The sequence below is a fragment of the Homo sapiens genome, chromosome 6 (assembly GCF_000001405.40).
Source record: "Homo sapiens chromosome 6, GRCh38.p14 Primary Assembly".
NCBI classification, from domain to species: Eukaryota; Metazoa; Chordata; class Mammalia; order Primates; family Hominidae; genus Homo; species Homo sapiens.
Window position 1 is genome coordinate 75,062,583 of NC_000006.12, and position 506,329 is coordinate 75,568,911.

The 506,329-nt window shown below is 37.9% G+C and overlaps 4 protein-coding genes, 4 long non-coding RNA genes, 3 other non-coding genes and 4 pseudogenes across 37 annotated transcripts, besides 14 other annotated features; 6 read left to right on the top strand and 9 right to left on the bottom strand.

The window, feature by feature from the left end:
- COL12A1 (collagen type XII alpha 1 chain) lies at positions 21,744-143,471 on the bottom strand. 10 transcript variants are annotated; one of them, NM_001424113.1, is made up of 66 exons: positions 143,195-143,471; positions 140,138-140,245; positions 132,249-132,365; positions 129,630-129,773; positions 129,119-129,178; positions 126,970-127,233; positions 126,635-126,799; positions 125,780-125,953; positions 121,272-121,562; positions 120,468-121,070; positions 118,357-118,629; positions 115,081-115,353; positions 112,456-112,728; positions 102,925-103,197; positions 93,675-93,941; positions 93,080-93,272; positions 91,834-91,955; positions 89,751-89,900; positions 89,549-89,668; positions 89,285-89,449; positions 88,559-88,705; positions 85,776-85,915; positions 85,093-85,222; positions 83,520-83,662; positions 82,744-82,873; positions 80,670-80,806; positions 79,450-79,579; positions 76,240-76,379; positions 75,866-75,998; positions 75,738-75,758; positions 74,855-74,997; positions 72,144-72,273; positions 71,276-71,415; positions 70,711-70,840; positions 69,358-69,500; positions 68,270-68,399; positions 67,509-67,651; positions 65,714-65,843; positions 63,769-63,888; positions 62,545-62,691; positions 61,673-61,789; positions 61,366-61,512; positions 60,748-60,822; positions 58,720-58,859; positions 56,768-56,891; positions 56,461-56,604; positions 54,800-54,964; positions 53,437-53,475; positions 53,202-53,340; positions 51,020-51,162; positions 50,622-50,731; positions 46,436-46,585; positions 43,837-43,914; positions 42,624-42,710; positions 41,175-41,228; positions 40,015-40,110; positions 39,417-39,470; positions 39,018-39,071; positions 34,671-34,724; positions 32,526-32,597; positions 28,908-28,943; positions 28,741-28,807; positions 27,528-27,716; positions 26,524-26,592; positions 24,995-25,165; positions 21,744-22,783 (listed from the first exon to the last, which is right to left on the bottom strand). In NM_001424113.1, the coding sequence occupies exons 2-66, from the start codon at positions 140,208-140,210 to the stop codon at positions 22,608-22,610; spliced, it is 9,357 nt and encodes a 3,118-aa protein (NP_001411042.1). In that variant the 5' UTR covers positions 140,211-140,245; positions 143,195-143,471; the 3' UTR covers positions 21,744-22,607. The 10 variants fall into 10 exon arrangements, with proteins under 10 accessions (NP_001411042.1, NP_004361.3, XP_047274140.1 ...); NM_004370.6 differs by having other exon boundaries at positions 21,744-23,975; XM_047418184.1 differs by lacking the exon at positions 143,195-143,471 and adding an exon at positions 142,431-142,757.
- Positions 22,119-22,641: an enhancer, noted in NCBI's record as "NANOG-H3K27ac-H3K4me1 hESC enhancer chr6:75794417-75794939 (GRCh37/hg19 assembly coordinates)". NCBI's record gives its function as "activates a minimal SCP1, AML or CMV promoter by ChIP-STARR-seq in primed H9 embryonic stem cells {active_cell/tissue: H9 hESC(primed)}" and the evidence as "EXISTENCE:reporter gene assay evidence [ECO:0000049][PMID:30033119]".
- Positions 56,345-57,544: an enhancer, noted in NCBI's record as "MED14-independent group 3 enhancer chr6:75828643-75829842 (GRCh37/hg19 assembly coordinates)". NCBI's record gives its function as "activates an origin of replication core promoter dependent on BRD2, BRD4, P300/CBP and CDK7 cofactors, and independent of MED14, by STARR-seq in HCT116 cells {active_cell/tissue: HCT116}" and the evidence as "EXISTENCE:reporter gene assay evidence [ECO:0000049][PMID:35650434]".
- SNORD156 (small nucleolar RNA, C/D box 156) lies at positions 66,127-66,200 on the bottom strand. The gene has a single exon (NR_145788.1). It is a non-coding gene; the product is annotated as a small nucleolar RNA, C/D box 156 (small nucleolar RNA).
- Positions 85,054-85,103: an enhancer, noted in NCBI's record as "active region_24756". NCBI's record gives its function as "activates an Ori minimal core promoter by ATAC-STARR-seq in GM12878 lymphoblastoid cells {active_cell/tissue: GM12878}" and the evidence as "EXISTENCE:reporter gene assay evidence [ECO:0000049][PMID:35858748]".
- Positions 146,440-146,645: a silencer, noted in NCBI's record as "fragment chr6:75918738-75918943 (GRCh37/hg19 assembly coordinates)". NCBI's record gives its function as "represses an EF-1alpha promoter that drives an FKBP-Casp9 reporter gene in an ReSE screen in K562 erythroleukemia cells {active_cell/tissue: K562}" and the evidence as "EXISTENCE:reporter gene assay evidence [ECO:0000049][PMID:32094911]".
- COX7A2 (cytochrome c oxidase subunit 7A2) lies at positions 175,093-187,716 on the bottom strand. 9 transcript variants are annotated; one of them, NR_029466.2, is made up of 5 exons: positions 187,474-187,716; positions 181,135-181,424; positions 178,541-178,683; positions 177,719-177,803; positions 175,093-175,406 (listed from the first exon to the last, which is right to left on the bottom strand). NR_029466.2 is itself a non-coding variant. In NM_001366292.3 (5 exons), exons 2-5 carry the CDS (start codon positions 181,150-181,152, stop codon positions 175,348-175,350), a joined length of 252 nt encoding a protein of 83 aa, NP_001353221.2. In that variant the 5' UTR covers positions 181,153-181,291; positions 187,474-187,716; the 3' UTR covers positions 175,093-175,347. The 9 variants fall into 9 exon arrangements, 6 of the variants coding, with proteins under 6 accessions (NP_001353221.2, XP_047274146.1, XP_024302098.1 ...); NM_001366292.3 differs by having other exon boundaries at positions 178,594-178,683; positions 181,135-181,291; XM_047418190.1 differs by lacking the exon at positions 187,474-187,716 and adding an exon at positions 181,752-185,487 and having other exon boundaries at positions 178,594-178,683.
- Positions 181,004-181,333: an enhancer, noted in NCBI's record as "active region_24757". NCBI's record gives its function as "activates an Ori minimal core promoter by ATAC-STARR-seq in GM12878 lymphoblastoid cells {active_cell/tissue: GM12878}" and the evidence as "EXISTENCE:reporter gene assay evidence [ECO:0000049][PMID:35858748]".
- Positions 181,554-181,653: an enhancer, noted in NCBI's record as "active region_24758". NCBI's record gives its function as "activates an Ori minimal core promoter by ATAC-STARR-seq in GM12878 lymphoblastoid cells {active_cell/tissue: GM12878}" and the evidence as "EXISTENCE:reporter gene assay evidence [ECO:0000049][PMID:35858748]".
- Positions 187,717-190,341: 2,625 nt separating the features above from the next.
- On the bottom strand, positions 190,342-222,210 carry TMEM30A (transmembrane protein 30A). 2 transcript variants are annotated; one of them, NM_018247.4, is made up of 7 exons: positions 221,820-222,210; positions 205,059-205,166; positions 202,649-202,756; positions 198,242-198,329; positions 196,765-196,908; positions 196,198-196,404; positions 190,342-193,713 (listed from the first exon to the last, which is right to left on the bottom strand). In NM_018247.4, the coding sequence occupies exons 1-7, from the start codon at positions 222,054-222,056 to the stop codon at positions 193,520-193,522; spliced, it is 1,086 nt and encodes a 361-aa protein (NP_060717.1). In that variant the 5' UTR covers positions 222,057-222,210; the 3' UTR covers positions 190,342-193,519. The 2 variants fall into 2 exon arrangements, with proteins under 2 accessions (NP_060717.1, NP_001137430.1); NM_001143958.2 differs by lacking the exon at positions 205,059-205,166.
- LOC124901344 (uncharacterized) lies at positions 208,731-221,729 on the bottom strand. Its single transcript, XR_007059649.1, has 2 exons — positions 210,177-221,729; positions 208,731-210,066 (listed from the first exon to the last, which is right to left on the bottom strand). It is a non-coding gene; the product is annotated as an uncharacterized LOC124901344 (long non-coding RNA).
- Positions 208,786-209,746: an enhancer, noted in NCBI's record as "H3K27ac hESC enhancer chr6:75981084-75982044 (GRCh37/hg19 assembly coordinates)". NCBI's record gives its function as "activates a minimal SCP1, AML or CMV promoter by ChIP-STARR-seq in naive and primed H9 embryonic stem cells {active_cell/tissue: H9 hESC(naive and primed)}" and the evidence as "EXISTENCE:reporter gene assay evidence [ECO:0000049][PMID:30033119]".
- Positions 208,786-210,706: a biological region, named in NCBI's record as "MED14-independent group 3 enhancer GRCh37_chr6:75981645-75982844".
- Positions 209,347-210,546: an enhancer, noted in NCBI's record as "MED14-independent group 3 enhancer chr6:75981645-75982844 (GRCh37/hg19 assembly coordinates)". NCBI's record gives its function as "activates an origin of replication core promoter dependent on BRD2, BRD4, P300/CBP and CDK7 cofactors, and independent of MED14, by STARR-seq in HCT116 cells {active_cell/tissue: HCT116}" and the evidence as "EXISTENCE:reporter gene assay evidence [ECO:0000049][PMID:35650434]".
- Positions 209,747-210,706: an enhancer, noted in NCBI's record as "H3K27ac hESC enhancer chr6:75982045-75983004 (GRCh37/hg19 assembly coordinates)". NCBI's record gives its function as "activates a minimal SCP1, AML or CMV promoter by ChIP-STARR-seq in naive and primed H9 embryonic stem cells {active_cell/tissue: H9 hESC(naive and primed)}" and the evidence as "EXISTENCE:reporter gene assay evidence [ECO:0000049][PMID:30033119]".
- Positions 221,874-222,446: an enhancer, noted in NCBI's record as "H3K27ac hESC enhancer chr6:75994172-75994744 (GRCh37/hg19 assembly coordinates)". NCBI's record gives its function as "activates a minimal SCP1, AML or CMV promoter by ChIP-STARR-seq in primed H9 embryonic stem cells {active_cell/tissue: H9 hESC(primed)}" and the evidence as "EXISTENCE:reporter gene assay evidence [ECO:0000049][PMID:30033119]".
- On the top strand, positions 222,432-229,282 carry TMEM30A-DT (TMEM30A divergent transcript). Its single transcript, NR_040081.1, has 3 exons — positions 222,432-222,727; positions 227,672-227,756; positions 228,367-229,282. It is a non-coding gene; the product is annotated as a TMEM30A divergent transcript (long non-coding RNA).
- On the bottom strand, positions 229,277-431,218 carry FILIP1 (filamin A interacting protein 1). 9 transcript variants are annotated; one of them, NM_001300866.3, is made up of 7 exons: positions 430,832-431,218; positions 352,115-352,396; positions 300,162-300,335; positions 290,957-291,135; positions 249,815-252,620; positions 246,258-246,315; positions 229,277-233,368 (listed from the first exon to the last, which is right to left on the bottom strand). In NM_001300866.3, the coding sequence occupies exons 2-7, from the start codon at positions 352,388-352,390 to the stop codon at positions 233,328-233,330; spliced, it is 3,534 nt and encodes a 1,177-aa protein (NP_001287795.1). In that variant the 5' UTR covers positions 352,391-352,396; positions 430,832-431,218; the 3' UTR covers positions 229,277-233,327. The 9 variants fall into 9 exon arrangements, 8 of the variants coding, with proteins under 8 accessions (NP_001287795.1, XP_005248770.1, XP_005248772.1 ...); XM_005248713.5 differs by having other exon boundaries at positions 246,092-246,315; XM_047418647.1 differs by lacking the exon at positions 229,277-233,368 and adding an exon at positions 391,443-391,565 and having other exon boundaries at positions 245,508-246,315.
- Positions 256,450-257,398, bottom strand: HMGB1P39 (high mobility group box 1 pseudogene 39; annotated as a pseudogene).
- Positions 271,473-272,127: an enhancer, noted in NCBI's record as "OCT4-NANOG-H3K27ac hESC enhancer chr6:76043771-76044425 (GRCh37/hg19 assembly coordinates)". NCBI's record gives its function as "activates a minimal SCP1, AML or CMV promoter by ChIP-STARR-seq in naive H9 embryonic stem cells {active_cell/tissue: H9 hESC(naive)}" and the evidence as "EXISTENCE:reporter gene assay evidence [ECO:0000049][PMID:30033119]".
- Positions 272,128-272,782: an enhancer, noted in NCBI's record as "OCT4-NANOG-H3K27ac hESC enhancer chr6:76044426-76045080 (GRCh37/hg19 assembly coordinates)". NCBI's record gives its function as "activates a minimal SCP1, AML or CMV promoter by ChIP-STARR-seq in naive H9 embryonic stem cells {active_cell/tissue: H9 hESC(naive)}" and the evidence as "EXISTENCE:reporter gene assay evidence [ECO:0000049][PMID:30033119]".
- Positions 299,637-300,836: an enhancer, noted in NCBI's record as "CDK7 strongly-dependent group 2 enhancer chr6:76071935-76073134 (GRCh37/hg19 assembly coordinates)". NCBI's record gives its function as "activates an origin of replication core promoter dependent on BRD2, BRD4, P300/CBP, MED14 and CDK7 cofactors, with strong dependence on CDK7, by STARR-seq in HCT116 cells {active_cell/tissue: HCT116}" and the evidence as "EXISTENCE:reporter gene assay evidence [ECO:0000049][PMID:35650434]".
- On the top strand, positions 320,604-396,318 carry LOC101928540 (uncharacterized). Its single transcript, NR_125859.1, has 9 exons — positions 320,604-320,639; positions 323,076-323,102; positions 340,407-340,474; positions 352,538-352,614; positions 390,414-390,504; positions 392,275-392,419; positions 392,595-392,726; positions 395,580-395,654; positions 396,123-396,318. It is a non-coding gene; the product is annotated as an uncharacterized LOC101928540 (long non-coding RNA).
- LOC124901509 (small nucleolar RNA U3) lies at positions 336,278-336,485 on the bottom strand. Its single transcript, XR_007059940.1, has one exon. It is a non-coding gene; the product is annotated as a small nucleolar RNA U3 (small nucleolar RNA).
- Positions 365,825-365,891, top strand: MIR4463 (microRNA 4463). The gene has a single exon (NR_039670.1). It is a non-coding gene; the product is annotated as a microRNA 4463 (primary transcript).
- On the top strand, positions 402,530-403,188 carry UBE2V1P15 (UBE2V1 pseudogene 15; annotated as a pseudogene).
- Positions 411,156-411,312, bottom strand: RNU1-34P (RNA, U1 small nuclear 34, pseudogene; annotated as a pseudogene).
- LOC124901343 (uncharacterized) lies at positions 431,317-447,452 on the top strand. The gene is made up of 2 exons (XR_007059648.1): positions 431,317-431,415; positions 446,817-447,452. It is a non-coding gene; the product is annotated as an uncharacterized LOC124901343 (long non-coding RNA).
- On the top strand, positions 437,123-437,560 carry RPL26P20 (ribosomal protein L26 pseudogene 20; annotated as a pseudogene).
- Positions 447,453-506,329: the final 58,877 nt, after the last annotated feature.

Below are 506,329 nucleotides of genomic sequence, written 5' to 3' on the forward strand. Positions count from 1 at the left end.
TCTCTCCCCTCTGGTTCATTGCTGCTTCTCTGTTACCAAGTCTGTGGCTGGAGGGGAAAATTCCAGAGCAGCTATGAGACCCAGGTGTGCCAGGGGAAAGCCTAAATTAAATAAATGGACATATCTGGCCTGATCACACTTGGGGCAAATTTATCTCCCATCTTGTCCCCATCACCTCCACTCAAGACCCTTTCTCTGCCATCTGGTTTCTGTTTTCCTCTCCCAACTCTCCCTATGCCTGTCCAGTCTCCCCTTCCCCCACTCTATGTTCCTTCAAACCTTTTACAAATAGTTCCTTCTGCCAGCCATACCTTTCCTCTAGGAAACTAAAGTCTCCTAGTTATGATGCAATGTGCTTACCTGAGAATATAGTAAAATCCCAAACGTATTGCCTCACTGGTATGTTTTGCAAACTGCAAAATGAGCCTAAGTTTCAGTCTAAAATTTTTTATCTTTTTTTACAGAAACCTAATCTTTATCTTTGGTAATCTACCTAATTTCTACCTTTGGTGGAACCTGATAAATTCTTAGAATCCTAATGGAAACAACACCAATGAAACATCAAGAGAAATACCCAACATCGTATGTATGATGGGCACACTTTGACTTTCAATTTAACTATATGTTGGATTATATTATGTATTATTTTGAAGCCACTATTGCCAACTTACTTTGCTTACTTACAGTTGAAATATTGAAGAGCTTATCAGTACCTATGGGTATCATCACACTTTTTAAGTAAAAAGCCACTCAAAAATTATAATTTAAGCCAATCATTTAAAAGGCCTTTAGAAACTATCACTAAAGCTTCTGAGGCACTTGGGGACTCAAGAAATTCATTTCAGATCAACTCTCATGTCTGTCACATATTACTTCTATAAAGACAACTAAAGCACCAGAATAATCAGATGATATTTATATTCTATAATTTCAGAGCTAATTATTCTGGTTTTAGAGAAATAGAGGTTCCTTATAATCTATGATAACTATCAGGAAATAATAATATCTTAGTTATATTCATCAGAAGTTAGAGAATTGGTCCACCAATCCCTCTTTTGTGTTTCTCCGACATAATTTTCTTCCCTACATCTCCAGGTTTTGCTGGCTTCTATACCAAAAGTCAGGCCTTCTATTGATTTTCCTAAGATAATTTCTTGGTGGTCTTGCAGGGGGAAAACATGAGCTATGGATAAGGCAACAAGGAAAATGAATATGACAACAAAACAAAGTGCTGTGAATAACAACAGCATGCATACCAAAAGATAGCATACTAATAAGATGAGACATTTGGGTCTTGTTCTGATATGCCAAAGCTTATCAGAATTGAATTGATTCACAGCTAAATTGACTCAAGCTGCCCTTGAAACAAGAATCTCTTAGAACCCTAATGTGCGGATGATGCTAGTTGGGAAAAAAAAAATACCCTGAATGAAACCAAACATAATTGATAAAAGCTGGAAGAGCTTCAAAACTCAAGCTGAATAACACTGGTGTTACAGAGTTCCTTAGCTTTGGAAGCTGAAGGATTCTTACACCTGGAGAAGCTATTCCAAGCACAGATGTCAATTAAATGATTGTTCTCACTTTTAGTGAGAATGCCTATGCTGATCTCAGTTAACCTTCTTTTCTTTCTCATGATGAATGAGAAATAATGAAGAAAATCAAATGGTGGGTATTAATTCAATTGTTCATATTTTGAAAAATTATTAAATTGTGTTAGATAACTATCCTTGAATCTTCTCGTGTTTTCATCCAATATTTATTAAAGTATCATATTTTGGTGAATCAACATCTACAGCATTTCTTTAGGAACTTTTACTTCCAAATTAAATACTCAATGAAAAGTTCTCAAAATATCACTGAGACAGTTTTTCTTTCTTCCAGATTTAGTCAACAAACTAACATATTGTGGCCATCATTCCTTTTCCCATTTTTGAGCAGAATGAATCTCTCTCACTCTTGCTCTCTCTCTCTCATTTCTTCTCTCCACCAATTTCAGCATTGGTTTTTCTCTGCTTACTTTCCCTCCACACTCTCTCATTCATCCCCACAGTTGACATTTTAGTAGCTAGCCTTTTCAGAAACTTTTAATAGCAAATTAGAGCCCTCCATAATGAATAAATCTGGTTGAATTGAAAATTTATCTGGTTTTTAAAATAAAACACAAAGTATTGGTAGTTTTTAAACAATCCATTTTTGTGCTTTCTGAAAACTGAGGTCAAAAACATAAGATTTTAAAAAGTTCATTAGGAGTGGAAGCTGTCAGAGTCTCAGGACTAAATGAACCAAGACACTGGGGCTGGAAGTAGACTTAGAACTCTAAGGTGAGAGTCCACAAACACTCTAGATCTTCAAGGCTACAAGTCTCAGCACATGCAGTTTAGCAATGAAGGCAACCCACTATCTAGTCAGTGACTTACTTATCTTTGATTATAGCATTTGAGAATCAAGGAAAAGGCTGCCTTCTCCCACATAAACACCTTACAATTCCAGTTCTCCCCAACCTCCCTAGGCCATTGTATCAGTTTTCCTTATCAAGAGGAAATCCAGCCTTAGGTTATATCTGGCTTGAAATAAAGTTGTCTCTTGGTTCTTCTCTTGCAACGATAAAATTGCCCTACAGCACCTGAGATGGTTTCCAATATGGCCTGCTTGTATCTGTCTCCACTATCTAAAAATGGCAAGGCTTGTCATCCAGCCCAACCTGCCACTTTCTCTTTCAGTCATTTATGCCATATTTGATTTCAGGTCAGAAGATAATTTCCTGCCCTTTTTACATGAGGTGTGAAATAAAGCCTCAGAAAAGCTGAAGCATTTTCACAAAGATCACTGAACTAGTTTGTAGGCAATCCACTTCTAATTCTAATCCTGTGTAGTTTTCTTAAATCGTGGCTCCTTGTGTATTATTCAGAGTCCCAGAAGAAATTTCTCCCACAGACTGTAAATGTTAACACTTTAATAGATGATTTACAGCTGTGTGAGCAAGTTAAGGCAATCTTATCAAACAATAGTGAAGCATCCAGAAACTAGAAACAGGAACTTGCTAGTGGGAAGGCACTACCACCCCCAGCGCTGAAGAGACGCAATGAGAAAACATCCTTGTGGGAGCCCAGTGAGAGCTGGAGCTGAGGAGAGGAAGACGCCCAGCAGGAGGTGCAGTGCGGTAGGACACAGCTAGCCAGAGAGGGGACATCAAAGAATAGCTGTCTCCTCCTCCCTCTGATCTCCTGCTGGTGCTTCCCACTGCCTGAACCCAACTCAAAGCCAACGAGTGAAAGATCCCAAGTGATTTATTCCTAGGAAGTCAGCTTTCAGAGTCCAAGAATGGATAACAGATCTGAAGGGAGTAGGGCTGAAAGGTAGGGAAAAAGAGAATAACCAACACACTTTGTTTAGGTTTGTGAATTAATGGTTATAATTGTGAATTAATGGTTATAATTTTTGGAGGTATACTTCATGACAATAAAGGTCTGAATCATTCCAATTTAAAAGAGTCAGCTTAATACTTTACTTGAAATTCTATCCTTGTGTAATCTTACTTATAAAAAAAGCACATGACCTCCAATATTCCTAAAACTATATGACATTTTTATCTGGCCAACCAATCATCTAGCATCAGGAAATGCATGTTACTAAGCCAGGTACTTTCTGACATGTAGTATGAGTTTCCCAAAGAGACTACATAGACCAAGTGAGAATTTTCGATGTCCTTCTCTTGAGAAGCTCCATGGGAAAAGCTGGAAAGAGGCCTGAACATGGAATCAACATAAGGCATTTCAATTGCCAAACTCACACTTTTCCTCTGCACTCACAGTCACTGAGTCCTATGGTGTCTCAGCTCCACTACTCCACAGACTCAAAGGACACTTATGACTCACAAAAGAGGAGCCTCCTTTGTTCCCAGATCTCTTTGTATATACTATTGATCTACAGCACTATTTATCAACACTTTCTATCCTATGTCTCTAACAGTGCTTTCTCATTCTATCTCCTGCATATTTCCACTAACCGCTCATTGTTTGTAATTTGTGTTACTAATGGAATAAGTATATTGAACTTGCATCATCAAATATCCACTCACTGCCATCCCTCAAATTCTAATATGATCTTCACCCCTTTCCTGGGAAAAATGCTCCAATAATTGAGAATCACTCACCTAGAGTCTTTGAACCATATAAGTGGAAACCATTGAAACCGAAAATATCTAGGATACATTTTGATAGCCCCATATTCTCCAGTAAGTATTGCCAACATCCCAGACAAAGGACTTTGTCCTGGCTTTTCATGATTTGATCTAGACTGGGCCTGTCACACATGTACAATTGATACAGCTGTTGGCCCCAAGAGTCCCCATTAAAAGTAGAAACAAGACTTTCTTGACCAGCCTGCCCATATGATGTGAAACCTTTGTCTATAGAATTCATGTCTACAAAAATGTGGCAACTCAAGGAGCACGCTAGGCTGAGTCACGATCTTAGCTGGGAAGGCTCCTGCTTCCTCTAACTCTTTTTCTTAGCCCTTTGCAATCTCATTCATCTTCTACTTTCTACAATATCTGATGTCTTATAGATTCTTCCCCACTTTTTTAATCAAACTGTTTTTCAAAATTCATTTGCCCTGGAGTATAGATCAGTAATAACAACTTAACATGTAATCCAGCCCACCCCACCTAAAATAGGATTTGAATGTAAGCATTAATAAGGTCGGATAGGCAAGGAGCAAGCTAAGTACCTGTAGAGGCTGAGATTGATCTTCAAAAGCAAAAGTCTTTGACACCAATTTTCCTGAGTTTCTGGCCTCTGCTCAGCCCTGGTTGTATTTTGCTTTTCTATTCTAGACTGGTTTCTACTATAGTTAGTATATTTGGTAATAATTACTATATTCACACATTGTGTGTTATATTACTGACATGGCTTGGCTGTGTCCCCATCCAAATCTCACCTTGAATTGTAGTGAGTTCCATGTGTCAAGGGTGGGGCCAAGTGGAGATAATTGAATCATGGGGTCAGTTTTCCCCGTACTGTTCTGGTGTGGTAAATAAGTCTCACCAGATCTGACAGTTTTATAAATTGGAGTTCTGCTGCACAAGCTCTCTTGCCTGCCACCATGTAAGATGTGGCTTTGCTCCTCCTTCACCTTCCACCATGATTGTGGGGCTTCCCCAGCCATGTGGAACTCTGAGTCCATTAAACCTCCTTCCCTGTATTAATTACCCAGTCTCAGGTATGTCTTTATTAGCAGCATAAGAACAGACTAATACAGTTACTCAGTATATTTCCAAAGCAATTGCACCATTTTACATTCTCATCATCATTGTATGATGGTTCTAATTTCTCCAGATCCCTGCCAACAACTTATTCTCTTTGATTATAGGTATCTACTGGGTGTGAAATGGTATTTCATTGTGGTTTTGACTTGCATATCCCCAATGGGTAATCATTACATGTGGTTATTGGTCATTTTTATATCTTTTTTGAAAAATGTTTATTGAGATGTGATGTTCATTCTAAATGGGTTATGTCTTTTTATTATTGAATTGTACATCTTTACATATTTTAGATATAAGTATCTTAGATATATGATTTGCAAATATTTTCTCTAATATTGTGGTTCATCTTTTCACCTTGGTAGTATCCTTTGAAGCACAAACATTTTTAATTTTGATAAATTTCAAGTTGTCTAATTTTTATTTTGCTGCTTGTGCTCAAATCTAAGAATACTTTACCTAAAGCAAAGTCAGAAAGATCCATACCTATATTTACTTCGAAGAGGTTTATAAACTTACCTGTTACGTTTAGCTATAGGATTAATTTGAGTTACTTTTTGTGTATAGTATAAGCAAGGAATCCAATATCATTCTTTTGCATGTAGATGTCCAGGAATCTCAGCATCATTCACTGAAGGCTATTTCTTTCCTCATTGAATTGTCTGGGCACTCTTGTTCCAAATTAATTCAACATAAATGTACAGGTTTACCTATGGACTCTCAACTCTATTTCATTGTTCTATATGGCTACCCTTTGTCAACACCACACTTTTTTGATTATTGTAGCTCTGTAGTAAGTTTTGAAATCGGAACATGTGGGTCCTTCAGCTTTGTTATTTTTCAGGGTTGTTTTGACTATTCTAGGCTCCTTGAATTTCCATATAAATTTTAGGAGAAACTTGCCAGTATTTGTAAAGAAACCACCTGGGATTTTAATAAATCTTGTGTTTAATTTGTAGATCAGTCTGAAGAGTACTGCTACCTTAACAATGTTAAGTCTTGAGATCCATGAATATGGGATGTCTTTCTATTTAATTAGAACATCTTTAAATTCTCTCAACTTTCAGGATATAAGTCTTATACTTCTTTTGTTAAATTTTGTTCATGTATTTTATTCTTTTTGATGCTGTTGCAAATGGAATCGCTTTCTCAATTTAACTTTGATTGCTAATTGCTAGTGTAAAGAAACTCAATTGATTTTTGTATATTAACCCCAAATCTTGCAACTTTGTTCAAGTCATTTATTAATTCTCATGGTCTTTTTAGTGGATTCTTTAGGATTTTTCTATATACAACATTATGTCATCTGCAAATAGATATAGTTTTGTTTCTTTTTTCCCAATCTGGAAGCCTTCTATTTTTTTCCTTACCTAATTGCCCTGCCTAGAACCTTCAGTATAATGTTAAATAAAAGTGACAGGAACAAACATCTTTATACCTGATCTTATGAAGAAAGCATTGGCTTTTTCACCATTAAATTTGATTTTAACTATGGGATTTTTATAGATTCCTTTGACAAGGTTGAGGAAGTTTCTTTCTATTCCAAGTTTGTTGTGTGTTTTTATCCTGAAGTGAGGTTACATTTTGTTAAATGCTTTTTCTGAGTATGTGGAGATGATTGTGTGTTTTTTGTCCTTTATTCTGTTGATATGGTGCATTTCATTAGTTTTCAAATGTTAGACATTTCTTGAATTTCTGGGTTAAATCTCACTTGGTTAGTATATAAATTATTTTATATGCTACTTTATTTTGTTTGCTAGTATTTTGTGAGGATATTCGCATCTACATTCATATAAGATATTGGTCTTTGGTTTTGTTTGTGCTACGATTTAAATGTATCCCCTCCAAAATTCACATTGAAACCCAATTCTCATTGTAGTGGTATTAAGAGGCAAGGCCTTTGGGGAAGTAATTAAGTCATGAGGGCTTCACTCTTATAAATTGATTAGTGCCTTATAAAAGGACTAGCGGCAACTAGCTTAGGCCCCTTTTGTACTTCCGCCTTCCACCATGTGAGGACACAGCATCTGTTCCTTTTAAAGGGTGCAGCAACAAGGCATCATCTTGGAAGCAGGGAACAGGGCCCTCACTAGACACGAAATCTGCCAATTCCTTGATCTTGGACTTCCCACCTCTAGAATTGTGAGAAGTTTCTGTTGTTTATAGATTATTCGTGGCAGATATTTTCTTAAAGCAGATCAAATGAACAAAGATAGTTTATTTGGTTTTTTCTTATGATATCGTTGTCTGGTTTTGGTATTGGAGTAATACTAGATTCATAGAATAAATTGAGAATGTTCTTTCCTGTTATTTGAAGAATTTCTAAATAATGATTATGCTTCTTTAAATGTTTGGTAGACATCACCCGTGAAGTCATCTGTGCCTAGGACTTTCTTTTTAGATAGTTTTTGATTATTCTTTCAATATCTTCACTTGATATAGGTCTATTCAGAATGCCTATTCCTTCTTGAGTTAGTTTTGATAGCTTGTGTCCTTGTAGAAATTATTTTGTTTAAATCACGTAATTTGTGGGCATGTAGTGGGTATAATCTCTATCAATCTTTTTTCAAGTTCATTAACTCTTTCTTCTCTTAGTTCAGATCTAATGTTGAGTCCCTCTAGTGGATGTTTGACTTCAGCTATTGCACTTTTCAACTCCAGGATTTCCATTGGATTCTTTCTTATAATTTTTATTTTCTTATTGATAACCTCCATTTAAAGGGGCATTGTCATCACATCTCCCTTTATTTCTTCATTCATGTTTCCACCTAGTTTTTAAAATATATTTATAATAGCCGTTTTGAAATCTTTGTTATATCTGACCCTCATAGGTATCTGAGCCCTCTCACAGTTTCTCTTGCCTGGTTTTTCTTACATATGGGTCACACTTTCCTATTTCTTTGCATGTCTTATAATTTTTTGTTGAAAACAGTACATTTTAAGTAATATATTGTGGTAACTCTAAATACTGATTTCTACTTCTCCCCAGAACTTCTTGTTATGGGTTTAGTGACTTAGCTAGAATATTCTAGTGAAATCTATTTCCCTTGCAGGGTGAAGCCTCTGATGTTTCTCCTCAAGAGGTGTACATAGTGACCCTAAAATAACAGTTTTTTAACAGAGCTCTCTTTGACTTTCTTTAATTTAAGTCTTAAATTAAGGAGTCTTAAATTAAGACTCCTGAAGTCTTAATTAACCTGTCTGCCTCTGTTGGTATTACACCCAGCCATTAAGCTCCACTAATTGCCAGCTGATTTTTCTTTTGTGTTCCACAATGTCTTGGGGGCATCATTTGCTCCACAGTCTAATTCAATTCATTTCTGGCCCCATTGTAGAGAGAGTTTTTGAGCAGTCTTTGAGGTTTATTCTGACTCCAGGCAGGCTTTTCTCAGCTGTTCTCTCTGGTAATCTATCTGACCTAGGGTTTATCTTGTTGCTCTAATAGAGCTAGTTGTCTCTCATAAATTGCATATCACCAAAATTTCCATTGTTTTCAAGAGCATCCTTAGGCTCGAACATCTCTACACTTTGTTCTAAATAAAGTCAATTACTTTAGGGATAACTTGGGAGCTCTATCTCCCAGTGGACCATCTCTACCCCCTACCTACACCCCAGGCAAAACTTCTGAGACCACTTCTCAGGGCCTGGGGAAAGACAGCCCACTTCTCTTAGATTAAAACCTCTGCTTTAGGGCCTGGTTGAGGTGATAGCCTCTGGTCTTCTCAGCTTTCCTCTCCTAGAATGCAACCTCAACCTTGCAGCAGAGCTTGGGTGAGAGTATTCAGGGCCCTGGTCTTGACAGCTTGCTGTATCAGGAGTATGGTCTCCATCTGGTGAGTGGATCCTTAATAGAGAAAGAGATTCTCTTACCTCATAGCTTTATTTGCCTAGAATTTAGCCTCTGCAACATGAGGCTAGAGAATATGAGAGATTTTGGCTTCCTAATCCTCTTAGGGAAATACCTTAGTCCTTGACTGGGAGCTGGGGAGGAAAGAACTTAGTTGGTCATACCCATCTGAAATGCCATCAAACTGAGCTGAGTCCAGGTAGCAAGGAGGAGAGGAAGTGAAGGAGCAACTCTTGGCTCAACAACAGACTCTTGCTATTCTTACCATAATAAAGTAAATTCTCTTGAATAAATGTTGCTTCATTTGCTATATGCCCTTAGGACAATTTTCAAAGACTTACAAATTAAATAATTTTCACTACTTATGATTATTTCACTGGGAACAATATCCAAGGAATTCCTCATATAACCACTAAAGAAGTGGACTTTTTTTTTTTCTCTGCTTCATTTTAACTATGCTGGAAGACCCTCTCCCTCTGTGCTACAGAGGCTATGAAAGAAGCACCTAATGCTGGAATTTCAGTCTGATAGGAGCAGATTCGGTGGTAGATCTCAGAAGTAATTTCTTAGAGCCCCAGAAATTAGCCAACATCAGCCTAGAAGAAGAGAGATCTTCCACCTTTTCAAAATATAGATCTGGCCCATGGTTCCATCTCAGAGCACCTTTAATTGCCAGGAAAGTAAAGGCTGTGGTTTTCAAGAAAAGATTTTATGATGTTTTTTTACTTTCAAATTGAGTTGCTTTTCTGAGATTTCATTAATGCATCAAAGGGAAAGAAATAAAGGGGAGAAAAGCAATTGAAAGAAAGTAGGGAGCGGAGCGTAAATAATAAACAAACAAAACCCAGGACACCTATTTGGCTGGAGTTTGATAAATGTGGCTGATTAGTGAATTGCTTCAAGGTTTTGCAGATCTATGGTAGGAGTCAAAAATGATATAAATCCCCCATATAACCTAGGGAGCATCAGATTTGCTTCTTGGCTCTCTCAGGGACTGCCCCTGCTGTTACTGACTCCTATGTTGGCCTACCTGCTCCCCACTATGTGATTTCTTATACCAACACAATTTCATTTATCACACTGAGACTTTTTTTCAACAAGTAGTATCAGGCTCCTGGTACATCTTTAGTCCCTGTATATGCCCATCTGCTTCATCTTGAGGTTTTAAATTTCACTGATAAATAAATGTTTGTTCTTTACAACATACACATTATCAAAGCTTAAAACAAACTGCCTGACAATAGTCTAGCTTGAAGTGATGTGCTCATGTTTTTCTATTACTTAATCTGAATTTAGCTTCCATGTTCTTGAGAATAATTTTAATAAACTGGGGAGTGCATCATAATGATTCAAAGTTTGGGTTCTGAGTTAGAGATATTTGAATTCTAATCCCGAATTTGTGATTTATTAGCTCTGTGACCTTGAGCACATAAATCTCTCTAAACTTCTGTCCCTTCATCCATTATATGATTATATAAGACAAATTTATAATAATTGCTAAAAATGTTTTTGAGCATTTATTATGTGCCAGTAAGTAATCTAAGGGCTTTCCATATATTAAGTCATTTAACATCTATTATGTGTTTTGCACCATAATGGCACATAATAAAGCACTTAATAAATGTTTGCTATTATTAATTAATCAAATTAAATATAAGCCACCCATTAACAATCAGAAATAAGTATCATCACTTTCTATCACAACAAAGACTAGCTTGGCCTTTATAGAATATAATCTTTCTATGTATTTGTTTTCAGTATGTTGTAAGAATAATGAGACCATATTTTACAAAACAGATTCAAATTAGTACCATCTTTAACAGTGATAAAATGAAAGTCTTTTTCCTCTTTTTGTCTTAGCTCAGATATAATCTTCTCCAAGAAGATTCTCTTCTACCCAATGTCCCACTGTCCTTCACCCACCCTGCCAACTTGGTTCAGTTACTCTCATATCATCTATAATGGTTCTTTTCATATTGTTACACTCGATTTTAACAATCTCTTTAGTAAGATTTCACTGCAGAATTCACATATGAATTGCCAGTCATTTTCAGTGCACTGGTGACAAAAAATGTAATGAGAAATTGGACCAGATTTTTAAGGAAGTTCCTCTCTACTCACAAGTTCCAGGAAGAGACTCTGGATTTCACATGGAAAGTACTCAGTGGGCTGCCTGCCCACAAGAATTAAAACCCCAAACAAGGTCCACTTGAAGTTCATGTGTCCCAGGATGGCTAAGGAGAGTGTTTTCAGTGACTAGAAACTTAGCCAAGAGGCATTCACTTTGTTTATAAGTAGGTTATTAAGCTCTAAATTTGTTAAAGTGACTTTCTAGATATATATTTTATTGATCTGTAGAATAAAATACTTGCACATGGAAATCTAAGGAATAATACAGTCAATAACCACTTAATAGCCAGCCCAATTTGAGACAGCATTCAAAATACCCAAGATAAAGCTATGGTAAACAACCGAATTGCATCCAGCTTGGATAGTAAATAATACCTTGGTGCCATTATCTGAATTGATAGTCTTATAAGACATTTCCTCTAGTAACAATACTAACCATTTATTGAACACTTGCCTTTACTAACATGATGGCACCTAATTCTTACCTGAGTTCTGCAGATCAGCTTCACTAGAAGTCCTCCAGACTTGAGATATATCTCTACTAAGAAATATGTCATGACAAAGATAATTCTGCTAAATAGCTGAATAACTTGAGGACTGAGAAGCAATTTCTAATGAGCCATAATTTAGACATAGTAAATAGAATGTTTCTGAGAAAAGAAACATTTCTCAGAAACATTTGAGATGTACATTTGTTTCTGGAACATTCTCTGTAACAGTTTGCTGATATCCTACTCATTGTAATCAATAACAAAACATCCACATGAAAATAGTTCCTGTGCCAAATATAGGAAAAAAAACAATTCTACTTATTTAGGAATTTCTATTAAAAATTACATCAGTTACTATATATGATTATATATGTATACATGTTTATAAATGTATTATCTCAAATACAATATTGCAAGGGAGTGATTTCTTACACCAACACAATTTTATTTTCCGTTAGTGGGTATAATAAATGGGTATTATACCCATCTGATGGATTAGGAAAGTAAAGAGAAGTTGAGTTACTCTCCCAAAGCAGCTAAAAAGTGGCAGAGTCCAGACTCATATCCAGGTCTTCCTGGCTCCAGAGCCTTGCTATTGCACTGTCAATCCTCAGGTGGACTGCGCTCTTAGTATTTTATTCTTAAAATATAACCCTTGGCCTTACAACCTAAGAACACAATGTTATTTAAGAAATACCTAATTTCAATTGATTTAAAATTTGTGAAACTATCCTTATTAACAACTTCTGACAGAGGTCAAGAAAATAAAACTATTCCCGGAGTTTTCCTATTTCTATATCCCTTCATTTTCCTCCTCCACATTCTTCCATCTGGCTAAATCAAGACAAACAATATTAGATGCCTCTGGTGTCAGATCCTATACAAAGGTCTTCACCATGATCCCCAAGAAGCATTGAGAAACCCAATTGCTATATTGAGACCAATTTATGGAACTATTGGATAGCAACGGTGGGGAGAGAAGACAGCATTTATTTAGTGACCAGTATGCTAGACATGTTCAAATATTATCTTCTCTAACTCTGTTGATAAGAGTGAAAAAGACTATAATCTACTGTTAAAGGAGAAACAGGTGCTAACATTTAAAATAATGGAATGAAAACTGAAGAGAAAGTAAGAAAACTTCCCCTCAACAAGTGAACTAGAACAACCCTTATGAACTAGAATAACCACTACAGGAGAGTCTCTAATGCCTTTTCACAAGATTTGTATCTACATTAATTTTCTAATATGGTAAAAAAAAAAAAATATTGCTAATATTGGCATTAATCTCTCCATAACTCTAGAAACAAGCATGAGGCCCAAGTTTTCAGGACTTGGGAACTGACATGTTAAGAAACTTCTTAAGATCACAGTTAGAAAGCATCTGCACCAAGGTTCCAATCCAGGTGTGAGAGCAAAGTTTGCACTCCTAACTACGTTGTTATTTGTATTAGTAACAGGATTATGCCTACATCACCACAGATAAACAGTGAGGACAGTGCAGTATAGTAAGAAAGTACAGGTTGGAAACCTCCTCCCTTTTCTAACTGCATGACCTTGGGTAACAGTTTAATTTTCTTTATGTGTTTTTTTCTCTCATCTGTACAACGAGGACAATAATACTTACAAGAATGTCTACGTGAAGGTGTTGCAGGACTCTCTCCGTAGCTCAGCTAAAGACAGGGTCCTCGTCACATGATCATGAAAAAAGGCTCACATATAATTTAAAAGGGGAGAAAAAAGGAATTTATTGGGTGAAAAGGGAAAAGAAAAGGAAACAGGGACTCTCCACAAAGGAAGACTGAGAGTCTCGTTAGTACATGCTTCCCACCTGGCAGATTGAATTCCAGGTAACACCCAGGAAGAGGAAGGGCCAGGCTCCTCCCCACTGCAAAAGGCACGAACTTCTGTGGCTCCACCCCAGTGCGCACTCCTCCCAGTGCGCAGGCCGGCTGGAGTTTCTCTGAGAACCCCTTCCCACCTGGCTGTCTTAAAGGCACTTAGTACCATGCCAGGCACAAAATAGGTTAGAAGTCTATTTTATTTCCTGTCTTGAAAATATAAATGGAAAATATTTTATAATTCCATTAGAAGTTCTCTTAATATTTATATGTTTTTGCAACAATTACAATTTGCATTCTGTTCCAAATACAATAATCAAGAAACTAAGAAGGTTGAAAACAAAATACATTTTATTTTATTAGAAAAATCCAAAGCTAGAAGGTATATGTAGAAGAAAAAATGTGTAAATTACGTTTGTTAGTTGGGGTCCACTTTAATAAATTGACCTTAATCAGCATGTTCCAGTGGCATTTGCTTTGAGTAATCTAAACACCAGAAATTTAAACTGATAAATATCTCACATCCGCTTTAATTTGGCAACCCTAGAAAATGTTCTGGGTAAAGGTACTTTCCATTTGGCATGCTTGTTTTATGCTATGTTTAAGCTAAAGTTATGGAGTAACTTTAACTACAATCAGAAGCTTCAATGAGTGACAGCAGTTCCCAACAGTACCTCTCTCAACAAAACATCAATTTTATAACAATTATATTGTCTAACCATCCTGCCAGGTGTTGACTCTTTGAAGAGTGGCTTGGGGGTAAAAAAAAAAAAAACAACTTTTTTATAAAAGAAGATAAAACATCCATTCTTCTTTGTGGCATTTCCTGAACACCTGAGGCTTTTTTTTATTAATAGCTCAATGAGGCTTTGGAGCAATCTTTATACTTTATTTTCCAGTTATGTACCTAAAAGAACAGCAGGTAAAATTTTTCCTATAGTCTATCCAATTACCCCCACTCAGGTTACCTTGAATTTACAAATATAGAATAACATCATTAAAATAAGCCCAATTATATAATAGCCCAAAGTAAGAGATAATTAGGGCTTCTGTCATTAATGGCTCCCATACAGGGTAAAACATTCCCAGAGGCATCTTCCTCTGCACTGCAACAAAGCAGACATAAAGTCCAACGACACTTGAATTATCCAACTTTCATACAACATTCTGGTGAGTTTTAAATAGAGCCTTGTATATCAGGAGAAAAGAGTTTGTTTCACCTGAAATCATTCTACGAATATTTATTGCACACTACCTACATAACAGCATTGTGGGGGCTTCTGGACACACAAAAGCCTGCCCTCATCAAAACTTGCCATCCAACAGGAAAAGGCAAACACTGAATAAAGAAGTACTAGTATGATAAAAGGTATCAAAGGGAAAGAACATGGTAATATACATTGCAGGAACCTTGAACTTCGGAAGCAATAGAAAAGATGTCCCAAAGAAAGTAGCATTACAGGAGCGATGTAAAGAATGAAATAGTAGGGCTTGACCAAATGAAAATAGAGAATGTTCCAGGTAAAGAAAATAGTGAAGGCTCAAGGTTAAGGAAGGATCAGGCAGGAAGTTCAATATTGTTGAAGAAAATCAACTGAAGAGATAAGTGGGGTATGATAATGTCAAAAAATAGGAAGAGCCCAAATCCCCGCTGGTATTTGAGTCTTGATAAAGTTTCTGGACTAGATACCACTAGACAAGTTTAAGGAATGCAATGACGTGACCAGAACTGCATTCTTAATAATCATTTTGGCTGCTATGCTGTGAGAAAAATGGATTGGCAGGAGGTAAAAGTGGATGGAAGAGATCAAATACAGACTCCTCCATAATCCAGACAAGACAATGGAGCCAAGGGAAAGAATGGCAGCAGGGAGGATACAGGGAGGTAAACTGTATAGAAAGGAGATAGGATTAAAAGGAGTTAGTGACTGGAGGATGGGGGAGGTGAGGGATAGAGAGAAGTCATATTAATTCTTAAGTCTCTGGGTTAAACAATTGAGAGAATAGATATACCACTCACAAAGACAAAAAAAAAAAAAAACTTGCAGAAAGGCTAGTGTGGGGAGAGTGCAGGATTTTCCCTTGTTCAGATCAAATTTGAAATACCTGTAAAGCATCCACCTGGAGATGTACCAAGGTAGTTGGATATACATGCCTCAAAAGAGATGACTGAACTAAAGATACAGTAGTCAGCTTAAAGGTGATACCCGAAGCTACAGAGAGAAGTAGAAAGTTTCCCGTCCTGGCTGGAAGCAAGGTTGAGAACTATCACTCTAAGGATATGGTTGGTAATCTATCTATATAATTGTGAAAGCATCCAATTTACATGATAATCAGACAGAACTGAGCCTCATGCTTTCAGCCACTCCTCAGGTCACTGCTCAAAGAAGCATTTCCTGATCAGTCTACCTGAACTAGCACACATACCATGTACACCCATCATTCTCCATCTTCCCGCCTATTTTAATTTCCTTCATAGCACTTATTACCCTCTGACTATATGCTTTGCCTATTTATTTATTGTCTTTTTCTGACTATAAAAATGAGATCCCCATAAGAAAAGAGACTTTGTCTTGGTTTTTCTATGTTCACTATAGAACCCCAGCACCATTTGAAATGCATCTATCACTTAACAAATGCTTAATTCAGTATTTGTGGAAGGAAGAATAAAAAGGGATCCAGAGTTCAAACAATAGGGATGCTGTTTTGATGAAGCAGAAGGAAAGGATATGTGCAGATGCAGGTGTTTTTGTAGCCTGCCATAGAAAGGTAATGTTCCAGTTTAGCTTCATATTCCTATATGAAATAACCACTTCTATGAGAAGTAGCATGAACTTTCCTGATCAGAATGGGGTACAGAGTTCAAGTTTAAAATTTTTTGGAAATAGTTGAGAACAAGGCTGGTCAAATTACTAAGCAGTGTTGACAGGCAAGCTGAGGTTGGTCATCATGGATTTTTTTGTAGACATAACAATCTGACCCAACAGGTGATTTTCTTCAACTGTGCTCAGTATCTGGGTACACTCATGGAGACTACAACCAGCTGGGATCATCTACAGTTAGGGTTTTAATACACACCTTTGACAGAATAAAATAGTAAGGGAATTTGGCTTATTTGGGTACCAAAATGCTAAACAGTATTTTTCCTTTTGACTCAGAATTGGCCAAATAGCTATAAAGATTCTAGCTATTCTAAAGAAAATTCTTTAGAATTTTTCCACCCACATTCTAAAGAAAACCATAAAGCATATTCCCACAGGATTTCTAAGAATTAGCAGAACTGGCTCTTCCATCTAAACTTTCACTCCACCACACCCAAGCAGTCTATATTTGCAAAAGATTGAGAGTCAAGAAGAATCCACTGAAGCAGGTTATCATTGTTATATGACAGAGTTGTGGCTTTTACCCTCCATTGTAAAAAGAGTGCTTCGAACCCTCACCCAAGTGAACCATGTGAAGGAGGTTCTAAGGGAATCAGTCACAGAGATCGAGCAGTGCCTATAAGGGCATGCTATTCTGTAAGTGGGTATCTATTACACAGCAGACTTGATTACCTAGCCTACCGGCTTATGTTCTTGAAGGGAGAAACATGAATGGCACTTGGCAAGCAAACAGAAGCAGCATTTGTGGTGGAAGACTCCTTTTATTTGGCCTAACAAGGATGCTTTAGTCTGCTGTGGTCAAATGGACATTTGGAAGGTAGTCAGATATGAGCCATCCTGCTGGAATACTTCTTAAGAGAACTTTAGGCAAGGGGAATGGACCTTAGCAGTAAGTAGCTGTGAGGCATTTCATGGAAGCAAAAGTTGAGTGTACATTAGGAGAGGTCATTTTGAAAATAAATGGGCAGTAGGTGGGCCCACTGCAGGCCGCCTGAGAAGCCCCATGATAGTGGCAGCGTTTGGGCACCTGCCACATCCAAAAGAGGATTCTACTGGCACAGGTTACATGGAAGAAATCTTAACTCCTTTTCGTTCAGTATGCTTCCCCTACCTAAACCTGGAGAAGCTGCAGTGGACGAGCTGACATATCCAACTCTGCAGTCCCAGTCCTAAGTCTAAGATCTGGCTTTAAGGTAGAAAGGAAAATAAATACTAAGCCAGGTTTGAGATTAAAAGTTTCAATTGGATTAAGTTGGAATAGACTGAATTGCAGTACTCATGCTTAAAATTATCCAAAAGAAATGGATCTGTCTGAGGTATGATAAAAGATAGAAAAATAGTATTCATAGAACCTAACTGAAAGCAGTGGCTAAAGACAAACAAAGCTGGTTTTGTACCCCCTTAGAGTAAAGGCTGTTTGATAAACAGTGTTTTAGGAAGACATGGATTCCAAGCTGGATAAGAAAGGAAGTGAAGACAAGGAGGGACTGATGGATGGAAGAACATAGAAGATTCACTGCATTGGGTGTCATGATGAAGCTGAGGAACAGCTGCAGTAGGGTACTTGAGCAGATGAGCTGGAAGCCCCAGAAGAGCTCAGCGTCTAAATTAGTGATTTCAAAGTTGTGGCAGTTTGTAATGAATTCAAGTTCAAGTTAAGATCCTGGAGATACTGAGTAGCTGAGGCTGAGTTATAAAAAAACAGTAAGTTCTTGAAAATAAGAAGGTCAAATAATTGAGGACGTTGAATTTGTCATCCAATATGGATGCTGAAGTGTCCCCAGAAGATGGCAGATATGAGGATGGAGAAAAGCACTGAAAGCCACATACTAAAGTTGCTACTGGAGGCTTTACTCCGGATGGCCATGTACCCCATGAAAATCAGCTACTACGTTGCAAAGTAAATAGGTTATAATGATGTGAAGTTAGCTGTGAGCCTCCAATGATAAAGGCTTTTTGTAGGAGGAGGAAGACTTATTGGTCTGGAAACAGCACTGAGAAGTGAGGAGGACATGTCCCCACCTACCAACTTTGGGAGGCATAAAAAGTCTCTGCGGTATTTTCAGAATCAATCCAGGAGGTGCTGGGATTGTTCACTATAGAGGCTGAGGATTTGGAGATGTTTGTTAATAACGGAATAGGAATTCTAGGTGGTCCAGTGTAAAAGTTGGTGAGACAGGAGGAATAGGAAATTGGCAGAGTCAAGATTTGCAGGGAAATCTGTATGCCACCTGAAGAATGTTGAGCAGGAGATATTGTTGAGTCAGGCTTGCATTTTAGATAAATCACCCTGACAGTTGTGTAGAAGACATTTTTTTAAGGGAATTCAAGGCTATGGGAAGGGAGACCATTCAAGAAACTATGAATTATAGTCATGACAATAAATCTCAAGGGTCTAAAATTGAGTAGTAATGAGATGATTAAGATATGTAGGAGTTCAATCAGCTAGACTTAATCAGATGTGAGAAGTGAAAGAAGGAAGTTTCCAAGGTCTCTCAAATTTCTAGCCTGAGTAACTTGGTGGCTGGTGGGGACAATGGAGGAAAATTATATTTATGGACAGAAATGTTCAGATCTGGACATTGCATGAAAAACTAAAGCCTTGAGTTTACCTCCACTTGACATTTCTCCTCTTACATAGTAACAGAGTAGCTGATTTTCATGGAGCACATGGCCATCCAGAATAAAGATAACATTTCCCATTTCCCTTACAGCTAAATGTAGCCAAATGATTAAGTTATGGTGAATGGTATGTGATACAAATTGTGTTTGCAACTTCCAGGAGGTGTCTTTAAAAGATGAAGCATATTCTTCACCTCCTTCTCCTTCCTGCTGGGGAATATGGACATAACAGCTATGTCTCTATTAACCACCTTGGACCATAAGCCTAACTTGGCCATGGAAATCACAAAAAGCAGAGCAGCAAGATAGAAAGAGCCTGGTTCCTTGACTTCTCAAACATGAGAAATAAAGAAATTTCTACTTCTTTAAGCCACTATAATTTTGTAGCTTTCTGTTACTCACAGCTGAACTTAATCCTAATAAATACCAGATGTGTTAAGTTTGAGGTGTCTGTGGAACTGAAGGAGGGGTATGCAGTACAGCTGCATATACTGACATAGAACTAGGCAAGAGATCAGGGTTAGGGACAGGAAACACAGGTCATTCTCTAAAAGCTAGTCCATGTGATTTTTTTTTCCAATAGCCTTCTGCAGCCTGATCTAAGAGTGGAAAAGCTAATAAATGTTTACATAAATAGATATTCAGATCTAAATCAATTTTCTGACCACAGGTATAAGATAAAGATCGATATTACTTTGTATTTAAAATATTGCCTTGGAAAATAAAAGTCACTGCAGCAATTTTGTATATAACTAGCTGGTGTTTATGAGGCAGGCCCCATGAGGACAGTATAATCACAAACCCCTTTTTATTAGGGAGAAATGATGATTAAAACCAAATGAGGAAGAATTGTATGTGCCAAATGCAATGTAAAAGATATAATGAATAACAAATATTTAGGAACGATTATACTGACCTTTTTTGCACAAAAAATAAAATGTAAGCTTGGGCAACTGCCCAGGTAGCAAAATTCTGAATAAAGTCAAAAATGGATGCTCATGTATTTAAGAAAATATACGTGCAAACTTCTGTTAAACTTGCTAAATCATTGCACAAATAGTCTATAAAAATACTCAGAAATTAGGACCCATATAAATGCTATTTGTAAATTTTGAAATCTTTCCCACTGTAGACTTCATGAGAAGCTATAACTTCTCCCCATGTTTATTTCAGGCTACTTTCTAAAAAATGAGAGCCCTAGTTCCAAATATACATTGCACATAAGGAATTTCTTATAATGCTTCCAAATGGAAAAGGCTAGAAAAAGTGTTTCAAGTTGTTCTGTATTCTCCTCAAAAAAAAGTTTGGATAAATAAACCAGCACCTACATGTTAGATTTCTTGTAGTTTTTCCGTGAGTTTTTAAAGACAGACTATCTGTCCTCTTCTCCCCATTGTTTAGTCCGTATGTGCTCAATCAAGGATTATAAAAGTAATTTTAACACAGAATCCAGCAAACACAATTAAGTAAATATACTATGAAAAAAAAATCACAACAAGCATCTCAGCTAGTTATTAATTTTGTGCTTAGCCCCTGGTTTGGATTGCCTCGGCCCCAAGTTCCCAGAACAGAATAGAAAGTGGTTAATCAGCGCATTGCCAACATCAAGAATCAAACCCACATCTAGCCAGTGATAGAAGGTTCAATTTCTTTATGCCTTGAATCCACGTGGCCCTGGGACTCCACCAGATCAGTGGCTGAGGACCCACCCATCTTCAGGGTCTTGATACACATGTTCTTCATCAAGAAGCATCAGAAACCCCAATGAATCAGAAACTAATCAAAATAAACTGATGGAACTTGGAGGTTTGAAAGCTTCTGCCCAGAGAGTAAGAAGATGGGAGTGGGGGAGGCCATCTAGTGATAAACTAGGTTAAGAATCACAAGGCCCAGAGTCTTAGTCTTGTTCTAATATTAATTAGCAGTCTGTTTCTTCCCAGCAAAGCAAAATAATTGGGTTGGTCTGGGATAGTCTCAGCAGTATCTTCTAGCTTCAAAAGTGCACGTGTTGGGAATTACAAGTGAATGCTATGAGTTTAGCAACCTGCTTGACGCCTCCTAAATGTAATGCATTTATGTGTCATCTGTTCGTTTTGATCCTCATCTCCAGGAGGTACTTAATTCAGATGTTTTGGTCTATGGAAAACTTTCTATCACTACTCCTCTCTCTTTAATTGATATTGGTTCTTTCATACCAACATTTACATTGTTTTCCTTGATATTTAGAATGGTTTTATTGCATTTGTAAGTGGAAAAGCAAGGCATCGCTAAATGTAAAATTTTCCATTATGGAATTTTCCTTCTAGCAATTAAACATGTTTTTGGGTTAAGTATGGTATAGAAAAGTGATTAAATGCATACGAAATCGTGTGGGTTATTAGAGATTATTTGGTTGTTTGGGGTATCCTAGGATACATAGTTGTTTTTCCACCAACCCACACATCCTCTATATTCCTAATAAAGCCTTTGGAATCTGCTGGGCTTTTTAAGGCTCTCACCACTCTCTTTCTATGACTTCACCGTATCATTAAAAATCTAAAGTTATTTAGCATAATTTAATAGTATTAGCAAGATTTGTAACCGTATCCAAGGATATGAACTTGTTTGTTGTAACAACCACTTGAGGCAGTCCAAAAGGCCCTTCAAAGAAAGAAACATGCCATGTCAAATTTTCAGTAGTTTTATTGAAAAATGCCTCTTTTGTTTCAGAAATAAATAATATAAGGCAGTGAAATTCACAATCTGCAGTTAAAATATAAAAGCAGCAATTCTATGTTCATAGTCTTGCAAATGTTTTCCAACTACTTTTGATAACTAAGAAATATTATATTCTGAAAAAAGTTCATACTAAATATACAACACAAACATGCAATTCCCTCTCTGCAGAATAATCTGCAATTTGGTATAAATGTTAGTGTGTCTAAAACAAGGAGGTTTAAGGCAATATGGAACTGTATCCCGTTGATGCACTAACTTCATCTACATGGCTTAAGGTTTGTGGTTGTTAAAGAGATGTATACGAGCATTCTATGCCCCGGCGTATAACAGAGATAGAAGAGGAAGATAAGTAATTGCAATGGAGTTGACGTTTCCCTCCTTTTTGGTTTTAGGAGGGGAATTATTTGAATCGTGGTGTAATTGAATTGAAAATAAGTATAGCAAAAGATAAACTGCCCGCTCGAAATACACAGCAGCTCTGGGTTCCAGGACTTAACTGCTTAACCTAAGAGTTTCACTGAGGCTGCCCGCTGTGCTAACTAAAGGCACACGGCATGTTCTCTCTTTGCAGCTTTTGTTAACAAAGTATTTTGCAAGCATTTCAAGGGCAAAGGCAAAAATGTCTACAGACTGCGTGCTTGGAGCTAGGCTTCCTGCAGAAACAAGGTTCTCTACAATCAGAAAGGGTACTCCTGGATGAGCAACGCTGGAAGAAACACCTCAGAAAAGACGTACACTGCTCTATCTGACCTGTAAATGAGAATTTCAACACCTCCCCCAAGCCTCGCGGCGCGGCGCGTGATCTCTGGTTCACTGCCCGGGTCCGTGGGGCAGGGCGCGCCGCCAGCGCCGGTGGGGCTCAGGAGGCTCCTCTGCAGGCTCGTCTGCGCCGTAGTCCTCGTATTCCGCTGTCCGCTCGGGCTCCACCGGCACGATGAAGGGCTCGCGCTCAGGCAGGTAGGCCCCGCCCTCGGGCACGTAAGGCTCTGTCCGATTCAACATTACAATTATGGCATGATTTGGAAGGCACACACACACACACACAGCAAAAGCTAAATCATCACCCGCGGTGATGGCACTCCAGTCTTAATCTCATAACTATAAATAGATAAGTTACAATGTCCCAATTATTTCCAGATAATTTGGTGATAATCAAATAATGAAATGGCACTTTCTTAAAAAAAAAAACCTTCAAAAATCCAGCAGTAAACACAATCATTGCACAAATACTTGGGAAGGGTCAGAGACTGGGCCAAAGAACTGTAAACGCAGTAACTAAGTAGGATTTTCGCAAATCCCCAAGTAACTGTTTATGCCTTCAAACTCCTCAATTCAAAGAACAACTTGGAAAGATGAGGAGGTGAGGGGAAGTTTCATTGGCTCCTAGAAACTGAACTCGGGGGGTGAAAAGCAACTATCACCAGGTAATATACAGTACATGACATCTTCTGTGGCTGTACCTCACACAAACTGAGTTACAGCTGGTGGGTGAGGAACACCAGTGACTACAGCAAAACAGGAAGAAAAGGTGATTTTAAACTTTGGTTTGAAAATTGCAGTTACAAAACCCAAATGAGAGGACACGGACAAAAAAGTAACAAAAAGACAGATGCCCTGAATCAGACACATCGCTAACAAGCAAGAGATGAGGAGATTCCATTTGGTGTTATTCCGGCATAGAGCAAGCGGCAGGCTTTGATGCAGAAGCTTATTGTAGAATTGTTAAGTGATTTTAGTCGACAGGATCACATACAAATCATTTACAAGCCACAATTAGTTTATTATTTACATAAGACATTTCTCTTTAACCAGGTTAATTGTTTTTCTTAAAATGGCATAGACTCCTCTGGTTAGTAGTTTTATTATGCACCTCTTTCAAAACTGAGGCTCCTCATGGCTGTGTGTTGGAACTTTTTTAAAATAATGTTTTTCTACATTATTACTGAAATGCATCAGGATTATAAACTGACACCACTGCTTTTGTCTCATTCAAGTTAGTAAAAAGAGTCTCCACCCTCCTTTGTGATGTCGACCCGGTTCGTTAACCATTATCTGTGGTGAGATTTCCATACAGACTCATTTCCTAATAAGCACGTGCGCAAACATCTCAGAAACAGGATTTTCATGTATTCAAACTGTAAGCAGCACTGGCGACTTAGAAAATGTGTTAGCCGGAACCTGAAACAGGTCAAAGATGATAGTTTTTAAAAGTTGAATGACTAAGTAAAAAATATAAATACACATCCATCTACGTATGTAATGGTTAAAGTATATATATATATATATATATATATCCATATATTTTTAGTTATTCTCACATCCCATAAGGAGGTGGTAATTTAAATTTATAAAGAATTAAATTGCAATTTTTTGAATGGGTTGCATGGAAATATACATTAAGATTTGTTATTACTTTTGGTCATATGTAATTATGCATATAAATATATAGATATATAGATATTTAGATATTCAACTACTCATGCACTATTTGAAAGTAGCAAATCATATCAAACAGCAGTATAATTTTTTAAATTTGCAAGATGCTTGAGGGTGCAGTAATGAAATGGTCGCCATTGACCACAGCATGACTATCTTATTTCCAGATTGGCATATCTACCCAGTCCTCACATCCCACAAAATCAAGTATAGGAGACTTCTGCCCTCTACAATTGTCAAACACTAGAATTTCATTAAAAATCCTTTAAAAACAATTATTAAGTCCCAGATTTTATAAATATTAATTCCATGGCTAGTATGGGACAGTTAACTATGTTCAGTTGTCTACACCATATTATTACATAGTTTACCCATAAATTAGATTCCCAAAACAATTTTTAAATACATATTCTTGGCATTTTACAGTTGTATTTAACAAATCCCTGTTCCCAATCTTGGGGAAAAGAAAAAAAAAAAGTCAATTACTAGCATGCTTTGAAGTCCCAAGAGAAGTAAGGGGAGGTTTATGATGTGATTTGGTAAATGCAGAAACATGGGGAAAAAAGAAAATAATTCAATCCTAACAGTGAAATAATGTTGTGTGCTATGATAGCAAACACTATTATTATATAATCAGAACTGAAAGAGTTGTTATCTTCAAGACATCTTCAAATCAGCCTTCCTTCAATCCTAAGGAACTTCATTTCCGTAAAGTTCTTTACTTCAGGTGAGTTGGGGTTCCTACAATGGCAACAACGTACCTGGATAGCCTTGCCCGTTGTATGGGATGCTGGCACACTGAGAAGAATCACAGTATCCAGGAGGACCTGGGGGTCCTCGGATACCTGAGTTTCCAGGACGGCCAGGGGGGCCAGGGGGACCTCTTGAACCTGTGGACCCTGGTGGACCTGTTCTGGATTCTCCTTGTGGACCTAGTGTGGAGTTAAAACAAATATATTTCCCCTCTTGTCAAATACAACTCCTGAGGTAGCCACCAATACTTTAAGTGGCACCTCCACTGTCTCAAAATTAGACAATTTACTATTGTATGGTAAGAAAATGTTTCCTTAAGAAATACCCAATATGAACCAAGGTGTGATGGAACTTTCTTACCAGTGACTCATCAGAGTTAATGCCAGAAGTATTTTATTCCAGAAAACCTGATTTAGCAAAAATTCAGCCAAACCAGAGATATCAGTGAGTTCTTTGGTTTGCTCCCACTCTCACAGAGAAAAGAGCACCTGAAGGAAACAGCTCTGTTAAGCAGCTACATTGAGCTGCCATCAAAAGAAGGCAGCGTCTGCTCCACACCTCCAGCCTATGCAAAGCAATATTGTTTCTGGATCAATAGTTATAGTTAACATAAATGGAAAGATTTAGCCATAGGGCTGTCCTTGGTTGCAAGGGTATCATGTGCCTTATAATGAAAAAAGAAATCATTTACAACCTAGTAAACAAAATGCATCAGACAGACATGTAGTAGTCCTATCCAAAATATAAAAATGCTTTGGGAGAGCAGTGAATGAAATTTACCAATATCTCAGGCCCTTTTAGTGAGGCTATGTTTTCTCAGTCTAATAGCCCCATATTGAAGACTACTGGAAAAAACAGGAAATATAACCATCTTTAAAGTCTATGAGGCCAAAAAAAAAACAAATAGGAAGGGAGGAAGGAAGGAAGGAAGGAAAAGGGAAGGAAGGAAGGAGACAGAAAGGGGAAATAGTAACCCTTTGTGTCACTAAAATTCATTTCATCATATATTAATGTTATAGTTAATGCCTAATAGAAACTTTTCATTTTTTTAACAAAGGGAACATGAAAATGAAGTTATGGAGGTTGAACTTCTTGCTAAAACATATGCCATGGTAATAAGAATGCTTTATGCTATAATAACAGGATGAAGTTGGCTGGGAGCGGTGGCTCACTTCTGTAATCCCAGCACTTTGGGGCCAAAGTGGGAAGATCATGAGGTCAGGAGATCGAGACCATCCTGGCTAACACGGCAAAACCCCGTCTCTACTAAAAATTAAAAAAAATTAGCCAGGCGTGGTGGCGGGCGCCTGTAGTCCCAGCTACTCGGGAGGCTGAGGCAGAAGAATGGCGTGAACCCAGGAGGTGGAGCTTGCAGTGAGCCAAGATCGCGCCACTGCACTCCAGCCTGGGTGACAGAGCAAGACTCCGTCTCAAAAACAAAAAAAAGAATAACAGGATGAAGTTGTGAATCTCTTCGGGATGGTGTGCCCTCTCGGTATTTATAGTCTTTGCCTGTTTAAAATACTAGCAAACCTACCTGGGGGGCCAGGCAGCCCCCGAGGTCCTGAAGATCCAGTACCCCTTTCACCTTTCTCTCCTGGCAAACCTAAGGAGGGAGAAAAAGAGAAAGCACAGGGGAAAAATTATCTGGAAGCATGTAATTTTCATCTTAACTGATAATATTTGATTCAAGTAATTCATTTCCTTAGTGAAAGCAGAACCTAATTTTTCACAGAAGTTCACTCTTTAAGCCAAGTTCTTTCTAGACATTTGTGTAATTCTAGATTTATGGCCAAGAAAAAATTTGGCTACAAGGCAGGGGAAAAATTATTTGAAGCAAACAAACATGTCTAATATATTTTTAAATAGTAATTAGGAACAGTAATCCTGAAGAAATTGTTATAATATCTCATTGAAAAACATATTAAAGGTATTTTATCTTTAGTAGCCCTATTAGTACAGCAGCCAAACCAGTAGAATTATAGAAATATGTAGGTTTTCTCTAGAGTATTAAGTACTCCTTTGACAAAAGTGGATACCCAGAATCCTGAAATATCTGGAATCAAATAGTCCTGTTTTTCTCCTTTTCCTTCAACTGCAGTTATCTATACCATGAAATTAGAGCCAAACAAACATACAAGACCAGTGCCAGACCCTGAATAAAGGAACCAAAATAAGTTGGATCTAAAACTCTAGGGCTGCCTAAGAACATTCAGTTGCTGCTCGACTCTTGCCGCAGTCACAGAGAGTAATAAGATTTGGGTAGCTGATTTAGTTTGCCAAGATAGAGTTTTTCCCATTAAAAACAACAAAAGTCAGAAAATAGCATTATCTTTACTGAGATCTGATAAAAACATACCATTTTTCTAAGACATGGATCTCTATGGCCTATGAGTTGCCTAACAGCTCTTCTGAGGCTGTCCAAACAAGACCAGGGAAAGCAGTTTGCCTAGGTCACCTTTCAGATGCCTTCAACCTGTCCCAACTCCTACATTTGCAAATTCCTTCCTTTATCCCAATACAGAAGCCAGAAATGCCTACCTCGTTCCCCAGGGGGTCCCTGCATCCCTGGTGTGCCCGGGAAGCCTGGCCGCCCCCCAGGCCCAGGTTCTCCTCTGGCTCCTGCGCTACCAGGAGGTCCCGGTGGACCCGGCGGGCCTGGCTGGTTGCGACTGGACTGGTAATCATTTGGAATCTGATTCAGCATCTGATTGAATCTGTTCATCTGACCTACAAGCAGAAATAAGGCTTGTTAGTAAGAAACCCAATAAAGGACGGATGAGAGAGTGAAACTGTTTTCTCTTAGTGTCTAGTGAAATCCATCTCCATTCTGCAACCCCTCTAAGGAAACAATCTAATTAGAATCCTAAAAATAAAATTAAGACAGTCTAATCATCGAGGACAAAATGGTCCCTGATAAATAACTGTTTCCACAAAATGCTGACCTACAAGCCACAAACATTACTACAAATATAAAAGAGTTGTTAAAGTTTAATATGGCTCTGAAATAAAGTCTTGAGATTTACCAGGTGACATCACTCAAAAGAAAACCTTTTTTATAATTAGATAATTCTACAATTTTTTGTATATCTAAGGCAATGATAATCAGGTTTCAGTGCAAACTGGAATTGCCTGTGGGGCACCTTGAAAAATCTGTATTTCTGGGCCTTATCTCCAAAGTCAATGATTCACTAAGCTTAGGGCATGGTGCAGGAACTCACTTCTAACAAGCAACATAAGTGATTCTAAGGCAGGTGTTCCTCAGTACCGCACTTTGGAAAACATTGATTAAGACTTCTCTAAGAGTGAGTTATGGGTTTAAGGCCCACACCAGTCTGCAGGTACTGAGCTTCATTACTTAACAGGCCTTATGGAATAAGAAGAGCCTGTGAAAAACAGGCAAGAGAGAGTTTCCTACCAAAATCAACTTTCACTGATCAAATTCATCTTGGTGGGCCCCCTTCCTTAAGGTCATAAAATGACTTAAAGATCTTAACTTAAAATATCTGATGTCTTAGTACTTAAGTTTACTGCTATTATTTTACCTTGGGTTATTATTTTATCTTAGTGACAATCTTTAAAATATCATTAACTTCATCTAATCAGATACAAAACTGACAATGTATAAGAACAAAAGCTTATCAAATGAAATGAAAGAGAAATCTATCTCTTAGAAACTTCATGACTCAAACTCTGCATTTTCCTGCAATTAATTTTAAAACAATTCATACAGTAAAAAGAAAAGAAATTTTACCACTTATCAATTGTTCACAGACTTGTCTTGCAACTGCTCGCATCATGTTCTGGGAAGCAATGTCTCCCTTGTTGAATTAATGAGAATGATTAGCATATTAGTTCTATAGTTTTAGGCTTCAATGTTTAACACACAAAATAAACGTAAGATTTTTTAAAAATACATACCCTATCACCTTTTTCTCCTTTCAACCCAGATGGACCCTGAAAAATATGAATTACATACATTAGAAACTGACAAACATACTCTAAAATGATGCATGAATAGACATAATGATGAACGAGAACAAGTTCTGTTTTCTAAAGCATTAGCAAAATGACACATCACATTTATATCCATGTTACTCACATTCTGCTTTTCTATAAAAAGGAATCTAATCTCTCTCTCTCTCTCTCTTTCTCTCTCTCTCTCTGAAGCACATGTCCTCCAAAATAGTGCACAGATGTGAATTTTGTGGTCACAATTGTAAAAGTTATGGACCATGCACACTTTTTACAATGCAATTCATGATACATATGGAACTAAAATACATATGAAGATTGCCCTTGTACCGCCATACTTTGCTTTATATCATCATAGTTGGTTATCTGAGCTGCTTATTGTGGAACGTCCATGAGATTAGTCTCCATTCAGTCTCACTAAGAACCAGCAGGCTGTTGTCAGCAGCTTAGCTCAATATATATCCCTTAACTTCATCCAGTGATTCTTTGTACATTTGAGATAAAAGAAACTGGGTTGAAGCTGGAAACCATCATTCTCGGCAAACTATCACAAGAACAGAAAACCTAACACTGCATGTTCTCACTCATAATTGGGAGTTGAACAATGAGAACACATGGACACAGGGAGGGAAACATCACACAGGCCTGTTGGGGGGTCAGGGGCTAGGGGAGGGATAACATTAGGAAATATACCTAATGTAGGTGATGGGTTGATGGGTGCAGCAAACCACCATAGCACGTGTATACCTATGTAACAAACCTGCATATTCTGCACATGTACCCCAGAACTTAAAGTATAATAATAAAAATATTCTACAATTAAAAAAAAGAAACTGGGTTTTTCTCTTATTAAATAACTCAATCTGATCCTACATCTAAATACAAGCATAGAATATTTGTCCCTACACTGTCATAAGCCTCTCACCATAAGAGATATTGGAAAAGTTTTCCTTAGAGTGCAACAAGTTTTTGTCTTTCAGTTATATATTTCCAGGCTGCCAACTGCTATCACCGAAGGAACATCTAAATCATTGACAAATCACTTCTCACCATCCCCATGGAAACCACTGCAGTCCAAACCAAGACTCTTGCCTGAAACTACTCCAATACCCTCCTAACTGCTCTCCCTTCTCCCCATTTTGCTACATTATAGTCTATTCTCCACACAAAAACCAGAATGATATTTTTTAAAGAAAAATTAGATCATGTAACTCCTTTGGCTCTAAGAGCCACCCATCCCATTCCCATCAGATTTAGAGGAAAATAATAATTCCTTATCATGGGCTACATGGTCCATATGATCATCTATGCCTAGCTATCTGACCTCATATTTTATCCCTCTCCATTTAACTCCCTTCACTTTGGTACCCAGACCTGTTGGATGTTCCTTTCACATGTCAGTCTCGTTCCTCAGCCAAGGCTTTCATTCATGCTGTTTCCTCTGCCTGGAACCCTCTTTCCATAGATCAAATAGCTTTCTCCCTCATTTCATCCCAATGTCACCTTGTCAGAGAGGTTCCTAGATGACTGTATCCAAAATAGCTGCCTTCCCACCAGCACAATCATTCTCTAACCCCTTACTCTGTTTCTTCTTCATAACACTCATTATCACGGGAACCTATATTTACATGGTTTTGTCTATATACCCCCCAGAATGTCTATGAAGGCAAGAATTTTGTCTTGTTTGCTGTTATATCACCTGACCCTAGAACACTGGCTAGCATATTGTAGGCACTAAACAAATATGTGTTTACTAATGAAGTATTCTATGAACATCTCATGGAAACATCTCCTATAGAATATCAGGTACTATAAGTTAGCAAGAAGATATCAACTGATTATAATAGCTAATGACATAAGCTAACAATGATTAAGCCAAGCTCTCTGCTAAGACCTATATATACCTATATGCTATGTTTGGTTTCATTAATTAGAGGAAGGTAAGATAAAATAGGGAAGAAAAAAAGAGGAAATTTGCTACTTTTGAAGGACGAGGAAAATGAAGGAGAAAAGGGGAAGTGCTGGGGTCTAAATAAATGTATACCAAATTATAATTATCGTAAGAAAAACTAGAGTTATCTATTTCTTTGCCAAAAGTATTGGATTTTTGTGGAAACACATATTGTATTTGGAGCATTTTACAAATGCAGGATTTTTTACATTTACTGCTATTTTGAGATTGTTCTGATTTTTTTTAATTTATTGGCACTCTGAGATTGTCCTATTGTTCATGATTTGTAGAAATCATCTTTATTGCCGATATTTAGAGATCATATTTCAAGTAATAGCTGTAGACATTTCTTTTAGGCTTCTAGCTACAGCCATCAATTATATGAGTAATATTCTTATATAAGACACTACTGAGGTCATAGTAAAACAAAATGAAATGCTGAATGGGTAGAAAAGTTTCATATACTTATAATTGCACTTGCAAAGTTTCTACCATGATCCATTGAGGAAAAGAGAGTACTAAAGTCACATGCTAGGGTACACGCAGTTTTTAAAGTATTTAGGTTGGTGCAAACGTAATTATGGTTTTTGTCATTCTTTTTAACCTAATATATCAGGAGTCCTTCTATCTTTATGTTGCCTGCTTAATTTTATGAATCATACAAGGCAAGCCATATCACATAAATGTCCAATTCTAAGTCTCTCTGAAATTACTTTTTTTTTAACTCGGGTTTGTAAAATTTGAACAATGCTTTAAAAAGGAGAAATTCTGTCCAGAGAAGAGCCCTGACAAATTTTTGTCACTGCTAATAGTTGGACTTAATTGTCTTTAAGATAAATTTTTATATTTCAGGATGCTATTTGGACAAAAAAAATTGCTTAAATAAATTCACACTTCATAAATACAAAAAAAGGAAAAGCTTGTAAAAAATATGAAGCCCAACACTCATTACAAATATTTGTGTATATTTTAGAAACTTCAAATTCAGTTTTGGAGATACTAATTTGGAAATACTAAATATGTGTACTACTATCTCAACTATTATTTTAACCAAAATATCTGCATAAGAGAAAGTTAAATGGGGTATAAATTGGGGCAGGACAGTATTAAAAAAGTAAAATGATAAAGTTAATAAATAATTTTAATTCTGGTTCTGATGTTCTAGCCTCCTCAACTAGATACAAAAGAACAAATGGAAAGCTGGATAATGCCACAAAAGGGTTAACATTAGCAAGCTAGGGATGGAGGCGCTGTGCACCATCGTCATGTATTTTTCCATCTTAAGCAGCATACCACTCCTAAGTAAAAAGAATCATTTTGCTGACCCAGCTCTGAGTGTTTATACAGCGCAGAAATATGTGTCTTGGCTCATAATCCCATTCTCCTTTTAAAGAAACCCAGTAACCACAATTTTCATCCCAGAATATTATAACAACCCAGAGAGAAAAATTTTGAACTAGTACCAAGTCAAATCCATGAGTTTAGCATGGTTTCAACAAATGCTTCAAACACATTACAGCAGAGATAACCTAAATATAACAAAGCTTTGCAGTTCTCATTATTTATTTCCACGGTGAAACCACTGTCAGTAGACATGCAAGCTGTCCGCTTACTGGTCTGCCATGATCTCCAGGTTTTCCTGGCTTCCCACTTGGTCCTGTGACTCCTGGGGAGCCTGGGCTTCCCTACAACACATGGAAAGGGAAGGGGACTGTTATGACAAAGGGAAAATCCCATCTAAAGTAAATGAATACAGCCTGTTTTAAACGCGTTTAAATGAAACAACTCATAATTACACATTCAGGAAAAATAAAACCAAATTTTAAGATAACATGAAATAGGGCCGGGCGCGGTGGCTCACGCCTGTAATCCCAGCACTTTGGGAGGCCGAGGCGGGTGGATCATGAGGTCAGGAGATCGAGACCATCCTGGCTAACAAGGTGAAACCCCGTCTCTACTAAAAATACAAAAAATTAGCCAGGCGCGGTGGCGGGCGCCTGTAGTCCCAGCTACTCGGGAGGCTGAGGCAGGAGAATGGCGTGAACCCAGGAAGCGGAGCTTGCAGTGAGCCGAGATTGCGCCACTGCAGTCCGCAGTCCGGCCTGGGCGACAGAGCGAGACTCCGTCTCAAAAAAAAAAAAAAAAAAAAAAAAAAAAGATAACATGAAATAAAAAACTCTTGACAACTACAGTGCAATCCTTATGGACTATATAGTTTTAAAATATATTTTGAGACCAGTTGAAAAATACACGCATATGTATATAATCAGTTTCACAATTTAAGACTATGATCCTAGTAAATTGGTTACAAAGTGGATGTGCAGAAAGCAATTCCCTTTTTTTTTAAGTTTCCTACTACAAGACCAGACAATCTTTCAAAACACAGAGGTTGAAAATTTAGGCTGGAGAAGAATTAAGAAGGTGGCCAGTTTTGTGCTAAGTTGGGCACCATGGTGGCAGAGTCTTCCCTTGTCTGCTGGGAATTGCACTCTCAGCTTAGAAATTCATTTTTCCCTTTGGAGCATTTTCCACACTTTCATTCCCTTCCATCATGTCAGCACCCTTAACCCCACCAAAATCATAAGATTTTCTCCCTGTTGCTTTTACCACAGCTTCCAGACATTTTGGCCCTATATTTAATAGAATGTTTATAATATGTACTGGCCAATATGTCATGTTCTAAAGCCTAAAATTTTCTTAAAATGGAATGTTCAGATTTTGTCAAGCAATCCTTTACTCCATTAATTATGCAAATGTTAATCTCTATAGTAAATACTTAACATGAAAGTTTGCTGTGCATTTAAATCCCCCATTACCTAAAGATCTATATTTTAAACATAAATAATAAAATTATTTTAACATATGCTCTTGAGTATCCTGCCACACAGACATGGAGGCTATCCATCACCTCAAACAATTTTACTGCGATCTCACCTGGATGCAAGTATACAGATGCCAGTTTCAAAATCATTAGTTTCAGTATTTTCCCAATATCTTACGTTGAAGACCCTTTTAGTTGTAGATAAAACTGACTTCCTCAGAACAACTGATGGCTGTTCAATAATAAAGTTCTTGAAATTTAAATGTTATAGGCACAGATTCTTAAAATTCTGTAACAGGGGCCGGGCGCGGTGGCTCACGCCTGTAATCCCAGCACTTTGGGAGGCCGAGGCCGGCAGATCACGAGGTCAGGAGATCGAGACCATCCCGGCTAAAAGGGTGAAACCCCGTCTCTACTAAAAATACAAAAAATTAGCCGGGCGTAGTGGCGGGCGCCTGTAGTCCCAGCTACTCGGGAGGCTGAGGCAGGAGAATGGCGTGAACCCGGGAGGCGGAGCTTGCAGTGAGCCGAGATCCCGCCACTGCACTCCAGCCTGGGCGACAGAGCGAGACTCCGTCTCAAAAAAAAAAAAAAAAAAAAAAAAATTCTGTAACAGGAAATAACCGAACCACCGAGGTTATAAAACCCAACCACTTAATGTAGGGATGAAGAAACTGAGGCACCAACCAGCTGGTAGCCAGTTAGTTAGGGATTTCTTTTTCTTTTTCTCAAGTGTAACTTGATTAAACTGAAAGATTCTGTATTTTAACACGTCTGTTTTCTCTAGCACATTTTGATGTAGGTAAATAAAAACACAGTTCCCTCAATGATATACTCCACAGCACAGATGGAATGTGCTTCAAAGGCAGGTTACTAGCAAAATGAGGTGAGAGGGTGGGAGTGAAGGGCACAAAAATGAGACACATTTAGTTCTTACCGGCGGCCCTGGTGGGCCCCTGGGTCCCATTGCACCGTCTTTTCCAGTGAAGCCCTATTGTAAAAATGAAAGTAATTACAGTTAGGGAGGTCATAAGCAAGTGAAAAGAAAAGATGCTAAACAGGTTGCTAAAGCTGAAGGCTGAAGAGAAGGATTTAGCCCAACATGCTGTTTGGGAGGTAAGCTTTCAATAAAAAGACAAACAGCAAAAAAAATAAAATTAAAAAATTAAAAAATCTTTTCAGTTTAACTTATGCCTTTTACTGAATAATTAATTTCTATGCTCATTCACTTGTATAGTTATAAATAAAACAATTTTAAGAGCCAAACTAATCTTCTCCCAGGAAGGCAGATTCCCTTCATGAAGATATTATTTTTTGTTTTTGTAATAGCATAAAGAAGTCTAAAGGAAGATTTACCCATTCTATGGAAAAGTCAATGTCCACAGGCTGGCCCAGGAAGGATGCAGGTGAGAGGAAAGGAAAGTTACTGAGAAAAGCAAGCGGTATCATAAAAGATGATACTATGGTGGCAGAGTCTTCCTTTGTCTGCTGGGAATTGGACTCTCAGCTTAGAAATTCATTTTTCCCTTTGGTGCGTTCTCTGCACCTTCATTCTCTTCCATCATATCAGCACCCTTTAGCCCCAAAAAAACAATAAGAATTTCTCCCTATTGCTTTTACCACAGCTTCCAGATATTTTAACCATATATTTAATAGAATATTTATAATATGTACTGGTCAATACATCATGTTCTAAAGCCTAAAATTTCCTTAAGATGGAATCATCAAATTTTATAAAACATTCCTTTACCAAATATGCAAATATTAAGCTCTGTAGTAAATACTTAACATGAAAGTTTACTACACATTTAAATTCGCCCTTATCTAAGAATATACATTAAACATAAATAATAAAATTATTTTAACACATGCTCTCAAGTCTTCATACCCTGCCATACATACAGACATAGAGAAGTCTATATGGAAAATCCTGACCACCTAATTAGAAAACTCCCTTCCTCATTTCCTGAGCAACTGTCAGACAGTTAGAGCAGGACTATTTATGTCTCCACTCCTGGTGAATTTCTTTCTTCCTCTCCCAAAAGAGGCAAAGCTGGGCTGGATGCAATGGCTCATGCCTGCAATCCCAGCACTTTGGGAGGCCAAGGCAGGAGGATTGCTTAAGCCCAGGAGTTCAAGACCAGCCTGGGCAACATAAGAAGACCCTGTCACTAAAAAAAGTGAAAGAAAAAAAGTAGCCAAGCATGGTGGCACACACCTGTGGTCCCAGCTACTTGGGAGGCTAAGGTGGAAGGATCACTTGAGCCCGAGAGGTCAGGGCTGCAGTGAGCTGTGATCGCACCACTGCACTCCAGCCTGGGTGACACAGTGGGACCCTATTTCAAAAAAAAACAGAGGTAAAGCTGTCTTAACTGCCCTCCACTCAAAAGAGAGGAAATCCTCAATCCTGATAATAAGCAGTTAATTTTTGTAGTGCTCTGTCTCTCTTCAATACACACAAAGGCCAGAACTGCCTAAGCATCAGTTCACCAGGCAGGAACAGAGCACATCTCCCCACAGGCTTGATCTCTGGCTCGTGCGCCCACATTTATATGTTATTTTTTCTCTCTCTCTGTACAGTGCCAAATGACCTCTGCCTGGAATGAGTCATCCTGCTACCCAGTTAGCATTCACTCGCAACAGCAGATCTCTGAAATCCAGCCGAGGATTTCTGAGTCAGGTCATTTTTTAGAGTTGTTGCATTCCTCTGTCAGAGATTTTTGTCTCATTTTCCGCAGAGAATGAAAGTAATCATTTCATCCATATTCTTGGATTTTCACAAAAGTTGACCATTTGGAGCTCTTCCTGAATTAACTATCCACACTTTTTATTAGTACATTGACTTTACCATAGAAGTTTAAATTATTCTTTTTACATTTGTTGGAAATATTCCACTTCCCCAAAAAAAAACTTTTTCCAGAAACTTTTAGGGATAAGATTTCAGATTGTTTTCCGGAAGATCTAGGCCTGATTAACAAAAAACAGATCCTAAGCCTATCTGATGTAACACCAATATCACTTCTAAGGGCCACTTAAGAAAAAAATTCCCTATAATATTGCTTGGACAATTTGAATAAAATTTCTTCCACCCAAGTTTCTCCAACTACTATATAGGATGTTCTTTTTCATTTTTTATCGTAAATATTGTATTTCTAAATAATTAATCCTCCTTTAGTCAGTCTAAGAACTTTCTGATCAACCATTTCCTTTTAGAGGAAATATATTCGTAAATTGGAGTGAAGAAGATTTATTATGAAGTACTCAAAAAGGCTACCCACTATGCCATCTGCAGAACTTTGTGCCACAATTTTATTTTATTCTTCATTTTTTGCTGCAAGCCACAGCAGTTATTTCCACTTCTAACCAAGTGAGGGGGCTGAGAAGACTGATGGCCATTTTCATAGATACACATGTACAGATACCTGTATATGTGGTTCTTTTTTTACTTTCTAATAGCCACCAGCACTGTGCCTCATTTCAAAAATCGTCTCTGCTGAAGACAATCTCTGTATCTTGTTTCTCCCTACTTGATCCTGCTAACAAGTCTTCATTCCTCACCACAACCCTTGGCCTTGATCTCTTGTGCTTCCTTCTCTTCACTTCCACCACTGAGTTCACGTTTTGTTTTGTTTTGTTTCAGCTGAGATTCCCATACTCAAAGTCTCTCTAATGTTCTAAAATTGTTGATACCCCACCAGCTATGCACCCTCCTTTTTGCATTAGTGGTAGTTTACTAAGCAGTAGGTAGGTACACAGGCTGTGAAGGAAAAGGGAGAACAGTTTCCTGAAAAGTTCTCTTGCCCTCATCCCAGGGTGGCCTCACCACAAAGCTGGACACAGATTAGAATTTGAGAATGGAAGAGCACAGTCCCTTCCAGTCCCTTACTTTTCAGGGATGCAATTATGCTGCCTGATGGTGATGGCTGTCTGAGCACCAGTCCAGAAAGATAGTCCTGCTGGGAAGTGTGCTAGGGAACCCGCTGTGTGTCTGCATGAAGCCCACATTGGGGTGGATGTGATGGAAACAAGGCTTCGGTCGTAGCAGCAGCAAGCAAGTCAGCCCATTGCCACTTCTCAGCTGCAATATTCTGGGGTTTATTTTCTAATAAAGAAGACTGACTTGTCACCCATGTACTCTCACTGTTGTCCTTTACTGTAAAATAAGAATTCAAAAAAAAACCTAAAGTGCCAGTCTCAAAAGAGTCAGAAGATGTGTATGTCAGAACTACCTCCACATCCCATATCCCAGAAAATACAGTTTTCTCTTTGACCTCTCTCTTTTCTCTCCCCGAAACTCAAAAGGAGGCATGGGAACAAATAAAGTTCACTGGCATATCATCTACCATTTTGTATTATCTTAGGGCAAATCTTTGCTCCCTCTGAATGGCCTACCTCTCTGCCCAATGGTGTCTTGGAGGTGTTAAGGTTGATAGATTTATGTTTAGTGACAGCTGTTATAGTACTGGCTTCCTCAGATCCTGCTGCTAGTCATATATTTTAACTTGATTGATTAATCAAAATACAAACTACTCTCAGACTATTATTGGAACCATAAGATGCTGGAAAGTCATTAGTTCCTTTGTTCTGAGAAACTCTTAAAATTTCTGGGTTCTTTTTATTAAAGCATTTGTGGTCTCCTATGGAACCAAATATTTCACATTATTGATGAACAGAACATAGAGGTCATGTTCACCATGCTTCTTATTAACTTATCCTAGAGAAGACTGGGTTTCCTGTACTGCTTTCATGCTAAGTCAAGACCAAACCTGAAAGCTGCTACCAACAGGCAAATTCCCTACTAAATACCAGCTGTCTACCCCACCATCAAGGCCTAGAAGTGGTATTTGAGTTCTAAAGGTGTAGACAGGATGTCTTGAGTTTGTAGAAAGTGCTATGGGAGTCAAGGCTACCCTCATGGTTACAGAAAAGCTGCCTCACAACTAAGATTTTAATTTTAAGATTTAAAACAATTTGCTGAGATTCTTGAATCTCTTTTTAATCAGCTAAAATTCCTTTTCTGGACTTCTTTTTATGAATATGATATGGTAAGAAATTTTCTGAAAATTAAAATTTCAAAGACTCCCCTGGAGTCCCACCACTTTATTTCAAAGACCTTGAGATTGATCTGATGTTGGATGGTCCACTGACATTAGCTTTGCAGCTTTGCAGCTTTCCACAAGATATATTACCAGCCTTGCAAACTGGATTTTGAAGGGTTCTTAATTAATAGGCAACCATATGACATCATTTCCAACATCATTGTAGCCTGCTCAAGAAAACTTACTCTGTCTCCTGGAGGTCCCATTGGTCCTGGTGGGCCAGGTAATCCTGGGGTTCCCTGCACAGAAGGAAACAAACAAGTGAAACATTATAATATACTTCCTGTGTGGGAGAGAATCTTTGTTATTTTCCAAATTTTTTTTTTAATTCCAGAGACTCTGAATAGAAACAGGAGAACAGAGCCAAGCACATTGCCAAGCATACAGTAGATGCTCAGTCAACAAGCAGATACCTGAATTGAATAGCACCAACTTGAAGGTTAAGACCAGGGTATGAAATGGAAATGAGGTGAAACACATATCCAGGCTTCTGCTTTGCTACTTAATCTGGGTTCACCTTTTGAGGCACTAGAAAAGGAAATTTTCAAATAGCACATGACAGGGCAACTTAGAGACCAACTCACTGTTCGGCCTGGAAGTCCTGGCTCTCCAGCATCACCTTTCATCCCTTGGCGACCCTAGAGTGAGCAATGGGAAAACAGTTCTCAGGCGTTTCACAGAGATTAAGCAAAAAAGGAAGACATGAGTCACTTATGAAATCTTCATCACTTCATAAATCCAGTGTAAGCGTTCAGAATGAGCACAGAAGGGTATTTTTGAAAGGAGATGAATAAACCTTTTTTGAATTAATGCTCACTCTTTAAACTACAAATGCTGTGTTATAATTTCTACTTACAATGTTATGGGGTAATTTTATATAATTATGGGATATTATACCTACCTTAAAAGAATATAGTTTAACATAGGGGATATCTACTTTACTTATAAGAAAATGTTTAATAAAGTCAAATAAGTAGCAGTAATTTTTTCTACACAGTTTTATATTATTACATAGTCTATTTACGTATCTAAAATAACAGTCATCATAGAGGCTGCTATCTCGGTGACTAACCTCGTTGAATTATCTGAGAAAACATTTGATTTGGCAAAATGTAGAAAAGATTCATTTAACTAAATGTTTATCCACCACTCTCATTTAATACAGAAAGGCTTTGTGCTTACTTGCTCTCCCGGAATAGAGAGTCCATTGGGTCCCTGAGGGCCTGGAGGACCCTGGGGGCCTGGAGGACCTATGTCTCCACGAGGACCAGGGGGCCCCTAAAATACACAAGAGAGAGACAACCACAAAGTAATGTAATACCTTTTCAGTGCTGACATTTAGTCAGACACTTGTCATCATAACTCTAAGACATCAATCATATAATCTTTGTAAACTTTTAAGAATCTACATCTATGAATATATTCATTAATGTAATTTCTTCCCTTTACTATTGAAAAGTACGATAAATTTACAAGAACACTTACATTTCCATAAAAGTCCTATTAGAAATAGATTTTTTAAATAAAATACATTGCATATAATATATTCATATATTAATTTTCATAGATTTATATGAGATTAAATGCTTAAGTTTCACTGGATTTGATTTATTTTAAGCTAGTCCTCATTTCTCTTAGACTTCAGCTTATTTCTGGGACTAAAGGATATATAAATCAAGCAAGGAAAGAAAAGATGCCCATGGATGAGGTGCCCTGTGCTGGAGCTCTTTTACAATCTGTCTAGATGGAAAAGGCACAACCTTGGCATCAGGCCTGGGTTAGCATCCTAATCTTGCCCTTTCCTAATGGGGTTATTTTATCATTAATTATATTATGACCAAAAACTACACATTATCTTCATAAAATATTCCCCTGAGAAGCTTGAGTTGTCTTACAGAAAACCAGTGTGGAGCTGGCAGAAGGGGCAGGTGACCCCTTGTGAGCACATACGCAGCCACTCAGCATTTTTTTTCTGAGACTGGTGAAAAAAGCAGCAGCAGTAGTGCTCCCAACAGGCTCCAGCTCTCTAGCGGGTCTCTGCTCCCTGTGGGGTGTGGGTACCCCCTCTGCTTCCCCATGTTCTGGCCAAGGCCTTAAAGATCTTCTGCAGCTTCCCCATGTGTAATTGTTACAGCTATGACATGCATCCTATGCATTTCTTTCTCTGGCTAGTCTAATCCATCATTATGACATCCAGAGATAAGACAGAGGTAATTATATTACCTGAGGCACACTGAACCTGAGCTGACTTGCTCAAGATCACATACCCCCTTTGTGAAAATTTGAACAACCAGATTTCAACATATAGATAAGAATTTAAATGCACTCTAAAATATACTTACAATTGCCCCACTGATACCTCTTTCACCTCTGGGACCTTTAGCACCAGGTCCTCCCTAAAATACATAGAGCACATAGTAGTGTGAACATAGGAAAATAGGAGGAAGTTGATATACAAAAAGTCCTTCAAGAAAAAGTGCAATTTCCAGACAATTATTATTCTACAGCTGCTTGCAAAATACTGAAGCAAATATTTCATGTCATACAAATATGCGAGGCAAGAGAATTTCAAAACTTTGTACATTCTGAGTGTCTTTAATTATATTTCAAATTTCAAATTTTCATTTGAAAATTTGAGGTTTATTGGGAAAAGCAAACATTATACTACTTGTGTACAATAAAGAGAAAAATGAGCTTTGGATTTATGTGAATTACATTCCTTGGGGAAAATGATGGGCAAAAAGAAGAGTATCTTAAATCGCTCAGAGTATTAGAACATGTACTTAACAGGAATTCAGAAACAACTGAACAAAGAGGAAATAAATATCACAGTGACATTCAAGCATGTTACCTCACTACTACAGGGGAAAAAATCCCAACATCTCAAAAACATCTAAGTCACATCCAGGACATAATTTCATGATTATAAATATAAATCACTGTTACTAGAAAAAAAGAATGGTAACCCCAGTGACATTTTGATTCTATATATGAGGAGCTGGCTTGTAATTAACCTAAAATCGGTCTACATTATTTGCTATGACCCAAGAATAGTAAATTTTCATGTTCTGTGAATCCCTGAGCTCCTCCTGTGTTAATTACATATTTTCTTAAAAGAAGCCAAGGGAGATTAGAGCTATCCTCAAAACTGGCCCAGATCAGATACTGGATCGACTAACTCAAGGGGTTTCACATTGATCAATGAACTCTATCACTGCAATCTTCAATGTTTTGCCTTGCACTTTCTTGGTTTTCCCTCCCAACCAATGCATAAATCTGGTCATAGTCTTCTCACTCAAGTTATTCCAAACCCAGAGTTTATGATATCACATGTGTAAATTACCCTCTCTATATGTTATTCTCATGATATGTCTGCTACATAAGATGCACATGTTCTAGGTTCTCAACAAGTTGTTCTTGGGTCAGCCTCTCAGCTGTGGCTTTATACCAAACATATAAGAAGCTTTCAGGAGACGTAAGGAATTTTCAGTCATGTAATTACAGATGGAAATCCAGGTTCATATCTTTAAGAAAAAATCTCCTAAAGACTAGCCAATATTATCATTCTTGCACGGCTGAAGAAATATGTCAAATGCCACAATCAAATATTCTTCCCGATTTACTCCATTTCAGATGTCCAAATATACTAAAAAGATGGTCTGCAATTTAGCTTGCTCTATCCTAGAAAACCTGGATGAATTGAAGTATTTTACTGACTCCATATTGGCAAATAGATAATCACTCTAAAGATTTCAAAGGAAAAACCAGAGGATCTATTTCAATTTCCTTACTGCAGGGCCTGGAGGTCCTGGAGGTCCAACGCTGTCCTGTGTACATGTGCAAGAATTTGGAAAAGCAGGGCATTTTCCCTCATCTCTCTGAAATTTTGAAAAGAATATTTACCTTTAAATTTAGAGGAAAAAAATGACTTCCCATCCCCACCCCCACTTACATGCACAAGGAAGTCTGTTTCCCAACTTAAAGAAATAATTTTAATTATCATTATGAATAGTCTTATGTTGAAACTTGCTGTGCTCCTTTATGTCTTTATTTTATGCATTACGTTAGGAAACCTCACTGACAAAGAAATGTTTACAAGACCACTGAGATCTCTGGTAATTTAATCCAATTTCCTCTAATCCAGTGTTAGAGACTTGTTGTGTACCTCAAATATCAATTCCCATCTGGAAAAAAATCCAAAATTCTTTCCTCTTTCTCCATTATCCACATTGTTTTGTCCTTCACTTCATTCAGGTCTCTGCTTAAATCTCCCCTTATCACTGAGGGCTGCTACTACCTACCATCACTGTCTGTCCCTTTGCCCTGATTTGTTATGCATCCTAGGACTTTCACTCAATAATATAGTATATATGTCCTTATTAATTCTTTCTCTCCCAGTGCCTTTCACTGGAATACTCACTTTTTACTGGCTTAACACAAGCACACAGATTGGTGCCTAGCGTATAATAGGTGCTCAATAAATATTTGCTGAATAAATAATGCACACTCTTCCTGTGGATGTATGTGGGTCTTTGCTGGCCAAAAGCTTCAAATCCATCACCAACGTTCAACTTTGTAACTATTACCACCTACATAGATACTATTAAAGAAAAGTCATCATCTCAAAAAGAAATAATATGGTTATTTCTACCATCTAAAAAACCTTAGTCATCCAGAAAGGTGCTGGCTTGTTTTGTAAAATGCTGATACTTTACAAGCAATAAGAGGGCTTTACAGTAAGTGGTCTTATCAAACACATTAACTCAGCAGGACTTTTCTCTTAGGGAGAAGTCCCAGAAACAGTCTGTGTATTACCAGCTTGTGAGGGAGGGATCACACAGGCACTGGCTTTTCTGTAGTAGCTGGTGAGCACCCACACATTGCGTGTCTTTTAGCTCCATCCTGAATATACAACTGTGCAGTGCTACTTCCTCTCCCAGGCACAAGGGTTTATTACTGGGGGACTGTTAAAGCCATGGCAGAATTCAATTCTGTTTTACTTACCCTAGAGGGAATATCACAGCATCTGTCTCTACTGGTCCACACTGGACTGCAGACAATGTCAAAACTCTGGATTTGGAACTGCAAACAACCAACAGCAACATCAGCTAAAGATGCATGAAAAACATTTTATATTGGCACTTCCACATTTTAACATTGCCAACTTCTCACACATACTCTCTCAAGGGTGTGAGCCATTGAGAGCAATGTGATCCTTACTTCATGAGGAAAGACCATGAAAACATATGCCTACGAGAAAGAGATAGAAAAGTGAAACATGTATGTGAGATTCCCACTCCTGATTCACTTCTTTGGCCAAAATGCATGTTTGAACATATGTCTACGAGAAAGAGATAGAAAAGTGAAAGGTGTATGTGAGATTCCCACTCTTGATTCACCTCTTTGGCTGAAATGCAATGTTTGAGTGAGTTTTGTTCCACTTGTTTGTTAGGTATTTTCTTTTTTTTTTTCTTTTTTCTTTTTCTTTTTTTTTTTTTTTTTTTTGAGACAGAGTCCCACTCTGTTGCCCAGGTAGGAGTACAGTGGTGGGATCTTGGCTCACTGCAACATCTGCCTCCCAGGTTCAAATGCTTTTCGTGCCTCAGTCTCCCGAGTAGCTGGGATTATAGGCGTGCACCACCATGCCCAGCTAATTTTTTTGTATTTTGTAATAGAGGCGGGGTTTTACCCTGTTGGCCAGGCTGGTCTTGAACTCCTGGACTCAAGTGATCCACCCAAAGTGCTAGGACTACAGGCGTGAGCCATGGTGCCCAGCCTTGTGTTATTTTTTAAGAGAATATTAATTTCTATAATTAAATGAATTTGAAGCCCACACACATTTCAATCAAATTTGTTTTTTGTTTTTGTTTTATTTTGAGATGGAGTCTCACTGTTGCCCAGGCTGGAGTATAGTGGTGTGATCTTGGCTCACTGCAACCTCTGCCTCCTGAGTTCAAGAGATTCTCCTGCCTCAGCCTCCCAATTAGCTGGCATTACAGGCGCCCACTACCACGCCCAGCTAATTTTTGTTTTTTTAGTAGAGACGGGGTCTTACCATGCTGGCCAAGCTGGTCTCAAACTCCTGACCTCAAATGATCCACCCGCCTCGGCCTCCCAAAGTGCTGGGATTACAGGCATGAGCCACCACACTCAGCCTACATCAAGCTTTAAGAGCCCACCCTTATAGAAAAGTAACATTAAAGTAAATTAAAGAAACAAGTCTTCACTTATTCTACAATTGATGCTCTTCTTTTTAGAAATTATTACCAAGTGCTTGACCAATAACTTTTCTGATATCCTCAACTATTTCAAGATAGCATATATTTTATATCTTTCTATAGTTTAAAAATAAACCACTTTTGATAAAAAGTAAAAAGTTGTTTAGACAATGTTATTATTTTAAAAACCTGATGTAATTGTTATACTTAAATATCAGATTCAATATTCAACAGAAGGTTTGGATTTTAATCAAAATTCTATTACATTTGAACTAATTGTTTCTATATTGTGGAATAAAAATTTTCCTTTTGAATCTAGAAGAAAATCCTGTCCATGGAAGAAAGCTAAATTAAATAAATAAAGCCATTTTTAAAATAATAACTATAGAAGCCAAACAGGCTAGCTTTGCTTTTAGGACAATAGGTCTATTGATTGACATTGATTGATTGATTGATTGATTGATTGAGACAGGGTCTCAGTCTGTCACCCAGGCTGGAGTGCAGTGATGCCATCATAGCTCTCTGCAGCTGCAAATTCCTAGGCTCTAGCAGTCTTCCCACCTCAGCCTCCCAAGTTGCTAGGAATACAGGCACATGCCACCACACTCAGCTGATTGGTTTTTTTTTTTCTTTTTTATAGAGACAGGGTCTCACTATGTTGCCTAGGCTAATCTTGAACTCCTGGCCTTAAGTAATTCTCCTTCCTTGGCCTCTGAAAATGCTGGGATTATAGGCATGAGCAATGGTGCCTGGCTTTGATTGACATTTAATATGAATTTAATTAACTTGGTATGATGACAACTTTAGATTTAAATTTTCCCTATTAGATAGCATTGTAAATGGGGTTGGCACGCTCCTGCCTCAAACCTGAGATAGTGAAAGTTGTGAGTAATGGGGTCAGCTGGCTGCCCTACTCCACTGATCCTTTTGATACAGGCAGCCGAATGGCTCCTCTGTGAGCAAATGTGGGCTCTGGTGAAAGTTGCAACTAGTGTCCCCAAATGCTTAATATCCTGATTGTACAAATCTGTATTAACAATTATTGCTGAAGAACAAAATAGGAACTATTTTCTATTTCACTGGGTATGTTGGCAACTCTTTGTGTGGTGTTCTCCAATTTGATCCTGTTTCAAAATGACTACATGGTGTTCCCTGGTGCCTTGACATCTTATTTTGTTTCTAGCAAGTAGTTAAAGCACATTATTATGTTCTGTGGACATATTTTCTCAATGTACTTCTTCCAATGTTTTGATCTGACCAAGAAATTTGACAACTTAAAACTCACTGAGAAAAATAGAATAAAATAAAACTCAAGGAGTTGTTTAGAAAAATGCCATTTCAATCTTAACACAAGGTACCAAGAGAAATAAAAATGTGTTACTCACTGCGGCTGATTTCCTTTCCCCTTTAAGGAGTTTTCCAAGAATTTCATAACCATCAGTTGTTATATTTCCAGCTTCCTTGATGTCTTTTTCTATAATTTCATAGCAGTCAATGTAAATCTTAACACTTTTTGAGGTCACTACAATATGAACCTAAAAAGATAATTTGTTTCCATTATAAAATTTCTACACTAAAAAAATTAGCTGACTCTGCATAGTTTAGATCAGATTTTTTTGAAGTTTTTTAAGCTATTCTCATCCTAAATCAAAAGTCTTACTCTGAAAATCCAAGAGCAGTTGGCAATGTTGATGAAATCATTTGCTAATAATATGAAATTAGACAAGCCACTTAACCTCTGGTCTCAGTTTCCTACAAACACATACACTTGCATAATTTCTTATTTTCCCACTATCTACTCTTACTGAGATGACCAGAGAGGATATAGTAGATGAAATGACTTTGTAAGCTATAAAGAGCTACCCAAGTAGAGGTTAATAAATCATGTATATACTATTATATTCACTACAAAGAAATTTCAGATGTCTTCCACTAATTTTACTAAATTCAACTTTCAGTTTGTTGTTCCCCAATCTCAGGCAGAAATAATCTGCATACCATATAGATACCTCATACAGTAAAGAACTAGCACATGTCTTCTATAGGGATTCAACTCTGGAAATCGATAGAATTCAGGATTCAATTTTCTTTTAAGGAAAGAAGTTTATATTGATTTATTTTTCGTTTGCTACTGAAGACACACAGAATGTTAACAACTCTATTAGTATAGATAATTAATAAAATGTTTGTATTTCAACAATGTAAAGAATGGTCCTGGGTAATCCTTGTCTTTATAGTTATGCTCAGAGTTTCTACTTATCACAGCACAAATACTCAAGTAAGCCCTTGATGATGACTTTGAAAAGTTTGGCAGCAAATTAAAAGGAACAGAAATTCCCTTAAATGCTCTCAGTCAGTAAGCATAAGAATAATTTCTAAAGTATTTTTAAACTAAATATTTTTCCCACATGGAATCACCGCCAAACCATAAGTTTACTGCATCTGTGATAAATATAAATTCCATATTTCTTTTATATAAAAGTAATACATAACTTACCAAAAATAAAGTTTAAATGCCCCCAGGACAATCAACTAATACTGAACTCAAGAAGAACACCATGCTAGGATATTTTTTATCTAATAAGAACCAAAACTTTTTGGCTCATATATGAACAACCACAGATGCAAACATTGACAAGGCATGTGAAAAACCACAGTATCCAGAAAAATTATTTCAAAATTTTTAATTTGTGACAAAATTATTCCAGGAACACTTGTCATTGAATGCTAACCATAGAGAAACACATTCTAAAAGCACATTTTGCTATAAGGTATTCAGTGTGTTTTACTGCAGTTTAAACAAATGCATAGTTACATTTCAGATTGGGCCCTTCATCTGTAGATCATTGTGCCAAGTGTGTAGAGTAACCAATCTATTTCCTAAATGATGTGTTGTTGGTCCCAGACCAGTAGAAAAAAATAGGGACCCTCTTGTCACTCATCTCCCTTCCCAGACTCTGCCATTCTAGTTCTCTTTCTTATTATAAATGTCTCACATGAATCCATGTCATCTTTCAACAATAGAAGGGAGACACAAAAAAAGCTTTTCAAGAGAATCCCCAGGAATGGATAACTGTCTGTCATTCCTTAATTAAACTATTTTAGTTAATCCCTCTCCCCAAAGTTCCCTCTCCCTGTCACTAATTTCCTGCTCTTGAAATATTGCTCATTCTCATCCCAAGTTTGAAAAACTTCAATTCAGGAATTAGACGGAAAGTGAAGAAAGAGTGCTTGAATCCTTGGCTCAGTAAAAAAATGTGAACAGCTGAGAGTGATTGAAGGTGGTACTTGAATTGATGAGATGAGAGTGGGTCAATGGGATGGGGGTATTTTATACTTGCAATTTGCAAGATGCTAGATCTTAGATTAAACTGATTCAACACATACACATACACACAATGGTAACTGTAGAGGTAATAGATATGTTAATTAGCTTGATTGTGGAGATCATTTCACAATGTATGTGTATATCGGAACATCTCATTATACAGCTGAAGTATATACAATTTTTCTATATGACATCTCAATAAAGCTGTTTAAAAAGAAAGAACGGGTTTAAGGAATGGAGGAGAAAAAAGAGCACAGTGGGAAAAAAGGAGAAACTAAAAGAAAGATTATTAAAATAAAAAACAAAGAAGAAGGTAGAGAATTTGGAAAGAAAAGACAGAGCTTGTGAGGAGAAAAAATAGGCATTATATAAAACCCAAGAATGCAAATGCCTTTCTGGGGAGGCAAATGGTATAAAGAAGAGAATGTCAAAAAAAATTGTCTGATTTGCAATCATTAATATCACTACAGACCTCTAAAAAATACTGCCTTTTAAAATTTTTAGATAAAATGAAGCATTCCATGACAGTTGGAAATTTTAAAATAACAGTTACCAAATGGTTATCAGTGGTTTAGTGGATGATCAGATTCTCAATATCTTCAGTGGTTATGAAAGGAAAAATAAAAATAGTCCTTTTTAGCAAGTTACTCAAATGTAAGTTTCACTGAGCCACAAAAGTTCATCAGACCTTTGCCAGATTCAACATCTAAGAACAGATAAAGATCAGTTGAAGCCAATAACACTTGCTAAAGTAGAACTTGCTTTTCTGATGAGGCATTTATTTTACTGCACTTCACTATGGAGGTCTGTAAACCTTTAAGTAGATATACGATTGTACTCAGGGATTTTTGTTTTTCCTTTTTTTTTTGTTATCACTAATATGTACATTGAAGCTTCCTTAAGCTTGATGAGGAGAGTCCTTTACCATCCTTATCAAAAATCTGATTAATGAATAAGAACAACACTCTGGAAAGAAAGCAAGATTCCTCAGGAGTAGAAACAGTAAGAAATACTGCTAAATCTACTCAGGTAGAAGAAATTTCTTCAATTTTCACTTGAGAATCAGCTTGAACTGGAAACATCTGTCTTTTATGTATAAGGGCTAATCTTTCTACATGCCACACTGGAGAAATTTTAAAGCATCTGTGCAACAACTGGTATTCCTGTTAACATAATCCAATGGATGAAGAAATACTATTAAAAAGTCAATTCCTACACATAAAGGGGAACAACACACACTGCGGCCTATCAGAGGGTGTCAGGTGAAAGGAAGGAGAGGATCAGAAAAAATAACTAATGGATACTAGGCTTAATACCTGGGTGACAAAATAATCTGTATGATAAACCCCCATTACACGTTTACCCATGTAACAAACCTGCACATCTTGCACACATACCCCTGAACTTAAAATAGAAGTTTTTTTAAAAAGTCTATTCCTAACTTCCATTCCTAACCTAGATCGTTCTTTTTATTTCTAATGCTTCTAACTTCAGTATTTTCTAAGTAAGAAGTGCTTCTTATTTGTCAACGAATTGTCCTTTAGAAACCTGAAAAAAAAAGTTTCTACTATCTGCTGGATGTTGACATACAGAAAATTGATTAAGATGATCAAGAATAGACAATCCCTAGAATGCATCTTAGAACTTTTAATAAGATTTTCTAGAGAATTGTGTTTTTAAAGAATAAGTGTGTTCACATAAAAATTAATCTCATAAACATTTATCTTAATTATTTTGGTAGATATTGATAACTTTTGGATTGATAAAAATAATTATTCTGCATTTCACTGGCATGTTTGTACTTTTCAATAAAATACAAGCAGAAGAAATATCAATTTCTGCATTTCACTGGCATGTTTGTACTTTTCAATAAAAAGCAAGCAGAAGAAATATTATCAATTAAAACATAATCCACTAAAATTAAGCTTTTCAAACTAAATAACATAAAGATTCATAACCAAATGGTAAGCAGAAAAGTAGGTGGATAATGTTATATATAGTATGATTCAAATTTTAAAAAGAAATAAGCATTAAAAATAAATCAAAATATTACTCGTTATCTCTTGATTAGTATATTGTTTTATTTTAAATATTATTTGAATTAACCAAATTCTCTAAAACAAGATTTTATTTTTAAAAGACATAGTTATAATTCTGCCAATTTAACATGACATTTTAATAAATAATAAATTTGTTTTATATTTTTTTCTAGAAATAAGACTCAAATAATCTTATGTTTTTACCTTGTGAAAACTTCCATAAAATAATGTCTTTACTTCTTCTGTGTCAAATGTAACAGTTTGCACCTCGCCTCTTGTATCCTTGTTAAAGAATGATAACGTCTTGCTAGAAGCTGTAATCAACATAAAAGTGTTATTAAATCATATGCATTGTATAATTTTTATTTAAAGTATTAGCAAATAATTCTTGTTGGAGAGATTTCTTTAAAAATATAATAATTTCAGTTATGATAAAATGCAATTAGGATATTTACTGATGTGTTATACTTGGAAAAGTTCAAACATAAAAGTATATATCAAATAAATATATATATAGTCTATATTCAGAAAGTTTTTTAAAAGAGAAAAGAAAAACATAATCAAAACTAAGTATGCATGTGCCTTAAGATAAAAATTCTTACGATCTGCAATCACTCCAACTTGTGGTTTGTAGTCTCTGTCTGTGATTTGCCAAATTGCAAAAGGGTCACTGGGAGTTTCTGGGAGAAGTCTGAATAATAATATAATCGTGTATGAAGGAGGGAGTCCATTTGGGTGTAGGTCTCTGTTGGATAAAACAAAAGAAAGAAAAAGGAGAGGAAAGAAAAAAAGAAAGGAAGAAAGAAAGATTGATTGCTTTAACATCAAGAACAGATACTCTTTTAAATCTTTGCACCAGAATCTCATATGGGTAGTATTAGAGGCTATTTATACTAATCTGGCTCCTTCTGACTTCTCCTTAGAAGGAGAAAAATTTAGGAAGCACATCAAAAGAACAAGCACTAAAGACCAGTTATGTAAATTATAATCGATTACTTCTAATTTGATAAAGTCACAAAAGTCTGGGAAATTACAAAATAGTCTTTTATCCTACTATTAATAACTAATTTTTCTAGACACAGAGTATTATAAAATTATATGATAATTTTAGAATGATAAACATTATGACTATGGGTATCATTTAAAGAGAATGAATCTTACTAAATATACTTAATTTCCAATGTCAGCTGTATGAGATCATAAAATGGCTTAAGGTTTTAATTTCTCTCTCCCTCCCTATCAGTAATACTTTTTACACTTCCAAATTTCTCCCCTGAAATCAAATAAATCACCCCCAGAGCTCATATATTCCCAAAAACAAAATCCATTTTAAATATGAAGGCCATATACATGTGCAAACATTTAGTGATGATAAAAGGATGGGAATTGATTGAAAGGAAATGTTTATTGGCCCTCAGCTGTAAGACAGAACAAAAAACAAAAAATTGGTCCCATGTGTCCCTCCAGAGTTTAGTCAATCATTGTTCTGGGGGAATCTTTGAAGTGGAATTGATGGTTTTCTATCTGAGAACATTTAATAACACTTTCTCCCTGAAGGTAAGAAAAAGAACCAGATAATAAGCTCATAGAAAAGAAGCTATTCCTCCATGAATTTTGATAGAGGACACAAAGCTTTCATGTCCTAATACCACACCACTAATGCCATCTTGCTTTTAAAACATATGCTCTGGGTAAGCTGACATGATGTCTTTTATACGTTCAAGAACTATCTTTATAATATTCTATGTTAAAAATATTTTCTTCACATCAACTCATCTCTCACCTAGCCCATTTTTCTCCTTCCTTAATTAGTGCTTGTGAAAAAATTATGTAATTGTATTTATGTTTCTTTCCTTTCAGCCAAAAGTTCTGATGCTTGAGAAAACAATAGGCTGTCATAAGTTAAAATGTAGAAATCATACGCTGAGCTGACTGGAAGAGTTAAACACTGGGTATTACAGTTCACTGAAAAACCTAGAACTCCGAGCCAACATGGTTAACCATTAAAGGAGTTAGAGACTTACAATGTGGTCAAACTACAACAATACAATCTCTGCCTCTTAAAATAAATTAGCTTTGGTTTTAGTCTGAATTTTCCATCAGCTTTCTCAGAGCATTTCATATTTCAGACATCATTCCTGACCCTGTCCTGAGCTTACAATACCTTAATTTCTCATTGTTCTTTTCTTTCCATAAATTGGCAAACATATTTTTCAGCATAAAAAGTTTTCATTTTAATGAATAAGAAATACAGAGTTCAGTTATCATACTCAGGTGCAAACATTCATGAAGTAAAATAACATCTACAGCTACACAACAGATTGCTAGAGCATCAGCCAATAAAAACTACATGCCAACTGTCTGATCATGGACAAGAAACACTACCTTTCATTTTCTAGAGGTCGGAAACACTAAAAAGAATGCTCTCGGTCTGCACTTATTCCATCCAGTATTCTGCACCACAGAGAGAGATGTTCAAAATATTAAGTTGCCTTCCTGTTTTAACAGCTTTTCTAGCCTTAAATTCAAAAGGGTCAGTAATCTGTTACCAGCATGAGCTTCTTGGATCTGGCAATAACGAGGCCTGAGTCTTAGTCTCCTGTGTGCAAACAACTATGTAACCTGGAAACAATTAGCCTAACTGTATTTAAGAAAACCAATCAGGGTCATCCATAAGCAGTCTTCTGACAATTCTAAAGTCCCAGGATTCTGGGAAGTCAGCAAATATTCCAAGAACTTTTTGCAGGTCTTAAGAAAAGGAAAACCTCCTGTTGTCACACTTACGCTGTAGGCTGATTCACAAACGCATTCTTCTGAATCCTGTATGCTGAGTAGCTGGGGAAAGACCCTGACTCCAAAGATACTCCTTGTACAGAAGCAAAATTCTTTTCTGTCAGGTTGTATGCTTCAAGCATTTTAAAACCTTTACATCAGAAAAGAAAATATTAAACGGAGTACATTTTAATTATTTTATTGCTTAAATCTGGAAATTAATTTGCCCCAAAGTATAAATGCTTACCTGGTGAGGTGTAGCCATCCAAATAAATGAGAGGACAACCTGCAATGTACAGTGTTCTTTAAGTATGATTCACCAACACGATGTACAAATTATATATGCACAGAAAGTAGCAATGAACGTATTTCAAGTAATAAATGACATTGTTCATTTATTAAAATAACTTCTCAATTTAATATTTTATACATTATTTCTTGTACATTTCCTACGTGTAGGAGAAATACTATTAACCAGTGTAACAAATATTTCCCTAACATTCTCTAATCCAATTGGACTTTTACAGTACTCTTAAAAATAATAAAAAAGAATTACAGGAGGAATTTTTCACATTTTTCAATAGATTTAAAGAACTTCCCTCCCAGGGAATTTTAGATTTCTGCAAAGGTAGGAGGAGCTTGTCCATCCCCAACCCTCTTCTCTGCCAAGTCTCCAAGCCTCACACTGGCTACCAAACACCATGTAACAGTAACAAGTGTGCAGTAGTTTTTGCTCTGGACCCCTCAGAGCTGAGGGTACCAGATGGCTGCATCCAGGACTACTTGGGACAGAAGAGAAACCACTCCAGCCCCCTACTCACTTTCATCAGTGCAGCTCCACTCCGAACTTCAGCATAAATTTTCATAGTAAACCAACAAAGTCTGTTTACTCTAACCAGAGTTCTTGTTTTTAAAATAATGTTTAATGGAGGGGAATATTATATTTGTAAAGCATAGCCCTGTCTAGGATCAGGGGTCTGGACTAGCCACAGACCCCTGATCAATTATGTAGGATAAATTGCCTCCTGGTAATTATGGAGGATTAATTGCCTCCATAACCTATACCCCAAGAATTGGTGTTAATGGATGGTGATAAGAATAAATCGACTTAAATAATCAATTTTTGGTTCTTCACTGTAGTTAAAAAGCTGAACTTGAAAATCTAAACCCAAACAAACAAATGGGAACCAAATGAATTTCTGAGGAACCATTTTTCTTCATTGCTCTCTTGAAGCACGGATGTTGACAGAACAAATACCAATTGATTACTAATGGGGAAAACCTTCATCTCACAGAAACGCCTTCTATATGCAATTTGAGGCTGAGATTAATTTAACCAAATGTCATAGGCATTGGGGTGGTGGGAAAAGGATATATTGAAACACTTTATTTCCACACAAGGAAATTACATATTCAAGGCTAAAAATGGATTTCTGACAAGCACACATTTAGCATGATCGCAATAGGAACAGTGATTCATCAGGTTCTCAAGTGATTTCCCAGGATCTATTTATGCACAGACTTGATCCCACAAAGGATATAGAATTGTCTACTAAGTAATTGTTTTTCAGAATAAGTGAGGTTATAGATCCATGTTGACTGTGACTTACTTGAAGTGGCAGTTTCACAAACAAATGTAATAAGATTGTCTTCGATCTTCTCAAAAGATTCAAAGTCGTCCACAATGAACACGTGCCGTTCACTTGGTTTGCTGGCAATGTTGGCAAGCTCATTGTAGTCGACATCAGCCACACCAACTACAAAGACACTGAACCCTGCAAAGTAGCATTTATAGAATGAATCACGTATCTCTTTTTCTGTCCTTGTTGTTAGAACAATGCAAAAAAATTCTTATCAGAAATGATGCTGTATTTTCTTAATGTATGCAGCAAGTCCTTTTACTTGACGTGAACTCTCTTTAATAAATACATACTTTTTCCAGGTCTTTCTATTTTCTGGTCTAAAGAATTCATTTAATTTGATTTCCTAAGATAAAATCCCAACAATTCAAATAGGAAGATTTTAATAGCAGAAAGACTTCATGTGGTGCACACTGCCTTCCACAGATCCACAGTCCTGATACACACATGAGTTCTGCAGCCATTAATATTTTAAGCTTATGTGACTCAGAAGTCAAGAATGGGCTTATTTTAAAATCTGGGTTCTTGAAACTGATTTTCTCAGGAAACTCAGGCTCAAAGGCAGAACTCTGGCCATCTTGAAAATGGAATCTACAACTCTCACTGGCAACAGACGGGCTATGACAAATAAGCAAATTTAGGCTATGACAAATAAGCACATTTTTCACTCCGAAAGCTAAATTTGACATCAGGGGAAAAAAAGCTATATAAGGAATTAGAAATATATTTAGATATAAATAAGGTAACGTGAGAAGCAAATATTTATAAGCCCAAACTTAAATCTACCAGGAGTCACAAACATGCAGAAATCTGTGTAAGGTGTATAACATAATGGCAATACATTTTATAAAAGATCAGCAAGAACAACCTCTATTGAAAAAAAGACAGTATGACTTAGCACTAATCATAACTCATAAATTTAGCCAAAGAATCATGCATGTACAGATGACAAGTTCCATGTAATTACTTTATAATTTACTACAACAAATTATGCATAAGATTCTCTCTAAAAATATATCCACCTTAGACCTTGCTTGGGACAGCAGGGGGTAGGGGGGCTGTTAATGCAAGTACTGGAAAGATCTACTTTCACCTCTAATGATCTTAAATAACTAATCCAAAGAACAGTGTTACCAGGAGGCTCTCAGTATATTTGATTGGCAAGATCTATCCCACAGATGACTCCCTAAGACCTCAATACTCCTTATTTGCAACATATCTTTTAGCACTCATTAAGTCTGCATCTGCAAAGATGTGCTAAAGCTAAAGGCTTCCTTTTTTCTCTCCTTGCACAGGAAGCAGTATCAAGATTCATTTCTGCTATGGCAGGAAGCCTGCTCTAGCATCATCTCATTATCATTGCTTTCTGTAGCCTTCCAGCCAGTATGGGAAAATGTGGTTTGCCCCTTGTCAATCCTGAACCACATCTTATACAAAGAATACCCCATGTCATTTTTGAGCAGTTGCAAACCATTCCATAATTAAATATAAACTAGCATTACGAAGGTATACCGTGCAGAGTGAAACAGAAACAATAAAGTAACATCAGCAAATTTAGTCTTTTGCAATCATTTGTGAACATTTAAAAATGTTAAAATTTCAAGTGCAATCAAATTCATGTATGTGCTTGCCTGACTGCTGGATGACCAAAGCCGCCTTCTTGACCTCATCCTGGGACCGACCGTCCGTGACCACAACCAACACCTTAGGGACATTCTTCCTCATGCCGCTCTCCCAAGTCAAGACTTTCTCCTTGATAAACGTGAGGGCCTTGCCTACAGAATGTGGCATGGAAAATTTTAGTGTCACTTCAGTGAAAACTACCCAAATGCCATTAGTCACACCCAACTGATAAGAATCTGGATATCAGCATGAGATAATACACTCAGTTCTGCCACTACAAATGCTTGAAGAGTAAAGGTCTACATATACACATACCTGTTCTTGTGTTTCCTCCTCTGTACCTAATATTCTGGAGGGCCCCAAGGGCTAGGGCCTTGTCATTGTACGTGTTCAGCTTGAACTCAGACTTGACCTCATCGCTGTATTGCACAAATGAAACCTGAAGGAAAATGTGATTTGGCAGTGAGCATAAGTCATCTCATTTTATGTTTCAATCTTCAAATGATTCTCTAGCTGCGGAATAAAGCGGTGGGGGTGTAAAAAGTATCTCAGACCTGATAGAATATTGTAAGCTCTTTATAGCTAATATTACAACATCTACTGCACTTGTCTCATTAAATTCGTTAATTTTCAATCTTCAATGAAATTGTCATAATTGGCATTAATAATGAAAATATACTATATTCACGTTGTGCCTTTCTCTAGGACATAGAAAGGGATGAATAAAGGTGGGGAGTGGTGAGATCCCAGGATTAGACATGAGAACATACCATCTCGAATCCAAATGTTGGTTAAACAGTTGACTCAGCCAACTGCTACTTCCCACTGACTATATCCGTTCTTTATGGCAATACAGAAATGTCACATGTGTGATTATAATCATCCCTCATCACAACCTCATTGAAAATGGGATTTAGTGGAAAAAGTACAGACTTTGTACTCAGGAATCGCTGGGTTCAAATCCTAGCTCTGGCATTTAATAGCTATGTGACAATGGATTTTTTTTATCAGTAAAATGAGGATAACTATACTTACCTTCTAGGATTGTTTTAAAGACTAATAATCCTGTATACAAAGTAACTGGTACATAGATGTTAATAAAATATGATCAGTATTTTTTTTAGAAATACAAATTCCTAAAAGGATGAAAAAAGCTTGCTAGTTGAATTAATGTGGTTAAATTAAGAATATAACCACATTAAATTAAGAATATAACTAGGGTGAATTTTTACTCTTCTTGGGTTGGATCAATGTCCAGAGGATTATTTGAGGATTTGAAATTTAGTATACTACTATTCCATAAAAGAGGACAAGTTTTGTTGATGAAATTGTTTGTGGTTTATTTCAAAATAGCTTATTTTCATAATGCCACAATGATGATCAAACTGCCAAAATAAAGAAGAAAATTCACCAAAGAAATGGGAAAGAAAAGGAGAGAATTGTTTTTTAAAAAGATAGTCTTCTGCTTTAAGGAGTCAATGATTTAGATAGAAGATTAGACAGAACAGAGTCACACAATTAATGACAATATGAAGTGATATTTGTTGTAATGCAGCAATATAGACAAAATAATTCAAAAGCATGGAATGGGTAAAGCCATCATGGAACCTCACCAGAGGGGGTGAAATTTTAATTGGGTCTTTTAACTGTGTTAGGGTTACATGATGATTTATTCTTTGAGGCCCCTCCCTCATGGAAATATAAACTTCTCTAAGTACTTCAGTATAACAAATATATTTGGAGTGATTTCAGAGCAAGATAATTGGTAGTTATCCTTTTAAAAAAACAAATGAAATACGCTTTAGCTCAACAATGGACCTTCTTCTGGTCAAGGTAATTATCTGCAAAGTAATGATAGAGGCAGCAAGTTCCACACACCCACTCCAGTCACTGTTTATCACTGATTCTTCTAACTTCACAGGGGATGACAATCACAAAGAATTTAATATCCAGAACTTTGGATGAACTTCTATAGAAATGTGTCATGATTGGAAGTTTTAAGCAGGAAGTTAGAGTCCCTTAGAATCCCCTAAGTTCTCCAACAGGAATATTATCTAGCCAAAGATAAAAACTAAGGGAACATTTATTTTTCTATTGATTTATCATTTATACCCAATTCCCTCCCAAAAATACATGAATAAAAGAAATAGCAAATAGGAGAAGGTCAAAACAGAGTTTATATTGAAAAGACTTTTTACTTAAAAAGAGAAGTTCAAAGGAAAGGCAAGACATCACAAATGAGTAGCCACTGGCGGAATGACACTAACCTGAATCCCAGCAGGACTGATTTCATCAAAGCCTCCCACAGTATTGAAGATGAATTTTACAACTTTGTTAAAATTATCGTCCCCAATGCTCCAGGAGGCATCAGTCAAGAACACAATATCTGCCTTGGCCCCTTTGCATACTGCAAAAAAAGAAAGCAGAGGAAGCCCCAAATCTCATGAATTCTTTCATTTAAATGAAATCACATAATTGAAAATGCAATATAACACCTTGCTACGCAAAGTGTGGTTCTGCAGCAACAGCACTGCCTGGGAGCTTGTTAGAAATGCAGAATCTTGGGTCCTACCCCAGACTTCCTGAATCAGTACCAGCAGTAATAAGATGACTCACATGCACAATAAATTTAAGAAGCATTGCGGGGACCCTCAATACCTGCTCTGGAATTACTCCATTTGTTTAGATCCATTATGCAAAGATACAATCTTACTTAATGGAACTCTTCAAGTAGTTTTGAACAATAAATGAGAGGAGAAATCAAATAAAAAGTTTGGAGATTTGAAATGTAATTATTAAAGATTGACTTTATGCAAATAAGTCCTTTTTTTTTTTTTTTTTTAGACAGGGTCTTGCTCTGTCTTCAGGCTGGAGTGCAGTGGTGTGATGATCTTGGCTCACTGCAAACTCCACCTCCCAGGTTCAAGTGATTCTCCTGCCTCAGCCTCCTGAGTAGCTGGGACTACAGGCATGTGCCACCACGCCCAGCTAATTTCTCTATTTTTAGCAGAGACGGGTTTAACCATGTTGGCCATGATGGTCTCGATCCACCTGTCCCGGCCTCCCAAAGTGCTGGGATTACAGGCGTGAGCCACCGCACCTGGCCAAGTCCTTTGTAAAATTTAAATTAAGCCACTAGAATCATATGCAGGAAAGGAGAAGATTTTTATTGGAATATCTAGACTTAGAGGCTAAGAAAAAATTCCAAAAACAATTAACAAAATTTTAGTTTATAAAAACTTAGCATATAGAAGTATAACACCAAGAGTGAACCCTAACGCAAACTGTGGACTTTGGGTGGTGATGATGTGTCAATGTAGGTTCATCGGTTGTAACAAACGTACCACTCAGATGTGGGATGTTAATAGTGGAGGAGGCTGGGCATGTGTGGGGAAGGGCAGTCTGTCTGGGAGATGAAAAATCTCTGCATCATCCCTGCAATGTTGCTATGAACCTAAAACTACTCTAGAAAATAAAGCCTATTTAAAAAGAAAAAACTTGTTTTTAAACCAAGATTATTTACTGAATTTCTTTCTGTATCTAATTTAAAGGAATCCATTATTATTTTACCCCACAATAATACACTTTTAATTTTTAATTTTACTTATATAATAGGTTTAACGAAGTTGTAACGTTCGACATCCTTCTAAGATAAAATAAAAATATCTGAAATGCTTTCTATTAAATGCTGGAAACAGCATATGAGAAAAGAATAATACAGTAGTTATTTAACTAAATTTAATTTGACAAAGTGCTAGAGAATTGCCCTCAAATGCTGAGAGATCAACCTTAATAAATCAGTATGTCGTTTCACCAGTTCACTGCAAGTTACAATTATCTTTCAAATTTTGGTGAATGGAAAATTTTTTAGCATTGTATAATCCAGGGAACTTCTCAGGTTGGACACCAGGAATTTTAAAGCCAACAGCCTCAGGGCTTCGGTCGCAAATATAGCCAAAAGGGTTCACAGCGCTTACTGATGCCAGCAGCTAGCAGAAAGAAATGTCCACCATGTAACTATGGACCATGGAAGACCTAAATCTGTAAAACTGAGGAAACAGACTTCCAGCTGAAGATCTGGAATAATTTATGACTGATTTTATTCACACCAAAATGTGCCCAGAGATGGAGAGAAACAAATTACTGGTTATCTTTTCTTTCAATCTAAAAACTCTTCAGCAGCAATAATAGATCAGAAATGTTCTATATTAATTGTAAATGATGCACATGCAGCGTAAATAAGAAGTCTGTAACTCCCTATCAGCTGAACGTATTGCCTATTTAGCTGTACTTACCATCCCGGGCTGGTGGAATGGTGGGAGGGGGAGGAGGTGTGGGTGGCTCTGTAGGGGCTTCTGTTGGTTTCACAGCTAAAATTTAAAAATAATAATTATAAAAACACACCATGTGCACATTTGATATCCCAGAAAGTAAATTTTAAGAGCAATTTAAATCCTGGATACCAAATCAAGTCGTACAAAATGAGACACCATTGTCATCGGTACTGACATGCTGGGGATTTTATTCCATCCAAATTGATGTCACTGGTAGTCATTCAACATCCACTACAGCTACAGAAAATAAAGATCTAAAGGGAAAATGTAAGGCCTTCAGATAGGGTCAAATGAGTAAAAGTCACTAATATGAATTCACCTTCTCAGCGAGAGCCATCTCTCCCTCCTTTAGCCCTTCCTCAAAGTAGCACCAACTCAATAACAGGGACAACTTGCAAATTGCTACAGAAAAAGGTCCTGAACCAGCTTTAGACTCCACATTCAGGAATCTGCCATCATCCCATCATTATTGCTACCCCTACGGAGAGGTACCTGCACAGGATTCACTTAAGTCTTCCTTACCTAGAGCATTCTATTCTAAAGCCTTATGAAAGCTTTCCAGATTCCTCAAAAACTTACTGGTATGTTCTTTAACAGAGACTCCTGGTCCCTCGAGATTTGGTGTCTGCACAAAAACAGTGACACCATAATCAGTGTCTGGTGAAAGGCCAGTGAAGCAGTGACTGGTTTCTGATCCACGCACTGTAATTTCTTGTCCCCTTGTTCCTGATTATGACAACAAAGGAAAATGCCAGTGTCATCACCAATTATATTTCAAGAAAATTTTATATCGCATTGTTATAAACAAAATGGCATCTTCTTTACTGAAATTTAAAATGTTTCCACTACATGCTCCAGATCATTTTTTTCTTTTTTACACACATACCATCTGCAGGGCTTAGTTTTAGCCTGTAGGAGGTGGCTGCCCGGTGAGGTGACCATTTGACACAGAATGTATCCCACCCAATCTGGTAAGTTTTCAGATCTGTTACATTTAAATATACTACAAAATAAAGAAAGAAAGAGATTTACTTTGTAAATTGAGGCAAAAAGTGTACTTTTAATCATAACACAATTTTCAAACTTTCACTGTGGCTAAAAAAAAGTTCAAAATTGTATTATGTTTCCTTATAAGAAACATACATGAATCATATTTAAAAATGTGGTACTGCCAAAATAGACCCCCCTTTCTTTCGCTGATTTTCAAGGAAAGGAAATTCCATATAGTCCCTCTCAAAACTAAGAATTTCAAAAACATCTCATGGAAAATAATGAAAACAATTTCTAAAAGGCTATCTGCTAAGTCGTTAAATAGTTATCAAAGCAATGGTGACCTTAAAATATATCTGTGGACTGAATCACACTAATCATGATTCAATAATTAAGTCAAATTAAATCAATGAATTTAGGTAATATATATCTTGGTATCAAATGTCAAGAAGAACTAAGTAGCATCACAGATCTAATTTTACAGGTCATTCATGGATAAAATGACAATTTCTATAATTTTTATCTTTTAAAATTCAAAGTATAATATTTTATGTGAAATACACAAATTTCTCACCATATATATTTTTATATACTCAATTATAATATTTATGTATTTGAATAGGTATTTTGTCTAACCAGACACAAAATAGCCTGCCTACATAATGCTGAGGAAACATGTATATGTTCAGAAACAGGAAATTAAAACAGGCTGACCTGGTAATTTCTACTACAGTTTTTCTCACAACCATGAAAATATCCATGACTCACATGTAGTGCCTTGATCTGTCAAGGGGACACTGAGTCCAGAATCATATTGAGCATAAACATTCACATCGTAGGTGGTGCTGGGATTGAGATTGTGTAAGGTATATGATGTCATTTCTCCAACAAAGGCTTCCATGGGCTCATTGGAACCTTTATTAACAACCACAAAAATACACAGAAACATGCCATCAATAGCATGAAATTTTGCTTAAAATTAAAGATCTTATAGTCAAAGGGTATTATGAACACGATTAATTCCATAGTCCTCATACACTTACTCACTGGGGCACATGCTATGTTATATGACAAATATGAAACTGTAAGCAGACACTGAATCCTTCACCCTCCTATTCTCAAAGCATAGCACAGTATTTGGAATATAGTAGGTATATAATCAATGTTTCTTTAGTGAATGAATTCTCAAGCTTCTTTCTCAAGCCCTATTTTGCCAACATAGTGTTTTGCATATAGTAGGTGTCCAACTGACACTTTTTCATTTATTGTAGAGATAATTTAAGAATTTCTATCTTGGACCTCATTCCACATACTTTGGCTGCTAAACTCCTTAGTTACCAACCCCACTTTCTTTTTTAAGTTCTCTTTCTATTTCTTACATAGGTTCAAATTTTACTTCCTTTATCTTGCCATCTCTCTTTCATGTTTTTTCTAGTTCATACTCTTACTGGATATATGGAAGATGCCCTAAGAAATCTGCATTTTTCTTCCAGTTTCTCTAAGAATACAGACAAAATATTAAAACAAAAATAACAAATAATTTAATCAAGGTGATACTAATTTAGGTGAAATTTTCAGAGGGGATTTGAAAGCAAGGCTGTCATGAATAAGCTGCATGGAATCTATGCCCAAAATAAAATAATACCTGGGCATAGTGGGAAAAATACATAGGTATATTGATGTAATATGCATTATTTCATGATCATATAGGATGTCTGAAGACAGGCATCTTTGATTTGTGCAACTTTATGAACCAAGTCAAACTTTTTAATCATGACATTTAATAAGAATCTCATCTACACCTATAATAACAATGGTACTTTAGATGACTGGCTTAAAATGTTATTGCCAAAAACATTGCCTTTGGTTACAGGAAACTTGGTGTGATCTGAACTCTCAGGAGAACCCAACAGTGGGGGATGAAAGAGAAAATACCCTCATATGCAAATAACCCTCCAAAGCATTTCTATGATGACAAAGGCACTTCCTTACCCACTGGCTTATATACTATTTTATATCCAAGAACTGGAGAAGGTGAAGGATCCCAGGACACCCTGAATCTTGTATACCATTCGTCAGAGATGTGTATGTTCTGAGGAGGAAGGAGTCCCACTGAAAACAAACATTGACACACATTACTGACCTTTTATTGGCACACAGGGAGAGCACAAAACTTTAAAAGTATCGGTAGGAAAGCCCAATGGGAGCAATTTCATAATATCCCATAATGTCTTTATCCAGAAAACAATTAAAAGGCATTGAAGTATTCAAAAAATGCTTAATAGTTTTCCAAATTTAAACAGCAACTCAAATAGACTCAAGAACTAGTGATTTCCAGAGCAGCCTTCTCAGCAGGAAGCAGTATCCAGAGCGGAAGTGTTCTATGACTCAGGATTATAGAAAATAAAAGAGATCTCAAATCATTTTTAGAATGTCATACATTACAGATTGTTGGAAACAGAAAGCAATTTAGAAACTATCTAGTCCAACCACTTCATCAAATACATAAGATATTATTTGCCCAAAACCACCCCAGCTACCTAATAATGTTTTTTCCCTGTACCTCTCTATCCTCCACCACCATTACCTAGAATAAATCCTTAAGCTTCCAGAGATACTGCCCCCAAGCCCACAACTTATAAAATCAATGCTGTTCAGGTAGTATGTTAAGTAGTTGCTGAGTTTACTATTCACAGCATTGCGCAAATAACGAATCCAACTTGAAAAACTTCTTTTTCATAAGAAAAACAAAACATGACTTTGGCCCTTCCTGGAAAATCCAAGATCTAGTTAAAAAAAATCCACTTTGATAGCATGAAATTCTGAAATATGCCATTTTCCCCAGGAAAGTCCCAAAATATAGTCTAAAATCTGAGAAAATTTAAAAAGTGAGGTTGTTAAAATCATCTTGAGTCATGTGAGTCTCCATTGACTCAGTCTGTAGACAACAATATCAATAAATACAGATTCTTGACCTTGAGAGACTGAGCTGAGTCAACTCTAGTCCTGCTTTTCCCTTAGGAGCTTTCAAATGTCACCTCTTCAAATTCTGTAATGTTGTCAAGATCATTTAAGCACAAAAAGACTTTTGGCAAGTGACTGCAGAAAGACACCTGAAGTCATGTTACTTAAGTAGATTTTTGGTGAATGAAGTGTAAAACAGCAATGCAAATATCTACCAGTAACAAAACTCAGATCTAGAGTTCATCCTACCTTTATGCTAAACTAGTGGCTCTCAGCCATTGCTGCACATTAATTAGAACATCAGCAGGTCCAGCCCACACCTCACATAGTTACATCAGTATCTCTGGGAGTGGAACCCAGGCGTAAGTATTTTTAAAGCTCCTCAGGTGACTGTAGCAAGCAACCACATTAGAGAATTTTTAAACCCTAAGAAATTACCACCAGTATAGTGTAAAAATGGGTCTGAACATTGATAATTCTATGCAAATTGCTTAGTACAATAAAAAATACATTTTTCTTTTTTAGAAAAAGCTAAATTTGTAGACAGAAAATGATTGCTCATCATCTCATTTCTGTATTTATGGCTTAAGATTCAATCGCAATGGAATATTTCTTACTGATACTATATTGACTTAACAATTTAGTCTTAACTGACACCATACCAGTTGAAACATTATTCAGAGAATATGCAATAGTTTTCCAAAGAAGAAATAAAACTATCTTAAGCGAATAAAAATATGTACATGGTCTTCTTTTTCTTCTCTTAGTGGACCTTTAAAAAGTTAAAAACAAATTCCTTTCACATGTCATCATTTTGACAAAATTTAATGTCTAATAAAAATAATACAATATTAGTGTGGTATTTGAGATGTATTGGTAAAGATAAAATTTTAGGTTTTAAAAGGTATAAAAGCAACATTAACATATTGACAATTTCAAAGCAAAAATAAAAGGGGGAGTACAAAACACTTACCAGTTCTTCCATTTCCTGTTAGATGGCCACCATCTCCATCTTCATAAACAGCAATAACAGTAATTTTATATGGAGTGTCAGGTTGCAGGGGCTGCAGTATTACATTGTTTCTTCTGCCTGGGACTGTGGTCTATAGAGGAAGTTAAATTATAAATATATTACCATCTAGAAGACTTCCAGATCAAAAGACAGTATTGTTTTATGTATTCCCATAAACAGTAATAGTAGTTTTTTTCACATTTTATTTTTGTTACACAATGCTCGTGACAAGACAAACTATCTTCACTTCTTCTCTGCAGCATAGGAGAGTGGTTTTAGAATCAGACAGCTCTGGGTTCAAATCCCAGATCAGCCACTTAACAGCCACGTGACTTAACATCTTTGAAGAAAACTGTATTAAAAGCAATGCCATGTGTGCTTCAGAACACCTTACTGAGTATTCCAGCACTCAGTAGTAAGTTTGTTTCCTTCAGATCTCATCATCACATGTTCCATTTTCATGTACAAATATGTACCCAGTACCCGCTGTGGACCAGGCACAGTGGGACAGGTATTAGCTACTGGGAATCCACTGGTGAGCAAAAATTGACTAACTTTCTGGCCTCAAAAATATCAGTTTGGCTGACACTAGTTAGCTGAAACAGATGGGAATACATTCAACTACCTCTTCGAAGAGGAAATGAACCAGACATCTCAATCTCTCTTCTAAACCTATGCTTTGCTTCTACAAACAACATGGATAAGGTATGCCAGTGAATCCTGGCCTGGAGTCCTATAACTACAAATGATAAATTGTATTTTTAATGTTTTCGGAAAGTAAAGGGAAATTGCATATTTGTCCATGGCAAGGCTGAACAAACACTAACCATGAGTTTCTCTGCTTTGGCAAACTAACTGTAGTAGTACTGTTTATCTCATTTTGATCAGAAACTATAAATGGTAGTTACATGTGTTTCTTATTAATAAAAATAGGGACTTGAATTAAAGGTTACTATATCAAGTTCCAGTAGATGAAATATTTCATCACATGGGGCTCAGGGAGGGAAAATTATCTAAGACGATCTATGTGGTAAAAAGATGGCAAACCACAGACCTAATTTACCATCAACATCTTGTGCAATATTCTGCAAATGTATCACAGCAATTAATCACTAAATTTCAAATAAAGCAGTTAGTTTTTCCATTTTTCCACTCATAACAAATGGATGTGCATAGTGAGGGCTATGAGGAAGCTACCAGAAACTTGAATCTGGTTCTGGAAAGACAAACTATGACACTCAAAAAGTTTGAAGCTAATAGGAGAGTATTTATATTCCAAAACTAAAGTGTACCGCAAAATGTTAAGTTTAAAGAAAAGAGAGATCAATTAACACTGGAATATTTAAGGGAGACCTTGTAGAGGAATTAGATTTGAGGAAAGGGTAAGATTTGGATAAATACATTATTTGAATATTAACTTAGACATTCCAGAATGATAGGTATCACATTTCACTAAACTTGGTTCCTGTGGTGTCATTAGGTGGTTAGAAATGCTCAGTTAATCATGTGATAAGATAGTTTTTCTATCTGTCTTTAGAATAAAAATGAGCCCAAAGACATTGCTTCTCTGTGGTATGGGAGGCCAGAAAGACTAAGTAAGCACATTTGGGTGGTCCCAACGTCATGTCAGAGAAAATCCTAAAGTGTGACTATCAAGGACTCAACCGTACTCACAGCATACCTCTAAAGAAGTTTAACTTCACTGTCCATTCAGCTAAGATGATAAAATGTGCCAATAAATGAGTATCAGACTTACATATTCATCAATTGGATCACCAACAGTGGGAGAATAGATGATCCTGTACTGCTGAACTGGCCCATCAGCATGATCCCAGGCTACCGAGAGGCTATTGGTTGTTTCACCAAAGACTCTCAGGTTCCTTGGTCCACTGCGTGGTACTAAATAAATAAAATACAATAGAGTTTGTTGCCTGCCTGTGAGCATTACCTAAGTCAGATTAAGGAGGTTGCTTGCATGTGTTTCATTCACCATTCACTCAGATGTTTCCTCCCATATAATAAAATATACATTTATGGTTTTAATGTGAAATCATAAACAGTGTATTTCAGAGCTATGGTTACATGCTGAACTTTCAGTGACCTAGAGCTAGCTTTGAAAGGTAGACTAGGAAAAAGGGGGATTATTTTAACCACTATAACTATATCTATTCAATAAAACATAAAGACTAAACCCTCACATTTCCAAAGTCCCCATTTGGTAAGATGATTCACTGCAGAGTAGAAAGAGGGAAAAAAAGAAGATACAGAGCAGAAGAGGGGAAAAAGGGGAGAAACCCCTCCTTAACTCATGTCCCAAATGAGAACACGAACAGAAGAAGTTCACGTCACACAAACAACAGTCACAGACCCAATGTTTTCGCCTGGAATGTAAATGTAGGGGATCCCAGGCAGAAAGCACCCATCTCTCACCACCCCCCTCCCACCACTCATTCAATCAGAGAAGCCCTGCCAATCTAGCTACAAGGGAATGGAATGGAGAAAGGATTTCTGCCTCACGCGTTCGGCCCTGGGCAGGGCTGGGATTTCCCTCTCCATCCGAGTACAGAGCCACAAGGTTCACGGAATAGAGTGTGTCCGGAATCAGCCGCTCCAGATGCACCATGCGCGTGTTTCCTGGCACTACTATCTGCAGGAGAGGAAATGCCAAATTCTGCCTGACAACAACTCAAATGCTTACCAAGTCTTCAGTTAGTCATCACAATAGTATTTATAATAAAATGTTGAGCCCAGACACATCAGAAGCCAACTGTGCTTCTCCATAAGATCCACCCAGACCATATCATTAAACAAAATTTGTCCTCAGAAATTCCCTTTCCAAAAAAGTGACCTCATCCTTGACCCTTAGTAGCTTCAGTTATCTCCGTTTATGTTTGTTATAAAGATTCTCAAATATAACATGCAAAGCTCATGATATTTCCCCAAAAAACATCCTGCATGTTAAATACACAAGAATAGGAACTCTTATTGTGGTGGGGGAGATTTTGTGTTGAAATAGAGACTCCATACAATACATACAGGTAAAGTTGTCTTAATATGTCCTACCATACATGGGCATGAAAATCAGTGTTCTTGCCAAATGCATATATTGTTAATCATTTGTTTATCTTTGTCAACACTGTTTATTTTTGCAAAGACTATAAGTCAAATTAGTTCATAGGTTTATTTTCCTTTAGGTATTCTGATACTATGCTTATTGAAATTAGCAATTTCTGATTTCTAAATTGTTAGTCTACTTACAAAACTGAATAATGTTATGAATGAAAGATAGATTGGGCAATTTGTAAGAACCAGTGAAGGTAAACTTTAAACTATTTTCATAACAAAGACATATTGACAAGGTCTAGCAATGATTTACATTTATTACTGGGGTTTTTAACTCATCCAGCTAATTCACATTTTCCCAAAATTCTTTTTATTCTTACTAACCCTATAATTAATACACCTACCTCAAGTCATCAAAAACAATAATTTAAGTATTATACACTGGCATGTTTGTGGTTTGTGTTCTCCCAGGCTATCAAACGTGACACAAACATGTGACTACATTCACCAGGAAATGCAGTTTCCATGACAAAATTACTTACAGATTCTGAGGGTCTTGTGCCATCCACAGGAGAATACACAACGCGATATTGCAGCACAGGTCCTGGAGCAGGGTCCCAGCGAACATCGAGGCTGTTAGGTGTAGGATTGTATACTTGGACATTTCTTGCCAGTCCTCTCATCACTGAGGAAATGAAGGCCAACATCTATTTTTTAAGTCTGTTTATATATCTCAAGCTTTTGTATCACTTTTCCAGAACCTACATTCTGTAACAGGATAAAATGCTATCTTCTTTATACTTCTAATTACCTACACACAAAGGCAGATTAAAACTCTCCAAACCCAAATTTAGTTAAAGTTAGCAAGTATGGCCTTTGTCTATAAGGAAGCAACATTGTATTCAATTAAAAACAAGCTAATAAACGTGGTGGAACTGGATTGGCCATAAAGGGTCATGGGATAGAGAAAAGAAATAGGAAAAGTAGTTTCAGTTTTCTAACATAAGTAATGGAGAGAGGAAGAAGAGACATTTTTTAAGAGTCTGCCTTCTAAGTAAAATCTGACAACAGCTATTGAGCTCATCTGATTCAGTCAGCTAGTTTCAACCATTCATTACTTCTTCATTTAACAAATTGCTACTCAATAACTTTGTGATTAATAGAAAAGGTAAAAGGAGAGAAAAATAAGATATACCCAGTTCTTAATTAACTGCCCCAATAGGAACTTAGAAAAACCTACCAATTAAATTGATGTACTAATTCCAAACTCTAATTTAACCAATAACATCATCTTCCTAGACCACTAATCCCTAACCAAAAGAAGACATTCATGCTTGGTTCCTTTTAACTATCAGCAAGTATATTTTTAAAGCCAAAGAAATATTTCTAAATCTGCACAAAAGCCTTTAAGCAATACTACAAAAAACAGTAAAACCACATAAACTGCTTCCTAAATGAAAGCATACAGATTTTAAGATCAAAAAAGCACTTCAACAAACAAACCAAAGACATATGAAATTAAGTAATGTGCCGAACAGATTTCAACAATTCGCACTATGAAAGCCAATTGTAAAGTCCTTCACAACAATTTATAAAGCAGAAAGCAAAGCTCAATGAATTTTTGTCAGTGAAAGAGATTAAGCAAAGTAGTATACTGATGATTATATGTACCTTTACAAATCTTGAAATTATTTCAAAAGAAGATGCCATTATAAATTTGTTATTTCACACAAAATGTTAACATTTGGTGTTAGGAAGGTAAACTATGGCTAATTTTTATGTTTTTAATTCTATCACACCAAACTTTCCTAATTCTCTTTAATGGGCCTTTATGGTCTTTATAATGAAAAGCAACACTTATGATGAAAAATTAATTTTTTGGCTTTATTACTTACATGTCCTTCCAGTATCTGATGTGCGTCCCCCATCACCTTCAGTATAAACGGGAACTACAGTCACAGTGTATGAGGTATCTGGCTGCAGATTCCTAAGAATGGCATAATTGGTATTCCCGGGGATTGGTACCTAAAGATTTTAATAAAACAAAAAGCATTGACTTGAAAAATTTGTGAAAGAAATAATAATTCAAATAACACAATACCAACTCAAGACCAAGTCAAGAAGTAGGTTCTGTAATATTAGGATGTCATAATAAGCCCCCACATGACCTGTTACAAGAGGTTACATATTTCCCTATACCCCTCCAGCCATCCAATACTCCCCACTTAGAACTTCCCAGAACGGCCGCTTCTTCCCCTGGCCAGGGGGAAGAATCCTGGCCACAATCCCTCTGTTACCCAGGCTCTAAGGCATCAACTATTTACCCTCTATAAAGTCTTATTAAATGAATATGAAATTCTTCAGCTCTAAAGCAAACTGGTTAACTCCTTCAGTTCCACTTTTAAATCACTCAGCTACCATTTAAACAAACTAGCATTTTTTACTACAAGAAATAATTACCAGTTCCTCTGGACCACCTGCTGCTGGTGCATAGAAGAGCTTGTACTGACGAGGATTTCCCTCTGCATGGTCCCAGCGGACATTCAAGGTGCTGGTAGAAGGGTCATACACTCTCAGGTTCCTTACAGTGTTTAGAGGTTCTGAAATGCACAGAAATCCCATCACAGTATAATGCTAACAATCAAGCACACATGAAACACAGATTCACTGATATCTCCCAGGCACCCTAGAACATAGCAGGCACCGCACAAACATTTGTTGAAGTAGTGAATAAACGACACACACTGTGTCCGCGTCAGCCTGATGCATATGTCTCATCTATCCACAAGACATTTTGGTCTTAGAGCACCTTTCTATCCTAGAAAGTAACATCTTTCTCCACAAACAGAGACAAGTAATTCCAAGCAAGGATGTTAAAAACGATCAATATGGCCAGGCACGGTGGATCATGCCTGTAATCTCAGCATTTTGGGAGCCCAAGGCAGGTGGATCACTTGAGGTCAGGAGTTCAAGACCAGCCTGGCCAACATGGTGAAACCCCATCTGTACCAAAAATATAAAAAATTAGCCGGGTGTGGTGGTGTGCACCTGTAATCCCAGCTATTCGGGAGCCTGAGACAGGAGAATCGCTTGAACCCGGGAGGCAGAGGATGCAGTGAGCCAAGATCGTGCCACTGCACTCCAGCCTGGGCAATAGAGCAAGACTCCATCTCAAAAAAAAAGAAAAGAAAAAACTATTAATATTATTTCTAAATGAATTTTTAAATATTAGTAAAACTTTGTGTCACCCCAGTGTTTCCAGATAAAGAGATGATTCCATTCTAATAGTAGCTATTAAAGAAGCTATAGGAACTCAGGTTTCACTTACTGGTCTTGCCTCTTCCCGTCATCCGACCTCCTTCACCATCAGGATACAGAGAGGATACGGTGATAGTGTAAGGAGTGTCTGGCTTCAGTTTCTGCAGGACCACACTGTTCTGCCGTCCTCCTATTGTGGTCTTGAGTAAAAAGGGTCTTGGTAAGTGTCAGCCTTGCTCTCTCCATCTCACTAATCTGTTAGAAAAAGCTCTTTCTACAGGGAAGCTGTTTGAGACCCTTGTCAAGTTCCAGAATTACATACCACAGTCAAGGTTTAACATACACCTTGTGGTATAACTTCAAATGTAAAATATGCACCTCAAATCATAAAAAGGATTCCAAGCTTTAAACTGGTGACCCCAAAAAGATATTTCAACTTGCTAGCCGCCAGCACTGCAAAATTTCATCCAAAACACATTTCACAGAACTCTTCAAAAAAAAAGGGGGCGGGGGGGACTAATCATAAGTGAGCTACAAAGGGACTTTAAGATATGAAACAATTGCATAATTTTAGAGGCTCCACACCACTTAATATTATTCTTACCTTTTTAACAGATGTTTTTATTTGCTTTAGAAACACATTAAAATGATTCAGCATACAGTATAAAGCTCTTGGTGTTTCCCCCAAGAACACTGTCACTCTAACAGCCTTAGCTGTGTTAACGACATGACCAGACCTTTTGCCAGGCCACACTCAATCAGGGGTTTCCAGTTGTCTCCATGATACCAGCCCCGTGGTATGAAGCTTTTCAATTTACTCTAATTATGGAGCTTAAAGTTTTTATTCGTTACTTAAGGCCATCTAGCTATCTTGTTGAAAGAAAATTTGTACAATTTATTAACAGTCTACCGAATTCAGATGTTTATGTCATACTAATTAAAATCGCATGAAAATGGCACACTGCCCAAAATGAGTGCACATGTAGATGGCTGGATGTGCTAGAACAAACCAGATGTTTCCAACTTAGCACTCATCCACTCAAGTAGTCTGAATTCCAGAGAAAAACCCAGTGAATCACGGTCATCATCCTCAATACGGACAAACTGAACTACCGTGGCTAATTTTAATAAATTTCATATTTGAGGTTATGAGAGAAAAGTATCAATACCAGTATAAGCCATTTTGATAAAAACTTAATACATAACAAATCTGAAAGCCTATTTAGGAGAACTGCTTTTATGAGTAAGCAGAGGGGCATCTACCTACCTCTCCCATCCAGCTCCCCAAAATAATTCTAGCATCAGTTATTCATCATTTTCATGATTTCACGGACTAGTGTTAAAATCCAAGTACCCCAAAGACTAACAAAGCTTAAGGGCTTCATACTTTCCAGAAGATAAGTTTACGAGACTCTTTATGATAGCAAACAGCTGAAAGACAGTAAAAGAGACTTAGGAGAAGCAGCTGGAACATCAATGCCCCCAAGATGGGAAATGCTAAGAACAAGCTTCTCCTGATTTGTAGTTTTACCGAAATCTGGCATGCCACAGAAAAAAAAGAAGTTCTGTTTCTGAAGTTAATATATCAGTCCATCTAATTTGTCTTATTTTCATATAAATGTCTATTGATTACAGTTGATATTAAGTTTATTAATTATAATCTATTTACCTAAAACAGACAAATTCTCAGTCCAAATGCATCACACTACCTAAGACTGGAGCTATAAAAGCCTCAAAAGACCAACTCAAAGTCACACTAGAGATGGGAAGGTTTCTGATTCAGCTAAGCTTACTTACTGGGTAGTATCAGAGATCTTTAACCACACACCTTAGATTAATGCCAACCCCTACCTTGGCTAATACCTCTAAACTGATAAGAGAAATGACCCATTTGCTTGAGCTCGGCAAGTCAGATGATTAAAGGTTAATAACACATGTGTCTCTAAGGCTATATAAGAAAATATTCTAGCCAAAAAAGTCAATAAAACTCTGTACCTCACCAAAACTGGAGATTTATTTTGAAATGAATCAGAAAACATAATCATACCTATGTAAAAATCATGAGGCTTCCTGACCTAGGATAATACATGCAGTTCTAATTACATAGTTCACAAAAGGCAAAGTTGTAGAAAGCCCAAAACCAGACAACTAAAGTAAGGGAGGTAAAATGGACAAAGGTTCTATTAAATAGGGAAAGACTAGGAAGAGAAAGAGGATGAAGACTGAGTTTCGAGTCCTACCATCTTTCTTGGGGACCTCCATTTGGATAATAGAAAAATGAAAAACAGTGTAAATTAGGTTAACAGGCTCCCACATCTAGAAACACCAGATCTAGAAGACACCCTATGACATGCAAAAAACAGGGGGAAATGAGATAAATAGAAAATAAACATTATAGGTAAGTTTAGCAAACTTTCAGCAGTTGATTAAGTTAGAGAGAGGAATGGAAGGTCAACATAGACTCAAAAACTATCTGGATATCGTCATGGATAATCCAGCACTAATAGTTTTTAAAGGAACTATGGATGCATTGAAGCACATGCCTCATGCTTTGGGGCTGTAATGAAGAACAACTATCATCTCTCATGAGAACATCCATTGAGTCTCCATGATGGCAATCCACGTGGAGTGCCAGCTAAAGAGTCAGATTATTCCATCCAATGCGATAAATCTTAATATCCCTTAAAAAGTAAGTATGACTAACTAAGCACTGAGGGGGAAAAAGAGTTTGAAGAGAAATGGTAGAATTAATCCAAGTTATAATTTTTATTAAAAAATTACCGTTTGCTCATTGCCTTCCCCTGTGGAAGGCTGATAAGTGATCCTATATTTCTGCACACGACCACTAGCAGGATCCCACTTAACAGTCAGGCTGTTAGATGTTGCATTGTACACTTGAAGGTTTCGTGGGCCACTTTTGGGAGCTGAAAGAAGATTGTTGAAAAACTGAGTAAGCAGACAGAACAATGCCTCCCCCTAAAATATATACAGCTCCCAAGGCAATCAGAGAATTCTATGCCTCTGGGTTTATAATTAAATTCGTTCCCTTAATAAAAATGGTTATTGATTCTTAAATGACTCCTTAGTATGGACTTTCATTTTGCTTCTGTCCCTGCAAACGTGACATGTTGAAGTTCCAACTTCCAATATGATGGTATTGAGAGATGGGGCCTTTGGGTGGTAATTAGGGTTAGATTAGGTCATGAGGGTGGGGCTGCCATAATGGGATTAGTCTTTGTAAGAAGAGACATGAGAGAGTTTATTCTCTCTCTCTCTCCTCCACGTGAGAGAGTGAGAAAATGAGAGAGACCGAGAAAGGGGCTGGCTAGCTATAAGCTGGGAGGAAAGCCACCACCCAGAAACGAATTGAATAGCACCTTGGTCTTGGACTTCTCAGCCTCCAGAATTGTGAGAATATAAATTTCTGTTATTTATGCCATCCAGTCTAATCTTTTGTTATGGCACCCCAAGCTGATCAATACACTCCAAAACAAGTAGTAGCAAAGCAAAGTTTTTCAAGAAAAGCCTATGTAAAAGAGTTCTCAATGAACATCTTAGGATTTAAAAGCAGATGACCTATTTATTATGTATCTTATGGTACTTTTCATTTATACATTCATTCATTATTTGTTCATTCAAACAATTCATCAAATTAAATTCTTACCTTGTGTTGTTAAGATAGGCACTAAAAGAAAACAGAATTTGGGAACACATTACTAATATAGCTGTAGCCCTATTTTTTAAAAATTAACTTTAAAATATCAATGTCCTATTTGAAAGCTAAACACCTACGTGTGCGCTCACTGCCAATCAGGTCATCACTTTCTGACTCATCAGGATAGATGGCAGTAATGGAAACTTCATAGATGGTGTTGGGGTTCAGGTTTTCGAACACCAAAGTGTTTTCATCTCCATTTAAGATGGTCTTGGAGAAAGAGGACAAAAACATACCCACGCAAAAGTAAGTCTCCACTTACATCATACACACTCAATGGCAGTTTATTCACATTATTTAGCCAGATGTTCCTCCTGCTCTGATGCATGTCATGAGCTCAAATGTCAATAAATGCTTATTGACAACAAGAGTAATACTTCTTTGAACTAAGCTTCCCTACAAATTAAATGGGACATGAAAGACAGAGAGAAAGATAAAGAGAGTTAACTACCTCCATCTTATCTGAGCTTCCAAAAGGTGCCCAAGTTATTCTGTAGAGAGACACATCTGAAGCTCCATGATCCCAAGTCCCTCTGAAACCCTCTGATGTTACTTCAGTAATCTTTAAGTTTGTTGGGGCTGGCACGGGTCCTATCATGAGAAAAGGCAAGCAGACTAAGTTTTTGAATGTGAGCTGCAAATGCAATTTAATATAATAAAAACTGCCTTGTTTTATATTAATGGACATCTGAAAACTGATTGAATACATTGCTTAGAACCAAATATTTCACCAATTCCTAGAGCTCTGGAAACTGCAAGCATTCTGTGGATATAATAGGTTATTAAGGATATTCTATTTAAATGATTATTTTTTTAAGATACCATTTAGTACCTTTCTCCAACTTTTTAAGAATCAAATCAACACTATGGACTCTTTCACACAGCAATACACAATACACAAAGCACAAACTTGGCCACATATCAGAGAGTTAATGGACCTTCTCCAGTCTATCAATAACCCCAAAGACACACATAGACTCTGGGTTAAGAAGTCCTTATTAACCGAGAATGTCATAAACTAGGTATGCTAATATATTATACATTAAAGATGATGCTCAAGGAAATAGTTATTCATTTATTGTTCATAATTTGTTGTTCTGATACCCAAAGGAAACAGTTTCATTTTTATTTTTTAAAAACACACATACCACTGCAGTTTAAAAATGAGAATGTCTGCCTAGCTGTAAACAACACTAAAAGTATTGCACTCTGACAATTGATTAGAACATACATACATACTGCTACACATACAGTGAATTCCAATCTAGGAATATTGCCACAGGAAAGGAACTCTGAGCATGTTACGATCCAGGTAACCCACACATAGCTTCTTCCTATAGATCACTAACCTTAAACATGATATGAAGCAGAACATGCTGACCCTGTTCAGAGAACTGAACACCTGGAGACCCAAATGACTGCTGAAATCCCCTTTCACAACCCCTCCATTGACCAGGTCCTCTGGCTGTTTTGCAGCACAAGCATTTTTTTATGTCTGCCACCATTCCTGAGCTTTCATTGTCACTTATTTCTCTATTTTCTGGTAACCAAAGCTAATTACACAAACCCCAGAGCCATTAAAAATTTGTTCTAATAATTACAATGAAAAGGCCCATTGAGATAAAGAGAGTGGTACTATTTCCACCAGCAAAACTGCAAAACAAAGCAGCATTAAGAATGTACTTTAAATGTATCTGAAAATTATTTGGAAATCTTAAGGGAAAATATATATTAAAAATATTAATCTACTATACTGAATTACCTGTCTCACTAGCCTTTCTTCCTGACTTCCTTTTCTGTTCACTACACCTGTTACGTTATTTTTATGCAAAGCTGTCGTCTACTGATGCATATGCATCAATTCTCAGCTCCAGCCATGACCCTTACAAGGTAAGAACTTAAGCCAGGAAAATAAATGAAATTGCTAAGAGATCTCACATGGTAAGAAAATAGCAGAGTCAAAAAGGGAGAAGTGGTTATGTCTGAAGTTAAGAAGCAGGTTATGGCCAGGCACTGTGGCTCACGCCTGTAATCCCAGCACTTTGGGAGACCGAGGCGGGCGGATCACGAGGTCAGGAGATCCAGACCATCCTGGCTAACACGGTGAAACCCCGTCTCTACTAAAAACACAAAAAATTAGCCGGGCATTGTGGTCGGCACCTGTAGTCCCAGCTACTCCGGAGGCTGAGGCAGGATAATGGCGTGAACCTGGGAGGCGGAGCTTTCAGTGAGCCGAGATCGTGCCACTGCACTGCAGCCTGGGTGACAGAGCGAGACTCTGTCTCAAAAAAAAAAAAAAAAAAAAAAAGCAGGTTATAACATTTGACAAGATGCCCTAATTAGGTATAGGCAGCTGGGCACTAAAGAACATGCCATTGAGCCTTTGGTGAGGAATTTTCTGGAAAGGAGGAAAAGGTTCCAGACTATAGTATCAGTCCCATCAATAGGTTACTGGATGTGGCTGGGCAAGTTGCTTAAATTTCTAGACCTGTGCTGTCCATAATGGAAACCACTAGCCACATGTAGTTGGCTATTGAACACTTAAAATGTGGCTAGTCTGAATTGAGATGTGCTCTAAGTGTAAAATACACACTGGATTTTGAAGAACTGTTACAGAAAAAAGGTAAAATGTCTCGTTAATAATTATTGTACTGATAGCTGTTGAAATTATAATGGATATATTTGGATATACTGGGTTAAATAAAACATTATCAAAATTAATTTCATCCATCTATTTTTGCCTTTTTTAATGTGGACACCAGAAAATGTAAAACTACATATAAAACTCCCATTATTTTTGTTTGGAACACTGCTGGCTCTAGGCCTCAATGTTTTTTTTACTACTATTTGCTTTATGTAATGGGCTGAGCACTGGATTAAGTTATTATGTGCCAGGCACTGGAGACACAAAGTTGAGCAAAATGTCTCTTCCTTCATTAGGAGAGAGCAAGGGGGAAGTAGAATCCATAGCAAAAGACCAACAGGCAATAATGACTGTGTTAAATACTATGGAGAAACCATGAGAGGGAGAGGAACTGACATCTCCAGGAGCTGCAGCAGACGGAGCAGGAAGCAGGGTCTGGGCAGGCTGCCCGGTATCCCCCAGCACTCCACTTACAGTGCAGTCGCCCCTTCCTCTGAAATCTGACAGCACACAATTTCAGTGCCACCTGACCTACCTTACATGATCCCATGTATTCTCAGTTAATTTTTTCTTATCTCCACAACTAAATCATGAACTGGTGAGGGCAAAGATGCTTATATTTTGTTACCCTTGATAACACTTCACGTATAGTAAAATACCCCAAAAAATTATAAATAATGCATCTTTTCCAAAGCAAATGTGCAACATACGTCAAGAAAACTTGCCCACCCCACTACACATACATGCACACACATACACAGGTGCACATCAAGTAGTTGTAGTTGGAAGATAAATTAATGACAGTGGCTGATGGAAAGTATCATAAAAGGAATGGATGCAAAGATAGAAGATGGGACACCTTGTTACAAAAAAATAAGTGAAAAACAATCTATGAATCCAAGCATTATTAAACACTGGCAAAGGTAGCATTAAGAAACAAAATGACCCAGTAAATTGTGTTACACATGCATGTAAAGTGTTGTTTCCCATTATCAGTGGAGCAGGAGCACAACTCACGGGTAGTTTCTTGAGCAGTCACTGGAGGAGACTCCCCCTCGTCATGTACTGCAGAAACGCTGACTGTGTACAAGGTCTGTGAGAAGAGGTCTTTGAGGGAAGTGCTGGTCTCTGATCTGTCCACCTCTACCTATAACAGTAACAGAGCAGTGGAACTACTTTTACAAAGGGTTTACTTTTGACATCTCTCTGTTGTTTACTGTACCTGTCAGCGTAAGAATATAAAATTGTGATCAGAAAAGAGCAGTGTTTTCCAATATACATGAGAATCCAGAAACTGGACACAGTTTAAATATTTCCAAACTGGAAAAAAAATGTATGTACTAGATCATATGGCACATGACTCTCTAGAAAATAATTACTGCCTATGTATTCAAAAAACCTAACCATTTTTCCACCTGTTTCCCTTTATATCACTGCATTATTTCTTTCAGCAATGGTCTCTTACGCACAGCATTACTTCATTTGCTATGCACAAGAATCTTGTGAGATCCACTGGCCATTGTACCCCTTTTAAATGGAAATGCAGAATGAAATAAATGTGTGCACATGTATAAAGTAGCTTTTGTATAATCCACAAATGACCAGCAGAACCAGTCACTGAGTGCTTAGAGAAATGACTCCTATGTTCCAAAAATGCCTCTGAGATTCTGACATTAATACTCCCTCAAGCACACACAAGTTTTGCTGGTTCATGAAGCCCTTCTAATTTGCTCTAACTTTGAATCCGGTCATCACGGAACTCCCAAAAGAACACTCCCAAAAGGACACCCCTCTAACAACATACTTCTCCTTTCTCTGTGTCCTTCTCTAGTGTCCTATCTTCCTGTTATCTGACAAACTGCTCCTCTTCATTGCTGCAACCTCTTGCTACCTTTTATTTTTAGAAACATGACATTTTCTAGTAATTCTTAGAATAGAAAGCCATATAAGGAATCTGGATGGGAAGGAAATACCATTTAGATTTGATAACTTTTTATCTACCAAGGGATGATCTTTTTGAGATTAATATCACACAGCAAAACATTTCTGTTTTGACAAGACAGTCCAATATATCATTGATTTTCAAAAACTGCTTTATTAATATCACAAGTTTTCAACACTGTGTTAACAAAGTGACAAGTATTCAAAACATGCTATCATCCATACTTGATAAAGTTCTTTTTTTAAACCTACTAGGAAAACAAATATTTTCATATCTACTATCATCTTCAACCTACCTCTTTGACATCCTCTTCTGGTGTTTTGTATCGAACAATATATTTACGCACTTTTCCAGGCACAGGTTCCCAAAAGACATTCATAGTGCTGTGAGTCACATCTCTGAGTTTCAGATCCTGAGGTCTGGGTAAAGGCACTAGAGAAGCACGAGATATTAAATCCAGATGTGCTTCTCAACCACAAAGCTCCAAAGCATCCATGCAAGCTTTCAAGAAGTTGTTTGGAGAAAATTTAAAGGTGTTTGGCAAAATAACTGAAAAAAATGATTATGATGATAAAAGTACCATGATTCTACCAGATAGACTGAATTCTTCTTAAGAAGGTTTTTCAAAAATAGAATATATTTAATTTTTTGTTATCACAAGGCTAACTTCTCAATTATATATTACTCTTCTTCCACATTATTTAAATAATCTCTTGCTGCTCAACCCCATAATAAATCATAATTCATCATAAATGTACAGCTCATGTTTCTTTATCAGATATTTAACTCAAGACAGAAAACAAAATCAATAGAGTTATGCACCCTCAAGAACGTGACAGAAAAAAATAGTTACAGAGTGAAGAATGAAGATGAGCCCAACATTAAGCATCCAATAAGCTTATAAGAAAACCCAGACACCTAAATTGTTAGAAGAAAATCCAAATGGTAAATGTTTACCAAATCTAACATAACTTTCCATTATAAAAGGGGGAAGGAGGATACGGAATGAGGAGATTTTCTCCTGTAATATGAGATGTATTTCACTCTTTCCAGCTGCCCATTTGACTAGTTTAACTTGTCTCTCATTCTGACTCTTTACATCTGTCTTCCTAACTCTCTAGCTCCACTTCCACATTTCTGCGCCTCCATCTCTTCAACATTTTTATCTTGTGTATCTCTCTCTGCCCTCCATTCCTCTACTGTTCCAGTCCAGCACCATACCCAAGTTTGTGACCATATTTGTTTTTAATCTCACTGTGACTTTGGGTCTCCTCTCTCAGCACTTTCAGAACATGAGTCTCTATCCCTGGCTGACTCCCCATTCCTTCCATCTGCCACTATCCCATTTTCACAAAACCACCAGCCCCAGACAAGATCTAACATATAAAGGAGGATTAATAAATATTTGTTTGTTGTCAATTAATTTACACTAACCCATCCTGTAGGGGATCTTTCTCTTCTCTGCCCCATCATGCTCTGTTTCCTTAGTCCCTTTTTCCTCCTTGAAGTGCCTTCAAAACTCTTCATTTTCTCAGAAGTGTGGGCCAAGACTCATTAAATTTAAGCCAGCTCATCTATCCCAGCATGTCAATCTCCCCAAGCATGAAGCAAAATACCAGCTGGGTAAGGCAAGAGGCAGTAAGTGGGTAAATGCAATCATTGTCACGCTTCAAGAAAAAAGCACCTAAATGCTTAGTAAAACAAGTCAGAAGTACACAAAAGGCTGACCAACACACACAAGAGAAATGCAAACCAGGAAGGAGTCCATATGGTCTATACTGCTTTGTATAATTTCACAGTGGTATTCCCAACATCTAGCCCAGTGACTGGCATATAATAGGGGATCAATATATCTTTGCATTGGGTAAATTGATTAATTCACTTAACTGAAACAGACTTAATCATATGTGCCACAGAGTTTCTACATCAACAAGAACTTGGAGCACCTTGATATTAAACCCAATGTCTTCCTCCAAAATTACACTCACTCAACATTCCCATTCTCATCAATGCTATATGTCATATTTCATGGATCTAGGATAACATCATTCATAAGATGCACCATTGTCTTATGCTGTACATTCTGATTGGCACCTAGCCAAGAGCAATAATAGTAAGACACCATTGATTGTAAAACACTTCAATTTCAGGCATGTTCAATGTGAAAAAAATACACATCCTCGAATGAATTTGAGATGCCTCCATAAATCTAGAATTGAGACATTTATTCTCAAATTTGATTGTCAAAAGTAATAACTGTGACTTTGTATATAAATTATCAAATTATTGTTAGCATCACATGAAATAAATTCTAATGAACATTATGCTCACAGCAATAAGAAGGGAAATAAAACTAAGCAGTAGCTTACAGGTGACTTCCCGAACAGTGACAGGTTCACTAGTGAGGTCGTGCAGGACAGCCTGGACTGTGACTGCATACTCCGTGTTGGGAACAAGGTCAGTCAGCTGCATGTCATTCACTGTTGGCCCCAAACGCACCTGCACATGGATATGTGGAGCAGAAATAAGATATTCAAATCAAACTTTTCCATTTACCTTTGGAATAGTCAACTGAAGTTTATTTGTACTAGATTATAATACAGCTTGTATTTTTCATTTATAAGATTACATCTCCTTTTCCATGCTGATGTTTTCTTTTTTTTTTTTTTTTTGGTTTGTTTTGTTTTGTTTTTGAGACAGAGTCTCACTCAGTCACCCAGGCTGGAGTGCAGTGGCTCAATCTCAACTCACCGCAACTTCCACCTCCCGGGTTCAAGCAATTCTCCTGTCTCAGCCTCCTGAGTGGCTGGGACTACAGGTACTTGCCACCACACCCGACTAATTTTTGTATTTTTAGTAGAAACGGTGTTTCACCATATTGGTCGGGCTAGTCTCGAACTCCTGACTTCAGGTGATCTGCCCACCTCCGCCTCCCAAAGTGCTGAGATTACACAGGCGTCAGTCACCGTGGGCAGTCCATGCCAATGTTTTCTACAATGTGTTGCAGACCACAAACCTACTTTTCTATTTTTCCATTTTGTACGTAAAGTTATAAATGAGTTTGTAAGTAACTGCAGTATAATAGGCACTATAAAGCTATAAAGTCTTGGGAAGACCCAATGTTAAAGAAACAAACATCTTTCACCTCTTTGGGTCTTGTTGGCTCTGTGTCCTTAACAGGTTTGTATGACAAGATGTAGCCAGTAGCTCCTCCCACAGGCTGCCACTGCACATGCATGGTGGTAGGGCCAACATCATAAATATTCAGGCTGACTACAGGCACTGGCACTTCCAAAACAGAAAAGCAGACCATCAGTCTAGTTCCTTTCATTCCACTCATTTTTAACCATTGTTTTGTACTCAATTATTGATATTTGTATATACTAGACAGTGGGTTACTGTGAGAAATCAATAAGAGTTAATATAATCCTTCCCATTGCCCCAAAAAATCCAATTTACATTGCTCATTGCACTTCATATTCAAGACTGCACGTTACCACTATCTTGTAGAAGGAAAATGTTAAAGTTCAGGTGTCAAATGGCATTCCAGTGAGTCTCTACAATAGATACCAACTTCCTGATACGTTACTCTCTTTTTCTGGAACATCACTAAGTTGACTATTTCTATTCTTCAATCACAGAACTTTATATATATGTAATCAACACTATTTTTTATATTTCTTCAAAAAATAAATTTAAAATAAGAACACTATACATTAATAACTGGAACATCAGGGATTTATAGGCTTCTTGAAGATAAACCCATGAAGCAGAGGAAAAAGTTTACAATCTCCCTATAACACCCATATTGCTTCCAATTATTTTTTGTTCAAAGATTGAGTTCAAAGTTTTAAGAAATTATCATATTAATCCTGCCAGTTATAAAATACATTATTTCTCACCTCCTATAGTCTAATATAAAGGGATATAAGAGAAGAGATAAGGATCTAAAACTTGAGCAGTACATAAAGTCAGTTCTTGCTCTAGAGAGTGATGCGCACTCCTTCTTCTTAAAAGTGGCTTTCCTTCTTCTCCCTAGAGCCCAACCAAGAAGCAAGAAGTAGGAAAGAATAATTTCATATGTCTCTGGAAGCATTACCAGGAATAGGAGCAAGGAACATCTACCCCAAAAGCGCTACTCAAAGCCAAAGCACTTAGAGTTTCTCTAGCAAAGACCAGATGCCAGAAAGAAAAGAGAAGATCTCACTGGCAGCCGGGAGCGCTGGCCGTTAGTAAAAGTGAAATCGGTATCTCTGTACGCTCTTCTTCCTGATCTTAGTCCCACTCCCCACATGGTATCCTTCCTCATATCTTACTCCTGATGTGCTTTATTCCTCAATAAAATGTCAACATATAACAACAGAGTAAAATGTAAAATTATCCCCCTGAAAGGTATATTTGCATTTTAGGAGATTTTCTTGAAAGCAAAAGTCTAAAGACTCTAAGAAGTGAATAACTCCATTAAAGGTTGTTTTCCCTCTAGATTATTATGGCAGTGACCCCCTATTCCACAGTGGAGCTCCATGATGGCAGAATCAGCCAGCAGGAGTAGAAAACCACTGAGTATTTTCTGGGCACCTGCACAAAGATGACACTCAGTAAATATTTATAGAATGAATGTTAAATAAAGAAATTATTTGGAAGGTAGGCAAAAATGGGCCATCATGCTTTATCTTGGAAAAGAAAGCAATGAGAAACAATTTTTTAATCTGACTCACAGGTTTTTTCTGTCCCCTTCAGAGGCTCACTATATTCATCTTCTACCACAGAATACACATTGACAACATATTCAGTTTCAGGTTTCAGATCTTTCAGCACTGTGCTAGTTTCCATTCGACTCACATAAAACTAGGGGGAAAAATTAAACAGAGCAACAACGTATGTATAATCAGTTCCCTTTTTCCTACTATACTTACAAAGTAGTTAACTGCAGTGAGCTTAGAATCTATATTTCAATTAGGCCATTGTCTTTTGTATTTGGAAACTATCAGATTACAATGAGATCTTGGACAATTCATATAATTTTTCTCCCAGCTGTTATTTATTTGTAAAATGAATGGGTAAAAATAGATCATCTTCAATGTTCCTTGCTAACTCTCTGATTCTACTACAAATTCATAAATAAATCAAGCATCTTCTAATTAGATTTTAATGAAAAAAACATAGTGATATTCTACAATTCTTAGAAACCGTAAGAATTTAAGCAAAGCTCTTTCCCTTTAATTAAAGCCAGACGGAAATGCCTGCCTAGCAAAGTCAAGAATAGAAAGCACTATTCTTGACTCATTTCTGGCCCCTCTTCATCCCTCTTGCCCCTCACCTAACATTATTCTCAGAGTCCTAATGAGGAGGACCCAATCTCAACATCAGGAAGAAGTAAGTTATAGGTGTTCCTACTCACTTCTTGACGTTTCCCTCCAGAAACTGGATAGTATTCCACCTTATATCGATCCACACTGTCAGAAGGTGGTGTCCAGCTCACTCTAAAAGAACGATGGGTTCGCTCAGAAATAACTAAGTTAGAAGGTGCTTCCAAATCACCTACACATGGAAATAAAGGGTATACACTTTTCTCATTATTGTAGAAAGGTGACAATATTTGAAATGACATTGAAACAATATTATGCTCCATATTCTAAGCTTTCACACACTTCTTTTCACATACTAAGTAGCTACAATAAATCTGTATTAGAGGCTCATCACCTGTAAGACCGTTATGAATAGGTAACTAAAAGGTTTTCTAGCCTCAAAAGATTAAAACATGAGCTCATTGTCTTTCCTTAAAACCTGATCCTCCTCTTCCTTACAAACTTTACCAATTTACAAGTCACTGAGACTCAAGACCCGATATGGTTTTGCTGTGTCCCCACCTGAATCTCATCTTGAATTGTAGCTCCCATAAGTCCCAAGTGTTGTGGGAGGGACCCACAGGGAGATAATTGAAACATGGGGGTGGTTTCCCCCATACTACTCTAGTGGTAGTAAATGTCTCACGAGGTCTAATGCTTTTATAAGGGTTTACTCTTTCACTTGGCTCTCATTCTCTCTCTTGCCTGCCACCATGTAAGACCTCCCTTGCTCTTCCTCCATGATTGTGAGGCCTCCCCAGCCACATGGAACTGTGAGTCAATCAAACCTCTTTCCTTTATAAATTACCCAGTCTTGGGTAGGTCTTTATTAGCAGCATGAGAACAGACTAAGACCTCTGAATCACCTTTTGATACTTTCTCCTCTCTCTACCCTTGTACATATAATCAGTAAATAAGAATTTAGGTCCTGACAATTTAGCTTCTCCATTGTCCCTATCACTATTGGCACCACACAACTTCCCTGCCCTCATTATCATTTTGTTTCTATATACTCATGTCTTCTCTCCTTAACTAAAGGTTATGCTCTGTGAGGACAGAATTGATTTTTCATTCATTCTATTCTCTAACAGGATCTAGTTGCATAACAAAGGAAGCTGACAATGTATCACTGGAGAGAGTGCAAAGAAACACATGTTTTTCAATCTGGGAACAACCTACCGCCTGTGATTGTGCTCCCTGTGGGTGGATATAGGTGAAATGACTAATACATAACAGTGTCTGGAATAAATGCTGATGAAAATGGAAATATTAAGCTCAATATGTCTAACAGGAAAATGGCCCAAATAATAATTAAAAGAGAAAGGGATTAATCCAATAACTCCATAAGCATGGCAAATCATTCTCGTATAAACTCTTTCTACTTTTTGTGCAAGCCAAAACTGGGGAAAGCCTTTCCATTCTTAGTATCTTAACTTTTATTGTACTTGGGTAAGAGTCAAACCTACAAAATTATCAAGCAATTTTACTGTCTGGGAAACTAGAATGAATGCAACTATTACATAGTTCATTTTTTAAAAAAAGCAAAACAGATAAAAGATGTTTTCATCCCACTCAAAGTTCTCTCCAATGGAATAAAACTACAACTCTCTCAGCTAATCAAGAGCCAGAAGCCTACAAATTCTGGCTGCCAGGCTGGTCTATTTCTCCAGGGAAAAGGTCAATCTGTTGTTCAAAATTCAAAAAAGAAAATCTGCAAAAGTTAGGAGAAAGAAAGCCAAGAGGGAACATTCAAATAAACATACCCCTAGCACCCAGAGCAAGTGAACCATTTCTACCACATTGTTTCTTAAACTTATTCCAACTTTTCCAAAACCAAATTAAATTAATGAAGGACAATTTTACCATAATCTACATGTACTTAAATAAAATTTTTCTCACATAATAAGAGCCATAATTTTTATCATTAATTTTCAAAAAACCTTCAAATTTGGTGATTACCATGTTTTGTCCCATGATTTGCACAGAGAGTAATCATTATGCACCATCCTTTTTTGGTATAAATCCAGTTCTATAATTTTATTTCAATATCCTAATTCCTTAGCTATATCTACTTTTTTAATACCCCTAAAAACATCTTTAAACATTTGACCCAGACCAAGTAATTTTTCTCCAGATCTCAGTTTCTTCACTGGTAAAAAGAGGTTATATAATTTCTAAATGTCTAAACTGTAAAATTGTAGCTTCTCTTTATATTTAGGGATTATAAGTGTAAAGTTTCAAATCTGATCATCTACAGTTGAGGCAAAGCAAATCAGATATAAAGACTGCTCTTTCATTCCTGCTCACACTAGGAAATTTAAAAAAGGTACCAAAACTGAGGAAAACAAGAGTCTGGGAACAACCATCCAATAGCAATGTAGTAACTAAATGGAGTGAAGATGCTTTAAGACAATAGGTATATACCAGAAAAGAAAGCATCTCTCCTTCCCTCTCTTCCTACCCCTTCCCATTTATATATATGTTGTGTGGGGGAGGGTGCAGGTATGCAGGATATAAACTAAATATATCCTCAAATAAGCTAGAAGTCATTGAGGTGCCATCACGAGAAACAAATCAGAAAAAAAAATCAGTGACTAATGCAGTGATTCTCAACTGGGGACAGTTTTTTTCTGCAGCAGACATTTGGCAACAACCGAAGATCTTTTTAATTGCCACAATTTAGGGGATGCTACTGACATCCAACCGGCAGAGGCCTTTCACACTGCTAAACATTTCATAGTGCACAAAATAGTGCCCTCCCCCCCACCCAAAAGAATAATTATTTGGCCCAAAATACCAGCAGTGCTGAGGGAGAGAAACTCTGGGTTAAACTTACCTGGACCTTTGACACTGTTACACAAATTAATGGTGAGATCATCCACTATCCTGGAGAGTGACTCAAAATCTGCCACATTGTATGCATGGGTATCATCAGGATCAGTTGCAATCATCTTTAATTCGACTTCATCAGCATTTTTAATACCTTCAAAAACGGATATATACAAATTAAAAGCACTTCTCAGAAAAAAATTAATGGAATGAAGCAAATGATTTACGGCTTTCTTAATTCATGGCTGCTTTTGGCCAACTATGAAGGTTTAATAATTAGTTAACTAAAACATACATATTATTTTTCTCAATAATAAAACAGAAACAAAGGATAATACAAACTGAAAGCTCTTTTAAATTGGCTTCTTCTAAATGTATATAGCACCAATTTCCCGCCAAAAAGACTCTCTTCAGTGTTTTTTCTGGAATGTAAAATAATGGATATCAAAAATAAACACGGTTCTGTGGAAAACCAAGTAGGAGTTTTTATGAATCCTATTAATACCACATTTTTCTTCTTGATCTATTAATTTTCGTTTAAGAAACCATGTAGTTTTGTCCCCAAAAAAAGAAGAAAAAAGTGAATTAACTTCCTGGAACATTATTTTGATAAATTATGTGATAGAAAAAAATGGGTATTTTTTTTCATGCTTCAGATAAAACTTCTAACTACGAAAAATATCCTCAGCACATTTGTAACCCCAGGGGCATCACTGTCCTTTTCAGTGCGTACCAATAGCAAACAGCTCCACTCCCTCATCCTTGAGTTTCTTTGAAGGTGCTTCAACATCGTCTTGTGATTTTCCATCAGTAATGAGCACACCAATTTTTCGAGCTCGAGGTCTCATGCCAGCTTGGGTCCTGAAGTTCTGTTGGCGAATGAAATTCAAAGCCATGCCTAGTGGGATTTTTAAAAGAGAATCAGTCACATCACCATTCAGCCACAAACCTTAACCAGAAGCATGAGCTGAAAGACTGTCAGACAGTCCTTACTCACCTGTGAGAGTATTGCCTCCTTTGTACGGCAAGTTTGCCACAGCTTGCAACAAGCTCTTCTTGTCTCTGTGTGCATTTAACTGCCACTCTGTTCTGGGATCCCCACTATACTGAGCAAGAGCTAAAATGACACCACTGGCATTAGTGCATGTGAAAGAGAAAGATAAAAATGTCTAAATGGCTCCAATGTTGTCAGAACCTACCAATTTGTACTCTTTTGGGGCCAATGTCAAAGACTTCCACAATACGAGAAATGAAACTCCTCACGGTTCTAAAATTTGCCCGGCCGATGCTCCATGATCCATCCACCAGCAACACAATGTCTGCCTCAGCTCTGGTGAGACACTCCATCCCTGACATGGCAATCATGAGACAAGACAGTAAGAAGCAAATTGTTGGCAAGGGTACTTCCTTGTCACACCTCTACCACTCCCTGGATCCTCAGTGTTGCCTGTCTCAGTACTATGGTCTAGCTCAGTGATGTGGAGTATAAGACTCTGAAAATATGTCCATCTGATTTATTAACCTCAATTAACAGTCTTAAGAGTCAGCAGTTCCTCCAAAGATTATTTCAGTGGCCAATCTTTCCTTTATCTTTGACTCGATTTCCTGCCCTCTTTCATAGAACCTGGAGACTTGAATTAAGCCATTGTTGAAAATTTGATGGGCTCACAAATTCAAAGGCTGAAATAAATAAATGAGAATGTATAGCTGTCTAACTATGAAGTACTAATAACTTTAATAAAATTGTAATGTAGTCAAATCATTAGATATTGCATTCTTCTGCAATATTTAATGGTCATAGCAGACAAGAATGAGATGGACTGATAAAATATGTAAACTAAAAAAAGGTTTTTGTGAGCCAAAAATTATCTTTTCAAATAGCTAAGCTGTTAGGTAACTACCACATATATATGAAGGATTAGACACATAACTTTTAAAATTATACCTTTTTGAGGTAAAGATATATTTTTTAAACCCTGATATATTATTATCTAGCTATTAATCATTTAAATTTATGATCTACTGTGAATAAAAATCATGTAAATATAGATGGTGAAGTTTGCACATTTAAAGAATCAAGAAAGAAGGAAGACAATTTAGAAAAGTATGCAAACAAATATACAAATTGAGAGCTGTAAAGATAAGCACAAACATTGATACATAGGAAAAGCTTTGGAAAGAGAAAATAATCCCAACATCCTCAGTGTACAAGCTACAAAATAAAAATATAAGTCAGTTAATATCATCATAAGAGAAACAATAGAACATTAATGCAAAACAGCAAGATTTGACACTTGATTTTGTCCACATCCATTTTTTTAATGTTCTCCTTTCCAAAAGCTTATATTACCAGCTATAAATTTTCCAGTTTATTACAAGGTTAGCATTTGGTCTTTATATTACAAAAGAAATCATTGGAAAAAATTAAATAATGCTCATCACACTACAGAATACAAATGTGTCACTCATATATTATATACTATATCAGGATTAAGGATTCCCAAATACTATCCCAAGGAAATAAGCCCTTACAAGCCTGCTCCTGCTCTGCCCAGATCTACTCTTTTTTAGCAATAATGAAAACTATCAGAAGTAAACTCTGTCCACCACCTCCGTCTCTAAGAATGTTAAAAACTAGCTTTATGTTCATAAAGGCTGTAATTGTGGCAGGGACAGAAAATCTAAGGGGCTTATGTTACCATTTTCCTTCCCAAGTCATAGTTGCCCACCCATTTATGTAACCTAACACTGCTTACCCAGCCCAAATAAAACATTTCTGCAATTACTTTAACAAAAGAAAACTGCATCTTAGTCATTAAAAATAGAAAACGGTACAATATCTACATTTAGTAAAAACTCTTTAAATAATAGAGCTTAATTATGCAATAATGCATAATTTTAAATTTAATATTTAAATGCATTAATAAATTTAATGCACAATTTTAAATTATGCGTTATTACATAATTTAAAATTACTACATTAATTACATCACTAATAATTATTAATACATTAATAATTATATATTACTCTTAAAAATAGATTTATGTAATAATTTAAGTATGAAATAATGCAATGCTGATAAAAGAAGTATAAAAAAATACTGTCAAAAAGCATGCTTGACTGGATGTTTGAAGAATTTTTTTGCTAAGTATGTAAATTATTGAAATAAATTTTAGTGTAAAATTTGTATCATTGTTTTCCATTGTATGATACCCTAACAGTTCACATTTGAAATAGTTTCCTAAGTTGTTTTCCTCAAGGAATGTAACTCAATTTCTTACCAGAAGATAAAATTGGCATAACAGTTGTGTCGGAAAGGGTTGTCATTTCTTGTCCAACAAGTGGTGAGCTTTCTCCTCCATCAAACATTCCAAAAACATTTACTTTATAGGTGGTACCAGCCCTAAAATGTTAAAGTATATATATAGCCTGTGAGAACCATAGGCTCAAGTGGTAGCACTTTTTTTTTGCTTTGTTAAAGACATTTTTCTTGATTTACAAGCTTACACTATGAAGAGTTTATAGTGTACAACATTATAAGAGAAGAAAAATAATTTCCGCCTCTTTCTCACTTACGCTTACCCTGTGAGGTGTCAAGAGAAACTAGACAGCAATCATTCCAGAGAACACTAGGAATTCACAGCACTGGTTTCTGTCTTGCCTTTCTAGCAGATGCAGAGTCTCTACCCTGCCTTTCAGCATGTCAGGAAGGGTCAGACTCTTTAATCTTACTGTTTCTAAGCAATGGGCTTTAAGAAAATAATTGAAGTGCTGTACCTTGCAAGGTAACATAAGACAATGCCTAACACAATGCCTGACACATAGTAAGCTCAATAAATTTTATACTCCCTACTCTGGTAAAAGTAAATCACAAGCATTTATATAGATTTCAATAGTCTTGAATGAATGATTGAAAAACAAACTTCCCAAAAGACTACACACAGTAGTTCATTCTTTTTACTGTAATGAATGTAGGGTGCTGTTCAAACTGAAACTTCCTTGTTTTTCACTGCACAGCCTGGAGCTGGACCTTTCATGAGCCCAGCCTTGCCCTTTCCTGCCAGCTGGCACCCACAAGGTCCTGCCTTCTTTCTCCTGTATGGCACACTGGAGGGGGATTCACACTCAAGATCTCAGCATGAGTCCCTCAAACCTTGCCAAAAGGTACAGGAACCCCCATGCTTCCACATGGCTACAATTTCGGTGACATTGTGTAATAAGAACATTAATTTCTTAAAAGCAGGGTGTTATTGAAAACACCAATTCTGATCCCTTAAAAACAAACAAAAATTATTAAACATTACAAAAAAATCCTGCTCAGGCCTAAATTCTGTTGCTGACCCCTGAATCCTAACTTCAACTCCAGCAGCACCAAGCATAAGAAAACAGCTTTAGCTGATTTTAAATACTTTGCTGGCAAACAGACATATAAGTGATATTTGTGTAAAGCCTACTAATTTACAAAAGCTATTCAACCTTGTAAACAAATTAATTTCATCCTTTGATACAAACGTAGTTAATTCCTACCTAAGTTCCTCCAAAACAACTGTGTTGTCATAGGGTCCAACCACTAACTCCCCCAGTCTTCTGTCATCCCCCGTAGGGTGGAATGTGACTTTATAACCCTTCACTTCCCCAGGGGCAGGCTCCCAAGTCACTCGGAAGCTTGACATGGTTGGGTCAGATGTTTTGAGGTTTCTAGGAGACTTAAACCGAGAAGCTGTAAAGACAAAAAGATTTTTAAAATATTATCTGTAAGACTAGGCTTTGGGGTTTCTTTTTTATTAGCCCCACAAAAATGCATATCCATAAAAAGGGTTTAAGTCCGGTAGCACAAAATAGCATGTTCCATAGAAGTCCAGATAACAGAGTGCTAGCTAAGTAGAAGTGTAAATAATTCTCACAATTCAGATTAGATTTGCATAAGAACATTAATATGTAGAATCATTTTACCAGGAACTAGATTGGTAAAAATAACATGTTATTTAGACATTGTCTAGTAATTATAATTTAACTTATTACGGAATCAGTTTTAAACATTTACAAATGAAGTAGACATACCAAAGTCATCTTTTAAAACATTACCTTCTCTCCCCCTCAAAATATAATTATTATTTCATACCTGTTGTTCCTGATCCTTGCCTAAGCTTTCCTTCTCCCATCTTGTAAATAGGAAGAACTGTGATGTCATATGTGGTCTGTGGCTGAAGTCGCTTTAACACTGTCGAAGTGACTGTGGGGGGCACCTTAGCAACCATTTGCTTCCCTCTCCCATGAGGGCGATAGACAACACGGTAGTTGACGACTTTCCCTGGTGCTGGTTTCCATGTAACTCTCATTGTGTTTTCTGTTTCTTCATCTACTTTCAGGGTTTTGGAATCTTGAGATACTGGGAGATAAAAGGAAGATTAAACTGTATACCATGTTGAAAAAAAATGTATGTCCACCTCTTCATTTATGTGAAAAGAAACTCTCTGTGGCTTCTTAAATATGTACACTGTTCCATTGCTTAGCATTGTAATCTCTCATAAATTCATGATGGCGTGTGAGCCTAATCTCATCAAGATCTCAGTAAGATGTTTTCGTTTTATCTAGCTAATACTAAAAAATGGAAGTTCATATTGCAGAGATTTCCTATTTGCCTTCTAGAGACTTTAGTAAAGAAAACATCCATTTCCGGAGATAAGGTTTTAGAATTTTTATTATATTTCCATCTGTAAAGAATTTATCCAGTAATAATGCTGTGGAGAATACTAAAAATTATGAATGCAGGGTTGGACATTTTACTTGAACTTTTTCAGAAAAAGTTGCAATCCATAAATAACTAGCCAGAGTGACTGTAGTTAACACCATTCTTATGATTGCCACGCACATCTCAGACTATGAGCACAAAAGAATAGGAAACTAACACTTCAAAATATCTCAGGGGCTCTAAAGATAAACTGGTATATGCTGAGTATTTCAGAAAGCACTATCTGTAAATAGTGTTTGCTTAATATGTAATCAATAATATGTAATTATTAAATTCCGTTTACTAATATTTCACAATTATTAATAACGCTATATGAAATAAGTAACCAACAGCCACAAATAACCTACAACATCCTATTTTTATATATAATTAGAGTTCATAAGCAGGACCATTTTATTCAGTTCAATAATCAGTGTTCAAAAGAACATAAACATGTTCTATAGAAAAAGATTAAGCTAAACAAAATTCAAAATCAGCAAAGAATCTTTCCTGATTGTAAGAGAAAATTTCGTGTTCAAGTGGTCAAGAGCCATTTGAAACAATGAAGAAACCCAGAAAAAAAAAAACCTAAGAAAAATAAACACAATAATTTTCAGACACGACATCAGCTGGCATAGGACACTGATCCCTAAGAGAGATAAGGAACAAAGGGGAATAGGTTCTATGATTGCCCAGCTATTGCTTGGAATTTCCAGTCCCCAGTAAAAGAAAGGGGAATCCAGATGGAGGCTGGTGGCCTCCCTTAATTGTCAAGATGTTGTTGCAAGTCTGGAGAGCCCAAAGCAACCAGAACTTGAAGAATAGAGTACTGTGAATGAGAGAGTGCCACAGAGAAAATACTTGGTCTTCAACCTAGGATAATCAGTGCACATGTGTAAGAAAACCACCCAAAACTAGGGAAAGAACCACCCCAAAGGAGCCCAGGGAACAATTTATTGAGCTCACACAGGGTTAGAAATGTTCCCCCTACCCAGAAGAGAAAACCTCACAACTGTAGGGAGATCATGTAGGATATTTAGTAGGTGATTGTCTCAATAATGGGGCAAAATTAGTCCTAAACTGAAACAGTTTAAAAGCAAATGTCAGATCAAACTATTTCCAAGTAACTTAACTGTATTCCAGAATAAAACTTAAGAGTATTTATAAGAACATAAAAATATCTAGCACCCAAGCAAATAAAATTCACAAAATCTGACATCTAATAAAAGTTACAAGACATGCCAAAAAGGAAAAACTTATGACTTGTATCATGGATTGAAGGTCTCCCACCACTAAATTCATATATTGAAGTCTCAACCTTCAATGTGATGACATTTAAACATGAGGCCTTTGTGGAGGCAATTTGGGTTTAATAAGGTCATCAGAGTGAAGCCTTAATCTGATAGGCTTGGTGACTTTATAAGAAAAAAAGGAGACACCAAAGAGCTCTCTCTCTCTTTCCACATTCACAGCCTGAGAAAAGGCCATATGAGGACATAAAGGAAGGTGACCACACACCAGGAAGAGAGCCCTCACCAGAAATCAAACCCTGCCAGACCTTAATCTTGAACTTTCCAGCCTCCAAAACTGTGAGAAAATAACTTTCTGTTGTTACAGCCACTCAGTCAATAGTAATACCTTTTGTTATCACAGTCCAAACTAAGACAACACATAATAAGAAGAAAAATCAATCAATAGAAACAGAACTAGAAATGACATACATTACAGAATTAAAAAGGATGTTAAAACACTTATTATAACTATATTTCATATGTAATAATGGTAGGAGAAAGATTAAGCATTTTAACTAGAGATATAGAACATATAAAAAGACTCAAATTAAACTTCTAGAGATAAAGATAAATCTAAAATGAAAAATACATGAGATAATATTTACAGCAGATTAGAAAATATAAAAAAATGATTAGTGAACTTGATGGCATTATAATAGAACATGAAACACAAGGAAAGAAAAAATTTTTTTAATGAACAGAGCATCAGTGAGCTGTGTGACAACTTCAAGCAGACTAACATATGTGTAATTAATTGGAGTACCTGAATAAAGTGGGGGTGTAATAAATAAAGTATTTGAAAAAATAATGGGATGGACTGGTTCAAATTTTATAAAAACCATAAACTCACAGATCCTAGAAGTGTAGTGAACCCCAAACACAAGAAACATAAAGAAACTATACCAAGACACATCATAATTAAATTGCTTAAAATTAGTAATAAAAATAAAATCTGTAAAGCAGCCATATTTTTTTAAAAACACATAATATGTATAGAGGACAAAGATAAGAATGATAAAGTAAGCAAATTCAATATATGGTTATGATGGTTATGAATTATGCTTCTGAGAGATAAAAAATATAATTTCAATCAAAATTATATTGGCTGCAATTTTTATTTTTAGGTTTAAAGAAACTAAGAGAACTCTCAGTGAAGTCCATTACTTTCTGGAAATATTAAAATTTATTTAGATTAATCATCAATTTGCTATTATTATTCTCCAGGTACGTGAACTATTAAAAGAAAAAAAGTTTATATATATAAAATATATATTATTATATAAAAATATATATTATATAAACATATATATGTATTTCCAAACAAAAAATCTAAAGACTTTTACCTGGAGTTTTGAAAATAGTACAAGAAAGAATAGTATATAGAAAAATAATCTATTTGGATTATTAGCATTACCAGTTGTCACAAATATCAAATAAGTTGATGGGTGTCTAACAGTTTTCTAGAAGGGGTTGTGCTACAATACATTTTCTCATCTTTTGTTTCATCTCTTAAATTTTTACTCAGTGGAACAAGACATTCTCTCTCTTACAAAATTTTTAAACGAATTTCACACAACTCAGAATTTAGAAAAATAAAAAGTTAAATCTTATGAATGTTGATCTAAAAAGAAACTTAAGTTTCAAAAAAAAATGGGATGCCAAGCTTTAAAATGTTTAAAGAAACTTAAGTTTCAAAAAAAAATGGGATGCCAAGCTTTAAAATGTTTCAAAATTTAAACATGTTAATAACAGCCAAAAGTGATATCTCATACCTTGATATACTTTAACAACCTCACTTATATTCCTGCCTTTTAATTAACTCTTCAAAATAAAGAAACTGAAATTAAATACAGTATAGCATATCTCATCCTAGTTTTAATGGGAAACTGGATTTTAGGGAGAAAAAAAAAAAACCCTTGTTGGTTTCCCATAACCAAAGAGCAAGAATTTTTACATCATTGATTGGATACCACATGCCATTAAATGCTGTTACACCCTCTCACATTGTAAGTTCTTTTCATGTGTTAGTAACTATCACCAGACACTTTCAAACATCCACTGTACCACTGCTAAGCCAGCTGCCATAAATTAGAAGGGCAATAGAAAGTGTCCCTTCTGCTGGCTTTCTAACCCCAATTCATGATTTTCATTGTATCAATGTATTCGTTTCATTGTATCAACAGTCTGCATACCATGTCCCTGAGTTTCAGGTGAAAGCAATCTTAAAGACATTCCCAAAATGCCCTCTTGGAAGCATATGTGAAACTCTAGGAGCATGGGCTCGGGTTTCTGCTGAGTTATCCACACCTTAGGATTCCTCTACCATCTGAATAGCAGATCTCACTCAGATTTCTGAAAATACTTTCTAAACAACAACAAAGTGGTGGTAGAACAAAGAAAGGTCCATGACTTCTTTCTTATTTACTTAGACATTTCAGCAGTTTTCACATACAGTCGCCCTTTGGTATCCATGGGAGATTGGTTTCAGGATCTCCCATAGAAACCAAAATCCTCACATGCTCAAGTTCCTGATATAAAATGGCATAGTATTTGCATAAACCTATGCATATCCTCCCTAATACAGTAAGCCCTCACCTAACGTTAAATAATTTCTTGAAAACTGCAACTTTGAACAACTGACATAAAGAAACCAATTTTCCAGAGGTTAATTGATATAAACAAGAGTTAAGTTCCTACATCATATTTCTGATCACAAAAACATCACCAAACTTCTCAATAAAAACCAAAACACTTCTCATAAGAAACACTGATGTATGTGTGAGCTATATACACATTTAAGAAAGATAAATGAAAACCAGTAACATAATTATTCACCCATTTATTCCAGTTAAGGGTCACAGTGGACACAGCCTGTCCAAGTAGCTCAGGGCGAAAGGGAGAACCCCATCCTAGGCACACACACACACACCCACACTCACTCAGGCTGGGACCACGTGGACGCACCAGCTCACCTAACATGCACATCTTTGAGATGTGGGAGGTAACTAGAGTACCTGGAGGAAACCCACAGACATGGAGAGGATGTGCAAACTCCACACAGATGGTGACCCCCACCAGGAACCAATTCTTTTTTCTCATCAATGTTATGATATTATTTGAGAACTTGTTAACTTTAAATCATCTCTGCATTACTTATAATACAATGTAAATGTCATATAAATAATTATTATACTGTATTTTACTAGCATTATTATTTATTGTTGTATTGTTATTTCTTATTGCTTTTTAAAAAATATTGTCTATCAGCAGTTGGTTACTTTTGCACATGTGGAACCTGAGAATATGGAGGGCCAATCGTAACCTAAAAATGAACATTTCATTCCTGCCACGTCTGCTCCTTGTTCAAAAGAGGCCTCCCACAGCCAATATCATATTGAATGGGCAAAAACTGGAAGCATTCCCTTTGAAAACTGGCACAAGACAAGGATGCCCTCTCTCACTACTCCTATTCAACATAGTATTGGAAGTTCTGGCCAAGGCAATCAGGCAAGAGAAAGAAATAAAGGGCATTCAATTAGGAAAAGAGGAAGTCAAATTGTCTCTGTTTGCAGATGACAAGATTGTATATTTAGAAAACCTCACTGTCTCAGCCCAGAATCTCCTTAAGCTGATAAGCAACTTCAGCAAAGTCTCAGGATACAAAATCAATGTGCAAAAATCACAAGCATTCTTATACACCAATAACAGACAAACAGCCAAATCATGAGTGAACTCCCATTCACAATTGCTACAAAGAGAATAAAATACCTAGGAATACAACTTACAAGGGATGTGAAGGACCTCTTCAAGGAGAACTACAAACCACTCTCAAGGAAATAAGAGAGGACAGAAACAAATGGAAAAACATTCCATGCTTGTAGATATGAAGAATCAATACTGTCAAAATGGCCATACTGCCCAAAGTAATTTATAGATTTAATGCTATCCCAATCAAGCTACCATTGACTTTCTTCAAGAATTAGAAAAAACTACATTAAATTTCAGATGGAACCAAAAAAGAGTCCACATAGCCAAGACAATCCTACCCACAAAGAACAAAGCTGGAGGCATCAAGCTACCTGAATTCAAACTATACTAGAAGGCTACAGTAACAAAAACAGCACAGTACTGGTACCAAAAACGTAAAGTGCAATAAATAGACCAATGGAACAGAACAGAGGCCTCAGAAATAACACCACACATCTATAACCATCTGATCTTTGACAAATCTGACAAAAACAAGCAATGGGGAAAGGATTCCCTATTTAATAAATGGTGTTGGGAAAACTGGCTAGCCATACACAGAAAGCTGAAACTGGATCCTTTCCTTACACCTTATACAAAAATTAACTCAAGATGGAGTAAAGACTTAAATGTAAGGCCTAAAACCATAAAAATCCCTAGAAGAAAACCTATGCAATACCATTTAAGACATAGGCATGGGCAAAGGCTTCATGACTAAAACACCAAAAGCAATGGCAATAAAAGCCAAAATAGACAAATGGAATCTGATTAAACTAAAGAGCTTCTGCACAGCAAAAGAAACTATCATCAGAGTGAACAGGCAACCTACAGAATGGGAGAAAATTTTTGCAATCTATACATCTGACAAAGGGCTAATATCCAGAATCTACAAAGAACTGAAACAGATTTACAAGAAAATATCAAACAACCCCATGAAAAAGTTGGCAAAGGATATTAATGGACACTTCTCAAAAGAAGACATTTATGCAGCCAACAGACATATGAAAAAAAGATCATCATCACTGATCATTAGAGAAATGCAAATCAAAACCACAATGAGATATCAGCTCACACCAGTTAGAATGGCAATCATTAAAAAGTCAGGAAACAACAGATGCTGGAGAGGATGTGGAGAAATAGGAACGCTTTTACACTGTTGGTAGCAGTGTAAATTAGTTCAACCAATGTGTAAGACAGTGTGGTGATTCCTCAAGGATCTAGAACTAGAAATACCAGTTGACCCAGCAATCCCATTACTGGATATATACCCAAAGGATTATAAATCATTCTACTATAAATACACAAGCACACGTATGTTTATTGCAGCAGTGTTCACAATAGCAAAGACTTGGAACCAACCCAAATGCCCATCAGTGACAGACTGGATAAAGAAAATGTGACACATATACACCATGGAATACTATGCAGCCATATAAAAGGATGAGTTCATGTCCTTTGCAAGGACATGGATCATGTTGAAAACGAACATTCTCAGCATACTAATGCAAGAACAGAAAACCAAACACCATATGTTCTCACTCATAAGTGGGAGTTGAACAATAAGAATACATGGACACAGGGAGGGGAACCTCACACACCGGGGCCTGTAGTAGGGTAGGGGGCTAGGGGAGGGATAGCATTAGGAGAAATACCTAATGTAGATGATGGGTTGATGGGTGCAACAAACCACCATGGCACGTGTATACCTATGTAAAAAACCTACACATTCTGCGCATGTACCCCAGAACTTAAAGTATAATTTTAAAAAAAGTTAACTTGGGAAAAAAATAGGACTTTCTGTTCATCAATGTTTAAATCAAGCAATTAGCCAAGAAATATTGAAAATTTCTTAGATGCTCATCTTCTGAGATACAGAGATTTATTTAGTTTCTGCCACCATATTTGCTTTTGGCGACAACACATCTCTTGTAGACATTTTAAATTCCAAATAATTATTTGAAGCCTCCAACTTTTTGGAAAAAGACAAAACGGAGGATAATTTCTGGAGGAAAAAAATCCCTCTAAATACATATACTTTTGTAATTTCTCAGCCACATGAACTGTATCTGTACTCCTACAAATAAATTTAGCTTTATGTGTCATATATGACCTAAGTTTACAATACAGCTTCTCTTGACAAGTGAATTTCCTCAAAAGTAGAGAATGAATTTCTACCATGTTCTTAAACTACATCAGCCAATATATTCCAGACACAAGATTTTATTTACTACCATAGAAACCAATCATGTGAATATCTGAGAACTATGTCTTCTCACATATTTAAATTTCCTATAAAGAAGTTGATTTTTAAAAATCTGGTGAATTAAGATACAAATTTAAACTTGAACATCCAACTGAGCTTGCAAATGATAAAAAGAAAATGAACTTAGACACAAAGATTTTAGTTTAAGGACAACTTAAAATCAAGATATAGGACTTAACTGAAATTGCTCATGGCACTTCTCCCTCTCTCTTCCTTTGCCAGAAAAATCACCAAATTCCTCTATTTCTTTTTTATAGAAGGAAATGCATGAATGCCCAGTCTTTCTCCTTTTCCTAAAACCTTCCCAAAACAAAAGGATTAAAGTTTTCTCCTACAAATGCTTAGAAATGCCCATGCTTAACAAATGACATTTGCTTTGGTTTGGTTTCAATTGTTTGTTTTTAATAGATTTTGTATTGTTTTAGAGCAGTTTTGGTACAGAGATTGAGCAGAAGGTACAGAAATTTCCCATGTACCTTTTCCCACCTCCACACATGCACAGCCTCCTGCATTATCAATATCCTTCACCAAAGTGGTACATTTGTTACAACTGCTGAACCTACACTGACACATGATTATCACTTAAACAAATAACCTTTTAGGATAGTGAATTAAGATATCCTGACACATCTTTCACCAGCCAGATGATTATGATAGGTAATTCATAATTATTTACAAAAAAAAAATATCAGTAAGAGTGAGGTAAATCTGAGCCATCAGAAAATTGAGTGGGCTTTTGATTTGACCTTACCAAATATAATAGGAATAAAATAAAAATAAAAATAAATAAAAAATTAAAAAACTAAGTTAAGTCTTGGTTGTATGATAATCATAGTTTCAATAGCGATCAATCATTTATCAATCATCTCTAAGTGGCTAGGCACTATGCTGGCCACTTTGTATATTGCTATTTTATACAATCCTCACAACTCTAAGAGACAAGATTTATTATCTGCATTCTACAGATTAGGAAACTGAGGCTCAAAGAAGGTTAAGTAACTTGACAAAGATCATGCAGCTATACAAATGTGCCCAAATTCTCTTCGCTTCATAGCTTCTGGTCTTTTTACTAGTTGGGTATTCTATCTAGTCAATCATTGCACCAGAAAAAAAAAAAGACAAATATAGGTAGTTGAAAGAGATTCGATATTTCAAAATTTGATATACTTTTAGACACTAACCTACTCTGAATTTAAGCCAAATTCTTTAAAGATCCTAATTCCTCAGTCTTCATTTATCATGTAAAGAAAAAACATTCAAGTGATTAAACTGCATGTCACTTGAGCTGATAACTATTGGGTAGCACCGGCACACACCCAAACACACCCATAATGTTACCTACATTCAGTTGTGGCATCTCCAGTCAAAGGTTCTCCTTCTCCACTGCTGTAAGTGGCAAATACTGAAATTCTGTATTTGGTCTCTGGCTGCAGATTTTCTATCATCGTATGAATTGCATCTTCAGGCAGATTTTTCTCTCCAGTGTCAACATCATCATAAAGTGATTTCCATGAGACCCTGTAACCGCGAACCATTCCTGGAGCAGATGTCCAATAAGCCCCAATTGATGTGTCAGTGATGTCTTTAGTAACTAAATCTTGAGGAGAACCACGTTCTAGAACAGAAATTAAAAGGGAATCTTTTTTAAAAATGTCTAGTAGGTATTTAAGTATTATATTCATTGATCCTGGTAGAGATTCTGACTTGCTGGACTCACACTCAATTTGTCTAAAATTGCCCATTTCTTCTTTTTGAGTTGTCCATCCTATTCTGTCTGTGGAATAGATAGATGCAATAAAACTTTAGAATTCTATTTGATTCCTACCTCTTAACTTTGCCCTCATATGCCTAGTCAGATAATCTTGTCCTTCAGGACAAGATTGACATCCAAATTTGAAGGAGTATTTGTCTTTAAAAAAAAATTCCAAAGGAAAAAAAATGTATCTAAGTCCCAGAATTTTATCACATTTTTGTCTGCCTTGTGACATGGCCCATTGTTCACAAAGATCTTTATTTCCTTACCATGATCTTTTCCTCTCTGATCTAATTTAAATAAACTCAGTTTCAATGCATGATTTACAACAACTGCAACAATCTCATATCACTTACAAAACTTAATGCCAACAACAGTTTATTGGTGAAACTTTTATTTGCTCATGCAGTTTAAAACGTAGCAGTGCAAACTTTCAATATAGCTTAACCCTAACAAAATTGAAAACAACCAATTCTTCTGGAAAACTTAAAAGTGATTAGTCACCAAAATAAAACATACCACTTGTTCTAGCTGATCAAAAACGTCTGCTACTAAATTTTGGCTCTTTCATTCAAAAAACATACAACCCAAGTGGAAAAATATGGAAACCTCAACTTAACAGGAGGCACAAATGTCTTTCAATAAAACCCTCACTCTCCATATTTTAAATGTAAGATAAATATACAGGTCACTTTATATTGTCTACCTTTACTAGGGTTTATGCCACAGTATGACATAAATACAAATCTATCTGCTTCCCAGCATACATTTTACCAGTAATTGTTGTATATTCATGCAAATGATATATAATGCTCTTACAAGAATTTTAAAAACTATTATTTTACTTAACTCAAAGAGTTAAAATGAATATCTTAAACGCAGTCATAATTTAACAATTATATTTCAACACAAAAAGTAAAGGTAACAATGAATGAAAAAGAAATCTAGGTGGACAAAAACCTATCATATATGGTCGATTTAGAGGGAAAAAATAAATGAAACAGAAGCTGGGCAGCCTACCAGACCCCAAGCCCAAATGGAAAATTCTAACTCCATTATAAATAACTTTAACTGCTGACAGCACATCTCATCCCTGGAAGGAAATTAGTTACATATTTCACTGGAACAAAGAATACTTATTTTTAAGAGCACATTGAATTTTTACCCTCAGCTCTTGAGGTTAATTCCCATTTGAAAGTCTTCTTTAGCTGTCTTTACTATGTAAATGGTCATACACCTTTCTATTTTCTCTACTTGGAATATAAAAGTACAATTTAAAACTGTTTGTTTTATTTGGTTTGGCTGTGGGCTTCTTTGTTTTGTTTTTTATTTGTTTTGATAATCGATATCCCAACAACTAGTCTCTAAGTTTTAAATGTACAGCACGTTTTTCCTTTGCTTGATATATACAATTTTCAATATGTGCCTTTTCCTCTAAATTTCCTAGATTGCAGTCAGGAACAGCTGTTGTGAAATGACCTTGCTTGAAAGCAATTTTGAATTTAAATGAGCTGCATTAACGACGTTTCAAAAAAGTATCAGACAAATAAGGTTAACTAGAATGTGGAAATTATCTTTCAAATTAACACCGGGGTAATTTTAAAACAATTTCAGCTTTTATTTTTCCCAAAGGTTTTGCTTCTCAACCTATTTTTCTTTCTACAGCACTAAATTTGTGACATTGTTTATTTCCATGACAACAGACATCAATCTCATAAACACAGGCTAATGATTTCACTGTGAGAAAAATAATAGGAAGAGAATTGTGGTTGAAGCAAAAATACATTCACAAAGATATTTCTGGGCTTAAAACAAAAGGATTTAAGATCACAAGACATGTCTTCCTATGGATTTTAATCAACTATTTTAACACTCTCAAGACTTGTAAAGCTAGAACAAAATACTAGTAAAATGCAATGAAGACCTTTCCCAAGGTTTATCGATATCCTGAAAATAATCTACAACAGCACTTTTTAAGATGCAAATTAAAAATCAACTAAAAAATATTTTTAAGCTCTAATTAATGGCATGACAACACTATTTTGAGTGAACACTGAGTAAGTTCTCAATCTCAGAAAAAAACTCACTAAAAATTGTAGTTCTGCCTGTGGTATGTAAAGGCAGGCACTGTCACTACAACATTCCATGTTAGTGACATAGCAACATAGACTCCAAAGAAAGGAGAAAGATAGTTCAATCGAGACACCACAATTGAGAAGATAAACTGCTTCATATGGGTTTCTTACATGTCAATCAGTCAGTTTGATAAGAATATTCCTAAATATTAAATCCATCCTGCTCCCCAAACACATTGATAATTTTTTTTAGGGAGGAGGGCTGAATATTCTGTTACATTACAACCAGGAATTTTGAGAATAAGTTGTACTCATGACAAGTAAATGTATAGCCCTTGAATTTTTAAAAAATGAGATCTTGGTTTGGCCAAACATTAGATTACCAAAAAATGAAGCAAGTGGATTGCGCCCTGTGGTACAGTTGGCAGGATGGAAGCTGGCAAGTGGCTGAACTGGTCTTGGGGCCAGGTATGCAACCATCTGAGCAGGTCAACAACAGGCTATGTCACCTCCTGGGGCCTTGGGGCCCTCAGCAGCAAAATAACTGGACTGGACTTGAACCGATAAACAGAATTGCCTGAAAAAACAAAGGCTGGACCCTACCCAAATCAATTAAATTGGAATATTTGGGGATGCACCTAAGTACTGGTGCCTTCTAAATATCTTTTAAATCTGCCCTGTGATTCCAAAACCTCTACAATTCTTTATTCTTTCCCCTTTTTGCTCTTCTTTCTACTTCTCCTCTCTGAGGTCTAGAGAAGCATTTATTCGGGAGGTGTGCTGGGTCAGTGTGGGAAGGAACCTCAAATCTGCTTTCACATAGAAATGGTGCTCCTTCAAAATAAAGACAGGTATGGTGAAGGTAAACTGGTCAAAATCATTACACACATGATGCTCTGTAGGACTGCTGGGTGGCTTGTATTTTGTGTGGTTATATTGCCATGTACAGAAAATCACTGCTTTAGGCGGCAAAATAATCTCAAGGCTGACCCTCAGAGAACAGAGGAGATGATTTAAGCTTTTCATCACATCTCCATGGACACATGTGGGATGTTCACTGCTCTCTTCTCCCCTCCATCTTGTCTCGACAGGAAATGGCTCTGAACACACGCATGCCTCTTATTGAAGAGCTGAGCACATTTTCACATTAATGAAGTTCTAAGTGTTACCTAGCAAGGCATTTACTTGGTTCAATACATTGTCATTTTTGTCCTGAATCTGAGGAGCTCCAGACATCAGTAACTACAGGAAGAAATTATCCGACTTGCTTTGGTTTAGTTTCATTATATTGGGTTTATGCAAGAGTCCCTTTTTAGAGTACCTAAGAGGGACTAGGAAAGAGAGAGGGAGAAGAACGTAAAGATGCCAGAAGACCAGTCTGTAGGCTATCTCTAGGAGAGGTTACTGCTCCTCAAAAGGGGAAGGCATAGAAACAGTGGCAGTGAACAGAAAGCAACCCTAGTAGACTTTTTGCCATGTAGTCACTACCTTTCCCTGAACCTAGATCTACTTTTGCTCTAGCAGAGGCTCCCTCCCTTCTGAGGTCCTCCTCTTTCTTCTGTTCCCCAAGATTTACAAATATGTGTCTTATGGTGCTGGGGTTTGTTTAGGGTTTTTTTTGAATAATGTTTAGTCTCATAGTACTTGCTCTCTTCTGTTCTGGATATATGCCTGTGTTCTCTCTATTAATTTTATCTCTGGTAATAGAAATTCTGGCAATCATTTCAAACAAGTCATCATCTACAATGATGATATTCCTTTATTACCATTCCTTTGATTCTATCTTGACAATTTTCCCTTACACTTTATTCTTCCTAGTATAGTACCAGTATAGGTATAAATGTCATAAGTTTAAAGGTATAAAACTCTATCAGGTTTTGAAATCTGGCTACTCAGCATTTCTGTCCTTATTATAAAACATAGTTACATCTATTCAAAAGCCATTTTTCTAGTGTGTGCTTGCATGTGTCTCTGTGCTGCTGCTGTGGGAAGTAATTCAGACAGGTCTACTTCTCATGATCTGAACATCCTGAAGGGATTGATTCCTACACTGCTTTTTTCCACATACCAAGCCAAAGAACTAATGCCTCATTTAAGTAACTTTCCTATGTTTCCTTACCCCTTTTCCATTTTCTTTCTGAAAAGCAAATTATCATCCAATTCAAATATAATTATAACACAAATTAGCCAATGATAAATGAAAAATTAATCATCATGAAATAAAACTGCATTTCATCTTATAGATTGTTCCAGCCAGCTTTCATTGAGTTTCATATACCACTTTCAAAAATAGAAGTTAAATTGAAAATGTAACGTAAACTCTCTTCTAAATCAATTTGTCTTTTCCATTAGAGCTCAGCTCAAAAGTCATCCAACTTTCCACAGCAATACAGAAGATCTGCTTGTGGATAACATTCATGTGGAAATACATTTGATTTACAACCAATGAATTAGAGCCACCATTCCAAAGGACAAAGTTCACTATTGATAAGTTAACTCAGTTACTTTAAGCTATGCACAGTTCTTAAAAACAACTTAACAATTAAATTACCATTCAACTTCAAAGTCGGCTTGAGCAAAAAAGTGTTTCTTCCGTAATTATCACCTCTCCACATTGACTTCAATTTTTATCTGACAAGCAATTAATTCACAGAAAAAGGAAATAGAAATTATTGTTTGGTGACTGTGCTAAAGTTCCCTGGCAACGTCAGAGTTATTATACCCAGAATGTATGATTTTTCAAATTATGAGACAGCAGTAAATCAGGGAAAACACAGAGGCCTTGTTTAGTCCATCTTTAAGGGGCCCATGTTACTCAACATCATGCAGAATTCCTGAGATGTGCTAAAAACCTCATTGTAACAAAATGTCAACTGAATACACTTGGTTTGATCTGTAGGAAGCCATTCATATCCAGGACATTAGCAGGTTGCTATAGCAACTGAAACAAAGGAAATTCTAAAAAGTCATATTTTCCATAGCCAAAAAACAACACTCAAAAATTTAACAAGAAAACATATTATTCTTCAAATTGAAATTCTCCTTCATTTGTGGTCAATCGCTGAATTAAAATGGGCAGTATTTATTGAGAGGTTTATAAAAACAGATTTTCCTCCAAGCACTAACAGCAGCAATTAAAGGTTCTTTCAAGACTTGAAGTTCAATTACATATACAGTAGGGTTGTTGTAATTACATTGTCTAACTGCTCTAACAACAACAGGGGAAAAAAACAATGTAAATCAAACCTAATGATGTATGCTCACATTCCTCTGAAGTTTGGATCTGAAATAGTAATAAACTCTGCCTTTGTGATTCTATTGCATACAGTACTACAGCCAACCATGAACTTCCCCAATGCCAGTGCTAATAAATCTCTCTTCCAGCAACAAGGGAATTTTCTGATCATTGGCTGCATTTCAAAAAAAGTACTAGGAAATAGATTCAAGTTAGGGATGGTTGTAGACCACACTACACATTTTTTCAAAATACAAAACAACAACAACTTTATTTCCTTTTGAATTGAAAGCCATAATGCATTTGAGGTAATCTATAAGATGTCCAACCTACAGAATGCTCCTGCCGGCTGACACCATGCCTCTGGATAAAGGAAACATTCCTTCAAGTTCTGCTCTTACCACCTCCTCTCCCAAGAGAAAAACAAATTAGAAAAACAGCAGCCCTCAAAAGCAGTTGCCTGGCTCTGTTTCTGGGCTTTCCACTCCCTGCATTTACCATCATATCCTATTCCTGTATATGGTATGTGGATTTGGCTGAGTTAATACAATAAAATGAAATGGAATAACCAGGGGCAAAAATCTTCTATTATTTTCATTTAGTCACAACTATGCTTTCACATATTTGTCAAGTTTACCACACATAATGCAATGGGATAAATATGTTAACAAAATCAGGCTGGAGGCCCTTCGGTAATCCTTCACTGCAGTAAAGCACTTTAGCATAAATGAACAAAATGTCCATTGTAAATTACTACAATTTAGTTAGGAATTAACTGTATTTTTTTAAGCAAACTTGCAAATTATCTAGCTTTCCTTCTTCTCAGGAAATAGAAAACAATAGCTTTTAAAATTTATTTTACTAGCTATGTGTTTCCCTTAGAGATTGTTTCTTATCAAAGACACGTGCGTGTGTGTATACTCACACATGCGTACAAGTTGATAGGTTTTTGATACCACTTGTGAAGAGCTATAATATTATAAACAATTGAGCAATACATCTGGCTTACAAAAATCACAGCCTAGTAGAATGTGCTTCCTGTAAAATTAAAAAGTACATTTTGTTAAATACAATTTGTAATATATTATTCTTGGCAAAAATGCCTTAATTTTTAGAATCGAGAAGATTTTTACTGAGCATAAATATATTTTTAAAAGCAAGAAAGCACAAATGAATACCAGAAGGCTAAAAGGCACAACCAGAAGAAAAACTATTAAATTATTTCCAAGATACTCCTTATAAAGAAGAAATGTTCACAAATACAATCTACATCTATCCTGTAAAAAATAAAGAGTGAAAGTTTGTCCTCTAAAAAAATCTTATGAACAACCTATGCTAAAAGATTGTGGAAAGCATATGGAGAAACAGAACTTCAAAAGGTCCAAAGAAAAGGACAAATTTCTCCAAAATTCTGGATGTTGCCCCAGATTGTAAAGATCACAAGCTTTTTTTGTTTGGATTATGTCTGTGTATTTAAGGCAATTTCTGTTTCTACTATTTTTTTCAAAACTTTTTGTGTTACCAATTATATTTGAAATACTAAAGCTATACAGTTGACAGCATGGGTTTGCACTGTGAAGGTCCACTTATATGCAGATTTATTTCAACAAAACGCAGACGAAAAATACAGTATTCACAGGATGCGAAAGCCACCTATATCCGGGGGCCAACTTTTCACATATACAGGTTCCCTAGGGCCGACTGCCGGACTTGAGTATAAGAGGACTTTGGTATATGCAGGGGATTTTGGTATATGCAGGCGTCTTGGAACCAATCTGCAGCCCCCAACCCTGAGTATACCAAGAGGCTTTTAGATATCAGATCTAAAGTTAATAAGCTATGTCCTCTTGATGAATTTTGTAGACATAGAGTATTTTACAGTTTCCAATGAATTTCACTTACATTCTCCCATTTGATCTCAACAATAACTCTGGGAAGAAAGAGGGAGGATAATCATCCCTTCTTTATAGATGAATAAACTAAGGCCCAGAGGGGTTAAAGGTTTACTCCAGGTCACACAGCTAAGCAGTACAACTGGGACTCTTCTAGTTGTAAGTACTTTAAACACTGGTATTTAATCTTTCATTTAAATCTTTTTCTAGAAACAGATTTCATGGACTATGGAAATTTAACTCTTGATCACTATTATTATTATTTTTTTTTTTTGAGATGGAGTTTCATTCTTGTTGCCCAGCCTGGAGTGCAATGGTGCAATCTCGGCTCACTGCAACCTCCGCCTCTCGAGTTCAAGTGATTCTCCTGCCTCAGCTTCCCAAGTAGCTGGGATTACAGGCATGCGCCACCACGCACAGCTAATTTTTGTATTTAGTAGAGACAGGGTTTTACCATGTTGGCCAGGCTGATCTCGAATTCCTGACCTCAGGTGATCCACCTGCCTTGGTCTCGCAAAGTGCTGGGATTACAGGCGTGAGCCACCACGCCTGCCCGATCACTACTATTTAAATTAGTATTTTTTATTTATTTGTTTTTCATTCTTAACCCTTGAAGTTTCTAAGAACTGCCTATTGTATGTCCTGTCTCATTAATTACAATATCTACAACCTTCCAAGCTCCTGGAGCCATCAACTTTGATGGATATTTTGCTTAGTCACTGTGATTTCATATTAGAAGATACTTCAGATTCATTTTCTTCCTATAATCATTTAAAATAAATCATATAAAATATAATGATAGGAGAAGGAAAGCTATTGCTGATAGTCCATGTAGGCCCCCAGTTATAGGACTGAGTCAACATCATGGGATTTTTAGCATTGCAATCCATTCTCATTGCGGTGCAATTAAATTTGTATTTTCTCTCCCTTGCATTATTCACTTAGTAGCTGTGGTGAGTTAAACCTAAGCTGTGATTATATCTCAAAAATCCTAAAAAATATAAAGGCCTCTGACAATTAACTCTAAAGAACCAAGGAAACTGCTCCAGTCTTGCTGATGTTTCTTACTAAGTACTTTATCGCAATCACTTTGAAAATTTAATACAGAACGGAATTTCAGAAATCACTTAGAAAACAAATAGAAACTTGGATTCTTGGCCAGGCGCGGTGGCTCAGGCCTGTAATCCCAGCATTTTGGTGGCCGAGGCGGGCGGATCACGAGGTCAGGAGATCGAGATCATCCTGGCTAACATGGTGAAACCCCGTCCCTACTAAAAATACAAAAAATTAGCCAGGCGTGGTGGCGGGCGCCTGTAGTCCCAGCTACTTGGGATGCTGAGGCAGGAGACTGGCGTGAACCATAGAGGCAGAGCTTGCAGTGAGCCGAGATAGCGCCACTGCAGTCCAGCCTGGGCGAAAGAGCGAGACTCTGTCTCACAAAAAAAAAGAAACTTGGATTCTTATATTTCTTGAGCTTTTATGCATGGTAAATGGAAAGAGCACTTGAATGGAAGTCAGAAAATGGCTCTTATCTGGATCTGAAAGATAGAACTAGCTGCATAAACTTGGGCAATCCAAACCTTTTTTCATAGATGTTTCCCAAGGTCCCTTCTCGCTCTGAATGTCATACACCTATTCTCCTTTCAACCAACCCATGGAACTATAAACACATCTCTTTGGTCTTATTATGCATCCAGCTCCCCAAGGCACTTCTGAATCAAGTTTAATTTTTTCAGTTGCTTACATTCTACATCTCTGAATAACAGAGAGCTTTATGGTTATTTGTTTTTCAATATGGATTCTTTTTAAGAGAAAGGATTGCACACTTCTAGATTCATTGTCTGAAGACATTTTAAGCTTCCTAGAGGCAGCACCACAAACAAGTTCCTGGATTTTCAGAAAATATGATGGTAATTACCTTCAAGTGTTGTTCCTTCACCAAAGAGGGCGTCTCCAGCCCCAGACGCATACAAGGCTGTCACAGATAAGGCGTATTGTGTCCCTTCCTTCAATCCCTGCAGCACCGTATTGGTTGTATCTCCCCTCACAGTGACCTCTTGAGTTTCACCCCCTGCCACTGGGGTATATGTGACGAGATACTGTTTCACTTTTCCTGGTGCCCCACTCCAAGATAATTTCATAGTAGACGTCGTAGGGTCAGAAACTCTTAAGTCTCTTGGATTCCCTCTAACTTCATTAAAAAATGACAACATCATCAAAACCCATTATTTAAAAAAATGACTTGAAAAACACTTTGTTACTTTACTTATGCATGTGCACTACATCAAAGTTATATCCTGGGTGAGACTATGACAATTTTAACTGTTGACCAGCCAACAAAGCTTAAGCATCTCTGAATCAGACCCTATATGTTAGTAGAAACAAGGGGAAAGATATTCAGTCCCTTTTCTGTGTTTACAAAGGTTAAAATCTTCCATGTAAAATCTTTCATGTTAGAATATTTCCTATAAAATAGTTTCCCTGTATTTCCTTAAAAGTGGAACAAAGCACTATAAAATATATACACATTGATTAGTATTACAATGCAGATTTTAATTCCTTTAAGAAATCTTCAGTAAAAACAGTTAATCAGTGTAATGCTATGAACATCTAAAGGTAACAGGAGCGAATTCTGATATAATAAAAATGATAAATTATAAACATATTGCTTTCCCTAGGGGGAAAAAAAGTAAGAGAAAAAACAGCTAAGTGAGACCGAGCCTTGGGTACAAATCCCGAGGGACCACCCATCCTTTTGTAGCTGTGATGTCTGCTATTTCATGACTTTCTTTGTAGATTGGTCATGTCCTCTTTGAAGGTTCCTAAGGAATCCAGCCCTATGTCACTCTCCACTGAGCATATAAAAGCCAGCTAGTTTTACTCCAGAAAATAGAAAGATAAAGAGGTATTGGGTCACATTATGGTACCCAGCACAAAGAGCCCTAGACCCTCAGCAAGAGAGAAAACCAATGAAGTAGTCACACTTCACCAATGGAAGAGAGGAGGAAGGAAGCAGGTAAAAAGAGAAAGCCTCCATAGCAGAACAGGCTAATGAGCTAGGTTGCAGGGGGAAGAGAGGAGAGTGAAACAGTGAAAGGAGGAAGAGAGATGCAGTGGGAGGGAGGGCAATGGGCAGTGGGAGCGTGATGCAGTGGGGGAGGAAGGAAAGTGATACAGTGTGAGGTGGGAGAGTGATGCAGTGGGAGGAGGGAGAGTGATGCAGTGGGAGGAGGGAGAGGGATGCTGTGGGAGGTGGGAGAGTGATGCAGTGGGAGGTGGGAGAGTGATGCAGTGGGAGGAGGGAAAGTGATGCAGTGGGAGGGAGGGCAGTGGGCGGTGGGAGCATGACGCAGTGGGGGAGGAGGGAGAGGAATGCAGTAGGAGTGGGGAGAGTGATGTAGAGGGAGGGAGGGCAGTGGGACAGAGAAGGGTGATGCAGACCAAGAGATAATGGATACTCCTTGTAAATGTCTGCAGTAGGACAGTAAAATCCACAAACTCAGATTCACCATTTATTAGCTGTGTGGTCTTGATTTATTATTTAATTTCCTCAGCCTCAATTCTCTTATCAAGCTGAGATGATGATAATAATAACATAAAGTCTATGCAGAGATTAAACAAAATATATGAAAAGCTCTTTGTACAGAACCTGACACCAGACAGGTACTCAGTAACTTTTCATTATTGCTAATGTGTCCTTGGCATTATTACTGCTATTTTAAAAACATTACAGCTAGGAAATAAAATGAAAAATTATGAATGCCTCACTTTTCCCCCAATGAAATCACGTATTAAACATTAATAATTTCAACAAACATCAGAATGTATACTGGGATCCTAATCATCCCATTTAAAGAAAACAAGTTAATGTTTAAAAATCTTTCTTAAGAAGTAAAATACAATTTATTTCAATGGTGCATAGCAGTTTGATTTTTAATTCTTAGTCATCCTTCAATTCACACTAAAACATTTAATAATATTATTTTTAAAAGAATATTGAGACTATATCCTAGCATTTAAATTCTATTGACACAAGGCCGGGCGTGGTGGCTCACGTCTATAATCCCAGCACTTTGGGAGGCCATGTCGGCCAGATCACCTGAGGTCAGGAGTCTCAGACCAGCCTGGCCAACATGGTGAAACCCTCTTTCTACTAAAAATACAAAAATTAGCTGGGTGTAGTTGCACGCGCCTGTAATCCCAGCTATTTGGGAGGCTGAATCAGGAGAATCACTTGAACCCAGGAGGCAGAGGGTGCAGTGAGCCGAGCCACTGCACTCCAGCTTGGGCAACAGAGAGAGACTCTGTCTGAAAAAAATTAATTAAATAATTAATTAAACAAATAAATCTATTGACACAAGTAAATAATGTCATGATTAAGTAAAAAAAAAATTTTAACTTAAATCTAAAAGGACTATGGTCTAACATACTCAAACAATTGAAACAAAGTGTCTCATTAGTTTTTTATCTGGATAGTTGTCCCAATTTTCCCCTCTAGTCTAAGAGTTTGGTTGTCACCATATGATAAGCATATTTCCTCTACCTTCTTCAGTGGCTGCATTTCCAGTTAATGGAGTACCAGGTCCTGAGAAATATTCAGGAATTACAGATACTTCATATTTCGTGTCTGGAATCAAGTTCTCCAGTGTTCTCCTCCTCTGATTGGGTGGGGTGGTAACTTCTCTGCTCTCTCCACCAGCAACTGGTCTATATATAATTCGATATCTTAAAACTCTCCCTGGAGCTTGAGTCCAAGTAATTTTGAAACTATCTGTAGTCTCATCTGTCACCTTTAGGTTTCGAGGTGCTCCTTTTACTGAAATAAAAAAGGAAAAATAGATTTTAAACCATAAATTGACTGACTTTATATGAAAAATACAAAAATTACCTTTTTATTACTAAATTATACCATTTCTCTAAAGAAATCCATGAGCAATTTATTTGCAAACATCCTGGTTTCTGTACTCATTTAGCCAGAGATTAACTAAATTCTGAAACAGCAAATATGAATTCTATAATATCCAGAAAGAAACTAAGTACTGTTAATTTTTTAATTACATAAAGATGTATATAATAGTAAACTTTTAAAATAATAAATATTCTATCAAATGCTAAATTTATACTGCTATAAACTTCAAGAATAAAAACAAGTCATTTCTTTGAATATAAGCAGCCAAGACTTTCACTCTTACTACATTTTCTCACGAAACTAGGAAAATAACACCTAACACCCAGCTCTACCATATCAACCCACCCAACCAAACCGTCTTATCCAGTCCGTCCCACACTAACTTTTTATCTGTATGGTCATTTGACTTGGAGAATAATTCAACCATACACAGGATGGAACAAGCACAGAATAGGTACTTAATGAATGCTCATTAGATCTACATCTTGAAGCTAAGATGCACTATGGGTAACACCCACAGACTCATAATTTTAAATGCATTTTTCATTATGCCCAAATGAGAACATCATTTGGTTTTGTGTTTAGTAAACATGTTTAAATGACCTTCTTGCTCAATGGGGCCAACTGCCTATACAGACAACATATTCAGGAAAGATGAACTAAAGGTCTTTGTCTTCTCAGTCCACTGGGGTGAAAGCCTAGCACAACACGCCTGGCAAATAACACACAGACATTTAGAAGTTTATTTAAATATTCAACACATCAATAGATCACTCCAGGGAGAAAGAAAGGAAGGAAGTATATCTCTCTAGAAGAGAAAGGAAGGAAGTATATCTCTCCAGGAAAGAAAGAAATGGTAGTTGGCCAACTTACACCCATGATTCATTTTGTATTGGAAGGAAAAAGATTAAACGAGTCAGAACAAATCAGCAGATAGACTGATGGGTTGGAATCCTAGCTCTGAAGCTTAACAGATATGTAATTCTGAGCCACAGATTACCCTAGCAGCAAAACATGACTATTTATAGGATTATTTAAGTGGTTAAATGAGATAATCTATGGAAAACATTTAGCAGAGCCCCTGACACATAGCAGGAGCTCTGTAATTGTTAGCTTAATGAAAGTATTACATTGGAAACTTTCTTATCAACTAAAGCAAATTTAAATCCCAGATTCCATTACAGACAATATAACTGAAAAGACTTTACCAAACTCCATTGTAGTAGACCAATGACCAAAAACTAGAGTGTGTATGAATGGAGTGACTTCTACTCAAAAACCCTGAGACAAGTCCTCTCTTGAGACAGATTTCCCATTCCCCTCCCAAAATGCTGAAAAGAAAGGGTCAGGGTCATCGAGCAGCAGTGTGGGCATTACAGGAAAAGCATCAGAAACTCAGAAATATCTGAGTACAGCCTTCTCCCTTATATGACCACAAGTCATAAGATGAAAGGACTTCTTAGACCATTTAGTTTATGTGATGGACTTCAGGAAGAAATATACCTAAACCATGCAAAAAAAAAAAAAGGAAAAATAGCAATCTTATCTGAAAAATGTTTCACAGAAAAAAGATTCTCTAGCTTTTATCAGTATAGTATGCCAATGTGCACCATCCCTGTCAGCAAATACTTCCTTATAACTATCTTAAATTCCTCACACTATTCTTTCATGGTCTTTACCTCCTATTCCCAGTCAAAAGAGGAAAGAACAATTGACATCTATTGTGATACTTTGCTATGCTTATGTTAAAGAATAATTGCCTTGCCTTAGTCTTCCACTAACCAACTTAAATTGGTGCCTTAAATGTCAAACATAACAAAGTGTGTCCAAATATATTCAATTCTATCCAGTAAGGAGTACACATGTAAACAAATACTGCTTAAAACATTTGGCAAAATGTGCACACCATGTTCATAGCAGCAATATTCACAAAAGGTGGGTGCAGCCCAAATGTCCATTGATGAATGGAGATACACAAAATGTGAAGCAGGGCGCTATGCCACACACCTGTAGTCCCAGCTACTCAGGAAGCTGAGGCAAAAGAATCATTTGAGCCTAGGATTTTGAGGCCAACCTGGATAACATAATAAGAACCCCATCTTAAAAGATATGTGGTGTATACATACAGTGGAATATTATTCAACCATAAGTAGAGAGAGCATTCTGACACACGCTACGACATGGATCAACCTTGAGGACATTTACTAAGTGAAATAATCCAGGCACAACAAGACAAGTACTGAAAGATTCCTCTCAAGTGAGGTAGTTAGAGTAATCAAATTCCTAGAGACAGAAAATAGAATGGTGGTTTCCAGGAGTAGAGGGAAGGAGGGAATGGGGAGTTATTGCTTAATGGGTACAGAATTTCAGTTTTGCTAGTTCTAAAGACGGATGGTGGTGATAGTAGCACAACAAGGTGAATGTACTTAATGCCACTAAAATGTGCACTCAAAAAATGGTTACAATGGTAAATATGTATATTTTACCACAACTTTTTAAAAAGAAAATAAATAATTTATAATATACTTATTACCTATATATACATATATATATTTGCCGTAACTCTGTAAGTACAGTAAACAATTTCAGAAAGATTTAAGACATGACATTCCTGAAATTTGGGACCAAAAAAGATGGATAAACAGTATTTCAAAAGTTAATTCCATAATTATCAACAGTTCTCTAGGTCTCCTAACTTCAAATTCATCAAAAGAAGTCTAAGGTTTTTTACTTAAAAGTTATTTTTCTCTTTTTAAAAAGATTTATGAAAAGCTGTCTTTTAAAGATGCCAAATCTTACAAAGGCATTGGCAATTCTGAACTATAAAGCAGATGGTTATTACAAACTGTAACTTTGTAGTGCAATAAATTATTCATTTTCTGAATAACAGTGGCAGAAACCCCATCACACCTTCTTCGGTGGTCTCCTCTCCAGCTAAGGGAATGCTGAAGCCATCCTCATACTCCGCAGTCACATTGACCAAATACAAGGTCTCTGGCTTCAGGCTGCTGAGAACAACACTGGTGCTCGATGCTGGCTCCACCACAGTGACCTCATCATCCCCAGCCGCTTCCTTGTAGGTGATGTGATATGAAAAAACATTTTCTCCAGCTGGAGACCAGTTGGTTTTGAAACCATAAGAAGTCACTTCTGAAAAACTAAGATCCTTTGGAGGGACGTAAGCTATTTAAAAAAAAAAAAAGACAGTTAAAAATGCTTGAATCTATAAAACAAAACAGTAACCAATATTTCAATGTTTATAAAATGGCTTACATTAATTTGGGAGAATGGTGCTCATTGAGACTACTGTACTGGGTATCTCATCTACATTTGACCATTGAGAGAAAGCCCCCCACAACTTACAACCCAACAAGAGATCTTGATTATTCACCTTGACTATCTATAATACTAACTTCTATTATTTAAATGACTGATTAAATTTGAATGTGAATTTTGAGATTCTTAAAGCAGTCGTAATAGAATGGCCTTGCCCATAATTGGAATATTTAAACCATAGCAGACCTAAAATGAACCATCTACATTTTCCCATTCATCCCTGGTACTTGGATATTAACCTTTGGTGGTTTGCAGACAAATATTTCAAAGTAAAAATTAAGGAATTTTTCCCAACAACAAAATATGTATTAAACTTAGCAGTTATTAAACTAAATCATAGAAAGAGACAATGTTTAACACATACAGTAAATCCTTAGGGGGCACACAGTCAAAATAGAGAAACGAGAGAATGCAACATTATTAACAACCAAAAAAAAAAGGCAGGAAGGGTATGGGGGCTAACGCCTATGATCTCAGCACTTTGGGAGACTGAGGCAGGTGGATCACCTGAGGTCAGGAGTTCAAGACCAGACTAGCCAACATGGGGAAACCCCGTCTCTACCAAAAAAAAAAACAGAAAAATTAGCCAGGCGTGGTGGCACACTCCTGTAGTTCCAGCTACTGGGTAGGCTGGGGTGCGAGAATTGCTTGAACTGGGGAGGCAGATATTGCAGTGAGCATAGATTGCACCACTGCACTCCAGCCTGGGTGACAGAGTGAGACCCTGTCTCAAAAAAAAAAAAAAAAGAAAAAAAAACAGTACATAGGAAAGCCAACTGAGTGAAAGTGATAGCATGATAGTGCTAGGACAGTTACAGTTTAGGAAGGCTTAATGAAAAGGATGGGACTTTTTATTATTATAATACTTTGAGTTCTGGGGTACATGTGCAGAACGTGCAGTTTTGTTACATAGGTGTACATGTGCCATGGTGGTTTGCTGCATCCATCAACTCGTCATCTACATTAGGTATTTTTCCTAATGCCATCCCTCCCCCAGCCCCCCCACCTTCCTATAGGTCCCGGTGTGTGATGCCGCCACCCCTGTGTCCATGTGTTCTCATTATTCAACTCCCACATATGAGTGAGAACATGCAGTGTTTGGTTTTCTGTTCTTGTGTTAGTTTGCTGAGAATGATGGTTTCCAGCTTCATCCATGTCCCTGAAAAGGACACAAACTCAAGGGATGGGACTTTTAACTACACATTGAAAAGTAGATCAGACAAATGAGGAAAATTCCAGATGTGACAAATGATGCCCAAAATGATTCAGGAAAGGAAATGCATAAAAAGAATCCAAAGGTGCAAGACTATATTCTCTTCACCTTTGAGTTGAAGGACCCAGCTCAGTATCCAGCACATAGTGAACACCCCATACATGGGATTTGGATTGTAAATGACACATACATATGATAAAACTTGTTCCTAAACCTGCTTGACAATCTAGGAACAGAAACATCTCATGACTCTTGTAACTAAACAGCTTTTTCACCAACTAAAATATGATCCATATCCAGGAGAAAGTCATATCTCAGAGCTAAGAAAACTAAGTTCAATAGTTTTCAATAACATAGGAAAGTTACTTTTTCGTGTCTATAAGAAGAATTGAACAAGCATATTATCCACAATTTTAGAACCAAAAATTCTTTGTTCATGAAGAAATAACTTTTACTCTCAAAGTCTACTAACCTTTCTTCTTTATAGCTGCCAATTCTTGCTCAATTCTAAGGCAGATAGACTGTGTGAGTTCAAAAGATATCCTCTGAAAAGCATCAAAATCTTCCACTGTGAACACATGGGTCTCTGCAGGAGGAGAGGCAATAGCTTCCAATTCTGAGCGAACGGCATCCTTCACACCAACTGCAAAGATTTCAACATCTGAATTCCTCAGTTTTATCGCAGGATCTCTGAAAGCATCTGATGATTTCCCATCCGTGATAAGAATCATGACCTTTGGCACATTGCTTCTTGATCCCTTGCTAGGCACAAATATTTTCTCTCTGACATAAGTCATTGCTTTGCCAGTATTTGTAGATCCTCCTCTGTAAGGGAAGGTGTTTATTGCTTCAATTATATCTTCAACTTTGGTGAATTTTTTCAAAGTGAACTCAGTATGAGGATCCCGGCTGTATTGCACAAGACTAATCTGGACCCTATTTGGTGAAATTTCAAAACTTTTTACAAGAACTTCCAAAAAGGCTCTAACTTTAACAAAGTTTGCAATCCCAATGCTATAGGAGCCATCAACCAAAAACACAATATCGGCTTTTATATCCACACCACGTGAGCATTCTGTAAAGAGAAAAAAAGTACATTAAACTTCAATACATATTAATCATTAAAATATACATATCTAGCTTTCTTAGTAAGCGTGCTTCTTTAAAAAAAAAACTATTGCAAATATTTCATTCAAAACTAAGTCCAAACAAGTAAGGCATTCTGTCAAACAGATCTTCACATATTCCAAATACAATGATGCACACATTGACTTACCCACTTGAACTTTCATTGGCTGAGTCTTCTCCATTATTGAAATGGGTTCACTGGATGTCATTCCCTTCATGGCGGAAACACTGATCTGGTATTCTGTGTCTGCTGAGAGGTCGCGAACACTGAGCGTGGTTGTCTGAGGCCCCACACTCAGAGCGTGCTGTCGGCTTCCTGCAGTCATTGGTGTGAGGATGACTTTGTAGCCAGTCACTGGACTAGGAGATGGATTCCAATTTAGCTTAACATATTTTGAAGAGACTTCCATGGCAATCAAATTTGAAGGAGGCTCAACAACTAAAAAGTTACAAGCAGACAGTGATTAATAACAGTGAGATGTAACCTTACTAATTTGGTCTTTAGGTTTGGACCTTCAAATCTCCTTATTCAAATTCATCCTAAATACATTGAAAAGAGTTGCCCAATACCCGCCTCAGTCCCCAATTTCACATGTCCCTATCAAACCAAAAGTGGTTCAACACTTGGCTTTTAGTCAAATTGCTGAGAAGTTAATGGAATAAGAAAGTATTTGGAAGAAATTAATGTTGGGACACTTCATGCCTAATTCTTCTCTGAAACCAAGATTTCCATTCTGGTTTTGGTATTCACTCATTGTCTTCATTCTCAAGCACCAAAGTAGGCACTTGATAAATATTTGTTAAATCAATGCTTCATTCAATTCTTTAGGGAATTTTTCTCTCTTAATAACATCATAAAAGTGTAATCTTTAAAAGATACTTTATAATATGCCAAGAAAGAGAAAGCATTTAGTACTTCTTAAATGACAGGTTCTTATAATTTTAAACAATTTTATTTTCACTAGTTTCAGGGTAAGAAAAAAAGTTCAACTATGTTCACAGTGCCACCAAACAGAGGGGAAACAATGGCTTATAACATGCATATTAACGCATGCATATCAGTCCTCTAAAAAATGGTGATCCTTACTCAACATAGAACATAGTCATGTATTTGACAGTTAACGTAAAGTATTTTAAGATATTTCAGACAATATCAAAATTCTGGATTTGTCAATGGAATCAACTTCCCGGAAGATATAGTTATAATTTTTCACAAATCAACCTGCAGGAAGTGTGTGTAAAAACAGGCCCAAATTTACACATCGCCTCCTCAAAAAAGCAACCAGATGTAGGACATAAAAGTGATGTTTATACTGAATAGGCAAAAGCTGGAAGCATTTCACTTGAAAACCAGCACAAGATGAGGTTGCCCTCTCTCACCACTCCTATTCAACATAGTATTGGAAGTTCTGGCCAGAGCAATCAAGCAAGAAAAAGGAATAAAAAGCATCCAAATATGAAGAAAGGAAGTCAAACTATCCCTGTTTGCAGATGACATAATCCCTCTAGAAAACTGCAATGTCTCAGCCCAAAAGCTTCTTAAGCTGATAAACAACTTTAGCAAAGTCTCAGGATATAAAATCAATGTGCAAAAATTGCCAGCATTCCTATACACAACAACAGTCAAGCTGAGAGCTAAATCAGGAACGAAATCCCATTCACAATGGGAGTTGTGAATAATAGAATAAAATACCTAGGAATACAGCTAACTAGTTAGGTGAAAGATCTCTACAAGGAGAACTACAAACCACTGCTCAAAGAAATCAGAGATGACAATGGAAAAACATTTCATGCTCATAGATAGAAAGAATCAATATCATTAAAATGGCCATACTGCCAAAAGCAATCTATAGATTGGCCACTACTCCTATTAAACTACCATTGAGATTCTTCACAGAACTAGAAACACCTATTTTAAATTTCATATGGAACAAAAAAGAATCCGAATATCCAAGGCAATCCTAAGCAGAAAGAACAATGCTGGAGGTGCAGGCTATCTGACTTCAAATTATGCTACAGGGCTGTGGTAACCAAAACAGCATAGTACTGGTACAGAAACAGACACCTAGACCAATGTTACAGAATAGAGAATCCAGAAGTGAGACTGAACACCTACAACCATCTGATCTTCAACAAACCTGACAAAAACAAGCACTGGGGAAAGGACCCCCTATTCAATAAATGGTGCTCAGATAACTGGCTAGCCATACGCAAAAGACTGAATCTGGACTCCTTCCTTAGACCACAGACAAAAATTAACTCAAGATGGATTACAGACTTAAATGTAAGACCCAAAACTGTAAGAATCCTGGAAAACAACCTAGGCAATACCATTCAGGACATAGGCCCTGGCAAAGATTTCATGACAAAGATGCCAAAAGCAATTGCAACAAAAACAAAAATTGACAAATGGGATCTAATTAAATTAAAGAGTTTCTGCATGGCAAAAGAAACTACCAACAGAGTAAACAGACAACATACAAAATGGGAGAAAATTTTTGCAAACTATGCATCCAACAAAGGTCTAATATCCAGCATCTATAAGGAACATAAACAAATTTACAAGAAAACAACACACAACCCCATTTAAAAGTGGGCAAAGGACATAAACAGACACTTTTCAAAAGAAGACATCCATGTGGTCAACAATCATACAAAAAAAAGTTCAACATTACTGATTATTAGAGAAACACAAATCAAAACCACAATGAGACACCATCTCACACCAGTCAGAATGGCTATTATTAAAAAGTCAAAAAATAACAAATGCTGGTGAGGTAGTGGAGAAAAAGGAATGCTTATATACTGTTGCTGGGAGTGTAAATTAGTTCAACCATTGTGAAAGACAGTGCAGCAATTCCTCAAAGAACTAAGAACAGAAACACCATTTAACCCAGCAATCCCATTACTGGGTATATACCCAAGGAATATAAATCATCCTATTATAAAGATAAATGCACACGTATATTCACTACAGCACTATTCACAATATCAAACACTTGGAATTAACCTAAAACCCTATCAATGATAGACTGGATAAGGAAAATGTGGTACATATATACCATGGAATACTATACAGCCATGAAAAAGAACAAGATCATGTCCTTTGCAGGGACAATGATAGAGCTAGAGGCCATTATCCTTAGCAAACTAACACAGGAACAGAAAACCAAATACCACATGTTCTTGCTTATAAGTGGGGGCTAAATGATGAGAACATATGGAGACATAGAGGGAAACGACACACACACTGGGGCCTATTGGAGGGTTGAAGGTAGGAGGAGGGAGAGGATCAGGAAAAATAACTAATGGGTACTAGGCTTACTACCTGGGTGATGAAATGATCTGTACAACAAGCCCCCATGAAACAAGTTTATCTATGTAACAAACCTGTACATGTACCCCTGAACTTAAAAGTTTTAAAAAATGAAAATAATTTTAAAAATAAATAAATATATATATATATATATATTTAAAATGATGTTTAAGTAGAAAATAGTAGGAGGGAAGCCACAGAGATGCCACATGGAAATCTGGCCAAACCTGAGGGATACAGAGGCAGTACAGGCTAGTCCAGCAGAAGAGAGAAGCCTTAGATTAGTCCAGCAGAAGAGAGAAGACACTAAAGAGAAATGTGAACACCTGTGATGTAGCCCCAGCCCCCTACACAGGGAAAGTTCCAACAGTGGCAGAAAAAAAGTCTGGCCTACCCTTGCATACATGCAACTGCACCCCAGGAAGAATTAAACTGTTTAAAAGACTGAGTGAAGAGAAGTAATCAGAGAAAAGTGGAGGTGAGTGAGATGGATTTTATAATAATACAAAGCAAAAAGGTTAGACAGTAGACAGTAAAACAAAGGATAGATTGAGAGCCCATGAAGTAATGAGAGGTTCTGAGACAGAATTAGGGCCAATGAACATTTTGACAAAATGTTCAGAGATTGAAGATTAAAGAGTTTGTATGATTGAAGATGTCACTATTTAGAATTTATGTTTAATCACTTATCGATTCTCAAGCTGAGAGGAGAACAATGATGGAAAAATATAAAGGCTTTGGGTTGTTATTTTTAATGTTCAAAAGGATGCTTTTGAAATGTCTTTTCTTTCTCCCATGTATTTAGAAGTAATAACTAATAGAAATGGGAGAATTTTCTAAGGGGAGGATCACATTGACTGATCTTTGAAATATTCTTAAAAGCTTTCAAAACATTACTCAGAGTATAATGATAGAAAACCCTTGTCCTTAGCTAGTTAGCAGAAACATTGTTATTATTTTAAGTTGCAAATGTCTTTCCAGCCCATCAATGTTTAAATCAGAGTGCAAGGTAATTAAAGCAAGTAGCAGAATAGCATAATCAGATAGACATTCAATGTACACAAAAGAGTCTTAAAGAAAAGAGTAAATCATAACTTGTCCCCCACCAAAAAAATTTTAAGAACTGTGCAATGATACATTTTACTGAATGTTCCACTAGAAGGAAAAACAATACAAATGGTATCAACAAGTTGAGTTGCTAAAAAACAATACAGTGGAGTATACAATTGTAGAATCACTGGAAGAAATATTTAAATAAATATGTCTACTTCTAAGATAACTATAAATACTCAAACAATGGAAAAGACTAACACATGGGGAATGCTACACAGTCTACTCACCTTCTTCTCCACTAACCAATTCACCAAGTTGTTCATCAACACCTGAGCACACCTGGGAGATGATCTCATTCTGAATATCCACAATTGCATCAAAGTTGGCCACATTGAAAACATGGTTCAGTGAAGGTGTGGAGGCAATTTGTTTGAGTTCTTTTGCATCTGCAGCTTTAATGCCTTCAAAACAAAAGGATAAGGACATATTGAAATGGGAAATGTGCCAACTGACTTGGAGAAGTTCTTCGTTTTCTCCATCTTTCACAACTGAAGACATATTCAAATCGTCATTAAGTCATAAGCCAGAATTGCTTTGTTTCATAACAGTTGCACATGCAACTGTGCAGATGACAAAAACATTTTGTAATTTGACATATAGTGGTCAGCCAAAGAGGAAAAAAGTGGTTGGTTAAACAGAGTGGGCTTTCATCCCAACCATACCATCGTATGTCTTTGCCATCTGTAAAGATAATACTTTTTTCTTCCAGAGTCCTCAATAAGCTGGAGCCCTCTGAATTCTTCAAGTATTACATAATATAGGAAACACATAAAAAACACTTAATGATAATACAAGGAGGATCTTTATTAGAATCATTGGCCCAGCATTCTTTGAAAAGTAGAGAGCTGGCAAAGAATGTGAATACCACCTTCCTAAATACATATGCTAAGGGAGTTATATGAGGGAAATAGATAAGCAGAATTTTTACTTAAAGACAATTTAAGTCTTTAATATTACACTATAAAAATGCAGTAAACACTTCTAATAGCATCCTTCCTTGAGGAATCAATCTTTCATCTTCCTAAACATTAAGTATACTGTAGGAGTTGTAAAATGGAAATAATTAACTGAACTTAACCTACCCAAGGAGAAAACTTCAACTCCAACATTACGAAGCTCTCTTGCTGGAATTTCCACTTCATCCTGGGATTTTCCATCCGTAATAATAATTGCCACTTTAGGAAAGCCAACTCTTGCCCCAGCAGATTCCGTGAAAGTATTTTTAACTAAATAATCAATGGCATCCCCTAAAGGGAAAAGAAACATGTTCATTTACTCTGTACTACACAATTTTTCCAAAGTCAAAAACTATGTGAACAATGTCAAAAATATTTAATATGTAATAGGCAATGCATCATTTCTTTCTGAAACAGACATTTCATTTATTTTTAACTTTAAAAAAATCTGTAGAACATACCTGTCATTGTGTTGCCACCTTTATATGGAATTTTTTTTATTGCAGCAAGAAGTTCATCCCTTTGGTAGTACTGATTTAAGTTAAATTCAGTCCTGGTATCAGAGCTGTATTGAACAACTCCAACTCTTGTCTTCTCTTCCCCAATGTCAAAAGCAGACACAAGAGCAGCAATGAAGTCTAAAATGTACTTGAAATTATTTCTTCCCACACTCCAAGAGCCATCCACGAGGAAAACCAAATCAGTCCAGGCACTGACAGAGCATTCTGAAATACATTTGATATCTTTTTAAATGATGCTTTATTAAATCAACTCATCAATACATGTTAACATTGCAAAAATGTTGGCTCCTTAAATCATTCTGTTCATTAGAACATATTCACCAATTGTTCTTCACCCACATGCACAAAGAAATATACAATTTTACTAACAACACATAGAAGCATTTTCAATGCCTTTATCAAGATGAATTCATGGAACTAGATGTCTTTAAATTGCTTTATAAGACATTATACAAAAAGAGATAAATAGATCTATAATCTGCTCTCCGGGAGCATAAAGTCCAAGTATTCGTGCTATCAACCTATCCATTTTTATAAACTATACCCTCACTCTTCTTTACAAGTACAAATTTTATAAAACATTTAGGAGTCATACAAAAGAAATATAAGCAAAGGGTTTTTATTCCTTGGTATTTATCAACAAATAAATACAAAATAATTGCTGTACCATTCAAGGAAGTGCAGTTGAGTTGAAGACCTAATTTGTTAATATACTCTTGCACTTTTCAATATAATTGTCTAAAGTTTGCATTAGGGTTAGTCTAGAGGGCTAAGGGAGCCTGATAGAAGTAAAAACAAGCATAAAATTATGCAAAATAGCCAAAATATATAGTCCTAATTATCAATATATTTAAATTTGACAATTAAAACCTACTTTTAGTGAACAAAGAGGGTAAACAATTATTTTTATTCAAAAGTTAAAAATCCATGTGGTATCCTGAAATTATCAAAATACAATGATCAGCTTTTGTAACTGAATATGTTATCTTTCCTTCTCTCTATGGTGGAGGTCAGGTTGGTTTTATGAAAATCTGTATTTGTAATGCAATACCAAGTGAATTTTCTGATGATGATTTTGTTCTTGCAGTCAGCTGATAGGTAATAAAAGAAGTATTTGGCTAGGAAGAGAAGGAGAGGGTGCTGAAAAATTTTGCAAGCCAAATAAATACAAGTTGTATGCTTAAATAAGTTTTGCACACTATTTAATAGGTGAATTTAAGCCTATTAAAAAGTCAATACTTGGCATAATACCTCAATTTAAAATAAATAATAATTGTTGAAAATATTAGCATCTGAAATAATGATAAACAGTGATCTGGAGGGGATACTTCCAGATAAAGAGACCTTTGTGTTTATAATCTTTTTATTGTCATTCTGGGTCATAAATCCAAGTTTTACGAGATGACAAAATTAGAAGTCCAAGAAACCCCTTAAGGATCTATCCCCATAAGTCAGAAAAGCAATATAAGACAAAAGGAGGCTAATAACTGCAAGATCTAGACTAAATAAAATTGCTTTCATCTGATTACAAATGCACCAATTTATAAGAGGTGTGTTACAGAGACTCTCAAAAAGGTTACAACTACCATCAACTAAGGCCATGTAAATAACCTAGAGAAGAGCATAACATACACACAGACTTAGAAAAGTATTTTCATGGCAATTGTATTACTTTGAACACTAGCTGAGGGCATCCCTCTCATGTTCCAGCCCTGTATTTCTCATATATTCCTAAGTACCACCTACTGCTATCAGTTTGTCTTTGAGAAATGAGTTGAGTCCTGAGATGTGCTTTGTTTTCACCTATTGCCAAAATCCTGCAGGAAAGGTTGGACACACACAATTTCAAAACACTCCCATTGAAAAGAATATCTAGTAAATAGAATGAAAAACTAGCTAGAATGTCAGAACTTAGGTTATAATGACTTAGTTATACATTATTCTTATATTGTCTGTGCTCCTTCCAGATAAAGCTTATATAAATTAATATAGGAATAAGATCAATCTATGTATATAATTGGAACATCTGTTCTATCCTACATTTATGACTTCCATGAATCTAAGCAAAAATAGTAAGAGAAACACTCACTTTGTATCTCGGTTTTTCCAGGTTTCTTCTCCACTGGCTTTGTCGAACTACCTGTTTGAACTAAGTTAAAACTTTATTATTACAAAAGGAAATGAACCCAAGCAGATATTCTCTTTAAAATAGAATAAATATATTATATTAGTTTTTGTTATTGTCTCTTAAATGTATGGCTCTGCCCAGCTGGTCATAGAATACTGCCAAATAATCATTCCCTTACAAGTAAGTTATTTTAGTGATATTTTTGAGATATTTCAAAAAGATATTCACATTGTTGTCCAGCAAAGTTTAACATTTTTAATGGTCTTCATTCATAACATTCCTGCTGTTTCCAGAGACCAGAGTTATAAATCAGGAATGAATTATTCATGTCCACTAATAACTAGGATACCAGAAAAAAATAGTTAGTACTGCTGTAAATTAACTTTGTATCATAAAAGATTAAATCTGAAGTTGGAAAAACCTTCTGCAAAATAAAAATTATACAAATATTTTATTTTATATGTGTGCTTACTTGTTAGTTGTCCTATAACTGGTACACTTTCTTCTACTTCATCATATGAAGTTATTGTCACCACATACTCTGTTTCAGGTACAAGTTCTGACAATAAAGTTTCAGTGGTACTAGCTGAAAGGGTAAATTCTTTAGTAGGCCCATCTGGAAATATAAAAAGGAAAAATATGAATGCAACAAAACATTTTTCACATATAACACAATACATTGTAATTCCCAGAGGTACTCAAAATCTGAAAAATTCAGTATATACATTTTTTCAGGACACTCAAACATTATTTTTTACTGCCTTCCAAAACTAAAATTTTGAATTTTAGAAATTTAATAAATGGACTGGTATTGCTTTTATTTGTTACAATCATATTTAATACTTGTTTGAGAATTCAAGACATTTCTAGTTTAAAGGTATACCAGAATATCGAACTAAAAATCTTTCATTGGTTTTGGAGACTAATGGTAGATAACAGTTTTATAAATGAGAGATAAAGCAGAGAAAATGAATTTAATTTTAAATTATGCATTGGAGGAGAGCAGAGAGAGAGAAATAAGAGATGAAAATAAACTCAAAGAAAACAAACCCCATAGGTTAAGACCAACCCCTAGTGGGAAAAAATCTGTGTGGAAGCAGTGCATATTCCATACTCAAATGGCTACATGCCTTAATGGGTAACATTGACCTCTGCATTGACTTAAGCAGGTATCAAATATTTCAAGGTCCAGTATACTAGGTGTTTACTTATATTTTGGCAGTTATGTACTCCCTTCTAGATTCTGTTAATTCTCAATTCAATCAGGAAACCTGGTGGTTCCTGGGAATTACGTGCCTGATATTTTTAATTATATTGTTTTCATCAAAATATAAATAATTAGGAAAGATAACAGGTGCAACAGACCACTGAAAAATGCTCTTGGTTTGCAGGTAGAACATGCAAAACCAACCAAGATCCCCAGAGGACATCAAGACACTCAGACTCTGCCAGGTTGGGTAGCCCCAGTGCCAGTTTTGGAAGTGTTAGGTGTCAGTTATTCCCAACATCTAGAAACTGGATGGACCCTGTTAGAACTGATTTTCTGATTTGGAATGAATATGTTAACTGCAAATATATTTGGGGAGAAAAGATTGAAAGAGAAAAAAGTAAATTTTTTACCCCTTTTTAAGTTTTTAAATCATCTTTTTAAAAAAAGCTACGTTTCCTGGTAAATCAATATGTAAAATCATTGGTATTTTTAAAGGCTAAAAGATAAATAAACACAGTTCTAGTAATAAGTTGTGTTGACATCTTCCATCTCTACTGTCAGCCAGTCAAGACTTCTTCCTACCATTTAGCCAATGTTAGTGGAAGTAGTTATTTTCTTTCTTTGTTTTTTTTACTATTTTTTAAATTATACTTTAAGTTCTAGAGTACGTGTGCACAACGTGCAGGTTTGTTACGTATGTATACATGTGCCATGTTGGTGTGCTGCACCCATTAACTCTTTACATTAGGTATATCTCCTAATGCTATCCCTCCCCCCTCCCCACACCCCATGACAGGCCCCAGTGTGTGATGTTCCCCTTCCTGTGTCCAAGTGTTCTCATTGTTCAATTCCCACCTATGAGTGAGAACATGCGGTGTTTGGTTTTTTGTCTTTGCAACAGTTTGCTAAGAATGATGGTTTCCAGCTTCATCCATGTCCCTATAAATGACATGAACTCATCCTTTTTTATGGCTGCATAGTATTCCATGGCATATATGTGCCACATTTTCTTAATCCAGTCTATCATCGATGGACATTTGGGTTGGTTCCAAGTCTTTGCTATTGTGAATAAGTGCCACAATGAACATACGTGTGCATGTGTCTTTATAGCAGCATGATTTATAATCCTTTGGGTATATACCCAGAAATGGGATGGCTGGGTCAAATGATATTTCTAGTTCTAGATCCTTAAGGAATCGCCACACTGTCTTCCACAATGGTTGAACTAGTTTACAGTCAGTGGAAATGGTTATTTTCTCATTCCATTTTAGAACTAAAAATTAATCAATAGAGTTTGGTTCTCCACATTTTGGCAACATTATTAACACTAAAGATAATGCCTGAGAACAAGCAAAACAAGTTTTGTTTAGTTTTCCAAGGATTCAGCCTAGTGTCGATGGAATCCACCTAGCCAAAGTAAATTCTTATCTGTCATCATGGTTGTTTACCATTATCACAGAATGGTGTTTCCTGGATACTGAAATGTGTAGGACACTGGGTAAGGTGTAACAACTTACTTCATCAGCTGATACTTTAAATGTTGAAAATATTAAGTAATTCAAGAAGAATGCCAAAGAATGAGGATTTGATTCTATAAGATCAAAGGTTACTAACAATATTCTGATCAGGTAAAAATAGAGTCAATTTTTAATAATAACAACCTACCACAGCAAAACATGTTAAACTCAATAACATTAAAATATAATAGTGGACACTAGACTGGAAATCTGAAACCTGAGTTCAGCAAATGTCTGGTGACATGGATCAAATCCCTCAGGCTTCCTAAAGCACAGCTTCTTCATGATGAAAGGGGAGAAGAGGTGGAGATTGAGTTATATCATCATGATGCTTCTGTCCTAAAACCCCAGTCTCAAAACTTACCCGTTGTAGGGTCCACCGTTATTCTGTAACCCACAATTGGATCAACTGGTTTTGCCCATGACATATGAACAGTATTTTCATCTATAATTTTAAAATTCAAGTCTGAAGGTGGGTCAACTGCAAAAGAGAGAGTTTATATTATTAAACTTTTCAATGTCACAAAATGGTCAATTTAATTAATAAAGAATTGTGTTGAGCAAAGCTTTCTAAAATTGTCTTTGCATAAATTTGTTTCCAACAAATATAAAAGATATGTTGTTGGATAAGAATAAAACTAAAAGCTGACAAAACATCAGAGAGTGTACATATTACAGAAGACAGCACAAAACACTTTTGATTCTTGAGTTGCTAGGTCATTCAAGAATGGCCAGCAAAATCAAGCATAATAGAAACATATTTGGATACAAGTACATACAAGTACAATGAAATCACATATAATAACCACATATGCAAACAATTCACATAACAATTAAAGGAATTTCGATACATGCTGAGTGCATTTTGAACAAGCATGCCAAATCACAACCTGCTTACAACCAGAGAAGTTAATTCAAAACATTGACATAATATGTTTTTTCCCACAATATGGACAAGAAACAATGATGGTTTTGGTTCATTCTCTGCATTATTTGCCTTGTAATTATTCATTGTTATTTGATAAATCTCAATATGTAGCAGAGATGAAAAATATATTTTAATGAAAATAAGGAATCATGGGAAAGTTATATCTGACAAGGAAATATACATTTAAATGTATATTCATATTCATAGGCAAGTATTCAAAAATAAGTGATGTTAATTTATAAATATATAAATAGCGATATTCAAAAGTTTATTAAACTAATATTCTGCCTGTTTACACCAGCTTGCTGAATGTTCCAGGGTGTAAACCAACACTATTATTTCCTTTGCAGCAGGTATACTCCATACTAGAAAGGGCATTTTAGATTAAAATGCCAGTATGGTCCTTTACAAAACAATGGTTAATTATGAAAAGACAACATCAATGTATATTTATGGACATTTATTTACAGAACTTAAAGAAAACAGTGAAGAAGGATCAGTGATCTGAAGACATGACTGCGCATAAAAACTTGGAAAAGTCAATGACAGGAATAACTGAAAAGTACAGAAATAGTTTACATACAAAACTGTAGAGCATCATGCATGTGTCAATGAAATGTTGACTTGTTTTTAGTTTCCCACAATGAACAAAAGCCTCCATGTACAGTAGTCATTACACAAAGACGTTTCCTAAATATTTTATAATGATATTCTCTCTACAATGTTCATGCCTCATCATGCAGCATTGTACTGACTCACTGTCAGTGCATGGTTGATGAATTAAAAATTATTACTCTTGAAACAGGTCAACAAATTAAGATGACTTTCAGCCACACTCTTCTTAAAATGTTTTAGTCTGAAAGTATTCCTTGTGAGTCAGAATTTTTGCATCTGTTTTGAGAGATTACAATTTCCTTTCAGGTTTTTTCAAAGGTCAATTAAAATACACTAGCAGCTTTGAGACATGAGTCACAGAATTTAACTGGGGTTAAAGATTTATGTAATATTAATAATATGTTTTAATGGAAATAATTAAGCAAACATTTGCTTTAGTGGACTGCTGCGTCCAACTGTAGGAGATGGCTTTTTATTTTTATTGGATACACTAGTATTGGAATGAATGTTATATTCTTACTATCCATACACAGGCAGTGAGATTAGACTATTAATCTACATGCATAGTTTAATTACTCAACATTCTTCAGTCTTTAATCATATTTTGAGGTTTAGCTGTACTCATCACTCAGTATAACATGCATGCAACAGATGTTAATAGGACAACGGGTATTAAGAATATCATTATAAAATATTGTTCCAGTAGCAATGGCTCAGGACAAATTTAATGCAAAGGCAGACACACTGGCCTGAGCATGCTTTTAAAAAAAATCAGTACATGGAAAAACAGTACCACCAACCTTGGAAGGAAAATGACCTGAAGCAGCGGACATTAGGTTAAAACTGCTGAAGGGCAGTAGCAGCCCCCCTTGTTGATATCCAAATGACCAGGATTCCAGATAAACTGAAAAATTGACTGTGGGGAAAAGTCTTTAACATTTCAGAGGATCTTGAGGTGTTCATAGAAACTGTGATATGTGAGAATCAAAGTAGAAAAGAATGGCCAACCCGCATGGGTACAACAGAGAGCCCGCTTCACTTTTCTTCTGGCCGATTTTATTGCATGTACAGCTTTTCAGGCATGCCATTCTATTTGTACATTTGTTTGTTTCATGAAAAAATAATAATAAAGCAGATGTAAGTGTATGACCCGTGTCAACATAAATCAGTGCTGAAAAATGTACTTTATTAATTTTAAAAATATTTTCTTTTACATAAAAATAATTCATAAACACCATCACATCATCACAGAGTCTAAGTGTTCCCTAAGACAATGCTGATGCTGGAAATTTTCTTTTCTTTTCTTTTTTTTTTTTTTTTGAGACGGAGTTTCGCTCTTGTTGCCCAGGCTGGAGTGCAGTGGTACGAACTTGGCTCACTGCAACCTCAGCCTCCTAGGTTCAAGCGATTCTCCTGCCTCAGCCTCCTGAGTAGCAAGGATTACAGGCGTGCTCCACCATGCCTGGCTAATTTTGTATTTTTAGTAGAGACGGGGTTTCTCCATGTTGGTCAGGCTGCTCTTGAAGTCCTGACCTCAGGTGATCCGCCCTCCTCAGCCTCCCACAGTGCTGGGATTGTAGGAATAAGCCACTGTGCCCAGCCCGGAAATTTTCAATTATGCACTAGCTGCATATTGATTATAACTGCAAAGAGCCATAGTTGCATAGGATGAGAATCCAAACCAAGAGAAACAGAATGAAAATTACAAATAAATAACAATCTTACATATATTCAAAAAACCTGAATACTGACAGTAAAGAGACTAAAATTTTAAGTATTTTTATTCTTATAGTTTAATTTCATATTTACAGATAATGTTTTTTGTTATCAAAACGCTATGCTACGAAGACTCATTCTGATGAAATTTTTGTTACATAAACTGGCAGGATTTAGGACATTTTGGGAATGATAATAATAGCTGAAACTTGCTGAGTGTTCTCTATAACAGGCAGAGAGCTGGTTACTGTGTTGCTGCTTTTTTCCTTATAAGAACCCAATGATGGGCCTTATTATCCCTGCTTTACAGATAAATCAGTGAAATTCAGAGAGATTAACACAGCCAATAGGCAACAACACTTGGATTACATGGTCTGACTACAAAACATACAGTTTTCTACTGTACTAGATTAAATGCAAAGTAGAAGAAATATTTCCATCAAAAATTAACTTTAGAAAACAATATTTATATGTAGTTACTTTTAACCCATTTATACCTGAGGTTGCAATTTTTTGAATTTTTGTAATCAGACCTTGGCAATGACCTTGAGCAGTAGGATATAAATCACTCCCACATGCTTAGCATTCCAATAGTGGAACACTAGGCATAAATGGGTTTAATATATACGTATTTTTAATATATACCTATATTTGTAAATATAAGCAATATTTATATGTAGCTGATTTATATATACATACATGTATAATTATATGTGCATATATTATACATATTACATATGTATTACATATGTAATATTGTTATTACATATTACATATTATTATACATATATACATAAATATGTGGTATTCAGGTATCTCCAATTCAGATATAGATGAAATTTGGTATATTAACTTTATACACTTGTTCAAGCATTTAAAACTAAAGTGTCCATCTTGATATATAACTTTTTGAAACATTTTTAATAGGGCACCCAAAAAGGGGCTATGTCCAAGAAATTACCGGCCACTGCAGAGATGAATGAAGGGAAGGATGGATAGACAGGTGGGAAAATGGATGAGAGGGAGTAGAGGAGTCTAATAAGTTTTGGTAAGTATACATAATGCGCTATAGATATATCAAAACTAAGAATACACTACTAAAATATCTTGATGAACTACTAAGATCTTTAGTTTGATATCTGTGATAACAACACTGGAAAGGATACTACCTTAATAGGAGAAATCTTGACAAGTGTGCAATAAGTGATGAGTTAACTATATTCTATAGGCATTAATTTACATTTGCCATGCAAAATTAGCATAACTTTAATTATCTTTGCCATGATATAGAAATCCATTTCATTTGAGTTTTCAAGGTACCATAAATAATCAGTTGAAAAAATAATATTTTAGAATAAGCTACAGATTATTTTGTACACATTACAAAACATGCCCTCTCATTAAACTTTCCGGATCAACCAGTTGTCAAGCACAAACAAAGCACAGTGTGACCAAACCAGCACTAACCTAGGACTAGAAGACTGGGGTCTTGTCTGTTTTTCATATCTAAGTAAGTGCATTAGTTGACCAAGTGATTCAGCCTCTCTGGGCCTCATTTTCTCATTTGGAAAACGAGAGAAGTAGAATAGATGATCTCTATGTTAGCCTCTAGTTTGAAATTTCTGTTATAACACAAATTAGACATAGGATTATAAAAATATATACAAATTAGTCTCAACCTAGACACAAGACAAAGCTATAGCCACAACTCACCGATGAATTGATAATATTCAATTGTTCATTATATATTATAAACTATAAATCAGACTAACCAAAATTAACACTCTGTTTTTCAGAAAACTTGTATTCATCTCTAATCCTAGATTAATTAGAAAAGTGCCCAGTTCTCAGGGAATACTGACCATTAATCTTTATATGCAAAGTGTTAAGTTTTCTACAGGATAATTAACATACTGTATCATACATGAACCAAAAATAATTCATACATTCTAGGCCACTCAGATACAGTTGATAAAGTCTATGCAGTGATGCGGTTGATAAAGTCTCTGCAGTGGCTAAAAATTATAGATACTGAAGTGAAAAAATCATTTCCACTCTTATTTCTATAGGACAAGATAACATAGTATGAAAAATATAGCTCCTAATACAAATAAGCAGAAGAAAAACAAGACAAAAATATTACCACTATAAAAAAGAAGAAAGGCAAAAAGTGAATACCAAAACATTTTAATGTTTTCAAAAAGGTATTGGGTTTTTAATATATAAAACATTAAGGTCATAGAAAATGGTAATAAAATAGTATGAATATAAGAGTGCAAGTGTGAGTCATGAAAGGAAAAGAAACGTAACTGTGGCTACTTTAGGACTCAGATCAAAATGGCATGGTACCAAATGGAGTCCCAAGTTGAAATTTTGAAATGCCCCCAACAGAAATATTTCAAAGAAATTCTGGTTCCAGCCCAGTGACCCCAGAAAGGCTTTGGCCCCAAATTTTGTTAGCCCTTCAAAGGCCCCTAGCACCACTTAGTAGTCAACAGCAGAGCTGTGCTGTCCGACACGGAAGCAACCAGACATCTGTGGCTAGCAAGCTCTTAAAATGTGGCCAGTACGAAATAAACTGTGCTGCCTGTAATCCCAGCACTTTGGGAGGCCGAGGCAGGTGAATCAATTGAGGCCAGGGGTTCGAGACCAGCCTGGCCAACATGGTGAAACCCCGTCTCTACTAAAAATACAAAAATTAGCCAGGCATGGTGGCAAACCCCTGTAGTACCAGCTACTCAGGAGGTTAAGGCATGGGAATCACTTGAACCCAGGAGGCGGAGGCTGCAGTGAGCCGAGATCAAGCCACTACACTCCAGCCTGGGCAACAGAGCGAGACTCTGTCTCAGGAAAAATAAAAATAACTTAAAGAATAAATTGCACTGTAAGTATAAAATACACACCCAATTGTCAAAGACTTAGTACAAAAAAAGTCAAGTATCTCACTAATAATTTTCATATTGGCTCCATGATGAAATAATTTAGGTTAAATAAAATACATTATAAAATTTAATTTATCCTGTTTCTTTTTCCATTTTGAATATGGCTACCAGAAAAAAATGTAGGTTACATATGTGGCTTACATTTGTGGCTCATACCATATTTCTATTTGACAATGCCAAACTAGAGAATAAGGCCAAAAAATGAATCCTATTAAAATATAATTATTAAATACTAACTTAAGGAGATGGGATACAAGAAAAGACACAGATTAAGAAGCAAAAAAAAAAAGAGCTGTACCATATGGAAATAAATACAAATTTAAAAGATAAAATATAATATGGGAATAATCAGAAATGTAGATAGTAAGCTGTTCTTTCTAACTGCACTTTGCTAACCAGCCAATATCTAATTCAGAATCAATTTTTTCCACTTACATCATTTCCAGCCTAACTCTTTTTCTAAGAATTCTCAACTCTTTCTGATTTTCAAATAACTATTTTCTTAATGAGCAATAAATGGGCCACTTCAGTGAATTATCTAAAAATATCTGTAGTAGGGCCTCCAGAAGTTCCTCAAATAAAATTCCTTCCTAACAACGACATAGAAAGGAACATTAAAAGCAACTTCATCTGACTATTACTTCACAGAGGCCACTCTGAAAAGCCTCTACATTCATAAAATATTCATCAGCTAAGAAAAGTCAGCAAGTTTCTGTCACTTTTCTTAACATGCCATACATTTTGGAAACACTCTGCTTCCCCTAATTTTTTTTTTACCTGTAGTCTTGAAGTAGAAAATCCAACACTATAGAAACCTTGAAAACCTTGGCATAATCATGCAAACAACCATACTTTCTCACAGCCTCTAAAAAAGCACACCTCAACCCAGAACTTCCACAGCTGTCACTTGGCAGAAGTGTTTTTTTTCCTCCCTTAACTTCATCAGGGGTATTTCTTTACTGAAAAAAAAAAAAGATATCTTTCATGACATTACCCCATTTTCTTTGCAGAATAAGAAAACTAATTTGTCAGGTCTCCAGTGACAACTGAGGGGCCACAGAAGCCGCCATGGGGTTGACATATTGAAATGGCTTGTTTAATGAACACTGAGAAATTAAGACATCAAGTGCACACAACAAATAAAATTGGGTGGGACATCTAACAAAAGCCCTCCATTTTCTAGAGGAGGGGCCACACGGCGCCGTTTTGGAAACCCATCTCGGAGCGCCCCACTGCCTCCGCGGGAAGGTCCGACGCACCCGGCTGTCCCTGAGGGAGGCAGGATGGAGCAAGGGCAGGACACTGGAGGTGGTGCCCAGCAACTCCGGCGCGCGCTTGCTTCCCAGGCTGGAAACCTTGGCCCAGGCTCAACCTGTCTGAGCTGGACCAGTCCAGGCCACGCGCCTTGGAGCCCTGCTAACCAACAGGGACAGCCGCGACCCTAGGTCGTGCGAACACCTGGGGTCCCGGATCTCCGCTTGCCTGCCATCATCCCCCAGGCTGCTTGGCTGCTGGCTCATCTGCCCGCACCGTCCGCCCCGCCGACTGAGCTCCCCACAAAGCACACAGAGGCGCAGAGCCAGCGCTGTTGGAGTCTTTTATTGTGTTCTGTCACCGAGGTCGCAGCCCCGAGCCAGGTGGTTGGTTACCAGCCAAGCGAGCGAGTGCGCCCGCTCTTCGGGGCTCCTGGGTGCCACCCGGAGGTGTCCTGTTGGTTGCGCTGATTAGAGCCGTCGCCCCCTCTCGGGCGGCTGGTCCTCTTATTAGGCGGCAGTGCAGGTGGCAGTGTGGACAGCACACCGCAGAGACAAGCTCAAGAAGACCACACAGCACTGTACGGAATGCATTAAGCAGAATACGAAAGAGCTGGACCTGAGAGCTGGGAAATGGACAAACCTCAGGAGAAAGGGGCGTTTCTCTGAAGGAGAGAAACCACCGGAGAAAGCACGAAGCGCAGGGAAAACAGAGCAAGCAATAGAAGCAAGAAAGATGTGTTTTTTCCTTTCTCGAATTTTGCATTGTCACTCGGTGAAGGGGAAGGGAGCCTTTTACCTTCTGCCTCAATGGAAGACAGGAGCAGGGCCGCGCCCAGGGCGGCAAGCGCTGGGGGAAGCCTACTCCGCATCCTTGGCCTCCGAGCTTACAGCGGCATGAAGAGATCTGCGGGAGGAAGTAGTGACTGCATCAGAACTGGGTCTGGGCAGGCCTTGAACCAGGTTAGAACTGGAGCCTGGACCTAGTCCAGAACCCGACCAGATCTGCCTTAAAAACCACAGGGCCTACTCCAGCACATAATGGGCCTATTGTGAAGCAGTGGAAGTCAAGTTCGTCTACAGAAGTTTAATCATGGCCCTAGGAGGAAGTTCAAGTTTAAAAAGGGTCCTGTTCTCCTGGAGACTGGTCCTGCTTAGCATCCCGGGTGAAGGCCTTTACCAGCCCTCACATGACTTCATCCTGCCTGGGTAATGGCTAATTCAGAGGTCATTTTATCCCTCACTCAACTAAATATCTCTTCCAGCTGGGGATTTTATTTGACTGCTTTTTTCCTAGCTGATGAACTCTTTAGGTAACTGTACTTTAGTGGTCTCAGGGTAATTTGGAAAAGTATAATAAACCTTTTTAATTCTCTTTTTTCTTCATTTTGTTCTGCTTTCAAATATGCAGCTCTTTAAGATCTGAAATGGATTATACAGAAATATGTAAGGCCCAGCTGAAACCTGACCCTCCTGCTAACTGTGTTGTTTTCACATCTGATAAATCCTTTACCTGAGATGAGGGAAAAACAACTCCAAAATACATAATAACAAATAAGGCAGCAAAATGGAAGAAGCAAGACACCCTTGTCTGTTTTTCCAACGTGTTTTTAAATAAAAATTATCAATAATAATCTTTGTATTTAACTGTTTATTTAAGCTGGAAGATTATTAGTATACATACCCCAGAGGAGAATATGTTCTGTTCCGATTTTTTCTAATTTTGTAATTACATTATGAATTCCTTAAAGACAAAGAATCTTATTCATCTTTGTGGTTTCCCAGCACACAGTAGGTACTTAACCCATGTCTACAGAATGGAATCTCCTAAAATAGTCTAGGGTTCAACCCAAAGACAAAAGCTACTAGCAAGGAACTGAACTGGGAAGTTGCCAGTGGCAAAACATAAAAAGAGTTGACTCTGAAGTACATAATTTATTGTAAGCCAACAGCCTAGGCCTCAGGAAAAATGGAGGGGGATAGGAGACTGTCCTGCGTCGGAATGCAAAAATGAGCCAAAGGTCGAGGCCTCTTTGAGAAAAGAAACTGACAATCTCCAACGATGACTTTCCAAATTATTGGCACAAAGCATGAGGGCAGCTTTCCTCAGCCTGTGTGTAAATTGCATTTTAAATGTCTGATGAGCAGGCGTGCCAAATTGCCTGGAGCTCCTTTTTATGAAGCCAAGATTAAAATTTTGGCACTGCCCTAAGTATCTAAGGGGTCTAGCAATTTCTTTCTTCCTAATTAACAACTGTTTGACATTTCTAACCCTCTTCTACATCAGTGAAAAGCAAGAGGTGAGACTGGCCCATTGTTCCAATCATCTTGCCTTAACTTTGGTATAATAATTTCCAACTCAGTTGGCAGTCGTGCTCGCGAGAAGTTAAAGGCGAACAATCGACCCACCGAAAAGCTGTGCGCAGATTTTTTTTTAACAGCTGAACTCAACGAAAACCTGAGTGGTAACACTTTTGCTGGGTCTCGATCGCCACCTGTCGCTTTCCCGACTTAGCTGCAAGAATGAATCATCTCGCGCCGGGATATCGGAACGCCAGCCAGCCAAGCATCCCGTCAATATATGTTTTAAAAAAGAAAATGCTTTCTCTCCTTTTTAGCCAAAACATTCATTTGAATGCTTAGCAACACTTCATTGAGCATTCTCAGACATAAATATCTGAAAGCGGCCGCCCCTACGTGGCAGCGAGGACTCCCTCACTTCACCCTCATGAATAAAAATGAGTCCACTGGGGTGGGAGTGGGGGCTAAGTGGACTCGTCCCCTTCTGCCAACTCGCCCCCTCCCAATTCCCTGCTGGAAGAACCCAATTCCTTAACTCCCGCGTCCAGTTAAAAAGAAAATCACACACACACACACACACCGCGTGCGCGTCGCCTACCTCCTCTCCCACCCACCACGACCTTGGCATTAGCCAAAGGAGAGCTTAGCGTTTATTTCCTTTCCTGCCCTATCCTTCCCCAGCATTCACTAGAAGACTACAGAGTCCGGATCGAGAGTCTCCCTGGCCCAGAGTCCCAGGGAGCCCTGAACTGGTCACTGAAGGGCTCCCGAGGTCGCCCGCTTGGGGGTACCTGTTCCGCTCGCTGAACGAGTCCGGCGACCCACGCTTTCTGATCCCCACAAGTCTAGGATCTGAGTGGGAAACCGCCGCGGAGATCTCACAGACCCCGAATAGGGCCTCCACCAATGCACCGGGAGGGAGTCGGAGAGGGGACTTTCTCCCGGAGCTGGGAAAAGTCCGCCAAGAATGAGTACCCTAGTGCTGCCTAACCCACCATCTCGGATGCTCTGAAAGGTAGGGGAGGAAGGAGCCAGAACACTCCACTAGGAATCTGTTACGAGATGCCACACACACCCGTGCAGCCTCGACGAGCTGCAGAGCACTCAGCGGGCCCTCCAAAGAATTCCGCACCGTGCGTCACCAAAATACCTTCCCAGCGCCCCCGCCGCACGCCTGCCCTCCCCGACAAAGCCACAGCCGCGAGATAACCAGGGCCCTGCTGCCCCAGAACCCGGCGCGCCCTCCATTGAAATCGACAGCATCTACAGATGAAACTCCTCTAGAAACGGAAACACTGAACGGGATGCTTTGCGTGCACAAAACCTTGCTCAGCTCTTAAGAAAAGCAACATTCCCCTCTCCCTCAAAAACCCCAAAGAATCACCAAATCCCAGTATACAAGGCAACGCTCTAGCCCACCTACACTATTACAAGTCCAAACTGTCCTCGCCCAGGATTCTTCACCGCTCCGGGCAAGGTGCAAGCTAGACGCCGTTTCCCGAGTTGTCTCTGGGAATGATGGGGGTAGGGGAAAGGGGACAGAAACCAGGCTGACCTGAGGCGGCGGCAACAGGGAGAGGTAGCGGCGGCGACAGCGGCTTCCCGGCGTCGGAGAAGCTGGTGCTCGGTGTGGCCCCCACACGCCCCGGCGATAGGCGCTGCACTCCAGGAGCACCTGGCGGCCGCCGAGGCGTGGGCAGCTGCGGGGAAGTCCAGGAGGAGGAGGAGAATCCCAGGAGGAGAGGCGGGCGCGGCAGGAAGACTGGAGATGGCCTGAGCCTGCAGCTGCCGGCGCGCGGACGCGTCTGGGGCGGTTCGCCTTAGCCAAGTGGAAAGAGACTCCGCGCCGCGGGCTACTTAATAGAGGGCTGTTCCCAGCTCTCAGTTTACTCGGTTACGAAACGCCTGAGAAGGTGGACGGCTGCCACGGGGTGATGTATGCTCCTCCGGCGGTGAAGGAGGTCTACTTTTGGGAACGTGTGCATACTTCGAGCATTCCTTCGGCGTGAGGTGGCGATCGCCGTAGTAGCAGTGCCCCGCTGGGGGGCGGGGAGAAGGGAGGGAGCGTAGAGGGGGACAGCCGCAGCCGGGTTCCCTGCCAAGGGAAGCCGCGTACTCCGCCACTTGGGGCGGACTGGGATTTCTTTAATGAAGCTCGGGTTTCCCTATCCCTGAGATTTCTTTAATGAATTTTTCTACATTAAGAACAATGGGGAGGGGACCGACTCCCATTTTCGGAAATGCAAGGATGCGTAACCCATTCACCCCCGCTCCTGCGGATCTCCATCCTTCATCTGATATCACCACCTCCATCTTCCTCCCCCTCTGTCCTGGGTGCACTTAAAACCGATTTACAGGATTTCCATTAACTAACTGTCTGTACACGCGGCGCGCCTTCTGTCTTTTTCAATCTCCAAGCGCGATTGGAAACCCGGACAGCCGCCCGCGCGGGGCTCAGTGATGGGATGGCTTTCCCAGTCCTTTCTCACTCCCCTGGTGCTTCAGGACGGAACTGGGAGGCTTAAGTTGAGCCAAAAGAGAGGGAGAGGAAACCTATGAAACCCAGGAGTTCTCAGAATAGGAAGCCGCTCAGTAACAAGTTGCATCCACTGCAGAAACTTCTCACCCGGACCAGAGCAAAACCTGGCCCCGAGCGGAGGCTTCGGACTGAAAGCTCTGCCCTTAAAACCTCGCGGAGCCAAAGGGGCGAAGAGGAGTAAGTTTGAAACCCCAAAGCACCCCTCCACACACAGTACTGGAGAAGCCAAATAGGGGGCTGATATTCTACCAACAACGTCGCCTCTTCTTACAGCCCCCTCCATCCTGGCATCCTACCCCTTGTTCCTGGGCAGGGAGTCTGGTACTCAGGGTTGCCAGATTGTACAAGGCGCACGGGAGGAAGCTTCGAGCGCTCACACCAAGAAATCAGAAAAATGCTACTGGAGAGATTCTGATTATAACGTCTGACCTCAGTATAGGCCCTGCACCGTTTTGGCCTCTTGAAGCCCAAAGGTTACTCCTGTAACGCTGGGGGAGCGTTGAACAACAAAGGACCGGGGTGGGGCGCAAGGGAACAGAGGAGCTGCTTCTCTGGAACTAACCGCCCGCCATAGTAGAATCGGAGGGCATGTTCCCAATGTAAATCTCTCTTCCCCATTGGCTCTGACGTCTGCAAATTTGGCCTTCCCTCTCCACTAGGCGTGATAGCCTCCAAACTTGCCTTTCGACTGACAAGAACTTGTAGGGCGCTCCCCTTTCTGCACATCTCCCCACACACAGGCTGCCTCCAGCAGAAGCCGGCGAAAGCAAGAGAGAAGACAAGAGGGAGACAATGAAGACAAATAGGAATCGCCGCCTCTGCACATTCCCCAACCACACAGCCCACTCGAAGTCCAGCTGGGCAGCTCGCACAAAGAGCCTACACAGTACACAAGATTTTCCCCCTTCAAATCCTCACAACCAGAGTGTCTGACAAACCCCTAGTGAGTGAGCGCGTCCCAGGGATGAAACACCCGACCTTCTCAACGTTGCGCCCAATCAGGCTTGCAACCACATTGCCCTGGTATCACTGAGCCCCGAATTTGTCGACAGCTGGCGTCTGCACCCAAGCTAACCCTTCACTCGCCTCCCCACCCAACACACAAAGAGCAGGGAGCCCAGTCCAACCAGGCTTGCAGACCGCGCGTGGACTGGTGGCAGCCTCAAAGACCGAGCCCGAGAACAGAGAAGTCCCTCAGGCCGCCAAGCGGGCACCCAGTAGGGCTGCGCCCTTGGCCTGCTCCGCTGCCTGAAACGGCCAGGGAAGCCCCCGGACAACGACACCCCGTCCAGAAAGGGAAAAGGAAAACTGCTACTTTGCACGCCAGCCCAAGCTGGCTGGTGTTTGTATTTCGGCCCAGATGTTCTCTCTCTCTCTCTCTCTCTCTCTCTCTCTCTCTCTCTCTCTCTGTGTGTGTGTGTGTGTGTGTGTGTGTGTGTGTGTGTGTGTGTGTGTGTGTGTGTGTGTGATGGCGGAGTTGTTGACTGAGGAGCATGTAACACTGAATGTTGATTTGTTGTTGTTGTTTAAAAGAGAGAACTCTTGTTGATTTGGCTCCGAGCTGCCAATGCATCTATCAACCCCGGAGTTGAGCAGTCACCCTCCGGGGATCCAAAGACAGTCACGGGCTTCCCTTTCCTGCGGCTGGAGGCCGCAGACTGGGTGGAAGAGGCATCTGTCCCCAAGGGCGTGCACATTGCCCTCTCCAGCCAAGAGCAGCGTGCTGGGGACCCTCGTGGGCATCTTCTCTTGCTGAGGCATTCTTGTTCACATACTTAGATTTAACGTATCTGAAAATAGTTGCTGCAAAGGAGTGTAGGTAACACAAACCACCACCTGCAAACTTCCTTTCTAGCTCAACAAAAAGGATCCTTAGGCAAAACTTCCAGAGTAGGATGAGAGGAACAGGAAGGAGAGGACTCCCGGGTTGGGGACTACACAGACTCCTCCAGAAACTAATTCAAGTACACTCATTCCCCGGGGACACGAGTGTAATTCAAATGTGTACAAAGAGGCAATCCGGGGACCTCCCAGCATGACGTTGGCATTTTGGTCCCCTGGGGCCTTTACGCTAGACTCCTAGTGTGATAAACGGTAAAGAACGGGTAACCCTCTTCCATCCTTCCCCTTTCAATGGTGCATCCAGTTCCTAATACCCTTTGGAATCCGTTGGTGATATTTATTGACTGGGGAAGAGCCAGTTGGATTTATTCCGTTTGGTAGCTCCCTGTGGCTTTTAGTCCTCAGGCGATATCACGGGCTCTGCCTCCTTCGCGCTTCCTCTGTTCAGCTCCCACCTCTTCACCCTCTGAGTCCTGGGCTCCCGGCGGTTCCGAGCCCTCAGATTTCTTGTCCGACAGCGCTATCTAGTGGTCAGCGCTAACCCGGCGTCAGAGGTTAAAGTTAACAGAGAACGTAGAGCTGGGAAGTTGTTGACAAGTTTACAAGTCTTGGGGTGAGTTTTTAAAAAAAAGTCTCATTCATGTATTTGATTCTCAGGGCTGAGAGGCGGCAGGGTGGGAGAACGAGTGAGGAGAAGGGCATCAACTTTCTTCATGCCGTTTAATTAGCTGCTTACAGAAATTCCTGCCCCAAGGCTTCTAGGCTCTCCTCAAGTTTCTTCAAAGAAAGGGTGAGTTTACAAGGGAAGAGATATTGATTTCAGGAAGAAGTTAATATTACAGAGTGCCCTTAACTTCTGTAATCTTAACTTCTTCAAAGGCAATGGGGGCCTCTTCACTGATTTGTTTGAGGTCAATTTAGCCGGCATTCCTGGCAACAGGTGAGACAGTTTCTAGAACACTTCCGTTGCAGGTTCTGGCTGATTTGTGCAGAAGGAAGGGGAAACCTCGTCTGAACGTGCAGCATTTGCCTATCTCTTAAGGCTGGCCCCAGTGTGAACTGTGAGGGTCTTGAGTGAAGAAAGCTCTCACAAGCCCCTTGGAATAAAAGGGTGAGGAGAGGAGGTAGTGCACCACCTGCTCTGATTCTCAGAAGCGGAGAGACAACCTGACCAGCAAGAGTCAAAAACTGTGTGTCTGAATCCTCTTCTTTCCATCCCTGTGTGCAACTCAAGTCAACATACATTTAATGAGCACCGTCTATTTACAGTGCCAAGCTCAGAGTAGCTGATATGAAGATAAGTAAGACAAGGCCTTGCCCTCAAAATTCTGTCAAGTAACAGCTGGGACACCTGAAGCAACTTCATGTGTGTGGCCTATTTAAATCTCCCAAGGTCGTGCACTCAGCATGTTGTAACATTAAAAATGAGACGCCTTAGACAACCACCCTCTCTGCACTAGCAAAGCTTAGGAATCCTGAGACCAAACCACCCTGAAAGGAAGGAAGGGGACGTGCTGCATTCTTGCCTCTTTGACAAGTTCTGCTTCTTTACAAAGGACTTTGCAAGTACTTCACCCAGACCATCTCACCTGTACCGAAATAACCTCCCCTACTAGCGAATGAGCAACTTTGGAGCAGAAAGCAGAAACTGCATCATATTTCTCTTACTATGCAAACTGGTAGCTCAAACCTCATATGACCTCAAAAAACTATAATTGCTTCAACCTAAAAAAGCTGATTGTAAAAAAAAAAAAAAGCTGTGGTTGCACACACGTGTTCAAAAAACACGGTATCCACATAAAATAACGTCTCAGGATAAATCATTCAGATTTAATAAAAGTCAAGTACTACTGGGAGTTGATTTTCCAGTTAGCTCTGACCTCCTTGAGCAAAAAGTAGAAGATAAAAGGAAATGAATTAACTTAAGAGCTAAGAAAACAAACCGCTGCCACTTCTTCCTTTGTTTCCATAAAATTCAGTACTTTTAAATCACACCACCACAGGCATCTTGCAATCTATTTGCTTTGGAACCATCAAAGTAGCATAAGGTGGAGAATTTCTAGTCAGGCCACTGTTCTGTGTGTCAGCAGTCATATATGTATACTTAAATACACTTTCAGATTGATGGAAAATGTGAAGAATCACGGGAATCTATTTTTCAAGATTTGGTCTTGGCTTTTAAACTAATTACCTAGTAGATTGAAATGCGGTAATAATGAAATCATAGTCAAAAGACGTTTCATTGCTCTCAGTAGGAGCTCCTGTGTAGGGTGACATGTAACCTGACCAGGTCTCCATTTGATAACTCGTTTTTGTTTTGTTTTGTTTTGTTTTTCTGACACAGAGTCTGGCTCTGTTGCTCAGCCTGGAGTGCAGTGGCGTGATCTTGTCTCACTGCAACCTCTGCCTCCCAGGTTCAAGCGATGCTCATGCCTCATCCTCCTGAGCATCTGGGATTACAGGTGCATGCCATCATGCCTGGCTAATTTTTTTATTTTTAGTAGGGAGGGGGTTTCACCATGTTTGGTCTCAAACTCCTGACCTCAAGTGATCCTACTGCCTCGGCCTCCAAAGTGCTGGGATTACAAGCGTGAGCCACTGCACCCAGCCTGATAACTCATTTATATATATTTACTAATTCATTCAGCTACATGTATAGAATACTGACATCGGTATATTTAAAGCAGACAAGAACCCAGATTTTGAAATGCTCCTAAATCTAATGTGATTGCGCCCTCTGGTGGAGAAGAGCAAAAGGATGTTATCTGATTAGACTCACTGAATCATTTTTATCCAGAATACTCGTTCTGCAAATGCTGTTACTCTAGTCATAATGTTAACTAGGAATTGTAGGAGTTTTTTTTGTAAAGGCAAACCAAAAGAAGTCCTGCCCATAAGAAACTTAAATATAGTAATAAGACCAGAAATAAACATACGTGGAAGCCAAATATGACTCAAGAGAAGTTTGGAGACAGAGTGTAATTGAAAGCTGAAAGATCAATGTGAAAAATGATTTGAGGAAAAATAGATGTATATAGGAACAAGATAAATGACATCACAGGAAGCAATCAATTCAACCCAGAACGTGCAAAATTCCAAGGGATAATCTACAAGATTTATCCTGAACCAGTTCCTCCACAAATCAATGACAAGAAAAAGGAAGAGAAAAAAAAATAGATTGTTATGAAAAAAATAGGAGCTATAACAACCAAATAATAATAATCGTTATCAATAAGTATGAAGGATCTGAGATTTTATCCTACTTCCAAGCTAACAAGTTAACCTGTTGTAGTTTCATGGGTGCTGACCGAACACACAAGGAATCAAAAACAAAGGACTGTATTGCTCACAATAATAGCAGCCAGTAGCCAGGGTCATCATTCACACCAGTTTCTCAAGCCCCAGTTCCAACAGGGCGATACAAGAAGAGACAGGTGACCCTTGCACATGCAGTGGGTTGCATTATAGGAATGGAATCTGAGCTTGGGATCTTTTATGAGGGCAATAAGGCTGCCTGGCTTTTGCCCTGGAGAGACACGTTGTTTTTGTTACACTGGACAGTAAACAAACTTGCCCTTCACTCTGGAGACAGAAATGATCACTGTCTTCCAAAGCTGTTAGTATGCAAACACCCTTGAAGAGATCATCTACAGTACTGGCAGTCAGAGCCTCTGCCAACAGACATGCAGAAACGTGAGAGACTTGTGGAGAAATATCTCCCAACAATAAGAATTGTTAAAAGTCTGTGGGAGGGAGAAAGCACTATATGTTGAAGTGGTCCCTGAGGAATTTCTAGAGAAGGAAGACTTTAAAGGACTAGGAGTGAGCATTCTAAGCACAAAGTTCAAAATGAGAACTTGAAAAAATAGCAAAGAGCAGGAAATGTGTTGGGCAATAAATAAAGTAGAGTGGTTTTAGCAGAATGTTTTTGAATAAAACTGGAATAGTAATGGGGCTTAAAAGTGGCTGAGAGCCTGGACTTTATTCCTCTAAATATAGAAATAACTACACTTTACAGAGTACCCACTGTATTTCAGATACTACATAAGGCATTTTGTATTTGTCAGTCCATGAAATTTAATTTTTATCTCTGTACTACAGATAAAGAATTTCATGAGGCAAGTCCAATCTGGCAACAGGGCTCAGGGTAACTTGCTGGGAAGACAACCTGCAAGCAAGGAGACTGGGGTAGGGGGTACCAGAATCCAAGGAAGAGACACTGAGAGTCTCTGTATGGTGCTCACAGCAGCAGCATGCAAAGAGAAAGATGGCTGGCTTTAGGAAGTAAAAACGAGACAATATCTTAAGATGATGGAGCAAAGCCAGGTGACTGAATGAATGATGATGGTGCCAAGGGGAAAATTAGAGAAGTGAGGCAGGTGAGCCAGTTGTAAGGGGACATGACAAAATGGCTTTAGACGTGCCTTATATATGATCAAAATCCTTGGATTTTTTTCCTAGTAAAGTTTATTGGACACTCTCTGCTATATTAATACAATTTGAATAGTGTCTCAGGTTCAAATACAGATTTTTTTAGAGTGATATACTCTTTTTTTTTTCAGGAAATTGCAAACCACGAAAAACTACTAAAAAGACATATTTGCACTCTATGCAACAGGCAGAGTTATTCAAAGGGAAAACAATGGCATTGTTATTTCTTGGCTCTCCAGCAAGCTTGTTCATGGGTGGCTGAATGCATAACACTGCATGTGATACAAAAAGCATCTGGGAAATGCTTAAACAATTATCTCCAGCCTCCCTCTATCTGCTTCTCAAGTGTTAGACTCATCAAGACTGTGGGACATAAAGTCCTCACTCATTGTTTAAACTGAGAAAATTATTTCAAACTCTCACACAAGGTCTACTTTAAAAAAAAAAAGTAGTTTGTAGTTTTACTTATTGAATAGCTTATTTTCTTATATTTTTGTTTCTTTCTTGATAGTAATAGCTTTAAAATGAAACCACTAATTGCCCCCAAAATACAAGTTCCTGATCTCTGATGTTAGGAACACATAAGGCCATGTTCACATCAAGAAAGTAGAGTTAGAAAGCCAAGTATTGAGGATTGAGTTTGTTTTAACTAACACACTTTTTTGAAATGAAGTCTTGTGCCTTTATGATTTTTATTACTACTGATGAAAATGAAGTTGAAGTGATTCATCTTGTACTTTCTAGCGGTGGCTAATACTCATTCAGATTTTTACCCTGGAACTAAAGTGAGGGTCTCAACAGACAAATAATGGGTTTTTCCCCATATGGCTGTTGTGTGGGCCCTGCAGTGCCTCAATAATACTCCTTCCACTTTTGGTTCACCCACATGTGAGGCCACCATGTGGCTTGGGGTGGTGCTGACAGGTCTCAAGCCAGACTGCACGAACAAAAATCACTAGGCTAGACTGAGAACATCTGAACTAATGTCTAAGGGCCAGCCTCAGACAATTAAATCTAACTCTCAGGGTGGGGCCTGGGCATCTGTATATTTTTTAAGTTGGCTGGGTAATCCTGATGCTCAGTGAGGGTTGACACACATTAGTCTAAGCCTTGTCACCCAGAAGAGCCAGAGGAGTCATCTATTAATAGAACTGGCAGATAAGAAGGACTAATCAATCACTTGTAGGACATACAGGTCCCCAGATCAATGGTTCAAGTGAGTGTTTATGGGTTTAGCCTGGCCAATAGTAGTTAGGAAAATTATTCTGAGGAAACTTGTAAACTGAGAGGAAAAGTTGACAGGCCAGGGTCATAAAGCCAGTGTGAAACTCAGGCCTGTCTGCTTCCCAAACCTCCACCCTCCCCACTTCCATGTTACACCTGGGAGGAATCTAGTTCATTGTTGTCATTGACTTTAAGGTTTATTTATTTATTTGAGATGGAGGCTGGCTCTGTCGCCCAGGCTGGAGTACCGTACTGCGATCTCAGCTCACTGCAACCTCTGCCTCCCAGGTTCAAACGATTCTCCTGCCTCAGCCTCCCAAGTAGCTGGAACTACAGGCACGCACCACCATGCCTGGCTAGTTTTTGTATTTTTAGTAGAGACAGGGTTTCGCCACGTTGACCAGGCTGGTCTCGAACTCCTGACCTCAAGTGATCCGCCCACCTCAGCCTCCCAAAGTGCTGGGATTACAGGCGTGAGCCACCACACCTGGCCTGACTTTAAAGTTTAAATCAGACAGAAACATGGATACAGTTTCATTTCCCAAAGGACACTCAAGATGCTATTTATTTCCTTTTCTTACTAACATTGATGCTAAAATATATATCCAAAGATGAGAACATTTTGCTTTATTTCTTCTCAGGAAATACAGGTAATATTTTCTCACTGTATTTATACTCAACAGATTAGTTGCATACTTATAAAGAAAGCAATGAAATTGTGATACACCTGATCTGATGATTATAGAAATTATCACAGTGACGGAACTTAAAAGGATCTTAGACTTCCTGCAACCCACTCCCTTGTTTCACATTTGCAAAACCTGAATAGTGACAGGAGTACAATCCAGATGCCAGCTGCCTGGCTCATCTTCCTTCCATTATTCCAGACACCCTATTCCTGGGCATGTCATGAATTTTGTAAAAACATGTTAGAACTCACTGCCTCCCTGTCTCAAGACTGAGGTTAGAATAGAGCCGTGGAAGGCTGCCACCAATCCAACATATCTGCATCTGCAGTCTTTCAAAGTTAAAGCGAAACAAAACTTGCCACAATACGTGATGACATATGCCACTACATGTGCCTGGCCCACCCAGCACTCCCAGTACAGCTGACAGAGCTGCTAAGAAGATCAGATGCCTCAACATCATTAGCTCCTGCTTCAGAGGGAGGAAGAGGGGGAGGTTGCAACCGTGCCTATTACTTAGCAGCATCAGACCTGTGTCCACAGGTCAGTGAGTGCAGGTGAAAGGGCAGACCCGGCACAGTGGACTTGTGTCCTGTGACAGGCAATGTCTGCTCACTTCCCAAGCCCACCTTTGCATCTAAGAGAGCATTCCCTCAGTCACTTTTAATTGCCCCTCTCCTAAGAGTGCCCACCACTGGCACTCTTCTTCATCAGAGGTTTCTGCTACTAGTAACAGAAAACAGAAATAACAGGGACTAAAATTCTCATGAGAATCAAAAGGTAGGCAGTCCAAAGCTGATCCAGTTTTCTGAAGTCCTCAGACACCCAGGTTCCTTCTATCCTATTATTCCACACATGAGGCCTCATTTCAAGGTACCACATGGTCCAAAATGGCTGCACCCACTTCAGAGATGATGTATGAATTTCAGCACCAGAAGAAGCAAAGGACAAAAAAAGGCAGGGGGAGAGTTTCAAATGGTGGTCTTTGCTGTCTTTTGAGGAAGGTTCTCACAAGCTGCTCTTTGACAATTGCAATTATATCTCTTTGGCCAGAACTTAGTCACATGGACCCATCTAACTGCTAGGGAGACGTCTGGAAATTTCTGGCCACCCATGTGCCCATCTAAAAATCTAAGGTTCTGTTACTATGCAAGAAGGGAAAAAGAATAATGACTCTACTACTAATAGATAGAAATCCAATGGTAAACATCTGTATTCTCCTACACAAAGCGAAAGTTTCAAAGTGCTGGGGCAGGGGACAGATAAAATGATACTATTTCAGAGTGATTGATGAAAAGATATTCTGACAGATTAAATGTAAATTATGCAATATAATGAGAGGAATGTCACTTTATTCATTTTAAATGCATACCAGAATTCAAAATGATGCTAACAAACATTGTGTAGTAGAGGCACCAATGTAAAGAATTACTCCTGATATGTATATAGAATACTAGCTCAGCTTACATTGCTGATACATTAATAAATCCCTATAAAGCACTTAGAAACTGTCTAGTCAGTTCAGGCTGCTATAACAAAAATACTATAGACTGGTGGCATCCAAGATCATGGTGCTGGCAGGTTCAGGTGAGGGGACTCTTCCTTATTTGCAGATGGCTGTCTTCTTATATCCTCACATGGCAGAGACAGAGAGAGAGAAAGGAAGCAAGCTCTCTCATATCTTTTATTTTTTCATCTTTTTATTTTTTAGAGATAGGATCTCGCTATGTTGCCCAGGCTGAAGTGCGGTGGCTGTTCAGAGTCACAATCATAGTGCACAACAGCCATCATGTCTCTTAAATGCACTAATCCCATTCATGAGGGCTCTACCCTCATAACCTAATTATCTCCTAAAGACCCATCTCCAAATATCATCACATTGGGGATTTCAACATATGAATTTGGGAGATGGGGGACACAAACATTCAGCACATGGCAGGAACATGTTCCCTTTAAGAAAGTAAATCTTTTGTGTTTATACTACCAGTTTGTTTGATTGGGACTTTTTTTCACGGATCCCTTTTTTCAGCAGATAGTGATTGGTCACCTTTTGTGGACTGATGTGCTGGGCACTTGGTAGCTAAAAAGCAAGCTAAGCCACATCGTATTCAAGGTGTCGAATACTCCTGCTGTCTGACATCAGTTTTAATAAGACTTTCATTGGAATTTGGACTCGTTCCACTTAGTCTGAAGAACCAGCTGCCAAGCACAAGGGAATCTCCTTTGCGCTATGGTCTTCAGAAATTCTTTAACTCCTGGTCCTCACACTTAGCATAATTTGGGGATTGCCTTTACTTAAAAGAAAAACCATCCTGTGAGCTGGATGGCCTATGAAAAGAGAAGGTCCCCAGAGGACAATGGGGCCATGGAATCATCATTGATGACATCATTGCATAGACGTGTGTTTTCCCTAGCGAGTCATTTACTCCATTAAAAAATTCATAACAAACTTCACTTCCTCTTTCCTATCATACAGGGCGTTGAAAGGATTACATGGTATCTTTTTTATAAACAAGCACTATGCTGGAAAGCAAAGAAGGCAAAACAAATACAGCTATAAATAGAAAGAGAATAGAGGCTTCCAGGAAAATGTAGGCGTCTTATAAATGACTATGACTGAACTGCTGTCATGAAAAGATGCTTGTGCTTATCTTGTAGACAACAAATAAATCACAGGACTCCCATATCATCTCAAAAATTAAGAAGGCTCCTTCTAGAACTTCAAGTTCATTGAAATGTATTGTAAATATTCTTTGACATATCACAGAATCTGAAACTGAAGGACACACCCTAGTCACATCTAAAGCTTCACAGTTTTTTTCTCTGGGTCTGAGATGGATGGCCATAGAAAGGAATTTATGAAGGTACCACAGATTACCTACTCCAAAGTGTGTAGGATGGTTTAAGGCGGCAGAAAAGAGATTAGAATCTGAGAGAAGAATGCCATTGATGTGTTAGGTACAGAGTAAGAGTCAGAAGAGGGTTAAACAGAAGAGAATTAAAGGGAGGGAAAGCATTTTTTAATTGACCAAATAAAAGAAGACACTCATGAAATATATATATTGCACTTGAGTACTACTCAAGGCAATGCCCACAATAGTCTTTTAACGCAGATGGAACTAATGTTATTTCTTAAGCATTCCAGATTTTTTTAATCTGATGTTTCAAGTGGAGGTTACATGATTTTCTTAAAGCCACATAACTAGAAAGTGGCACAGCTAGCTCTCAAACCCAAATCTACTGCCACAGCTGGCAGCAGAGCAAGGCAGTCTTCTGGTTCCAGTGTCCTCCCAGACTGGTTATTCGCCATTTACTGTATTCCTCCCTCACCATGTCACTCTGCTTTTCCCATCTTTGGCTCTCACTCAGGGACCCCTCCAGCCCGCTGCACCTGAACTCAGATTCCCATACTCTGAATGGCTCTTTCCACACAACTTTTAGCAAGGCCATTGAGAAATGGTCCTGATAAACTCTGATGAAGTAATCCTACCAGAGCAGCTTGGTAGGGACTTTGAATTCTAACAAGTATTTCGAGAAAACATTACCTGAGAAAAGAAAGACACTGTAATGAAGGAATTTGAAGTATCACTAACTAAAAAACAGAGGAGTTGCTTGGAAAGGAATAAATCCTATTCAACATCTTTCTACTCTGGCAACCAGAAAAAGCTAGGCCTTAGCACGTCTGTCCATTTATTTTTATATATTTAAAAAATAATTATATCTGACAAATAGAAAACCAAAAATCAAATATGATTATATTTATATTCATTTTAAAAATACTTATGAACTGGAAACTACAGATACTGTGTACAGATCTGTAAATTACAATCACTTTGGAAAAGTGTAGCATCTTACTATAAAGTTAAACACATACTATATAACCCAGAAATTCCAATCTTATATACTTACCCTAGATAAATGAAAATATATGCATATATAAAGACCTATATGTGGAGTCAGGTGTGGTGGCTCATGCCTATAATCCCAGCACTTTGGGAGGCCAAGGCATGAAGATCACTTGAGGCCAGGAGTTAGAGACTCCTGGGCAATGCAGCAAAACCCTGTCTTAAAAAAAAAAAAAAATAGATGGCATGGTGGTATGAGCCTGTAATCCAAGCTATTCAGGAGGCTGAGATCAAGGATCACTTGAGCCCAGGAGTTAGAGACTGCAGTGAGCTATGATCATGTCACTGCACTCCATCCTGGGGGATAGAACAAGATCCTGTCTCAAAAAAAAATAATAGATAATAAAGAACTGTATGTGAATGTTTATAGCAGCATTATCCATAATAGCCACAAACTAAAAACAACTCTAATGTCCACCAAATGGATGAACACATTGAGACCATGCAAACGATGGGTACTACCTAGACATGAACAGGAATATGAAAAGGAATAAACTACTGATATGTGCAACGTGGATGGATTTCAAACACATTATGCCATGTAAAAAAGTCAGACACAAAGGAATGCATGCTACAGATGATTTCATTTATGACAGCATAGTACTGGCAAAACTATAAAGAAAGAAATCAGAGCAGTGATTTTTAGGGGCTGGAGATGGGGTAGGAGATTGACTGCAAAGGAGCAAATGCAACTGTTGGCACTGATGAAAATGTTCCATATGATAAATGTGGCGTAGTTACAGGACTATATACATTTGCCAAGTCATTGAGTTGTACAATTTAAAAGGGCTAATTTTATTGTATATGAATTGTCCCTCAAAAATGTAACTTTAAAAGTGTATTAAGGAAAAAATGTTAGAGATTTTTTGAATCTCAGTCCTGAGAAAAAATGTTTAAAAAAGAAAAAGAAGAATTTATTGCATATTTGCTGTAAAACAGACACTCTAGGAATACAAACATGAGAGACATAATTCATGACTTTAAGGAGTTTATAATCCAGGGGAGAAGAGACAGAAGCAAACAAAGCCACAATCTTGAGTAATAAATGCATGTAGAGGTATACCCAGCAGGCTGTGGGCACACAGTGGGGTATCTAAGTCAGATTTCTGAAACTGACAGACTCCCGAAATGAAGGTGCTTCAGCTGAGCCATGGTTCTGTAGGAGTCAGTCAGCCAGATAAGAGAAGGACATCCTTAGCTAAGGAAGTACAAATTACAACAACAGAGATAAAGATAGAATTCACGGATCAGCTCTAGTTTTGAAAATTGCCAAAATGAATAATGTAATGAATTTAAATGAGAAAATATACACAACATGACAGAAATTACATTCTATGGCAGTGAGACATATTAAAATGTGAGCTTTTCTTTCCATAGAAGTGACTGATGAGCTTGAGAATCCTGAAAACCAAGTTTATAAATGAACAGGACTATTACTTATTAAGAATAAGCATTTCTTGCTTTAGCATGATGACCAAGGATCTTCAGTGACTCAAGGATGAACAGACTTCACTGATCTGTTCCATTTCTAATATCTACTACTTTGCTACTTCATGTCCTGTTTACTTCAATTTGTTGATTACATGGCTTAACTCAAACTTTCTTCTTTCTGTTGTTTTCAATGTTTAAAAAAAAAGAAGCACACAAAAGCCTAAAAACTTGGTTGTCTGCCATGTTGTATGTATCATCCTGGCACATACGGAAATCATTGAGCAGGATATGTTACTTCCTGGTACAAAAGTCCATTCCCAAAGAGGCAACAAAAACAGTAGAATCTGATTATCTAGCTAAAGCATATACAGAGTCTGAGAAGGCAGATTCTTTTAAGTTATCCCACAATACTTCTGCTTCAATTCTATTGGGCAGAATTTAGTTACATGGTTATACCTAGCTGCAAGGGAGGATGGAAAATGCAGTCTTTATTCCAAGCCATCCTATACCCAGCTGTTAGAAAAGGAAAGAATGGGTATGTAGGATAAACAAGAGTCCCTGAATTAAAGATGAGAGGTCTCTTATTTCTCAGAATACTGAGGTATGGAGATAATGCATTTTCTAGTAAAACATGAACCTACGATTTAATTGTCAAAATTTCCCCCTGATTTGAAGCTGTTTCTTTTTTTCTTTCTAAAAATTAATTATTGTTTATTTAGAGACAGGATCTCACTCTGTTGCCCAGGCTGGAGTGCAGTGGCAGCCTTATAACTCACTGCAGCCTCAAACTCCTCAGCTCACAGGATCTTCCCACCTCAGCCTGAAGAGTAGCTGGGGCTACAGGCATAAGCCACCATACCTAGTTATTTTTTTTTTTAAACAAGGTCTTGCTATGTCGCCCAAGCTGGTCTTGAACTTCTGGCCTCAAGCAATCCTCCCACCTCGGCCTCCCAAATTGCTGAGATTACAAGTATGTGCCCCTGCCGCTGACTATTTTTTTATTCAGTACAACTCTGGAGCCACACAGATTACAAAGCACTATGGACAGCGCCTGACACTGAGTAAGTGTTAGATAAAAATTAGCTGTAAATGTCAGGATCTGTTTGTAATGAATCCATAGAATCTTATATCTGCAAAAGGATATAATTTAATCTAATCTTCTCCCCCATCCTCCACCTCCCCTACACAGATAATCATTTATAGTACTGGTAACCTAGTGGGAAAAAAAGGTGAATTTTATAGAACAGTGCTATACGAAAGCAAATAGCATTTAATAAAATGTTTACGAAATAAGAAAATATTTTTGTGGGTGTGTGTTTTCTTTTAAAAATATTTTTTATTCCACTAAATTCTATTTTTTTAGGCCTTAAAGTTTCTGTGGCAAATAGCTTGTCAATATACTTAGTTAGTTCTGCCTCCAAATACTGCAACATTTTATGTACATTTTTTTCTCATTTGCCGAGATAAAAATTGGTGTTCATATAAATGATGGTTCCTCAGCTTTCCAAAGAGGAAGTTCTATTTTTATATGCTTATTTTTCTAATCTTTAATCAATTTATTTTAATCAGGCAAGTTTTCTAACAAATTGCCTGTATTCTTCGTAATAAAACAAAATTACACTTGCCTTTTCCAGTTTTCAACAGCAGTCATTGACTACCTTTCTCAAATTCATGCATCAGTATGTCAAAGGCAATTGACTTTCTTTTATAAAATCAATCTTATTTCCAAGAATGTCACTGAAAACTGAGCAAGAAAACACTAAAAATAATCTGCTTTCTGTATATCTTTTAATGTGAACTATAGTTTAAGAAATACCATTGTGTTGTAGATACTAGTGTTCTATTTTGGTAGATATTTCCTGATGGCTAATATTGTAAGGCAGACCTGAGAAAACCTAGATAAGATTGTTGATCTATTACTTTTATTTTATTAGAAAGTATTCTGGGTAATTTCCATAGTATCAAAATGATTCCCAGTAAAAGATGAATAACTACATATTTCCATTAACTGAAATGTAATAATAAATAAACACTAGCAAGGACATTTCCAGTGGGTTTTTTTTTTTTTTTAGGAAATTAAATAGAAAACAGCATTGCAGTTTACTTAAGGACAAACTGTTTTGAGAACTGAATTTAAAATTAGGCCAAAAGACTAATCATGTCATGAATTATTACACAATGGGAACAAATTTGCCTCCAAACAACCTTAAAAATAGTTGACCCAACAGACTGTGAATAATATTCTTTAGGAAACTAGTTACTGTTTAGGGAACTCTAGGCAAAACTAAAATCTTTCAAGTGTTCCCTTATCCACTAACAAGGTTCAAGTGTTACCAGTGTTTCCAACATCTTTGTCTCACAGTTATGAACATTCAAAAATCAATGACTCTCAAATTGTATTCCATCTCCTTCATACAGATCCCATTATCACACAAGAAGGGCCCCAAGATCTCCTTCCATGAAAAATCCTTCTCTCGCCACAATCTCTACTTTTCCAAGACCCTTATTCTTTCCAAGATTACATTGAGAACTGTGGGCAAGTTTGGCAGCACAATAATGTAATGCCACTATAATCTTCAAACATTTATCCAGCATATAATGCTGATGGAGTGAAATTAATTATCCACCAGCATTGTATGCTGAATAAATGTTTTAAAATCGTATACTCTTTCAAAAAAAAAAGGGCACTGGATTTAACATAGCATTTTAACTTATCTGGAAATGTCTCAAGTTACAGTTTTCTCATCCCCTCATGGGATGTAGCTTAAAGTGTCATATACGTCATATGTTAGTTTTTGAGGGCTGCCATAACAAAACTACCAGAAACAACAGAAATTTACTTTCTCATAATTCTGGAGACTCAAAGCCCAAGGGTGAGGGGTCAGTAGGTTTGGTTTCTTCTGGTGCCTCTCTCTTTGGCTTGCAGATGGCTCCTTTCTCACTCGCCCTCACATGGCCATCCCTCTGCGAGTGCACGTGTCTGCTGTCTCTCCCTGTGTCCTAATTTTCTCTTGTTAATAAAACACCCAGTCATATTGGAGTAGGGCCTAATGATCTAATGATTACATTTTAACGTAATTACTTCTTTAAGGTCCTATCTCCAAATAGTCACATCCTGAGGTACTGGGGGTTAGGATTTTCCACATTTGAATTTTGGAGGGACACAATTCAGCCCCTAACAGCTGGCCACCACAGAATATTAAAATTAGACAAGGGAGGACCGTGTTTCAACCTCTGACAGCTTTTGATCACAAAAGCTATCAGACATAACTGTCCACCGTGGCATTTCATACTTCATTTTTGGACTCTGAATCATTTTCTGCACAAGAAAATTTGCAACAACAGAAGAAACAAAAGCCATTTCATTTACTAATTAACATATCCTTGCTAAAGTAGAGTCAGTGTCCTGAGAGGCCAAAACAAACAAAAAACCCAGCAAATTAGTCCCTGCTTTGAATTAAGTGCTAGTTCTCTCTTGAGCTTTCTTTTGTGAATCAGACAAATTCATGGAAACTGCACTGACAGATTTAAAAGTAAGAAAATAAATCTTTAAAAATCACTCGTTCCTTAGAAACAGCATTACATCAAGTGTATCCATTGCATTTTGTGCTACAAATAACAGGAGATTTTACTAACAGGGATTTAAACAATAAGGACATTTATTAGATAACAATAAGCCCAGTGGCAGCAGATCCAAGTTGGTTAATTCTAAAGGACAATGAAGATGGCTCCAGTGGTTTCCCATTTCTCCCCTCTGTCATGTCAAGCATTGGTTTCTGTCATGTTATGGTTAAAAGGTGGAAGTCAGGCATCCCCCTCTCACACAAGTGCACCCAGAGGCTGGAAAGGAAGGCTTTATCCTCTCAAATCTTTTGTTTTGTTTTGTTTTGTTTTGTTTTGTTTTGTTTTTAATATCAAGGAGGAAAACTTCCCAAAGACCGCCCCTTACATTTCATGGCCCAGTTCTCTCCTAGGCCACTTCTGGTCAAGAGAAATGAAATTTATTCCGTTGCTTTTCACACACATAGACAAGATAGACACATGCTGTAGAGAAGTGCTTTTTAACTAATTTCCTCAAAAGGGCACCGTCCACTTCAGCTGGAATGCACTCAATTTACATTTCACCAGAATTTTCATGAGAGAACCTGAGATTATCAGTATCATGCTTCCAATGTATTCTGGTGTTTCCATGCCTTGTTCCAGTAATCTGTTGCTCCATAAAAAGTCCGTCCCAAACATAGCTGAAAGCAGTTAATCATTTATCTTTCTCATTGATCTTGGCTGAATGGACTCTGCCAGGTAGCTCTCGCATGGGGTCTCTACGCAGCTGCAGTCAGGCAGTGGCTGGGGCTGGGGTCATCTTGAAGGCTTCTTCACTCGTATGCCTGACACCTCATCCAGGCTGGAAAGAGTCCAATAGCTGCAGGCTAGAACAGCTGGGTCTCCTTGAACCTGTCTCTTTCTTTCTAGGAAGCCTTTCTACATGCTGACTTCAGGGTAGGTGGACTTTTCACATGGCAACTGAGGCTCCCTTAACAGGTGCCCCATGAAACCTGTCAGAAGCTGCCTGCCCTTGTCTAACCTAGCCTTGGAAGTCACACAGCGTCACTTTTGCTACATTTATTCATCAAGACAGCTGCAAAACCACCCAGGTTCAAGAGAAGGGAACATAAACGCCACCTCTTGATAAGAGAAGTTTCAAAGAACTAGTGGACATTTTAATACCATCACATACTCCTTAGAGATTGCCCCCACTGTTAACTGTTTAGCTGAACCACCTCTTAATTCACCTGTGACTCCACTGAACCTGCTTTCTATGGCCACCTGGACCTCCAGTCTCTCATCTCTCAGCGTTCTCCCTGTGGATAATTTTCACATTCACTTCACAGATCTCCAACGATGGACTGTTTGGAGGCAGAGATCATGGTCTTTGTGAAAAGAGACCAGGACTTCTAGTTAATCCCTATATTTCAGTAAAGCCAAAATCAACCCTACTAAGACAAAGACTTTCAAAACCAGTGTTCCCAACTAGTAAAGTTATAGGCTTTATTTTCTCTCATACTTTTTGGTCTCCAAAGGAGAAGTAAAGCATAAAAATATCCAAATAGCAATGTGGAAGGTTGTCCTACACCAAGAAGGCCCAAGATTATCTATCTACAGGTTTGTCCATCCCTTGAATGGACATGAGCAGAAAATCAAAAAGCAGGAAGGCCAGTGCGGGAGGAATTTTTTCCTTGGCAGGACATTCTGAGCCCACCTACGCTCCTGCCCCTCTGAAGGTGAAGGATTGGTTTTATACTGCTTTGTCTACCTAGTAAAAACAATGACCAGCTTGGGCAACACAGAAAGACTTCATCTCAACTGGGCAGTGGCTTACGCCTGTAATCCCAGCACTTTGGGAGGCCGAGGCAGGCAGATCACAAGGACAAGAGTTCGAGCCCAGCCTGGCCAACATAGTGAAGCCCTGTCTCTACTAAAAATACAAAAAACAATAGCTGGGCATGGTGGCAGGTGCCTGTAATCCCAGCTACTTGGGAGGCTGAGGCAAGGAGAATCACTTGAACCCAGGAGGCGGAGGTTGCAACAGGCGACAGTGAGACTCTGTCTCAAAAAAAAAAAAAAAAAAAGAAAGACCTCGTCTCTATGCAAAATAAATTTAAAAATTAATTAAATATAAATAGTAGTTCCAGCTACTTAGGAGGCTGAAGTGGGAGGATCACTTGAGCCTGGGAGGTTCGGGCTACAGTGAGCCGCCATTGAACCACTACACTCCAACGTGGGTGACAGAGCAAGAACCTGTCTCAAAACAAAAGACAAAAAACAGCAAACAAAACACAGTGAGCATCTGCAATCTTGTCTCATTTATTCTTGAATGTTTCTCTGCTTAGTATCAGTTAAGCAGACTGATCTTTTCTTGAATGAAAGATTGGACTGAGAGCCTGGAGATATGAGTATTCCTCGAGACAATTTCACAGAGAAAAATTAAAGAAAAATACTTAGGGATGGCTTAATCATTTAGAAAGAAAATGAAACATATTGTACACGTAATAGAAGGAAGAAAGAAAAGGACTTCAATGTAGTTTAATCAAAGACATATAATGCACTATGTGTAAACAAATCATTCAATCCTGAGTATCTTTGATTCAGCCTTAAATTATGTTAACATTATTTTGTTTGTTCATTTGGTTTGTTTTGTTTTAAGCAGGAATGTTGAGAGAAACAGGAAGTTGTACTTTTGAGAATGCAAAGCACAAAATTTACAGCTACTTTGTTTCAGTACAATAGACCTGAGAAGTTACACTTACAAGCTACAAAATATAAGTAAAATGTATACTTATTCTGCACTTTGTCATCACAAAATTGAGCTTCTGTCTAATTCTGTGACTGAGTTTAGAGTTTTCCTCTAAACTTTAGAAGTCTGTCTTACTAGCTTTAAGGATTTCTATTTTTAATCTTGATGTTACAAATATTTGTTTTGGAAACCGCATAGCTAACATACTTGGTGAAAAGTTGAAATCGTTTTTTCTAAGATCAGGAACAAGAGGAGGATACCCACTCTCACCACCTTTACTCAACATAGTACTGGTTACATGATCTTTTTTTTTTTTTTTTTTTTTTGAGACGGAGTTTTGCTCTTTCGCCTAGGCTGGAGTGAAGTGGCACGATCTCAGCTCACTGCAACCTCCACCCCCCAGGTTCAAGTGATTCTCATGCCTCAGCAGCTGGGATTATAGGCGCCTGCCACCGCGCCCAGCTAACTTTTGTATTTTTAGTAGAGATGGGGTTTCACCATGTTGGCCAGGCTGGTCTCGAACTCCTGACCTCAGGTGATCCACCCACTTCAGCCTCCCAAAGTGCTGGGATTACAGGCGTGAGCCACTGCGCCCGGCCATACATGATCTTATACTTAGAAAACCCTAAAGATTTCACGAAAAAAGACTATTAGAACTAATAAACTAATTCAGCAAAGTTGCAGGAAACTAAATCAACGTGCAAAAATCAATCGCATTTCTATACACTCACAATGAACTATGCAAAAAAGAAATCAGTAAAACAAACCCAGTTAGAATAGCTAAAAATAATAGTAATAAAATAATTCAGAATAAATTAAGCCAAGGAGGTGAAAGATCTGTACACTGAAGACTATAAGACATTGATGAAAGAAGTTGAAAAAGACACAAAGACAATGGAAAGATAGCTCATGTTCATGGATTAGAAGAGTTAGTATTGTAAACATTTTTATACTTCCCAAAGCAATCTATAGATTCAATGTAATCCCTATCAGAATTCCAATAACATTTTCCGCAGAGACAGAAAAGATAATCCTAAAATTCATATGGAACCACAAAAGATCGCTAATAGCCAAAGCAATCTTGAGCAAAAAGAACAAAGCTGGAGGCATCAACACTACCTGATTTAAAAATCTACTACAAAGCTAATATAATCAAAACAGCATGGTACTAGCATAAAAACAGCCACATAGACCAACAAAACAGAATAGAAAGCCCAGAAGTAAATCCATGTATTTACAATCAGTTGACCTTCAACAAAGATGCCACGAACACATATTGTGGAAAGGACAACTGTATATCTAGCTGCACAAGAATAAAGTTAAACCCTCATCTCATACCACATACAAAAATCAACTCAAAATGTATCAAAAACTTAAACATTAAGACCTGAAACTACAAAACTACTAGAAGAAAACATAAGGGGAAAGTTCCATGACGTTGGTCTGGGCAAAGATTTTTTGGATATGACCCCAAAAGCACAGGCAACAAAAACAAAACTAGACAAATGGAATTACATCAAACTAAGAAGCATCTGCCCAGAAATGGAAACAAACAATCAATAGAGTGAAGAGACAACCCATGGAATGGGAGAATATATTTGCAAGCCATACATCTGACAAGTTAATATCCAAAATATGATAAGGAATTCAAACAACTTAATTAAAGAAAAATAACACGATTTAAAAATGGGCCAAGGACACATTAGTGAAATATTTCACTTAGATAATTTCTATCCTACAACAGCATCTGTGAGAAATCCTGGAATTTTTTCTTAATTTCAGACACCACTTCCTCCAATATAATATATGGTATAATTACTTTCAGAATGTAGTCATTCTATTAATAAGGGAAAGCATTTTTACATTTTGAACACATTTCTGAAATATTAACTTCCACTTTCGTGAATAGCAGTGGACAAGGCCAGAATTTATGTTTTTCTGTAACGTCTTAAACTTACTAGTATTGGTAGAAGTAGTTAGATGAATTTAAGTCCTTTGATTCCAGTCACAAGAATTCTCCTTAAATACTTCCTTGATTTTGTACAGTATTCTTAGTTTGAACCTGTTAATTCATCCAATATTTATATTGATCTTAAATAAAATTTGTATGTGGCTAAATATTACTTGTGGATTTCACTTTCATTGATATTTCTATGGTCATTTCACAGTGTTTTTAAAATGTGACCTGTTGGATTTCTACTTTCACGAAGTTAATGTCATTTTCAGCCTAAAACTTGTCCTTTTAAATACTTTCCTCTGGTATTTGAAAATAGTGTGTATGTCCTGTTTACATGCCATGAATGCTATCAATTTGTTTATCTGATTAACTTGTCAAACTTTCTAATAAAATTATGTAACACTCCGGAAAAAAAATGGGCAAAGGACCTGAATAAACATTTCTCAAAAGAAGACTTGGCTGGACGCAGTGGCTCACTCCTATAATCCCAGCATTCTGGGAGGCCAAAGTAGGTGGATCACTTGAGCCCAGGAGTTCAAGACCAGCCTGGACAACATGGTAAAATCCTATCCCTACAAAATATACAAAAATTAGCCAGGCATGGTGGCATGCGCCTATATTCCCAGCTACTAGGGAGGCCAAGATGGGAGGATGGATTGAGCCCAGGAGGGAGAGGTTGCAGTAAGCTGAGATCACGCCATTGCACTCCAGCCTGGGCAACAGAGTGAGAGCCTGTCTCAAAAAGAAAAAAAAAAAGTTCAAATCACTAATCATTAGGGAAATGCAAATTAAGACCACAGTGAGATATTATCTCATACCTGCTAGAATGACTATTATCAAAAAGATGAAAAATATCTACTGTAGGTGAGAATATGGGGAAAAGAAAACCCCTACACATTGTCGATGGGAATGTAAATTAGTACAGCCTTTATGGAAAACAATAGGAAGTTTCCTCAAAAAATTAAAAATAGAACTACTCTCTGATCCAGCAATCCCACTATTGAGTATATATCCAGAGGAAACATAGTCATTCAGCCAAAGAGATACCTACATGTGCATTGCAGCATTATTCACAATTGCCAAGGTATGGAATCAACCTAAGCATTCATCAAATGCTTATTCAACAAATGAATAAACAAAGAAAATGTGGTATGTACACATAACGGAATACTAATCAGCTTTTGAAAAGAAGGAAATTCTGTCATTTGCGACAACATGGGTGAACCTGGAGGACATTGTGTTAAGTGAAATAAGACAGGCACAGAAAGAAAAATACCACATGATCTCACTTTTATGTGGAGTGTTAAAAATTCAAACTCATAGGAATAGAGAGCAAAATGGTGGTTAACAAAAGCTGGGGTTTAGGAGAGTAGGTCGATATTGGTCAAAGGACACAAAATTTCAGTTAGACAGTAATAAGTTCAAGATATCTATTGTACATCATCGTGACTATAGTTAATAATACATTGTATACTTGAAAATTACAAAGAGAGCAGATTCTAAGTGTTCTCACTTAAGACCAGCTTAAAAATAAGTACATGAGGCAACACATGTTAAATAGTTTTATTTACCCCTCCCATAAGGTATATAAATATACCTTATGGTATACCTTGTGGTATAAATTTATATATATATATTTATAAATATATAAATAAATATTTATATATACATAAATATATATATATATATATATATATATATATATATATACACACACACACCTTGTGGGAGTTACATAATAAAACATCATGTTGTACACCATAAATAGATGCAGTTTTTACTTGTCAATTTAAAAATATTCAAAATTGCATTATTATAAAAATATTTTAAAACATTAAGAACTCAGCATGTATTCAGAGGATGCTCATAAAATATTCATTTCTTCAACAGATATTATGTAGTAGACTAAAGAATTATAAGACAGCCCTTATACTTCAAAGAACTTAAAATTGAATGGGAGAAATAATGAATGTAAAGCATGCTTACTATTACTTGTATGTGTAAGCAGTGTTATCGGAGTTCAGAGAGGCAAATGACTTCTGACTGGCAAGATCTTGATATTTTCAATTTAGATTTACTGAAATATTATGTAATTCCACGGTAACAGAAGGAATGTGAAGTTTCTTTTCCTCCCTATCCAATACTTCCCTCTAGTGGCGCCATGGCTCCTTAACAATACAGCCCTACTCCCCAGCGGGTAAGAGAAAGGGTGGTGGGAACTTTCACTCCATCAACAAATCACTGTCAAATCTGAATTGATCTGTGAACATTAGTTTTGAGTTGAGCCATTTCAAATGAAACCCTTGTTTCTCTTAGAGAGAACTGGTGTCCCCAGCCAGAAAAAGTGTCCTACCATAAAAGTATCATGTTACAGGGCCCAGCCTTTTAGCATAAGATGCACTGGGAAAAAGCAGTAATCCCTGAGAAACAAGATATCAAAAGAAAAAATAGACCTCCCATAACTTTCATGAAAAAGTCAATTTCCCTGCTCCCAGTCAAAAGCTGAGGCTCTAGAATCCCGTGAAATGCTGTCAATGCGACAGGCAATTACGTCTTCGAATACTTTTGTTCCACTAACAAAAGAAAAATGTGGATTGTTTTCTAAGTATGGGTTGAGACACTGTGTGCCTAAAAATGCTTTCTTCTTTCTGTGACACATGCGAGTTTTATTAGAGAGGTGCTAATAAAAGCCCAAAGCTGAAACAGTCATCTTTACCGGAAACTTTGCAATACAGTTGTCTTTCAGTATCTGCAGGGGATTGGTTCCAGGACCCTCAGGGATACCAAAATCTGCAGATGCTCAAGTCCTGCAGTTGGCCCTGTGGAACCCACAGCTACGAAAAGCAGGCCGTCATATCCTTGAGTTCTTCATTCCTCAAAAACTGCATTTTAAAACAGGGATTGTTTGAATCCGTGGATGCTGAACTTGCAGACAGGGAGAACTGGCTGTACTGTGGCCTCCAGAATTGCTGCTTCAGGGCCTCTCTGAGGAAGCATGGCTCAGTATGTAACTCCCTAAAAGCAGAGACATTTTCTGTCTTCTTCATGGGTGTACATTCCAGGGCCTAGAACCTTGCCAGGTTCAGAGTAGACTTTTCAATATTTCCTGAATGAATACATGAAGGAAAACTGCACATTTCTCCATACAAACCAGCTCTGCCCCAGGACACAAGGAAGGGTAGCTTTGGGAGCATGTGAAGACAGAGCTTTGGGCACAGCAGCACCTGGATGGGTTGACTTCTTCTCCTGGAGTGGACAAGAAGGGGTGGGCGGGGATATGGAAAATCATGTTCCTGGGCATGTGAGGTGTCAATGACTCAAAAAAAATTAACTTCAAAGGGTAGCAATGTTCCTGAATGGACAGGTGGGGGCTCAGAATAATGGTTATTTGGGAACTAGTGTAGATGTAACCTCAGCTGACTCCCAAGCTGGCATGGCTTCAGCATAACACAGCATTAACAGCCTCACGTCTCCTGAACAGTGCTTTTTCAGTTCTACCATTCTTATATTCTTACATTCAAGTGTCTTGGAGGTTGTGTTCCTTTATAAGGAAAATGCTGCAACTGTAAATTATAACTGAAATCCCTAGATCATCTCCACTGTCTGCTTTCCTGTTTTCCTCTGGTTATAGAAGGTAGAAATCTAAGAATAATGTAGCCTATCCTTTTTACAAATTTACCCATTTTCCTATTAACTTTCTATTGATTTTGCTTTCTTTGTGGCAGTTATTCTGCGTCTCACACAAAACATAACTTATAAGATATTAGGTTACTGTTAATATCGTTACTAGCACCTCCTGCCACCCTTACTTTCATCCAAGCTGACAACTCACTTTGCTCAATAGTCTGAAATCTTGCTTAGTTTATTATAATAGCCTCCTCATTATCCATTTTATCTCCACTCTGGTCCATCTTATATATTACTGCCTAAATCTTCTGAATTTCTATAATCATATTTTCTCCTACCCCCAATAGTGCCCCATCAAAAAATCAAGAAATGGGCTGGGCACGGTGACTCATGCCTGTAATTTCAGCATTTTGGGAGGCCAAGGCGGGTGGATTGCTTGAGGTCAGGAGTTCGAGACCAGCCTGGCCAACATGGTGAAACCCCCATCTCTACTAAAAATACAAAAATTAGCCAGGTGTGGCGGCACGTGCCTGTAGTCTCAGCTACTTGGCAGGCTGAGACAGAATTGCTTGAACTTGGGAGACAAAGGTTGACATGAGTCGAGATCATGCCACTGTACTCCAACCTGTACTATAGAACAAGACTCTGTCTCAAGAAAAGTAAAAATAAATAAAAAATAAAAAGAGGTTTCATCTGTAAGAAAATCTTCAGAGCATTAGCTCCTTAAATAGAAGCCACCGATTGGCAGGAAGTGAGCCCTAAAACAAACTGCCAACAATGTTACCCTTCATTTGGTAGATCCCAGGCAGTCAGAGCCCTTCCTTGAAATTTTTGAACTTGGAATCAAAAACAGCCTTTATTTTCTGTCAGGTGTGTCCCACTGAATTTCACATGTTGAATCCCTAACTCCCAATGCAACCATATTTGGAGATAGGACCTATAGGGAGGTAATAAAGGTTAAATGAGGTCATAAGCGTGGGGGCCCAATCTGATAGTATTGGTGTCCTTACAAAGAGAGAAAGATACCCCACAACTTGTTCACTCTCCACACATCACAAGGAAAGGCCATGTGAGAAGGCTACCCTATCTGCAAGCCAGGAAGGGAGCCCTCATTAGGAACCAAATGAGCCGGCACCTTGATCTGGGACTCCTACGGCTCCAGAACTGTGAGAAACTAAATTTCTATTGTTGAAGCCATCTGGTCTGTGGTATACTGTTACAGCAGCCCAAACCATCTAATATCAGTGGTGAAGCTGGGAAGCATGTCATCAGAGGATACATTTCTGCCATGCTCAACAAGGGAATTTCAAAGGATGAACCATGACAAGAGATGGAGAGAGTCCTAAAAATACTCCTGTGCTCCAGTTGTTTATACATAGGACAAAGAGCAGAACACTATCGAAGTATTCTTCTTTCTTTTGTACCTACTATATGTATGAATGAGATTTATAATCAGAAAGTTTTTTAAATAATAATAAACGCATGGTGTTCTTTATTAAGTGTTCTATATAACTCCACTTCTTTTTCTCGGCCTACTTTATAATCATCTAAAACAAAAAAAGAATTTCTACCAACTAAAAGGCTTGATTTGGAAACCAGTTATCAAAAATGTATGATTTAAGCTAGGCTGCTACAGCTTTGGGAAATCAACATAGGGAATCTTTCAAGACTTGAGAAATAAACTCATGTTCAAAATTACTTCTTGAGAAATGCATCTTTTTGTTTTGTTTTGTTTGCTTTTGTCTTTCAATTCTGTAAAGGGATTCTGTCTGTTTCGTCCAGACATTTTTTTGATAAATATGGACAGAGGTAAACAAAAAAGAGACTCCAGGCTCCTCATCCTTGACTGAGACTTCCTGGTCTGTTCCTTTGTTGTATGGTCCAACTAAAGTGGAAAGAAAACTTTTTTTGAAATCATTTTAATGATCATTAGCATAGAATTAAGATGGGGAAACGATCAACTGTAAAGATATGTTTTTGTGACCAAAACAGTCAAGATGGTTCACTGCATACTGATTTCCCAAAGCAGGTACTATTTTAGGAAAAAGCACTGTAGGGAGAGTATCCAAATGTTAATGGCCATAGGCTGTTCTAGTTATAACTGCATTAACTGGGGTAAAATGGCCTGGAAAGAGAAAAAACAAGGCCAAACAAGGATACCAGCTTTTAGCCACCAGACTAATGCTAGAGAATATTTTTAGCAGCTCCCCAGAGGGAAGATGATGGCCTCCTCCAAGAGGTCAATAAAGATCTGGCATAATCTCAGAATTCAAGAAACAGCCCATCTTACATTGTACTAATGCAACATTGATAATTAGAAATCAACACTCAAATCCAAATTTACATACATACATGCATATATTCTGGCACTAAGTCTGCAATATCTAATGTTACGAATTTCCCTTCCTTTAACTGACTTCATGTATGCCTTAAAATTACCATTTCTTTCTTTTTTTGAGAGAGAGAGAGTCTCATTATGTTGCCCAGGCTGGATTCCAACTGCTGGGCTCAAGCCATCCTCCCTTCTCAGCTTCCAAGTAGCTGGGATTACAGGCACGTGCCACCGTGCCTGGCTTACAATTACCATTTCAGTAGGCAATTTTCTAGTTTCCAAGCAATGTAATTGTAAACATTTAATCCTTTTTTCCCTCCAGTATATTATACTGAGATAAAAATTTAGAAAATGTCTTGGGTTTTTATTGGTTTTCCTCATTAATGAGTCCTTCAAAATATCCTTGACTTGTAGAAGCTGGTTTTTTGTGTTTTTTTCAGATAGTAAATAGCAGCTGTAAAACTATAATTTCAATAGAAATAGGCAACTGGAATAGATACACAGTCAGACTCACAGGAGTCTGAAAGAAGAGCGAAATGAAAAAATTGCCAATTCTTATGATGCTAATTCATCAAACATAACCACGAATACAACAATATTCAAAAGGAATAAAGTTTGTGGGGAAAGCAACCAGTAAAATTATCCTAAGTACTTTTTTCCTTTTTTCTGCATTTAGGAATAACATGGTACATAACACATAAACAAAGGGCTTCAGAATAAGACATATCTAGGTTTGAGTTCTAGTTCAAATGTAATTATTGTGTATTTGATCTCTGTATGTTCTCAGCTTCCAGTTCTTACTAATGATAGTAACAATAACTGCCTGAGATAGATTGTCTACATTAATTTATATTTGGGATTCTTGCTAAATCAATATTATAGTTATCAGATCGTGTTGCAGATTATGAAACCAGAAAACAAATCTATCTAGACCCTGTGTGTAGTGGTATAACCATTTGTTGTGCTAGTCACTGTGGAAGAGAGAACAACAGCTGCTTTCTCCTACTCCCTATACTCTACAACACTTGTCCTCTTTCTGCAATTCATCCCTGCAAAGCAATTTCCTTTTCCCATTCCTTGGAATGCTTTTCTTCTCACTGTTAGCTGGCTCCTTTTTTTCTGGTCTCAGTTCAAATGTAACTTTACTCAGCCCTTTTCTAGCTTCCACTGCGCTATTCCTCCTAATAGATCACCCTGTTGATCTGCAGTTCCCACTATAGGACAGTATCAGGCTTATGAATTATTTGTTGTCTATCTCCACCAACTGGAATGTAAGACCCATGAAAGGGCTTGCTCATCTATTTCACAGCTGTATTCTCTGAGCCTACAACAGTGCTTTATACAAAGTAGACTCATACTCAGTAAGAAATTGTGGGATGGGTGGATGAGGAAGGGTAAGGTTTAAGTGAATGATAAAGATCCTCCTCTGCTCATAATCTGAACACTTTCCATCGTTTTCATGGCTAACAGCTGCTCTTAGTCTTCATCACCTCTCATCTAGGTTGCTGCAGTAAGCATCTTAAAGGATCTGCCTGTTTCTACCGCTGCCCCTCTATGGTCTATTTTATCACAACAATCAGGCTAGTCCTCTAAAACATGTAAGTCATTCTTCATTGAGAAATCCTATGATGGCTCTCCATGTCACTCAAAAGCCAGTCCTTAAAATAACCTACAAGGCCCTAATTGATGTGGCCCACCCCCTACTAACTTCCTCTCCATCACCCACTGAGTGGTATCTACTCTTGCCTTTCTGTTCTTTGAACATGCCAGGCACCTTAGGACATTTGCTCTAGGCTGTTTCCTTTTCCTAGAGTGCCTTTTGCCCATATACAGTTAGCCCTCCATATCTGTGGGTTCCGCATCTGTGGATTCAACCAACAGCTTGAAAACATTTAGTAAAAAATAAATGGCTGCATCTGTATTGAACACATACAGACTTTCTTATTGGTCCTTATCCCCAAAACAATACAGTATATTTACACAGCATTTATCCTGCACTAGGCATTATAACCAACCTAGAGATTATTTAAAGTATATAGGAGGATGTGCATAGGTTACATGCAAACACTACACCATTTTATATAAAAGGCTTGGGCATTCACAGATTTCCGTATCTGTGGGAGGTCCCAGAACCAATTTCTAACACAGTGGGATGACTGTTTCTGACCAGTTCACTTTCGGATGTCTCGAAATAATCTGACCTTCCTGTTGAAGCCTACCCTAACTTTAATACTGCAACCAACCAACCACACCCATGTGAGTTCTCCCCTTTGGTCTTTTTCCATAGAACTTATCTTTTAACCTACTGTGCAATTTATTTTTAAACTCTCTTTCCTACCACCCCTTTCTATAACATATGAGGGGAAGAATCTGCTTTTGTTCACCAGTGATTCCTAGGTACCTAAAACCAGTTAGGACACAGTAGGCACTCAGTATCTCTTGACGAATTACCAATCTCGATATATATAGAAGGAAAGTCCTGAAGTGGTTCACAAGATGCTACTCTCCACATGGATGCACAACAGGACCCAGGAAAAGGGAGTCCCAAACTTGAAGTCTATGAAATTTCCAGCTTCATGCATAGTTCTCTCAAAGCAGGAAGGGTTCTGCAAACCCTGAAGCAAACTACCTAGAGCAGCATCGTAATTCTTTTTGATTCTTACTCTCTGTATCTATTTGGATTTTGTGTTCCCTAAATAGACCTTTTTGAAACATTCCTATTATGAGCAGCCTATTATGGCTACCATTTATTAAGCACCTAACTACTGTTTAGGTTAAACAGTTGTGGGTCCATTAGATGATAGCTGGGGAGCCCAGGAACTGTCCTGCTTTGGTTGGTTCCTGATGAGAGAAACCTACCTGAACCCACTCGGAGTGTAGAAAAAAACAAATACTGAAATATCTTACAAAGCCATTCTACTAAAGCCTAATTCTAAGCTGTGGGATATATCCAATATTTAAGCATACTCTCACATAGCTGAGAAAAAAAAAAAAAAAAAGAAATATAGACCCCAGGAGCCAAAGATAATCTGCTTCCACTACCCCCGGGTTCTAGCATATTCCAAGATATACTGGAGTGGGTAGGGGGAAAAAGCAATATGCATTCAAACGGCAAGTTGAGACAGAAGTTGAGACTAATTTTGAGCTGTTAGAAGTAAAATTTCACTAAAATAACATCACAATAATGTTGCTTTCACAAGTTTAGTGGCAAAAGAATCATTTCTTTGATCCTTACCTAAGATTTACAAGGCTGACCAAAAGTTGAAATTATTGGCATAAAGTGATAAAATCAGACAAAGCATGGTAAAGACTGCTTTATTGGTGGCAGTTACTACAAGTCAATAAATATTGATCCCCAAAGAAGAGCTCGGTTATTTATCAGATTACTGGTCCATAGAGAGCTGAATGAAACTGAACCAAGCGATTGCTGGGATGACTGAAGTCACTCCTGCTTCTTGGGAAATGAAGCCACAGCCAGCTCATATATGGCATATGCTGTTCCTAAAAATAAAAAACAAAAAAGAACTTAACCATAAATTCTAAGATCTAAGTGTATAAATTTAATATTCCAGTTCAAAAGTTGTAAGTTTGCATTAAGACTACCTTAATTGGAACACAAAAAAGTATTTTGATAGGTGCTGGAAAAATTTTAAATAAATATATGTAAAATATATTTAATCTAGTTTTAATATAGAAAGTGTGGCACAATAATATATTTGTCAACATAAAATGCAAAAATTTTTAAAAATAAGATTAAGAACGTATACAAAGGTTATTTCCATATTAACCCAAGACTGCCTGAGAAATGCTAAGGATGATTAAATGCCAAAGAAAAAAAGAGTTCAAAATATGCAAGCCTTCCCTAAAGTGAATGTAAAAAAAAAGAGTGATATAATTTTAAAGTAATCAAATGTAATATAAAAAATAGCTGATAACTGGGCCGGGCATAGTTGCTGAAACCTGTAATCCCAGCACTTTGGGAGGCCGAGGCGGGCGGATCACCTGAGGTCAGGAGTTCGAGACCAGCCTCAACATGGAGAAACCCTGTCTCTACTAAAAATACAAAATTAGCCAGGCGTGGTGGTGCATGCCTGTAATCCCAGCTACTTGGGAGGCTGAGGCAGGAGAATTGCTTGAACCTGGGAGGCAGAGGTTGCAGTAAGCCGAGATCGCGCCATTGCACTCCAGCCTGGGCAACAAGAGCGAAACTCCATCTCAAAAAAAAAAAAAAAAAAAAAAAAGCTGATAACTGGAATTTCATTTTAAAAACTACTTACCAGAATGTCTAAGAAATGTCACATTGGCCAAAAGGAATTTAGGGCTTTATCTTTTTTTTTCTTTTTTTTGAGATGGAGTCTCCCTCTGTCGCCCAGGCTGGAGTGCAGTGACACAATCTGAGCTCACTGCAACCTCCGCCTACCAGTTCAAGCAATCTTCCTGCCTCAGCTTCACGAGTAGCTGGGATTGCAAGTGTGTGCCATCACACCCGACTCATTTTTGTGTTTTTAGTACAGACAGGGTTTCACCATGTGTGCCAGGCTAGTCTTGAACTCCTGACCTCAGGTGATCTGCCAGCCTCAGCCTCCCAAAGTGCTGGGATTACAGGCATGAGCCACCATGCCCAGCCTATACCTTTTATAATAAACTGGTAAATGTGTTTCCCCAACGAGGAGATTGTGGGAACCCCAACTTAAAGCCAGTCAGTCAGAAGTTCCGAAGACCCAAACTTGCAACTGGTGGGAAGGAGGGGACAGTCTTGTGCCATCAACCTGTGGAATCTGATGCTATCTCCCAGTAGATAGTGTGGAAACTGAACTGGAGGACACCTAGCTGGTGTCCATTACTTGGTGTGCAGGGAAAAACCCCCACACATTTGGCAACAGAGATCTTCCATGTTGATTGTTGTGGTGTGAGAGTAGAGTTTCCCAAACAGGTAATTAATATGATTTCTTCATCTTTAAAATGAGGACATATTATAGACTTCATGCAAGACTCACAGAAATCCAAGTATGTGGCATTCCTATGAATATGATAGGCATAAAATAATCACTCAAATATAGCATCCCTTCTCTTTACCTTCCAGTGGAAGTATTGTTCTGTACAAATTTTGTTTTGGTCATAAATATGTCTGTACAAAGTTTAGATGTAAAGTGTGCTTTTATTTTGCATCACAGTCAAAATGTTTTAAAGCCCTTGCTGTAAGAGGTGGGATATAATGGATGTTTTTGACTGAAATATAGCCTTCACTGCCATCAATGGGACTCAGAAAGCCAACTCTATCACAACATAATCATCAAATCTTACTGGTGTTATTTTTTTATTAAGACATCAAGGCCAGGCGCAGTGGCTCATGCCTGTAATCCCAATACTTTGGGAGGCTGTGGCGGGCAGATCACCTGAGGTCAGGAGTTCAAGACCAGCCTGACCAACACGGAGAAACTCCGTCTCTACTAAAACTACAAAATTAGCCAGGCATGGTGGTGCACGCCTGTAATCCCAGCTACTCGGGAGGCTGAGGCAGGAGAATCGCTTGAACCCGGGAGGCAGAGGTTGCAGTGAGCCGAGATCGCGCCATTGCAATCCAGCCTGGGCAACAGGAGCAAAACTCCATTTCAAAAAAAAAAGAAGACATCACAATGCTCTTATACAGTATGTATCAGTCACCCTCTTGAATCATTATGAGATATAGTAAGATATCAAATTCTGGAGACAAACTGCCTGCATTAAAATACTGGCATAGCAAAAGCAATAAAGTTATCAGTTATCATTACTATTACTTTTCTATAAACCTTCAAACATTCCAAAGGCCTTACCACCAACTGTAAGAATCATGGTGGCTCTATACAGGAGGGCATCAGCTACCCCACCCTTTAGATACAGTGGAATTTCATCATCCTCCTAGATTTAAAAAAAAAAAAAAAAGACAATAATAAATGTCTCACTCATTTCCAACTAAGTTTCAAAAGAACAGGCATATAAAATGATATAGCTCCTTAAATCCCTAGAATTAAAGTATTTTAAGTATTAAAATTTAAAAGACCTACAATTTTCTTTATTCCGTCTCTACTACTACTACTTTTAAAATAAGAATTCCTAAAAGTCAGCATTCTTCTTTCACCGTTAATTTGAGATCCATTAATGACGGTCTTTCCAAAGAATATATAAACATTAAAGCTATAAAACATACACACTGATCTCAACAACTTTAATATAACTTAAATATAAAAGAACCAATAATTGCCACACATTAGATTTAGTCATAGGAAACTTTTTTTCCCTTAAAAAAGTGGGGAAGGGATTTTGGTTTATAACCCTAAATTATATCCCTAGCATCTAATCCAGCATACAGTAGCTATTTAGTACATCTGTTCAATAAAGTATTGTATTTTTAGGTATATATGATACAACTATTTTTAATCACTTTAAGCTTTATTTAGGAAAAGCTAGAAACCATAATAAAACAAAAATCACTCATAATCAAACTACTTATAAAGGTAAATTGCTCTGCTCCACCAGGTCTTTCCCCAAGAGACAACCACTATTAGCACTATGGTACATGTCCTTGACTTTTTTTGTAATGTTTATATTGTCATATGATCTAATTTATACACATACTTGTTTATCCCAACTCTTACCTTTTGGTAATCTAATAATTACAAGTAACATCTCCTATAAAATACTTCAGTACCTGGAACAGTTTTTGCTTCTCCGGAACTTTATTTTTAAAATGCCTGCGGGAAGCAGTGCTTATCGTCCTCTGCCCAATCTGACGAAGAGCCTAAAATGAAAATATTATTAAATAGACTTAGAGCCTAAAGAAACCTTCAAAACCAACTATTTTCAGTCGTTCATATTATAGAAAAGGTAAATTGAGACTTGAAGCATATCTGATTTGTCAGCAGCAAAGTCATGCAAGAGCATCCAGGTTTTTCAATTTGTTATCCATCCTCTGCTCTTCGAATTACATTCTGCAGTCTCCAAATAACATATTCAAGAAGCAATTCATATAGATTCTAACCAAAAAATAAAATCATGATCTCTACCTGAACAGAACCAGTAGCATTTTATAATCCTTGATGCAAACATATTGACATACACATATTACAAAAATAGTGCTTAACCAAAATACACCAAACCCAAATATTTTCATAATATACTGCCATATCATCAAAAACCTGCCAGGCGCGGTGGCTCACACCTGTAATCCCAGCACTTTGGGAGGCCGGGGAGGGGGGCGGATCACCTGAAGTCAGGAGTTCGAGACCACTCTGACCAACATTAGAAACCCCATCTCTACTAAAAATACAAAATTAGCCAGGCGTGGTGGCACTTGCCTGTAATCCCAGATACTTGGGAGGCTGAGGCAGGAGAATAGCTTGAACCTGGGAGGCGGAGGTTGCAGTGAGCTGAGATCGCGCCATTGCACTCCAGCCTGGGCAACAAGTGTGAAACTCCGTTTCAAAGAAAAAATTCTATTACTAGGCAGGCAGATCACTTGAAGTCCGGAGTTCGAGAACAGCCTGAACAACATGGAGAAACCCTGTCTCTACTAAAAATACAAAATTAACCAGGCATGGTGGTGCATGCCTGTAATCCCAGCTAATCGGGAGGCTAAGGCAGGAGAATCGCTTGAACCCGGGAGGCAGAGGTTGTGGTGAGCCAAGATCGCCCCATTGCACTACAGACTGGGCAAAAAGAGTGAAACTCCATCTCAAAAAAAAAAAATCTGTTACTTGGCCAGGCGCGGTGGCTCACGCCTGTAATCCCAGTACTTTGGGAGGCCAAGGTGGGTGGATCACCTGAGGTAAGGAGTTCAAGACCCGGCCTAGCCAACATGGCGAAACCCCGTCTCTACTAGAAACACAAAAATTAGCTGGGCATGGTGGTGCGCACCTGAAATTCTAGCTACTCAGGAGGCTGAGGCGGGAGAATCGCTTGAATCCAGGAGGCGGGGTTTGCAGTGAGCCGAGATTGCACCACTGCACTCCAGCCTGGGCGACAAGAATGAAACTCCGCTCAAAAAATAAAAATAAAAAATAAAAAAATAAAAAAGGCCGTGCACAGTGGCTTATGCCAGTAATCCCAGCGCTTTGGGAGGCTGAGGCGGGCGGATCACTTGAGGTCGAGTCCGAGACCAGCCTGGCCAACATGGTGAAACCCCGTCTCTATTAATAATACAAAAATTAGTAGGGCTTGGTGGCGAGCGCCTGTAATCCCAGCTAGTTGGAAGGCTGAGGCAGCAGAATCGCTTGAACCTGGAGACGGAAATTGCAGTGAGCCGAGATCGTGCCACTGCACTCCAGCCTGGGCAACAGAGTGAGACTACGTCTCAAAAAAAAAAATAAAATAAAATAAAATAAAATAAAATAAATAAAAACAACAACAACAAAAAAAACCCTATTACTTGACAGCAAATAGACTGGCATGATTCCTTCTCAATTAAAATGCTTCTCTCATTACATTTTTCCTAAAAAATTTTAAAGAGGGTATACATCTTTTAAAGAAGAGACATGCACTACATATCCAGTTGAATTAAATAATGAAACAAATATGCTCTCGATTTTCTAAAATTACATTGAGGATTTTAATGAAGCAAAACTTCATTAAATAATTTAAAAAATAAAATAATCATTGTCGCATTTTTCTTTATCAAAATTTGGGGAAATATTTCACATGCTCAAAGTCGATGGAGGGGTGAAGGACAATGCACAATCGCCTGACGGAAATAACACTGCACTTCAGCCATGACTATTCCTAAAGTTCCACCCAAAATTGAATGGCTTGGTTTTTAAACTGCCTTCTCAAGCTCGCAAAGCTCAAAACCATTGAAACTTAAAACCTTTCAGTACCAGAAAAACACCTTTCTGCTTGATGCTTCCGGGTGTCAGACACTCCCCACCTGGGTCTTGGTTTTACTCAGATCGGAGCTACTAACCTCATCAATGACCGACAGGGTTAGAGGTGGTGACTAAGAACCCAAGACGGGTCTAACCCACGAGTCTCTGGTCACTTCCCCAGCCTCTCCACTCCTTACATCTACCCAGTAACGGCCTGGGGCGAGAGGAATAGACGGAAGGGAAAGTAAGGTCAGGGAAAAAGGACACGAATCAAGGTGACTTCATTAGCCGCCTTCGGCACCCCTCCCAGGTGAGGGTTTTCTGTCGTGGTGCCTCAGCCTCCTCTCCACTCCCTCGCCCCCATCATGAATGCAAGATGAGAAGCTCCTCACCAGCAGATTCCGCAGCATCTTGGCTGTTACTGACCAGCAACCGCCACAACTGAACACCACCAACGAAAATGGCCACGCCGGAACCGGAACTACCTCCGAGTCTTGCGTATGCATTCACGAACTTAAATCTTTCCGGGCCGAAGAGAGGCTTGCGCTCCTAACCATAGAGAGCAAAAGAAAAACTAGAGCGGCAGTACGGCTCTATCCGCTCTAGCCGGCTCGCCGTCTCAGTCCCGTGATCTCGTTCCTGACCTTTTCGATGTTCAGTAGGCTGGTCCCTGGAGCTAAGGCTGGGGAAAAAGCAAACGATTTATGAGACGAATGTAATAAGCTTAGATGAAGTCAATGTGAGACCAGGCTATCAAAGAAAACTAGTGTCTGTTTTGAGCGAGAAGGCGTAAAACTGGGCAACCTTGAAGCCGCTAGAAACTGAACAAAGACTGGGTTGGCCGAAATACAGCTCTGAAGCCTCATAAAATTCAAAAAAGAATTACTCCTCTTACGCGGATACAGTCAGTTTTTTCCACCGAAGGAATTGCTGCGGCACATTACTGTTCCTTGTGTTGAGAATATGCTGTAAGAGCTGTGTCGAGATACCAGTTTTTATATTCTTGTACCTTCGACTGCTGCAGAACTCCCCAAGCAAGAAGTTCTTCCACAGTGTCCCCAAATTGTGGAAGAGGCTCGCTCGCTTCTGAGGAAACGTTAGGGAACAAGAAATGGGATGGCGAATCTGGACTCAAAAGTCTTGCTGTCCCAGATCCAGCAGGGCACTACATTCATTACTGGAGTAGAGAAGCACAGCAATTATTTGTTGTACAGAAAGGCTGTCGGTGTCATCCATTTTGCTTAAGTAATCCCCATTACAAGTGTTTATTTCTTGTACTTACCCTCAAGTATGTACAAATGCAAATATCTACCCTGTATTACAATAATCTTTCCACTTTCTACAAACTCTTACAAATTATTTGATTGCCATTTCAAATAAGAAACCCATAGTTTCAGCAAAGGATAAAAATTAGTAATATTAAAACTATTCCTTATAATCCTTGGGGTTTTCTTCTTCACAATCTACTGTATGTCAATGGGCCCACCAAGTTACCAGTCCCAGTTAAAATTCTCTTCCTCACCAAGGTTTATAAACACCCCAATTCATGTCTTCCTTAGATTGGTACTGAAAGGACCTGGTTTTCTACACCCCTCTGGATTATGCATATAACCAAAACTCTGGGCAAAATTACCACGTGCCAATAGCTAGGGCGTGGGGGTTTTTTAAGTACATTGTCCATAATCTGAATTTGTTAGTTGTATGTGCTCTCTTATGTTTTCTCCACTTAGCCAACTCTAGATTGTAAATTTCCCAAGCGCAGAGATGATGTGGATTTCTTACCAATCCCCTAGCACTGCTAAAGACAGTATTAACCAATACATCAATTAATTACATTGGGTGACAGATCTAAGAAGCTTATGACCCTGTCCAAAAAGAGCCATGAGGCCAGGCGCAGTGGCTCACGCCTGTAATCCCAGTACTTTGGGAGGCCGAGGCGGGCGGATCATGAGGTCAGGAGATCCAGACCATCTTGGCTAAAGCCGTGAAACCCTGTCTCTACTAAAAATACAAAAAATAAGGCGGGCGTGGTGGCGGGCGCCTGTAGTCCCAGCTACTCAGGAGGTTGAGGCAGGAGAATGGCGTGAACCCAGAAGGTGGAGCTTGCAGTGAGCCAAGATCGCTCCACTGCACTCCAGCCTGGGCGACAGAGTGAGACTTCATATCAAAAAAAAAAAAAAAGCCATGAATTCACATTAAATAGATCCTAAAGTAGACATAGATTCTTGTATGCATGTTATTCAGTACAATTTCCCCCTTTACTGGATCATTCCATCTATTAACACATTCCCAAATTAAAAACAAACGAACAAACTCCTTTGATTACCGTTACCATCCTATAGATTTCTTTATACTTGTCTCTCCTTCTCCTCCTCCTAATCTTTTTTTGATCCCATTTTGGGCAGGCTTTTACTGCTCTTGTTTAGAATCACCAATAGCTTCCAGGTTGCTAAATAAACTGTCAATCTCAATTTTCACCTTCTCCATCTATTAGCAGCATTTAACATAGTTAATCCGTCCCTCACCATATACTTTTACTTTTTAATTTGGAGGTAAACCATACATGTAAGAAAGAATATGATAGTTTGAAGCATGGTCTTAAAGTGGCTTCCATAGTACTCCTTCGGTGGTTCTCCTATTTTAGTGGCTGCTCCTTTTACTTTCCTTTCCTGGATCCTTATCCTCTTAAACCTCTAAAATTTCAGTTTCTCACCTTTTTTCTACATTCATCCATTTTGTGATTTCATCTAACATTGAACTACTACTCCCACTTCCTGTAGATTGTATGAAGAAAGAATTGTTTTAGGAAAGAAAAACTATTCATGTGCTGACAACTCTCACTTATCTCTCGCCTGGCCTTTCCCATTAACTTGAGACATCTCCACCTAGATGGCTAATGCGCATCTCAAACTTACAAACAAAACTGAATTCTACTTTCCACTCCTTATTCCCCAACTTTCTCCTCTGCAATTTTCCTTATTTCAAGCCTTAAACTTTGTTTTCTATCATACTCTATAAACCAATTTATTAAAAATTTCTATTGGCTGCACCTTCAAAATATAATCTGAATTGAACCACTTCTCATTATCTCCAACAGTACTACTACTGTTGGCCAAGCCATCATCATCTCTTGTTCAGATTATGTCAAAAGCCTTTTTAACGGGTTTCCCTGTTTCCACTCTTCCACTATCTTCCACACAGCAATGATTCTTTTAAGAACTTAAGCTGGATCATATGACTCTGCTCTAAACTCGGTTGTGTTTACTCATGTATCCCTGGCATCTAGAATAGTAATTGGCACATAGAAAATGCTCAATATACATTGGTTAAATGAATGAACTGTATCCTGCACAAAAGAATGGACTATTGAGTATAAAAATTCAAAACATCTGTCTTAGTACTTGTGCTCCCTCCAAATGTTTTCAGTCCCAGGGTTCCTCATTCATTATCTTCTTGCTCCTTTTCTGTAAGTTGTGATTATCCTGACATACAAATGACTGAAATTTGCCTGCGTACCTAACAAACTTTATTGCATCTTCCCAGGCACACCAGAAACATTACCACATTTTAAAATTCATCCTCTGAACCAGAAGTTACTTTCAAAGTAGAATGCTTTCCAAAACATCAGTTTGGGGTTCTTTTATCCTTGCTCTTTTGTAATGTTAGAAAATTAGAAAATGGTTCTTTCGGAAAATACTTACTCCGGAGGGTTTTGTAACAGTATAACAAAATTGGCAGGGGGAATATGTGGGAAATATCTGGGAAACCTGAGGTAGGTAATGGTTTAAGTCTCGTCAGTAAGATGGACATCAGATGCGAAAGTACTAAGTGAAAATATCTCATAATTACTGATGCAAAGTTACCAGAGGACAGTTACCCAATCTTTTTTTTCCTTTTTTTCCTTGTCTGCTTTTTAGCAGACAAGATAACCCTGACTTTGATCCTGCCTATAGAATCGATAAGTAACAAAAACAGAGGGAAGCCAGAATAGTTTTGTGTGATTTGGTTGTGTGTGTGTGCGTACACACATCTGTTAATTCTAGAGCCATGCTTAACCAACTTCCAATTTTATAAAAATATAGAACAGTTTCATGTGAACTTTAATGTTACAAACTACTGGTTAGGTAAAAGATAACATTTCAATATAATTCCATACTTTATCATATTCTGAGTCACTTTTGGACATCAGGAAACAGTTGCTATCTTAGTTGCTGTATTAGTTTATTATTAAATACTTTAATTGCAAGCCTCAGTCTTTTCATCATTAAACTTTAGTTAGACTAACTCCTAATGATCTTTTTCTCTGACTCTAAAGTCCTTATGATAAACAATTTCATAAAACATATGAATGAGGACTAATCTCTGATTTTTTTTTTTATCTTGCCCAAATTCATATCTAAAGGGTCTGGGGAGTCCTGCCCTACAAACCACAAATTCTCATCAGATGGGTTTTATTTAACCCTGTATATTATGACTTACTTTCCCATGTGACTCTGGCATAAGGAGGAAGAAAATCAAAATGTTTTACCCCAAAACATGTCTCTCTGCCATATCTTGAAATTGCCCTACAAAGTTTCTTGTGGGAAAAATCCGCATTCTATAGAGAATCTCCTTTCCCCTTTCCAGATCCAGGAGATAATCAACTAAGAGCCAGGCACTCTTTTAAGTCTGATAAGACACATTTTATAACCTGCTCTCTCTGCAGTCCGCTGAGAGTTTCCTCCGCACAATAAAACTTAGTCTCCACATCCTTTATCTTTTTTTTTTTTTTTTTTTTTTTTTGAGACGGAGTCTCGCTCTGTCGCCCAGGCTGGAGTGCAGTGGCGGGATCTCGGCTCACTGCAAGCTCCGCCTCCCGGGTTCACGCCATTCTCCTGCCTCAGCCTCCCAAGTAGCTGGGACTACAGGCGCCCGCCACTACGCCCGGCTAATTTTTTGTATTTTTAGTAGAGACGGGGTTTCACCGTTTTAGCCAGGATGGTCTCGATCTCCTGACCTCGTGATCCGCCCGCCTCGGCCTCCCAAAGTGCTGGGATTACAGGCGTGAGCCACCGCGCCCGGCCCACATCCTTTATCTTAACCTAAACATTTCTTTTCTATTGATCCCAGATCTTCAGATAAACTCAATCAGTTGTCAACCAGAAAATGTTTAAATTTACCTATAGCCTGGAAGTCCCCCGCTTTGAGTTGTCCCGCCTTTCTGAACCAAACCAATGTATTTCTTAAATGTATTTGATTGATGTCTCATGCCTCCCAAAAATATATAAAACCAAGCTGTATCCCAACCACCTTGGGCACATGTTCCCAGGATCTCCTGAGGGCTGTGTCACTCATATTTGGCTCAGAATAAATCTCTTAAAATATTTTATAGAGTTTGACTCTTTTCATCAACATGAACATGAGTCATTCCCCATTGAACAATAATTACCGGTTACCTACTATGAATGTAACACTTTGTAATACACGCAAGGGAATATTGTTTTAAAGTCTCTGACCTTCTGGAGAATATAATCTAATTAGGAATATCATACATAACAGTAAATTTGATGCAGACATAAATGACTCTCCAGATGACTGGTACAACAAAAGTTGTATGGGAAATTCAAAGAAACTAGTGGGCTAAGGTTGTAAAAAGACAGAATTTTGGGCCGGGCACGGATTATAGCCTCACCCCTGTAATCCCAGCACTTTGGGAGGCCGAGGCGGGCAGATCACGAGGTCAAGAGATCGAGACCATCCTGGCCAACATGGTGAAACCCCATCTCTACTAAAAATACAAAAATTAGCCTGTAGTCCCAGCTACTCGGGAGGCTGAGGCAGGAGGATCGCTTGAACCTGGGAGGCGGAGGTTGCAGTGAGCCAAGATCACGCCACTGCACTCTGGCCTGGTGACAGAGTGAGACTCCGTCTCAAAAAACAAAAGACAATTTTGGCAAGGTCTGGTAGAATAAATGGAGCAGAAATTAAGTCATTCCAGATGTAGGACAAGAACATGATTAACAATCTGAATTTGGAATCAAGCGTTGATGTGCTGCAGAACTGCAAAAACAGAGGCCTAGATGGAGTGAAAAGAGAAAAAAAATATATTGTTGTTAAGAACTTGGAAGTCAGACAGATCCTGAATCTGCCATTTAGTGGTAGTGACATGACTGAACGTAAGATACATAATCTATTTATACCTCAGTTTCTCTTGTCTTTAAAATGGAGATAACAGTATTCATCATCATTGGGTGGCTGTTAAAATAACTCAATAAATATTTACTATTATGGGAAGAAAGGTTGGGTAAGAAGAAAAATCTAGGCAAAAGCTATAACATTTGCAAAGGCAAAGAAGACAGGGTGGCCAAATGTCTTGGGGAATTGCAAATGGTTTGATTTGCAGAACAAATGAAGAATGAGGTAACAGTGGAAGGCTGATTTCAGTGATGAATTAAACAACTTGAAGGGCTACTTAGAGGTTCAAGTAGCAAACTGTTAAAATCGGAGCCCTATTTCAAGATCGTTCTAGTAATAAAAGGCTGGATTGGGCATGAGTTATTAGGGTCAGAGAGTCTGTCAGAAAGCTCTCATAGTAATCCAAGGAGGAAGAAAAACCTAAACTAAATCATCAAGAGAGATGTAGATAAGGGGAGGGATGAGAGACCCAACTAAAAGGAAGAACATTCAAAAATCAACACAATACAGTGATTAGGTTGGGCAGCTGGAGAAGAGAGCTAGGGTTTCTGGCTTACCTCAAGGTGGTTGGCTATACCATTCACAGTAATGAGGAATGTAAGAAATCTCAGGTTGGTGTGAGATTATTCCTGTTTTGACCTTATTAAACCCAGGCTTGTGTGGAATGATTGCTGCTTGGGCCTTACTAACTTAGGTTAATTCATTATTAACCTTCATTTCTCAAGAGATTAATAATGAAAAATCTAGAGCTCAAGACAGATGTCAAGGCACAAGAAAAGATAGAGAAGTCAGTCAGTGTTAAGACAATGGAATAATAAGGTACTTAAGATTGTTCAGGCAGAATGTGTAACTTAAAGGCACAGAACATAATCTCAAAGAACTCCCAACATTAAGGAATATACAAAGGAGACTAAGGAACAGATAAGGGGAAAAAAATCAGGAGTCATTCACAGAAGCCACATGCTAAAGATGAAGTGGGAAGGAAAATGCCTATCAAATGGAGCAAAAAGATCAATATAAGGGTGAGTTCACTTGATCTGACAGAAAAGAATGGGAATTGTTCATTGAATATCTATTTTTCTATGCTTTGTGCTAAATGCTTTTTAACTGTCACTTTCCTTATTGCTCAAAACAAAATCTGTCAAATGGGTATTGAAATCCCTATTTTACAGACAAGGAAAGGTAAATGGCTTAGAAGATTTAAGCAATTGCAAGGTACAGCTTGTAAGTATAGGAGCCGTATCAGCCTACTCCTGAAACCCATACTCTTTCTACTGAATCTTTCAGACACAGGTGACAGTCAACAGAGTACAAACGATGTAATCTTGAGGTGAAAACCTGACCCTGACTGAAGCTGAAGATGATAAGAAAATATAAAGGACATACTGTTTCACAAAATTTGTTGTGAAAAGGAAAGACAACATGCCCTGGGGTTATTTTACACCACTGATACAGCAATTTGACAAAAATTTATAAAGCTATTGTCTGCAATTCTGTGCTTGAAACAAAGTGACATAACAAGCTTGAAAGGGATGTAAGGGGAGTTCAATCTTTTTCCACATTACCCTGGATAGAAAAGCTTGTGATATACAAACAGACAAGCTCCTATTAATACCACTTAAAGTACATAACAAGTTTATCTTTTAAGATTTTTTTAAAAACATTATAAAATCACCAAAAGGTGAAGGGTATATTTGCTTCAAGGTGTTTCTGATTTAAGATAGTGGATTGGCCCCATGAGTTTGTCTCTCCTCCATCCCACTATAGTAAAATGAAAGAAATTTTTAAAATATGAGAAAAATTATTGATAAGACTCATCATCTTAGATGAATCTCAGGGGCATTATGCTAAAGAAAAGAAGGCGTTTCAAAAGTTACATATGGCATTTATTCTATTTAGAACTTTCTAGAAGATAAAACTATGGGGATAGAAAACAAATTGTGGATTATGAGTGGGGGGAAGGGAGAATGACTACAAAGGGATAGTATAAGGAGTTATTTGGGGAGTGATGGTACTTTTCTTTATCTCTGGTGTTAAAACTCACAAAACTATGCTACCAGAACAGAAGTAAAATTTACCATATGATAATCTGAAAAACAATTTTAAAAAAGATATGAGCCCAAAATTTGAATAGAGAGGAGGCAGCAACAGACAAATGATTTCAACAAATTTGTGGAAAACTGAAAGCAGATGGAATATGACTGAGCTGAACAGAGAAAGCTGCAATCTAGAGGGACTACAAGGCGGATACCAGAGGGAAGCATGCTGATTGATTCCACAACCCCTGAGAAGCTCAGATTTGGAGGTGAAAGTTACAGCAAAGAGTGGAGGCAGGGACAGGCCTGAAAATGACTAGTTGAAAGCATATACAACAGAATGGCCTGATCCCCAAAGTCCTCTGCCCTACCCCTTAGCCATAAAAATATGATCTCTCACTTCCATCACTGTCTCTCACAGGTAGAACACCAGAGAATTTTTATCTGGAGAAATAAATGGGAGACAATTAAGTGGAAGAAATATGGGGAGGGACAGATACAAGGAAGTATGTGTGAAGTGGAAATCAGGAGGTGAGATGGAGGACAAGGAAGAAGCACAGTTAAAAGCAGTAAGTAAGAGAACCTCCCTAGACCCCTTGAAGCACTGCCCACAAACACAGAGCTTTCAAATAGTGTTTTGGAGTCTACTCATATATTGCCAAGACTAGCCAGAAATAACAGGAAATTCGCCTATATGAACAAGAGAAAAAACAAATTACAAATAGCAACAAATAAACTTTGGTGTTAATAGAGCAGTAAACAAAAGTAGTAATATATATTCATATATATATATCCTCAGAAAAATAAGATATCTATAAACTAAGTAGGATATTTTGGAAACAAAATAAAATGAAAGAAGTTCTAGAAATTAGAATATTTTTAGAAATGTGCTACAAATTCAATACAAGGAAGATAATGTTGCAAGAAAGTTATGTAAATGTTTTAAATAAGGCAATTATTAATTCCAGGAAAAATAAAATTATGCAAAAGAAAATCATATTACATTTGCCCTAGGGTATAAAATATTTATACAGTCATACTTAAATAACAGCTAATGCATTTACTAAATATTATGATATAACTACATAATAGAAGGCAAAGTATGTGTGTTAGAGAGCTAAATCATGTAACATCATGTAACAATAATGTCTAAAATTGTTATATCAAGCAACAGAATAGCCATACTATTTAGATACACTAAGGTAAAAGAAGAAACAACTTTTGGAGTCACAGTGATTGCCTCTGGGAGGGAAGGAAAGTTCAGGCAGGGACTACTATTTTTTATCATAAAGCCTTTAGAACTTACTATTTTATTTTTTAAAACTGTGTACATGTTACTTTGATAAATTTTATAGATATACAAAAGGAAATAAGGCCACCACGGTCTGATTTGTTTTTAGACAAGATATTTATTTTGAAGTTCCAAATGACATTAGCAGAATTGTGATTTTTATGTTTACTGAATGGTGCATGGGATAAAAAGGGGTTCTAAAACACTTTACTAGATCATCCAAACCCTACAATAGACACTTATGCATCAAAATTCTTGTAAAAGGACCACTTCCCTACTCCCTCCACCCTCCCCTCAAAATACCCATGTTCACAAAGAACAAAACCTTACAGCTTAACCAACAAAAAATGTGTCATACAATAATTCTAAGGCAATGGTTCTATGAAGACAGGAGAGGTAGCAGGCTGAACCGCATTCACTGACCCTATCTCTCAGCTGCTCCTCCTCACTAGTCAGGTTTTTCCTGTGTACCCCACTTCATTATTTCCATCATGCTTACCTCTCTGTTTACTGGACATTCCCCTTGATCTAATACCAAACTTAGCCAGTCTAACTGTAACTCAGATGATAATCTGACCACTTCCTGGTAAGAACAAATGGTTAATGTTGTCACAGTGATTAATAAATACAAATATGAATTAATTTAACAATGAATTACATTTTATCCCATCCAGGCATGAAGAAGTTAAAACCTGGACTCACTGACGCTGTGTTAAAATTTAGTGCTAAATGTAAGCAACAACACTGGAGCATTGTTATTTTATCAAGACACCTGAACATAGCAAAATTAATTTTGTTCATTTTTATTAACATAGGACATACTAACCAAATATTATCATTTAATAAAATCAACGTTACAAAGAAACTCACTAGCAAATAAACAAACGATATTCACTTGACTCTTCTCTTGGTTGAATGATTTTCTATTAATTAGTAGTACACAGCTATTTTTATCAATTTATGCTTAAACTGCCTTATGATTTCAATGAAATTTCTTAGCTTTTACTTGTTGAATAATTTTTTCAATTGGGAATCTTTTCATAATTCAAAATAGTTCCTGAAAATTAATGCATCCTTCAATGTCTTCTACTTAAGCTGGGTGCATTTAAAATGCAACACAATTCTTTGAAAGGAGACTATGACATTTGAGCATAAAGCCTATAAGAAAAAGAAATGTCTTCCCTCCCCCCATGCTTCACAGAGACTATACGAATGTTCCATACTCTTCATATTTAGCAACAGGAGTTCCTTAGAGATCAAACAGCAGAAAACAGGAGGAACTTAGGCCATCAATGGACTTGTAAAACAGATAAAACTCCAAATGTATTTTAAGATTCCATCTTCTCCACAGATGAGAAAGTGCTGAAAGGGCTCTTCAACTTTTCTTTAGCGACATCCTCTGTGCCCCAGTTAGAAAAAGAGTTGCAGGATGGTAGTCCTCCTTAAACAGCACAGACTCAATCTGGAAAGAGTGGCAGAAACCCCTCTCCCCCAACAATGTATCCCCGAAAATAAACTGCCAAGTGCAAGAGGGACAATCTTCAGAATAAATAATATTCTGAAGGACTGACAAAACAGACTATTTTTAGACAAAGAACACACCAAATACTCCGAAATTTCAGGATAACCATACATCAAGTACTTCGTGCAAGTAATATTTTTACCAGTTAAAAGTCATTATGAAACACACATTCTTTTAACTGAATTTCATATGTTATATAAAACTTGAAAAGTGTGGCACATTTCTACTATTAACCATTACATTGTTTTTTGTTTTTTAAAAAAAGTATATATTAATCAAAAGTATACATTACCCAGACCTTTTGATTTAAAATATAACTGAAGGAAAATATAAACTCTGAGTAAACAGGCATTCTTCTACACAAACATGAGTTATTTCAGTAAAAAAACAACAACAAAAAAGCAATTTCAATGTAATTAAGCCACCTCTGATTAATACATATTTTCATGCATGTGGAAAAATTATTTTTAACTAGAACTTTAAGAATAAGTTCCATAGCAAACAAGTTACAGCATTTATTCAATAAGGAATATTAAAATAATTCATTAGTAAAAAATAAAATAACTTCAACCATATACATATTATAATTTATCATGTACATACTCCAAAATCCCCATAATTTAATTAGGAAATTTATAGAACATCTTTTTAAAGTATGTCTTAGGAAAACCAACCAAAACAATTGGTGCCTTAACTAAAGAGAATGTGCATACACATTGCTATTTGACCTATATGCAAAAGTGGAATGAAATACATAGGAAATTAAGGTTACTGCTTTCAAAAATTTCTGGAATATTAGTACTTAAGTCAAAACACTTACCTGCAGAATAAAAACAGCCTGAGTATTTCCAAAGCTGAAGTAATTTTCTGAATGTTAAATATCACAAGAATGAAAACAGTCTCCATTAAGCACTTACATGTGGTTTACAGTTGAGGCAGAAGATGAAGGTCTGCCAAGCAGTTTTCCCATATCACCTGAATTCTTTCTTCCCTTATAAAGTATAAGCTTCAAGGGAAATGATTACATATAAAAACATTCCAAGTGAGTTGGGGTTCCTGACTGCAACATTCAACCAAACGGAAAGAGGAATTTTTTAATTCTCCTAAGCAGGACCTACCCAACCACTGCAGACATGAGCATTAATTCTTATGCCAGACAAGGTAAGCGTGTCCTTTGAAATCAAAGCTAAGCTTGACAAATAACTGTACTGGATAAACTGGATACATGAACCACCTCAACAAAGATGGTACTTTAAGCATTTATACACATGAAAATGATGAAGTGTATTATTTAGATATGGTCTTTCTTCATCTTTCTCTGAATCCTGAAAGGTTAGCAAGTCATTATACTCATACATCTTGTAATCCCTTTCTCCACAAAATACATACACATATACAGCTTCATATGTCAATATAATATCATCAACACAGCATAAAGATTTAAGCAGTAGACACAAGTCACATGAAAGAGGCTCTATGCATCATGTGGCCTGTCCGAATAAAAAGCAAACATTAGAATGCCATTTCAGCAGTTACAGTGTTGATATGATCAATATAGCTAATTTTTTTATACCCGTCATATATTTTTAGAAGTCATCCGTAGGGAAGAAGCAAACAACAAAGACTGCTTTTTTTTAGAAAAGTTATGTGCCAACTTCAAAATGACATACTAACCAGATATCAGCATTCGAAAGCTAGGTTGAATAGGACTGGCCTTGATGCACATGCAGATGATTTGCTTTCATAATATAAAATTAAATGGTAATGTCAGCTGTATTACTACTGTTTCTATATTTATGATTAATTACTAGCAGTACAACTCCCAGAAGGAAGGAGATGGATCCAACAGCGATGTAAGCAATCCCCAAAAATGGATTTTTTCCTCCCATCCATGAAATAGTGCTCAAGATCATCCGTTTTCGTCCATCAAAATAATGTACAGGGTAATCTGAAGAGGGTATAGGAAGATTTTTCCATCTCTGGTTACTTGATGTTTAAAATACAATTTTAAAAGTTGCCATTTAATTGTTGGTAATTCATTTGTGTAATTCTAGGATATACAGGTACCTCACTCCTACGTTCTAAATCACACACACACACACACAAAGTATTATCTTGAAAGACTGATTTAGCAAACTAAATGTTAGTAGTAAAAGCCAAAATATTTTACCAAAACAAATAAATGTAAAGGTTATGTAGTTTCTCAGGTGCTTTTGCTCTCATTACATGGAAGGGGCAAAAGGCCTCAAAGGAATGCAATGTGAAAAAAATACTTCAAGTGAACAATGAAGCCCACACAAGGAGACTGACAGACCAGGAGAAAATGGAAAAATCAGGAACTAGAAGTCTCCATGAGCTCAAAGAACACATGTATCAAGAGTGTAGTTATGAGACTATGAAAAGGCTCTGAGCAAAAGATCAAAAAGCATGGTAATAAAAAAGTTTTAACTTGCTGATTTGGAGCAATGGCAAAACTCACTCTGTGACACAGCTGATAGCTAACAGTGGCAGTGAAGGGTGGGCTGTTAAGGAGATTTAGGAAACAGGGCACCAGTGTACTAGATGAATTATCTACATGGACCAGTTGTAGAATTTTGCAAGAGGTAAGGCAGCAAAGAAGACAGAACCAAGTCTCCATGCAAAAAGTTTACAACTTTTTCAAAAGCATCTTTTGAATCTAGGGTTAGGCCCCATCTGTTTCTCTAGTTTCTTCAACTCTCCATCCCCACAGATGGGTCCCTATGGGTCCCTAACTCCCAATGGCAGGTTCAGTTCTGCTAACTTCTTAAATTAACCCTAAACTAAGGCAGGAATGATTTTAAGACCTCTAGCTAACCCAACATTCTGTGGGATACAGTATCAAATTACCCATGCTTGTCTCTCTCTAGTCTCCCAAACCTAAAGAAACAGGCTTCTGCCATCATTCTAGTCTTTAGTTCCCACCTTATGCCCAATTTTGATAATTAACCCTTGATGTTTTGCAGGTCCAAATTCCTGTCTTATCAAGTCTTCTCAATCTGCCATATATCATGCATTCCTTTAGATAGTTCTTTCAAACCTGGGACCCTGCTGCAGAATTCCTGTATGGAAATCATCTATCAACTAAAAATTCCTCAGTGCTTCACAGACTTCCCTTCATTGTGCCTTAGGCTACAGGTTGCTAAATTTGCCCTTACTCTCTAGAGATTTTCTGGATGCTAATTTTAACAGAGCTACTCTCTAGTTTGACTATCCCCTCAGGATAATGTTATTTCTACCAGCACTTGAAGTGGGTCTGTCTGTCCAAAACTGCTCCAATGTGGATTTAGTTTCAAAAACTTGGTCACTTTTAGCCTGCCATAGCAGGCCATATTTACTTGTGTATTCAGGTGCAACATCAAGAGAGTAGAATTCAAAAAAAACCTTATTTTGAAATTGGGTCTATTAATTTAACCATTTACTAATCCATTTTAAAACCAAAACCCATATGGATTATGACTCATTTGGATTATGGAAATAAAAATGCAAAGATCAGCAAACATTTACAATTCTAATATTGAGAGATCTCTTCACTCACAGTGTATGTAAAATATAGACTCCAGATTAAAAGATGCAAAGACTTTGGTTAGAATAAAAGAAATTACTGAGTATTTCCCTCCTAAAAAAGACTGCATCTATGCAGATATGGGTTGGTGTAACTGAGTGAACTAGCTAAGACGCAGGCTATGTTGGTAGCTGAGAGTAAAATTATGGCCTTTGGAGTCAACAGCCTGGTTATGAACCTCAACTCTTTATTATTACCTGTGTAAAGTCAGCTAAGTTACTTAAGTGCTCGATATTCCTGTATTCTGGTCTGTAATAGGGAGATATGCTGCTGCCTGAATTAAGTAATGAGCGGAAAATACTCAGCACAGTGTTAACACATAGTTAGAGTGGAATAAATGTATTTATCAGCACTGAATGTGAACTTATTAATATGGAACAATATAGCTAATAATAAAATGTTTTGATACTACCAATAGATCAAAATCATGAACAATTACATTGATACAAATTAACACATCCGTTGATTTTTAATATCTAAAATATATATATTAAAACAGCCCAGTACCACTCAACACCCAATTTTAGGTACTCTCATTGGCCTTTACATTAAGCCCAATTACAATCTCCCTTGTAAAAATACCTAGCTTGTTAATAAAACAAGCACCTATATTTTAAGTAATTTTACCAAACAATATGCTTCAAACCCCAGTACCAAGTATATGCGAATTCAAAACATTTCTAGAAGACGTAAATTTAAAAATACATTCTCACATATACCACACATACTTTTGTAAAAATGCAGAGACCAAAACTAAAGCACAAGGTAACATGCCACATAACAGATATAAGGTTGGACTCGACTCCTTTCAAGCTCTATGAATCTGTATACCCAGCCAAAAAAGGATACTGTATGTGACATTCAAAGAGTATCGGCCAGCTGGTAATGTTGGATGTAAATCACTTTTCCTTTCTATAAGACGATACAACTTGCGAAAAGTAGGTAATGCTGCAGTACGCATCCAAACAATAAAATCCTCATTTATGAATCCATTATTATCTGGGTCAGAATCCAGCATGTAAACTGGTTTAAGCCAGTTCACAGGCTTTGTTGTACCTTAAAAGGAGTGGGGAGGGGATAAGGAGACAAAATATTACATTGTGAAATTAAAGTGGCGGAGAAACGAATAAATTTGGATAATAAATAGGGGTTTATTCAAAAGAAGCTTTGCTGCAATTTTAAAATATTATAGCTGAAATGCTTATAAGACATCACAGAAACTGAATTCATAATTAAAAGTATACATTTCCTTTAGAATTTTAGTACATTAGAACATTTACCTAACTTGGTATGAAGCTGAGGAAAGAAAAATTGTGTTTTTCAAAGCATAACTTTAAGATTCTGAAGATAGAAAATTTAAAATACTTCATTAAAACTCCTAGTTTAATTTTTTAAGGGATATTAGTAATGTTTTACCTTTAAATCGTTCTTCCAGGTTGTCTCCTCCAGGGGGATTTCTGAATTTCACATTTTTATCTGTCCACCAAGCAATACCTTTCTTTTTCAAAGCGATAGGTATAGGATAAGAATCATTGCCAATGAGAAACAATTCTAATGTATCTAAACACAAGCAAAGAAAGACATTACTAACTATCTCTTGAAAACTCATAGCATCTGCTTAACTCTATGAGAAATAAGGACCTGATATTTGTTTCCAAAAGTGGTTGTGACAGAGTAGGCATATGATTCACATTTGTTCTTTATTCCTATGTGGATTAACTATGGTAACTTTATAATTCTAGATGGACTTCTCTTCCTTTAACAGAGTTCTAATTCAGTTACCCATAGGCTAGCTGACATGCAGTAAGATCAAATGTTTTAATATTAACCCAACTATAATTGCAAGGTAAATCTGCATTTCCTTCCTTCCAATAATGCATCCCCAATAGCTTCTTGCTTATCCATTTCTGTTTGCATTGTCTCATACAACAGCCACTAGGCACACAGGGCTACTGAGTCTTTCATATGTGGTTGGTCCAAATGAGTATGTTCTATAAGTGTACAATACACATCAGATATCAAAGACTTAGTATAAAAAATTAGAATATGAAGTATCTCAACTTTTATATAGTATTATATGCCGAAATAACAGTATCTTGGATATACTGTTACATAAAACATATTGCTAAAATTAATTTCACTTGTTTCTTTTCATAGTTTTAAATATGACTATTAGAAAATTTAAAATTACCAGGCCAGGCGCAGTGGCTCACGCCTGTAATCCCAGCAACTTGGGAGGCCGAAGTGGGCGGATCACGAGGTCAGGAATACAAGACCAGCCTGACCAATATGGTGAAACCCCGTCTCTACTAAAAATACAAAAAAAATAGCCAGGCGTGGTTGCGGGCGCCTGTAATCCCAGTTACAGGGGAAGCTGAGGCAAGAGAAATGCTTGAACCCAGGGAGCAGAGGTTGCAGTGAGCCGACGTCGCGCCACTGCACTCCAGCCTGGGCGACAGAATGACGCTCCATCTCAAAAAAAGAAAAAGGAAAAAAAAAAAAAGACAGAAAATGTAAAATTACCTACAGGACTTGTATTTATAGCTCACATTATATTTCTATCAGATAGTGCTGCTCTAAATGATCAACTATAGCTCCTTTTCAATGATAAAAATGAAGTCAGTGGGAAGGTCAGCCTGACTTTTATTTTTATATGAAATAAGATTAGCAGAATGTTTCTGCTTCTTTCTTCTCAGAGACAGAAATCCACTCTAAAATGTAAGTATGCTCAAAAGAAAATCACAAATCATTATAATACCCCATTCAATACTCGATTTAGTCTTAAATGTTTGAGTTTCTCAATTTCATTCATGTTTACTAAACTATCAAATCTGTAATGAAATTATGCAAATTGTCCTAATTATATATGTCTATATTTGTATCTATATCATACCATTAAACATGCTGTTGGCAATAGCTCCACAAGGAGCAATTGGTTTGTCTTCATTTCTTCGATAAGGTTCACATTCCTTACTGGGATTCTGGTTTTTACAAGGAAAAGAAGAGAGAAATTATTATCCAGGCCTTTGGGAGAACTATGAGCTATCCCTAAATTACTGATTAAGAATTCAACACCTATATTTTTCTCACTTATAATACACAGGTCTGTAATGTAAGTAGGCTATAGATAACACCACATTTAAATATTCAAAATGTATTCTGAACATTACTGCCTTACCTTTTTAATATAACCTTTACTTGCATATGTTTTGTCATATATGCATATATCAAATAAACATCTTTTTGATTTTCTTATCACAGAAACATTACCACAAAGGGTTTTCTGCCCAAGAAAAATTAAGAAATGGTCTATTGCCAATCCAGTTGTGATATAACAAGAAAATCTTAAACTGGAACTAAAGAGGCTAGAGGTTCTAGTTCCTTGGGCAATTCCTTTAATTTAACTGGGCCTCACAAAATAAACATGTCCAACTATACAATCTGAAATTTTGTGATTTGGGGTTAAATCCTATATCTAAGAAAGGAAGGAAGGAGTCTAGTGCAGATTCCTAGAATATATCAATCTTTAAACTGTGCATCCAGGTACAAGAAAAACAAAAATGCTGACAAGGCAGAACATTTGCCTGTGGTCCAGATTTTGGTTTTGACTTACTCCCTACTGAGGATCTTAAAGAGGTGTGGCAGTTATGGGATTCAACTAGAGATCATATCAAGTCTGAGGTTAGGGGTCTGTCTGAGCTGGGACCCTCCCGCCACATTAAGCCATGTCTCAAAACACATAAACATACCAAGATAATCTCAATTTGAAATTAAGAGGACCCTAATTAGACCTCTTAGGACTATTTCATTACCAGCTAACCTTGACTTGTATCTATATTCTCCATGTCTAGATTGGATAAAAGCACTTGTGTGAATGGAAAAGATAAGGCTAAGGAAGTCTGTGGTAGGTATCTCATAAAGTCTCTTCAATATTTGACTTCTCAGCTTTTTGGTCCCTACACCATCTGTATTGATAAAGCTATTAACAATAGGGCAAATATATCTGCTAGCCACTAAATTCTTAAGGAAGTTTTAAAAGAAAGGAAAATAGTATTTACTATCTATGTGTCAGGTACTAAACTAAGCAATGCTAGGTACTTTGCATTAACTGGCTTACAAAAGCTATTTGATGAGGGCCGGGTGCGGTGGCTCATGCCCCTAATTTCAGCACTTTGGGAGGCCAAGGTGGGAGGATCCCTTGAGTCCAGGTGTTCGAGATAAGCCTGGGCAACATGGCGAAATCCCATCTCTACAAAAATACAAAAAATTAGCCAGGCATGGTGGCGTGCACCTTTAGTCCCAACTACTTAGGAGGGTGAGGTGGGTGGTTTGCTTGAGTCCAGGAAGCAAAGGTTGCAGTGAGCAGAGATCGTGCCACTGCACTCCAGCCTGGGTGACAAAGTCAACCCTGTCTCAGAAAAAAACAAAAACAAGCCGGGCACAGTGGTTCACGCCTGTAATCCTAGCACTTTGGGAGGCCGAGGCTGGTGGATCACGAGGTCAGGAGTTCAAGACCAGCCTGCCTAAGATGGTGAAACCACGTCTCTACTAAAAATACAAAAATTAGCCGGGCATGGTGGTGGGGGCCTATAATCCCAGCTACTCAGGAGGCTGAGGCACAGAATTGCTTGAACCGGGGAGGCAGAAGTTGCAGTGAGCCGAGATCGCACCACTGCACTCCAGCCTGGGCGACAGAGTGGTGAGACTCCGTCTCAAAAAAAAAAACAACAAACAACAACAACAAAAAAAAACAAAGCTATTTGATGAGTACCTAATATGCAGCATGTACAATACTAGGTGCTAAAAACAGAAAAACGAAAAGAATACAATCCCTATTTTTAAGCAACTCAAAATGTAACAGGGGAAGCAGACCCTTACAAAACCAACTATCATACGAAATAAGAGCCATGATGAAGATGTCTACATTCATTCAGCAAATATTTATTAAATGCCTTCCATGTGCAAGCACGAGCCAGGCACTTGGTAAACAGTGATTAAAGAAAGTCATGCTCCCTGCCTTCATGAGCTTACAGTATAGCTGGAAAGAAAGATAACAGATAAGCAAATATGTAATTACAAATTACAGTAAGTGTTATGAAGAGGCTATGTGAGTATTTAATGGAAAAAGGATAGGAGGAGCTGCTTTAGAATCTATGGTAATGAAAAGTTTGACTCTGGAGGAGGTATCATTTAAGTTAAGACATAAAAAAAAGACCAGGAGCCAGCCATGTAAAGAGAAGACAGAAGAGAGTTTTAAGCAAAGAGAACACCACATGCCACTAAACAAGAACTTATTTCTGTGAAGGTAATGGTGAATGTAGCTGGAGCATGCCAAGAGGGAGGATGATATGTGATGAGATAAGAGGATTACGCATAGCTCAGATCATCCTGAGATTTTACTACAAGTGCTAATATGACCACTGAAAGATTTTAGGTAGGGAAGTGATATTTATACTTTTTAAAAACTTCACTATAGCTGCTATGAGAATGGCCTGGAAAGGAGCAGGATTGGATGATGTGAGACACAATTTGTTCATCCAAGCAAAAAGTGGTAGTGACTTGGAACAAAAAAATAAATGAAGTAAATATGTAAAGAAGCACATTTTTGCATGGAAGGGCACTTAGAAAAAATAGCAGGCCTTGAGATGAGAAGACCTCCAGGGAAACAGTAAAAATGACATTCTAAGCAAATAAAATGCTAACTGGCAAAATGAGCAGATTACTTGTGTCACAATGCATGGTTAGGGAGCAGCAAACAAGGCCCAGGGCAGCCAGGCCTTGTTTAATGTATTAAAAATAGTATATAAGATAATAAGGCTGATGCCAGATTGTACAGGGCCTTACACATAATATCTGACCCTTTACAGAAAAAGTTGATCTATTCCTGGTGTGGCCTGAAATCTTTGCTTACAGTTTGGAAGAAAAGAATCAGTTTCAGTTTTCTTTACCCTCAGTGAACACAGCACATATATAAATAAAATAATTGTAAATCAGCCACCATTTCTGGGGTTTTGGAACACACACTATCTATAATCCCTAAAAAACACATTCAGAAAGGTCTAGAAACTTGGTGTATCTCACAGTACAACATCTTCTCTGGATTTGAGTGCTAAAAATTGGATCCTATGGAATAAACCCCACATAGATTCAAAATATCATAGGCCTAACCAGAACCCTGTGTATACCAAGGAATCTTTAAGTAGACTTGTATTGCTTAAAATCCCACACATCAGCAACTGATGATCAGCAATAAAACCAATCAAGATAACCTAGAGCAGTTATATTTTACATTTCGGAGGCCCATGCTGCTCACAACATAGTCCTAAATTGTATTCTAAGAGATTCATTAATTCTAAGAAATCCTAAATTGCTCTGGGCCTCTGAATGTTTGCTGCATTGGCAACAGTAACATAAAATACTTAGGGCCGGACACGGTGGCTCAAGCCTGTAATCCCAGCACTTTGGAAGGCCGAGGAGGGCAGATCACCTGAAGTCCAGAATTTGAGACCAGTCTGGCCAGCGTGGCGAAACCCCGTCTCTACTAAAAATACAAAAATTAGCCGGGCTTGGTGATGCGCACCTGTAATCCCAGATACTCGGGAGACTGAGGCAGGAGAATCACTTGAACCCAGGAGGTGGAGGCTGCAGTGAGCCGAGGTCGCGCCACTGCACTCCAGTCTGGGCAATAGAGTGAGACTCTGTCTCAAAAAAATAAAATAAAATAAAAAATAAAAAAAAATACATAGGCACTAACCACTAATATGGAAAACTGAAGAACAGTAAAGAAACTAAGATCCCCTAGTCCACAGATTTCCAAACCAGTCTGGGCATCAATGCATCTGTGTGAATTCCAGGAAAAAATATTTTAACTAAAAATCCTCATGATACAGGCCAGGCATGGTGGCTCATGCCTGTAATCCCAGCACTGTGGGAGGCCGAGGTGGGCAGATCATGAGGTCAGGAGTTTGAAAGCAGACTGGCCAACATGTTGAAACCCCATCTCTACTAAAAATACAAAAATTAGCTGGGTGTGGTGGTATACACCTGTAATCCCAGCTACTCGGGAGACTGAGGCAAAATTGCTTGAACCTGGGGGGTGGAGGTTGCAGTGAGCTGAGACTGTGCCACTGCACTCCAGCCTGGGCGACAAAGTGAGACTCCATCTCGGGGGGAAAAAAATCCTCACTATACAAACTATAAATGACAACACTTTAATTTCATCCTAACAATTCTAACTGAACAGTTACTACATATTCTTATTTTACAGATATCATATTTTCATATTTATCATTTTACTTACAAGCAAAGCACTAGAATCTCCATTTAGTTGACTATCATCTCGAGATTTCACGTAACGACGATGGTTTTGATAGAAATTAGACAGTCCATAATACATAAACACGTTGCCCTAGAGAAACAGAGAGGGAAAAAATTTTCATATAAAAACTATTCTGTATAAACTTATTTCATGTGTACATAAAAGCTACGTAATTTGGACTTTTATTAGTTTACAATTTGTGATAGGTAGTGGGGTAAATTCCACCAGTACTTAGCAATCTAAAATGGCACAACTGTAAATAAGGCTAGAGAAGGTATGTTACAAAAAGCCACAAGTAAACTTTAAAACTATCCTTAAAGACGTCAAAAAAGTACTATTTACATTAAAAGAGAATATTCAAGGAATCTATTAGCCTACTCTGAGCTACCTTCAATTTAAAATTTTCTCTAATTCAAACTGGTCTTCACCCAGTTAGCATCGACTTTTCACAGGGATAATGGTCAAACTTGTTTCTTTTTTTTTTCTCCCAGAGACTAGAGTCTTGCTATGTTGCCCAGGCTGGCCCTTAATTCCTGGGCTTGAGCCGTTCTACCGCCTCTATCCCTAGACACTGGGAGGTGTGCACTACAGGTCTGTAGCACCACGTGCAGTTGAAACTTTCATTTTTTTTGTCCAAGTGAATTCTGAACTTGAATTGGGATATAATAAATTCCTCAAGAGGACACTATATAATATTATGAGTTAATAAACTACTAATTAGTAGAGTCTCTATGATAATAAGCCACTTTATAATAATCAAGAAAAGTACTTTAATATATTTAATAGCGCCAACTTTGAAATAACCTGGGAAAGAAGGGTAACCTATAAACATTACAATTATTTAGAAGATGCTAAGAAGCCATCTTAAATGATTAAAATTTTTAGAGGTAGCAAACATTAAGGTATTTTCTCCTTTCTGGTTGCTACCTCTATTTTCTATATTCTTATCCTTAATTAAAAGTAATTCAGTAACATTATAAGTAGACTTCATTTGATTTGCTATTTTTATATACACTATCATTTATTTAATGCTTGACTTTCAAATGTCAAACCATGCAAATTTTCCCATTCTATATAAAGAAAATGTTTACATGGAAACCTTCTTGTGGAAGAGAGGGAATATCAAAATTACATCACAGAAATTGAGAAAATGAATATTCTTTTTTAAAAGGAAATATTACCTCGAGATTCAGTACAGTAAATTCAATTTGTAAACTGAAAAAGAGATTATTTGAATGAACACTGAGATAAAATAACCTACTTGAAGTTCCCTGAAGAGTTTAGTCCAATTCAAAGTTTGAGCTTGTGAAGAAACACAGAGTCCACAAGAGAATGAATTTGAGGTTGACTGCCTTTGCAAAAAACAAGTTCTGAAGTGTTTTTTGAATGGGAGAGAAAATTAATAGAGCTTCTATATCACTACTAGTCTCTCGTTTCTTCAATTCTGCCTGTTCTGACAAAAGCAGAATTTATTGTATCTTTATTGTCTGCCCATCACACTGAAAAATCATGGACTTGTAAAGATACTTTAAATGTATATTCTGTTTCTGCTGAAACAAAGTTAAATAATTACATTTGTCTTCTACAAAATTTGTTTTCATGTATTATTCAAAAGCAGCATGATCCTGTCCTTTATGTCAGTGCAAGAGCATCTATAACCACTAGATGGCAACCAACTATTAGGGACTATTAAAGTCATCACTACCTTTAGAAAATCTTAAGTTCAGAAAATCTAAAAAGTTGGCATGTATTAACGCAGTTTTGCTCCCTTAAGAATAATTATTTTAAGCTCAATTTTCAGGCACAGGAGAATACAGAGTGGTCTTTACATGCCTATTCTGAATCTTTATGTCCGTTAGCATGTATTCAGAATGGCAGTGTAAATGCAAACAGATGGATTTCTAACTACTTATAAAAACATAAATGATCAGTAAGGTTTTAATAAGTGTTTGCATTTTTTATAATGCTTCATATGTCATAAAAATAATTCAATTAAGTAATGGGAGAATTATTTATTTTCTAAAGTAAAGCTTGCTTTAGTATCGTAAGTATGCACAACAATTTGAGCAATAATTTTAAAAATACAAGTATATAAAACTTGATAAAAAATTGATTCGTACAGTCATAACATTATCTGTTGAAAGGATAAAATACAATATCTTAAATTTTGTCTACAAAGTACTAACTAAACCATTCAAATAAATGTATTTAATTACCAGACAGCAAAATCCAACAGCCAAACACACAAAACGATCTTCCTCAAAAGCCTATAAACTCCAGTAAATTATACAGACTTCTCTATAAAAGGAAAATACCTTGTAAAAGACATTTAGTACAGTATCAGTATTTTTTAAAGCATGGCTTTTCTAGCACATTACTTGGAAACACAGACCTCAAATGACTTTTCCAGTGTGAAGTTAATGGTACAAAAGCAAGGTGTCACATCCGGAGATAAACATTTATTACAGGGACTGGAAGGCTCTGTTCCGGTATAATCAATCTGCAAGAGAAAAATATAACTAAGCACTTCCTTAGAGAAAGTGGATACCTAAAACACTCTGAAACGACTTGCTATTAAAAGGAAAATTAAGTCCAATGAAATGACCTAGAGCTCAGACAAAAACTGTTTTTAAGGTCATCTGTTTGACAGTGTGAGGTAGTAAAAACTGGAAAGGGTCCTCTGTTGTTCTACTGGCTGATCTTTCCAAGTAAAGTCCTCTCTTCTTTTTATCAAAGAAATATATTTATGCATAAAATCATACATACAAAATTCAAAACTGCATATTTACATAGCTAAAACATCTAAACTATTAAAATACTAGATTAACAGAGATCAATAAATCAGTTTTTCCTCTTAAATCTTTCAATCTTAAATACTTTTCAGTCACCTCAGCTTTCCATTATATACTTTTGAAAAAAATTAGGTTACCAAGAGCTACTGTTTTTTCAACACCTGGTGCTGAATTTGTCTTTGTCTTGGGTTCCCGGCAAGGAGCTTTATGCTTGGAATTTCCCAGGTGACAGAAGTATCTTTGTTATTCATAAGCCCCTTGATTCACACCAGAGTTTATGTTAGTTAACAAGATGACTCAGGATAGCAGCTAGTCACCAGAAAGACTAATTGTGTGATTGCGGACCTTTGGCCCAGCCCAATCTCTTAGGAGGAAAGTGGGGCTAAAAATTTAGTTCAATCAATTAGTCAGTGTTCAATCAATCAAGCCTACATCATGAAGTCCCAATAGAAACTCTAGACACTGAAGTGAAGGACAGCTTTCTGGTTGGTGAATCCACTAATGTGCTGGGAGGGTAATGTGCTCTAAGTATACAGGGAGAGGGCATAAAAGCTCTGCATTCAGGACTGTTCGAGACCTTGCTATATGTGTCTTCTAGGACCCCCTCTGAATATATAGCCAGTTGGTCAGAAATATGGGTGACCTGGAGATCCCTGAACTTGCAAATGGCATCTGAAGTGAGGGAAATCTTATGGCGAGGTAGTGAGAATGGTCTTGGGAACTCCCTGGATTTGGAGCCAGTTGACAAGAAGTATGAGTGGCCTGGGAACTTGAATTGCAGCTGGTGTCTGAAGTGGGGGCAGTCTTGTTGGGGACCATGCCCTTGAACCTGTGGAGTCTGACACTATTTCAGGATGGTTAGTGCCAGAATTGAATTGCAGTATACTGGTTGATGTCAGAAGATCTGGCCTGATCGCTAAATTGAAAGGCTTTTTTTTCCACCATAAACATTTTTAAATAGACTAATTTTTATAGTTTAAGGTTCACAGCAAAACTGAACAAAGTACAGAGTTCCCATATACTCTCTGCCTCTGACACACACACACAACTTCCCCCACTATCAACATCTCACACCACAGTGGTACATTTGCTATAATCGACGAACCTACACTGACACATCACCATCACCCAAAGCCCACAGTTCACACTAGGGTTCACACTTGGTGTATATTCTATGGGTTTTGACAAACGTATAATGAGTATCCACCATTATGTTATCATACGGAATAGTCTCTCTGCCCTAAAAAACCTCTGTACTCTATATCCCTCTCTCTGCTAACCCCTGGAAAGGACTGATCTTTTTACTGTCCTCATAGTTTTGTACTTTCCAGAATGTTATATATGAAATCATACCATATGTACCCTTTTCAGATTGGTTTCTTTCACTTAGTAATACTCACTTAAGATTTTAAATGTCTTTTCATGGGTTCATAGTTCATTTATTTTTAGCAATAAATAATATCCACTGTGTGGATGTGCCACAGTTTATTGATTTGTTCACCTACTGAAGGACATCTTGGTTGCTTCCAAGTTATTGAAATTATGAATAAAGCTGTTAAACATCCATGTGCAGGTTTTTGTGTGGACATTAGTTTTCAACCCACTTGGCTAAATACAAGGTATGCAATTGCTGGATCATAGAGTAAGAGTATGTTTGCTTTTTCTTTTTTTTTTGAGACGGAGTCTCACTCTATCACCAGGCAGAGCGCAGTGGCACAATCTCGGCTCACTGCAACCTCCGCCTCCTGGGTTCAAGTGATTCTCCTGCCTCAGCCTTCCAAGTAGCTGGGACTACAGGAGTGCACCACCATGCCCAGCTAATTTTTGTATTTTTAGTAGAGGCGGGGTTTCACCATGTTGGCTAGGATGGTGTCTATCTCTTGACCTCATGATCCGCCCACCTTGGCCTCCCAAAGTGCTGGGATTACAGGCATGAGCCACCGCGCCCGGCCCCATTATTTCTCTTAAATTCTTATTTTGGTCTTGATCTCCTGACCTCGTGATCCACCTGCCTTGGCCTCCCAAAGTGCTGAGATTACAGGTGTAAGTCACTGCGCCCAGCTGAGTATGTTTACTTTTGTAAGAAACTGCCAAACTGACTTCCAAAGGAGCTATACCATTTTGCATTCCATCATAATTCCTATTGCTCCACATCCTCCCTTAGCATTTGGTGGTGTCAGTTTTGGATTTTCACCATCCTACTAGGTATGTGGTAATATGTCATTGTTGTTGTAATTTGTAATTCTCTATTGATATATGATGTTGAGCATTTTTATATGCTTACTTGCCACCTGAATGTTATGAACTGAATGTTTGTGTCCCCCTAAATGTCCTATGTTGAAGCTCTATCCCCCAGTATGATGGTATCTGGAGAAGGGGCCTTTGGGAGGTAATCAGATTTAGGTGAGGTCATGAGGGTGGAGCTCCTATGATGGGATTAGTGTCCTTATAAGATGAGGAAAAAAGACCACAGCTCTCTCAATCTCTATCATCTGAGGACAAAGGAAGATGGCAGCCATCTACAAGCCTGTAAAGGGACCTCACTAGGAGCTGAATCTACCAGTACCTTGACCTTGGACTTCCCAGCCTCCAGAACTACAAGAAATAAACATTGGTTGTTTAACCCAACCAATGGAAGGTATCACCCAGCTGATTAAGACACCGTAGTACTCCTTGGTAAGGTGTAACATTTAGTGGCTTTTTAAAAGTCATACATTTGCTTAACAAAACTTGGTTTTGTCAAATTCCAGTATAACCTCCTATAGAAACAGTTTTCATCAAAGCTTATTTGTTTACTGATGAAATTGTTTAGAGAAACTTTTCTTTCACTGCATAATTAAAGAAGAGCTAGTCACATAACTAAAACAAACTGAAAACACAGGTCTCCCAAACGAAGAGAGGCAAAGCCTATGTAATCTTTCATTAGACCTGTTGGGCCACAACTTTGCACCTGGGGCCTTTTCATGCACAATATTCCACTTAAATACCAAGTTTTATGATGTTGGAGAGATGAAAGAAAAGACCATTCAGAAAAACAAACTATATTTTAAAATCTCTGTACATTTTCTCCCTCTTAAGACTAATCTAAGCATTAAAAAAAAAGTTGCCAGCTGAACTTATTCCCATATTATACGCTTTTGAACAGAAACCTCTCAAATCACTGTTTAGAATTAGTTTCTAGGGGCAAAATCTGCAAGAGAAATCATATTCTTTTTTTAACTGAACAAAAATAATCTGATGGAATTTGAAATCTAATAAATTATGCTACAGTATAAAATATAACAATATAACATTTTATTGGAACCAAGAGTAATCACTGAATATTAAATTACACATGAACAAAATGAAAGATAGCTATAACATCTTCATCACAATCTGATTATGATTTTTTAAATGTATTAAAAAATTACATGTCTTTTGATGCCATGAAAATCTGAAAGGACTATTTAAAAAAATCATTATCATTAATATATTAAGCCTATGTGTAAGGCATGACATTAGATACAAGATACACACAAAAGCAATCATACGTTATACAGTTTACACAGCCTGTTCCTTCACATACATATTTCATCTGACCCTCACCAAAATTCTATAGCATTATCTCCATTTTATATAAAAAGAACACATTCAGAAACTTGTCCAAGGTCACACAAGTAGTAATAGCTAGTGCTAAGCTGGAACCAAGGATTTCTGACTCCAAGCCTCATGTTTCTTCTACTAAACCATTTTTTCCCCCAAAATAGTCAGTCCCCTTTGCCCTCTAGCAGACTACTTTATCAAAGATAACATATAAATACCAAGAAAACTACCTTAAATTCTAAGTGCCAAACTAGATGGCATAGAGGAATAATAGATGGACCAACACTTCTTTCTTACTGAGAAGCAGCAAAGATTTGAACAGAGCCATAAAAGAAAGATGGAAAAGAGAGAAAGAGGTGGCATATGGAGAAGACAGAGGTGGAAATCACAAGGTATATTTAAGGACAATAGCATACACATTTTGTATTTATGGAGTTTTCATGTTGGAAGGAAATGAGGCAGCTAAGAAGGTAAACTGGACCCAAAACTATATACTGTATTTCACTGACTACTGTTTATTGAATGTATACTAAGTGCTGGGCATTGTAAGTACTTAATACACATGTAGAAAGTAGAAAAGCTCCTCTTCAAAGCTCATCTTGGTTTAAAAATAAAACAATAGACACTAGAAATAATAACTTCTTACTCTAAAGCCTCCTATCAACTATTAGTTCTTACACTTTAGCCCAGTTAGTTGCTTCGGCTTACTCAGGCATGCCTGGACAAGCCCAAGCAAGTCCTAGCTCATAGCTTATGCCCCTTCCTTATTTGGAAATGTTATTGCTTCCTTAAACCTTTCATAAGCAACTTCCTCTCCTTCTTTGTTCTCCCTTGCACTTACCTATTTAGGAAAGTTTTAGGTTATTAGCAAATCGGGTATCAGTTTAAAACTGTGAGGTCCAGCTCCAGCCAATGGATGCAGGATACGACAGTAAGGATGATCCAAATGCATAAGGGATAAATATGTTGCTTTTCCTTTGTTCAAGTGTGCTCTCACCATTGTTCCATCTTCAAGGAGCGCCCTTTCTGCAGAAAGTAAAGACTGCGTTTCTGAGAGGTCCTCTGTCTCTATGCTGACTTTTCTTCATGGCACTGATTATCTAACACACATCATCTCATTTTAAAAATACAATTACCCTGGCAATTGCTGGAATTGTTTCCAAGTTTTGTGGAACTGTCCATTGTGAGTTTTGGAAGGATGCAGGGCTCCACCTCCCACTTCAGAAACCAAAGGGAGAGATGGGTTCTTCCTCTCCATAAACCCATGGTAGCCAGTGTAAAGGTACAAGAGCTAGACTCAGCAATCAGACACTCCCACATAGACCAGTGAATCCTGGGAAACAAAGAGTGGATGTGATTAAATGAGCAGTCACAGTAGTAGTCTAGCAAGAGAAATTCAACAGCAGCTGTGGCATCTGGATCAGACTGTTTATACTTTCAAAACTCCCTTACTTCCCACTTGTCTCCAAACCTGACTCTCTGTACGTCCCATCCATTTTGTGTGAGAGTTACCCAATCCTCCTTTAATACTTTCTTTCCTGTCTAAGCTAGCCAGAGCTGGTTACTGCTGCTGACAATAAAGCCTCAGCAAGCTAAGTAACCGAGTGTTAAAATGTCCGGCAGGAAATAAGGAACTGAAGAGTTTTGAGGAGAACAACATAATCAAATATTTGCATATAAACAGATAGGAAATAGGACTTTCATTTCTTTCTGACTGCCCATCATGACGTAATCATTCATTCACCTAACATTTATGAATGCCTCTATGGTCCCAGCAATGAGGATTCAGCCTAGCACCTGACCTCCTGGAGTTCAGTATCTAACACAGAAAACAACATTAAAATAGAATGGATATTTTTATTAAAAAAAAAAAAAAAGTATAGGTGGTATGGCAATACAAGCTAGTCTAGTAGTCAGCAAATTTCTCCATGAAAGCTGCCGAGTAGATGTTATCTACAGGGAGAGAGTACAAAGAGAGACTACATCCCTGACTGGGGGCTTGGAACATGATATAGTTTTGATATTTGTCTCTCTTTGCTGCAGCATTTGCCAAATAACCTGTTTGTTAAATTTTCAGCACTCTCTAGATTACTCTTCAATAGGCAAATTTGTTTTGCCTTTAGATATGGATGGATATCACAGTTATACAAGTTTGATTTATAGTATATAATATTTTCCTTGGGTAATTTCAAGAACTCCTTCAGACCCATAATACCATTCAGATGACCAAAAAACTCTCAACAAACTGTGTTAAGATGTCTTGATGGTACTGACTGAGTTTCATTCACTCATTCAAACCTGAGTCCCTATTAGGTGCTAGGCACTGTCTACAGGATGAGAATACAAAATGGAAAAATACATTGTTCATGCTACAAAAGAATTTACAGACAAGTGGGATAGAAAGTCACATTTATGAATAATTACAGGATAATATAATTTTAAGGCAGGCTGTAAGCTAGTACTTCTGGAAACTGAGAGAAGCATATATACCAGGTGGAAAAAGGAGAATCAAGGAAGACTTTCCATGTTAATAGGAACTGCATGTGAAAATGTGATAGAATAAGAAAAGGAAGGTCATTTCAGGTAAACTATTAGCATGTCACATTCCAGAAACTATAGTAGTTTGCCATGACTAGAGCATAAGGTAGGGGAGTGGTAGGAGATGTGGCTAGAAAAGCAGAAAGTAGCCTATCATGAAGAAAATTACACTCTATGTAAAGGGGTTTGAACAGTATCCTGAATGCTAGACAGAAACAGCCATAAGAGAAATTTTAAATAAAAGAAGGAAACATTAAAACTAGCCTCTCAAAAAGAATCACTGTGGCACCAATGTGCAGAGAGATTAAAGAGAATGCCAGACAGAATGCCACCACAATAATCCAGGTGAAAAATGTTGAGAACTTAAACTAATAAAGTGGCAGCAGGAATACAAAAGACAGATTCACAAAAGAAAGAGAAGGTAGAATCTACAGAACTTAGTGCCTAGAGATGGGATGAGGGCAAATACACTTAGGTTGATTTCCAGGGTTTCTGGCATGAAAAACCCTATGGATGGTGATGCCACTCTCTGTAAGGTTTACCACTGCTTTTCATGTCACTAAATCAAAAGTCAGTTCTCAGGCCGGGCGCGGTGGCTCACACCTGTAATCCCAGCACTTTGGGAGGCCAAGGCGAGCGGATCATGAGGTCAGGAGATCGAGACCACGGTGAAACCCCGTCTCTACTAAAAATACAAAAAATTAGCCAGGCCTGGTGGCGGGCGCCTGTAGTCCCAGCTACTCAGGAGGCTGAGGCAGGAGAACGGCATGAACCTGGGAGGCGGAGCTTGCAGTAAGCCAAGATCGTGCCACTGCACTCCAGCCTGGGTGACAGATCGAGACTCTGTCTCAAAAAAAAAAAAAAAAAGTCAGTTCTCAGTCCTGCTCTTCTGTGAACCATGAGCAACAACATTTGGCATGTTGTTTACAAGCTCTTCCTTTGATTCCAGGGTACCAGTTTCCATGTTTTTGTCCTACCTCACTGGCTGCTCCTTTTCAGTCTCCTTTGCTAGTTCCTCCTTAGCTCCCCAGCCTCTAAACACTGGAGTGACTCAGGGATCTTCTTACTTTTCTTTGACCTATAAATCACTCTTATGATTTCATCCTATCTTAGGCCTTTATACACCATCTATGCTAATTAGGCCTTTATACATCATCTATGCTGATTAACCCTCAAAATATGTAACTCTAGTCTCAACCTTCCCCTTGAACTCTATATTTGTTTGCCTACTCATTATTCCCAACTTGGATGTCTAATGGCATCTCATCCTAACAAGTCAAATATTGAACTATTTATTCTGCTTCCCCCACCACATCCTCTTACTAGCATACTTAAAACCTCATTTTCCTACAATCTTCCCCATCTTGAAAAATGACAACTCCATCCTTCCAGCTACAAATCAAAATATCTTAGTCATCTTTGATTCTTCACTTTTCTCTTACACCCCATATATCAATTGCATGAGAAAATTCTTTTAGCTCTACTTTCATAAATATATTCTATATCTAACTGCTTTTCACTGCAACCATTCTACTGTGACCACCATCATCTCCTGCTTGAATTACTTGCAATAGCCTCTTAACTGGTTTCCCTGTGTGATATTGTGATTTACAGTAAGAAATACATATTTAATCTTTGCTCCCAGTTTCCTGGTACAGAGCTCCTAAAAAAAACTCTTACAGTCTCTGAGTGATGAGTGTCTTTCATATGCTAATGATACAATTGGTGGTTGGTGCCCCCTAAATAGCTTCAGGATGGAAGCTGGTCACTAGAAAGACCAAGGCATGAATAGACCTGTGGGAAGGGGAAAGGGACTGAAGGTTGAGTCCCAGGAGGCAGAGTGACTGAAGACTGAGCTGATCACCAACGGTCAATTATTGAGTCAATCATGTGTACATAATGAAGCCTTCATGAAAACTCAAAAAGACAGGGTTCAGAGAGCTTCCAGATAGCTGAACACATGGAAGTGCCTGAAGTGTGGCACCCCAGTGAGCACATGGAAGCTCTGAACCCCTTCTCCAAACATCTCCTTTTACATCTCTTCCATCTGGTTTTTCATCTGTATCCTGTGTAATATCCTTTATAATAAACGGGTAAACGTAAATAAAGTGTTTACCTGAGTTCTATGAGCCGCTCTAGCAAATAAAGCAAACTCAAGGAGGGCGTCATGGAAACACCAGTTTATAGCAATTTGGCCAGAAGTACAGGTCGCAGCCTGGGACTTACAATTGGCATCTAAAGTGAGAGGCAGTCTTGTGGGACTGAGCCCCTACCCTGTGGGATCTGATACTATCTCCTAGTAGATAGTGCCAGAATTTAACGAAATTATAGGACACCCAATTGCTGTGTGCTGGAGAATCTGGTGTCAGAACTGGATGGTGTGTAGGGAAAAATTTCCACACATGTGGTGTCAGAAGTGTTGAGTGGTGTGCGAGACTAGGAAATATGCTTTGGCTTTTTCCTGTCAGAAATACCCTGCTTTACTCTTATTTACCAGGCAATATTCTCCATGTCAAGGCCAGAGTGATTCTTTTTAAACATAAGTGAAATAATAACACCTATCTGTGCAAAACTTTTCAATAGCTTCTCACTAAACTGAGCGGAGAAGCCAAAGTTCTTATAGTGCTTCATGTGATATTCCTCCTAATACTTCCCAATACCCTCATCTTCTACCATTCTTCCCCCTCTACTTCAGCCATATTGGCCTCTTTGTTGTTCCTCAAACACCTAACTAAGCACATTCCTCAGGACCTATGCTCTTACTATTTCTTCTGCCTGGAACATTCTTCCCTCACATATCAATATGGTTCACTCTCTTCCCTCTTTTGGTTCTTTATTCAAATGCCATTTTACTGAGGCTTCCCCTGGCTACCCTATTTAAAATTATAAACCATCAACCCTTCCTTCATTCTTCTTCATAGGATTTTTTACCATTTAACATACTTCAAATGCAGCAAATTAAGGAGTTAAAGGGAGATGGGAATGGACATTGGCAATAAGCACGGACCCTTCTTTTTAAACAGATTGTGTGGAAAGAGAATACAGGAAACTACAGGAAACTAAACAAGAGGTCAGATGGCTAAAGTATGAATCCCACCTTTGTGACTAAGCAGAAGACTTAATCTCAGATTCAATGTCCTCATCCAAAAAAAAAAAAAAAAAAAAAATGGAGAGAATAATGTTACCCTTGTTAAGTGTCACTGTATCAACTAACATGATGTATGTAAAACTCTTAGCAGAGTATACTCTCAAAAAATGTTAGTCATTATTAATAGTTTTATTATGAAATACAATTAAGCCAGACACAGTGGCTTGCGCCTGTAATCCCAGCTACTCGGGAGGCCGAGGCAAGAAGATCACTTGAGCCCAGGAGTTTGAGGCTACAGTGAGCTATGAACATTGCCACTGCACTCTAGCCTGGGCAACGGCAAGGCCCCATCTCTATTTTTTTTAAAAAAAGGCCAGGTGCGGTGGCTAACAATGCTTGTAATCCCAACACTCTGGGAGGACATGGCAAGAGGACTGCTTGAGGCCAGGAGGTCAAGAGCAGCCTGGGCAACCAAGCGAGACCCCCATCTCTAGCAAAAATTTAAAAATTGGCCAGTCCTGGTGGCATGCACCTATAGTCCTAGTTACTCAAGAGGCTGAGGTGGAAGGGTTGCTTGAGCCTAGGAGTTTTGAGTTTGCAGTGCGCTACGACTGTACCACTGCAATGAAGCCCAGGCAACAGAGCAAGACCTTGTTTCTAAAAAAGAAAAATAAAATAAAAATAAAAGGATATTTTTGTTTTTTAAGGAGAAACCAAAACACATTTATATGCTGAACAGAGATGGAAAAAAGAGGTTGAAGAAAACAAGAGGAAGATGGTGATATTCAATACTCCTATAACTTTTTTTTTAAGTATCAGCAAAGCCACATACCTAACTCACTTTTCACATGAAAAAACATTAATGAGTTTCACTATGAAATCAAGTTGGATTCAATATTATTATAATCAATATAAAAATGCAAACATTAATTCCAGCGTCTAAACTACTACTCTCACGTCTATATGAGATCTAGCTCTCATCCTGATGACATACCATTTCACCACCAGATAAATCTTCCTCTAACCCTGTGTTGCAGAGACTGCTAATAGCAACCCCTCGCCTCAATTTCTATTCTATCTTTTTTTCACAATACAAAACTCTCACTTACTGAGAACCTTGTTATCAGAATGAAAACATTTTCCAGCCTCCCTTGTAGCTTGTGTGGCCTTGTTACTAAGTGGAGGTGGTACATGACAGTTTTCAAGAACCTTCTTTAAAAGGCCTTTATCTCTTTGTTCATCCCTTCTTCCACATTGCTACCGTGAAAAGGCAGTTAGAACCCTAGCTTCCATGCCGAACTGTAAGCATGAGAGCCAGTTCCTAAGAATGGCTGGGCAGTAAATGATTAGATCAAGTGAAGACTCAGTAAAACAGAACCTCCATGACAGCTTCACACTATGTTCCTAAGCCATTTTACATGAGACTGAAAATCATAATTACTCATTGCTCAACCCACTCCTAACTGATAGTGTAGCAATCATGTCACTTCCCTCGTTTAATATATTCATTATCAAATACTCAAGACTATCCACAATCTAGCACCAGCTAATTTGCTCTTACTCCTATTTTATCTATACACTTTTTGATTTCCTGCCACTAGATCGTTGTTCATATTAATCACCTTTCTTGGAATGCATCCAAACCTCCCCTAAAGAAGTGCTATTTATCAAGTACCAGCTCAAAGCCCACTTCCTACACAGTGTTCCATGGTCATTAGAAATAGATGTGATTGCATCCTCCTTTGAACTACCAAAGGATATTCTTGCCTGTGCCACTCACCTAGCAATGCTTAGTTTTCTTGTTATTGTGTCTCATCTTCCCCAAAAGATGCCAAGCTCCTTAAGAAGGTCCTCTGCTCCAAAAAGGTGTGTGGGGGGGTGGGCAGGGAGGGAAGTCCTGTGCCCAAACTTTCCCTATCTCCCACTATTCCCAGAGATGCACTTTGAAGAAAATGTATGAAGACAATGTCCAATGTTGATTAAAATCCTTTATAAATTTAACTCAGCTTATGAGTTTTCACCATCAAATAAAACCACAACACCCTTTATCAGCTAAAATTCAAGGGTAGCCAGACATAATGTCCAGACCTTAATAAAACCTTATGGGCCTAACAATCCTTTATTTTTTGAATAAAGTTGTTACCATGGGTTGTAACAACTTTATTCAAAAAATAAAGTTCACACTAAAGCACATAGTTCCTATCTTTAGAAACAAAAGAGGCTACCAAGTGGAAGACAAGCTACAGTTCTCTCATTTTGAAAAATTAATGCTTACTAACGTCAAGAGCATACAAGGCACAGTGCAAACTACAATGATAGTCTGGAGACTTGCCCATTAGCTAAAATCCAAGACAAAGAACCAGAGGCAAAATAGAACAGATGTAGATGAGCAGATAGGAGATATCACATTCTCAGCTTTGTTTTGCTACCACTGTAATTGTTCACCTAAGTCAAACTGGCATTTCTTCTTGGTAATTCTAAAAATACATTATATTTCTAAGAAACAGACTCAGAATTTAATGCAGTGGGAAAGGAGGAATTTGAAAGATGCGCATTTTTTACACTATATAGGAAAACGACTGGAAAACTTCCATTTTGAATGTAAATTTGTCAAAAAGGAAATCAACATAAGACCTAAACAGGTCATTCAACAAAATGCTGAGTAATAAGGTAAATCATTTTAAGTATTAATCAAATTAAGTTAAAAATCATATTTTAAGTACTCCCCCTTGAACTGATTATTCCACACTAAATGATTTATCTGAAGTCTTTTCGAGAGACCTTAATGAAGACAAAAGGTAAGTAAAACTTTCAAAAGCAACTTTCTTTAGGCTGCCTGATTGTCTGTGACAAAGAAATGAAGAATGATGTTCCTAAGCCAATATTAATGGTAAATTTTATATCTACTAAATCTGTACAAAGACAGAACCTAAGCAATTGCCAGGGATCATTACACCTATCTTGAACAATTATTGAGGACTAGAACATGTAAATTAAACACAGCTATTTGTGTAGCAAATGCTAACTTTGCTGGTATGATTCATTAAAACTCTAAGTCATGGGCAGGCAATTTTTTTCTGTAAGAGGCCAGAAAGTAAATACTTCAGGCTTTGTGGACCCAGAAGCATGGTCCAAGATATTAGGTATGTAGGTTCTTATGTAACAAGAGAGAAAACAAATTTGCAACAATTTTTATTGATAAAATTCAAAATGCAACAATAATATGTACAATTTTTTGGTAATATAGGTCTACTAATACTAATGAGAAGAATGGAAATTTTGGAGGAGACATTTCTCATAATTGGGATTCAAAGTTAGTGCTCTCCTATCATCAAATCGATTACAAATGTTCATCTGTTAAATGTTCCTGGGCCACGCAAAACATTCCAGCTGGCCATATTTACTTTCGCATTCCTTGCTCTAAGTACTAACATTACTTGAGAAACAAGTTAAAACACCACAAACCTTAATTTCCAAAAGTCAGCTTCTAAGTAACTAAAATCAACTTGAATATTAAAACCTTAAACTTTTTAACATAAAAGTGCCTAATCTTTAACGATAATTTATACAAAGCAACTTATTCTTCCCTGACTCTTAGCTAAAGCCTAAGTATAACAAAGATTGCTAAATACAGATGAGAAATTTAATCTCCTTAAAAATCTTATAATCTAATAATTCAATTTAGGAGTAAAAACATACATAAAAATTTTTATCAGAAACTAGGACAACAGAAAATAATCAGGATTAAATAATCGAGGGCAGTAAATAAAATAAGGTGAAGAAGAAAGTTGAGAGTTTATCAAACGTGGGGAATGGGGAGCTAATTCACTAAGATCTCATGAAAATGTACCTTAAATGTTTTTGGCAACACTAACTTGAAGTAAATGTTTAGTTTTTAAACTTAGTCTGAATAACAACCTAATCTGACTTAAACCATAAATTTAAAACTATGTAACTTCACACTGATACTTTTACAAAAGTTAAGAATAACCTCACTATATTTTTCAAGTAACCTCTGTATCTCAGTCTCACCAACAAGGGTCCTAGACTAGAAAATCAGTGCCCTTTGAAAGATGTGCCTGACTCACAATTGCCAAATTAAAGGAAATCTTCATTCCCTGCTCCTGATAATAAATGAAGATATTAAATATTTAAAATATTTTCTCGTGAATGATAAAGCAATTATGATTTTCTATTAGCCTCATTTTATTTAGATTATTGAAAATCTAAAAACCAACTAAACAAGATACATAAACCTAAAAAGTAGAGGAAATCTGCTACCAAATGTAAGCATTAAAATGTGAAAATATCTTTTTTTTCCAGGGGTGTCCAAGACACTTTTCAAAAGTAGTAATTTTTAATGTAACATTTCTGCGGGAATGAGAAAAATCCAGTGATTTTATACTTGAAAAAGTTTGGATTTTTGATTTTGGCACTTTAAGCTATATTAAAAAAGCATTTGGATTTGACAAGCCTCCTTTGCCCTAGTAATCTGAACTAAAATAGCAATGAAGGTTTTTTAAATAAAAAATAAAGTGTGAGTAACTTACAGTATGAAAGTGAATGTTGGTAAGAACTTCTCATTACCCATTTACAACTAGTGGGTAACAAAGGGTAGAGAACAAGCAGGAAACAAGTATGTGTGTTTGGGGAATTTCCAGACACAATTCAGAAGCATTTCTCTATACATTTAGCATCCAAACTTTAAAAATATATATGTGGATTCTGTCTGCACAACTGTATGTCAGTGTCAGTAAAAAATTCCCAATTATTCTTAATTTTCATTTCCTCCTGTTTCAAAGGCAATACAATTTAAACACATCCTGCTTTTTTAAAATCACATTTGAATTGGAAATCATAGAATTTTAGAGTTGAACAACCTCTTAGACGCAGTCTAATCTGAATCTTTTGGCTCTTCAAGTAAAGAAATTGGACTCAAAATTATACCTAAGATCACAAAGTACAGAGTGACAGAGCTGGGATTTCAACCTTAATTCCCTGACTCTTCAGTGCCCTTTTAACCAGGCTAAGCTGCAGCAGATTCTTCAGGCAACTTGAAATCAGAATTACACATGAGAGCCATTTGAAAAATTTCTATTTCGTCTACTACTTAGCGTGAAGAACCTTATTTTACTCCAAAACCCAAAGATTTTAAGAAAAGTTAAATATTTATTTTTATACTATAGTAAATACTAATGGAAGCTGAGTTCTGAAAATACTAATTTATATACAATTCCAAATTATTGCTATTTTCATCTTATTATCTTAAGAAGTTTAAATAAAATCATTCAAATTTCTGATGTTAAATTATTTTCTTCTACTTTACTAACATTGCAGTAAAAGGATCTTAGTGTAGGGTGAAAGCTTAAAGCTGGGAATCAAGACACCTGAGTTTCTGTCTCATTTTTTACAATACTCTCAACTAGTTTACTGTCAAATCTCAACCTCTCTATTTCTCTTCTCCTGATTAAGGATCAGGAGACAGATCCCTAGTGCCAGACATCTTATTTATATTGCTTCTAATTCTCACACCTTAGAAGATATGAATGATTCTACCTATTTTGCAGGAAACTGAAGCTCAGAGAGATTACGGAAATTTTCCAAGAAACTGAGCTGGTTAGTAGCTGAGCTGGAATTTAAAACCAGCTCTGCCTGACCCCAGCCAATGCCCATGTTCCTTGCATGACACCGCTTTGCCCATATCCTAATATAATGTGGGATCCCAGTATGGTTAGAACAAGTACTACATTTGCAGGACTATTAGGGAGATTAAGGTGATAAAACAAACTAAAATACATGCTGAAAAAAAATACTGTAACTCTCTAGTTATTAAATTGAGAATGAATTTTTAGTAAAAAACTTTAAAACTAGTTATTCTATAGATACTATTCTTATTACTGTCATCAACACTGAAGTAAGCACTGTAGAATTACAAAATACATCAATCTTGCTTTTAGAGATAACACTGCAAATTAAACTGGAACCCCATCCCTATTTCAGTAGTTAAAAATAAAATTACTCTCAAAGTCCCATTAAATCACAAAGTATATTTATTAAAATGTGTGTGTGTGTGTGTGTGTGTGTGTGTATAAACAGAACAGAAGGAATCAAGAGAACTTGGTACTAGTTCCTGCCCTTTCAAATAGATTTAGAAAAAAAAAAATTCTCAGATATGCAAGAAAAGATGAGAGATGCTTAATACTGGACACCTATAGAGTATATATTAATACAGTGTACTGTCAACCGTCTTCGCCCCTGCAGATAAAGATACTGTGCTTTCGACAAAGAAATGTTTCCCCAAGTTTTCCTGTCATGTCTTACACATTCAGCAAAGTTAATATCAGTAAAATGTTTGGTAGACAGTGCACAACTTACTCCCTGAGTGTGGTCACTGGCTCTTTTTGTAAAAAAAAAAAACAAAACAAAACAAGACAAAACAAAAACCCAGCAAAGGTAGGGCACATTAATAAACGTAGCCTAAAAGCAAAACCAGAATTGAAGTTTCAGGTTATCTTTTATGTACATCTTGCCCTACAACTAAAAATATCGAATTAGCTCAAAATGAAAAGTACTATGCACATTTGTCATAAGTCCTCATATGTGACCTGATAACATGCGACAGCTTCTTTACATTAGAATCGTCAATACCTCTACGACTCTGGTTCTTCTCCCAACAATGGCCAAGGTGTCCATCTCTGTGTCTTGGGATACTTCCCACAAAGGTAATGGCACTTTGACCCTGTCAATTCACTCAGGGTTACATCTACCTAGTTACAATTGCCCCCCGCCCCCACTTCTCTTTTTACCTCCGTGAACAACCCCCACTAATCCCCCACGGAACCACACAAACCGCCCACTGAAGAAGCGTTCTCCACCTGACCTATCTTCTGCATTAAACATTCATTCCGTCTCAGCTCATTCCGTGGATTTGCTCTTTCGTAAATCTCGAGCAAGACAAAGCTAGGACAAACCTGCAAATTCAGGAAACCCGCAGAAAGAGAAAGAAAAAACAGAGAAACAGAGGGAAGGGGGTGGTGGACGGCGCGAGGTCAGCCAGTCAACTGGATTCTGGGCGCTGGGAAAGAAGTGGAGTGGGCGCGTAGGACCCTCCTCCCGAGCAACGCCAACTCCCACCACAGCTCCCTCCCCTCACCTCGATCTCGCGGATGTTGTTGGAGGTGACAAAAATGCCAATGCCGATGGGAATGAAGATGAGACCGATGATGAAGAAAATAGGTAGCACCGTGCCAGCCGTAAGGATGGGCTGCCAAGCTGGCAGCCGTTGCTGTTTGAAGGCCGTGTTATCCGGTCTCCGAGTCTTCGCGGTGCCCCCCGGAGCACACGGGGGCCCACCGTCCACTTCATCCTTCGCGTTATAGTTCATCGCCATCGATCCCTGGGGCGCCGCTCCGCGATTTGCAGGTGGACCACCCAGGGGGCCCGCCGGCTGACCCTGACAGGAACCGCTCGAGCGCCGCTGCCGCCGCCGCCGCCGCAGCCACCAGCGCCACCGCCACAGCCACCTCCGCTGTAGAGCGGAAGAGGCGGGACACTCTTCCGCCAAAGGCTGCTGACGGGAAGCGAAAGTCGGCTGGAGACGCCAGAGGGAGGGAGAGAGGGAGGAGGGAGAAGAAGGAGGGACATGGGGAGGGGAAAGGGGAGGAGGATAGAAGCGGGAACGAAAAGGCGGACGCACCCTGATCATCTGTCCTGTGACGGGCTCAGCCATTGGATCGCGAATCTGCGTTCGCGCATGCGTGGTCCTAGAGCTACGGTGACACTTCGCGTGCGGTGTAGGCGCATCTTCGCTCTGTTGGCCGTGGCTTTAGTAAGCACACACCTGCCTGCTACTCTGGTTATCGTGGCGACGGCAGGTCTGGATTGCCAGACAGGTTTTTCTTTTTACCTCGAGGCTTTCTCTGAAGGGAGTCGGAGCATTTAAAAGGCGGCCTCAAGGTGGATTGAGTCGGGGGAGGATTAGCAGTATTTGCTTAGGTTGTAAAACCGCGACTTTATCTAATAAATCGCCATTCAAGGTGCAAATACAAACTTGGAACAGAGGTGCGTGACATGTACCCCTTTTGTCCTAAAGTCAAGAATCAATAATGTGACTTAGCCCTATTATCTTGCCTCTAATTAAGCGATTCTCACTTATTCTTTCTCTATTGCTAATTCTCACGTTACATTTCCCCTTTTCTGTGTCCACCTTTCTCTTTTGCGCATTGATATAGGAAGTGTTTTGTAATAGGCTGTAGCTTTTTCTCTTACTGTTATAAAAACCAGGACATATAGCATTACTACAAAATGAGATACTCCGTAAACACTTTAAAAGTGCCAGCTATTTAATGACCCAAGAAAATACTCGTGATATAAAAGTTGACTAAGTCAGGATATTAGAGTAGTGTAGCGACTATAGAAGTACAATATAGAGCGCAACTAAAAAGTGAAAATGGTAACTCTGCTGACCGGATGAAGGATTTTTTTTTCTGTTTCTTTGCACTTTTCTGTATTTTCCAAAATTTCTATAATAGGCGTTATGTTATTTGTAAAATTTAAACAATATATACAATCCATATTATACTGACATCTTTGAAATCCAGGCCAGAGAGTAAATCATATCATTTGAAAACAAATTACTTTTTTTTAGGCTTAGTCTGCAGTAATGCCTTAAAGAAGGTAAACTGAGGAAAGAGAAAATAAAGAGTGCTTGGTCCTCATAATTTACCGTTAAGCTGGGCTCTGTGGCTCACGCCTGTAATCCCAACACTTTGGGAGGCCGAGGCGGGTGGATCACCTGAGGTCAGGAGTTCGAGACCAGCCTGGCCAACATGATGAAATCCCGTCTTTACCAAAACTACAAAATTAGCTGGGCGTGGTGGCCGCGCCTGTAATCCCAGCTACTCGGGAGGCTGAGGCAGGAGAATCACTTGAACCCGGGAGGCGGAGGTTGCAGTGAGCCAAGATCCGCCATTGCACTCCAGCCTGGGCAACAAGAACGAAACTCCATCTCAAAAAAAAAAAAAAAAATTTTACAGTTAAATGTTTTTTTTCAAAATGACCACAAGTTTCAAAAATGTGAGCCAATCACATGTTTACTAGGCAGAGTTTAGAGTGATATAATACTTGCTGCCTTCTAATAACCGACTTGCTTGGGTTTGCTCTTACATGACATTCATGCTCAAATTCTTAGCACTACTGACATACTTAGGTCTATATTTTGTTTTGATCTGTTAAGTTTACCTTCAACCCCAGGCTCAAATGGAAAACAATCTATCACAGTTAATGGAGAAGGCTTTGAGTCCTTTTATTTTGCTAAGTTCTGTTAGTAAAAATGTATGCCACAATATGGGCATATTGCGAAAGTACATATAAGGCAGGTTTTTCCTCCCCATTTCTGCCTATATCATCATGCCCACTAAATTTGATAATTATTTAACTGATCTGCTATTCCAGCACTCTGTATATATGGTCATTTTACCTTCAATTTTTTGTTTTTGTTCTAGTGATCTGAGTGATTGTGATGTATTTATCTGCTTCCTTTTTCTTTATTTTTGTTTGTTCATAGGAAAATGAGTTAATCCCTTGTCTCTTTTTTTATTAGAAATTCGATTTTGACTGAAACATTTACAGAATTGAAACCTCCTGAGATTCTTCTCTAAAACTTAACATTTTCAGATGAGGTCCACATGGATGAAATTGCTTTTCCAGATCTCTTGATATCCCTCCATTTCATTTTCCACTACTGTATTCTTCCACAATATGCATCTTTACCCAGCTGAAACATTTTTTTCAGTGTCACATTATTATCCCAGGGAACTCAAAATTTTGTGATGTTCTTGGTTACATTATTTTATGAAGTCCTTACTAGGTGGTTTTTCATTTAATCTGCTGAAGTAGGAATTTTCAAAAGAAAGCGTCATTCAGCATTTCTAGGGCAACTAAAGAGAATAGTTCTCACAGTGGACTACCATTTATGCATTTTCAAACTGATTGCTAGGAGCGACTGGTGTGTGTTTGTGTGTATGTATGTTGATACATTTAGATTACATTTATATTGTTCAAATGATTGTTCATGTGCTGATTCTTGGTAAAAGTGGAATTTATGTGGCTAAATGACATTTATTAATGCTATCAGATTAACATTCTAAGTATGCAGTCAATGCACAAGCCCCAGTATAAAAGTGAATCTAAAATGATAGAACAGATGCAAGCCCAACAATCTGAAAAGGTGTGTATATTTAGCCTTTGGTTGGGAAGTTTTATACAATTTTCATTTTTTAGTTCAGTTGCTGTGTTGTGCCACTGAATTCGGTAACCAGAAACATCTAAGAAAAAAATACAGAAGAGTAACTATTGGGTATCCCTGGGAACAAGGAAGAGAAAACTGCAACTGGTCTTTTCATTGCCTAACCAAAGTAGATTTGCCACACAAATTTGCTTGTTGGGTTCCTTTTATGTTGGGTGCTGCTGTAGGTCTCTAGCTTCTAACCATATTCAAACCATTTCATTCACATCTGTAACAAGGATATTTTAAAAAGTTGAAGAGGGCTGAGAGATGTGCCATAGTTTTTACCATCATGAGTTTCAGAGAAAGTTCTTAGTGACTGGAAATGGTTTGAATTATTTTCAGTGACTGGGTCATATTTTTGCAGGAACAACAACAACAAAAATACCTTTTCCTTTTCAGTTGACCATGGCAGCTTGGTGGAACTGCAAAATGTTCATTTTTAATTATCTCAGAGGACTTTTAGGAGAAAGAGTGATGTAGAAATTGTATAATAAACTTCATTTCCTGTATTTATTGCATCAGATATTGATTCAAACTGGCTTTTAAAAATTACTTTTTAAAATTGAATTTTTCCTGATTTTTGTGTAGTGTACTTATTGAATACTTTCAGTTAGATATTTAGGAAAATCCCTTTGTTCTCACATTGACAGATTGACTGATTAGCCTGAGGTCATAGGTGTTGTGATAGAAAATCTTGCAAGTTCTTGAATAGCCAGTCAGTCATCAGAAATACAAGTCAAGCAAGATATTTTAATGGTTAGCGTCATTAGAGGAAAGAGCAATTACACCAAAATTCTTTAGTAGACAGCCTAAGAACTTTGTTGTTGATGGAAATAAGGCTTCATTTCTCATAATTCCATACTTTTTGGTTTTGGTTTTTTGTTTTTTTGAGACGCTGTCTCACTCTATCACCCAGGTGGGAGTGCAGTGGCTCACTGCAACCTCCACCTCCCAGGCTCAAGCGATTCTCCAACCTCAGCCTCCCAAGTACGTGGGACCACAGGTGCGTGCCACCACAGCCAATTAATTTTTTGTATTTTTGATAGAGACAGGGTTTTGCCATGTTGCCCAGGCTGGTCTCGAACTCCTGAGCTCAGGCACTTGGCTTCCCAAAGTGCTGGGATTACAGGCGTGCCTGGCCAATTCCATACTTTAAATGAAAGAATGTGATTCTCACAAGACTTCGGACTTCATGACTTCCACTGCATAGAATCTCTCAGTTGATTATATCCCCATGGCATGTATTTTTTCATTAGGTGCCATCAATTATAGATAAGGTCTTTTTTTCAGATATGATGTTGCCATCTCTAGGATAACAGCCAACTGACATGTTACATGTATAACAGTTAATTTCTTTAAAAAGGGGAACAGAGGAGGAAACAGAGAATCGTCAAGGATACAGGAAAGTAGATATTTTAAATACGTTAATTTTTTTTTTTTTTTTTTTTTTTTTTTTTGGAGACGGAGTCTTGCTCTGTCGCCCAGGTTGGAGTGTAGTGGCGTGATCTCAGCTCATTGCTATCTCCGCCTCCCGGGTTCAAGCAATTCTTCTGCGTCAGCCTCCCGAGTAGCTGGGATTACAGGTGCCCACCACCATGCCTGGCTAATTTTTGTATTTTTAGTAGAGACAGGGTTTCACCATGTTGGCCAGGCTGGTCTCAAACCCCTGACCTCAGGTGATCTGCCTGCCTCAGCCTCCCAAAGTGCTGGGATTACAGACGTGAGCCACTACACCCAGCCTAAAAACGTTAATTCTTTATAAATTATACGTTTGGACCATTTTTAGACTTGTTTTAAATTTATACTTTTCTATTTTTCCAAGTTTTAGAAAGCCAGCATGAGGGGGAGTTCATTTCATCATTTTTTTTTAACACTTGAATCACTTGAGTCATTAAAATAACTCCAACATATTCATGAAGGATCTTCACAAAATGGACTTAAATGTGAAAGTTAGCTTTTGTTGAGCCTCAGAAATCAAATACATTGGGCCAGGCATGGTGGCTTACGCCAGTAATCCCAGCATTTTGGGAGGCTGAGGCAGGCAGATCACGAGGTCAGGAGATCGAGGCCATCCTGGCTCAAATGGTGAAACCCCGTCTCTACTAAAAATACAAAAAATTATCTGGGCATGGTGGCATGTGGCTGTAGTCCCAGCTACTCAGGAGGCCGAGGCAGGAGAATCGTTTGAACCCAGGAGGCGGAGGTTGCAGTGAGTCGAGATCCCCCCACTGCACTCCGACCTGGGCGACAAAGCGAGACTGTCTCAAAAAAAAAGAAAGAAAGAAATCAAGCACATTTGCAGTCAATAGCACTAAATATTTATGACAACAAAGGCAAAGACCAAGGGCTTCCCTCTGACCAGCACACCATAAGGCACAAGATAAGTTCAACAAACTGTTTCACAACATCATCTATATTGTCACTGAATCTTCTGGGAGGAGAAATCTGCACTCGCTGTCTTTGCTTCCTTAACCCAGTCACTCAGTAACCCACTGCTCCCTGACTTCACACCCCACCTCCACTCTAACTGCTTTGCTAGTTAATCCCCACTCATCCTTCAAGATTCAGGTCAGTAGCCAATTCGAGGAATACTTGTTTGACCCCTTTGGTGGAGTTAAGAGCTACTTTCAGAGCTCGAGGTAATGTATATATGACGTCTGTCCTTGCACTTACTGTGTAGTATTGAAAAATATGTTTATATCTGTCTTTGTTACTAGATGTAAATGAATTCCTCAAGGTCAGAGACTGTTTTTATTCATTTCTACATCTCCAACACCTGGCAAAGTGCCTCGGCCATAAAAGGTACTTGATAAATCTTGTTGAACTGACCTGACCTACTCTCAGTGAACCCACATTTTAGTGGGAGAGACACCTTGCTGACAACTGAAATATTATGTAATGAAGTCAGTGCCACACAAGATATGTGTTCAAGGGGTTATAGGAGCTCTGAGGAGGTACCACATGTCATCCGCCTTATGATGTCAAAAACTAAACTGTGAGGAAATTGGAAATAAGGTCAGAGTTACATTGTGGTTCTCCATGTAGGAAAATAGAGAAAAGAGAGTCTTATGCTAATATTACATGTACTATAAATGCTAAGCAAGACTGTGTACTCTGGGTGATCATGTTCTTTTCCTCAAGCATGATCTCATCAGATTGTGGTAACCATGGAAACAGACATCTCTGGTGCCCTCCATTTCTGGGAGATAATCAGTTTGTTGTCTCACTGCCGACTTGTGTCAGTGCTCCACGTGGGCGCCAATACATGCCCCTTTGTGATGCAAAAATGAGCACATTTCTCTCAATAAAGCAGTATAAACCATCTTGAGGCCTGATGAAACTCCTTTCTTTTTAAAGGCATACCTTCCCTTAGAATCAGTGATTACTAAAGGTCTTTTCTTATTTAATCCAGATAATCTGCCTCTGAAACCTTCCGTGGGCACAGAAATTTCTGCAAGGAAAGCATCAGCAACCAGAATAATTTGGTGAGGAAGATTTGGCACAGAATACCCTGACTGAGGTATTGCTCCAAAAGGAGCAATCCTCTGGGGTTAGGAGTCAATTATTAGGTGCCTACAAAACACTCTGTTATTTCGACTAAACATGCCTTGCTGTCAAGGAGAAGAAAGAACTGTGCACTGAAAACCAGAACAGCCAAAAAAGAATGTGGCTGTGGTCATGGGAAAGGTCTTTGAATAACAGGGAAAAGGAGACAGGGCAGTTGAAGGAAGGATAAGAAAAGGCTACTTCCTAGCAGGAATTAATAAACTAATGTTTTTATTATTTAATAGAAACCCATTCCTTTCTTTCAAATAAGGCAGAGATAAGTTAGGATTGGATGTAGCTATATAGATCCCTATTTCTGGCACAGGCTGATAGCAATAAAGGAAGTCAGAACACAACCCCACTCTCACCCACATCCCACTTTGCAAAAACCATGACCCAAATGCCTCTGTAGATACTGGGCTGTGGACTGCTGGCAAAGCCTCAGGAGCCTTTGCTCTACTGAGTGATCTACCTTTAGATTGACAGCAGCGGCTGTGGAGTAACATCTGAATGTTGATTGACAGTGCAGTTTGTGGGAATAAAGCAGGGAGGGAAACCCTTTAACCAGTTTCCATTTCTTGGTGTCTTAAAGTTTTCATCTTACTAAAGAATCAAACCGTTGTGTAATCCAGAGGAAGAGCATCCCTCATCCTGGCAGCCCTGCTCTACCACATCTGCCTATCCATAGTGAAAGACACCATATTTTTAAGAAAATATGAAATGCAGAGATGAAAACTATTTTGGAGCAAATGATTTTAAATAAAAAGGTTGCATACTCATTTTAAATGATTTTAATTTTCTGAATATTATGTTCCAACTCAAGATATTGCACAATGCTTTAATATTACACTTGTTATTTTTCTCACACTAGTGAGATTTTGATAAACATAGTTGACTTTGGAAGTAACAGAGAATGTTTTCATTGGTTAAATAATTTCAATGACCTGTGAGGAACTGAAAGCAAGCTATTACATTCATATAAAAGATAAGTACATATCCATAAATTCACTTGGATTCAATGAAAAATAATAAACTTCTCGTGTACTTAATAAAACTTAAAAGGAAACAAAATTTTAAATGGTGCAAAAATAGAATGTATTTCTTAAAGTTTTGAAAACACTTAGACCTAAAAGAATTCTAAGAATATCTGGCCACATTATAAGCCTCTTATTTGTAAAAGCTAACACTTGATAATTTTAAAACAAAATCTAGATTAAATAAATATAGTTCTGCATTATTAAAGTAACAAAATCTGTGATGGTAAGGTAAAATTTCCCTAAATAATATAAACAAAAAACAACACCGGAAAGCAAATGTATCACGTTATGGCATCGATAAACATTTCTGTTCAAATGTGTGGATCTACAGCATTTTCTCTAGGTAACACACACAGTTGTTATCACATTAGTATGGAATAAATGCTGAAAAATTAAGAAATACTAATGGTTACTAGGCCAAAGTCAATTCCAAAAAACTCAATTCTTATAAACTTTTATTATAGTGATTTTTACTGTATTACAACACTTTTTTTCTCTTTTTCCTTTGCTTTGTGATTCATATTTTTAGCAGAGGCATAGCACTGGAGATAAAGAAGGGGAAATATGCTTCAGGTGCCAGTTGCGTTTTTTAACTTCCATTTTGCACTTTTGCTATTTTTAGACTTGTTGCTCATCAGATTCATTAACACACCCTACTTTTGCTATGTTTTTTTCCTTCATTTCCAGGAAAACTCAACCACAGCATTAGGAGAAAAGGCAAAAACTTCACATTGCCTGATACACCACTTATTCTTGCTCTGCCACTGATTTGTAGTAGCTGTGTATTACTGCAGTAGCGCTGTTGTCTCTATTAATGCTTAGAGATTCCACACCATGAATTTTTTTATGGTCATCCTAAGATACAATGAATTCTTCACATTTTGTGAAAATTATAGGCATCTGACAGCTGGTGTATTTATCTACCATCTTCATCAAACTCGAATATTTTATAAAATACTTGAGAAAAGATCTCTACCAAAGATACCCTCATGAAACACTCTCTTATCAAAAAGAAAAGGGTAAAATTATGGATTAGTTCAATTGTACCTTGAACTAGAAACACTGATTATGATTATATTTCAGAAAACAGTTATAATTATTTCATTAAAAATGATTCCCATTTAGAATGATGACTGGAGACTTATTTACAAGAAAAGATAGAGAAATTTTATGAGCCTAGGATTGTGCCAGGATTGCCTGTGAGGGCAGTTTTTTCAATTGCATATGCATGTTGAGATGGGACTATTTATGATCTTATTTCCTTATTCATTAGAGAAGGAGATGACCAGTGTTTTCTGGGGGTTTTTTGGTTAATTTTGCATATTCTCTTATTTCAAAATTAATCTAATTAATTTTATTCATGTGTCACTCAGATTGCATTTGGGTTTAAACAGAGGACTTAATCATAGCATGGACAGAAAAGGCTCACCATCTATCTAAATGACTCTGATTGCACCATCATCCTCATTGTTCTTGTAAGTTCCAAATTCATTATAAATCTGGGGAAAAAAAATCTTCAAATCCAAATATACATACATTTCTTATAGTATTTTAATTTAAATCAAGAAGTATTTAAAATCTTATCCTCTAACATTTTCACTATTAGTATAATAAAATTCCCACAAGTTGAGAAAGTTATTTGCTTCAAATACTAATCTAATATATCAAATAATTTTGCCATCAGAGGTACAAACATTGGCAAATAGGATACTTAACTGTGAGTCAAAAAATATAACAGTACTAACTAAAACACTTTTCTAATTGAAAATGTCATTACAGTCAACATTTTCAGAAAACAAAACCCAGTAACAATTCTAAAAAATCACACATACACACTCCAGTTTTCTTAGTAACCAAAATTCTGGAAGTTTATGTGATGTTTTCACAATCATTCAAGCTATGGCAAGCCTACTGTAACATTTCTTTTACTTTAAAAAATTAAAAATAATTTTAACATCATATAATTTATAATACATGTTGAAAATGATTTGCCAATTCCCCAAGGTGTAACTTAAAACCTTCCAAGGTTACATAGGGGAGGAAGTCCATCATTAATTTTTCTATTCCAGAGACTCAGTTTGGATGCCCGTGTGTGGGCTTCTAAAGCTGAGCACAACCTGTGAACTAGAGAAATGGGCCAGCAGTCCTCCTTGTGTGGCTTTTAGTTATCCTTGTGACACTCAGAAGCATTCTCTCTTTAATTTCAGTAAAGTTACATGATAAATGACTTCCACATTCAGAAACTGATGTGTCAACTCTTAATTTATCTTTAAAGTTATCTTTAAAGACCTTACTAAAAACATGTCCATATTAACAGTCTTTAAAAAAAAAAGTATATTACCAGGGTTTCAAGTAGACTTTAGATGCACATTTTCACATAAACCTAAATTCAACAGTAGCTCTGACGTTGAGATTTGAGTAATGCACGTTGTGCTTTTTATCTTCAAAGAATATATTCTCTGACCTACCTGTAGTTACGAAAATCTTTCAAAATCAAGGGGAAAAAAGTTATCGATCCTGAGATTTCTTGTACTACTTTTTCCTTCTGGGTTTTGGGGGTTTTTGTGTGTGTGTGGGTTTGTCTTTGTTTTGAGACAGAGTCTCACTCTGTCACCCAGGCTGGAGTACAGTGACACAATCATGGCTCCCTGCAGCCTCCATCTCCTGGGCTCAAGTGATCCTCCCACCTCAGACTCCCAAGTAGCTAGGACTACAGGCACGTGCAATCAGGCCCAGCTAACTTCTTTTTTTTTTTTTTTTTTTTTTTTTTTTTAAGACTCTCACTGTGTTGCCCAGGCTGATCCTGAACTCCTGGGCTTAAGCGATTCTCCCGCCTTGGCCTCCCAAAGTGCTGGGATTACAGGCACGACCCACCATGCCCAGTCTTATTTTTTAAAAAAGATCCTGACATTTTAGGTCTGTTTTTATATTCAAGTTTTGATTGGATTAGATTGTGAGAACTATCTTTATTTCACAGTCCTTATTATAAGTCTTATACATACAAGTAAATAATGCAATCAGAAGTATAATTGAACTGTCAGTCGAAGCTGTTCTTATTGCCCTTACTGGTTAAACTGGTACATCTCCTTTTATGAATTTGTTCTATATAAAAATCATTTCATCCAAGGTTTTTGGCCCAGAACACCAGAAAGAGCAACTTTAGAAACTGATTTTTAGTATTTAAAATTAAGCTTTTAAGTCAGAGCATTATTTGTTAGCATTGAACCATGATCAGAACCATAGCATTGTACAAGCAATAGTAAAACCTCTTCCAGAGTCTCCTGCTTCTAAGTTTTACCTCTTGAATTTACCTCAGGAAATATAGTTGTACTTTCTTTTTTTCAGAATTAACAAATTGATAAAAAGAAAATAATTATAGATTACCATTTTGAATGCAACAATACCAGTACTTTGAAGAACTGACAGCGTATTCCATAGATATATGTGCCAGAGACTATGAAAAAGGGAAACACTTTAGCAAAAAAAATCACATTACAAAATGTATTATAAAATATAAGTTATACAGCATGTGCCCATAGACCTGAAAGCTTTGCAAAAAGAAATTTCTTTTGGCACATAGATTGAATTGCTCTTGCTACATATTTTCATATTATCAGCAAGGCCATTTTCAGCTTTTTACATTATATCCTTAAAAAAAAATCACTGGAAGTAGTAAAATATTTCCAGTAGTGATCAGTAGCATGGAGGACCTTAGTCATGATTGAGGGCTGTCCATTCAATAGGGATTCAGAGGTCGTACACACACCCAGTATGTGCTTGGTTTACCATTTCATCTGGAGTTCATTCGTAACTGGTGAATGATGATGCTTTCTATAAAGAGAAAAAAGACATGGCATTTTCAATTAAACTGAAACTGAGAATCAAGCTACATCATTTCACTAAAAGATCATAGATGTTAAATAACAAAACAAACAAAAACAGGTACATGAGGCTAATAGACTTTCCTGCATTACTATTCTTGGGCAACGTCTTTATATTGGCGTATGTACTTTACCTCGAAATTTCTTAAAGCCCTTTAGAAACTACGTCTAACGTTCTGACAATAGTAGATCAGTTTTGACCAAGGTAAGAACTGAAAACAAAGATAGTAATTACTATATACAAACCCCTTAATGAGAAACCAGACTATTTCCTAGAAGTAACTCTAATCTTCCAGCCAAATTTTCTGGTCTGAACAATATTTACACCTCTTCAATTTCTTTGTGTGTGTGTGTGTGTGTGTGTGTGTGTGTGTGTGTGTGTGGATTAGAGTTTAATAAGGAGATATTATTTCTAAGTCCATAAATATAGGTGACTCACTTTTATCTCTGCGTCTTTTTGCATAACTCTATATGTTTATTATTATTATTATTATTATTATTATTATTATTATTATTTTAGGTGGAGTCTCGCTCTGTCGCCCAGGCTGGGGTGGAGTGACGCGATCTCGGCTCACCGCAAGCTCCGCCTCCCGGGTTCACGCCATTCTCCTGTCTCAGCCTCCCCAGTAGCTGGGACTACAGGCGTCCACCACCACGCCCGGCTAATTTTTTGTACTTTTAGTAGAGACGGGTTTCACCGTGTCAGCCAGGATGGTCTCGATCTCCTGACCTCGTGATCTGCCCGCCTCAGCCTCCCTATATGTTTTAAAATATAAATTTATTCTTATAAAAATAAATTTAAACTAGATTGAGGTAGTAATTACAACAGTCCAGCACATTATGGATAATTAATATTTATATTTATTTGGCTGGTTTTTCTTTTATAGTAAACTTTATGCCTTAATGAACATTTATCAGTATGACTCACTTCATTCAGTCATTGAATAACTATTTATTGAGGCTGTATACTGTGCTAGGTAGGCATGGAACTACATGCATGATCAAAATGAGACAGATTCCTAACATCACTGAGATTATACACAGCAGGGGAAAGAAAATATTCAAACTTCAAATAGTTTCTTCATCCAAAAAATTTATTATTAGTACCTCCTTGTCAACATATGGTATATGTTGTGAGTGCAGAAACTTAGGGTTTATCAATAACATGAAGAAATTTCTACCTATTATTTTCACATCCATCCCAAATACCTAGTATTTAAGTTTTATTTTTACTTATGTAGTTAGTATATAAGTAAACATTAATTAAATCGTATTATGCCATAGACTTATAGGTTCATAGTAATTACACACAGTGCATGATTACCTGCCAAAAAGAAAATGTTTTCTTAATTTGGTGTCGTTAACTTTACCTCATGATGACCAATAGGTGGAGCTATTTCCATTTTTTCCCTCAGCCTTTTGGCTTGAATTTGAGGTAGATAAGAAAGCCAAGTAAGATGAACTATAGAATGTCTTATATACCTAAGAATATTTAGCTATGAAGGTTTTCTGAAGCTCTTAAGACATACATACTATATTGTACTATACCAGAAGCCCTTATAAACCATCTCGTTTTTTTCATTGAAAAAATATTCCAGCTTCAACTTCAAATGCCTAAAAATATATCAAAATCTTCAGGCAAACAATTTTAAGTACTAATTAATATCATGTAGTTAAAAATTAGCATCCAAAATTAAAATGATGTTTCTCACTAATTTAAAAAAAAATTCTGCAGTAGATTCCAAAGAGTAAAAAGACCCAAGTCTCAAATCTCCCTGGTAAAATTAAAGTTATCTCCAATTTCCTTCCCTTAAGAAAGCATAGATAAAGAGTGAAATCAGAATTGTTCTTATTGTGGATGTAATTCAGAAATCTTCTGCCTTTGTTTCCACAGTACAAAATAAGGGTATTAGAGAGCATCTCAAAAATCCCTTTCAGGGTTAACATTTTGTATTACTACAATACCTTCTTTCTCCTTCAGTGTGCAGCAGTGGAAATTTACAAAATGCTAGGATTAAGGCAATTTAGAGTTGCCTTGTCTTAATCCTAGCATTTTGCACAACTTAGAGTTGCCTTGTCTTAATCCTAGCATTTTGCACAACTTAAGAGTTGCCTTGTCTTAATCCTAGCATTTCAAAATCTCCATCATAGTAATAAGGGTCCGTACACAGAAGAAACAATGTCTTGGTTGGACCATAACATTTAATTACTGTATTTAAATTAGCAAACTCATAATCCATGCATCCTATGTATGCTAATGCTATTAATCAAATGTGTTATTAAAACAAATGTCTCAGAAATACTTGATAATGCTAAATAAGAGTTTATCTTATATAAATTGTACTTTAATAAAGGGTGGTATTTAATACTTATGTACATAAACTTTATTTAAAAGAATACAATTAAGCCCAAATTATGTTGTTTTATATGGAGACCAACTTCATTTTATTTCTAGAGATAGTGAGATAAAATCTGTATGATACTGGCTCTATTAATTGAAACTTATTAAACAGATTTACTAAATCTATAGTTGCTTATTAGCTATGTTTTCCCCAAGTCTCTGCTGAACTTACTCAATAAGAATCACCTAGCCAATGCACAAAATTGTGATAAATTTTTAAAATATTGCTTTAAAGCCAGGCTTGGTGGCTCACACCTGTAATCCCAGCACTTTGGGATGATGAGAGGGGTGGATCACTTGAGGTCAGGAGTTCAAGACCAGTCTGGCCAACATGGTGAAACCCCATCTCTACTAAAAATACAAGAAATAAGCTGGGCGTGGTGGTGTGCACCTGTAATCCCAGTTACTCTGGAGGCTGAGGTGGGAGAATAGCTTGAATCCAGGAGGCGGAAGTTGCAGCGTGCCGAGATAGCACCACTGCACTCCAGCCTAGGCAACAGAGAGAGACTCAGTCTCAAAAAAAAATATTGCTTTAAGCCATTACATTTTGAAGTAACTCATTATACAGCAAAACTGTCTGAGGCACATGGAGTCCATGTTGCCAGCAAAAAAAAAAATTAAATAAATTTTTAAAAATTAGTGCTTTGGGGATTAATGCCATTATTTGTGTAAAAAAAAAAACAGACTTGAATTCCCAAGTCTGTTCCTGTCTTTTTGTATATAGTACAATAAAATAATGTTATAAATCTTATTGAAGTTACAGATTCAGTGAGCAAATTTTATTCCATCTCCTACTGTCTTCATTTCATCCCAGAACAAGATTCAACTATAGGTCATTTGGGGCCTCTAAAATAACCCCAGTAAAATCAGGTATAATTTTTCATAACTTTTCTTCTTACAGATCATAATTTTGCACAACTATCATAATTTTTCTTCTTACAGATACCACTCTTCTGACAATAGTGATTTGGAGAGCACTTAATAGGCAGATTGGAACCAAAGACCATAGATAATTACCACCTCTGTCAGCAAACTCAAAATAGCAAAGCACTTAAATTTGGGACCCTCTGATATGAAGATGTTTATTAACATAATTTCCTTTTTTTCTAATTGGAAGTTTTAAAAACCCTAAATTTCAATGAACATATACATATGAGACACTGAGTTTTTATATATTTTTGACATTAGTGGCTTTATCAAAGTGTACTTAGAGACAATTTCCCCTATATGTTTCTCTCCAGTGTTACCTTGACGTTTTTTTCCTTAAAAAAACTTCAGGTAACACATTAAATGCATTATTTGTTATTATGACATTATTGTGAAATGATGTAGTTTTTATGAAGTCTTTTAGTACACTAGCTATTGGATAACTTCCTGGAAAGGAAGTTCAACATATTGTCAATTCCTAATTAAACTTGATTTCTGACCTTACTAAATATTCATCCTCCTTGGGTGGTATCCCAAAACTACTAGCCAGTCATATGACTTGAGATCCAAAGCTGTGTGCATGAGATAGGATTTGGGGAGAAATTTGGGGGAGAATGTTTCCTGAGTGCAGAGTGAGGCAACCTCACAACAAATTAGAATTCTGTTTCCTCCCAGGAGGTCTCCTTGGCTGTAGAGTGAGAAAGATGTACTCCCTAAAAAGCCAATACCTCCCTCCCAAGTAATTCATGTTTATACTCTGCCAAACACTGCAAAGGAACACTTGAGCTCTACATTTAAAAAAAAAACATTCTTCTCTAGCAAATAAGGCCACATCACTTTAATAGCTAGCCTCTAAGTTCACATACTAAAGACAAAACATACCAGAAATTCAACTTATAACAAGACGTTACATCAGCAAAGGAGGATTGCTTTATCCACAGGAAGCTGTACACCAAGTTACAGAACAAAAACATGTCCTCTTGGATTTTGCATCAATTTGCCTATATATAACCTGCTTCCCATGTTCTATGGCTCCCTACCCACCAGGGGCTCTGCCTAGAGGTACCAGCTTAGGGTTGTGCTATTCTTCCCCTCCCCCGACCAAGTACCAAATATCAGCTTTGAACCTACTGGCCTCAGAACAACTTGTCCACTGCAAAAATGTCCTACATTCTATTTACCTTTTAGAAGTACTTAGATATGATTTACTTTCAAGTTTCTCATTTTCCTAAACTGCTTCAGGGTTCAATCCTGTTATTATCACATTCAGAAATTAATCACAGTTCTGTTAAAACATCTGTTTTAAATAGGAAGTTCAAGAAACTTCCTCTCTTGATTTGGACTTGTATTCCTCTTTTGGATTCAGCTTAGCTAATTAAAAATACTTCCGCTAATAGGTTCTGTCATTTGCTCTAGGAAATTTTTGAACCAGATGATACAAACTCTCTTGGGAGTTCTCAACCACCTAATAATTTATTTGCTTCCTTCCAGCAGATTTCCCACTCTACCATCAGCCCAAATTATCTCCTTACCTCCCCAGGATGCAGAAGTCACCAATAATCACAGTTATAACTGATAAATTCTTTTTTGGCAAGCTAATTCTTATCTCCAGCATAGATTGCTGTTTTACAGATACAAGCAAATTTGAATTAGTTCCCATATATAACATTAACTATAAATAAAAATTAAGTAATGGAAAAATAGGTAAGTATTTGAGCAAAGCATGCTGAGGTTCTACTCTTTTAAACACAGATGGTAAATACCTAGGTTGTTCTAAGTCTATGGCTAGTCACAGAATAGCATGCAAAATAACATTATGTGTGAAAACTAAGGTCACTGCGCTTTTTAAATGAGGACAACAATATTCATCAAAATATTGTTGTAAGAACTTTTTCACAGTTTCTATATAGATGTCTTAGTAGCTCAAAATCATTTAGCAGTATTATTTTGATCCAATGAGTATGAGTGTTTCAGTCTATGTATGAATGTACATTTTACTCACTTGTAGTAGTTTCATCATATGAAATAATGAATAATGTACTGGGAGAAACTGAAGAACTGATTTTTGGTCCTGGCCTTATCATTAATAAGATGCTTAGACATCTGTACGCCTCAGGGATTTTTTTTAAAGGGTTTGTTGCTGTTTGTCTTCTTTAGTAATAGTAATTATCCTCTTGATCTCTAAGGTCTATTTCAGTTCTAACCAGCTCTGTGATTTTGCATATATGTAGCATTAGCAGAAGTAGAGAGGCCAAAAGTACTTTTACCAGGTAAGTAATTAATCATTAGATCTTAGGAAAAGCATTGTAGCAGGATCTTGCAAGGTGCTTGCTAAACAATAGTGAAGCATATTATATTATGACTCTAAGAGAGAATGCCAGAATCATAAAAAATTATAGCTCAGTGCTAAATCATAGGCCAAGGTAGGGTGATATGCCAAAGGTTACACAACCTTTTGGTGGTAGAAAAGAGTATGGCTCCAGTCTCATGGTTTTCAGTTCTCTCAGGTATCAAGTCCATTTTTCAGCAGCCCTTCTTCTCTGGATATTCACCCTGATATCTATCCTAAATCTAAATCCTGCTTTTTGGTGGTGTTTGGTCCTTTAAAATGAGAGCCTCTCTGTCCTATTTTGAGGGTCCTTCATGAACTTGAAGAGCATGAGACAAACCCCTGAAACTTTCTCATTCTTGAAGTGCCTTTGTGTTCTGCTGGGGGAGTCGGAAAGGGTGAGGAAAGGGCCATTTGTAACTCATGCATGTACTGTGTGTTTATACTTCACAGAAAGCTCTCAGGCCCCTTTCTTCACAGGCCTGGTGGCTTCTGAGGTGAGAACTCCCCAGTCCAGGACTCCTGGCTGTTTTGCATCCATCACCTGCTGTTGTGCCTTTGGAGGGAAATAGAAGTAACTTTCACCACCCAAAAATGACAGTACCTGGACTTCCTGTAATTCTGCCATCTCATTACCTGTGTGTTCTCACACAGGACTTGTTAGTTCCTTCCACGTCATTCTCACTGGTTTGTGTTGCAAAGAGAGGAATCAGAAACAGCTCTTTCTTGCCCAACTTTCTGCCATTTTTCAGCTTCTAGTTTTGTTTATCTATAGTGAGTGCCAAGCTTTGTACAGCAGTGGACAGGCCTTTAAACCCCAGGGTAGATTCTGAAATAATAGTTTATCTTCCTAGAAGAGGCAATGTTCATAAAATAGACTTTGATCAGAGAAGGACACATCCGCCAAAAGAAAAATAGGAGAAAGGGCAATACAAGGAGAAGGAACAAATTGAGCAAGTCAAGGAAGGGTGGCATGGCCTGACAGTCAAGCAATTATTTAAGCCTGGAGTGTGGGGGTCCCGCCAAGGGAAGGGAAAGATGCTCAGAAGAATGGAGAAGTAGAGCCCAGTCACAGAGTGCCTCAAGTACATAGCATTGTGTTCTATGAGTAATAAGGAACTTTTGGGCGGTTTTCAAATAGAGATGATGATATGATATGATATGACATGATATGATATGATATGATATGATATGATATGATATGATGTATGATATGATCAACTTGCATTTTGGAAAACTGCAAGAATGAAAAATGAATCCTAGAGTTTTGAGGCTGGAGATTACAAGACCAATTAGGAGGGTATCAGAGTAACCCAAATGAAAAGTAGTTAAAACCCTCAATTTAGGCCATGGTAGGGGAAATGGAGAGGAGGAGTCAGCTGCTAGAGATGTTAGTGGGTTAGAATGAGAGAATAAGCAGGACTTGCTGAATGAGGGCAGAAGGAGAAGGAGAAGCATAGATGGTTACCAGGTTTCTAGCTTGGGAGACTGAATGGGTTAGATATCCCTGTTGAGATGGAGAATAATAAGAGAAGGAGAAGCTTTGGAAGAAGATGGGGCAGTATTGAAAATGGTTTTTAGACAAGCTGATTTGGAAAAACACACTATAAAGATGGATACACAGTTGGTGATAGAAGTTTGGGAGTCATTGGCATCTGGGTGTAGATGAAATAACCAGAGCCAGCTTGTAGAGCAGGAACATGGCTCTTAATAGAGATGTGGGAAACATCAATCCTTATTGTGTATACATAAAATAAGGAGCCAACAAGGGAAACTGAAGCAGAGCAAAGAGGTGAAAGAAGCAGCAAAGCAGATTAGATATCTTGGTCATTGAGGGAAAAGAGCACAGCCTAACTCTGCCCTTGCCCTTACTAGAGACCAGAGGTTTGTTTTCTGGAAAAACTGACCTAAGAAGTTCTGGACCCAGACATAAGAATGGGCAGCAGACTGATTGCAGGGGAGTAAAAACTTTATACCTTGAGCTGTGAGATTCTCATCTTACCTCCCCTGACCAGAATTTGGATAGCCTGCCCCAGAAAGGTTACTGGAGGACTTTTTCCTTTAAAAACTATTAGAAGATGTAAAGAGAAAGAGGGAGAGAGAGAGAGAGAGAGAAAGAGAGAGAGAGGATAGATAGATAGATAGATAAAGACAGATAGATGATAGGCAGATCAATAGATAGATCAATAGATAAAAGAAGTAGAATATAACCAATCAGGGAAACAGAGAACTCAACATAGGCAAAAGGGCAACAGCTGTGCAGCAGGCCTAGAAAACAACCAGTCCAGACTGAATATGGAAGCAGAGGGCTGAACTAGGAAGGCCTCCAGGGAAAAATATGAAACTGGTGTGTTTAAGTGTTTGGAAAAATTACTGATAGGTGTTTGGCAAGTCTAATGGAGCATTTGGAAAAATATATATATAGATATATGGAAAACCAAGCAGATGAAAAATTAAAACAATTATTCTTTTGAAGGGGGAAATGTGGTAAGAGGAAGAGAGCATAATCATAGTATACTACTTGGCTCAGCTGATAGTAATATTTATTATTTATTTATTTTTATTTATTTATTTTGAGACAGGGTCTTACTTTGTCACCCAGGTTGGAGTGCAGTGGCACTATCTCTCACTGTGACCTCTGCCTCTCAGGCTCAAGCAATCCTCCCATCTCAGCTTCCCGAGTAGCTGGGATTAAAGGGATGCACCACCATGCCCAGCTAATTTTTTGTATTTTTGAGGCTGCAGTCTAGGTTTTGCCATGTCATCCAGGCTGGTCTCAAACTCCTGAGCTCTAGTCATTCACCTGCCTCAGCCTCCCAGAGTGCTGGGATTATAGGCGTGAGCTACCATGCCTGGCCAGATAACTATATTTAAATTTGCACTGCAAAACACATAAATATATAAATGTTGGCTGCTGATTTATCAAAAAGTTGAGGATGTAATCATATTGGGAAAATGAGAAAAAGGAAAGAGAAGGGATAAGTGAGAAGGTTAAACCTTCAACCATCAAAACAATAATGCGAAGACAAAAGAGATCTAAAATCTAGAAATAGAAAGTCACACTATAAGCACTTTAGTTAGAAATATGGAGATAAATGCCAGAAGAAAGAGCTAAGAGTTGGAAGTGATGTTCTCCGGGGGAAAAAACTGTGGGCTCAGGGAAGTGGTAAGGAACATCTGTTTTCATTGTCTTTTAGCTCTGGCTGATATTTGAACTATGTATATGAATTTCTTTATTAAAAATAAAAAGTGACTAATGATAAATAAGTGTGAGACTGGAGGCAGGAATTCTCTCAATAGCTCACCTGGGCATGGAAGGAGACTGGGCAGTAGCTACAGAGGACTGCATAGATGAAGGAGGAATTTTGCTAAAATGAGAGAGGTCAGAGGATAGCAAGTGAAAACGAGAAGTGGAAAGACCAGAGAACAAAGAAATAACCAATGATGAGACCCTAAAGAGACAGAAAGGAAACATTATCCAGGTTGGGAAAATTTGGGAATCATATCTTCCTGTTTCCTGGGAAATCCTCTCTATGCTCATCTCCTCATTACTCGTTCTCTCTCTCAGCCCTCCAGCCTCCAATATAAATGTGCTCTTCATATCTATAACCCCATGTTTTTCCCAACAAGGAAAGTCTCACCCTTTCCTCAATATTCTGAATCTGGGGAATGAGAAATTTAAATATTTTTACACTTGATATTCTTAGACTTGTTTTCATGTCTCCGAAATTATACTCTTCCCACACTACACATGAAAGCTATTTTTCACTTCTTTCTTGAAGACATTCGAGTAAGAGCTCTGGGTACACCCTTAACGAATACCCTAAAATCTCTAGAGAGAGCTCAATTGCCACCCATCAACCAGTCCTCACTGGAAATACAATTAAAACACCAGTAGAAACTGAATAGCTTTTAAGCAGATGACCTAGATATATAGCTCACATGTAAAAAAATGATAAACACTCTTGAGGCTGTGTCCCATATCGAAACATTTCTGGAATCATGCATGTAAGCTGGACACCACCATAGTGTGCTGAAATAGTCAGCACATTATAATTATTCTCAGGCAGTGAAGACCAGGGTCTCCTCTGTAGCTGTGTAGATCGTGTCCTGCACATCCCTAGAGGGCACCAACACACTGAAGTCTGTGGAAATGGCCCACCCTTCCCACCCCAAAGTCACCCACCGTCCCAAGATTTCAGGGTGGGGCCTGAGCAGCAGCTGTACACATCAGCCATAGTGAGACCCCTTTTATTTTACTACGCAGTACGTTTCAGGACAGAGAAAATATTGCAAAGTTTTCATCCCATTCACCCCTACAAAAAGCACATTAAGTTGCATCTTAAAAGTACTGTCTTCACAAATGGAAGTTGGATTTGTGGTACATTTAGTTCACCACCTCCTATCCCCAGTGGATTTTATTTCTAATGTGTGGCTTAAAGCAAAGCTATCCAATAAATATAGAGTGGGCTCTAAAATTACAAAGAAAAACTGTCATGGTAGTTGTTCTTTATCATTTCTGAAAAGCAAATCTGTGTTGTTCTGCCAAGTTTTTTTTAGCAGTTGTACTTTGTGGGTGGCTCTATTCCAATATCTAGATGTATAAACATCCTGTACACGCACTGTTAAGCCTTCAGAGCACTCTCCTGTAGATGGTATAGACTTCCTGGAAGAAACACCATAAGCATGATGTGAGAAGGTAAAAGCAAAAGCAGCAGCAAGCGGCAATAAGATTATGATAAAAATCACTGAAGAATGGCAGGTGGAGTCAAAAGGAATGCGGTGTTTGGTTCTTCTGACACCCTCATTCGCTCAAATACAATACGTTATGGTACAGTAACACTAAATACTTCACAAATGTCAGGTACACATTAGTAAAAACAGTGAATGTCTTCATTTTTGAAAGCGTTGAATGTTCACTTTATGAAAGAGGAAAAATCTTGTAAAAAAATATGTCAGTATTCCAAATGGCAATCTCTCTTGTTCAAATTTACCCAAAATCATAAAATGTTCTTTCTCAGTCTCTCCCTCTCCTTTGACCTTGAAATCCCATTACTATGGCAGGTCTTTAACATGGCTCCTCAATTTTCTTTTTTTTCCTTTTTTATTTTTTGAGACAGAGTCTCTCTCTGTCGCCCAGGCTGGAGTGCAGTGGCATGATCTTGGCTCACTGCAACCTCTGCCTCCCAGGCTGGAGTGCAGTGGCATGATCTTGGCTCACTGCAACCTCTGCCTCCCAGGATCAAGTGATTCTCCTGCCTCAGCCTCCTGAGTAGCTGAGATTATAGGCGCCCACCCCCACACTCGGCTAATTTTTGTATTTTTAGTAGAGATGGGGTTTCACCCTGTTGGCCAGGCTGGTCTCGAACTCCTGGCCTCAAGTGATCCACCCACCTCAGCCTCCCAAAGTGCTGGGATTACAGGCATGAGCCACCATGCCTAGCTACTCAACATTTTGTAATATAATGCCGAGAACTGATGAGCAGTAGGCAACAGCGATCTGATTAAAATGAATGTGAATACTATGAGGCATCTACATCTACCACCACTATATACAATTCAAGCCCAAGTTCTGCAAGCAATAGAAAATCTGGTGTGGAAAGGAACTCAGAGAAGAGCTTCGTTATCATGAAACATGTTGAATCATGAGATAAAAATCTAATCATACATCTTTTTTTTAAAGAAGTATGCTTTTTCCCAAATATCAAGAACAGGTGCTATCCATATAATTTTGGAACACTCACAATTCAAAAATGGAAAACTAAAAATCTGTGACTTTTTGCTGTTGTATTTTTGTAAAGTTCACTCAGTTGGCTCAAAAATGTCAGCAAAGGTGCAGCCTACATGAGATCTTGTGTGCTAAGCTGTGGGTTACTAGCCTTGAACTCGTTTGTGGTTATGTGGCTATGAAACACAAAGTCCACCTTAACATGGTTAATCTCACAAATACACCTGGCATTTTGCACTCACACTCTGCTTCATGCTTATTAAAACATGCCTAAAAATGAAAGAAACTGATTCAAACAAGAGTAAAACTGACAGAAATAATCCACTTCTCCACACCACACACACACATACACACCCAAATCATGAACTGGTTTTACACTTGCAAGTCTATACTTAATTGAGAAAAATATTTGAATTCAATTAAGATATGCATGATGTCATTTTTTCCCTTGGCATTAATGTATCAGAATTTACTTTCTGCTATTTTCTATCCATCACAATCTCTGTTGAGCTATAAAAGGCCATTTGGCAGCTCTTTTCAAACTATTCCACAATTTAAATCAATTGCACACTTGAATAGAGCACGAGTCTGACATTAATGATTTTAAAATTATTGCCTAAGAAATTCTGGGAATCTTATGGAGGAGCTAAAACTTCTACAATACACACAGACACACACAAATAAGTAAAACTCTGTTCTTAGGATTCCATATTTCATTTCCATTTTATTACATGTTCACATTATTTCCTGAAATCATCTTAGAACCTTTTGTTTTTGCAAAATTTTAGAGGTCCAGGCCCTGTGATAGCTATGTGATGTTTTTTCCAGCACATAAAGCAAATTCATGATGTGAAAGAGGCAAATGACAATAGTTAAAGTATGTCTTATTTTGTAATAGGATTTTTTTAATAAAAAATTATTGTGGAACAAGGTACATTAAATTTGGCTTGCAATTAGGAAATATGGGAGCCGGACTTGAAGAGCGTGTGATTGAGTCCCCACATCTAACTGATGAGGAAACAGGCTCAGATGGGTCTATTGATGGGTCCACTTGCTAGAAGCAAAACTGGAACTAGAAACCACGCCCTGGCTTCTAGGCAGCAAGCAATAGTTTTGCTAATTTTGTTCCCCAGCATCAAAACAAATGCACAAAATGGGAAAGACAAATGGTTATTAGTTGGTTATTTTATAAACACAATATTTAAAACTTAAATTAGTACATGTAAAGAACTGGCACAAACAGATGAAGGTTCACTTTCACGGCAGCAGTAGCATCTGCACAACATACCCCCTTAGCCACTGCCCTCAGCCCTTCCCCCCTCCGAGAGAGGTGGTGCTGCTGGCTGCAGATTTCTTCAGCTCTATTTTCATAGACTGAGTCTCAGCTCGAGGCTCGAATTTGGTCAGATTTCCTGCTCCTGGGGCTGCCACTACTGGCTTTCCTGCTTTCATACCTTTTGACATAGGAATGCGGGTGGGTGTAGGCCGCTGGGATGACCCGTCTTGTCCTGACTGTAAGAGAGAAAATACGTAGATACAAGGGAGATGTTGGTGAGTTTCCTCTGGATATGCCATCAATCTGAACATTAGTGGGACTCTTGCCACACAGGAACACCCACAGAAGACCCTTCCCCAGATAAAATAATTGTGAGAAACTTGGAGTTTGTATCTAATCCACTCTGATTATCTCCCCTTCCCTTCACTTAAAACAACTTTGCTTGAAACTTCCTTCTCTTCTGAAGCACTAACTTACCTCCTCTGCCCTTACTGAAGATGGCCTTAACTCCAGTTTCACAGAGGAAATAAATATAGACCACCAGGCAAAAACTCAGGCAACTTTACTCCTACTGCTCCCTAAATTAACTCTACACTCCCTCCTTTCTTCCATTTCAGATGAAGCCACTCGCTTTTCACCTCCTAAAGACCTCAGAATCTTCGCATGTTATTGTCGCTGCTGACCACATCCTCCTTTTTAAAGTGCTCCTAACACTGTCTTGCTGTGATTTCTTAGGACAGACTCATCAATTCACCTCTCATATCTGATGACCCCTTTTCAATCTCTTGCTGGCTTCTTGTTCTCTACTCTGCCTGCCTTCTAAATGTGTCACCATGTTCCATTCTCAGCCTCCTTTTAATGTTTAATATTCACCCTGAGAATTGCCTTAGTTATTACCCCATGTGTTCAAACCCTGGGATCCCTAGGCTTCAGTGCCCTCTAGAAATGCAGATCCTTATTCCCAACTACTCACTGGACATTTCTGATGTTCCCCAGACATCTTAAATATAACATGCCCCAAACATTACTTATCCTCTCTCCTAGACAGCTAGTCCCCCTAAAGTTTCTCATCTTATTCTCCCAGACAGCCAAATCAGAAACCCAAGAGTCACCCTCTCTACTCAATTTGTCATGAAATCGTTATGATTCTGTCTTCACTATATCTCTGTCCTCATTTTCACTACCATAGTTCAAGCCTGCTCCATCATTAAGATAGAGAATTGCAACAGCATCCCTGTCCCTCCAAGTTATCCTTTAAACTGTTTTCCACACACATGTTTCTAAAACATAAACAGTATGTTTTTCTCATGATCATCACCCTTTCAGTGGCTCCCTTTATCTAATCTATAAATATCAATTTCATAATGAGACATGTATGTGCCTCCCTTCAATATCCAACCCCAGTTTGCTTCCTTATTTTCTGCCCTTGCATTTTTTGCCCCATGCGCAACTGTTAGCAGCACAATGGGACTGCTCACCATTCCCCAAGCACGCCAGGCTCCTTCACACTGTCGTGCCTTCGCACATGCTGTTCTGTCTACAAAATCCTTCTCTTTTCCTTCTTGAAAATCCCTCTTTAACTGTGAAACCTCCACTTCTGTGAAGCCTTCTCCATTGGCTCCTTTGTACATACCTCTATCATAGAACCACTAAGTAGATTCCAAACCTGTCTATTCCACTGAGTCAAGAACTTCTACAGTCCTGGCTTCCCAGCACCTAGCCCATGCCTAAAGTGTAGCTGACACTCAACAAATGTTGAATGAATAAATGTACAAATGAACTACCCTCAGTGTTTAAATTCTAAGAGGAGTATTCCAAACCTTTTGTCCTTGATTTTATGAGATCTGATATACTTAAAATAGGTGGACCATTCAGAACTTAGAAATCTTAGACAGTTGCTTTGAAATGCTACCCGTGTATGAGGTTTAATCAGTAGTCAAAAATGTCAATACAGAGGGTAGGGCTACCTTGATCTGACACTTAAAAATGGTAAGAAAATGTTACGGCAGAAAATATGCTTTAAGTTACAATGATTTATACCTCCAATATCTTTTTATAAAATGCAGCAGAAAGAAGCAAAACCCTACACAACCAAGCTATGCTCTATGTTACCTAAAAAGCAGTATCGGACCACCTGAGGACAGTGAATAATTCTGAATGCTATTTGGCTCATAAGGAGCCAATAAGTAAAAGCTTTACTGGCAAAGCAATTAGTAATTCACACTTTGGAGCCTGCCTCGAGTCTATGTTTGTGCATAGAAAATTAAAGTAAATCATATTAAGAATATAGGAAAATAAGCCACAGTTTCTATATTTAAATTATGAGCTTCCTGTCTTTCTTAAGAGGTTTCAATTTATGCTGTAGAACTTGTTCAGGGTCTAGAAATCACGATTTCTAGTCTATTAGCTTAAGTTAACATCTAAACAGTACAAGCTCTTCTATAATTACATTTGCCAATTTGCCACCAATAAATGAAGACAATCACTGGAAGTATTTTGAAAAATATAATTTATAATTTATTTATTTATTTACTTTTTTGAGACACGGTCTCACTCTGTCACCCAGGCTGGAGTGCAGTGGCATGACCGTGGCTCACTGCAACCTCCATCTCCTGGGTTCAGGTGATTCCTGTGCCTCAGCCTCCAGAGTAGCTGAGATTACAGGTGTGCACCACTACACCCAGCTACTTTTTTTTTTTTTTTTGTATCTTTAGTAGAGATGATGTTTTGCCCTGTTCCCAGGCTGGTAGAATTTAAGTTCCGGCTTTTGTGCTTTGCACATGCTTTTCAATAATCATTCATTTAGCCTTCCAGCTAGTTTGTTTGTTTGTTTGTTTGTTTGCTTGTTTGTTTGAGATGGAGTCTTGCTCTGTCACCCAGGCTGGAGTGGCATGGCACAATCTCAGCTCACCACAACCTCCGCCTCCTGGGCTCAAGTGATTCTCCTGCCTCAGCCTCCCAAGTAGCTGGGATTACAGGTATCTGCCATCATGCTCAGCTAATTTTTGTATTTTTAGTACAGACAGGGTTTCACCATATTGGCCAGGCTGGTCTTGAACTCCTGACCTCAGGTAATCCACCTGCCTCAGCCTCCCAAAGTGCTGGGATTACTGGCATGAGCCACCGCACCCAGCCCCAGCTATTTATTAAATAAATATTTATGAAGCACGTGCTGTCTGCAAGATATGATTAAATAAAATACAGTTTTTATACATGTAAACTCACTTCTCTTTCACTTTTAAAAAAGTTTTTGATATTAAAATCTTCTCATCTTATTTTGGGATAAAATATGACTGTGGCCATATATAACCACATATTGAATATTTTAGTTCATAGAAACATAACCTAGGAGCAATTTTAATTCTTCCTCCATATAGACCATTTCCCCCGTCTCCATTCAAAAAAAGTATCTTAAACATTAAAATCAAATTTTAAGCCTTCTGATTACTATATGCTACCATTTCAAAGAGGCTATCTTTGCAAGTATTTTATGGCACTCTCCATAATTTACATGAATAGGTGAAGTTTTCCCTCAAAGTTGGCCTAATTTATTAAACTATTAGGTCACTTTTTACATTCAGTTCTCAGTGTGGATGGTCCTCTGGGAAGCATCTGTTGGTGGATTCAGGTAGCATGAGAAGCATGTGGCTGGGTTTTACTGTGGGTGCTGGGTAGTCTCACTACTCACGTCTCCCTCCCTCTGCAGGCCTGCGCTTTGGAGCCTCTTCTACTCACCACTGACTGGGTTCCTCGAGCAGATGACGTTGTGACCGGTGTTATGGTGATAGTGCTCGTCACTTTGCTTGCACCAGGCCGTGAGGAGAGGTGATTCCTGGGAGAGCGAAGGACAGTGCCGGTGGAAACCTCCTTTTCGGCTGTCACGTTTACTGGTCGGACAGTAATAACTGGACTGACTCCTTCACCTGAAGTCCCAGGGGACCGTTTAAACTGAGACCCTAAGTGAATGTGAATTTTATTGTCCTCTGTGGTTATGATATTGGCATTGGAGTTGTATTTCCGTACTGGAGTTGGAACAGTCTGTTTTTCTGGGGTGACTTTGAGGATTGTCCGTCCCATGGGCATTTCCTGGGATTCGGGAGAAACTGCAATCTCAGCTGGTGCTGCTGATGTAGACACCGTCATTATCTGAATAGGGGATGTGGGCCTGTCTGCAAATGCGCCTCTTCCACTTTCTGGAGTCTTCTCTCTGGAAAATGTAGTAATTGTGACTGGGGACATGGCTCGTTCTGGGCCAAGAGTAGTATCTCCACTTTTTTGTTTTTGAGGCATAACGTTTGGTGATGGAATAATGGTTATTCTTGGTTTCTGATTCCCTAAGGTAGGAATGACAGTGGTACTAGAAAAAAATTCTTCAGATGTCGGGCTTGTTATCTCCAAAGTCGCAGTGCTGTTCTCGTGGTCTGGTGTCACTCGAATATGCAGGGGCTGGCCCTGCTTTGGTGAAAGGACTACCTCTCCTGGGTGCCCTGGACTGGAATTTGTTCGGGGCCCTTTCTCCTGAGTGATGGAGGGGCCGTTTTCCCTCTTTCTCATCCATGGAATCCAAGACTTTCTCATAGTGAGCTCATTTGCTGCTGGAGGATACCTGTCTAGAACAGAAGATCTTTCCACGGGTTTCTTCAATCCCACCTGCCGAAGATTACTCATAATATGATTTTCTTCCTGGAAGGATTTCCGTATGAATACAGCTGGCGTTTCTTCCTCTGCTGCTTCACCGCTGACTGCATCAGTTTGGACTCCAGTTGACGTCACAGGAACATCCACCATTCTTCTTCCATTCACACTGGGCCTAAGAGCTCTGCTGTAGCGCTTGGAAAGCTCCAACTCTTTGGTCAGATTGAGAACCTCCTGCCCCATGTTTTTGTTCTTATTTTCTTCTTCCATAAATCTTTGTTGAAGTACAGAATAATCTACCTGGAGCTGAGAAAGCTGATCTTCTTTGTTCATTAATTCGTGAATCTTCTCTTTAAGAGCTTGTACTTCGGCTTTTAAGTCTCGACTTTTAGCTTCTTCCAACCGAAATCTGTGTCTCAGTTCAGCTTCCTGGCTCACAACCTCACCCTTCTCTATTGCTTTATTCTTGGCAATTTGGTGCTTGATCTCCTCTAGTTGTTGAGAGAGGAAGTTAGCCTTATCCTGCTCAGTTCTAAATTTCTGTTCCAGCTGATCATACTCATCTTCTGTCTTCATCAAATCCCCTTCGACCACTTCCAATTGTTGGAGACGTTTCTTCAGTCTCTCAATTTCAAGTGTTAGTTCCTTAATCTTATTATCTTCCGGGCAGGTGAGCTCAGACCCTTTTCGTGACCTTCCTCTTGTTATTTCTCTTTCCACTTCCTCTATACCATCAAGTCTCTTCTTTAGTAAGTCAACACTGCAGCTTAATTCAGAGGATTTTTCTTCTTCACTTTTCAATTTGCCTATCAACTCATCTCTTTCTCTTGTCAAGTTGTATACTTTTTCCTCCATTTCAGATTTTAGTTTTAAAAGTTTCTTACTTTCTTCAATTAGTTTTTCAGTTACATCCATAACTTTTCCTTGTTCCACCTTAAAATTTTTATTGAGTCCATCCACTTTTCTCTCTTCTTGTTTTATTTTTTCCATCATATTTTTCCTTTCATCAACCAGCATCACGGTAAATGACTTCAACTTGGTAAGATCATCTTTTAGGCTTAATTCAGCCTTTTCCAATCTACTTTCAGAACATTCCAATTCTTTAACTCGACTCTTGACCACCTCCAATTCATTTAGCAGGTCTTTGGTTAAGTTCTTTTCTTTCTCCAGATTTAAATGTAGCTGGGTGCACTCAGATTTACTCTTGCTAAATGCTTCTTCCAATTTCTCTAGTTCAGACATTCTCTTCTGTAGCTTCTCAACTTCAAGTCTGAGCTCCTTACTATGGTGTTCTTCCTCTTGCAGCTTCTTCCTCAATTCCCTACACTGGGATTCAGTTTTAGTGATCTCCTCATCTTTACCTTCCATTTCAAGCACACGCTTTCGAAGATTTTCCACTTCTGCCATGAGGCTAGAGTTTCCACATTCTCCTTTGGCAATTTTATCTCTTAATTCTTGAAGTTCTTCCTCTGCCTTCTGCAGATTTTTGTTGGTCTCTTCTAGCTCCTCGATTCTTTGGGTTAAGCCAACCAGCTTGAGTCTAAGTTGCCTATTGTGAGACTCTTGATTAGCCAGTTTAGCGTTCATCTCTTCATGCTCTTGAGAAAACCTCGAAGCCTTGTGTTCAAAGTCCACTTCTAACTTGAGCAATTTCTGTCTGTCTTCTTTGGATTTGGAAGTAATGGCTTTGAGCTTCTCTTCTTCTTCCCTCAGCTTCTGAGTAAGATCCTGTACTTTCTGGCTTTGCAGGCCAAGTTGTTCAATGTGCATTTGTCTTTCATCCACCAGCATGAGTGCAAAGGATTTGAGTTTAACAAGCTCATCTCTTAGTTTATTGAGTCGTTTAGCATTTTCCTTTTCTTTGCGGGCTTGATAAGCCTTTTCTTGTTCAAGGAGCTTTTTTAACCTAGAAAATAAAATATACCTATATGTTAAAAGAGTAATCAGCAAACAGATTTAAGCATTGATATTAAATAAAAAACAAAAAGCCACTACAATAAATCCCTTATCAATTGCTATAATTTCAATGTTTAAAGAATAGCCATTAATGAAATGAATGGGAAGTCAAAATATTAGTTACCCTTAGGGGTAGTGGCTAGAAGGGGGCATGAGGAGGGCTTTGAGTGTAACTAGTTTCTCTTTTGTAATTTGCATGCTTGCTATACAGGATTGTTTAGCTTACCTTATGAAATTTCAGTAAGCTGAACACTTCCGAGTATCTTTCTGCATATGTATTATACTTTAATACAGTAGCCATTAAGTAAAACTTAGGTTGTGCAATAATAATGACTATTTACATAATGTCTTCTGTATCCTTGGTGTTAGCATTTACTTTATTCTCAGAGTAACCCTATGAGATATGTATTGCTACTATCATCACCATGAAAAAACATGAGATACAGGGGAATTATGTAGCCTGCTACAGATCCCAGAGTCAGTAAGTGGCAGGGCTGGGTTTCAAACTTAGCCAGGAAGCCTTCAAAATTATTGCTCTCCACCTCTGCATCATATGATTTGAGGAGATAAATTTACTTTAAATGATGGTAAAGGTTCAGAAAAGAAGCAGCTTTGGGTTTTCTTATTTTAAACCCTTGACGTAAACTACGTAACTGTCACCTGGAAGGGACAAAGTATGACTGGCTTTCTGATACAAACACTGATTTACATAAATTGATTTTAGTTCACACCAGAACTGGCACAGGATTTTTTTATTTAAACAATACTTTTTTAATCAAGAACTAGATAGCAAGAAAATCTGTATATCAATACAAAAATGTGGCAGCCACAGGAATTATTGTTTCACTTGTGTGAAATACATTTTCTCTATGGCATTTATGAATATCTGTAAAAAGTAGGAATATAAATATGCTGAAGTAGCTATTTACCATTCTTGGGTTGGTCAGTTAACTTGTACTAATTTTAATAGTTTTTTTATTTACCCATAAAACAAAATTATAATCATATTTGCCATGTTAGTGTAAGAATGCATTTTAGTAATTAATAGGTTTATAAGGGAAGCAAGTTATAAACAACCAATGACATGCACTTATTTAAGTATAATAGATTTTATTCTTTCAGTGTATTTTGCTCCTTTACTATTCTGACTGATTAATTTCATATTTATGACTAGATTAGCTGTTAGCCAAGTAAATAGAATTTAATAGTCTCTCATTGCATTGTGTAAGAAATATTTGTGTGTTTTTTTTTTACTTGTCACTGACTGAAAGCTGGTGTACAAGAAATATTTGAACATACATTAGTAAAGCACAATAGAAGCTATTAATAATTAAATACAGTGTGAGATAAGTATTACAGAAATGGCTCTGATCATGTCGTTAAGATTTTTTCATAGAATTTACTTTTATAAAGCATGATTGTGTCTCAGCATCTCTAAACTAATGCATACCCTCCAAAAATCATTATGACTTTATTCCTAAAATAGGAGGAAAATATGATCTTCAAGTCCTACTGATTTGCCTAATACTGTAACAGCATCACTAAATGTGGTCCTTACATGTAGAAAACAGCATTTTATTGACCATGTTCTCTTTTTACTAAAAGTTGAAACAAGTGAAATAATGTCATAGAACCATAGATTAGGGGAGAAACTTTTCAGGATATTTTCAACATAAAATACCATTTTCAAATTCCTTGCCCTTAACTGGACTGTTAGAGATTAATTTATTGAAAACGTTACTGCTTCCAATTCTAAGCTTAACATGTTAAAGCTTCTAAAAATATATTTTTAGGAATACTATGCCTCTATACTGTTAGAGGCAGTGGATTGGAGTGACTACAACATAGGTTTTGGAGTCAGACAATCAAATCTGAATTCTGACTCTGTCACTTTCTAACTGTGTAATCTCTGGCCAATCACTGAAACTCTCTGATTCTCAATTTTTTCACCAGTAGAGGAAAGAGGGAGGGATATTAACCCATTTATGCTGGAGGTTGCAATTTTTTGTGTGTGAAAAATCAGACCTTGGTGATGACCTTGAGAAGCAGGATATAAATAAATCCCACAAGCTTAGCGTTCCAATAATGGAACACTAATACCAACCATATAGAATTGTTGTGAAGATTAATTGAAATAGTAGAAGTAAAGTGACAGATACATAGACTCAATACATGAATGTAATAAAGCACAAAAAGATAAGAACTATTGTATATGCTATTGGCTTCATCTGGAAAGACTGTCAGTGCTTTCTATATTTAACCAATAAATATTTTTGTCATTATCCTGTCTTTGATAGTAAAACTTGGGGCACTAATGTTTCAGCCAGAGAAAAGCAGAAGGCATTCCAATCAGTGGGAAATTCCATGAGCTAGAGCGTGATCTCAGCAGGAATTTGGCTTCCAGGAAACCACATTTTTCACGTTCTCCTAGCTGTGATTATTTCTGTTTTTCTAACCCCATTAGCTTACTCTCCCTCCTATTCTCTTTCACCACATCTTAAACCATGCCCATCTCATAGTTAAAGTGGCTCTACAGAAATACCAGGCTCATTCTCTGTGTGCTCCCAAAACCCAGTTTCCCAGTTGGTACAGCTGAGGGTCAGATCCAGGATCAAGGTAAAGTTGCTCAGCTCATTTTGGAAGGCCTGCCAATGCCTTCTGCACAAATAGACCTGCAATCAAACTTCTTACAGGCAAGACATTGGGGATGGGAATGATGGGATTCAATACCTGACCTCCTTGATAAGTTCATGTCCAGTCAGTCTCTCCCGTTATCTAACATTCCTTGCAAATGCTGTGTCCTCTGCTTAGTATTTCCTCCCTGCTCCTTTTTTTTTCATCCTGTCACACGTCACACTCAACTGAATGTTCCTGGATAGCTTTTCATCCTCCAAGTTTCACTTCAATGTCACTTCTTCAAACCCAATTAAGTCAGAACTTCTTATAGACTCCTATAATATCAATTATTATACAGTCTTTTTTTTTTTTTTTTTTTTTTTTAGAGACGAGATCTTGTTCTGTCACCCAGGTTGAAGTGCTGTGGCATGATTATAGTTCACCGCAGCCTCAACGTTTTGTGCTCAAACTATCCTTCGACCTCAGCCTCCCAAATGGCTGGGACTACAGGCACATAGCACATGCCTGGCTAAGATTTTTATTTTTTGTAGAGACAGAGTCGCCCCGATGTCACCTAGGCTGGTATTGAACTGCTGGTGTCAAGTGATCCTCCTGCCTCAGTCTCCCAAAATGCTGGGATTACAGGTGTGAGCCATCATGCCTGGCCCAGTTTTCTTTTATAACACTTAATCAACATATATTTTTTTCTAATAAAAAAGTTATATTTACTTAGAAGCATTCAGAATGTCAACAAAACTGCTGCAACTTTTTTCTTTGCAATTACAGAGTGGTATTCAGTTAACAGAACAACAATTATTTCGTATAAGCTGCATCAGAGACAACTGAAAAAGAAAAAACTACCATCCCCATATATAATTAATTTGTGCTGTGCACCAACAAGAACCTGCTTTAAATCTATGCCAATTAACAACCTCCATACTGTCCCAGGCAAGGTTACTGGCTATTGAAAATACTACCAGGACAGGACTATCTAAAGACACACTCTGTAGAGTGTTAACTATACAAAAAAAAAAGACACTGTACAGTTTAAAAAATCTTACACAGCTTTACATTTCAATTTTTTTCTTTAAAAAGAGTGAGTTGTGTACAGGGAGGTTAAATGCTTTATAGACATGAAAAAAAACTGTGCTAGAACCAACTTATTCATCATCGTCATCTTCTTCATCTTCATCTTCTTCACCTTCTTCCTCCTCTTCATCCTCTTCATCTTCCTCCTCTTCCTTCTTTTTCTTGCTTTTTTCAGACTTGACAATTCCCTTTTATGCTGCATCAGGCTTTCCTTTAGCTTGATATGCAGCAATATCCTTTTCTTGTTTTTCCTTCAGCTTCGCAGCCTTCTTTTCATAAGGCTGCTTGTCATCTGCAACAGTATTATTTCACACCTGTCCCAGTTTCTTCCAGCATCACCAATGGGCAGGCCAGGATGTTCTTCTTTGATTTTTGGGCGATACTCAGAGCAGAACATGAAAAAGGCCGAAGGAGAGCTCTTGGGTGCCCTGGAGTCCTTGAACTTCTTTTTTGTCTCCCCTTTAGGAGGGCTATAGATTTCATTTCTCTTTCATAATGGGCCTTGTCCGCCTTTGCCATATCTTCAAATTTTCCTTTCTCTTCAGCAGACATGGTCTTCTACCTCTCTGAGCACTTCTTAGAAAACTCTGAGGCCGGGCCCGGTGGCTCACGCCTGTAATCCCAGCACTTTGGGAGGCCGAGGCTGGCGGATCACAAGGTCAGGAGATCGAGACCATCCTGGCTAACACGGTGAAACCCTGTCTCTACTAAAAATACAAAAAATTAGCCGGGCGTAGCGGCGGGCGCCTGTAGTCCCAGCTACTGCGGAGGCTGAGGCAGGATAATTGTGTGAACCCGGGGGGCGGAGCTTGCAGTGAGCTGAGATTGTGCCACTGCACTCCAGCCTGGGCAACAGAGCAAGACTCCGTCCCCCAAAAAAAAAAAGAAAAGAAAAGAAAACTCTGAGAAGTTGACTGAAGCACCTGGGTGCTTCTTCTTATGCTCCTCCTCCGGACAAGTTTGCACAAAGAATGCATATCATGACATTTTGCCTCTCAGCTTCTTAGGATCTCCATTGCCCATGTTTAGTTATTTTTCTTCAGCAAGGCAGAGTCGCCCAGTGCCGGTCCGGCTCTCATTTGCCCCGGTGCTGTCTCTATGGAGCTCAGTTACTGCAATGGCTGTCCCAACTTATAATTTTTTTAATGTCTGCCTACCTCTGTTAATGCAAATTCCATGAGGGTAGCTGCCATGTTTGTCTTGTTTGCCCCCTTGCGTAATGCCTGACACATAGGATGTGCTCAAGAAATATTGACTGAATGCATAAACAAGAGAAAGAATGAAGATATAAACTTGAATTAGAAACATAAATCTGTAGGCTGGGAGCGGTGGCTCAAGCCTGTAATCCCAGCACTTTGGGAGGCCGAGGCAGGCAAATCGCTTGAGTCTGGGAGTTAGAGACCAGCCTGGGCAACATGGCAAAACCTCATCTCTACAAAAACAAAACAAAACAAAGCAAAAAAACAAAAATTAGCTGTGTGTGGTGGCATGTGCCTGTAATCCCAGCTACTCAGGAGGCTGAGGTGGGAGGATCACCTGAGCCCGGGAGGCAGAGGTTGCAGTGAGCCGAGATCACATCACTGCACTCCATCCCGGGCAAAAGAACAAGACCCTATCTCAAAAAAAAGAAAAAAAGAAAACAAATATAGATCTGGAAATTACCTAAATAGAGATGTATTAACTAAAGTTCTCCACGATGCTGAGTGAGTATACATTTTTGTTAAACAGATATTGCAGTTGTTATTAGGCCAGCAATTTTATATTAATAGTGGTTATTAGATGAGTTCCTCTGTCTAATGAGCAATGGCCTCCCTTGAAGAACGTGTCCATTTTAATTGTTAGCCTATTAGAAAAGAAATGTGTCTCTCAACTGAGAAACCTCAAATGAGGGAGGGAGCCTTCTCTATATGGGCTGAGCAAGATATCCCTTACTATCTGTCTACCTGTAGCACTGGAGGCTGAACAACCTCTATTTAACCTATAAAACAGCTATGGGAGTATTAGAACAGGCTGAATTAAGGCTTTTTTTCTCTCATAGGTTTTTGTGTCACTAGTTTGTCTTAGTTCTTCTTCCTCCTCCTCCTTCTCCTCCTCTTCCTCTTCTACTTCCTCCTTCTCCCTCTCCTTCTTCTTCAAGATGGCATCTTACTATGTTGTTCAGGCTGGTCTCAAACTCCTGACCTCAAGCAATCCTCCCATCTTGGCCTCCCAAAGTGTTGGGATTACAATTGTGAGTCATTGTGCCCAGACTGTTGTCGTTTTTTTGTTTTGTTTTGTTTTTTGTTTTGTTTTTTTAAAGGAAAGGGATTTTCACCCACAGTTGGATCAAAATCTAATGTGGAGCAGTACACCCTTGGGTCTATTGGGAAGAACAGTGGTAATTAAGGTGACAGAACTCCTAGGAGGAAAGAAAATCAGAGGGAAACATGCGATCATTTTGTCAGCCATCCCACCCTACATAGAAATTTTCACAGTGCTAAAAAGCTTAGTAATTGTTAGATTTTTATTTCCATAATGGAGGTGATATTTCCTTAGACATAGAAATGAATGTGATCGGCCGGGCGCGGTGGCTCACGCCTGTAATCCCAGCACTTTGGGAGGCCGAGGCGGGTGGATCATGAGGTCAGGAGATCGAGACCATCCTGGCTAAAACGGTGAAACCCCGTCTCTACTAAAAATACAAAAAATTAGCCGGGCGCGGTGGCGGGCGCCTGTAGTCCCAGCTACTCGGGAGGCTGAGGCAGGAGAATGGCGTGAACCCGGGAAGCGGAGCTTGCAGTGAGCCGAGATTGCGCCACTGCAGTCCGCAGTCCGACCTGGGCGACAGAGCGAGACTCCGTCTCAAAAAAAAAAAAAAAGAAATGAATGTGATCTCCAAAGTAGAACATATCTAAAGAGAGAAAAAGGATAGGATGGAGAAAAAACTTTGGGAAATGCCCAAAAATGAGAGATAAAAAGAATTAGAAGGACCTATGGAAGGCCTGTGCAGAGAGAGAAGAGGAGAAACAGATACAGAGAAAGAGGGAGCCATGGAGAAACACAGGAGCACCCAAGGAAGAGGGTTTTGGGAAGGCAGGAACAGGCTTGTGTCTCACTTTATCCACCTCCCCAGTCGATTCAGCATTCCACTTGCAGATGTTTTTTTCTCTTCCCTCATATTTAGAAATCCTCATTTTACATTAAACAAGCATTCGGCATTCAGAAATATAGCATGTATCTATTCACAAAACATAATGCCTATGGCATATTACATCTCTTTTTTTTTCAACAATTTCCTAATAGTTACAATTTCATTTTACACTTCAAACAATTAATTTGCTCTACATTACTGGGCACCATTTCCGTGTAATTATGCTATTTAAGAAGCAGAATAAGAGATTTAAGTTTTGCTTGTGCCAACTAGTCTTACCACCTCCTCTCCATTCTCTTCTCCGCTCACCTTCCCATTCTTCAACTATGCCTTGATTCTAAATATATTAGCATGAAAAGGAAACAAACCAGAAGACTAAGACTAAAAAAATAAATTAGTACCCTGATTCCCATCAGCAGTCACAGGTAGAGCCCTAAGTATCCTAAAATCAAACTTTTTCTTGGCAAATTTTAAATTTTCTGCAAGCATTTAGTCCTCTTTAGAGAACAAAGACAAGTAAATGAATTAATAGGTATTTTAAATTGTTATTGCCTTTCTTAATAACTATTCTTAAATGTATTCTTAATTTCTTATTTCATACTGAATAAAATTATACTTTTTTTTGAGACAGAGTCTCAATCTGTCACTCAGGCTGAAGTGCAGTGGTGCCATCTTGGCTCACTGTAACCTCAGCCTCCCGGGTTAAAATGATTCTCCCACCTCAGCCTCCTGAGTAGCTGGGACTACAGGCATGTGCTACCACACCTGGCTAATTTTTGTATTTTCAGTAGAGACGGGGTTTTACCATCTCGGCCAGGCTGGTCTAAAACTCCTGACCTCAGATGATCCACCCACCTCGGCCTCCCAAAGTGCTGGGATTACAAGCATGAGCCACTATGGCCAGCCAAAATTATACTTTTTAACTTGCAAATTGATCACTTATCAGCATGTTCAGAAATTTAATTATTTTCAACTAGAAGACTTTAAAAGTGTGGGCCCAGAAGTTTTTCCTTTTTTATTTTTATTTTTTGCCATTTAGAAAACTCTTTATTAATGTGATTTTTTTTACATTTAATTAAATAATGGCAATTGGATTAAAAACCCAGGTAAATGAGTGGCATAGTAGTTCCATTCTGAGCTCCAAATGTGAGTTTAGAATTTAATAGCTCAACTTTATATTCCCAAACATTCTATGATTGTTGATGGTGCATACATTTGTCAAGATTCATCAAATTATGTAATTAAAATTGGTGAATTTTACTGTATGTAAATTATATCTCAATTAAAAACCAGAAAAAAGAAATTAAAACCCTGGAAAGTGTTCCGAGATGTCAGATAAAGGGAGAAAGATTGTAAACAAATATTACTAGCGAGTGACTTAAAATATGATAGAAAACATAAAATTGGTTATTAATCTTAAGGCAGAAAGAGGTGGAAGCACAGGTGGGGAAGGTAAAGAGAAGGGAGCTGACATTTCAGGTGGTGTTAGAGGGGCTGACAAGAAAACTTTTTCTGGTGAGGTAATGTTTCAGGTCCTAGACAATCTCTAGTCCTAATATTACTTCAAGAGGCTCTTAAAAGCCCACCCTGCCAGAGCAATCAGTCAAGAAAAAGAAATAAGGGGCATGCAAACTGGTAGAAAGGAAGTGACATGGTTTGGCTCTGTGTCCCCACCCAAATCTCATCTCAATTATAATCCCCATATGTCAAGAGATGGACCTGTTGGTAGGTGATTGGATAGGGGTGGTTCCCCCCACGCTGTTATAATAGTGAGGGAGTTTTCATGAGGCCTGATGGTTTTAAAAGTGGCAGTTTCCTCTGCACTCTCTTTCCTGCTGCCTTGTGAAGAAGGTACTTAACTTCTCTTTTGCCTTTCACCATGATTATAAGTTTCCTGAGGCCTCCCCAGGCCTGCAGAACTGTGAGTAAATTAAACCTCTTTTATTTATAAATCACTCAGTCTTAGGTGGTGTCTTTGTAGCAGTGTGAAAATGGACTAATACAGGAAGTCAAACTGTCAGTGTTTGCCAGTGATATGATCCTATACCTAGAAAATCCTAAAGACTCATCCAGAAAGCTTCTAGATCTGATTAATGAATTCAGTAAAGTCTCAGGATACAAAATCACTATACACAAATCAGTAGCACTGCTATACACCAACAGTGACCAAACTGAGAATCAAATCAAGAACTCAATCCCTTTTACAACAGCTGCAAAAAAATAAAAATAAAATAAAGCACTTAGAAATATACCTAACCAAAAAAAAAAAAAAAGGAAAGAAATATACCTAACCAAGGAGATAAAAGATCTCTACAAGGAAAACTACAAAACACTGCTGAAAGAAATCACAGATGATACAAACAAATGGAAGCACACCCCATGCTCAGGGACGGGTAGAATCAATATTGTGAAAATAACCATACTGCCAAAGGCACTCTACAGATTCAATGCATTTCCCATCAAAATGTCATCATCATTCTTCACAGAACTAGAAAAAACAATCCTAAAATTTATATGGAACCAAAAAAGAGCCCACATAGCCAAAGCAACACTAAGCGAAAAAACAAATCTAGAGGCATCAATTACCTGATTTCAAACTATGCTAGAAGGCCATATTCACCAAAACAGCATTGTACTGGTATAAAAATAAGCATGTAGACCAATGGAACAGAATAGAGAACCTGGAAATAAAGCCAAGTACTTACAGCCAACTGATCTTCAACAAGGCGAACAAAAGCATAAAGTGGGGAAAGTATACCCTGTTCAACAGACGGTGCTGGGATAATTGGCAAGCCGCATGTAGAAGAATGAAACTTGATCCTCATCTCACCTTATACAAAAATCAACTCAAGATGGATCAAAGACTTAAATGTAAGACCTGAAACCATAAAATCTCTAGAAGATAACATTGGAAAAACTCTTCTAGACATTGGCTTAGGCAAAGAGTTTATAATCAAGAACCCAAAAGCAAATGCAACAAAAACAAAAATAAATAGATGGAACCTAACTAAACTAAAAAGCTTCTGTACAGCAAAAGAAGTAATCAGACTGGGCATGGTGGTGCATGCCTATAATCCCAGTACTTTGGGAGGCCGAGGCCAAGGCAGGTGGATCAACTGAGGTCAGGAGTTCGAGACCAGCCTGGGCAATACGGTGAAGCCCTATCTCTACTAAAAATATAAAAATTATCTGGGTGTGGTGGCACACACCTGTAGCCCCAGCTACTTGGGTGGCTGAGGCAGGAGAATTGCTTGAATCTGGGAGGTGGAGGCTGCAGTAAGCCGAGATTGCGCCACTGCACTCCAGCCTGGGTGACAGAGCGAGACTCTGTCTCAAAAAACAAAACAAAACAAAACAGCAGAGTAAACATCCCACAGAGTGGGAGAAAATATTTGCAAACTCTGCATCTGACAAAGGACTAATATCCAGAATTTATAAGGAATTTAAATCAGCAAGAAAAAACAAATAATCCCATCAAAAAGTGGGCAAAGGACATGAATAGACAATTCTCAAAAGATGATATACCAACAGCCAACAAACATTTGGAAAAAATGCTCAACACCACTACTTATCAGGAAAATGCAAAATCAAAGCCACAATGAGATACCATCTTGCTCCTGCAAGAATTACCATAATTAAAAAATAAAAAAAAATAGATGTTGGCATGGATGTGGTGAAAAGGGATCACATCATGTGTGAACACTTTTTTACACTGCTGGTGGGAATGTAAACTAGTACAACCACTATGGAAAACATTATGAAGCTTCCTTAAAGAACTAAAAGTAGAACCACCATTTGATCCAGCAATTCCACTATTGGGGATCTACCCAGGGGAAAAGAAGTCACTATATGAAAAAGACACTTGCACATGCATATTTTAGCAGTGTAACTCGCAACTGCAAAAATATGAAACCAGCCTGAATGCCCATCAACCAACGAGTGGATAAAAGGTGAGATATAGATAATAGACAGATGATAGATGATAGATAGATAGATAGATAGATAGATTAGATAGATAGATAGAGAGATAGATAGATATACACACACACACACACACACATCATGAAATACTACTCAGCCATAAAAAGGAACAAAATAATGGCATTCACAGCAACCTGGATGGAGTTGGAAACCATTATTCTAAGTGAAGTAATTAAGGAATAGAAAACCAAATATCATATGTTCTCACTTATAAGTGAGATCTAAGCTATGAGGACGCAAAGGCATAAGAATGATACAATGGACTTTGGGGACTCAGGGAAGTGGGGTAGAGGGGTAAAAGATAAAAGACTACACATTGAGTTCAGCGTACACTGCTCGGATGATGGGTGCACCAAAATCTCAGAAATCACCACTAAATAGCTATCCCTAAAGAACATATCCCTGAACAAAAAACCACCTGTTCCCCAAAAACTATTAAAATAAAATAAAGCTTAAATAAAGCCCACCCCAACTCCAATATTTGCTAATACCTAATTTTGACAACATATGAAATAAAAGGAAAGGTCTCCTAGGTAGTGTGAGAGCTTTATTATTTCATTTAATTTTCATTCCCTTTGAGCAAGGCAATACTATACCATTTTATAAATAAGGTAAATCATTATTTAACTTAAGAGAACATGACTAAGAAGGTTGGGATTTTGAATCAGATCTATTTGCACAAACACTGTGCTTTCATAACAATGCTATTGCTCAAATGGATATTGCCTGGACAGCTCAGGTTTGCCAGACTCTGTTTAGGTTAACTTCATCTTGCTTGATTCAGTTTATCTTAGAATTGTCAAGATGCCCCTTGGACTCTATTTTGTCACCCAGAATAACAGCTTATACCTAGCATTGTGTCAATGGCAAGATGACCCCAATTATTAATTAAATAGGTCAATGCACAGAGCCTTTCAAAGCACTCTCCAGATCTCCCTCCTGCTGACATCAATCCATTCAGTAGCGTGGACATTGTCATTCAATTAGCTGTGAGCCCACTGAGCTGTTCATTCTTTATCTCTTCTGAGCTCCCAATCTTCCCCATGAATCTGTTCCAACCACATCTTCCTCAAATCAGTCACCTACACCCGCTTCTTCCAGATGCTTAGGACTGAAATTTAGAGCCATCTTGAGTAACATCCCTGCATTCAATTCATCAGCAAATCTTGTCAATTCTGCTTTCAAAATATATCCTGAATCCAGTTACTTCTCACTTCCTCCATTGCTATCCCCCTGGCCCAAGCCACCATCATCTCTTATCTGGATTATTGCAAGAGCCACCCAGTCTGACTCCCAACTTCCACTCTTGTCCACCCACAGTCTGTTCTCTTCCCAGAAGCCGGAATGATCCTAAAAGAGGGTAAATCAGATCATGTCACTCTGCTTGTAAAAGGAAGGAGAAACGGGAAAGTGAACACAGGAAACAGGTAGGGCAGGATCAGTATTTTAAGATTTTTTTGTGTGTGAATATATATATATGAATATATATATATAAGTATATATGCATATATATAAATATAAAATAAAAAGGTCAATGCACAGAGCCTTTCAAAACACTCTCCAGATCTCCCTCATATATATTTAAGAAACTAGTTTGTTTTTCCTATATAAACATTAAGAGATATATATTAACGTTTCTTCTTAATTTAAAACTTTGTTTTTCCTTATTCTTTATAAATTAATAAATGAAAACATGCTACTATTGATAAATAAAGAGGTAACTATAGAATACCACCATTTTGAAATAATGGATGTAGGTAATGCTCATCAGTGTTTCTCAAAAAGAGACAGCCAGACATTATATACAAACCTCCACCCACGAAAGATTCTCTTAACAAAAAAAACCCTGAACCTGAATCAAATCAAGCTCCTATAACTACTAATTACTAGTTTAAAGGAAAGATAGGAGCAAGGAACTGCTAAATGACCTCATGATGATGCAATCAGAAAAATCCAAAATGTGGGCAACTACATAGGATAAACAAACTAGTTTCTTCAATCAATAAATTGCAAGATAAAATGGGAGCAGAAAGGGGAACCTATGGATTTTTTTAAAATTTAGAAGACATATCAACCAATTGTAACCTTTTGGATTCTTATTCAAACTGCTTTTTTAAATGAGATAATTGGAAAAATTATATTGTTGAGAAATAATTATTAAGTTTTAGGTTAGATAATGGATTATGGCAAGAGTCCTTTATTTTTAAGTCCTTATTTTTTAGAAGTACATATTGAAATATTTGTGAATGAAATTATGTATCTGAAATTTATATCAAAATAATTCAGGGGGGTGAAAAATAGATGAAACCAGACTGGTCATAAGTTAATTAATTGTTGAAGATTATTGATGGGTACATGGGTGTTCATTATACTGTTCTCTTTACTTTTGTAAATGTTTGAAATTTTCTGTAATAATGTTTTTGTTTGTTTGTTTGTTTCTTTTGAGATGGAGTCTCACTCTGTCACCCAGGCTGGAGTGCAGTGACATGATCTCACTGCAACTTCGGCCTCCCGGGTTTAAGCAATTCTCCTGCCTCAGCCTCATGAGTAGCTGGGATTACAGGCATGCACCACCACGCCTGGCTAATTTTTGTATTTTTAGTAGAGATGGGGTTTCACATGTTTGCCAGGCTGGTCTCAAACTCCTGGCCTCAAGTGAGCCACCCACCTCAGCCTCCCAAAGTACTGGGATTACAGGCATGAGCCACCGTGCCCAGCTAATAATGTTTTTTTAAAAAATCTCCTTTGTAATATTTAGCTCGCCCCTCTCACCTCCAGTCTCAGCTCCCTTGGCCTTTGGTTGTATTTTCACTTTCCTCACAGTGCCATGGAACTTTCACATCTGTCTGTGACTGTGGGTGATTCTCTTATTCCCTTCCATGTTTATATAATTTAGTTTGTTAGACTTTTACTTTTCTTCCTTATTGGAATCCATTTGATACTTAGTCAAACTTATGCCAGATAAAGTATTCTCAGTCTGTCCTATTCCACAGATACTTGTTAATTTATCTTTCTTCTTATGGTCTAAGGACAAACTGTTTGGGAGAAGGAAATGGGAAGTGAGAATTTTTTTAAAGCTTATCCTAATTATCCATTCTTGTGATAACCACCATCCTTGGAACACTTGTCAATCTGTGCTCCTAAATATTTAAGGGGACATCTGCCTGTATTCATTCTTACCTCTCTTTCTTGGAATAAAGTGGTGTAAGATTTCAGGGCTCCTTTTGCCCAACATTCTTGACACTCCCACTTTTCAACCACATTTCCAAATTTATCAGCATTAGCTCCAGAGCATCAGTTGTCTCTTTGACTCCTTAAGATTTTGTCACTTGTCCTCATCTTAATCCATCGGACCCCGTTTTGCAACACAAATGTCACCAAAAAGTCATCCTAAGCTTGTTTCTTAGCCAGACCATGTTAATTTCCTTCTCAGAACACTATTTTTGCTTTTCTTCAACTCTCCCCTTGGGTACGCCTCTCTGTCTTCCAAGACAGAGGGCAGGTTAAAACTCATAAGGGCATGATAGTAATTAAAGATGAATGAACCTCAAAAGAGTCAAGCTTACATGTAGTTTGAAGTCTTTAGTCACAATGTGTTTTTTCCCAACTAGAGTACAGTATAGAGCTAAGCACCTTGTTAAAATAATAGGGCATGGTTTAACCAAATAACTCAGAAAGGGCATTACTTTTTAATTTTTTAAATTTTTAATCTTTAATTTTTGTGGGTACATAGTAGGTATATACACTTATGGGGTATATGGGATATTTTGATACAGTCATACAATGTGTAGTAATCACATCAGGGTACATGAGGTATCCATGACCTCAAGCATATCCTTTGTGTTACCAATGATCCAATTATAGAATGTTACTTCTGAATAAATTACCTCATTTCCTCAATATGGTGATTATTATTATAGTTATCCAGAATTAAGGTAATGGCCCTAATATACTGTGCAGGGCTGGGATGAGAGAGAAGTGGATGAGGGTTGGGTTGTACAACTGCAGAGTCAGAGCCCGTCTTCACTTGAAATTTTGATATTTTCTTCATCGTGGATTTTTTGCATTAATTTTGATACTTTTTAAATAGTTCATTAAAATATAGTATATCTTGATTACTGAGTTTTTTGGCATCACCTTAAATTTTGCACCCAAGGTGAGAGCCTCACTTGCCTCACCCTAGTTCCAACTCTGATTTCTGAGTGCCAGAGAATCATTTTTTATAAAGAGATAAATGGTGAATCCTTCCCAATAGGACAAAAACTTTTGAGCTTTGTTTTTGTTTTGTATTTCTTAGCAGTGAAGATGAGTTTACAAAAGCCCTCGTACACTTTTTTTCTCCTCTTGTCTTATAAAGACCAGCAACGTTTTGGAGCCTGTGATCTCAAATTTTTGACCCTAGCCCAGTGCAGGAAGGCCTATTTCACATAGTCCCACTCTAAAAAAGAACTTGGTGATAAAAAAAATTGAAAGAGAAGAGAAAAAATCTGTAGACCTGTTGCTAGCAGCTTTTGTGAACTGCTTTTTCTTCATAAGAGAAGATCCTGTAGTTATATTTATGATTTTAAGCTATAAAACTATTATACATCCTATAAATTTTTAAAAAATCCAGTAATTTAATTACATTTCCTTTGCTAGTATAATTCAAGTAATTCAAATGGCAAACATACAAAGCTCAGGCAAATTATCATAAATGAAGTTTTATTTTTCATCAGATTTCGAGGGGGTTATGTATAATTCTGCTCTAGAATAGGAATATTGATGATGGGCCTTGGAACTAGTTGTTGAAAATTATAAACTAAGGACCTGCATTATGGACTCTCTGTGGGTTAGCCCAACAACCCACAACAAACTAAACTGATTGTGAAGTTTAATCCGTAGTAATTTACCTTTAAAACCCATAGATGGCAAGAACTGAAAACCATGAAAAGTTCATGACTAATAACAAATTATACGTCTTGGAGATGATTACATTTCTTACTATCAGGTAAGCAGAAACTTGTAGGTATTTGCAAACTAGGTAGCAGCTAGACTATATTGTAAAATACTGATTTAGTCTTCAAGAAAATCTGGTAACATGCTAATTTAAATTTATAAATGCTATATATGTTGTAAAATAAATTGCTCAATACGTAACTAGTAAATACCACTTAGTCACAATAAAAATTAAAGTCTAGGGAATTGTTAGTTGTTTGCTCATATGAGCCACAGAAATGGCTGGTATTTTCTGATAATTTGCTGACCATCCAGGAGGCCCATATTTGAGATTCACTGAGAGGGAACTCTCTGATTACACACTCTAGTATGAAGCTCCCTGACTCATATAGAATATAACCATGATTCATTAATTAACTCACTAATTCAACAAAGATGGGCAGAATGTCTCCTCCCCGTTGTCAGTGTATTAGGGGATAGGAATAAAAATATATATATTGCAAGGCTATGTTAAATGCCATTTATCCTTTAAATATAGGCTACTTGGGGACACCCAAGGATGGGGACATGGATGGAGGAAGTAGTTGTTCAGGGCTTTTGCAGTTGTCGGCCTTCCCAATACCCTTCTCCTGTTGTCAGGCGTATAACCCATGTGGCATATTTGTCAGAACTGGAAAGATCTCCTTCCTTTCTATGGAATCAGTGCCATGCTGCGACTCTATTTCAGCTCCCATTCCTTCACTAGTCAGGCACCCTTGTACACTACACCTTGTAAGCTACAACCTGCACGACTGCAGTGAATTGAAGGTTTATATCCCCTCACATTCCAAAATTTGTATATTAAAACCCTAACCCCCCATGCGCTGGTATTAAGAGTTGTGGCCTTTGATTGGTGATTAGGTCAGAAAGGTGGAGCCCTCATGAATGGGATTACTACCTTTAGAAAAGGGATCCCAGAGGGCTCTCACACATGAGGATATAAGGAAAAGACAGAAGTCTGCAACCAGGAAGAGGACCCACACCAGAACTTGACTGTGCTGGCACCCTGATCTCGAACTCTCAGCCTCCAGAACTGTGAGAAAAAAAGATTTTGTTGTTTATCAGCCACCCAGCCTATGGTACTTTGTTATAGCAGCCTGAATGAACCAAGACAGCAGTTCACAGTAGTCTCATGGGCTCTTCTTTCTCAACCTTAAGGTTTCTGTTCTTATGTCCTCTCCCCAAAGAGGACAACAATATGCCTTTTATTGTGTTTTCCTATTTTCTATGTTTCAAAGTACTTTTCAAACACCCACTCCAATTGGTCAGATGAAATACTTTTAAAATAAGAAAAAGCAGGTACTATTCTTTCTTTTTGATAATGTGTATAATCAGCCAGGTGAATGAATTTACCTAATAATTTTCACTAGGAACAGGAAAAGCCATGAACCATACAAGTTTGTCACTTAAATGTGTGACCTTGGGCTCTCCCTTCCAGGTGGCCCCTTCACCTTCTCTCCCCAACTCAAAGAGGCCTTCCGTATCCCATTCTTAAGGAATGTATTGCCCAGTTCATCACACCTAATTATGGGATGCTATATTTAGGAAATGCATATTGCCACAGGAAATTCTCTCCCTTGGAAAATAAGTTAAATGGAAGGATTCCCTGGGGGAAGCAGGGAGGATATTAGAAGCAGGTAGGTTTTTCAGTCCCTGAATTCACAGTATGAGGGTCTCCCATGTGTGAGGGTCTCCTTCCACATACACCTCCCACAGTGTGAGGAGCCTTTCCCCCATGGAAGGCACTTGTGGTCACACAGAACATAACAGGAGGAGCTGGCAGCATGAATGAGGTTTTCTGAGACTAGTCAAAGAAGTTGGAGACAATCCATAAAGGTACCATACACCTCATTTTACTCCACACACACTTTTATACAGTGCTGGGCAAAGTCATGGTTTTAAGCTTATACAGTATGGGAGCTCACAACATAAAAGTATTTTACTGTAAAGCTCTTAATTAAGATACTACTAATCTAATTTGTCTCTTGGGTAAATCCATTTTCACAAATAAAATTTGTTTAAAATAACTTAGACATAACTTAGGTAGCAAATTAATTTAAGTATATACATCACTTATTGGTGTGTTTTCATTTACTTACTCAGAAAAGTAAACCTCTCCCTTTTTACAATGGCAGTTGGGTTTATTGCCATGACATTTAAAGGTCTTTTAAAAAGTTTTAAATATAAGCTTATGTAAAATTTTGCTAAATTTTTTTTGAATTATTATGTTAACATTTATTTAATAATTATCTCACCCAGTTTTGGAAAACCTTTAAAACTAATTCAAAAAACTAAATGTTGAAACAATAAACAAAACTCCAAAACCTCAGACTTAATTTTGTATTGATCTTGACTATTGTTAATCTAGAAAAAAGACAAATGTGAGCATCCTTCTGTGGTGGAAAGGATACTTAATTTTACAAGTAAACAGAAGTTCATCCAGTCACATGGAATTAAGAATCCAGGAAGATCAATGTAGTGAACCCAAGATTTTCATCATAGTTGAACTCAAGATATTCATCACTTTAAACACAGAGACAAAACAGTATTAACAACCAATGTTACACAAATTAAATCTACACAAATGAAAACCATACCATCTGCCCCCATTTCAAATTTCTATAAAACGGGTCATGTGAATCTAAAATCACACTATAAAAATTTGGTTTTGGCCAAATGAAGTTCTTTTGTGAAGGACTCACAGATCTTTCAGCCCTACTGAGCACTAAATCAAGCTATTTATTTTTATACACTCTGCTGAATTTAGACAATGTTTTTTGGCATTTTGAAAAATTACTAAAGTTCAAGTTTTTACACAATTGTTTAACATAATCCAAACTTTACTCTCATTCCCACTTTGAAATCAAACCTCCTATTTACTTTATTATTCTTGTTATCACAGCCACACTGAGTGTTTCAGAACAAACACGGCTTTCTTTGGATCGCTATGCATTCTAATTCATTGCCAACTTTTACAAGCCTTTTCCACACATGCAAAGAGAGAGCTGCAGAAAATCCACATGACAACAACAACAATAACAACAAACCTTTGGGAAGAATATTTTACTTGAAATTAGTTGCTTGCTCATCAAGAAATCATACACTAGAAGATACATTTACAGTATATAGAAAGGCTGACTGTTAAAAGCCTTCAGAACACATTAGTAGGACTGCTGGTAGTAAGACAAGAGATTTTTCAGTTCTGGTACAAACTCCCCAAGGTTTCTGTAGGATGAAATTACTTCCCCCACCATAGAAAACCAGGAGCACTCTTCATACCATACCAAGGTGCATCTTGGCCAGTTTCAATCAAGGATTCTGAGGCATCAAGGAAAGTCACAATGAGCTGGTAATTTTCAAGGCTTGTCACCATCCACACTCAGTAAAACCTGTAGCTGCAAACTGAAAGGTTGTCGAGTTCTTACAGCCCTTGTCAGATTAGTCAGGGCTCTACAAATGTCCAAACCCAGCTTCCAAGATGCTCTTTGCAGTAACACTTAGAAATGAGTTTACTGCCAAGTAAGCCTATTAACAAATGAAATGCGCATGGACAAGAGTAACTAACATTGCTTAAATCAAAACAGATCTTGACTTCCTTACCTTAATACTAGGAAGCATAGTAGCTTTGTTTTTGTTTTTGTTTTTTTATAAGGGGGTACTGAAGTTTGTTCAACAGCAGCAGGCCTTGCTCAGCCCCCTACTCCACAGGGAATTAACCGTCACATTCCAGCCCTGTCATCAGAACAATGAAAGGTGAATGTTGTGCAAAACAGCTTGGGAACACTAACTGATGATGTCATTCCTCCCTTATATGGCTCATTATTGTGCAGATTTACTTTGGTCTGTGAGAAGGGGTGGAGCTGCCCAAGACTGGAAGGGAAGGCAGCTCTTAAGAAGCAAAGCAAGTGAATGGGAATTACGCTCCACACTAAGGGAAATGCATTGGGAGAGGGATACATTTGGGGAGGAAGAATGAAATAAAGAAAAGATATGCATAAAATGTCAAATGGGCCTCACTCCCGATTTCTCAAACTAGCTAAACTCTATACAGTTCTATTCAGCACATACTGGAATTTAAATAGGGATCCCACTAGAGCCTAATCTATGATTCAGCCAACAGGAGAAAATTCATGTTTCAACTAAAATGCCAGTTAAGGTACATGGTATCTAAATGAAAACACTGCAGTATGGCTACAGAATGCCAAGTGCCTTTCATTTTAAAAATCATTTCATCTTTACAAAATATTTTTACTTGAATTTTTTTCCCTAAGTGTTTTTAAATGGCAAAAACTGCTGTCTGCAAAAACAAAAGTAGGTGAATACATTCAGCTAAAGTTAAAGAAGTGTCTGTTTCAGCATTTATACAAAATGTTTTCAAAAGCTTCTATCATCTTCAAATTAGTTGTCCCTCTTCTCTGTTTTTTCTTTTCTTTTTTTCCCATTGTTTCTTCCTCCCTTCCTTCCTCCCTCCCTCCTTCCCTTCATTCCTTTTTTCCTTCTCCCTGAGAGAGTGTATGAGTGATAAATCTAGTCAAAAAGCCATTAGGTAAATTAAACATTCCAGTATAATTTTTTCTAAGCCATATGCATAGAAATGTATGTCATTTATGTTATGAAATTTCATTTCAATTACAGAATAAAAGCACGATACCAGATAAATTAGTCAAATTAACTTTAAGGTTAACAGAATTAAATGTTTGCAGAGCATTTTTAAGCCTTCAGATATCTTTTATACTACATAAGTATAAGCCATTATGTTATGGCATAGAAAAGAATATGAAAAAAAATAAGGTCAAGACCATTGCTTTCTTACATCCCTAATGTTCAGTCATGCCCTTTGCTTTAAGAATATGTCTAACCTCTCAATAGCCTGAACTGAATATAATAATTACTTCATGTTTCAAGGTTGTAGTACTAAATAAGTGTGTTTTCATTACAGGGTTATAATCAAATAATGTAGCTTTCTGTAAAAGTTACATAAAGCAATGTTCATTGTTAAGGTAAAATTACAGATACTAACCAATTAGTTATTGTTTTGTTTTTTGTTGTTGTTTTGTTTTTTAGCTATTTTTTAATATGGATGGGGAAACTGACATTGAAGAAGAAAACAAGAAACTATTGCCACTGCCTGGCAAGGCTGCACTAGTGCTGGGGGAAGAGGCGTCTTGGCAATTGATTGATAGACTTAATCTGGGCTTGGCACCTACTTGGAAGGTAACTAAAGGGTATATTTTGTAACTCTGTGGCTTCAGTTAACTCAGCTGTATAATAGGGATATGGGTTTTAACTTACAGGGCTGTTATGAGAATTAAATAAAATAATGTAAGTCAGGGCCACAGAATCTGATGCATAGTGGGCCCACAATATATAATATGTTTCTGCACAGTTTAATGTTGATGATGGTAGGCAGTTTGTGAAAATATAAACTTGTGGTCTAATTTTGACAGGCAACATAAACCCATGTGAAAAAAAAAAGGGAATCAAGGGGTCAGGACCGATTATACAATCAAGCGGCAGGCATCTTGTACTCAGTTTGCTTCTAGTGATTCAAACTTGAATTATAGTCCTGGGGAGGCATTGCTTATGTTCAAGCCATATTAAATCAATATTTAGAGACAAATGATAATAGCAAGGGGAAATGTTTTATTACCTTTAAAAAACCTTTTTTAAAAATACCACAAATGTCAATCACAGACAGGTTTCTTTTCCCTCCCTGTTTAATACCACTAAACGACTACATTCAAAGTTAATTTAAAACTCCACTATTGAGACTCACTCAAAAAGGCTATATTTATTATAATTAATTAACACCCCCTTGGCTAAATAACACTGTTTATTAGAAGCCTCTTGGAAGCCAGAGATGTTTAAATGGTGCTATAACCCTTCTTAGAGTCACAGTAACAAGAAACGTCCCACTATTAGCTTCTGAAGGGCAGGGTTCTTTCTGTGTCTTTCTGTTTTCAGGAAGTATCTTGTATTCACTCATTCAACAAATACTTAATTGGTTGCCCACCAAGGACCAGGCATTGTCTTAGACACTGGTGCCTAATTTTTTTTTTCTATGAATCATATACAACCTTTCTTCAACTCCTCAGCACATATTAACTGAAATGTATACCCCAATGTAATATAGTGCATGTGGAAAGTATTATTGTGATTATAGGTCCCCAGGTCGAGTCCTAAGTCCACTATGAGTGGGAATCTTCTAAAAACAATTATAACTTTTTAAAGCACTGGATCCTAGAGACAGAGTATCCAGGCTCCTATTATCCTTTAAGCATCTGGTTGCCATGAAGCATCATGACCTGACCAAGTGACTCTTTAAAACAAGTCTTCCTTCAGTTGCTTCTTTTTCAAATTGATAAGGAAAAGAGATGTAAAGAGGACATGATTCCTGAATTATGAAAAAGATCTAGTTTAGCATATGGCAAGTTGGAAGTTTCTCAATGTATGTGGGCAATCACTGGGCTTGCCAATGCAATATGCTTTCATCTCACAAAACTTTTTTTTTTTTTTGTAGCAGAGCAGGGTGTGCTCCAGAAATTCAAGAAGTGGATGCATGGCAGGGCAGGAAGAAGAACATCATAGGATACACTAGAAGCACTGCACTTGCCTTCCTTAGTTGGGGCAGAGGTGCATTCTTCCAGGATTCCACCTTGGAAGCTTGGGAATGGTGTATCAGGTCTGGATAATAGTTCTTCCCACAACTATGCCTTCTTCCTTGGGAATAACATAATCCAAAACTTACCGTATGTTACAGATTCCGGGAGAAGTGAGAAAAACCTGAGAGCACTGGAAAGCTGAGTAAATCAGAAAGTACTGGAGGCAGAAATGGTAGTGTAGATAAGAGCACTTTCCTGATTTGAATACAGGTTTTTTACAGAAGTTGTTGTGTGTTATTTAGTCACATTGTACTAAATGACAAAGACTAGGTAGTCTAGAGCATTCCTCCCCTCTAAGAGCACGCTGGATGTGGTGCAGTCATAGTCCACCATTTCCTGTTTCCTTCATACTTCAGGTCAAATGAATGTGCTTCCTTAAGCATTTAAGAATAAAATAAATAAAAGGAACTCTCAGTGACCTCTTATATGATATTAGGAGCTATGCAGAAAATATTTTTTAAAATCCTTAAGTCACAGCATTTCTGAACTTAAGAGGAATGAGTTAAGACTAAGTAAAGTTGACCTCTTGTTTGCAGTTAAAGCTCACATTCAGCCCCTGAATAATATTTGAATAGTTTCTTGGCTAAGAGTTCACATCCAAGAGCTGAATATGTTATGCATTGAACATGAAAGACCCAAACTTTGATTAATCTTTTCTGCTCAAACTTTTCACCACCATGAAGCACTTTCCAAACACAAGCATTCTTGGAAAAAGAGTGCGCACACAGTCAAAGAGCCAGAGAGGAGCAACCTCCAAACATTGAAAACACCACCTTCCCAAGTTTCAGCCTCCTCTCTGGAGTCCAAGATTTGTAATGCTAATCCGACTACCTTCTTCCACTCTAGAAAAAAAGTAAAAATACGAAAACAATGTAGTTATTCACTGTAGTGATACGAGACAACACATTTTTCCAGCACTTTCCTTTCTTAGCTTTTTCTTGGTGTATAAGTTTATGCAAAAACAATATTTACTTGTTATTTATTGTGATGACAAATGTCTGCCAATTTAGAGCAGAATTCCCAGAGTTTTTTATTCCAGAAGAATAATCTCACTTATCACTTTTTCCATACCCAATTTTGCCCATGAGGCTGAAATAAACGATTAGATCAATTAAAAACTCAATCCAACTAGTTTGGAATGCGGGGAACAAAAACTCCCCTCAGTTGTTGGAAATGTTCACTTTTAATACAGTTGCTTCTATAACCTGGATTAATTTATTTTCTCTGGAATTTATACATCTCACTGATGCTTCAGTTCATGAAAAAAAATCCATAGGAGACTTCGATTTTGCATTTCTGACATAAAGAACATCTGTTAAAGTTAGAATTGATCTACAGTTGATCATTACAGTTGCCTGGATTACAAGTGATAGTTTCAGTGTATTGATAGGTCAGAAAGCATTTCCAAAATCTGTTACTAGAAAGCACTAGTTGTTCACTGTCTAAATGTTTGTCACTTGGGTAGACTCTGAGGCTGTAACTATTGATGGAAAATTTGTCTGTTGAAGTCCCATTCTAACTGGACTGTTTATTATTTCCTGATGATTTTTATTGTGTGTTTCTTAAAATGTCTCATCTACTCTGGTTCCTGAGGACTCTCTTGATTAATTAATGCTTATTTATCTCTCTGAAAAATAGGCATGAATTTTCATCTATATACATAAACTGAATCACAATCTACTTTAGAAATTATAGGGTAAATCTGTGCTAGACTTTCAAAATAAGTGAATTTGTATCTGGACTCTGCTAAATAACACAACAACTTCTGTAAAAAAATACATGCTTTTAAATCCTTCAGTTTGGTAGACTATTAGGCACAGCTCTTCACATTCACTTTTTTTTCTCATTTAAAGCAATTTGTTTTATGCAGCTGTTGGGAAAAGAAAATTAATATTCTACAGATTATTCGAATAAGTAAGTTTAAGCTGTGTTTAATCCTTTCAAGATATAAAGTGTGGGGAGGCCAGGCGCAGTGGCTCACACCTGTAATCCCAGCACTTTGGGAGGCCAAGGCAGGGGGATCACTTGAGGTCAGGAGTTTGAGACCAGCCTGGCCAATAGGGCGAAACCCAGTCTCTACTAAAAATACACCATTTAGCCAGGCACGGTGGTGGGCACCTGTAGTTCCAGGTACTCAGGAGACTGAGGCAGGAGAATCGCTTGAACCTGGGAGGCAGAGGTTGCAGGGAGCCGAGATCACACCACTGCACTCCAGCCTGGGCAACAGAGCAAGACTCTGTCTAAAATAAATAAATAAATATATATATAATATAAAGTGTGTCCTGTCACTTCTTTTTAATGTATTTTTTAAATATACAAATTTATAGAAATATAGCAATAAACTTATGACCCCAGCAAAATAACTCCAGCACTTCCTCTCCCAAAGGATGCTTCTAGTTACCACATATTTTACTTCTTATAAAATTTTATATGGCTAAAAATCATAATATTGCTTTTTAGAATAGAAAGTAAGTCATGTTTTTCCAGCTATGTATTTCATAGTTTTATTTTATTCCTCAAATATAATTTTTTATTACATAGAATTTATCTGTCCTTTGGAAACTTAAAATGTAAATGCTAAATTTTCTTCTGACGCAAACCACAACTGTTATATGGATGGTTCTCCTGAAATGGTAGACACTAGATCAGGCCAGAGGGAAATACTCTCACTAAAATACAATCAGTTGTTCCCAGCGTTTACAAATAAAGTATAGGAGCCATACAAAAAGATGACTATGATAATGGTCATTACTAAGGGACCCAACTTTTGCCAACTGATTTGGAATGCCATCTTTAAAATGTATTACGTTTTTATACCTATATAATCTATCTCCAGAAATTCCATCAGCTCTATTGGTCTGTCTGCTCATGTACCAATACCATGTTATTTTATGAACTGTAGCTTTAAAAAGAGTTTTTGTTTCTGCTAGAAAACTTTTTGTTTCTGCTTGTTTTTGGTTTCAAAATTTGACTATTTTTGCTTATGGGTTTTCGTTTTTGTTTTTTTTTGAGGTGGAGTCTCACTTTGTCACTCAGGCTGCAATGCAGTGGCATGATCTAGGCTCACTGCAACCTCTGCCTCCCGGGTTCAAGCAATTCTCCTATCTCAGCCTCCCTAGTAGCTGGGATTATAGGCGCACACCACAATGCTCAGGAATTTTTTTTTTTTTTTTTTTTTTTGTAAAGACGGTGTTTTGCCATATTGGCGAGGCTGATCTCGAACTCCTGACCTCAAGTGATCCATCCACCCCGGCTTCCCAAAGTGCTGAGATTACAGGCATGAGCCACCGTGCCTGCCCGTCCGCTTGTGTATTTTTCATATGAACTTTAGAATCCCTTAATTTAGTTCCCATACTTAAAAAAAGGTATTTTTAGAACTACATTAAAAAGTTGATATTAGGATTACATTAAATTTGTGAATTAATATTGGGAGACTTGAGGGTTTTTGTTTTGTTTTTTTTTTTTGGATTTTTTGAGACAGGGTCTCACTCTGTTACCCAGGCTGGAGTGCAGTGGTGCAATCTCAGTTCACTGCAACCTCTGCCTCCCAGGCTCAAGTGATCCTCCTACTTCAGCCTCCCAAGTAGCTGGGACTACAGGTATGTGCTGTAACACCTGGCTAATTTTTTTTTTTTTAAAGATGAGGTTTCACTATGTTGCCAAGGCTGGTCTTGAACTCCTGGGATCAAGTGATCTGCCTGCCTCAGACTCCCAAAGTGCTGGAATTACAGGAGTGAGCCACTGTGCCAGGCTTTTGACATCTTTATGATGTTGAGTCCTCCAGTCTTAGAATATGATCCTTTCCATTGGTCTCAGTCTTTTTCATGTCTCTAGGTAGCATTTAAGATACTTCTTTATGTAGATCTTTCACATTCTTAAATTTATGCCTAGATATTTTATATTTAATATAGTTTGTATGTAATATAGTTTATATTATTTTGTCATTTGGAAATATAAAAACTACTGATTTTTGCTTATTGATTTCATGTAATTTTGTACTTTGCTACTTTACTTTATTGAAGTCTCTAATTGTTTGCAGCAGGTTTTCAGTTTTCCTGAGTCTACATATAATTAAATACAATAACAGCTACCCTCAAACAATAGAAGAGTTTACTTTTCCTACACGTTGCATTGTTCTCAAAATGTCTTAGTTTGATAAACCGTAAATCATGATTTAGTGAAACTTGTATTGTTTTCCTCCAAGAGTTTAATACACAGATGAGTAAAAGAAATGATCCCTTTAGGTATTACATGCTATGCCTTGTGAATGGGGCTATATATTCATTATCTCATGAACATAAAATGCTATGAGATAGGTACTTGGTTATCTCCATTCTATTTAAGAGGAAACCAAAAATCAGAGAGGTTAAATAACCTATCCAAAGTCACAGACCACAAGTGATAGACTTAGTAACTGAACTCAGAGTTATCTGTCTCTAAATGAAATGCAGGAGACTAAGAAAATAACTGTCTCTAGGTTACAGATTTTATGAGGGTCTCACACCATGTAACTAGAGTAACCTAGAGAAGAAATTGACTGCAGTTGAAGAGGTAAAACTTAGATCAGATAATCCTCTGAAGGTCACAAGATATTTGGAAGCACATCATATGTAATCTGAAATGCCTCAATACTGCATTATTTCTCCTCAGCACACATACAGATTATTTTATCCATGGAGTGGTACTAATTGCAGGCCTCACACTCACGTGTGCAAGAAATACAATGATCTTCATTTTTCTGAATCTTTTATAATTTCTATTTGGGGTCCCATTCCACAGGTAACAGAAACTTCATCTTAGTTAATTACGGGTATGCTCACCCAAGCCTAGTTTCCTTTAGTAAATTCAGACTTCAGTCAAGTCAGGATCTCCTGAGTTCATTCTAGGGCTTCAAGCCCTCATTTCTGGAGTTGCGACTAACCTCTGGGACCATTAGGAAGGTGGATGAGAGGTCATCTGCTCATCATTCTTCCACACAGGCATCCTCTGAGATGCACACTGTGGTCTCTGATCTCAGTTGCCAATCTGTCCAAGTTCCTGATCCAAGTCAGTCACAGTTTCATGCTCTTGACCAGCCCTGCCTCAGCTATTTCCACAGCCTTTCAAAGGCACAGGGAAAAATCTAGATATTCTTTTAGAGTGGCAGGAAACTGAGGCTGTATCAAGCTTTCTCTGACTAAACATACTGGTCACCATTTTTACTCTTTTTCTCCTGAATTCTTGGAGGGAGAACCACAAGTTTTGCCTTTCTCTTCGACAAAGACTAAATTGTGCCCCCCAAAATCCATATGCTGAAGCCCTAATCCCCAATGTGACCTTATTTAGAGACAGGACTTTAAGGAGGTAATTCAGGTCAAATGAGGTCATAAGGTTGGAGTTCTAATCTGATAGGATTGGTAGCCTTATAAGAGTTGGAAGAGAGTGAGCTATCTCTACATACACATGAACTGGAAAAAGCCCACGTGAGCACACAGGGAGAAGCCAGCCATCTACAAGGCAACAGAAGAGGTCTCACCAGAACCCAACAATTCTGGCATCCTGGACTTTCAGCCTCTGGAACTGTGAGAAAATACATTTCCATTGTTTAAGCAAAAGAGTCTATAGTGTTTTGTTATGGCAGACCAAGCAAACTAAGATACTCTTGGACTCCACCTGGTAATCCCTTCAGTCTAGAATTCTCCACACCAACTCTCTTTGGGTTTTATATTACTCTCCATCTTTGTCCCCCACCCACTCCCCAGAAAAAAGCTCTGAACAGAGCCTCTTATTTTGGACTACCCCCTCCTACAGCATAAACTTCTCTTGCTTCCTTGTTTCTATCCTCTCAGAGAAACATCTTATCTAAATGGGAAAGAAGAGGGGTGATAAACAAAAATTGGATCCACTTGATTACATATTCTTTCTAATGCTATACCTGGATCCTTGCTTTTGATCCTACACACCAGATATTGATTTCTGTTCTCCCGTTTAGTTGTGACAAATTTCTCTTGAGGCAGTGGTTGCTCCTGGGTGACTACTCAAATGGGGACAGGCCACAAGGAAATAGAAAATACTAGGTTAAAAGATCCAATTACTATTGCACTATAATACATTTTCTATAATTGAGCACAAGCAAATGATAATGTGAAAGCTATAACAATTTTATTATTGTAACCCTTGGTCTCTGAGGTTCTAAGAACAGAGCCACCCAGATTAGTTAAGATGATGGGAGTTCTTAGAAAGAATATGCCAAAAAGTGAATAAATACAGAAAGCTGTCTCCACAGCCAGATAGGCCCAAAGAGAACTGGAATATTGTTCATCATTGTTTAACATACACCTGCAGTTCCAGTAACCCAACAGCAATGCTTATGGCCCAGTGCTTGTCATCCCTTCAGAAGTAGGCATCCATTGTAACCCCAGCTATGATGTGGTTTTCTTTACTCCAAGAATTTCTATGTTCTGGTGTGGTTTTTTTGTTTGTTTGTTGTTTGGTTTTTGGTGGTTTTCTAGGCTACTGTTGTCCTTTCTTCTTTCTGTTTTGTATGTCTCATGAGGGTCTCAATGGATTAGCTGACCACCATCAAACAGCACATGCCAGGCCACCTCATCCACCTCAGTCTCTCTAATGTCTAGGCCATCAAAGGTTGCAAACTAGCCACTTTAAAGACAAAGTGGCCAGGAGATGGCTTTGTTCACCACACATTATTTTATCAATTTGAGTCAACATTGAAAAACTGGAATATCTTACTAAAATCAGAGTTCTATCATTTTCTGAAACATAAGAATGGACAACACTGGGCCTACCAACTAAAATGGGGTCAGTTAGCCTGAGCTAAACTTTACCTTTCCCTGGTGGTCAGAGAATGGCCTCTTCAGTCTAGCAGTTTCAACCACTCATGCCATGTATGCTGAAGAGCTGGGTCAGCTGGCTCTGGAGGCACTTGCACTGGAGACCTCTGTGACCTTTGTCCAGGACAGTTGTCAACTTCTCTAACTGGTTGTGACCAGCATTTACAGGGCCACATGACAAAAAGAATGACAGCAATGTGAAAGGAGCTGCCTCCATTTCTCTCAGTATGAGGCCTTTTCAGCAAATCAGGAACTTAAGAGTTTCAGGGACTATCTGGTAATATCCTGAAAACTTTTTGAAATAGATCAGCTCTCTGGAGGTTGCAGTGAGCTTTGATCACACCACTGCACTGCAGCCTGAGCAACAGAGCAAGATGCCAACTCTAAAACATGAAAAATTTTAAAAATGTTTTTAAAAAGATAAACTCTCTCAATGACTGGTTCAGATCTAGAGAAACTGTGCCAACATGAACATCTACCCTTACTGGGTTCTCACTATTTCTCATATTTAAATGTCAAATACTGTCCTCCACTGTTGCTTTTCTTAGGACTTTTCTAAAATAAGAGATATCAAACACCAGGACTAAGGCATTCCTACATAGCTTGTTGAAATCATTTACAGTAAAGTGTACTTCTTGCCCATTTTTGCTCAAGCCCTCCCTTTCAACATTTTTTTTCTTATAATCAGTTTTCTTTGATTATTATCTCATCCTTTTGTACAATTGATATAGGAGTTAAAAAGAAATTACTTAGGCAGATAGTGAGAGTATGGAAGTCCTTGGTAAGGTTTTCCTTTTAATGAAAAACAGCCCCCAAATCTTTTTTTTTTTTTTTCTAACAAAGAGCAGCCCGTAAAATTGAGCTGCAGACATAAACAAGCAAGCGGGAAGCTCGCACAGGTGAATGCCAGCAGATGTGCCCGTAGGAATATACTACCTGGGACTAGGCCTGTTCAAAATGGCAGGGCCATCTTCTTTTTGCCAGCCTCACGTACAGTAAGGAGCAGACAAGCTGGTGCCGGCCAAGTGGAAAACCATTTGCATAATAAGATTAGGTGGGGTGACCAGCCTTTTCCGTGCGCTATGTAAACGTCACACCTGGTCAAACCAATCTGTGAGCCCTATGTAAATCAGACACTGCCTCCTCAATCCTGCCTATAAAATCTGCTGTGGTCAGCCGTCTTTTCCTTTTTGGACACCTCTCTCCCACAAAGAGAGAGACAGCTGCTCTCCTCTCTCCTTTCTTCTGCCTATTGAACTTTCTACTCCTTAACCCACCCACATGTGTCCATGTCCTTAAACCTCTTGGCACAAGATGAGGAACCCCGGGTATTTACCCCAGACAGCAATGCCACTTCACAATGTCATTAGGGTTCTTTCTGGTCCAAGTTCTATTGCTGTGGTGGTGGTGGTGGTTATAAAAGCCAAAATATATGGAATCTAATTAACTAAAATTCTCAGTTAAGCCAAGTTAAGCCCTAAAATCTAGAAAACATCCTTACCATTTTTATCTGTAGTAAAACGTGATCAGAACTGACATTTAGATTTAAGTATAATCTAATAGGCTCTGAGTTTATAAGGTACAGAGTCATCCAGGTAGTAGCACTACAAGATCCTGAATCATCAAATATGACTTAACTGGATTTTGTGGTGTATTTTAAATTTTTTAAAAGAAAGGAAAATGTGTTTGAGAAATATCTTCTATAGCAGTAAAAGTAAATTAATTCATGGCATAACCCTTGATTAATTAGAAATTTCTGTGAGTCAGATAACCCATTTTCCTAGGCATCCTTGTTAACATTATAATACTAAGACTTTAAAGAGTCTTTAATCAGAGGCTGTTAGCTCATTAACTTTGAGAATGAGAGTGCTATGAAGCTTGGGAAAAAGCTCACATCCATCCAAGACCCAGCATTTTTGTATAGGTGGAATCTGGTGAAATGAACCTCAAGGGCATTTTTAATGGTCTCCTTCATATTTAATCCAGAGGGGTGCCTGGTAGATAAGCAACATGCTCCTAGTTCCACAGCACTGATAGTAGGTATGTTACTATCCTATGTCTTTTAAAAGAAGTGACTCTTCTAACCCCAAACTTCCCAACCCCGGGAAGCTACCTTTTTAAGTTACTTTGCTTGGTCCCTTCAAGTAAGATGTATCCTCACTTTCTTTATACCATCTCCCACCCACCTTATCATCCAAAACAGACACCCCAGCTAGGGGTAACACCTCATCACCTCAGCCTCCTTTACTTTAATTACACTTTTCCAGTGGAAAGTGGGATTTGAATATTTTAAGGGTAAGAGGAAATGGAAGGTGGAGTTTGATTCTGCATTATCTCAGAAACTATAGAACATACTCCAGCTGGGTCACTGGGCCTCTGAATTCTAATTCCTCTTCTTTCTTGAAAACTGTCTATTCCCAGCAATTTCCTTCATCAGTGGGATACTGATATTAGGCAGTATGTCTTATGACCAAGTGAAGGTCTGTGAATTTGAACCTTAAACAGGCAACAGAATAGGTATGCAGTTCAAGCCACTGGTCAACTTTCCAAGTCACCTTTCTCCCTCTGTGCATTGAAGAAATAAGGTGTTCACTTTTATCAGAAGGTAAGAAGTTAGGAGTGCGAAAAGTTATTTTTTCTTACTGAAAAAAACTCAGTTCAAACCCTGATTCTGCCAATTAATTATTGGCAAGTGTCCTTGGGGGAAGGAATTTAACTTCTCTGCTTCATCATCTGCTAAAAGGGCTAATAATTACATATCTTATAGTTTTGTAAGGATTAAACAAGATGGTACATGTGTCTAGCTTATCAGAGGTCAATAAAAGTTAACTTTGCTTTTGAACAGCTTCTAGCAGAGTGCTAATCACAAAGAAGAAGGCTCAGTTGTTTTCTGCTGTTATGTTCCACATATGGATTACTTTCTGCTTGTTAAGACTTGAGTATTTACAAAGCATCAGCAACCTTTTTCTACAGAGTGCTTTATTTAGATTCTCTGAGCTACCAGTGAGAAAAGTCCATTTTGCTAACATGCTTTTGAGATATGGCCACTAAACCTAAAAAACTTAAGAATAATGTTCCAGGGAACCAGATATGAAACTTTTCCTATAAAGTGGATCAAGAATATTTCCAAAGATCCCAGTCCACTAGAGCAAGTTTTCAAAAACGTTGATTCTGACTAGTCATTCCCCCACATAGGACAGTATAATAGTGCAGACTGTCCCATTATCCACCAGATATATGACCAACCCCCTGTTCATATTGACTTAAAGGAAGAATACCAAAATGGGGCTTGAAAGCTTCCCTTCCATTCAAACCCCTGCTCTTACAGTCTGCTTCACAAGTTAAGGGATTTCTCTTAAGAAGCTGATTTGTACTTTAAAAAACTTAACTTACACTTGGAGGGCTTGCTGCAATATTATATGATGATGTAATTATTTATGTAGTCCCAGCTGAGCCTATAAAATCCAAAAGTTTTAAAATCTCTATCTACAGTGATAGATCTAGACAGCACTCCTCCACATCAGTTATACACACACACACACACACACACACATACACACACTTTTCCCTCAAATATTTCTTTAAGTCTCAGACCACTTTTTGATGTAACTGTGTTCTCTCTATTTTGACATTCTTGGAGCAGCCCTAGTGAAGCTTAAGATTAAAATCACAAGTCTTGCAGTTCAGGCAGAAAGTAAAGCACAGACTCTGAAGGTGATCTCATGTGCTCAGAATTATGCCTTTAAAAGTCAAGTTGACTTGAAATATGGACGAAACCAAATATAGCATTTAGACAAGGGGGATTTCTTTACCCAGCCGGAATTAATACAATAAAAAATATTTTTGTCTTTATTATTAACAGTGCTAATTAAGCCAAAACATTTTAAAATGGTGTTTTCTCTTTTTAATTTGGGACTATAACTATTTGTAAAACAAATATGCAATCAATGATGGTAACAAATTATGATCACAGTTTGTTGACTTAGAATAAAGGAAGCCCAGAACAATACATTGCCCACTTTAGGTACTTAATTTGTGGAATTTTTATACAAGATGAGTTAAGCAATTCCTGGAAAGTGAAAAATAATTTATATAGTTTTTACACTTACAGGGTCTAGGTCAGTGGCAAAACGAGGGAGTTAATTTGGAGGAGGGCTTTATTAAGCGCCCCCATAAACCTCATTAACCTTCTGTGATAACTACCCCAAATAGAAAGCAAGCTAAGTAAAACACTGTGTATGCTATTCAGATTCAACTTCAAAACAAGTCCCAGGCTGCTCCTTCCGAGAGACCACTGTGTCAAAGCATCTACCTTGACATTCTAGAGACACCGCTGGTCCTAATATCTCTGTGCTTATATCTTCATGATAACAGTCATTCTGCCTTTCAAAATTTTGTGTCATAGTTTGGATATAAGAGGGTGGGGTGGGGAACCTACACACAAAAATGAAACATAAACTATTTGCACAAAGTATTCACTTGTCCAAAAGTGCTAGAGTAGTGGCCTGCACTGTGTGATCTTGGTTGAGTTACATAATTGTTCTAGGCCTCAATGTCTCCACCTGTAGAATGAGGGATTTGAAAGGGCTGATCTCAAAATCTTTTACAATATTCAGAGCCTCAGATTCAAACAACATCAAACATCTGAATCTGGATGGCTTATCAACAGCTACTACTGATCCTGTGAGCCTGGGTTCCTTTTTGTTATCTTTAACCATTTTTCTGGAAGAGGTGAGAAACCCTTACAGAGCAGGACAAATGTGGAGAACGGAGCTGAAATGCTTCTGGTGCCCGGAGAGTCCCTGCTCTGCCCCGCCCCCAACCTCACCCCTCCACCACCAAATCAATAAGCCGCCTGGAATGGAGACAGCCTGCAGAGTCTCACCACCGGCGGGAGAAGCTGAGTGAGTGATTATAAGGAGAAAACCACTCAGGCTTATCTCAAACTTCACTTTCTTCCCTTACTCATGTTCACAGTAGAAACAAAGGGAAGCATTTCCGAAGCAAAGTTCTTGGCTGTGCTTTTTGCTCACAGGGACTTTTCGGGAAAAGGGGAAGGGAGTGCAAAACAAAAAGCATGTAAAGGACTTGGAACAGTCTATAGGACACGAGGACTCCCACTTGTTCTCAAAAATGCCGTTTCCTTATTAGCAGCAGTCCAGCTTCCCCTGCAGGTGCTGTGGCCGCGTTGCGCCTCGGCGGGAGCCTCCTGGAGAGGCTCTCTGGCAGAGCCCCAGGGATGCAGCGACCCAGCCAAGGTCCGTGGTCCGTGGTCTCCGCTGGGGAGGGGCTCCCCGGCAACTTGGCTCGCGGGAAAGAAAGCCTCGGGGTCAGCCTCCTGCCAGCTCTCATAAGTAGATCTAATTATGACCGCTTACTTCAAAAAGAGGATTTAACCCAAAGCAGATTTAGCAGGGCAGTTTCCAAAGGGTAGCAGGAATCCCAGGCTTGACCTTTGAAAAATCCCAAAAACTTCGCTGCCCCGGGAACTCGGCAAGCAAGTCACGGTGGACGCCTCAGATCGCAGAGAAATTCAGAGACGCCAACTTAAGGTATCAATCAGGTCCTACTAGGGATGTTTAATTTAGAATAAAGTGTCTGTCAGAGAGTGCCCACGGCATGTGCACTGGTGGTCAGTCACAGTGTTGAGCTGAGATAAAACGTTGACAGAAAAACAAAAAAGATTTAAGCACTAAAGTATAACTGATTCCATAAAAAATTATTTTAAAACATAAAGTGGTGTGAAAATTAAGTGAGAGTCAAAGGTCTCTTAGTGAATTCTTATCTAAAACGTGAAAGTTTGGTGACATATCCCAGTGGTGCTGATGAAAGTATCAAAAGCATGTTAGGGTAATTTTTTTTAAAGTTTTTTTTTTTTTTTTTTTTACTTTTAAAACTTTCTACGTAGCACTTTGCTCAGGAGAGGCTGTTGTAATTGTTTTAATAAAATTAAACAACTTCTATGAGAGAGGGGATTAAAATTGTTAGTCTGGAGTTGACCAACATGAAGGTAGTAAATAAACACATCCTGCATAGGCTTAGTGGATCCTGAACATAAAAGTACTCTGTGAACTATCATGCTCTCTATTTGATTACTTCAATTACTCTCACAGAACACAAAAATTAGGAAAACAAAAAACAAAGAAAAATAAACAGCCTGAATAAGTATGGTCACTCCGCCTACACACTTTTATTAAACCAATGACTCTGTAAGTGAACTTATACTACCTCAGGCATTTAGCTTAGGTGGGAAGCTAAAGAAAAGACAGATATCTGGTTCTAAATCAAATAATTTACAAGGTAATGAGAAATAATTCACACAGGTGCTCTTAGAATTATTTGATTTTCGATATTCTAAAAAGTTAATATCAAGTTGCAACTTTTTTACCTGACCACATTCCAACACAGGACACCTAACCAGATGATTGTTGTAGATAGCCTTGTGCCACATAACGACACTTCTGTCAACAAGGGACTGCATATATGATGGTGGTGTGCCTGAGGCAGCACAAGACAGCATGATGGTTCAGAGAGTACTTTTTTTTTTTGGAGACAGAGTTTCGCTCTTGTTGCCCAGGCTGGAGTGCAATGACGCGATCTTGGCTCACTGCAACCTCTGCCTCCCAGGTTCAAGCAATTCTCCTGCGTCAGGCTAAGTAGCTGGGATTACAGGTGCACACCACCATGCCCGGCTAATTTTTGTATTTTTAGTAGAGACAGGTTTCACCATGTTGGCCAGGCTGCTCTCGAACTCCTGACCCCAGGTGATCTGTCTGCCTCGGCCTCCCAAAGTGCTGGGATTACAGGTGCGAGCCACATGCGGCCACCACAGAATACTTTTATATTCATTACCATTAATATTCATTATACACTTAATATTTTATTTCATTTGCATAGGACTCTAAATAATTTGTTGACATGGGTCTAGTGACTTACTACCTTAAAGGGAGAACAGTGAGTCTGGTATTCACGGCCATTTCCCCCATTGTATCCCATAAGATTATAATACTATATTTTTACTTTACCTTTGATATGTTTAGATACACAAATACTTATGATTGTGTTATAGTTGCCTGCAGAATTCAGTAGAGTAACATGCTGTACAGTTTTGTAGCCTAAGAGTAACAGGCTGTGCCATATAGCCTAGGTGTGCAGTTGGCTATACATCTAAGTTTGTGTAAGCGTACTCTGTGATGTTTACACAATGATGAAATCACCTAATGATGGATTTCTCATAATGCATCCCCTTCATTAAGTGACACATGACTGTGTATGTAATTTATACTCTCCTTAGAACCTTGTTTGCAGTATCTGTAGCTTGAGGTTGGAAAGTTCTCAGAGATTGAGGAGGTGGGATTTATTTTCACTGGTTACTCCAGGATGTCGAATCAGTTAGTCTATGTGTTCAAACATGAAGCTAGTTAACCTTAGCTTAACAGGAACTTAAGACAAACATAAAAAACCATAAGTCTGGGATATAGTACACAACAATTTAGCCATTGTTCACTTTTCCATTTCTCCTTCCGCAAGGGATGTACCAAATCCAATAATAAATAAACATTACCAATAATTTTTTTAAAAAATGTTTAAGCCAAGCCTGTTCTATTTTATGCTTTTATTTACTGTCTAATTGTGATAGCTTCTTCTCACATATACACTAATCTGGGAAAACTAGATCTCTTTTTTGTAACTAAATAGATAATAAAGCCGGTCTAGGTAAATCTGTTCCCTAGTGGTTCTCAATTTGCAAGCTCTAAACACAAAAGCAGACATGCTTGGTAACTCAAAGCATGGGGATTCAATATCACTGGTTTCAAAGTCTGTGGAATTCACAGACATAAGCATTCAGCCTAGGGAAGAGAAGGCAGATAATAATTTAAAAGATACTGGGAAAAAAAACAGATGGTAAAGAAGAATGTATTATAAAATTTTTAAAGTTGGGGTCCCTGCTTCAATTGTGGCAATCCCTGGTCTTAGAAGACTAAATGAAAACCTACAAGAATAAACATCAAGGCTCAATGTGTCAGTCTTCAGTTGGTTTGGTTTGTTTTTTTACCCCAAGTTTTAAAAGTTATGCAGCCCTTAGAAAGTTCAGCAGGTAGTTCTAGTCATTAAGTGATTTATACACAGCCAAATACTAATATTTTCTACACTGGTATTAAAAATGAATAGGATTCATTTACACTTGTTAAGTTTAATAATTTGCCTTCCTGAAAAGCAGATTTCCACCCCAAAGAGAAAAACTAGATTACTTCAAATAGAAAGCAATTTGTAGAAAGACTTTTCAAATGTAGGTGCTTCATTGATCAAGTTTATATTTAAATGTAGTTTACATTTAAATGTAAGTGCTTCATTGATCATAAACTTATCAATGAAGCACCTACATTTGAAAAGTCTTTCTACAAATTGCTTTCTATTTGAAGCAATCTAGTTTTTCTCTTTGGAGAGGAAATCTGCTTTTCAGGAAGGCAAATTATTAAACTTACACGGGGTGGGGAATATCACACTCTGGGGCCTGTCGTGGGGTCAGGGGAGGGGGGAGGGATAGTATTAGGAGATATACCTAATGTAAATGACGAGTTAACGGGTGCAGCACACCAACATGGCACATGTATACATATGTAACAAACCTGCACGTTGTGCACATGTACCCTAGAACTTAAAGTATAATAAAAAATAAATAAAAAATAAAAAGAAATACATGATAAAAAAATAAAAAAATAAAGTCCTTGAGTTTCTTTCCAGCTTTACAGTTTCATGGCCTTTAACATCCTTGTTGGGAATGTGACGCCCTACCTATATGCAACCCCCAAAACATTCATGTAATAATCTCAGGTAAAATTCTGTATCATTCTCTATGGTTACCACCCATTCAAAAATTGACATTAGACCCTGGGCACCTGTCCACGATGCCCCTGGCTGAAAGACTGATCCCTGAAGGGACGGGCAGACATGAAAGGGCTATGGGCATCCAGATGTGACTGGTGGTGTGTGTGCACATTACCTCTCCCGCTCCTGCTCCAGCAGGTTGGTGAAGTCGTCGCTCTTGTTCATGTAGTCAGTGTGTTTATGCTTCTCGTTCTCTAACTCGTATACGGTGCGCCTATGACACTTCTCGGCCAGCAACAGCTGCTCTAGCATGCGCCGGTAGGTTTCTTTCTGTTTTTCCTCAAGTCTGTCCAGCTGAATAAGCAAACATGGGAAAGGGCTTAATATTTTATTGCATTTGCATAGGACTCTAAATAATTTGTTGACATGGGTCTAGTGACTTATTACCTGAAAGCGAGAACAGTGAGTCTGGTATTCACCACCATTTCCCCCATTGTATCAGTTTCTTTATGCTGATTGGCTGTGTAAACCAACCATAATAATGCTGCAGTAACTTCTGGCTTTCTGGCTTTTTTGTAAACATATATATGGTTCCTAAACTTCTTTCCTTTTTTGGGGGGGTGGGATATACCATAATTTTATCCATTCTACTGTTGATGACCATTTTGGTAGTTTCCAGCTTGGGTCTATTACAAATAATGCTGTTCTGAATATTCTAATACATGTCCTTTAGTGAACATATGGCATATGTGTCAGGTGTATACCTATGAGTGAAATATGGGTCATAGGATATGTGTATATGTAGCTTTATTAGATATGCTAAGCAATTTTCCAAAGAAGCTGTACCCATTTACGCTCCTACAACCAGTGTTTAGGAGTTTTGATTGTTCTACATCCTTGTCAACATTTAGTATTTTTAAAACTTTTAGCTGGGCGTGGTGGCTCACGCCTGTAATCCCAGCACGTGGGGAGGCTGAGGCAGGCAGATCACGAGGTCAGGAGTTCAAGACCAGCCTGACCAACATGGTGAAAACCTGTCTCTACTAAAAATACAAAAATTAGCCGGATGTGGTGGCACATGCCTGTAATCCCAGCTACTCGGGAGGCTGAGGCAGGAGAGTGGCTTGATCCCTAGAGGCAGAAGTTGCAGTGAGCCAAGATCTCACCACTGCACTCCAGCCTGGGCAACAGAGGGAGACTCCATCTCAAAAAAAAAAAAAAAAAAAACCTTTTAACCATTTTGGTGGGTGTGTAGTGTTCGCTCAACGTGATTTTAATGCTCACTTACCTGATAAAGTTCAAACACTTTTTCATTTGTTTATTGGTCATTTGGGTTCCTAAACTTTCAGGAAAACAACTCTTTCACGGTTTTAATGAGATAGCACAAAGCTCTATACTCAGAAAGAGGATAACACCCTTCCTAATAGAAAAATTAAGATCTCAGCATGTACATGCACCAGACTTCTCCCCTGGAAAGTAATTTTCATCACAATCTGTTTTTAAAGCTTGCAGCTATATGCATTTCTAGGAAAAGTATATGTAGGATCCAAAGTCCTCTTTTTTTCAAGAGATGCTAAATATAGGGAGGATTTCAGAACTTGTAGACAGTACATATCTCTAAAAGAGTTCTTACCAAATATTATTGCAGAGGCCGGGCGCAAAGGCTCATGCCCGTAATCTCAGCACTTTGAGAGGCGGAGGCGTGTGGATTGCTTGAGGTTAGGAGTTCGAGACCAGCCTGACCAACATGGTGAAACCCTGTCTCTACTAAAAATACAAAAATTAGCCAGGCGTGTTGGCAGACGCCTGTAATCCCAGCTACTTGGGAGGCCGAGGCAGAAAAATCGCTTGAACCCGGGAGGCAGAGGTTGTAGTAAACTGAGATCACACCACTGCACTACAGCCTGGGCAACAAAGCAAGACTCCATCTCAAAAACCAAAACCAAAACAAAACAAAACAAAAGAATAAAAAATCCGGAAATATTATTACCAGGTCTTTGTGCCTCTTTCTCTGATCAGGTTATAAGATTTTTTTTTTTTTTTTTTTTGAGACCAAGTCTCACTCTGTTGCCCAGGCTGGAGTGCAGTGGCACGACCACGACCTCTCAGCTCACTGCAACGTCCACCTCCTGGGTTCAAGCGATTCTCCTGCCTCAGCCTCCCAAGTAGCTGGAATTACAGGGCACAAGTCATCACGTCCAGCTAATTTTTGTATTTTTAGTAGAGATGAGTTTTCACCATGTTGGCCAGGCTGGTCTCAAACTCCTGACCTCAGGTGATCCACCCGCCTTGGCCTCCCAAAGTGCTGGGATTACAGGCATGAGCCACCGCACCTGTCCTGGCCAGGTTATATGATTTTAAAGAGATCATGCCTTGATCACCTTTTTAGTCCCTGGTGCTGAGCACAGGCCCTGGTACAAAGTTGATGTTCAGTAAGTGTTTGTTAAATTGGACCAAATCTTACAATCTTGATATTTCCCTATCCTACTCAGTATCCTATTTTCCCCCTTTGAGTTCTAATTCATTGTTCCACAACTTTGGCACTGCTGAGGCCAGATACATCTTCATTTCGGGGTGCTGTGAGCTGGAGGATGTTTAGCAGCATCCCTGGCCTCTGTCCACTAGATGCCAGTAAGCCCCACCTCCTGTGTGACAATCAAACCATCCTGACATTGCCAAATGTTCCCTGGAGGGAAAAATCCACCGCCACCCCAATTGAGAACCACTGTTCTAGTTGAAACAGACATATTTAAAATCAGTTCTCAATCTCACAACCAACTTTCTGAAACCCCACGGGGTAACTCCACAGGGTCTCAGCATCAGAGCTATTCCCCTTTAGTTTCTGTTTGCCCTTCAGTTATAAGGAGGATTTGAAGTTCTCTCTATAATTGCCTGATATGTTCATTGTGAGTGAATCATTCCTGGGGCCCAAAATAAAAGAGAGCTGCTCACATTATCTTCTTCCCAGATCTCCACTTCCCTTGTTTAGGAATAGGTGACCAGATAGAGACTGGTGGAGAAGCCCACGTTAATGGGTGGCTGATAATATCTGAGATCATCAGGAATTGCTAATTGTATTTTTACATCTTCTAATAATTTTTTGTAGTCTTTTTTTTTTTTTTGAGATGAAGTTTTGCTCTTGTTGCACAGGCTGGAGTGCAATGGCACGATCTTGGCTCACTGCAACCTCCGCCTCCTCGGTTCAAGCAATTCTCCTGCCTCAGCCTCCTGAGTAGCTGGGATTACAGGCTCCCACCACCACACCCAGCTAGTTTTTGTATTTTTAGTAGAGACGGGGTTTCACCATGTTGGCCAGGCTGGTCTTGAACTCCTGACCTCAGGTGATCCACTCACCTCTGCCTCCCAAAGTGCTGGGATTACAGGCATGAGCCACCGCGGCTGGTCAATTTTTGTAGTCTTAAAGGGACAGTCTATACATGAGGTTTTCCCATTGTAATAGCTCCATTCTCTATTACAAAATATTCTCCCCAAGAACTTTCCAAATTTCTACGTGTGATTTTCAACATATTTTAGAGAACGTGTCAAGCATTGCTGAAACATCATCATCATCATCAAAAATGTAGAAAAAGCAACTTTCCCCCCTTTTTCAGTCTTCCTGCTTTATCATAAAATAGGACCCTCCATCTTTTGGAAACTATTTGAAGATCAGTATTTTCCCTGTTTCTTCAGGCCCTACCCAACTCCTCCCAAAGGAAGGAGAGGTGACTTATTTGAAAGTTGTGTTTGGAATAGGGAACTGGATGTGTGCAGCCCAGCCCTTTCATTTCTTATTTTTTACTCTGCCTGTCATACAATGATACATTGTGATCTCAAAGCTCAAACTCTTCTGCAGTATCTCTCAATCCATGTAAGGAATTCTGGAGAGGAAGGTGGCAGCATTACTAATCAGATGTTTGACTGGGAAATGTAAAGAGATAGTCATTACATGGACATCTGGAGAAAAAAACAGCACATGGAAGTATCAAGTGTTCTGGGGCCGCCCAGGCAGAGGGTAGGCCTTAGCCTTTTTACATCTATTCTTGTAGGCTTTTGAGACTGGTTGTTTGCAATAGCCACAGTTCTGGACTAAGCCACTGGAGTAGGTGGCTGAAGTCTTTGTGGGTAATGTTCACCTCACCAACACTAGCACAGCTTGACCACAACAGTAATTACATTATCTGGAAAGCAGTGTTTTCATCTCTTAATGCATAAGTTACTGAGGCATTGGTGTATGTAATGTGTTTCTTAGGCAGAGCTGCAGATCCAGACTTTAGAATGTAGAGGCTGTAAATTCTTCTGCTATAACACACATTAGTGTGTGAGGTTTTAGGTGTCAATTTTAAGTTTTGGATGTAAGAATAACATAGGTAGCAAAAGATCAGCTGTACCAGATGCTGTTTCTTGTTTTTTTGTTTGGAACTACATCAGTCACCTAAGAGAGAACAGAGGTAGCCTATTTTCTTGGCTCTATGTGGCTTGTCCAGAGGCTCTGAAGACTATATCCCATAACTATAGATTCTGTAGATTCATTAATCATAGATACTATATGTACATGGCTTTTGGTTTTCAGGATCCAAGCTGTGGCTTAGTACAGAGGAATGGGTTTTATTAAATGACTAGTGAAAGTAGAATAGGCACCTATTGCTTTGGAAATATAGATTCTACTTGGACGAAGTGGAAGGAAAATTGAATGAGATAATCATAACACCAAATGCCAAAAATTTACTAAGGAAAGAGTGTACCTGGAAGTCTTATTCTAATGAATAAAGTTAGTGGAGAAGTACAATAACTTGAGGAGAAATTTCAGTATGTTTTAGATAAAAAGGCATGATTCAGGAAGTGTTTTTAACTCTGTTACCTGCAAAGGGCTAACTGGAGAAGTATTAAGGAATTGGGGAAAAGAGAAGTCTACTTAAAAGCAAATATGAGGTCTTAAAGACCAAACTAGATTTACACAAAGGAGAAATGGATCTAAGTACTCTTAAAAATAGGGATATTAAAATGGAAGGTATTTCAGACATTGTTGAATCAGAATGCGTGCCCAGAGAAGATAGAGACAGGAGAGCCCAGAGGACAGAGCAGGGTGACTTTCCTCACAAAGAAGGCATTAGGCTCCAGGAAGGCATTGAGGAGGACACTGTAAATGGGCTGACAGTCTTTCATGAGCTCATCTGGGGGCCCTTCCCGTGAAGACTGCAACATCTATTCAAAGTGGTTATATAAAATATGAACAGATTTAAGAATCGAAATCTGGGAAGATCAGGGTAAGACATCTGAAGCATTATTTGGTGAATTTCAGTGTCTCAGCTGTTGTAGACGGAATTGCCAATATTTATTTATTTATTTAATTTTTTAATTTTTTAATTTTTATTTTTTTGAGACAGAGTCTTGCTCTGTCACCCAGGCTGGAGTGCAGTGGCACGATCTCGGCTCACTGCAACCTTTGCCTCCCAGGTTCATGCCATTCTCCTGCCTCAGCCTCCCGAGTAGCTGGGACCACAGGCGCGCACCACCACTCCTGGCTAATTTTTTGTATTTTTAGTAGAGATGGAGTTTCACCATGTCAGCCAGGATGGTCTCGATCTCCTGACCTCGTGATCTGACAAAGTGCTGGGATTACAGGCGTGAGCCACTGCGCCCAGCCCTTATTTATTTTTGAGAAAGAGTCTTGCTCTTTCACCCAGGCTGGAGTGCAGTGGCGCCATCTTGGCTCACTGCAACTGCCGAGGCCTCCCAGGTTCAAGTGATTCTCGTGCTTCAGCCTCCCAAGTAGCTGGGATTACAGGCACCCGCCACCACGCCTGGCTAAGTTTTGTATTTTTAGTAGAGATGGGGTTTCATTATATTGGTCAGGCTGGTCTCGAACTCCTGACCTCAAGTGATCTGCCCGCCTCAGCCTCCCAAAGTGCTGGGATTACAGGCATGAGCCACCGCGCCCAGTGATATTGCCAATATCACTGGGGCCCTGAGTGAATATACTCAAGAAATGTTGGGATGTAGTGTTTGAAGGAAAGATGAGATAAAAGGAGATTTAGGCAGGACAGCGTCAGATAAGTCCAAATGTGGGTGTGGTTAATGGAAAAAGGCCCTTTAATGAAGATTATCCAACTCAAGAACATGAAAATAGATAAGATTTAGGTTTAACAAAGAATACTCTTGGCAGACTCAGAATTCCTTGATTTCACATCTCTCATTGAGGGAGTCCACATAATGAAGAATATGGAAGGCAATATTAGAAAAACAAATGTCTGGGAGCACTTGAAGAAAATGACTAAAATGCTGAAGCTACAACTCAGCTGAGCCTTCCTCTCTCACAACAGAAAAAGTTGTGGCAGAAGAAAATATTTTTGTTGCCTTGAGTCAGACAAGTTACTCAAGGATTGAAAGTTCAAACATGAGGGGAGGCTAAGTTCTGAGGAAGAGTAAGGTCTGATCCCTTCTGGGTCTCAAATTACACAGGCTTCAGAAGGGTGACCCTCTAAAGCGATGGGCTTCCTAGGCCTGGGAACAGGGCCTGAAAAAAGAAAAAGATCAAAGAGGTCTTAAATACTCAGGTGGGAAAAATTGAGTACCTAAAATGAGACCTAGGCACTGAGGAGGTCACCACTGCAAATCCCTAGACTTTACGAAAAGACAGGAATGTTTTGAACGCCACTCACTGAGGGCAAAGACAATACCTGCAGACAGGCTCCACCTAACCTCGAGCTTGCCATTTCCCATAATTATTAAGCTGCTGATGACAACAGGCTCTGGTAAGAGCAGACTTACCAGAACCCTGCTATGGCTGAAGATTTTCTCTATCTACCTTCCTTCCCTCAGACATGCCCAAAATCTCTGCTTCAGTATCTGGTAGGAGTAACATGGACCTTCTTTATACTGAGTCCTAAGGTCAAGGAATATAATTTTGCTTGAGAAAAATGTATCTTAGTGCTAGAGACTCTCTTGTATTTTTTAAATTTATGAGTGTGAGGTTGTACTCTGATAATTGCATGTGTCCTAATAATTCTTTAGATTCTTCAGAAAAAAGTAGACTCTAGGGACTTCCGGATATATTAATACAACTTTGAAAATGCCAGTGAGTCCAGGTTTTTTTTACTAAAGGAGAAAACAAAAACAAACTCTACCCAATCAATTGAGATCCCACTGGCTTAGGCTAAGCAGAATACAAAATTAGGAAGGAAAGAAATGAAAGCCTTCAATGTTTTTGGAATTTTACTTAAGAATTATGAACTTTGATATTCCAGACTTTAATTTACGAAGAAGGGCAGAGAGATTTAATATTTGCTGTTTAATTCTTCCCCAGATATTTGGCAAGGGAAATAGGTCCACTGTACTGGGTTCATTGCTTAACCGCTGGTGAGTTCTATTGGATACCCTCGCTGGGCCTAATATGGTATGGAAATAAGAATGATCAGTGATTTTTGGCTTAAGGTATAACATTGCTTCTAGGAAACAAGAGCTAGACTACCTGCTCGTGATCCCAGGAGGCTAATGGAACAGTGATGTATCGCGGTTCCTGCCTCGTGAATTTGGAAGCAGGATTCTGCTCCTAGGTAACAAGAACTTGACTGTTAATTTAAAAGGTTAACAGACCCAAAATGTGTAAGTGGTGGAAGGCAATCTTTTCTCCTTCTATCATTCTATTTCTCTCACAAAATGGACTTCATTTTGGCAGTATCAGGAAAAGTATTTTCTGCCCTCTCTCTCTGCCTTCTCACTCACTTCTCCCCAAAGGGGAAATGACTCTTCAGATTGTTAAGAGGAGAAAGGAACCATGAAATATGCCCAGCTTAGCCAGTTCCAGAAGGACAACTCACAGGATGAGTGTTTTCTGTTCTGATCCTCTGTCCCTGAGTTAGGAATATTTAGGTCAGGCCTACTTTCTAAAGGTAGGTCAGAAACTCCCCTCTCTGTGTTCAGCCCATAGAACCCAGTGGATTGGAGGCAGTAATCCTGGGTAAGCGTGTATGCTCTGCAGACGCACCTCTCCCTTGGTGGTGAGGGTGGGGAGTGTCATCCCAAGCTCTAGCCTTGGAAGAAAATAATTCAGAAGCCCAAATGAGACCATTTATCCAAGCTGAGTTCTCTAATCCAAGTTATTATTATTATCATATTAAACAAATACATGTTTTTGACCTCTGTGTCTTTTACTCCTCAAATCTCCCCAAGTTTCAAACCAATTAAGGGTATGAGCAGTTATCATTTTTGAATCCCAGCAAATTCTAATAACTAATACTTGCTGAGTACTTAGAATATGCCAGAAACTATGTTAAGAGTTTTATAGGCACTGCTTTATTAAACCCTCACAGCAGTTCTATGAGGTGGACACTGTGGTTCCTCACACCCCACAGATGAGGAAACTGAGGCTTAAAGAGCTTACATAATCTGCCTATAGCCATACACAGCTAGCAGTGGTAAGTCTCAGAAGTGAAAGTAGATCCAGCCTGTTGACTGCATCCTATCTTATAATCATCTCTTAACTCTTTAGGAAAAGATGAGAATAGAGCTCCAGTCTATTCTTGCTGCAGTAATTTGAAAATTATGGGACCATCAATCTGTTGTGAATGCTGTCTACAGCAGATCTTATCTCTCAGAATTATCAAACTGAGCTGATCCAAAGGCTTGACATAAATTACATGTTAAACGTATAGTAAGTTGTTTCAGACTTTTAATTTCTGTTCTCTTTTTTCATTCATGACACTAATTTCACAACTGTAAATTTTTTAATATAAAGTCTGAAGGGTCAATGTGAAAAACTGGTATCGCAATCTGGCTCAAACTTCTGCTACAATGTGAGAGTATTTTTAAAATGTGGTATTATGAGTAATCGATAATAATAGTCATAGCCCTAGTAGAATTCATTTCATCTCAAAGAATTGCCCTAAGCATTTCATTAGAATTTTGCCTCTATCACTGTATTTTAGCCACTCACATTAGATCATTTTCATTATGAAAGAGTTTATAAAATTCAAAAAAGTGTCTTTATAACCATATCAGATAAGATCAATTTAATTTTAGGTTACCAATTTTGTAAGAATCCTGACAGCTCAATGTTAAAACTGGCAAGTACTTCAAATTTTTACACATATCATTTCTTAGAGAAGTAAAAGAATAATATACTGCAAGAGCATGTAACTATCAGAACCACATGGAAAAATATATTTCAGGCTTTGGTATGTTTAAAGAGAAGCTTCTACAATTCTTAACATTGAAGCTTATCCACTATAACCCTTGACTTATTTAATTACACTTTAATTGTATATTAGTGTATCATCAAAATTTTGCCTTTGAAAGAAAATGTTAAAGCATGTAAATGGAAGAATGTGAAGATATCTCCCTGAGGTTCCCATCCAGGGGACTTGTTGGTGTCATATTTTTACCTCTGAAATCGGTTTCTCATAGACATCTTCTCCTATGGATTTCTCCTGGGCAAGAATGGCATCTCGGTGCAGGACCCGCAGCACTTTCTCTGGCTCCGCAGACCCGTAATGAGCCTCCAGAACCTCAGGCTTGGTTTTCTCTGTCTTCAGCATGTGGATCACATCTTCTCTGGCCTGTAATAGAAAGTGCAGCAAGATCAGACGACTGACAATGTAAATCGCATACTGGGCTCAAAAAATCAACAGAGAGCTTATTGAATACATCCCCATCTTGTCAGGGCTATTGGCAAATTCACTGGGTATTCTGCTCTAATTTTTTTTTTTAACCAAAAGCAGATTGGCAAGCAGATACTCTGCTTCAGGTTGCTAGGAAGCAGGCAAGCAGAAAAAAGGATTTGTGCTAATATTAACTACATAAAAATTGCTTTATCTAAGTAGCAATAATTTGGGATGGGGTGGGGGAGGGAGGCAAGCAGGGCTGGTCCTGGCATACTTAACCTGTTCCAGTGCACATGAGGTCAATGACAGTCTAAAATCTTCTAGTTTTCTATTGATGTTCTCAATGTAGTATTCAAATCTGGTTTAAAATAAAACCCTGCTGCCTCCATTCTAGTTATAACTTCATGTGTAATTAACAAACAGCCTTTATTGGTTATTTCCTGTTTCTCATTAGGTGATTCATTTTGCACAGAAACACATGGTTGAGAACTCACATAATGCTTGGCTGTCCTTTTCAAATCTAATGTATCTAATGTATTCACAAAAAAGGTGAAATTTCACCCCTTTAACATCAGACTGTCAGTTAGATGAGTCAGCTTGGTAGGTCAGAGTTTTGTTTGTTTGTTTCTTAGCACAACGTATTGCTGAAGCTTTCAAGAAAACCACGATTGTAGGCTTTATATCATACTGTCTGTGGTTCCCATCACATAATGCAAATACACCTGTTTATGTTTTGCACTCGTTAGTAGGGTTGATCTTTCTAGTTATGATGGAGCTGACATTTGCTGAATGTATTTCCATATGGGGACACACTTGGAGCTATTTTTCCAGTAATGGTGATGGGTAAGAAGTGCCCTGACTTCATTCCAACTTATACTAAAGAAAAAGCTGGTTGGGAACAAAGTTTCAGCCTATGACAATGGAATAGAATTTTCTCCTATATTGATGCTAACTGTGGGACTGAAATTATAAACCTGGTTCATTATTATGATATTCTAAAGAAGAGAGCTAAGTAGTCAACTATGAGTATTCATGATACGACCATTATAAAGTTTGTCTTTCTTGAGGTTTCTCACTTTTGTTGCTTTTTTGGTCTCCAAATTAATCTAATTCCATATGGCTACAGAATAATTCATTACTGAGATGTCAGTGAACTGGAATTTGCAGATTTGAAATGTCTCTGCCACATATACGTATGCTCACTTCAAGACAAAAATGGAAAATATGAATTTTGAAGAACCCAGTGGTTTAGAATGTTGGTGAGAATGTTGAAGTCAGGAAGTAGTTTAATGGAAAGGCAATGTGTCTCCATGCAGGTTGAAAGAAGATAAGCACAGATGCAGGGTCAAGTTAGCCTGTACACTGTGCTCATCAGAAAAACGTGCCCACTTTATTCAGGAGACACAGCCCTGAGTCAGAGCACAGCTTACGTAGTGAGTGAAGAGCAGGCTGTATTTTAGCCCCATTCATCCTCTCTGCCAGGCACCATTGTACAAGGCATAACTCCCAATCTGTACTGAAGGAGTCTCAAGTTATGTAGACTGCTATTGGTCTTCAGGCAGAAAGTGCTCCTATGTTCATCTGACATAGGTGAATATATAAAGCATATTCTAAAATAATGATTCACAATGCTGACTGTGCTGAAGTCATTTGAGGAACTCTAAAAAATCCCAAGGCCCAGGCCACTCCTGACCAATTACATTCTAATCTTTTGGAGAAGGACCTACACATCAACACTTTTTAAGGCTCCCAGGTGATTCCAAAGTTGAGAGTACTGTGCCACACTAATAGATTATGAGACATAGCAACTAAATTGAATACAAATCCTTGGCATCATCCAAAGTAAACTTTCTTACTTTGGTGCAAGTGCATTTCCTTTTTCCGATCTTAAAAAGGTGTCATCACCTTTCTCCTTTAAGTCATCCTCACACCCGAGGTCAGTTTTTTGCTTAGACCAAATCTGAAAGAGACAAACTCGTCTTTAAAGAAGAAACACCATACTGTGAATTTAGTGACTTATGTAATGACAGGAAAGGAAAATTTAGAATCACATTTAAAGTGAAAAAATGGCGATGATAGAAGGTTGGCAAGCTGGAAGTTCTTGATAACAAACTACTGTCTCTTTCTCATCTTTAAATCAGATGAAGTAAAGGCCATTTTCTAAGGTTCATTTTTCTAACATGTGAAATGTGAAGTCTTATAGAGCAGACATAGAATGTACTGTCCTTTGAAAAAATAAATAAATAAATAATTTTAATATAAAAAAATTAAAAAGAATGTACTGTTGTTTGTACCATAAATTGAGATACTGATTACAAAATTTCTGAAAGACTAAAAGAAAAGGGCTTAGAAGACAGGGTAGTAATATTAAGGGCTGGTTTTTTTGTTTGTTTGTTTTTCTGTTTTTTGTTTTTGTTTTTGTTTTTGAGACAGAGTCTCAGTCTGTCAACCAGGCTGGAGTGCAGTGCCGTGATCTTGGCTCACTGCAACCTCCACCTCCCGGGTTCAAGCGATTCTCCTGCCTCCTCAGCAATTCTCCTCAGCCTCCTGAGTAGCTGGGACTACAGGCACATGCCGCCTCGCCTGGCTAATTTTTGTATTTTTAGTAGAGACAGGGTTTCGCCATGTTGGCCAGGCTGGTCTCGAACTCCTGACCTCAGGTGATCTGCCCGCCTCGGCCTCCCAAAGTGCTGGGATTACAGGCGTGAGCCACTGCACCTGGCCTAAGGACTGTTTTTAACCTTTTTTTTTTTGTTTATACAGGTATGTATTTTCTAAATTTTCTACAGTAAATATGTAACTAGTTTTACAAAGAGAAACAAAGTAGTACCTTCATAAAGAAAAAAGAAATACTTCATCATTCCTTATTCCCCAGAAATAAAACAAAGGCAAATAATTTCATAGAAAGTTCTGTCTTTTTTATGTTCCCAATGCTGAGAAAGCCACTTTCATTCTGACTATAGACAGTCCTATGCACAGTATCTGTAAGATTTAACACAAAGAAGGGTATAAAACAAAAATTGCTCAAGGATTATTCTATGACCTCTTTTTGGCATTGTCCTGATTTCTTTCAGAATTATTTCAAACACACCAGTAAAGCCAGAGGTAAAACAGCCACTGAGCTGGGTAAGTGTACTGAAAACAGGGTAGTATAAGGATTATAGGTTTTCCCACCTAATATTTATTATGATTTAGTCACATTCTAACTAGACACCTGAAGGAATCACAGCAGAACTATTTCCATATGGTCTTTCCACAAATGACGTTCTGAAAAAGTGTTTGTCCTTAGTTATGGATAAAGGTAATCAGAAATTGGCTCTCAAATGTAAACTGTATCAAGTAATCTTGACAGCATCAGTTGTACTGCTGGTTTGCACAAGTTTACATGGCTTGAGCATAAAAAATTAAATAAATCTTAAAGCTATCAAGCAAATATGAATTTTAATTAAAATATAGGAATAAAATTTTTATCATGATATAGTAGAATGTGTCCAGCTTTGAAGAGACTCAGAAATAGTTTCCAATCTCAGCTAAGTTGTTTGATTTGTGCAAGCTGCTAACCTTGCTTTGACCTAATTTATCATTTATGAAGTTGGATCATAATAACTTTCTTATATACTTGCTGTTAGTTTAAAATCAGATGTAAATATATAAGACGCCTAACATAAAACTTGGCATTAAAGTAGGTGCTGAGACAATAGCAATGATTTACTATGGTTTCTGTTAGGTCTCCATGATTAAATAACTTTTTGCTGCAGGGGTAGAAAAGGAATTTTATAAGATATATTTTTCCCTAACCAAATATAACGTGTAAAACTGATATTGTTAAAACTGTCTGGATATTTCACAATCTACTTTTAGGAATATTTTTTTCAAAAAGGAATTTCAAAATCAGAGCAGTCTCTCCAAAAGTTATTTAATCTCCCTGACTGTTTCCTTGTCTGTAAAGTGGGGACACAACCCCTATACATTATAGGGACTGTGTTAGGCTCTAAACAAGATAATGCAAATAAAGTACTTTTAAAACTGTAAGCAGGTATCTATTTCAGTTTAATCATTTAAGCTATTCAGTTTAAAAATACGCAAATATTATTGGTATTGATCATCTTGACCCCAAACTTCCTAATTCTCTTAGAAGACAGCTTCTTGTGTTCCAACTGATACCAAACACCTATTCCTTTCCTCCCCCGAAATACACTTTTGCTTGAACTGTATTAATTGTGATATGCTACATATACTAAATATTTCATCTTAGTTTAATTATCCTAGATACTAATTACTGAAGAAAAAGAGGCTATGGTGATATAATACATTGTATTTATTTACAACCACACTATTCACTATAAACTTACTAAAGGCTCTTTAATTGTATAGTAATAATCATGGAAAGAGGCTGGGTGTGGTAGCTCACACCTGTAATCCCAGCACTTTGGGAGGCCGAGGCAGGTGGATCACCTTAAGTCAGGAGTTCAAGACCAGCCTGGCCAACATAGTGAAACCCTATGTCTACCAAAAATACAAAAATTAGCCAGGCGTTGTGGCGTGCGCCTGTAGTCCCAGCTACTTGGGAGGCTGAGGCAAGAGAATCTCTTGAACCCAGGAGGCGGAGGTCACAATGAGTCACAGTGAGCCGAGATTGCGCAACTGCACTCCAGCCTCGGCGACAGAGGGAGACTCTGTCTCAAAAGAATAATAGAGATAATAATAAAATAGTCAATCAATAATATTGTGGTATCTAATCAATATATTAATGAAGACGACTATGTGATCACAGATCTATTTTACTATTTCAAACAAATGATTCAATATATGTTACAAAAAGATCCTATATTTTGGGGATAAAACAACTTTACATCTCCATTTTTGAGAAACTTGCTAATTTTTCTATAAAAGAATAAAGTTCAAAATGTAAGAAAACTTCTGTTCTTGAGCATTAATATTTTCACATAGAAATTTATCCAAAATAAGTTGTTAAGATCCTAGGATGTGGGGAAGCTGCAAAATAGACCACTATATTTAAATACATATAAAATGACCCAGAGAAGAATGCTTTGAAGACGACTCTATGTTCAACTTATTTACTCCTGATGATAGAGAACAAATATGAGATTACAGCAGAGAAACAGACACAGCTGTCACACCATTCTCTTCCATCAGACATAGTTCTTTGTGCCAGTGGAGGTGTAGGGAGGCCAAGAACAAGGATGTTCCATAAATACCCACAACTGAAACTGCACCAGGTGGAACAAGGGGTTTCTCAGCTGGCTGGATAAGAAGCTGATTCAAAACATGTGGGGGCAGCAAAGAGCTGCTCTGTGAGGCCTAGGGCCCACAGGTGAGTGTGCGATTCATCGTATAAAGTCAATGGAGTGAGTCTGTGCTTTGCTGGGAAAGCAGGAGTCATAGGTTCAAAAGAGGGCCGAATCCAATCACTCCTTCAATAAATATTTGCACACATTTACTTTGTGCAATGCATTGTATTCAGTATTGGAGAAATAACTGCATCCTCGGGAATTCAAGTCTGGAGAGATATAAACAAACAATTGAGAGGTGTTTACAATATGACATAGTAAGCCTTAGGTGGAGGAAATACTTGGGGCTAAGGACGTCACCTAGAAGAACGCTTAACTTGAATCTGAGCTAACAGAAGAGGCTTCCTGGATTAAGGACCTGAATTCTCATAATGAATACTTGAGCCACAGAAAGAAGAGGTAAGGTGAGAGTACTCTAGGCCCAGGCAAGACTATACAAAGGCCAAACAGATTTAAATGCATGGGATGGTGCAATATGAGACTGGAGTAATAAACTCATGAAAAGCTTTGTAAGCCATGCAATGAGTTTGGATTTTGTCACAGAAAAGCAAGAGACTTTGGAGTTTTTGAGCAGCAGGACAGCGATGGTCAGATTTGCGTGCTGGAAACATCATTCATCTGCTGTGTTAAAGGCACAGAAAGTCTAAGTTAGCCAGTCTGTTGGGGCAGGCCAGGAACTGTGTTTTGAAATATTTCTGTAGGTGATTCCAAAGCACAGCTGCACTTGGAAATCACTGCTCTAGGACAGATGACAAATTCAGCATCAAAAATACTTAAAACTCTAGCTGTGTTAGCTCAAGGTTCTTGGCAGGGTTGTCTGATTCCCAGGGACTTTGTTGCCTCAGAGGTTTTTTACTATTCTCCCTGTATTATTAGTCCCTGACCTTTCTGCACCAAAGAATCATGGTCATTTCCAGCCAGCAGCCTAAATGAGGAGGATCCCTGAAGACTGCTGGAAGTGTTTGCCAGTTCCGGGCAAATGAGGGTGACCAAATGTCCCAGATTGTGTGAGACTAAGGGAAGCTGAGTCCTGTGAATCTGGACTTTTGCAAACCAGGACAGTCCCAGGCAAACCAGGACAAGTTGGTCACCCTATGACAAACACCGGTCAGAAAGAGACTGGATATTCCATAATATTCCTGTGTCTAGCAAGGCAGCCATAAATGGGCTTATTATGCTCAGGAACTGAATTTCATTGATCATGTTTCCACAACTTAGCTTTTTTTAAAGGTACAACGCCATTACTAATTATTATGTCTGACGACAATTTAACTGTATTTTAAACTTGTGTGGCTTTTCTATCTTTGAAAGAAAAAAAAACATAATGAGTAGGAAAGAATACTTAGTTCTTATGCTCCTATGACAGAGCTTCTTCCACACTTCTAAAACGGGGATGGAATGCCCACGAGCCTTGGAGCTTGGAGATAAACATGGTGCATCTTCTTTTAGCACTAAGATTACTGAAAGACTTGGGGTAGATGATAAGTAGTTTAAAACTCAGAATATTCATACAATTTTAATATTCACCTGAGTGTTCAGAACAAAACAAAAGATATAAAATAGCATTTGCTTCAGCCAGGCAGCTTGGGACAGACTCTTAGACGATGTAACCATGACCCCAGCACGATGATCCACTCACTTGGCTGAGAGGAAGCATAGCCAGTGGGAAGTTTTAGAAGCCTGCCCTTACCTAATGACACCACACACTTTAAAGAAGGCATTCCTGCCAAAAGCTGTTGACTTTAAATGATAGATCCATTTTGAGGAAAGGACAAATCCATTTCTATGCTTATGGAAGAATGACACAGTTCCCAAGCACTATCGCTTCTTTGTATTATTTAACTTCTTAAATATGACCCCATTGCTGCAGTGAGTCAAGGAGCCCTAGAAAAGACAGTCCTGGAAAATCAGTAACATGCCCATTCTGTGATTGCTTTCCCATTCTGCTTTCCCACTCAACCATTCTGTATCTACTTACATATGGTAATTTATTAATTTACTTGTCTATTTCCTTCTGAGGCTGTGAGCTGCTGTGAGGACTGTGACTGCCTTGGGAGACTGTGTCTATAGCGCCTAAAAGAGTGCCTGCTGCATGGTAGGCACTCTGTAAATATTTGCTGAAATAAATAAAAGTAAAATTAAGTGATGTGAAAGTCAGAGAGGCATAAACTGGCACTGAAAATCTCAGAACAACCTTAACTACTTAGCCTTGTTCAAAAGATCTAAACAATTACATTTTGTCAACCTCTTTACTCTTTCATCTGATATATTTGTCTGTAATTTGGGAGTCTCTTCTTTTTTTTTTTTTTTTTTTTTTTTGAGACAGAGTTTTGCTCTTGTCGCCCAGGCTGGAATGCAGTGGCATGATCTCAGCTCACTGCAACCTCCACCTCCCAGGTTCAAGCGATTCTCCTGCCTCAGCCTCCCCAGTAGCTGGGATTACAGGCGCCTGCCACAACCCCGGGCTAATTTTTGTATTTTTAGTAGAGACAGGGTTTCACCATGTTGGCCAGGCTGGTCTCGAACTCCTGACCTCAAGCAATCTGCCCACCTCAGCCCCCCAAAGTGCTGGGATTACAGGCATGAGCTACTGTGCCCAGCCCACTTTCTTCTTTTTAAGTTTATTCCAAAAAGAAAATATGTAAACTGAATAAGGAAAAATAGTACATTCCACCAGAATGTTGCAACAGGAAATGGACTATCTTTAAATCTCATACAAATTGAATTATACTATTTACCTGAGTTGGATAAATACTAATATTATAAACAGATTGAAAGAAAAAAAGCTATGTAATGTATAATGTTATTAGCTGTTACTATAGAAATTAAACCCATTTTTTCCACTGAATTTTAGAAATCAAAGTTAACAAGATTCATAATACAACTATGTACAAGAAGAACATTCAGACATAGTTAGGTTACAGGGCCACTGGGGCTAAAAATGTGACTTTTTCTCTCTTTGGAGAAATTATTCTCCACAACTATATGGTCAATAGTAGCCTAAAAGCCTATATAGAGCTTGTTCATAAAAGAGTAGCACTTCAGACTGAATATCCACCAAAAGAAATCTGTTACTAAAATATCAGAAACAGACGCAATTTCTTATGTTAAAACTTGCTTTGCCACCACCATGATAGCTTGAGTTTTAAAATGTAAAATCCTCAAAATCCCAATTATGACTTTGCAGAAATAGAAAAAAATCCATAAATTCATATGGAATCTCAAGGGACCATGAATAGCTGAAATAATCTTGAAAAATAACAAAGTTGGAGGTCTCACATTTCCTGATTTCAAAACTTACTACAAACTTACACTAATCAAAATAGTGTGGTACTGTCATAAAGACAGACATACGATCAATGGAATGGAATAGAGAGCCCACAAATAAATTTTTGCATATATAGACAAATGATTTTCTACAAGAGTGCAAGATCTCTCAGTGGGGAAAGGAGAGTCTTTTCAACAAATGTTGGGAAAACAGGGTGTCCACATGCAGAAGAATTAAGTTGGAACTTTTCCTTGCAGCATATACAAAAAGTAACTCAAAATTAATAAAAATGTAAGAGCTAAAACTATAAAACTCTTAGAAATAGCACAGGAGAAAAGTTCCATGATATTGGATATAGCACTTATTTCTTGGATATGATACCAAAGCACAGGCAACAAAAGAAAAACATATAAATTGGACTATGTTCAATTTAAAAACTTCCTTGCATCAGAGAACACAATCAACAGTGTGGAAAGCAACCCATAAAATGGGAGAAAATATCTGCATATCGTATGTGCAATAAGAATTAATATCCAGAGGCCGGGTGCAGTGGCACATGCCTATAATCCCGGCACTTGGGGAGGCCAAGGTGGGTGGATCACCTGAGGTGAGATCGGGAGTTTGAGACCAGCCTGACCAACATGGAGAAACCCCGTCTCTACTAAAAATATAAAATTAGCTGGGCGTGATGGTGCATGCCTGTAATCCCAGCTACTCGAGAGGCTGAGGCAGGAAAATTGCTTGAACTTGGGATGTGGAGGTTGCGATGAGCTGAGATCATGCCATTGCACTCCAGCCTGGGCAACAAGAGTGAAACTCTGTCTCAAAAAAAAAAAAAAAAAAGGAATTAATATCCATATCTAGAATATTGAAGAACTCTTATGGCAAAAAAGAAAAAAAAATTTAATGGGCAAAGGACTCAAATAGACATTTCTTCAAAGAAGATATACAAGTGGCCAAAAAGCACATGAAAAGATACTCAATATCACAAGTCATTAGGGAAACACAAATCAAAACTACAATGAGATACTACTTTACACCCAACAGGATGGCTATCAAGAAAAGAAAGAAAGAAAGAAAAAGAAAGAAAGAAAGAAAGAAAGAAAGAAAGAAAGAAAGAAAGAAAGAAAGAAAGAAAGAAAGAGAAAGAAAGAGAAAGAAAGAAAGAAAGGAAAGAAAGAGAAAGAGAAAGAAAGAAAGAAAGAAAGAAAGAAAGAAAGAAAGAAAGAAAGAAAGAAAGAAAGAAAGAAAGAAGGAAAGAAAGAAAGAAAAGAGTTGGTGAGGGTACAGAAAAATTGAAACCCTGGTGCACTAGTGGTAGAAAAGTAAAATGGTGCAGCTACTATGGAAAATAGTATGTCAGTTCCTCAAAAATTAAAAGTAGATTACCATATGATCCCAAAAGAATCAAAAGCAGAGATTCAAACAATATTTGAACACTCATGTTCATAGTAATATTATTCACAATAGTCAAAAATAAGAAGAATCCAAGTATCCATTGACTGATAAATGGACAAACTAAATATGGTACATACATACAATGGAATATTATTCAGCCTTAAAAAGGAAGGAAATTTTGACATGTACCATAAGATTGGTGAATCTTGAAGATGTTATACTAAGTATAACAAGTCAGTTACAAAAGGACAAATGCTGTATGATTCCACTACAGGTACTTAGAGTACTCAAATCATAGAGACAGAAAGTGGAACACTGGGTGGTTGCCAGGGCAGAGAGCAAGGGGAAAAGGGATGCTATTTTTTAATTAGTAGTTTCTAGTTTAGAAGATGAAAATAATTCTGGAGATGGATGGTGGTGATAATTGCACAACAAGGTGAATATACTTAATGCCACTGAACTGTACACTTAAAGATGGTTAAAATGGTCAATTTTATATTACATATATTTTACCACAATCTTATTTTTATTTATTTATTTATTTTTTAGAGATGGAGCCTTGCCATGTTGTCTAGCCTGGTCTTGAGCTCCTGGCCTCATGCAATCCTCCCATTTCAGCCTCCCAAAGTGCTAGGGTTACAGGCGTGAGCCACCACGCCTGGCCAACAATTTAAAAAAATTTAAGTATACATTCACCTGCCTAAAAAAATCAACTAAGAAAAGAAAATTAAAATCTTCCCCAATTTTCTATCTAGAGATTATGTTTTTGAAAAAACTAAAATTTCAACCTGGGCGCAGTGGCTCAGGCCTATAATCCCAGCACTGTAGGAAGCTGAGGCTGGTGGATTTCTTGAGCCCAGGAGTTCAAGACCAGCTTGGGCAACATGGCAAAACCCTGTCTCTATAAAAAATGCAAAAATTAGCCAGGTGTGGTGGCCTGTGCCTGTATTCCCAGCTACCTGGGAGGCTGAGAAGGGACGATCACTTGAGTCCAGGAGGTAGAACACATCACTGCACTCCAGCTGGGGCAACAGACTGAAACCCCATCTCAAAACAAAACAAAACAAAAAACTAAAATTCCATGTAATAAATTATAAAAGTGTAGTCATATTTTCCTGTGATTAGTCATCTGAATGTCACTGTCATCCACGGATTTGAATGCATTTTTATTACGTGGTTTTCTTCTTTTTTCTATTTTACACACATTAGGATATTAATAGTGTGTCAGCTGCAGTGTCCTGGATTAAAAATTAGATAAGGTCACAGGTTCCCCCATGCAGTGCTATCATCCTACAGTGTATAATTTCTTAAATTCTAAAAGACTGCAAGCTCTCAGTTCTATGCTGATAAAGACCTTAGGCAGAGCCCTTAAACTGCCCACCTGTACGCATAATCAGCAGATAGGGTCCAGCTTTCTGTGAACCAGGTGAGAAGCTGAATTCTTTTTTTATTTTTTGAGACAGAGTCTTGCTCTGTCGCCCAGGCTGGAGTACAGTGGTGCGATCTCAGCTCACTGCAACCTCCACCTCCCAGGTTCAAGCAATTCTCCTGCCCCAGCCTCCTGAGTAGCTGGGACTACAGGCGCGTGCCACCACGCCAGACTAATTTTTGTATTTTTAGTAGAGACAGGGTTTCACCATTGATGGCCAGGCTGGTCTCGAACTCCTGACCTCAGGTGATCTACCCACCTCGGCCTCCCAGAGTGCTGGAATCACAGGCACGAGTCACTGTGCCGGGCCAGTGAGAAGCTGAATTTTTTAGAACATGGGAGAAGTCATTGCTAAGGTACAACTAGATGACATTTTCTCACAGTGGTTGTTTATCCAGCTTAGTAAATGTAATCCCCTCAACAGAAACCAGCTAGATGAGACCCAGGACAAATCAAGCATCTCTGGTACAACTCTGTTTATTAAGTTAAATTTTCTTCACCTCTTTCTTAATTTCCTGTGATTGCCTCCTTTTCAGTTATCTCTAGAAGTTATTTTTGCAGCTCGAGGGGGAAATCCTTCTATGTAATTCCATCTGGAGGACTGAGTGGCGGGTGGCCTTGCCACACAGCTATTTGCATGAGGCTTTTCCTGGGAAAGAACTCATCCCCAGGGAGGAAGGGCACCATTTTGGTTGAAGGACAATAGAGCAGGGTCAGAGGGGAGGGGTGAGTCTGAGTGCAGCACAGTGTCTGTCACTCAGTCTCCCATGTAGCCCACCCCCATCGGCCCTTGCCTGAGTCCTGGGGTGAGGGATTGTCATGAAAGACCCAAGTAAGAACTAGAGGAATTGGTAAATTAGAATTCAAAGCACCACAGCTTCAGCAGTAAGCGGGGAAGGTGGGGAAGAGTAGCCCTGTCTATAGCTTACATCATGCTCTCAGTATAGACATCAGCCTGAGCAGCCTCCAAGTAGACAACAACTGGCATAAACAGAAGAGCGAGTCTTTGGGGCACACACAACTGTGTTCGCTGTGCACTTACAGGGGCAGCCATCAGACCCACAGCAGGCTGGAGAAGGAAAAAAGGGCAAATGGCAAATGCCAATATTATCCCACAGGAGTGTGTGGAACATGTGTGGGTCATTTTCTGGGGTCTTCCAAGGCTTATGAGATAACCTAAAGGAGCTTGGCATTCTCACCAAGCGGGAGGGTGCAGGGGCAAGAGAGGGAAAAGATAGCTTTATAAAGTCTTTGATCTTATTTTTATCCTCAGACTGGTGAGGGCTGGAGATATGGGTAAAGCATTTTCAAAAGAGAAACTATCTTGATCAAACAAAATAAAACTACATTGTCTAGCCAGAATTTATACGAGGTTTATTTGAATCACATAACATTGAATTTCTTTGGGTTTACTGTGTTTTCTGATCTATTCATTTTAGCCTCTGACATAAGTGAATTCTACACTTACACATTTGACCAAGTTAGCAAAACTACTGTTGAATTTTTTGAACAAAAATGCAAGAAAATCTCAGCCATTCTGAACTTTTGAGGAATGTCACACTGTATATTTACTTTTACAAAAAAATCAGAGTTAGTATGCTAAATATTAGAGTTTTTAATTTTAAGGGTTTGGGCACAGGTACATCCTCAAATGTATTATAAAGTCCCCCTCCACTTAAAAAATATATAAGGTACATAATGTCTTTTTGAAAACTCAGGGTGGTCCTTATAAGTTATCAATTTTCTGATGTACTGAAGATTAATATTGTTGTGTCCTTACTGAATCCATTTGCTTTTTGTTTTTCTTTTAAAGCAAGTTTCTGATATAGACTCAGAGCTAGTTTTTTGCTTATTTTTACTCCTACTCAAGAGATGCAATGTGGTAGAAAGAGCATGCCCTAGGGAATCTTGTGTTAGAAACATGCATCGGTACAACAGTTCAGAGAGGTTAGTGTGCCTCTCTGAACTGTTTCTTTGTCTGCAAAATGGGCATAGCAATAGCTACCTCACAGATTTTTCATGGGCTAATGTATACAAAGTGCCTGGTAAATGTTGGTTACTCCCCACCCCTTGGGAGTCAAACAAATTATAGCTCTTTTGTTTACTACAGCTATGTGACCTCGGGCCAGTTAGCTCTGAATTTCAGCTCCCCAACCTGCATGAGAATGAAATATCTGTGAAGTGACTAATATACTGCCTGACATACAGTGAGGCCCAATGAAAGGCAATTTCCTCCTTTTTCTTTTTTTCTGATAAGAGCGAATTGCCTGATCCACTGGGCAACATAACCAAAAGCCTTTCCATAAACTGAACCAATAAGTTAAAGACTAAGACATTTTTTTCTCATCCCTGTTGTTCCCAATATTTGGTGACTACCCAAACCATTCATAAAAACATCTGTGATTCCTGTGCCATGAACCTAGTGGACCACTAGCAACTCTGTGTCAGCTTGTGCCACCCTCTGGGCCTCTTGAACTACTTGTTGATGGGATTTAAAGAGGCAGCTCCCTCCCTAATTCAAAAATTTGGACTACACTGTGTAGAGTCTGCAGTTCCCTCATCACCACTGTCAAAAGATTATATTACAGCAGAAATGTCTTACTATTTTTTCTAAACTTTTCTTAGTATTTTTTTTTAAACCCAGCATCAGTAAGAAACAATGCTACATAACACATTTTGCTAGTACTCATGCTGAAGGTAAATATTGCCCATATATGAAGGATGCAACCAAAGTCAAGCTCTCTGATTTAGGAAAGGAAAATAAAAATAAGCACAAAAATTAGAAATGTTAAGTTTTTTAAAAATTGCATCTTTAACAATATTCCCATTGAGTTCCTACTTGGAATGTCCTTTTTATAAAAAAAGAAACTAGACCCTTGAAAAAAGGGTCTACTTATTTATGATTTGTGATTTGTTAACTGCTTTTCATGGGCAATATTTGGCCTTACAAGGCCTGTTTAAAATGCCAAATAGTCAATTGCATTTGCTTGTAAAATTATCTTGCCCTTTCAATATATTGGACCAGAGATGGGACACATTCAAAAATTTTTTGAACATGAACATCTCATATGTACTGTTACCTAAGTGCTGTTGTTTAAGAGATACGTGATGCTCTGCGATTTGAGTGAGCATAAAATTTCTAGACCTGCCATTTCTGATACCTGATACTTCCCTATTCACAATAGTCACCACTTTGTAATTACAATTGCGCCTTTCTCCCTTCCCACAAGACTGAGAGCACTGAAGGCAGGAGCCTCTTGTTCTCTTTTGTGTCCCTAGCTCCTAGCACAATGACTGACACAAGTGGGTGCTCAGTAAACATTTGTTGAATGGTGTGTATGTGTGGATCCTACTTATCCATCAACAATTTATTGTGCTTCTTCTTTTCAAAGCAAAGGACAGAACTGCTTTTTAAAAAGCTACCTTTTTGCCCTTCGCTAGAGAAAGTTTAGATTCCAAGAGATATTGACTTATTAGTTTCATTTATGTTCACAAAATTTCTGTCAAATCTCTCCATGGTTCAGATTCCTTATTGAACATGAAGAAGAAATAGAAGTGAACAACAGTTGATCCTCATTATTCACAGTAGTAGTTATGTTCTATAAAGTTGCCACAAACATGAAATTAGTGAATACTGAATCATTGCTCCCCAGGGAAACACAGAGTTGGAGTCCTGTGAGTCTTTCTTTACATTATTTTCATCAACCAATCAATACATTACCTTATTTTGTATGTTTTTCTGCTTAAAGGCATCTTATTTTATAAAAACTGTTACTTAATTAACATTGAACTCATGATCAATGACACTATGTCTGAAGGACTCATGTCTGAAGGAAACTTACCTGACACACGTTTTCTCCTTAAAGTATGTCCTACACTTAGGAACACTAGACAGCACTTCAGCACTCTGCCTGGGGCCATTTTAAACAGCAAAATCAGCAACAAAAGCTACAAAAATGTGAAACATGTGGCACTAAATAGATAGCAAAAAAGATACTTGTCTATAGTACGAGAGCTGAAACAAGAGGGCAGACAAAAGCCTGTTCAGCCTCTGTTGGAAACATGCACATAGGCAACACAAATTTTTGGCCTCTCTGTGCATGTCTGGGAATGGCCATGAAAGCACAGCAAGTATTGATTTAGGGATTACAAATAAATGTTAGCATCCCGAATCTCTCAGCCTCCTTGTGACTGGAGGGGGTTATGTGACTAGCTGTGGTCAATAGGCTATGAGAAATGATGAGTGAACTGATGCACAACTCTTCTACTTTTTTCTTCCTGTCCAAACAACTAATGCACGTGAAGAGAAAACTGATGGCATTTTCACTTGATGGTGAAAACTCCATCAGCTTGGGTCCCTGAGTGACTACATGGAACACAAACACCCTCTGTTCCCATCAAATCAAGTTGGACAAATATAGTAATGAGAAAGAGTTTGGCCACTGGTATTTGTGGATTAATTTATTATTGCAGCATGTCCCTGTCTACCCTTATTAATACTGAAATTGGTACCAAAATAAGGGTACCAACATAGGTTTTGCCACCACCAAAATCTAAAATATAGAGCTGATAATATGTGGAATAAAACACATGACCCTCATTTCAAAGATCCTGATTCAGGAATTGAATTCTATTTCTTTACCTATACATAATACCTGAAAAAATGCTTTAGAGATCATCGAACTTAATGCTTTCATTTATGAATGAGAAATCTAGGCTGAAGTAAGGTGAATAACTTAAAATATTACCCTTTAAAATGAATTAAATGTTATGCATTTCATAAAAGTAAGTTGTTATTATTGCCTACCCCCTACCAAGGATATACAGTTGATTCACAACCAAGCCATGACTAGAACCCAAGTTGTTTTTTTATTACTAGGTATAAATGTAGTTTATTACTCAGTTTTTTAAAATATAGAAATACATATTACAAGGAATATTGACTGGAAGTTGCTGATATTCAGATGCCTTTTGCATATAGAAATAGGCGACTGTTTCGTTTGCATTACTGCTTTACACAGAAGCTAAAGATGCCTAATGGAGACAGAAAAAGACAGAGAGAGAGAGGTCTATCATTGAATTTCAGACTTATTCAAAGGTGTTAGATAGATTGCAATGGTCAAACCAAGGCAGACTTATTGGGAGAAACAACAGAGACTCTGAGGAAGCTCACTCTTAGGGAAGAAGAATCTGGGATGCGAAGTCAAACCCAGCAACAGGACCCAAGTGTTGGAGAGGCTGTTGCAGATTTCATTGCTCCTTCTCATAACCACTACCTCCTCTCTCCTTGGCTTTATCTGCACTGGCCTCCTTGTTGTGCCTCAGACTCTCCAGGCACGCTTTCCCCTAAGGCCTCTGCCCCTTTGCCTAGAATGCTCTTCCCGCATGGTGTGCTCTCCCATCTTCTTTAGGTCTTTATTTAAATGTTAGCTTTTTAGTGGAAACTTTCCTGATCTCCTATTTAAAACTACAATCCTCATCCCTGAAATATCCTAGGGCTTTTCTTGTCTTTATTTGTCTCCATAGGATTGCTATCTTTTAACAGATCTGTTCGACTGACTTTGTTTCTTGTCTGTCTCCTCCTCTAGAATGTAACTCCTTAAGGACTGAGATTTTTTGTTGTTTGTTCAACAAGATTTGTTTATGCTTTATCCCCAATGCCTAAAGATAGTATCTGGCCAATAGCAGATACTTCATAAATATTTGCTGGATGAATGAATGAATGAATATACATGGGTAGTTATCTGACTTCTGAATACAGGGAAGACGTTCTCTGAAATAACAAAGAAAAAAATAGAGATTCTAACTGTAAAAAACAATCATAGCCAATTAAAAGGCAAAAAAAAAGAAAGGAAATATTTGTAACAACTATGAAAGATATAGGGTAACTATACTTAATTATAAAGAGTTTACATATATCAGTGAGAAGAACCCTAAAGCTCAAAAGAAAAATGCCTGAAAGGTATAAATAGACAGTTCACTAAAGAGATATAAAATGTTCATTAAGAAACAGTTCAACTCAACTAACAACTAAAGAATTATAAATTGAAACAATAATGAGATACCATTACTCACCTCTTAAATCAGGACAAATTTTAGAACTATAATAGTTATTGCAAGTGAGAGTTTGATAAATAGGCATTCTCATAATTTTGTTGGGAAGACATATGACTCTAAAAAGTAACTGGACAACAGAAACACACAAGTCTTCAAAAACATTTATACCCTTTAATTGAGTTGTTTAAAAAGAAGGACAAAGATTGTTGCAGAAATATGACGTTATGTTTAATAGTAAAAAATGGGAAAAATAAATATTCAATAATAAGGAAATATCTGAGTAAAATACAGTACACCCATAGAATAAAATATTATACAAGGATTAAAAATATATCCAAGGGTGGCTGAATGATGTGGGAAATGCTTATTATAAATATTTAAAGTTGCATATATACTGTGCTTGCAATTATGGAAAAAATACATGTGAAGAAAAATACCCACCAAAATAGCCACAATCATTCTTTTAGGTTGGTAGAATTATGGATGATTATGAAAAACTTTTTTCATAACTTTTAAATTTTCCTAAATCATTGTTTTTCAAACTTGTTTTTGTCCTCCTAAGGAGACTTTTTAGGTATCTTTTCTGGTATTGCTCTCTTTTGAAACTTTAATACCATAGATATATACTGTACATATATTTATATTCTGTGATCCTTTTGAGGGCCATAAACCATTGTCACATCTAAAATTTCTTTACTGTCACCCACAGAACCAAATTTCACTCTCTTGAGAACAGTAGTGATGACACTGAGAATGCATGTTTTAAATAATCTATATCAGACTGGTTTTACTTTGATAATTAGATACAATTTTTTTTTTTTGAGACAGAGCCTTGCTCTGTCGCCCAAGATAGAGTGCAGTAGCTTGATCTCGGCTCACTGCAATCTCTGCCTCCCGGGTTCAAGCGATTCTCCTGCTTCAGCCTCCTGAGTAGCTGGGATTACAGGCGCGTGCCACCACGCCCGGCTAATTTTTGTATTTTTAGTAGAGATGAGGTTTCACCATGTTGGTCAGGCTGGTCTTGAACTCCTGACCTCGTTATCTGCCCACCTTGGCCTCCCAAAGTGCTGAGATTACAGGCGTGAGTCACCATGTCTGGCCTACAATTTTTTTTGAAAGAAAGTGCTACGTATTTCAGCTCAAAGGACTAAATTTCTAACAGTAGAATTTCTGGTCCTCTGGCACCTGAAATTTTGAAACAATGATCTTTCTATTATACCTAAAACTGCTTGTGTATGTAGACATTTGTTCTAGCTAATATAAGTCTGACTTTGGATTTGTAGATTTAGATATGTAATATATTTTGCAGGAAAGGACAGAGTTGAATTTAAAAACAACCAATTCTTACATTTTACTCTAGCATGGAGAAAATTCCTTTCAGGAGCATTATTTAATTTACTGCTTCTTAATTCCAATTCTATAGATGAAAAAATAAAGCTCAGATAAAGTAAATAGCTTGACCAAGATCCCATCATTAGTAAAACACAGAGTTATCTAACTCCAAAATATTTGTTCTTTCCATTATATGTTGCTATAGGTGTTAATAACAATTTTCAGTGAAAATATGATGTAAGCACAGAGCAAAGGAAAGCCCTGGAACAAAACTCACTGGGTAATGTTTCCTGTACTAACAATCATCCACAAGTGGTGCCATCCATAGCCATCTGGTCCAATTTCCCCACACTACATAACTTGATTGGCTTCTCATGGTCTTGCCAACATTTTTTGAGCATTGTTATCTTTTTTCAATAGCTTCCTTAAAGATGCTGCACTTCAATCTTCAGGCCAGGGCACGTGAGGCAGTGAACCCAATCCTGTAAACTTCTCTGACTCTCCAAGACCCCTTGCCAAGCCACTGCTGCTGGGAGACAGCCCTAGAGCATGACTTCTTGCAATGTACTTTGAAGTAGATAAAATATGCACTCACGGACATCTGTCTGTTATTTCCTGCACTCACAGCTTTGTTCTGCTTTATTGCCAGAGAATTCTATGGATGATGTCACTTTTTTCTGAAGAGAACAGGCCATCAGAGCTTTTCACTGACATAATTAATTATCTGTAGTTTGATTCTGGGCCAGAAAATTCTCAAGGCACAGCCCCCAAAAGAATTAACTCTACTGTGCTTGCTATTCTTAAACTGTTAAAGAGACAGGGTACCATATCTCTTTTTTTCTCAGGCACTGATAATGGTATTTTTGTTCAGTGATATCAAGTAACAGAAAGTGAACTGGGGCACTATTCTATGATTTCACAAGGAAGACCTTCGGTTCAATGGGCAGCAAACTCTAAAGGTCGCTACAGATCAAGTATACAAAGCAAAGCTTTTAGGGCTTAGTCTTAAATGCTACAGGAATGCATCACAATTACTGAATAGACTTTGGGGGATCTTGTGAATCTGCAGGCAGAAAAATGAGATCTCAACCAAAGCTAACCATGTTAAATTAGCCACAAGGTGAAAGGCTTCAGTTTATCAGCCACAAAAGCCTAAAACATAAAATATATTTAAACCTTTCAGGAGATAAGAAATTACCTGAATGGTGACCATATATTTTGAGAGTCTTCACCTATGTTTTCATATAGATCTAAAACAAATTAGCCAGTTGCCCAAAAGACTTGTTACTCTCCATTCTGCTGGGTTTCAAGATTATGTAAATGCACTGTTCTTTGTCTCTTTAAAACTGGAGCTCTGTGGGGAATGATGGACACTGTAGATGTCATAAGGCAGTGGAGGGGCTCTGTGGAATCAGGGCACTTGAGTCATTTCTGTCCCTGATCTTCACTAGGTGAGTAACAAGGTAAGATCTGGGAAGTCTCTCAACTTTCTCAACTCTGGTGGAAATAGCAAAATCCTATTTAATCTAAAGGATTAATGGAGACCATAGGTTTGAATATGCATATAAATATTGTCCCCCTAAAAAGGAATTGTTATTTATGGTCTCTTCTACTACCTTAATTCTGCATAAATGAGTTTGAATTGTGCTCTCTCTGAATGAATTTACAGTGGTAAATTATCTCTTCAGACCTACCATCAAAATTTAAAGACAAAATTATGACACAAAAATGTTTGTTATAAAAAAATCAACATTAGAGAAGTGGTTAAACAAAATGAAACGTATATGCTACATCCTCCCACATTCCACTCACCAAGGCTAATTCTATTAATAATTTGAAGTGGATCATTTCAAAATTGTTTTCTCTGTAGATATACAAATGTAGTAGTAACACATGCATTATCTCCCCCACCCAACAACATTATGAAGCACTTAGACAAGTAATGGACAAAGTGCTTTTTAAACATTATCTCATTTAAACCTTACATAACCTTATCAGATAGACACTATTATTATCACCATTTTGTAAATGAGGGCTCTGAGGCAGGTGCAGAAAAGTTCAGTCATTTGCTCAGTCACATTAACTAATAAGTGGTGTCAGAATGCGAAATCAGGCAACCTAACTTCAGAGCTGGCAATCTTAATATTATACTTTATAAATTCTCCATATACATATATCCATATAGAACCTCTCAAATATGTACCACCTTATTTTTTTATTCAACAATAGAATGGAAAGGTCAAGGAGAATTAAATTTCGTTGCCACTAATACTCATTTCACCATAACTGTTATGTCTTGTATTTCATTTTCAATAAATTAATCAAGCCTCTTCTATTTTTATGTCCGTCTTTCAGTTGAGTCTTTTTCAGTGTTCTCAATTTTTTTTACCTGAATCTATAACCTAAAATTTAGATCAAACTCTAATACAAAAAAAATTCCAAGGAAAAGATCAAATAATTGTGTTAGACTAGAATTCCACTTTGTTAACTTTGTTTGAAATAACAATTTCCACTGTGATTTATGTCTGTAGTAATTAAATCAAACCTTTACCAGACATCTCTGATTTGTCCTGCTCCTTGCTTTATATGGAAGTTGACAGATCTAGCTACTTCTTCTCTTTCCTTTAGCACCTGCACATCCTAAATGGAACAGTTAGTTATCTATCTCTCTTCCTCCCCCTCTTCTTCCATCCTTCATTCCATCTGCTAACTAATTCCTTTAGCAGCTATGTGCAAAGTATGTGGCTAGTTGCTGTGGTGAATCTCATACGAGTAGGACATAATCCTATGTTTGTATGACTTTATAATCTAGTAGGAGTGAGATTTCGGAAGGTTACTCCTATAGCTAATTGTTCATCAAGCCACCTTTTGGAAGGAAGGGTGAAAGGAAAGTTCTAGAGCATGAAATAGCATTGGGAAGTCTTCAGGATTAATCTTTAATTCCTGTTTTTTGACCATCTAATTGGCTCCAAGCCTTAGTGGACCATTTGATTTATAGAATCAGAATAATTTAGAACAACAAAAAAATTTAATTGCTTTTTTTTTTTTTTTTTTGAGACAGGGTCTTGTTCTGTTGCCCAGGCTGGAGTTCAGTGGCACAGTCATGGCTCACTGCAGCTTCAACCTCCAAGGCTCAATTGATCCCCGCGCCTCAGCCTCCCGAGTAGCTGGGACTACAAGTGAGCACAACCATGCCCAGCTATTTTTTTTTTTTTTTTTTTTGGAGAGACAAGGTTTCGCCATGTTTTCAGGTTGGTCTGGAACTCCTGGCCTCAAGCAATCTGCCCACCTCGGCCTCCCAAAGTACTGGGATTACAAGAGTGGGCCACCACGCCCAACCTAATTTCTTAATTTATAACTAAAGAAATAGAAATTCAAAGAAGTCAATAATTTGCCTAAGGAATACAACTAATTGGTTCTCGATTGCACATTAGAATCCCAGTCTCCTGATTCTCAGACCAGAGATCTCTCCATTATGCTAAATCACTAGTAAATATATTGCAGTAATCTCACATAGGAATTAATTCATATGCTAATTAATTTTTAAAACATGAAATGAGCAATTTTTGGCAAAATTAATATTTTAAGAAGCATTTGAATGCTATTGGGCGCACTTGAAGGAGTGCTGGCATACATATCAATAGCAGCTTGTCAATAGCAGCTTATGACTGTAAAATCAATGCCCTAAAAAATGGTAATTGATGTTTCACTGATATTTGACTGTGTATTCAAATACATCACTTGTCAATTAGCAATAGGAATGTGTTTACTGAACTTAAAATATCTGATGCAATGTATTTTTCTCTTACTCCTTTATCATGTAATGCAATATTTTACCTTAATTTTCAGATAAGTATATATATAGTATTATTTATATCATGCCTTCTTTCCATATGCAGATCCTGAAGTCAACCAGGAACTGGTTGGTAAGTTTGATAATCTTCTTGAGGGAAGATGTTGGAAAAACTTAATTTTGTTATAAGCTGATTAACTACTTCCAATAACCAATCTTCACTCAAAGTGGGGAGCACTCTGGTTAAGCATGTTACATATCATGGTCCCATTACTTGTAGCCCCTTAGGATTTTTTTTTTTTTTTCATGATAGGCTAACCCTGAGCTTTATCTGGCAGCATAACATTGATTATGGCATTGGGAAATCTTTGCCGTACTAGCTTGTATAATGTTTCCAATGTATCTACTTTTTCCAAATAAATGACCAAGAACCACTGGCCAAGATTTATATTAATAGCTGGAAAGTTTCAGGGAAAGAACTTTCTGGATTACGATAGAGTCAATAAAATGGTTCAAGTTCTCCCTAGCTTGTTTCAAACTCCTACTGCTTATTTGTAGTTACCAAGCTGCCAAAAATTATTGTTTCAGACAATGATATGCATTGACCTCTACTGAGTTTTTGTGGTCAGGAACCTTCTCTGAGCTGTCATAATCGTGCTTCATCATCTCCAAGCAAGTGGTCAGATGAAAGCATGGTGAAGATGACTAAATAGAAGAGGCAGGTGGATGAGATCAGTTAACCAGCATCGCCAGATTTCTCAGCACTGAACTCACTTCATGTTCAACAGTGGCCAGTCTTGTTAAATAATATTATGGGAATATCCCTAGAGTGTTCTTGCACATTTCTTCATGACCTTCAAGGCCAGTAAGCATGTAGTCTGAAGCCTTTTTTCTACAGCCACTCTTCACTTGCTTAATCCTGAGAGCTAGCTTAGCAAGATACCATGGAGCTGCAGCAATACGGCCACATCAGTTCCAGCTGAAGTCTTAGTAGCTGTTTTGGAGATAGTGTCACATTCAGCGGGATGAGTTCTCAAGGCTTACATCTCAAGATGACTTAATCACAGCAAAACATTTGAAGCATCTCTTCCTGAGGTGTCTGGGCGTTGCTTTTCCTAGCCACGCCTCCTAAGGATTCACCAAAGCCACAAACGAAGAAAACAATTACGTAACTCTGATTTTGCAGCTGCTAAAGTGGAGGCACTTGGTACTTTTAGAACTACCAGTAAAACAAAGAGAAAATTCATCTCTCTCACCCTCCAAACTCAAATCTGTATTTGGTTCTGCCACCATCTTTTCTTTTTTATTATACTTTAAGTTCTGAGATCCATGTGCAGAATGTGCAGGTTTGTTACATAGGTATACATGTGCCATGGTGGTTTTCTGCACCCACCAACCCATCATCTACATTAGGTATTTTGCCTAATGCTATCCTCCCTTTGCTATCCCTAATGCTATCCTCCCCTTGCCCCCCACCCACCAACAGGCCCCGGTGTGTGATGTTCCCCTCCCTGTGCCCATATGTTCTCATTGTTCAACTCCCACTTATGAGTGAGAACATGTGGTGTTTGGTTTTCTGTTCCTGTGTTAGTTTGCTGAGAATGATAGTTTCCAGCTGCAACCATGTCCCTGTAAAGGACATGAACCCATTCTTTTTTATGGCTGCATAGTATTCCATGGCGTATATGTGCCACACTTTCTTTTTCCAGTCTAACTTTGATGGGCATTTGGGTTGGTTCAAAGTTTGCTATTTTTTTGGTTCCATTTTTTGCTATTGTGAATAGTGCTGCAATAAACATATGTGTGCATATGTCTTTATAGTAGAATGATTTATAATCCTTTGGGTATACACCCAGTAATGGCATTGCTGGGTCAAATGGTATTTCTAGTTCTAGATTCTTGAGGAATTGCCAAACTGTCTTCCAAAATGGTTGAACTAATTTACACTCCCACCAACAGTGTAAGAGCGTTCCTATTTCTCCACATCCTCTCCAGCATCTGTTGTTTCCTGACTTTTTAATGATCACCATTCTAACTGGCGTGAGATGGTATCTCATTGTGGTTTTGATTCACATTCCTCTAATGACCAGTGATGATGAGCTTTTTTCATGTGTTTGCTGCATAAATGTCTTCTTTTGAAAAGTTCATATCCTTTGCCCACTTTTTGATGGGGTTGTTTATTTTTTTCTTATACATTTGTTTAAGTTCCTTGGATAGATTCTGGATATTAGTCCTTCGTGAGATGGATAGATTGCAAAAATTTTCTCCCATTCTGTAGGTTGCCTGTTCACTCTGAGGATAGTTTCTTTTGCTGTGCAGAAGCTCTTTAGTTTAATTAGATCCCACTTGTCAATTTTGGCTTTTGTTGCCATTGCTTTTGGTGTTTTAGTCATGAAGTCTTTGCCCATGCCTATGTCCTGAATGGTATTGCCTAGGTTTTCTTCTAGGGTTTTTATGGTTTTAGATCTTACATTTAAATCTTTAACCCATCTTGAGTTAATTTTTGTATAAGGTGTAAGGAAGGGGTCCAGTTTCAGTTTTCTGCATATGGCTAGCCCGTTTTCCCAACACCATTTATTAAATAGGAAATCCTTTCCCCATTGCTTGTTTTTATCAGGTTTGTCAAAGATCAGGTGGTTGTAGATGTGTGTGTTATTTCTGAGGCCTCTGTTCTGTTCCATTGTCTATATATCTTTTTTGGTACCAGTACCATGCTGTTTTGGTTCCTATAGGCTTATAGTATAGTTTGAAGTCAGATAGCGTGATGCCTCCAGCTTTGTTCTTTTTGCTTAGGATTTTCTTGGCTATACGGGCCCTTTTTTGGTTCCACATGGAATTTAAAATAGTTTTTTCTAAGTCTGTGAAGAAAGTCAATGGTAGTTTGATGGGAATAGCATTGAATCTATAAATTACTTTGGCAGTATGGCCATTTTCACAATATTGATTCCTCCTATCCATGAGCATGGAATGTTTTTCCATTTGTTTGTGTCCTCTCTTATTTCCTTGAGCAGTGGTTTGTAGGTCTCCTGGAAGAGGTCCTTCACATTTCTTGTAAGATGTGTTCCTAGGTATTTTGTTCTCTTTGTAGCAGTTGTGAATAGGATTTCGCTCATTCTTTGGCTCTCTGTCTATTGTTGGTGTATAGGAATGCTTGTGATTTTTGCATATTGATTTTGTATCTTAGACTTTACTGAAGCTGCTTTATCAGCTTAAGGAGTTTTGGGCTGAAATGATGGGGTTTTCTAAATATACAATCATGTCATCTGCAGAGATAATTTGCTTCCTCTCTTCCTATTTGAATACTCTTTATTTCTTTCTCTTGCCTGATTGCCCTGGCTAGAACTTCCAATACTATGTTGAATAGGAGTGGTGAGAGAGGGCATCCTTGTCTTGTGCCGGTTTTCAAAGGGAATGCTTCCAGCTTTTGCCCATTCAGTATGATATTTGCTGTGAGTGTGTCATAAGCAGCTCTTATTATTTTGAGATATGTTCCATCAACACCTAGTTTATTGAGAGTTTTTAGCATGAAGGGCTGTTGAAATTTATTGAAGGCCTTTTCTGCATCTATTGAGTTAATCATGTGGTGTTTGTTACTGGTTCTGTTTATGTGATGGATTACGTTTATTGATTTGGATATGTTGAATCAGCCTTGCATCCCAGGGATGAAGCTGACTTGATCGTGGTGGATAAAGCATTTTGATGTGCTACTGGATTCAGTTTGCCAGTATTTTATTGAGTATTTTTGCATCAATCATCATCAGGGATATTGGCCTGAAATGTTCTTTTTCTGTTGTGTCTCTGCCAGGTTTTGTTATCAGAATGATGGTGGCCTCATAAAATGAGTTACGAAGGAGTCCCTCTTTTTCTATTGATTGGAATGGTTTCAGAAGGAATGGTACCAGCTTTTCTTTGTACATCTGGTAGAATTCAGTTGTGAATCCATCTGGTTCTGGGCTTTTTTTTGTTGGTAGGCTATTAATTACTGCCTCAATTTCAGAACTTGCTATTGGTCTATTCAGGGATTCGACTTCTTCCTGGTTTAGTATTAGGAGGGTGTATGTGTCCAGGAATTTATCAATTTCCTCTAGATTTTCTAGTTTATTTGCATAGAAACATTTGTAGTATTCTCTGATGGTAGTTTGTATTTCTGTGAGATAAGTGTTGATCTCCCCTTTATCATTTTTATTGTGTTTATTTGATTCTTCTCTCTTTTCTTCTTTACTAGTCTGGCTAGCGGTCTATCTATTTTGCCATCATTTTTTCTAATCCTATATCTCACCTATCCCCATCTCCTGAGACTCTTCCACTGTGCTCTCTGAAACTCACATTCAACCACAAGTAAACTCCCATCAGTTCACAAACTCTTCTGAGAATGTTCCCTTCACCTCCTTGCTCTAAGGTAGTTATTCTCAAATTTGGCTGCACTTCAGAATCATCCAAAGCTTAAAACAAACAAACAAACAAACAAACAAAATACAGGTCCATGGCTCCTACCTCCAGAGGTGGTTATTTAATTAGTCTGGGATATGGTCTACGCATCTGCGGTCAAGTTTGAGAACTACTTCTCTAAAGGAACACTGGCTCTCTCCTGAGGACATTACTTGCCCAACAACTCAGAAGCAGATAATTTCTATCCCACTCTCCTTGTACCAATGGGCCTGGATGTGGGGTAGATTTTCCTCCTTGCTCATCATCACTGCTTCCAAATAATTCTCTCTCCCTGCTTCCTAAAATATACTAGCTTTTATTCTCATGTCATCAGATAATATTAATTATATCCTTTCTGTTAATAGCTGTACTAGTCCATTCTTGCATTTCTATTAAGGTAAAGAAATATCTGAGACTGGGTAATTTATAAGAAAAGAGGTTTAATTGGCTCATGGTTCCACAGGCTGTATAGGAAGCATGGTGGCATCTGCTTTTGGGGAGGCCTCAGGAGGTTTCCAATCATGGCAGAAAGCAAAGAGGGAGCAGGCATGTCACATGGCAAAAGCAGGAGCAAGAGAGCAAGGCGAGAGGTACCCCACTTTTTAAATGACCAGATCTCACAAGAACTCACTATCACGAGGACAGTACCAAGGGGAGTGGTGCTAAACCATTCATGAGAAATCCATCTCCATGATCCAATCACCTTTCACCAGGCCCTATGTCCAACACTGGGGATTACATTTCAACATAAGATTTGGGCAGGCACACACATCCAAACCATATCAATAGTCATGGGCCATTCAGTACCCCTGGGTCATTCATTTTCCTTCCTTCTTTGAAGATTTTTGCCTCTGGATTGCTGTTATTCTCTCTAATACTACTTTTGCCAATTTTTTTGTGATTTCCATATCCTCTTAGATGATATTTCTGATGTTCTGACTTCCCAGTTCCCTGAACTTCTCTCCTCTCATGATTCTGTCCTTCACACTACCTCAGCCCTCACTTGTATGGTCATACCCTAGTTTTTGCCATTATTATAAAAAATTACAACTATCTGTAATTTCAGGTCTCCAACATCATCTTCTATATTTCCAGCTTATTCCCTCTAGAGCTCAAAATCCAACAGTGCTTTGATGGCAGCACATTATAATCCATTGATTTTTGTCATCTTCTAATTGGCCTTCACCCTCCTCCTTCCATGCGCTCATTTTCCTTCTCATTCAGCTTAAATTTCAATTGCATACACCCTTAATGTCATGCCCATTCTCTCACATGATTGTACTCTCTTGGTCAAATTACAGCCTTGGTTAAATCTCTCTCCCCAGAGAAAAACTCATGCCAACTGATCTCATTTCAAATTCATGGTCACTAACTTTAACTGGGCTGTTAATTCTATCAAGAAATCACACTATATTCCTTCGGTCCACTCTCATATACTATTTCATAACTTCTTCTGCCTTATCAAATCACACATCTACCCCATTGCTCCCTGACTCACCAAGAAAATTGAAACAATTTGGGAAGAATTTCCACTATCTCTTATCACTTTCATACACCTACTGCATCTTTGCTGGTATATATGACCTTCTCCCCTATCACTAGAAGTAAACTGACTGTGCTTCTAATTAACACAAACTTCTTACTTTAGTCACTAAATCCCATCCTCTTTTGACTAGCTAGGACATTGCTCCAGTCTTTTACCTGTTGTTAATGTTTCCCTCCATATTAGCTCATTCTCATTAGCATACAAACATACTGTTGTTTCTTCCATCTGAACAAGATCCTCCCTTGACTCTACTTCCCCTGGAGATCCCACTTCATTTCTTTCCTTTCCTGTACAACACAACTCATTTAAAGAATTGCCTATACATACTGTCTCCAATAATCTCTCCCCCTAAGTGAGTGGGATTTCTTTGAGCCCACTCCAACCAGGCTTCTGCTTCCAGTACTCCACTGAAACTCTTTTATGAAGGCAAATCATGATCTGTCTATTGCTGAATTCAATGGTCAACTCTCACTCCTCATTTTTCTTGATCCATCAGCAGCATCTGACACTTTGGATCTTTCTCTCTGCCCTGAAAAATGTTCCACTTTTACTCCAAGATGCCCTACTTGCTGATTTTCCTCTTTCCTCTCAAACTGTTCATTCTCATTCTTCATTGCTGAGTCCTCCTCATCCTCCCAGTCTCTCAGTGCTGGAATTACCCAGGGCTTAGTCCTTGGACCTCTTATCTTTTCTATCTAAATTTGCTTTCTTCATGATTTTACTGGATTTCAAGGACTTTAAATAGCATCTATATACATGTGACTTCCAAATTGACAACTCCATCCCAGACCTCTTCCCTGAACTCTAGACTCATATTCAAATGCCAAAGTTTCAGATTCAAATCTGAAACTTCCTGTGCAGAGCTATATTTCTGGTTTCCACTTGTCTAAGCATCTGAAACTTCCTGTACAAAACTATATTTCTAGTTTCCACTTGTCTACTCTCCACCTATAGTCTTCTCCATCTCAGTAAATGACAACCCATTTCCCATTTGCTCAGGCAAACAACCTTGGAGTCAGGCTTAGCAAATCTCTTTCTCACATATCCCACATTCAACCTGCCAGCAAATACAATGAGCTCTTCTACACAATTTATACAAAATCTTAGCACTTTCCCCCCACCAGCACTGTTATTGCCTGATATGGTTTTGCTCTGTGCCCCCACCCAAATCTCATATTGTAGCTCCCATAATTCCCATGTGTTGTGGGAGGGACCCAGTGAGAGATGGTTGAATCATGGGGGCAGGTCTTTCCCATGCTGTTCTCATGATAGTGAATGGGTCTCACGAGACTGATGGTTTTAAAAACACGAGATTCTCTGCACAAGCTCTCTCTTTGCCTGGTGCCATCCATGTAAGATGTGACTTGCTCCTCCTTGCCTTCCGCCATGATCGTGAGGCCTCTCCAGCCACGTGGAACTATGAATCCAATTAAACTTCTTTCTTTTGTAAATTGTCCAGTCTCAGGTATGTCTTTATCAGCAGCATGAAAACAGACTAATACACTGCCCTAATCCAAGTCACCATTATCTCTTGTCTGGATTACACAAAGCTGCCTAGTTTGGTCCCTCTTTCTTTCTAGAGGTTCACATTGACTCAGAAACAGGGAAGTAAATAAAGAACTGCTGATGAAGGAAAGGATTCCTCCACTTTCTCTGTTTAACCCAATCACTGTCAATATAATAAAACTAAAACTGTCTTTAAGTACATAGAGATGGAATTTTTTTAAAAGACATAATGACATTTTTAAATGTTAATAAATAAAGTTATTCATATATATTTATTAAGTACCTAATATATGAAGATTCAGATCACCATAAATAATGAAAAAATATCCAAAAGAAAACAAATATCATTTTCCTAAAATTCGCTCTTATTTTTAAAATTCCTTGAAAGATCTTTTAAGTAAAAAGCCAAGTTTTTAAAAAGTAAAAAAGAATATTTGGGAAAATTCAGAAAAAGCATAATGAGAAAGGATTGGCCTTTCCACATGTAAAAACATATTATGCTACAACAGTAATTAAAACAATATGGTACCAGAGCATGGAACATGGAATAGTTGGATAAATCTTTGGAGTAAACTAGAAAACCCAGAAGTAGATTCAAATATTATAGGATAAAAGTGACATTTCATATCATAAGGTAAAATAGCTTGTTCAATTAATGGTTGTTAACTCATTATCTCTCAGTTACGAAACCATTTATATCTATTCTACTCTGTGATACTAAGCCTGAGATTCTGCAAATTACATTTCCCAGGCTCCTGTACTAGCTGCTTTCTGTTGGGTTCTGCTAATTGGAGTCAGTAGAGGAATGTTAAAAGGTGGGATGGGGAGAAAAATTTCCTTTCTACTTTGTCCTGTTTCTGACAATGTTGCTCCAGTAGTAGCAGTTAGCTGCAGCTCTTGGTTCTTCAGGCCTCCCACAACTAGCCTCATCAAGCTCCCTTAGAGGTACTAGCAGAGGCTGGGCAGTAAGCCCTCTGCAGAGGGATTCCTCCTCTATAGTCCTATGCACTAGTCATCTTATGTCTTCCCTTTGTTTCCTCAGCCCTAGAGGTGATAGCTGCTTCTTGCAGTTACCATCTCTGGTTACTTCAGAATTCTCCTTTCACTCTTTTAGGCTTCTAACATCTGTGTAACCAAATCCCTATTAACTCCTTTCTGTTTGAAATATCTAGTGCACTTCCTGTTTTCCTGACTAGACCCTGACTCTTATGAACAGCCATCCACAAAAAAGTAAAGTAGTTCACTTTAGGATGAATTTCAGATGGGTTAAATATTTAAATAAGAAAACCTGGTGGAAAAAAGTACTAGAAGAAAATTTGAAAGAAATTTTGTATAATCTAAGAGTGGGAAGGCCTCTCTAATTTTAATCCACATCAGAAGCCATAAAACAAAAATTGATGTCTGACTAATAATAGTAATAATAAATTCTGCATAACAAAAAGTGCCAAAAGTGAAGTCAAAATAAAAATAATGAGATAGGAAAAAATATTTGATTCACAGCTTGTATCAAAAAGAACTAATTTCTTTGTTATACAAAAAGCTCTCATTAATCAATAAAAGACCAACAATTCAATGGAAAAACAGGCAAAGATAAGAACAGACTAATCACAGAAAAAGCAATACAAATGTCTCTAACAACATTTGAAAAGATGTTCAACCTTACTCATAAGAGAAATGTAAATTAAAACTACTGGAAAATACCCATTTCACCTATCAGATTGGCAAAGGAATTACAGCACTGAATTGGCAAAACAACTGATAATGTACTGTGTTGGCAGGAATGTGAGAAACCAGGCCTATGAAGGGCAACTTTGCAAAATCTATCGCAAATTTATATACCATTTGACCCAGCAATTTCAATTCTGGGAATTTAATGAAGAGAAATACTCCTACATGTGTGATAATATATATGTATAATATATTAATGGAGCATTGATTGTGATAGCAAAAAACTGGGTACAACTTAAATGTCCTGCAACAGGAGACTGCACTATGTACCCAAATATACACTCTGACGTCACTGAAATGAATGTAAAATCTCTATGTGTACTAATAGGGAAAAATTTCCAAGCCATATTTGATATCAGAAAAAGGCTGATTTCAGTACAATATATATATAATATGCTCTCATTTGTGTAAAAAACAAAAAATATAGTATATGCTTCCATATATTATACCCTTCTGGAACTTTTAAACCATATGTGTGAATTAACCATTCAAAATTTAAACTAAAATAGTTTTAACATAATTTTTTTTTCTTTTTTCTGAGACGGAGTCTCGCTCTGTCATCCAGGTGGGAGTGCAGTGGCACGATCTTGGCTCACTGCAACCTCCACTTTCTGGGTTCAAGCCATTCTCCTGCCTCAGCCTCCTGAGTAACTGGGATTACAGGCACCCGCAACCATGCCCGGCTAATTTTGTATTTTTAGTAGAGACAGGGTTTCACCATGCAGCCAGGCTGGTCTCAAACTCCTGACCTCAAGTGATCCATCCTCCTCGACTTCCCAAAGTGCTGGCATTACAGGTGTGAGCCACCACACCAGGCCAAAAATTTCTAAATATATAAACTTTACCCCTAGAATTCTATTTTGGTGTTTTGCCTAATTTTTGAACACAAGTTTACTACTGAATTAGAGCATCGTCCCATCCATACACTTGTCTTGTTTTATAATTAAAACGTGATTCCTGAGCATGTGATTACAATAAGACTCTACCTTGGAAAAGATATTGTAGTGACACTTTATCAAAAAATAAAAGTTTCCGAACACCTGGACAGAACGGAAGTTCTCTCCCCTGAGTCCTTGATGAAATATGCAAGCAAGTTATTTTACGACAAATAATTGAATAAGCTTTTAAGCACTAGCTTAACAGTAGGTGTTTGTATGGAGAGTTGCCTTCTTTACCTAATGACCTTGACTTGGATGTGGAAACAACATAAAAAAATAAAGTAGGACAAAAATCAATGAAGAGAATAAATGCACTATACCCATCAGCCAACCTGGAACACATACAATCTTAGTGTCTTTTCTTTAAAATCATTTCCATAACACATAATGAAAAAGAATACTCTCCAATAAAAAGAGGCTCCCAACATTATTTAAGATGGGAAATATTCAAGGGACTGCAGACAGGTCAGTATGACAGGATCATAAATTGAGGAGATGTAGTGAAAGATAAGGCTGAAGTGGTGAGCAGTGGTGAGCCGGGGTCAGCCCATGAAAGCCCAAGCAGAAGACAGACTTGATCAGTTTTGTATTTTAAAAAGCTAACTCTTGCTGTGATCTGGGGAATTAGCCAAAGGGGGACAAGACTGCAGGAAGGGCATACCAGTTAAGAGTCTGTTGCAATAAACCATGTGAGCGGTGGTGAGGATGCCTGAAGTAAAGCGGTGGCAGTGGAGATCATGTCTCTCCAGCTATGTGAGGTCAGGGACTCTGTGGCTTACTCTTTTACATTCTCTCCATTGCCTGGCATTCCGTAATTGCCTGTCAATTATACCCTTGTTAGTTGAATCCACTATCTCGTGATGGTAGATAATAAATAAGAATGGCGAGCCTGTTGATCTCCTCTCTGCTGTAGGTAGACAACAGTGTGGTATCTGTGAAGATAATTGCAATGAGGCAGTGATACTCAAGAGGGAATGGGATCTTAATAATCACCTGTGTCCTGTCTCACAGGCTACAAAGGGAAGCCTATGTCTCTTAAACAATTAGTTCTGGAGTGAGAAAGTGCAGTGTTTAAAGCTTCCCATGCTCAACTCTTCAGTGACCCTATTAGTGTCTCCCAGTCAGGATTTGTAAGATTCTTTTCAAAGAAGGTCTTTGCTCAGGTATTTTGTAGTCAGTATACTGGGCACTTCAGGCTGACACGTTATGCCAAACCATCTATAAGTAAGTCATGTTACGTTCTCACTCATAGGTGGGAATTGAGCAACGAAAACACATGGACACAGGAAGGGAAACATCACACACCGGGGCCTATTGTGGGGTGGGGGGAGGGGGGAGGGATAGCATTAGGAGATATACCTAATGTTAACTGACTAGTTGATGGGTGCAGAACACCAACATGGCACATGTATACATATGTAACTAACCTGCACGTTGTGCACATGTACCCTAAAACTTAAAGTATAATAAAAAAAAGTAGTTTGATTAAAAATAAATAAATAAATAAAAGACTTATTCAGTACCCAACATAAAGTACCTATTTAATAAATATAAAAAATTCTAAAAAAAATAATAAGTCATGTTAGATATTGCAAAGATTACATATATGGCTCACACTCTGTATGCAACATTGATCTTATCAGCACTCACATGCTTATCCTTTCTAAACTCAAAGCTAGGAATTTACATTCCATTAAAGAAAAAAAAGGCATGCATAGTTTGATTACTTCAGAACACAACTCATCTTACACATTGTTTTCAGGTTAAAAAAGTTTGCTAATTAAATATATATGTGTATATATATATACAGATTTTTTTACATAACATATACACATATAAGACACACACACACACACACACACACACACACACACACACACACGTATACATATATATATATATATATAATTCCAAGTTGGCAGGAATTACAACATCCCATCTCAGGGCAGACCCATTTAAAGTTCAAAAACAGTAATGTTAAGATCCCTTTCCTTCCACTCTTCAAGGATCACTCACTTTCATTGGTGCAAATATGTGTTTTGAGCCTGTGAGACGGATTCCTTCATCTGTTGAGGAACATGCAAAATCTTGGTTTATAGCTGATTTTCCTCATAAATGAGCTGATCCTCATAGAACCATAGACTTGCAAATGTACTTTCATTATTTCTATTTTTTGAAGGGCAAAGGGACAGCCCAGAGACTGCTAAAATTTGTGCACATTGTTTCATGTTTATTTTCAGGCTCTTGATGAAGAAATATTTAACATCAGAGTAAGTGTTCTAGAGATTAATGGCTGCTGTTTGGCAAGGTCCATAGACGTCCTTTCCTGCCAATACAAATATATACATTGTTGAAGCACAAGACTATATCCACAGATAGGATTACATGTTAACTGAAAAGATTCAAGGTACAGTGTTCTTATTTCATCAAAGTGATGTCCTCTTTTGATTATGCACTATCACAGTGAAAGAATTCCAACAATTTTCATCAGTACCCTGCTTTCTCTCTTAAATACAGAGTTTGGAAAAAATATTTCTCTGTTGACAGCCATATGATATGAGTCACTTTGAGCCCTTGATTGTTTTGAAGCTGGTCTATGACGGGTTGACATAGTAATTATGAGGTCGTTTTAAATCCCAGCTGGGCCAGTTAGTTTTGCAAAGAAACATATTCCACTACTTTGTCTGCATTTGTAACCTTGCCTGCAAACCTAAAGATACTGCAGGTCACAGGAGCTTCAGAACAAACCCTCCATCACCACTACACTAGTAGAGGTCTCCTAAGGATCACTGAGGCCGAAAGGAGGGAAGATCATGAGGAAGGAAGAACCTAAGAAGGGGCCGTCTGTATCTATAAGTATTAGCCCAGTGACTTTCAAGAGTGTCCCTGAAACTGTTCAGAAGAGAGAAGAGAATAAAAAAGAGGTTAAAGGTTGCACTAGGCACTTGTAAACAATGTCAAGATGCTAAAAGTAATAAGTGATGTGGTACAGTGACATTTCACTAATTTGGTCAATTAAAATTTAAATTCACTATGGTCTGGACATGCTGGTCTACATTTTATTCTTAAAAACATTTAATAACTATCTTTTAAAAAGTTTTACATGAATAGTGTAAGCCAGCAAAATGCTCCTAACTTAAAGCGAAATTTATCTTTTTTTTAACCACTCAGACTGCATCTTCCCCTTCTTATTCTCCCAAAGGAAGAGAAGATGGGCCATCAATGAAAAATGGTGGTTACAATGAAGCAACTGATTTCACAGCTAAGGCGAGAGCACTGCACTTCCTCCTCATGCTTTCTGGTACACTCCATGTTCAGAGAAACTTCTCTAGTAACAAACTATGAAAATGGCTCCTCAAAGTATAGAATTTTACTTTATTTTTCAATGTTTTTCAATCACCAGTTTGACAATGGCATTGGCCCGTGTCACCATTGACTTTATTACAATTGATTTCTATTGTTCAGGTTGTTAAACTCCCACTAAGAAGCATGAAAAAGAGCAAGATGCACTTGAGGAGATAAAGCAGACCTTTGAAGGGAAACCAAACATCAGTTCAAGTTGTAACTTAGAGACCAGAAAAGATATTCCAAGTTTTTGTGAAGTTTAAAATGTGCTCTTTTGTATGGAAAAAATAAATCCTGTTGGCAAACAATTGATGTTTCCTCTTCTTATCTGTGGAATCGGATTCTCTTTTCCCATGAGTTTGCTCCTCAACTTGGACTGCTAAGACAATAGCAGCACATTATTTTACTACCATACAATAGGCCATTAATATACATTTGTTGGTTTTTTTGTGATTTAAAATCATTAGCTTTCAGTCTTTAGCATAAAGTGGAATTATTTAAAAACAAAATATGAAAACAACGTGATGCCACAGATTTTGGAGATTCATGCTGAAACAAAAGGTCACTGGGTTTGGGGTCAGAAGAGCATGGTACACCTTACAAGGAGGTGCCCTTAACGGAGTTTACTTAAACCCTCTGGGCTTCCGTTCAGACCTCATCTAACCTTTTAGGGTTACTGTGATTATTAAATAAAATAATGAAAATCCTGGCATATATTAGGCAGCACAAGAAGGTCACATGGGCAACACAGATATTATTTTTCTTTTGTCATTTCATATGTTATTTGTTTTTAATCTTTGTATTATGAAAAAGTTTTAAACATACATCAAAGTAACCTGAAGAGTATAATGCACCATCTATCTCTTCATATGCTTTTTTTGAAAAGGAGGGGTTGGAGACTTTTAAAGGAAATTCCAGGCATCCTATCATTTCACCCAGCAATCAGGACATTAAGATGACGGTGTTCTCAGAGCAGGAACCCATCTGGTTCCTGGCTGAGAGACAGCTCTGCCACTAATACTGGCACATCTGTGGAAAAAATAGGTAAAGTGATGCAGGCGTTAGGCACTGTGACAGGTAGAAAACAAATCCAGAGTGTTCATCGTGACCTGTTTCCTGTTTCCTTGGAACAGCCTCACTCTTGGTCGCTATGCTGAAGGTTCCACCAAAGCCAACCCTTTGCATTTAACATGCAATACTTTAGAAAAAAATTGAACTGGAAATATGCCCTTTATTTAAAAAAGAAAACCCAGTTTATACTTGCCAATTGCAACTACAAAGTAATTTTCAAAAAGCACCTATCAAAGTGCTTTATAGACACTGTCTATTCTCAAGAAGTTGTTAACTTAAAATAGTTCCTTAAAAGACAAACATGGACAAGTACAAGTCTTGTTAAAAATAGTCAATTTAGAAAAAGATGGAGATGAGTTTACCTAAGTGAGGCTATAGGTACCTGAATAGAATGGAGGGAGGAAAGAAGAGCATGTATACAGTCAGGAGAAGGTTAGAAAAAGGTGACCCAAATATTTCATGTCTATATTCCCTAGAGGGTAGGGACCTTTCTGATAATAATTCCATGCCTAGAGAACCGCAGGAGCTTTGATCAATCTAGCTCCCTTAATTTGGAAAGTTTCCAGGCCCCCCAACAGTCTGGTGCTAAAGGCCATGGGAGATTCAGGGATGGGGGAGGGAAGGGTAGGAGATATGTTAGTATGGGAAGGCAGTAGGATCAAGTCAACAGAAGTAGCTTTGACAAAAAGAGACACTTTACTTTTAGTGAAAGGGGAAGTAAAGAAAGTTGAGGCAATGAACAGAGTATTTTTGTTGTGGAAAGAAGTTGAGAAGATCTCAATCTTATAGGTAAAATACTTCTACATCAAAGCATCTGTGGAAGACAAAGAGAGCAAGGATAGGACTGGAAATTATGAAAGAAGTTTGTACTTAACATCTATAAAGCGTTTAAGTGTCCTTTTTAAAAAAAAAAATCAGAACAAAACAAAAAGCCTTTCCCCACCCCTACTATTTCCTTAGATATAGCCCTGCCATCTATCCACAAACTTGTCAAAAGTGAAGTTTACCCAAGCACTTGTGGACACCAGTAGTCTGGTATCAACCCTCACCATTCCTTGGAAAACACACCTTCTAAATGCCGGCTCAGTAAATAGCCTATTGTCAGTTTTCATTCTCCAGCTTTGCAGCAGCATTGAGAACTATGTCTTCCTGAAATTCTCTCCTTCCCTTGCAACCATGAAACATCTTCATTCTGATCGCCTTCCTTTCTCTTTAACCATGTCTTGTTTTCTTCTTTGGCCAGGTCTTTTCTCTCTTACCACCCTTAACCATAGATATTTTCTAAGAGAATCTCCTTGGTGTTAATTTTTCCTTCTATTCTCTTATCCCTTTGCTTCATCCATGGTCTCCTCAGATTAGTACCTTGTTTGTTTTTCTATATCCATTCTGGTCAATACAGTAGCCACGAGCCACAAGTGGCGACTTAAATTTAATTAACATTAAATAAAATTTAAAATTTAGTTCCTCAGTCTTATTAGCTACATTTCAAGAGTTTGCAAACCACATGTGTCTAATGGCTACCCTACAGGACAAGGCATATATAGAACATTTCCTTCTTCAAATAAAGTCCTATTGTACAGCACAGGTCTAGACCTTATCTCTCCCAAGCTTCAAATTTGGCAGTGTTCTACATAATATCTCTCCTGGAAGTCTTCTGGAATCACAAATTCATCATGCCCCAAGTCCTACCCCACTTAACATACATTTCTCATACCAGTTATCTGTACAAACTAATTTTACTTGAAAATGCTCCATGTAAAAAGAGCATATCCCCAAATAATTGGGAAATATTTGTACAGGTAAGTTGTAATATTTATATATAATTTAGTTTACTAAATGGAGACCATTTTCACTGAGGAAAATGTAGGCTGCAGCCATTTAGGGGGAAATCTCCATCTTTCACATATTACCCTTATGTGGTATTTTCCCATGGCCAGATTCCTGTAAAATAATAAAAGGATTTATGAGAGATTTTCTTTATTAATATGTCTTTTTTTACATTTCTCAATAAAACTAAAGTTCTCCCCTACAACACCAATGCGGACATTATTCTCACTGCAGGAAAGCCAACTTTCTGATTCTATTAGGAGTCCTAAAAGTATTCTGCCTGAAACAATGAAAATCAGACAACAAAGCTCTTTGCCAAAATATGAACAATACTACTGGACACATGAGATTCTGAAGCATCGTATTCAGCAAAGAATCAGATCTGGTTCTGATTTTAATCAGAAAGCAACCTGTCTCTCTGTTGCCTCCTAAACTTAGCAAAGACATGCCATTCTCAGCACGCTGACCATTTTGATGGTGTGAGGTTTCACTGGGCAGCCTCGCTCAGGGTGACCTCAGCCTGAGATTCTAAAAATGGAGCATATTAAGTGCAGGTGAGTCATCAATTTAAAAAGCCATAGAGAGTAACTAAAAGCCTCATTCTTCAGAAGCACAGGGACTCTACTGGAGGCCTTCCCATGTGACAAATGGAACTCATTTAGAAAAAGAAAAGCCATCTTTAAAGAAAAAAGTGATAAATGGTACCCCTGAAGGATAAGCCTATTGTTCTTGGTTGCACAAGTAATTCCATCTGAACTGATTATCACCATTCCCAATGGAGTTATGACATCTCTTGTTAAAAATGACAGAAAAGTAGAATCATAGTATTGTAGTGGTAATATCATTGTAAATATTTATGACCATTACTGTTAATTCATTAACATTATATATTATGATACTTATACTTTTCCTGTATAATTCAGTGTTTTGCAGATGTTAAAAATATTAATCTTATGACTGTCTCATAGGGTGTATAAATATTAGAGCATTTCAAGATTAATCACCAGTTACTAATAGAGTAACAATGATATGCCTAACCCTTTTCTAGATATAATGAGGCACGTGAAAGATGCAGAAGACACAGCTTCTCTCAGAAGTTTTTTTGGGCAACAAGGTGTAAGTACATAAAATACTTAGGGAATGTGGGTGTATTAAGTGCTATGGTTCATTTCATGAAGGATCAATGTAGGATTTCATGGCAGGAGAAAGATAAGCATTGGGGAGCAAGTCATTAGGAAATGCTTCACAGAGGAAGTGAGCCTTCAGTGGCCCCTAAAGAAATATTGAATAGGGCCAAGTGTAGTTGTTCATGCCTATAATCCTAGCACTTTGGGAGGCTGAGATGGGAGGGTTATTTGAACTCAGGAGTTCAAGACCAGCCTAGGCAACATCGTGAGACCCCATCTCCACAAAAATTCAAAAAAATTAGCCAAGTGTGGTGGTGCATGCCTACAGTCCCAGCTACATAAGGGGCTGAGGCAAGAGGATCCCTTGAGTTCAGGAGATTGAGGCTGCAGTGAGCTGTGCATGTCACTGTGCTCCAGCCTGGGCAACAAAGCAAGACTCTGTCCCACAAAAAAAAAAAAAAAAGAAAAAGAAAAAGAAATATTGACTGGTACAGGAGGAAAGTATGGGATAGGACAAAAATAAACACATATCCTGAATTTCCTTGAGAGCCCCAATTTACGTCTTGCAAGTATTTTAAGATTGTATGTGAGTATGGGGAAAAAATGTAGAGACTGCCTGATTAGATAGGAATGGTCATGTTAAGTAGCTCTAAAGATGAGATTTCATAGCTAAGAGGGAGATTTTTCAGACCAGTCTAAGCAATTTAGACTTCTATCTGATAAGGTGTAGGGACCTCTTCTAAATTCCTAAGCAACAGATAAAATGATCAGAGAAATACTTCAGAAAAAGTAGTTTGGCAGCAGTTATCCAGTTATCTACTGACCTTCTAGTCCCCAATGCTCATATTCGTTAGATGACACAGACTTGCACTCCACTCCAAATCCTGCCATAATCCTAGGAGGTTTCAACTTTTAATGGGAGATTTAGCCAATGTCCTAACTTCACCATTTCTGGACCTCATTAATTCCAATTGCTTTCACTTCCACTCCCAGGACCGCACCCAAGACCCTGTAATAGTTAAAGCTGTGCCACACAGCATGCATCTATAGTCCTAGGCACTTGAGAGGCTGAGGTGGGGGGATCACTTGAGCCCAGGAGTTGGAGGCTGCAGTGAGCTGATTATGCCACTGCCACTGCCCATGGCCTGAGCAATATAGCAAGATTGTCCCCAAAAACAAAACAAAACAAAACAACACTGCCGTACCAGAAACCCTAAATGCAAATAGCTCAAATTCCAGTTTTTCCAGCCCTCTCTTGCCTGTCCTGCCATTGGCCTGCCCACTTCTCCCAAGATCTCTTCCTGCTGGGCACCGTCTCATCAACACATTCTACTTTCTTATACTATTGTCCTTTCACTGCACCCACTTGGAAACTGCAACCCTAGATCCAGTGCTATAAAATATGTATCCTCCTTTACACGCAGGCTTCTAAACAGACTGCTGCCACTGCAAATGCATGGTCTCTCCCTGCTGAATCCTAAATTTCACCCATTAGTGTTTGTATTTGTACATAATCACCTTTCTTTAGCATTCCCCTCTGCAACGATTCAGCATGTACATAATCATCCTCAGGACCACCACTCACTTTCAGCAGACCATAACTTTGTTCCTTGATGAGAAAGCTGAGGCTTTAGGGGGATCTACCTCAACTGCCCGCCCCTCAGCTGCAAATGTTAGCCCCACTCATCTTTCCTCCTTCCATCACAGAGGAAGGGTCTCCTTCCTTTTCAAGACCAAAACCAAGTTCAACCCAAAATCATACTTTTGATTCACCACTTCCTATATCCTCCAAGATGCTGTCATCAAAAATTCTTTCTCTTTTCTACATCCTTGACTCTGCTTTTTTCTTGTCCTGCAACCTCTTAACCTGTAAACACAGTAAAGTGTCTTTCCCTCAGTTGACCTGAGTTTCCCTCTAGCTACTGTCTTCTTTCTATGCCTTTCTCATTCAAACTTTTCCAAATAACATCTATACTGGCTAAGCTTAGTAATGACAACAACCCCAGAACATAGGAAATGTCCCCATTAGAACACATGGGGAGTAAACTGAGGCCCAGAGTCAACACTAATAAAGTCAACTACCAAACCTTTTTGATTCTATCATATTTCCCCATAGGACTTGGCATTCAAGTCACACTGTTTTGGTCTTTTACTTTTTAAAAATCCCATGTTTCACTTAAAGCTTCAAAGTAGAGAAAAGCAACATGTAATTTCAAATCAGGAAGCCAACAAATGTAGGCCTAAAGGCCTACTCTGTGCCACACAATTAATTTCCACTAAGCTAAAGAAGGGGGAAAATTAGCTTCTCTGGCTATGTAAAACAACAACAACAACAAACAAACAAACAAAAAACCCAGAAAATCTAATTATTACCAAAAAAGAAAAAAGAAAAAAAAACATAAAGTTTTTCTAAATTATTTACTTAACTTCCCTTCACTTTGTTATAAATAAAGTTTCCGTGCTGCAAAAGAAATAGCACTCGAATATAAAATTTTCTTTTTAATTCTCAGCAAGGCAAGTTACTTCTATAGAAGGGTGTGCCCTTACAGATAGAGCAATGGTGAGTGCACTTGACAAGGGAGGGGAAGGGCTTCTTATCCCTGACGCACATGGCCCCTGCTGCTGTGTCGTTCCCCTATTGGCTAGGGTTAGACTGCACAGGCTAAACTAATTCTGATTGGCTAATTTAAAGGACTGACAGGGGTGAGTGGTTTGGTGGGAAAAATGGTAATGACAGAGCAGACAATCGGAATGAGTCGGGGTGGAGTAGGTAATCGGAATGAGACAGGGTGGAGCAGATAATCGAAAAAGCTTGCTTTACAAGGAAGTTAAGTTTAAAAGTAGAAGGCAAAGAATTGAACATACTGACATATTGATTCTCTGAAAAGAAATTTAGAACTCATATCTAACAACTTCTCAACCCACTGAAAATGGGCTTAACCTCACTAAAACTGCTCTGACAAATGTTCCCAATGAAATTAAAATTAACAAACCCAAAGAATGCCCTTTAGTCCTGTCTGACGGGGCCTTTCTGCTGATTTGACTAACTGAACCTCTCTTCTTGATACACTTTCACCTTTACTCCCCTGACTTCTACATCGCTCTACTCCCCTGGAATCCTCACACCTTCAGACTATTTTGTGGGAAAGGAGGACCTCTTATTTGTAGTCTGTAAATGGAGGTGTCGTTTTACCTCCACAAAATACTACTTCACTAAAGCCAGATTATTCACCAATGAACATGGCCCAGACTTTCTCACCCACTCTGATTCTGTTCATGTTGGCCCCTATGCTCATCTCTATCTGCACAAAACCCACCAATTCTTCAAAGTCCAAATTTTTAGTGAAGCTCCCATATTTTCATAATCTTTCCCTCCTTTGTATTCCTGTAATTTATATTGCAATTACCCAATACAATACTCATTCCTGTATATTCTCATCTATTCATCTATCCTAAGTCATGAGCTCTTTCTTCATGATTGTTGTAATATCTAGTGCCTAAAACCATACTTGACACATAGTAGGAGCCCATCAAATACAAGTATTATGATTATGTGTCTTTGCATTCCTCAAATCTCTCGAATAGCAATGTTTCTTTTTTTTTTTTTTTTCAGACGGAGTCTTGTTCTGTCACCCAGGCAGGAGTGTAGTGGCGCAACCTCGGCTCACTGCAACCTCCGCCTCCCAGGTTGAAGTGATTGTCCTGCCTCAGCCTCCTGAGTAGCTGGGATTACAGGTGCACACCACCACATCCAGCTAATTTTTGTATTTTTAGTAGAGACAGGGTTTCACCATGTTGGTCAGGCTGGTCCCGAACTCCTGACTTCGTGATCCACCCACCTCAGCCTCCCAAAGTGTTGGGATTACAGGTGTGAGCCACCGCACCTGGCATCAGCAATGTTTCTTAAATATTGTAAGATCAATCCATTTTGAATTAATTATTTATTAATTAAAGCCCAAAGAATGGATGAACTCTCTTGGTAAGAAAGAAGCACATATAGGAGGCTCACCTATAGTAGGTGATGAAGAGGAAAAGAGAAACTAATGAGCAATATTTTTAAAAATGGCTGGGAACCCCAAAAGAATGTGTTTATGAGTTAAGAAGTTACAGAATAGAAGAAGTTTCTAACAATCCACAGACGAATTATCTATTTTATAAATTTTTTATTTTTTTTTTGAGACGGAGTCTCACTCTGTTGCCCAGGCTGGAGTGCAGTGGCACAATCTCGGCTTACTGCAAGCTCTGCCTCCCGGGTTCATGCCATTATCCTGCCTCAGCCTCCCAAGTAGCTGGGACTACAGGCACCTGCCACCACACCCAGCTAATTTTTTTGTATTTTTAGTAGAGACGGGGTTTCACCATGTTAGCCAGGATGGTCTCCATCTCCTGACCTTGTGATCCGCCCACCTCGGCCTCCCATAGTGCTGGGATTACAGGCGTGAGCCACCGCGCCCGACCTTATAAATTATTTTTGAAGTATACAACACCTCTTCTGCCACTCATTCAGAATGAAGAGAGAGTCATTCTTGACTCTCAATGTCAAGAGTCAATGTGTCAATGACTTTGTCTCTGACTTAGCCTGGAAAATACCAACGCCAAATGGAATAGTGGTGCACTATCCAGCTGTGTAATCTAGTTTACTCTGTGCCTCCTTATACACAGGCAGAAGGGAGCTAACTATAACAACAAAAGGGAAAAGAATGAAACCAAATTTAGATCGTTTTTTGCTAAAATGTAGCCAAGTAAAAATATCAAGGGAATTTATTATATAAAATGGCTATTTTTTTGCATCAAGAAAAAAGAATTAGTTTGTCCCTTGTTCTTGAATCATTCTGCACAAATGTCCTTTTGCCAGATATTCTATGTTATGGCTTTTTGATATGAGTACCATTTCTTTCAAACTTCTGTCATTTTTAGTACAGCCAAGTTTACTCACTTTTTAAAAGTGCTATTTTGGGACTAATACAAGGGGAAATTAATCATGGTGCCCAAATGATGGGCCGGGGTACTATTTTATTACTTTCAGTTTAAACTGGGAAATATGTAACTGGTTTTTCACCTAGAGAATAAGAATGTTCCAATTTATTAGAAAGTAATTGGTATTGGAAGCAGTCACTGACAGAGGTATAATAATGGAAACCATCCCAGCTACTTCACGCAGGCCATGCGGGCCAGTCATTGTGCTGAGATGACAGGCCTGCATCTGCAGAGGTGTGGCTTGAAAAGTCTGAAAAATGTCCCTCTTCAAGACAAGGGTCACATTACTGGTTCTAGACAAGACTCCCTAAAATGCAAAATCTCTAGTAGATGCAACTCCATTTCTAATACATATCCATTAAAGGTGCACTTCAGGAGTTCACGGGATACCTGGACTGGCAAACAAAACAGCAAATGTGCATATTTTGCAAAGAGCCAAGGCCTACAATAAAGGTCATGTTGTTTATAATATTGGCTCAACAATTTTCCATAGATCACTTAACAGTTACCAAAAGTGGCAGGGCACTGGTGTACCAGAAAACACATAGAATTGTCTACAGCGTCCAAAATGTTGGATATAGAGTTGGAGAGAATGAGAGAGATCAAAAAGGAGTCTGTAAAGGAGAAAATTGGCATGACAAGCCTGAAGGAACCTCCATCTCCTCCTTTTCCCCAAGTCACTTTTAAGGTATACCTACTATGGGCAGACTTGATCTTATCCTATCTCCCAAAACTATAAGCTATTTTCTTTGTATGTCACCCTATTTCTTTCTAGCTGGAGATGTGATCCCCCCAAAGCCTGCACTGTTACACAACTCCAGAAGACACCATCCTTAGAGTAGTGAATATGAAGCCCCCCCAGAATTGTGCAGTGCCCAGCTCACATGGCCCTGTGGCATCCCTGCCTGCTGCCATTTTACTCATCATCTAGATTGTACCAAACATTGAGGCTCAGATCCCATTTTGTCTCCCTGGTGTAAAAAAAACCTTAAATTTCTCTTACCTAAAAAGTTTCATCTTTTCACAAAATAGCTTCAGCCTGTGAGTTTACAATGTGAGTCTACTTTAAATAAATTCTGGAGGCCAAGAATAAATGAAAGGTCCTGGAGCCCAACTTCCCTTGAACCTCCATAGAATGTAAGTGATATAATGGGAAGGACATTCAACAGAAGGATAGGAAATTTGGATTTAGAACTCTACATTGCTGTGCGACTTTGGGCAAGTCACAAAACTCATATGTGAGTTTCACATTTGTAATATAAAGGAGGTGAGGTAGATAAGACACTTCAAAGGCGCCTTAGAGTTCTAATATTTTATAGAACCTTGAAACCTCCTTTGCAAAGATTATGACAGTGAGAGGACTCTAGCATGGCTGACTCTATCTTGCTTCTAGCCTCACAAGCAGGCTGACCTCACTCACTCCTGGGTATAGGCCAAACTAACCACGGGAAGAATTTAGTTTATAGTTTAACTTGGAAGCAAGGATGATAATAATCCCTCCTAAAACTAACCCCTTCCTTGCTCAGGGACCTATAACTAATGAAAAACCACGAAACTAGGATTATGGGAGGGGACTGAATTCTGCTAAAATGTAGGCATAGTTTCTATAATGCCTTACTGCTCAGGAACCATGTGGCCAGAGATCACAAGATCTGTGACTTCTCCAATTGCTCCTATAGATAACACCACTATTGTAGAACTTAAGATTGGTGTTTTGAGATGTTTTTCAGATTTTTGCATTCTGGCAACTGACTGACCCCACCTGGACCCATGACTCCTGACTCAACCAGTCCTATGGCCCCCACCCAGAAATGGACTCAGCTCACAAGAACTGTTTTCCACACCCCTATAATACCATCCCCAACCAATCAGCAGCACCTATTCCCTATCCCCTTGCCCACCAAATTATCCATAAGACCTTAGCCCCTGAATTCTCAGGGAGACTGACTTGAGTAATAACTCCAATCTTTCCACTTGGCCAGCCTTGTGTTAAACCATTTTTCTCCTGCAATACCACAGTATCAGTGAGTTGATTTTGTCTGTGTAGCAGGCAGGAAGTACCCATCAGGCAATTATAACCTCAGAACACCACCTCCAGAGTAAGGGCATCTGACTCATATACAGTCACCCCATAAAGAGAGAGCAATAGGTGGTCTTTGGAGATCTGGGAGACAACTCACTAAATGCTCCATACATATCAAGCCAGATGACACATAGGTCTAAGCTGAGAGTAACTTATCTCATAAGGCATAGTCCTGCTTCTCCTCTCAGCACCAGCCATTCAGAAAGATTTTTTTTTTCTTATCTCTAGCCCGGCAAACCTAGCACATAACTTCCACATTTTTTTTGAGATTTTTTTTTTTTATTATTATACTTTAAGTTCTGGGATATATTTGCAGAACATGCGGGTTTGTTACATAGGTATACATGTGCCATGGTGGCTTCCTGCACCCATCAACCCTTCATCTACATTAGGTATTTCTCCTAATGCTATCCATTCCCTTGCCCTGCAACCTCTGACAGGCCCCAGTGTGTGATGTTCCCCTCGCTGTGCCCATATGTTTTCATTGTTCAACTCTCACTTATGAGTGAGAACATGTGGTGTTCGGTTGTCTGTTCCTGTGTTAGTTTGCTGAGAATGATGGTTTCCAGCTTCATCCATGTCCCTGCAAAGGATATGAACTCATTCTTTTTTATGGCTGCATAGTATTCCATGGTGTATATGTGCCACATTTTCTTTATCCAGTCTAACATTGATGGCATTTGGGTTGGTTCCAAGTTTGCTATTTTTGTTGGTTCCATTTTTTGCTATTGTGAATAGTGCTGCAATAAACATATGTGTGCATGTGTCTTTACAGTAGAATGATTTATGATCCTTTGGGTATATACCCAGTAATGGGATTGCTGGGTCAAATGGTACTTCTGGTTCTAGATCCTTGAGGAATCTCCACACTGTCTTCCACATTGGTTGAACTAATTTACACTCCCACCAACAGTGTAAGAGCTTTCCTATTTCTCTACATCCTCTCCAGCATCTGTTGTTTCCTGGCATTTTAATGATCACCATTCTAACTAGCGTGAGATGGTATCTCACTGTGGTTTCGATTTGCATTTGTCAAATGACCAGTGATGATGAGCTATTTATCATATGTTTGTTGGCCACATAAATATCTTCTTTTGAAAAATGTCTGTTCATATCTTTTGCCCACTTTTTGATGGGGTTGTTTTTTTCTTGTAAACTTGTTTAAGTTCCTTGTAGATTCTGGATATTAGCCCTTTGTGAGATGGATAGATTGCAAAAATTTTCTTCCATTCTGTAGGTTGCCTGTTCATGCTGATGATAGTTTCTTTTGCTGTGCAGAAGCTCTTCAGTTTAATTAGATCCCATTTGTCAATTTTGGCTTTTGTTGCCATTGCTTTTGGTGTTTTAGTCAAGAAGTCTTTGCCCATGCCTATGTCCTGAATGGTATTGCCTAGGTTTTCTTCTAGGGCTTTTATGGTTTTAGGTCTTATGTTTAAATCTTTAATCCATCGAGTTAATTTTTGTATAAGGTGTAAGGAAGGGGTCCAGTTTCAGTTTTCTGCATATGGCTAGCCTGTTTTCCCAACACCATTTATTAAAAAGGAAATCCTTTCCCCATTGCTTGTTTTTGTCAGGTTTGTCAAAGATCAGATAGTTGTAGATGTGTGGTGCTATTTCTGAGGCCTCTGTTCTGTTTCTCTGGTCTAGATATCTGTTTTGGTACCGGTACCATGATGTTTTGGTTCCTGTAGGCTTGTAGTATAGTTTGAAGTCAGGTAGCATGATGCCTCCAGCTTTGTTCTTTTTGCTTAGGATTGTCTTGGCTATGCAGGCTCTTTTTTGGTTCCATATGGAATTTAGAGTAGTTTTTTCTAATTCTGTGGAGAAAGTCAGTGGTAGCTTGATGGGAACAGCATTGAATCTATAAATTACTTTGGGCAGTGTGGCCATTTTCATGATATTGATTCTTCCTATCCATGAGCATGGAATGTTTTTCCATTTGTTTGTGTCCTCTCTTATTTCCTTGAGCAGTGTTTTGTAGTTCTCCTTGAAGAGGTCCTTCACATCCCTTGTAAGTTGTATTTCTAGATATTTTACTCTCTTTGTAGCAATTGTGAATGGGAGTTTGCTTGTGATTTGACTCTCTGTTTGTCTATTATTGGTGTATCAAAATGCTTGTGATTTTTGCACATTGATTTTGTATCCGGAGACTTTGCTGATGTTGCTTATCAGGTTAAGGAGTTTTTGGGCTGAGGCGATGGGGTTTTCTAAATATACAATCATGTTATCTGCACACAGAGATAATTTGACTTCCTCTCTTCTTATTTGAATACACTTTATTTCTTTCTCTTGCCTGATTGCCCTGGCCAGAACTTCCAATACTATCTTGAATAGGAGTGGTGAGAGAGGGCATCCTTGTCTTGTGCCGGTTTTCAAAGGGAATGCTTCCAGCTTTTGCCCATTCAGTATGATGGCTGATAACTTCTACATTTTTACCAGTCCACCCACATTTGCTAATGTTAACTCCCTCCCACTCTTAGCTACAACACCTCCCATATGACAATGCTACTAGAAGACAAGTGTCTACTACTACAAGAATATATATCTATAGTTCTAAATATAGGAGCTTTCTCATTTTAAACAAATCTAACATAGCTAAATCTGCATTTACAAGGACATATGTTTATATATATGGACTTGTATATGTGTGTGTGCATATATATATGGAATAGATTATCTGCTTTGCAAATGAATTCACCAGGGAATTCCTTAAAATACCAGGTCCTTCATTATCCTTCTCTTCACTGCCTCCCACATAAATGATGTCTTGCACTTTTTATTTATTGATAGCTGCTCAAGAATATATCTATTGTGTAATGTAGGTATATTGTATTTATAAAGATTAATGGAAAGCAAAATGCATTTCTTTGGAGCCATCTGACTAATTTCTTTAATATTTCAGAAGTGTGAGTTTATATTTTGCATATCTAGGATCTGAAACCTTATCTAGCACCACTATAAACATAAAAACCACATGAATCTTAAATACTTTCCAGAGTTCACCATGATGTAATAGCATTACGCAGAAATTAGAGTTTGCAAGAGCCACGGACTTCCCAAGAGCCTTTATGGATGGAGAAAAGTGAGCTAATGATGTAGTTTTGTAAAGGTTTCTAAGGCAAAAATTGTACCTTTCACTCAGGTCAATAGCTTTCGGCTGGGGGCAGCTTAAAAGGTAAAGTAATTCTGCCTCTGTACACAACCAATGTTAATAGACAAAAACACTAACCACATTTCTGGGAGTGGTGAAGCTATTTTTAGTAACAGTGGCTGCTCTAGAAAATTTTATCTTTTGCTGTGAAATGCCAATGTGATTTTTCTCAGTCTGTAAATGGTAAGCTCAATCATGTTTGTTTGTTTAAACTTGAGTTTTGTATGTTGTTTGTTTTTCTTTACCCCAGGGATTTCCTTATCTGTATGCACACACAGATGATAACAGGAACAGAGTGACCCACCCTAGTTTAGAGTAGGTTGCCAATTACCTCACTAAAGCTAACAGCACCCATAAGCCAACAAGGATTTTATTTCATGCAATTGTTAAAGTAATTATTTTTGCACCAACCTAATAGTATTCCTTCAAAGGCTCATGCAAGCTAAGAAACTAATAAAAACAAAAATGAAAACAGTAGCTCCACTCTTTAAGTCATCTTCTCCAGGAAAAAAAAAAAAAAAGTATTGTTCCTCTACTTCCAGAAATATAATTGTTCAGGGCTCAGAAACTCAGAAGAATCCTCACTTCCTGCCTGCCTCCTGGGTCCCTAGAAACATAGATTTAATGGGAGGGAGGGACATGGCTCATGGCAACTAAATAAGATTGGTGGGGGTGGGCAGAGGAAAGAGCATAGGACGAAGAATCAGGAAGCCTGAGATGAGATCCGGACAAACCTTCAATCCTTCTGGGCCTCAGATTCTTCATTTATAAAATACAGATGATACCCACATTTTTATTGTGATCATACGAGATAGTGGATGTGAAAATGCTTAGGAAACTATTAGGTTCTTCATAATGAATGCAATGCTCTGCTTATTTGTGTGCATCTCAATTCCTATGATGTTGTAGAATATTGAGACTGAAAGTTAAAAAAAGAGAGAAAAGACTGGGCAATAAGGCTGGTTTCAACAAAGCCTTATTTACCTCTATCTCTCCTTCTCTCTTTCACTCTACCTCCTAGAAAAAAGCAAAATTAGCAATTGACCTGAACTCTCCATTTTAATAATCACTGCATTTCTACATTTTTCAGTCACAGTCAATGTCTAAATTAGATAACCTAATTGATTACCTACTGACCGAAAGGATCTGTATTAAATCACCACCAAAATCATATAATGAAGAAATTTTCTGCTTCTAGAGAAGTTTGAAGTTGGAATCAGCACTTTTTCATTTAGCATTCATTCAACAAATATTTATTTAGTGCAAACTTGTGCCAGGCACTAGGGATTTAGAAATAAGGGAAACATTCTCCTTTCCCCATAAAGTTCATTACTCAGAGAGGGGAACAGATTTACATTCTCTTATTTTATAGCTTAGAAACCAAAGACACAATAACAGTTGGGAAAGTTTGACTCTACCTGCAACTCCCCTTCCATTATACTGAGTAGTTGGATGAGGTCTTCTTTGGATAACTCCAGGGATTTCTTAGTTTTTCGTTCACATTCTCCAGATGTTTTTAGGTGTCGTTTGACAGTTCCTGAGGCCATGACATCATCCTCCTTCCTATTTGATTTCTTCTTCTTTTTTGCATCTTCTGAGAGACTTTTTTCACCAGCATTGCCGATGATGGAGGGCTTGGGACAGGAGATATGCCCATCAGATGCACTTTCACCACCTTGGTTTCGAGATCTCATTCCCACCTACAACACATACATAAAAAAAGATAAGATGTTCTTTACCACCATCAAAATTATTTTTGCCTAAATACTTAGAAACTTATAGCAGCTTTACCACATCGCCAATAAGGAAAAATCAAATTAACATGTCATTAAAATTTTCAGGAAACCCCTTTGATGGTCTTCAGAAAAAATGAAAGTAAGATTTTAACCTGACAAACCCCTCAAGCCAAATGATCAAGGTCAGTATCAATAGTGCTAAGTCATATTGCTGTTACATAGCCCCCATAATAATATATCAATATTGGTTCATTGATTGTAACAAACGTACTATACTATCCTAATGGAGATGTCAATTATAGAGGAAACTGGGTGTAGGGCATATGCGTATTAGCTTTGTAATAATGTTAGGAATCTAAAACTGTTCTGAAATAAAATAAAAATCAATAAAAACTGTTCTAAAATAAAATAAAAATAAATAAATAAAAACTGTTCTAAGATAAAATTAAAAGTTTATTTATTTATCAGAAAAATCAAACCTGAAACCCTGCCAGGAGCCAGTTGGATGTCACAGTGTGGAAAAAAAAAAAAAAAAAAAAAGCCCACATAGGGTGGGGGCTTAAAATGGACAGAGGAAAAGGGAAAAGCAAAGGGAAGAGGAGGGTGGTGTCATTTTTAGTGATATGCGATTCTATTTTCCCATAGCCTCTATTTTAAAATCAGGTCTTTTAATGTCATTTACAGTAATAAGAGCACAAAGAATTGGGAGAAAATGAATCAATTTCAAAATCAAAACTTAAAACAGTATTTTGAGGTAAAATAAGGAAAAAAGACAAAGCAGCAGCTAAGATATTAACTTGTCCCATGAGAAGCACATTCAAGTCATCCCATGAGGAATGCTTTACAGTTTCTCTGTCAGTCTCTGAGCAAAAGAATTCTACCAACAGGTATGTTACAAACAAACACACCGAACTCACAGGCTAGGTCTCAAAGTGCTGTGAAGAGAGCTCTAATATCCTGTGGGGTGTATTTCAAATTTTGCCTAAACCCTTAAATATAGTAGATTAGCTCATGGGCTTATTTAAAAACTCACAGTATAAATAGCCCTTACCATGAACAGCTAAGCAAAAAGATTTTCATCACTAATTCCAGATAAAATATAGGGACTTTGTTATATGAAAGTAAATTTCCTTTATGAACCCAACCATACTTAAGAAACTAAGGAAAGATTTTTTAAAAACATTAGGTTTGTAACACAAAAATTAACACAGTGTGATGTTTCCTTTCAGATAGTGAATATCCAATTCTTCCAATGAATCTTGAAATCTACATTAATGCTGTTTTTTTAAAAATTGAACTCGTAAGCAAATGGACGCTTTTATGTGTGTGTGAACTTTCTACAGCACCCCAGCTTTTAACAATATAAACCAAAGGAATATTTCTTGATGCTAGCACCCTGTTTTCTGGTTCACTCAATGATTAGTTCCCAATTTTAGAGTATCTTTTGGGTTTCCCTAGTCAACAAAGAATAGAAGTTTCTTTGTAATGGAAGCCAGGGCACTTTGGAACAAACCTACTGTATTTTATCACAGCTTATTTGTGGGCAGAATGGACTGACTAAAGCCCCAATCCAAAAAAAAAAAAAAAAGAAGTGATGAATAAAGAGTTTCAAATTTAACTCATGACCTGTTATGGCTCACAGTTAAGACACATGGACTTCCCTAACTGAATTGTGATTCTGTACGACTTCATACCACATGTGAATTCTTTTTATCTGAAATAATTTTCTCTATAAGATCTTAAAGCTCTTTGAGATGACATACCAAATATTGATTTGACAACTTTAATTTAAATCATTAAATCATGAGTTAACAGAAATCCCAGACAATAGTTCCCAAAGCACAGGAAGTGCTTAATCTTACACAGTATTTAAATCTGATTGTATTATGTTACATGCATTTACTCAATCACAATTATATCTGCAAACATACAGAAAATAATCTATTAGTATCAATTTTATATTAGTTCTTTCTAAAAATTTCATTCTGAAATTAATATTTTAAAATAAAGTTTATTATAGTATTATATTAATGGCTTTTACACAAAAAATTCCACCCATTTTAGAATTATGTAATTATTTTATATCATTATTCAGGTTGAAAGCTTTAGTCTCCTATTCCCTTCCACATTAATTCACTTTGGCTGATGGAAAATTTCATGTGGTAGACCCATGAGGTTAATTTTGTCTTAACAAATATTTTTCTTTTCTGATATTGAAATTTCACATTAATTACTTTTCCTTTGGCATGAACATAAAGATTTTTAGTCCTTTCTCAGTTAGATAAATGAGGTCTTCTATCTATCTTCACAATGAAGTCAGCAATCAGCACCTGTTCTATCTCAGGAATACAAAAGTACTCAGCAATAACAAATGAATCAAGAATGTTTTAGCAAGGAATTAGCATCTATGAGGAAGATAAACATAATTTCTCAAAAGAATAACTAAGTCTGCTATAAATAATGTACACTTTAAAATGCTTTATTCTATTTTGGAGGGGGAAAACATCCAAGCAATAATGGACTTGCATGTGTCACATTTAGTGACATTTATACTCTTCATATTTTTAATAGCTCTCACTTACTGCTTCTTAAGTGTTACACAGTATAGGAAGCATTTTTCATACAGCACCTTGTTTAGTATTTACATCAACCCTGTGAAGTAGGTGCTATTTCTCTCAGGTTTATAGATGAAGCTACTGAGGTTTAAATAAATTAAATATCTTTTCCTGTATCACACAGCTACTCCTAGTGGAGAGAAAAACTAGAATTTGAACTCAGGTCGGACACTAAATACTAACCCACTATACAGCTTTCCTTACGGCTTTCCTCGAAGTTCTTAAACATATGCTAATTGGAAGAGGGGCTATCCCTGATAAATCAGGGGATCAAGAAAAAGTCAGAGGCCAGGCGCGGTGGCTCACACCTATAATCCCAGCACTTTAGGAGGCCAAGGTGGGTGGATCACCTAAGGTCGGGAGATCAAGACCAGCCTGGCCAACATGGCAAAACCCCGTCTCTACTAAAACTACAAAAATTAGCTGGGCATGGTGGCGTGCGCCTGTAATCTCAGCTACTAGGAAGACTGATGCAGGAGAATCACTTGAACCTGGGAGACAGAGGTTGTAGTGAGCCGAGATTGTGCCACTGCACTCCAGCCTGGGCGACAGAGCAAGACTCCGTCTCAAAAAAGAGAAAAAGCTACAAATGCTAAGATGTTTTCTCACTTCACATAACAAAATTTGAGAAATCCATATATATGTCTTCCTCCACAGACACTCTTGCAACACTCACATAGCAATTTAAATTAGGTTACTCAGCAATAATATGTTTTCTGAAATAATTAACCTTCTGCAGAACTTCTAAGATGATGAATCATTCAAAAGTCTTCCTGAGAAGCAATCTGGTCAATTATTAAGGGTACAGTTATGAAAACAGGATGTAAAGTCTGAACAGGGACAATTACAGACTCATTGTGTTAAAAGCCCTGGAGCTGAACAATAGTAAACACTTCATCAGTGTTGGCCAAATCCTGTCTATTGTGCTTACAAGGGTAGCAGGCAGGTAACAGAAAAGGCATCCAGAACTCCTTAGGCTTCCTACAGTTGATTGCATGGCTGCAAGTTTAAGGTGTGTAGATAGCATTTTCTGAAAGAAGCCAAGAATGCCTTCAAATCATCCCAGTGTATATCCTTTAAAAAAAGGTTCTCCCCAAGAAAAATATATAAATAAACTGAAGATTCAAATCACGTTTTATAACCCTTTTTAAAAAATCAGTGTTAACTGGAGCACAGATGCTTCTCTTTGATAAGCAAATTATCTTAACATAGTTCATAAAATATACTTACTTTTCCATTCATAGTAGTCAACAATAATTTACACGGAATTTGCTAACTAGAGTGTGAAGAAAAGAAAGATCAAATGTTATTCTGAGCCTCCCTCTTTTATCTATGGTCCTCTCTCCTTTTCATCTGCGTCCCCCCCACCCCCTGCAGCCTCCCATTAATTGGACAATGCCAGAGCATACTGTCAGATGAAAAATATCACAGGAATAAGCAAATGTAAAGCCTTTTAGTCATTTATGCTGAATTAACAAGTATTTCTAGAGCATTTGAACAAGAAAAGAAAAAAAAGGAAACAAAAAATGTCTACAGAAATTCTAGTTCCCAGACTTCCTTAGCTCTTGCAAATCTTGACCTTGAATTTTCTCCCTAGCACTCTCACCTTTGCTCTTGCTCCTTTCCAGATTTGTATTTTTGTGTTGTGATTCAACATTGGTCAAAATACTCCCCATCCCACCACCAACAAAAACTTCTTTTCTGTATAAATTAGGCTTTGGCATCTTTGCTATGCTTCTCAGGTATCCAACCCCTGTCTGTTCCTGGTTTTATTTTATCTATATATATTTTCAAGAACCTACCTAGTGCATAGAATGAGATGCCATAATAATTTTATATACTTAATTTCTATTTTAAAATTATAGAATTATGAGGAAAAATTATCATAGCAAAAAAGGAAAGCACATAATTACAAAAAAGCCGAGATTTTACAAGGTGGCCTGGCAAAAGGCCTGCTGCAAGTGGAGCTTCCAGAACATTACCACAGAACTGTCCTGACTCTTTCTCTTACACATAAATGACAATACCCAAGGCACCCAAAACTCAAAAAGAAAACATCTGTTCTAGTTTTATGTCATCAGTGAATTTTCAGATGCAAAAGACCAATTAAATCAACTAGTTTATTCCCTATCAATGCCAGATTACTTCCTGTGTGCGTTATCTTATTGGTTAAATCCGCATATAAATATCCCAACTCACGAAATGTTCAAACATTTCTCATGAGGTTATCACGTATTCTATAGCATATATTGCTCAGAAATGTTCCCAAGTTGCCTCTAAATTTTCCTTTCTTGTCTTCATCCCATTTATGCAACAAGCCACGTAAAATATTTGTTTTACTTCTAATTACCTACATTTATTAAATCCTAAAAAATAACTAAGGTTTTTACTTAAAGTATTTTTTATCCTATTAGGGTAGATCTATTCAGACTAATTGAAAATTCCTGTAAGTAATTTCACAAAATGTTAGAATTCAGAGAAAGGGATTCTCTTGGAGTCACTGCAGTGATGTTGTCATGAAAAGGCCAAGGAAAATATCATACTGTGGCAAATAGAAAAATATTATTCTACTCCAGCTTAAAACTATGGTGAAATATTTTATGACGTTCTGTTTAATATCCTTCAAGAACAATACCAGTAGGCCCAGAAAAATTTCCAGAAAAAAAAAAAGACAAAAAATAACAAGAGAATAGATCAGGGAACTGCCATGAAATAAGAAATCTTTTAAAATTAGCATGGAGTCTAAAAGAATGTACAATTTGAGTTTTAAACTTTGAATGGTGATAGATGGTAACCTTTCTTACCAACATTTTAATTAAAATCCCCACATTGATGACTCTTCTATCATAATGTGTCCGGTAGCTGTCCTCTACTTTCCATTCCACTAGCCATGACCTACTATTCAAGATCCTCCACTTTCCAAAAAATTGTATTTCCAGTCTTACCTTTCAATGCCTCCCATACATTTATCATGTTTGTTTAGTCACTGATTACAAATTATGTCTGGTATATTTTATTTTTATATCTTCACTCATGAATTTCTTTCTTAAAATGGCCTATTCTTCCCTTGTACTCTTCAGGCCTCGTCTGACTATTCCAACATGTGCCATTTCTCCTTCCTGGGTAATTTTGTACATTTGCTTGTTCTCTGTATTAATTACTTGGCACTTTTCACACTTGCTTATATTATTGTTATTGCCCCAAACATAATCTGTTTAAGGACATTTAATAAGACTTCTTCAAATCATTGAAATACCAATTGATAGACACCATTTGACGGTTTGAATTTATAACATTTTACATATTAGAATATAGGTTTATAGAACTCATTGCTTCCAATTAAAGTAACTAGATAAAATATAATTAGAAAGGAGAAATATTTAGATACACTTGTTGTTAACAGATGCCAAAAGCAATTAGCAATATTTGGAGAGATTTCTAACACTAAAATAATAAAATTTTCATGATAGTAACGTGCACTTTGGGATAAACATGGTGAATTAAAACTTGCATTTATTTCCACTCTCTGCTGAAACACACTAAAATAAAAATAAAGAAACAAAAGATGACAGAGAAAATAGGAGTATAAATGACAGCAGATGAGGATGAGAGATGTCAACACAATTTTGCAGGATGGAAAGTGGTTAGATGAGTGGGAACGTACTTGGGCATCTAAATGCTGGCAGTGTAGAAAGTAAAAGAGATGCAAATTGTTTGAATTTTCCCAATTACTCTAAAGCTAGGGATGTATCGGCTCCACAGGGCAACAGGGTAACCAGGACACAGGTCCCAGATCCTTAAGTCATGGTATATGTTTAGGAAATACTCATGAGACTTGAGTCCTGGGTGGTTACCGCAAGATTCAACCGGATCCCTCAAACTTGAGGCTGGAACTTCTTGTACTATATCCTTGTCACTGAGCCTGAAACATCAGCACCCTTCCTCACTACTCCTCCTCACTGTCCCTCCACAACATCTCTCTTCCCTACTTCAGCTCGTACTGACTTCCTCTGCTAAACTCCCGTAGCACATCTAGTTTGTATCACCCATTTAGGGCTTAGTAATACTGTCTAGCGTGGTTCTTGAATGGCTCCTGGTATTAATCTTGTTGACTCATCTAGAGTGCAAATAACTTTGCATAAGAATAGCGTTTCTATTTTATCTTCCTAAAATAACTAGCATGCTAGCCCGTCTACTCCTACGACTGAGGAAACTGAGGCTCAGAGTCACACGGCTGATCAATGGAATAGTTGGAACCAGGACTCATGTCTCATGAGTATTTCCTAAACACATCCCATGACTTCAGGATCTGTGATCTTACAGCGTGGGTATTACACTTCACTTATTTATACTCACTTCCAGTATCTATAACAGGGTTTTTAACTTTTTTCCTTTTTACTTCAATCACAGAAAAAGGTTACTTTCAATTATACAAAAGAGAAAAGCATTTAACTATCTAGTAATATACTGTTATATACAGTGGTGATGACATAATGACATAATTTTTTCTGGCATTTTCAACATCAGTGATTCATCCTTGAACCTCAAGTACATGTTAAAATATTTTTATATTTATAATTCTTTATTATTATAATTCTGATGTCACTGTCACTACTAGACATAGCATGTAATATATAATCATTGATTAAACAAAAAGAGTAAGACCCTCACACTTAAGTGATTATGAAAGTTCTTTTGTTTTCTGGTAAATTTTACCTTTACTTTTTCTACTTGATTACTATAATTTTTTTCAGACATTTTAGTAATACCATCTGGCCTCTGAAGAAAAGGGAATGTCACCATTTAGTTTAATTAAAGTTTCGAAATGTCTGGAAAATTACCAGACTCCTAGTTAGCCAGGACTAGAATTTCTTCCTGTATTTCATCAGGCTCAGAACTGAATAAGAATCAGCCATTTTCCTGCCACTAACAAAACAAGCCTATTGGTAGCCAGAAAGACAAGTACCTTAGGCATTATCTCAGCAGTCTCTATTTGCTGAATTATTCTTAAATATTACCTTTGTTTGCAATAATAATAGCTGACATTAACTGAAGAGCTTATGATGCACTGAGCAGTGGCTTAACCACCTGATAGACATTGGTGCAAAAGCAACTGCAGTTTTTGCATTGTTGAAATTTGCCATTTGATATTGGAATACATTCTTAAATAAATGGTTTGTTATACATCATTTTAATGTACATTTCTTGCTTTTTTTGCTAATCAATTATTACTTGTTATTTATTTTATATTTATTTTGGACTATGGAAATGATGTTACAAAAAGCAAATTTGAGGGATTTTCTTATTCGAGTTCAAAATGGGTAGTAAAGCAACGGAGACAACTGGCAACATCAACAACACATTTGTTCCAGGAATTGCTAAGAAACATACAGTGCAGTGGTAGTTCAATAAGTTTTGCAAAGGAGATAAGAGCCTTGAAGAAAAGGAGCACAGTGGCTGGCCATCAGTTGACAATGACCAATTGAGAGCAATTATCAAAGCTGATTCTTTTACAACTACACTAGAAGTTGCTGAAGAACTCAACGTCTACCATTCTACGTTGTACAGCATTTGAAGCAAATTGGAAAGGTGAAAAAGCTTGATAAGTGGGTGCCTCCTGAGCTGAGCAAAAATTTAAAAATTTGTCATTTTGAAGTGCTGTCTTCTCTTACTCTACACAATAGCATTGAACCATTTCTCTATTCTACACAATAACATTGAACATTTCTCGACCTGATTGTGATGCGCAACAAAAAGTGGATTTTATACGACAATCGGTGAAGGCCAGCTCAGTGGTTGGACTCAGAAGAAGCTCCAAAGCACTTCCCAAAGCCAAACTTGCACCAAAAAAAGGTCACGGTCACTGTTTGGTGGTTTGCTGCCTGGCTGAGCTACTACAGCTTTCTGAATCCCAGCGATACCGTTACATCTGAGACATATGCTTAGCAAATCGATAAGATGCACTGAAAACTGTAATGCCTGCAGCTGGCCTTGGTCAAGAGAAAGGGCCCAGTTATTCACAACAATGCCGGACCACACATTGCACAACCAACTCTTCAAAAGTTGAACAAATTGGGCTATGAAGTTTTGCCTCATCCGCCATACTCACCTGACCTCTTGCCAACCTACTACTACTCCTTCAAGCATCTTGACAACTTTTTGCTGGGAAAACACTTCCACAACCAGCAGGATCCAGAAAATGCTTTCCAAGAGTTTATCGAATCCTGAAGCATGGATTTTTATGCTACAGGATTAAACAAACTTATTTCTCATTGGCAAAAATGTATTGATTGTAATCATCCCTATTTTGATTAATAAAGATGTGTTTGAGCTTAGTTTTAATGATTTAAAATTCATGGACTGGAACCACTATTACCTTTGCACCAATCATTTCCTGACACACTGATAACAGCCTGCTAAAGCAAGTACTATAATTATACTTCTTATAAGGAAAATGAGGCTTACAGACTTGTAGCCATTTGCCCAAACAATATGGCCAGCACCTGGGAAAGCCTGAGCTAGAACACAGGTCTGTTTGGATTCTCCATGTGCAAGAAGTCTGAATGGAAGCTTTAGCCATCACATCAATACTACTGCAATACAAATGCATTTACAGTCACCTTGTCATGGGCTGAAATAAGTTTAGTCACAGGGCATAGCATCCCCCAAGAAGTCTCAAACAATAATAAATGATAAAGAATCCCACTATTCCAATAAAATTTTTTCTTTTATTTGTGCAATAACTCTTTCTTCTAAGACCACATTCTCTTTCCCCATTTCTTCCTCACACTGCCTTTCTACTCCTCAATACTTGAGGTTTTCAAAGGAGGTGAAGTGTAACTTTGCCCTCACAGTCTTGACTTTTGACTTCTTGGATTGGAAAAGTCATTAAGACTCCAGAAACAGAAACATTTTATGACAACTGGATGAGTAGAACTGTTTTTTTAAAGTAACTGAATTTTAAAAATTCTAGTCTGTGGATTAATTATTCTATTAAGCCAACTGTACAAAATTTCCTGATAGAAAAATATTTGTCTTTATATAGCAAATATTCCCAACTTTATTGCATTTTCCAGAAATGTGAGGCAAATCCCAGTTGATGGTCAATGTTCATAAAACAAGTTAACCTCCATGGGGTGAAAGACATGCTGTGATTTGGATGATATCATTGCTTTATGCTGACAAAGAAAAAAAATTAAATACAGCACAGATCACCCCATCTGTGTGCTGCTTATGACTTCATGTGTTCTAATCGCCTGTACACACGTCAACTATATTCAGGTATCCTTTAAATGCCTTTACTTTCAAATCCCTAGAGCATTTCATAACATAAAAGAATAACTTAAAATCAGTTGTAATGTATGAACTCAAGTTGTGTCTTTTTTGAACTTCTCCCAACTTCTGTCTCTTCTAATTGGCCCTGAGATCCCTTGTCTTAGATTAAATCAAAGCATATACAGCCTAAATTGAAAACAGACATAGCTACTACATAAACCAAGAAAGGAGAAATGTAAAAATTATTCCTACTAAAACACATCCTGTGAATGCAACTGAAACCACATGATTGTCAAAGATGTTTATTTGATGTTTAAAGATGTTTATCACTCTGAATACTGTCAAGCAATCAGCATAAACTTAGTTGCTATGTGAATGCCAAGGCTGACAAGAGCCATAAAGTTGAAGAGCTTTGTGATGAACTAATTAAGGTGCGCTAGAAATTTCTTTTATCTAAAATGTCATGCCACAATGCAGAAGTTTCAGATTCAGCGTGGGCAGGAAGTATATAAGAAAATGAGTCATCACCTTTTGGAATAATGTTTTCAAACACATAATGGCTCTTAGACTCCTATCTTCTCTACCCTCCAGCCACCCTACCTCAGCACACACCCAGCTCCACACTGGCCTTAAGGTGTCTCATCACCTCATACATCAACATCCTTAGCATTTGTTTCCTTAACATGCTGAATCCTCCTAGAGATGTTTGCCATTAACCCCAAGGAATCAAAGGAGCTGCATCCCTAACCCCACACATGTATTCTGTAATGCTGGACAAGTCACTTAACTCTCCAACCCACAGTGTCCTCATCTGTAAAATGAGGACAATAAAGTATTAGATGTGCTACCCACTGTGTATGTATGTGAAATCATAATGCCTGTTCTACTCTCCATATGTATGTGAAAGTATTTACTAGAAATATTAAGGCAAGAAGCATTAACCAATGCTAGATTAACTATTGGAGTCATCAAATACCTCTCATTATCCTCATATAGGTAGCACCAGGGACAAAACTACTTTACTCTCAACTGTGAGCATCTAGCACAGGGGTTGGCAAACATTTTCTTTAAGAGGCAGACATTAAATATTTTAGGCTTTGCAGGCCATACGGTCTCTGTTGCATCTACTCAACTGTACTATTGTAGCACAAAAGCAGCAACAAACAATACATACATGAATGGGTGTGGCTGGAGTTGACTCTTAGTTCTTAGTTTGCCAACCCTGATCGAGACTATGTGACAGAAATGATGAGTGTATTTAAACTGGGAGAAATATAAATGGTTTCTGCCACTCCTCATTCTGTCCTCTGGTTTACAGTAATTAGAAAATGACTGAAAATAAGAGAGAAGAAAAAAAAATGCCACTTCTTCTCTTCCAGATAAACCAAAAGAGGACATGAACATAAAAGGGTTCTCCCACAAAGTTTGAGGAATCTAAGGTGGAAGAACCCGACATTCTGTTTCATGGGTAAAAATTGAGAGTAGGATTCCGCTGACATTGGCCATGCCATGGGATATGCAGACAGGAAATACAGTTCTAGCCATATGTGACTGTAGAAAGGAGGTGATAGCGATGAATGCCCACTAAGTATACAGAGGAGATACAGAAGTGGCCACGTGCCCAGCAAAAGTGGAAGGTAGCTTGGAGAGGCAGCTGACATGCTAACAGGAGAGTCACCAAGGCAGATGGCTTCAAGCAGTCACCCAAACTGGGGCTGAAATGGAAGGCACAGCTACACTTGAAGGACTCTGCAGCCTTTGTGTGAATTATGGTGGGATTCCAAGACAGCAGTAGAGATAGGGGCATTTTACAAGAAAGAACCATGGGCACTACTTCAACAGAGGCCAAGCTGAGAGACGACAACAGAGGATACAGGCAGGATGGGCTTCACAGGCATGTGACCCATTACAGTTACACAGGGCCCTGCACTCAGTTTAATGCTCTGCTGTAGCTATCTTGAAATTCTTATTTTTGAACAAGCAGCCCCACATTTTCATTTTGCACGGGACCCTCCAAATTATGTAACCAGTCCCGATGGCAGCAGGGAAACCAGTCTAAACTAGATACTGGATGTGTTTCCCCCATTACTTCCACCAGACTACCATGCTAGCAAACTTCCCTCCCACTCCCCAACACTGATGTTCAGTGTTTGTGTGATACCCCAAGATATAAAGGAGGAGAGCTTGGGAGAAGGCAAAGGAAAGACGATAATGGAATTTTGATTTGGTCTAGGATTGACTTATACATGAATGTAATAACAACAAAATAATCACCAGATAAAATTTTACTGGAAAATATATAGATTAAGTTCTCTACCTCTGGCAAGGATTACAAGGAAGGAGTATAGGACAGGTAAGTAAAGAGCAAAGTTGAATTCAGTCATAAAAAATCAATCATTAGCCTTGTGCCCCTGACTTTTACATGTATCTTAACTTTGAAATATAATACTGGTTACAGTTTTATAAACTATAAAGTACTATAGGACTTTCAGGCTATGCATGCAAAGAAATTTTCCTTTAAGTCTCATCACTATTCTTCTTTTTCTAATTTTGAAAAAGAAAAGCAAGAAGACTCATATGGGGCCTGGAGGCAGCCAGAGTTCATTCAGTCTTTCCAACAATGAAATGACTGTACAGCTCCTCTCAGAGGAGGCTGGTGAGGACCTCTCATTAAGAGGGAATGGTACAGGAGTACTCTGCCCCAAAACTATCGATTGCGTCTCTCTCTGCCCCACCTAACCTCCTTACTTTAGACACATTTCTCATTTTCCCTTCCATGCTCCTCTTCTATGCTTTCTCTAAAATTTTAAAATGAAATCCCAGTGATATTCTGCTTTTGAAGAGGCCTCTCTATCCCTCACTTCCTTGAAATGTGCCCCAAGCCCAAACATGACCCCTCATATCCTTTTGAACTCTCACTCTTCCAGAATTACAGAATGGTGTTGAGAAATCAAGTTGGTTAAATTTAAATCACATGGCAGCATGACTACTGTAACTGTATATTCCTCACTGTCTTTGTTTGTTAACACTAGAGGATTTTTGATTGAAATTAAAATAGAAGTAGCCATTTTTAAAGAGGGTGGGTTGAAGGAAGAGTGAGGAAGGTCTTTCTTTAAATCATATCGCTAGCTTATTCTTCTTTGTGAAATAAGCCCTGGCAGAAGGAGGGGAAGAAGAACACAGCAGACATATCTTTTTCCTCCTCTTCCCTCTCAACATACTTAATTCTCAAATCCCCTTTTCTTTGCTAAGTGCCAGCCTCCTTGTTTGAGTCTCAGTCCAATATTACTTTCTTGGAAAGCCAAGCTGAACCCACGGTTCACATATCAGGCATATCTTTGCTTCTAAAACCTGGTGTTGAGGGTGGAGGAGCAGGAGTACCAAGACTATACCAGCCTGCAGGGCTCCAGGAGCATACTGCAAGTGGAAAAGCTCCCTCTAAAAGCCTAGGGCAGTGGTGCTCAAGCTTCAGTGTACCTCAGAATCCCCTGGAGAGCTTGTTAATAGATTATTGGTCACCACCTCCAGTTTCTGAATTTGTGAGACTGGGGTGGGGCCTGAGAATTTGCATTTCTCACAAGTTTCTAGGTGATGCTGATGCTGTTAGTCCCAAGACCAAACATGGAGAAAAAATGCTCTAGGACAAAGTAGGACTAAGTCCAGAAAATTGCAAAGAAGCCCCAGCCCCAGTATATCTACCTATTTCAACCAGCAACTCTGCCTTCTCAAAGTTAAACTAGAAATACTTGTCTTAGTTGGATAAAAATAATATTAACTGTAATTATTTCCATGAAAGGATTATATGCCACATTATCATTCATTTTCCAGCAGGGTCCCTGCTTGAGAGTTTAGACTTGTGGATTACAAAATGATGCCCAACTGACCAAACCTTCTTTGCAGACATGGTTTCAGTGTGTGTGTGCTTAATGAGACATTTTTATATCAGATTTCACAAATAATCCATTTAGATTTTGTTGAAAAAGTCAGAATATTTGGCACCACTTGACCTTTAGTCCTGCATAGCTACATTTAGCTGGAGTTGGGTAGTAGCTTATCCATTTAGATGGAGCATTTACTAGCTAGTTTACCACAATCCTTATTACTCACTATTACCTCTTTAGCCCTAAGAGTCAATTGCCATGTGTTTATTACTATGTTTGCACTATGTTTTTTTGTTATTGCAGAGAAATTCTTCTCTGTACCTAAGGGGAAAAACAAAAGCTACACCAAGAGAGTTTCATGTTTCAATTTAGAAAAAAAGAAGAATTTTTAGTTCTCAGGGGTTTCATACACAACTACTCTGCCAGCATCACTGTTTATTATCCATCTATCCTCCGAAACCAATTGAGTTTGGGTCCAGTCCAGACAAGCCTGGATGGCAAACAGAAATGCAAGGGGGATGGGTGGAAGCAAGAGGCCAACTCTGTGTGTAGGGTGGTCAAAGAAACGTCCTGGAGAGGAATTGTCCAACAAGAAGAAGCTGTGCTCCATCTACAAGCTTGATCCAAGGTCAATGTTACTTTCCAAGGGGAGAAGGAATGTTGTGCATAGCAGGGAATGGGTTCCTCAGGATGCCTCTATAGGCATGCAGCCAAAGCTGAGGCCCCTAGCAGGTATAAATAGAAGCACACCAGGAAAGGCTCTGTAAGAACTGGCTATGCAGGAGACAGGAAGTGGATTTGGGGGCACTCCTGAATGGTCCCTGTTGGAACCAGAAGAGGTAGCAGAGGCATCAACAAATCTTCAAAGGCAGCTCAGGAGCAGAACAGTGTTTGGAAGGCCTAAGGAACATGCCCTGGGGACCACCTCTTAAATTAACCTGGCAGAAAGTGAAGAGAAGGTTCTATAATAGTTCAGGTAGAAATGAAGTCAAGGAAATATGATACTGATCTTTTACTGTTACACCCCAGGCTTTCTCAGCATGAAAACTATGGGTTATATTTCATTTCACAAACTTTTTTTGTGTCCCATGATACTGCATAACAAGCACACCAGCACCATGCTGGATGCAAAGACACACACACAAAAATAAAACATGTTGCTTTCCTCAAGAATGTCATAGTCTAAGAGAGTGGTTGATTTGGTTTGGCTTTGTGCCCTCACCCAAATCTCATCTTAAATTGTAATCCCCAAGTGTTGAGAGAGGGACCTGGTGGGAGGTGATTGGATCATGGGGGCATTTTCCCCCATGCTGTTCTCATGTTAGTGAGTGAGTTCTCACAAGATCTGATGGTTTTATAAGGGGCTCTTCCCCCTTCACTTCTCTCTCCTGCTGCCATGTAAGACGTGCCTGCTTCCTCTTCTGCCATGATTGTAAGTTTCCTCAGGCCTCCCCAGACATGCAGAACTGTGAATCAATTAAACCTCTTTTGTTTATAAATTACCCAGTCTCAGATATTTCTTTATAGCAGTGTGAGAAAAGACTAATACAGTGGTTTTCAAATTTGTTTGACAGTTGATAAATAAAAAAGTTAATCACTTATCCCAAAACATGTATATGTATTTATAAATTATGTGTTATGTTACTCTCCTTATGTTTTAGGTGTATTATAAATCATATCAAAAAACAGAAAAAAATAACAAAATGAAGTAATTATAACAAATATTATATGTATATAGTATAAAAGACATCATAAATATATATAATAACAGCTCACACCCCAATGACTTCTCATGTGAAAACTGGTCTACAAAACAGACATTTAAGCAAATTTAAAAAATAAAAGAAAGCTTGGGACATGCTTTAGTAGTGGTCTCATATCTGAGGATTAACTAGACCTATTCCCAAATTAGTGGCAGTCTCATATCTGAGGATTAACTAGACCTAATCCTGAATAACTGCTAAGATCATAAGAAATTAAAAACTTGCAAAGACAAATGGCTGTGGATTAGGACAGAGGTGCAGGCTTTGAAGATTGAGCATTTCCCAGCAGATGGTACTCCTGTTGGTCCCTAAGAGGGGAAAGTAAGCTCTTTGCAGGCCAAGGCAAAAGCACAAAAACACATAGCTGTCTTGTGGTTTGATGTGAACCTAGGAGGAAAAGTTCAAAATGGAGGACAAGTGCAGCAAAATAATAAGTATGTATATTGTAAAACACAACAGATTAACTCAGGAAAGTTGCATGTTATAATAAGACTACACTCTGAGTTTGCATGTTCAGCCTTCAGTTTGTCCTTCATACGGCACTGTTATCCATTCACATCAGAAAAAAAGAAAAAGTGAGCCTTGGCGGTAGCCATGGTAACTAAATACTGAGCATGAGGGCAGAGGAAGGTCAAGGAACGTTCTATAGTTACACATCAAGAAAGTACAAAACACAGGTTATTTTTAAGTTTGGCTACGTTCCTATAATTTTTAATGTCTAAAATTTAAGATGTACATAAACAGTAAAGTCTGTTTCTCATGTAGGCATGAGAAAAAATATTTTCCCAGTAATTTAATACTATCTTCTTATTTTGTTGACACTTTATTTTCATCAGCTGCCATTCAAGCCAACAAAAATGCCCAGAGTTAGTATTTTCCAAATTTGAACCAGGGAGGGTGTCCTTTACCCTTCTTCCCCTTGTTTTCTGTTCACCCCTATTCTTAGTATACTAGCATGACTCACCATCCACAGAACATAAATTGAGAATTGCTTTTCTAGGAGTACTGGTGTGTTTGCCTTGAGTCGTTCATATGCTGTCATCTAATGACACTTGTGGCCAAGGACAGAGATTTGCCAGACAGCTGACAAACCAGAGTGAGGGTGTAGCATAGCCAATGAACAAAGGACTTCCCCCACACCAGGCACAGCCAGCTGTCCTAGGCAGAGAAGGAGCCTGCAGTATTGGACTCCTGGGCCAACTGAGGTAACAGACCTAAACACCCCTCTGTCCTTTCTACACTTCTGCTCCAAGGGAATATACACAAAGACTAGTGGGAGGATAAGGAGAAATATGAAAGAAAACAAATCAAAACCTCAAAAGATAAGACGAATGTGTTTTTAAAAATCTCTTATAGTACCCTATGCAAAAGATAGTGACATACATGAATTGTCTAAAAATAAAGTTTCTCTTCTAAGGATTATAAATAGCAGGATTCTGCTTGAACAAAAGTCCTAGCCAGGACCAAAGACTTAGAGGTTTTCTATTTCTCCATAGATTTCACCTAGATTGTAAACTAGTGATACCCTGTATTTGATACACTGTTTCAGTTTTACCAAAATAGTTCCATTGTTTTTATTAAATAGTTGTCAAGTGCATATTTATAAATACCATACCCTACATATGAATGTATCATTGAAAAGGTGATTTTAGAGTAAATCTTTGTCACTTTAAAATTTACTACTCAAAACTAAGTTTGAAGACAGACTTGATGTAAATGTTACCTATGAAATTATTTTCAGGATCTACTTTATTGTTTTCGAATTATTTTCAGGACCTACTTTATTGTTTCATTGTTACTGAGTGATTTCAAAGGGCCAGGCCCTTGGTAAAGGAAGGAGTTGTAGATGATTTGTGTCAGCATGGACCTCACAGTAACAAAACTGTTCCCATTGAAAAGATAAATCACAGAGAGAGCTGGAGAAATTAGGAAGATTTTTGCCTATGCTAGCTGATTAGGTGAATGAGTTATTTCCAAGTCAACTTTTATTTTAGTTTATTCTAAAAATAAATTGATATTTCTTTCACAAAGCCAATTCTGCAAAATGTTACTATGCAAGGCCATATAGGTTTCATCCACAGTGGCTCAAAGAGAGTGAATTTTTTTAAAGATTTTTATTTACTATTTTATTATTTTTATTTTTTTTATTATACTTTAAGTTCTAGGGTACATGTGCATAACATGCAGGTTTGTTACGTATGTATACATGTGCCATGTTGGTGTGCAGCATCCATTAACTCGTCATTTACATTAGGTATATCTCCTAATGCTATCCCTTCCCCCTCCCCCCACTTCCCAACAGGCCCCGGTGTGTGATGTTCTCTGCCCTGTGTCCATGTGTATTGTTCAATTCCCACCTATGAGTGAGAACATGTGGTGTTTGGTTTTCTGTCCTTGTGATAGTTTGCTCCAAATGATGGTTTCCAGCTTCATCCATGTCCCTACAAAGGACATGAGCTCATCCTTTTTTATGGCTGCATAGTATTCCATGGTGTATATGTGCCACATTTTCTTAATCCAGTCTATCACTGATGGACATTTGGGTTGGTTCCAAGTCTTTGCTATTGTGAATAGTGCTACAATAAACATACATGTGCATGTGTCTTTATAGCAGCATGATTTATAATCCTTTGGGTATATACCCAGTAATGGTATGGCTGGGTCAAATGGTATTTCTAGTTCTAGATCCTTGAGGAATTGCCACACTGTCTTCCACAGTGATTGAATAGTTTGCAGTCCCACCAACAGTGTAAAAGTGTTCCTATTTCTCCACATCCTTTCCAGCAACTGTTGTTTCCTGACTTTTTAATGATCACCATTCTAACTGGTGTGAGATGGTATCTCACTGTGGTTTTGATTTGCATTTCTCTGATGACCAGTCATGATGAACATTTTTTCATGTGTCTTTTGGCTGCATAAATGTCTTCTTTTGAGAAGTGTCTGTTCATATCCTTTGCCCACTTTTTGATGGGGTTGATTTTTTCTTGTAAATTTGTTTAAGTTCTTTTTAGATTCTGGATATTAGCCCTTTGTAAGATGGATAGATTCTAAAAATTTTCTCCCATTCTATAGGTTGCCTGTTCACTCTGAGGATAGTTTTGCTGTGCAGAAGCTCTTTTGCTGTGCAGAAGCTCTTTAGTTTAATTAGATACCATTTGTCAATTTTGGCTTTTATTGCCATTGCTTTTGGTGTTTTGGTCATGAAGTCCTTGTCCATGCCTATGTCCTGAATGGTATTGCCTAGGTTTTCTTCTAGGGTTTTTATGGTTTTAGGTCTAACATTTAAGTCTTTAATCCATCTTGAATTAATTTCTGTATAAGGTGTAAGGAAGGGATACAGTTTCAGCTTTCTACATATGGCTAGCCAGTTTTCCCAGCACCATTTATTAAATAGGGAATCCTTTCCCCATTTCTTGTTTTTGTCAGGTTTGTCAAAGATCAGATGGTTGTAGATGTGTGGTATTATTTCTGAGGCCTCTGTTCTGTTCCATTGGTCTCTATCTCTGTTTTGGTACCAGTACCATGCTGTTTTGGTTAATGTAGCCTTGTAGTATAGTGTGAAGTCAGGTAGTGTGATGCCTCCAGCTTTGTTCTCTTTGCTTAGGATTGTCTTGGCAATGTGGGCTCTTTTTTGGTTCCATATGAACTTTAAAGTAGTTTTTTCCAATTCTGTAAAGACAGTCATTGGTAGCTTGATGGGGATGGCATAGGATCTATAAATTACCTTAGGCAGTATGGCCATTTTCAAAATATTGATTCTTCCTACCCATGAGCATGGAATGTTCTTCCATTTGTTTGTATCCTCTCTTATTTCGTTGAGCACTGGTTTGTAGTTCTCCTCGAAGAGGTCCTTCACATCCCTTGTAAGTTGGCTTCCTAGGTATTTTATTCTCTTTGTAGCAATTGTGAATGGGAGTTCACTCATGATTTGGCTCTCTGTTTGTCTATTATTGGTGTAAAGGAATGCTTGTGGTTTTTGCACACTGATTTTGTATCCTGAGACTGCTGAAGTTGCTTATCAGCTTAAGGAGATTTGGGGCTGAGACGATGGGGTTTTCTAAATATACAATCATGTCATGTGCAAACAGGGACAATCTGACTTCCTCTTTTCCTAATTGAATACTCTTTATTTATTTCTCCTGCCTGATTGCCCTGGCCAGAATTTCCAACACTATGTTGAATAGGAGTGGTGAGAGAGGGCATCCCTGTCTTGTGCCAGTTTTCAAAGGGAATGCTTCCAGCTTTTGCCCATGCAGTATGATATTGGCTGTGGGTTTGTCATAAATAGCTCTTATTATTTTGAGATACGTCCCATCAATACCTAGTTTGTTGAGAGTTTTTAGCACGAAGGGCGTTGAATTTTGTCGAAGGCCTTTTTGCATCTAATGAGATAATCATGCGGGTTTTGTCTTTCATTCTGTTTATATGATGGATTACATTTATTGATCTGTGTATGTTGAACCAGCCTTGCATCCCAGGGATGAAGCTCACTTGATCATAGTGGATAAACTTTTTGCTGTGCTGCTAGATTCAGTTTGCCAGTATTTTATTGAGGATTTTTGCATCTCTGTTCATCAGGGATATTGGTCTAAAATTCTCTTCTTTTGTTGTGTCTCTGCCAGGCTTTGGTATCACGATAATGCTGGCCTCATAAAATGGAGAGTGAATTTTTAATGTAGCCTTTTAAAAAATCGAAAAAGTACTCTGTATTCTGGCTGTTGATTTTTTTCAAAGAACAAAATTATATCATAGGTACAATATCAATTCAGAGGTCCCTACAGATTTGTTCACTTTTCTTCAGAAGATGATTTTAAATCATTGGAGATTTCTTTGCCTCTTTAAGTCTTGAAATATAAATGAATGGGTAAATTATTGTTAGGGACTTAACTAACAATTAAATCATGTTTGATTCGGCCCAGATTCCACATTTTTATGCCTCTGCTGTTTCACACAATGAGAACTTAAAATCAGGTTTCCTGGAATACAGTAACCTGGCAGTAAAATTATGGCCTCTCAAACTCTGCTCCCACCCATGATGGGGGACCAAGAGACTTTCCTCAAAGACCCTTATTCAGCTATTTCTAGAATTCCCCAAGGGTGGGAGGGATGAATAACTCTGCTCTTAAATGCTGTCCTGACAGCTACCAAGAGACACTCTTACATTTCCTTCTCTCTTGATTTCTGCTGAGTGACTTTTCCCGTCATCATTGATACTACTGAGGTGTTATCAAAGGTACCAAGGAAGAGAATCTCAGGAAGGTGCACAGCCTCCAAGGTTTAAACCACTCAAACTTCTCACACACTAAAGGCACACTCATCTCTGCTTATTTAATCTGCTTGAGGGCTTTAATTACTCAGAAGAGTGAAGGAGCATAGTACAGTAGATTCCAGCTAACCTTGATCAACTGGAACACTGAATTGAAACAATGGGATTTTCTTGTTAATTTTCTCTTTAAGACCAATGGCAGGGCTGGAATCCCTGATGCTCTTGAGGCCCTTAGGATCACAGAAGTCATAAGAGTTGCAGAAGTCACTGCTGCAAGGCTGGGTACAGTGGCTCATGCCTGTAATCCCAGCACTTTGGGAGGCCGAGGCAGGCAGATCACTTGAACTCAGGAGTTCAAGACCATCCTGGACAACATGGTGAAACCCTGTCTCTACTAAAAATACAAAAGTTAGCCAGGCTAGCGGCATGTGCCTGTAATCCCAGCTACTTGGGAGGCTGAGGGGAGGATCACTTTAGCCTGGGAGGCCAAGGTTGCAGTGAGCCAAGATTGCGCCACTCCAGCCTGGGCGACAGAGTGAGACCCTGTCTCAGGAAAAAAAAAAAAAAGAAGACACTTCTGCAAAAAGCTTCCATTGTAAAACTGTATGCACCAAAGTTGGAAGCAGAATGGCTTCTAAGTTCCTTCTAGGAACAGGAGATCTAGTGGGAACAATCTGGTTAGAAGTAGGTACAAGGGAATCATAGATTACCTTGAGGCTGCATTTACTTAGAAAGCATACTTTTGTCACAAATCAATAATTATACGGTGGAGCTTTACAGAGTTGCTCATGGAGATTATGGGACAGATAAAGCCCTGTCCCAAAGCTATCTTTTGATGACGAGACAGGTGGAGAGAATTCATCTCTTTCTAACTCATTTTGGGTTGCCAATTTGTGCTGACAATAAGCCAGAAGTGCGGTGACATTTTAATGGACACTGGCAGAAATCCTCTGTATTTAGGTCAAGACAAACAATGGGAAATGATGTGCTGGTAAGCCAGCTCTCCAGAAAAAATAAAAATAAAAAAAGAAGGACTTGATTGGTAGCATTTGCACTTCCCATGGTGTAAATACCCCCATCATGGTCAATTTCAAGCTACCAGCATGACATTACTGAACGCAGAGTTGAGAAGAGATGAGCACAATCAGTTCCTGCAAGCCAGTGCCAGCTGGCTCCAGCACACCACTGAGAAAGGGCCAAATAACTCCTGCAGCCTCAACTCCCCGCTCTCACTTTTCCATGCAGACGGAATCAGATTGGAAAAACTTCCCTGCATTCCTAAGTGAAATATTATGAAGACAGAACTTGGAGAGATATACCAGATAAACCTGGCATCATTTGCTGTGCCCGATAAGGATAAAGATCATGCCTCAGTCCACAGTATTATGGCTGGTTCAAAGCAGACAGAATAGCATGGAAAAGGAGGAAAAAATCAGAAGGAAATAATTTGTCTTCTTGAAGTATGTGACAATAAGCTAGGGAGAAAATATGTGAGTTTGTATGGACAAACTTAAAACAAATGGCCTCTGTAAAGAAAACAAGCTGGATTTTGAACTGCAGTCAATGTTTTGTTCTTGTTTTTCTTTCTTTTATTAGAAATAAAGCTTAGTTCATAAGAATATTGGCTTTCTCATCTTCCTCACAATCCTCATTTCAGCAATCCTCTTGGCCAGAGATGCCTCATGGGAGAGCCTGAGTCTGTGATATTTCGGTAACAGTTGCTGATGTGTTGATACAGTCGGGAATCTCTCCTTGCTCACTATGAGGTAACTGCCACAAGTACAGTCCAAAAAGATGATGTCAAAGATATATACAAACAAATGGTGACCTTGAAGACTTCTAATGCATCTCTAATGGAACAAGGAGAGATGTACTTATTGGTCAGGGTCCTTCATGATCTGCTGAGAACATGTTTGAGCTGGGGAGGAACTGTCATCAAGAACCGAGAATTAGTCATTAGTAACATTGGCTAAGAGACTAACTGGGCATTCCAAAGCAATTAGCTGGTAACTAGGCATTTCAAAGAAAGTAGCTGCTTGCTTTGTGCCTTAGTTTCTCCAATCTAAGTTGGGAAATCATTAACTGTTGCATTTTTCATAGGAGTACGTTATAAGATTTCATGAATTAATTTATTGAAAATAAATAATTTTAAAAGAAAGATTTTAAAGACAAGGCCCTGTGTATCACGGCTGTCTCAGCCAAACTGCATTGTAACAACTCCTGCATTATCTCTGTTACATTCCATTATGTGGCACAGTGACAGTTGAAAGACAACCTGTTTTACTGTCATGAATTTCAGGCTATGCTTATTCCAGCTGCGCACAGTTGTATGCCTGCTAGTGGTCTTTTGGGGCAGGAAATATTAGCCAAAGAAGGTTAATGCTTCATCATAGGTTATATATAAATAGTGAAGCAATAAAAGACATAGTACTATGATTTTTGTCATTCACTGAGCTGTGATATAAATCCAACATCTGGATCTCATACTTTGGAGCCAGTTTATTCACAGCAACTGATGAGTACAGTCAGCCTGGGGATTTTGCTTTTCCTCTTCTTATCCTCCTTTATTTCACAGGGCTTTGATTAGAAAGCCTAAGATAAATTTAACCCAAGTAAGATATAAAAATGGAAACAGAAATTATACTTATTTTTGTCTGCATATTATAGCTTTGGTGTAACTGCCATGTCTTTAATCCCACAAGATCATAAACTGCTTGAGGGCAAAAACTATCAAATTCACTCTTGTAACCCCTGCAGCAATTAGCATAGGGCTTTCACATAATGCACAAGCAACAAATCTTGGTGCAATTGGATTAGGCTAAAAAAAAAAGGCAGCATATGGGAAAATGCAATGGATATCAGTACATTCTACGTAATCTCCAAAGGCAGCTCCACTCTGGCTCAGATAAATTAAAGAATGTAAAAAATGTGGACTGATATCTCAAAAGTTCTCAGAATCATAAGGCCCCTACTAGAATGCAACTAGTGGAAGCAACTAGAATGTTGCTTCTACTCATGGACTCTTTATTAAGATGAGGAATTGACAGGGTTTCCCAGAAATTACAGAGAAATCAGAAAAGCCAAACTGTGACTAAAAGGTTAAGAAACTAGAAAGATTTTGAACGACTCCAATAGGAAAAACTAAGCTCTGCCAGAGACAGGGGTTACAAACAGGCTGCTGACCAATGTGATAGGCCAATATTATACTCTCCCCAGATAACCTCTAATGAAATGTCTCCAGATCTTTGAATTCACTCTTCAGCATGTTAACACAGAGGTCCTGCATTATAGCAATTCCCTGGTTTGTTGAGAGAAGGAAATCTAAGCTACTAAAAGTTGTGAGAAAAGGAGACCATCCTGGCTAACACGGTGAAACCCCATCTCTACTAAAAATACAAAAAATTAGCCACGTGTGGTGGCATGCGCCTGTAGTCCCAGCTACTCGGGAGGCTGAGGCAGGAGAATCACTTGAACCCAGAAGGCAGAGGTTGCGGTGAGCCGAGATCACGCCACTGCACTCCAGCCTGGGCGACAAGAGCGAGACTCCGTCCAAAAAAAAAAAAGGTTAAATGGATTGTAAGAAAATATGGTCATGATTGGAGTGTGCAAACACATGTTCTTTGTCCCTTTGAGAATAGAACAAAAGTTACAATGTGCAAACATACGTGGAAGTCCTTAAAATATGAAGGAGGGCAGGCATAGGACAATGAAAAGTAAGCTATTCTTAATGCTGTAAAACAGAGTATAGTCACTCCTTGAGATGAATCAAACAGCTCAGGTTTGGAAAGATTTAGGTAAATAAGTAGATGATCAATTTATAATAGGACACTAAGAAGAAGTTAGAAATATTTATGTACCACTCCAGCCTTTGAGGAGAATGTCCTGGAGAGCAAGTGTCATATTATTTGACAAAGGTCACTGGGTATCCCTATCCAAAATAAACTCTAGGTTAGAAAGACCACAAACTTAAACTAGTGCTTGGTAAGTTCTTCCTAACACTGAAGTACAAATTAGGCCATTGTTAAGAAGTAATTCTCAATTAAAGAGGGAAAATAAATCAGCAAATCTTTCCTACTATGCTAAATAAACCAGTCAACAAATATTTCTTGAGAATCTATTAAAGGCAAATCACCATGGATATCCTACCTCACCTCAATAAAAAAATATGCATTTGCATGACCACATATTATTGCTATGATGGTTTGCTTTTCTTGTTAATATATAAGTCAATATTTTAGGAGTTTAAACTTGGTAAAAACATGTAATAATTGCATTGAGCAGATGACATAAATAAGATAGGAAAATAACTTCTGGGTTTTTTTTATGACCTTCATTTTGAAAATCCATCACGGGCTCTTTGGGCAACTTTTTGGGAATCTAACATTATTTCAGAATAAAAAGTTTTAAAAATACACTGTGGCAAAATGAAAAGCAAAAAAGCACTGAGATACAAGCTGATCTTTTAAAATGCTCAACTCCAAGTCAATAAAATTCTAAGAATCTGGAAATTCTGGATTCCATCTGCTTTCTCCAACCTTCATGGCAAATCAATTAGGTTTACTGCCAAGCCTGTGATTGTGCAGGAAGTGAAGGAGAAATTGCAGGTGAAGAGAATTTTCACTATGAAGGGCTTATCGAAGACATTAAACAACATTTGTAGTATTAAAAGCCATGCAACCAGTAAGAGGGAAATGCTGAGACCCGTCTACAAAGTGGAATGGCAGGCAAGATTGACTTCCTGTGTTCAAGAATCACATAACTCCATGAGACCACAGGTGAGGGCTCACTGGGAAATGCCCCCACCAATTTACCACGCTGGTCTTTGACTCCATGGACTTCTCTTAAGAAATGGGTATGACAGGCCGGACGCAGTGGCCTGTGATCCCAGCAGTTTGGGAGGCTGAGGCAGGCAATCACCTGAGTTCAGGAGTTCAAGACCACCCTGACCAACATGGAGAAACACCATCTCTACTAAAAATACAAAATTAGCCGGGCGTGGTGGCACATGCCTGTAATCCCAGCTACTTGGGAGGCTGAGGCAAGAGAATCGCTTGAACCTGGGAAGTGGAGGTTGCAGTGAGCCGAGATCGTGCCGTTGCACTCCAGCCTGGGCAACAAGGAGCGACGTCTCAAAAAAAAAAAAAAAAAGGTATGACCGAAGAGTAAAACTTCCTTTTTTTTTTTTTTATTGATCATTCTTGGGTGTTTCTCGCAGAGGGGGATTTGGCAGGGTCATAGGACAATAGTGGAGGGAAGGTCAGCAGATAAACAAGTGAACAAAGGTCTCTGGTTTTCCTAGGCAGAGGACCCTGCGGCCTTCCGCGGTGTTTGTGTCCCTGGGTACTTGAGATTAGGGAGTGGTGATGACTCTTAACGAGCATGCTGCCTTCAAGCATCTGTTTAACAAAGCACATCTTGCACCGCCCTTAATCCATTTAACCCTGAGTGGACACAGCACATGTTTCAGAGAGCACAGGGTTGGGGATAAGGTCACAGATCAACAGGATCCCAAGGCAAAAGAATTTTTCTTAGTACAGAACAAAATGAAGTCTCCCATGTCTACTTCTTTCTACACAGACACGGCAACCATCCGATTTCTCAATCTTTTCCCCACCTTTCCCCCCCTTCTATTCCACAAAACCGCCATTGTCATCATGGCCCGTTCTCAATGAGCTGTTGGGTACACCTCCCAGACGGGGTGGTGGCCGGGTAGAGGGGCTCCTCACTTCCCAGTAGGGGCGGCCGGGCAGAGGCGCCCCTCTCCTCCCGGACGGGGCGGCTGGCCGGGCAGGGGGCTGACCCCCCCGACCTCCCTCCCGGACGGGGCGGCTGGCCGGGCGGGGGGCTGACGCCCCCACCTCCCTCCCTGACGGGGCGGCTGGCCGGGCGGGGGACTGACCCCCCCACCTCCCTCCCGGACGGGGCGGCTGGCCGGGCAGAGGGGCTCCTCACTTCCCAGTAGGGGCAGCCGGGCAGAGGTGCCCCTCACCTCCCGGACGGGGCGGCTGGCCGGGCGGGGGGCTGGCCCCCCCACCTCCCTCCCGGACGGGGCAGCTGGCCGGGCGGGGGGTAGACCCCCCCACCTCCCTCCCGGACGGGGCGGCTGGCCGGGCGGGGGGCTGACCCCCACCTCCCTCCCGGACGGGGTGGCTGCGGGGCGGAGACGCTCCTCACTTCCCAGACGGGGTGGCTGCTGGGCGGAGGGGCTCCTCACTTCTGGGACGGGGCGGCTGCCGGGTGGAGGGGCTCCTCACTTCTCAGACGGGGCGGCCGGGCAGAGACGCTCCTCACCTCCCAGATGGGGCGGCGGAGCAGAGGCGCTCCCCACAGCTCAGACAATGGGTGGCCGGGCAGAGACGCTCCTCACTTCCTAGATGGGATGGCGGCCGGGAAGAGGCGCTCCTCACTTCCTAGATGGGATGGTGGCCGGGCAGAGACGCTCCTCACTTTCCAGACTGGGCAGCCAGGCAGAGGGGCTCCTCACGTCCCAGACGATGGATGGCCAGGCAGAGACGCTCCTCACTTCCCAGACGGGGTGGCGGCCTGGCAGAGGCTGCACTCTCGGCACTTTGGGAGGCCAAGGCAGGCGGCTGGGAGGTGGAGGTTGTAGCGAGCCAAGATCACGCCACTGCACTCCAGCCTGGGCACCATTGAGCACTGAGTGAACCAGACTCCGTCTGCAATCCCGGCACCTCGGGAGGCCGAGGCTGGCGGATCCCTCGCGGTTAGGAGCTGGAGACCAGCCCGGCCAACACAGCGAAACCCCGTCTCCACCAAAAAAATACGAAAACCAGTCAGGTGTGGCAGCGCGCGCCTGCAATCGCAGGCACTCGGCAGGCTGAGGCAGGAGAATCAGGCAGGGAGGTTGCAGTGAGCCGAGATGGCAGCAGTACAGTCCAGCCTTGGCTCGGCATCAGAGGGAGACCGTGGGGAGAGGGAGAGGGAGAGGGGGAGGGGGAGGGAAACTTCCTCTTTCTTCCCACTCTATTTCATAAATCCATGTCTACACACATGCAGGATCCCCAGTCAGTGTCATCCGTGGAGTTAGCCCTCCCTGATTTCTTAACAACCCTGCAAAGGATGAAGGACCAATGAGTTCTCAGAAGAGCAATCTTTTTACTATTAGAGAGGAAACAAAGAAGGAAGAAAATGTTCAAAGTGAACCTAAGATAGCTTTATATTTATGGTCCACAGTGAAAAATCTTGGAGTGAAAGTGTAAAGTTTCTTAATTGTTTGGGGAAATGATTCCCTAACTTATTTGTCCAATTTTTAGATCAGATGAAAAATGAAGAGTATTAGAAAATTTGTAGTTAGAATTCATTCTGCTCCTGGAACATCTATTAAACAAAAATAAAGTCAATCCATAGATTTTCTTTTTTCTTTAGAAATTTTATTATCCAAATTATACTATTTATTTAGTGCTGTTTGTAACATAATCAAGCCAAAACAATCAGCAGGAAGAAAATCACATATTTTTAAATGTTTATGCCAAAAGCATTAGCATTACAAGCATTAATCAATTTTTAATAGATTATCAAGGAAATAAACAATTTTAAAATGCATTTCAAAAATCTACCAATTTTTAGAAACATTTTTCTGAAAAACTTAAGTATTTTGGTAATCTAACATGATTTTAAGGGGAAAAATGGATATATCCCTGACTTGTAGTGAGTCACTGGGTGTCTCACTTCACTTTTCTGTGTCTTATTTGTAAAATAATGGAATTGTACCTCATTGGAGGTTGCAAACTGGTGACCCATTGGCCATAACCAGCCTGTGGACATATCCTATTTGCCAAGCATGTTTTTAAATCTGGGAAATTTCACATTCAGATTCTGATTCCTCATTTCTCTTAAACAACTATAAGATTGGCAACACTGGGTCTACATTCCCATGCAACAACAAAAGGCATACACTGAATAGCAGCTGTCGCCTTAGACAAGGTATGGACTCCTGGTGTTATGTTATCTGCCTGACTACTTAGGCATCTAAGTTTTTGATAAAATGGATTACCTCTAAATTTTCTTTCAGTTCTAACATGCTCATATTAGATTGAGCTGTATAGCAAAAGGGCCATTTAACCTCTCTAAGCCTCAACTTTATTTGAGTATGGAGATAACAATAATATCTGACTACCATTTGAGCTTTGTAGAGACAAAATGAAGTCATGAATGGTGACAACTCAGCACAGCACTATGCATGTAGAAAGTACTTAATAAATAGAAGAGGTAACAATAAAGGCAAATAATGGTAAACACAATGACTCAAATATAATTTTGTGATGGTCAATCCAATTTTACATACTGATGCTTCTCTTTCAAAGGCAGCATTGATCCCACCAAAAAATCAGTTATTTGCCTCTAATTTTCAGATACATTTCCCTCAGTTAATACTAAACAGGTTGTGATACTTCAATGAGATTCAGCCAATTAAAAGAAGTATTCTTTGAGTGTCTCTGGTTCTCATATTCTCCACTTCTGGTTGAACCAGCTATCAATATTTGATTCGTAGTAAGTTTTGATCCTACTTGATGTGCGTACATAGTCTACTATCAGTTACTCTTATTAAACACAAATAACCAATTTAACAGAGAGTTTGTGCTGGGCTTCTCATTGATACAAGAGTCACAAATGAGCCCATCTTTGTTATAAATTTTTTTTTCTACAATTGTAATTATATTGATGTTCATATTGTGTAAAATAACTCATTTAATAAAGTAGTACTTTGATTTACAACATCAAAAAAGGACCCCACAGGAGTTTTTAGGTGTCCCCTACCATCGTAAGTTGTTTTACAGTCAGTCTATCACTTGACACTCACCTAGCTCACTTCCTCAGCCACACCCTTTATATGTTAGATTGCTTTATTAATAACGAAGCTTAAATGGACCTGTTCCAGTGTGTGACTGGCACAGATTTATCCACACTTTAAAGGCTTCATTTTTAAATTAAACTAACTTACACATACTGCTCCTGTGTATATGTGTATTTGTAGAGAAAAAAATTCATAAGTTCTAGCCCAGCAATACCCTAGGACAGGTAATAAAATTTCAGACAATTAAAATAATTTATAATCCCCATGGAGTTTGTTTTATTGGGATTTTTACCTGTAATTGTGTAAGTGTTGCTTATATCACCTCAGAACTTGTGACTGATTAAAGAGAACTGAGCCAGTATAAAGGGTGTTCCACTGACTTTCAGTCCAACATAAATTCGAGGCTGAGACAAGATAGAAATAGAGCTGTAGTAGGCTACGCATTCTGACTTCCACTCCTACCTCCATCCCCTCTCCTCCCATCTCTGCAATAACCACTCTACCCTAAGTGCAGCCCCTCCAACTCATACACTTCAAAGCTCTTAGAAAAATATTTTCAACACAAAAGTGGTTTTGTGTCAATTCTCTGCTCAAGATTCTTGAGTCATTTGCCAAGATTCTTTGAGCTATTCCCCAAAATAAACTTCTTACTCTTACAAGACCTAAGCTTTTCAAGGTCTTTATACTCTTTTCTCATCCTTCCCCTCAAAGCACCCTATACTGAACTATGTCCTACTGATCTCTCTTCCCTAAACACACCACCCTTTCTCAAGGCCCCTGGAACTCTGTCTCTCTCCTACTCCCCACACTATTAATCTTATTATTCCTCAAATCTCAATGCAAGCATTACTTTCCCTTCCCTGATTTCCTTAGGAAAACTTAGCTGCTTCTTTTCTTACTCTCCTTGAACACTGATTCACATGTAAGTATGGCAGCCACCATGTTTATTTGAGCATGTGAGCTTATTGAAAGCAGGAACCACATTTAATTTTTTTTTTTTTTACTCCCAGCACCTACTACATCCTAGCACATCATAGCCAACACAATATCTACTAAATATTGAATAAATGAACCTGCTGAATTTCTATAGTCTATATATTTGTAGATTCCATTCTGCAAAGTCATAAGACTGTGCTTGTTACCACTACATTAATTAACAATATATATTTTTGCACCTCTTTTTTTGAACACATTTTTCCTTCTTCATTTATTCCTTTAGGACAGTACATCTGGTTGTGCTTAATACCTATTAACAACAACAAACTATCCAATCCCACCAATATAATAAGATCATTATTTTGCTGAGTCTTACAAATTTGAAACTTTCTAAGTATTTATAGGACATTTGTAACAAAATTTAAAGCATCACCATGGCATAGACTACTTTGAGAACTAATGTCAAAATATATAATCAGATTTACACAGAGAAAACTTAAGAGATCTTGACTTATAATCACCCAATTTTCAAAACTCACAAAATTTTCATTTTCTGAAGCTATTGCTATAGTTAGATTCTCCTTAAGAACTTATATTTATTAGAATATATTTATTCTTAAAAACAAATCCTCTAGTTGTTCCATTCACCATTTGAATCTTCCTTTTCATAGCTAATGGTAGATAATATGCTAACAACTATGGAGTAGTGTTTGCAGCTGCAATCATTATAAAATATTATAAACTCCTATATTAATCAAGGCAAAGCCCAAATTCTCTAGAGTGACATATCTGTTTCTTATTATAGTAATTGAATGCTGTGGATGTAACCACTAGCCATCTCAGTAAAATCTCCCTCTTGCATGTTTAGCCTAAAATTTAAATGAGCTAATCTACATTGCACAGTCATTCACAGAGAAGACTGTAGCTCTGCAGAATGGCATGCTTCCTGTGAAAGTGCTATGCACCTCAGTGGTTTCAAATCCATGGTGGCTTCTTTAGTGGTAAACATTTCGTTTACCTGGGTTCACACTCCTTGACTTTCACTTGGACAAACCTGAAAGCTCAAGGAAGCTACAACTGCCAACTTTTGCATAGTTTCTAGCCGCAACCATCAATCTCTCCCTGGCAATAAAAGGAGACTAAACCTTGGTTTGCCCCAGTTCACCTGGGAAAATGATGACTCTTTCATTACATCTGAGCCAAGGATGACGTTCTCCAGCAAATGTAAACTGGGTGCACAACGTTCCAACAGTTCTGTAATTTGGGGAGTTGGATTTTTTACACACAATGTGGCACATTTCCTGAGCTGGCTAATTGAGCCAGTTGCTTCTAAAAACCTGATGCCAAGAGTCTGCCCAATCATTTAAAACATCTTCTCTTTTTGGTTTTTTAAATAGTCAGTGTTCATTTCCTTGGTTAACATTGGTGTCATATCAAATGAAGTCACCAAACCTTAGGGAGGAGAAAATTTGCCTCCAAAAAAGTAGCATATTATTCAGAGGAAACATTTAGTCAAAACCGAAAAAGAAACGATTAAGGCATAAGGATGGTATGAACAACTCTACAAACTTCTGTCGTATTAAAAACCTTTATATATTTTTAGCTATAACAAAGTTTGAGTGCAAGTAGGGAAAAAGGAAAGAAAACGGTTATAAACATAGAAATGTAGAATTTTAGATTTCTTTAAAGAGTTCTTTTTTTCCCCTGCAAGAAACACTGGAAATCAGGTGCAGTATATATTTATCTTCTTCCTTTGTTTTTAATTGGCAGGAAGCATTTTCAATGAAATCGCTAGTTTACCATACATTAGCTTGAGCCAAGAATTGCATTTTCAAATCTCAAAAGACCTTTGGATGAGGTCAAGGTATCCTAAAGAAAATGTGCAGGGAGCCCTGGGATTCCACTGACTATTTGAAGAGAAGAGGAGAACAATGCTCTTCATCCATGGATTTGTAGACCTGTGCTTTACCTTACCAAACTGAGATGATTTAAAATAATCATAGGATAGAAAGATAGATGGAGGCTAGTTGTCTAGGGAATAAAGAATAGTGAACTTTGAAAGCTAATGTTAAGGACTGAAAGGTCCTGAAGTTATTTTTGCATTCTAGGTGTATGGGATTTTGATCAAGGATACTTTGGAAAGATCTTTATTTTTTTAACTGTGGCTCAAGACCTTTTCAGTGTGCCCTTAGCTAAATATCCAGGTGAGGCTACATGTATTAAATCTTCATCTTAAAAGTAAACTGTATTTAAAAACCTAAATGCACCCAGAGGTAGTCACAAATACAAATCAGACCTCTTTTCCCATTCTTTGAAGATTGAGCCCTTGAAGAAATCAAACCAGGTACCAATATAGAAGAAAGGGAATTTCTTCAGGATTCTTCATTGGCACTTTTCAAACATAAAAAAAAATAAAAATAATTGTAATATCACATTATTTTTATGGGGAGCTGTTCCCTACATATAGAATAATACCCCCCACATAGATGAGGAAAAAAGTCTTTGTAATTTTGCTTCAAAGATAGCATGCCAGACACTAAATAAGTTTGAAATTTCTGTTTATATTTGAACATTCACATTTATTAAATTTACTTTAACCTGGGTGGTAAACACACAGCATGGATTTTGTCATACCTTCCTCCTAGATCACTAATTAGCTATGGCATCCTTTGACTGCTGAGCCTGAATACATTCTCAGAAGCCTTCTCAATACATCACTGGAACAGCCTCTACTAATAGGTGAGAGTTCCTATTTACAAGGATATGTATTTAGCATTTCTGATCTCAATTCTTTTAAAATGAAATATGATTAATTCTTATGTGCTATTACTGTAAAAATAAGATAGCAAATACATCCCTTTAAAGATAAATGCCTTACAAAGACTTCATGTCCAGGAACCCAAAAGCAAATGCAACAAAAACAAAGATAAATAGATGGGACTTAATTGAACTAAAAAGCTTCTGCACAGCAAAGGAAATAATGAGCAGAGTAAATACACAACCCACAGAGTGGAAGAAAATCTTTGCAATCTATGCATCCAACAAAGAACCAATATGCAGAATCTACAAGGAATATAAACAAAACACCAAACAATCCCATCAAAAAGTGGGCTAAGGGCATGAATGGACAATTCTCAAAAGAAGATACACAAATGGCCAACAAACATATGAAAAAATGCTCAACATCACTAATGATCAGGGAAATGTAAATCAAAACCACAGTGTGATACCACCTTACTCTAGCAAGAATGACCATAATAAAAAAATAATAGATGTTGGTGTGGATGTGGTGGGATACACTGTTGGTAGGAATGTAAACTAGTACAACTACTATGGAAAACAATGTGGAGATTCTTTAAAGAACTAAAAGTAGAACTACCACCACTTGATTCAGTAATTCCACTACTGGGTATCTACCCAGAGGAAAATAAGGCATTATACGAAAAAGATACTTGCATATGCATGTTTATAGCAGCACAATTCGCAATTGCAAAAAAGATATGGAACCAACCCAAATGCCCATCAATCAACAAGCGGATAAAGAAATTGTGGTATATATGCACCATGGAATACTACTCAGTCGTGAAAAGGAATGAAATAATGGCATTTGCAGCAACCTGAATGGATTTGGAGACCATTATTCTAAGTGAAGTAACTCAGGAATGGAAAACCAAACATCGTATGTTCTCTCATAAGTGGGAGATAAGCTATGAAGACGCAAAGGCATAAGAATGATACAATGGACTTTGGGGACTTGGGGGGAAAGGATGGGAGGGCAGTGAGAGATAAAAGACTGCATTTTGGGTACAGTGTACACTGCTCGGGTGATGGGTGCACCAAAATCTCAGAATCACCGCTAAAGAACTTATTCATGTAAGCAAATACCACCTGTTCCCCAAAAACCTATTGAAGTTTTAAAAAGAAAAAAAAGATAAATGCCTTAGCTGGACATGTGCCTGTAATCCCAGCTACTCAGGGGTTGAGGCAGGAGGATCCCTTGAGCCCAGGAGTTCAAGACCAGCCTGGGACACAGCAAGACCCCATCTGTATTTTTTTTAAAGTCTAGGTAGCCTGGCTAAACACAAAATTGATGAAACCTGAACAAGAGTAGGACATTGAAGGAAATGCATTTAAAAACTAATGATATTTATTTGACTGCTATGGCAAAAATCCTCAGACATTTACTCCCAGCTTAACTATCTTAAAGTCTAAGTATTTAAAGTATGAGTGTTTATGACTCATTGAAAATAATCAGTGGAATCTGCAATTGCACTCAGAGTAATATGATAACCAGTTAGGAACAATTACTTCAGGTTAAAATACACATAACTCTGAATACTATGTTGATATATCTGATTATTTTATTTAAACAATTTTCTTTTTTTAGAGACAGGGTCTCACTCTGTCACCCAGACTGGAGTGCGGTGGTGCAATCATGGCTTACTGTACGGCAGCTTTTAAACTCCTGGGCTCAAGTGATCCTCCCATCTCAGCTTCCTGAGTAGGTGGAACTACAGGCGCACACCACTGTGCCTGATTACTTTTTAAAAATTTTTTTTGGTAGAGATGGCAGGGCCAAGGAAGTGGCCCGGGCGGGTGGAGGGATCTTGCTATGTTGCCCAAGCTGCTCTTGAACTCCTGGCCTGAAGGGATCCTCTCACCTTGGCCTCTCAAAGTGCTGGGATTATAGGCATGAGCCACCATGCCCAGGCTAAACTAATTACTGATTTCAAGAGATGTTCTACAAGTATTCTGTGATTGTTTAATAAGAATACCAATAAATTATTTTAGAATAATCAGAGGCCAAGTGAAGTGTCTCGCACCGGTAATTAACATTTTGGGAGGCCAAGACAAGAGGATTACTTGAGGCCAGAAGTTTGAGACCAGCCTGGGCAATAAAGCAAGACCATATCTCTATTTAAAAAATTAAAAAATTAGCTGGATGTGGTGGCATGTGCCTGTAGTCCCAGCTACTGAGGAGGCTGGGATGAGAGGATTGCTTGAGCCCAGGAGTTTCAGGCTGCAGTGAAATTATGACACTGCACTCCAGCCTGGGGAACAGAATAAGAACTTCTCTCTTAAAAAAGAAAAAAAAAAAAAAAAAGAGTGGCTGGGCACGGTGGCTCATGCCTGTAATCTCAGCATGTTGGGAGGCCGAGGCAGGAAGATCACCTGAGGTTGGGAGTTCAAGACCAGCCTGAACAACATGGAGAAACCATGTCTCTACTAAAAATACAAAATTAGCCGGGCATGGTGGTGCATGCCAGTAATCCCAGCTACTCAGGTTGCTGAGGCAGGAGAATCGCTTGAACCTGCGAGGCAGAGGTTGCAGTGAGCCGAGATTGCGCCATTGCACTCCAGCCTGAGCAACAAGAGCGAAACTCCATCTCAAAAAAATTAGTTTATATAAGTAATGTAATCAATTTACACTTTGGAGGAAATATAAGTTCAAATGCTAGTGGACTTCTCATTTCATGTTGGGGCAGGGATAAGTGTTGGGTGTCAGGGAGTGAGAGGAAACCACATGTTTCACAATTTCAAAAAGCAAGCCATTGACTTGCCATGATGTTTAGATTGAGGAACTGCTTTGATATGTTGATCTGTATAAACAGTATAAACAAAATTCAGAGGCAAATTATAAAATAGAAACATTATTTTCAAATATTATATATAAATATATATTTATATATTATACATATATGTATATGTAATTTGAATTAATGATTAATACATATTTATCATTAATATAATAATCAAAATATCAGTAATTATAGTAGAAACAACTTATAAATCAATATAAAACACTAATATATAGAAAAATAGGCAAAAGGTATCAACAGGTGATTCCCAAAGAAGATAAACAAATTTCTACTCTAACATAAAAATATATTTAACCTCATACATATATCAAAGTGCATTTAGAAAAATTAGTGACATTTATGGCAAAACAACAATAAAATATCATTTTAAAAAGAGTTACAAAGGCCAGGCACAGTGGCTCCGGCCTGTTATCCCAGCATTTTGGGAGGCCAAGGCAGTCTGATCACTCGAGGTCAAGAGTTTGAGACCAGCCTAGCCAATATGGTGAAATCCTGTCCCTACTAAAAATACAAAAATTAGCCAGATGTGGTGGTGTGCAGCACCTGCAGTCCCAGCTACTCGGGAGGGTGAGGCAGGAGAATCGCTTGAACCCAGGAAGCGGAGATTCCAGTGAGCCGAGATTGAGCCATTGCACTCCAGCCTGGGCATTGCAGCGAGACTCCATCTCAAAAAAAATTTAAAAAAAAGAAATTACAAAACTAAATGCTGGTAAATGTATGGTGAGATAAGCACTCTCATACACAACTAATAGAAATATCAATTAATGTGAGGTAGCCTGTAAAAAAATTCCACTTTTTCTTCCTGTTAAATAATCCGACCAGTTGTATAAAGAGGTTTAATATTTGGATCGAATAATTCCAACTTCTGGGAATTTATCCTTAAGTTATTATCAGAGATGCCACCAGGAATTTATTGACAAGGATTTCTACCAAAGTTTTTTTTTTTTTTAGTTATTATTATACTTTAAGTTTTAGGGTACATGTGCACAACCTGCAGGTTTGTTACATATGTATACATGTGCCATGTTGGTGTGCTGTACCCTTTAACTTATCATTTACATTAGGTATATCTCCTAATGCTATCCCTCCCCCTTGCCCCCACCCCACAACAGTCCCCGGTGTGTGATATTCCCCTTCCTGTGTCCATGTGTTCTCATTGTTTAATTCCCACCTATGAGTGAGAACATGCAGTGTTTGGTTTTTTGTCCTTGCGATAGTTTGCTGAGAATGATGGTTTCCAGCTTCATCCATGTCCCTACAAAGGACATGAACTCATCATTTTTTATGGCTGCATAGTATTCCATGGTGTATATGTGCCACATTTTCTTAATCCAGTCTATCATTGTTGGACATTTGGGTTGGTTCCAAGTCTTTGCTATATTATTGGATTCCAAATTCCACAACATTGGAAACAACTTAGATGACCCATAATGAGGGAGTTATCAAATAAGTTATGGTTTATTCACGTTATAGGAAATTACACAGAAGATAAGAATTAGATATAAAACTATGTCTTGTGCATAATACTAATCTTGTGACTATAGTATATAAGTAATTCAGAAGGACAAAATGTGAAAAAATACATCAAACTACTCAGCAGTTATTTTGGGTGGTGAAATTGTGTATGATTTATTTTCTTTATACTTATTTTTTCCCAAATAGTCTATAGTGACAATGTACTCCTTTTGCATTAAAATTTGTTTTTAAAAAGTAAGGTATGATGCCATTTAACATGAAGGTGTCATATTTTGATGAGACAAAAAGCCAGATGGAAGAATAAAAGGAATGATCAAGAACGTTGATAACTGAAACCTTAGTCTCCATTGATAGGTGTTTTGTAGTATAAAGTGTTCGCTGTAATTTCCAGCAAGGCAAGGGACTGCAGATGACGCAGCAGTCTCACCATCAGGCTCAAGCCAAGGTTAGTACATCTTGGATTACCCTAAGCTGGTCATCTTGGATTACCCCATACAGAGTTGTAAGGCTGTTGTCTTTTTCTCCTGTCCTTCTCCCCTTTGCTTTGCTTTGCTTCTTTAGTCATCTTACCCGAAGGCCTATCTTCTCCATGAAATGTATTTCCACCTGTACCCACTGCAACTTCTATGCCCCTAGAAAACTACAATATGTATTGTCTAGACCTTTCCTTTAGCACTGAAATATATTGTCCTATTTTGGAAGTTAATTGAGATTTTGATGCTTCAACTAGATTTTTAAACTCCACTAAGGGTTGGATAATATTTAAAATTCTTTTGTAGCCCTATATAGTCATTCAGTAAATATCTGTTGTGCACATAGTATGGGTTAGACAACTGTTTGAAGTGCTAGAGATTACATAGGTGAAAATTTTTTAAGAGAGGGAGAAAGGCTGGGAATGGTGGCTCACACCTGTAATCCCAGCACTTTGGGAGGCTGAGGTGGGAGGATTGCTTGAGACCAGAAGTTTGAAACCAGCCTGGGCAACATAGCAAGACCCCATCTCTACAAAAAATTTAAAAAGTTAGCCTAGCTTGGTGTTATGCACCTCTAGTCCTAGCTACTCTGGAGGCTGGTGCAGGTGGATCAATTGAGCCCAGGGGTTCAAGGTCACTGTGAACTATGAACAGGCCAGAGCACTCTGGCCAGGGTGAAAGGGAGAAAGAGAAAAAAAAATCTCTGTCCTTAAGGGCTTAAAATCTAGTGGCAAAGCCTGGTACTTGGGGCCATGTCATGTGATGCAAATACACAATAAGTCATAACAATGATGGTGCCACTAATGAAGACAGAAACAATGACAAAGAACACTGTATTAGTTTTCTATTGCTGCCATGACAAATTACCATAAATTTCAAGGCTTAAAACAACATCCATTTATTATCTCACAGTTTCTGCAGATCAGAAGTCCAGATACAGCGTGGCTTAATTGTTTCTTCTGCTTAGGGTCTCTCAATGATAAAATCAAGGTGTTTCAGGGATGCGTTCTTTACTGGAGGCTCTGCGAAGAACCTGTCTCCAAGATCATTCAGGTTGTTAGCAGGATTATGGTCCTTACAGCTGTAGGACTGAGGTCTTTGCTTTTTTATGGATGTCAGTGGAGAGGCCTTTACTTCCTAAAATTCTCCCCTTGATCCTCACACTAGAACCCTACATCTCAACACCAGCAATAGTGCATTGAGTCCTTCTCATGCTTGGAATCTCTCTGATTTTCCCTTTTGCAGCATCTCTCTTCCCTCTAGCTGGATGAAATGCTCTGCTTTTAAAGATGCATGGGATTAGATTGGGCCCACTTGGACGATTCAAAATAATCTCCTCATCTTAAGGTCCATAACCCTAGTCACATCTACAAAGTCTCTTTTGCCATGTAGCATTCACAGGAGTCAGAGATTAAGGTGTGGACATCTTCAGGGGGGCTATTCTGCCAACTAAAAACAGTAATAACAAAGAATAACTAAATGGAATACTGCTAACCAAAATTATGGATTCAAGAAATTTAATTAGAGTCCGTGAAGTCCCATGTCTTTTCTTATGATGAGAAATATTTCTACAATAGGCCTGATTTCCTGATGACTAAATCTGGAACATATTGACAATCTTTTGCTTGTCAATGTTTTTAATTAGCAGAAACCAATTTTAGCCATAGTTGAGTTTTCTCCTAATTACTCATTTCATTTTTGTAGGATCAACTAATTTATTCTCATCTTTGTCCTAACATCAGCCAGACACTGAAGAACCAAGGAACAAGAAATGTTTGTTTTGAGGGAGCAGGGGAAAAAAAAGAAGAGCCGTGCATTACCTCATAACACCCAAAATTATGTAACTTCTCCACAGGATAAGATCCGATCCTACAGTAAATAGAAAGGGTACCTAGGAGGTGGGAGCATTAGAAAGAAAGCTGTCTGGCCTCTTTGGGGATGGAAAGAACAGACTGGTTAAGGACTAATCCTGTGGCACCACAAAAAGACTTTCAAGAGATTGGGGGGGTGGGGGGACAATGCCAAATTCATATGACAGACATCTCTTTTAATGCTTGTACAGTGCCACTTATTCATCTGAAGAAGCAAAAGGAAATGCTTTCAACCCAGATCCCAGACACAGAGAGGAGCCCAGGTTTAAAAGCTCCTCCCTGCCAAGGACAGAGTGCCACTCAACTCCATCTTTGCCCATAAGGTAAATCAATTGCCCAGGCCCTTTGATGACATCACAACTTGAAAGACAAAAAAAAAAAATAAAATTGTGAGAGTTTTTTTCATGGTATGAAATGTATCCAAAGCTCATTTTTATTGCGATGTCCAAACATCAGTGCTAGTTGGGAAGAAAAATAACTAAAGAAGAAAAATTTTTAATGAAATTGATACTGGATTTTTGGGACAACCAAATTAGAAAATGCAGGCAAAGTGCTTTGTAAATTGTGGGGGGAAAATTTTTAAAGGTGATTGCTATTACTATTCTCAATTCCAACTCCTTTCTCTCACCATTGAGATAACTGAACCCAATCAACCCCAGAACAGCTTGACTTCCTCAAGGTCATGCCATTCCCTTGCTCAAATAACCTTCAAGGGCTCTCCACTGCCCACCAGAAAAACTTTTACCTCTTAGATTTTCCATTCAAGGCTTTCTTATCTTGATACATTTACCTTTCAAATCAAATCACCAGTGAATTACTGAACGGCTACTAAGGTCAAGATACTATTAGGCTGCTGTGGGCATAGGCAGAGTCACAAAATATGTTCTATTTCTTAAAGTACTTCACAATCCCACTGTTTCCCATATGAACAATAACTATATAGTTAAACTCATCTGCTTACTCTACCCCAAACCTACTCTCAACTTTTATACCTTGACGTCTTTATTTATGCCTTTTCCCTCACCTAAAATGCTCTCCATCAAAACTACCTCTTTCTTGCAAAATCTCACACATCCTCCTAGGCCCTACTCAAGTGATATCTCTCCTAAGTCTTCCTCCACACTAAGAGGCTAGTGGTTCTCAATCAGAGATTTTCCTCCCCAGGGAACATTTGACAATGTCTGGAAACACTTTTGGTTGTCACAAAGGGGTTGAGGGTACTACTGGCATGTATGAGTAAAAGCCAGAGATTCCACTAAACATTTTACCATGCATAGGACAGCCCCCCACCCCAACAACAAAGATTTATCCAGCCCAAAATGCCAATAATGCTGAGATTGAGAAAGAAGCAGTATCTCCTCTCAACTCCTAGAACACCAAATATTTAAACAATCTTTTGGCATCTAGCATATATTGCAAGATATATTTATTTGTCACATTTAGCAAATAAATATACAGGATGCTCAGTTAAGTTGGAATCTCAGATAAAGAACAAATAAGTTTTCAATAAAAGTGTGTTTCATTTAATATTTTTAATATTTCACATACACTCATACAAAAGAGTATTCTTTTTTCTTTTCTTTTTTTTTTTTTTGAGACTGATCTTGCTCTGTTGCCAGGCTGCAGTGTGGTGGCACGACCTCAGCTCACTGCAACCTCCCCCTCCTGGGCTCAAATGATTCTCCTGCCTCAGCATCCTGAGTAACTGGGATTACAGGCACATGCCACCACGCCCAGCTAATTTTTGTATTTTTAGTAGAGACGGGGTTTCACCATGTTGGCCAGGATGGTCTCGATCTCTTGACCTCGTGATCCGCGCGGGTCGGCCTCCCAAAGTGTTGGGATTACAGGCGTGAGACATCGTATTCCCAAAAATATTCTTTCTTTATCCAATATTTTCTTTGTTACTTTTTCTTATTTGCATGTATTATTTTCCTAAATGATATGGAAGTTTGTAAAAGAGAGGAAAAATTTTATGCTGTTCAGCCTTCTTTCAGCATTTAATTCATACCTATGGAAAGCACTGAAAAAACCTTTATCAATAACAATGATAAAATATTTTTTATATCCTTTACTATCTATGAGCACTGCAGGCTTACAGTTATCACTGACATATTTTACGAGTTTCAACATCCTCATGACTCCCTCATCCTTATGTTGAGTCTTCAAGCCCCATGCTATCATGAAGACAGCAAGTACCAGTGGAAATAAAAAAATGCCAGACCCTAAATTCGTCAGATGAGTCTGGCTCAAATTGAAAAAGCAGTGTGTTGAGTTTGGCACAACACAAAGACATGTACCTAAAGCTCTGTTTCATTTGATTATCCACTTCTCCACATGCACACTTCTTTATAGAACTGCTCTTTATACATAACTGCTCAAGAGCTTAGGGTAGAAAGGAGGAGTGAACTACCTGTGGCAAACCTTCTTTCTGTTATGACTGATGTGGGGTAAAATGTCCTGAAATCAGGCCAGGGTTAGAAACTCAAAATCCCTAGGCACTGAAAAGATTATCCTTCACCCCACTTTCATACGGAATTCAAAATAAGTTCCACAAAGTTAGAAATTCTCCCATAGTGTCTACTACACTGATGCTTTAAAAAAATACCTAATTATTTCAAACAAAGTCTCTCTCTCTCTCTCTCTCTCTCTCTCTCTCTCTCGTTTCTGTTTTATCAATGCCCTAAGCACATATTTAGCCTTCTCAGAGAGAAATCAGCAGTGGCTAAAAGGAATGGTCATTGTGTGACATCCCTATCCTAACAATGTTGAAAAATATTCTTTTTTGAATAGCTAGATCTATGAATGCAAAATTAATCAATCAGGAACATTTCCAAAAATCTGATCTAATGGAAGTCTGGCCTATCCCTTTAATTATTCTAATATGGAAAACTCCGAGGAGAACAAAACCATATATTTTTTAAAAACTTTTTGCCTAGAACATTGGTTTTCAATGGAGTGGAGGAGAGAGCAATTTTGTGCCACCACCTCACCCACCCCACCAATAAGGCTACCAGATTTAGCAAATTAATAATCAGAATGCTCAATTAAATCTGAATTTCAGACAAAAAACAAGCAAGTTTTTAGTATAAATATGTCCAATTAAATACAATAAAACGATTCATTCTTTATCTGACATACAAATTTAACTGGGTGTCTTGTATTTTATCTTTCAGTCTCCCTGGGGGACGTCTGGCAATAGCTAGAGACATTTGGGGATGTCAAAACTAGGAAGGACGCTACTGCATCAGGTGGGTAGAGGCCAGGGATGCTGTTAAACATTCTACAATACCTCCGACAGCACATCACAACAAAGAATATTCAGTCCAAAATGTCAATAATGTTGAAATTGAGAAATCTTTATCTAGAATGACCTTTGAGAACGTCTATTCTTTCTTCTTCTTTTTATTAGAAAAGAACAGAAGGTCTAGAGGAGTTAAAGTGGCTTGCTCTAAGCCTCACAGCTAATTAATTTCAAAGTTGGTCAACTTGGAGGCAAACGTAGAAAACTGGTTCCATTTCTGTGTGGCTCAGAAATGTTGCCTACTAAAGCAGATACGCTTAAGCTACCCAAGAGTGGATTCCTTCAGACTTCTCCAATAGAAAACATCAGTCAAGCCCCTAGGTGGTCTCCGGCTGGGAGGAAGAGGAGGAATAGGGATAACATTTTTCTCAAATATTTTTCCAAATCTTTTCCCTACCCCAAATTTTATTTATAGGAAAAGAAGCAAGGGAAGAGTGAAAACACTGGCTTGGAATGAGCTCTGATCATGTCTACTCTCTCCTACTCCTACTTTTTCTTGGAGCTACAAAGATAAATTGTTTGAGTCTTTAGGAGAGCCTAACTCCTTATTCAAGTATTTCCTTGCTCCTGGATGTGGAAAAATTGCTTAAATAAAAACTACTCAAAAGAAAAAAAAACTACCCAAAGAAGTTATTAAGTATTACAAAAGAAAAATGAAGGCATTGATGAAACCTACTAGAGATTATTTGGGGGACAGCCAAATGTCAGAGGCCTGTGAAATAACACGAAGTGGTGTACTGAAAATGTATTCATACGTCAATTCTTGCCACATAAGGTTTGCCTGGAGGCCCCAAAGCAAGCAACATGGCTCATCTAAGTAAAGAGCCAGCCAAGATAATCTAATGACCTAAGAATCTAATGACACTATACACTGTCTCTGATCCTGCTTGGTTTTATTTTAACAGACCGATTTTTATTGCTTCTTTTCTGTGAGTGTCTGCAATGATTCCCTGCCACTGCTTACTGAAATATTTTCTTAAATTATGAGTTGAGTTTTTTAAAACGCAGTATTAAAAATATTCATTCAGCATGTTATTAATTACTAGTATGAATTGTTGGCAGGATTGGACTATAGAGGAGTAATTGCTTTAACCACATTATCTAACTAAGGAGTACTCATCCTATTAAAAGAATTTTCACATGAAACATAAAAATGAATTTAGAAAAGGGCATATCCTATTGAAGATATTGGAAAAGAGTTTCCTCCTTCCTTCTCAGTCCCTTCAGCGCTATCATCCGATCATTACAAAACTTTCAAAAGAAATAAGACTTTGCCATTTACATTGCCTTTACCAGGCCTGGTACAACTAAGATCTGAATCTGTTCCTTTTTAATATCTTCTTGAAACATCCACCTTATCATTGTTATTTATATTAACATCTACATTCCCTTTTAGACACATAATTTTCTGTTACTTTTTGATCCACTGATTTAACAGGGATGCATTTCAATAGCAGTCTTTCCAATTGTCAAATATATTTCTTGTATCTTGATATTCAGGTTACCCACACACTTTGCATTCCCAAGAGAATTAGAAGATAATTTTCAGAATCTTGAAGTCATTTCTCTGTTTCCTGGGAGGCAGTTTCTCAAATATTTACATTAATCTCTTTGAGTGAGTTAAATAATTATAAGTAATTCAAATCAGACATTATTTTGAGAAAGGAAAGGCTACTAACTCCTGCTCTAATTTTCATTTTATTTGGGAAAACACTTAAGACTCCAACAGAGCCAATAAAGTTAATGGTGATCCTATGACTAGGAGGCCCCATAATTCCCTCTGCCATTAGCTCTTCACCTAAAAGACAACAAAAAATCTCCTCAGCCCAGTCAGTTGGAGCATGTCTAAGGATTCTTTGGTTGGAACTCCTTCAGGAATTTAGTGCGGTCTCCACAACTGCAACCTTCTTCAGGAAGTGTGAGGCATGATCAAGCTAACTAGAACCCTCAAAGTATTTTTGCTAAGTCTCAGCAAATATATGAAGACTAAAAAGGGATAAAGATACTCTCCCTAGAATTTAGTAGCACTCTGAAGAGAAAGTCCTTTCTGCCATTCTAAAGGTATTCGGCTCTTAATACATCTTTCTGATGACTTACTGTCATTTTATGCATATTAACATATTTTTTAAAGAATCTAAATATTATTTGGGGAAAAATCTATTACATTCTAAAGTAGACAGCTAAATTTTTATAGGAGTAATATTAGATATTGAATCATTTCTGTAGTTGAGAATCTGGGATCAATAAATTATTTTACAAAGTAGATATCTAGGAATTTCAGCCGTCTTAGAGTAAAATAACTCAGAATAACTAATAATAACTTTCATTTTCTTCTGAGGCTTGATTTAATACTGAGGTGAAAAGTTCCCCTTTTGGAAATGGTAATTTAGCCTCTATTTCTGAGATTCCAATGTGAGCCTTAGTCCTCATTATAGGTTTTTGTGCATCTCATCTCAGAAGATAACCAAGACAATATGGCCAAAAGACTGTAAAAGACTGAGCTTTCTGAGTGTTACAAAAAAATGTGTTGAGTCAGAATACTTGTTAGCTTTGTTTTTTTCTGGCTTTGATTGGACATGATTTGCTTATAAGAGAGATAAGACATGCTGATAAAAATAGAACTGGCCCAAACAAGCTGATTTGTAACAAAACGTTTAGTTCTTTCAAATTTTTCTGTAGCTAACATATTGGGTACATAACTCAAGTAGGATTTATTGTTTACTATAATAACCCACACGACCTCCCTCTCTATCTGACCTTTCACTTTTGTACTTATCAAATCTGATTTGAAGGAAATCAAGTTCCTCTTACTCTCTGAATCTGGGCTGTAAAAAACCTCAGCCCACAAAAACTGTGATAATAACAATACAAGCAGCCCTACTATGTGCTAGGCATTGCTCTAAGCTAAATCATCTTGCATAATCATCAGACCCACTCTATAAAATGGTACATTATTCTCAGTTTTACAAACAAGGAATCCAAGGCAGAGAGAAGTTAAGTAACTTGTTAAATATTGCTCTGCTAAAATTTGAGCCTAAGCAATTTGGGATCCAGAGTCTATTCTTTAACTGCCTCTCATGACACCATAGAAGAAAATTTATTGGCTTGGGCATAGAATTTTTCCTTTGCCTAAACTTATGTTCACGTATATATTTTTAATGTGGTCATATGGATTTTTTTCAGTCAATGTAATATTTGAATATTTTTCTAAGTTTTCATAAGTAAAGAAAAAAACAAAGTCCATTGTTCTCAAAGCACAGAACAAATTGAGAAGTTTGTCCTGATTTGTAACATAGTTTCCCTCAGGAAACCTGCAGTTTGAGACCTACAATGTTAGTAGGAGAATCATCCCTGGATTTGAGGGATATACAGCAATTATTTGATTTCTTTAGACCCATTTTATTCTCTCATTTGCAAAATGAAGGCGATAAATTAGGTTATTTCCAGATTCACTGCATGAAGTTGCCTGGACATACACATTAGAAAGCAAACATTCAAGAATTCTTATTAAGCACCGCTTGAACAAGGGCGAAGTGTGTGCATGCAACACAGGCGCTTAGGAGAAGAGAGGATGGGGTGTGCGTGCTCAGAGGGGGCAATAGGAAGTATTTTCTCAAAGGTGCCTACACAACTTTCAAGCAAGGACAGGTCCTCACTTGAAAAGTGAGGCATGAAAAGCAAAGGCATGGCTGCCCCAGGCCATCCAGATGTAGGCCACACTTGTTCACAGTGCCCTTCTTCAGCAGTGTGTCTTCACCTCTCTTCCCACACCCTTCAGTCTCCTTTTCATGCCCCATTTTTATTTCCACACTTCTTACCACCTCTCTTTCTTCCCCTACCAACTATGAAGCCCACATGGACTTGCCCTTTCTAAGTATCTCATCTCTTTAGGGCCCAGCTCCAGATAGATCACAATCAGAGGTGGGATTTTAAATATTTAACAACCAATCAGAATGGATGTCAGCTATGGTGCTGAAGTGAGTTTCTGAGGATGCCAGCTATAGTGCTGAAATGACTTGGAGGCCCTCTGAGGCACAAAGCTTGACCCCTTTGTCTTCTGGATTGTGAGGAGGCCCAGAGAATTGCAGCGGAGAGGCTGCACAACTGGAATGGCAGGGTCACTGGCTAAACAGAAGAGACACTGACCCAATCAGGACAGATAACAGCTGTAAAGAACTAGTTTGCCCATCTTGATATGTACCACATTAATATAAATCTTGCTGATAATAAAAAATAATTGCAAATAAGGTTAAATCTTATTAAATCTTACAAATTAAATCTCATATATGTGTGTGTATATATATATACACACACATACATATACCTATACATATTGATAAGTATTGCTATAGCTGTGTACAGCAGCTGCTTCAACAAATTTCTTTCCTTCCTCTCTCTAAGCTCTAGAAAATTATCTCTCAAACTCAAGCCAAGCCCACTGCCCAGTCTGTGTTTACTCTCCTGTTAAGCCATTGCTTTCTGGGGGTGCAGAGATGGGTCATTCTATACAAGCTGCCCCCATCCCTTTACTCATTCCAAAGAAACCACTTTTCTATCATCTCCACTTCTCCACTACCTCCCTCATAACCACAGTGGCCCAAGAGCAGTTAAGTGGAGGTGGGAAAGTCTGGGATAGGGGAATGGGAAGAGGGGTCAAAGACTGTAGCTACTCAGATGTTTATTTTTCAGTCACATAACTTCATCTATACCTGAAGTCTTCACAGTGGCCACAGAATGGAAAATGAGCACAATATATGCAAGAAATGTGAAGATGATACACTTGGCTCTTGGTAGAGAGTAAACAGATTAGCAAGAAAGGACATATCTGTGAGCAAAGGGCCAAAGAGTCTGAGTTTAGTTCCATGTTCTGGCGTATGTGCGGATCTTAGAATTGCTGCTCTCAGCGCACAAAGTAAAGCCCACTATTGTGCCCCATACCCCCCTTTCCCTAACTTCTAATCTCATGGAAAGAAAAAATTTCATATATTCAACATAAATTTTGTTTCCATTTAGCATTCAATGTACAGAATAAACAACCAAGCCATTGAATTATCTTGTTCTATTATAACCTAATTGATTACCGTGTTTGTGTGTAGTGGCGGTAAAACTAAAGAGAAAGAAAAATAACTAGCTAATTATGCTCAAGTATAAACATAGCAAAATATCTTTTCTTTTACATAAATATCCAGTTTTGGATTACTCAATTAAGAAAGCAAATCAGCTGAAAATAAACAGACTGAATGAGTTTCCTATGTTAACTCACATGATTCCTCTGAGACTTCCAAAACAGTTTTCTGGATATCATAAAATAAGGGTTCTTTGCACAGCATAGGTCACTAGAATATATTTGACCTAGAAAACAGCCAGAGTCTTAACAAGAGAAAAATATAGTAAAAGCATTATGAAAGCCATGAAGTTAAACCACAACAAGCTATCTGATGTTTCTTATCTTAGTTTATTCATATTAATACCTTTAGATTTCATGACCAGCTCAGAGTCAGTGAACTTTTTCCTTGTCATTTTATTTCCTTATCCAGAGATGTTTGTAGATGGTCATGTTTCTGAAAGAAGGTTCTAGTTGAATTGTTCATATTAGGAGTTAATAGGGGTTAAAAGGAAGGTAGAGATGGTAGGGGGACAGCTGAAAAAAATTGCTATGCTTCTGTGGCTTTTAAAAAATCCATATTTTATGAATCAAAACCATGAAAAACTATCATGATGTCTAAATATTTAGAAGGAAATATTATGCTTCACAGAGGTCATTCTGGCACAGATGTTGGACTGTTCCATGTCTGTCCTTAAGAATCCAAGACATCAGACCCTTGACGTCATCCTTTTAAGATTATAATGCTCCACAATTTTGATTAACTTGTTTTTATAGACTCAGGCCTAATACTCAAGTACTTACATTTTATTATTTCCTTCTTTTAAATTAACATCAAGATTTTCTTTCCAGTGACTAAAAATAGATTATTTATGCTGCAGTGGTAAATGAAGTCTATTTAAAGTACAGTGATTTGGGTTTAACTGCTAAAAATATTATGGGCCTGGGAGAAAATAATACCAGCATTTGTCCTAACATAGCGTTGATATTAACAAAAATGCTCAAGTGCTTTGTGAAAATCACAGAAAAACTCTGCACACTAAACATCAATGTATGCAGGAAATATTTCCTTTTTAAAACTGAATTTAATGCCTGAACATTTTGTAAATGTTTGCAAAGCAAAATTTGTTAACAGGTCTCTTAGCTCATGCTAAGAACAAAATGTTATTTTTACCTGAACTCACAGCCAGCCAATTCTACCTTCTGATGTACAAAGACTTTGGTTCATTAACAAAGAATATATTTGCTTACCTGTTAGTAACCCTATTTTAACTTCATACTATTCTCCCAAATCTGCACCTGTATATCCAGCAACTCATTCAACTCTTCTACTTCTACGTTTAATAAACATCTCAAACTTAACATGTTCAAAACTCAACTTCTGGTCTTACCCGCTATCTGGTCCTCCTGTAGCCTTCCCCACCCCCATTAATGCTGACTGCATCCTTTTAGTTGCTAGGCTGAAACTCTGACTCTTCCTTTTCTCTCACATCCACATCCAACCCATCCAGAAATTTTATAGTTCAACATAGAAAATATATCCAGAATATGACCACTTTTCACTATTACTATTGCTACCACCCTGGACCTAGCCACCATCATCTTCAACCTAGATAATGCAACAGCCTCCAGCCAGCCTTCTTGCTTCTGTCTTTGGCTTACTACGATGCCTTCTTAACACAGGAGCTAAACTTCACCTTTCAAAACTTAAGTCAAGGAGCAAGAGCAACACAAAATGGCAGCTACCATGGGCTCTGGAGCAAAAGTCCCTTACAATTTCCAACCATTGGAAGAACTCAAAGAAGCCCAGAAAGGAGCAGGAGATGGCACAGTTAACTGCGGTCTAGAAGATGATGAAGACATGACACAAGATGCACAGGGCTAACAATTGGGCCTCCAAGAACAATTTATGAAAACTGAATATACAGCCTTAAAATAAAATGTGGACCTAAATAACCAGAAGCAGCCCTTTTGTAAGATTTGTAACATAAATTAATCTGAATGGAGTTACTAGCTCCAATGAAGTGGTGGACCCATTTCACTGACCCATATCAATGCTAGCAAAATGGCAGAATTCATATAGCATCAAAGTTGTCCTGCAAGAGCTTCAGTGCCTAATAATGTCTAAAGAAAATATGAAACTCCTTCAGCTGCCTGAAGGACAGTTTCACAGCAATTAAAAAAAAAAACAAGCTCTTCTCCATCCCCTCATTCGATTTAAGCAGTCTTCATTTTCCACAGTAGTATATTTTCCAGGTGCATCTTATAGACTTCAAAGTACTGGAAAGGAAGCTCCCATTCAAGGACAATTTATCTTAAGATTCCAAAAATGACACTAATTTTTGTCCACTTGAAATATATAAATTGTGCTATAACAAAAATAAAACCAAAAAACCCAAAAACTTAAATCAGATCATGCTCCTTCTCTGCTGAACAAAACTTCTCAAAAGGAGTAAAAGTCAAAATTCTTACAATGGTCTACAAGACTCTGCTTGTTGTCCCCATCTGTTACCTCTCAGACCTCTTTTGCAACTCCTCTCTCCCTCATTCACCTGCTCCAGCCACGCCAGCCATCGCGCTGTTCCTCGAACTGCCAAGCATGTCCCCGGCTTAAGGCCCACCCAGGTTATTCTCTCTGCCTGGCTTACTTTTTGCCCAGATATTCACATGGCTTATTCCTCACCTCTTTCAAGTCTTTGCTCAAACATTACCTGCTCCACGAGGCATTCCCTGACCATCCTATTTAAAATTATAATCTTCATTTCCCTACTCACGCTCAGCACTTCTGATTCCCCTTACCCTAATTTATTTTTTATTTTTCATAGTATTTATCACCTTAACACTTGTGATATGATTTACTTATTTATTATGCTTATTATTTACAATATTTACCCCATGCTCCAGCATGTAAACTCCAGAAGGGAAATAATCTTGGTCTGTTCACTTTCCTGATCAAGTGCCTGAACCAGTACCTGGCAAGTGGTAGGCATTTGATAAATATTTCTTGAGTTAATGAATGGATAAATGAATGCAGTGTTTTATCAAATAGTGGGAATTAACTGCTAGCTTCATTCATGTATCCATTCATCAACAACGTTATTGATTCCAAACAACGTTATTGATCACCAATCAACATTATTGATTCCTGAATGCCTATTCTGCACCCAGTATGGACCCATATTCTGTCTTCTGTTAGACCCCTTGGCAATTAAAATCTGGGATTACATTTAATGTAGTAATCTACAAAGGTAAAACTATTGGTATGTAGAGGACCTAGATTAAGAGATCAACTAGGTCGGTGCTCTCCAATAGAGTTTTCTGTGATGACAGAACTAGTCTGTATCTGTGCTGTCTAGTACAGTAGCCCCTAGTCACATGGAACTACTGAACACTTGAAATAGAGCAATATGATTGAATAACCTAATTTCCATTTTCTATTTTATTTTATGTTGATTAATTTAAATTTGAATAGCCACATGTGGTTACTGTATTGGGCAGCACAGCTTTAGTTCATCCCTCTGCCTCTCTACCTGGGGCTTTCCCTAGGATATCCAAGGCAGATTGTTAACTATACCACTTTGTTTATCAGAAAAGGTTATTAACAGCTAGTTACTGTCTCCTTTTAACTCTCTTTTCTCCTTTAACTATCCTGTTCATGAATGCATCTTCTTTTAGAATTATTGTTGTCAACTAAGATAAAGCTTTTATATCATCTTGACCAATTTGTAAAATATGAAACCTTAAAAATTTATCCTCTAAATCCAACAGAACATTTTACACACTTTACTACTTGCACAATAAAATTTCTTTTACTTTTTTTACTTTATTTTCCAGCTTTATTGAAGTATAATTGATGTAGAAGGAACTATGCATATTTCTAATGAATAATTTGATGCATTTTGACCTAGGTATACATGTGCAGAATCATCATCATACATAACGTAATTTAAAGCTCAAATGACTAGGGTGACTGCTGACCCACAGGACATCCTTGTGTGAATTAGAAAGAAAGGGTCCCTCCTGCCTCTCAGTTGCTCTCTGACAGATGGGAAGAAACAGTGTACTTGCTCTCAGCTCTCGGCTACCTCCTCAGCTGGATGCCTTCATACAGTGAGCAGCATACACAACCATAAATGGCAGTCCTGCAAACTGGTCTGCTAAACTCATTTTCAAAACATCCTCCCAAGGTTTTGAAGATTACACACTGGTTTCCATTTCAAGGTGGTAGAACGGAAATAGATTGTGGTCTCCTTTTCCCACTAGAAATCTCAAAATTTTAGAACGAATTTTTTAATGCATATAGCTGGGAAACAGTATCAAGCTTTGGAGGACCATATAAACTTTGAGAAGACATTGGAAGACAGAAAGCAGGTGGTATTAGAAGGAGGATTTAAAACCAGCTCAAAACAAGAATAGGAGAGTGCTGCTAATAAATGTTGGGAATGGATACGAAGGACAAGAGGGAGGCCTAAGACAACAGACAGTGTTTGTTACAGGAGAGCAGTAGGAACAGCAAGGTTGAACTGTGCACCTTCCCTCTACCAACTTAGGCCACATTTGGAGTCAAAGAGTAGCAACAGGAGTTATTGCTTCCAGCTGGGAGTCAAAGGTATGGAAGCTTGAATCAGAGAAACAAAGCAGCATCCTGGATGCCCTGAATAGCTGGAGCTACCAATAGGAATAAGACAGCCCCTCCCCTACCAGGAGCTAGTCTGTGACGCCAGGGGCATCCTCATCCCCTCCCATACACTCTTGAAAACAGACTGAAATACAAGTTCCAGCAGCAAATCTGGTCCCTCTCTCTAAGCAGCCTGCCGGAGCACATAGAACAAAGAGCCTAATAAGGAGTGTCAGCTAAAAGATGAACACTCAGGAGTCACTTAGCGTTGGAGTAAGGCCAATACCATTAAAAAGAAATATAATAGAGTTCTTTGTTTTCAAAACATGAAGAACTTACAGCCAGTAATTAATAATGTCAGAAAAGGACTTCAGAATAATTACAAGTCATATCCACAGAGATATGTGAGAGGATATTAAATCCACAGAAAATAATCAATTAGAAAGTACACGTATTGAAATATTGATCTTTTAAATAGAATACTCGACAAGCAGGTCAAATGAGAATGGACACAAAGAACAAATTGCTGACCTGTAATATTAATCCAAACATTTCTTGCAGAATGCAATAAAAAGTGATGAACAGATATAAAGTATAAAATAAAAGTTAGGAATTATGTAAAATAGACTCAAATGCTCCATCATCCACCCAATTGGAGTTACTAAGATATTAGCAGGAATGGAAGGAAGGTAACATATACATTAGTTTAGTCACAATTTAAGGTCCAACCAAGTTCTGAGTAAGATAAATTTAAATAATAACCTATACCTAGATATTATATTAATATTTCCCAAACCAAGAATAAAGGAAACAAATACTAAAATCTTTGGGAAAGAAAAAACAAAATCTCTGATACAATTTTCTTGTTAACAAATGAATAAAATCAAAGGAGCAAGAAAAAAAAGTTAAACCTGCAATTTTATATCCAACCAAACTATCATTCAAGAATGAAAATGAAACATGAAGGAACCAGAAACTTTACCACTCACAGTAATTCTTTGATATAATTTTGCCAACCAAAATAAAAATGAATATTATAATAATAAGGAAGTTCTGAAAAATAATGGTGAACAAAAAATCCATTAAATTCTATTATTAATTCTAGATAAGTGTTGATTTTTTAAAACAACGATAGGAATTTTTAAAGTAACAATGTAGAATAAACTTCCAAATTAGGTCAATATGGAAGGGAATTGAAATGGGAAGGAATACTTAAGTAAAATTAAAGCATACAAAAATTTTTGGTTTTGTTTAATAAATGTAGAGAGACACTGACCAATTCTGAATATTACTAGAAAATATATTTCATTCAAGTGCTAATTGAATAGCATTTAGTAGAAAAACACAAATACAATTTATAATTTTTACACTATCACAAAAAAGTAGAAGAAAATAAAATCAATCCAACAAAGACAGAAAAAGCTTGAAATGGTATTCAAATATACTCCCCTCTCCCCTAATTTAATCAGGTCCACAGAATTTCATAGGCAACTCTGACCAACCCTTTAAAAAATAAAAAAGAATGTGCATTAGCTTGAATTCTTAAAAGGATTAGCTTTTAAGAATGTGCATTAGCTTTTTAAAAATTTCAAGCTGGACTGCATAAGGAAAGAAAACCATAGCAAATCTCACATAGATGCAAATTGCTAAATAAAATACTAGAAATTTAAATCCAGCAATTAATTAAAAGAATAATGCACTATGATCAAGTAAGGTTTATCCCAGGAATACAAAATATAGCTTTTTAATAATGAACAACCAATATAATCCAATATAACTGGCTAACTTAGTCATATGATTTAGGAGAGAAACAGTTTCAACAGGTGCCCAAAGACAATTGTGATTATGTGTGTATATGTGATACACTCGTGTGTGCATCTGTTTATGTGGGAAAAAACTAAGAACAAAAAGAAACTTCCTTAATATAATAAAGAGTATCTACCCCAAAATACAGCAAACATGATATTTATTAGACATATTGTCTGTAAGGTCAAAAACAGAACAAGAATGCCCACTGCTACTGTTACTATTCAACATTAGACTGGACATCCTAGCCAATGGAATTAAGTAAAACCATAGTAAGTTGTATAAATGTTGAAAAACAAGGGGCAAACTGTTATTATTTACAGAGAAAATGATAGAAAGCTCAAGATAATCAAAGGAAAAACTTCTATAACTAAGAAGAGAGTTCAGCAAGATAGCAAGAAACAAAAACAACATAAAAAAATCAACGACTTTTCTATATATTGCCATTGATTGTTTTTAAAATGTAATTGGGAAGGAAATTAATGAATTAATGCAACAATACACAAGTAGTTTGAAGAAACAGAATAGAGTTCAAAAAACAGACTCACAAACAGAAAATTTATAGAAAGTATAGTCAATAAGGCCACAGACTCTAAATCTAGATCCACAGGTTTTATTTTTTGCTCCACTATTTCTTGACTATGTGTGGCTGGGCAAGTTATTTGATATTTCTGTGCCTCAGTTTCCTTGTCTGTAAAATGAGGAATAATCATAGAACCAACCAATATGTTTATTTAAATGATAAATATGTATGTATATATGTATGCCTGTATCTATAGAACACATATGTTGATGAAATATGATAAAAGTGGAACTTCAAATCAATGGGAAAATAATGGTATGGCATTTCAAATCAATGAGACTAACTAGCTATCCCTTTTTAAAAAATAAAAGTTTGATTTTATCTTACACTGTTCACAAAATTGTAGTTAAGACTTAAAATTTTTTAATGATAAGAAATTATTAGTAGAAAATGTAGGCAAATATGTGGTGCCTTAGAGTCAGGAAGACCTTCTGGAATAAGACACAAAAAGCAAAAGCCATAAAAGAAAATATAATGAGTCCAGGCCAGGTGGCTCACGTCTGTAATCTCGGCACTTTGGAAGGCAGAGGCAGGCAGATTGCTTGAGCCCAGGAGTTCAAGACCAGCCTAGGCCACATGGCAAAACCCATCTCTGCTAAAAATAACAAAATTAGCCAGGAATAGTGGTAAACACCTGTAGTCCCAGCTACTCAGGAAGCTAAGGTGGAAGGATCTCTTGAACCCGGGAGGTGGAGGTTGCAGTGAACGGAGATCACACCACTGCACTCCAACCTGGGTGACAGAGCAAGACCTTGTCTCAAAAAAAAAAAAAAAAAAAAAAAAGAAAATATAATGAGTTTTACTACATCAACCACAGGAGTATAAAAGTGAAAAGACAAGTACTAGGAGAAGGTATTTCAACAAGTACTAGGAGAAGGTATTTCAACCTAAATAATAATAAAGGATTAGAATCAATAAATCATTTAAAGAAAGAAAAGAATCATCTATTTGAAAAATAGACCAATAGTATAAACTGGTAACTCACAGAAGAACTAATAAAAATAATCAAGATTTATATAAACTAGCACTCAACCTCACTGTGATGGAAGAAATTCAAATTTAAATTCAATAAGTATATTTATACACTGCTGAAGGGAATTTAAATATAAGTATTGCGCATTCACGGATAATTTTGCATATCCTGTCACCTCAAAATTCTACTGTTAGTATCTACCTCAGAGTCAACTAACTGTTGGAGTAGATATTGAGGAAGCAAGTACAACAATCTTCATCATAATATTATTTGTAACAGTGAAAAATTCAGAACAACCTAAATATTCACAAAATCAGGAATGGCGAAAGAAATAATTGTGCATCCTTTCTATGGAAGACCATGCTGCAATTTTCTAAAATGAAGTGAACCTATGTGTACTGAAAAAATGTCTAAGTCATGTTGTTAGGTGAAATAATGTATATATCATTTATGCTAAAATACATACATAGATATCTCTTCTGTGAGCAATGCTGTGGAGAAGTCTGGAAGCATATACATTATATTGTTAACAGTGACTATTTCTAGAGAGAAGACTAAGATAGGGGCATTGGAGAGGGGAATAATCAAAGGGTACTTCAGCTTGATCTGTAAAGTTATAATTTTTTATAAGGAGACTCTATTACTAACGTAATTTAAATTTTTAATGTACAAATTATAATTACAAAGTACTGCAAGCAATTTGCTTTAAACTGGTGAAATTAGTGAAACAACAGTCTTTATAAAATCTAAGCTATTTCTTCTTTTCATTCATATTACTGGAAAATCCAAAGATACTGCATGTCATACCACAGGAGTATAATCCTTTACTCTCTGGTCTTAAAAAATGAAAGGTAATCTTGGGTGGGTCTTTATTTTTGGGGGCCATGTTTTGGATGAAGTTTCATTTACCCACCCAGGGTGCTATGATATAAGTGCTCTTTAATTTCTAAAATGATTATTCTGGAAATAAGAGTTACCCTCTTAATATAATTATAACATTTGAATGTTAATTTAATAGAACAGTCTTCCTCAAGTCTTATTAATATTCATTGGGAGAACAATTTTATAAATCTAAGAATTATCCATTTTTTAAAAATTTTGATTCCCACATTGCATGTTTTGTGATAAGATGTTAAAGGACTAATTGAATTTGGCTTTTAGTGGGAAATGTAAGACTGTGAAGGCCAAACATACAAACATTTATTTCTTGATAACCACAAATGGCCTATGATTAAGATGGAACCTGATAATTTAAGGAAAATTAACTTGTCTAAAGTAGAACAGAGAATAATTCATGAATGTACTAATTTTTCTTTTTCTATTTCCCCGCTAGTCTACATTGGTCTTTAACTATGACATGTACAAACCAGTGGGAAAACATTAACTATGGTTAATGGACTGAATGGATTTATTTAAGAAGAAATATTTAAAGAACCAAAAGCATCAAATTATCTCCACAACACATATATTAGTCACAGAGACATAATGTAAAGTATGTCCTAAATATTACGTCTTCCAAAAACCCCATCTTAAGCCTCATAAAGATTGAAAGAAACAGCACATTTCGAAATCTCAAATTCTCTTAGCCATATTTTTACTTTTCTCTTCTCATCACCTATTTCAATATTTTTCTACCTTTCTAATTAAGGTCTATACTCTAGAGGGAAGACTGTGGGTATGGTAGAGCAAAGACTTTTTCAGTTGCAGAGTGTGCATATGAAACCAGGTCTGGCTACTTTCAAACTGACTAAATTTGAGAAGATCATATGTTGCTTTTTGACTTTATGGACAATCTTGAGGAAGGATCATTTACTTTGATACCTCAAAGTGCTTATTTATGACACAATAATATTATAGGACTTTAAAGGGTCAAAGAGGAAGGGCTAAGGAAATGTTACAGAGTGAGATAAAGAGACACAACTAAGTGTAATGTGTGATTCTGAAATAAATTACTTCACTATATAAGACATTTCTGGGACAACTGAGAAACTTGAATGGGTTCTGAGTATTAGATGATACTGATGTATCAATGTTAACTTCCTAACCTTGATGCTAGTGTTGTAGTTATACAGATGAATATCCTTGTTTGTAGGTGATCCAACTAAAGAAACACGAGACATCAGATCAGAAATTACTCTCCAGTGTTTCAAGAAAAAAAAAAGCCTTTGTCTGTGCTTCCAGCTTTTCTGTAAATATGTGACTGTTCCATTTTTAAAAAACACAATGAAACAAATTCACTCATGGGAAAGCAAAATGTCCATGCATACGCTAACTAAGAAATGTTTTATTTAAAAACATAAAGACACAGTTTTATTTGGGACAACGTATAACAATCTCTACCAAATCTATATGAAAACTTTTTTTAAGGGGAAAGCACGAACGCAGACCCCCACTACCACAAATTATGCAACTCAGTTTCCCACATTTGGGGAAACCACAGGAGTCAGCACATCCAGAGTGCAATGGATGAGCCTCGCCCTGGGAAAACCACCTTCATGATCATGGTTTTCAAATTTTTTAGGACGAAGGTAAGGGTATAAACATACACACATACAATTTTGGCACTATGACCTCTAGAGAATATCTTACTAAATTTTGAGTTTAAATAGAGTATTTCTTATCTATTTGGCCATGTGAACTGATCCATTAAATTATTTCGAAATAGCTTCAGCTCTTTTCCTTATTAAATGTAGTTCATGCTTACTGTAGAAATTTAAAATCACACATTTATATCTCCAAATGGAAATGGTTACCGTTAATGTTAGAAATATAGTCTTCTTATTTTTGCAATAGAATCTTAAAGATACTTTCTGTAATGCATTTATTTTTACTGAATATATTATTTTATTAATATCATTTACTCTCACATTTTATGTCTGCAGATTGTCATTAAGTGGATGTATTAAGAGCTATTCAAATCTCACCTTTCCTTGGTTAATAGTGCCCTATTATTAAACATATATTTGTTTCTAACTTTTCACTGTAACAATAATGCTACAATCATATACCTGTGATTCAGTTAAACATCCATGCTGTCTTTATTACCACCTCCTACTACCAGAGGACTGGAAGTGAAGGAGGAAGTAACTAGTAAGTAGCCATATGTCAGACCCGACAATGGGTCTTGCTTCTTCCCTTGAAGAACAGTCAGTGTATGCAAACAGAGGGACCAAAAGAACTGAGATGCTAGTTCTTTTTTTCTTCCAGCAGTGCTTGCTTGGGAGGTCTGCAGTTGACATGACAGCAGTGAGTGAGCTGTACATTAGGTTCCCCAGAGCTTCCTTTTTCCATGAAACTATTATACTCATTAGGTATTTAAAGAAGATATCAGACAAAAGTTTTGATATGGTCTGGAGCTGTGTCCCCACTCGAATCTCATATTAAATTGTAATCCCCAGTGTTGGAGGTGGAGCCTGGTGGGAGGTGACTGGATCATGGGGGTGGTTTCTCATTCACAGTTTAGTACCATCACCTTGGTACTGTCCTTGCAATAGTGATGGAATTCTCATGAGAGCTGGTCGTTTAAAAGTGTGTGGCACCCCCCACCCCCTTCTCTCCTGCTCCTGCTCTGGCCATGTGACATGCCTACTCCCCCTTCACCTTCCGCCATGATTATAAATTTCCTGAGGCCTCCCCAAGAGCCAAGCATATGCCAGCATCACGCTTCCTGCACAGCCTGCAGAACCATGAGCCAATTAAATCTCTTTTCTTTTTAAATTACTCAGTTGCAGGCATGTCTTTATGGCAATGCGAGAATGGACTAATAAAGGTTTAATTGATCTCTAACTTAAAGTGAGTATAATTAAAATTTTTCAATAAAGCATATCTTAAATATAAATCAATGCTTATTTGAATTATAAATCACACATAGTCTGGGCTGGTCAGTGAAGTAGTTCCAGAGACACAGGTAAAGATCGAAGATTTGCTCTAAGAGCAGTTAGCCTTCCACAAGGAAATATTTATTTCCCGATAATCCTGAGAGCAATCTGGCAGGAAATAATGGATGCTCAATTCCTCTCCTGAAATCAGCTCACAGTACTGGTTGTATTTATGATGGGTAGCCATCATCCCTTGTTCCACCATTCCCTACAAAGGACAGCACAGCATCTTATTATATTATGATGATGTTGTTATTAAAACAATAAAAAATCTTTCTGAGGTTTAGAAAGTTAAAAAGACTAAACGTGGCTCACATTTTTTACTCTGATAATATCTTTGTGGGTAGATTTTTTAATTTCATAGTGAATTTTGTATACAAATCAAAACTATCAAGTATTAGAAAATCTATTAGGAAAAAAATTATTTTATGAGCCTCACCTCATTCTGTAAAAACCTACATAGCTGAGGTTTTAGACAAGCCCAAATTTTAGTTGACAAGAGGTTAGATCATGTCTTAGGGAAGAATTCAAAAAACAGTATGATTATATCCATAAAATGAAAATGATAATAGTCATCTCGTGCACATAAAGCATTTAGCACAGTTCCTAATATGGTAGGAAGCACTCAATAAAAGTAACTATTATTATCTGTCATTTACTTTCTTTCTAGAGCCAATAGCTTTAATAGTTACATTAAAAGTAACATTGGCCAGGCGCTGTAGCTCACACCTATAATCCCAGCACTTTGGAAGGCCGAGGCAGGAGGTTCACTTGAGGTTAGGAGTTCGAGACCAGCCTGGCCAACATGGCAAAATCCCATCTCTACTAAAAATACAAAAATTAGCTGGGTGTGGTGGCAGATGCCTATAATCCCAGCTACTCAGGAGGCGGAGGCAGGAGAATGACTTAAACCTGGGAGGTGAAGGTTACAGTGAGCCAAGATCACACCACTGCACTCGAGCCTGGGCGACAGAGCAAGACTCCATCTCAAAAAAAAAAAAAAAAAAGTGACATTGATGATCATCATATTCAGGTGACAGCTTAGAGATTGGGTCTTATTGGTATCATGATTCCTAATTTGTCATTCAGTTTAACTGGGATTTAGGTGACACTGGGAAATTGCTTCTGTAGTCAGGTCCAGATCACAGAAAACATAAGAGATTATACCCTCAGTTGAATCAGTTGTAAACTTCAGTTGGTATGAACAAAACTGAACAAACAAGTCAACCACTATTAATAAAGAAATTAAGTTGAGTTAAAGAAAGTAATTAAACATCAATATTATGCAGAATCTTTTCAGGAATATTTCATAAAATGGTGCTCAACCTATTCTATATGCATATTTTACGTGCCTATTTATAACTCTCCTTTTAAAGTTAAGCTGTTGCTCCAATGCACTTATGAAAAATATCTGGAATTTAGCTGAGGACTTTATATAATGAAGATTCTGGCCTTTTCTTAGTATATTGAGCACCCTTTACAACCCTTGTACTTACACCATGTTCTCCCTGTTTCTGAGCATAGTAGACACTATTCCTCCTAACAGCACCAAATTCCAAAATAGAAAAACAAATGTTAAAACCTAGAGTCATGACAGACCATCTTTCTGCTCCCTAGTGTCTGGTTTGATCTCACTGAATGTCAATTTGTTCTTGGAACTCTGTTCTGTTATACAACAATATGGAAGAAATGTTAGGTCCTTCCTCCAAGGTGGATATTTCCTGGAGAATGATTGCGGTTATTAGTTTTAATTGGAAATTGATAATACATATTGAGTTCGAAGGTTAATTATTGGTTAAAAAAATTATCCCTGTGAATACTAACTTTTTCTACAACATTAATAAAAGTGCCTTGATTTTGTGTAGCTTTCATGTATATTAATGTTGAAAGATGCTCTAAGACTGACTGAAGCAGAAGAAATAACAGAAAAAGCATTCTTGCATGATCTCATTTATATGTGGAATCTAATAAAGTTTAAGTCATAGAAATAGAGAGTAAAATGATGGTTACCGGACGCTTGGAGTTGGGGAGAGGGAGGGAATGGGAGTTGTTGATTAAAGGGTACAGAATTTCAGGTAGACAGGAAGAATAAGTTTTGAGATCTATGCCACAGCAGAATGACTACAATCAATAATAAGGCATTATATATTTCAAAATAAGAGAGTAAATTTCAAATGTCTCACTATAAAAAATGATAGGTGATGAATATTAATTAGCCTGATTTAATCATGCCACATTGTATACATATATCAAAACATCACATTATACTCCATAAATGTATATAATTATAATTTGTCCATCAAAAATAATATTAATAATTTAAAATATTTTAAATACCTAAAAAAATAGAGAGAAAGAAAAAAATTCTGAATAAAAGGGAAATAAGATATAATAAAGAATAAGCTCAGGAAAGCATGGGAAGTTGAGTACAAGGCCTAATGGAAAGGGTCCTTGTGTGATGCAGGGGGACAAAATTTGTACACATCCAGGCCTGAACCCAGAGGAAAAGGCGAAGAGAGGGAAACAATTCCCACAAGTCACAGTGTGATTATGTCAAGGAGGCTACAAGAGATAATAGGAAACAAGGATATGAGAATATAATTGGCTAGACTGTTTAAAGAAAAGGGGGCTACAAATGGACAATGGGAAGAATTCATTGAATAATGTACTGCTGTTAGATTTCTAGGTCTGACAATCATCAAACGGAAGTTGGAACTAGAGCACAGTTTGTGCTATTATTTTACACTTACATTGTAATTAACAGAATTAAATATGATGCTTGGACTCACTTCTCTTTACCTGTGGGTATGAGAGAAGTAAAGAGATTTCATTCACTTGCGCCCAATGTATGAAAACAAAAGGACAACTTATGTGATACAGCACTACTACTCATCTCAGCACATTCTTTGCAGGATCAAAGAGCAAAAGATAATCTAGATGATCAGCTTGGCTTAAAATGCTTCATGCTTAGCTTTACTCGGGGTAATGTTTCAGGAGTGGCTTCTTCCAAAAAAGGGCTTCCCCAGGAGAAAGCAGAAAAATGTTAGCACACAAGATCTTGAGTGAGATTTCACTCACATTGCTCTTCCCTACCCATTCACAAAATGACCCTGCTGTCAGTGCAGTGAGAAGCAGCTGAGAATTATTTACCACCTTCACTGGACACCTCATAGGACACATTCACCCCATACACCACTCTGTAACTGGAGCTTAGGTGAGCATCAGCCTCTCTCCATCCCCTGGAGTAACAGGCAGGATTGATGGGTAGTGAGCTGCCAAAAAGCCCAACATCTGGTGGTGATAGAGGCATGATGATACAGAGAAATCATGAGCTCTTATACAACAGGTATCTTGGGAAATAACGCAAGACAGGTGGTGTTCTGGATTCTAGGAAGATATGAGCCACAGCACTGTGGCTTGTCTATAAATTCGTATGTCCGAATTAATAAGCTGTATAACCTTGAGAAAGTTTAAACTTTCTGGGTCTCAGCTTTGTCATCTTTCCTAAAAAGAGGTTAGAGTCAATTATCTTTTAGCATCTACCAGTATCTACAAATACTACGGTAAACCAATTTTTTTCAGAGTATTTCATGCCCAAAACAGTTTAATGAGCCTGAGCAATTTTATTCTAGGTAATGATCCATGGCAAAGAGTTGTTTGGTGCAGTGCCCCATTTCTTCCACTTGCTCCTTGGTCCCTCACCCTCATGATCTAGTCATAAATGTGTCAATTTTGGCTATCAGTTTATGTTTTAATAATACATAACTAAGGAAATAAGTTGCTATCAAGATGTACTTGACACTTAAGGACTATGCAGCCTTGTTTTAACAACCCTATCCTAACAAGGTCCCTCCTAGGAAATCCTATCAAGCAACTGAGAAAGAAGTATATTGGCTGTTTTTTCATATAAGAGTCTCTAGGTCTGCCAAATTTTTACAAGTCAATAGATTTGAGAACAATAGGAGGAAGAAAAAACAATGTACTCTCAAAAGCACTGCATGTGTTTAGATTTTTTTATTTCTCAAAATGGAAATATCCTTATTTTTCTTCTGATTATAAGGATTTTTGCCACATATTGTTGTTTTTCTGGAAACTTTTGCAGTTGGTTTTCCCACCAGCAACATATAGTGTCAACTTCCTCATACCCTCACCATACTGGGTATTGAATTTTTTGTCTTTGTCAATGTATTTGTTGAAATAATACATCTTCTTTTAATTAAATTTTTAATTATCAGTAAGGTTAAATAGTTTTTCACATATTTATTCCAAATTATTTATGTCATTTGTCAATTTTTCTATTGTGTCTCTTTTTCTATTTTCATTTAAAAGAGTCTTGGTCAGGCGTGGTGGCTCATGCCTGTAATCCCAGCACTTTGGGAGGCCATAGCCAGTGGATCACCTGAGGTCAGGAGTTCAAGACCAGTCAGGTCAACATGGTGAAACCCAATCTCTACTAATAATACAAAAATTAGCCTGGCGTGGTGGCACATGCCTGTAATCCCAGCTCCTCGCGAGGCTGAGGCATGAGAATCGCTTGAATCCAGGAGGCAGAGGTTGCAGTGAGCCAAGATCGTACCGCTACACTCCAGCCTGGGCCACAGAGTAAAGCTGTATCTCAAAAAAAAAAAAAAAAAAAAAAAAAAAGTCTTATATTAAGGACATTTGTTCCTGGTTATTTTGGTCACAAATTGCTGTTTGTATTTTAACTTTGTTCATGATGGTTATAAGGGGTTTTTCTTCAGTGTAAAAGTTTTCATTCAGTTTTTATGGAATCAGATGTTTTAGTCTTATGTTTTACTGGCTTTTTGTCTTCCCCACCTATATATGTTTTAAATTTTTTTTGTTAGTATTTCACCTTCATTTTTTTAGACTTAAATTTCTGGTCCATCTAGTGCATATTTTAGTGTAAGTTGTAACAGAAATTTAATGTCATATTTTTCCAGTTATTTCAACCCTATTGATTGAATAATTCATATTTCCAGTATAGATTTGAAATCTTTTTTATAATACTACATTTTTATAGTATTAAAAATGTACACCATTTTTATAGGTATATACTTCTCTGAACCTTCCACTATTTTCCCTTGATCTCTTCATCTGATATGAACTGATTCTGATACCACCGCCTAAGTGTTTTAATTAATATGGGTTTAAAATTCTTTTTTTTTTTTAAGAGACAGAGTTGCACTCTATTGCCCAGGCTAGACATGAACTCCTGGGCTCAATCGACACTCTCCCTTCAGCCTCCACTGCTCCTGGCTCAAAATTCATTTTAATATGTGGTAAGGAAATTATCCAACATGTGCTCCAAAAATTTTCTGGCTATGACCTAGGTTTATTGCCTCAGCAGCAGTTAGGCACTTGAAGTGGAGTGTTGAATATATGTAAGTAGTTTCTCAAAGTGCACAAACTTGTAAAAGTCCTACAGCAAATACTTTTATAGGAAGCATTCATCATCTGTTTTTAAACATATTGAGAGTAGTCACTGTTTAGAAAAAATACTCAGCAATGTGGTTTGAGGGTCAGGAATTTTCTAGCCTGCAAGAGGCTTCTTTGGCTGCCTCATTATGGCCACTAAAGATTTAACTGTGATGAGCATATGTATGTATATAGCAGACCCTCTTCATTACATAATTTTTTAAAACATTAAAATTGTCATGTAAGTGAAAGACTGCAGCTCACTAATTCCCCACTATTTGTACAGCTATGTAGACTTGTTGTAACAAATCAGATGTTTGAGCTTTTCAATAACACTCATGTCTGATGCTTTCCCTTAGAACTTGTTTGTCAGGCCCTATCTTATTTTCAGCCTCTACAGTTCCCTTTCCCACAGCGAGAGTCACTTTATACTGTCTCTGGACCAATCACTGACCATCCAAAATCAGGTGAGTGGTCCCACTTCTGTGGTCTCACTAAACCATTTACCCACTAGTCACTTGGTGTTGAAATTGCCATTGTTTTACCCGTAACTCCTGTTAGAGAGCAGAGATAATATAACATTCACCATTGTATCCCAATCCCTAGCTCGGTGCCTGAAACACGAGTCTCAAAAAATATTTGGTGAATGAGTAAATTATTCTTACTAAATGTGAAGCAGGAGAGACACAAAGAACTCTAGCCCACCACTAGGATTTAGCATCATCTTAGTTGTTTTGACATTGTATGACAATGTTGGCATCTCACTCACAGTCTCTAGGACTGCTCTTCCTCCACAGCTAACCTGTTCCTGATTCCCACCTCCCTGCTCTCCTTCCTGCTCCTGCTGACAAGCTTGCCTAAATGTGGACTGACTCCCTGCCTGTGTCAGAATGCAGGCATCCTCTATCCGCCTGCCAGAATACCCTATAACCACATGTTAGACCTTCAGATCCCAGCTGCTAGCTTGAACCACTCTAACATCTGATGCCACACCATTTAGATCCTATGTTCTATCAGTTCAGCATCAATCCAACCCCTCTTTTAGCTACAAAACATGGGCCTTGCCTGATTGAGCCCCAGGACACATTCTTTAAGATGAGCAGACTGAGTGGACCTCACTCTATAATCATGTGCTTTCACACAGACCAAATCCTTCTAAATTCTCACACAATAATAGTGAGAGCTCTGTTGAAATTCAACTCCTATGAAAAAGTGTCTGGAAAGAGAAATTGAAATAATAATATAACCCAAATATAGTTTAAATTAGATGATTTTAATCTTTCACTAATACTATGTAGAAAAACAAGACCTCTGTTTTTTTCCCTAATCTTTCTCTCAAAAGGACAAAATTCTTCACTTTCTGAAAAACCACAGGCCACTTTCATCTGGTTTTCCCCCTTGTCCTCTTCTCTGAGCTCAGCATTTCACGTGCTCATTTTGGTGAGATTCCATCACAATACATCACCAGGAACACATGCGTTCCACTGGGACTTTATTCCCTGGAAGATGTGAATGGTGATGTAAATAATGGCATCATTGGAATTTGGAAGAAGTGATGCGAGAAAGAAATAAGGTGAAATAAAGCAAAATCAAGCAATTATACTCAATACATCCTTTTGGAGTAATGTAGATAGTATTGATGGTAATAGGGAAATTCAATGGTATTCATCAGCTGGAACTGTCAGCAGAAACATTAATTAAATGGCAGCTGTTGCTTTACCACTTGTAGAGGAGTGGAGCAATCCTAACTCCAAAATAGATTTCCAAGGATAGGAGCGTTTCCAGCTAATGAACTACAGCCTGGTTGTGGTTTTGGGTTAGTAGCTGCAATTAGACTTTTGTCAATAGTTATGTCTATGCCACTGTATTTTAAAGTAAGAATTCTAGTCTGTTAATGGAAATATGTATGCATCATGCTAATTAGAGCTACTAAGTCCAGCTCCCACTTAGTTATGAATTGGTTATTCTGTGATACTCTAGTGAACATTTAAAACATTTGTTTATTTTTAATTAATATTGTTAGAAAAGCAATACATGACCATAAAGGTTTAGAGAAAACTGAGAAGCAGAGAAATAATCATCAATGGTCACTAACTGTTACTGCCATGTTTATCAAGGAAACATTATGTTCACTTCAATCAATGGAAACTGGTCATTAATATTTACTTTCTCTATTCATGACATTTAATGAATTCAATTTAACAAACAGTTATTGAGTACTTGTTTGGTTCAAGGTGATTCTAAAAACAGTGCCAAGTCATAACGGAATTTATTTATCAGGTTGAATTTTTGAATTTACATGTAAATATGTGTCACAGAATAATTATAAGAATCTTTCACTTTTTGTTTGCTTTCTATTGCAAAAAAAAAAAATCTGTGCTACAGTATTTGCTATTGGTGATTTTCATCTTAGTAAGATTCATTTTACTGGACAACACACATACATTTTTCTCTAGGTGTGAAGAAGCCTGTTCCATAGAATTTCAAACTTACAGAATCAATCAGAAAATTAATTCCGTACATGCTACCTAAAAATGTAGATTTTAAAAGTTCTTCGGAGTACATTAACACACTGACCTGTCAGTTTCACAGGACAGATCAGCTTGTTTCCAATGCACCTGCTGTATAGGAAAGCAAAGTGATTAATCCTTTCCTGTTGTTGCTGGTATTGTGAGAGAAGATAGGGGGAGGTATAAAAGTCCAGACAGAGGAATCCCAGGAAAAATGGGGAACCCAGCCAAACTCACAAGACTAGGGGAAAGGTCAAGGATCCAAACAGGACAGTAGAATTTGTGTTCAGAATGTCTGGGGTAAAGTACATGTGCCCAAAAGTAAGGCATAAAATATTATATTGGTCCCCAAGAGAAAGGAAAGACAGGAAATAAGAAACAAAGTCATGAGGGGAAATAGAGCATCATAACAAAATCTTGAGGAGAATAGGTTGCCTCCAATTGGGCCAGTCATTGGGAAAATAGAGGGGAAGGCAAGGACCCAATCTCTAGTCAAACAGAAAGCCCAGTTAGCAGGAACTAAGGTCACCATAACCAGCTGCAACAAGACCCCTGATGCTGAAATGAGGGAGCAGCTGCCATTCAACACCTTATATTTTCAGAGTGGGCTCCAGAATAGCAAAGTGATTAAGAGCTTACACGCACAGGCTGGGGAGTCCAATTGCCTGGACTCATCCCAGACTTGCCACCTGCTTGCTGGGGGCTGGGGGGAGATGAACAATTCCCTCAGCCTCCTTATCTGTAAAATATATAGTATATGTGTATCTGCCTTATGAAACTGTTAGTGCCTAACATACAGAAAGCATTCATTAAATATTAGCTACTTTATTGTTTATTATGATTGTGTGATAGAAAAAAGTAATAGACTGGGGCTCAGGGGACTTAAGTTCTGGTCCTTGCTTTACTTCTTTTTCCACCTATGTGACTCTTGTACAGAACTGAGGTGCGGTCATAGAAAGGGACCCAGAAAGTAATCAAAAATCCTTAAGTCAAGATCTTAAAAGTAAGCCAGGCAACGATCCTGAGTGTCAGTTCTCTTGAGACAGGAACACAGCCACTGCAAGGTGTAGAAAGTACCCACTACCAAGGGTTGAATAATCACAGTTCCATACTCAATTCTACCTGCGGAAGGTTTTGTAACTTGAGCTGAGTGACTTCTCATTCTAGTACTATCTTCTTTAAAATGATGAGGTGGCACTCATCATTTGAAAGTACTGTCTTTTAAAGTACTTTTAAAGTACTGTCTTTTAAAGTACTTTTAAAGTACTGTCTTTTAAAGTACTTTTAAAGTACTGTCTTTAAAATGATTGCGATAACAGGTTCTCAATATTGGATGCGAATTAAAATCACACAAAAGCTTAGAAAATAGACCAATACTTGGGCACCCTCTCAGGCCAATTTAAATCAGAACCTCTGGGGGCATAGCCCAGGCATCTGCATTTTTAAAGCACCCCAGGTGACTTTGATGCACAGAGAGTGTTGAGAGCCACAGTACTAGATAATCAGATGGTTTCAAGTGAGGTCAGAGTCTAGAGGTTTCCACTCCTTTTGGTTTCCTGTAAGGTATAGCTGTCCCCAGGACCAAAGCCATGTAATCATTGACATTGTGGTACTCAAGGCCCTGTGCCTGCTCACAATCAGACTAGGGGCAGATGTGCAAAGAGAACTAGGAAATCTTACAGAAGTCTTAGATAATTCTTGAATGAATATGATAAGCTGTTAATATCTTAAAAATTAGCTAAAGACTAATGTGGAAATTATCGCTGTTGTGTACCAAAAGAAATTTAGAATAATTGAATGAGGAAAAAAATACTTCTAGAGGCCAACCAGTCAAACTCTTTGTCTCCAAAGAAGAGAACACAAATACTCTTTTTCTGGGTGGGTGAAAAAAAAATTACAGTTCTTTTTCTCCTTTGACACTATTACACCTTTTTACATAAAGACAGGAGAAGAAAAAAGGAAAACTGAGTTTATTGTAAAGAAATCAAGAGATGTTATGTCAAGAAAACAGACAGCCTTCGTGAAATGTAACACATCTCTGCCTTTACTTCTTTTTCATTGACTTGGATTAAACAGGTCTGTATCACACAGCAAACAGTATATTTGCTTCAGGAAGATGTTTAGCCTGTCAGGTGAGTAGCAGTACAAGTCCTGTGCTATTAACCAATAATGAATGTAGTGTGTTTGGGGATGGGGAGTTGGGGTGTGCTAGTATAGTTGTGACAAGTTACTGTTTCAATTTATTAGAATAGAATTTCTCAGAAAGTAGAGATTTATTCTGTTATATTCCATCCCATATAAAACATTCACCTTCCTGGGATATTCAATCCCACTACCTGGGATATGTGATACCCTGGAAAAGTAGTCTTTCTGGCCACTGGCATAAGAGAAAGCAAAGCATTATCTGCTCCATCGAAGTTTTATTAGAATCGCTCTCCTTTTACTTCAAACAATCTGAAAGTTAAATGCCAGAAATGCAAATAGAAACTCAAAAGTTTCAATTATTTCCAAATAGTCAGACATTTGGACATCATGCAGGCAAATAAAGATAAAAGAATTAAATAAAATATCCAATAAAATATGCCTCTGATCCATAGTAGCAAAATGGCTGAAAAGCGTCAGGCAATTTTTCTTAAACTACAGCAAGCTCTCTGTTTTATTTTATTTTTTTGAAGGAACATCATGCTGCCAGAATAGCAACTCACTACCAAAACAAAGTCATTTGGAACCAATAACAAGCCTTTATGTGGAGCACCTTCTACCGCCTTCCTCACTGCCTTCTGACCAAAACACACACACACACACACACACACACACATACACACACACACACACACACACTCCACCAAAGGTTTCTTGAAGAAGTATTGCTACCAACAACGGGGATAAGTATTTCATAGAACTCCCTCTTGAACCCACTTCACAAACTAAATGTTTATGACCAAGGTAGAGACTGGCAGCACATTCAAAGTTTACAATATAAGGTGGGGCTCTGAGTTGTCAATAGGAGCAACAGCAGACAAAAGCCCCAACAGTGTCAAAGGAGGTGGTACAAAATCAAATGCTCCATGGCATCCTCTTCTTGGGAATCAACCCAGCGTGTAGAAACCAAGAACCACATTGCCCCATCAACAACTGGAAGAATCACTTCTGCATCTCAGTGCCCCAGGCCTAGCTCATCCAGGGTGGCCCAACTCTACTGGCCATTGAAGCTTCTGATTCCACTTTGGGATCCTGGAAAAGAGCCTCTGTTAGCCTTCTGACCCTAAATCTCTTTATTCTTTGCACTTTGTGAATCTTTTAATACTATAGGGGCAGCTGTTACCTTGCAGTGTCACATTCTACATGTTTCAGTAAAACATCTCATAGTCATCTAGGTGGAGGTGTTCCATAAACAACTGCCTGAATTTTAAAAAGTGGTTGAAACTATCGAATAGATAAGGTCAAATTGCCTGGATTTGGATTTTAAATCTACTACTAGGTAAGTTATTTAACATTTATAACCTCATTTTCCTAATCTGTAAAATAGTGATAAAAATAGTACCTCATAGGGTTGTTACGAGAAGCAAATAAAATCATCCATGTAAAATGCTTGGCACAATTCCTGGCACATAGTAATATTCTCAAGTATATGCTAGTTATTCCTATCATTTTATATAGTAAATGTACTGCATATGTTGTATATTATATAGATAATATATATTACATGTAGCCATTATTATTATTATTACTTATGGAATGAGCAGAATGTAGAAGTTGGGGATGTCTTATCAAAAGTTGACGGGCCCTGAGAAGTGAACTCGACCAATGCAGCTGACTTCCTTAAAGACCAGAACGAACAACAGGCTATGGCCAAACCAGTTGGTTTGGTGTATTCAAACCAGAAGATGATATCTATCAACACAGCGAGTGAAAGTTAAGCTTATATGTAAGGCCACTCCCTGATCCAAATACCAGGCTGCTCTTCAAGCATGTGTCCCTTACTAAACAGTTAATGAAACACAAAGAGCTTTGAATACCTCCAGTGTCACATTTCAAGACTTATAGAATAATTAGGAAAAATCTGAGCTGGCAAAACTCTTCCTGGCTTGCCCTGATGAGCAGACCATCTTTGTTTTCCATTAGTGTGTGTTGTCGTCACAGTAACTACAGGGCTCCAAATACAGGCGCAGGGCATCATTTCCTCATGTGCACTTAGGCTGCCACACTGAAATAGCATTATTAACTCAGCAATGCCTCTTCCTTTCCTGTTGTGCTTGGTACCATGGTCAAAGAGGCAAGGCCTAAAATGAGTTACTTAAGATGTAAGTATATGAAAGAAAAAGAATGTTCATTTATTCCCATTATTGTGTCATCTATGACTTGTGTGTGTGTGTGCACGTGCGTGTGTGAAAACCTAATTTTTGCATAGATCTTTTAGATAAACAAGGGCAAGTTGGCAGTAACTCCATTGTCTTGGTGGTGCCAGCAGTCTATTGTTTTCAGTCAGATCTTCTTTTGGCCTGAAATCTTCAGCCAATTATTTTTTAAAGAATGCATTTGGCCAACTCTGATGTGTCCGTTTCATACCTTTCTTACACCTTTTCCTTACAAAGATAAGAAGCAGATAATTCATTTCTTTAAATTAACTTGGGAAGATTGCAATTACAGTTTTTACAAGATCAAAAAAGGCTATTTTCAAGGGCAGACTATAGGGTCCTTGGTCAGTGAAGCAACAATCATCGTTTCCTCAATGTTTTGGTAAAGGAGGTAGGCAACAGCATTTAGGCAAGCAAATAAAAACAGAAAAAACCTTAAACCTTAAGGGCTCAATTAAAATCAGATCACTCGAGATAATTTCTGCATTAGCTTTAAAAATTCTTTTTAGTTTGTATTTCACAGGCCTCAGAAACACATAAATCACCCAATATTATGCACATTGACACCACTTCCCAAAAATGGGAAAAAAACCCAAACTTTCTTTTGATGTCTCAGTGTTGCTGTGGCTTAAACAAAGCCCTCAGAGACAGAGCAGCAGGGGGATGCTGGTTTATGTTGTATTACTTCACTTCTGTGCTGGGAGTTTCTCAAGTTCTGCAATCAGCTGGTTAACAGCCAGCTAAAGCTGCTCAATTCATGTATGACTTTCCTTATTCTAAATTCTTCCACAACGGGCTGCCTGGTCTTTGAAATTAAACTGCCTCAGCTACTACCAGAGAAAGCTATATTCTGCCTGTAGCCTTTTCCCTTCTCTCATTAGCTAAAACATAGACTGACCATTTAAGAAAAAAAAAAAAACATAATCCAATATACTTTCCTGAGGTTTCTATATTTTTGCCCTGGTACCACTATAATATATTCATTCCGCAAAGCCAGGAAAAGTTATTTCCTTCTTTTCTTTCTTTATTTTACTTTTCCTTCCTACCTTCCTTTGTTTCTTTCTTTCCACACAAAGTTTTCATTAGAGAATGACAATTTTAAAATTTGTTTTGCCTCAACTTTTAGAGACTTATCCTTTCAACTGGGAAAAATAAAGTAAAATTGACAGATTTAAACCATTTATGTCCTGCATAAGGTTTGTTGCCACTAAAGCTGCTAAGAAACTTCCCTGCTTATAAGGGTGCTTTATATATTTTTGTTAAGTATACAGAATATTAAGCAGAATACACATACACACACATCTTATGAGATAACACTTTTTGTTTGTCTTGGAATGTACTTTTCTTTTCATATTTAAGAAGAATGAATAGGATTAAGGGCAATGAATCGCAAGAATTCATTTCCATTTAGTAAAGTTAAAGTTAGCTTAAGATGACCTTTTTTGGTCTTTTCATTTTTATCTGTTACTAGGTTAGTAAAACAAAACAAATCATCTAAGGAGAGAAATAAAGAATGATAAATTTAATAATGTGTTCTTGCATGGAGGAGGAAGTCTTCATTGCTGTACATTACCCAGTATAGTCGGCTGTAAAACAGACACCCAAGCACTGTGTATAAACACACTTTATCTCCAAGTGCAAATATAGAAACCATAGAACAGTCTGTGCTGTGGGTGATTTCTTAGCCTTTTTAGTAATGGTTCTATAAGACAGCAGACTGCTGAGTGATAAGGGAGAGTTTGAAACATAAATTCCATACTAAATTATTGGCTGCTGTTCAAATTGTGTCTGCTTAGAGTACCCAGCAGCAAAGTATGTCCCAAGCAGGATTCCAAACTTAAATAATACATTCTCCTGCCTTTCCTATAATCTATGAAGTTGAGATCACAAACTATCCGCATCCAAGAACTTTGTATGCAACAAAGATTAAAGTAAACAAATAACTATATTTAAGGTGTAATAAAGCCATACTAGCTTAAATTTATTGAAGAATAAATTATAAACTATAGATTTTATAAGTCATTTAATGTTCAAAAAAACTTCATAAGGAAATAGCATTATTACCCTCTTTTTACAGATGAAGAAACTGAGACACAGAGATTAATTTGCCTAAGGTCACCTTGAGCTAAAATCTGAATCCAGGCTATCTGACTGACTTAGTCATGCTACTAACCTTTTCTGACTCCTCTTCCATGAACATCTTCTGGTTATATCTTCAACTCAGATTTAAAGAAACAAAATGTATTTTTATTAGCTTATCTTTTTTCTATTTATTGCTATATATATTAAAAAAATGTAAAAATGAATTTATACTGCAGGCTTTTAGATGTCATTTTTCTAATAAATTGTTACCAATCTTTTTTCTCTTAAACCTTTCTGTTGAAATAAATCTCAACACGAGCTTGCCCCCTCATTTCTCCTAGTGCTACCTTTCTAAAACCCACGAGTTTAAAGAGGGAAGATTAGACAAATGAATGAAAATGTGGATTAAACAAACTCTGTAAAATCTTATATCTTAAGGCATATGTTTTATGAAAAAATGCTCACCTGCCAAAAAATGAAAACACAGGTAGCATTATTTAGACTGTGTAAACCCCAAAGTTTCACTCTAAACAATAAGTAAAAATTATAACCACAAGGAAACCGGTGCTTAATGAACATATTAAATATTTCACAAATTTCATTGGAAAATTCCATAGGGTTTCTTACTGAATATCCACTTAAAAGAGTAAGTTTCATCACTTTGACCATCTTAAAATATAAATACTAAGAGAATGTTTTTCTTTTGTTGAATACAGAACAAATTGCTTTGAAAGTATGATTCCTGCTTTATCTCACTCAATAAGGCTACAGTTTTCACGAGCAATTAAATACTGAAAAATGTCTTTTTCAAAATATCAAGAGAAAAACAACAGAAAAAGGATCATAACGTATTTAAATGTTTTCTTGTTCAAAGCCAGATTCTAATTCACGATCCACAAATAAGAGCCATGATTTAAATGAATTGTACCAAAAGTAACTATAAATAGAACCTGGCACCAAAAGATAACAAAAGTATATAAGTTACAGTATTTAGAGGTCTAGGTAGATACACAGGATTTGTGTGTGTGTGTGTGTGTGTGTGTGTGCATGTGTGCATGCATATATACATACACAGTCCTGTCATATTTCCCCTTTCTATTTTATTCCTGAGAGATACAACATCATTTCCACAATTGGGTACATGAGTGTAGTTAAAAGTGTTTATAATTTTTCTGTGCGTGGTAAAACCATGAAGACTTTCCTTGAGAAATTTCTGAAGTAAAAAACTATTAACTTACAGTTGCTTTTCTTGATTCTATACTTATCCATACTTTCTCATGTACTTATCATCAGATATCTAGAGCCACAAATGTGAATGGAACATCCACAATGTGCCTGCAGCTGAGAAGCTCCAAAGCCAAGTGATGCTTAGGATACGGCATTGCACCTAATAGACGTCATAAAATTGTTCTGAATATAAAGAGGCAAACCCTACTTAAAAGTACCCTAATTCTAACAGAGCACCAAGCTGTCTAAACTTAGAAAGAATCACTTCTAAAATGTATGATCCAGAATATCATTGTGAAAGTGGAAGACCCTGATCTGGGTCTTAAAGAGTAGGCAAAGTTTCTACAGGACCAGAGAGTAAATGTCTTCCAGGCAGGGAGAATAAAAGCTGGGGCAAAGCTGGGGTATTGAAATGTTCACTGAGTATGTGTTTGGAGAATGGCCCATAATCTGAAATACCTGAAGCAGAGGGACCTTGTTGTTGAGTCATGGTATTGAGACTGGAAAAGTTAAGTAGGTGCCAGATGATGGAAGGTTTTCAAAATACCCAGCCTAGGTGTTTGGCAGCAACTAGAAGTCCCAGAAGATAACTGAAGAGTAGATAGACAAACATAGCAATGCTTTAGTAAAACCAATCTCGTGGTCATGGGCAAGATGATTTGGATGGCAACAAGGGGTAGGAGGGAGCAGCATTGTTATAATCCAAACTAGGGTGAAGAGAACAGGCATTAGTGTGGTGGAAGACATGGCAATGGAATCTAACAACTTTTATGGTAAAGGGGAAAGGGACAGTTCCAAAATGTCACAGAACTATGAACTTGAGTGAATAGGAGAACAGATCTGCATTGTAGTGGAGAGCCTGATTGTTCATATAGTGGAGGAAACCGTGTTGTTTAGCCTGAGCTGAATTGCTGTTGATTCTCAAGAATAAATGTACAACAATGAAGACAATTAATGATACTGAAAAATTCACTTCATCAGCAAACATGACTTTTACACAGGGCCAAATGCTGCACTTAGTTATCGCCACACTGTCCCACTGACTCCAAAAGAAATTACATGCCTAGAATCAATGGTAGATTTTGGCCTTACACATACATTTTTAAGTCAACAATGTGACCCTTCTTAGGATAAAAACAAGAAAAATGTAAAGCATTTAGTTCTGACTTTTCAAACTCCTTCAAGACAAAGATATTTCATCTCTACTAAAGCACCAGGAGTTTCAGTCTCTAATAGTAAACTTACCAGAGTGCATTTTGCACTATTATTTATACATATTTGTATATGTGATTCGCTTATGTACTGTATAAACAAGTAAACAGAATTATAAAACATAACACATACTGAAATGAGTGCCCTATTTCATTTTCCTGAGCATATGCTATATAAGCTTTAATTAGCTTTTCTTAAAAGAAGATCATTTTCTGAAAAGGTTGATACATTCTTATTTGTCAACAAATAATATGTTAAAAACTGGTTTTGGGTAAATTCTTTCTTTACATTGATAGAATAGACTTTAAAAATTCCAATTAAAATGTGCTTCTATATCTTCTTTGATATTATCCTTAGACTAAAAAATTATTCAAATCATCATATTCATTTAGAGGTAAAATATTTTTATGGAAATCTACCCCAATTACAAACCACCAGATGTCAATACTAACTATATCAACAATGTACAACCATAAGTTGTCATATTCAACATGAAATTGGTTACTATAAGCAATTCTGATAAAATTGCATGGCAACTCATGGAAGGGGAGACAAGATGCCATCAGCTGAAAGGAGGATTTCCTTTACACTATAGTAAACACATTCATACACACACACATGCAACTTAACAGAAAATGTTTTCTAATTAAGTTTTTAAAAATAGAATCTGTTATATCTAAATACAAGTATTGATTTATTTTTTAAAAGTACACAAATATCATTATCTTGAGTAGTTATATTCAACAACTTCAAGAGTAGTGATTTAATACCAGGCATATTTTATGCCCAGTCAGAAGCATTTGGGGTGACTCTAGTGTAACGAGGTCAGAACCAGCACAAGGTGTACCAGTGTAATCAGAGAATTAGGCAAAAGGAGACACATGCAACAGCAGGTTTAAAAAGTACAGCAATACAAACACCATGCGGGACTTTCCTCTCATTTACCAAACACAAGCTGCTTAGCTAGTTTCAGTAAATGAAAGTTATTTTACTTCTAGGGGAGATATCCTTTTCATTGCTTAGCCATCCCAATTGTGAAAGGAGATGTGAAATTGTCCTTTGTCATAGTTCTGTTACCTGCCGAAGAGCACTAACTTGGGAGAAATATTTTGATGTCTACTAAAACACCATAAAATTATGTGTTTAAAAAGGAATTGGTATAATTTTGAGGAAGAGATGATGTTTCTGACTTTTTAAAAATAATTCACAATGGTTATCGTAACTTCTAAATGTGTTATCACATCATAGAACAGGAAGAATCAAAGGAAACAGACAAAACAGAATGGGAGAGAACTCTCTTCTTGTGGAAACAGATATTTCTTAAGAGAGTAAGTATTTATTTATTTTGGTCTTACCTGACGGCAGCTCCTTTAACCAAAGGTATGTCCTCTATGTAGGTAGTTTATCCTTTGAAGAACCCAGTGGCTTGTCTCACAGCCCAAGACAGATTCGAGTTCTCAAAAACTATCCAGCCCAAAAGAATACAGAGGAAAAAGCTTTTCCCACTTTCTTTCCCAGGACCAGCCAATAGCTGAAGTCATGCAGGAAACAGAGTAGAGAGGAGGGAAAGCAGCTTCTTCTCCCTGAAATCCCGATCAGCAGAAATTGGAAGTTGTTGTATATCTCCCACCCAGACTTTTGTTTAAAAGTTTTTTCTACTGTTGCTAGGTGTTGTTGGGTTCGGAGATTAGGTTTCTCCTCTTCTGCTCCCTTCACAACACTGTCAGAGCAATGGCTATGTTGAGGAGCTGAGCTCGCGGGTGCTATATTTAACCAGTGTTCTCAGCAAGTCAAGCCTGTCAACAGCTGAGAAGTTTGGAGCCGGCTTTACTCAGTTCCTAAGCAGCTGGGTTATCAGTGGATACAGCGCTGCTCACCCTGTAAAAGATTGCGGGAAAACCGGCAGGCCCTTTTAAGGACTTCTGCTCATTTCACAGAGGTAATTATTGTTTGAAGCTCTTAACTACAGACTGAGATTTGGGACTTAGGTTTTAAAATGTGAAGAGAAACAGAGCAGCAGTTGTCTTAGGCAGAGCAATTTACTAATGCAATATTCTTCTCGATTAGGCTCTCTCAGATAAATGTTCTGAAATAAAAAATGCTTTTTAAAAGTGTATCACTTCTGCATAAATGGAGGTCTTAAAAAAGTGTATCACAACTGTTGGTTGTGAAAATGAGTACAAGATCACTTCCAAACAGCTTTTGACACTGGTGTGTTTCATTTATAGCTAGATCACTTACCTAGTCATATCAAACTTTTGTCCAGCTATGTACCTGAATGTTATTAAAATAATATTACCATAAAGGAATGTCTATAACATTATGATTTTGAAAGGAGTAACATTAAGAAGGAAAATCTTAGCATCCTCACTCAGGTCATTCATTCAAAGTAACACACGGTAAACACTCCAGGAAATCCAGGACATGAGATACCTCTGGTTGTTGACAGGCTTGCCTCATCATTAACCCTCAAGTCTCTACAACATGAAGAATGTCTCAAGATACTTTATGTGCTTCATCCTACATAACAAAACGGTATGAATCTGCCGAGATTGAAACTTTTTAGAAATTGTTTAATTAACTAGTTTTGGGGACCGTTTTACTAATTACATATGTGAAATTAACACTAAGGGAAACTGAAGGAGGTCCTCTTGGCCACAGGTAAAGTAGGAAGGGAGACACACACACCACACACATATACACACACACACAGAGAGAGAGAGAGAGAGAAACATTATTGATTAACAAACTAGAATATGGCCCTGACAAAAATCTCACCAATACCATTATAAAGGTTGACCCTCTTCCTGAGATCAATTTATCAGATTAAAGATACCCTCTTTTTGACATGCAAACTGAAGATGAACCAAGGGCATATGTAAAGGTGTGGATGTAATATTTTAAGAGTTGCATACTTGCAGTAAGTAGCTTATGTGCTGGGTAACCCTATGTCTCTGAGAAAGTCTGCCACTTCAATCAGGAGTGTGTGTATGTCCTTCTTTTTAAAGAAATGACCCTCACCTGCTCAAGCCATTCAAAAACATCTCAGTTCTTCTCATTCCAAATACCACACTGACAGCATGCACCCTGCCCCTTTAATGTATTTACTACCATACACATGTAAAATTGCATTTGCTCAGACTCAGTCTTTCTGAGTCTGAGCCAACCATGATTTAAAAAAAAAAAAAAAGAGACTTCTATTAAGATGAAAGAGCTCTCATGTGAAATTAACTGACTCTTCTCGAGCTAATGGATCTTTTAGAAACTTAATCTATTCACAGTCCCCAAAAGTGGGTTCTAATAGAGGTAGAAAGTATATAAGTGAAGTATGAGATAATTCAGAATCATCAGAACTTTTAAAAAATTACAAAGGGGCTGGGCACAGCGGCTAACACCAGCACTTTGGGAAGCTGAAGTGGAAGGATCACTTGACGACAGGAGTTCAAGGCCTGCCTGGGCAACACAGCAAAACCCTGTCTCTACAAAAAATTAGCTGACCATGGCAGCACATGCCTGTAGTCCCAGCTTCTTGGGGAGCTGAAGTGAGATTATGGCTTGGGGCCAGGAGGTCATGGGTGCCGTGAGCCATGATTGTGCCACTGCACTCCAGCCTGGGCAACATGACCATGTCTCCAAAAAAAAAGTGGGGGGTCGGGGTGAGATGTGGGTAAATTACTGTTTGAAAAATATATATGCTTCCCCTCACACACACCAAATGCAACAGCCCCAGGTTAAAATCCACTAAAAATAACCCTGGGGATATATTATTTCACCCCTACTAAGAGTTCACTTTACAGATATCTCCAGACCAAAATGAAGCAAAGAAGAGTGGTAGCCAAATGTCGAGATAACTGAGGGGAAAAACCCACTTTGCCCTTACGGCCAAAAAAGGGTGATAGATTTATTTTTTCCACAACTATCCAGATAATTAAAGTTTTCAGTTTTGTTTTGTTTTATGAAAACCTATTCCCTTACCATTGTTTTTCCTTAACCTTTGGATTAGCTGTCTATTGTTGCTATTAGTTTATTTTTAAATAATGTGGTGACAAGCCACAGCATACAGAATAATTCATATAATTAGATATTGTTGCTATCATCAAATTATGTTCTTTAATCATACTAGGCATATGTGCATGACTGACTCAGTATTCTACAATAATCAGACTCTCTCTCTCTCTCTCTAACACACACACTCACACACACACAGGCAATAAAGTAAATTTATTTTGAAGGCTTTTCCCCCTGGGAATGATTATTCAGACTAAAGCATTTCCGACATAATCTGCAGAGGAAGTGGTGCTGCTAAGAACTATTAGAAATTTGTGTTTTGTATACAGTCAACAAGGAACTGATGTTTCAACACATATTGTTAATATATTACTGTTCAGCTGCATCCTTTCCCACAGCCCTCTCAGAAGTGTGAGCATTCTGAGAACCTCTGATAAATTTACAAGTAAAACCGAATATCCCAACTTCAAGGATGAGTCATGATGAAACTTTTTTTTTTTTTGAGACAGTCTCGCTCTGTCCCCCAGGGTGGAGTGCAGAGGCGTGATCTCGGCTCACCGCAGGCTCCGCCTCCCGGGTTCACTCCACTCTCCTGCCTCAGCCTCCTGAGTAGCTGGGACTACAGGCGCCCGCCACCTCGCCTGGCTAATTTTTTTTGTATTTTTAGTTTCACGGTGTTAGCCAGGATGGTCTCGATCTCCTGACCTTGTGATCCACCCACTTTGGCCTCCCAAAGAAAACTTTTCAATAAGAAGATAGATTAATGCTATTGGGGGGTGGGGGGAAGGCAAATAAATTAAATAAGAGCATTGACCCATTATCTCTACACCCATTTCTCAAACCAAATTTTCCCACCTTGTTCACTTAAATAAGCATAGTGATTTTTAAAAGCAAAAATAATTTATTAAGTTATTTAATAAGTTAATTAAGTTCTTTAATATACCAGTGAAGAGAAAAATAGACACTTGCTTCAAAACAATGTTTACTTTAACAATGTTTGGGGGTAGTGGGTGGGTGGCATGAGGCAAGTTTTCAATCAAACATTCTCTGTTAACATTTATTGCCTGACTCTGAGATGATGAATATAAGCTCACTGGTACCAGAGAATTTTTCAGTTTGTTTTTTTCTGGCTACCTAAGCACCAAAGTAAGTGTTCAATAAATAAGAAAGACTGAATGAGCAAATGAACATATAAAAGATTAAAGAAAAGATAAAGAAAACTATAGAGCATACAGAAAATGCTTCCAGGCTCTCTGGACAGAGTTGGTCATCATTAGATACATATAAAAACTCGTAAAAAGAAATTATTTGATTATGAATTAATTATTTTGAATTTGTTAATTTTTTGTTGTTGTTGTTGTCGTTTGAGACAGTTTCACTCACTCTGTCGCCCAGGTTGGAGTGCAATGGCATGATCTCAGTTCACTGCAACCTCCGCCTCCCAGGTTCAAGCAATTCTCTTGCCTCAGCCTCCTGAGTAGCTGGGACCACAGGCATGTGCCACCATGCCCGGCCAATTTTATTGTTTTTTTGGTATTTTTAGCAGAGGCGGGGTTTCACCATGTTGGCCAGGCTGGTCTCGAACTCCTGACCTCAAGTGATCTGCCCGCCTTGGTCCCCAAAAGTGAATTTGTTAAAATTTCAAAGGAAAGTAATAGATCTCAGGATAATAATAAAAATATCTATGCAACACTTACCATTAGCCAGACACAGAGTTCTAAGGGCTTAACATATATTAACCAAACTGATTCTCACAATAACTTTATGAGGTGGGTATTATTATTATCTCACATTTTACAGGCAAGAAATTGAAGCACAGAGATGTTAATAAGTTGGCCAAGGTTACATGTTAGTTGGTAAATAGCAGGACCAGAATTTGAACTAGTAAATCTGGTTCCAAAAATTTGTGTTCTTAACTACTTAACTGCCTCTTATATACAATAGTCACAGTAGCCTGTTCTTATCAATCACTGAGAGTTACGGCATATGAACTTCACTATCCCTGAATATATATACTTTTGACCAAAAAATACATTTAAAATCCAACAGCTTTGGAGGCAGATAGGAAAAAAAGATGGGATCATTTCATGATTAGCATAGTAAAATAAAAACTCGTTGGAACTGAAGTCCCGTTGAATACCAGAAAAGAAAAAAATTGGACTGAAAAGAAGATAATTGCTTTAAGAAAAAGTCTCTTTTTAAGCAAAGGATATGAGCTGTTCAGTATTGTTTCTAAAACAAGCAATGCATGATATTTTATGATGAATGAGTTTAATGCTTAATGAAATTCTAAAATTACATTCTAAAAATATATTTTTGGTCTATGATTTGATTTGATGAGCAATTTAAAAATGTTTTGGAGCTATGTGTTCTCAAAGTTGTAATCAACAACAAGAAAAAATAAAAAACAATGTAGGGGAAATCATACATTAGTAAGTTCTTTGGCATCAACATAATATTATATTACACTTGACATAATCAGCTTTCAAAATTTGAAAATACTTGCATTTTCAATTAATCTAGCTATTCTTCTATTTAGATTTTATAAAACCTTAAAAGAAACAGCACTAACACTGTTATAATAATATATACATATATTCATTATAAAATAGATACTTGTCCTGACAATTAATAAGCACTGTCACACCTACAAATAAATATTCATAAAATATTAAATTATTTATTTTTCCAACGCTTCAGGAAAGAGAAAGACTAGGTTTTAAATAAACTAATAATATTTTTGCTTTTGCCATAAATTAAGCACTTATATGCATGTATTAGACATTAAAATTCTCATTTCTCTGCTTGTGTGCTTGAAAGTGGGTTATTAGAACTAAAGCCTAAAAGTTGTTGTTTTTTTGACACCCCATAAGCCAACCTCTGGAGGACAAGCCTACCAGAACATGTCTAATCCTGAAAGTTATTTCAGGACCATATTCTACAGACACTTACAGATCACAAGCATCCTACTTTTCAATAGGATCAGATAACCTTCTCCTGAGACTATTTCCTGCTTCCTTTCCTGTGCCAGAGTCATGACCTACTCCTGCTCAATACTCAGTTCCTAGTTGTAACGGATGACTTTTAACAATTTCTTAAAAGGGGTTGGGACATTTACTCTTTAAGAAACAGATACAGAATCAGAAAGCCAGTGATTGAGCATAGAACCACAAAGAACAATGCATTTTCTCCTCAAGGTATATAGGTTTGTATATACACACTATATGTGTATATACATATATATATATATATATATACACACACACACACACATACACATACACACACACTGTATATATATACACACACAGTATATATACACAGCATATACACACACACTGTATATATATATACACACTGTATATATATATATATACACACACACTATATATATATATATATATATATTTAACTCTGAAAAATGGGCTTTCTTAAAAATACAGACATCAAGATATTTGATTCCGGAGTAGGGTAAAGCTAGTTTAAGTCCAGACTCCCTTATTTATTACCTGAGTGAGCTTAGCAAATCACTTAATCTCTCTTAAGCCACCTTTCCCTCTTCTATAAGATTAATAAAAGAATTTAAGACTATTCAGTTCTTCCCTTTTGCAGCCATTGCCGAAGCGAAAGCAGCCAAAATGAAGTCCAATCCCTTTGGGACTTCTGACTGAAACAGAACTGTAAGAAGCATTTCAATGCACCTTCCCACATTTGCAGGAAGATTATGTCTTCATCTCTTTCCAAAGAGCTGGATCTGAAGTACAATGTTAGATCCATGCCTACGTGAAAGGATGATGAAGTTCAGATTGTGCAAGAACACTATAAAGTTCAGCAAACTGGCAACGTAGTCCAGGTTCACAGGGAAAAAATATGTCATTTACATTGAATGGGTGCAGCAGGAAAAGGCTAACAGCACCACTGTCCATGTGGGCATTTACTCCAGCAAGGTGGTTGTCACTGGGCTAACACTAGATGAAGACCACAAAAAAGACCCCTGAAAGGAAAGCCAAATCTTGTCAAGTAGCAGGGAAAGGGGGATATATAAGGAAGAAACAATAGAGAAGATGCAGGTATAAAGTAATTTTATATAAAACTTTCATTTAAAACTGCTAAAATGGAAAAAATGACTATTCACAATATCCAAACACTAGCAACACTCTAAATGCTTTCTACAATTGAACAGATAAATAAATTGTGGTATAGTCATACAGTAGCATTGAGAATGAACAATCTACAACTACACAGCAGTGTAAATAAATCTCTCAAACAAAATGTTAAGTGCAAGAAACCAGACTCAAAAAGTACACTGTATGATTCCATAAATATCAAGTTCAAAAAGAGACAAAGCTAATCTATGGTGTTGGAAGTCAGGACAGTAGTTGCCCTTAGGAGATGGGAATACGATTCGAAGTGGACATGAGGAAAGTGTCTATGGCATTGGTAATGTTCAGTTTCTCGCTAGTGACACTAGTGTGTTCAATTTTGAAAATTAATCAGGCTGTATACTTATGATTTGTGTATGTTATAATTCAGTGAAATTTTTTCAATTAAATGTAATTGAAAATATATCATGCCTACGAGTCCTTGCCTTCTGAAATATTTACAGATAATATGATGTCTAGAATTTGCTTCAAAACAATCCAGTGTTGGCTGAGAAGGATTACAGGTGGCTCACGCCTGTAATCCCAGCACTTTGGGAAGCTGAGGTGGGCAGATCACCCTCCTCAGCCTGGCCAACATGGCCAACATGGTGAAACCCCATCTCTACTAAAAATACAAAAATTAGCTGGGTGTGGTGGTGCACGCCTGTAGTCCCAGCTACTCAGTGGCTGAGGTGAGAGAATTGCTTGAATCCATGGGAGGCGTGATCACTCCCGCCTGGGCAATAGAGGAAGACTCAGTCTCAAAAAAAAAAAAAAAAGAAATCCAGCGTGGGGAGAGGAAGAGAAGTGGGTGAGGGTATAATGAAACAGAATTGACCATCACTTGACTGCTGTTAAAGCTGGGAAACAGGTAATCATTATACTGCACACTCTTTCTATTTTCATATAGGTTTTAAGTTTTCTGTAATTAAATGTCTTTAATGCTTACTGTCTGGCATATAAATAGACACTCACTAAATGTTAGTTATTATTTATATAATTAATATTATGACTATCTGAGTCTTTACATAGAAGTCACATGGAATTCCATTGGTGTCATTAGATAATTAAGAAGATAATTGAGGGCCAGGGGCAATGGTTCATACCTACAATCCCAGCACTTTGGGAGGCCGAGGGGGGAGGATCACCTGAGGTCAGGAGTTTGAGACCAGCCTGGCCAACATGGTGAAACCCTGTCTCTACTGAAAATACAAAAATTAGCTGGGCGTGGTGGCATGCGCCTGTAATCCCAGCTACTCAGGAGGCTGAGGCAAGAGAATTGCTCGAACCTGGGAGGCGGGGGTTGCAGTGAACCGAGTTGCTCCACTGCACTCCAGTCTGGGCGACAAAGCAAGACTGTATCTCAAAAAAAAAAAAAAAAAAAAAAAGGAGATAATTGAATTTATACTATTAATATACACTATTAGCAACTGAGATTTAAAAAAATTGAATATAAAAAAGTTTATTCTCAAAGAAGGTGATTTTTTTTTTAAAAAGAAAAACAATTTTAAGAAAAAAAAAAAAGGTAAAGAAACTAGAAATGCCAGCCTGAAGCAATTAGTTTAAAAACCACTGGAAAAGAGGCTTCATCCTTGCTTTTTTAACAAAACTTTTAACAAAACCAGCAGGATATTTTTCTTGCCTTATCTGATAATTAAAGGTAAAAAATATCAAGAAAGTAAGGCATCCAGACAGCAAAAGCTGTAGGCCAACAGTTCGTAAATAACAGGAAATGTCATCACAAAGGTCGAACATTCAGGATGAAAAATTCAGGGCGAGAAGTGTTCAGAAACACTTGAATTTGGTATCCATCTTACAGCTGAGTCGGCCTTTGTATCCTTAATATTTGCATTCTTCACTTCTTTCATCTGAAAATGAAGTAATAAATCACCTTCTGGGAGAGGTGGAAGGGACAAGAAAGTGTTTTTGAAATGACAAAATATCTGAAAACTTTGTGTCTCAAAGTTTTCCTTTCAGTCACCTACCTTGAGAACTATGAGCTAAGTCAACTATATGGTGAAATGATGGAGAACGTTCTTTTAAAAGCTTTATGTTAAATAAGTATAATATAAAATAAATGTGGAAATTAGAGTCATTAGGTAGAGTGAGACAATTAAAAAGTCAATGAAAACTACAAAACAGTAATTTTTAAAAAAACCAAAACTGACCTTTATAAGATAATTACAAGTTCCTTGTTGAATCTTTAGCCCTTAAAAATAGCTTTATAGTCGGTGCAGTGACTCCCACCTGTAGTCTCAGCTGAAGCGGGAGATGGCTTAGCTAGGAGTTCAAGGCTGCAGTGAGCTATGATTGTGCCACTGTACTCCAGCCTGGGTGGCAGAGCAAGACCTCGTCTCTAATAAAATATTAATAATATTGCAGAAAAATATTAAATTTAGTTAATGAATTAGAAAAAACTCACTGAAAGTTAAATGAAAACAGCAGGTAATAAAACAGCATTAAATGTATTGTTGCATTATCCTATTTAAAGATAGATGTAGATGATATAGATATAGATACAGATATGAAAATAGAAATACATATATAGAAATTCCCTCCCCATATTATGCATATGTATTTCTATAGAAATACATATACACATACATATATGTGTATAAATGTGTGGATCTGAAATATTTACACATAATAATTACGATGGTTATCTTTCTGTATGTTCTCTAAAGTTTTCATATTGATTTTTTTTATAATAGGAAAATAAGATAATTTAAAATTATTTCCTATTGGGGTGGTTTTCCAACATGTTGCTAAGGTGCAGGCTTGAAGATTCGTGCTTGGTATGACTTGCCTTTCCTGTTACTACTCAGGATTTCAATGAGTCTGCCTCAGGATAATGTAATTATTAAGCAAATGACATAGTTGAATTTTGTCTGGTGTGGATCTGGCATTCAATTTCCTTAACTAAATTCCTCTTAATATTCACTCACGGAAAAAAAGAAAAAAGGTCATTTCGTGATTCTTCAAAATGAATTATGGTTGCTTTGCTTTCCATACTGTATGTGGGTTTTTCTGCTCTTTTATCCTTAAGAATGTCTTAACTTGCCATAACATTATATCATTGCATTTGCCTCTGTAGCTTTCTCCTGTGACACTTTCCCTTTGAGCCATCGATTGTGTTTGGGTCTGCCTGGAAATTTCTGCATGATGCAAGGAGGAGATATTTTCTCCTTTAGGGCTTACCTGAGGAAAAGTTTCAGTCATTTTGCTGTTGTTGACCTTAAGCGATAGAGGACAGAGAAACACTTTTTGCACTTCCTTAGCAATAGCTAGAACATGACATCACTATCTGAACATGTCTTATGGTAGAAACAGCCCTGGGAAAAAGGAGACTTTGTTCTGACCCCAACTAGCAAGACAATTTTTAAAAATGATTTAATCCCTCTGAGCCTATTTCCTCAATTGTCAAGTGGGAATAATGGTGTTTAATCTACACACCCCACCACCACTCTGCACCCTCCACCAGCACCACCACTGTGATGATGGGGAGCCACAGCTCTAAAAGCGAGAATGTTCCATCAGAGCAAGGAAAGGCAATGGTGTTGTTGGGTTCACCCCCGTCAATTTCCACTATCTAAAATTATTTTCATTGCCTAAAAATATTTTTATTACCTAAAAAGGTTTCCTTGTTATAAGCTTCATTTCTAACATAAAACATCTTTTTTACAAAACCTATTTTATTGTATTTATTTATTTATTGTATATGTGATGGAGTCTCACTTTGTCACCCAGACTGGAATGCAGTGGCAAGATCTCATCTCATTGCAACCTCTGCCTCCCAGGTTCAAGCTATTCTCCTGCCTCAGCCTCCTGAGTAGCTGGGACCACACGTGTGCGCCACCACACCCAGTTCATTTTTGTATTTTTAGTAGAGATGGGGTTTCACCATGTTGGCCAGGCTGGTCTTGAACTCCTGGCCTCAGGTGATCTGGGACCACAGGCGTGCACCACCACGCCAGGCTCATTTTTGTATATTTAGTAGAGTCAGGGTTTCACCAGTTAACAGGCTAACAGACCACCTGTTAGCCAGGCTGGTCTTGAACTCCTGGCCTCAGGTGATCTGCCCGCCTCGGCCTCCCAAAGTGCTGGGATTACAGGCATGAGCCACCACGCCTGGCCTATTTTATTGCTTAGGTTTTTATACATAATTCTAAACTGTTGAAAACATTGTCAGATATGTAAAGTAAAGAGGCAAGAATCTTTTTTTTCAAAAGCTGCTGATTTAATTAGTTGTAACCTCGCTGAAAGAAAAAAAAAGTTACAGTTCCAAAGCCAAATTTTGCACATTTAGGTAAACAAATAGTAAGTATTCTGAACTTCTCTGTGTGTGTGTGCTTGGAAATTCCGTCATCTGTAAAGCAGGTGCATTTGAATGTAAATTGACCAACACCATTTGTCAGAAAATGAATACATGTATTATGGAAGTAATAGACTTAAGCTACACACCAAGACCATAAACTCTAGATGTTTTCAAAGTATAAATAAGTAGATGAGAATGAGAAAGGGGAGTTGACAATGAGTGGTGACAGGAGCATAGCTCATCTTAGTGCCGGTTCAGACCTGCAAACAAGATGGCTGGTCCAACATGAAACCAGTTCCCCTGAAAAAACATGAATTCCATGTTTGCCTGTGTGGAATTCAATCAAAATCTGCTATAGGATTTATGTAATAAATGAATGTGGTGCATTTACTCTGTGCAAGGCCCCCTATAGCAATAGTTTTCAAGTGAGAGACATTTTGTCTGCCAAGGGACATTTGGCAATATCTGGAGATGACTTTGGTTGTCATAACTGAGGGTTGGACTGCCATCCAATGGTAGAGGCCAGGGATGCTGCTAAATATCCTAAAAGGTACAGGATAGCTGCCCCAAACAAATAATTATCCGGTCCAAAATATCAATAGTGCTAAGGTGAAGAAACCCTGCATTGGAAGATTAAAAAAATAATAATAATCAGACAAGAACGGTGCTCAGGAGCTTAGAGTCTGGCAATGAAGAGGAGGCAAATACATAAGAAAATGGGCAAAGCAAGAAGAGCTATAAGAAATACACAAATGAAAAATTATTTATAGCTTAGGGATCAGTGAAAATTTTGAAAAATAACACTAAGGCATTGTTACCAGTGAGGGGTCATCCAGGTTCTTGGTATTTTGAACAAAGAATTGGACAAAATGCACAAACAAAGTAATAAAAGAAGCAACGAAAGCACAGATTTATTAAAATGAAAGTATGCTCCACAGAGTGGGAGTAGGATCAAGTAAGAGGCTCAAGGGTGCTGGTTACAGAATTTTCTGGGGTTTAAATACCCTCTAGAGGTTTCCCATTGTTTCCTAGTCACACCCTATGTAAATGAAGTAGTCACCCATGACCAGTCTGTTTAGTTGCAGGAGGAGAACAATTAGAGGCTGAAGTGAATTACAAAGTTATACCCCTATGCAAATGAAGACCAGGCCCGCGACCAGTCTGATCAGTTGCAGGAGGGGACCTAGCAGAAGTACTTTCCATTTTTCATCTGCAATGCAGTGCAAAGGGAATAGCCCCTGATCCTTTTGTTACCTGGGGTGGAGAGGTAGGGTTTTCCTTTTGATTCATTTCTAGGAAGTCAACATGAATTGGACTTAGGTTCCCTGCCTCCAGACCCTATTCTCCTGTCTCAGTATCACCAGTGAAGGCTGCGAAACAGTAAAGATGGCAGGGTATTCAGATAGGAGGAGAGGAAGTCAAATTATTTCTGTTTGCAGATGACATGATCCTATATCTAGAAAACCCCATCATCTCAGCCCAAAAACTTCTTAAGATGATAAGCAACTTCACCAACGACGCAGGACACAAAATTAATGTGCAAAAATTGGCTGGGCATGATGGCTCACACCTGTAATCCCACCACTTTGGGAGTTCAAGGCAGGTGGATCACCTGAGGTCAGGAGTTCCAGACCAGCCTGGCCAACATGGTAAAACCCTGTCTCTAAAAAAAACACACAAAAATTAGATGGTGTGATGGTGTGCACCTGTAGTCCCAGCTATTTGGGGGGCTGAGGCAGGAGAATCGCTTGAACCCAGGAGGCGGAGGTTGCAGTGAGCTGAGATCATGCCACTGCACTCCATCCTAGGCGACAGAGTGAGACTCTGTCTCAAAAAAATAAAAATTAAAAATTAATTTAAAAATTAATGTGCAAAAATTACTAGCATTCCTATATAACAATAGGCAAGCAGAGAGCCAAATCATGAATGCACTCCCATTCACAATTGCTACAAAAAGAATAAAATACCTAGAAATATAGCTAACAAGGGAAGTGAAGGCCCTCTTCAAGGAGAACTACAAAACACTGCTCAAAGAAATCAGAGAAGACACAAACAAATGGAAAAGCACACCATGCTCATGGATAGGAAGAATCAATATCATGAAAATGGCCATATTGCCCAGAGTAATTTATAGATTCAATGCTATTCTCATTAAACTACCATTGACATTCTTCACAGAATTAGAAAAAACTATTTTAAGATGTATTTGGAACCAAAAAAGAACCCAAATATCCACGACAATCCTAAGCAAAAAGAACAACGCTGGAGGCATCATGCTACCCAACTTCAAACTATACTACAAGTCCACAGTAACCAAAAGAGCATGGTACTGGTACAAGAACAGACACATAGACAAATGGAACAGAATAGAGAACTCAGAAATAAGACTGCACACCTACAGCCATCTGATCTTCAACAAACCTGACAAAAATAAGCAATGGGGAAAGGATTCCCTATTTAATAAATGGTGCTGGGAGAACTGTCTAGACATATGCAGAAAATTGAAACTGGACCCCTTCCTTACACCATAAACAAAAATTCACTCAAGATGGATTTAAGACTTAAATGTAAAACCCAAAACTATAAAAACCTTAGAAGAAAATCTAGTCAATACCATTCAGGATACAGGCATGGGCAAACATTTTATGATGAAATCTCTAAAAGAAATTGCAACAAAAGCAATAATAGACAAATGGAATCTAATTAAACTAAACAGCTTCTACATAGGAAAAGAAACTATCATAAACTATTATCAGAGTGAACAGACAACCTACAAAATGGGAGAAATTTATTGCAATCTATCCATCTGACAAAGGCCTAAAATCCAGAGTCTACAAGGAACTTAAACAAATTTACAAGAAAAAAAAATTAAAAAGTGGGCAAAAGACATGAACAGACACTTCTCAAAAGAAAACATACGTGTGGCCAAAAAACATATGAAAAAAAGCTCAACATTACTGATCATTAGAGAAATGCAAATCAAAACCACAATTTGATACCATCTCATACCAGTCAGAATGGCATTTATTAAAAAGTCAAGAAACAATAGCTGCTGGTGAGGCTTTGGAGAAATAGGAATGCTTTCACACTGTTGAATGTAAATTAGTTCAACCACTGTGAAAGACAGTGTGGCAATTCCTCAAAGACACAGAACCAGAAATACCATTTGACCAACAATCCCATTACTGGGTATATATCCAAAGGAATATAAACCACACTATTATAAAGATACATATACACATATGTTCATTGCAGCCCTATCCACAATAGCAAAGACATAGAATCAACCTAACTGCCCGTCAGTGATAGACTGAATGAAGAAAACATGGTACATATACACCACGGAATACTATGCAGCCATAAAAATCCATTCTGGGACATGGATGGAGTTGGAAGCCATTATCTTCAGTAAACTAATGCAGGAACAAGAAACCAAACACCAAGTTCTCACTTATAAGTGGGAGCTGAATGATGAGAACATATGGACACATGGCGGGAGTGAACGACACACACTGGGGCCCGTCAAAGGGTGAGGGTGTCAGGGGAGGATGAGTACTAGGAAGAATAGCTAATGGATGCTGGGCTTAATACCTAGGTGATGGAATGATCTGTGCAACAAATCGCCATGGCACACGTTTACCTATGTAACAAACCTGCACATCATGCACATGTACCCCTGAACTTAAAATAAAAGTTGAAGAGGAAAAAAGGAAAATAACACTGTAAATATCCATCTTAACATTCCTTTAAAAACTAAATTTAAAGGCGCTAGTGATTTTTATCATTCCTTTTTAATATAAATAAAAATAACCACCAAATATCTATGGAAAGATCCACTCTATTCTTGCAACTGTATTAAACTGTCTGAGAAGACAAAGCTGAGTAAAACAGAGTCACTACTCTCTGGAACTCAGAATGGTCACATCTGTAATTCCACACTGACATTATTGAGATTCATTCTGTCAATGTGTTATAAGTGCCAGTTATGTGCCAGGTGCTTTGTGAGACACAAGACTTCAACAGGCAAGGTTCCTGTTCTTATGGAACACACTGTTTCTTGGAAGAGAGAGATAAAACTCAAACCAACAAGTGCATGATTTCGATGTGTGACTTCTGTTTCCAAAAATGTTGGACCATGGTCTAATAATCCTGAAAATCTCCTCACCAAAAAACACCTAGAAATTCCAGCTAAAATAATACAAATATTCTTTTAGAAACCTAGCTGACATGAAAGACATTACGGGAAACCCCTAATGACCAAAACCAAAGAGGGGACTGAAAATCAGAGCCATGAATATGAGGTTTCTCAGGTATGGGGGCTGTATTAGTCTCAGAAACCAATAGATTTTAATAGCCAGATAGGGATAGGATAGGATACGAAGCCTCAGGCCCATGGAGATTAAGATCTGGAACTAAAACCCCTGGATAAAGTTAGGACACTTGAAATAAAAACAAAAAACAAAAAAACTAAATTATAGGCACAGGAAAATAAGAAAACATCCATCTTGGCCTGGCTTTGGATGAGAAAAAAAATAGACTATGCTGAGAATTCATTACTACAAACCAGGTTTCAGTAGGTTTGATGAGCGAATATACAACAATCTTTTTGAGTCCCCAATCAAAGATGTTAAAATAAGAAGCTCTAGATTGGCAGTCCTCACAGAATACCTAACAGAAGAAAATGTTTATTTATACAGTCAATACCTGGTGACCAGCTGTGCTTCTTCATGGCTTGTGAAGCCATGGACAGCATTGTCATGCTTCACCTTGCATTGCTTCCCATCCTTCCCTCCTTTTCATTTCTCTTTTCTCTTAGTTTTACCATTCTGGAATTATACTTCCCAAATAAAGCTTAGTGCATAATCCTTGTTTCAGCTTCTGCGTTACAGGATACCTGAGCTAAGTTGGGGATTCCCATAAGAAGAAAAGGCCTGTTTACAGAGATGCCATCTAAACTGAGACCTGTAGGAGAAGAAGACCATGCAAACTATAGAGGGGAAGAGGAAGAGTAATCCTGACAGAAGGAATAGCACGTCGGAAATCCTCGATGTGGAACAGAACACAGAACCTTCAAGAAACATAAAGACAATGGCAGAGTATGGGAGAGAGAAATTTGGAAAGCTACATAAGCATCCTGCCATGTAGAAGAGAGGTCTCAGGCCTGGATCTTGGTTAAAGCTATGTATGTGTTTTCTTAATTTAGTTGCCAAAAGTTGAAAAGTAAAAGATATCATATAAAAACATCTGGATTTTGAAAAAATTTAAAATGTCTGTCAGCAATGGACCTGTATTCTTAATGGGACAACAATCAGCTGGATCTACCCACTTGAGACAAGACCTGTGACCTCATGTTCACCACTGCACCAACCGTCTTTTCAATTCATTCATTTTGCCTATTTGGCCTCTATATGCATTTGAATTTCTAGTTCCTAATTTAGGACCTTATTGGTTATGGCTTTTTAAAAGTGGAATTTTATTATAAAATAAAGGATAGCCCTTGACATATTTTAAGCAAGGGAATGATGTGATCTGCTTTATCTTTACACCACTCGCTGTGCAAATATACATTGGAGAGGACCAAGAATGGAAATAAGGATATGAATGAGGAGAGTATTGCAGGAATCCAGGTGAAAGATTATCATGGCTTAAAATAGAGTGGTAGCAATGGAAATGAAGAGAAGTAAGTGGATTCTAAGTGTATTTTGGAAGCAAAAAATACAGTATTTGCTGATCAATTTTATATTGAAAGTTAGAGAAAGAATAAAAATGATTTGTATTCTATTATTAACAACTTGAGCTTTCTGTGGTCAACAGTTGAAGGGATATTTATTGATAATCATTACTACCTGGCGAATTTAAAATACGTGAGTTAAAAATAAAGGAAATCTGATTCCCTAAAGGAGCTTGAATCCTATAAGTAGATGTAAGATTGATGCAAATATATGTACTTACAAGTAGCCAAAAATAAAAAGATATATAACTGTAATTGTAGAGAATAATAATGGCAACAGCTAATATTCATTGAGGATATATAGTTATCTGGTAAATACATCTCATTTAATTCTTATGATACATGGAGTTGGGCATTGTTCTTCTCATTTTACACATAGAAAAATAAGAAGTTAGGAAAGTTAGTTAACTAGTCCAAGATCACATAGCTTGTAACTGGCAGAACTGGCATTTGGGACCAAGCAGACTGACTCCATGGCACATTTTCTTAATCAGTACACTAGACTGCTTTTATAAACATGTAGTAGGGTCACAAATTTACCAGCATACTGAAACTCAGATATTCAAAGAAAAATGAACTCCTTTTTTGACTGAAATTGCTCTGATCTTCACAAACCTCCATCAGATGGTTAGAGGGGAGGAATTAACTTTCCTCAATCTTGCTTAAAATTTAGACCTATTAGATAATTGAAATAATCCATTGTTATCACATAAGAATACAGGCCCATGTTCTGACGTGTCTAGGAAAGAAATAGAGATTTCTCAGCCTTTCACCACATCTATGTGTGCAGTACATATGCACGTCCATACATATTTCATCTCCCCAAGATGGTACCTGAGCATACGGTGGGGGAGGTGGGGGGCTATGGTTTATGTGTGAACTGAGAACCACTAAAGTTCCCCAATCTAAGCTTGATGTTCAGTCCCATTTTGTTGTTGCTTGCCCTGCTGGCATTCATAACTAAACTCCTGTTCTGGAATTGTCCTTGATCTGGTTCCCAGCTTGTTAAAAACCTGGTAGTGTTACCAGGTTAATGGAGCCTTAGCTCAGTTCTCAGCAGTGCTGTAGAGCTCCCCACATCTGTGACATTTCCTACATCCAACCGTCTGCCCCAACAATCCACCTCCTGCCTCTGCTTCAGGTTGACCCCCACCTAATCAGGGCCACTAGCTAGGCTAAAATATAACTTGTCATTCAAAGTGAGATCTTGTGAGAGTGATAAAAAGGTCTATTATAATTATAATGAAACAACAGAGATAAAATAGAACAATCTCAAATTAGGACATAGGGCAGGCCCACTTGCTCTCAACTTAGCTGCCTTGCAAGTTACCCTTCCAGAAGTTTCAAGAACTCTTGAGTTCTTGCTGCAAGGGATGGAGGAGAGGCCCAGGAAAATTAAACTTTGCGGACTCCACCTAGTCACATTATATAGCCAAGTTCAGTTTGTTGTGGTTAAGTCCCAGGTTGGTCTAGGTTAGCCCAAAAATCAATCTCTTTTTGATCCAAAATGGAAATAGCCTCCCACACAACTATTTAACATACCTCCTCCTCTTTAGGCCAATGCCCAGAAAGGGAAATGGCTCAGTCAGATGCCATAGGAGAAGGGATATCTTCTCTTCACTATGGGAAAACTCTGTGACCCAAGTTCTCCAGACTTTCCCTTTGGCAGGTAATATCAAAGCTAAAGGAGAATGGAAAAAACAACAACAACAACAATAAAAACCCTCTCAATTCCACTAGGCTTGCTTTGAACTCTACTGTCTTCTTAAAGTCTAGTACCTATCTTCTTATCCTGGACCTGCAACCCTCAAGGCCCAGTTTTAGAAGGAGAAGATTACAAAGGAAAAATGATTTAAGGGAAAAGGTAGAAGTAAAGTGCATTGGTTTAATACTTGCAAATTAAAGTAACTGTAACATATAGAAGGCTATTCATTCTTACTCATGTTGTCTACAGTGAGAAAAGTATTTAATGTCATTCAAAATTAAACTTAACCCAGACTTGATAAGGCAATTAAACATATGTCCTTTATGAAATATCCTGTCAGAATGATTAGATCTTCAGAGGTCAAGGGTCAGCTGTTTTTAGATCTAAGATCTTGTTCTAAATATTCTATGGTTCTGTGATTTTATCTTTGAAAGGCCAAAAAGTATTATGTATCAAGTTTCCACTTAGGGCCTTGCTTACTCAAGTGTCTCAAACCTAAACTGCAAGTCTTAATGTTTTAGAGTGGCACTAAATGGCTTTCCAATATTGAGCAGGGATTATTGAGAGGTCCCCAAAGCTTGTGATGTTTCACAAGGGCATTCTAACGGGTTAGTTGTTCTATTTATTCTATTTAGTGCCAGGTAATGGCAACAAAGTGTTTCAATGTATATTGTTATTTCAGTTGATTTGGAATAATCCTAACCAAAAAAAGTTCTGTTTACTAATGTGCAATTTCCAGACAGAAACAGAAACACAAAAATGTTGAGTAATTGGAATCATGGAAGGACCAAACAAGAAGTGGCCAGATGGAGTTTGTCTGGAAAAGTTTTACAGTGCTTTTATGATTAATAAACCTAAGGAAAACATCTGAAGTTTCTTTGAAATGTTAAGAATGAACCATTGGAGAACAACTGTTCTTCAAAGAGTAGCAAAATATGCAAGGCAGTATCTCATTGGCGGGGTCGGGGGAAGAATCCTACACCTCCAATAAATTATTTAGAAAGTAGTAGAACATTGAAGTCTACAAGTTTGGAAGAAGTTCTCTTAACTCATCAAGTCAAGCTACTCCCTCCAAACCCTAAATCCCTGAACTTCCAAGACTATTTCTTTGGAGTTTGTGTTATACAACTGAATATTCCAGGAAATGCAGTTTCCTATTGCATATCCAGATTGGACGGGACTTAGCAAAAAGAAACTGTATGGAAATCTGGATAGTTCTCCAAAATACCTCTAGGCACTTCATCTGAATGAAAAGGTGCTTAAGAAACCACATAAAGAAAATACTCTGCTTTATAAATTATATAATTAGCAATACACATTCATTGAGTACCGACAGTAAACTAAGCTTGTTCTTAGGAATAAAAAGAATTATAAGTTTGTCCATCCCTTCAACAAATTTCATCAGTTAATACAATAGATATAAATGCACACAATTATAACAAATAGACATGTGTATTCTAACAATTAGAATACACACAATTATAATTAAGACAACATAAAACAGAATTAGGAAAATGAATCATAAATATTCTTCTCTAATGCAGGAGTTTGTGAGGAAGAAATACCCTTTTTGGGCCTAGGTAAATCAGAAATGCAGATAGATAAATATTAGACAAAGAGTACACCACATACCTAAAGAATAGATTAGCTAATTCTCAAATATTCATGATTACAGGGACAGAAATTATGTAGGTAAATGAAATACATCTATGAAATCCTCAAGTTTCATACCTTCAAATTCCAAAAATCTCATGCTTTGATACATCATATATCAATTCCCTTAAACCACAGAGACCAAATCAGAGGTTTATAATTTACTTGACTAAAAGCTATTTCAAGCTGTCACAAGGTGGTACTATGTGAAGCTATTGCCACTGGGAGAGAAGACCTGTTCTCCATCAGAATGGCAAGTAGAGTATCATACACTGGCCATGTTTGTGGGAACTGCCTGTGCATTTAGAAGCACTTCCAGCAGTTCCCTACATCCCATGCCTGATAAAAGTCACATATGTCCCGGGTTAGGATTCTCTAGAGAAACAGAATCGATAAGGGGAAGAGAGAAAGATTTATTATAGAAATTGGCTCACACAATTATGGAAGCTGAGACATCCCACAATCTGCTGTCTGTGAGGGGACAGTTTCCTGTTCAGTAGGACCAGGAAAGCTGGTGGTGTAATTCAGTATTGAGTCCAAAGTTCTGAGAACCAGAGGAATGGGGCAGCAATGGTATGAATCCCAGTCTGAGTCCAAAAGCCCAAGAACCAGGAGTGCCAATGGATAGATGTCCAAGGGCAGAAAACAGTTGACTTGTCCCAGCTCAAACAGAGAGATGATGAATTCACCCTTTCTCCATGTTTTTGTTTTGAGCTCTCAATGGATTGAATGATGCCCACTCACATTGGTTAAGGGTGATCTTCCTTAGTCTACTGACTCAAATGCTAATATCTTCTGGAAACACCCTCACAGACACACCTAGAAATAATGTTTTATGAGCTATCTGGGCATCCCTTAGCCCAGTCATGCTGACACATAAAATTGGTCCTCACAAGTTCATCCCATGTTAATCTGACACCCATACACATTTCCCTAAACCATACTTAATTTCCAGATAATGACTAAAACAAGGTCATAATTCTACCCAACATGACACAACTATTCTGGGTACAACTGAAAATACACTAACTTACTCCCCAGAAGAGGAGGTAAAGTCTTTGATTGGTCTTTACTTTTTTCCTGATACCCCATAACTTAAATACAATGATGTAAAATAAACACTGTTTAAATACTGCTATAAAGTAAATACATATTATGTTACATGATAAGGGAATAAGAGAGGAAATAAGATATTTACATAATATATGTATATATACACACAAATATATTCATAACAAAATACAGAGGAAATATTAATGACAATTTTAGTCCTTGTTTCTGTAACTGGTCATATTATTGTAGCCGATGCTTATGACTGTCTTCTTCTAATGCCCTTCTACATTCCTTTTGCTTTCAGCAGGCACCTCAGCTGGTTGTAGTTCTTAACATGGCAGGATGACCCAAACCTTCATTTCTGGAGAGTTTGGGCCATTTGTAGGCCTGCCTCGATTGTGGTGTTGTAGCCTTCCATTGATCTTAATCACAGGGCATGGAAATACTAAGAGACACTCTAAAGGACCTCTTGTATCCCAGATATACTCTTCCTTACCTCCATTTTAGAGTAGTAACCCAATTGCACCTTAATAGCCCAAGATCAATTACCCAGCCAACACCATAACTCTCTTATTTGCCTGTTGACTCAGAAGCATGAGGAGCCCAAAATGGCCAGGTGGCAGTTTTAACTTCTAGTTCAATGAAATTTTTGTTGTAGCACCTGGTAGACCCTGTGGAACTATGACCTCTAGGCCAGCAGAATACAAAGTCCTAGGAAGAGGACACAAAAATTTTGCCAGTGGGTCACTAGAGATAATAATGAATGGTGCCAGGCCTTTTCCACCCCTTGATTTCTGAACCTGTGAATGATGGCTGTCAGAGAAATAGCACCACATATTAAACATTGATTCAGAGCATAGAAACCTGGAGAACCTTGCCCTCTAGCTGGTGCTGTAACTCGGTCTTCAGAAAGCTATTCCACTGTCTTATTAAGCCAGCAGCTTCAGGATGGTGGTGAACATGGTAAGATCAGTGAATTCTTCGACCACAGGCCCATTGCCACATTTCTTTTGCGAGAAGTGTACCTTAATCAGAAGCAATGCAGTATAGAATACCATGACAGTGGATAAAGCGTTCTGTAAGTCTGTGGATAGTAGTTTTGGCAGAAGCATTTCATGCAGGGAAGGCAAATCTGTATTCAGAGTATCTATTCCAAAGATTAGCATTTGAATTGGTAGGCTGAATAAAGAAACAGCTCAGTGTAATCAACCTGCCACCAGATATCTGGCTGATCATCCCAATGAATGGTGCCATATCAGTGGTCTCAGTATTGGTCTCTGCTGCTGGCAGATTGGGCACTGAACAGTGACTTTAGGCATGTTAGCATTGGTGAATAGAAATCCATGTTCCTGAGCCCATGCTTATCCTCCAACCCTGTCACTCTTAACACTCTGTTCATGAGCCTATTGGATTATGACAGTGGTGGCTGGGGAAAGAGGTTGACTGTTATCTACAGAATGGGTCATCCTATCCACTTGATTTTAAAATCATCCTCTACTGAGATCACCCTTTGGTGAGCATTCACATGAAACACCAATATTTTCACTTTTTTTGGCCCATTCAGAAAGGTCTATCCACATACTTTTTCCCCAAATATTTTTGTTGCCAATTTTCCAATCACGTTCCTTCCAATTCCCTGACCATTCAGCCAAACCACGGGGTATAGCCCATAAATCGGTATATAATCTCAGGTCTGGCCATTTCTTCTTCCAAGCAAAGTAAACAACCAGGAGCATTGCCCAAAGTTCTGCACACTGACAGGATTTCCCTTCACCACTCTCCTTCAGGGATATGCAGTGAGGGGCTGCAGTGCTACAGCTCTCCACTTTCAGGCGGTGCCTGCACATCATGCAGAGCCATCTATAAACCAGACCCAAGTCTTCTCTTTCTTGGTCAACTGATTCATCATAGAGAATTCCTCATGTGGCCTAGGTGCATAGAGAGAAGGCAATGTGGCAGGGGTAGGGACCATGGGTATTTGGGCTACTTCTTCATGTAACTTTCTTATACCTCCAAGGCCTGCTTCCATTTTATGATGGAGTGCTGCCGTGCATGCCCAACTTTATTGCTTGGTGTGTCAGATAATACCCAGTTTATAATGGGTAGCTCAGGTCACATGGTAACTTGGTGGACCAAGGGAAAGCATTCGGTTTCTACTAGGCCCAGTAGCAGCAAAAACTGTCCCTCACAAAAAGAGCAGTTACCTGCAGATGATGGTAACTAATCCTAAAGGCCTATACTGTGATTCACCTATAGGAGGCTGTCAAAGACTCCAAAAAGCATTCTTATCTGCCACTGACACTTCAATCACCATTGGATCTTCTGGATCATGTGGCCCAAGTAGGAGAATAGCTTGTACAGTAGCCTGGACCTGTTGCAGAGCCTTGTCTTGTTATAGGTCCACTCAAAACTAGCAACTGTTAGAGCCATTTAGTAAATGAGCTGCAGTGACACACCTAAACGAGGAATATATTGCCTCTAAAATCCAAATAGGCCTAGTAAGTATTGTGCCCCTTTCTTGATTGTAGGAGGGGCCAGATGCAATAACTTATCCTTAACTTAAAAGGGATATCTTGATATACCCCACACCACTGGATCCCTAGAAATTTTACTGAAGTGAAAGGCCCTGAATTTTAGTCAGACTTATTTCCCACCCTCTGACATGCAAATGTCTTAAAAATACATCTAGAGTAGTTAGTATCTCTCATTCACTAAGTCCATTTAGCATACTGTCATCAATGTAATGAACCAGTGTGATATCTTATGGAAGGTCATCAAGATCCCAAAAAACCAAATTATGCCATAGAGATGGACAGTTGATATACCCCTGATATACAAGGTATATTGTTGGTCTTGCCAGCTGAAAGCAAACTTCTTCTAATGGGTCTTGTAGACAGGTAGGGAGAAAAAGTCATTCACCATATCAATAGCTGCATACCAGGTACCAGGAGATGTGTTAATTTGCTTAAGCAATAAAACCACATCTGGTACAGCAGATGTAATCAAAGTCACTACCTGGTTAAGCTTACAATAGTCTACTGTCATTCTCCAATATCCATCTGTCTTCTGCATAGGCCAAATACAAGTGTTGAATGGAGATGTGATGGGAATCATCACCCCTGCATCTTTCAAGTCCATGGTGGCACTAATCTCTGCAATCCCTCCAAGAATTCAGTATTGCTTTGATTTACTATTTTCCTAGGTAGAGGCAGTTCTAATGGTTTTCACATGGTCTTTCCCATCATAATGGCCCTTACTCCATAGATCAGGAAATGGATATGGGGATTCTGCCACAGGCTAAGAACTGGGGAAATAACCACAGAAAGAGTTTAAGGACCCACCGTGAGATGGACCTGAGCTACAATTCCATTGATCATCTGACTTCCAAAAGCCTCTACTCTGACTGGAGGGCCACGGAGATGTTTTGGATCTCCTGTAATCAGTGTCAATTCAGAGCCAGTGACCAATAGCCCCCAAAATGTCCGATTGTTTCCTTTCCCCAATGCACAGTTACCCTGGTAAAAGGCCATAGGTCCCTTTGGGGAAGGCTGAGAGAAACATTAAGGCTATAAATTTTTAGTGGTGTGCCAGGATCCTTCCTCAAGAGATCCAGCCTGCCTTTCATTCAAAAGGTTTTGGATCTGTAAACTGGCTCAAGTCTGTGTAGGAAAGGAAAAATAATTTTCTCTCACCTTTCATGAGTTGTTAGCTGGGTCTCTCCATAACAACAACAAAAAAACAGATTAACAAGTGAAAAACAAAACAAAAAGAAGTTTAATAACATGTATACCTTCTGTATACATGGGAGATAACCCAGATGAATGAGTAAATCTTCAGAGTAGATCTCAAAGAAGTAGTTTAAACTTCAGATGTAAATATCATCATTTGCTGAAACAAAAAAATAAGAGTGTAGGGAAAGGCTGGTTACAACAAGGTTACAACAAGTATAGTAAACAAGGTTAAGATTTGTTTTCCAGATTTAAGTCAATGCCTTCTCCATTAAGAGTTTTTATTTAGTCATGCCTCTCCTTCTGGTGCAGCGGAGACACTTTTATATATGGAGATTCTCTTTGTGGATATAAATTTATCTTAGAAAATGATAACTTCTACTCTGTTTTCAAGGCTTCTCCTATATCTGCAGTTTCTCGAAATAGACAGCTTAAAATAGTCCTTATGCCAAAGAGGCACATTTGGGGTGGCATACTCTGATTTCCTACAGCTATATTTTGGGGTAGTGAGTCCTGAACCCCATCATCTGGGAATTGATTAGGGAGCCATGATTCTCTGTTTTTATGATTAGACTTTGTTCACTTGACCTGGAACTTTTCTGCTTATATGGATAAAGTAAGAATTTAGTAAGCTTCCTATCTATTTCACTTCTAAGAGACACCATGATTAACCAGCTGACACCCTATGTCTAAACAAGTCAGAGGGTTCTGATTGTTGCTTTGACTCTTCTGTTCATTACACTAACTATACCCACCTTGTCTTTGGCAACTGAGCGCCATCACTTGGCCCCTCTCACTCCAGGCTCCAACAACACCAATTGCATTTGGCATTTCCAATTGAGCGACTATGGTTTCCTCTGTAAAATCTGGCCTACAGAGAAGAGGCCAGATTTCACTGAGCTCTTCAAGGATGCTGGTGGTCCCTTGCCAAGTTTATTTTTTCAAAGTATTGGTGAAAAATATGTCTTCTGGACCTCCTAGTGTGGGTGAATAGGTCTCAAATGACAAATCCACTCTAACATTCCCATCTCCCTAAGTCTTTGAATCCCTTCCTTTACATTAAACCAAGGGTGGTCAGGCATATCAATTTCCTCACAGTGAGTTACCTTTTGGTCCATGTTTCAGCCAAACAAACAGACAAACAGTTAGAGATCTTTCTAACTCACCAAGCTGCAACATAAATGTAGAATCTTGGCTTAGAGGGCCAATATAAATAAATTTGGCCTGATCCAACTTTATGTTTTTTCCACCATTATTTCACACCTTTAATATCAATTCCCACAGATTTTCCCTGGATTTCTGCTTATATAAATTAGAAAAGTCAAGTAGTTTTATTGGAGTGTAGTGTACTTCCTCATGGGTCACACTTTGTACCTCACCTTCAAGGGCCTTCTAGGGCTTGAGTTTAATAAACGTACATAGAAATATCTTATGCAGGTCACTTCACTTCTTGGTAATAAATCTAGAAGCAAAGAGTGGTTGGCGGTGGGGAGTGGTACTGAGGAGAATCAATATTGTTTTGCGTGGCAACTGCTTTAGGGAAGCCATTACCATTTCCTCAGGCAAGACAGGGTTAATCCCCTCAGATGGTAGTGGAAAGGCTGACACTACTATGGGTGGAGAAGCTACTTCCACTGGGGATGGGGCGACCTCTTCCACTGGCAAACTAGACTCATCAGAATTTAGAGACTCAATGTCCCCAGCTTCATCAAGATCTTCCCACACATGCCCATCTCCACTTATGGAATCCCATTCTTTCCCAATTAATGCCCTCACTTTAACATTAGACACCCTGTGAAGGTGGGAATTCCATCTGCATTGTAATTCAGCCAATGGAAGGATGACGTTCTATCATTGATTTTCAGCAATTCCAGCCCTGCAGCTACAGGAAATAAGGCTCTCTTTCAGGGCATACTTAGCTTTCAGGTCATTTATGCTGTGCATCAGCTGGGAATTCAAATCTCTGATCTCACCCTTTTCTTTCACCACTTTGTCCAGAGACATTAGGAGCAATCAATTAATGTCACTATATTTTTTAATTTACAAAAAAATGTTTAAAAGTACTATATAGAGAGTCACTTATCTCCCTGCTTCTTATAATTGGTTGATTAAGAGTAAGCAATGCAGATATTTTGCAAAGCTCTATTAACAGTTCATGCCATGGAACTATAAGTGTTCTCTTTACGACTGGAGATCAAGTATTAGCAACTTTAATCAGGTTAGAAAGCCAATTCTAGAAGTCCTCGACCTACCCAGAAAATTTATTCTTAAAATTCTCTTCCTCTGGAACCACTTTTGGTACCAAAATCTGTATTAGTCAGAGTTCTCTAAAGAAATGGAACCAATAGGATATATATAAAATAGAAAAGGACTCATGCAATTATGGAGGCCAAGAAGTTCCACAGTCTGCCACCTGCAAGGTGGAGAACCAGAAAAGCCAGTGTTGTAATTCAGTCTGATTCTGAAGGCCTAAGAATGGGGGCAGAAGGGTACTGTGGAGTGAGACGGTGGTATCACAAGTCCCAGTTGAAGTCTGAAGGCCCAGGAACCAAGACTGCAAATGACCAAGAGCAGGAGAGGACAGATGTTCCAGCTCAAACAGAGAGAGAGAGAGTAAATTCATCCTTCCTTGACCTTATAGTTCTGTTTGGGCCCTCAGTGAATTAAATGATGCCCACCCATCATCTAATTGGTGAGGACGACCTTCTTATATTCAGTCTACCAATTCAAATGCTAATCTCTTCCAGAAACAGTCTCACAGACACACCCAAAAATAATGTTTTACCAGCTATCTGGGCATTCTTCAGCCCAGTCAAGTGACAAAATTAACCATCACAAGTCCACTGTAGCAAACCTAGGCCCTACCTCTCTGATACTCTCTTGAGCTCCCCATACCCCCACCCAGAAACTATGGGTAAAAACCTGCCTTTTCCCATGGTTCCCCTAACACAACTTACCCTCCTACCCCAACATCCTCTCCTTTCTTTATTTCCAAATGAGCCTCAAGCAGATAGTATATGGGGAGCCTTACCACGAGTTGCACGTGCACCCGGTAGTGGTATAATAGTTGGATGGCAAAAGACCTCTTCCCTCATTCCTGCTCTGGAAACTTATTGAGACCTGATACTTGAGTAAAATAGTACTGACTGCACAACAATCTTTCCAGGTAGGTACAGAGGGGTAACAGACCCCCAGGAATGTGGACCATCCTTAAGGCAAGGAACAGGCAACAGAGGCCCCTGGCCTCTGTTAATTAATGACTTTTGAAAGTCATTAATTACCATCTGCTTTGCCTAAACACAAAAATAAATACATAAATATAGTATTTGCTTGAAATATACTAGAGACGATACACTATTTCTTACATGTCTGCGAACAGATATCAGCACACCAGCAACTTTCTAACATTTTACTTTCTAAAATTGTTTTTAGGAAGTTATTATGTATGGAAGTGTGAGACTCCCTGCAATGACTTTCATTCATTCCCATTTCACTTCTCTTTTTCCAACCAATGAAGCAATAGAAGCTATTCGGTAAAAAGTGGAATAGACATACACAAGAGATTAGGCAAGGCTCTATCTAAATATTCATTACTGATAAATCAAGATATAAATCAAGATGTTGTATACAAATGTATAAAAATATGAGGGGAGAAGGTATATTTTGCTAGGTAAGTATATGGTTGGGTAAAAAAGAGAGACAAGGTGAAATCCAAGATATTATCATTAGTATGTAAAAGCTCTGTGACTTGATTTGCATAAAAGATGCCAGACAGATTGATAGTTTCATATTCTGTCCCCTTGTCTGCAGTTAGTGAGGTTCACAAGGAGCCAAAAATACATACTCTACTACAAAGATGTGGTAGAGAGTGCTGGTGTCTACAAAAACCCATCTTCCCTTTTCCTATAATAATAGAATTATTGTTAGGTACCTGATTACCTAGGTAGCTGGCATTTCCTAAAGTCCTTTGCAATTAGATATGGCCTTGTTGCCCAGGCTGGTCTTGAACTCAAGTGATCCACCTTCCTCGGCCTCCCAAAGTTCTGGGATTAAGTGACCTGCCTTCCTTGGCCTCCCAAAGTGCTGGGATTGCAGGCATGACCCACTGTGCCTGGACAGGAGAATGGTTTTAAGCTGATATGGTGAAATATAAAGTAGCTGGCTGTCTTAATTTGAGTTTTCCCAGAAGCAGACCACAATGCAAAAATTTGAAGTTAGTAAATTTGGGTATTTCAGAGAATATGTTAAAGAAGCAGAAAAACTAATTGAGCAACAGAACCAATAAAGAGGACATGGGTAAAGCAGCTACCACAAGGGGCAACTGCAGCCTAATTTTGTAAGAAAACTTTGGGAAAATGGTGCAAAGAATACACCTTAGAAATTATTCCACCCAAGGGTTGAGGTACCTGTGATATTTATGCACCAACAAAGGGGTGAGGTCATTAGTTGAGGGCTGCTCCTGGGGATATGAATTACTTAGCACTTTAGTCTATACCTACTCAGAGCTGGAAGGAAAACACTGAGGCACAGAGACGCACATACTGGCAGTTAGGGTTTCACTGGAGCACCATGAAAGGCCCAAAGAAAGTGGAATGGGCACTAACATGTCTTCTGCAGTAGCACAATGTTTGAGCAGGGTTCAATAAAATATAGCATTAAAATAAAAAATTAAATTACTTGTTATTAAAAGGTATTGTTATTTCAAGACCAGCCTGGGCAATATGGCAAGACCCCATCTCTACAAAAAATACAAAAATTAGCTGGGTGGAGGCAGAGGTTGCAGTGAGCCAAGATCATACCACTGCACTCCAGCCAGGGTGAGAGAGTGAGACTCCCTCTCAAAATAAAATAAAATAAAATTAGCCAGGTGTGGTTGTGCACACTTGTGGTCCCAGCTACTCAGGAGGCTGAGGTGGGAGGATTACCTGAGCCCAGGAGGTCGAGGTGACAGTGAGCCAAGATCATGCCACTGCACTCCAGCCTGGGTAACAGTGAAACCCTGTCTCAAAAACAAACAAACAAACAAACAAACAAAAAACAGTATAGCCATTATTATTAGGAAGTATTAAGCTCTTTTAATGGATGAGGAAATTGGATTTCTCAGAAAGTAAGTAGCTTAACCAAGGTCAGTGTCAGAACTAGAATGCATACCCAGTACTATCTCACTCTGAAGTTTCTGCATCTTTGAAAAAAGTAGATCCTTTTAACAGAGGTGGAAGTTTTCCATTTTCTACTGTTGGAATTTTCAGTAGATGGCTATGTTGGAAGTTTTTTTATTGGAAGATACATTTCAGGGAAATTAGATAAAATCAATCAACTCTACATTAGCCTATAATGTTTTATACAAAATAAAATACCTCTGATAACACTTTTTGTTAAGCAGAACATTTTTTATGCCTGAACAGGCAAAAAGAGGCACATTAAGGCCATTTGCTAATACAAATTTGATTAGTATTATTTAGATTAGTTAGTCAAAACCTAACTGGAACTAACTCTGTTAAATAAATCTGCTTTTTAAGATGGCCTTTATGTGTATAGATGTACATTTTATATTCATATAATTTCAGATAAGAACCCAGCTCTACTCACTTCCGTATCAAGACTTGCCTGGAGAAAAAAAAATAGGTGAATACTTATCAAAGTATAAATAATTCACAAGGTTTAAAGTGCTGGGGAATTTCTGAATTTGAATAAAGAATTCAATCTATCTATCTAATAGAAGTTGGGTTTAAGTATTTCATAAATTAGTTAATAGATAAAATTCAGAGATATTTGATGAAACAAAGTTACTTGTCCTATGCTTTTTAATTCTTTATAAAGAAAAGCAGGCATACAGACAGGATAGTCAAAATCTTTATCCTTATTGGATTAGCAATTTAATCCAATAAGCAATTTTTTCCATGCATTCTTTTATATTTTAAGTTAATAGTTTGGTAGGAAAAATCCTTCAAAGTTGTCGCACACAAGCAATACACTGGGTTAAAATAATGATGTTGTAAATAATATGGAAGTATTACAAGGTCTTACAGGAAAAAAGCTGTCTGTTTACTCTTCACCGCCACTAGATATAATCTAAACATTACATTCCTAAAAGGATATGCAATATCACTCGCATTCAGGCTAGGCAATTGCATTCCTCTCTTGGTCTTAGCTGAACTCTGCGGCATGATCTTAAGCTTTGGCTATTTGAGGTAAACGAACTCTGTGGTCACGCCTGCCTTGGCTGAAACAATCTGTCAATATGGACGGGCATGGAGGAGAATACTAAAAGCCTAAAAACTCTGATTATCTTCAGAAAATGTAACGAGTCAGTTCCTATCCTTATTGATGTCAGACTTTTATAGGGAACGTTACATCACATAAAGTCTGAAAAAGAAAGCAAGCCAAAACAAACAGAGCTGCACATCAAAAAGTCTTAAGTCTCACAGCAGGCAGAGTTTAGCTACTGTAGCCATATTCATGATTTTTATTCAGACAATGGCAATAAAACAGAAACATGCACATTAGGGCTATGCACTTATCTAACTTATAAACAGAAGTATGCACACTGGAAATATGCACTTATCTAACTTAAGACCCATCTACCTCGAGAAATGTATTTGGCTTTTCATTTGTCCAATGATCCACACATGAGATACATAAGGCTTAATTAAATAATGAAATGTAGAATATATATATAATACATTTTATCTTAAAAATCTTTTACTTTTTTTTTTTTTTTTTTTGAGACGGAGTCTCACTCTGTCGCCCAGGCTAGAGTGCAGTGGCGTGATCTTGGCTCACTGCAAACTCCGCCTCCCAGGTTCAAGCGATTCTCCTGCTTCAGCCTCCCAGGTAGCTGGGACTATAGGTGCGTGCAACCATGCCTGGCTAATTTTTATATTTTTAGTAGAGACAAGGTTTCACCATGTTGTCCAGGCTGGTCTCAAACTCCTGACCTCAGGTGATCCGCCTGCCTCAGCCTCCCAAAGTGCTGGGATTACAGGCATGAACCACCACGCCCAGACACCTATTTTTTAAAAACAATATTTATTCAACATTCCACAGCATATTCTTATTTCAAACTCTCAAGACAAATATTTTCTCACTGAGGATGGCATACTGCCTGATTGAGCTTTAAAACAAAGTTACATATCAAGTGCTTGGGTAATGGAATAGCAGTATTGTGATTATGTGGGTTGGTTTTTTTGAAGTTCTCATCTATTGGCAATACAAACTTAAATATTCACAGGTAAAATGATATGATCTCTTGTTACTTAAAAGTACTTCAAATACTTCAGAAAAAATAAGCTTGAAGAGTATAGATGAAACAGTGATGCGGAATATTGGTAATTACTGAAGTTGAGTGATGAGTACATGTATATGCAGGGGATTGGCTCCAGGACTGTTGAGTATACCAAAATCCACATATACTCAAGACACACAGTCAGCCCTGTGGACCCCCTGTAAGCAAAAAGTCACCCCACATAGGCACATTTTCCATCCATTGAGATATGTGTTTAATCGAAACAATTCCTGTATAAGTGGACCCATGCAGTTCAAACCCCTGTTGTCAAAGGATCAACTGTATTATTCTCTTTTCTTTTGCATATGTTTAGAATTTCACATAATAAAAGCATAAAACATTAAAATAACAATCATATTTTGATTTTATGCTTTCAAATCACGATGTTAGGTATTTTCTGTAATAGTATTAATTCAGCATACATCTAAGAAGTTTTAATTACATATAGAAACTACACATTTTTCTTCAGTACATTCCAATGCTATATTAAAGTACTTAGAAAAATTAACTTTAGTAATAAGAATATAATCTTTTTAGAAAAGTGGTATGAATGTTTATCACTTTCCATATTTTTGGAAGGGATTTGCAAAGTCAGACATCCTCTGGGGTGAAGAGGAGGCCCCTCCAGAGAAATCCCAGGGAGAAGTGCATCTCACAGCGCAGTAACCCTGTATGCAAACTTTTTCCTCTTTGCATGGGAGTTCTGGCCATTTTTCTGACAGAAGATTTTTAGGCACTGTTTATTGATATACATTTTCAAGCACCTGGTCAATAAGATAATTATGAATTCCTATCTTGTTTTGCAGTGTGCGAGAGAAAACTATGTATTCATAGCAGATAAGCAATAAAATTTTATCTTAGTTTCAATAGATTTTGACAACAGAGTTTGTGGTTCTATATTAGAATTCATCCATATATGAGAAAAAATTCTTAAAATTAAGTACTTTTATTTTTTCAGCAAAATTGGTTGCTTCATCATACACTAACCTGACCGCATAGGCGTGTTCTAACATTGATAAATAGTACTTGAGCGCTACCTGGTGGCTCTCTTTCTCCACACAGCATAATTTTAGTCTGATAGTCTGACATGAGAATATCCTTGCACCAGCCTGGCACTCCAAATGCCAAATTAAAAGAAGACATTATTTGCCAGACAAATAGATCACCTACTCAAAGACTGTAGAATCCCAAACCTCGCAACACAAAACATCCATTTTTTGAAACATAAATAGCTCTGTTTTATTATGGTCAAATATTCTCTAATAATGCAAAAATTGAAAGGCACAAAAATAGTAGTATTGGTTATTTTTAACAACATACCATGTTTTAACATCCCAATTGAGTATCATTAATCACTCTCCCCTCTTGGAAGAAGTATGAGATTTGGAATTAGAAAACCAGGTATTAGATGTTTAATGTCATCTTTGAGCCATTGGAGAAAATTGTCCCATTCTGAGTGGAAGAAAATATTTTTAAAATATTCACTTTCTTTGTTCCCCATACTTTCTTGTATCCTCCCCCAAATCAGCAAGAAAATTGTTAAGTCAAGAGAACAAGAAAGAAACGGTCAATATTCAATGTGGTTTTTTTAATGACATTTAAAAAAGCTCCCTAGGGGAACAGTATATAAAGTTTACACCGTATCAATTCATTGGAAGAATAATAGAAGGCACCAATAAACTCTTATCTCTGCCCATGAAAAAGAAAATGAGGATCATCAGGACTACAAAGGAGGTGGCAAGCAAAGTCAGGATCCAGAGGTGACCAGCACCCCAGTGCTCAAAATTATAGTTTGCAGAATTCCTTCTGTTGAATAACAGGCTTTCATCTTTCTCATTTGCAAATCAGAAATTTTAATAGAAAATATAGGACATACCATCTTGTCACATTAATGCTTTCTATTTCTGAAGCTCCAATCTTTCTCCTGACCCATCTCATCTGACCAAAATTTCTAAGTACCTACACCACAATTGGCCTGAAAGTACATTTCTTCATTTTGCACCACATACTCCTTCCCATCCATCAGCCACAACTCACTATGTCTTCCTCCTCTCAAAGTCGTATTCATCCTCCAAATGCTAATTTAAACCATGCATGTTCCATGAGTCCAAATATTACTAGCCTGAGAGAATCTTTCCATCTCCTACATACCCACCCAGCCCAGAACCACATGGAGTGAGACAGAGGCAGATTCCCAGAGAAGAAAGGAGTGGGGAAAAAAAGCTAGGCAGACAAAAACAAGAAGTCACCATTACAGTTACAATAGGAACAAATTATAAAAGTAAAAATACACACAAACCATTCAGGGAAGTGCACAAAGTTGATTCTGCTGGGGGCTTTAGGGAATAGTGAGAGGAAAGATACTTGGGGCTAGAATGTGGAAGTTAGTGAAATGATGGGCCGAAGAAAGTGGTACTTAATTAGGCAGAAAGTGAAGAGCCAATGACTTTTCTTTTAAAAACACAATGGCATAATTTAATCTGGGTTGTAGGAAGATTTATCAGTCATCAGTGTGTAACAATGTTTTTCAAAGTGTGGTCCTCGGCTGACCAGTATCAGAAATCACATGGGTACTTTGTTAAAAACTGCAAATTCCTACATCCCACCTAAATTTACCAAATAAGAATCTCTGAAGTTGGGCCATGGGTATCCGCATTTTAAGCAGGCATTATAGGTGGTATTTCTACATTCTAAAAAGCTGAGAACAAATAAGGTAGCATTTTAATAGGAAAAAAGATTTTAACAGTAAACCTACACAATGACTTTAAGTGGAAGGTCATTGAAAACCTTCCACTTAATCCTCATGCATTTTGTCTATCACTAACTGTGTGATTGGGTAATAATTTAGCTGCTCTGAGCCACAGTTACTCAGGCTATAAAAAAGTAAAGTTTGAACTAATTAATCTTCCAAGCCTTTTTAAACATTGCAACATCATGATTTTTCAATCCTTCTTGAACTATTTCTACACCAATGTGTAATAAGGAGTTAGCTCAACAGGCTTTGGCTGCTCAAACTGCACAATCCAAAAAAAGGAATGGCTCTTGACCTGGTCCTGGGAGAGAACTTCTGAGTCCTTGCAATATCCTGCCTGATAAGAATGCGTTTGCGTGCCTCATACCTTGAGCCATTCTGTATTGGAGCCATTGCATGCCTCCAGCCTTTAGGGGGCTGGAGATTGAGTAGCTAAGGTCAATCACATGGGCACTACATATCTATGTGACTGACCCCCCCAAAAAAGTCCTGGATACTAAGCCTTAAGGGAACTTCTCTGGTTCACAATACTCCACACATATTGTCACAGGTCATTACTGAGCGAATTAAGCGCATCCCCCCTGCAACTTCACTGCTAGACAACACCGGGAAGCTTGTTCCCGGTTTCTCCTAGGTTTCAGCTATGCACCTTTTCCCGTTGCTCATTTTAATCTACACTCTTTCACAGTAATAAACCATAATCGTGACTATAACAGCTTTTCTGAGTTCCATGAGTCCTTCTAGAGAATCATCAAGCCTGAGAGTTGTACTGGGAACCCCTGACACAACAGCATTTCAATATGATAATATTTTCTATTTCATTCAGCTTAAAAATTGTAAGTAGTACATTTTGCATTAATTTTTTATTTTGCTGCTCTTTGACCCAATATCTACCAGAAATTTATTCCACAGAAATTATATAAAATAAGAAAAGCACTACATGAATTTAAATGTTTATTACAGTGTAGCAGAAAATTGAAAACAAGTTTCAAACATTACAGGAATGGCTTAATCAATGATGATATGTCCACCTAGTGAAATAGTGTATAGTTACTAAAATGTTTAATTAAAGAACATAACTCTTACCAAATTGTGTGTGCACATGGACAAAAACTAAAAGACAACATGGAAAACTAAGAGATGATTTATGGTGATATTTGAATATTTTTTGTTTTTATTATTATTGTAATATAATTGTTTTTATATAAGTATATATTTTAAGCACCAAATTATAAATTTAATTTCCTTGTTTATAGTACTAATTTTTTTTTAAATTTGAACTTCTAAAAATCATGGACCACTGATATATAGACCATCCATTAACTAAAACAGAAATTCTAGGTTCTACGTGGAATCCAGCTCCCTTTGACAAAGGATTAGGAAATATGAGAACAGAGCAATGTGGAGAGACAACATTATGTAATGGAAGGGGATTGGATATTAGAGTCAAACCCATCTAGGTTGAACACCAGCTTTACCCACTATTAACTATGAGGCCTTGAGTAGCTTTCTTCACGTTGGAGAGCCTAAGTTTCCTCATATGCGAGATGAGGGTAATAACAGCAACAACTGCATTGAATGGTTATTCTAACAAGTGAGTATAGCACTTTACAGTGTCTGGCATGGAAGAAAAGGTAAATAAATATTCAGTCCCTTCTCTCTTCCTCAGTTTCACTCTCCAAGATTCCAGATGTTAATCTACAAATATTTTAAGTGCTTTTCATCCTGTGATATCTAGTTTCAATATCATATTAATTATGAAGCAATATAGTCTTCATGACAAAAATAACGATGGCCCAATAGATCTGAAAAAAAATCTTAATTTTTTAGGTGATTGATTTAAGGGTTGATAAATGCATACATTACTGTTGAGCATTTTTCCACTTAGCTAAGTCATAAATACAATTCTGAAAATCAAATAATCTCATTCAAACTTATGTTACTAATTTTCAAATCCAAAATAGAGCGGCATTGCATAATAAATATTTATCACAGATCATTAATGAACCAAAACCAATAACAATAAAAAATCAGAGAAATAATGGGATAAAATAATGGATGGAAATTCTTACCACAGCCACTGTCACTGCCTTCCAAAAGCTTCTGGGCATTGTATTTTGCTAAAAAAATTCAAAGATGGAAAATTTTAGAAACCTTTTCTCTACTTTTAAGTGCACAAAAGAAAATTGTGTTCAAATTGTCTTTTCTTGATTAGTTCAAAAGCAAAATAAAAAATGACAGTGCAAAAAATATTTTCCTCCAGTTTGCAATGTTTTATTGACCATCCAGCCTATCTGATATGTTGCTTTAATTATGTTTCTGTGTGGGAAGTATTGTCTCCTACCAAAGCATGCTTTTTATTTAGTCACACAGGAGATTTTGAGAAAAACAAGTAAGACAATTTAAGTTTTCTTACCAGTGGGAGTCAAGTATGCATTGAGGAAATATTTGTCATGCTTACCACATTTTTGTGATATGCTCGTCTCACAGAGCCAGTGTACAACTTACATAAAAGAAGAATGGTTGTTGCGTATAACGCTGGAGAAATACTCCCTGCCGCCCATCTTCCCTCCTACAGAATTGCCAGGACAATCTTCCTAAAACATAACTTTTCAATTCTGAATCTTGTTTAAAATTTGTTAAGGTCTCCTTTTTATCTCCTGCCTGATACTCAGTCTCTCCAGCCTGCTTCCAATGATCCTCCCTGCAAAATCACCCCAATAACAGGATCAAATTAATCCAACCCTGTACCTTTGCTCATTTTCCTATAGCTGCTTCAAATGACTTTTATTTAAATTCAAATCATCTCTCAAGACCCAGATCAAGCCATCTCTCATTCATGAGACTTTTCCTAGTCCTTGTGGCTCACACTAACTTTTTCTAAATGCCCATAGCAGCTCTTATCGGAACTCTTATCTTGGCATGTAATAAAATACTCCTTTGTACTTTTGCCATTTCAAGTAGCCATATCCTTTTTATGATCCACCTTCTACTCCAGTTATTGGAAAATAGTAACTGTGGTATTGTAGAAGCAAAACATCATGATTATATCTGTGGTAGATTATGTTATTGTTTGCAATTATTCATTCCCTCCTTTGTGAGTAAAATATATTTCCCCAGCCCACTGATTTGGGGCTTGGACATGTGAATTGCTTTGACCAATGGAATATTTGCTGTATATCATTTCTGAACACAGGCTTTTAGAGAGATTATAAGACTCCAAAAGTACTCTAGTTCCTGTGCCCTCTGCCATAAGAAAGGCATGTTGCACATGAGGCTCTCCTTTAGTTCATGTTCCAAAATAAGTAGATATATGGAGTAGACTCAGCCTGCAGTCTGCATAGATTCATAGCATCCAACCAGTAGTTGACAACATGAACCGGAGACAAGAAATAAATATTTATTCTTGTAAACCACTGAGAATTCGAGGTTGTTATACAATGAAAGCTGACATAAATACCCACTATTTTGCTTGCACTATATCATGTATTCACAATATCTCATTTAACTGACATATAATTCTATATTTCATTGCTATATCATCCCCATTTCACATATGTGAAAACAAGGATAAAAAACATAAAGTAACTAGCCCAAAACACACAGTACTATAAGATTTTAGAATCAGACACACCTGGTTTTAAAGTTGGATTTTGCCACTTACTAAACTTAGTATCATATGCAAGATACAATCACAATGAAATTCAGTAAAATAGAGATAATATTTGAATTCTTCTCACAAAGCACACTTTTTAGACCTGTTGGGAGGATTAAATTAAATAATGTATTTGACTGTCCAAATGATTTAATAAATGTATATCTTAATTTATGTCACCATTAAATTGGACCATGATAAACTCTTAAATGTAGGCAGTTTAGGAAGCATGTGTGAGGAAGACAGACTGAGAATAAGAAAAGTCAACAAAATGATCAGGTTACAATGTGGGGAAATGGGCTCAAGCCCACTAAGATACTATAAGAGATATGTCTCAGATGGCCAAGTAAGAACCTATCAGGACCAATCTTTTCAAAAATAAGAACTCCTATTTACTTATAATCTCTGGACAAAATAAATAAAGTAAAATAAACAAAAAAAAATGACCCAAAGCCACTGGAAAGTGAACAAAAGCAAGAAGATTCTGTAAGAATTAAAACCTGGAAGAAGGACTAGAAGAGAATGAGTTTCCCATTGTTACAGATTTTAGCCTGAGGGCAGGCTGAAGTCAGCACTGCACAGGGTGGCTAAAATTCTAATAGAAAGTAGTCTTTCTGGCCTGAAGAATTAGAGAATGGAATTCAGAGTGACCACAGAACCTGGAAAGTGTGGAAGGAAACTGCGAAAAAAGAGAGCCAGAAAGGGAGAGGCCTGAATTCTGTTTATGAACTCTACCCAAGTCCCTGAACTATACATGAATGAGGCAGAGACTCTAAGTACCTCAGCTAAGGACAAGAAGAATGAGCTGAGATTTCAGCTGCTGGCCAAGAAAAAGCATGTACAGCATGAGTTTGACAAAGTTAATTTTCCACTTAAAATATTAACACTCTTTGGAGATATACAGTAGAAACTAGAGTCTTAACTACAAAACATTCTACAGAGTCCACAACACAATGCAAAATTGCCCAACATATTAAGAACAAGGAAAATGTTCATTTTCAAGAGACAAGACAATGAGCCAAGATCAATTCAGGTGAGCACAATGGCCCATGCCTATAATCCCAGAACTTTGAGAGGCCAAGATGAGAGGATCACTTGAGCCCAGGAATTTGAGACCAGCCTAGGTAACATAGTGGGACCCCATCTCTACACAAAATTTAAAAATTAGCCAGGTATGGTGTCATGTGTTTATTGTCCCAGCTACTCGGACAATAGGCACACGGAGGATCACTTGAGCCCAAGAAGTTGAGGCCACAAGGAGCCATGATCAGACCACTGTACGCCAGCCTGGGTGACAGAGTGAGATCCTATCTCTCAAGAAAAAAAAGGAAAAAGATCAATTTCAAAGTGATCTAGATGATAAAATTAGCAGACATGAATTTTAAAGCAGATTTTATAACTCTGTTCACTGAAATGAAACAAAATATGCTTATATTAGTGAAAATATAAAGAATATCAGCAAAAAAATAGAAACTTTAAAAAAGAATCAAAATTCTTGAAATAAAAGATGCAATTTTGAAATAAAAATCTAACTAGATGGACTTAACAGCAAACGGGACATGACAGAAGAATCTGTAAACTTAGATTAACAGATATTATCCAGTCTGAAGGACAAAGGTTTTTTATAATTTTTAAAACTATCAGTGTCTTGGAGATCTATGGGACAATGACAGAAGATCTAACACATATGTAATCAGATTCCTAGAAGGAAAACAGAGAGAATGGAGCTGGGGGGAGGGGGATGTTTGAAATTTAATGGCCCAAAATTTTGAAATTTGGTGAAAGACATTATTTAGAGTCAAGCTTCCCATAAAGGCCGGGGGCAGTGACTCATGCCTGTAATCCCAGCACTTTGGGAGGCCAAGGCGGGTGGGACATCTGCGGTCAGGAGTTTGAAACCAGCCTGGCAAACATGGTGAAACTCCATCTCTACTAAAAATACAAAAATGAGCCAGGCAGTAGTGGCGTGCGCCTGTAATCCCAGCTACTTGGGAGGCTGAAGCAGGAGAATTGCTTGAGCATGGGAGGCGGAGGTTGCAGTGAGGCGAGATTGCACCACTACACTCCAGTCTGGGTGACGGAGTGAGACCCTGTCTCGAAAAAAAAAAAAAAAAGTTGCCCAGAAGGATAAATTTGAAGAAAACCACACTTAGACACATCATAGTCAAACTGCCAAAAAGCAACAATAAAGAAAAAGTCTTCTTGAAAGTAGCCAAAGAAAAATGGCATATTGCTTATATGGCAACAACTATTCTAATATATACTGATTTCCTCCTCAGAAACTATAGTGATCAGAAGACAGTGAAACATCTCTAAAGTGCTAAAAGAAAAAAAAAAAATCTGTCATCTCAGAATTCTATATCCAATGAAAATGTCTTTTCAAGTACAAAGGCAAAATAAAGACATTTCCATGCAGTACAATATTAAAAGGAGAACTGCACTATAAGAAATGTCAAAGAACCTTTTTTTTAGACTGGAAGAAAAATGAAACCAAATGGAAACTGAGATCTTCAGAAAGAAATAAAGAGATTTTGAAGTGGTTAATATGGGTAAATATGAGAGACCATTTTTTCCTCTTTAAAAGATAAATATAATTATTTAAAGCAAATATTATGACATTGTCTTGTGAAGTTTTTAATATATGTAGTTGTAAAATATAACATCTACAGTAGTATCCACTTATCCTCAGGGGATATGTTCTAAGACCTCCAATGGATGCCTGAAACAAGATAGTACCAAACCCTATTGCCATCAAGCAAAACACATATCTATTCATGTCTTTCACTCACAGACTTAATGCCTTTTCCATCCTAACCAAGCACTCATCATGCACTGTGGCCATAACTTCTGCAGTGTGAGGTGCAACAGCAAAACTAGCATAAATTTCTTTTTCCTTATTCACGATTTCACAGACAGAAGATTTGTTCTTACCACAAATCTTAGCAACCTCAGCATGTGATTTTTTTTTCTTTCCTTATTAAGTTGGGAACTTTCACCTTTCCACTTAAAGGAAGCAGTTTATAGCTTCTCTTTGGCATATCCAAATTGTGAGTATCACTACTCTTGCACTTTGGGGCCATTACTTAGTAAAATAAGGGTTATCTGAAGCAAGCACTGTGATACCATGACAGTCAATCTGATAACCAAGATGGCTACTAGGTGACTAATAAGTGATGTATTAGTCCGTTTTCACACTGCTGATAAAGACATACCCCAAACTGGGCAATTTACAAAAGAAAGACGTTTAATGGACTTACAGTTCCAAGTGGCTGGGGAGGCCTGGCAACCATGGCGGAAGGTGAAAGACACGTTTCACATGGCGGCAGACAGGAGAAGAGAGCTTATTCAGGGAAACTCCCCTTTATAAAACCATCAGATCTCATGAGACTTATTCACTATCACGAGAACAGCACAGGAAAGACCTGCCCCTATGACTCAACTACCTCCCACCGGGTCCCTCCCACAACACGTGGGAATTCAAAATGAAATTCGGGTGCGGACACAGCAAAACCGTAACAGGTGAGTAGAGCATACAGCATGGATACACTGGACAAAGGGATGATTCATGTTCTGGGTGGGATGGAGTAGGATGGCACAAGGCTTTCATCACACTACTCAGAACAATGTACAATTTAAAGCTTATGAATTATTTCTGGAATTTTCCATTTAATATTTGTGGATTACAATTGACTGTGGGTAACTGAAACTGCAGCAAGTGAAACAGCAAATAACGGGGGAGACTACTGTATATCATAAAGGGCCAAAGGGGGTGGTTAATTGATATATAAAGTTGCATGGACGCCTGTAATCCCAGCACTTTGGGAGGCCGAGGCGGATGGATCACGAGGTCAGGAGATCGAGATCATCCTGGCTAACACGGTGAAACCCCGTCTCTACTAAAAATACAAAAAAATTAGCCAGGCGTGGTGGCTGGCGCCAGTAGTCCCAGCTACTCAGGAGGCTGAGGCAGGAGAATGGCGTGAACCCGGGAGGCGGAGCTTGCAGTGAGCCGAGATTTTGCCACTGCACTCCATCCTGGGCTACAGAGCCAGACACCGTCATAAAAAAAAAAAAAAAAAAAAAAAAAAAAAAAAAAAGTTGCATGGTTTCTACATTTTACATGAAGCAGCCACCAAAAATAATAATAACATAATAATAATAACATGAAGTGGTTAGCTAAACAGTAATAAATAAATAAATAAATAAAACAAAAAGAAAGCAGACAAGAAAGAATAAAAACAGAAACAAACAGAAAACAAGTAATAAAATAATAGGTCTAAATCCAACCACATTAGTAACTACATTAAATTTTAATGAACTAAATACTCTGATTGAAAGTCAGAGATCGTAAAATTAATAAAAAAGCAAGACGCAACAACATGCTATCTACAAGAGATGCACTTTCAATATAAAGGCACAAGTTGAAAGGAAATGGATGGGAAAGATATACCATGCAAATAACAACCATAAGAAGGCTGAAGTAGTTATGTTAGTATCAGATAAACTTCAAAAATCAGTCCACCTCAGTACAAAGAAAGTAGAGTTGCCCCTGCTTTTAGTGGAACAAGTGCCTACAGGGCAGAGAAAGCCCTCAGGCAGCAAAACAGCAACAGACCAAGTGCCAACAACTGTCTGCTGATGTAGGTGAATTTATGGAGCCAGGGGAATATAGTGCAGCCATCATTGGCATCTGCTATAGAGTGAGTTAATACATAAATTAATAAAGAGTGGTCCCAGCAAAGTAGATAAACAGAAAACTCTTCTGCTATAAGCACTTAAAAACACTAGGCAAATGTAACAAAAATACTTTTTACATGCATAGGCAATTCCCAATAAAGTTACCAGAAACTAAAAACGCAAATGACAATCAAGTGATCTGATGTTACAGCTACAGGGGAAAGTCGTGATGTTTGCAGATGGACAGAAGTAGATTTCATAATTCCCCAGATTCTTGTCTCTCTCATTGATTAACAAAGGAGTTCAGGTACCAAAACTGCCCCTCTGCAAGATGGCTTCCTTCTACTAAGAGAGACCATCTAAGCTCCAAGACCTTACCCAGTTAGAAAGAGATTCTGTGTCTGTCACGTTTCTTTCTGTTGTAAGCTATAAAAAACTGGCTTGGGGTGAGGGAGGATAAGTTTGAAGAAGGAGGAATTCTTGGCTTATGTAAATGAGAATTAAGCTTTGCTGGATTCAACACTCAGATAATGTCAATATGACTTGTTCTCCCTCCATTTCTCAACTCTTCTTTCCTCCGTGCTGACTTTCTTCACAGAGATCTAATCCACATGGTAGCAAGATGGCAGTCTGTATCTCCAGGCTTAGTCTTTATTGCTTCTGCCCCAGAAAATAAGAAAGTATCTCTTTTATTGTAGACAAACAAAAGTCTTAGGCCTGACTCTAATCAGTCCAAATAGGGTAGCATGCCCATTTTTAAACCAAACACCCCAGGGAATGCACCATTCTGATTTCCCAGTTAAGTCATATTCCCGCTCCTGAACATGGAATGGACTCAATACCACTTAAGCTACTGTAACAGACTCTTTGGTACCCTGTGTCACTTCCCCTTGTGCCACCTCTGATTTCAGCATCAGCTGTGATAGAATTTTCTGTGCATACTGAACCCACCACACTCAAGCACCTGCCCTGTGTTTCTCCACTTTTCTGCTTCAAGGCTTTCCAAAGCAATGGGAATTTCCTCAACCTCCACATGGGCACAGGCCCAAAGTGCAGGGGATTTAATGTCCCTAGTGGCAATATTCAACCAAGTAGGGATGGAGATAGCAGATAATTCTGCAGCCTCCCAACCTTCAGAGAGGTTATACCTAGGAACGTTCTAATGAGTTCCTATAGGATCTTTGACAGAATTGAGCCCCACTTGCCGCAGTGATAATGAATTTGATAAATCACTCTATTGGCTATTGGCTTTTCCATGTTTCATGTGTTTCATACTCTCCCTACTTCCTCACTTCTGCTTCTTGATATCATCTCCCAAATAAATCCCTACACCCAACTTCTAATCTCAGGCTCTGCTTAAAGGAATCCAAACTAATAAACTATATGAACTGGAAGTGAGATAAAAGATGCTTTTTCTGAAAAAAAAGTTAGGACACTGTTAACAGAAGGATGACAGCACAAAACAACAAATGTCTATTACAAACCATCAGTTACCCAAATTTCTCCTATCTATGTAGGGACAGACCAAGACTTCCCATCTACTCTGGAGAGATTCCCAAGAGTCCTATACACTCTCTAGCTAGACTGTCAAAGGTAACAAACTTGGATCCTATTTTAGCTCTTCTTTTTCCTTTTTTTCTTTATAAAAGGTAATACAAGTTCAAATCGATCAACTCTTTATTCTTCTGAGGATCATTTCTGTAAATTATATTAATCTTTTCAGTTACTGTTTGCTTTGGCTACCTGTATACTCTTTGCTGAATCCCAATATTTCTGTTCCTATCTTGTCTGGAAGAATCAGCTTTGGGAGCAAAGGTTTTGTTCAGTTTACCTTGATTTTATCACATTTTTATTAATATCCCCAACCAAAAGACTCAAAATAATACATGATATCTCCCTTTCCAATCTTAGACCTAGATGTTGTATATTATCCTAAGAATGACCATGAGCACAAACACTATGGGAATTGGTAAATGTTTTCTTAACTAGTAGACAATTTCATCCATTCAGGAACCCCCTACTACCCCTTACCAAAAAAAGTTCTATACTCCTTTTGTTTAGTTAAAACCCCTCTGTAAGGAAACACTTCCCCTTGAAAAATGCTAATCTCCCCCTTTAACCCTTTCCCCATTTTAAAAAAAGTGGGGGGCAGCTTGTTGCCAACGCTCATTTAATTTTACATAAACATGCTCTGAGGCTGAAGCAAATCTGTATGATTTTTAATGTGAAAATAAAATATAAAAACTGATCTTGGAGTTATTTCTAAACAGAACTAACATCAGAATCATCTGAATCATCAAAATTGTCTATTTCGGAAAAATTGAATTCATCAAATGAATCTTTGGTCAATAACTGTTCAAGAATGATGTTAACATCATGCATAGGAATGCTACATTTTCTAGGATTTGACATTTTCAGCAATGGAGAATTACTATATTTCGTAAATGGAAATGCCACTACCAAAACCAGAATGCTATAAGTAGAATGATGATGTCTTTTGTTTCTAAAGTTGATATACTAGAGCAATGCAAAAATAATAATAAAAGTGAGATGTTTAATGGCAAAGTTATCTCGGGGTAAACACTGCAGCTGCAAGTGCTGCTGGCAAGTATTCGCAGGGCAAAAGGGGAAAGAGTTAACCAGAAAAACGTAAACAATCTGAAACTGCCTTGGCAAAATTATAGCAGTTAGAAAAACTGACATAACTGATTTCATCTTGTTTCTAACTTCACAAGCTAAGTGCCTTTGCTGATTTCTGTACATAGACCAAGCTAACTGTGGGAGAAATTTAGTTTATAATTTAACTTTAAAGTGAGGATAATAACAGTCCCTTCCCAAAACTCACCCCTCTGTTTAGGGTCTGAAACCACATTTATAAAATTAATAGAAGCCTACAAAGTTAAGATTACTGTAGGACCCTGAATTTTGTTAAAATATATGCATAAACAGTAATCAATCATTGTCTCTTAGCTCACTTTTTATAATTGCTTACTGCTCGAGGAGTCACATAACCAGTGGTTACAATATTGGTAACTTCTCCAATTGCTCTTATAGGTAACACCCCTATTGTGAAACCTAAGACTGATCTTTGAGATATTTTTCAGACTTGGCATTCTGATGGACCAACTGACACCACCCGGACTGGTTACCCCCACCAAGGAGCTGACTTAACACGTGAAGACAGTTTTGACACCTCTGTGATTTCATCCCTGACCCAACCAATCAGTAGAACCCATTCCCTAGTCCCCTGACCACCAGACAATTCTTAAAAACCCTCATCTCCAAATTTTCAGGGAGGTGGTTTGAGAAATATCATCCATCCTCCTCACCTGGCTTCCTTGTAAGCAGCCTCCTCTTTCATAAATGAAGACTTTTTGTTCTTATTTTTCCTAAATAAGGACATATAAGGCCAGGCGTGGTGGCTCGCGCCTGTAATCCCAGCACTTTGGGAGGCTGAGGCAGGCACATCACCTGAGGTCAGGACTTCAAGAGCAGCCTGGCTAATGTGGTGAAACCCCATCTCTACTAAAAATACTGAAATTAGCTAGGTGTGGTGGTGTGCGCCTGTAATCCCAGCTACTTGGGAGGCTGAGGCATGAGAATCGCTTGAACCTGGGAGGCAGAGGTTGCAGTGAGCTGAGATCACACCATTGTACTCCAGACTGTGTGACAGAGCAAGACGCCATCTCAAAAAAAAAAAAAAAAAAAAAAAAGGACGTATAAGTTAATATAAAGCACAGAAAATTATTCTGGTAAGACACAGACACTTTGCTATACACAGAACTTTTTTTTAATCTCACCTATTGTAGACAAAGGCATTAATCAGTAAACCAAGAAAGCAAGACCATCAAAACGAGGCAAACTATGCCAAAATTTTAGCCCATTGCATATATTCTTTTCAGACTTAGGTATTATAAACCAAGGCAAATTCATTTTCAATGTTTCGTATTCTAGAATAAATTGACACCTTAGAATTGCCTTTTTCACTTGTCTTCTCACCAGTGTACAATGAAGTTTTTTTATATGCCATATGATATATAATATCACAGATTGAATGCAGGAGGTATGAGACTCTGGCTGTGTTCTATTAGCCAGCTCTCAAAGAGATTTGCAAAAATTTAAAACAATGCAAGTCTCCTCACTAATTTTTTAAAATATAATTTGTTTTTATTAAATGTGTTATTTAGGTTAGCATGCAATCAGTTCATCATCTCTATTTTTCAAAAGGATCAAATACTTTAAAGGTTTCTTAATTGTCATTTCCAATATGGCAAATGCTGATAAATATAACCTACTTAAACAAAAGCTCTTTAGTTGTCCTTAAAAGTTTTAAAAATGTGAAGCGATCCTGAGATCAAAGGGTTTGAAAATAACTGCATTAGGATAAAACTACTCTCTTTTTCCTTGACAAACAAGGCACATAAATAATTATATTTCTCTAGCACCAATGTTCACAGTATAGTCTCAATGAGCCATATTAATTATAATTTTTTTTAGACAAGGTCTCACTCTGTCACCTAAGCTGGAGTGCACTAGTGCAATCATAGCTCACCACAGCCTTGAACTCCTGGGCTCAAGCGATCCTCTCACCTCAGCCTCCTGAGCAGCTAGGACAAACTACAGGCACCACACCCAGCTAATTTTTTTCTTTTTCGTAGAGATGGGGTCTTGTTATGTTGCCCAAGCTGTAGTTATAACTTTTAATCAAAGTAGTTAACCTCTACTTTACATAGAAAATTGGATTAAGGTAGGTAATTGAAAACTGTTTAATATAAAGGAGTATTTTAGTAGACTAGCAAAGTTCACGAACACACATAACACAACTTTCTACAAACATACACATCCCTTTTACATCATAGAGTGGCAAATGAGCACATTCATTAAATGATCCAAAGATTTAGATTTACAGAATATTTAAAAATAAGCAAAAGCTTAGAAATAATATGATATTTAATAATCAAAATCTCAGAATTGCATCTTAGAAATTATTTACGTATCCAATAATTACCGATACATTTGCCTAATATAATATTAATTCAAGATTGTAAGCTACCCAAAGATCTCAAAAATTGTTTAAACTGGAAGACTTTAAAAACTTAATTGTTCTTTATATAAAAGTTTGTCAAAATAATTATTCTATTTTATTTCACACAAATTTATGTTTTTTATAATCTTAAACATTATGGAGGAGTAATGTTAGCTTACTTGACTAGAAAATCTGTATGTCCTATATAAGTTTAGAAAAAATAAGCCCCAGTAAAATAAATTGTATAATTATATTTTATGATTTAGTACACTGATAAATCCAGAAAAAATATAGTTGTTATTTTCTCATCAAAATTATTACACTAATCTCATTTGCTTTAATTATGTGAACGGGGATTCCTAAAATATTCCTAAATTAAGTTTCTATAAGAATTTTTTAAAGTTTAGCACATTTAAAATGTTAGAAGTCAAAGTCCTGGCTGTGCGCGGTGGCTCATGCCTGTAATCACAGCTCTTAGGGAGGCAGAGGCGAGAGGATAGCTTGAGCCCAGGAGTTCGAGACCTGTCTAGGCAATATAGTGAGACCCTGTTCTCCACAAAAAGGGGGGGAAAAAAGATAAAAAAAAAAGTCCTTCTGTTACAGGCATTTTTAGGGACTTTAGTTTATATAAGCACTTATTTAACTCAATAAGCCAATCAGAACAGAGCCCCTTTAATTTAAGAGATTATAATCTAATTTATTAATACTTTCTGGAGCTAAGAAAATATTTTATACTCATAAAATGGGAGGAAAGGGTCTTTCTGAATTATAGACACATAAACACAAAGACACATAGGCACAGATATATAGAAAACTTTTAGCTTCAGTTCTACAACTTCAGCCATAGGTCAAGAGTAAACATAGAAACACAAAAGCTCGACAGCCGGGCACGGTGGCTCATGCCTGTAATCCTAGCACTTTGGGAGGCCAAGGTGGGTGGATCAACTGAGCTCAAAAGTTTGAGATCAGCCTGACCAACATGGTGAAACTCTGTCTCTACTAATAATACAAAAATTAGCCGAGTATGGTGATGGGAACCTGTAATCCCAGCTACTCGGGACGGCAAGGAGGAGAATTGCTTGAACTTGGGAGGTGGAGGTTGCAGTGAGTGGAGATCGTGCCATTGCACTCCAGCCTGGGCAACAGAGAGAGACTCTGTCTCACACACACACACACACACACACACACACACACACAGAGAAGCTCAACAGGGCAAATATCGAAGAACTGTTCTCTTTCCCACTGAACATAACATTTTTAACTGAGTTCAAAATAAACAAACAAAAAGAGACTAGCAAGCCAAATTTTCTGTCATCCCTCACTCAATAGAAAATAAATCTCTATCATCCATTTACAGAAAGCATCAAATACATCACACCATAAAATCAAATCCCAAGTCACTGCTGCCACCAGTAGAGAATACTTATTTGTCATGTGTGAACAAAAGAAAACACAAAATCAAGGGAAAAAATGGGGAAAAAACTAGAGAAATAGCCAAGTTAAAGTTCTACTGACACTAGGGATTATTCTGGGATCTAAGAAACAATATGCCTAGGTTTAAGTAACCCACAAAATCCACTTTTCCAGCAAGGCAGTTTACCTGGCTTTGTCATCAGGCATCTCAGTGGATGACCACCTAAAACTATTAGGGATAATTTTTATAGGTAAAATTATGGCTATCATACAAATATAAAATTAACATATGCCAACTTTGTAACTCATTGATTAATGAGGGAACCAATAAGATGTTACATAGACCATGAGTTTCTTAAAAGAAGAAAAAGAAAAATTTTCTTTGTAACAAATTGTTCAAAGAACAATCTAAAGAACAGATAGATATAGGCTGGGCATGGTGGCTCACACCTGTAATCCCAGCACTTTAGGAAGCCAAGGCGGGCGATCACTGGAGTCCAGGAGTTCAAGACCAGCCTGGCCAACATGGTGAAACCCTGTCTCTACTAAAAATACAAAAATTAGCTGGGCTTGATGGCAGCCGCCTGTAATCCCAGCCACTCGGGAGGCTGAGGCAGGAGAATCACTTGAGCCCAGGAGGCAGAGGTTGCAGTGAGCTGAGGTTGCACCACTGCACTCCAGCCTGGGCAACAAAGTCAGACTCCTCAAAAATAAAAATAAAACAATAAAGAACAGATACATAGGCCATTAGGAATAATGAAATTAATTTGTTAATAGATATAAAATGGACCTCTTGGGGAGAAAGGGAAATCAATTGCCTCTCCAGCAGGCAAAATTCACTTACATTACTTCCCATTTTCTCCAACTTAACCGTGTTTAAAATACTCCATTAAGACAGTGGAAGATACAGACTCCTATAGTATTAGGTAACCTAGAAGTGTTCACTAAAAAAATTCAGTATTCCATTGAAAAGACACCCAGTAATCTTTTTTTCTTTTGTTTCTTTTTTCCCATTTCAAAATCTTTCACAATTTTGCCTGACAATACAATGAAATACTATTCAGACATAAAAAAAGGGTTGGGGGATAGAGAATATATGCGTTTTGGTATACAGAAGAATAAAATATCTCTGAAAATATTTTTTAAATGCCGTCACTATTGGTTGCCTCTAGCAAGGGTAACAGGGTGACCAGGGATCAGTGATAAGGAGAAGCTTCTCAGTATATATATAAAACCTTCTAGGGTTCGGCATGGTGGCTCATACCTGTTATCCCAACCTTTAGGGAGGCTGAGGTGGGAGGATCATTTGAAGCCAAAAGTTCAAGACCAACCTGGCCAAGATAGCGAGATCCCATCTCAAAAAAAAGAAAAAAAAATTTTATGTCTTTGAGTTTTGAAACTTGAGAATCTATTTTTAAGTGAATAAATAAATTTATTTTTTGAGACAGAGTCTCACTCTGTTGCCAGGCTGCGGTCCTGTGGTGCAATCTCGGCTTACTGCAACCTCCAACTCCCTGGTTCAAGCGATTCTCCTGCCTCAGCCTCCCGAGTAGCTGGGATTACAGGCATGCACCACCACCCCCAGCTAATTTTTGTACTTTTAGTAGAGACGGGCTTTCACCATGTTAGCCAGGATGGTCTCGATCTCCTGACTTCGTGATCTGCCCGCCTTGGCCTCCCAAAGTGCTGGTATTACAGGCATGAGCCACCGCACCCAGCCAAATTAAAATTTTTAAAAAGAAAAAATAGCATAGCATACAGACTGGATATCGCCAGTTTCAAAGTAATTATGGAAATCTCCCACTTCTGTTTAGTTTCTTTTTTTTTAACTGACTCCTTAATTATTCATAGTTGCTTTTTTAGGTACATATTTAATATGTCTAATTCATCTTTTTTTTTTTTTTGAGACAGGGTCTCACTTTGTCACCCAGGCTGGAGTGCAGTGGCACAATCATGGATCACTGCAACCTACATCTCCCAAGCTCAAATGATCCTCCTACCTCAGCCTCCCAAGTAGCTGGGACCACAGGTGTGTGCACTATGCCCAGCTAATTTTTGTATTTTTTGTAGAGATGAGGTCTCACTATGTTGCCCAGGCTGTTCTCAAACTCCTGGACTCAAGTGATCTGCCCACATCAGCCTCCCAAAGTGCTACAGGAGTAAGCCACTGCGCCTGGCCTAATCATATTCTTATAACCCAATTTTCATTTAAAAGTCATTGCAAAACCTTGATACCAATAGGCAAATTCTTTTTTTTTTTTTTTTTTTGAGACAGAGTTTTGCTCTAGTTGCCCAGGCTGTAGTGCAATGGCGCAATCTCAGCTCACTGCAACCTCTGCCTCCCAGGTTCAAGCAATTATCCTGCCTCAGCCTTTTGAGTAGCTGGGATTACAGGCATCCGCCACCGCGCCCAGCTAATTTTTTGTATTTTTAGTAGAGACGGGGTTTGACCATGTTGGCCAGGCTGGTCTCAAACTCCTGACCTCATGATCCACCCACCTTGGCCTCCCAAAGCGCTAGGATTGCAGGCATGAGCCACCACGCCTGGGCCCAATAGGCAAATTCTTAATAATACCCTGATGATGAATGAAAGTGGCAAATTTTATGTTTATGTATGTTTTACCACTTCTTTAAAGGAGAATACCTTGAATATTCCAGGCACCAAGATGATTCTTTTTCCTGCAATATATCCGGGCTTAGTCTCTCTTTTTATAACAGGTCATTATCTTTTCATGTTTGTCAAACTCAGGATATGTGAGGAATACTGCAATAGACAGACGCCAAAGGTGGGCTGGGTAGAAAAGTTGGCTAATACCATGAGAATCGGGAATCTTCCCAAACCAGGGCCCAGAACATTACAGAAGATCAGTAAATCTTTGTTGAATAAATTAATAAGTGACTTATCTTAATAGTCACTTAGCACTGTTTTTGTATTTGAAATACTTGATCCATTTATCCAGTATTTATCCTGGTTCTCTGATCCCTCAGTCAGAAATCAGGCTGTCATCCTGTGAGAGGTAAATCCTCCTAGATGTCATTTAGAGGCAGAAGTATTTAATTGGTTCTTACACAGAGGATTAATCTGAGAGACAGACTTATTCCTGTCTTCTGCAAAAATGAGAAAACATTGTTTGAGCCTCCAAGAATTCTCTCATAAATTCTGTGTGCACTTCTCACAGTGGTAGTCTTCCCTTCCAATGTGGCAGCAAATGCAATTTAACCTAAAAATATCACAGGAAGACTAAAAGAACATTTGCTCTCCTTAGTTACTTCGTGCAGAACATAGTTATGTACTAAGAAATTATTTAAACAAAGAGTAAAATGCTTAAAGCTCACAGATAACTCCCACGAGATTTCCCAAGTGCACTAATATATTCAAATAGTACAACTCTGACACCAAGTGGTAAAAAAAAGTATAAGCTCTTTGAATAAACAATACTGCAGATGGTATTATTATGGGTAGACCAAAAATTTTACAGCCTTTCAATCAGTGATATTGTCTTAGCTCATTTTTTGTTGCTTATAACAGAATGCCTGAAACTGGTATTCTAAACACCATATGATTTATAGAGAAGAGGAATTTCCTTCTTACAGTTATGGAAGCTGAGAAGTCCCAGGTCGAGAGAGTACATCTGGTGAAGAATTTCTTCCTGGTGGGGACTCCCTGCGGAGTCCCAAGGTGGTGCAAGGCATCACATGACGTTCCAGCTCAGCTCTCTCTTCCTCTTCTTATAAAGCCACCAATCCCACCTCCATAGCCCATTAATCAATTCACCCATTGATTCGTGAATCGCTCACAACTCAGTCACCTCTTATAGGCCTGACCTCTCAATTCTGCCCCATGGAAGATAAATTTTAACATGAGTTTTGGAGGGGGTAAATATTCATACTATAACAGATATGACTTCCAAGACTCATTGTCAATGCTATTTTTGATCTAATCATTTCTAAAGAAGAAGATTAGCATTGTTCCTTGTATAGAGTTGCTGAGAAAATTAAATAAATTAGAAAAGAAAAAGAAATTTTTAATGCCTGATACACAATTAAGTGCTAAATAGATGTTAATTATTATTACTGCCTAATTTCATGTCTGCTAGTGATAAGGACACTAAGCATGCTGTCCCTGTCCTCCACATGCAAAGAAAAAACCAAATGAAACAAAGTGTTAACAGGTGCTATGATAGACATGTTTAGTAGATACATGGAAGGCACATAAGAGGGAGTGATCAGGTCAGGCGCGGTGGCTTATGCCTGTGATGCCAGCACTTTGGGAGGCTGAGGCAGGTGGATCACTTGAGGTCAGAAGTTTGAGACCAGCCTGGCCAACATGGTGAAACCCCATCTCTACTTAACATACAAAAATTAGCAAAGTATGGTGGCACGTGCCTGTAGTCCCAGCTACTGGGGAGGCTGAGGTGGGAGAATCATTTGAATCCGGGAGGTGGAGGTTGCAGTGAGTCAAGATCGTGCCACTGCACTCTAGCCTTGGCCACAGAGCAAGACTCTGTCTGCAAAAAAAAAAAAAAAACCAAAAATCAAAAAAAACCAGGAATGATCAGTTCTCTCTGAGCACTTTTTTCTTCAAATACAGACCTTTAGCGACTATATTAGTAATATATGACCTCACACACTGCTCATGTGTGATTGACCCAGGGTTGGAAACTCATCTCAGTATGGGTACATCAAATCCTTTATTTTAGGAATTTAGATTTGAAATTTTGATACATTTATCAGTCTGAGATGTTCACTTGAGCCAAGGATGTAAAATGAAGTGCTTTAAGGCTGTCATGTGCAAAAGAACTAGGACAGACCTGTCTACAGAGAAAAATAAAACAGAAATACAGAGGAGAGGCAGAGATGAGAGAGAGTTCAGATGCCTCCAGAGAGACACAGGATCTTCTTCCCAGTAACCAGCTCTCTGCAGTTCTAATGACTTTCCAATACTTGGTTCGAGACCTGAGAATGTTCTGGACAATATCCTTGCCCTTGAGTTTTGAGAGATATCCGTGCATCCTTATAATAAATTTCCTCTCCTTGTTAAATCTTGCCTTCGTGAATTTGTTATTTGCCACTAAAGTAATCTTGGCTTAGACACTGGATAAGCTCAAACATTAACTTTCCACCTAATATTTATTCTGAATAATTAAAATTTTATTATTTTAAATATCTGAGTACCACAGATATGTAATATAATTTTATACTATAAATTGGATGCTGTTTTTCACCAATAGAGTAGCTGTTTATTTTCTCAGATGTAAAAGGCTGTCAATCTTGATTCTTTGATTAAGAAGAAAATAGATTTCTCCACAAAGAAAAGGGTACATTTGAATTTAAAATTCTACAAATATTTAACTAGAACATTTTTCCTAGTTAATTAAATTAACATATAGGAGTATGCAAAGATATGTCTCACACACATAAATGTATTAAGGTGAAACCATGACAGAGAAAAACTCATCTAGTGTACAGTAGAGATCAAATAAAGAAGACTATCAAGTTTCTGGAAAGCCAGCACTCCACAGTTTACACATATGTACATCATAGTCAGTGTTTTTAAGAAAAAAAAATATGGCTGGGCATGGTGGCTCACTCCTGTAATCCCAGCACTTTGGTAGGCCAAGGCGGACAGATCACCTAAGGTCAGGAGTTCAAGACCAGCCTGGCCAACATGATGAAACCCTGTCTCTACTAAAAATACAAAAATTAGCCAGGGGTGGTGGCACGCACCTGTAATCTCAGCTACTCAGGAGGCTGAGGCAGGAGAATCGCTTGAACCCAGGAGGTGGAGTTTGCAGTGAGCCAATATCACACCACTGCACTCCAGCCTGGGCAATAGAGCAAGACTCTGTCTCAAAAAAAAAAAAAATATATATATATATATAGATGTATACCTCTATATATATATACATAAACTTTTGTTAGTAACCTTTAAATTTAGAATACACAGAAATTTTTAAGAAAGAAAATCATCTTTTTAAGAAAGAAACATCATAGTCACTGTTTTTAAGAAAAAAATACATATTAAATCAAATTTTGGAAGTAACTTTTAAATCAAGAATACACAGAAATTTTTAAGAAAGAAATAATCTAGTGCCCCAGTACTGAAAGAAATTTTGTTTGCCTATTTTTCCACTCAAATACATTTTTTACACTGATCATAATGAATGTGCAGGATTTATCTTTCTTCTTCCCAAATAATTTGTGAACTTTTTTTCACCATTAAACCATCTCCAAAAATATCTTTTCTGATGACTGAAAGATGGGAAGATAGGAGTAGAAAGAGAAAGGTTGTTCAAACCCTGTTCAGCTACCCCAAATACTGCTTTTTAAATGCTCTCATGCTATATAAAAGCTTTTAGAGACACATAGGACCAGGTATGGTGCCTTTACATACATACAGATATTCCCCTACATCATGCACACATAGGGACAACATGGAGAGACACATTTCTGTGAGTGGTCTGCTGACTAAATAGGAGTAGAAAGGAGGTGAACATATCAAACCATTGTTCTTTTCTAAACTTGGGTTACTTCTATGAGTTCTTCTAACATAGGGGATTTATTTATGATTGTATGCCCCCAAAGGCATCTATCCTAAAGTATACATAAATGGTAAAAGAAATACATATTATCAGTTTAGAAAAAAGTTATCGTCTTCAAGTCTCTCAAACCCTTTACAACTAGATGTGATTAGCTAGAATGGCTATTCCACATTCTGAGTGCTCCTAACCTTTCTCAATCTTTTTGAATATCTACTAGGAGGAGGTATTTTCATTGGCAGCTCTGCTTTGAAGTTTGTTTCTGCATAATCTATTTCTGTTTTATACCAAGAAGTCCCAGGCATGATATTCAGCCTTTCCCTCAATTCGAAATGCATATTCAGAGAGAAAGAGAGAAAATTTGCTTATTAAATTTTTCATACTTCCAGCCTGGTGCAGTGGCTCCCGCCTGTAATCCCAGCACTTTGGGAGGCTGAGGCGGGTGGATCACCTGAAGTCAGGAGTTCAAGACCAGCCTGGCCAATATGGTGAAACCCCATCTCTACTAAAAATATAAAAATTAGCTGGGCGTGGTGGTGAGCACATGTAATCCCAGCTACTCGGGAGGCTGAGGCAGGAGAATCACTTGAACCTGGGAGGCAGAGGTTGTAGTGAGCCAAGATCATGCCACTGCACTCCAGCCTGGGTGACAGAGCAAGACTCTGTCTCAAAAAAAAAAAAAAAAAAAATCATACTTCCAGAAGAATTTACTGAGGATTGAGAGAGGGGATGTGTCTCAGAAAGGATTTTCATACAAATTCAAATAGCATGGTGGATATTGTCATACTTAAAACTCCTCTAAATATTGCATTGGTAATTTTCCAGCAATTGTTTTACTCCTTTGGCCTCAAGCCATCTCCTTTCATCCTCATCCTTTTTCTTACTTCTTCCTTTCCAAATTACTCAGTGTTCCAAATTTTCTTCCCTCTTTGTCAAGCACTAATAACAAACCTAAGAAAATGACATGGTCAGTTTAACAAGATCTAAACTTGTGGTTTACAGAACAAAGAATACCATAGGAAATTCCCTCTTCTCCTTGCAGAAAACAACCACTTAAAAACAAGATAACATGAAATAAACCAAAATAACATGAAAGTAAAAAATGCATGGTTCATCTCATGAGACTAGAGACAGCTGATATCCAAGCCACAATATATTTGGAAGAGAGGCCAAAACCAGAGAAGAAAAAATAAAGTCAAGAGAAAACAGAGACAGGAGGTCTGTTGGTAAAAATCTCAGAATTAATCAGCAATGTACATTTCTCCTAGGTAAAAGACATGGTATTAGTCAAGGTTCTCCAGAGAAAGAGAACCAATAGGTGATGTGTATATATATTATATATACATATATATATATATTATATATATATAATATATATACACACACAAAATATACATATTTTATGTTCCCATATATTAATGTGATATATATTTATATAGTATATATTTTAATATATTATTTATAATCTATTGTTTCTGATTATATATACATACACAAACACATATACATATATACACACACAAAGAGGCATATAATAAGGAGGAATTAGCTCATGCAATTATGGAGGCAGACAAGTCCCAAGTTCTGCAGGGTGAATCAAGCAAGCTGGAAATTCAGGAGAATTAATGGTTTAGTTCCAGTCTGAGTCCAAAGACTTGAGAACCAGGAGAGCTAATAGTGTAGTTCCCGTCTAAACACTGGCAAGCTCAAAACCGAGGAAGAACTAATGTTTCAGATGAAGTCCAAAGGCAGTCAGGCAGGAAGACTTCTCTCTTACTCAAGAATAATCAGCCCTTTTGTTTTATTAAGGCCTTCAACTGATTGGATGAGGCCCACCCACATTGGGGAGGGCATTCTACTTTATACTTAGTCTACCTATTTAAATGTTAATCTCATCCAAAAACACACTCACAATAATACCCAAAATAATGTTTGATCAAATATCTGAACACATCATGGCCCAGTCAAGTTAACACATAAAATAAACCATCACAGACACACACTGAGGTGTGAAACTGAAACCACTTGTCAAAAACAGGAGACATAACATGCATAGACTAGTAACAAAAACATCCCTTTTGTTCCAAAAAGTAGAGAAGAAAGAGCTAAATGATGAACAATACCAATTTGTAGGAAGCAATGTTAAACATTATATTAGCAAAGAAAATCCAGTAGCACAATTAAGGAACAACACACCATAATCAAATATGATTTATTCCAGGAACACAAAGATGAATCAGTGTTTCAGAAAGTCTTTCTAAATATGGCACAAACCCAGAAACCACAAATAAAAGATTTATAAATTCAACTACTTAAAAAAGCTAAAATAGCCTGTAATCCCAGCACTTTGGGAGGCCGAGGCGGGCGGATCACGAGGTCAGGAGATCGAGACCACGGTGAAACCCCGTCTCTACTAAAAATACAAAAAATTAGCCGGGCGCAGTGGCGGGCGCCTGTAGTCCCAGCTACTCGGGAGGCTGAGGCAGGAGAATGGCGTGAACCCGGAAGGCGGAGCTTGCAGTGAACGGAGATCGCGCCACAGCACTCCCGCCTGGGCGACAGAACGAGACTCCGTCTCAAAAAAAAAAAAAAAAAAAGCTAAAATATCTGCACATTAAAACCATCATAAACAGAAACACTTTGGGAAAAATATTGCAACTCATGGCACTGAAAAGTGACTGATATTTCTGTATTTATACCTATCTTTCATAAATTAATAAGAAAAAGCTCGAGAGCCCTTTAGAAAAATAGGCAAATTTTATGAAGAGATGGTTTTTTGTTGTTGTTTTGGGGTTTTTTGGGTTGTGGTGTTTTTTGATTTTTGGTTTTTTGGTTTTGAGACCGGGTCTCACCCTGTCATCCAGGCTTGAGTGCAGTGGTGCAATCTGGGCTTACTGGAGCCTCAACATTTCTGGGCTCAGGTGATCTTCCCCACCTTAGCCTCCTGAGTTGCTAAGACTAAAGGTCCATGCCACCACACTTGGCTAATTTTTGTATTTTTTTTGTGCAGAGACAGGGTTTTGCCGTGTTGGCCAGGCTGGTCTCAAATCCCTGGGCTCAAGCAGTCCACCCACCTCAGCCTTCCAAAGTGCTGGGATGACAGACATGAGCCACCATGCCCGGCTGGTTTATTAAAAGGTAGAAAGGGTTCTTATGCTGCTGAAAAAGTATTCTCTCTCATAATAAAATAAAAGCAAAACAACTCTGAGATAATATTTCACCTACTAAATTGGCAAAGATTAAAAAATTGATACACTTTGACAGGCAAGATATATTACTTCTGGAATGTAGATCGGCACAACCTCTATGAAAGGCAATGTAACAGTATCTATCACAATTATAAATATACTTACCCTCTGACCCAGCAACTTCACTTTTGGAATTTATCCTCCAGATATACTCATTTATTTGCAAAATGATGGATGACCAAGATTAATCAAGGAAGTATCATTAGTAATATCAAGAGGTTAGAAATAACCTAAATGCTCACCAATAGGGACTAGTAAATATATTATGGTGTATTCATATGATATAATGTTATGCAGCTGAAAAAAATATGAGATCTACCACATCACCTAAGACAATACCTTGCATATAGCTACTAAATGAATAAATTACTGAGAGGAAGGAAGAAAGGAAGAGGAAGGATTCTGTGTACTGACATAAAGTAACCTCAAAGATATATTGTTAAGTGAAAAAAGTAAGATAAAGAAAAATATGTATAGTATTCCATTTAAAGATGAAAATGACTTATTAATATATTTGCTTTATTGGGTATATAATATCTCAAGAAGGGTATATTCAAAACTAATACCAGTGAATACCAGTGACTGGGAAACTCAGGGACTGAGGCATAGGAATTGAAGAGATAGTGTTTTCATTTCAAATTCTTAACCATAGAAATGTATATCACCAAAAAATATGATTAAAACATTTTAAATAATTTTTAAATACAAAAAATAGAATCTATATTTATTAGAAGGTGATTTTGTTTATAAATATATGTTAGCTGCAAAAGAAACTACTCAGCAACTCCCTCCACCTGGACCTAAGTCTAAACCCATACAAAAGCATTATAAATAGGCAGATAAGATATTTATGTCCTCTCTATTAGACTGTTCCACTGCAGTCCTGTCTTGGTATCTATCACTACTGGAAATCTTTTGCTTGGTACTTACCTTGTCCACCCTTCCTTGTGTTCAGCAGGATATTTGAAGGAAAAAAAGACAGTGAGAACTGAGTATAGATGCTCTCACACTTAGAATGGGGTTATGTCTCCATTAACCCATCATTAAGTTGAACATATTGTAAGCCAAAAATACACTTAATACACCTAACCTATCCAACATCATAGTTTAGTCTAGCCTACTGTAAGTACTCAGAACACTTCCATTAGCCTACAGTTGGGCAAAATCATCTAACACAAAGCCTATTTTATAATAAAGTGTTGAATATCTCACATAATTTATGGAACACAGCACACAGTAGAGTACAATATCAGTTGTTAACGGTGGTGGTGAAGTGGCTGACTGAAAGCAGCAGCTTACTGCCTCCTCCAACATCATGATAGAGTGAGTATATTGCTAGCTTAGGAAAATATCAAAATTTAACAGTCAAAGTATGATTTCTACTCAATGTGTATTGCTTTTGCGCCATCATGAAGTCAAGAAAATCTTAAGTTAAGCCATTGTAAGTCAGGCACCATCTGTATTTATTTTCCTAAATTCTACCCTTCCAAGACATCCCAGGAAGAGCTGCCCTTGTCCACCATGGATCACAGCTCCTGTCAACAAGCCCTCCCCACACAGCCTGCTGTGTGTCCACATTCCAGTACCAGCTTCTTCATGCCCCTCTCCCCACCCCCACCATATCATTCAGTTGTAGAGATGGTAGCAGTCCCATTATTATGAGAACCAGATTATTGCTGTATTGCTTGTAGGTTCCTTGTACCCCAGCCACACCTTTGTAAATATAGTCAGCCCTCCATATCCAGGTATTCTACATCCACAATTCAACCAAACATGGATCAAAAATATTCCAAAAAGTGGACAGTTGCATATGTACTGGTATAAACAGACTTCTTTTTCTCATCCATATTTCCTAGACAATAGAGTACAACAACTATTTATGTGGTATTTACATTTTATTGGGTATTATAAAACTTATTGTAATCTGGAGATGATTTAAAGTATACGGGACAGGATGGGCCCAGTGGCTCATGCCTGTAATCCCAGCATTTTGGGAGGGCAAGGCGGGTGGATCACCTGAGATCAGGAGTTCGAGACCACCCTGGCCAACATAGTGAAACCCCATCTCTACTAAAAATACAACAATTAGCTAGGTGTGGTGGTGCGCATCTGTAGTCCCAGCTACTCAAGAGAATTGCTTGAACCTGGGAGGCAGAGGTTGCAGTGAGTTGAGATCATGCCGCTGCATTCCAGCCAGGGTAACAGAGCAAGACTCTGTCTCAAATAATAATAATAATAATAAATAAAGTATACGGGACAATGTGCATAGGCTGTATGCAAATACTATGCCATTTTATATAAGGGACTTGAGCATCTGTGGATTTTGGTATCTGCCAGGGTCCTGGAACCAATCCCTTAAAAATACCAGGGGATAACTACAGTTCCTTTTTAAAATTCTTCTCAAATTATACACTTTGAGTATGCCATTTCATTCCAGGCCCTAACTGATAAATCATTTCAACCCTTGTCATTAGTTCTTAAACTAATATTTGCATGTTTTGTCTCAACTCTTTGCTCCTCTTTTTCCCAAGTTGCAATTCAAAATTCATTTAACCTCAAACTGATAGTCTTTTTTTAAATTTCATAACACTTACTAAAATATATGCAGAATCCTAGCTGTATTCATTTTCACCTGTATCTTTTCAGCATTCAAATTATTTTAAGTTTGGAAGATTATTGTTGAAAGAGATTTTTTTCATCTCCTCCTCATAAGTCAGAAAAAAATTTTTGGCCCCAGGTGGTTTACAGCCTTGCTTAACTAAGTGCGTGACCAGGATGGAAAGTTAGACCTATGGTAGGCAGCAGGGCCAACTTCATGGTCATGTGACCTGTACAGTCAGCAGGACCCACACTTAGAAGAGTCCCAGACTTGGTTTAATTCACTGCTGTCATCATCTTGAAAATATTAATATTCTTTGAACAAAGAGCTCTGCATTTTTATTTAACATTGAGTCCCACAAAATCATGATAGGCAGCTTTTAAGATGGTCTCTAATGGTAGACTGCCTTTAAGATGAGTGGGGATGGGAAAAAAAAGATGGTCCCTAATGGTCCCCACTTCCTGGTATTCACAGCCTTGTATAATCCTCTGCTCTTGAGTGTGAGCTGGACCTACTGACTCAACTTCTAACAAACAGAGTACTGACAGTGATGAAATGTCATTTCCAGGATTAGGTTTAATAGACTGTGGCTTCTATTTTGTGTTTCTCTCTTTCCCTCTCTCTCTCTTTCTTTCTGTCTGTCACACACACACACACATTCTAAGGAAGTTAGCTGCCGCGTTGTAAGCTATCCTGCAGAGAGGACTACGTGACAACAAATCATGGTCTTTAGCGAAAAACCAGTGAAAAGCTGAGGCCTGCCAACAGCCATGACAGGGAGCTTGGAAGCATATCATCCCCCAGGCAAGGCTTCAGATGAGACCGTAGTCCCACCTGACACCTTGTTTGCAGCCTGTGAGAAATCTTGAGACTGAGGCACCCAGATAAGCTATACTTGGACTCCTGACCCAAAGAAGCTGTGAGATAATAAATGATTGTTGTGTAAGCTGTTAGTACCTTAAATTTAGATTTTGGGTTAGAGCATTATGCAGGAATAGATGACTAATACAAATCCCCAAGATAAGCTTATTGCCATATGAAGTTCTTAAATAGATTATACAATTTTAAACGCAGACATTACAAAAATATAGCATTTTCATTCATTGTTAAGACTCAGAGAACCTGGTCTATACTGGATTTCTAATGCGATCTCAGTTTTTGCTGGATCACAAGTAGTTTATTGCCCTTTGACAAAACCTCAGCAAAGTAACAACAGTGTCCTTCCCTACCCTTTCCAAACACATCCATTAATGAAGAAACATGTATCTTAACAAAGTACATTTCATTTCATTAAGTACCAAAGCACACACTTACTTTTGCTTTCCTGGATGAGTACAATAGAGTGAAATGTTTCCTGAGCTCTGGGCTAGTGAATAGAAAAACTACACACTGCTTACCCTCCCCAAGTTTGTTTCAGGTAATCCTCTGTGATTTCTACACCATTAACATTATTTTTTAGTGCTGTTTTTTTGTTTCAAAGAAATTAGTTTAATTATTTTCCAAAATATAAACAACATGAAATTCCAAAACTACTAGCAGATGCTAAAACAAGTTTTCCCAGGCTTCCAGGAGAATAAACAGTCTGGTAACTGAAGATATGATCTAGATCTGGTTAAAACCATAAACCCCAGATTGTATGTTAATCACATTACCCCTGTATTTCTTCTGAAATGCAATTATTTCTGTGCAGTTTTCTTAGGCTATCTCTAAGTAAATGAGCCAATATGCCAAAGCAACTCATCCTTTAAAAGGAATTCAGCTAATCTGAAACATCAACATAAGCTAAAGATAAACCACAAACACAAGCATCGTATCCTAAAATAGACTTTATCAATCTTCTACCAACACTGAACTATAGTTTCAATTTCTTGTTTTTAATCCCTTACAGTGCCTAATCCAGTCCTAAAGAAAATATTTACTAGTAAACGAGTATGGAAAGAAGGAAGGTAAATAGGGGAAGAAGGAAGGAGGATTTTATTGGTTTGAAAAATAAGTATTATTTTAACATTTCCTTATAATTTACTAAGTGTTATGGTCTGAATATGTCCTCCAAACTTCACGTATTAGAAACTTAATCCCCACTGTCTTTTGCAGGGGAGGCATTTAGGTCATGAGGGCTCCACCATCATGAATGAACGGATGCTGTTATAAAAGGGCTTGACAGGCCAGGCCATGGTAGCTCGCACCTGGACTCCCAGCACTTTGAGAAGCCAAGGCGGGCGGATCACTTGAGGCCGGGAGTTGGAGACCAGCCTGGCCAACATGGCAGAACCCCATCTCTACTAAAAATATAAAAATTAGCTGGGTGTGGTGGTGCATACCTGTAATCCCAGCTACTCTGGAGGCTGAGGTACAAGAATCGCTTGAACCTGGGAGGCAGAGGTTGTAGTGAGCCAAGACCACGCCACTGCACTCTAGCCTGGGTGACAGAGTGAGACTCTGTCTCAAAAAAAAAAAAAAAAGTAAAAGATTTTTGAGATAAAATGTATTTTTTATATATATATGTACATATATATATATACATTGTACATTTCGTTATTTAATTAAGCACTTCATGCTTAGCACCTTTGGGTCTGTGGATGAACTTCAAAGAATCCATGAACTCTCTTTGGCTTTTTTGGCATCGATAATATTTTTCTTATATTTAAAACATTAACTCATATTTAAGAAACCAATATTATATTTGATTAATAGAAAGTCACAATGTCATTGCTCTGTTGCACAGTTTTTTAAAAATGAAAATAAAAAGACTTCACCACAATGCAGATAAACTAAGGATTGAGATCAGGCTACCACAGAAATACTTAGCCCTAATTGTATGACAATTGTAGACTTAAAATCCTGAACACAGGCATCCAGTTAAACACAGCAGATTAAAAATATAGAATGTATTGCCTCTCTCTCCTAAAACCACACTAAAATGACAGTAAGTAGATTTTTTTAACCACAAGGAGAAAGAGAATTTGAAAAAAGATCATAGCAATCAACATTTTGGCTGAAAAGCAGATGGATGAGTGGTAACTGACTTAACAAACCAGAGAATACTAAAACCTAACAGTGTAATGGAAATCCAGAAACAGACAACGGAATCCCAGAAATGCTCAGAAAATTGAAGCATCAGTTACTCTTGAAAGTCAAAATTAGTACAGATGGATTTTAAAATAGAAAATTGATATTTTTAAATGCTGTATAGTTTGACAGCTTCCTCTCCCTCAGAAACCTGCCCCAAAACTGAAGCTACTATCCATCCCCAATCCTGGAAGACAAATAAAGATCTGCTCTCTGAAGAAATGGAACTACAGATATTTTAATTCAAGGACAAGATATTGAAACAGAATGATCAAGTGATCATTATTCATTACCGAAAAATAAGATCTCTGACCCCCATTCCCTGGGAGAATGGATGATTTCTCCTAGCTCAAGGAAAATTACTTGAAGAGTCTGGTATCAGGTCCTGCCAGACGACACTACAGTAAAGTTTACCTGTGACTAGTTCTGCATACACATCCAGAGTTTCAAATCAACCTCACATTGCCTTACCATCCAATAGAAGCTGATAGCCAAGGACTGCCTGATACTTGAGAAGTCTCTAATGTGAATCAGCAATGAAAAAAGAAATAGAAAGAATTTGAGATAAAAAATATGCAGAAGGGGCCAGTGCAGTGGTTCACAGCTGTAATCCCAGCACTTATGGAGGCTGAGGTGGGCGGATCACCTGAGGTCAGAAGTTCAAGACCAGTCTGGCCAACATGGTGAAACCCTGTTTCTACTAAAAGTACAACAATTAGCTGAGTGTGGTAGCGTGTGCCTGTAACCCCTGCTACTTGGGAGGCTAAGGCAGAGAATCACTTTAACAAAGGAGGAGGAGGTTGCAGTGAGTCCAGATTGCACCACTGCACTCCATCCTGGGTGACAAAGCGAGACTCCATCTTGGAAAAAAAAATGCAGAAGGAATAAAACATTCAAGAATTTTTTAAATTCTTAGAAAAAAGGCCAGACATGGTGGCTCATGCCTGTAATCCTAGCACTTTGGGACAAGGTGGGTGGATCACTTGAGCCCAGAAATTTGAGACCAGCCTTGGCAACATGGTGAAACCATGTCTCTACAAAAAAATACAAAAATTAGTTGGTGTGGTGGTATGCGCATGTGGTTCCAGCTACTTGGGAGGCTGAGGTGGGAGGATCGCTTGAACATGGGAGACTGAGGCTGCAGTGAGCTGAAATTATGCCACTGTACTTCTTTCTGGCTAGGTGACAGAGCTGATACCCTGTCTCAAAAAAAAAAAAAAAAAAAAGAAGAAGAAAGAAAATTCTTAGAAAAAAAAATTTTTTTTGAGAAAGCATCTTATTCTGTTGTCCAGGCTGGAGTGCAGTGATGCAATCATGGCTCACTGCAATCACAACTTCCCAGGATCAAGCAATCCTCCCACCTCAGCCTCCTGCATAGCTGGGACTACAGGTACACACCACCATACCTGGCTAATTTTTTTTTAATTTCTTCTGGAGATGGGATTAAAAATATAAAAGCAACTTGCTCTTCTGCCTATGACAGAGTAATTAGTCTCAGACTAGCCTTCTCGGCATTAAAAAGCAAACTAACTAAACTAAAAAAACTGGGCAAAATATATGAAATAGTTGTTTTCAGGTATTAGACAACTAGAGCATAGGATGGTGATTGCTAAGAAAAGGAAAACACATGAGGTGAGTGAGCCCCACAATTGACTAAACTTTCCCTTGGGAGCATATCCCAGACTATGACATAGACATAGACAGAGAAGGAAGCCAATGAATACAGAGGTCTCACATTGCCTCTGAGAAAGCAAAGATCAAAGTTCGGAAGTTGGAACCCTGTGGGGTAGGATGCTAGAGAATAGAGAGTTGTGTGGAAAATGAACTCCAGAAATCCGCATTAGGGACCCTTTAAATTTTTGGCCAAATACTAATAAAAGATGAGACAATGTAAGGCCTGGCAGAGATTAGCTACTAGAGAGCTGTGAAGAAAGGGGGTTCTGGAGGCCACATGCCTGAGAGATGCTGGAGTTCAAATGCCAGGGTAGGGACATTTCAGTTAGCCTAGGCATTCAATTGAGACCCCAGAAAGTCTACACTTCGGAAGAAAGGCTGCTTCAAACCACCATGGCACATGTATACCTATGTAAGAAACCTGCACATTCTGCACATGTACCCCAGAACTTAAAGTAAAATTAAAAAAAAGAAAAAGAAACTTAGAAAACAAAAGAAGAAGAAGGAGAAGGAGAAAGAAGAAGAAGGAGGAGAAGGAGGAGAAGGAGGAGAAGAAGAAGAAGAAGAAGAAGAAGAAGAAGAAGAAGAAGAAGAAGAAGAAGAAGAGGAAGAGGAAGAGGAAGAGGAAGAGGAAGAAGAAGAGCAGCTGCTTAAGCAGTGAAGTAAAGGCTAGACTAGACCTGCCCTAACCACATTTTTTTTAAAGCCTCAAAATTATCAAGCTCATTTGGGAGGTAAATTAATTGCCTGCAAGAACAAAACACAGTCCTCTTCAAAGGAAGAAAACAAAATCTGTACTCACAACAGTGTACCAGCCAATGTCCAGTATGAAAGTTTAAAATTCCTAGATATAGAAAGAAGCATAAAAATACTACCCATAAGCAGGAAAAAAAAACAGATTTTACAGACTCAGAAATATACATATACACATATATATGTGTATATATATATGTGTGTATATATGTGTGTATATATATATATGTTGTGTATATATATGTTTAAAGGGCCTAATGAGTGAATAGATGCAATATAGTCTACCAACAGAAAAACTGAAACTTTACAAAAGAACCAATCCTGGAGCTGAAAAATACATCTGACATGAAAATTTTATTGGATAGGTTTAATAGCAGATTAGACACTTCAGAAGAGAAGAATCAGTGAACTTAAAAACAAAGCAGAGGCAGTAGGAATTATTCAAATTGAAACATATAAAGAAAACATGTTGAATATAATTATGAAATCTTCAGTGACTTGTAGGACAAAATCAAATGGCCTAAAATGTTGTAACTGACATACAAAAAAAGACAGAGGGAAGAAACAATGAAGCAAAAAAAATTTTGAAGAAATAACAGCCAAATTTTTTCTAAATTTGATAAAAATTATCAACCCACAAATTCAAGAGGTTTCATACACTCTGAGCAGCATAAACTTAAAGATAAACACATGAAGCCATAATCAAATTGTCAAAAACCAAAGATTATTAAGGAAAATCTTTAAAGGAGCCCAAGGGTGGAAAGGACATTATACACAAAGAGAAAAAGATAAGAAGTATCGTTGACTTCTCGTAGAACATTGAAATCTGCATACACCTTTCTTTTTTTTTTTTTTTTAGATGAAGTTTTGCTCTTATTACCCAGGCTGGAGTACAATGCCGTGATCTCAGCTCACTGCAACCTCTGCCTCCCGGGCTCAAGCGATTCTCCTACTTCAGCCTCCCAAGTTGTTGCTGGGATTGAAAGTGCCCATCACCAAGCCCAGCTAATTTGTTGTATTTTTAGTAGAGATGGGGTTTCGCCATGTTGGCCAGGCTGGTCTTGAACTCCTGACCTGAGGTGATCTACCCACTTCCACCTCCCAAAGTGCTGGGATTACAGGCATGAGCCACCACGCCCAGCCTATATACACCTTTTAATAGCAGAGGTCTAATCTTTGGTGTGCTCCCAGAAGGTGGACATTTCCAAATTTGAGCAATGTTTATAGAATAGATGAATTAGATAGCTGTAACATCTTACCTGCAGCCAGTGAAAAATATTCCCACTGGAAATGTATCCTGTTCTGATCCACCTAATAATATTCCTCTTTTTTGAAATATTAAGGTGGGTGTGGATAGTAAGTTTCAAAGTTCAGTAGCAGAGTTGGAATATAAAGTTGAGGAAATCTCTCAAAGCATAGAAGAAAAAAAAAGAGGGAATATAGGAGAGAAAATGTTAAAGAAAAGTAAAGAATCAGCATAGAAAATTCAACAACATACAAATAAGAGTTCCAGAAAGAATAGAGAAAAGGAGTAAAGAGAAATTTCAAAGAAATAATTAAAGAGTTTTCTTTTTTCCCCCAAGATGGTAGATTAAAGCTTTTAGCATGCCTCAGACACTTGGAAATAGCAAGGTAGTGCATAAAGATTAACTTGGTGACCTTTAATTCAAGAAGGAAAATTGGAATTCACCAGAATCATGAAGAACACCTCAGATCCTGGGAAGGAGAATGCAAGAAAACAGATACTGTGATGACATCCAGCTGATAAAAGTAAGTGAGTGAAGTTGCAGTATGTGAGCAAGGCATACGGCTTCCCTTTGTGTCTACTTTCCACTGGGGAGCAGGGCAACTCAGACCAAGGGAGAACACTTTGTTTCTCCCAAGCCCTGGAGCTAACTTGGGGAGAGGCTTGGAGACACTGTGATGGAAAGACACTGGGAAAAGCTACAGGCATTTTTCCAGATGTGGGACCAAAAGTGGAGTGCCATTTTTAATCTGGACTCATACAGTCAGCTATTTCTTGACTGACCTGGCGGCATTCCCACACAAGCATTTTAGTCTCAAGCCAGAGATTGGAGCACCTGCTCTGGAGCAGTGTTGGCCACAGCTGGCTCTTACACATAAGTGCCCCATCTACTGGCTTGTAGGTCAAACTGCACAGCCCAATAAAAAACCTGCTGACAAAAGTTCTTAGGGCTATAGAAGCAGAGCCAAAAGACCTTACCCAGCATTCTCTGTAGTCACACTGTGTGTGTGTGTGTGTGTGTGTGTGTGTGTGTTGGGGTGGGGGGGTGCAGTGGGAGATAAAAGAAGAATATTGAAGGAAAGAAAGAAAAATAATCAATATTACCCACATGAAAATTATTAGAGGTGCCAGCATCTCTAAATTAAAAAAAAAAAAAAAAAAAAAAAAAAAAACAGGGCAAGAATTCTGGCACCATGAAAAACCTGAATGTAATGACACCACCAAAGGATCACCCTAGCTCTCCAGCAATTGTCCCTAAACAAAATGAAAACTCAGAAATGACAGATAAGGAATTCAATGCATGGATTGCAAGAAAGCTCAATGATATCCAAGATAAGATTGAAAATAAACTCAAAGAAACTCCTAAAGCAATTCAGAAAATGAAAGAAAAGATGAACATCTTAAAAACAAATCAATCAGAGCTTCTGGAATTGAAAAACTCACTTAAGGAATTTCAAAATGCAGTTGAAAGCTTTGTCAATAGACTAGACCAAGAAGAAGAAAGAATTTCGGAGCTCGAAGCTCGAAGACTAGTCTTTGAATCTAGCCTAGTCAGACAGAAATAAAGAAAAAAGAATTTTAAAAAATGAACAGTCTTCAAGAAATATGGGATTATGTAAAGCAATCAAACCTATAAATATTGGCATTCCTGAGAAAAAGAGAACAATCTGGAAAACATTTTTTGAGGGACTAGTTTGAGAAAATTTCTCTAATCTTGCTAGAGAAGTAGATGTCCAGATACAAGAAATCTAGAGAACACCTGCAATATGCTACACAAAATGAACATCATCAAGGCATTAGTCACCAGACTGTCCAAGGTCAACACTAAAGAAAATATCTTAAAGGCAGCTAGAGAAAAATGTCAGATAATACACAAAAGAAACCCCATCAAACTAACAGTGGACTTCTCAGCAGAAACCTTACAAGCAAGGAGAGACTGGGGGTCAATTTTCAGCATTCTTAGAGAAAAAAGATTCCAACCAAGAATTTCATATCCTTCCAAACTAAGCTTCATGAATGAAGGTGAAATAATTGTTTTCCAGGTAAGCAAGTGCTGAAGAAATTTGTTACTACTAGGTCAACCTTACAAGAGATCCTTAAGGTAGTTCTAAACGTGGAAACAAAAGAACGATACCTGCCACCACAAAAACACACTTAAGTATAGCCCCCAGACCCTATAAAGCAAACACATGACAGAGTCTACAAAGAAACCAGCTAACAATTCCACAGTAGGTTCAAAACCACACTTATCAATATTAACCTGGAATGTAAATGGTCTAAACACCCCACTTAAAAGGCACAGAGTGGCAAGTTCTGTAAAAAAAATAAGACCCGTCAGTCTATCTTAAGAGAACCATGTCACATGTAAGGACACCAACAGTCTCAAAGTAAAGGATTGGAGAAAGATCTATCACACAAATGGAACACAAAAAATGAGTAGGGGTCTCTATTCTTATATCAGATAAAACAGACTTTAAACCAAACCAACAAAAGTTAAAAAAGGACAAAGAAGGGCATTACATAATGATAAAGGATTCAATTCAAAAGAAGACTTAACTATCCTAAGCATACATGCACCCAGCATTGGAGCACCCAGATTCATAAAGCAAGTACTTCTAGAAATGTGAAAAGATTTAGACAGCCACACAATAATAATGCGGGACTTCAACACCCCACTGACAGCCTTAGACAGGTCATTGAGGCAGAAAACTAATAAGGAAGTTCTGGACTTAAATTTGACACTTGACCAATTGGACCTAATAGACATATAATTAAAAGCCGAAACTATACCAGTCATACTCTTGGACCACAGTAGAATAAAAATAGAAATCACTACCAAGAAGATCTCTCAAAACCACACTACCTGGAAATTAAAGAACTGGCTTCTGAATGACTTTGGATAAACAACAAAACTAAGGCAGAAATCCAAAAATTACTTGAAATAAATGAAAACAGAGCACAACATATCATAATATCTAGAATACAACAAAAGCACAGTTAAAGAAAATTTATAGTCCTAACACTTAGAAAGATCTTAAATCAATGACCTAACAACACACCTAGAAAAACTAGAAAAACAAGAACAAACCCCAAAGCTAGAAGAAGAAAGGAAATAACTAAAGTTGAAACAGAACTGAATAAAATTGAGTTTCAAAAAACCATGCAAAGAATCAACAAAACCAAAAGTTGGTTCTTTGAGAGTACGAACAAGGTCTGTAGACCAGTAGTTAGATTAAAAAAGAAAAAGAGAATATCCAAACAAACACAATCAGAAATGACAAAGGTAACATTAAAACAAATCCCAAAGAAATACAAAAGATCTCAGAGACTCTTATGAACACCTCTATGGACACAAACTAGAAAATTTAGAGGAAATGAATAAATTCCTGGAAACACACAACCTCCCAAGATTGAATCAGGAAGAAATTGAAACCTTGAACAGACCAATATCAAGTTCCAAAATTAAGTAAGTAATAAAAGACCTACCAACAACAACAACAACAACGACAACAAAGCCCAGACCACATGGATTCACAATGGAATAGTACCATACATACAAAGAGCTGGTACCAATTCTACTGAAACTATTCTAAAAAATCGAGGTGGAGGGGCCCCTCCGAAATCTCGTGTCCTTCTCACATTGCAAAATACAATCAACCCTTCTCAACAATCCCCCAAGTCTTAATTCATTTCAGCATTAACTCAACAGTCCACAGTTCAAAGTCTCATCTGAGACAAGGCAAGTCCCTTTGCCTATGAGACTGTAAAATCAAAAACAAGTTAGTTACTTCCAAGATACAATGGGAGTACAGACATTGGATAAACATACCCATTCCAAAAGGCAAAAATCAGCCAAAACAAAGGAGCTACAAGCTCCATGCAAGTCTGAAACTCAGCAGGGCAGTCATAAGATCTTAAAGCTCCAAAATTGTTTCCTTTGACTCCATGTCTTATATCCAGGCCACACTGATGCAGTGGGTGGGCTCCCAAGACCTTGGACAGCTCAGCCCATGTGGCTTTGCAAGGCTCAGCTCCCATGGCTGTTCTCAAGGGCTGGCGTTGAGTGCCTATGGCATTCCCAGACACATGATGCAAGTTGTCAGTGTATCTACCATTCTGGGGTCTGGAGGGCAGTGGCTTTCTTCTCATGGCTCTACTAGGCAGTGCCCCATTGGGGACTCCATGTGGGGGCTCCAACCCCACATTTCCCCTCCACACATCCCTAGTAGAGGTTCTCGATGAGGGCTTCACCCCTGCAGCAAACTTCTGCCTGGACTTCCAGGCATTTTCATACATCCTCTAAAATGTAGGTGAAGGCTCCCAAGCATCAATTCTTGCCCTCTGTGCACCTGCAGGCTTAACACCACATGGAAGCCACCAAGACTTACAGCTTGTGCCCTCTGGAGCAGCAACCTGGGACATATCTGGGGCCCTTTAGCCACAGCTGGAGCTGGAGTTTCTGGGACACAGGAAGCAGTGTCTCCCAAAACAGTTCATTCTAGAACAGATTAGAGAAGAAAGCCTCTCTGCCATCTCACCCCTATCTATTGTTCTCCTTGTCTACCTTAACAGTCAAGCCTCAATAAATTAGAACTGAAGCAGAAACCACTAGCCAAGATGAACTATAAGTATGTTCCTTGCCCAAATGTGGCTCTGAAATGATAAAATAAAGTTGTATATGTCACCTAATTTTACATAGGTTAAACCAAAAGTGCTGGAGTTTCACTTATTGCTAGAACCTTTGGCGTCTTCAGAAGTCCTGTTTATTTTATATACCTAATTACTCACTCTATTGTTTTCCTAAAAATCAAATGAAGACAAATTCTTCTCTTCGTTTCTCTTTATTTCCCGTCATTTCCCTTCCTATTTCCTTTTCTTCCTATTCATTTTCATTCCTATTCCCTTCCCTTCCCTTTCCTTCCCTTTCTTTTCTTTTTCTTGTTGGTATAGCATAAGGAAGAGGTGAATAGGATGCTGTGCAGACGTGAAAGAGCTGCCAGTGCACGAGAAAAGAATGCAAGGCAGGGAGGAGGAAGCCATTAGGAGACTAATCAGTGGTGTGCACACTGGCTCTGAAAGGTGAGGAGGCATTGCACAGAGATGGTGAGTGAACGAGACATGAGTTTGGGAAATAGATAGAATGAGAAAAATAAGTAAATTAATTGAGACAGTGAGTAATTAAGTTGAAAGTTACAAGAATCAGATTTCCCAGTTGGAGAAAGCATTTACTTACATGGAGAGGGGGAAGATCAAAAAGAAATTGATGTGTTGAGTTAGAATTGGAGATATCATATGAGGGCATGATTTTAAGATTTTCCCTTTTTTTATTTTTTAACTTTTTGTAGAGACAGGGGCCTCACTTTGTGGAACTCTTGGCTTCAAATCACCCTCCTGCCTCAGCCTCCCAAACTGCAAGGATTATAAGCATGAGCCACTGAGATTTCCTTCAATAGAGCTATCCTCAGATGGTTCCTTCCTCAGTGAGCCACAAGCCAGTTGGCACTTATGACCATGGCTATAGAGATCCTAGTTGCAGTAGAAGAGGCACTAAAATATGCTTTTCTTCTTGTTTTCTCTTAAAGATCACCAAACAAAACTTTAAAAACTAAAAGAAAGAAAATACCTTAAATAAAAATTTAATTTAAAAAAAAACAATCAGGACTGACTAGGTGGCTGTCATGACCCATGGAGAGGAAGGAATAGCAGTGTGGTGTGGCAGCCCATCTGAAAGCCACACAGGGCAGGGGAGCACCCATCCTCAGCCAAGGGAAGTGCTGAGTGAGCGTGCTACCTAGCCTGGGAAACCATGCTTTCTCCACAGAACTGTACAACCCATGGATCAGAAGATCCCACTCGGGAACCCATGCCACTGGGGCCTTGAGCCCCAACCACGAAGCCACACAGATTCTCAACACCCACTCAGCTAGAATTGGTGTAAGCCTGCCAAGTTCCCAGGGGGATGGGCGGCCATCACCACTCCTGCGGCTGCCTGCAGTCTAAGCCATCTGAGCTCCTTCGGGGAGAGGTGGCAGCCAACACTGTGACTGCAGGGCCTCCCTGCAGGAACTCCAACTCCAGCCATGAGCTCAGGGATAGAACTCTGATCTCCCTGGGCCTGAGCCCCTAGGGAGAGAGGTGGCAGTAGTCTCTGTGGACCAGCAGACTTAGTCTTTCCTCCTGCTAGTTCTGAGGAATCCAGGCAGCCCAGATAAGTAGGTTTCCCCCCAGTTCAGCATACCTCCTCCACCAGGGGATAGCCAAAGTGCCTTGTTAAATGGGTCCTGCTTGCCGTGCCACCCAACTGGGTGAGACCCCCTGTATTAGTCTGTTTTTATGTTGCTGATAAAGACATACCCGAGACTAGGAAGAAAAAGAGGTTAAATTGGACTTACAGTTCCACATGGCTGGGGCAGCCTCAGAATCATGGCAGAAGGCAAAAGGCACTTCTTACATGGTGGTGGCAAGAGGAATTTAGGAAGCAGCAAAAGCAGAAACCCCTGATAAACCCATCAGATCTCGTGAGACTTATTCAGTATCACGAAAATAGCATGAGAAAGAACGGCCACCATGATTCAATTACTT

Excerpts from the sequence above, each read along its gene's own strand:
- FILIP1 (NM_001289987.3), bottom strand. Across the intron at positions 300,336-352,114 it reads TAATGGAAGGGGAGTTGCAG|GCCAGAGAAGATGTGATCCA; the intron begins GTAGAGTCAAAC and ends TTTCTATTACAG. Across the intron at positions 252,621-290,956 it reads CTGGAGCAGGAGCGGGAGAG|GTTAAAAAAGCTCCTTGAAC; the intron begins GTAATGTGCACA and ends TTTATTTTCTAG.
- TMEM30A (NM_018247.4), bottom strand. The coding sequence starts at position 222,056 with ATGGCGATGAACTATAACGCGAAGGATGAAGTGGACGGTGGGCCCCCG. Across the intron at positions 205,167-221,819 it reads ACAACATCCGCGAGATCGAG|ATTGATTATACCGGAACAGA; the intron begins GTGAGGGGAGGG and ends TTTCTCTTGCAG. Across the intron at positions 198,330-202,648 it reads GAGATTCTAGTGCTTTGCTT|AATCCCAGTAAGGAATGTGA; the intron begins GTAAGTAAAATG and ends TGTAAAAACCAG.
- COL12A1 (NM_001424113.1), bottom strand. The coding sequence starts at position 140,210 with ATGCGGAGTAGGCTTCCCCCAGCGCTTGCCGCCCTGGGCGCGGCCCTG. Across the intron at positions 67,652-68,269 it reads CCCTGCCCAGGGCCGAACGC|TACCACGCAGTGGACCAAGG; the intron begins GTGAGGCAGAAA and ends TTATTTATTTAG. Across the intron at positions 56,605-56,767 it reads AGGAGGAAACACAAGAACAG|GCAAGGCCCTCACGTTTATC; the intron begins GTATGTGTATAT and ends CACATTCTGTAG.
- COX7A2 (XM_047418190.1), bottom strand. The coding sequence starts at position 181,248 with ATGCATACGCAAGACTCGGAGGTAGTTCCGGTTCCGGCGTGGCCATTT. Across the intron at positions 177,804-178,593 it reads AGAAGCAAAAACTGTTCCAG|GAGGATGATGAAATTCCACT; the intron begins GTACTGAAGTAT and ends TTTTAAATCTAG. Across the intron at positions 175,407-177,718 it reads CATGATTCTTACAGTTGGTG|GAACAGCATATGCCATATAT; the intron begins GTAAGGCCTTTG and ends TTTTATTTTTAG.